Source organism: Haliotis cracherodii, unplaced genomic scaffold (assembly GCF_022045235.1).
Source record: "Haliotis cracherodii isolate W230 unplaced genomic scaffold, xgHalCrac1.p SCAF_8, whole genome shotgun sequence".
NCBI lineage: Eukaryota > Metazoa > Mollusca > Gastropoda > Lepetellida > Haliotidae > Haliotis > Haliotis cracherodii.
This window is the reverse complement of record NW_027266341.1, coordinates 4,841,388-5,418,103: the sequence shown is the minus strand read 5'-3', so window position 1 is coordinate 5,418,103 and position 576,716 is coordinate 4,841,388. Positions and strand designations below refer to the sequence as shown.

The window sequence follows — 576,716 nt, the reverse complement described above, 5'->3', positions numbered from 1 at the left end:
CCTATGATTGTGGGTTCGAATCCCGGTTCGTCCCGATTATGTTTCTAGGTTTGTCAGCACCATACCCGTGCTCGTTGGTTTCACCGAAGTGGTAAATGTCTAAGACCTGCATCACTTCGGGCTTTCCTCCCACATTAAGCTGACACGCCGTGATATAACTGTAATACTGTTAAACGCGGCGTTAAATCCAACTCACTCAAGTGGTGAACGTCTGAGACCTGACCCAACTCACTCACTCATGTCCATATTGTACGTTACAACAGAGGTAAGATATGTTATTCCACAGATGCACCGCGCTAATTCCGCGACAAATACGCATGTGAAATAAAAATGTATTATTGTACGGATATTAACTCGCTGACGGATGGGCTACGGACTTAAACAATCCACTGTATGAGTTTAATACAGGTGAGATTATTTGCAGAGTGTGTGGGTTTGGTTTAACGCCGCTTTAATCAGTATTTCAGTGTAACATCGTGTCAACTTGGTGTGGGAGGAAAGTACGAAGTGAAGTAGGTTTTAGATGTTTACCACTTTGGTGAAACTCGGGTACGGTGCTAACAAAACTAGAAACATAATCCGGGCGAACCGGGATTCGAACCAACGATCATAGGTTTCTGGCATGCCTAAGGGACACAACTCTGCACAGTGTCTTATTGTGGAGGATACCCTGTGTAGACATGAAACTAGTTGCTCCAAGACTGTACTGAATGATAAGTCCATGGGTGAAAAGTAATTCTATCCTTATAATAGGCAAGTGTAGATGAGCGGACAGTGCAGTCTAAGGACGCTATAGTCTCTTTTGGGGCAACTTTAGTCCCCATACCCTAGAGAATAAATTGAAAAAGGAGTCCAACTCAAGTCTAGAAGGAGTTGGCAAGTCTAGATATCCTCATCTCTAGGCCTGAAATTAAGGATTGTTCAGGGTTCCTTTTGGATTTTATTTTGTTTATTTAGTATGATAACATAACTTTATTTCTGGGACTTAATGTCAGTCTAGGACAACTCGTTCATGTACAACAAGTCATGTACAGTCATATACGATGTCTAAGAATATTATGTTGGCAAGTTCTGAGCAAAATCCTATTTCAGCATAATATATATTTCAATATCCCTTATAAACTTTCGTATAACTTGCACAAACGGTTATATTTACATAAAAAACATATGTACATATACACGTGTGGCTTCTGCAGTGCTTTTACATATTATATTATGGATACTTTTTGGTAATTGCCTCTATACATAATGCATCTGTCAATGCTAAAAGATATGACATCGCACCCTTGAAATGTTGCAAGTTGAACGAGTCCGCGGTTATGATAACAGAGAGCGGAAGGCCAACACCTATCCTTGTAGCCTATCCCCGCCCGGCCTTGTGCAATGCATCATGTGGCGAGACAGACAGCAGTAAATATTTTATATTTGAATGAAGAAAAAATAACACAGAGGTATCTTATCACACCAGGACCTACCCCTCCCCACGTAACGCAGGGCATTGGACAGGAGTGTGGCATGAAGCACGTACAATCGCCGCGCTGTCGTCAGATATGGTCACGTGATAATTGAATAGTAGTAAATAAATAAGTGCATAAAGCTAACATTAGCTGTGGTGTGAACACATTACATGATAGGTATGTGTTGGATACGTGCTGACATTGCATGTAAGGCATGTTGGGTGTTCTGTGTTTGGTCAGAGGATTCAGAACCAACAGCGTCTCGTTGTGGTGCATGGTGCTTGAAGGTGTTACATAGTGTGCACAGTTAATGATTTTAGTGTGCGTAGTGCTGTTTCATATGTTAGGGTTCTTAAGAGGTGTTTCTTAATGTCTTCTGTTTCATGGTGGTTCGTAGAGTTCCATGGTGTTTCATAGATTTTCATGGTGTTTCGCTGTATGTCATGGTGTTTCGCTGTGTTTCGTGGTGTTTTGCTGTGTTGTATGGTGTTTCGCTGTGTGGCACTGTGTTTCGCTGTCTGCCATAGTGTTGCATAGTGTTTCATGGTGTTTCATAGTGTTTCATGGTGTTCCGCTGTGTTGCATGGTGTTTCGCTGTGTGACATGGTGTTTCATAGTGTTTCATAGTGTTTCATGGTGTTCCGCTGTGTTGCATGGTGTTTCGCTGTGTGACATGGTCTTTCGCTGTTTCATGGTGTTTCATGGTGTTTCGCTGTGTTGCATGGTGTTTCACTGTGTGTCATGATGTTTCGCTGTGTGGCATGGTGTTTCACTGTGTGTCATGGTGTTTCGCTGTGTGGCAAGGTGTTTCATGGTGTTTCGCTGTGTTGCATGGTGTTTCACTGTGTGGCATGGTGTTTCACTGTGTGTCATGGTGTTTCGCTGTGTGGCAAGGTGTTTCATGGTGTTTCATGATGTGATGTATGTATCACAGTGGCAGCACGGGGCTAATCATTGCGGTTGGCCGGTCAGTGGCGTGTCCCTCGGCAGTGAAGGATCTGCTGAGCGTGGTTCAAATCCCATATTCGTCCTTGGTTTTCAGTGCCATATACAAGTTCTTGAGTTTCATCCATGGACAGCATCAGGTGGGCTTTCCTCCCACATCTAGTTGGCTCACCGTTACATGTATTTAAAGCAAATAATCTCACTCACTCACTCATAATAGTAGAGGACTGACAATGGCCTAGCCAAAATAAATAGGTCAACGTGTTGTTATAGGAATAATCTTTGACCGCCCATCAGCCCAAACAGTTTATTTTTCAAACAGGTTTCGGTCGGACATCGTAGTATTCTAGTACTGGTATTCTAGTCTGGTACTGTGGCCCTGGGGGTGTATTCAGAACCTTGTTTAGCTGAAAGCATCATGTATACTTGACATCGGGGTCGGGGCACAATTCCACACTAGCGGGGATCAGGGTCTTTGTGTCCATCCAATAACCGTTCAGGCAGCTCTTGTACCCACCCAGACCACAATGTCTCAGCCCTGGTCCCATCACTGGCCGTGGGGGCGACGTTGTGGTTGGTTCAGTGTAACACCTGGAGCCAACCAAAAGAGTCATGGGAATGTCAGATTAAGCAGGAAACTGGGTCACGATAACGCATGTTAAACAGTTTTAGGAAGAGGAGAAGAAGAAGAAAATTATTTTATTTACGTGTCACACACTGTACAACAATGGCAATAAAAATACACAAATAGTGTGTACAGTATCCTGCCATTCTGGCCTACGAGACACGCAGGACGTCACATACATATGAGTAAAAATGAGAAATATCACAGTACATACATATACAATAAAAATAATGTGTTATCACCAGTGCAAGGTCAAAAGTTGAAAGGGGAACATTCTGATACTAAGAAATAAAATACATTGAACTAAGTTGGTAGAGACGAAAGACACAGTTGTCTTCGCTGATCCATGTGATGAAGAAGCGCGGCTAGGGGTCTAACCACCCTATTGTTCCGCATAAAGAACACGGTCTGAACGGCAGCGGACATCTGTATAAAGTTTGGAGTTGATTGAGAAGCTAAATTCCATAAATCATAGCAAATCTGTATAGAGAGAACATTCAGCAAAAACGTGTATTTCATGCTAAACAGCATGGCAATTACAGAATTTACACATACGTTCAATAAGGGAAACATGCACATTGCAGAAATGCAACGGGTAAATCAAGTATGCACAAAGTATGAATATATTCTTTGTTTAAATTAAGTATTTCAGTTTGAAGGGTTACGCAGGGAGGGAGATCAGTACAGTAGTAAGCACGTCCGCTTGACATGATAAAGACAGAAAGCTCCAATTCAGCTGAAAGCGGAGTAAACCAATGATCAATCTCTCAATCATTGCGGTGAACACGGAGCTCTGTAAATATAATCTACATCCGATGAATTCTAATCCCTCTTTTGTGTTTCAGCAATTCGATCATACTCAAGCCTTCCCTTTCATTATGGACATTTACAGTGTGTAGATTTTGCTTTACAGTAAATGAATTTTCTTTGAATTCTAAGTGTGCTGTAGGCCGCACAACACAAATATGTCACCCTCACAAGATTATGTCGTTTAAGAGTGACCCCAACACAATCAATTACACAAATATTGCAATTCAAATCCACTCGCGACACGCTCGATGAAAAGTAAAGATTGGTTGTTTGGAAGATGCTGTGTGCAAATACACGACTCCCCCGCGTTGAATGTTTTCCACACTCCTCTGTCAAATTTTGGGAGAAAAATGTCAAAACCTGGCGTCAGAGAAACAGTGTTTTATCGACGCGCTAACAACATGTTGTTTCACCGCTCACAACTTCCGTCTTGTTGTCAATCATGGGGGTGTTGGGGGGGAGGGGGGGTCATTGTCTTGGAGGTGGCCCTGTAATGTCAGTGATGAAGATGATACGGACCAGTCGTGGGTGGCGGGAACAGAGTTATTTGTAAGGCCTTGCAGAAAACATGTTCTGTTTTGTAGCAATAGATATGTGAACCTTTTTAACTGGTTGTTGAGTACTGTAAAGAATTCACACATCCGAAGAAAGACTTTTATTCACTCCGAATTGTAAATAGTGACACGTCATAGGAAAGTTAAGCATCATTGCATTGGTTAAACAGCGGTGTGCAGGATGAATGAGTGAATACTGTTCTACGCCACAGTTATACTATTTAAGTAGTAGGCATATAAATTGTCCAACCTTGTCCAGGCAGATATATTGCCCTCCAAACTCCCAACTGCGATGATGATTGTTGTTGTTGTTTAACGCAGCACTCGGCAATATTTCAGCTATATGACGGCGCTCTGTCAATAATCTAGTGATTGATGTCATGAACATCGATCCACGCAATTGGGATACGATGACATGCATCAAACACGTCAGCGAGCCTGATCACACGTTAGTCACATTTACAACAACCATGGGTTGCTGAAGACCTATTTATTCTAACCTGGGTCTTCACAGCGTCAACAGCGATGTTGACAACTCTCTCTCTCTCTCTCTCTCTCTCTCTCTCTCTCTCTCTCTCTCTCTCTCTCTCTCTCTCTCTCTCTCTCTCTCTCTCTCTGGGAAGAACACTCAAAATATCTCAATATGTCAGAAATGAAGTTTTGATAAAACTTGAACTTGAACATTCTTGTAGCATATTTCTCTCTCTCTCCTTCTCTCTCTCTCGCCTTCTCTCTCTCTCTATAAGAAGAACACTCAAAATATCTCAATATGTCAGAAATGTAGTTTTGATAAAACTTGAACTTGAACATTCTTGTAGCATTTACTGGTCACAGATCACACGGAGACGTCTATGGACGCAAACCGAAATGTCCAAACTGACCAATGTGAAATCTGACATGCTTTTAATCCGCTTTGAGTCAGACCAAACCAACTCAACTCCCGACAAGACCTTTCATGACTTTCGTACTAAATATACCTCCCTAAATCCCATTTACACGCTTATATAACCGGAAACACATATATCCGCCATCCTGGGCACCACTCGATGGGGGGCCATATCTCTACAGCCAGTTGTCATTTTCATATTTACGTGAGGATGCGCGGAATGCGGAGTGCGGTGATGTGGAGAGTACACAGAACGCCTGTCTGATCACTATGTGGATACTGAGCTGTGAACTCCACGCACCTCCGGAAGCCAAGCTACGAGAACACCATGTGCAGAAGTCTCGTTGCATGTCGACCGCTGTTATCAAGGGCTGGGATACTCACATATTGTATTTGATAGCCTCTCCGGTTTATTATGTTTCGCGTGTTCATATGACAAACCCACATCACACACTATGCCATGCAAACTGTATGTAAAATAAAAAACGTTAGGGTGGCCAATGGCGCATACATCCTGTCCGCGTATGGCATGATGTATAGCTTACAGCTTATAGTACTAACCACTAAATGAGTCGGGCAAAGAAGAATATAGTGGAACCCTTTAGTCCGGACGTACACCATTAACAACTTTCCAGACGAACGAATCTCAACCTTAAAGAGCTATGTCCCCTGTGTATAGAGGTAACAGAAAAGTCCGGAAGGTTGGGCTCTCCTACCAGAAGGCTGTCATCATCAGTATTACACCACAGTCTCGCAAACTGATCTGAGAAGTCTTACCAACAGCTTCGCTATACCACGGTTCATGTACAGTTCAAACTCTTATCTGTGACAACAGCTTCGCTATACCTCTGCATGTACAATTCAAAGTCTTACCAACAGCTTCGCTATACCACTTCATGTACAGTTCAAACTCTTATCTGTGACAACAGCTTCGCTATACCTCTGCATGTATAATTCAAAGTCTTGCCAACAGTTTCGCTATACCACTTCATGTACAGTTCAAACTCTTATCATGTGACAACAGCTTCGCTATACCTCTGCATGTACAATTCAAAGTCTTACTAACAGTTTCGCTATGCCACTGCTAGGTCGGTTCAAAGCCTTACCTGGGACAACGGCTTCGCTATACCAGTGCATGTACAGTTTAAATTCTTACCTATGACAACTGCTTCGCTATACCGCTGCATGTCAAGTTCAAACTCTCATCCATGACAACAGCTTCGCTATACAGCTGTATGTAAAGTTCAAACTCTTATCCATGACAACGGCTTCGCTATACCGCTACATGTACAGTTCAAACTCTTATCCATGAAAACAGCTTCGCTATACCGCTGCATGTGCAGTTCAAATTCTTTCCTATGACAACAGCTTTGCTATACCACTTCATTTACAGTTCACACTCTTACCCGTGACAACAGCCTCGCTATATCGCTGCCTGTACAATTCAATGCTTTACCCACAGCTTCGCTATACCACTGCATGTACAGTTCACATTCTAACCTATGACAACAGCTTCGCTATTCCGCTGAATGGTCAGTTCAAAATGTTACCTGTGACACCAGCTGCGCTATACAGGTGCATGTACAATTCAATGTGTTACCAACAGCTTCGTTATACCTCTGCGAGGTCGGTTCAAACCCTTACCTGTGACAAAAGCTTCGCTATACCACTGCATGTACAGTTTAAAATCTTAGTTATGGCTTAGCTATACCAATGTATGTACAGTTCAACTCTTTTCCATGACAACACCTTCGCTATACCCCGTGTATGCAGTATGATACATACTGATAAAGTACATAAATATACTAAGTAATCGTCGTATCCCACACATATTACAAAACATTTCATTCGAAAATGATCGGATTATCCTACACATATTATAAAGACTTGCATACGAATATAATAACCGTAGCTATTACAGACAGGAGTACAGCATAAAGCCTTGAATGTGCAGCTTTGGGATAGATTTAGAGATACACGACAAACCAGTCCTTGGTTCCCACCGCTTATTATAACAATATGAAAACGGACACCACATTCACACATATGTCGACAAGTATATAATTTCTAAACCTGTCGCAAATTCTCACACTTTTATGAAAGAATGAAATTTCTTTTGTATGTCGACAAACGGTGTGAAGAAAACGTCACTCCTGCCCTCGCTCAGTGGAGGGTGCAGCAGCTCCCCCCGGGCAGTCGACATGAGTGTGACTTCAGACCGCCGCACAAAGCTTGTGTCCAAATAACCAGGCAAATAAATAACAATTTCCTTAATGAATAATTCATCCGACGTTACACCTTAAACTGAATCGTTAATACACTTTTATTACACTTTGTGCACGCATTCAAATCGTAGCTATCTCCCGTTGTAGGCTTACAATGTAATGATCTATTTCATTATAAAACAAGTAAAACGAAGTTGTGAACTTATGCAAGAATGAAGTGCAATTATTCGAAATAATAGTCCACGGTTATTCCCAGGTATCACAAAGCCACGAGCGCGTCCGGAAGACAGGTGGTATATTTTTCTGTCCGATTCCCCCTCCCCTCCCTTTGTATCGCTCCTCTCCCCACTTCTCCATCCTCCCACCTGCTGCCTACCTGTTGCACCGTGTCCATCAATCAACCCGCCTGTCAATGAGGCGTGTTCGCTTCTGCCGAACCCTACGCTGTGCAGGGTAGAAGATGCTGAATATACAGAATACTATGAATGATATATAATTGATAACTGGTAATAACTGATATTAATTCAAACATCTACCGTGCAGTGTCCTTTCACCAATTAACTTTTTTTTAATGTTACGTAGAATGAAGACTTAGTTATTTGAATGAAAAGATTTCAATAATCATATATATTATATAATAATAGATTCATTTAAAGTACCACAACTAGGTACTAAGAATAATGTTATTTGGGATTCAAGAAAACTATTTTATTTCAGTAATCAGGTTTTTTTCGACGATAATAAATTCATTTATTAACATAAAGCTGGGACACATTACATCATATCCCATTTCTCCAACGTCCCACCTGCTGCCTGCCTGTTGCATCAACCCCACTACATCAGAGGCTATGCTCTACATGTTCAACCATTGATGACGAAAAACACTACTTACTTCACTGTATTAAACACACTCAAGGAAGAAATATACTCTTTGGAAAATTATCCACACAAAATGTAAATGTAAATGTCCACAGTCATGAAGACAAATTATTTCATTACATCCTGTCAAATATTGAAGCCGTCAATATCAACTGCATTTGTTTCAATATCTATCATTTCAAACAATAAATACCCCTTCATAATCAACCATTTTATGTATAATAATATCATCAAATATATCATATTGATTGTTTTGTTTTTGTGTGTGTCTACAGTGTTGTAAATTATGTATGTCTGTATATTTGAATCATAATGTTTTGTCTTTTAAAATTGGATTATGGAACGTTTCTGCAATAAATCTTATCTTATCATATCTTTTGCTGATTACTGGGATTTTGTCCATTTTTCCGATTTGCCAGGTTCCATTTCCCATTATGTCTGTACCCGTCGTGATACTACTGTTGGAATATTAAGATGCATAAAACTCAACTCAGTCACCCAAGAAACACTCACTCACTCACTCACTGACGGTACATGGTTTTACGATTACAGGAATAGCGCGTATTGTGGTTGAAGGAATGTTTCTGTACGTCACATAGCTTATGTCAAACACGTCTTGTACGCCATGGGTTCGTCTAGACAGATTCTATTCCAGCTCTGTCAACAGGTTTCGTCGTGCAACCCTTGGCAGTATCAAACTCAACTCACTCACCCAAGAAACACCCACCCACTCGCTCACTCACTCACTCACTCACTCAAACAGTTGTTCACACACTCACTCAAACAGTTGCTCACAAATTCACTCAAACAGTAATACTGACACCCACACTCACTCATACCCTCACTCACTCTCACTTGCTCATTCCTTCACCTCAGAAATAGCCCAATATCACATCCTCCCTCTCCCTCTCCTCTACGCTCTCACGCAACTGAGGTTAACTCTATTACCTATCCGATTAAGTAAGACGACATGTGAAGTAATATATAATTAACCGTCATTTTCTATTTGAAGTGGGTGAGGAATGACAGTTTATTGATGACGTTGAATGCACGGCTACACATACAGACGCAATATGCTCATGGAAAGAAAAAAGGGAACAGCTGTCGATGCTAGCATGTGTTAGCCAGATTTCGCCCCTCCCCCACCAAAGAATTCGAATATGTGAAGCACCCTTATACAAAAAATCGTTGATCCGCCTTTGCTATTTACTTTTGTTGATACATACCATAACAAACACTGGAAGAAACTGTTGCACCCTTACCTAACAACCAGTCAACACACGTCAACATGTACCCTCAATTAACTAAAATATACATCCTCAGAACCAAACACATCCACCCCTCGTGCGACACTTCCACTGTCTCATCCCGCTCCCACGCGCCGTCAGTTGAGTGTTCGCCCCCGCCCCCCTCCCCCTCCCGTCTCCCCCTGTGCCCCATTGTGTTGCCGTCGAGATGGTGAATGGAACGCCCGACAGGTGCAAATTGCTGTTTTCTTTCAAAGGTCAGGGTGTCAATTGAAAGGTCACACTGATGATTTCCTGTGCGCAATCAGGGTGCTTGAGTTTGTCGCTAGGTAAACAGTATCTTGCCTTGCCAACTTGTCCCAGGAGTTGACAGGGCCGCAGGTGAATTGTCGCGGAATTAACATGTAGTTCCGCGTGTCATCTCTTACGTGGGGACTTTACAACAATGGCAGCTTGTGGACCACAGATCCCGAATAATGCGCGGGGGACTTAAATGGAAATTAAAAGCCTTTTTTCTGTTATATTTTTACCCAAATGTTCTGTCTGTGGAAGAGCTTTTAAGATTTTTGCAAGTCGGTAAACATTAACAGAAAAGGGAATTAAAATCCCTCTCCCTTTCATTTCCATTTAGATTAAAAGACTGAAAGTGTATTCGTAGTTGTGGCAAGTAAATGAATACAAGTTTGCTCTTCTTTCTGCAAATTCAGTGAAAGAGAACAACTATTTTGGCTCATAGGAGTTGTTAGTCCCAGATTCAGGAACATTGAGTCAGATGTTTATTGTGTAACTTTCCATGAAGAAACAGTGTAAATATTCTACAAACTACAAAATATATGTATGAGCTCGAGAAATACGAATACATATGTGTTTCAAGCACATAGATGGCAACTCTACCAATGTCATGTTAAAGCAGATGTAACATAATGATATTGAAACAGTATGAGAATTGCGCAAAACTAGCGATGTTGTACATACAAGAAATTAAATTATATTTCAAATTGTAGATATAACAGATTTTGCAAATTGTTTCTTGATAAATACTGGTAAAAAATAAGACTTTTTCCTTTTAACAAAGTGGAAGGATTATCTGGAGAAGTAATTCTCTCTCTTGATTGTAATCGATACAAGACATTGCATTGTGTTGTAATGGGTTTCATTTGTATAATATCTACCGGTTTCAATTTTGATTTATGATTTAACGAAGTTTTGAGAAATTTGACGTATGAGTTTTGTTTACAATGAGTAATATAATTCTCAATACTTATTGTTCAGCTGACCAATCTGTATGTTCAGCTGATTGAAAATACCGAAATAATATGCTTAAATATTTGCACAAAATTGTAAAGAAAAGTACGATCTACTTAAAATTAGTTTTGCATGTATCGCACATGGTCCGCGTTCATTGGGGTACAATACCCCGCCACTAACTTAGACATCAAAATTATATCTAGCAATTTATTTATATATTTAGAAATAACATTGTTGCACCAGTGTCAGTCAGAATCCCTTGAGGGGCATATGCTGAAATAAACTCTATGGTACCACCTAGACCCAGGCTAACCTAGACCTCTTGCTGATCTAACTTGCTGCACGTATTTGGACTTGGGTTGTGGACGGATGTACGTGACATTATATACACTGACTTCGCCATGACGCGGGGCTGCCAATACGTGATGCTTACCAATATGTATTAATTTAATCATTTTCATTCAAAGTCGATATATAACCTGTACACCTAGATGTATTAACATTCGCCTGTTCATTATCAACTGCCGGGCAAAAGAGATCATACAATCATGTTTGATGGTAGCGAAAAGAAATTTTCAAGAAATGATTTAAACAGTATTTTATTTCCATTAATGTTCAGATTTTACATTACATAGCATTACAAAATGGAAAAAGGATTAGCAAACAGGCCAAAAAGGCCTATATAAATGCTTCTCCTAATATTGTACATCATACATGTAGATTGTAATGAAGTCTATAGAGCAGACATTAATGAGTAACACAAAATGAAATAAAATGGAAAGCAAGATACCAAATGCATTTTATATTCTTAAGTTGACACATAACTTACGTAAAGCGGTTTGTTTCAATGATGTAATTGTGAACTGATTTTATAATGTGTTCATTGTCTGAGGAAGATGAATCTTCATTGCCGTGGAGTATAGTATGTATGCTGAGCTGCTTAACAAAAAAGTATTTATCAATTCTAAACTTGGCATAGCGTGGACAAGATAGAAAAAAGTGGAAAGCATCTTCTCTATTTAGGCCACATGGACAGATGGGATTATCAATCAGAAATCTGTCAAATAAATGTGATTTTAAATCACTACAACCTAGCCTAAGTCCAGATAAAATCACCTGACATTGCCGCTGGCCATAACTAGCAAAAGATGTAAAATTTGAAGTAAGCCTAGTTTCTCCCGAAATTAATTGCTTAAACCGAGATAAGGAATCTACATTTCTAATATTGATATCAAATGCATTCCAAGCTTGTATAACAGATGGCAAAAAAAGATCGATTATACTGGGATAAGCGTCAAGAAATAGCTTATTCGATGGTGATGTATTTGATACGGGTATATCATAGTTGTGTTTTCGACCTCAAATTGTCAGTGTTTGGGCGACTGTTTTCACCTTAGTAACGTTTTGATAACGTTTGTATGTTTTTGGTCAAATTCGGCAGTTTATAGAACTTATTATATATTATTCAATTACATTTTAGTTCACGATTATTTATATAACGATTATATGGTTGTATTAAGAGGAATGAATGAATTGCATATTTCTCATTATTTCCTCAAATGGATAGCATGAGTTATTTGCAAAACAAATATGTGCACAGGAACACAATTCCTGTGAATTAGAAAACCAGACGAGGATTCCACGATGTGTTATCTTTTGAAAGATACACGCTTCCTCGACGGAAATGTCAGTTAAACAATATGGACCGTTTTCATCATTGGCGGGTACGTTTCCTGCACGGATAAGCTGCCATCATATTGAAACTTCCGCCAGATTATTTAACGAGGGATTGAAAAGCAAATCCTTCTCTTCTTTTATTGAAAGACAAACTGTTGACCACCGGCACACGTCGCGAGGTTTCAGGCCACATCTCAAAATGTCAGAAACTTTGAAGACGTCTTCTGAGACGGGCCAAACATTAACATACAGTGGGTGTTACTAGCAGACAATGTTGGAAGAAGATTTGGGTGCGAGAGTGTCTACAAGCCTCGATGCCGCTTGCTTTGGGTTATCCGGGCTGAAGCATGGGTCATGCTGTGATTGGTTGATTCGGAAGGCACTTTGTCAATATGGCAGCTTGAGCGGAAATGATGGCTAAACGGTCTGTTCATATTTGTGTATTGATACCGGAAGTGTTGTTTGTAAGTGAGAGCTTGGGGAGCTGGCGCTCTTCGGTGACACTTCACTTGACCCTCTTCAGGCGCGCTTCAAGGTCAAATATATTTGTTGGGCCAACGCCGGCACGTTTTATGGCCCACCTGGAAATGCCAGCTCACTAGCAAATATTAAATCAATCAATATTTGAAGACAATCCTAAATATAGATACTAACCCTCACGTTTGCAGGCAGTAGCCTAAAAGCGTAAGACGATTTCATGGAGGTTTTCAAACAGAAAACTTCTTACGCACAAAATATAATTATAATGAATGTATTACATTTTTAAAATCCAGTTTTCAAGTGTATACCTTCGTTTTCCCGGCTGTTTATTTTTTTCACACAACATGTTATATGGATTGGTAGGAGTGAGTGAGTGAGTTGGTTTTAACGCCGCCTTTAACAGTATTACAGTTATATCACGACTAAGCAGGCTGACGACTAAGCAGGCTGAGTGGTCAGGCCCGATGCATGTCATCGTATCCCAGTTGCATTGGTAGATGCTCATGATGTCAATCCACCGACTATGGAGATGGTGTAATCACCGGCCCCGCCATGTTATAGACGCCATGCTATAGACGTCCTTATTTCAAAATAATCACCGTCACCGCCATGATATAGACGCCATGCTTTAGACGTCCTTATCTAAAAGTAATCACCGGCCCCGCCATGTTATAGACGCCATGCTTTAGACGTCCTTATTTCAAAGTAATCACTGGCCCCGCCATGATATAGACGCCATGCTGTAGACGTCCCCGTCTCAAAGTAATCACCGGCCCCGCCATGATATAGACGCCATGCTTTAGACGTTCTTATCTAAAAGTAATCACCGGCCCCGCCATGTTATAGACGCCATGCTTTAGACGTCCTTATTTCAAAGTAATCACCGGCCCCGCCATGATATAGACGCCATGCTATAGACGTCCTTATTTCAAAGTAATCACCGGCCCCGCCATGTTATAGACGCCATGCTATAGACGTCCTCATCTCAAAGTAATCACCGGCCCCGCCATGCTATAGACGTCCTCATCTCAATGTAATCAGGGACCCCAGGTACGCCCACCACTGTCCCCCTCTTTATTATAGATGCAATGTTATCTCAAAGTACATGTGCTTTTGGGTGGATAGTTATGTAATTTGTTTTGTTGTTCGTATGTTATTGTTGGTGTTGATTGTGTTGCTCTTATATCGTTGTTACTGATGCTGATGTTGTATTGTGCGTATGTTGTTGTCCTCATTAGTGTTGACGGTTTTGTGTTGTGCTGATGCTAGTGTCGTTGTGTTAGCGACGTTGTGTTGTGCTGATGATGTGTTGACGGTGTGGTATTGTTCTGATGCTAGTGTCGTTGTGTTAGCGATGTTGTCAATATTTGAAGACAATCCTAAATATAGATACTAACCCTCACGTTTGCAGGCAGTAGCCTAAAAGCGTAAGACGATTTCATGGAGGTTTTCAAACAGAAAACTTCTTACGCACAAAATATAATTATAATGAATGTATTACATTTTTAAAATCCAGTTTTCAAGTGTATACCTTCGTTTTCCCGGCTGTTTATTTTTTTCACACAACATGTTATATGGATTGGTAGGAGTGAGTGAGTGAGTTGGTTTTAACGCCGCCTTTAACAGTATTACAGTTATATCACGGCGTGTCAGCTTAATGTGGGAGGAAAGCCCGAAGTGATGCAGGTCTCAGACGTTTAACACTTCGGTGAAACCAACGAGGAAATGGATTGGGAGGAAATTGATAATCGTGAGAGTTATTTAAGCTAACTGACACTCTGTTATTTTCTTGGAATAAGTACATTTCAATAATGCAGAAAGATTTATTCAATGTTAAACTTGTTTCTTACTTGATGGCGGCGTCCTTGCCATAAAATATCCGCGAAGGTCCGGATTGAAATTGATCTTCAGCAACTCATGTTTGATATAAGTGACGACTAAGCAGGCTGAGTGGTCAGGCCCGATGCATGTCATCGTATCCCAGTTGCATTGGTAGATGCTCATGATGTCAATCCACCGACTATGGAGATGGTGTAAATCCTGCTCGGAAACCGTGCAGCTACCCGAGGTATCGTCCGTGTACATGTTGTTAGTCCCCATGGTCCCTAGTAACTTTGGTTTCGGGCAATTCACTAACCGAATTTAATATTGTGTCATTGATTTACGGTCAAGAAATGTTTTGATAGGATATATCAATTTTTTTGGAATTTAAAATTGTGATCTTTTACACTCGTTATTCTACTGTGATATGTTTGTTTATGTAATACAAATGTATTACATGCTTTAGTCACAAAATGGTAGCACTACTGACGACGTGACTCAACATGTTGACTCACTTTCTCACACTGGTGTGCGTGAGCAGAGAATCGCTAAGGCAACCCGAAAATGTATTGGCGTTTTATTGGAATTCTTTAATCATGTAACTAATGACAAAGGATATTGATAAGCAATATTCACACATCTGTCAAACAAGTCACGCAAGGGGAAGTGTTTGCTTGATCAAGACATTTCCAATTTGACAAACCGACGATCAAGGCGATCGAAACAATAATTGGTTAAGTTAAGTGTATTTGAAACAAAAACATCCATGATGTGTCATTAGTTATGTCGAGACAGTTTCCTCTATGAAGAAAATGTAATTATCATATTTTGGTTATGTGTCCAAGCATGTGCAGTAGGTGTGTGTATTGCATGTAAATGTTTGTACGATCACTGGATTGTCTGGTCCAGACTCCATTATTTACAGACCGCCGTCATATAGCTGGAATATTGCTGAGTACGGCGTTAAACAACAAACAGGCAGGTGGTCCCTATCCTAGATCGGATAGTGAGTGAGTGAGTTTGGTTTAATATTGCTGAGTGCGACATTACATCCCATCGTGGTATATACATGTTCATAAGTGAAACCTCCTGAGACGTCTTGTGTTTTCTGACATTATTTTAATGACTTCTAATGATCCTTATTGTTGGGTCATACTAAGTTTCCTTCATACGTCATATTAACCACGTGTACCCCAAGTAGGTGCTTTCCAGTGTTATAATAACCTGATCTACGTATATAGAGTTAACAAACATTATACTACTCTGCTGCCTCTTGTAAACCTCTACCTCCAAGTTGTCATATACCTGCATGAACTTTCCTTAAAATATTTAGCCGATCCCTGTATTCAAACCTGTACATACCATGGCTTATTCTGAGCTCGCTACCAACAACTCTTTTCTAAGACGCCATGCTATAGACGTCCTTATCTAAAAGTAATCACCGGCCCCGCCATGATATAGACGTCCTTATCTGAGAGTAATCACCGGCCCGCCGTGTTATAGACGCCATGCTATAGACGTCCGTATCTCAAAGTAATCACCGGCCCCGCAATGATATAGACGCCATGCTGTAGACGTCCCCGTCTCAAAGTAATCACCGGCCCCGCCATGATATAGACGCCATGCTTTAGACGTTCTTATCTAAAAGTAATCACCGGCCCCGCCATGTTATAGACGCCATGCTATAGACGTCCTTATTTCAAAATAATCACCGTCACCGCCATGATATAGACGCCATGCTTTAGACGTCCTTATCTAAAAGTAATCACCGGCCCCGCCATGTTATAGACGCCATGCTTTAGACGTCCTTATTTCAAAGTAATCACTGGCCCCGCCATGATATAGACGCCATGCTGTAGACGTCCCCGTCTCAAAGTAATCACCGGCCCCGCCATGATATAGACGCCATGCTTTAGACGTTCTTATCTAAAAGTAATCACCGGCCCCGCCATGTTATAGACGCCATGCTATAGACGTCCTCATCTCAAAGTAATCACCGGCCCCGCCATGCTATAGACGTCCTCATCTCAATGTAATCAGGGACCCCAGGTACGCCCACCACTGTCCCCCTCTTTATTATAGATGCAATGTTATCTCAAAGTACATGTGCTTTTGGGTGGATAGTTATGTAATTTGTTTTGTTGTTCGTATGTTATTGTTGGTGTTGATTGTGTTGCTCTTATATCGTTGTTACTGATGCTGATGTTGTATTGTGCGTATGTTGTTGTCCTCATTAGTGTTGACGGTTTTGTGTTGTGCTGATGCTAGTGTCGTTGTGTTAGCGACGTTGTGTTGTGCTGATGATGTGTTGACGGTGTGGTATTGTTTTGATGCTAGTGTCGTTGTGTTGGCGACGTTGTTTTGTGCTGATGATGTGTTGACGGTGTTTGTTGTGCTGATGTTAGTGTCGTTGTATTAGCGATGTTGTGTTGTGTTGATGTTGTGCTGACGATGTGGTATTGTTCTGATTTTAGTGTCGTTGTGTTAACGATGTTGTGCTGTGCTGATGTGAGTGTCGTTGTGTTGATAATGCTGTGTTGTGCTGATGTTTTTGTTGTGTTGATGGCGCTCTGGTGATGTTAGTGTCGTTGTGTCGATAGTGTTGTGTCGTGCTGATGTTAGTGTCGGTGGTGGTGTTGTGTTTTTCTAATGTTACTTTCGTTACGTTGTTGGTGTTGTATTGGTTTGTTCTGATGTTATTGTCGTTACGTTGTTGGTGTTGTATTGGTTTGTTCTGATGTTATTGTCGTTACGTTGTTGGTGTTGTGTTGGTTTGTTCTGATGTTATTGTCGTTAAGTTGGTGGTGTTGTGTTGGTTTGTTCTGATGGTATTGTCGTGACGTTGATGGTGTTGTGTTGGTTTGTTCTGATGTTATTGTCGTTTAGTTGGTGGTGTTGTGTTGGTTTGTTCTGATGGTATTGTCGTTAAGTTGGTGGTGTTGTGTTGGTTTGTTCTGATGGTATTGTCGTGACGTTGATGGTGTTGTGTTGGTTTGTTCTGATGTTATTGTCGTTACGTTGTTGGTGTTGTGTTGGTTTGTTCTGATGTTATTGTCGTTTAGTTGGTGGTGTTGTGTTGGTTTGTTCTGATGGTATTGTCGTCACGTTGATGGTGTTGTGTTATGTTGATGTGAGTGTCATTGTAATGATGGTGCTGTGACGATGTGAGTGTCGTTGTGTTGATAGTGTTGTGTCGTGCTGATGTTAGTGTCATGGTAATGATGGTGCTGTGACGATGTGAGTGTCGTTGTGTTGATAGTGTTGTGTTGTGCTGATTTTACTGTTGTGTTTGTGTTACTGTTGTGTGTATTTGAGTTTGTGTGATGAAGACAAATCCTGACAACATCAACAATCACGTCTCGATACGCACGAGGTACGTACGCTCCAGTATCACTATAATAGGAATATTCAATCACAAGTTTTAATAAACTATTGATATGAACTTTTACAAAGCTCGGCATATCTTCTTTGATGCCATAGGAACCATGCCAAAATCAGATCCATCAATCATGCATTCCAGTTTGTTGTGTAGCAGTAGCTGGAATAACCTGATGTTTACAAGTCAATGTCGAGCTTCAACTCAGGGGCCAGTGTTTAGATACACAGGAATCACTGCGGTGCTACATCCATAATTTATCTCAATCTTACTGGTGGTTTTGACATCAAGTGTACTGCAATGTGAAACACTTGAGATAAAGTCCATTATAAACCCGCTTAGCTAATCATACACTTTCACCTTTTGGTCGTGTCAGAACATAGCGGGATTCTTAACGCAGTCGATTACCTCCCTTTGTCAAACGTTATTTGAAAACATATTTCTTGGAAATAGTCGTGTTGTTTTGATAGAGTTTTTATTTTTTTCATTCACTTAATTTGATCAGTGTTGAAATGAACATACATTCTCCTAAATGGGTTTCTCCACGTGTAAAAATGCATATAAACCGATGTCTAAAAGAAACGGAAAGCATTATAAAAACAATAAATCTTGTTGAATGCAAGCATAGATAATTAGGCACTGAAATGGAATCTGTATGAATCATCTCTGTCACGACGTCATCCACTGAAAGTTTTAACCATCAAACTTAAAGTGAATTTATGAATTCAATTTAAAAATTCATTGTCGAATTGGAAAATTTAGTATCTTGTTTGATGTGGCATATATCGAGTCCCACCATGCCATCAACACGCTTGGAAGTGTTAGTTAGGGTATAGTACAGTTGCCTAATGTTGACATGTTTGTACGTTACGTCGACAAAACACATCTGTGTTTAATTCCCCAAATAGGTACACTAAGTGAAGCCAATCCAAGGTCTTCCCAGTCGTGTAAAGGCTTGAAATATTGCGATGTAAAACACAACTCGCACACTTCAGTGTTAGAGATTGCTTAGTCCGGTTTCATTTTTCACTTTTCATTTTTGTAGTTGGGGGGGTATGGCATTCACAAAACATAGCATTTAATTTTCATTAAGCATTAAGTAACGCCTTTTAATGTCTTATCATAAAAAAAATAATTAGTGCATTCAAGAGTTTTTCTTTAGACAGAACTACACGTGTCGGTAGAATGGGACTTCCTCTTCCACGTTGCATATTCCACAGAAAAAACTAATCTGTTTAACCCTAAAGTCCTGTCCGCTTCGCAGTCTCTTACCCGGGCTGCCCTGTTGGGTTGAGATTATACCTAGGGTCAGGCATTTGCCTTGTTTTATCTGTTAACATCACTCTGGGCCCAAACACATATGTTCCTAAACCACCCACATACCGGGGTACTGGCGACTAGATCCCTGCCCCGGAATCCCCGGCGATCCCCATGATTTAGTATGTATCCAGTGAGTAGGAGTCAGTTAATACGAAACCTGGTCAGCGTGTTTCGGTCGCTACAAACCCCGATAACCTGCAACATGTGAGTGTCTAGTATTGATTTAATTCAGTAGCTAATAGACATGGCGTACTGGGGCGTACTGACGCTTGTTGATATCTAATTATACGCATTTAGTACTTTTTAGTACAATAAAATGAATTTGGCAAATTAAAATTGTTGGTATTTAATTAAATGAATTTAGTACATTGAGTCTGTTAATAATATGAACTTAAAATTATGTTTGCTGGTATTTAATTAAATGAATTTAGGGTTTAGCATATGCTTAGTGAATTAGTACAGTGAGGTTGGTTAAAATATTCTTTATTTGAATTTAGCGCCGTCAAATTAGTTACTTGAATCACAAGTGGTTATAAATTAGTTATTTCAATCACAGATGCTTATTGGGACCAAAAACCTCCAACTGATCAAACAGAATCGATCATTCTCTTTAAAAGCGTGGTAGAATATTGAATGATAGGGTGGCTTAAAGTATTGATCAATATTATTGTATTTACAGTGCGTAGATGTTCCCGATGACAGGAGGCGACGAACCAAGTATTGATAGCACGAACATTGATCCACTCCTGCGGGAACCATGACGCACTGATATAGCCAGGCATCACTAGATTAATCTAGGTACAAAGCCAAGGTATAATCTTAACCAATCCCCAATTATAGTTTCGATCGCCTTGATCGTCGGTTTGTCAAATCGGAAATATCTTGATCAAACAAACACTTCCTCGTGCGTGACTTGTTTGACAGATGTGTGAATATTGCTTATCAATATCCTTTGTCATTAGTTACATGATTAAAGAATTCCAATAAAACGCCAATACATTTTCGGGTTGCCTTAGCGATTCTCTGCTCAAGCACATCAGTGTGAGAAAGTGAGTCAACATGTTGAGTCACGTCGTAAGTAGTGCTACCATTTTGTGACTAAAGCATGTAATACATTTTATTACAAAAACAAACTTATCACAATAGAATAACCGATATAAAAGATCACATTTTAATTCCAAAAACTTGATATATCATATCATAACATTTCTTAACCGTAAATCAATGACATAAAATTAAATTCGGTTAGTGAATTGCCCGAAACCAAAGTTACTAGGGACCGTGGGGACTAACAACATGTACACGGACGATACCTCGGCTACCTGCACGGTTCCCGAGCAGGATTTACGCCATCTCCATAGTCGGTGGTGATTGTTTGCAAATTAGCCGGCAATCAAAATCTGTATACAACTATAGTTGAAACAGCAAATAACAACATACGTTGAAACACGTGGAGTACATGATTTTACGTCGTCTTATACGAAAGTACATGCCGTATATGAGACTTAAATTCCATCATTATATCATGAAGAAGGCCGCCCAGATTTTCAAGAGTTGTGATTAAAGAGGGGCTGTGCTGCTTGGAGCCCATGTCCAGTCCAGATGTTGACTTTGTACCGTATGTAATGTTTGTTATAGTGCTGGTCCCTTATATATGGAATACTGTAAGGGACATTCTCGCGATCTCGGCCTTTGTAAACGAGGTAAATATGCCCAAAACACGAGAATGCGAGATCGTGGGAATGTCCCTTACAGCATTCCATACTTATAAGCATCACAAACTGGGAGCAGATGGACAAAATGGACTGGAATCAAATTTACGTAGGACTGCCTTTTACCCGTACTAACGTCTAGGAAATGACATCGGAGAGAAACTGTCAGAAACGTTTAAATTGTGAAATCCGATAAACATTATAGTCCCCAATATAAAGTTAAGGTTAAATAAAATTAAAATTGGAAAGGAACCCTCAAGAATATTAATTTCAGAGCTGAAAACGGGATCAGCAAAGGCTGCTGGAGCTGAGACGTGGATCAGAATGGAATGGGGGTGATTGTTTTATAACAAATATACTCTAGGGTCTATAAGCGAGACATACGTTAACCCATCGCTAGCCAAGACTGGCACCAGGACCCGCCACCTGGCGGGGAAATATCAATGGATTCTCTGAGCGTATACGCCAAGCAAGGTGAAGGTCGGATGACCGCAAACACCGGACGTCTTGCTGGGATCAAGCTGGAAGCCATATGCTATTTTGCTACAACTACTCGGGTCATGTAACACAATTCCTGCGGTATTCGGCTTACATGGATTAGGAACATTCGATATATGGCTTCGTGTTTGTGGTTTTGCGGTGTGGCTCGTGTGACCTCAGGGTCATTTCACGTAGCTTGTCTAGTTTACAGCCATAGAACGAAAAGAATATTCAGTATTAGAAGTATTGCCTTTATCACAACTGAAGCCTTTCCTCTTCTGGCCAGGAACATATTATTACTCCTTACCAGTTTACTACTAGCTGGAAGATAATTACAGACTCGTGATAGGGCCCAAGTAGACAATGGTCTAGTTCACACAAATATCGATTTGTTTGTTGTTTAACTCAGTGATATGCCACATATATAACAACAGCCTGTAATTACACGACCAGACTACTAGACCAGACAGTCCAATGGTTGATATTGTAAGCAACTATGTCATGCTATCAACCAAGTCAGCGAGCCTGACCACATCCGGTCCATATAGTCGCCTCTAACGACCAGCATCGGTTGCTGGAGACGTATCCGGAAGACCAGGGTTCACAGTTTAAACACGACTGTAACCCAGCAGGATCTCATGAAGAAAAAAATATCAATTTTTAGTGGCCTTAATTGAAACAAAGTTTTAAAAACAATCAACTCTATTCTACTTCCGTGGTCGCGGTTATTCGCCGTGCTGTGTAGTTTATCCGTGCCTTGGTCATGGGTTCGAATCCAAGATAAACCCTCCTTTTTTCCCCTGGGTGTCTAATTTCAGGGACAAAAACTCATTTCAAAGTACAATAGAGAAGGGGGAAAACCCTTTAAAAAATTTATTCTGCCGACCCGGAATAATTCAAAGCTTTCTCATTTGTTTTCTTCTTGTACCACAGATCCTACGGTTTTGGAAAATGGCGTGTGACACATTGGATACAGACCTATCATAGCCTAAGCCGAAGGACCGTGTACACTACACATGATAATTGTAGTAGTGTTATGTAGGAGGTTGCCATTTTGAAACACAGATGTGTTCAATATCAACATCGTTTTGGGGGTCAATGTTAACTATTTGTCAGATGTACTGTCCAGTGTGTATTGCTGTAAACACAACACTCTTTATATGGTTACTTCAACAAGATACTGGGCCATTCACCAACAGAGGAGGATGTAAAAGACATTCTACAACCGGTTACAGAGACAATGCTGGAATACCCACCTTTCAGACAATATAAGTTAGAGACATACCTAGAAGCTGGGTCTATTACAAGGCATGTTGTTCTGCATATAAAACGAATATTTCATATCTGAAATAACTCCCCGAACTTGATTCATGGCTTTACATATCACTCGTGAAGAACAAAGGCTCTGCGGTACCTTGAGATTTCTTGTCATGATTACAACCGGTCAAGTCATGACAAACACGCTTTGTTCCTCTGCTCATGGACAATCTGACAGCATTCACAAACCAAACACAAACAAGCTCAGCGCACAAAGAAAACATCACAGTGTCCCTGTCATATGTTTAGTGTCAGAAGAAGTCAAAGTGCCATTTGCGGCATTGTAGCCAATTACGTTTATTTCCTTCCTCTGTTTTGGTTTCAACTTTCGACTATTTTTTTCAATTTTCTCGCAGTTGTCTTACGAAATTCAACCTGATATTTTGTTGCTGTTCCTTGTTTTCTGATTCGAAGCACATTGGGCACCACAGAAAAATCTTGACAGCTCCAGAATAAGTGGCGACCTGTTTGACATCAATGCTTTACAGGCGTCAATGTATTCTTCACTGGACTATGTACCAGTAGGATGGCACTCAATGTCACACATAATGACACACGCAATGTCACACACAATGACACATGCAATGTCACACGCAATTACACACGCAATGACACAAGTAATGACACATGCAATGACACACGCAATGTCACACACGATGACACATGCAATGTCACACGAAATTACACACGCAATGACACAAGTAATGACACATGCAATGACACACGCAATGTCATACACGATGACACATGCAATGTCACACGCAATTACACACGTAATGACACAAGTAATGACACATGCAATGGCGCGCGCAATGACACACGCAGTGACGCATGCAATTCTATACGCAATGACACATGCGCTGTCACACGCAATGGCACACACAATGTCTTACACAACGTCACACGCAATGGCACACGCAATGACACACGCAATGGCACACGCAATGACACAAGTAATGACACATGCAATGTCACAAACAATGTCACACGCAATGACAAACGTAGTGACACATGTGGACACGGTGGATTCTGTTTCGTCGGATGGTCTGGACTGGTTGGTCTGGACTGGTTGGTCGGGACTGGATGGTCGGGACTGGATGCATGGTCGGGACTGGCTGGTCTGGACTGGATGGTCTGGACTGGTTGGTCTGGACTGGCTGGTCGGGACTGGATGCATGGTCGGGACTGGCTGGTCTGGACTGGATGGTCTGGACTGGTTGGTCTGGACTGGATGGTCTGGACTGGTTGGTCTGGACAGCATGGCCTGGACCGGCTGGTCGGGACTGGATGCATGGTCGAGACTGGATGGTCTGGACTGGCTGGTCTGGACTGGATGCATGGTCGAGACTGGCTGGTCGGGACTGGCTGGTCGGGACTGGATGGTCGGGACTGGATGGTCGGGACTGGCTGGTCGGGACTGCATGGTCGGGACTGGCTGGTCTGGACTGGATGGTCTGGACTGGTTGGTCTGGACTGGCTGGTCTGGACTGGATGCATGGTCTGGACTGGCTGGTCTGGACTGGATGGTCTGGACTGGTTGGGTTGGACTGGATGGTCTGGACTGGTTGGTCTGGACTGGATGGTCTGGACTGGCTGGAAGGGACTGGATGCATGGTCGAGACTGGATGGTCTGGACTGGCTGGTCTGGACTGGATGCATGGTCGAGACTGGATGGTTGGGACTGGATGGTCTGGACTGGTTGGTCGGGACTGGATGCATGGTCGGGACTGGATGGTCGGGACTGGATGGTCGGGGCTGGATGCATGGTCGGGGCTGGTTGGTCTTGACTGGTTGGTCTGGACTGGATGGTCTGAACTGGCTGGTCGGGACTGGATGGTCGGGACTGGTTGGTCTTGACTGGATGGTCGGGACTGGATGGTCTGGACTGGATGGTCTGGACTGGTTGGTCTGGACTGGATGCATGGTCGGGACTGGATGGTCTGGACTGGTTGGTCTGGACTGGATGGGCTGGACTTGCTGGTCTGGACTGGATGGTCTGAACTGGCTGGTCTTGACTGGCTGGTCGGGACTGGTTGGTCGGGACTAGATGGTCGGGTCGGGATTGGATGCATGGTCGGGACTGGTTGGTCGGGACTGGATGGTCGGGACTGGCTGGTCGGGACTGGATGCATGGTCTGGACTGGTTGTTCTCTGGTGTGGACGTTTTTAATTCACGAATGCGGAATTTAACGATTTGTTTCATTTAACATTAACTAGGGGCGGTTGGGTAGCCTAGTGGTTAAAGCGATCGCTCGTCACGCCGAAGACCCGGGTTCGATTCCCGACATGGGTACAATGTGTGAAGCCCATTTCTGGTGTCCCCCGCCGTGATATTGCTGGAATATTGCTAAAAGCGGCGTAAAACCATACTCACTCACTCCCTCATTCACTCACTCACTCACCATTAACAGAAAGATGGAAGTTTATGAAACGTTTTAAAGTTTTACCTATGATTATGATGATGAGTGAGTGAGTAACATTTTACGCCGCTTTCCCGCAATATTTCAACAATATCATTGTGTGGGACACCAGGCATGAACAGTCTTCCAACATTGTATCCATGTGGGGACTCAAATAATTAGATTTTATGAAAACCCGACATACAAATATGTGCTTGAACCTACTAACAGATGCACAGTTCAATTTTTTTTCTTTGAAAATAATTGAACAATCGTTTTTTAAACAAGTAAATAATTGAAATCATAAACATTGTAGTAATAACAATAAACTAAAAACAATAAATTTAAAATGCATAAATGAATGAATGGATGAACAATACCTACATTCATCGCTATCGTAATATTGCAAAAAAGAAAACCACAAAAAACACACAGGCCATGGTCATGTATACACTTTAACATGTTTGCTCCACAGGGAGCTGAGAATAATATTTGAGTACACAGTGACCCCTTAATCGGGATAAAGAGAACGACCGTTTTTTATCTTTGTTTTATAATAACTTTCATTATGTTATTATCTTTACTGTTATATATTACATTTATACAAGTAGTGCAGACGCACTGGTTGTCATCATAATACACCATGTACTGGTAAGATGCGTTTTACTGTACATTTAGCAAACGCCCTACACAGGTGTGAGAGTAATTAAGGCCACAGAGCACATTTCTTATAAAACAATCACCTCTACATCATTATGACTATATCCCCCTTCTAGACTCGAATCGGCTATTGGGACCTCCTGCTCAGCTTCAGCAACATTTTCACGTCCTCTTTTCAGTCTGCAATTAAGAGACATGAGATTCCCTTAATAGACGAGATTCCTTTTAAAAAAACATGTAAATAAAGTTTATACATTTGGGGACTGTATGTTAGTCTACGACTATGATGATGCTGGACATGAATGAATGAAAGAAGAAAAACAGAAACAAAACAAACGCACAAACTACAGTTACGGTATACCGGGATTCGAACCCGAAAATATCTTAGCTCAGAGACCATTGTTTTCAGTAGTGACAATTCAAGTTATGAATGGCGTGTTTGCGAGTGTTGTTCATTGAGGCCGATTGTCTGAGAGGCGTCCGCCCCTTCACGCAGGTACGTATCCCCAAGTCCCGAGTTATATATAGCTGGAGAACAATCCATTTGTCAGACAGCTTGTACATAGCGGGTACACCATACAGCACTAGATCATACACTGGTGCAGCCTTCCATTGATGGGAAGTAGTGAATGTATAGGGCTCTCTGGCTGGAGATCCATTACACCAGTTGACCATCCGGGAAACACATTAACATGACGTACAGTCAGTTGAAAGAGCCGCATTTACATTTAGACAGTTGCTTACAACCAGGGGGGAGTTACGGACATGTCCTCAGTTAATGAATTGTGTATGGCTCGAACCTTTGGCGTAGGATTGCTGCTATTATGCTCGGAGATCTACGAATACAAAGGCACCTCGGTTTATCTCCCGGTTTAACATATTTCAAGATTTATGAACTGAGTGATGGATGCTGTATAAATGTAGAAATATCCCATCTCAAGTCGCCAGGAAGTCGGACCATGTATATAAAAAGCCAACAATGCAGTGAATGTAATACCCCCCATACGATAAAAGTCAGTTATGTCCCCGCTAATTTTGTTCTCATTGACAGAGTGGGGCCTGTTTTTGGAACTGGTATATGCTTGTACAATTAATGAGCTATGACAATCGATAGTTCAAGACGATTATATTCATACAGAAAATACTTACTTGTTTTTTTGCCGTACAAAACTTCAAATATCAAATTGATGCAATCCTCCCGAGTCCTGATATGTGTGATATTACTATGGTGGTCACTGGAAAATGATTAAAAAGTATGTAAAGCGATTATGATCTAGTTTAATTTTAAAATAAATTATCCATCATTTTACGAAAAATGAAAATAAAGGTAATGACAACGATTTAAATAAGGGTGAAGATTGAAGCTGTGTGAGTCCTGATTCATAATTCATCATTAGATAAGATAAGATATTTATTGAAATTATTATGAGAAACAATGGCAATATTATACAAACTACAAATAGTTGCATGGTAAGTACAGAACACACAGGCAAAGGGGGGCGGTCGGGTAGCCTAGTGGTTAAAGCGTTCGCTCGTCACGCCGAAGACCCGGGTTCGATTCCCCACATGGGTACAATGTGTGAAGCCCATTTCTGGTGTCCCCCGCCGTGATATTGCTGGAATATTGCTAAAAGCGGCGTAAAACCATACTCACTCACTCACTCACAGGCAAAGGAGCCTCGTTTCGTTCTAACAATGTCATTTGAAAACAAATGTAATGTAATGATATTGAAACAATATGAGAATTCAGAAAAATTCAAAAGTTTCGCATACCGCATTTTATTATTTTTTTATATAATAACAGATCTTGAAGATTGTTTATGAATTTTAACAAATTTAAAAAATATTAAGAATTGTTTCTTTTACAAAGTGTACCAAATTCTTTATAGATGATTGGGAATTATTTGGAGAAGTGATTCTCTCTCTTGGTTAGATTTAATTCAAGACATTGCATAGTGTTGCTCATCTAGATAACTTGTTCCAGTCAATTATTTTTTATTAACAGAAATTCTTTTCCAAACATATCAGGGAGTAAAATGCGATGCTATGTCTACTACGATGACGGTGATGAACAAACATTCATTACTGAACTCATTTACTCACATTAAACCTGTAAAAGACTTAGTGCCTAAGATTGAAAGTGACTTTTAGTCAGAGTAAGGTCATCACTAGCAATTGTCATTTTACAACGCATTCACTGACAAACGGAACCGAAAATAGAGGTGAAAAAATGGGCGTATGTCAAAACAATGGTTGTAAAGCCACCGGATGCTTGTACAGTCGTGTTCAGCTGTCATGGGATGTCTAAGGGGAGATAATCCTATTTGTGCAATGTGACACGCCATTTCCCGACCACCATATAATACAGCAGCGGAAACGAATGCTTCAAAAGACATTTTTATTGTTGAAACATTCGTCACTGTTGGCTTTTCCCCTTGTCTCTAAAATTGGTACAGTGATTCACCATAACAATTACACACTGGAAAATGTAATCAGAAGGTGACTGTCTTCAATATTTCTCTTTTTAATACGAAAACGATTACTGTCATTTAATCAAAAGGCCGGTCTTACACGTTCATTTCTGTAAAGGAAATCAAGGTGCTAACCACCATGGAACATCTTGGCAGACATGGGGAGATTAAATGACATGTGGTTGTTTAAGTGTTATTGTACCACATTGCGTCATTGCAGGTGCACACATCTTGTTGTTTAGGTGTACGAGTACGACATTGCTTTATTAAAGGTGCACACATATTGTTGTTTAGGTGTTCGAGTACGACGTTGCTTTATTAAAGGTGCACACATCTTGTTGTTTAGGTGTTCGAGTACGACATTGCTTTATTAAAGGTGCACACATATTGTTGTTTAGGTGTTCGAGTACGACGTTGCTTTATTAAAGGTGCACACATCTTGTTGTTTAGGTGTTCGAGTACGACATTGCTTTAATAAAGGTGAACACATCTTGTTGTTTAGGTGTTCGTGTACGACATTGCTTTATTAAAGGTGCACACATCTTGTTGTTTAGGTGTTCATGTAGGAAGTTGCTTCAATACAGCTGAACACATCTTGTTGTTTGGATGTTCATGTAGGACTTTGCTTCAATACAGATGAACACATCATGTTGTTTGGATGTTCGTGTACGACATTACTTTATTACAGATGATCACACCTTATTGTTTAGGTGTTCATGTAGGACGTTGCTTCAATACAGATGATCACATCTTATTGTTTAGGTGTTCATGTAGGACGTTGCTTCAATACAGATGAACACATCATGTTGTTTGGATGTTCGTGTACGATATTGCTTTATTACAGATGATCACATCTTATTGTTTAGGTGTTCATGTAGGACGTTGCTTCAATACAGATGAACACATCATGTTGTTTGGATGTTCGTGTACGATATTGCTTCAATACAGATGATCACATCTTATTGTTTAGGTGTTCATGTAGGACGTTGCTTCAATACAGATGAACACATCATGTTATTTGGATGTTAATGTAGGACGTTGCTTCAATACAGATGAACACATCATGTTGTTTGGATGTTCGTGTACGACATTACTTTATTACAGATGATCACATCTTATTGTTTAGGTGTTCATGTAGGACGTTGCTTCAATACAGATGAACACATCTTGTTGTTGAGGTGTTCATGTAGGACGTTGCTTCATTGCAGGTGAACATATGTTGTTGTTTATACCATATACGAAGCCCATTCTTGGTAACCCCGTCGTTACTTACTCACTCTAGAGAGAAAGTCAAATAAAAGTAAATGAACCCTGTGTACATATAACCAACACAATATTTCAAATATAAGCTACAATCTTCATAATCATAATTTTCCCCTAGTACTTTCAGCATACTTGTAGTATCAGGGACGTGGTGATTCAGAATATCAAAACGTTCTTATTATCGTTCTAATGGTATCTTAAAAATAACCACCACACGTAAGAGTTCTTCCCTGAAATGAATCAATGGCGAAATGGCAACACCGACAAATATATTTTGATAACGTTATTACCTAACCGACAGGTGCTCGCCCAGACGAAAACACCATATGTATACGCTCCGAAGCCTGAACTTATTACCTAGATCTGACAAAGTGATGTACATGCTGCCGAGCATTGGAGGTGAGTTGCCGCCTACACCAACTCATCTGTGTACAGCCTCTCGCCTCAGCCCTCTGGTACATGGGATAAAACCGCTCTCACAAGCATCGTCCCGAACCACACAAAAGTTGGCCACGGAGTTTGGGCACATTTCCAAAGGGTCTGTTATGAAGTGCCCAACACAACCTAGCTAGTTCCTGTAGTGGAACTGGATGTCTGCAGCGCCGTCTCTCGCCAAAACCAAAGTCCATGACGTCATACACGCTTTGTACACCGGAAATGATCGTCGTATATATTGAAAGCCAGCTTCCGGTGTGGGCAATCGGCCTTGGGGAATTTGGCTGATTACCTGGTTTCTCGCCTGATAGGAAGTAGTTAACGTTTCAAGTGAGCCTCCGGCTAATGTTCTCTTATATTTGAGGAACTGTAATGCCTCATAGAAAGGTAAAACCTAAAACCTCAAGGGTTCGTACATAAAACTATCGACAGACGTGGTTGTCATATTTAAACGCCGCAGCTCAGTTCCCATAAAACCCAATATGGGAGAAAATATCCTCTCCACCTGGATCTATACCAACACTCACACACACACACACTCAAAAACACGCAGGCGCACACGCACATACGACAACACACATGCGCTCACAATTTCACACATACAAAACGCACGCACGCAAACACACGCGCGTGCGCGCACGCGCACATACGATCAAACACATGTACACACGCACCTACGCACACTAGCACACACAAATATACGCACGCATGAACACACACACGCACAGAAGATCACACACATACGCACACATACACACATTAGCACACACGCAGGTACACGCACACACACACACACTCACACACGCTCACACGCTCACACGCACACACGCACATACGACCACACACATACGCACACACTCTCACACACACGAACGCACGTATGCAGACGCTCGCCCGCGCAGACGCATACTCACGTCATTACTTTCACCCCCTTTCATCTGTTTGTCCATGAAGTTATTAATTATATGTTATTATTTCAGTAAACGTTCTCCAATTGTCCGGATGCTCGCCAAAGGGGACTGAGCGTCGACAGTCTGGATCCAGATACTGTAATGAATACCACGTGTGAAACCGATGCATGGTGTTAGTGTTCTTTGGGTCATCCTTAACTGCTGAACTGATATAATCATAAAATTTGAACTGGTAGACAAAATATTTTTTAAGAACTTTTTCGAATCAAATTAGCTAGGACAACCAAATAGCCCGACACTGGTCTCCCTAACTCAAATTAATTCACTAAGGAAAAACACGGTCCTTGCATTGTACAGAATTAAGATGAACATATTATTTTATAAGCAAAAATCCACCATAATGGTTAAACTTCCATTGGACATTGAAGAACAGATACATTAATGACACATGGTGCTAAAGAGGTGGAACCGTCCGCACTGGGGAACAGCCTTCAGCAATGTCAAATCTAATCCAAGCCCTGTTTGTTTGTATAAATATAGATGAAAGCGAACCCCAACACCTGTGCGAGGAGTCTGTCAAAACCCCGTCCTATCTCCGTGAGATGAGCAAAGGATAAGACATCCCCGATCTCTGATACCGACACAATCTTGTGTCAAAAATATGGATTGATCAATCGCGTGTTATCACGGACATGGAACGAGAGTATGCGATACTTTGGGAATCTGTTTTAAGTGTTCCGAGCCGGAGACAGAGGGGTGATAAGATGGGTAGGGACGACGAAATAAGAAAGGTAAAACACGATAAGTGCCGACCAGCTGTCTGTGTACATAACAGTTTTGGGTATATGGTGTTGGAGCGGAATTTGGGACACTGTCGTCATGCTATGGAGCAATGGAGCTTTGGGTGTCACTTTGACGCCGGAGGGTTTGGATGGTTCAACGCGTCTGTGAGGACTGTGACGTGGGACTCGTATATCACATTCATCATTCACCTAGATATAACATGTGATGATTGGGGTCACTGAACCACCCATTGACAGCCCATTGACCAGTACCACCCTCTGACAGAAGTAATTGTTGATCATGGTACACTACCTGTTATATTCCCGCATATCTAGTACCTTCCACCGACAATGATACGCTCCCCACTTCACTGAGAATGATACCCTCCCTACTCCACTGACAACGATACACTCCCTACTCTGCTAACAATGATACACTCCCCACTTCACTGACAACGATACACTCCCTACTCTACTAACAATGATACACTCCCTACTCCACTAACAACGATACACTCCCTACTCCACTAACAATGATACACTCCCTACTCCAGTAACAACGATACCCTCCCTACTCCACTAACAATGATACACTGCCTACTCCACTAACAACGATACCCTCCCTACTCCACTAACAATGATACCCTCCCTACTCCACTAACAATGATACATTCCCTACTCTCCTAACAATGATACAATCCCTACTCCACTAACAATGATACACTCCCTACTCCACTAACAATGATACCCTCCCTACTCCACTAACAATGATACAATCCCTACTCCACTAACAACGATACGCTCCCTACTCCACCGACAATGATACCCTGCCTACTCCACTAATAACGATACCCTGCCTACTCCACTGACAATGATACCATGCCTACTCCACTAACAATGATACGCTCCCTACTCCACTAACAACGATACACTCCCTACTTCACCGACAATGATACACTCCCTACTCCACTAACAATGATACGCCCCCTACTCCAATAACAATTATACCCTCCCTACTCCACTAACAATGATACACACCATACTCCACTAACAATGATACACTCCCTACTCCACTAACAATGATACACTCCCTACTCCACTAACAATGATACACACCATACTCCACTGACAATGATACACTCCCTACTCCACTAACAATGATACACTCCCTACTCCACTAACAATGATACACTCCCTACTCTGCTAACAATGATACACTCCCTACTCCACTGACAATGATACACTCCCTACTCCACTAACAATGATACACTCCCTACTCCACTAACAATGATACCCTCCCTACTCCACTGACAATGATACACTCCCTGCTCCACTAACAATGATACTCTCCCTACTCCACTGACAATGATACACTCCCTACTCCACTAACAATGATACACTCCCTACTCCATTAACAATGATACACTCCCTACTCCACTGACAATGATACACTCCCTACTCCACTAACAATGATACACTCCCTGCTCCACTAACAATGATACACTCCCTACTCCACTAACAATGATACACTCCCTACTCCACTAACAATGATACACTCCCTACTCCACTGACAATGATACACTCCCTACTCCACTAACAATGATACACTCCCTACTCCACTGACAATGATACACTCCCTGCTCCACTAACAATGATACACTCCCTACTCCACTGACAACGATACACTCCCTGCTCCACTAACAATGATACCCTCCCTACTCCACTGACAATGATACACTCCCTACTCCACTGACAATGATACACTCCCTGCTCCACTAACAATGGTAAACTCTCTACAAGTGTTATAGAGTTAACTCTATTTATTGTTATTATTGTGCTAGTGTTAGAGTTAACTCTTTTATTATTGTTCTAGTGTGAGAGTTAACTTGATCTATTGTTATCAGTGCGCTAGTGTGAGAGGTAACTCTATCTATTGTTATTTTTGTGCCTATCGGATATTGCGTTTGTCATTTGTTTTATGTTTACAATGATTGAGTGGACATTTCACTGGTACAACAGTACTTAAATCAAAGTGATTATGATTTATTTTGATTCATAAATATCATTGTGGGAGCAATTGTATTGGAAATGTTTTACACCACGTAGATACATGTTTCACAAACAACCATCCTGAAATGGAGTCACAAAATGAAGATCTCATTGTTAAATACATACGAACTTAATATGAAATCTATGGCGCAACATGTTTTTGGAAGCCTCTTTCATATTCGATACTTTCGGCTCCCTATTGCATTTGAGTACAGATTAATATCTGTTAAAATGTCGGGTACTTGTAAAAACGTACCACAGGACGATGAACCACCAATGTTAAAGAAACGTCTTGATGAATGGGTCAAACCGCTCGAGGAACCCACACAAGAGGACGATAGGCAGAGGTTCTGGAACAGAATCAAGAAAACCAAAAAGTTGGATTGGATTCAAGAACGGAACAAGCTTTGATGTGAACATTTCGGTGTGTGGTTGTGTGGTTCCCACAGCTGAGGTCTGTGCTGACTCATCGACCAAATCTTTGAAAACTCTGCAACACGGCGTTTTTCTTTTGTCGGTATAAGAGACCTCTCCACAATGGCGTTCTGCAAAGGGAGCGTTCATTAAAGAGAAATTGAGATAACTTGTACCTTTCGAAAATGAAGAATTATGTTAACAGCAAATAGGGAGACATCTAACAGCTCCTCAATCAGCTAGACGCAGCTCGATTGTATCGAATATCATGAAAATAACAAGAAAGGAACTTAGATATAGTTGTTAGTTTCCACTGCAGTCACTATCGTTTGATTGGCTGGCTGTGATGTGCTTTTTTACCATTTGTAAACATTTATTTCAAATTCATCTATGTCTTACGTCAGAATGTAGCAACTGTATTGGTTTGTTTGTATTTAATGGAAGGAAACGCATTGTCGATGACGTCATTCTCCAGTACCACTGACGGCAAACAGCGTCACATTTCCTGTATACAGCAGTGTTCGGGGAAGTGAAGTTCTTACTGACATGTTAAGAAAATAAATCTTGCTTTAAAAAAGTGTGTCTTGGTATTAAAGCTGTACGTAATAACTGGCTATATAAACCATTGCGCAGTTTGTACAAGGGCAACTTATATGCTTGCGTATTTAAGAATCAGAAGCTTACGTATCATTGCCTGCAGTAGTTGTGGAGTGGATTAAGTCAACGTAAACGTAAAGCAGAAGCATGAGCGCCGAATCCTGCCAATGTAACAAGAACGCGGACTTATCTCCCTTTACCCAGACCTTCACACTGATTTTACCAATACACGTGGCCGTTGCTATGAGACTAGGCATGGTTGTATATAGTTAAACCTGGTCGTTGCTATAAGACTTTATATGGTTGTATGCAGTTACACGTGGCCGTTGCTATGGGACTATGCATGGTTGTATATAGTTAAACCTGGTCGTTGCTATAAGACTTTATATGGTTGTATGCAGTTACACGTGGCCGTGGCTATGCGACTAGGCATGGTTGTATATAGTTAAACCTGGTCGTTGCTATAAGACTTTATATGGTTGTGTGCAGTTACACGTGGCCGTTGCTATGAGACTATGCATGGTTGTATATAGTTACAGGTGGTCGTTGCTTTAAGACTACATATGGTTGTATATAGTTACACGTGGTCGTTGCTATGAGACTATGCATGGTTGTATATAGTTACAGGTGGTCATTGCTATAAGACTATGTAGGGTTGTATGCAGTTACACGTGGCCGTTGCTATGGGACTATGCATGGTTGTATATAGTTAAACCTGGTCGTTGCTATAAGACTATAAATGGTTGTATGCAGTTACACGTGGCCGTTGCTATGAGACTATGCATGGTTGTATATAGTTACAGGTGACCGTTGCTATGAGACTATGCATGGTTGTATATAGTTACACCTTGTCGTTGCTATAAGACTATGCATGGTTGTATATAGTCACAGGTGGTCGCTGCTTTAAGACTACATATGGTTGTATGCAGTTACACGTGGTCGTTGCTATGAGACTATGCATGGTTGTATATAGTTACACATGACCGTTGCTATGAGACTATGCATGGTTGTATATAGTTACACATGACCGTTGCTATGAGACTACGCATGGTTGTATATAGTTACGAGTGGCCGTTTGCTATGAGGCTATGCATGGTTGTCTGTAGTTACAGGTGACCGTTTGCATGAGACTATGCATGGTTGTCTATAGTTACACGTGGTCGTTGCTTTGAGTGAGTGAGTGAGTGAGTGAGTATGGTTTTACGCCGCTGTTAGCAATATTCCAGCAATATCACGGCGGGGGACACCAGAAATGGGCTTCACATATTGTACCCAAGTCGGGAATCGAACCCGGGTCTTCGGCGTGACGAGCGAACGCTTTAACCACTAGGCTACCCGACCGCCCCGTTGCTTTGAGACTACGCATGGTTGTATATAGTTACAGGTGGTCGTTGCTTTGAGACTACGCATGGTTGTATATATAGTTACAGGTGGTCGTTGCTTTGAGACTACGCATGGTTGTATATAGTTACACGTGGTCGTTGATATGAGACTACGCATGGTTGTATATAGTTACACGTGGTCGTTGATATGAGACTACGCATGGTTGTATATAGTTACACGTGGTCGTTGCTTTGAGACTACGCATGGTTGTATATAGTTACACGTGGTCGTTGCTTTGAGACTACGCATGGTTGTATATAGTTACACGTGGTCGTTGATATGAGACTACGCATGGTTGTATATAGTTACACGTGGTCGTTGATATGAGACTACGCATGGTTGTATATAGTTACACGTGGTCGTTGTTATGAGACTATGCATAGTTGTAAATGATTACACGGAGATGTTCCTGTGACGCTTTATACACCATCATACTGACTGTATCCTTATGGCCCTGGTTTTCTTTGTGATGGTCAAATATGGAACTATGGATGATGCAGTAAATTTTCTCGGTTCACAGAACTCCTCGCATCTGTCTGGCTCACAGATACACTGTAGGCCCGAGTACTCCATGTACATATTTCCCCACGACTTTAATATACGACACAAACGCATGACAGACAATTCTCATATTCAGTGGTAACGATTAAATGCCCCACAGTGCACCTGGAGTGACAGAATAATAATAGCAGCAGTAGTAGTAGTAGTAGTAGTAGTAGTAGTAGTAGTAGTAGGGGTAGTAGTAGAAGTAGTAGTAGTAGTGGTGGAAATAGTAGTAGTAGTAGTAGTAGTAGTAGTAGAAGTAGTAGTAGTAGTAGTAGTAGTAGTAGTAGTAGTAGTAGTAGAAGAAGTAGTAGTAGTAGTATTTGTGGTGGTGGTGCTGGTATTGGTAGTAGTAGTAGTAGTAGTAGTAGTAGTAGTAGTAGTAGTAGTAGTTGTAGTAGTAGTAGTAGTAGTGGTAGAAGTAGTAGTGCTAGTAGTTGTGGTAGTAGCTGTGGTCGTGGTGGTGGTGGTAGTAGTAGTAGTAGTAGTAGTAGAAGTAGTAGCAATGGTGGTGGTGGTAGTAGTAGTAGTAGTAGTAGTAGTAGTAGTAGTAGTAGTGGTAGTAGTAGTACGTTGCCTACATTGAACGTTGCTCATGATGTCATGATGGTTTGTCTGGCCAAGGTTCGATTATTACCTGGTCGCCGTGAGAGAGCTGGAGTATTGCTGACTCGTGCGTAAAACAGTAATCAAGCAAACAAGTTAAGAAAACTCTAAGCTCCTGGCCTAACTACGCATGACGTTATTCATCCCCACAAGCACCACTCCTTGCCCAAAGCTTCACACTGTAAAACCTGAATGAAAACATCCTGTTTACCTGCTGAGAACAAATTGGTGCAAAAGGTTCCTGTATATGTCAAAGGTCGCAAGTAAATATCTTCACTCCTGTTGAGAGCGTGCACGAATATGAATAAAGGCCGGCCATAGGTTGACGTCTCCTCGCGTTAAGATTAGTCTCTGGCGAGATCGGAATATTGTGTTCCAGAAATGTGATATGAGTAAAAAAGATATTTCAGCAACATAGAATTAAGTAATTGAGGCTAAAAAAGTCCTGTTAGACCTTCATGTCAATTACAACGCGTTATGTGGCAATTTAATTTTTGTGGCGTCGTTTAGGCCTCCTATAGGCGTAGTAAAACCGGTGGCCGTGGGTTCGAACCGTGACAGATTCGCCCTGTTTATGTTTCTAGGTTTGTCAGCAACATATCGGTATTCGTAGGTTTCTCCAAAATAGTAAACATCTAAGATCACTTCTGGTTTTCTTCACACAACAAGCTGACACAACGTGATTAACTGAAGAAGCGGCGTTAAACTGTTAAACACACTGACGTGGGTTTAGCACCAAAAGTGTCACGGCCCCATTTGTTAACCATAAATAGTCCATGAATAAAACTTGCTGTTCGCGATATTTCTGAGCATGTATTTTGCTGTCAGGATTGACAAATCACATCATCATATACATATATCTACAAACAGGTCAATCATAACTAGGATTTAAATGTTTTTGGTCTGTCATGGGGCCCTTTGTCCCGAAGCCTCTCCTCACGGACATTTGTACGTTGAGAACGTCTTCCTACATGACAGGTGAGGTGAAATGGGGTTTAACGTCGCGTCCAAGATTATTGCACTTATATAGCGACGTGCATCTGTGTGTGTGTGTGTGTGTGTGTGTGTGTGTGTGTGTGTGGCTGCTTGTACTATTCCGGATTGATGCCGAATTATAGTGCTAGCACACTGCGATACCATGCCGCAGTTTAACATGAATACCCCACTCAGATACAGTAAGTCCCCTTAATGCCGAGCGCCAGACAGGGTAACAACAAGTGCCATCTTTTAACGTCTTTTGGTATGACGCGGCCGGGCGACGAACCCCGGGCCTTACGCTCTCCGGGCGGACGCTCTACCACTAGACCACGGAGGCGGTCTCCCACATGATATACAAGGAACATGTCACCGCACTGCCCAGGATTTGTTATTCCGGACTTTGAATTACCCGGATATCTTTATTTGTGACGGTGCTGTCTGGATTGACAAGGTTTCACTGTCTATGTTTAGGGTGTATTTGGAGATGTATTAGACACAACACCGGCTTAACTATTCCGAAGTTAAGTTAAAATCATTTCGATCTGAAAATCTCTTTAGAAAAATGGCTATACGGAGGAAACATGTCATAGCGACCTTTGTCTGAATAAGTCATAAAATGTACATGTCTAGCATCTTAATTGCAATTTTTTAAACATTTTAATCCGTATTGTTAATCGCAATTTTATTGTACATTGACTGCCTGCCATCCTGAACGAGCTGTGCAACTATGTCACTGATGTCACATATATAGCCTCAATATATATTTCCTGGGCTGTGGGTTCATCACGCCCATAAGTCCCATGTCCAGGGCAGCGTCATTGTCTCTTCGTCTGTCCATTGTTGTCCATTACTATAATATATTTTCCGAGTTCTGGGGTGCGGACGTAGGATTCGTAGGAAACGCCCTGATGTTGAGCTTGAGCTCCACCCACCTCATGTATATCTGAGCTTGAATGTCTGCTCATGTATGTCTGAGCTTGACTGTCTGCTCATTGTCGTGTCGTCACAGCAGGAATTCCGCTCTTTGCGAATTTGTTGTATGTAATTAATATGTTGTGCATAAACCATTCCGGGACAGTGATGCTAGTGTTTACCACAAGAGCTAATTCCCCGTCGATGTACGCGTTGATATCCTATATTCTGATATCATTTCGTCAATGTTGACGTCCTGAAGACAAGTTTGAGAAAATAGCACCATTCTAAAATATATTTAATCACACCTGTTCGGAAATATGGGAAAGCATGACCAAGTTATGTGCCCCAGTATACATGAGTGAAAACATCTATCATCTTAACTTACGATTTTTTATTAAATAACAACAATTATGATACGTAATAATAGGTATCAAATTTCCTTGTTTGCATATAATTTGGAATGTTGTTTTTTTTTACTTGTGGTATTTGTTTCAATTAATCTGACTCGTATGTATAATATAAGCCATTCACAAAAATGCCAACCACTAAAACAGTATTGCTAGTACGCGATCGTACTAAAACCTCAAGCTCAATTTAAAGGTAAACGTGAAAAACACTTTCTTAATTTAATTCATGTTCAAGGAAACAGGAACAGCATAAAAAGATGTTAACATGATGATATATGTGTGCTAGTCATACAAATGTTAACATCAGAATGCGAGGTATATCCTTTACACACGCCACAAGAAACGAGATTCGTGATCTTACCCTTAAGCACATAACACGTGCACATTTTATCACGATTTGAGGGTTGAGTGTTGATTTTATCGATCACGAAATAATTTGTGTATGTCACGTGCGTCTGTCTTACAGCAGTAAAACATGTTAATGTGATATCTTGGGACGATCAATACATTGCACGTCAAACACCGGCCCGGGATTTGTTCATCAAGTATCATATCACAGCATACGCCCGCGATATACATCGGTCACGTGACTGTAACGTCAAGCATTGTCTGCCAATGTGCGTTTGAGTTACCTCGACTGCCGAGATGGAATGAATACATCATGCACTGCTATCAATTTAGCGTGGGCGATCGTGTCTTCGGGCAATATGACGAAAATAAAGACTCAATTTAATACAAAAAACGTCTGAAACCTTCCGCATTGACGCCATAGCCTTGTGAGGGCCGATGGGAAAAAGAGTACGATCTTCTTGACGAATGAAGGATGTCCTTACACTTTTGTTCATGTAGATGTTTATGTGCAGCGTTTTGTAGTTCTGCGTCACTCAGACCAACATGTACGATCTTGTTCGGCCATATTCTTCAAGATGCTAATGCGACGACAGGCATAGGAAACAAACTTACATACAGGATAGAAAAAGAAATAAAATTAGAACGCTATCTCAGTCACTGTAAAATAAGAAAATTTCGAGTGCACTTTCTTAACTAAGATTAAGTAACCATAAATTACCTGTAGATCTTGGAAGACATATTAAACCATCCATACCACTACAACAGAGTCTATGCTCTACATGTTAACCATTGATTGATGAAAGACACTCAAGAAAGAAATATACGCTTTGGAAAATTATCAACACAAAAAGTACACGTCCTCAATTTCGCCACATCATCTCAAATAATGAAGCCATCAACATCAATTTGCATATGTTTCCGGGCAGCGTTCGATCCCCGGCCGCGTCATACCAAAAGACGTTAAAAGATGGTACTTGTTGTTACCCTGTCTGGCGCTAGGCATAAAGGGGCTAAAACAAGGACTGGTCGGCTCGGAGTCTGTGTACTGTGTCTGACTGGGGTATTCATGTTAGACTGCGATATGGTATCTCAGTGGGCTAGCACTATAAATCGTCATCAGTCCGGACTAGTACAAGCAGCCACGCACATATGCATGTGCATGCACGTCGCTATATAAGTGCAATGATCTTGGACGCCACGTTAAACCCCATTTCACCTCACCTGTCATTTAAATACTGCATCTGTTCCGTAATGGAATGTTTTCTGCAATAACTATTATCTCATTACCTATTGTACCAGTTATGTCTTATAAAGAAAGCGGAAAAAGTAACTTTCCGTGCTAAAATCTGCAGTCGAATCAAATTAGCAAAAGAATTAAAAAACATTACACGAATAGTGTGTCAGCACTTTAATGAAAATTCACATATATTAGTTTCATGTTTGACAAGACATTTATGTCATGACTTAACTTCCGAGGGATCATCTCAAAAGACATCACTTAGTTCTTAGTGATTACCCTGGATAATATGACTGAACTTCCCAGGATCATCTTTGATGATGTCACTCTACCGTTTCGTGATTTTCCTTGATTATGTCACTATACTTTTTTCTTGATTGTCTCTAATGACATCACTTAACTTCCCAATGATTATATTTCCTTGACAACACTAACCCTTTCGTTAGTATGTCTAACGACACCACTTAACTTCCCTGTGACTGTATTTCATGACAGCAATATCCCTTTCGTGATTATGTCTAACGACATCTGTTAACTTTCCAGTGATTATATTTAATGACAACACTAACCCTTTCGTGATTATGTCTAACGACATCACTTGACTTTCCAGTGATTATATTTCATGACAACACTAACCCTTTCGTGATTATCTCTAATGACATCACTTTACTTTCCAGTGATTGTATTTCATGACAACACTAACCCTTTCGTGATTATGTCTAACGACATCACTTTACTTTCCAGTGATTGTATTTCATGACAACACTAACCCTTTCGTGATTATCTCTAATGACATCACTTTACTTTCCAGTGATTGTATTTCATGACAACACTAACCCTTTCGTGATTATCTCTAATGACATCACTTTACTTTCCAGTGATTGTATTTCATGACAACACTAACCCTTTCGTGATTATCTCTAATGACATCACTTTACTTTCCAGTGATTGTATTTCATGACAACACTAACCCTTTCGTGATTATCTCTAATGACATCACTTAACTTCCCAGTGATTGTATTTCATGACAATGAATCAGTGATGCTCTTTGATGGTACCACTTCAGAATGACCATCTTGGGCGTACCAGGAACCCAAGATCTTTGGTTCTAATCACAGATTTGCCCGGCTGTGCTGGTGACTTTCGTCAAATTTGTACACGTCTTTGATCCGCACCAGGGAGCTCACCTGGTCATCTTTGATAACAAGACTACACGCCCTATTGTTCAACTTAGATAATAACATTTTTCTTCAATGTGTGTCAATATTTGATAAAAGATGAACATTCACAATTTATGCCCATGCCAATTAGCGTGCCTTCCTTTCTACATATGCCGCTTTCTTAACATGCACAGTGACTCGTTACAGCCCATTAAACACCTGTCGAAGTCATTCAAACGGACTCATTTATTGGACACAGTTGTTTTTATCGTTATCAATATTTGAACTATTTCGAGTGTAGTTCTCATGTCTTATGCACATTGTACCTGTGTGAAACGCCGTGGCAAAGACATAGTTTATCACAGCGGTGATTGGAACCTGGCTTAAACAGGAAATACATGAAATACGTTTTGAACACGAGATACCTTAACCCTTGCCAGGCATGCAGGCTCTGCGAGAAGACGTGGTCTTCGGTGCCAGATGGCACTTCAGCGTTGAAAGGGTTCGGGCGGAAGAAGGTGATGTACAGGAAATATAAAATAAATGTAGGATATCAGGGTTAGAAAGGTTAATGAATTCACACTTGGGACCAGTTAGCTCCCCTTGAATGAGAGTGACCACACTGCATGATGATAGTGCGGAGTGATAGGTTCAGGTCAGACTAGTCGTAAATGCCAGTGAAACTGTAAGCTTTTGTATGGTACAAGCTACAGACAAGAAAAGACGTCTCGCCAAGAGCAACATATGCAAGGAATTCTTAATGATGTCCTCGTTTTTAAAATCATTTTTTCAAAAACCGTAATAGTTATCATGTATTTTATTACACAATATTGATTTGTTTATAGCACCGAAACTCGTTTCAAGAATTATCATACAAAAAATATTTTTTTATAACAAATTCATGTTCTGCCTAATATTTGTTTTCCCTTGGACACAAATCATGGAGAAATGTGTCGTTAGTCCTTTTACCCGTTTCACCCGTTTAGCAGTTGTGAATTCATTCAGACCGCGATTCGCAGAAAGACGGATTAAACTATCCCAGCTTGTTTTGATAAAAATTGTTTACCTACCGTGGCAGCCTGTTAATCGGAACGGTTTTATTTCAAATACATTTCCGGATTAACGAACTATCAGTAAAGTAATTTCACTTCGTACACATGTAGGCTTTCCGAGCAATACTCGTCCTGATTCAAGGGTTTCCGTATTAACGGGGTTCCGGCTAACGAGATGTTCCTTCACTTTCTTAGAAAACATATAATCTTTAAAAGGAATATAGTCCACATGACCATAATTATGATCTATGTTCAGTTTATTATCTTATATTGACACTTACTTTCGCGGATGAGTATACATACTCACCGACAAAAGAAACGCGAATACCATACATGTTGGTTAATATATGAAGAATTACTCGTATTCAAAAGACATTAGATTGTTTCGATGCACAAACGAACATACTGTAATGTTGCATGAACCGATGCTCATGAACGCAACACATGTGACGTCATAGATCCATGACTCGCTATGCACCATTTATCCCGTGCAGGATTAGAGTGTAAAGTTTGGAAATCATGTGCTGCATATCGTGATAATAAAGATACTCTCTGGTACCACACGAACATCTTCCGACAGAGATTCCATAGAGCGAAAAGGCAAATTAGTGATGGAAATGATATGAAAGGATCACTGAAAATTAGGATGTAAGCATGTACTGCTCTCGCACCCTCCACAAAAAGGAAGTCTTTGTCATCAATATTCCAGCAACATCGACGTATAGGACGGCGGCCTGTAATCGAGTCTGGACCAGAAAATCCAGTGATTTTATATTATGAGCAAACACCGACGTACTCGACGTACGATGCCATCCTATTCAGCATGTCCCCGGCCTGACCTACCGATCCACAGAACAGTTGGTACAGTGGGGAGGTGTGACAACTCCAGATGGGACAGCATCCCGCATCATGTTAACAAGCATCATCAGTATTTAAGAAATATGTGAACACCAGAAATGATTTACTTGTCTCCATTTTGGGAATCGAAACCGGACCTTCAGCTCACCGAGCGAACACTTTGCTCACCAGACAGCTCCATCGCACTTTAATCACACGTGAGTACACAAAAGGCTAGTGCAAAAATAAGACGCCATTAACTTCTCCGTGGAATCTATATCTGCAGCTTCCATCTGACGCTCATTACGTTTAGTTGGTTGAAAGATGCATGTCTTACTTCCACTCACATCTGAGCTCATTTGTCAAACGTATTTCGCTTCTTTCACTTTTAAACATAATATATTACAGGATCGTAAACAGAATTCGCATTAGCGACCGAGATTAGCGCCAACTGAACATGTTTTTAACCTATCTCCTACCTGACATCCGTCAGATGGTCTACAACATTAAATAGGTAAACAATCATCAAAGGTGTTTCGTGACTTTGTCATAAAACGAATAATCTAATCTTTACTAGAAGTTAGGCAGGGATAAGTACATCCCCGGTTCACATCAACAGAGAAAGTCGGTTAGAGGCAGTGACCCATCTATAACGGGATCATACTTCCGTTCACGAATATCCGCTGTTTTGGAGAGAGCACTATTTAGACACCCTTGCCTATTATTTTGTTTCAATAAGTGATATCTTTTATCAAACCAATGGCATCAACCGACTTTGGGGTCAGTATGGCGAGAAGAGATGTCAGTCTTCTTGGGATGTGTAACCATGGATGGCGTATTGGCAGGTTTATTGGGGAATAACGGTCGAGCCAGTATAACGGTATAACGGTGTAAGAATCTACATCAAACGTGGCTGTATGCAATAAACCAGAACTTGCTATCCATAAAGTTGTACGTTTTCTTACTTATATATACTCACCAACTCCCAGAACGCAATCCAACAGTTAACGGTCGAAGTAATGAGAGAATTCGAATATAATCTTATTTAGTGTTTTCAGTAATCACCTACTTCGTAAAAGCTGAAACGTTCAATTGAAAATGTAGGTTAGATTATTTAAACCGCGGTATCCATTACTATTGAGAGACTGAGTGAGGGGCTTTTTACGTCGCTTTCAACAATATTCTAGCAATATGACAAGCGGGGAAGATCAGAATTGGGTCTCACAGTCTAATTGAGGGGAACGAGGCGTGTGTCTTAGTCTTATAGAGGGGTGAGTTGGGTTTAACGCCGCTTTTAACAGTATTCCAGTACTATCACGGCATGTCAGCTTAAGGTGGGAAGAATGTGAATTGCAGCGCCTTAGACGACAGGGCCACCCGCGCCGTCTTATAGAGGGGGGGGGGGGGGAGAAGGTTCGCCTCTCATTCTTATTGAGGGGAAGGAGGTGTGTGTCTCAGTCTTATAGAGGGGGAAATGTGTGTCTCTCAGTCATACAGACGGGAAGAATGTGTGTCTTAGTCTTATAAAGGGGGAAAAGGTGAGTGTCTTAGTCTTATGGGGGAAGAAGGTGTGCCTCTTAGTCTTATAGAGGGGAAGTAGGTGTGTCTCTTACTCTATCGAGGGAAAGAAGGCGTGTGTCTAAGACACACATCTCCTTCCCCTCCATAAGACTAAGTGTCTTAGTCTTATGGAGGGGAAGGAGATGTGTGTCTTAGTCTTATAGAGGGGGGGGGGGGGGGTGTCGCCTCTCAATCCTATTGAGGGGAAGGAGGTGTGGCATGTGTGTCTTAGTGTTATAGAGCGGGAAATGAGTGTCTCTTAGTCATATAGACGGGACAAATGTGTCTGTTTGTCTTAAAGAGGGGGAGTAGGTATGCCTCTTAGTCTTATAGAGGGTGAGGAGGTGTGATTCTTAGTCTTATAGAGGGGTATGTGGCGTGCCTCTTCGTTTTATAAAGGGGTAGGTGGTGTGTCTCTTAGTCTTATAAAGGGGAAGAAGTTGTGTCTCTTAGTCTTATGGGGGAAGAAGGTGTGTCTCCATTAAGGTGTGTGTCTCTTAGTAAAGAGGTGTGTCTCCTTGTAAGGAGATGGTAGATGGTGTATCTTTTAGTGAGGTGGTGTGTCTCTTTGTAAGGTGTGTTTGTCTTTCGTATAACACGGCCACTGTATCCCAGCAATAGATGTTTGAAACATACGGCTTGGACTACAACCAGTTCTTTACTATTTATATTTGAGCAAGCAGCGCCAATTCGTACCTTGATAAAGCTATTTTCACAATGGACAAAGGTGTTTTGAAATGGTACAAAATGTCATTTAATAGGTCAAGTTGACATGGGAAACACATGATTCTAGGGTAAGAAGGGTAATTGTGCCCATGTTGTTGCGGAAATCTCCCGACTTATTTGCTATACTAAGAGGCATTAGTGTCAGGGAGACATTATAGACGAGTTCCAATGTCCAGCACGTGGTGTTGATATGGGCAGAATAGTCTTAATTCTATTGTACGTTCTCCGCTTCAGGCACTACTGGACGTGTAAAGCAAACACACAGGGGGAAATGTGGAGCTGGTTATATACATTATTCCGAATATCCGAAACAGTCGTAGGTTTGTTGGAAAGTGGAAGTGGTTTTGGAAAGTCATCGGTTTTATTTACTTATGTTATTGCTTCAAGGTTGTGTCCCTTTCAACGTTTTGTGAATGGCATTCTGACAAGCGGGAGCCACTAAGAGTGGTGATGTGCATATTTACATGTTTTTGTTTGTTGAACTCCAGGTCGTGGCATTAAACCATACAAACTCGTGTGCGCAGCGCTCCTTTAAGATAGGCTTTAAACATTTAAGAAATCGTTTTCTTTGAAGACATGCTTCATTCCAGTGGGTCTATATCAATTTTCAGATTCGATAAGCGGGTGTTCCTGATGAGTCCATTCGGTATAACGCAGTTTGAAAAGTATTTCAGTTCATGAAGGCGTCTCAGCTTGATGTGGAATGAAAGTCCAAAGAAACGGATGTTTTACGCTTAAAATCCACGAGCAAAGGTATGGTGCCGACATACCAGTGACTGTAATCAGAGCGGGTTCCAACCCAGTATCAGTGAATCAACGACTAAGGAATGAACTGCTCAATCAAGACCGAACTCATCATGTTGGAGACGACATTGTCAACGTGGCTGACGCGACATCCTCGACTACCCAGGGTATGATAATGTCTCAATCTCATCCGTACCCTCGGCCCCACTCGCTACCACAGCTTCATATAATGAAGTCACCATCTCGAGCATCATCTTTTGCTCAGCTGAATGACATTTGACGGCTGGGTGTGGTGTTGTGTATTTTGAATTGGACGCACTGCGTACCAATGATGGCGAGTGGATCAAGCGTACTTATCGTAATAAAATGGCGATATGAATCTACAATATAACTGGGTTTTCGAGGCTGCTGGTACAGCTGGGCCCACTTACACGAAAGCGATCTTAGCGCTAAGTTGATCGTAACTCCCATACTTTAACATAGGCTTACGATAGTCTTAGCGCTAAGATCTCTTTGTGCAAGTGGGCCCAGGTTGGGATTTTCAATAGGGAGATGACACGTGTATTTAATGCGTCACCACTTACTGTTTCCATGACAAACACCTGTTCCCTTCACTGTCCGTGCACGTTTTTCGCTGATTCACACCTGGGGCCACTTGCACAAAGCGATCTTAGCGCTAAGACTATTGTAAGCCTATGTTAAAGTATGGGAGTTACGATCATCTTAGCGCTAAGATCGCTTTGTGCAAGTGGGCCCTGGCCATAGCGCCCGGGCCTATATAGAACTGTTGACGTCACTTACATCTCTCTGCGCATATTTACATGATATATAACTCAAATATGATCATGTTGTAAGTTATCATATTTTGATTTTGTGTATTATATGGCTCCTTTTCACGTGCACGTGTGTTAATTTGGCTTAAGGTGGACACTGTAGTGTACCTACCGGTGCATTGTTCGTGGTTGCTTCTCACGTTATGGCCATGTCTGACCCAACGGTAGAACGTAAATAGCCACTCATGTCCGGTTGTTGAGACCGGTTGTTTCATCAGGGAGTAGTGTCAAGGCTGAAGCTGACCAGACCAGCTTGCCCCTCCCTTCTACTTTGGACTCGGTAGGTGGTCAGCAGATAGCACTAGGTATTGAGGAAACGACCATCACGGCCACACAATAGGAATATGGAAATCTTCGAACCTACCGCAGAGCAAGAATCAGTCGTAGGCCGGAGAACTGTTTATAAACCTCAACAGAATATTGCCCTTGTGGTTCCTTGTACATGACCTTCTACGAGTTTGATGGGATCACAAACCCATTAAACAATGCGAAATATTAATTCACAGACACACACACACACATACATCCACATACACAGGCACCCGCGCTCACACACGCACACACACACACACACGCATACATCCACATACATAGGCACCCGCGCTCGCGCTCGCGCTCAAACACACACACACACACACACACACACACACACACACACTCGACATCAAATGACAGACAGCTGCTTCAGACATGCAGGTACCATTAGGTCCAGATGGAACACATGAATCTTCATCAATTGAAAGGCATACAGTCTTGTCATCTGATCCCCAGAGAGACACTCAGTCTTGTCATCTGATCCCCAGAGAGACACTCAGTCTTGTCATCTGATCCCCAGAGAGACACTCAGTCTGGTCATCTGATCCCCAGAAAGGCATACCGCCTGGTCACCCGATCTCCAAAAAGTTATCACCCATTCCCCAGAAAGTCTTATAGAGTCTTGTCACTCAGTCCTCGGAAAGTTATATAGTGCCTGGCCACCCAATCTCCCAAAAGGCGTAGAGCCTGGTCACCTGATCCCCCCAAAATCATAGAACCTGACCACCCAAATCCCCAGAAAGTCATATAGAGCCGGGTCACCCAATCTCCAGAAAGTCATATACAGCCTAACCACTAAATTCCCAGAAAGCCATATACAGTCTGACCACCCAGTCCCCAGAAAACCATATACAGTCTGACCACCCAATCCCCAGAAAGTCCTATACAGCCTGGTCACTCAATCATCAGAACGCCATACAGTGTTTGACCACTCCATCCCCAGAAAGTCATACAACCTAGCCACCGAGTCCCCATTGTGTCTGGCTCTTATGATATTTAAGTATGAGGGACTCCTCTGCCAGGCTGTTGAGTAACCATGTGAAGCCATTACACGAGTATATAACAAGAATTGCAAAAAACACATCTGATAATGTACCAATGTTTAATAAAGTATTTTATTCCTTACGCACTTTATTCCTTACGCACTCACACAAGAGGACATTTGATTATTTCAGATTATTTGTATGTCGAGATAAACCGAGTCAAGAAATGGGACTTAATTTAGCGTAAATGTATTCATGGATTTTTATGCATTGACTAACTTTAATATGTTACCAGAAATGTGTAAATATTAAGAAATAATACTTCACTCTGTGACAGACATTCTCATAATAGTATAAACATGTATCATTTGTGTCCTACTTGACAGCGAAATGCAAAATTAGAATGGAAACATGGTCACGAATGCATAATACATTTCTTTCACAGCCTCAATGACGTACTTTCTCTTGTCATACAGATGAACATCGATATGTCGAAATCGAAAGGACCTTTCGACTTATCCGAGTGCTCGACACATCTAAAAGCAGATTATCAATGTCATTCAAAGCACCAAAAGAATAATATCGTACACACAGAAGACAAATAGCCGACAACACGTGGCAGTGAGTCATTCAATAAGCTCCCTACCGTTGAATGTCATGCTTGCCCCTTCGCCGCTCTACAAGTTTGCATTGACATAGATGGTGACCCACGGTCGGTTCACATCAACCCACAATTTAGATTCTTATTTAGATTCTGGTGTTCGAAAATGGCTTAAAATTAAACTACCAAACTAATCAAGAGAAAGGGGTCAGAGAATCATATCTTTGATCAATGTACTCCCCGCAGAATTAAGATAAATTGGCAGCGAGTACTGTTTACAGACGAGGGTCGACCCCAAGCCTTTAGGATTGATAGCAGAGCTCTTTTCCTCCGGGTAAATATATAAAAGAGGGAACGAATGGCACGTTGTTGCTTCCTGGGCCCCTTCCACAAAGCAATCTTAGCGCTAAAATTTTCGTAACTCCCATACTTTAACACAGACATACAATTGTAGCTCTAAGATCGTTTTGAGCAACGGGGCCTAGGATATATACTCAACAGCAAAAGTTCCTGTGACACCAATATCTTAGTGTATTTTTCAAACAAGTAAAATTTGGTTTTCAATATTGTAGTACATGTATGGAATCAAGTCACAAAAACGTAACTGCTACAGAAAAGCATACATTCCATGCAAAAGTTGACTTTTATGCAAGCCCGATGCATTTCACGACCCAAGAATGGGTATAAACGCATGTGCGTTAACGGGATTCCATATGCATTGTCAAGCAATCAGAAAAACAACAAAATTTACGCAATTATTCAACATTACGAAATGCCAGGCCTGTCCGAAAATGAGCGTCTGCGAGCCATTGGTATGCTTGAAGCAGGATCGAGTTAACGTGATGTCGCAAGACAATTTAACGTCCACAGAAACACCATTTGGTGTTTATTTCATCGTTGGTAACAGGCGAATGCAGTCAGAGACCATCCTCAGAGTGGCAGGCCACGTGTAACCAATAATCGACAAGACAACTGGATTCGAACAACACACCTACGAAATCGATTCCAGCCAGCAACAGTACTAGTGACTGCAAGAAGCATCCCTGGCCTTCGACGAATATCTTCACAAACCGTACGTTCGCCGCCTCAGGTGTGCAGGGATTGTCGCCAGACATCCCATTTTGACAGGAAACCAACGTCAAGCTCGTTTACAGTGGTGCAGACAGCGTCTACGGTGGGCGGTCATGCAGTGGGGACAAGTTCTATTCACTGACGAGTCTCGTTCAACCACAGCGATGGACGGATTCGAGCAAGACAGAGGACCCGTTTGATAGTGGTAGAGGGAAATCTCAATGGACAGAGCGCTACCGCGACGAGATTATCGGCCCTGTTTTTTGCGTCGTCATGACCCAGGTCATGGTCGGATCAGGCGTCTGACGTTCTCTGCACGGCGTAGAGTGAGGACGTCTTTTGATGCCCGTGAAAGGTATACCCGATACTAACTGACACCTGTGACTCGTTTTTCCAAAGTGGCTTTCTTGTGTGCACCCTTTCAATGTTGTGTGATCGAATACCGAACAACCACGCCTGCCTCTAATTGAGACTGGACGATACATGGACCATCGTTAAATTGGCATGTCTTTTCATTTCGTGAACGCAACGTTCTTTCCTGATAAATTATATTCTGCCTATCAGTTTCTTGTCAGTTCGACTAATCGGGTTAGTTGTATATTTACATTTTGGGGACTGCAAAATAAGTTCAAGACAACCGATTCGACTGTTCAGAGTGAGTGAGTGAGTGTGGTTTTACGCCACTTTTAGCAATATTCCAGCAATATCACGGCGGCGGCCACCAGGAATAGGCTTCACAGATTGTACCCATGTCGGTAATCGAACCCGGGTGACGAGCGAACATTTTAATTACCAGGCTACCCGACCGCCCCCGACTGATCAGAGGTCAAATGAAGATGAAGATTTTTCAGAAATTCGCCGAGACCAGAAATCAGTCGAAACAACAGAATTCAAAGGTGTTCAACTTTACTTTCGTATGAAATTAATCTCCTGTGAGAGAATATATCACCATAGTGACAGGTGTACGATGCAAAACACTACCCAAAGGAAGTTAAAGAACACCCAATTCATGCCATGGCGGATGAACTGTTGCCATATGAAACAATTTGGTTTGGTTTATTGTTTAACGCCGCACTCAGCTATATTCCAGCTATATGACTCTGTAAATAATCCAGTCTGGACCAGACAATCCAGTAATGGACATCATGGGCATCTATCCACGCAATTGGGATCGATGACATGCATCAACCAAGTCATCGAGCCTGACACCCATCCCGTTAGTCGCCTCTTACGACAAGCGTAGTCGCCTTTTATGGCAAGCATGGGTTGCTGAAGACCTAATCTACTCTGGATCTTCACGGGTCGAAGGAATCGTATGTCCTTATATCTTTTGAGTAGTATATGTTACCAGCACAGCAGGAACATGGTAACGGCTGTAGAGTCTGTGTAATTATCGTCTATGCAGATTTGTTCCGCTGACACATGTCAAGGGCTGTAGAAGCGATAGGTTGTGTCACTTGTCCGTTGCGTCACCTGGCACACGTGGGTTCACGAGCAGCTGTACTTGAAACCCTAGAGTTATTAAACACAAATGACAAATCTTAACTCGTCATATGTGTTACCTTGTCCGTCATAATGGGACATTATGCTTAACACAAACGTGGAGCGAGTCAGTGGTGACACATTATCCTATTTGCCGACATTTGCAGCTGTACAACTTGTAGTCACGCGACTAAAAACATATTTACAGAGTGTGAGTGTTAATTACCGTTATGAGTGAGTGTGTGCGTGCGTGCGTGCGTGCGTGCGTGTGTGTGTGTGTGTGTGTGTGTGTGTTTGTGTGTGTGTGTGTGTGTGTGTGTGTGTGTGTGAAAAATCCCCAAAATATAAATTCCACAATCATGATGCAGGACTATGCTCGATGTTGAATCAGCATATAAGATATGGAATTGCATGTTGTATTCCCTGTCGCTATGTGACAATTGTTTTACACGCCAACTTGAACTTTCGGTCTCTAAATTACAATTGTCTTTACACGCCAACTTGTACTTTCGGTCTCTATATGACAATTGTCTTTACACGCCAACTTGCTCTTACGGTGTTATGACAAATTTCCTTTACATGCCAACTTGGACTCACAATGCCGCTTCGAGAAATGTCTTTACACGCTCGAGTCCCGCTATGACAGGTGTCTTGACTAGTCAGGGGCATTTAGTTGTTCTATTAGGGTTAGCTGAATATGAACCAAGGGAGATTCCAAACTGATAAACGACGTTTCAAAGAAACCCAAGATCAGCGTATCCTGCAACAAGTAAGAGGACATAACTTACGTCGCTGATCCTACAAGCATACAACTACCTAGAACTGAAATAACATAACATAAATACGAGTATTGCATTTATGTCCCAGCATAAATTTAAATTTTACATCACCCAAACAATATAACGAACGCCAATGGCATCAAACATCTCCTTTCCGCTCTAAGGTATCTGTACACTCTAAACCAGCGTTAACTGTTTTACATACATTAGCCCATTGCGTTTGACAGTGTCCTTGCCAACTAAACCCCTTCTAATCTCGGTTACCTAAAATGTGTCAATCGAACCATTAATGTGTGGTTCTCGACCAAGGTTTCACGCCAATAGTGTCAAATTATCCTCACAGAAACACCCAGGCGTGGAGAGTTTGGTATTCTGAGATCCCAGTGTCACACGTCTGTGGCTGGAAGGGATATACACGTTACAAGTAATGGGTTAGTGGGGTCGAAGGTCGCGTTTATCCATGTGTTGTGTCGCCATAATCGGCCCCCGTTATTGCCCAGTAAATCCCGTGGCGTTGTAATAACGATGCCCGGATTTCCCTGCCGTGTTGGAAGTGATGTATAACATCTATCTTTTTAACTAGGGTAGACTCATAAAGATAGGATTTCGTATTCTCTAGAAACAAACACCCAATTGCACAGGTCAGCGATTTTGGACATGCATTGTTCGGTGTAAGGTAACTGTTTCTTCTGGTTGCTCTGTGTGCTGTAGGGGGACGAATGGTAGATATTTAATGGGAAAAGAACCAGACAATCCAGTGACTGATATTATGAGCAACGATCCACGCCTCGGGTGCGATCACACGCAATCAACTAAGACACCAAGCCGGACCGTCTGCTCAACTCCATATTGGGGGCAGGGGTGGCCCAGTCGTCTAAGGCGCCGCGATTCGCTGTGCAGAGTTGCGTCCCTTGGGTACGCCAGAAACCTATGATTGTGGGTTCGAATCCCGGTTCGCCCAAATTATGTTTCTAGGTTTGTCAGCACCATACCCGTGCTCGTGGGTTTCACCGAAGTGGTAAACGTCTGAGGCTGTATCACTTCGGGCTTTCCTCCCACATTAAGCTGACACACCGCGATAGAACTGGAATACTGTTAGGGGCGGCGTTAAACCCAACTCACTCACTCACTCACTCAACTCCGTATTACCAAAATGCGCTATACGGAATGGCATCTGAGTGAATGAGTGAGTGAGTAAGTGTGGGAAGGAGGGCGGGACGGAGGAGTGGGGGGGGGGGGGGAGGGAGATGGGTTTAGCAAACTGAGAGAATATCAGAAATGGGCTTCATGAAGCTGGGAATCGAACCTGGGTCTTCGGTGTGACCAGTGAGCCAGGACCTTAACCACGTGACTACAACACCGCCCCCTACCATTACATTTACTGAGGGTAAACTAAAGAAATATACACATGTCACCAAATTCAAATACATACATAATTCAAGTTCATAAACTACGCTTATAACGTGCACGCTTGTAACGAACAGTTGGATATAACGAACTGTTTTTTGGTCCCAGCCATTTGCTGTATATATGCTGTATATATGTTTATAACTACCTACGGTCATAACGAACTAAAATTAGTGGTCCCTTTGAGTTCAATATAACCGTAGTTTACTGTTTTATAATCTGTTCATACAGCTTTTCGTTATTAGTATTTGTGGAAGAGTGAGTGAGTGAGTATGGTTTTATGCCGCTTTTAGCAATATTCCAGCAATATCATGGCGGGGAACACCAGAAATGGGCTTCACACAGTGTACCCATGTCGGGAATCGAACCCGGGTCTTCGGCGTGACGAGCGAACGCTTTAACCACTTGGCTACCCGACTGCCCCATTTGTGGAAGAAAGGTTGAACGTGTTCAGGTTACAACATTAGATGACAAGTTATTTGACAAGAATCTCCATTAAGGGGGCACGGTGGACCAGTCGTCCCCGGCGCCGCGATTCGCTGTGCAGAGTTGCGGCCCTTGGGCACGCCAGAAACCTCTGATTGTGTGTTCGAATCCTGTTCTCCCCGATTATATTTCTAGGTTTGTCAGCACCATACCCGTGCTCGTGGGTTTCACCGAAGTGGTAAACGTCTGGGACCTGCATCACTTCGGGCTTTCCTCCCACATTAAGCTGACACGCCGTGGTATAACTGGAATACTGTTAAAAGCGGCATTAAACCCCAACGCACTCACTCACTCAATCAATTAAGTAAATGTTAAAAAATGTATACGTATAGAAGACTCATGAACCTGGTAAGTTATTACTAAGATAGAGTGAGTGAGTGAATTGGGTTCATGAGCGTGATGTGGGGGACAGCCGAAAGTGATGCACTCTCAGACGTATACCACCCCCACCCACCCCCCTCCACCCCCCACCTCCGAGAAAGTCGCAGTACGATGACTATCGTGACAAGTGGATCTAAAATGACGATCTGCATCAGCCCTGACTCGGTCCCCCATGAACAACTGTATGCAGGGGTGCTTGTCAACTGCCCCTCTAAACATTACCCTCCTCACCGGGGTCTCATAAACGTGTGCCCTAGCTGGAAAAGATGAGTATCTGTAGCTATTTAGCCCCTATAAAACCTGCCCTTTGAAGCACCCAACTGAGCGTTAACAAGCTCTAGACGTGCTAACTGTATCCTGATGTTGTGCATCAGCCGCCATGTTGCATGTATCCCTGTCTCTCAGACCCGGTCCTTGTTCCCAGTGCCGTATATAAGCTGCCTGTATTCATCCCCTTTTCAGCTCTAATTCAGACACTGAGAGACACTAGGTTTCCGTGTAGAGGTGAGGTATTATAGGGTCTGACGTCGCGCCCAAGATTATTGCATTTATATAGTGGGCTGCATGCACGTGTGTGTGCGTGTGGTTGCTTGTACTAGTCCAGTCTGATGTTAATTTATAGTGCTAGCCCACTGAGATACCATGCCGCAGTTTAACATGAATACCCCAGTCAGACACAGTATACTGACTCCGAGCCGACCACTCCTTGTTTTAGCCTCTTAATGTGGAACAACAGGCAGGGTAACAACAAGTACCATCTTTTAACGTCATTTGGTATGACGCGACCGGGGATCAAAGCCCGGGCCTTCCACTCTCCGCGCGGACGCTCTACCATAAGACCACAGAGGCGGTCATGTGAAGAATGTATTTATCTAACATAAAACATAACCTTACTTTATATTATGTTAGTATTTATGTTAGTACATTAGAATCCGTAAAATGACAGTTGTGTTTAATATTGTGTATCATATTGTAAAGCTTCTTAGAATTAAAACAATCCAGTGTTGCAACGTTTGTTCCTTATGGAATCTAAGAAGCGAAAGCATTGGTTTACACCACCAGAGTGAGTGAGTGAATATAGTTTTGGACGCTCGTAGAAACATGCTATTGTTACAGAGGCGATGAGCATGTTGCACTGAGCAACGGTACCGTTTACACGGGTATCATATACATCATCATGTAGCGTCTTCTGTAAGTTCAGTGTATGTGTGGCATCAGTTCCAACGTGCACAACGTGTAGACGTAGCATAGGCACCATGCACAGAACAATGGACATCCTCCTTGAACAATACATGGGTGGCCCAATCAACGTTCTTGGATAACAGGCGGCACGCTGGCCCAGTCGTCTAAGCGCCGCAATTCCGAGTTGGGTCCCTTGGGCACGCCAGAAACCTAAGATCTTGGGTTCGAATACTGTAAAAAAAAGCGCCGTTAAATACAACTCATTCACTCACTCACTCACTCGTCATATCAGGTATTAGTAAGTGAGTGAGTGAGTATGGTTTTACGCCGCTTTTAGCAATATTCCAGCAATATCACGGCGGGGGACACCAGAAATGGGCTTCACACAATGTACCCATGTCGGGAATCGAACCCGGGTCTTCGGCGTGACGAACGAACGCTTTAACCACTAGGCTACCCGACCGCCCCTCACATCAGGTATTAAACACCTTTTAGGAAACAGTATAATGGCTATGTAAGTGAACTGTAAACCATTAATAGAAGTGTTCCACATATTGGACGTGGCGTCCTCAAGAACAAGCCAATGCATGTATAGTGAACAACTGGCTGTAAAGATTTAGAACATGATGATGAAACACAGTATTGATACATTATGATGTGCATCTTCACGTGTCTGCATCAGCAGGAAACCAAACATAATTTGCCATGAAGGTAAAAAAGATATACACTTAAATATCTTTAAACAAAGTTAATTGATTCAAGAAGTATAATGAAAATATGAAAAAAAGGATTTTATTGTTGACGTTAGGTTAATGTCCCTGTTGTAAAGTGCCCATTGACGTTAATGGCGAGAGGATATGTCACACTGCCACGAGTTTCCTTACTGACGTACGTTATACCTTGTAGCACACACAATACATGCTCCTACTGAACTACAGACTGGAATGTCGTTGAGAACGGTGCATGAATTATACCCTTCCATAATTTCTGCACTACTTGCCAACTTCCGGTGACGCATGCGCTTGTGTACAACTAAGAGTGGCTTGTGAATTACCAGCGCCATAGCCACATTTTTGCGGTTTTTCTCCGGAAAGAAAGTAAATCAAATCAGCCTGTAACCTTGAGGGAAAATAGAACTGTAACCAAATGAAATACAACCCGCTCTCTGTGCGCTTGCAACACGGATTATACCCCGCATTGTTCCGGAGCATAGACGGGGTAGAAGGGCGGCGACACGGTGATTCATCGCTTTACAGTTCACTAATAAAGTCAAGGTTTTATACAAGTTCATTCTTCTCGTCATTTTTCCACCATTCTTACTCGATGCGTAGCTCTTCTGAAAGGATGCAAACAAGAAACCCCGAAGTGTGTTGACTAACAGGTGTTCCTCCAGCCCAGATACACGGTGTCGTGTTACTAGAACAATGACAAACTTTCATGAGACCATTTTGTTATCTAAGCTGTTTAGTGGGTATTTGACTACGGGAGGCGTTGCAAATGAATATCTCTTCTCTGGTTATTACAGTTTTGAGGACACCAGTGGCTCAAGCCTTCGTATTGGATGCGTCAAGCCATTGTTATCCTCTTTTAATACAGCTTTTAAAAGGTTATATTTTTTAAAGTGTAGATCTGGAGCATGTATGGTCCAGACAACCTTGAGTGAGAGTTGTTCAACGCTACACTCGGCAATATTCCATCCTTATCACGGCGCCCTGTAAATAACTGAGTCTGGACCAAACAAACCCGTGTTCAATTGTAAGTGACCATTGCCGATAGTGAAAACATTATTTTCGGATTAACGAGGTTTACTGATTAGCGAGGTCCGAACTAACGGGGTTTTACTATACAGAATCCGTATGTATTTCATTGTAATAACACCTTCCCATCACCTTACCCGGGTGCAGTAGCCCTCAGGGCGGTACCAGCTTGTACCGACTGGCCAGTTTTTCATGTCGATATATAAATGGTATCTACTATTTCAGACGTCCCATATACCCTACATTGCTTCCGTGTGTGACATATGTTGTATATCCTGTGTTGTATAAAAAGTCACACATCCTGTTTCAAATGCATCGCACATCCTGCGTGATATCACTCATAGATTGTGTCATCCATCTTTAGGTAACAGTGCAACCTCGTTTGGTCGGACCCTGTTAATCCGAAACCCCCATACTCCGGACAATTACTTTTGGGAATTCCTCTACATAGTTTAAGGGACATTCATCAAAACATGCTTGTCGTAAGAGACGGCTACAGGGATCGGGTGGTCCGGCTCGCTGACTTGGCTGTTGCATGTCATCGTATCGATGATAAGTATAATTTTTATCAATATCGGAATTATCTTATCAAGACGCGATTATTTGCGGACGGCCGTCATATAGCTGGAACATTGCTTAAGAAAGAAACCAAACTTTATAACGCCCTACCTAAATATACAGGAGTATAAACTATCGTCGTGGTCTAAAGCTTTCACATATAGATATGACACAGCTTTTACTGCCTATAGGAATACATTTCACCCCATAAACGAGCTATTCGTCTCTTGTCCTGCAGTGATATTGTCCCATGTTGTATTCCCATACGTTCGGACAGCTGCGCTACATGAAATGGGAAATTAATTAAGCTGGTCGGTTTCATTGAGAAGCCGCAGATGCGAAGAAGGTCCGAGTCGAACACGTGTATAGCGAGCTGGCTTTCATCCTTGTTTATGAATAACGATGCATATGCGCTAGGAAGCAAGGCTGCGAGGGTGAATGGTATTTCAGAAAAGTTAGAATAAGGGGAGGGCTGGGAAATCTGCCAACACGTGGGGAAGAGGTGTTATAGGAAACGGCTTGACTGAACGGCACTGCACATGTTAACTAGCGGACATCTTAGACTGTGGGGGGTATGTGTTTGGCATTGCAAATTTCTGTTTGCAGTTTTTACCATATGAAAAGAAATATATTGAGCTTGATCATCATAAATAACAAATAACAAAAATCAATTATTTTTTTTTTTAAATTAAACAAAATCTTTAAAAAATTACAAACTCAATTGTATGCTTTATTGAGAGGGAGATCTAGAGGATAGAGCGTTAGCGGCAAATACCTGAGTTCGATTCATGGGTCATTGTGATAACACTATTCATCTATCAACTCTCGAGATATTGCTGGATTATTGCTTCAGGCGGTTAAAATCCTTTTCCCTCACTGACGATATAGCTTTGTTACATACAGAAACAAAAAGAAGGTCATTTTGATACTATATATCTTACAAACGTCACAATATGTATTTTTTACAGAACATGAACGAACGGCTCTCTGCCACATCAAAATTCCTTTATCATTCAAAGCTGATGATTAGGAAACTATAGCCTTGAATTATCCTACGAAATCCATTCACTGATGATCCAAGTTTATTTACGTTATGCCCCATTTATATAAACGTATCCATTAAGCTTTGTATCATACACCATATGTTCGAACCGATGGTTATATCATTAGTATGCGGTTGCTACGTGTGTCAACATCAACACACTGTCACCCCCTGCTACACAGTCGACCCGACCACGAACATTTCATTGACATAATATTGCTGGGTTCCATATTGCAGGAACGGAGTGGAGCCACATTCGACCTTGACCTTCCACCATCCTCTTATTTGATTCATCCGGCATCACTTGTGCTACATATCCTTCATGACATTGCATACCATTCTCATATCCTGAATAGACAACAGCTGTCTTTCGTGAGACGCCGTGCAGAGTCTACGAGTAATTAGGTTAATCAATCTCGGAAGCTGTGACAAGTGTTTTGTAAACATTACTCCTACGTACAGAGCTGAAACTAGGACAGTCCCACGTGTGTCTTGACTCTGTGACGTCACAACAGCATACTTGACCTCAAGGGACAAGTCGCTATCAACCAAACCGTTCTTGCCATACAGACATGTGTAAGGCGATAACGATCTGTATCGCGCGAATCTGCTAACATCCATGCAATATAGTCCTACTATTGCTGGACTCGCTGATGGAGTGTTCGACACCACAGCACCAGGTGGATGGGACGATATTTCGTACATTAGATACGCTGTGAGGGGACAGAAACGTTCAAAGCCAGGACCCCGTTAATCCTGTAACCTCTCCTTCCCGATGTCTACGGCCGTGCATCGATATATAGTTAAAGGGACATTGCCTCGAATTTATGACTTAATCAGGAAGTATATTAATCCGGGCGATTTAACTGAGGGCGGATTAACGGTGTTCCATCGTATACAGCAGTTACAAAAAGATATATGAACAACAAAAATCAAATTATTTTCCAACGAATTGCTATTCTACACGTTGTTAATTATGCAGTTTGGTTACATCAGGGATTAGCCTAAGAGGTTACCCATAGGTACGAAGGATTACGGAATATCTGTCCCGAGTGAATTAATTTTGAAGTTCCGAGGGACCTTTAACAATAATTTACGAGGGGCAGATAATCCGTAAAATTCCGAATTGCAAGTACCTACGGTCCATTTTCTGAGAAAACTAGAAAAAACGTGAATTTCCTGTTCTCAAGGTCATTGAGTCTATACATTTGGTGGAACGATGTCCTATGCATACGCTCAAGGTCTAGTAGTTGAAAGTGGGTATATGTGAATGTGCCCGCTGCTGAAATATTTTTACCCCATGTAATCCGAACGTGGGGAGAATGAAGACACTTTGAACTGTCGTGTCCTTTCCGTAATAATAAACCAGAGACCATATACCGTATATGGTCTCTGAATAAACGAAACATAATATTATTATACCAGAAATTCAGGACCTGGAATCAAATTAAATATTTCCCTTCTAAAATTTATTATGAATCCCTCAAAAGAATGTGCAAGAAAAATTGCAAAAACTGTGTATGAAATGGCTCCGAAGTATGGGGGTATGTGAATCTAAATCGGCTGAATCAGTTCCTCTTTATTCGTGTAAAGGATGTCTAGGGATGAAGCAATGTACTTCAAAGGCACTGGGGTGTGGAGAGTGCAGACGTTTACCGTTATACTTTTTGTATTGTTGATATATGCATCCAAAGGTGGACTTTTATTGTTGATTCATCAAAGGAAATGTTGCTACTATGAGTAATATAAATCATTATTTTCTAATGAAATGTACTAGATATAACTTGAGACAGATGTATCTGAAACGGTTCTGTTTTGTGTTTGTGTTTCTCGGGTGAAATCAGTTAATACAAATATTATATTACTAGATAGATAGATAGATAGATAGATAGATAGATAGATAGGTGTTTGTTCTATTCTATTCCACCCCACCTTATTCTATTCTATTCTATTCTATTCTATTCTATTCTATTCTATTCTATCACATCACATCACATCACATCCCATCCCATCCCAACCCATCATATTCTGTTCAATTCTATTCGGTATAATCGTGATGTAAAGAACAATGGATGACGTCATGTTGCTCTAGACCGCATCGCCAACAATGAAAATAGAACAATTGGTGTGAACTCGCTATTCAGATAGTCACATACATTACCATGCCCAGTGATAATTACTGATTGTATATACACCTAAATCCGCGCCTCTATGTTTAAGATACGACAAGATATTTTATTGCAAAAACATTCCATTACGGAACAGAGGCAATACAAGAGATATACACAATCAGTTTACATACACCTGTAATATAGGTAGAGACGTCCAATGTGTAACCATCCAGTGTACTTCAACCACACACACCTTTGCCATATATTGCATGGTATGTGTAATTAGCCAGTTCAATCAGTGCTTGCAACATCTGCCGGTTAATGGCCATGTGCCTCCAGTGCCTCCCCTGCCTATTAGGTAGTCCATCGACTACCACCTGGGTCTATGATGACCACTAAATAGCCACAGGAAGTGACCGGTCAGCTCCACCGGATGCAGGCTGCAGTGGATGGAGAAAAAGATTAAAACAGCCATTAATTAGCTTCAAAGGTATCATGAACCATCGCCCTGTCGACCATTCTTTCACCATCTTTAACGCGCGGTGCCCACAGAAGGCAATGCGCCTTGGGTTGGAGTTCTACTATCAATGTGCTCCGGGCAACCATTGTTGTAAATGACGTTTATATCGCTATGCTTGCCTTTGTCCTTATGTTCTTCTAAACATTCGACATTTTATGTTACATGAAGTAGTGGGTACCTGCACCTTGACGTCAAACACAATATGAGTCCTGTATACATTGTGTGTTCGAGCTGGTGGAGTTGTACGTGTCTAACACATGCATCCCCTCACTGTGTAGTATAACTAGAAATATATTTATTATTTATATTTAAGTTGCATTTATGGTTTTAGATATCCAGTTGCTGTGCAGTTTCAGCACGGATATGATAATTGTTTGGCTGGACAATGAGCAGTCTCGTTAAACTGTAATAAAAGTGACAAGAAGGCCTGGATTTATACAACTGATCTTGTCGTGAACATGAGATTGTTGAACATTTCTTAATCAGGTTATATCGATATTGTTCCCCCTGGAAAGTTGGAATTCGTTTTGTACCTCTTTACACAAGATCTGTAAAAGAACGATGGTTACACTTAAAGGGTCATTGTTTCTGTGCGGATATCCTAGTAAAGATTGTTGTATTGATAGCTCTGATAACTGAAAAACTGTTCAAAGTTGCCAAACTCAATAACTCGTACGTGTGTATAGCCTTTGTATAAGTCTACACTTGATGCAACACAAGTTTCGATCCTAGTCCTGCACCATGACCGTGTATTTATATTTTCTTTTGTATTTGTGCTTTTACTAAAAGCCTAGTATGCAAGTCTAGATCAAACTAACCAAGTCTAGTTTGCTTGATTCCACACAGCAGAAGAGGAAAGGTACTTTCGAACAAAATATTTTATTATTTTAAAGATATGTTTTCATTGACTAAGTGTTAGTCTAGGTTTAGTCCCAGTAAGTTTGAATCTGGTCATGCCATGTACCCATCTGCAACCTCGTGTCTATTTATCTATATTAATCTACCAATCAACACTAACTCAAAATTACATAATATTATACATATGAATTACATAATATCTCAATTAGCGAAGCTGTTATGTCCAGAATGAAACGTTGTTTAACGTAAATGGTGTGTGAATGATTGTGTTATACGTCACATTGTTCCCATGTGGGGAATCGAACTGGACCCGGCGAGTGACGCCCCAACTACTAGACTACCCACCGTCCACACGTAACGTATAATGTCAAGAATATATAATATTTATGTTTACAAAACACACTTTTATCTAATTTATTTATTTAATTGCCTCTTTGTACATATATACACACAGAATAACTGCCTCTGTAGGAACGTATACAAATATAAGCTCTATCAAATAGTTTCCTCTACATATCTCACACACTGCAGACACACCTATGTTAAAAGAAATCGTTTTTTAATGCATTCGTTGTTGTAAAAGTATGTAACTTGATCATACATAAGTTTTGCAAATATTTCACACATTTCCTTTGCTAAAAAGTAAGCAACGGAAATTCATAAACATAAAACATAAAACTGCGGGAGTTGATGGTCTTTTCAACTGGTTAAGATCTTATCCTATTTCTATATATAGTTCATGTGTGCGCGTACCTGCATTAACTCCACTGCACATATTTTTTCATCTCCAAAAAATTTCAAATATTTCTGGCACGAAAATTTCTCACGTTTGTCAAATGCCCGGTGCAGAATTACAAGATGAAATGACGACCAGATTGAACCTACAGACAGGAAGTTGCCTTCAAGGGGTCTGCAGTTAATGACCATTGACTTTTGATTGGCTATGAAAATAGCTCGTCGATCAAAGAACCTTCGAAAGCTTTTCAGGTTGTCTTGTTCCAAGTTAGGCAAATGCTGACATAGGCGAGGACCCATGAAGAATATAAAGAAGCGTGTTTTAAAGGAACACCAAATTTGAGGATGTGGACCAAAATAGAGCCACTTAACATTCCAAAAATATCAGAATATCCGGTGCAGTTTTGATGAGACGAAACAGTCGTCCCGTTCCCGTCATTACTAAGACTCTCTGATAATTAGCAAGGGGCAGAGACGGAATACCTACACAGAACCCAATTGATTTACGGGACTGCCAATAACCTTCTGCCCATGTGAACAAGTCTGAAAATACATAGTTTTCCATTACTACGATCTTAACTGTAAACTAGTATTTGTGAAATGATCATTTAAGTAACAATCGAGTATGAAATAATAACTTATATTGCTTGGAAGATCTTTATGTCACGAGATATATAGGACAAATATTTACCTGTGAATAGATAGTAGCTGTGAAACTAATAGATGTTCTATGAAACCTGACCATAAATTGGATCTTTCATATTTAAAAAAGATGGATGATATATTTTGCATGCTTCGAAATATTATAAATTCCTTTGTGTGTACACAATGTATGAAACAAACCAAAATGAAATTATTAAAAATATGTGAGATAGCTATTGGAAATTATAGTGGAACGCAAAAATGTTTTTGGAAGTGGAGAAAATAACGAATCTGTTATTCATCAAAATAATCTCTCTCTCTCTCTCTCTCTCTCTCTCTCTCTCTCTCTCTCTCTCTCTCTCTCTCTCTCTCTCTCTCTCCTTCTCTCTCTCTCTCTCTGGGACAACATATGTGCACACAAACAGAGGTGGGGGACAGTCAGTCAGGCATACACAAGGAGACAGAGGCACAGTCAGGTAGACATGTACACAGACAGAGGGACAGTCAGGTAGACATGTACACAGGTAGACATGTACACAGACAGAGGGACAGTCAGGTAGACATGTACACAGACAGAGGCACAGTAAGGTAGACATGTACACAGACAGAGGGACAGTCAGGTAGACATGTACACAGACAGAGGGACAGTAAGGTAGACATGTACACAGAAAGAGGCACAGTCAGGTAGACATGTACACAGACAGAGGGACAGTCAGGTAGACATGTAAACAGATAGAGAGACAGTCAGGTAGACATGTGCTCAGACAAAGGGACAGTCAGGTAGACATGTAAACAGATAGAGAGACAGTCAGGTAGACATGTGCTCAGACAGAGGGACAGTCAGGTAGACATGTACACAGACACAGGCACAGTCAGGTAGACAAGAACACAGACAGAGGGACAGTCAGGTAGACATGTACACAGACAGAGTCACAGTCAGGTAGACATGTATACAGACAGAGGCACAGTCAGGTAGACATGTACACAGACAGAGTCAGGTAGACGTGTACACAGACAGAGGCACAGTCAGGTAGACATGTACACAGACAGAGTCAGAGTCAGGTAGACATGTACACAGACAGAGTCAGGTAGACATGTACACAGACAGAGGGACAGTCAGGTAGACATGTACACAGACAGAGGGACAGTCAGGTAGACATGTACACAGACAGAGGGACAGTAAGGTAGACATGTACACAGACAGAGGGACAGTCAGGTAGACATGTACACAGACAGAGGGACAGTCAGGTAGACATGTGCACAGACAGAGGGGCAGTGAGGTAGACATGTACACAGAAAGAGGCACAGTCAGGTAGACATGTACACAGACAGAGGGGCAGTCAGGTAGACATGTACACAGACAGAGTCAGGTAGACATGTACACAGACAGAGGCACAGTCAGGTAGACATGTACACAGACAGAGTCAGGTAGACATGTACACAGACAGAGGGACAGTCAGGTAGACATGTATACAGACAGAGTCAGGTAGACATGTACACAGACAGAGGGACAGTCAGGTAGACATGTACACAGACAGAGTCAGGTAGACATGTACACAGACAGAGGGACAGTCAGGTAGACATGTACACAGACAGAGGGACAGTCAGGTAGACATGTACACAGACAGAGGGACAGTCAGGTAGACATGTGCACAGACAGAGGGACAGTAAGGTAGACATGTACACAGACAGAGGCACAGTAAGGTAGACATGTACACAGACAGAGGCACAGTAAGGTAGACATGTACACAGACAGAGGGACAGTAAGGTAGACATGTACACAGACAGAGGCGCAGTCAGGTAGACATGTACACAGACAGAGGGACAGTCAGATAGACGTGTACACAGACAGAGACACAGTCAGGTAGACATGTACACAGACAGAGGGACAGTCAGGTAGACGTGTACACAGACAGAGTCAGGTAGACATGTACACAGACAGAGGGACAGTCAGGTAGACATGTACACAGACAGAGGGGCAGTCAGGTAGACATGTACACAGACAGAGGCACAGTAAGGTAGACATGTACACAGACAAAAGAACAGTCAGGTAGACATGTATACAGACAGAGGCACAGTAAGGTAGACATGTACACAGACAGAGGCACAGTCAGGTAGACATGTACACAGACAGAGGGACAGTCAGGTAGACATGTACACAGACAGAGTCACAGTCAGGTAGACAGGTACACAGACAGAGGCACAGTCAGGTAGACATGTACACAGACAGAGTCAGGTAGACATGTACACAGACAGAGGCACAGTCAGGTAGACATGTACACAGACAGAGTCACAGTCAGGTAGACATGTACACAGACAGAGTCAGGTAGACATGTACACAGACAGAGGCACAGACAGGTAGACATGTACACAGACAGAGTCAGGTAGACATGTACACAGACAGAGGCACAGACAGGTAGACATGTACACAGACAGAGTCAGGTAGACATGTACACAGACAGAGGCACAGTCAGGTAGACATGTACACAGACAGAGTCACAGTCAGGTAGACATGTACACAGACAGAGTCAGGTAGACATGTACACAGACAGAGGCACAGACAGGTAGACATGTACACAGACAGAGTCAGGTAGACATGTACACAGACAGAGGCACAGACAGGTAGACATGTACACAGACAGAGTCAGGTAGACATGTACACAGACAGAGGCACAGACAGGTAGACATGTACACAGACAGAGTCAGGTAGACATGTACACAGACAGAGGCACAGACAGGTAGACATGTACACAGACAGAGTCAGGTAGACATGTACACAGACAGAGGCACAGACAGGTAGACATGTATACAGACAGAGGCACAGTCAGGTAGACATGTACACAGACAGAGTCACAGTCAGGTAGACATGTACACAGACAGAGGCACAGACAGGTAGACATGTACACAGACAGAGTCAGGTAGACATGTACACAGACAGAGGCACAGACAGGTAGACATGTACACAGACAGAGACACACAGAGGAGGACACACAGGAGGGCAGAGAACCGGCGCAAAAATATTCATCCGGATATAGTTTACCAAACAAAACGTTTGATGACAAAATAGTTACATGTATCATCTGTCGAGCATCAACGCATAATAATTCAGTTGTAAACCATAATCAAATTAGTGTGTCTTCATTGTCAATCTTTGTCGAAAGACACTGCATTTATAAACAGAACGTTTCATGAAAACGTTCATTTCATGGGGACGGTGTAGACACCTAATGACCTAATGTAGAAAGAATATATATACACCGTCCCCATGAATACATACATCAAAATATAATGTAAATTCAGATGAATATGTGATATTTTAATATTCTCATAAACTGTTAAGTTATGGAACCCAATATTATTAGTTCACATAAGTGCATATAATTTTAATCAAACGAGATTGGTAGACAGTTAATATTCTTAGTTCTTAAAGTAATCTTAGTTGTATATGTGTATTTCAAGATTCAAGATTTATATTTCAGAATTGGGAACCAAGTGGCCCAGAGTGTAATTTGTATTCATACATGTGTACTTGTGTGTGGGTTTAAGTATATATTTTTCATAATTTTAAGAACAGTTATTGCTTTCAATTCAATTACATAAACGTTTTCTGTTATGACGTCAACATCAATTACAGTAATTTATTTATTAATTTTCTACTAGCGGATTAATCTTTTAAAGCAAATCAAGCACTCCCGGTAAGGATGGGCCAAGTGGGATACGTTTGTGATGTGAATGATGTTGCAATATGCCCTGCGATAATCCCCCCTCCCCCCTTCAAATAATTGCGCACCTAAGTGCGACGCTCCATGTTCGCTGAGAATACCGTCATCTCGACCACTGTAAACAACAGACTAGGTCACAGAACAAACATATCATTTCATTTGAACGCATAGTCAGTAGTATGAATGAGGTCGCTGGCTCTAATCTACCAGCACATGACAACAGGCTGAAATGGCGACGTATTGTCGCATGAATGAAAAGCGACCACAACATTCGCCTTGTCGCCGTCCACATTATGAATGAACTGAGCCCAGCCAATCAGCGCGCGCGGACAACTGGTTCACAGCCAATCAGACTAACTAGGCCCAGCGTACACAGATGTGTGATGTTCGTATCTCTCTCATTCACGATTAGTCATCAGCTGTTTTTCAACCTTGGAGTTTCGCGGGTCTCAGAGTTGAAACAAAACAGTAGCCAGGAAGCTCACTGATTCGGGCACCTTGTCAGCCAAGTTGTGTGTCAGCCATGTTAAAATCTGCCAATGGGTATTTCTTCACATACTGTAATTGAAGTATATGCACGAGCGATTAAATGGAATAAGATATAAATATAATCCATGACGTTTGTTAATATTGACCGTCAATCTGAACCATAATTGACCCATCAAAGAAGCCATTAATGGGCATCATCTAAGTTAGTAGTTCAACATAGAACTTGTGAACTCAAACGTAAACATTTGTTAGCAATTAGCAATTCAAAGATAATACAAATGTGAGCGTTGAATCCATGGAAATCCGGATGTATAACTTTCAAGTTTATCCTACAGGCTGAAATACCATAAAAATACTGCATATACACGCAACGTGTGAATTTCAACACCAACTGTGTCTTTCCAGTATCCTGCTCCTAAACGTGTATATCTTTTTTGCCTGAAATATGCGTTATTCATTAACACACATTTGCGAAAAACAGTACAATATCTGAAAATCAAGCAGTAACTCTGGTTGTTCTGCGTCATTCACAAAATATCGCTTCCTGTACAACCTTCAACTGTAAAGGTTGTGAACCCACTTCCTGCCACCCCTCAAGTGTCAAACGAATAGAATCGCCCGGAAAAGTACTCCAGCGCTTGAACAAACGCACCCGCTCGGCTCGACCGGAATCAATCGGCATGTGGGAAACTGCTGTGTTAATTCTATAGCGACAGAAAGCTCAATCAGCCAGCTTCGTTGGTATATCTCGACGTCGTTCACCAAACCCAGTGGTTGTCTATACACAAGCATGGGGTTTATTGACCTTCCAAATTCCAATGACCTTCTCCGTGAAGGAAGTGTCTAACATGAATCTCGACACGCTGTGGAATTCTGACCGCAAAACCGCAAACTGACCACCAACCACAGCTGGTCAGTAATTCAATACATGCAGGGGCCCATTTAGGGTTGGGAAATCTGGAGGTAGTAACTAAATGTACATTTATATACAGTGTTAACGTGGAATATACGACAAGGTGAAACTCGCTAGGCGGTGATTACAATAAAACATTCATTAATATTTGCTTTCCAAATGAATCCTTGAATTGTGAATTAGCATACTCAGCGCTTTGGTAATAAGCTCTTTCTATGCAACACAAACGTTGTAAATATACCCCGAAACTGCATTTGTTCAGATGCTTGTAACTATAAAAAGAGATTTGTCGCTTTTTTTATTTTTCTAATTATAAAACATGTAATATAAACTCATAAAGTTCTGAGTTATGATTTGTTGTGTGTGACTTTAGCGACATCTACCTGTGACAAGACTACGATATGAGCACGTGCTTTTAAATTACGTTCGAGTCAGCAGGTTTGAATGAGGTCTTTTGAACAACACAATACTCTCCCCTTTAACTCATGTTACAAAAATTCACTCTGACTTGTTCATTTAATGACATTTTGACAATGCTAGACATGAAGTTAATATCCAACATAAATATTGTGACACTGCTGTGTTTCATTGTGTACGTCATCAATCAGCTTATTATACATATAAACCTTTAATAATAATAATAATAATAATACTTTTATACATAATGTGTTTATCAAATATATTTACCTTTCATGTTTGCAATTATATTTACTTCCAAATGTAGCTAGTTTGCACTGTGTCCTATATGGGTGTTTTGAAAAATAGAGTTCGCATACGTACAATACATGAGCCATGTTCCCCGTTTAACCTATCTTTATTGTACTGGAAGATTTTCTCTAGCAAGATGCTAGGGTCGAACTCAAAGTTTAATTCCACGCTACTGTGATTAACTTATAACATTGCACACAATGTTGTGATATTTAACTCAATGTTTGTACACAATGCTGTGATATTTAACTCAAAGACTGCATACACTGCTCTGATATTGAACTCAGAGTGACTGAGTATGGTTTTACGCCGCTTTTAGCAATATTCCAGCAATATCACGGCGGGGGACACCAGAAATGGGCTTCACACATTGTACCCATGTCGGGAATCGAACCCGGGTCTTCGGCGTGACGAGCAAACGCTTTAACCACGAGGCTACCCGACCGCCCCCTATTGAACTCAGAGATTGCACATAGTGCTGTGATATTTAACTCAATGAGTGCACACAATTTTGTGCTGTTTAACTTAATGTTTGTACATAATGTTGTGCTATTTAACTCACTGATTGTATGCGAATATATATGGTATAATTAAGATATCACACTCAGTGTTGTGCAATAACTTACAGAGCGTGCATGATACTAGAAAAAATAGCTAAATTATTGCTTTAGTGTGTGCCGTACTGCCCACACGTTACTGAGGTGTATGTATATATGCTCTTACACACTAGGGCGAAATATAAAATGTTACACACAAACTTGTCACATAGCTTAAGATTGCGCTAAAATGATGTTTTACGCCACTCAAATACTGCACAAAGTGCAACAATATGTACGTGTAGCTTTATGCAAGGCCATGGAACGTGTGGAGCAGACATTGGATTTACTCTGGCGCCCTCTTTCACAGTTTAGTACCTACCAAGTTTGGCGTTTGACAGGCTGTACAATAAATGTACACCTGTTGAAATATGGTTGTGTATAACCCTCAGATACGATGCAAAGACGTTATATAACTCGACAACAGCTCCCAGTGCCATGATGTGTGACTCCAGTTTTCCACGCCGGCCTGTTAAAAACTCTACAAAATTCTTTCCATATTCATACGAAATCTCTGCCCAAAACAGACAACACACAATGTTGTCACATATATTGCTCCCTGCAAATATATCACATTTAAAAAATCTTAAGATGATATTAAAACTGGATTATGTCTCTGTCAAGGTACAAACTTCGTGTTCATTTCACCAGGTTAAGGCTGAGGGATCGAGCACTAAGCATCGAGCAAAACATCCAACACCTTTAGAAGAACACGATCACTGCTCAGTAGCTGACGAGGAACGCTATTTAATGTCCGGCAGTAAACACAGAGAACAAACATGCTTGCTGTTTAATGTTTATTGTATGGTTAAAAAACCATTTACAGTGAACCTGTTTATGTGCCTTTAATATGTTACCATGTTTTTAATTATGAACGAACTGAGATACCTATTATCCCCAAGCTGTGCTGTTATGATGTACATCTATTGTGCTATTAATATGTTCGTAAGGCAAGAAAAGTGAGTGAGTGAGTATGGTTTTACGCCGCTTTTAGCATTATTCCAGCAATATCACGGCGGCGAACACCAGAAATGGGCTTCACTCATTGTACCCATGTCGGGATTCGAACCCGGATCTTCGGCGTGACGAGCGAACGCTTTAACCACTAGGCTACCCGACCGCCCCAGGCAAGAAAAGATCAGATATTTTCTAGTGTACATATACACCCAGTAAGCACGAGGTCTAAATAGCTTCGTGTGAACATAGTTTATAATATATCCGCAGCTTCTTCCTGGAACGTTTATATAACAAAATATCTATCTGTGGCTGAACATATAATCTGCGCTATAGTTGAGGATTAATTATTTCAAGAATCACACGGGCTCGGGAAGCTGAGTGAAATTCGCAGTCTGTCTCCTAGACCAAAGGGGATAAATTGAAAAAGGAGTCCAACTCAAGTTTAGAATGACTGGGAAAGTCTAGATTGGCATAGCTTTAGGCAATTAAGCATTATTCTTGGTGTCGATTTGGAATTCATATCATTTATTTTGTAGATATATATTTTTAGATAAGAAAACTTTATTGCTAGGGCTTCATGTCAGTTAATGTGATGCGATGAGAGATGCTGAATAGGATACGACCGGGGGAGTTTCGGCCGGAGCAGAGACCCATGCATCTATCTCCGTAGACTTGCGGCAAGGCTGAAGTGAAGGGAAAGCACGTTATATTCCAGGTATTGCATGTATAGCTAGCCTGGATTTGACTGTTTCGTTTTTATGACATGTCAGCAGTCTAATGACGTCAATCGTATGTAGAAAAAACTAAGTTGATTTTTTTTTAAATTTAACTCTCTTTTTTGGTTTTAATTTTTAAGCTTTTTGAAGTAATGGTAATTTTTTAGAGTTTGTAAGTTTACCATCTCTCGGATGAAATGTATTCAGGGAATGTTTACCGTAGTAGTAGTAATGGTGGCAGTACAAGTGGTGGTGGTAGTAGTAGTAGTAGTAGTAGTAGTAGTAGTAGTAGTAGTAGTAGTCATATTGATAGTAGTTCTCATAATATTGGTAGTAGCAGTAGTATTGGTGGTGGTAGTAGCGCCTGCTGCATCCAGTATTATATGCGTGTATGTCGGTAGTATCTGCTGTAGGTTGGGGTGGAGGGTGGGGTATCTGCTGTCGGGTTGGGTGTAGGGGACAGTATCTGCGGCAAGGTGGTGAAGGGAGTGCAATATCTGCTAAGCAATAATGGTATCAACATGCAGCTGGTTACTGCAGTGTATCTTGAAGACCATCCCTACATCGCTCTACGGATCTGATACTGCAGGAGCGTTATCCCACCTACACACCAACTCACTCACTCACTCACCCGTCCAACGCTCACCCATCGAATATTGATCAAATAGCGATGATATCAGGTGTTCGCAAAAGATGAGAGTATCTGCCATAAAAGGCGACTATGCTTGTCGTAAGAGGCGACTAACGGGATCGGTTGGTCAGCTCGCTGACTTTGTTGATGCATGTCATCGAATACAAATTGCGTAGATCGATGCTCATGATATTAATCACTGGATTGTCTGGTCCAGACATGTTTATTTACAGACCGCCGTCATATAGCTGGAATATTGCTGGGTGCGGCGTTATACAACAAACAAACAAACAATAACGCGGCGCCTGCCATGAACCGGGCACATGCCATATCTTGATAGACTAAGCAATGAGTAATGAGAAGAGTCAGAGTAACAACTCCATGATATACAGATAAGATTACTATGGAAATCCCAGTAATTATCTTGTCAAACGGTGACAACACCTGAAGATTAATGACGTGTTTGTAGGGAACACTGGCTGCTCGGGTCATGCTAACTGGGATGCTCTTGTGAAATGATGTGGAGCCGTTGTCGAGTGCTTGCGTCCCTCATACAGACCTTGAAAGAAAAGTATTAGAAAACCATCAATCATGTCTGCACTACTGCCAGAAAAATGAAGACGTTATCTCAGATCCTGTCTTGTTTATTTTTAAAAAGACAATTTAACCCCAACGAAATAAAATATTTTCACTTCAGGGACAAAATGTTTATCTATCGAGTCTAGTGAGTACTTAGAAATGGCGAGCAATATTCCAGAAGCTTTTGAACTTATGAACATTTCAAAGAGCGTCATACGACTCCTGCTCAAAAGGTGTATGATAAGGGTTACAACATTAAGGCCTCAGTAAAGATTTCAAAAAGTTGTATGGCGGATATTGTAAGTAAGGCGACATTTACAAAATCAGATTCATGTCCAATACGATTCCATATTTTGTACAATATGTTCACGTGTTCTTCAGGTGAACAATTGACTTGCCTTTGCCTGTGTTCGTGAAATGTGTCATCGGTGGGGGAGGATACGCTAACCTTTTCGCGAACACCTGGTACCATCACTATTTGATGGTGATTCATAAATACATGCTAATCATATAGCAGGAATCGTACAAGGGACTCTGATTTCAGCAGACATTTCTAATAATTATTGAAATGGGTTTTGTAGCTTTTATTTCTATTAAATAGGTGTGGCCCAGTCGTCTAAGGCGCCGCGATTCGCTGTGCAGAGTTGCGTCCCCTTAGGCACTCCAGAAACATATGATTGTGGGTTCGAATCCCGGTTGGCCCGATTATGTTTCTAGGTTTGTCAGCATCATACCCGTGCTCGTGGGTTTCACCGAAGTGGTAAACGTGTGAGACCTGCATCACTTCGGGCTTTCCTCCCGCATTAAGCTGACACACCGTGATATAACTGTAATACTGTTAAAAGCGGCGTTAAACCGAACTCACTCACTCACTCTATTAAATAGAGATACTTCTACTATTAACACAAGACAATCGTTTCTTTAATTTGACAAGCGGATCACACAGCTGTGTTGGTATTGTTCCTGTAACACATTCAATTCTTCCGTAATATGTTTAAAACATTATTTTTGTTTCTTTATTGTTTGACGCCTCACTAAGAAATATTTCAGCAGACTTGTCTATCATGGCGGTATGTATATATTCGAATCTGGACCAGACAGGCCAGTGATTGATGTTATAAGTAACGTCCTGGCTGTCAGGACGTCGACACGGGACCAACGAAGTCACCGAGCCTTAACGCTCGATCCATCAGCCGCCTTTTATGACAGTCAGATATTACAAGGGACTTTTCGTAAGCTGGTATCCCTACGGGGTAGATTTCAAATTACCCTCGTTAACCCATACATTGCGCGGCCATGACTGTTATATTTACATATATCATAGAAACATGATGTTACGCTCGAAACACACCAATTCACATTAAAAATACATAGATTTTTTATTCATGGAAGCATATAAGACATTAAACGCACTATTACACAAGTTACTTCATTACACATGAAAAATCGTTTTCATAAACATAGAAACATACCAACGGAAACATTGTTACACATGAACAGACACTATCGCTCTCAGAAACTCCTAACAACACATGATAACACATTATTACATAAAAAATATTCAGACTGAAACATTATTTAAAAAGGTAACATGTTACACTCTCGGACTGCATTATTGTACAGGAAAACACGTTACTACACATTGTAACACATTACTACATAAAAAATATTCAGACTGAAACATTATTGAAAAAGGTAACATGTTACACTCTCGGACTGCATTATTGTACAGGAAAACACGTTACTACACATTGTAACACATTATTACATAAAAAAATATTCAGACTGAAACATTATTGTTAAATTATCTTTAAAAATATATTAAACGTGAGCCAAGAGAATTTCTTCTGGAATCATTTTCAGAACTCGACTTGCCAGATATTTAGACGTGCATGGGCTGTACTGAATATATTTGTTTGTTTGGGGTTGTATGACTAAACACATTATTACACACCATGACGTAGAGACATTATAAATCTAGTCTAATCTTGAGGGACCTTTTTACTACCAACCATGTAAGATAGGCAGGACAGATAGGATACAACGACGGTGTCCCAGGTACGAAAATAGAGCGGAGGACTTTGTGGTAACCATCATCAGGGCGAAATTCAGACCGACAAGTTCGAATTCACTACGTTACAGAGTACATATAAGCAGTATGGGAATTCTGTGTGGAAATTGTGTGTGGAAATCCTGCGTTAATGAGCGGTGTTCGTGCAGCTGACATGACAAATGTCTCCCAAAATATTCTTCCGGACATTTCCCGTGTTGAAGTCATTGAAATGACCTGCATGTATTACATGCGTGCAGAACGTACTTTGCTCCGAGGAAACATGACACGGTAACCGATACGGGAGTGTCATCCGAATGAAACAGAGAGTTATGTTAATTTAGTGACTAATTTGGTGCAGGTGCACTTCCTACGGGTTCACGAAACGGAGATCCCGGGGCAGCCTGGGTGTTGGCTGATACCTAGCTGATGATGGGGGATTGGGGACGGGGGTGGGATGGGGAGGTTGGTGGTGATGTGACTGGACAGTACCCGGAAGATGAAAACCAGGAGGGGGTCAGGCTGATGACGTGTACCAACTTATAAACTGATTGTTTCTATGTTCGATAATATTATATGATGTATAATATATAGCTGCAGTTTAACTTACTACTGCCCACAGCTGACTGAACGTCACCGCGATATACTTGTACTATAGCTGACTGAACGTCACCGCGATATACTTGTGCTATAGCTGACTAAGGGTTCCCGCGATATACTTGTACTATAGCTGACTGAACGTCACCGTGATATACTTGTACTATAGCTGACTGAACGTCACCGTGATATACTTGTACTATAGCTGACTGAACGTCACTGTGATATACTTGTACTATAGCTGACTGAACGTCACCGCGATATACTTGTACTATAGCTGACTGAACGTCACCGTGATATACTGTACTATAGCTGACTGAACGTCACCGTGATATACTTGTACTATAGCTGACTGAACGTCACCGTGATATACTTGTACTATAGCTGACTGAACGTCACCGCGATATACTTGTACTATAGCTGACTGAACGTCGCCGTGATATACTTGTACTATAGCTGACTGAACGTCACCGTGATATACTTGTACTATAGCTGATTGAACGTCACCTTGATATACTTGTACTATAGCTGACTGAACGTCACCGCGATATACTTGTACTATAGCTGACTGAACGTCGCCGTGATATACTTGCACTATAGCTGACTGAACGTCACAGCGATATACTTGTACTAAAGCTGACTGAACGTCACAGCGATATACTTGTACTAAAGCTGACTGAACGTCACAGCGATATACTTGTACTATAGCTGACTGAACGTCACCGTGATATACTTGTACTATAGCTGACTGAACGTCACCGTGATATACTTGTACTATAGCTGACTGAACGTCACCGTGATATACTTGTACTATAGCTGACTGAACGTCGCCGTGATATACTTGTACTATAGCTGACAGAACGTCGCCGTGATATACTTGTACTATAGCTGACTGAACGTCGCCGTGATATACTTGTACTATAGCTGATTGAACGTCACCGTGAAATACTTGTACTATAGCTGACTGAACGTCACCGCGATATACTTGTACTAAAGCTGACTGAACGTCGCCGCGATATAATTGTACTATAAATGACTAAGGGTTCCCGCGATATACTTGTACTATAGCTGACAGAACGTCACCGCGATATACTTGTACTATAGCTGACTAAGGGTTCCCGCGATATACTTGTACTATAGCTGACTGAACGTCACCGTGATATACTTGTACTAAAGCTGACTGAACGTCGCCGCGATATAATTGTACTATAAATGACTAAGGGTTCCCTTGATATACTTGTACTATAGCTGACAGAACGTCACCGCGATATACTTGTACTATAGCTGACTAAGGGTTCCCGCGATATACTTGTACTATAGCTGACTGAACGTCACCGTGATATACTTGTACTATAGCTGACTGAACGTCGCCGCGATATACTTGTACTATAGCTGATTGAACGTCACCGTGATATACTTGTACTATAGCTGACTGAACGTCGCCGTGATATACTTGTACTATAGCTGACTGAACGTCACCGTGATATACTTGTACTATAGCTGACTGAACGTCACCGTGATATACTTGTACTATAGCTGACTGAACGTCACCGCGATATACTTGTACTATAGCTGACTGAACGTCACCGTGATATACTTGTACTATAGCTGACTGAACGTCACCGTGATATACTTGTACTATAGCTGACTGAACGTCGCCGTGATATACTTGTACTATAGCTGACAGAACGTCGCCGTGATATACTTGTACTATAGCTGACTGAACGTCGCCGTGATATACTTGTACTATAGCTGACTGAACGTCGCCGTGATATACTTGTACTATAGCTGACAGAACGTCGCCGTGATATACTTGTACTATAGCTGACTGAACGTCGCCGTGATATACTTGTACTATAGCTGATTGAACGTCACCGTGAAATACTTGCACTATAGCTGACTGAACGTCACCGCGATATACTTGTGCTATAGCTGACTAAGGGTTCCCGCGATATACTTGTACTATAGCTGACTGAACGTCACCGTGATATACTTGTACTATAGCTGACTGAACGTCACCGTGATATACTTGTACTATAGCTGACTGAACGTCACTGTGATATACTTGTACTATAGCTGACTGAACGTCACCGCGATATACTTGTACTATAGCTGACTGAACGTCACCGTGATATACTGTACTATAGCTGACTGAACGTCGCCGTGATATACTTGTACTATAGCTGACTGAACGTCACCGTGATATACTTGTACTATAGCTGACTGAACGTCACCGCGATATACTTGTACTATAGCTGACTGAACGTCGCCGTGATATACTTGTACTATAGCTGACTGAACGTCACCGTGATATACTTGTACTATAGCTGATTGAACGTCACCTTGATATACTTGTACTATAGCTGACTGAACGTCACCGCGATATACTTGTACTATAGCTGACTGAACGTCGCCGTGATATACTTGCACTATAGCTGACTGAACGTCACAGCGATATACTTGTACTAAAGCTGACTGAACGTCACAGCGATATACTTGTACTAAAGCTGACTGAACGTCACAGCGATATACTTGTACTATAGCTGACTGAACGTCACCGTGATATACTTGTACTATAGCTGACTGAACGTCACCGTGATATACTTGTACTATAGCTGACTGAACGTCACCGTGATATACTTGTACTATAGCTGACTGAACGTCGCCGTGATATACTTGTACTATAGCTGACAGAACGTCGCCGTGATATACTTGTACTATAGCTGACTGAACGTCGCCGTGATATACTTGTACTATAGCTGATTGAACGTCACCGTGAAATACTTGTACTATAGCTGACTGAACGTCACCGCGATATACTTGTACTAAAGCTGACTGAACGTCGCCGCGATATAATTGTACTATAAATGACTAAGGGTTCCCGCGATATACTTGTACTATAGCTGACAGAACGTCACCGCGATATACTTGTACTATAGCTGACTAAGGGTTCCCGCGATATACTTGTACTATAGCTGACTGAACGTCACCGTGATATACTTGTACTAAAGCTGACTGAACGTCGCCGCGATATAATTGTACTATAAATGACTAAGGGTTCCCTTGATATACTTGTACTATAGCTGACAGAACGTCACCGCGATATACTTGTACTATAGCTGACTAAGGGTTCCCGCGATATACTTGTACTATAGCTGACTGAACGTCACCGTGATATACTTGTACTATAGCTGACTGAACGTCGCCGCGATATACTTGTACTATAGCTGATTGAACGTCACCGTGATATACTTGTACTATAGCTGACTGAACGTCGCCGTGATATACTTGTACTATAGCTGACTGAACGTCACCGTGATATACTTGTACTATAGCTGACTGAACGTCACCGTGATATACTTGTACTATAGCTGACTGAACGTCACCGCGATATACTTGTACTATAGCTGACTGAACGTCACCGTGATATACTTGTACTATAGCTGACTGAACGTCACCGTGATATACTTGTACTATAGCTGACTGAACGTCGCCGTGATATACTTGTACTATAGCTGACAGAACGTCGCCGTGATATACTTGTACTATAGCTGACTGAACGTCGCCGTGATATACTTGTACTATAGCTGACTGAACGTCGCCGTGATATACTTGTACTATAGCTGACAGAACGTCGCCGTGATATACTTGTACTATAGCTGACTGAACGTCGCCGTGATATACTTGTACTATAGCTGATTGAACGTCACCGTGAAATACTTGCACTATAGCTGACTGAACGTCACCGCGATATACTTGTACTATAGCTGACAGAACGTCACCGCGATATACTTGTACTATAGCTGACTAAGGGTTCCCGCGATATACTTGTACTATAGCTGACTGAACGTCACCGTGATATACTTGTACTAAAGCTGACTGAACGTCGCCGCGATATAATTGTACTATAAATGACTAAGGGTTCCCTTGATATACTTGTACTATAGCTGACAGAACGTCACCGCGATATACTTGTACTATAGCTGACTAAGGGTTCCCGCGATATACTTGTACTATAGCTGACTGAACGTCGCCGTGATATACTTGTACTAAAGCTGACTGAACGTCGCCGCGATATACTTGTACTATAGCTGATTGAACGTCACCGTGATATACTTGTACTATAGCTGACTGAACGTCGCCGTGATATACTTGTACTATAGCTGACTGAACGTCACCGTGATATACTTGTACTATAGCTGACTGAACGTCACCGTGATATACTTGTACTATAGCTGACTGAACGTCACCGCGATATACTTGTACTATAGCTGACTGAACGTCACCTTGATATACTTGTACTATAGCTGACTGAACGTCACCGCGATATACTTGTACTATAGCTGACCGAACGTCACCGCGATATACTTGTACTATAGCTGACTGAACGTCACCTTTTTATACTTGTACTATAGCTGACTGAACGTTACCGTGATATACTTGTACTATAGCTGACTGAACGTCACCGTGATATACTTGTACTATAGCTGACTGAACGTCACCGTGATATACTTTTACTATAGCTGACTGAACGTCACCGTGATATACTTTAACTATAGCTGACTGAACGTCAACTTGATATACTTGTGCTATAGCTGACTGAACGTCACCGTGATATACTTGTACTATAGCAGACTGAATGTAACCTTGATGTACTTGACATGTACTAGAGCCTCAGGGTTGTCGTGACATACATGTAGTTTAGCTAACTGTTATATTGCTGACTATATGGTACTTTCATTCCCTTAAACTGTGATACCCCCTTTTTCTAGGTAGCTGATGTAATCGATATGTAGGCGGTGGGGTAGCCCAGTGGTTAAAACGTTCGCTCCTCATGCCGAAGACCCAGTTTCGATTCCCCATATGGGTACACTGCGTGCAGCCTATTTATGGTGTCACCCGCCTTGATGTTACTGCAATAGTGCTACAAACAGCGTAAAAAATACTAACTCACTCACTCGTTCCCGTAAAGTTTATGTATTTTGTCACGATGCTCTGCTGGTTCCTAGTTTGAAATCCCATGGGGATTATCTTATGTTGTCAACCACTCGTTTGCCTGACCCAAGGCAAGATTTGAATATTTGCAGGCCGCAAAATTCACTCGCTAACTCCTTGACCCAATGCGGAGGGTTTAGGTCAGATTTTTGTTTGTTTGTTTAATACAGCTCTCAGCAATATACCAGCTATATGACGGCAGTCTGTAAATAATCGAGTCTGGTCCAGACAATCCAGTTCTTGACATCATGAGCATTAATCGACGCAATTAGGATACGCTGACATGCATCAACCAAGTCAGCGAGCCTGACCACCCGATCCCGTTAGTCGCCTTTTACGACAAGCGTTGTCGCCTTTTACGGCAAGCATGGGTTGCCGAAGACCTATTCTACCCCGGATCTTTACGGGTGTCAGACAGTGGGTGTAGTGAATATCAGTAATGATGAAGATGCATTTACTGTTAAGTTTACATCATTACGTACTTATCTCCCTTCCTTTCACGCTTATCTCCCTTGATGACCGTGAATCAACCACTGCGCCAGATCCACCGGTACACCATTTCTTCATACAATCAGATTTGGCACGGAACCATGCTGAATCCCCACTGTGTTCCTCTTCAGGTGTAACTGCTGTGATTCTGACGGTTTCAAGATGTTGTTTACATGTAAGGACACCAGATTACACGTCTGAAAACATAAGCGTCTGAGTCACAATACTTCATTGCATTTAACTAATACTGGTACAGTAACGAGACTTTAATTTGAAATAGTCTAGAGTGGTGGAAAAAATAACCACAAAACTTCGAAATGGCAGCATCGTTGTGAGAATTCCTGTATATTGCGTGCGTCTATCTAAACCTACAGCTGAATCTTGCAAGCAGCACAAGATGGCGATGGTGCAGACGTCGACGGTGGAGCAGGCAGGCTCTGGATGTGGTCGAATGATAAGTACTATCTACACAGGAAGTGCTGGAGTAGGGCAAATCTGCTATCTGTAGGCCACTGTGCTGGTTGCGTTCGGGGCAGATGACAGCAAAGATGAACGAGAACGAGTTTCAGCTTGATGGGCATCATTAATATTTGGCTGAGACAATAGTGATCCACATTTCCCCTTGCTGCTAATATGTTGAGGGAGCATAAAGGGTCATAGCTTTAAAATAATAAAACCTGATCTAACCGATAATGAATACCAGTTCTATTTCTGTGCCCACTACGTAAAACTAGTAGATCTGTTTGGACTATATGCCGTTGGCATGTCAATATCCGTGCGTATTACTTTAAATCATACTCTCTCTTTGCTTCCTGTTGCTATGGCATACAGTTCTTGTTTTCAATATCTAACCGTTCCTAACTTTATTTATTCAATATGTAATATAATATATAACGCCAGAGAAAAACTCGATCGTAGACAGCCTCCACAGAAACCACAACATACAACAACCATCTTACAACATAAATAATACATCATACAACATAAATAATATATCATACAACATGCAACATATATCATACATCATACATCATACATCATACAACATACATCACACAACATGCAACATATATCATACAACATACACCATACATCATACAGCATACATCATACAACATGCAACATATATCATACATCATACAACATACATCATACAACATACATCATGCAACATGCAACATATATCATACATCATACAACATACATCGTATAACATACAACATGCAACATTCAACATACATCATACAACATACGTCATACATCATACATCATACAACATACATCTTACAACATGTAACATATATCATATATCATACATCATACAACATACATCATACATGAAATACATCATACAACATACATCATACAACATACGTCATGCATCCTACATCAAATACATCATACATCATACAACATACATCGTACAACACATAACATATATCATACAACATACATCATACGTCAAATACACCATACATCATACAACAAACAACATACATCATACATCATATATCATGCAACACACATCATACATCATACAACATATAACATACATCAGACCGCCTCCGTGATCTAGTGGTAGAGCGTCTGCCCGGAGAGCGGAAGGTCCGGGGTTAGATCACCGGTCGCGTCATACCAAAATACGTTAAAAGATGGTACTTGTTACCCTGTCTGGCGCTCGGCAATAAGGGGATAAAACAGGGGGATAGGACTGGTCGGCTCGGAGTCAGTAAACTGTGCCTGAGTAGGGTATTCATGTTCATGTTCATGCGGCATGGTATCTCAGTGGGCTAGCACTATAAACTTGTACAAGCAGCCACACACGCGCGCGTGCATGCACGTCGCTATAGACGTGCAATAATCTTTGACGCGACATTAAACCCCATTTCACCTCACCTATAACATACATTATACATACGACATACAGCATACGTCATACAACATACATCATACAAAATACAACATAAAATGAAATGACACGACAGGCATGATGCAAGACGTTTGTTTCGAGGAAACCTTTGATTGTTTCGACCAGGCAAACCAGTGGAGATGCGCAATCAACCAATTCACCCATCCTGACCACCCGAAAGATTTAGTTACCTACTGCGACCAGCGAAGGTTTCTGGAGACCAGACCCAGTGGGATGTCATTGCAGGTTCAATGTAGGAACATGTTCCGGTTTACTTAGTGTTCATCGCCAAAATGCAACCCGCGTGATTAGTTTGTCATGTTGACTCGCCTGGTCGATGTATGCCTGTGTTTACATTGTGGTATTAGGTCGAGTAGAGATCGATAAAGACTGGAAGACTTGTCTTGCAGTGATTTGTTTTATGTTTGGTGCAGATGAACTGTTTACTGGTAGCAGTGTTCCGCATGCATTTCACAGATGGGTGAAGATAGGTTCACTAAGACGGATTATAGCCTGGCGTGTGTCCTTCCTAATGCATTCATTTCATGATAACAGTTTCCTCTTAGAATATTATCAACTGCTGAAACTGATCTGACGTGGTCATGGTGACCTTGTATTATCGACCACATCATCGACCCCGTCATCGACCCCGTCATCGACTACATCATCGACTGCATCATCGATCGTATTACAATCATCGGTGTATAATAGGCTCTACTCAGTGTACAGTCGGCTCTACCATCAGATGCCAGTGAGAGATTCGGTCACAGTGAAGGTTGTTTTAAATAGGCTTCTCTGTTCACTGAAAGGATTTAGGACCCGTGAAGATCCGGGGTAGAATAGGTCTTCAACAACCCATGCTTGTCGTAAAAGGCGACTATGTTTGTCCTAAGAGGCGACTAACAGGATCGGGTGGTCAGACTCGCCGACTTGCTTGATGCATGTCATCGTATCCCAGTTGCCTGGATCGATAAGGTCAATTACTGAATCGTCTGGTCCAGACTCGATTATTTACAGACCGCCGCCATATAGTTGGAATATTGCTGAGTGGGCGTTAAACAACAAACAACAAAACGAAAGGATTTAGATATTAACTTAACATTTATATCCATATGCATCTTAATAGATATAATCATGGTGAGTTGGTGGGGTAGCCTAGTGGTTACAGCGTTTGCTCTTTACGATGCAGACACGGGTTCGACTGCCCCATGGGTTGTATTGTGAACCCAATTCGTGGTGCCCCAGTGAGGATATGGCTTGACTTTCCACATCGACATCCTCGCACAGGCAATAGTAGAGAAATCAAACCGCAGATTGTTCGGTGTCACGAAGAACAACCCATAGAACTTACCTGACAAATGATAATTTATGTCAATAAAGAAGCATGATATTTAATTAGTCTGCTATAGAAAAAGCGAAACTCCGTTCCACCTGAACCACGTGTGACCATCCTAAAGAATCTCATCTGGCTTTAAGTGTCAGGATGACTCAAGACCAACACCATTCCCAAAGTCATAGCGACCATCCTCAACCCATGCTGGTTGAAAGCGATGTATGCCTCCCAATTTGTCTGTGTTTATGCCCCAACATGCCTGACCTAATCGTCTGTGCTCCTGCAAGCCCGGGTTAGATATACAGGGTTTTCCAGTCAGGGAGGGATTCCCACTCTCTGCCACCTGCACACACCACTCCCCTCCCCTCCCCTCCCCTCCCCTCCCCACAAGTTACGAACAGCCGATGGCTAGGGGCACAGGGGGAGGCTGACAGTTACGCACATCATCAGATAACGCATCCCTGCTTTCCACATGAGTTTTGAAAATAGATATAAAAATATATCAAATCCGAGAAATATTTTTATCTTTGTCCCTTTTTCTATGGAAACGCTTTTTTATCCTTTTTTTTATATTTACAATTACATACAATTGTTCAAATTATTACTGTTTGCTTTTTGCTTTTGCATGTTTGTTTGATTAATGTAACGCCAGGAGTTATTTACATTATATAATGTACTATAATGAAGATTGCCAAATGCAGGATGTTTGGTTACCCACAATCTCATTGGACATCGACTATCACACTAATGATAAGGCTGCCATTTTTTCAGTAGCAGTGAGAGTCGTCTCATAGCTTCCCCACTTGGTGAGTTTCGGCAACACACCTTGTCGTTGCTAAATCTTGACTGTATAGACTGCTGCTCACCTGAATTCTTCAAGATTATTATATGTTCTACATATAAACTGCTGATGTATCACAATATTATTATACCCTGTCCTATGAAGACGTTCTTTTTTCTTCTTCTTATATACTAGGATTGTAGATCAGACTGTTGCTGACATCGGTTGTGTATAGCCACTATTTCACGAGCCTGACATCGCCAAGAGGACATGATTTGGACGCCTCACCTGACGTTCTCGAAGAACATGAACCACAGTAACATTAGGTGACATTCATCAGACACTATTTACACAATTTACGCCAATATCTCTCCACGTCTTGTACGTGGCAAAACCGTTCAGCATTCATTTTATCAAATGCGTGTAATGTGATTAACGTTTATCATATGTTGTGTTAAAATGAAACATATAGCGGAAGTGCCGAGACTGCTGACGTGGGACTGGCATGTGAGTTAGTGAGATGGTCGTTATCATGGCTGGAATGTTGCACAGCAATTTAATGCCCGTGCTATGTGTACAAGTTTATACCGACCATATCTGATATTTCAGTACACACCCATATAGCACCTGTTCGATAGATAGGCACAGGGAGCTGGCTTATACAAGGACCGCGGACATATTTTCCTTATACTAGTAATTAGTTCGCTCAAGCATCTAGACACACATTTTGTGAAAGTACAATGAAAACCATCCGTTCTTGTAGGCACGAAAGTAACGATACCTTACAACACTATCATTACCAAAAAAACTCTCAGAACATATGGATTCGGTGCCGAAAGTACATTACTGACAAGTTGGGATGTGCGAAAAGCATCTACAAAGTTTAAGGCAGTGTTAATTATAGGCCCTTTGAGTGAGTCAGGTTTCAAAGCCGTGTTTGACAATACTCTCAACCACGACAGTGTGGGAGACACACAGGACAACAAAATGAGCTGCAGTCTGAATCGTTGGAAAAACGTTTCTAAAAGTATTGGTTCCTTGAAATCTTCTGGACATTTTACTTAGTCTGATTTCCTTTCCTGTATTTTACTAATTGCAAAAAACGTGTCATTCGGCTTGATGAAACGGATTCAACATTCGTTTTCATTAAATGTGGTCAATATTTATCTATGACCTCCATTTAGTTTTGTTTTCCACATTCTGCTGATCTGAAAGGTCCAGCTATCGCTTATGACGTAGTCCATTATACTATGACGTCATTGCAATCCAGAGTGACGTCATGGACGCTTATTGCGACTTGTATACAAATGGGAGAAGAGTACTGTTGTTGTTTATGGATATAGGATAGTTCGGGAGGCGAGTTCTATTTTTTAAATCATTTTTTTTATAAATTTGGACATAAGTTGGGGACTGCTCATTTAATATAGGGGGTCATGGAAAAATCATACTATTTATTTTATTGAGGAAGTGGGCATGAAAAATGTTACATAAAATGGGGTGGGGTCGGGAAATTCTCACCGCCCTTCCCCCTCCCCTCCCCCCCCCCCCCCCCTACCCTACCCTCCCCTGTAATACATGACCAGTCCCTAACTACACAATTTAGGTGTATGTGTAGATGTAGATGTAGACGAAGACGTAGAGAAAGACATAGATTTAGATGTAGACGCAGATAAAGATGTGTGGGTAGGTGGAGATGCTGATGGAGATGTAGACGCAGATGAAGTTGTCGATGTATTTGTAGCTGAACATGAATGTGTAGACATTGTCAAGTGTCACGTTATGATGCAGTGAAAAGGGTGGGTTTCAAGATGTCCATGTAGACGAAGACGTGGACGTAAATGTAGACGCATGGAAAGATGTAGACGTACATGCAGATGACGATGGAAACGCAGATGTTACACGATGTATCTGGAGATACGGAGATAAACTGGAACTTGAAAGATACTTCTCACATCCACTCGGGTCGGCCATCCATCAACTCTCTGAGCACTGCTGGAGCAAGAGTCATTCAATTTAGTCCTAAACTGTACTTGGCAAGATTCTAGCTCTTGAATCTATCACTATTGCCCTGATGACGTGGAGAGGCTCAAGGGCTCTCAAAAACCCAATGCTATAACCACATCCTGTTGACTTCAGTGGCTACACACAAATCATATCTAGATGTTTAGTGAAGTTCTTTATAAAGAGGGGGCACGGGTGGCCCAGTCGTCTGAGGCGCCGCGATTCGCTGTGCAGAGTTGCGTCCCTTGGGCACGCAAGAAACCCGGTTAGCCCCGATTATGTTTTTAGGTTCGTCAGCACCATACCCGTGGTCGTGGGTTTCTCAAGTCTGAGACCTGCATCACTTCGGGATTTCCTCCCACAAAAAGCTGACACGCAGTGATATAACTGGAATACTGTTAAAAGTGGCATTAAACCCAACTCACTCACTCACTCACTCACTCTGTATAAAAAGATCCACCATAACATTCTTGTTCTATGTGTTGCAGTCTACATTCATAGTACACATGTTTGTTGTTTTGTTATGGTGTAGTGAGTGAGTTGGGTTAACGCCGCTATGAACAGTTGTGCTATTTCATAACTGCATGCCAGGGACTCAGGCTTGGGGTCTTCGACGTGTACCACTGGGGGAACCCACGCCTAAAACCGACAAGACGTAATCTCAGCCGATCGGAGATTCGAACAATTGTTCGTAGACTTCTGGCATGCCGAAGGGATACATCAAAATATTTGTCACTGTCTTCATATGCTGTTGATGACGTTCATATGCTTGTGATGACGTTCATATACCTGTGATGACGTTCATATGCTTGTGATGGCGTTCATATACCTGTGATGACGTTCATATGCCTGTAATGACGTTCATATGCTTGTGATGGCGTTCATATACCTGTGATGACGTTCATATGCCTGTGATGACGTTTATATGCTTGTGATGACGTTCATATACCTGTGATGACGTTTATATGCCTGTGATGACGTCCATATACCTGTGATGACGTTTATATGCCTGTGATGGCGTTCATGTTCCCGTGATGACGTTCAAACTCTTGTGGTGACATTCATATGCTTTTTGATGACGTTTATATGCCTGTAATGACGCTGATATGCCCATGATGCCGTTCATATGGAATCTGATGGCGTAATATTCTTATGATGGCGTCCACAAACTTGTGATGACGTTCAAACGCTGGTGGTGACGTTCATATGCTTGTGATGACGTTCATATGCTTGTGATGACTATCCACATTAACATAACAGACTCCAGGTTATGTAATTTTCTGTACTCGTTGAGTGATATTTGTTTATAGTAATGAAATAGCAAGGTTAGTGTACATATTCGGTGTGAGGTGATCCCTCTGGCAATGTATCAGTAAGGACCCACGTTTGTTTCATCATCAGCGACATCCAGTCGTACTCTCTATACACAGAATGAGTGAGTGAGTGAGTTGTGCTTAACGCCGCTTTTAACAGTATTCCAGTTATATCAAGGCGTGTCAGCTTAATGTGGGAGGAAAGCCCGAAGTGATGCATGTCTAAGACGTTTACCACTTCGATGAAACCCACGAGCACGGGTATGGTGCTGACAAACCTAGAAACATAATCGGAGCGAACCGGGATCCGAACCCACAATCATAGGTTTCTGGCGTGCCCAAGGGACGCAACTCTGCACAGCGAATCGTGCCGCCTTAGACGACTGGTCCTCCCGTGCCCCTTTGTACGCAGAACATGATATTAATACTCACACATGTTATTGGCGAGGATTTCAGCAAAGAAACTGTCAAGGCCATCTCTGGGAAAAGTGCAAAACTAAAGGGTTTCGATGGTGATTAGGTAACCTATTTAGAAGCTAGGTTAGTGACCTCCAGGTAGGCTAGATTGCTGTGGGCTGGCGTCAGGAACATAACCGTGCTGCTGATGCTGGTGGATATTCCTGATATTCTTGTTATGTAGATATGCATCTCATAGACGTGTCGCCGTCAAATCCACGAGCCTTGTTAGGATCAAACTCTTACTAGACTGTGGGACAAGAAGATAATGATGATGCTGATGACGAGGATGTCGATGATGACGACGACAACGATGATGAGGATGATGACAACTGTACTGCAAAACATGATTCTTTCTCGCATGATAAACTTCTGGGACAAACGTGTCACCGCTGATAATTTCAAACGTCTCAATCAAGGCGAGTCTGGCCTCGTTGTTGTAATCAAGTGTAGCAGCGTTCTTGATGTGGGGGGTGGGGGAGGGGAGGGAGGGGTGAGAAGGTGAGGGGTGCTTTTATTCTATGAGAAATGTGTGGTTCCCTTTGGGATCATTTCCCCTGAATAAAGGAAGCCATCTATTACACACTGCTAAATTTGCCAGGGAAGCGATAGGTTAAAGGTCAACATGTGTTTCTATGTTAAAGAAGTACTTCCTCCGTTCGGCGGTTTCCGACAATCAGCTGAACGTGGACAATGTCCACAAAACATTCTCCTGTCTACTAAATCCTCCAATATAAACATCGAACATTTCATAACTCTCAATTTTGCCATTACTTTTACTTTTTGGCAGAAAAAACAACATTCGTTAACACAGTTTGATTATTTCTGTTTTCTCTTGTTTATTTAATTTCTTTGAGACACCGTTTTGTTTTAGAAACCATCGCTCTGACCGCACAGGCTTCGGGAAATTCCTCACTCTCCCTGCTAACTCCACGAGCGATCGTCTGTTTGGTTCACACACTATACCAATGTCAACCCTCAGTCACAGGCTCTCAATGGTTGAAAAAGTCCACCCATCTGTCCCGACTCACGAAATAATATCCGCCAACGGGGCTTTTTTCCCAATCTCAGTCCCTGTTGTTTCCCAGAAATGCCGGCTTAGTAAGCTTGAATTTCTCCAAATGTCTCTAAAAAATACCTTCTCTCCTGTTTGGTTCCTGAAGAAAGTTCACATGGGTCGTAAAACTCCCCAAAATACGACGTGCTTTTATTGACACATGGCTGTGGGTTCTCTGGATGAGCTCCAGACATTAACAGTATCACACGGACACAGACAACAGCGTCACTCTCGGGAATACTCACACTGTACATGAGGCATCTTCCCGAGGCAAGAGAGTTAACTGACTATAAAAGTCCACTTTCCACCTTTGCCGAACTAAGCTGGTATTATGGAGTTAGATTTTGGCTGGACTAACGATTGCATGGTCCAATCAAAATCGCGCAGTGAAGTCGAAATCCGGTTCGTTAACTGTCATGCAGATTTCGGTCGATTGCAGGATTTGCAAAGCATGTGCACTGCTAACTCGGTGTCAATACATATTTTCCAAATCTTAATCAAGGTGCTCACGTGATTTGATGCACTTCGCGATGTAAGATCCTTTTTATCACAACATAGATCTTGATTATCGATCAGATCGTCTTGACTGGGCGCCGCCATTTTGTTTGAAGCAAATGCAAGTGATACGAGAGGCTGAATCTGATTGGTCCATAGGAGAGGCTTAGAAGGGACATAACTCGTAATAACCACTGGTGGCGCCACGATCGAGCCTAGGAATTCCAGCCTAGTTCGGCAAGGGTGGAAACTGGACTTCTAAAGTCAGTTAGCTCTCTTGCCTCGGGAAATTGTACATTACGAAGCAAGCAGTATATATCAGTTATGTATCAATATTTCAACATAATATCTATCCACCATTGGGCGATTGCCATCTCTATGTTAACATTACAAACGTGATGAATATTAATATTCGGCAAGTATGGGTACCATTAACTGGAATCGCTGGAATTAACTTAAATCGCCAAAATGTAATACACATGTGTTCATGTGTTCTGTCACGTTGTTCCAACATCACCATAGTTGTTAATTAACCCTACTCACCAACCATACATAATTCTGTACCATGTTCTTTCTTCAATCTTGCTTGACAACGGTATGAGGATCTATACCGAAACGTCGCTTTGACAGTATAATAAAATCGTTATTATCCATACATTTTTGTCTATTTTGTCAGCCGTCAACTTCTAGAAAATGCCTTTCAAACAACACAATAACGATGGTAGAAGCTGGTTAAATGGAACGGCGTCATGAACGACGTGAAATAATGGAATGTATGCTTGCTCTAGTTTCTTTTATATTAAGCTGACTCCTGGCATTATTGCATAATCAGAAAAGTGGGCGAGTGGGGTATCCTAGTGGTTCAAACGTTCGCTATCCACACCATACCACTGGGTTCGAATCCACATATCAAAGTTCAATGAGTGGAGCCAAATCCTGTCTCCCCGTCGGAATAGTGCTGGCGTATGGCTGCCTAAAACCTCACTCACTCACGTAGAAACCGTGACACATCGTATGGTTTGTTAAAACGCATACTATGCAGGACACTACCATCGTGGGTTCGACTCCTAATTCACGCTCATTATGATGCTTGGTTTGTCAGCACCACGCCCATGAGCCTGGGTTCACTGACGTGGCATCACTTCGGGGTTTCCTCCCACATAATGCTGACACTCTCTGGTATATTGAAACACTATTCAAAGCGGCCTAAAATCCAACTCACTCATTTATTCTTAGTATTGTGATTTCATGGCCCTTGACTAACCCATATTCAATGTGGCATGCACTTTAATAGTTTACAAAAGCCTCATACACTTCCACTTGCTATGCATACGCTGACGTTTTCCTTTTAAATTCATAGCTATTGATTTTTTATTTAAATATATTCTGCCTAATCTAGCTCGAAATTTCCAGTAGTTTGTTCGTCAAGACAGTCACGTCTATGTTATATGTGTGGTATTGTGTACGTAGAAACTAGAAAAAACTGTCCGCATATGTGTTCAGCTTTGTTGGATGATCCATAAAGATGTTGAGACTCCAAGCGTATATACTCGCGTAAAAGGCGTCATTTCAGAAACGTACATTTGAAATTGACATGAAATTAATACGAAATTGACATGAAAATGACAAGAAATTGACATGAAATCGACACGAAATTGAAATGAAATGGACAAGTTGAAATTGACATGAAATGTATTGCAATGAAATCATCAAATTATCATCGTGTCATGTCAGCGTGTAAACTCCGATAAGAAAGCAACAGGCAGCTGCTTGCTCGACTTTTAGAGCGCTTACAGCTTCTGTCGCATATACCGAGTTCTCACAGTGGCAGGACAAGGAGCGGGGGGACCACGCTAGCTATGTGCTACATGATATACACACGGTGCTACGGACTCTACACAAACATCGCCTGATCATCATCAATGGCATTTCCCGGCTCTGCAATCAGTCAACAGGAGAAGACCTAGATTGCAGGAGACGTTTGAGGGTTGGTGCCATAGCCAATGGGTATTGGTGATAACCCCCTCCAACATCCCCAGCGCCATCCCCCCTCCCCATACTTAGAGGGTCAGTACACTTCCACAGCCTCGGCGTCGTCACTGCACCCTGCGACGTCACTACGATGCTGTTTACTCGGTGCAAGGCGTTTGGTTGATTGACAAACAAAATCGTAAGTTTCACCCGGAACTGGGCTCTGTCTACGTCAGAGGCTGGCATGTGCGAGGATTTGGCAAGGTCGCGTTAGAATGAATACGTATGGTTCTACAGATCATATATCATAATATTTTGGAAAGCGCTTTTGCAGTTCAGTAAGACTGATGCATTCTAAATGGCTGACATGATGTAATGCTTTATCAAACAACTAAATCAAAGTAGATTAGCACCATTCATACTGCCTCGGCAGCTACCGGGTTCTTCCTAATTGCGGACCACTCAATGACCCTTCATAATTTATTGAAGTCTGTCTCGCAATGAAATCATCTTTGAAAATTATATGTGGTAAACAGTATTTCTGTACCGACATGTCTGGATGAATAAATAGATAAAGCTCAAATTAATATTTGGGTGACCAAATGTAGGCAGTCATCCAACCGTAGCAGATTATATTGGATATGCTACTCATGTACCTGCAAATGATGAGTTCTCGATAATATAGGCATACATCGCTCAGCCTATGATGAGGCAACAGGCGTTATTGTAAATCAAGACATCTATATGGGCAAGAATCAAGAATCAAGAATCAAGAATTTTTATTGCACAGAACACCCTCGTAGGGCAGGGTACAGGCTAGCTACATATGGAATAAATATATCTATCGACATGAAAGGTAGATATACATAATGTACATTATATATATATAAATATTACATATTATTTTCATTCATAGTGTATAAACATTTATATGTATATATCATGAGGTGGCTGGCAGCGTGCACTTTAATGATGCTGATACTGTATAGATAAGACATAATAATCATAAGGTCATATCTAGATGTTGAACATGCGACTGTTAATTAATTGGCTACATCAATAAGGTGATTTATGGATATAAACGGGGCATTTTAGACCAGGGGTCGACATTCGTATTAATATGGTGAAGCATGTATTTCATGATATACGGTATTCACTCACTCACACACGTATATCAACAGCTAATCTGCTGACGCAGCGTAACTATTTTCCTTTCTGCAATCTTTGCTACCATTGTCAACACGTGGAGGTCTTTCAATAGACCAAAATATAAACAACAATTCATTTATAAAAATATCTTTTTGATCATAAAGAATATTTTGCTCGTACTAATTAAAATATTTCCCAAACTTCACAAACATGTTGAGTTCAAAGTTCAGTGTTCAATGATATCTAGGCTTCTTCTTGACGTAATAACCACACGAGGAATGGAATGTAGGACGTGTTCCCAAGGTTTGGCTGAAATACTTCCCCATCATGAGGAAGGTCCTTCTCACTCCAGTCAAAGACCTGACCGAAATACCCACATGCGAAATTAGACTGACAAGCGCCATATTTGATTTCACTTCACAACGGCAACTTGGGAAGGAGCTTCCAGGAGCACTTCCAATGTGTGACGCGCCCCTTCCTTTCTCTGAGCTGGTCCTTCTAAACAAGAGAAAATAAACAATTTCAGTTAAACACCGTTCACATGTGAAATGTTATATGCAATCTAACTCCAGCGGCGGCGCCGTTGTGCCATAGACCCGGTTCGTTCTCTATTTCCATTTGTTTTGAAGATCAGTCCTGGCCTGTAGGTAGGGTGTTGGCGGGAGGGGTGGGGTGTTAGTGGACGGGGTGAGAGGACTGGAAATTCGGGGGTTATGCCACACGGCGAAATGCCATATATCGGTATATCTTGGTCCCACATCTTCGGCTTGTTAACAAGCGACCTCCAAATAAACATTTTTTCCCTTGACATGTTTGTGTACGAAACAACTGATTTCGAGTTGTCTCTGATTAGGATCTTTCGAGTGCGCGGAAGAAGTGCTGTCAGAGCTTCAATTCAAACCTAATGACTTTATGGGTACACAAATGACTTTAGCATACCATATCGGTGACAAAATAGATTACTGGAATCCCCTTTAAGCATATGACGTCCCATTCATTGTTTACAAAACTCTCTTATTACTAATGCAGTTGATTGACAGGCGACAGGGGAATGGTGTCCGTTGCTACCAAAGTCCTATGGTAATAGTTTTAACCTATGGTGAGCAAGAGAAATGTTATTACCCTAACGGAGAATCGGTGTCGGTGTCCCTCTAGCAGTGGCCTCTGTCGTGTGAGACCTGTTTCATGCATCAGGACAATTACCTGATACAACGTTCACATATACAGTGGAACCCTGCTTATCTGGACCCCAGGCACCGGGAAAACATATCTCGTCTGGACGATATTTACGTTAAACGAACTAAATACTGCACATTCGCTGATAGAGGATTGTTCCGGACATTTTCTGCGTCACTACTGCAGGTTATAGTGTCATCACTTACACCATGTCGCTTCCAAGCTATCATTATCACCGTGCAGTGTCCATGTTATCACCATACAGTGTCTATGTTATCACTTACATGTCCATGTTAACACCATAGTGTCCATGTTATCACCTTACAGTGTCTATGTTATCACTTACATGTCCATGTTAACACCATAGTGTCCGTGTTATCACCACCAAACAGTGTCCATGTTATCACCACCATACAGTGTCCATGTTATCACTTACATGTCCATGTTAACACCATAGTGTCCATGTTATCACCTTACAGTGTCTATGTTATCACCACCACCATACAGTGTCCATGTTATCACCACCACCATACAGTGTCCATGTTATCACCACCACCATACAGTGTCTATGTTATCACCACCACCCTGCAGTGTCCATGTTATCACCACCACCCAACAGAGTCCATGTTATTACCATACAGTGTCTATGTTATCACCACCACCATACAGTGTCCATGTTATTACCACCACCCTACAGTGTCCATGTTATCACCACCATACAGTGTCCATGTTATCACCACCACCCTACAGTGTCCATGTTATCACCACCACCTTGCAGTGTCCATGTTATTACCACCACCCTACAGTGTCCATGTTATTACCACCACCCTACAGTGTCCATGTTATTACCACCACCCTACAGTGTCCATGTTATCACCACCACCCTGCAGTGTCCATTTTAAGCACTACCACCATAGAGTGTCCATGTTATTACCACCACCATACGGTGTCCATGTTATTACCACCACCCTACAGTGTCCATGTTATCGCCACCATACAGTGTCCATGTTATCACCACCACCCTGCAGTGTCCATCTTATCACCACCACCTTACAGTGTCCATCTTATCACCACCACCATACAGTGTCCATGTTATCACCACCACCATAGAGTGTCCATGTTATCACCACCACCATAGAGTGTCCATGTTATTACAACCACCCTACAGAGTCCATGTTATCACCACCACCCTACAGTGTCCATGTTATCACCACCACCATACAGTGTCCATGTTATCACCACCACCATACAGTGTCCATGTTATTACCACCACCCTACAGTGTCCATGTTATCACCACCACCATACAGTGTCCATGTTATTACCACCACCATACAGTGTCCATGTTATCACCACCACCCTACAGTGTCCATGTTATCACCACCACCCTACAGTGTCCATGTTATCACCACCACCTTGCAGTGTCCATGTTATTACCACCACCCTACAGTGTCCATGTTATCACCACCACCCTACAGTGTCTATGTTAACACCACCACCATACAGTGTCCATGTTATCACCACCACGATACAGTGTCCATGTTATCACCACCACCATACAGTGTCCATGTTATCACCACCACCTTGCAGTGTCCATGTTATCACCACCACCATACAGTGTCCATCTTATCACCACCACCCTACAGTGTCCATGTTATTACCACCACCCTGCAGTGTCTATGTTATTACCACCACCATACAGTGTCCATGTTATCACCACCACCCTACAGTGTCCATGTTATCACCACCACCCTACAGTGTCCATGTTATCACCACCACCCTACAGTGTCTATGTTAACACCACCACCATACAGTGTCCATGTTATCACCACCACCATACAGTGTCCATGTTATCACCACCACCATACAGTGTCCATGTTATCACCACCACCCTACAGTGTCCATCTTATCACCACCACCATACAGTGTCCATGTTATTACCACCACCCTACAGTGTCCATGTTATCATCACCATACAGTGTCTATGTTATCACCACCACCATAGAGTGTCCATGTTATCACCACCACCATACAGTGTCCATGTTATCACCACCACCATACAGTGTCCATGTTATCACCACCACCATACAGTGTCCATGTTATTACCACCACCCCACAGTGTCCATGTTATCACCACCATACAGTGTCTATGTTATTACCACCACCCTACAGTGTCCATGTTATCACCACCACCCTACAGTGTCCATGTTATCACCGCCACCCTACAGTGTCCATGTTATCACCACCACCATACAGTGTCCATGTTATCACCACCACCATACAGTGTCCATGTTATCACCACCACCCTACAGTGTCCATGTTATCACCACCACCATACAGTGTCCATGTTATCACCACCACCCTGCAGTGTCCATGTTATCACCACCACCATACAGTGTCCATGTTATCACCACCACCCCGCAGTGTCCATCTTATCACCATACAGTGTCCATGTTATCACCACCACCCTACAGTGTCCATCTTATCACCACCACCTTACAGTGTCCATCTTATCACCAAAGCCATACAGTGTCCATGTTATCACCACCACCCCGCAGTGTCATCACCAAAGCCATACAGTGTCCATCTTATCACCAAAGCCATACAGTAGCCATGTTATCACCATACATTGTATTGTCCACGTTATATACATAAATTATCCATGTTATCATCACCACCATACACCCAATACGCCCGGGTTTGATTCCCCACATGGATGCAATGTGTGAAGCTCGTTTTCTGGTGTCCCCTGCTGTGATATTGCTGGATTTTGCTAAACGCGGCGTAAAACCATACTCATTCACTTACTCACTCACCATCGTGTTGCGCCTTAAATGTATGTTATCACCTAATTCATTTGTTGTCTTTTGAACAATTTCCAACACACTGTGTCAGCATATTACCCGTTCCCTGAGACATAATACCGTTATTACAGGAAGGAATTGTCCCTGTTATTACAGGAAGTCGTCCATCTACCATGATTCCACGTGGGTAACCAATGACTCAGCATGATACCATGTGAGTAACCAAAGACGCAGCATGATACCACGTGGGTAACCAAGGACGCAGCATTGTACCACGTGGGTAACCAAGGACACAGCATGATACCACGTGGGTACCCAGGGACGCAGCATGATACCACGTGGGTAACCAAGGACGCAGCATGATACCACGTTGGCAACCAAGGACGCAGCATGATACCACGTTAGTAACCAAAGACGCAGCATGATACCACGTGGTTAACCAAGGACGCAGCATTGTACCACGTGGGTAACCAATGACTCAGCATGATACCACGTGAGTAACCAAGGACGCAGCATGATACCGCGTTGGCAACCAAGGACGCAGCATGATACCACGTGAGTAACCAAGGACGCAGCATGATACCACGTTGGCAACCAAGGACTCAGCATGATACCACGTTGGTAACCAAGGACGCAGTATGATAGCACGTGGTTAACCAAGGATGCAGCATGATACCACGTGGGTAACCAAGGACGCAGCATGATACCACGAGGGTAACCATAGACGCAGCATGATACCACATGAGTAACCAAGGACGCAGCATGATACCACGTGAGTAACCAAGGATTCAGCATGATACCACGTGGGTAACCATGGACGCAGCATGATATCACTTGAGTACCAAGGACGCAGCATGATACCACGTGGGTAACCAAGGACGCAGCATGATACCACGTGGGTAACCAAGGACGCAGCATGATACCACTTGAGTAACCAAGGACGCAGTGTGATACCACGTGGGTAACCAAGGACGCAGCATGATACCACGTGAGTAACCAAGGACGCAGCATGATACTACGTGGGTAACCAAGGATTCAGCATGATACCACGTGGGTAACCATAGACGCAGCATGATATCACTTGAGTACCAAGGACGCAGTATGATACCATGTGGGTAACCAAGGACGCAGCATGATACCACGTGGGTAACCAAGGACGCAGCATGGAGATGGGGGTATGATAATTAAGTTTTATCTGTTTGATAAAAGCAGGTTGTTGATGCCATTGTCAGCTGAGAGGCTTCATAATGTTAAGAATCGTAATAGGTATTCGTGTTAATCAGACATGTTTGTTTGATGCAAATATCGCTGCGGAGCACTATTCATATGAACCATGTAAGATGTGCCATTAATGAAGCATTACCCATGACTACGGCAACAAGTAGTTGGTTTCCCTATCCGGTTACACATGAAATATACTCACCGCCAAAAGAAACGAGAATACCATACATGATAGTTAATATATGAAGACTTACTCATATTCACGAGATATTAGATTTATTCGATGCACAAAGGTACATACTGGTATATACTGGTATGTTATATGAACTGATTCTCATGCACATGTGAAGGCACCGTGACTCGAGATGCTCCATATGTCCCGTGCAGGATTTGCCTGTAAAGTTTAGAAATCACGTGCAGTATATCCTGATAAGAATAAAGACACTCTCTGGTAACCTTAAATTCTGCTGCCCACCTGTTTACGGTGGAGTAGGAGGGGGTCATCTTTCCCTAGTGTTGTACTCATAACGTCATAGATAGCTCTTGGTGTTTAGCCATTTTTCTGCAAGCACTTGATCACTGCACGTAACTCAGGTTTATCCATGTTCCAAAGATCAGAGACGCCTGTTTATTTGTCTGACATATGAAGTTCCGAACTTATCGGTGAACCTTCAGCAACATGTGAGAGTCCTATTTGGTAGTTTTACACAGGTATATAATGCGGAAAATGAATTCCATTGTGACATATGTAGGTAACATGTTGCGTAAGTCTTCCAACCTTTGGGAATCGTTCGATGGCTTCCTTTAAAAGCCCCTAATTTTCCTTGTTTCGGTGCAGTGCCAAGACACTATAAACAATGCACTATTTGATCAATAAGGATATTAGTTATCAGTTACTTGTGTGTTGTATTTGTTAAATTGTATGGGTTTTTATTCCAACCTATCAAAGCTAGTGCTGTCGGACAAACCAGAATACTTTTAAATTATTTTTATTATATTTTGTGAGGGTGGCGTATGGCCTCCGTCGGTCGAAATCTTAAACCGAAAAGTTTAAAATATGTCGCCTTTGTTACGACTCGAGTTCCAAAGTATTCTCACGCCTTTGATCGGACAAAACGTGTATGTCACATCCATGTTCTACCCCTTCTAAACAATTCCCCTCAAATACAAATTAATTTCATATCTAGATAGGTAGATTTATAGATATGAAATATTTTGCTTGAGGGAGAGAGAATTATACAGTGAGCATGTTTGTTCTCTGTGTTTACTGCCGAACATTAATAGTGTTCCCCGTTTCTTCAAAGGTGTTGGGTGTTTTGTTCTGGTTCCGAGTTGGATGTTTTGTTCTGGTGTCGAGTTGGATGGGTTTTTTCTGGTCCCGAGTTGGATGTTTTGTTCTGGTCCCGAGTTGGATGTTTTGTTCTGGTCCCGAGTTGGATGTTTTGTTCTGGTCCCGAGTTGGATGTTTTGTTCTGGTCTCGAGTTGGATGTTTTGTTCTGGTCTCGAGTTGGATGTTTTGTTCTGGTCTCGAGTTGGATGGGTTTTTTCTTGTCCCGAGTTTGATCTTGCCACGAGTTTGATGATTTGTTCTGGTCCCGAGTTGGATGTTTTGTTCTGGTCCCGAGTTGGATGTTTTGTTCTGGTCTCGAGTTGGATGGGTTTTTTCTTGTCCCGAGTTTGATCTTGCCACGAGTTGGATGTTTTGTTCTGGTCCCGAGTTGGATGTTTTGTTCTGGTCCCGAGTTGGATGTTTTGTGCACGGTCACTCAACCTAACTTGGTGAAATGTACACGATGGTTTGCACCGTGCAGCGACAGAGTCCAGTTTTAATATCACCTCTATATTTTCATAAGTTCAAAGTTTGTTTCGCGATCAATATATGTGACATTGTGTGCCCGCTTAGCGTCTTGAATGGCAGCTTGTTGGGTAACACTGTAATTGTACTAGCGCTGTTATCCTGTTGTAACCTCTTTGCGTCTGATCCGCAGGTCATGTGTATATAATAATATATTATGCAAATATGGTTCAGCTTTGATAAAATCTTTATATGTACTTGAAATATTCTATATTAAAACAAGACAACGACCACTGTACACTTAGAAATACATTTAATATTGATGGAAGAGAGCGGGCTATTTGTGTTCGAAATATTTATGTTTTTCAGTAAGCACTCAAAACAATTGTTTTCGGCACATCTACCATGTCCGTTTGGTGAGTGCAAATTATTTTTTCCAGCATATTGCGGGAACAGGCTATCAAATGGTCGGCCCCCCTAAATCACATGGTCACAATTACTATCACCAACCCAAAATGTTGAGAGAGCTCCCACACCTATGCGGCTATCAAGTGTCGGTGTCACCCTGAGGTTTACCATCTACCCCTCCGTCTCCATCCACACCCTCCCCCTTCACCCCCCACGATCACGAGGGGTCGGGGTGCTGCTCGATATCTGCAGGTGTCAGGCCATGTGGCCCACAGGAAGTCTCTCCTTCCTCCCTGGCTCCGCTCTCATTGCAACCAGGCGTTTTCTGGCCCAGTTCGATTACAACCTGAGTTGTCGAAAAGCAGTCCTGCCAGAATATCGCAAATTATGAACCTTTGACCTGGAACACGTATCCTCCAAGCTGTCAAGAGTTAGGTGGGAATTCAATGCATCGTGATGCTAAATTTAAAGGGGGTCTTATCATGATTGTTTTTGTAGGATTTATATTTATCACCTGGATTTATGTGAAACAACTTACACTGTATTATTTGAAACAAATTAAAAGTTACCTGCCTGGTGTCAACACATCTTATTCATTTACGAATCATCGGTCATCATGTTGACGTTCCTAAAAATACCAGTCTGGACTGTTTCGAGTCCGGACTAATAGGGTTCCACTGTACATCATTAAAACCCTGCTGATTCGGGTCCGGCAATACAACGTGTTCCGCAATACCGATCTTGTAAACAAGAGTGAAATAAAACACCGTGAAACCTTGTTGGTTCGAAAACCCCGCCCTACCGGACGATTAACATGAGAGGGAAGGCCATGAATAACAGGAGAGAGAAGGCCATGAATAACAGGAGAGAGAAGGCCATGAATAACATGATAGAGAAGGCCATGAATAACATGAGAGGGAAGGCCATGAATAACAGGAGAGAGAAGGCCATGAATAACAGGGGAGAGAAGGCCATGAATAACATGAGTGGAAAGGCCATGAATAACAGGAGGGAAAAGGCCATGAATAACATGAGAGGGAAAAGGCCATGAATAACAGGAGGGAAAAGGTCATGAATAACATGAGAGGGAAAAGGCCATGAATAACAGGAGGGAAAAGGCCATGAATAACAGGAGAGAGAAGGCTATGAATAACAGGAGAGAGAAGGCCATGAATATCACGAGAGGGAAGGCCATGAATAACAGGAGAGAAAAAGCCATGAATAACAGGAGAGAGAAGGCCATGAATAACATGAGGGGGAAGGCCATGAAAAACAGGAGAGGGAAGGCCATGCGTGTCTGATGGACTGTCCGGAATAGCCTGTCAACAACACAAAACTACCTGCTGAGACTTTATTGACTGCTGAGACTGTTATTGTGGGGAGTGTGTGTGTGTGTGTGTGGGGGGGGGGGGGGGGGGGGGGGGGGGTGAGAGACAGTAGCTCATCCGTCATATTACATATGGGAGAAAGGATACCGATTATTCAAGCAACACTGGATGTCTGGGTGTTGTACAGCGGGTCCAGTGTACAGCATGTCTAGTGTACAGCACGTCCAGTGTACATCGGGTCTATTGTACAGCAGGTCTATTGTACAGCACGTCTAGTGTACAGCACGTCTAGTGTACAGCACGTCTAGTGTACAGCACGTCTATTGTACAGCACGTCTATTGTACAGCACGTCCAGTGTACAGCATGTCCAGTGTACAGCGGGTCTATTGTACAGCGGGTCTATTGTACAGCACGTCTGTTGTACAGCACGTCTATTGTACAGCACGTCTAGTGTACAGCGCGTCTAGTGTACAACACGTCTAGTGTACAGAACGTCTAGTGTACAGCACGTCTATTGTACAGCACGTCAAGTGTACAGCACGTCAAGTGTACAGCGGGTCTATTGTACAGCACGTCCAGTGTACAGCGGGTCTATTGTACATCACGTCTATTGTACAGCACGTCTAGTGTACAGCACGTCTATTGTACAGCACGTCCAGTGTACATCACGTCTATTGTACAGCACGTCTAGTGTACAGCGCGTCTACTGTACAGCATGTCTAGTGTACAGCACGTCTATTGTACAGCGCGTCTATTGTACAGCGCGTCTATTGTACAGCACGTCTAGTACAGAGCATGTTTGAAATAAGGTCCAATCCACATAGGTTCCACCACGGTGTCATAAGTGTATTCATGTTGTGTTTTTGTTTGCATGTATTATCATTGCCATAATGTATAAATGTCATGTCTTGCATATGTTATGCATAATGTCTTAGGTGTTTGTCCCCGGCCCTTGGTGAGTGTATGAATTCAATAAGATTATACATGTATCTAATATCTATTAACAACAATCACGCCACGCAAGTTGTTTTTTTTGGCGCTTTAAAGTTTGTCTGACTTCCATGGCTATCTACATTTTCTTTCCTACCTATCGTATCCTCTCTATGTCCGTACCAATCCCCTTCTCGCTCCCTCCTGACCCCTTCAGAGGGCCTTCAAACAGCGCCGTGGCAAACACTTCAGGTAAAGGGGTGAGGTACAAGACCAAAGCCATATAACGAGGAACGCGTGTGCCTTAATCAGTATTACGACATCTACCGACATACGACAACCGGCCCGTATCCGGGATACCGTGGACTGGGGTGACAATGGAGTCAATTGAGGCTAGTACAAAAATAATCTACTTAGCCCATCCTTTTTACGGCAACAATGAGCGAGGGGATCCCCTCTGATCCAATATTGGCGGGGAAGGCCATGGGATATTCAGGCTAAAATTTATTGCCTGGTACCTATTTTAATACAATTCTCCTCACTGGGAGAAAGAGGTCTTACGGAGCCTTTTATTACTCACTCGATATCTGTATGCTCTTTGGCAGTGTGAGGAGCCTGGAACACGGTTTCAAAGTGCGGACAACAAAGAAAGGGGTGTGTTGAGTTCTAGAGCGGCTTCATACAAAGGGGTAACATCTCTAGAAAATTACAGGCGCGAGGTGTGATTGTCGAGGGGCATCCTGTCTACCAATTATAAACTTGCACAGTGACGTGAAGACGAATTTGTACAAAAACCGTGACCACAATAATGGAGTTTTACCGGCAATGATCATATTTACGTACTGAAAGACATGGACATATTCAGCATACTTTAATCCAATGCCCTATACACAGACACATATATTTGGGTATTTCGTACAAAAGTGAAATGAAAAGTGTCAAGAAATGCCATTACGTGTTTCCTGTGTGTATATGAGCGGTCTTCGACGTCCGTTATGTGAAGCATAGGTCTCTCACACCACCTTGCCATGTCAAACCCGCATATCTCAGACCAAGGATCATATAGGGATGAAACTGGGATTCGAACCCATGATCAGCGAATCCTGACCGGGTAAGGTCTGCAACTCTGCTCAACGAATAAGGGCACCTTAACTGTTGGGCCAGTCGTGTGCCTTAACTGAACGTGACGCATTTTGTGGACGTGTACTACTACGATAAATCCCACGGGAACACCCTGGTGATAATGTGGTGAACCAAGCATGCACCTGTTCCATCAGTGCCGTCTACAGTCCCGCCGGTGCCGTCTACAGTCCTGCCAGTACCGTCTACAGTCCTGCCAGTGCCGTCTACAGTCCTGCCAGTGCCATCTACAGTCCCGCCGGTGCCGTCTACAGTCCCGCCAGTGCCGTCTACAGTCCTGCCAGTGCCGTCTACAGTCCCACCAGTGCCGTCTACAGTCCCACCAGTGCCGTCTACAATCCCGCCAGTGCCGTCTACAGTCCCGCCAGTGCCGTCTACAGTCCTGCCAGTGCCGTCTACAGTCCCATCAGTGCTGTCTACAGTCCTGCCAGTGCCGTCTACAGTCCCGCCAGTGCCGTCTACAGTCCCACCAGTGCTGTCTACAGTCCTGCCAGTGCCGTCTACAGTCCCACCAGTGCCGTCTACAGTCCCGCCAGTGCCGTCTACAGTCCCATCAGTGCCGTCTACAGTCCTGCCAGTGCCGTCCACAGTCCCGCCAGTGCCGTCTACAGTCCCACCAGTGCCGTCTACAGTCCCACCAGTGCCGTCTACAGTCCCGCCAGTGCCGTCTACAGTCCTGCCAGTGCCGTCTACAGTCCCGCCAGTGCCGTCTACAGTCCCGCCAGTGCCGTCTACAGTCCCGCCAGTGCCGTCTACAGTCCTGCCAGTGCCGTCTACAGTCCCACCAGTGCCGTCTACAGTTCTGCCAGTGCCGTCTACAGTCCCGCCAGTGCCGTCTACAGTCCCGCCAGTGCCGTCTACAGTCCTGCCAGTGCCGTCTACAGTGCCGTCTACAGTCCTGCCAGTGCCGTCTACAGTCCAGCTAGTGCCGTCTTCATTCCCGCCAGTGCCGTCTACAGTCCTGCCAGTGCCGTCTACAGTCCCGCCAGTGCCGTCTACTGTCCTGAATTTGAGGAGTTAGCGCCAAGGGCGTTGATGAGCACGCCATTATAAGATCTATGTGTAACTGAAGGTCTTGTTTTGTGGTTTACATCGCAGTTAACCTGGTGTCAAGGGTGTAAATACAATCAACAACAGTATACGCCATTGGGGTCCGCAACAACACCTAAATTGACCAGCAATAAGACGTCACGTCAACGATTATCGGCGTATTACCGCTTCGATCACCACACCCCAATCTTGTATTGATATTTTGGTGCGTTGATTCCAAACAAATACTACATAGGAGGAGTGGAAGTAAAAACCCTTCAATAACCCTTCGTTAATCAGGAAGTCATGCTGTCCGTGCGTCTTCTGCATGTATTTGTGCTACAATCAGTATCTAAAGTCAGTCAATATACTAAATCAGGTAATACGTAAATAGACTGAATGTGGACAACTGGTTGATTTCTCTGGATGAACGAGGTTTCACTGTAATTTAAATCAATGACCAGTTTTGAATCGTGTTGCAATTGAAGATATTACGGAAATACACACGCGCTCACTGTCCTAGGATAATGAACAAACCGAGTTCTATGTTGAAGAGATCAAGCATTATAAACATTATGCCAATGCGAATGATCCAACCCACATTGAACAGGTATGGTTCGCCTCAAATCAAAACAATCTTATTTCTAATACACGACGGAGTGGTGCGTCGCCCTGTCTCACCCAGTCATCCTAACTTCACCATATACCCAATGTGGAGATTAGGGACTTAGCACTTGTTACCTATCTGCCCTGAACTGACCCTCTTTCTACAGGTGTCCAGTGGCTGACCTACTTGTGTCCCGCAGGTGGGGTACGGTGATGGGGGGTCCTGCTGCACCGAGACGCCAGGGGGGAAGAAGGGGGAGGGTTGTAGCGTTTCTGCGTTCACATGTCGTTATACTGGTATTTGACGAAGGTAGGCTGATTGTTCTACAGTTAAATATTGTTATTCCGAACTTGCTTAGTATGGACACCCTTTTAACCGGTCTTATTTGTATTGGGGGTGGGAGCAGTGAGAACATCGGGATATGTACTTTCCCACCTTCACTGTTGTCGTATTTAGAATATCCTCGTTACAATAAGCGTCGTTTACTTACTAGTTAAGGGTACTGTTAGAGAGCCTGACATTGACGGTTGTGCAGCTGTTATGATTTAAACCACATAAACGGTCCAGGGTCCACTTGCACAAGGCGATATTAGCGCTAAGGCTATCGTAAGCTAAGATCGCTTTGTGCAAGTGGGCCCTGGAGATGTGGGTTAATAAGGGTATGGGGTCTTACTCCGAAGTCTGTAATAATACCGATCTATCATTCCGGTCTCCGAGAACTAGATACGGACGGTCACAGAACATAACGACGGTCACATAATACGACCTAGCCTGTCTCGCAGACCCTGAATCTTCATATTTTCCCTTCCAGATAGCCCTTTCGGTCTTAGAAACAATATTGCCTAGGCTTTAAGATTGGTAAGGTCATGTTCCAGCCAGCCCTTTCGGTAATGGAAAAGTACTAAACGATGCAAGTCTTCCATCTCACTGGGGCTCCTTTTTAATTTGTTTCTATCAAAATAATATACATTTTCAGAGACTAAGCGTCTGCCTTTGAGACTGTAACGTTTATGTGTTTGTAATGTTGAAGCTTTATCCCTGAGTCAATAATCGAGTTTGGACCCGACAATCAGGGATTGAAAATATGAGCAACGATCGACGCCGTCGGGGTACGGTGACACGCAATCAGCGAAGACAAGCACTATTGCCAACCCTAAAGATTGGTAAGGCCATATTGGGTCGGAATGCCCGTTCATTTGTTTCCCATGTGACATTCTTCAGAAGTTGACTGGCATTTTAGATAGGAAGCGAAAGCCGGCTCGACGATAACACGTAACATGAGACCTCTCCTCTGACCTGACTCTGTCCAACCAACTGTCAAACACAAGTCTTGCATTTCAAAATTTATAGGAAATGATGGCGTTGGAAATTGTCCATGACACATGTCCGATGGCCGTGGCGTGACTAAACAGAGTAATTCGGTTCGACATTGTGTAAAACCACACTGGTTAAATACGCTCCCCGCTATCCGTTGCCATCTTGAACACACACACACACACACACACACACACACACACACACACACTCACTCACTCACTCACTCACTCACTCACTCTCACTCACTCACTCACTCTCACTCACTCACTCACTCACTCACTCACTCACTCACTCACTCTCACTCACTCACTCTCACTCACTCACTCACTCACTCACTCACTCACTCACTCACACTCACTCACTCACTCACTCACACTCACGCATGCACGGACTCACGCACACACACACTCACTCACGCACACACACACACACTCACTCACTCACACTCACGCACGCACGCACGCACGCACACACACACACAGGCACGGACGCACGCACGCACTCACTCACACACACACACTCGCGCGCGCACACTCGCTCACACACACACACTCGCGCGCGCACGCACGCACGCACGCACGCACACACGCACGTACACACACACACACACACACACACACACACACACACACACACTCCCCCGAACCCCAGCGCCTGGTTTCCGTCGCCCCAACCCTCTCCTGTGTGGTTCCTCCTCAGTTCCTAACGTCACGACATTTGTGTTGTTCATTTTTCATCTTCTGTCAGAAACTGAGTTTCTCCCACGACTCTTGCTTCAGACCAAGAAATGAAAGGAAACCGCCTCCCAATTTGGGGACCGTCTCGAAAAGATTTTCTTTTTTATTATTATAAAATGTTCCTATTGTTTTTTAGTGTGATGTCTTATTTTGTGTGTATTTCTTATTCCTTTTGTTTTATGTTATGACTCTCTCCTGACTTTAATAATCTAGTTTTTCCTTTTAAGTCCCAAACCTTAAAATCTAGAAAGTCGAGTAGCATTCGTGAATAGAAGAGACATATCAAAACTGTTCAAAAGGTGCCCCGGCATGTACATTGATAAGTATATCCAATAATCTTGATGATTTGTAAATACGTTATGTGGTCCTTTTAAAAATATCATCGTTTTGAGACGCTCCCTTGCCAGACCTATAAATGGCGGGAACCTCAAGTCTCTTCTCGTTTCTAGAACGTGGGTTCAGATTTAGGGGTCGTATGCCAGTGGCAATTTCCTTATTAAAATTCCTTCTGTAAGCCACCCCCTGAAAGTTCAACTGGTCACCCCCCTTTCAAGAACACAGGTGGTTTCTATTCCAAATTCCTCAAGAATCGGGCTGAGGACATCAAGGCCGTATGTTTCTATAGTGGAAGCCATGTCAGCGATGTCGGCCTTCATCTGGGTATTAAACTGTAAAAGATACTCAGGAATTGAGTTAAAAGGAAACCGAATTCAGGGAATGTTTTATTTCAAATTTATTTCAGACTGTAAGAAACTTGTAAATCCTGTTCCTGGTTCGTTCAGAAGAGTTTCTATTCGTGTGCTTTACGAATACGCTGCGTGGTGGTTATGTTGGTAAGTCAAGACTTCATTGCTCTGTACACACATATGAAACATAATTAACTCTTAACTACACGCCCATTCGTGTACCTTACGTGGAAATAAACTGCCGGACAAAATATAGTTTACACCGAGGTTTGATGGTGGCTCAACAACAAGAAATGGTTATTCGATGCTGATGTATTTGATACGAATATCATAGTTGTGTTTTGGACATTAAGTTTGGAGAGCCTCGGCAACTGTTTTCAGAATAGGGACGTTTTGATAATGGTTGTAATTTTTCAAGTGTACACTTTATTTTACCCGGCGGGTTATTATTCCCCGGTTGGGTTTTGTGATGGTAGTTATGCGATTGGGAACAGACCCTCTTTGCCCGGATGGAGCGAATGTTTGGCGGTGGATGGGGGGTGGGGTGGGGTACCATTGACCCCTCCTTGTCCGCTGAAGAGAATTGTGGGGTCAGTGGGCTTAGCTCACCTCCTCCGCCATGGACCCTTCGTCAGTCGCAGCTTGTTCTCTAGATATACAGTAAAATACGTTTATAACGAACACGCTTATAACGAACTGACGGATATAACGAACCGATTTTTTGTCCCCACTATTTGCTATAGCTATGCTTTATATATGCTTATAACGAACTACGGTTATAACAAACTAAAGTTAGTGGTCCCTTCGAGTTCGTTATAACCGTAGTTTTCTGTACTGATATTGGGCTGAAAGTAGTGCAGCTCTGTAGACAGAACGATACAAATACGATACAGTGTGAGAAGGTGGATATGTAATGAACAATATGCAGCCCGTGACATTATAGATAACACATTCTTGGCGGTGACGTCAGCGGACCAACGTTGTCGGGTTCGGTAACAACGTGATACCTGTAGTTGTCACCTCGCCACTCAATCCGTGCCAAGTTGTGAGGGTGACTGCCTCCTCTACCCTCCCAACCTCTCCCCTTCCCCCTGGCCCCGAAACAACAGAATGACCTGACCTATTGCCAGCACCCAGAGGAACAAATGTCACCCACCAAAATCATTCCCATGGTGTCGTCATTCGTCTGTCGCGCGTCTGTACTGTCCCTCCGCTGTCTGTCTGTCAGTGGGACTGAGGGCTGTGTCAGTGTGTCAGCCATTGTCACGGTGGGCAATAAACGTCGCCGGCCATCAATAGACGTGAATAGAAGTTTTCCTAAGGAGGAGCCAGGTTTTTGTCGTGTCCGGCAAGTCACAAACTGCGGCATAGACGTACGTTATGGCTTTAGAAGACACACAAAAACGCTCTCTACAACAGACTGACAGGTCGTTCTGGAGAATAACGTCTCCAGCCACCCAACGCCATCTTCACCCCCACATCAGACTCTGTCTTTGTTCATAACGAATAAGGAACATCATCTTGACGTCTCTCGCATACACCCTGATACCAAGATCTGTCTCTGGATGATTGTAAACGCTTTCTTCACATCAGAATAGTCTTCAAATGAGGTTCATTCAAATGGTGAGTGGGCGTCTATGGAACAGCAATTAGCTGTGTGCAGTTGCGTCCCTTTGATATAATGATCGTAGGTTCGAGTCTTATATTCGTCTTTATCATGTAACTCGGTTTGTCAGCACCATACCCGTGCTCATGGGTTTCACCAAAAGAATAAACGTCCAAGACATCAGTTCGAGCTTTCCTCCCACATGAAGCTGACAAGCCGTCACATAATTCATTCACTCACTCACTCACTCACTCACTCACTCACTCACTCACTCGCTCAAGGCAGTGGCACTTTACACACCTTTAACAACGTCATATCACAACGGGACCCGGAAATGGTTTCGCATTGTGGAGAATCGAACCCCGGTTTCGGCGTGACGAGAGAACGCTTTAACAACTACCCCATCGCCAACACCTAAGTGAAGGTGTGCATATAGACTTGCTCCAAATCTCCGCTGAAAGAAAAGCACATGTCAATCCGGTTATTTTTTTATAGGAACGAAATAAGCTTTACGTTTCTTTTAAATGAACTGTCATACTTCCATTAATACTAATTTCCAAAGAGAGTTATGCAAGTCTAATACGTATAAGGCAATGCTCTGGATACAAACAGTAACCCCACAGAAGCCAGTAGGTATGTGTGGAATAAATACTTTATACTTAGTGAACCAGGACTGCCGAGTAGATTCCAATTTGTTCGTCATACGTACGAGCATTCTCCAGGGGTAACTATTCTTCATATCGGCCACAGATCTTGACCACAAGGTTAACAAGTGCATAATTCAGGGCTATTTTTAGAGCGAATGGCAAAGAATGTTTAATAAAATGCCTCTAAGTGCGACCGTAGGGCGACTTCCTTTGTGCTGCGTGGGGAAGTCATGTAGTATAAATGTGTATGTATGTGTGTGTGTTTATATGCATTGAGAGATAGAGTACAGTATTGTGTAGGGTAGCTATATTTAAGTCTTCGCGACAAATCTCCGTGCCCTATAGTTGTCAACACTTGTACCTGTTGATGTCACGCACGTGACAAACTAACATGTGTACATACCCTCGCGCGTACAGAGACGTAGAGTAACACTTAGTCACTCAAAACATGTCTTTAAAATAATAAAAAACAAATTAAGAAAGAACCTTTCCTCTTCTGCTGTGGAATCAAGCAAACTAGACTTGGTTAGTTTGATGTAGATTTGCCTAGGTGCAGGGCTAACCGGGGTCGCTGGGGTAGGCTAGTTGTTGAAGCGTTCGCTCGTCTCTCCGAAGGCCCTACCTGTTCCCCACATGACCACAATATGTAAAGCCCATGTTTGGTATTGCTGGACTATCGCTCACTCACTCACTCACTCACTCACTCACTCAACCACTCAACCACTCACTCAACCACTCAACCACTCACTCAACCACTCACTCAACCACTCAACCACTCATCAACCAAACTCCCACCCACTCACTCACTCACTCACCTACATTATACACGTTACGGGAATCGAACCCGGGTCCTTGTTGTGACGACCCAAAAGTTTAGCGCAAGACTACACCACCCCGATTATAACAAAGAATTACGGCCCTCTCCGAAGATATTCACACCAGAAATTGTAACAATTGTAAAATACGGGTAAATGAAGGAAAGGCGTCTTTTTCGCATGGTCCAATGACATTGCTATCAGAGCAGTGATTCGCCAGTCACTACACGTGGCCCCTACATTGGAGAGGAGATACCGATGTTTGCCGCACTGGTCAATGGCTCAGACTGGTGGGCGGGTAATTGCCCCTATTTCTTTGAAATCAATCAACAAATCTATATGTGACGTCATCGACCACTCTCTGACGTCATGACTCGAGCAACTCTTGAACGCGAGGTTAGAATCCGGCCACCTAAGAACAGATAAGAGCATTAATAATGATACAATTAGTGTGGTAGAAGAACGTCCCTGCGTGTCACTGAGTGCGTTCCGCTCGGCAAATAACAGGGATGAGGCGGTGGCTGTAGTCATGTGATGTGGATGTATCCATTTCCCTGCTCCAGACCTAGACTAACATCTAGACTCTGAAATGAGACGCAGATTGATATATATGTATATGTGACACAAGTAACGCAGATTGATATATATGGATATGTGACACAAGTAACGCAGATTGATATATATGGATATGTGACACAAGTAACGCAGATTGATATATATGTATATGTGACACAAGTAAGGCAGATTGATATATATGTATATGTGATACAAGTAACGCAGATTGATAGCTACGTATATATGTGACACAAGTAACGCAGATTGATATATATGGATATGTGACACAAGTAACGCAGATTGATATATATCATTATGTATATGTGACACAAGTAACGCAGATTGATATATATGTATATGTGACACAAGTAACGCAGATTGATATATATGTATATGTGATACAAGTAACGCAGATTGATATATATATGTATATGTGACACAAGTAACGCAGACTGATATATATGTATATATGACACAAGTAACGCAGATTGATATGTATGTATATTTGACACAAGTAACGCAGATTGATATACATGTATATGTGACACAAGTAACGCAGATTGATATATAATATTATGTATATGTGATACAAGTAACGCAGATTGATATATATGTATATGTGACACAAGTAACGCAGATTGATATCTATGTAAATGTGACACAAGTAACGCAGATTGATATATATGTATATGTGACACAAGTAACGCAGATTGATATATATGTATATGTGATACAAGTAACGCAGATTGATATATATATGTACATGTGACACAAGTAACGCAGACTGATATATATGTATTTATTACTTGCCCGTGAAGAGATCACCCGTTTAATAAACATACAGTTGTATTACACATTGTGTAATACCAAAACGCGTGCTTATGTACTCTCGGAACACGTTTCACGAAAAATATTGAAAGCTCTCAACATCCCTTGGCTTATTCAACGACATTGCGTGTGGAGATGATAGATCACTGAGAGGGGCTTAAGCACGCTCGATGACCACAGCAACCCTGTTGCTAGGCTGACGTCACATGGCATTGTTTCGCCGAAGGATCTTGCCACAAACTTCCACAAATTACGTCATCGGGTATTGTGACGTGATTGTAAACTTTGAGGTGCAAGGCCCCGTTCCACAAGGCGATCGTGCTGTAGAGCAACGACAGTCGTTGGTCTAAGTTTAAGTATGTGAGTTCCGATAACCTTAACACTACAATAATTTTGTGGAACGGACGCCTGAATTCTAAAGATAGACCGTTGTATGGTATTAAATTCATACGTTTCGACTTTTGACGTGTTTGAAGTATTATTCTGTTAAACTCAATTGTATTATGCCATGGATCGTGTAGGTGTCAGCCTATTCACACTCGACAGTATAATTCTAAAAACGTTTTAAATGGCAAGTAATAAATAAAATACTAAACTCGCTACCCTGTAAAACCAATGTTATGAAACTCGTGAATAGTTGTGGTATCTGACTCGCTTTCGCTCGTCAAATACCACAACTATTCACTCGTTTCATAAAATTGGTATTACAAGGGAGCTCGTTTAGTATTCTATATATATGACACAAGTCACGCAGATTGATATATATGTATATGTGACACAAGTAACGCAGATTGATATATATGTATATGTGACACAAGTAACGCAGATTGATATATATGTATATATGACACAAGTCACGCAGATTGATATATATGTATATGTGACACAAGTAACGCAGATTGATATATATATGTATATGTGACACAAGTAACGCAGATTGATATATATAGAATACTAAACGAGCTCCCTTGTAATACCAATTTTATGAAACGAGTGAATAGTTGTGGTATTTGACGAGCGAAAGCGAGTCAGATACCACAACTATTCACGAGTTTCATAACATTGGTTTTACAGGGTAGCGAGTTTAGTATTTTATTTATTACTTGCCATTTAAAACGTTTTTAGAATTATACTGTCGAGTGTGAATAGGCTGACACCTACACGATCCATGGCATAATACAATTGAGTTTAACAGAATAATACTTCAAACACGTCAAAAGTCGAAACGTATGAATTTAATACCATACAACGGTCTATCTTTAGAATTCAGGCGTCCGTTCCACAAAATTATTGTAGTGTTAAGGTTATCGGAACTCACATACTTAAACTTAGACCAACGACTGTCGTTGCTCTACAGCACGATCGCCTTGTGGAACGGGGCCTTGCACCTCAAAGTTTACAATCACGTCACAATACCCGATGACGTAATTTGTGGAAGTTTGTGGCAAGATCCTTCGGCGAAACAATGCCATGTGACGTCAGCCTAGCAACAGGGTTGCTGTGGTCATCGAGCGTGCTTAAGCTCCTCTCAGTGATCTATCATCTCCACACGCAATGTCGTTGAATAAGCCAAGGGATGTTGAGAGCTTTCAATATTTTTCGTGAAACGTGTTCCGAGAGTACATAAGCACGCGTTTTGGTATTACACAATGTGTAATACAACTGTATGTTTATTAAACGGGTGATCTCTTCACGGGCAAGTAATAAATATGTATATGTGACACAAGTAACGCAGATTGATATATATGTATATGTGACACAAGTAACGCAGATTGATATATATGTATATGTGACACAAGTAACGCAGATTGATATATATGTAAATGTGACACAAGTAACGCAGGTTGATATATATGTAAATGTGACACAAGTAACGCAGATTGATAGATACGTATATATGTGACACAAGTAACGCAGATTGATATATACATATATATGTGACACAAGTAACGCAGATTGATATATACGTATATATCTGACACAAGTAACGCAGATTGATATATATGTATATGTGACACAAGTAACTCAGATTGATATATATGTATATGTGACACAAGTAACGCAGATTGATATATATGTATATGTGACACAAGTAACACAGATTGATAGATACGTATATATGTGACACAAGTAACGCAGATTGATATATATGTATATGTGACACAAGTAACGCAGATTGATATATACGTATATATGTGACACAAGTAACGCAGATTGATATTCAGGGAAAAACGTTTCTGAACGTCATTCAGAACACCAAGCGATTGACATCGAGTTAATCAAGCAATAAAGTGTTAATGATTGTTCATGACAATTAAGGAGCGGTGGGATTTCCTCGTGGTTACAGCGATCGCTCGTCACGCCTAAGACCCGGGTTCGATTCCACACATGGGTACACTGTGTGAAGCCCATTTCTGGTGTCTCCGCCGTGATATTGCTGGAATAGTGCTAAAAGCGGCGTAAAACCATGCTCACTCACTCACTCATGACGATTAAGGACACAATTAATATGTTCGACTAATACACATGCTTTCCGTTATGTAATTGCATTTGTCATTTGGGGTAAAGAAAATAGGCTCAAGACAACTGAAATTCGACAACTGAGTCGACTTATCAGAGGTCAAATAATGAAAGGTTGAAGGAACTTTGCCTAACGGTATTTTCATTGTAGAAAACGGCACGGTTCAGCTGACAAGTAGCTCCAATAGTTCCAGGCAGCCTGAGCTTTTATTGAACCCAGACATTCGGATTCCCATGTCGAAACTTTCACAAAATAGCAAGCGACTGATTTTGTACACCTGTGCTATGGCGGACGAAGTAATCGAGTCTGGGACAGTTAAACAAATGGTTGACAGCATGAACAAATACATCCAACAAATCAAATTCAGTCTTCTATAGTCGGCTGTTACGACAAGCATGGCGGACTGGGAACCTTTGACCCGGACACATAGATCAAGTCACGTATAGAGCAAGACACATAAATCAAGTCACGTGCTTGTAAGTATTCCGGGACTTGATCTATACGTGACTTGAACTATGTGGCTTGCTCTGTACATGACTTGATCTATGTGTCTTGCTCTATACGTGACTTGATCTATGTGTCTTGCTCTATACGTGACTTGATCTATGTGGCTTGCTCTATACGTGACTTGATCTATGTGGCTTGCTCTATACGTGACTTGATCTATCTGTCTTGCTCTATACGTGACTTGATCTATCTGTCTTGCACTATACGTGACTTGATCTATGTGTTTTGCTCTATACGTGACTTGATCTATGTGACTTGATCTATACGTGACTCGATCTATGTGTCTTGCTCTATACGTGACTTGATCTATGTGTCTTGCTCTATACATGACTTGATCTACGTGACTTGCTCTATACATGACTTGATCTATGTGTCTTGCTCTATACGTGACTTGATCTACGTGACTTGCTCTATACATGACTTGATCTACGTCACTTGCTATATACGTGACTTGATCAATGTGTCTTGCACTATACGTGACTTGATCTATGTGTTAATGCAGGGCATTATCTTCATACATCAACCACTCGTTCCATCACCCTACACACAAGTCATGCATCCGGGAAGCAAAGTCCAACTTTGCAGACAACCGGAGAAGTTCACAAAAATAGGACCGGAAAAAGAAGCGAACTGAGACGAATCTAGTCTAGGAGTCAACTCAGCACAAGCTGTACTATAGACTACCCCAGTGGGATGACAGCTAACCCCTTCCACGAGCCAAGACAGACAGACATACAGACATGCCGATATAACACACTGATGATCAGTAAGCACCCTTACATATCACTGCTCAATCTCAACACGGTAAACACTTCCGTCACCAGGCAAGATGGTGGTGATGGTTCCCCATCTAGTGTTCTGGCGCTATATCGCGTATTGCAAGCTAGTGTGCCTCTGACTGGACGATCTCCACCAATGCTGAATGACTCACCGCTTAAACCACCTGTCCGCTCTTAGGAGGATCTAGAGGAGGGGGTCTATATAATGAAAGATATAAATGATTTCCGTCCCTTGTATCATACAACATAAGTTTGTATGTATTCACATCTCTTTTAACGGTAAGCACGTATGTCGATATATTTATTATAAGAAATAACTACATATATTTATTGTCTACTTTTGCTCATAGAACTTGAATTTTCAAAAATAAATATTATTTATTTAAAGGGTGGTAATTGTACATAAAACGTGACAGGTATTTATGTTTTTTTAACCCCCCTTTTGAACCTCAAATACACCGACTGTGTGTCATTTTGTCAATATATCCTAAGTAGTGTTCTCATACTTCATACACATGCTCCAATGTCTGACGAGGGTACTTGTCATGGACAGGTTCACCTGTGTTCACCTGTTCCTCTGCGCCGTATAGAATTGTCAACCCTGAATTAAATATAGTTCCGGCAATTGCGTCATGCCTAGTCATATAATCTCCCACACAAACCCAGCCTTGCACACGACCAATGTTTGATAGCAGAACGTAATGGTGGTATGTCATATCAACTCACACACAAACCCAGCCTTGCACACGACCATTGCTTGATATTAGAACGTAATGGTGGTATGTCATATCAACTCACACACAAACCCAGCCTTGCACACGACCATTGCTTGATCACAAACCCAGCCTTGCACACGACCATTGCTTGATATCAGAACGTAATGGTGGTATGTCATATCAACTCACACACAAACCCAGCCTTGCACACGACCAATGCTTGATATCAGAATGAAATGATAGTCACCCTTCTCAAATACCGCGCGTGTTAATGACGACTTAGCAAATATTTTATGATACTTTGAAACAATGATTATATCTACTCGAAAGTTCCGCCTTTTAGAACAAGGGTTTGAGAATCGGCACCCAAGTCCTGTATCTGTATCTGTAATTAAATCAACCCACAAGTTCTGAGAGTATGGTGTGTCACCGTCTTACAGGGGCAGCCTGGTTAAAGTGTTTGCTCACCACGGGTTCGAACCCAATGATGAAGCCAATTGTTTCCACGCCGTGCTAATTCTTGAATATCTTTCGTTTCATTCTTATCAGTATAGTCGTAGGTTCAAAACACATATACATCATTGAGGCTGTCGCGGCAAGTAAGTGAGGTAGTCAGTATTGTGTTTCGCCGCATTTACCAAATTCCAGCAATATCACGGCAGGGGAAACCAGAATAAGCCTTCGCACGTTGTGGAGTAGCGGTACTTGAATAAGGATGAAACCGACGTAATACCCTACCCACCCTCTTTCCGATATGTTTTTTAATCAGGTCTTTTCGCACACGGCTGTCTCTCCATTGACTCCATGCGCAACATAATCGCACGAGCGTCACTCGTTAGTCAAATAAATGAGAAGGAGACAATTTCAATGCATTACTGAAACGTAAGTTTGAGGAATAAATGTTCAGTTCACGAAAGTATCGTGTTAGCTTTAATACGCCATGGAACCTTGTCCGTCCGTCGGCTTTCTGACGTCAGCGTTGAGCCACCTACGTGAGGTTTGCTGTGTTTGTTGCATGGAATATGTCAGCAGTGAGTAGACATACTTACACATCTTGGCTCCTTTTCATAAATGACAGACACAGCAGCGTCTGAGGTCCCATACAGACACTGATACAAAAATATCCGAAAACTACAAGTCTACAATTTCTTCAAGTCTAGATTTCTTCAGGGCCAGGTATGATAATGAAGATATTCTATGGGCTCGTTGCTATATTAAATGTTTATACATGTTATGTTTTTAAAAACACAGAGATGTAAGTACAGGTTTCGGGCACCACTTCAAGATGCAACAGAAAGTGTGCATGCTTGTTCAGAAATTGCGATCTGCTTTCAACATGGCAGCAATGGCAGCCATATTGAAATGAAACCACAGAGCAAAAAAAAGATCGCTGATTAATGCATTCATTGATATCAACACGATTTCACTGGTAAAGGCAGAAGAGGTTGTCCAGTGGATGCCGCAGTACTGCACTCAGTAAAGCCAAGATAGTAAGTGGTGACGACCTGCGTTAATTTGCGCTCAGTGGTGTAACTGTTTAAAGAGCCCAGGAGTGGGGAATATATACAGCGTATAATTTCCACAATTTAATTTGCTTACAACACTAAATCCTTACCATGGTCATATCGAGTACATGTATATATGTAAATGTATATTATTTAAGATAATATTTGAAATGTCATTTGATAAAGATTCTATGTTTTGTCTGAGGGGGCACGGGTGGCCCAGTCTTTTCAGGCGCTGTAACTCGCCGAGCAGGGGTGCGTCCTTAAGCGTGCAAGAAACCTATCATGATCGTGGGTTCGAATTTCAGATACGCCCTGATTATGTTACTAGGTATGTTGGCAGCGTATCTATGATCGTGGGTTTCACGACACTGATCAACCTGCATCACCTCGAGTTTACATCCTCCTGTAGGCTGACGCTTACACGCCGTCAAATAACCGGAAAACTGTTCAAAGCGGAGATTACAACACTCACTCACTCACTCACTCACTCACTCACTCACTCACTCACTGTATTATGTAAATCGTGCAGGTGGTTTAACCCACGAGACCCCCTCTAGAGGGACGGCCGATGTTGTTTACATATCTATGTGTTAATAGCTTTACTTACAGCTTGTCACAGTTTAGGCTGTTGGGTGGAATTCGTACTCCGTAAATTCATCTAGGAGTTTTATGATCCACCATTTTCTGTTTGTTACATGATATTCGAACGTAAACATATTTAAATGGTTTAACCATATGCAAAAATAAAACTATTAGTGCGTGTTTTATTTGAGTGGATAACTGTTTTTGAAATCCAGAATCACTCAGAAAAGGACGCTTATTTGACAAAACTTCAGTAATGCTATCCATGTGTCTAGCCATTTGAAAATTGCCAAAAACTAACCCGCCTACCATGGTGCAAGTTCAATGCAACTCTGCGACGCCAGATTAATCAAATACATGAATGACTAGGAATTTATCCTTTCTGGAAATATGTTCAAAATGCCTTGAACACGTGGGATGATGGTATCATGGTATGTTGTGCTTAACGGAAATTCAAAGTTTTTGCATAAATTTAGAAAAAAATATAACAATATTCCGTGTTACAATAATACCTCGATCAACTCATGGAATCTTCCCCAAACAGTTTGTTTGGAAGCGGAGGAGCATTCTAAAAATACTCGCTCACTGAGGAGTGGGTTACTATGGCAACCGAAACTGGAACCTTTATCCAACAGTTATTTTTCCCCAACTCTCGTATCAGAGAAAAGCGGATGAATGAAGGGCCCGAGCGTATACCAAATAGACTCCCTCGTTATAACGCGAATAATAACTCGATATTAAGTTCCTCGTTATAATGTGTTGAGTCTTTCGTTTTTAAACCCTGGTTGAAATATATTCAAGCATTAAACACATCCATCCTTGTTATTGCGTGAATCCTTGGTATGCCACATCTTCATCGGCAGTGAATGCTGTGATACATCACCGCATCGCCCTCGTTTACTATGCAGTCTTGGATGTTCCAGTTCCGTTCATTACACTCTGCCAATTTCGCTATAACGCGTGAACGCGTATCCTGGAGACATACCCTATCTCATACCCAGCACAGGATCACTCGAGTGAATGGTACTGGGGATAATGCTTCATATTCCTCGTTGTTTCTATGTATATTCTCTACAGTCTTCGCCACACAGGTACACACAAACGCTCAAAAACGTTCAAAGACCTTCACAATAGAGATTCACACAATATGACAGACAGTAAGTCATTAAATTTCACACATTACAAGCTCAGTGTCTGACATATGTTCACACAGTACAACTAGTCTGGTGTGTAATATAGGTTCACTGAGTACAAGTAGTCCGGTGTGTAATATAGGTTCACACAGTACAACTAGTCCGGTGTGTAATATAGGTTCACTGAGTGCAACTAGCCCGGTGTGTAATATAGGTTCACTGATTACAACTAGGTTCACACAGTACAACTAGTCCGGTGTGTAATATAGGTTCGCTGAGTACGACTAGCCCAGTGTATAATATAGGTTCACACAGTACAACTAGTCCGGTGTGTAATATACGTTCACACAGTACAACTAGGTTCACACAATACAACTAGTCTGGTGTGTAATATAGGTTCACACAGTACACCTAGTCCGGTGTGTAATATACGTTCACACAGTACAACTAGTCCGGTGTGTGATATAGGTTCACTGGGTACAATTAGTCCGGTGTGTGATATAGCTTCACTGAGTACAACTAGTCTGGTGTGTAATAAACGTTCACTGAGTACAACTAGTCCGGTGTGTAATATATGTTCACAGACTACGACTAGCTTTGTGTGTAATATAGGTTCACTGAGTACGACTAGCTGGTGTGTAATATGCGTTCAGGCTGGATCGTGACGACTAGTTCAGTGTATAATGTGGTTTACATGTGACGACTGGTCCATTGTATAATGTGGTTTACATGTGACGACTGGTTCAATGTATAATGTGGTTTACATGTGACGACTAGTTCAGTGTATAATGTGGTTTACATCTGACGACTGGTTCAGTGTATAATGTGGTTTACATCTGACGACTGGTTCAATGTATAATGTGGTTTACATCTGACGACTAGTTCAGTGTATAATGTGGTTTACATGTGGCTACTAGGTAAGTGTATAATGTGGTTTACATGTGGCGACATGTTCAGTGTGTGGTGTGGTTTACATGTGACGACTAGTTCAGTGTGTGATATGGGTTTAATGAAGAAAACTGAGAAACGGGCTGTGATTAAGTACCTGTATAAAAGGTCATGTCAAAAGGGTGATGCACGGAGATGTGAACAGTACGCTTGGAGGTGACAACTGCCCTTCATATTGAACTGTCGCATGGGCTGCTGAATAAGCGAGGCGGAAGGATCACCGACGATTACCGAGGTCTGGTCGTCATGTCGCACCTGAAGTGTGGAGACCTGCTGTCCATCGCATGGTTCTGGCTGCCCGACGTATTACTATTCAGCATATCGCTTACACTCCGGGATCAGTTGTGGGTCAGTAGAGTCTATCTCAACTTACAACTGTTATCCGCATCATAGCTTCCCAGAATGTGTGACAGCAGATGAAACGCGGACCCCTTCTGAAACGTGTTGGACGCGAACAGTGATGCAGGATGAGACCTGAATCCATCACTTTGACCCCGAGTCCTGACTTCAGAGAAAACTGTAGAATCATTGGCATCTAGTACAAGCGGGGTGGCCTCAGTAGGCAAAGTCATGGCTTCGGTTTTCTGGGACATTAAGGGCATGATCATGATTGACAATGTGCAACGAGAAATGAAAGGAAAAACGTGGAGGAAGGTTCGTTCAGGTGGGCTAGTCGTTTTGAATCTTCCCCCTGCCCCCATGCTCTCCTGATCTACCACCCTCTGACTTTTATCTCTGCCCTCAACTAAAATCACACCTGCCAGCATAGTTCTGTATGGGATGACGACGTCTATAGGGCAGGAAAACAAGGCTGCTGGAGCATCACTGGACCCAGTGTTTTGAGGTCAAAGGAGATTATATTTGAATATATTGCGTGAACATTAATATTTTGCACTATTTTCTATGTGAGCACACGATTTTTTTACTTACCTTGGTTGGCTCGCTCACTCCGTCTAGTGCAAAGTGTCATGTCGGTTCATACAACTAACTCACTGTGTAATATCATACGGCTAGTTCAGTGTGTAATACAAGTTCACATCATACGACTTGATAAGTGCCTAGTACAGGTTCACACTATAAGACTAGCTCAGTGTGTAATACAGGTTCAGACCTACGACTAGCTCAGTGCCTAATATACAAGTTCACATCATACGACTAGCTCAGTGTGTAATACAAGTTCACATCATAGGACGAGCTAAGTGCGTAATACATGAACCCATCATACGACTAGTTCAGTGTGTAATACAAGTTCACATCATACGACGAGCTAAGTGCGTAATACATGAACCCATCATACGACTAGCTCAGTGTGTAATACAAGTTCACATCATACGACTAGCTCAGTGTGTAATACAAAAACCCATCATACGACTAGCTCAGTGTGTAATACAAGAACCCATCATACGACTAGCTCAGTGTGTAATACAAGAACCCATCATACGACGAGCTCAGTGTGTAATACAAGTTCACATCATACGACTAGCTCAGTGTGTAATACAAGAACCCATCATACGACTAGCTCAGTGTGTAATACAAGAACCCATCATACGACTAGCTCAGTGTGTAATACAAGAACCCATCATACGACGAGCTCAGTGTGTAATACAAGTTCACATCATACGACTAGCTCAGTGTGTAATACAAGTTCACATCATACGATGAGCTCAGTGTGTAATACAAGTTCACATCATACGACTAGCTCAGTGTGTAATACAAAAACCCATCATACGACTAGCTCAGTGTGTAATACAAGTTCACACTATACGACTAGCTCAGTGTGTAATACAAGTTCACACTATACGACGAGCTCAGTGTGTAATACAAGTTCACACTATACGACGAGCTCAGTGTGTAATACAAGTTCACACTATACGACGAGCTCAGTGCGTTATATAGATGTATATATATGGGACACTAAGCAGGGACACCATGCATGACAGATAGTTGAAGCGGAATGTCCTTTGTGTTAATACTTCATAGAAGGATTCTCCTTTATTCAAACCTGGTAAATTAACTGGTGCGTTTCCAGGAACATATGTGTATCTCTGTCGCCTTATTTCAAGACACGAGAGGGCGTGTCCGCATGAACCTCAGCTGATACAACCTCAACGCCGACAGAGTCCATTTGAATATATGACCATCTTATATGCTTCAGTCCGAGTCTTGGCTTTCTTATAACATATATCCACTGCCTTATTTTGTCCTCGTGCTATGGATAACGTGCTTGTGGCTTCCTGCGACTCCATCAAATATGAAGTCAGATAATTTATTTGGCATTTACCAAAGTCGTCCAGTAATTGATTTCGGCGTGGACGGTATCACAGCTAATGAATATTTTCGGATAATAAGTACAGTGCCATGACGTGAACTGCCCTCACAACAAGTCGCATTTGTTTTCAGAACGGATGAAAAATATATCTTGCTAACATAGTGGTTGTCATATGGAATTCTGATTTATATAAGCGTTATGGCGAGGTTTGGCTGAAATCAGGTTGTCTCTGTGTGGACTGTGGCAAGATATGGTTTCCGTTTCATTATACGATGATATTGAATACCAACCAAAATACACACTTCCTTGCCGTGAAGGATGTTGTCTGGTTCTGACTCTGCAGTAGGGCACTAGGCTTCCTCTGTTACCATCAGGTTTCTGTCTCCTCTATCGATGGCGTCAGTTTGTCACGCAGGCAGACCAGATCAATAATTCCCTGCTGGATGCAGCGGCTAGAGCCGAGTCAGAGCAGAGGAGCTAACGTACATGCAGATTTGTTGTAGCCATCAGAATTAGTCCACGGTTTGTTAGTTTAGTTACTTCTGACATGTCTGATGTAAAGCCTGATGGTGTGTGATAGTCCGCTGGAGGGGCGGGGATAGGTAGGTGTGAGCAGTTCGGCGTCTGGGCGGAAAAGCGTATAGAACATGGATGGAGAATCGCATATAATATGTGGGGGAGGGACGGGGGAGGCTTATAGAACACGTGTGTGGACGGACACGCACATAGAACATGAGTGTGGACGGACACGTACATAGAACATGAGTGTGGACGGACACGTGCACAGAACATGAGTGTGGACGGAAACGTGCATAGAACATGAGTGTGGATGGAAACGTGCATAGAACATGTGTGTGGACGGACACGTGCACAGAACATGAGTGTGGACGGACAGGCGCATAGAACATGAGTGTGGACGGGCACGTGCATAGAACATGAGTGTGGACAGAAACGTGCATAGAACATGAGTGTGGATGGAAACGTGCATAGAACATGAGTGTGGACGGGCACGTGCATAGAACATGAGTGTGGACGGACATGTGCACAGAACATGAGTGTGGACGGACACGTGCATAGAACATGAGTGTGGACGGACATGTGCACAGAACATGAGTGTGGACGGACACGCGCATAGAACATGAGTGTGGACGGGCACGTGCATAGAACATGAGTGTGGACGGGCACGTGCATAGAACATGAGTGTGGACGGGCACGCGCATAGATCATGAGTGTGGACGGGCACGTGCATAGAACATGAGTGTGGACGGGCACGTGCATAGAACACGTGTGTGGCCGGACATGTGTAGAGAACATGTGTGTGGACGGACAAGTTGTTAGAACATGAGTAAGGACGTACACGTGCATAGAATATGAGTGAGGACGGACACGTGTATCTAGACATGCATGCACTATGGTGTATCTACATACAGACATGCATGCACTATGATGTATCTACATACAGACATGCATACACTATGGTGTATTTACATACAGACATGCAAACACTGTGGTGTATCTACATACAGGGATTTTTACACTGTGGTGTATTTACATACAGACATGCATACACTATGGTGTATCTACATACAGACATGCATACACTATGGTGTATCTACATACAGACATGCATACACTATGGTGTATCTACATCCACACATGCATACACTATGGTGTATCTACATCACACATGCATACACTATGGTGTATCTACATCCACACATGCATACACTGTGGTGTATCTACATCACACATGCATACACTATGGTGTATCTACATCCACACATGCATACACTATGGTGTATCTTCATACAGACATGCATACACTATGGTGTATCTTCATACAGACATGCATACACTGTGGTGTATCTACATACAGGTATGCATACACTATACAACAACTTACACAAAAATACACTTGTAATATTCAGTGATGATAAATGAAAATAGTTTTGCACTCAATCCTTGGGGTCAATTGTCGGCGGCAAGTGACGGCGGACTTTACAGGGTTCAACGAGAGAACTAGCTTGGAAAATTCTTCACACTACTGAGATTCTACACGACAAAATTAGTGTCCCTCAGTGCGGTGACTTATTGGTCAAAACAGCAAAACCTTGGCGTCTGGCATTTAAAGATTATATCGCTCTTGGAAAATGGGTTTTATTCCCTTGGTGTTTGCGAGGCCCATTTCAGAAAAACACTAGTGGCAATGTTCGACTTTATATCCGTAACATTCACATTTTTCAGATAGCTTTCGTCTACAGGGCTATTTTGTCTTCAAGTTTCAAAATATACGATAAAAAGCCTCGGAGTGATAATATAGTCAGGGCAGACTTCGGTTCGAGATGCCAAGTTGACGCCATATAATCTGACAGTTTAATTTGAAATTAACCCGACTAAATAAAACTACCTGCATCCGGACATTAACCGTGTCTGTATTTAGGTGTATATTGAAATATATCATTTTCATATTCAGGATGACAGTTAGGCCATTGCAAAAGGTGACTTTATCGTGTCTGTTGCTACCGCCTTTTGCTCGCTTTCTCTTGCTTGCATTGCTTGCATTCTCCCCTACTACATTTTTCTCTTTATGTTCCGTTTGTTCATCTATCTCTCGTTCTGTATATAATGGTTGTATGTCTATCTCATATCTCGAGTCTCCATAGCTCTCCCATATCTCCTGTTCATATATCTCTCCTTCTATATCTCATGTTCATATATATCTCCTTCTATATCTCATGTTCTTATATATCTCCTTCTATATCTCATGTTCATATATCTCTCCTTCTATATCTCATGTTCTTATATATCTCCTATATTCCATGTCCATATATCTCTCCTTCTATATCTCATGTTCATAAATCCCTCCCTCTATGTCTCGTGTTCATGTATCTCTCCTGTATCTCCTGTTCATATATCTCTCCTTCTATATCTCATGTTCATATATTTCTCCTTCTATATCTCATGTTCATATATCTCTCCTATATTCCATGTCCATATATCTCTCCTTCTATATCTCATGTTCATAAATCCCTCCCTCTATATCTCGTGTTCATGTATCTCTCCTGTATCTCCTGTTCATATATCTCTCCTTCTATATCTAATGTTCATATATATCTCCTTCTATATCTCATGTTCATATATCTCTCCTGTGTCTCATGTTCATATATGTCTACTTCTATATCTCATGTTCATATATATCTCCTTCTATATCTCATGTTCATAAATCTCTACTTCTATATATCATGTTCATATATGTCTCCTTGTATATCTCATGTTCATATATCTCTCCTTCTATATCTCATGTTCATATATCTCTCCTTCTATATCTCATGTTCATGTCTATGTATCTCATGTTCATATATCTCTCCTTCTATATCTCATGTTCATATATCTCTCCTTCAGTATCTCATATTCATATATCTCTCCTTCAGTATCTCGTGTTCATATATCTCTCCTTCTATATCTCATGTTCATTAATCTCTCCTTCTATATCTCATGTTCATATATCTCTTCTTCTATATCTCATGTTCATATATCTCACCTTCTATATCTCATGTTCATCAATCTCCCCTTATATATCTCATGTTCATATATCTCTGCTTCTATATCTCATGTTCATAAATCTCTCCTTCTATATCTCATGTTCATACATCTCTCCTACATATCATGTTCATATATCTCTCCTTCTATATCTCGTGTTCATATATATATCCTTCTATATCTCATGTTCATATATATCTCCTTCTATATCTCATGTTCATATATCTCTCCTTCTATATATCATGTTCATATATATCTCCTTCTATATATCATGTTCATATATCTCTCCTTCTATATCTCATGTTCACATATCTCTCCTTCTATATCTCATGTTCATATATATCTCCTATATTCCATGTCCATATATCTCTCCTTCTATATCTCATGTTCATAAATCCCTCCCTCTATATCTCATGTTCATGTATCTCTCCTGTATCTCATGTTCATATATCTCTCCTTCTATATCTCATGTTCATATATCTCTCCTTCTATATCTCATGTTCATATATCTCTCCTATATATCATGTTCATATATCTCTCCTTCTATATCTCATGTTCATGTATCTCTCCTGTATCTCATGTTCATATATATATCCTTCTATATCTCATGTTCATATATATCTCCTTCTATATCTCATGTTCATATATCTCTCCTTCTATATATCATGTTCATATATATCTCCTTCTATATATCATGTTCATATATATCTCCTTCTATATCTCATGTTCATATATCTCTCCTTCTATATATCATGTTCATATATATCTCCTTCTATTTATCATGTTCATATATCTCTCCTTCTATATCTCATGTTCACATATCTCTCCTTCTATATCTCATGTTCATATATATCTCCTATATTCCATGTCCATATATCTCTCCTTCTATATCTCATGTTCATAAATCCCTCCCTCTATATCTCATGTTCATGTATCTCTCCTGTATCTCATGTTCATATATCTCTCCTTCTATATCTCATGTTCATATATCTCTCCTTCTATATCTCATGTTCATATATCTCTCCTATATATCATGTTCATATATCTCTCCTTCTATATCTCATGTTCATGTATCTCTCCTGTATCTCATGTTCATATATCTCTCCTTCTATATCTCGTGTTCATATATATCTCCCTCTATATACCAAGTTCATGTCTCTGAATCTCATGTTCATATATCTCTCCTTCTATACTCGTGTTCATATATCTCTCCTTCTATATCTCATGTTCATATATCTCTCCTTCTATATCTCATGTTCATATATCTCTTCTTCTATATCTCATGTTCATGTATCTCTCCTGTATCTCATGTTCATATATCTCTCCTTCTATATCTCGTGTTCACATATATCTCCCTCTATATACCAAGTTCATGTCTCTGTATCTCATGTTCATATATCTCTACTTCTATATCTCATATGTTCGTATGTCTCTGTATCTCATGTCCATATATCTCTTCTGTATTTCATGTTCATATATCCCATGTACCAGTTTATCACAAGACTTACCAGGACTCCCCCCACCCCCGCTGCGTGAGTTCCAGGCGACTGATCTCCCCCCAGGGTGGCACGCTCCACTTACCTTGCGTGACCACCCCCCAACAGGAACTACAAAGACTGCATGGTCACTGATCACCTTCCAGGTGTGTGACGCACGCAGCACGTGGCCGGTTCGATGTCCCCCAGACGTCACCAAGTTTGGAGTCAGCGATGTATAACGCCTCCCAGGTTGTATAGATGAAGGTTTAGGGGATTTTTACTTTTATGTTTTATTGTATTCAAAGTTTAGTGGAACGCCTAAGACAAGACGTACCACAACGGCCGGAACAGTGTTGAGTCGGTTTCCCTGGATGTAAAAGACAAAACTACGATTGTTTAAAAAAGTTCAGTTTAAGGATTTTTTACGAACACGGTAAAAGCAGGTTGGAGATGATGTGCGTCAGTCCTCTCACGTTAGTGTCTGTGGTTGTGCGGGTTTTTTTAAGAATCCAGTGAAAGTGACTAAATGTTTGTGGAAGCCTCTGTCAGCTGTATGACAGCTTTGTCATACAGACAAATAGTTGTGTTGACAGTATGACCAGTAGTCAGCCAGCTGGGTAACTCATACCCAATGAGCATCCCTACATTCAGGGGGCTTCAAGATAACAACGTCATCTTTGTTATCAGTACAGGACGGGTGCCACAGCAGTCTGACTATGCAGAGTAGCGTCCCTTGACCTCACGGGTGCCAGGATCCGCTGATCGTTGTTCCAATCCCAGATTTCCAGTTGTGATGTTTGATTTGTTATCACTATACCCGTGTACCCGAACATGTAGTCACTTTGGCTTTCTTCCAACGCCAACCCGTTATGCAGTGATATAATTAAAATACTGTTCAAAGCGGGTAAAACACAACTCACTCACTCTTGTGTTCATCTCAGCTGTCACCAGGTAGCGCACATATCGTGACTGGAACTGTGAACGAACAATTTTTCCTGACCTGGCATAATTTAGACGAAATGTTTTTCCTGACCAAGGACAATCACAGTAAGGAGGTAATGCGTGTGTAATCTGCCTGTGTAATCTGCCCTAGTCAATTGTGAATCACGCATGACCCATAAAACAAAGACTTGTAATTGAAATTATTCAACATCTAAATATCATATCGAGCAACACTGACCTATTTCAGTAAGACAGGTCCTGGCCTTGTGTGCCAGATAGTAGGACGTGTCGTGAATTATAGCAGACGACAAATTATCTCCCTTGAATGATAAGCGAATGCGGGTTTCTGAGCGAGCAGGTGATGTTTACAATTATTCATATATCATGGGAATCAACTGGCTCAAAACCTACATTTCTTACTTAATTAACTTCTAATCAAATGGATGCGTCTACCACACATCGCGATTCAAAAGTATATCTTCTGCAGTAAATGAGCGTACTTTGCAAATATTTCAAAGACATTCGGCATGCATGGGTGTCTCCTTGGCGTTACAATACAGTGTCGGAAACGGATACATCGCCCAGCTTGCGCTCGTCAGACAATATAAAGGCTCCTCTACAACGCAAAGCGGTAATAATTCATCCAAGCTGATCCAATCAGATTAGGAAGTCCGAAAGTCAAGTATCGAAGCTCTGGAGAGACACTTGTACACATATCAAATCGTCGAGACATTCTTCTCTCCATGGCAGTCGAGCTTTACTACAAATAAATCTGTGTTATGCATTCGGGTCATTCAGATGATAATAACGTATGCCAGGCTCGTGGGAAGTTTATAATGCCGAGGACCACGTGAATTGTGCTCGCTCCCGCACATCCGATCCTGTCGTCGGGTTTCCCGTTTGTCCGATCCCCACTGTATGTCATGAAAGGGCTGGTGACCTTTGGCCTTTCAATGCACAGGATGTGTGTGGAGTTTGTCTCACTGGTCTCGCGCCTCACTTGAGATTTGAAGACCATCTAATATAAAGATAGCGGCCAGCTAGTCCTAAACTTGCGCCGTGTACTCAGCTGTCAATCACAGAACTCTCTAACACACACTCAATCACTTAAGATTTAACTTCCGGTCGGGCGCCATGTCACGTGAGGAGGTGCCGGGATCGACAAAATATCGGAATGCATAACTGCGAGATATGATTATTTTTGATAAGGTCAACATTCCTTTAAAAAAGTGCCTTTGTGTGAAACTTGTATGGATACAAACTATATATTCTGGTATTTATTATTCCAAAGTCTGTCTCGTCAGAAATACGACGCAAGAATATACCACATTCACAAACTTAAATGCGGTAAAAAGATTTAACTCTCTATATACATTCTGTCTGTAGTGTTAGTATGTATGACACTGATAGTCTTAAGAAGTTCTTGAAGACATAAGCACAATGACATGACTCAATATTTTGGGAATTTATATTAAGACTCCACGCCTTTCCAGTATACGGGCGTTTGTTCTAAGTGACCGAAGCCCTGTTGAGGTTTAATATCGCGTTGACATCTCGCGCGAGTTATGACTTATGTTTGCACTCTCACTGAGAGGTCACAATACGAAACGTCCTTGACCTTTATCCTCTCCACACCTGACGCCATTTTTATATTGCCTGCTGTTAAACGTTATTAGTTATGAATATTTAAAAATGATAAAGACGCACACTTTCTTTCACGGTTTAAGGTTCCATGTTACCATATCTCCGTAAGGCACCCCTGCTTCAACACTTACACTCTTTATACAAGATTATTATATTACAGATGATAAAAATGTTCAGTAAAAGAACGAGAAGAAGAATGATATATAATAATAATGATAAAATTACGATCTGGATTGATCACTTTCTGCATTAATGATTTGTGGTTACTTGATATCCCTTTAATCACATTTAGGCGGTAAATCGGGGTTCCGGAATAAGGGGATTTCACAGCACGTGGTGTTATTTGAATAGTTTTCTATTTGTCATGACAAACATTTTAACATAAAGGTGCACTGCATGTATGTACATATCCTACCATTAATGGCAAAAAACATTTATCGCGTGAAAAACATTTCAAGACCGTTTTAGGTGTTTACACTGATATCCATTTTAAGGCAGTTTTAGAATCTTTAAGAAATTTGACAATAGAACTTTTAAATGCTCGTGTTATAATATTAATTTAACACGGTGTATAGCATCGTCATAGGCCATTCTCTATAGTTTAATCTGGTGTACATTTCGTTGGCTAGAATAGCTGACAAAACAAATAACAAATTATGGGAAAAGTTCATCCTGCAGGGTTTTTTTGTTGATTAAATTGATCACCTCTTCCCTGATGTCATCACTATTTAATAGTGATTCCCAGATGTAGGCTTGACTCTGGTTTCAGTTCCGATTTCTTCTGATTATGGACAGGGTTTTGTGGCTCTTATTTACCCCACAGTCCTGCTTGTGGAACATCGAGGCATATGTCCTGAGAATACACGTAGTATCCACTTTCAAAGACAACAGAGAAGCCTCTCCTTGCTCTGTATAGTAGTATTATAAAGAAAGTGTAATAAAATCATAAAAGTGTTATTGTTTATATTAATTAATGCATATCATACAGTTCAAGACAATATCATTGGTATATAATGGACATTTCCTAACCATGAAGATTTTTTAACAAAAAGCCCAGGAGTTTAATGCTTTAAAACAAGTTACAGGAGATAAATGGATTATGTTATTCAAAATGGATACTTATTACACAATTCACAGGAGATTAACGGATTACTCAAAATGGATAATTTCAACACAGTCATCGGGGGGCTGCTTTATTGTGTTACTCAAAATGACCACAAACATCATAGTGTGATGATAATGTTACTCCAAGTTAATATTTGTCTTAACATCTACAAACCGTGTGATGTTACTGATAATTGTACAACCTCAACAAAGCGTATAATGACTCGTGTCATATACCTGTGGTCGTTCTCTATCACTGAAGTCGCCCTCCTTATCAGCTAACGTACAATTCAAAGCACGGAGTAGTGTAATTTGATACACGGCTTTAGAAGACTCGTTTATCTTATATCCGGAATATCTTGTGTCCGGAATAGAGAGAGATTAATTGGTTCCCAATTTGATTATCAACAAAACTGAATCATATCCCGGAGAAACAGAATTCCAAATAACCCATATCTCCTTTGTAATACAAAAACACTATTAAATGGGTTAGACGATAAATGGAGTTTCCATGTTAACGAAACAGGTAGGTAGCTTTATTGGTCTGTGTAAAAGACACTACCACTACTGCACAATGCCGCCTTGGAATAACAAACAGTGTGGCAGGAACAGTCCTTCCATGCAAAATAGAGGGGTGGAATGAATCTCGACAGAGGTTGAAGCATTTGACTGATGTAACCCAGTTCAAGGATGCGGTGGCCTGAAGCCCTCTGTCTGAAATATAGCTGAGAGCCCGATCGTCAACACAGAGCCGAGGATGCCTGTTGCCATAGCAACGCCAGTCTTCAACATCAGAGTGCTTCATTGCTCCGGTGAACAACTTTCTCTTTTTCTGTGAGAATCGCCATCTTGAATGTGGGAAATATTTTTGGCTTTCATAAAGTAACAGGAACTTTTCCGACATCGGTATGCTTCCAGTCTTCTGGGTGACATAATCAGAACATATTTGTTAAAAACTCTATATTTACGTTCATATATATCAAAATTGAATATAATTGCTACAACAAGTTTAAGAAACGGAATGAATTTAATAGAGATTAATTTCTTATTATAAAACATACAATCGGTCACAAACGCTTTTTAAAATATTTAGAATATATCGAAATTTGACAAACTTCCTGTTTTTGTTTTTTTAAATGTAAAAGTTATTTTAAACCATGTCAACATTAACAGGCGCAAAACAAGCCAGGAGTGTTATCAGTTTGGCAAGAAAGGTCATATCTTGGCCGGAATAGGATTTCCTGGAGAGTGTCACATAGTTGGTCTGTGATGATGCACACGATAGACGCTCCCACGAAAGTCTTGTAAACAAGGACGGTTATGTCGGACACATCTAGCGAGCCTACATCAAACATATAGTTGATTTCGTTTCTGAAATGAAAATACTTTATTTTTTTCTGTTGAATTGTCTTTTAATAAATAATAGAAAGGAGTCCAGATCATCTCTTCACTTTCAGCCACCTCGAGGAATGAAAACTTGCCAAGGCATGTATATACGCCGGAAAACAGCCAGTCTCTATCATCCGCCGAGACAGATTCCACTTGGCGTATGGAAAAATCGCTGTGAAAATGATATGAATGGATCACTGAACGTCAGTTATGACACCAGGTGTTCGCGACTAGTAATTGCTTCGGAATAGTTGAATGTTGTTGTTGTTGTTGTTGTTGTTGTTTCAGGGTCAGACCATACGTCTTGATATTGCGTGTGTGAGAGAGACTAGCATAGACTATAGGTCTTGATATTTCGTGTGTGAGAGAGACTAGCATAAACCATAGTCGTGATATTGAGTGTGTTGTGAGAGACTAACACAGACTATAGTCGTGATATTTTCGTGTGTGTGAGAGTCTGGCATAGACCATACGTCTTAGTATTGCGTGTGTGTGAGAGTCTGGCATAGACCACACGTCTTAGTATTGCCTGTGTGTAAGAGTCTGGCATAGACCACACGTCTTGATATTCACAGGAAACAAGCTTAATGTAAATATATTGATACATGAATACTGTACAAAGTACTGTTAAGGACAAGGGGTCTCATATAGAATCCTGATTCTAGCTACCATATCAACTACAACATACATACGTCTTTAGGACGTAGCTTCGATATTGCCGACAAACAAACATACATAAACAAACGTTTGCCGTGTCCATCTACGCTATATTTCGATAACACAGTGTAACCATTTTAGTTCTTGAAATACATTTACCTACATCCTGGGATTAAACTGTTTTAATCCCTTTATTTTATATTTACCGTAAAAACGTTTGACTTGGTGTCTGGTTTCCCCTTGTTTTGCATATATAGTGCGTCTTTACCGTAAGACCGGTATCACTTGAAGACATTAATGTCGTGTTACAGAACACACCTAATCCTGTAACATAACACCGATAGGCTGTAGCAGCCTGGGTCTTCATGACCTCATCGTTCTGGTAGATCTACCATTTGTACTGATAATTGTTTCTATGTTAAAGGAGCATCATTCCTACGTATCCCTTTCTTTCGCATATAAGTGAATATTCATAAATACTGATCATAGGTCATTACACTATGAAGATATATTATATATAAAACACTGTGGAATGAACACATTAAAAGTCAAATTTACTTTTAAAAATAAACAAGCCTTCTTACAAGTGAAAAATTAACTTAAGTGATATTTAAATTTTAACTAATTATTACTTTGCCAAACATTATATACTGTATTGATTAAATTTAATAATGTGATACGCGCGCATCGTATATATATCATAGGATATTAGCTCTGCATAACAACGCTGGATACATGTACAGGTTCTAAACACCCACCCACACACTGAGCCATCGGTAGACCTTATTCAATCGACCTGTTGGAGACTCGATCTACGAGTACCGTTAGCTTTGGTCCACGCCTACAATGTAATTAAGAAAATCTCCGACTGCCTTGATCATTTATTGATGCGATTTGTCTGAAGGAGTGATCTGCTTTCCGAGTGCAGTGTTGGTGTCGACGTAGACGTGAGTCTCCGGAGACGTACCAGCCGTGTGTGACGTAGACTTTGTCTACACCTCAGTACAAACACGGCTCTCGTGCCTATCCTAAATGTTGTCTCACTAACCATACCTTATTGTTGTTCCGGATTTTACTGAAGGTAAAACACCCAACCGAACCAAACCTTCAAACTTATGAGCAGTGACATCGATGTGTAGGTTAAGTAGTATTGATCACACTTTAACGTAGAATACAAGGAAACGGAACATGTTGTGAAACAAATATATTATACATCCTGGACTCGATTCAGTCATAGACGATGAACATATACAAATAACAGATTGATTGGCATTCTGAAAGTTTTTCTTCTTTTTCTTACATATTCAATTGAGTGTTTGATTGGCATTCTAGAAGGGGTTTTCTTCGTTTTCTTACATATTCAATAAAATGAAATGTGCGTCCATTGCTTAGGGTACATTTAAGTGGCATTTTAGAATATGTAGTAGCACCGAGTGACGGACAGGTAACGTATGGGTGTCCACGCCCTTCGTCCCCCAAATCTTCCAGATCTTACTGGATCAAGGTACATGTTCCAGCACCTGTACTGACTCGCAACAATTAACGCATAGAGAAGTTGACATCTGGAAGTAAACATCTCAGTACATTTCTTACAATAACATATATCAATCTTGAAACTTTTTATGCCTGCATTTTATGTACATAAATATACATGTACGCTATCCTAATTGTCCCCAAGTGATGTTTCACGTCATGGTTAGCACTGCTTTCGATTGTGTATTCACATCATAACTTGTAATTTGCACAGCAGTGGATTAGGTCAACATAATCGTCTTTGAAATTAACAACACGTTATCATAGGAAAAGAGTAAGAACAGGGTGACGACAGGGATATGTACTGCTTCCATGACGGTTATAGCTGGGCTGTAATTCTCCTGTACGTAATGAGGGCTAATCCAGCTTACTGGTTCTATAACAGCTACGGTAGCTTGTATATTAGGCAAGCACATGCAGATCATTACCAGCTTTTGTAATCTATATCAGCATCGACATTATTACACAAGAAGACTTATTTAATGAAGTGTTATTGATAAAGCGCTTATGATGCCAGGGTAATCTTATTTATACATTGCTGGCTATTTTGGTTCATCGTGTGGATGTGACACCTTTTGTTAATGGCGTGGGGACTACTGTCATTCATGTTTGTTATACATGCCCCGGGGGACTGACTTGTGTCCTGTGGGGTTACTCGGGGGTCGTATCAAAACCAATTTCACTCTTTTAACATTGGTTCAGAATTTTAACATGTAATATTTTTGTCAAATTACACAAACAATCACGCTCGAATTGTGATAAAACTCCGGACACTATTGAATGAGAACATCTCATAACTACCACCATACAGCTTCTCTCAGTTATATCTCTGGGGACACGTTAACACAGGTATTAACACAAAGGCATGGGGTGAATCAAAAATGAATGATTCATGGTTTTGTAATGCGAAACTACCTGTATAGTGTTTCTAACCACCGTCTCATCTAAATGAACATAAGATGAACGAGTATCTGCCTATAGCGACTGTGTGTGCCGAGTAAGGTGTTTCAGGTTCCAACTTCTCATCAAGGCTTGACGAGATCAGTTCATACCTACACAAAACAAGCTGGATTTCTCGGATTTCAGGTGTCTAGTAACTCAGGTCACCTTTCATGCAAAGTAACCTAGGTTAGTCAACATTCGAAATAATCGTAACCATTTCCAAAATGAAAATATAATAGATAACTGTTCTCAAACGTCTCCGCGTACACCTGCAAACTGAATGCATTATCTGCACGTTTGTAAGGAATCAAAGCAGTCGTTTTGTTTGTCATTAATGCAATAGAGCGGCACAATGTCGGGTTTAAGATCATTAACTTCTTGAAGAAATGGTATATTTCTACTTACATATACAAACATTTTACAAGGGTAGGAGTACGCTGAAGAAAAGAGTACTTTCACTAGTTGCTTACATCTAATACAAGACCTAATGTCTTCCTTGCATGGACAGAAGCTTATCTTAGACACAATGCTGCATGGCGCATATATATATAAGACAGAGCTTACTCGTGTATTCAACATGGGATAGGGTAAAGCTTCCTTCTTTTAAAAAGATTACTTTTTTATTCTTGTATAATAAACTATCTTTAACCTAGGAATAGCTCAACACGAACTTCTTATGCACTTACAGAGCTGCTATTTATAAACATAATCTGCCAACTATTGGGGGAGGGGGGTTGCTAAATAAACTATTTCTCTAAAATATTTTACGACCATAAACCACCCCAATAATTCCAAGTCGAGCATAAACCTGTATAATATTCCCCCTTTATTACGTCGCGTTTCTTGCCTTTGTCTTATGTTGGTATATTACGCCTGTGTCTGTTGTGTTACACATGGTACACACATTGCACACAGTCACGGCACCTACCTGCAATATGTGTTATCTTGCCACTATATATATCCCCTCTTACAACAATGCGTCCCAAAATAGACACCTTTTCACGGAGGGTCTACCTATAGCCGGGTAGTAGGTTAGATTCATATAGCAGTGCAGAGTTGCTACCTATCAGCCAGTACCGTGTTAGCCCATCAACATACTGTGTATAGGTTAGTATCCTGCCATGTAGCTTGTCGTCTTTGAATCAATCCTATTTATGATGCAACCAAAACGTATTGGATATTTCTGTTGGCTTGTCAGATGTGCTTTTTCACAGCTGTTCAGGTGGTAGCAGCAGAAGCTGCAGTCATGCATTTGCAGTTTAAATTATCAATTGGATCTGAATTTTAATGTTATAGGGATGGGAAAACAGCATTCTGCAATTCCAAACACGTCAAGTTCGTTCATGAAACTTGTTTTCTGTCACAGAACAACAAATCGATAAAATATACTAATCCTTTTCAGCAGGTGATGATCTCACTATGGCAAAATGAACATACTTGGTTTTGGAAATCTATCTTCCAGAACCATTACTACTATTTATTAATAATCCTGGTATGTGATTGACCTTTATATTAATATTAATGAAAACTATGGAAACACCGGTTTAACTTTTGTACTTAATAAAATACCATGGCAATTACACGGTAGAACATGTACACATATCGCACCAATCATCACTAGTGGCTGCACAGATATTTTAATTCAGTGGAATAATTTGATATTAAGTATTTTAATATTTAATAATTCCACTTTCGAAAATGTCAGTGGAAAGCAAATGAATTAAAGCCATCATACTGATGAAACTGCCTGTGCACCTAACCAGTGGTCGTCATATTAAACACTGGCTATGGATGACAGCTTATATCAATTCGTCTGGATCACTAAACACATTAGATATGCCCTACAACCTGCATCCTAGACGTTTCATATAACACTTAGCATTAAATCAGTTCTACAATTTGAGGTCAACTTCCGCTATTGAAGGTTATTACATAATGGCTGCAATAAACACAAGCGTGTTATAATCACCAGCTTGATCTAATTCTTTGTTTAATGTGTCAATGCTAGCAATGTCCTGATTTTGTAATAAACAAGACCTTGAAGTCATTTCAACCGCAATAAACATGCGCACTCTTTTAGCACCTCCCATTAATGCTCTTTAAAATAAACAACTGCGGTTCTACAGTTTACCTGAACTAATGCTCTTTGAACTACTGATAATTGTTGAGCATTTTACCTGAATCTATCCCATTGTGTATCCAGCATCAGGGCCACATGTCACAAATCTCCAGCCAATAACAAGTATAAATATCACACTTGGTAACAGTATCCACTGCAGACAAACAAAACAATCCAATTAAAACGGCAACAAGACTTTATATACAACTGCGAACCTTCAGTTACATCCAACACTCTATACGTCCGCTATAGTATATATATAATATGTATATATATACACATCTCGCTCAATTTGTACAACATGTTGGTGTACAATGCATGGTACGTACCCTGGTAACAATCCTACCTACATAGATACCACAGTACCTGGTACAACCAGCCTCTTGGAACAGGAACTAGAATCTGTCCCCAGAAACCATCTTCTATGTAATCCACTGTGCCTCTTCGCTCATATATCATATATTTAGTGTTACTTCTCTTCACAAATAAATATAGCCTAATTCATACAAAATATTTTGAGAACATTGACACAAACACCACATATCAGAAAGTTAATCTTCCCCATGACTCATAACCCAAGAGTTGTAGAACCAGATGTGGCGGTTTGAACCCTCATTACATCATAATTGACTGTGTTCACACGCAAGGCGATATACCTGTTAAATAATATTGATGTATTGAAAGATATCGACAGGTTATATTTCATATTTAAATTGAAATAGATTATAAAAAACAAGCTTCATACATTTTCTTTTGGTATAATTTTAAACAATGAAAATTAAAGATTTGGATAATACCATAGTCAAATTCAAATGAAGATTTTATGCTTTAATGGATTTCTTAACTGAATAACTATTTGAAAATAAGTTACATTTACCATGACACGCTGTCTTCTAAAAGCTTCATGAATATTCATGTATAAAGGGCTGACCCAAGGTCATTAATATTGCTTTGTTCTAAGACTGAGACGTTCTTCCGCTTTCATATGATGCTACAACTTTCAGTGGGGTAAGTTAACAAACCACAATAAATATATCTGTCAACAATATAGGCATTGAGGATATCAAAACAGTTTATACATATGATAAAAAGACCTAGATTCCAACAGATATAGACTTTTCATTAATCAAACAGCCATAGGCTAACACTATGGCAAGGTTGACAGGTAACAGTCTTGTTCATAACCATAACAGTTTCGAAATTTGGAGATAACAAGATAACAGTGAATACCTCACTTAAGGAGTATATATACTGGTATATGTACATATTTGACGAAATAAAATTGGGCTAAAATTGGGCGTTATTAGGCCTAAACAGATCACAAACTTGGTAAACGTATGAATGTGGTATACGATTCTATAATTTGATTTTGTACTAAAATGGTTTTAAAATGAGAAATTTTGTTCCAAAATGAACGCACAACTATGGCATGAGAATTTAAAATACTACGATGGCAGTGAGGGGCATGAGCTAGGATCAACACCTGATGAATAACAGCACTAGGACCCAGTGAGGACACGGTCTATTTGAACACAGAAATTCCATCGCCAGGAGACGATTTCGAAAAAGAAATTGATTGTTTTTTAAATGAAAATTTCTCCTAGATTTGTAGTACATACATCTAGATGAGACACACACGGAGATATGTCTACCTTTGCTCCGTTGGTACAAATATTCACAAACCGACTGAATTCACAAAACGGTGTTATCATCATCATCATCATCATCCCGTGTTGTGGTCCTATAACAAAGTTGGGACCCTGGGGTAAAGGGTCATTGTACACACACCGATTATCACAAAGCACCCGTTCCTCGAGGGTGAGAGAGGGTCGTTTCCAAAAGGCCTTCGTCTTCGCGTGCCTCCTCCACAAAAACACAACTTTTTGATCCTTGTACGATCAGAATAATCCAAATTACGTAGGGTGTGGGCATACGAGGAAAATACTGTTGAGAATCCAAACCGGTTCGCCTTGCACTAGAAAATATCAACTCCTATACACTTGTACTCCTCCGTGAACAAAATCCTCATTGGGAAAATATCGACTTATCTCCGTGCACAAGCGTAAACATACATCCGTATTTCACAACAAACTTGTATAAACTTTCTGTTAAGATTAATTACATAACCCGCATTATCACCAGAAAAAAGAGTTTTCCCCTCCCGGTTGAATAGCCCTGGTCCAAGATCCCGGGAGGTGTGTGCCCAACATTAGGCACTGGAGCTGTCAGACTCGACGAGCAGGCGTCGTGTCTGGGAGTGTTTCGAGGCGGCTTTTCTGTCGACTTTCCGCGAACACTGGCATCCTTTTTTGCGACATTTATTATAACACATTGTACATCCCCTCATGCAACCTCTAGCCGGCCAGTAGCACCACAAACAGGGCAAGCACAGGGACATCACCGTCATACATGTCCATCGCTTTATGCAGTGAGGTGCGTCCCCACAACACGCACACGGATCCTCATAACATGCCCGACCTGTCTCCTCGTCCTGCGAGCCGCAGTGGTAGAATACTGTTTTCACGCAGCAAAAACAAGTACAAAAATCCACCCCTTTCTCCAAACTGATTTCACACTTGTCGCCACACAGCCAACGAGATGGTAAGTCCCGTGGTTCGGTGCAAGCCCCACATCTGCACTTTCCACATTTGTTACAAATAATTGATTCTGTGTGATTGTCGCCATCAGTTTCTATAGGTTCCTTCTTCAAGGGAGGGGACACAGAACTTGGTTGTGACGAAATCACGTTACTGTTCAGCGGTGGTCGAATGCTGGTGATACGCACCGGCTGGGTACTTGGCCCCCTTTGGGAGGGGGGCTGGGGGTGGGAGTGAATGCTCCCTCCCCCAGTGGTAATCGGCGCATGTTTTAATGCCGGTAGGGTGTGAGGCCGCAGACTGTCCACATACTCATTCTGTGCCCGGGGCCCGGGGCGAACTTGTCCGAGGGAAACTACAGCCTGTTGTGACGGTAGATCGGGAGGAGGCAAACTTCTCAACATCCCACTATTGGACTGCCTGTCCGCGGGCATATTCGGGATTGCTCAGCCATAACTGTGCATTTCTCAGTGGACCGTCTGCAACAGATAAAAAGGAAGAAATAAACACGAGTCGCTGGATGAAACGGTTAAGGGCCGTGGCATATAAAAACAGTTATTCAGCCCCTGCCTCAGCCCGTGGAGTCGGCACCCACAATTGAGGGCGAGCGACAGACAGGTTTGATTGGCACATGGATGGTCAGCCGAACGCTGTACTGTTGAACATCGACGCGATCAACACACATACTGTTATTTCACCTCAATCTATAATAAAACAATCACGACAGTACCTGATATATTAAATATGTACATTTTATTCTCCGTCAATCCCATCTCGGCCACCTTACGGTGTAGAGTGCCTGGTTGAGTTTTGACACCGAGGCGAGCTCGCGGCTTTCAGTACGGCGCAGTGTGCGCAGTTCTCGGCGAAATCAGATCGAACGAAATGAATAATTACATACCATGGTATCCTGTTTTCATCCCAGGTGTTAATAATCCACATGAATTTCATGAAACATGACTTGAACGGGCTAAATCCTAGGAATAGTTAGCATAAACCATCCGTATATGGCACTACTCGCGGTAATGCGAACCGCAAACGCAAATGACCTCCCTCGAAACTTCCGGCCGGGCTGAACCATTCACAAGCAGGGGGGCGCAGGATGGAAGTAATAAACATAGATTGGCTCCCTGCCAACATAAAACAACAGTTCCGCCGACGCTCAATCTTCATTCAGAATGCTTCTAAACCAGTGTTATTTGTAATCTCGTAAAAAAAAACCCGCCACAAATATATGCAACGGTACATTGGAACAGACGTGCAGATGTTTTGTTTATCTTAAGCCATATAAGGCAATCCGGGGGTGTCACGTGAGCTCGTGCAAACAAACCCAAAGTAATCAATGAAGGGCGAAGGATATTCAATGAACGACTCGGGTCTCCCGCCATAAACAGACAAACCTACATGTGGTTTTTAGCAATGGCGTATGCAGATCGTGAGGGACAGATTACAACTCCAACGTTAGCTGGCAGAACGTTTGCAACTTGCCGGTAAACAAACCAGCTTCGGGACTGGGTCAGCGGCTAGTAACGATGGGCCCTGGTGTATGAAAGGTAATATGTGGGGAGGTTAGCAAGGAGCGAGTAGTTCGGTGTCTTCCCTCTGTAGTTTGGATATGGATGCGGTACGAGGCGCACACTTTACGTCCGACTTTGTGGGATTAGGGACAGATATCCAGTCAATAAGCCCGTTCGGCGTGTTGAGAATGCGTGATCTGGTTGTTACATCTACCGCGGAATTGCATCACTCGAGGAATGAACGTGTCTACTTCAGCGTACTCGGTCGCCGGTCGACAGTGAATCACTGTCTCTGACCGTATTTCTCCTTCAAATCGGAAAGCGGATTATATGTGTCGATTACCAAAGTACGTCAGGCATATTTCACAAATTTATGATATCCGGAAAGTTCGACACGATCTCAGGGTGAAAATGGCTCGTAGTTCCGCGAGCTGCCCCAACTTTGAGTGTTCTACGTCGTTTAGAGTAATCTCAATCAAAGCAAACAATGGTTCTAAGAAATGAAGTGGTGTGATACAGAGCCCTATTACGACACATTTGAATATATCACAGCTATTTTTTTTAAACGTGTTCTTGAATCATCATTAATAAAGTTTTATGTTTCAACTTTTCATTTTAATCAAACCAACCGTTTTTCAACACATTTTATAATAGTTAAGCCTATTCATTTCCACGCCTTAAAATATACACTTATACTAAGTGGCAAATAAATGTATAATACACACGCTTTAATCGATGTACCTTTACTTGGGACATGTGTTCTGATCATTATCAACATCATCATTAAGATCACCTGTTTACATCTTGCGGACCTGGGCCCCGATCCACAAAGCTATCTTAGTATGTACTTAGGTGATCGTAACTGCCATACTTTGTCATAGAGTTACGATCATCATACTGCTAAGATCGCTTTGTGGAACGGGGCCCTGGGTTAGGGTCGTAAGAGGCGACAAACTTGGATCGCATTGTCAGTCGCTGTGATTGTGTGTCATTCACTATATCAACCACAAATGTGACTGGTCTACACTCAATTAAGATCCGGGGTAAAATAGGTCTTTAGCAACCAATACTTGTAGTTAGAAGTGACTATGCTTGTCGGAATTGGCGACAAACGGGATCGCGTGGTCAGGCTCGCTGACTTGGTTGATGCATGTCACCGTATCACAATTGTGTGGATCGATGCTCATATTAATCACTGGATTGTCTGGTCCAGACTGGATTACTTACAGACTACCGTCATATAACCGAGTGCCAAAAAAAACCCCAAAAAACCACTCGATTATTTGCTAGCCGCCATGACTGAACCACAATATTATTGACTGCGGCGTTAAACAATATTCACCCAACGACAACTATGTTTGATGATGGATGCGAATGAGACGTGAATTTCAATGTTTTATATCTTTGTTTTTGGTGCACGTGGTCAGCACGTGATTGATGATGTAATTGTTGCTGATCACCCGATTCTTCATGTTACTGTAGGTTATCTGTCATGGCATGACAGGTTAACTGCAGAAATATATAAGGATCGGGTTTCGTCAACTTATTTTCTGTAGTATATATATAATTAAAAAACAATTCCTGCATTTCACAATATTTCACGACTCCTCCCTTGCTTACCATTGTAATATAAAGACAGTGTTTTATGCATGTACTTCAGAAAACAAGGACACCTTCAGGTCATATTGTACCGAATATTATTTGTGGATGTTGATACTGGCGCCGGGGGTTATAAGCATACACTGACCACAAAGTAAATTTCTGATATGACAGAGAGCAACGACATATATTTATATAAATGAATATTGAATATATAAATGTATGCAAATGTAACCACTGTTGATTTTAAGCATGTAATATTTCTAATAAAAATATGTAGGTGTTTTAAATAAGCCTTCCTCAAGGAGCGAAAAATCTTCATTGCTGGGGCGTCATGCATACTGAAAACACATACTATCCCATGGATATATAGCACCTACTGATGATATACTACCTGGATATATAGCACCTACTGATTATATACTAGTGGATATATAGTACCTACTCATGATGTACTACTGGATATATAGCACCTACTGATGATATATTACCAGATATATAGCACCTACTGATGATATACTAGTGGATATATAGCACCTACTCATGATATACTACCTGATATATAGCACCTACTGATGATATACTACCTGGATATATAGCACCTGCTGGTGATATACTACCTGGATATATCGCACCTACTGATGATATATAACTGGATATATAGCACCTACTGACTATATACATGAATATATAACACCCACTGATGATGTATTACCTGGATATATAGCACCTACTGATGATATACGACCTGGATATATAGCACCTACTGATGATATACGACCTGGATATATAGCATCTACTGATGATATACTACCTGGATATATAGCACCTACTGATGATATACATGAATATATAGCACATACGGGTGATGTACTACTGGATATATAGCACCTACTGATGATATACTTCTGAATATATACCACCTACTGATAATATACTTCTGGATACATAGCACCCACTGATGATATACTACTGGACATATAGCACCTGGTGAAATACGACCTGGATATATGGCAATCACTGTTGACGCACAAACCGATCTGGTTCATATGTCAGCTTTTAATGAAATACAGCCAGGAATATGTACCACGTACGTATGATATACAACCCGGGATATATAGGAGCTATTGATATACATCCTGGGATATATAGCAGCTATTGATATACATCCTGGGATATATAGCACTATTAATATACATCCTGGGATATTTAGCAGATATTCGAATCATATAGACACGTTGAAGTATTCCACGCATCAAGTGCCACGCCGCAACATTTTGCAAATCTATCTTTCAAACACGTACAACATTCTTGATATACGCAGAACCAATACAACCTTAACGTATATATTAACTGGATTCCCGAGTTCTGTTTCCCCATTGAGTTCGATATCAGATAAAGTGTTGTCTGCTAAAGTTGAAAATGTTTAATATTCTGCTAGATTTGCCATCTTATGGCGGTGGGCAGGTGTGATCGCCTCTGACTCGGCGATAAGCACTCAATTTACAGTCTGTTACGCTGATACATTTGTGCCGTTTCTTAAACTACCCCTGGATGTAATCTCTTCCCGTGTGTTAATGGGGAAGGCCGTGCGCCCACGTGTTTGGGCGGCGTACAGTCCAGTGCCAACTGGAGATGGCAAACGTCAAGCCCAAGAACTCTTGTACCAGATCCTCCCTCCGAGGGATGCCTCCGCGTCAGGAAACACGTCAATTAATCGGCGAAACGCTCACAGTTATATCTTCAGTTTGATCAGGAATTCCAACTTTTTATTTGTACGTATTTTAATTATTCAAATCGTTTGTATTAATACATACTTATACCAAATCGATTCTGTGCCTGTTCAATATGGAATATCGCAAATATTCGTACTAATTTTCGAAAACTATTTGAACTGTAACATACGGTCAGTGATATTTAAATTATGGAAGGTCATGCCTATAGAAAGAATTGCGATACCATACAATATGAAAATAATCTAATAACGCACGCACGCACGCACGCACGCACGCACGCACCAATCCACCAACCTACCTACTTACCTACCCACCCACCCAACTACTCTATTCATTTTTTATTTTCAACCACTGGATTGGCTGATCCAGACTCGATCATTTTACAGGTCGGCGTGATACAGCTGACACATATTGCCTAAACAACCACTATCACCACATGCAGGAGGAGACACCTGGGCCCACTTGCACAAAGGGATCTTAGCGCTAAGATGATCTTAACTCCCATACTTTAACATAGGCTTACAATAGTCTTAGCGCTAAGATCGTTTTGTGCAAGTGGGCCCAGGAGTTGAACTGGTCTTTTCCCCAACAAGTTAGGACAGTGCCAGGAAAGATCCAAGGGAGGTAATAATATATTAATATGATAATGTGTGCCTTCCTCACACAAGTTAATTCTTTTTTAGATTCTTTGTATGTGTCTTTTCTGTGTAAGGAGGGGTGATTATGAGGTACAGGTGATCAGTTTGTCTGGCCTTGTGTACCTTACTGTTAATACCCCGTGATGTCACGTGAGTGGTATTTGTCTTCTTACTATTTGGACACGTGGACCTAATGAACTGTTACACGCTATATGTTTTTACAAAATATCGCCAAGATATACGGGTTCACCAACAAACGAACCTGACAATTTCAGCAAACTATTTTCCCCACCCATTATCTCCAGCATTCTGGTGCCCATGGTAACGAAGACCGGATTAACTAAACCCTATTGGATAACGGCCTTGAACGGACAGTTTAAGTCACCAACATAATTCACTAAACATGTAAAGCCTATCTAAATACTGCCTTGATTACAGGTCTGACTCGCGTCCCGTTAATAAGCAAATATATTTGTGTTACTTATTACACAAACATGTGATTAGAATCTCTCTTTAATGAATAGTAATTTACAACAATTAAACTGATATGAAAAACCTAAATAAACATTGTATGTCCCTATATGAAAAGATGTAAGACATTACTATGGGGACATTGCAGGGTGTGTGCAGGTGTGAATGACCCACACACAAATACGGTTCATAAACTGACACAAAATACCTATATCCCAGCAATACTACAACGTAGGAATTCAAGAAACAACTTCATATACTGTACATACCAATACTTGGAGTCGAACCCGGGTCTCAGCATGAGGAGAAACACCTACCCACATAGCTACCCTACCACCCGTGGTTGGATATAATCTGCCTTACAGGACATGTAGCTGACGAATAGTAAGAAAATACTTGAAAGTTTAAATAGTAAAAGTTTAATAGTCATACCCTCTAACCCATGCCGGAATATTGAATTCCAACTGGTAGACAATAGCAGGAAATTCATTCAATCCTTTTTTTTTAACAAAGACAGGCTGATTTCAAATAAACAATGACGAATACAAAAAACGCTGGAAGTCGACAGATTGTCCTCAGACTTTGATCAGGAAGTTAAACATCATTACAGATTTCTTTTTTTCAGTAAAAATGATCCAATCATGCGATAACTTAGCACAACATATGCCTAGCAGGGAGGAAACAGATCTTAAAAATCTTTATCAGACTGTGAATGGAAAGCGAAACGTCTGGTACAAAAAGTATCGTGCTCGGTCTAAGAAACACTTTTATCGAGAGAGCGGGTTACTTGTAAAGAGGTTAATTTTTAAAGCAGATTGAAATCCTCCTCCCCCCACCCCTTTCCCGCAAGCATTGCCTTCTAGCGTTAGGCAGCTGTCGTGCAAACACAAATGTGGCGCGGTGGCTCGTCGGTAGAGCGCCCACCGACAATAAGGTTTGTGCGGATTTGTGGTTAAAATGGACTAGACAAGCCAAAACCGCACGATCGCCAGCACCATACATACTGACTTTGCAGCCTTCAAACGACATTTTGTAATACAATTAACATTTGTTTGAGAAAATTAAAAAAAAAACATTAGTTCAATCATTAGTTTTGTAATTAATTCATTTATTTAATATTTATTTCATTAAAATTCCGTTTTCACAAGAATCATCGATCGAAAGCATTCCCAGTGTTGACTTAATGAACCAAACGATTTCCAAATTCCTAATATGTTTACTGTTAAAATTAAGCCTCCGTGTGTTTCATGACAAGATACATTTGATCAGAAATATCTGTCATGCACTGCCTGTAAAGGAAATGCAAATAGCATAATAAAATATAATAGTTCGTATCCAAACCCAAGACCCTAAATTCCACTGAACCCCCAACAGAACCACCATCCTGTCAACAGAGGTGGCAGCACATTCCTCAGTACGAGAAGATGTCCTCTATTTGTAAAATCAAGGGATAGTACCCAGGAAAATTGTTGTGACAGAATAAAGATGAAATATGTTACGTTGTTAGAGAGTAGTACACGCGCGACTAGGATTTCCTCTCTCTCTCTCTCTCTCTCTCTCTCTCTCTCTCTCTCTCTCTCTCTCTCTCTCTCTCTCTCTACACACTACAACGTCCACACACATCATATCCACACATACGTCAGACACACCACAACGTCTACACACAGACCGTTTCCACACATACGTCAGACACACCACAACGTCTACACACTCACACACACACCATATCCACACATACGTCAGACACACCACAACGTCTACACACACACCATATCCTCACCTACGTCAGACACACCATAACGTCTACACACACCATATCCACACATACGTCAGACACACCACAACGTCTACACACACACCATATCCTCACCTACGTCAGACACACCATTACGTCTACACACACCATATCCACACATACGTCAGACACACCACAACGTCTACACACACACCATATCCTCACCTACGTCGGACACACCACAACGTCTACACACACACACACACACCATATCCTCACCTACGTCAGACACACCATAACGTCTACACACACACCATATCCTCACCTACGTCAGACACACCACAACGTCTACACACACACCATATCCTCACCTACGTCAGACACACCACAGCGTCTACACACACACCATATCCTCACCTACGTCAGACACACCACAACGTCTACACACACACCATATCCTCACCTACGTCAGACACACCACAACGTCTACACACACACCATATCCTCACCTACGTCAGACACACCATAACGTCTACACACACACCATATCCTCACCTACGTCAGACACACCACAACGTCTACACACACACCATATCCACACATAGGTCAGACACACCACAACGTCCAAACACACACCATCTACACGCACGTCTACACACACCATATCCACACATACGTCAGACACACCACAACGTCTACACACACACCATATCCACACATACGTCAGACAAACCACAACGTCTACACACACACCATATCCACACATACGTCAGACACACCACAACGTCTACACACAGACCGTATCCACACATACGTCAGACAAACCACAATGTCTACACACACACACACACACACACCATATCCACACATACGTCAGACACACCACAGCATCTACACACACCATATCCTAACCTACGTCAGACACACCACAACGTCTACACACACCATATCCACACATATGTCAGACACACCACAACGTCTACACACACCATATCTACACATACGTCAGACAGTCGGGTAGCCTAGTGGTAAAAGCGTTCGCTCGTCACGCCGAAGACCCGGGTTCGATTCCCGACATGGGTACAATGTTTGAAGCCCATTTGTGGTGTGCCCCGCCGTGATATTGCTGGAATATTGCTAAAAGCGGCGTAAAACCATACTCACTCATACGTCAGACACACCACAACGTCTACACACCCACCATATCTACACATTCGTCAGACACACTACAACGTGTACACACACCATATCTACAACTACGTCAGACACACCACGTCTACACACACACACCATATCCACACTTCCCTCAGGCAAACCACAACGTCTACACACACACCATATCCACACCTACGTCAGACACACCACAACGTCTACACACACACACACACACACACACACCATATCCACACCTACGTCAGACACACCACAACGTCCAAACACACACCATCTACACGCACGTCTACACACACACAACAAATCCACACACGCGTCTACACACACCACAACATCTACGTGGGTAGCGGTAGGTGTATCCTCGATTGTGCTACAAGAAGAAATGGCGCCATTGGACGAGTTCACTCAATTCCATGGCGGTACAATCTCCTCTAACTGCCAATACGACCAGGATTGTAGATGTTATGTTTTATCGTGGATCACATACAACTGTGGTGTCAATTACATTCGAGAACAGTTCCAATATTTAGCTGTAATTGTGCTTGCCTGGCGTGTAATGTTAGATAGATTTAATTGATATTAGGCATAACCTTGCGCAATGTGCCATTTTCTTATAGTATTATAATTAAAGATATTGGCATGCGATCTCGCTTTCAACCGGAGAAACATCTCGAGTTGAATGGAAGGTTGTTTTTTTTAAAACAATTGGTATGGAAACCAATGTTAAAGCTTCGTATTTACATCTAGCATTGATCGATATTCTAAGCTTCCGTCAAATCGATAGGAGAGGCTTGAATACTACTACCGCCAATCGGTTTTCATCTTAAGTCATGAGAAGGTTCGTTTCATCAGTCGTCTGGTGATGTTTACAAGCCCGTTGTGAGCTCGCAGTGGTGCATTCTCTGGTCGGAGAGAAAGAAAGGAAGAAGGGAAGAGGGGGAAGGAAGGAGGGAAAGACATGTAAACCTTACCGTGGTATCGCACGCACAAAAACCCTCAGTATGGTTACAGCACATCCGCCTCAGAATTTTCTCTAATCCAAAAGCGCAAATATTGAACCCTCCTCAACAGACAATGTCGAGGCTTCACTAAGACGGATAACACAAGGCTTTAATCCACAACGGTCTTCTACAAATAACGTTATATCACAAGGTAGCACACACTCCGCGAGGTCTTGCCTCAAACCACGCACTTGATAGGACTGGCGTAGTTCTCAAGTCGGTCGTCAGGGGGCGCAGTCTGATCCACCTCCACATTCTCATAGATAGGGGTCGTCTCAAGACATGTAACTTTAATTCATATGTGTGTGTTCGTGTGTATCGCTAAATACAATACAAGCAATTTCGATTGCACACGCTAGAAAGTACAAGATACCATCGGCAAATGTATATGCAATGTTTAGTTTATAGTGACGGACATCGTAATGTGAAAGAAATAATGAGACATACGTTTGAAATGTTCCCTCAACAGATGTTAAATTTGATAACCCGCCTTTCTCGAGTTGTGCCTGATTTCTCGGAGGATAGCGCACGTTTACATGTAAAACAGTGTAACTGTTCAATCGAAAAATCCACTGCTATTCATGCTTGGTCAGAGATTCGTAACTAAACTGCTTTTAAATAAACTTGATGTTTGAATGAGAAAAACGGAGTGATAATTTGTCTTGTGTCTGGACTTTCTGTCTTTTCTGAAAGTAATCAGTGTGCGCGTGCGTGCGCGTGCGTGTGGTGTGTGTGGTGTTGTGCGTGCCCTACCCCCGACCCTGCCTCTATCCACCACCCACCTGACCCCTACCCACCAACTACCTCTATCTTCCACCCACCTGACCCCTACCCCCGACCCTGCCCACGACACTGTCTCTATCCACCACCCACCTGACCCCTGCCCCCGACCCTGCCTCTACCCTACCTCTATTCTCCACCCACCTGACCTCTACCCCCGACCCTGCCCACGACACTGTCTCTATCCACCACCCACCTGACCCCTACCCCCGACCCTGCCTCTATCCTCCACCCACCTGACCCCTGCCCCCGACCCTGCCTCTACCCTGCCTCTATCCACCACCCACCTGACCCCTACCCCCGATCCTGCCTCTATCCTCCTACCACCTGACCCCTACCCTACCTCTATTCTCCACCCACCTGACCCCTACCCCCGACCCTACCTCTATCCACCACCCACCTGACCCCTACCCCCGACCCTACCTCTATCCACCACCCACCTGACCCCTACCCCCGACCCTAACTCTATCCTCCACCCACCTGACCCTACCCCCGACCCTGCCCACGACTCTGCCTCTATCCACCACCCACCTGACCCCTACCCCCGACCCAACCTCTATCCACCACCCACCTGACCCCTACCCCCGACCCAACCTCTATCCACCACCCACCTGACCCCTACCCCCGACCCTGGCTCTATCCTCCACCCACCTGACCCCTACCCCCCAACCCTGCATCTATCCACCACCCACCTGACCCCTACCCCCGACCCTGCCTCTATCCACTACCCACCTGACCCCTACCCACGACCCTGCCTCTATCTTCCACCCACCTGACCCCTACCCCCGACCCTGCCTCTATCCACCACCCACCTGACCCCTACCCACGACCCTGCCTCTACCCTGCCTCTATCCACCACCCACCTGACCCCTACCCCCAACCCTAACTCTATCCTCCACCCACCTGACCCTACCCCCGACCCTGCCCACGACACTGCCTCTATCCACCACCCACCTGACCCCTACCCCAGACCCTACCTCTATCCACCACCCACCTGACCCCTACCCCCGACCCAACCTCTATCCACCACCCACCTGACCCCTACCCACGACCCTGCCTCTATCCACCACCCACCTGACCCCTACCCCCGACCCTACCTCTATCCAATACCCACCTGACCCCTACCGCCGACTCTGCCTCTATCCACCACCCACCTGACCCCTACCCCGACCCTGCCTCTATCCACTACCCACCTGACCCCTACCCCCTACTCTGCCTCTATCCTCCACCAACCTGACCCCTACCCCCGACCCTGCCCCTATCCACCACCCACCTGACCCCTACCCCCGACCCTGCCTCTATCCACCACCCACCTGACCCATGACCCCGACCCTGCCTCTACCCTGCACCTTGACCCTCCATTCCACCATCAGCGCCGAAGACCTGTTGTGCAGACGTGTTAAAATGTTATGCATCAAGATCTACTTAACTCTACTGTTTAAAAAGACAGTTTACATCTATTAGTGTCGAGCTGCGTTGAGAACTCCCTGATCAAAATGTGTCGTAAGATAAGCTTGTAAACCACTGTCAGTACCACCCGTCAATCACTCCCCGCGATATGTACGACGTTCTAGCCACCTGTCATCGCTAACCGATTGTTCCTGGCTCTAGGCCTGCTTTATCTCCGACAACCCCACGTTACAGGCGCCATCTACCCCCAGTGGCTCTTCCTCCCCCACCCCACGGGATTCCATGATCACATCACGCTGGGGACAGTCAGGGGAGATTAGGAGGGGCAAAGTGTAAAGCACGTGACGATTCCCGCCCCCGCGGATCTGTGAGTAGGTTTATTTAGGGCACATGTCCCTGAATCCCTGAATATGTCTAAATGCGCACCATGACATCCGATTCACAGAATGCGTATTTCACGCACCAGCTGAGTCAACGATATTCTACAGTGTCGTGAGTTAGCAACCGCTTTAACTCGGACTCCACCATCTGGATACATTTACAGTAGACTATGTACCCCTGAAGATCCGGGTTAAATTTGGTCTTCAGGACCCAGGCGACGATACTTGTCGTAAAAGTCGACTAACGGGATTGGATGGTCAGATGACTTGGTTGATCCAGGTCATCGTATCCCAATTGCATATATCGATGCTCATGATGTCAATCACTGGATTATCTGGTCCAGATTCGATTATTTACAGACCGCCGTCATATAGCTGGAATAATGCTGAGTGCGGCGTTAAACACCAAACAAATACAGTAAACTAAGTTTAACTCGAACTTGTGCAACTGGATCTATTCACAGTATAATTTAACTCGAACTCGACCACCGTGATCTATTTACAGTATAACTTAACTCGAACTGGACCAACTGAATCTATTTACAGTATAACTTAACTCGAACTCGACCCAACTGGATCTATTTACCGTATAACTTAACTCGAACTCGACCAACTGAATCTACTTACAGTATGACTTAACTCGAACTCGACCACCGTGATCTATTTACAGTATAACTTAACTCGAACTCTACCAACTGGATCTATTTACAATATAACTGAACTCGAACTCGACTAACTGGATCTATTTACAGTATAACTGAACTCGAACTCGACCAACTGGATCTAATTACAGTATAACTTAACTCGAACTCCACAATCATGTCGTTTGATACGATTTCACTTCTATAAATGGTTTACTTCGTTTGTCTCGAACCGGGTATCTCGGTAGACATATCATGCATTCAATGTCTATAATATTCTGAACTGAAGAGGTTTCGCTTTTAATCTTAGCATGAAAAATAACAAATTGTTATTTTGAAGACTCCTAACACACCACGGAATCATAGATCTGGGGCTGTTTTGGGTGTTTCTAAAGCCACAGTCAGCAACATTCCAGTGGCCTGTAACTAATCGAGTTTTACACACTCCTGTGGTTAAATAATGACCTAGTCCTGCACCATGACCGTGGAAAATATTTATTTTATGAAAAAATAATAATCTAGAAATGCATACAAAAGCAAGTCTAGCCAGCTCAAGCTAGTTCTAATCAGCATAGGGATTTTTTTATTTTGTTAGAGTCAAGAAGGATATTGTGTAATATAAGATTTCAGAGACTAAATGTTAGTCTAATAATGACCAAAAGTGCGATGACACTCAACCAACCCAGTCACCCGATCAATTTAGTCACTCTTAGGACAAGCCACCTAGGGCCAACTCATTAAGTAAGATTCGTATACATATATACATATTGCCGATGTGACGTAAACTCACTCACTCACTCACATATATACAGTCATGTATTTAGTTCGAATTTGTAGTAGTAGGAGTAACGGTGGTACTAGAGGAGGTAGTTTGTTTGTTTGTTTGTTTGTTTGTTTGTTTATTTGTTTGTTGTTTAATGCCGCACTCAGCAATATCCCAGCTATATGACGGCGGTCTGTAAATAATCGAGTCTGGGCCAGACAATCCAGTGATTAACATCATGAGCACAGATCTACACAATTGGGATACGATAACATGCATCAACCAAGTCAGCGAGCCTGACCACCCGATCCCGTTAATCGCCTCTTACAAGCAAAGTCACCTTTTACGGCAAGCATGGGTTGCTAAAGACCTATTCTACGCCGGATCTTCAAGAGCAGGTAGTAGTTGATGTGGGAGACGTGGTAGTCGAGGTGGTAGTAGTACAAATGATAGTAGTAGTGGAAGAGGAAATAGCGGAAGAGCGGTACAATTAAACAGTAATAATAGCAACACTTGGATTTAAAGTGTTATAATCGACATTAAAGTACTGTTGTCCTGTTCTAGTAGTAACTGTAATATACTACTCGACCTTTGCTAGGGATAATCAGATATGTTATTATATTTAAATACTCACTTGCCAAATTATAATCAGTTCTGTGTATTATGGAGAGGTAAAAAGTAACGTTTTCATGTTCTTCCAAACTCTAAATGCCAATCAAAGACTTGATGAAAGAATTAACAACTCGTATCATGGGTGTGGGAGAGTTTTAGGGTTAACACAACGCATGGAGTTTGCTTGTATCAATAAGGGCTCTATTTTAACAGGATAGGATTGCAATTCTTCATTTCGGTATCATTTTGCTATATTAGTTAGAAGTCGCTATTCAGGGATTGTATTATTACTATTGAAGGTCATATTAACGATGATATGTTACTACAAATAGCCGCTCATGCGTCACACCACCGCGACTTCTCATTTACAACATATAGCCTTGCCCGGGGGTGAGGCTTCGCCTTACTGTTAACACCAACGCATTATCAATGATTCTCGTGCTTCTCATTCTCACATCACCTAAAACTGAAAATATTTATATTAAGATAACTGTATTTTGGAATTAGTATGAAAGCATGTGAGCTTCTGTTTGAGGGGGTGGGGGGCACGGGGGGCCCAGTCGTCTAAGGCGCCGCGATTCGCTGTGCAGAGTTGCCTCCCTTGGGCACGCCAGAAACCTATGATTGTGAGTTCGAATCCAGGTTCGCCCCGATTATGTTTCTAGGCTTGTCAGCACCATACCAATGCTCGTGGGTTTCACCGAAGTGGTGAACGTCTGAGACCTGCATCACTTCGGGCTTTCCTCCCACAAAGCTGACACGCCGTGATATAACTGGAATACTGTTAAAAGCGGCGTTAAACCCAACTCACTCACTCACTGTTTGAGGGAGTGAGTATTGTATTACGCCGCTCTTAGAAATATTCCATATATGTCACCTGAAATGAGTTTCATATACATTATGGGGAATCGAACATAGGCCTTCGGCATGACGAGCAAACGCTTAAACCACATGGCTATCATCCGCCCCGATCTGTATAAGAGCATGGTTAGAATAGGTATCCCTGTTTCTCCATCCTTGCCTCAAAGGGCGATAAGGGCTGAGTGAAGAATGTGAATTTCCCTGCTTTTCGCATCACGCAAACCATATCGCGTCGGGGGACAGCAAGTATTGGCTCTGCAGATTGTACAGACGTGGGACTCGAACCCGGGTCTAGAATGTTTAGGGTGGATTGGAATCATACAGTATGATTATACAACTGTTTAACGATATGTGCAATGTACATCATTGTCTAATTGCAAGATAATGGTATAATTATCATAATTATTAAACATACGACGTGGGTAGTAGATCATATAGTTACACAACAGTAGGGTCATTCTTAAACAGCTAAAAGGCTTATATTAAGTTGTAGGTTATGTTTAGACGGCCATGTTTCCCTAGACTAACATTTAGTCTTTGAAATCTTATACTACACAATATCGTTCTTGACTCTAACAATATTTTTTTTTAATTTCATATGCTGATGGAATAGAGCTAGGTAGAGCTGGCCAGACTTGCTCTTGTATGCGTTTCTAGATTGTTGTTTTTTTCATAAAATAAATATATTCCCCAGTCCTGGTGCAGGACTAATGTTCCCCAAGTCATGTGATAATGGGTGTATTACGTCACCCGGATATTAATAGTGCTCTTTATAGCTCTGATTCAGTTTCCTGATTTTTACCAGTTTCCTTAAAATGTCCCAGATTTCAAGAATGCCTTTGTGGGAATGACACATTCAGAAAGAATACACTATAGGAAGTTATCACGCGCTAGCTACACACGCTCGTGGGTGTTGAGTAACTTCACACGTAAGCGTGTTCTTCAGTAATGTTTAAACCGGACCCGACGCCTGACACGGATTTGACAGAGCCCTGTGATTACGTAATAATCGAAACGGAACATATTTATAGCAAGAATCAGTATCTTGTATTGCCAACACGATGGGCCCAGTCGCCTTGTCCGCATGGTGAGGTCTCGAAGCGCAATTCTTGTTTGCGCGGGAAAGCGAGAGTGAACGGCGCGAGATAAACTCCCATTCATCGGGCAAGAGGGGGGGCAAGAGGGGGGGCAAGAGGGGGGGGGGGGGGGGGGGGAGAGACTGGCATTTGCTCATTCTTCGTTTTCGTCTTCCGTAGTCCATGTTTTCTCACGCTCCATGCTTCATTCATTGGTTCATTATGAGGCGCGGCAGGCATCAAGGCCGAGTGTCCCTTGGCTTCCCATTCACGAAAAGCATATTTCCATGAACGGCCATTTTGATTTACACGGACACGAGGCTAAAGTCGCGTGTGCCGTCAGCTGCGATTATAATTGACCGGAGTTCATTCATTCATTCTTTCTTTCATTTATTCGTTCATTCATACAGAAGTCATTCATCTCTGAGTCTAACCTATAGGAACCGACATTTGCTGATACCTAATTGTACCTCTGATATAGTCATCATTTCCGGCTCCCAACACTCCAAGCTGATACTACTGAAATAGATTTAGTAAGAAAGAGGTGTGAAGTCACACACACTTAGTTGTAAGTGGTACCTCGCGTGATCCTAAAAGTGTGTGCACATGTCTGGTGTCCGGTGATACAGCTAGCAACACCCAAATGAACGTTAATGTTACCTTACATGTTTTACTGTTTTACTGTGCTTCTGCAGTGTAATGCACGCACGTTTCTTCCCCTGACTGTCTTTCCTCTTTCTCAGCAATTAAACGGGGCCACTATTTCTATCGTTTCCTCTTTGAGAGGGTGTGTCAAAATCTCAGCACTGAATTTAGCCACTCAAGGGTTGTCTTATTTAGCGAACAAGGGTCACCCAGTTGCCGTATTGAGTGATTGACACACGGAAATACAAGTTAGAGTGCTCGTGATGTCACTATGTAGGTTACCGACTTTTCTCAACTATATATATATATATATATATATTTGTGTGTGGAAAATTCAAAATTGAGGGGATGGTTACAGAAGGGCCAGTTGCGTGTTTAAAAGGCTCTGCAACACCAAAATCAATTGACTCCTGACAGACAGCTTGATTATTCAAAGCTCGTTATTTATACTCAGAACACTCAACGTGGCGGCGAATTCACATCAGTTTTGACTTGAGGAATCGAACGGAAATTAGAATAATGTTTCATGTGAACAATGCAGTTAGGTGACATTTGACGACAGAATGGGCGATGTGAATAGTATAGGACAAGGATCAGGACATGAAGATGTCAGGGTGCTGTGGTGTGGGTTACATAGAGGCGAGGAGACATCCTCTAGACGCCAGGGCCGTGTGTGTCCACTTCCTGCTGGGCCACATCCTCGCTTTTACTTGGTACTGATGTGCGAGTTCTTTGCAGACACCAAAGCATGTATTTAATCAAACAACCACCCCTATTCCATCAGCCTATACTCATCCCGTTTTCACCTCTATCAGCCTATACTCGTCCCGTTGTCACCTCTATCAGCCTATACTCATCCCGTTTTCAGCTCTAGCAGCCTATACTCATCCCGTTTTCACCTCTATCAGCCTATACTCATCCCGTTGTCAGCTCTAGCAGCCTATACTCATCCCGTTTTCACCTCTATCAGCCTATACTCATCCCGTTGTCAGCTCTAGCAGCCTATACTCATCCCGTTTTCAGCTCTAGCAGCCTATACTCATCCCGTTGTCAGTTCTATCAGCCTATACTCATCCCGTTGTCAGTTCTATCAGCCTATACTCATCCCGTTGTCAGTTCTATCAGCCTATACTCATCCCGTTGTCAGTTCTATCAGCCTATACTCATCCTCTCCTCAGCACATCAGCCTATATGACACTTTGCAAGAACTACTTCTACAATTACTACTGCTGTTGCCGCTACTATGACTACTTATTACAACTATTAATATTACAAATTCTGGTATTAAGTCCACTACTACTGCTGCCAAGTACAACCACTACCAACTACTACTACTACTACCACTACTACTACTACTACTGCTGCTGCTACTACTACAACAACTACTACTACTACTGCTACTACTACTACTACTACTACTACTACTGCTGCTGCTACTACAACAACTACTACTACTACTACTGCTGCTGCTGCTGCTACTACAACAACAACTACTACTACTACTGCTGCTGCTGCTGCAACGCTGTATCAATACCACTAGTACTTGCATCTATTTCCCCACCACAACTCTATAATGCTGGAGAAGACTGAACCCCACCACGCATGTCAATACAGTCCTTCAACCCTGAACAGGAGGCACGAGCGACATGAATGAAACCAACTGGACGTGTAACGTCCGGGTGATACACTTGCCCGATATTTCAGTAGGACAAGAGGAAATAGACGCTTTCCGCAACATACCGAGCTGGGGCCTGTCTCTACCGCTTTCCTCAGCGGCAGCATGGGAAACTGACGTCGACGAATTATGTTCATTCATGAAGTAGCGGTCATTCATGAACAGCTCGCCACCTGGCGGCAGACAATGTCGTAAAACAGGTGCGTGTCAGTAGTGACTGACATTTATTCATGGCGTACGCATGTCGACATGGACGAGGCGTCGCTGAGCCGTGACTGAGAGGCATTGTACGGGGTCACTTGAAACTTGACAATCTGGGGGTAAAAGGAACAGCTATGGATTTCACAGGAAACGCTGTGCCCTTTGCTATCATAAATAATTAAATTCAACGTCATGATTAACTATTCTGAAAAAAACTGTCACGTTTGATATATTGTATCGTGTCTGGGTTTGCAAAACGTACTTTGCGTACTTTAGATTGCTTCGAGAATTTGGAATAGTTCAGAGTTGGTCGTGTGACTTATACTTTAGTGTAGAATAAGGTGGGATGACCAAAACTTAAAAGGCCTCGTGGGGAGGGACACCCGGTTAGAGGTCCCCAGCAAACTACATGTTTGCTTGTTGTGCAAGGCGACTTTGTGGATCGGGTGGTCCGGCTCGCAGACTTTGTTTGACTGCGGGTCGTGGTACGTGTTTGTTGCTGATGGTAATCACTGGTTTGTCTTGTCCAGAGTCGACTTTTTTCAGGCCGCTGTCATAAATAGCTGGATTGTTGCCGTGACGTTACATGACATACCAGTGATTGATACCGTGCGCAGCCAGCTCCATCGGGTGCGAGGACGTAATCAACAAAGCCAGCTACCCTGACAACACCAGTCTCACCACATAGCTCTGACCACACCGGTCTCACCACACAGCTCTGACCACACCGGTCTCACCACATAGCTCTGACCACACCGGTCTCACCACATAGCTCTGACCACACCGGTCTCACCACATAGCTCTGACCACACCGGTTTCACCACATAGCTCTGACCACACCGGTCTCACCACATAGCTCTGACCACACCGGTCTCACCACACAGCTCTGACCACACCAGTCTCACAACACAGCTCTGACCACACCAGTCTCACAACACAGCTCTGACCACACCGGTCTCACCACATAGCTCTGACCACACCAGTCTTACCACATAGCTCTGACCACACCGGTCTCACCACACAGCTCTGACCACACCGGTCTTACCACATAGCTCTGACCACACCGGTCTCACCACACAGCTCTGACCACACCGGTCTCACCACATAGCTCTGACCACACCGGTCTCACCACATAGCTCTGACCACACCGGTCTCACCACATAGCTCTGACCACACCGGTCTCACCACATAGCTCTGACCACACTGGTCTCACCACACAGCTCTGACCACACAGGTCTCACCACACAGCTCTGACCACACCGGTCTCACCACATAACTCTGACCACACCAGTCTCACCACATAGCTCTGACCACACTGGTCTCACCACATAGCTCTGACCACACTGGTCTCACCACACTGCTCTCACCACACCGCTCTCACCACACTGCTCTGGCCACATAGCTCTGGCCACACCGCTCTCACCACACCGCTCTCACCACACTGCTCTCACCACACCGCTCTCACCACACTGCTCTGGCCACATAGCTCTGGCCACACCGCTCTCACCACACCGCTCTCACCACACTGCTCTCACCACACTGCTCTCACCACACTGCTCTGGCCACATAGCTCTGGCCACACCGCTCTCACCACACCGCTCTCACCACACCGCTCTCACCACGCTGCTCTGGCCACACCGCTCTCACCACACCGCTCTCACCACGCTGCTCTGGCCACACCGCTCTCACCACACCGCTCTCACCACACTGCTCTCACCACACTGCTCTCACCACACTGCTCTCACCACACCGCTCTCACCACACCGCTCTCACCACACTGCTCTCACCACACTGCTCTTACCACACCGCTCTCACCACACTGCTCTCAACACACCGCTCTCACCACACTGCTCTCACCACACCACTCTCAACACACTGCTCTCAACACACTGCTCTCACCATACCGCTCTCACCACACTGCTCTCACCACACTGCTCTCACCACACTGCTCACATCTGTCTCACCACACTGCTCTCACCACACTGCTCACATCTGTCTCACCACACCGCTCTCACCACACTGCTCTCACCACACTGCTCTCACCACACTGCTCTCACCACACCGCTCTCACCACACCGCTGTCACCACACCGCTCTCACCACACCGCTCTCACCACACCGCTCTCACCACACTGCTCTCACCACACTGCTCTCACCACACCGCTCTCACCACACCGCTCTCACCACACTGCTCACATCTGTCTCACCACACTGCTCTCACCACACTGCTCTCACCACACCGCTCTCACCACACTGCTCTCACCACACTGCTCTCACCACACCGCTCTCACCACACTGCTCACATCTGTCTCACCACACCGCTCTCACCACACCGCTCTCACCACACCGCTCTCACCACACTGCTCTCACCACACTGCTCTCACCACACTGCTCTCACCACACCGCTCTCACCACACCGCTCTCACCACACCGTTCTGAATTTCATATACACTGCTCAACAAAATGGTAGATGAATACAAATTAGTGGTCGTTTGTGTTGAACATATGTTACAAAATGGTTTACTTACTTGTTTTTTATACGTTACGTGTTAAGAATACTTCTTTCTTTTTTAAAAATGGGTGCCCCCCCTGCAATCCGAACCCAACCCAAACCCTCTTGATCCGCGTTCCTGGATGTCCACGATCTTCCCAGCGTTGGACACAGCGGTGTCATGACTCACCAACAGATGAGGATGTGGATGTTGGACGGGGGACGAGGGTTGAGCTTTGTCCACATTAAACAGTGAAACAGCCAATCCCTAAAACGTCCCAAAACCAGGATTGTCAGTTTGATAAGGCGTTTAATTCATGGACACGGGTCTCTTGTACATTGGAATGATTATGAAAACCTAAACACGTATAACACTAAGAATCAAGAATCAAGAATCTTTATTGTACCGAACACCCTCGTAGGGCAGGGTACAAACTATCTAAATATGGAATAAATATAACTATAGACATGAAAGGTAGATATACATAATAGGCATCATATATATAAATATTACAGATCATTTTCATTCATGGCCCGTATTATACCGATAACAACCCAATTAGTGTACACGTAAATAAATTAAGCTCTGAATTCGTTGACCTGATTTCCTAACCCGGTGGGTGAGATGAAGCTGAATGCAACCCCTGTAGCAACAAAGAAACGCAGCTTTGGTCATATTCACATGGGAAATAATTATCATACGTTTAATCAAATCTTTTCTTTATATGTTAATAATAACTAACTTACTACATACTTACACAATGGCGTTTTAAAAGCTAGCATCCTGTATTTAAATTCCGACGTAAAACCTTTACACCTGTTTAGGAAATGACATACGCATATAGAAACACAGAAACCAAACTCAGTTACGCCATGACATATTTCTTTACTATACCATGGCAATAGTCATGTGAATCTCCTTTCAACTTCACATCTCATGAACCCGTGAAGATAGAAAGGCCTTCAGCAACCCTTGCTTGTCGTAAGAGGCGACTAGCGGGATCGGATGGTCAGGCTCGCTAATTTGGTTGAAACATGTCAAAATGATAACAAAGGTTTTGCAAGTATCTTGAACCCCTGTTCTGAAAAATCTCTGACATGTTCATAAAAAGAATCCATGTTGTAGACGTTTAGATATAACGTTAAGTATTTAATACAACTAGTGTGACTATCAATATTGTAGCGATGCTAAGTGTACGCTGCCAGCCACCTTATGATATTCGTATCGTTAATTAAATCATGTAATTTGTATGATGTAGATTATATGCATATCTACCTTTCATGTCTATAATTATATTTCCCAAATATAGCCAGTTTTTACCCAACCCTGTTAGGGTGTTCTGTACAATAAAATTCTTGATTCTTGTCAACGTCTTCAATTGTGTAGATCGATACTCGTGATATTAATCACTATATTGTCTGGTCCAAACCAGATTATTTACAGACAGCCGTCATACAGCTGGAATATTGCTGCGTACGGCGTCAAACAAATCACCTCATATGATATGAACATGTCCAAGGGCATTGGGAACGTTAACATACAGTGTTCTTATGTCAGCACCGGGTGTCAGTGATATCCTGGACATTTATCAACATGAATATATTTCCAAAATATACACATAGGTTCGGAAACTATGAAAATAAAGGAGTGGGTCGTTTTTTACATGTGTATTCCCAACGGAGCTGGGAAGGAAAACAACGTACTATAATTATCCGTTGGTCGGAGTATTGATTGAGCTCGCTGTGTTCGTACGTACGTTACGTAGAATTAACGTTGTAAACCTGTAACAAGTCCTGAAACAATTACAGGTAAGCACATAATACACTAATGAACATGCATATAATTTCGTTTAATTTTAAAATTCTGAACACACGTATATTATATCCGCTTCAGAGAGCCGGCGACAACGGGACGTGACTCAAATACCGCGCGTAAACGCTACATAAATGTCAATGTTGTGTCTGACACTCCGTCAACCCTAGTATCCCGGGACACAAGGCCAGGCAATACCCAGACAGACACACGTGTGTCTCCACCCTCACTCCCAGCTCTATACGTCGTGTCTACGTGCGAGGAACCCCATTTCATACTCCATGGTTGCGTGGTTGAAGTTTTTCCAACCATGTCCTGTGCGCCTCAATCCCCAAAAGCTCCCCACTCGCCAAGCGATGGCATTTCCAGGATCACAGGAGTGGAGAACATCTGTTAGAAAAGAGGGAATGGGAAAAGCGAAACGAAAGAGGGGAACTGTATGTTTCCGGCTGCAAGCGGGTAATCCGATTCATAACTCACCGGTATTAAAGTCCGTGTGAAACTTGTACGGTGAAGGTGTTAGGAGGGGCACGATAAAATACTTTTTCCTCTGCATTAGAATTTATCTAAATTTTTAAAAAAACATGGCAATTTTTTCCTGTTTCATCAGCGACAATACAAGTATATTGTTTCTTCGAAAACTGCTTCTTGATTTTCGGTGAAGCACAAGACTTTTTTGCGAAATTTACGCATATTCTTGGACCAGTGGATTCAATGTCCTGTGGATGAAAATTGGTTTGAAGACTAACTTTCAACTTAGTTTTTCGCAGAGAAATACATTGCGTGTTACCAGTTAATAGCTATTGCTTCGGTTTTTATCCGTTGTATATGTTATTCAATTCGTGAGCATTAGTATACAAGTACTACAGTTACGTTAAAACCAACAGTGAGTCTGTTATAATATTTTTTTAATAAATGACCGAAGGTTTGAACATAAATAGGAACTTCAGCAGACGTTTTCAAAGTATGAAATTCCATGAAAGGCCAAATAGGATTTTAAGGACTGTGTTAATATTTTCACACCAACAATGAGACGATGTGTCCAGATATTTGTTGATTTCCCCATCGACATTAAAAATGTATCCGTGTTCGTATCCGCTAAACTGATGGGGTAAACACTTTTGTATTGTATGAACCAACAATTCTACTTTTACACTTGCCCACATTCACGCGTCTCCGTCGGGGGCGGAAATCCAAACACGTGACTTTTGGCCTTCTCTTGAATTACGTCACTATACAAACAGGAAGGATACGGACTATAATTAAAAACAGCAGGGCCCTAATTCGAATCTCAGAGCTCATTCAGGTTTCGTAGAAGGCTCGGTGATCTTTTCACACCTCAGGGAGCATCTCAAAACTGAAGAGGATATTTTGTTGCTCTCTGCTGTTGTTTCACAATAATGCACGGTTAATGGGCTGAGATTCACATAACATGTTGGGGTTGTAACAGTCAGACGGCTCATCAAAGGGATGTTGGTTATTTTCTCACATGCTTCTAACACATTTCTCATCTGAATTTCTTCACCTTTTTCAGTTTCAGCATGCGTAGTGCTAAAGCTTCAGATTCTTCTGAGGAATTCTGTTATAATTGTAAAGTCGTAATTCTTGCGCAAATACACAGCTATAAATATACTACTTCAACTTTTGTGTTATTCTATTCAAACAAACAGCTGATATATTATGAGAATCAATTTTGTGTATCATGGACGAATAAAATACATATCCCCATCAAAAGTAGAGCAGTATACATAGAGAATCTCACCTGAGTGTCTTTTGATGTCAAATATATCAACACGAGTTGATAAAAGTGGTAAAATTCCGAGGCTTGCCGAGGAGTTTTGCCACTTTTATCAACGAGTGTTGATACATTTGATATCAAAAGACACGAGGGTGAGATTTTATTTATCATCCAACATCATTCTTTCAACTTTTTCAGTTTGTAGACAGTAATTAGCAGTGTCTTCAGTGTAAAAAAGTACTGCAAATAACTTCAGTAGCAGAGCTATTAGTGATGTCATTCGATTGTGACGTCATGTGACCAGTGACGTCACAAAGGTCTGCAAAGCATTGTGATGTAATTTCATTGCAGCGATATCTACAGTGTAGATATCGCTTGATCTCATCCAAGCGATATCTCCTGTGGGAGCCAGTTTTGGATGATACATTTCCTATATCATATACTTTGTTGACCAGGGAAAACAATTGTATGTTCTCGTCTTTCAATAGTGTACTTTATTCTTAACATGACCGCCTCCGTTGTCGAGTAGACAGCGGGACTGCTCGGAGAGCGGAAGATCGGTGGTTCGATTCCAGGCCCCGTCAAACCAAACTACGTCATAAGATGGTACTTGTTGTTAAATTGCCTGGCGCTCGGATTTAAGAGGATAAAACAAGGATTGGTCGGTTCGGAGGCAGTATACTGTGTCTGAGTGGGGTATCTCTGTGGAGGGCCGCATGGTGTGTCAGTGGGCTAGTACTATTAAATCGGCATTAGTCCGGACACGTATAGGTCCGTAGTCCGGACAAGTACAACCGCACGCGCAAGCAGCACACACGCCCATGAACGTTGCCATATAAGTGCAGTAACCCTTAACGGGTCCTCACTTCCCTCATACTTAATACATACTTGGGGGCGGTAGGATAGCCTAGTGGTTAAAGCGTTCACTGTTCACGTTAAGACCCGGATTCAATTCCCCACCATGTACAATGTGTGAAGCCCATTTCCTGTGCCCCCCGCGGTGATCTTGCTGGAATATTGCTAAAAGCGGCGTAAAACCGTACACACTCACTTACATATTAATATCTATTTCATTTCAATGAGAGATTGTCATTGTTTAAAATATACACACACATACACTGTAGATGCGGATTGTGAAAGGATGAGATAATTGTTCAAAATCATAAAACATATGTAGCAACCTAAGACAAATATTTCAGCGCCGGAATTCCGTAGAAAGAGTTTGTGCAGTTTTATGACACTTGCCACGGAAACGGACGACGCCATCTTCCGGTAATTACACTTCACTCAAGAATCCGAGATAAACTGCATGTATGTAGACATTTTCAATCATAGATGAGCAACTGGATGTTTACATGGTATTTGACGCAGGAAGCAAAACCGCCGATTCTTGAACAATTTCACAAACCTGGAAGTCTGCCATTACTTACACACACGCACAACATCAATGATAAGCCCTGTGTTGTTTAAAAGCAATAAACTCTTTAATAAGCATCCTGATCCCACGACATACACGAGTATAATTCATAACATGACCATTTATGAACAATACAAGCCCTAAACTAGAATAGTTAATGAGTGATACGCAACCATAACACAAGGGCTCTTAACCTAGTTCAATGATATAACATAAACGTGGCAATACATATCCTAATTGCCCGACAGATGTTCCATTGTGTTCCCATCAATATATGAAATTATGCACTTAAACAATTGCGCCGTTCTGGCGCCTTGGCTTTTTTCTCCAGAACACTTACTCTTAATTTAGATGGAAATGTTCGTTTCTTCGTTTGGGAACATCAAAAAGCCCGTCAAGATGAGAGACACTTGACCAGCACTTCCGGTCCCGGCGAAGAGGAAGAGATTCAACGTGTTCTTGTTGCTAAGAGACGGAAATGGAAACCTCAGAGGAACATAAATGGGCGTGGAATTCAAGTTCCAATAAAAGATGTAAGATAAATTCCCGATCTGACAAGCACGGGCTTAACTAATCTGAGAGATGACGTTTTGGTTCAGTACATGGTTGCCATGAATAGGTCAAGGTTGGTGGGCTACTTCCGGTTTCTATTAGAATGCATTAATTAGGAACTTCATGTCTACTTGATCTGGTTATTGGGCTGTAGCGTGGTGGAAGGTCGTGGGTACAACTGCGAGTCAACTGTCATTCTGTGTGTGTGAGTAGGTATTGGGTTTTGTCGCAATAGCTGGAACAGGACTGGGGACCCGAACTGCAAGATAAGCTGGCCTCATGTTCACTATAGGCCTAGACGTTGAAATACGTCACCCGAAACAGGTTCATCATTAAGGTGAGGTGGGGTGAGGTGAAATTGGGTTTAACGTCGCGTCCATGACTATTGCACTCCGACGTGCGTGTAAGTGTGTGTTTGTGTGTCTGCTTGTACTAGTCCGGACTGATGCCGATTTATAGTGCTAACTCACAGAGATACCATGCCGCAGTATAACATGAATACCATACTCAGACACAGTATACTGAATCCGAGCCGACCAGTCCTTGTTTTAGCCTCTTAATGCAGAACGCCAGACAGGGTAACAACAAGTACAATCTTTAAACGTCATTTGGTATGACGCGGCCGGGGATCGTCCCCCGGACCATCCGCTCTCCGGGCGGACGCTCTACCACTAGACCACGGAGGCGGTTTCATCATTAAGTGTTATGCTATTCTGCATCATGGAATTGCTATTCCAAACTTAAATCAAAACAACTTAGGCTGCCAATTTGCCAGAATCGAACCCCCTTGACACCGCTCATCCCCCTAACCCCCATCCCAACCACCCACACCACCCACACCACCCTTTAAATGCTAGCTTCAATAACTGTATCCATGTTAGGATTCGTAAACCGGCATGGCAAGTCTTCATCGTCGGGTTAAACAACAATTCTGGGGACAGACGGTTTAAGGGTGGCCAGTGCGCCCTCTGTACACTTGTATCCCAGGTCAGCCAGTAAGCCTGGGTCAAAGACTTGCTCATGTTTAAATATTAGAAACACGGACCTCAAAGCTTTTCCGCCACATTTTAACATTACCTATCCATTTACTGTGACATGTTGTAATTGGTAAAATACGTACAAGACCTTGTCTTATAAATGAACCACTCATTAAACTTTCATTACGATTTCTAAAGGTTTTGCTAAGTTCTTAAATTAAGCAGACCATTTTCATATGTTCTCAATCCACGTGACAGAGAAACGAAGATGGGATGTCTTTCTGTAGAATAATTTGTAAAACGCCGTAAGAATCAGGCATATGTGCTGTATGTCCCTAACTGCTTGGACCCCTGGACCCCTGGACCTTTCTTTCAGAGACTGGATGTCTTAAAGCAGTGAGTGACACAATCTGTTCCCAATACAAATCCCTAGTTCTAAGATCTACGCGTCGACCAACGTTGACAGTGGTCAGGCTCTGCCTTTGCTGCTGACGTGTAACCGTGCCCCTATGGCGTGTCACCATGCCCCTTTTGGCTACGGTTACGGTTATATTATGCTCATACTTATAGTCATCATCACTGGTTTATCCGATCTAGACTCGAACATTTACTGGCTGGAATATTGCTTTTTGCGGCGTTAAAAAACACCCAGTCCCTAATTAACGATAGTATATTGAGTTCACCATCCTGTTGTAAATGTAACGTGTAGTTTTCCAAGGCTTAGAGTATCAATGTGATGCTAGTGCTAGAGACTGACATTTAGTCTCTGAAATGTAAATATTTTTGGCCAAATTACCTGTTGATATGTAATAGAAAGATACCCAGGTAATCTCTTCTGGAGAAATACCGAAATATTGTGAAGGGCGATTAGCATCCAGGCCTAGCCTCTAAAGAGAACGGTTTCCTTGTTTCGTAAGTTGTAACGCGTTTGAAGAGGTGTTGAAACGATCGATTCAGTGATCACCGACGCATTTAATAAATGTTCCCCTCGATTGTCGGCTGTTTTGTTTCAAGGTTTGTGTGAGAAACTAGTGACGAACTAAAACTAAGACAGGATGAGATATTTACTGAGTACCATTCCATGAAGAACAATATTCTACAAATATTAATTCTATTAAGTGGGAATATTCTACAAACTACTCAATATTTGCACTGTAAGTATAAAACAAACACATACATCCCAGATAAAAAGGTGATCCATTCTAACAATGTCGTTTTAAAACAAATATAACATAAACTAATGATATGGATATAATAGGAGAATTGAGCAAAATTATGGTAATGTCACTATTCATGTGACGAGGTGACTAAAAAACAAATGTGACTTTGACACCGTAACGAAATATTTTAATACCACCATAATCTCCATTTCCTTTTCAGATCGGCAATATAACCCGCTCGTGTGTACACAGGCTACCCATAATGCATGTACAGGCTGATATACAATTGTATTGCCATATGCCAAATCCCCCTTATCCCAAATACATCTGTGTCAGGGGATTTCATTGATGGTTCAATTGGCTTTTTATATCAAAGACGAACATCGTCGTTTTAGTATAAATGTGCTCATTAGATTTTATTACACAATATCCAGTGCAAACATTTGCACAGACCGAGTCCATTGTTAAGAGGCCTTTGATGTGATAACCGTCTGAGAAGCTCCGAACACTCAATGAACGTCAGGGCACCAATGAGAGAAGTGTCGCCTTACCCTCTAACCCCCTCGCTCGCTGACTCTCGCGTGTAGACGTTAGGCAACTAAGGTATTTACAAAAGCAGACAGAAGATTATTGAAAAGCCATTTACTGTCTATAATTGACGTAGACGGCATATTCTTTTCAAGATGGCCGTAAGACAGGCGAGTTGATCCGCCCGCAGCGTCTGCAACCAACCACGGCTCAGGCTTTCCACGTTGATGTCACGTGAGGTTCCAAAGGTGAGGTAGATCATATCTCCACGTGAACACAAATAAATCTTAGAAAATTATCTCCATACGTCCCTTTTCTTATGGTTTTCATTAAACACGTAAACAAAACCCTTGCGAAAATCCGCGCCGGTTGTTAGACAATTTTCGCCGCCATCATGACAGCTCGAGACACACAGGTCGTCTGTTTGGGCGCCAACATCCTGCAGGACATGCCATGTAAAACACTCCGAGAACTATTTCCACAAGTTTTAATGGACTATTTTCCCCTTTCTCTTTCGCGCCGTGTTCCTATTGTGTCGGCCATTGTAGGCCTGGCTTTGAAGCAATCGGAAACGGCCTAGATGGCCAAGCGATTGCAAACCCGGTCACCAAATGGCGGAAGCGATTTCGCTAACGCAATTATGAAGCACTATGTGTGTAGACTTGTTGTCTAGCCAAACGAGTCAGCTCACTCGCCCCATACGCTAAGGTTGGAGTATGTAGCTTTTTACATAGGAGTGGTATTGAATTGTATGAAGAATATAACTTCATGATGTGTATTTTAGCAAGGTTACACAATATAGGAACTCTTTGGCACCATTCGACTACAGATCTGAACTGACGCATGGAAGGTCATCGATGCGTTGTGCCATCGACTCCAAAGAACATGTGAAACCAGCTATGACGTTTAAAGAAGAACAGGGTATATGTCTGTTATATATCAGTGTTTGTACGTTAAATTTCTATTAATTGATTGATGAGTAATTAAACTAAAGACAAAGGACTTGGCGTGGGAAGGAACTTATCGACTAGATACTGGTATGTGTAACAAAGAAATGAAACACGAAAACTAAAAAGTGACTGTAAATGAGTTATTGTCCGCATCTTTCGTGTCTTGAATATTTGTGTTTGTTATTTCACTTTATTTATTGTTTGTCTTTCATTGCCATGTTTCTAAGCAAATAGGTACTTCAATAAAAAGGCAATAAAATGCAAAAATAATGTAGCTTATGTTTTATCTTTAGAATAGGAAATCTAATAAATGCTTATATATAATTATGATCACAAAATCTTATGAATATTTTTATGATCACGAAGCCAACGAATAATCGCATTATTGCCATGATCACGATACATCAAAGGAATGGCCGTATTTTGCTTCGATTAAGAAATCTACTGAAATGCCAAATGAAGTTATTTGTACGAAATTATAACAAATCGTAACATGAATTATTCGTTGATATTGATCATGGATCGTGGACATTTACAGGTATGTCGGACTATGTAATATACAATAATTAATTATTTACGAAATATAATTTGGAAATTTAATTCATAACAACGTAAAGCCATAATGGTTGAAAACAATATCACTGAAGACAAAGAGGGGACTGTTTATCAAGTACGTCTGTGATCACTGAATCGTTTCAACTCTGCAACGCCTTACGAAAGAGTCCTGTTCAGGATGGTCGTATAGCAGGAGAAGAAGAAGAAGAAGAAGAAGAAGAAGAATACTTATTGAACATAAACACCCAGGGTGCAGGCTACAAAGCATGGGCATGCATGTGGTTATAACAGAAAGTTATAAACATTGACATACTAGTATATGCTAATCGCGCACCACCTCTCAATACCCAAAATTTACGAACTTTCAACTCTGTTTTTTTTCCCACCAAAATAATATTCCAATAAGAGGCCCCTATTTCTAATCTCAACACCAGGCGATGATAACACATATGTATTGTAGATTAAGATTTCACAAGAATTATTCAATACTGATCAAGCTATGTATACTGGAATAGCGTATATTCCACCTGAAGGTTCAACTGTGTTACTAATGAGACAATGAAATAGAACAGTCACTTCTACTCCACCTATCAGTTAACGGCTATGTAAACCTTGCCGGTGATTTCAATGCAAGGACGCATAACATGTGTGACTATCTCTTATTTGATAGCTACATCGATGGTGAATTTCATATGAATCTAACAGAAATGAAGAAGAATGATTTTGAACAAGAGACAATTTTGGACGAATTTAATCTCCCTCATACAAGAACCACACATGATAGTAATACAGCTAATTTTGTTTATTTGTTAACATTAGTTTTGTTTGTCTGTTTATTGTTTAACGCCGCATTCAACAATATTCCAGCTATATGACGGCGGTCTGTATATAATCGAGTAATGGACCAGACAATCCAGTGACTGATATGAGCATCGACCCACGATATTGGGATACGATGACGTGCATCAACCAAGTCAGCGAGCCTGACCACCCTATCCCGTTAGTCGCCTCTCACGACAAGCATAGTCACCTATTACATCAAGCATAGATTGCTGAAGACCTAAACTAACGTGGATCTTCACGGGTCAAATACAATTTAAGTTTTGGGTTTTAAATAAATAGAAATGTGCAAAACAATTCTAAATATTTTATTCGCAATTGCGGATTAGTAAAAGATAAAATAGTTGGCAAAATAGTCTTTCCTGAGTTGAATTTTTAAATAAGATCATTTTATTTCTGGGACTAAATGTCAGCCTATGCTGCACGTACATTCGGAATACGACGAACTAACTCTAACCAAATCAGCCAAAAGAAAAAAAAGAAAAAAAGCAAAGAAAAAGTACAACAAATTTTTGACCCCTTTCAAAAGGGCGCAACTCAGTCGATTACGGAAAGCCTATAAAAAATGTTTAGATATTAAATTATGCCAAAAGGAAACATGTAGACAATTTCGTGAAAATATAAAAATATAACATTCACCAAAAAGAATACTGGAAATAATTAAAAATTTTAAATACACACTTTGAAAAGACCCCGGATATTGAATCATTTTTTTGGATTCTTTAAAAAAATAAATGAAGTAAAATATAATGATGAAAATGATGATAATATAGTCGAAGACAGATCGTGCGATACCGAAATTTTAAAGAAAGATATCAGTTGGGAAGAAATTCTTGCAGCTCTGAAAAAATGAAAATGAAATAAAGCTTCTGGGTTAGACTTAGTTGAAAACGAGTATCTTCTGAATGCCGCAGATTACTTAGGCCCACTACTGACAGTATTTGTAAACGTAATTCTGTGTTCTGGATTTGTCCCTGATCTTTGACCCAAACCGTATCGACCAATCACCATTTGGAGCTGCTTTGGTAAACTATTTACCTGTGTTCTAAATACAAGACTCACACAATTCCTAGAAATTAATAACATATTACCTTGCTAAAGCAGGTTTCAGAAAAAGATTCAAGGTAAGCGATATTTTATTTGTTATACATACAATTACAGAAGTATTACAACAAGCAAAACGGAAACTCTATTGCGTATTATTGCATAAATTGCTTAATTGTGGGAAAAGGGAAAGTTCTTGTCTCTTATTAAAAATATGTATACAGTGATGCTGGTTATCCGATCATCTGCATACCTCCAATGCGACTCTGGTGTTGGACAAGGTGAGCATCTCTCCCCTTTACTATTTTCTATCTTTATTAATGATAATGAACATATTCTGTATGGCGACAATTCATTGCTGCATTATATGCTGATGATGCTGTTCTATTCAGCGATGGCGATAATCCATTAGAAGTACAAAAGCCAATAAATGTATTTAAAAAATATTGTTCAAAATGGAAACAAATAGTTAGACTAAAATTGTTGAATTCGGAAGTGGCCCCACCACGCTATCAGTTACCTTGGCCAAATATAATCAAGAGATAGTTGATATATACACGTATCTAGCCCTCAACCTCCACAGGAATTGTATCAGCAATTAAAATGTTCGTAGAAAATGCAACGGAAGAAAGCATGGATTATAGATTTACCCTCAGATTTGTCAGCATTTGATGTAGTGGTTATCATGGTTATGTTATATGGTTCTGAAATTTAGGGAGGTGAAAATATCTTTATATCTATTTATTCATTACCCTTTTTTAAATTTAGAGTTGATAACCTTAACCTTCCGACTGAAACCGGTCGCTGGCGTCATACACCGCGTAACGAATGTTGTGTACTTCATGTCACCCACCTGCTGTTGGGGACGAGTTTCACTGTCCTTTTCCATGTGACGCTCTTCACCAACAGCGGATATTGTATTTTTCAGAACTAGGGTCCCATTGGCCTTATCTGTACCAATTATAGTATTATTTGCTGCTCAAAAATAAAAAAATGTTTTAAAATGGTAAACATTTGTTAGATACACATGTCAATATGTGGTCTGTACCCTGTGACAACGTACATGTATCTTCGACTGCAGGCTGACTCCGATACGCCGCCTATGCGCTGAATTCATGTAAATAATCATGTACCACTAAGAAATAAATATTTTAGAAATACACATGACCACAAAGACTCGTCAATTTAGACATCTGTTACCCCGGGCGATTTCAATGGGAATGCTATATTTCGGATCAACATGTTACCAAAAAAATAGCTTCGAGTAAAAAGAACGAAATTCCGTAATATTATTAAATAAAAATGATGGTGGATGCTGCTCATTGTCAGTTCAACTTCGTCAATATAAAATAACTACTACTTGATGTGATGTGTATATTATAATTGAAATCTGATGCGTCTTTTATAATAAAGAACATTTGAATAATTTGAGTTATATTAAAAAACAAAACTAAATTTAACAAAATGACGTTAAATGGTTTCTACGTTTCAAAACCGATCAGTTCGTGTTCCATTAATTTCTTTTGAAAGTCACAACAAATAAACCCTTTGATAGTAAAACGATAAATGTAAAGCTCTCAACGCCACTCCATATACTAGGCCACGTTTGATGTGCCACCACTCCATATACTAGGCCACGTTTGATGTGCCACCACTCCAAATATCCCGTGTCTTCAGGCCGCCAGTCGGCGAATAAAGATGAATGTTGAAAAGTCGCCAAACGGAAGTCGACCCATAAAACAATCTCCTGTGGAATAAAGGAAGAGATTACGGACAAATAGCGTCGGAGTTTACAAAGGGCTCAACGATGAAAACGATTACTTCAAGATAAAGACGTCACTGCAAGACATTGTCCTATTTTCGTTCGCGACACCCACTGTGAAATTGTCCCTTTGTTTTGACCCATGAGTGAATAGGGGCTTTGTGCGTATGTTCATTCAATCGTTTAAACACTTTTACTGCCGTGGCACGACTGCATAGCCTAGATTACAGCTACGTTATTCAAAGTCATTGAGATGGGAGTATATTATGAACATAATTATATATTTGTTAGCGACACCAGGGTCTGCTAGCATATGACCCATGTTCGTTTAACATTGTTCCAGTGTCACGCATTTAGGCTTGTATGCGTGTTTAATCTGAGTAACTTTACAACAAGGTTTTTATAGCTCGAAGAGGTGTGGTCTAAATAGTCTTGAAATTGTGTCAATGTCACCAGTCATTTGTGTTTGTATCCGTTAAAATTCCTAAAAATATACAAATGGCATTTAGTTCTGATCTTTCCCAGCATAAATTGTCCCCGAAGATTCTTGAAAAAATAATTATGCTGTAGTCTGTTGATACCTACGTACCATGAAGGTGTATTGAGAACGAGATGTTGTTGTAACAATTACAAATAGTCCCATTTGATGCCAGAGAGAGAGACAGAGAGAGAGAGAGGGAGTGAGAGGGAGTGAGAGAGAGAGAGGGAGAGGAGAGAGAGAGAGAGAGAGAGAGAGAGGGGGAGAGAGAGGGAGAGAGAGAGGGGGAGAGAGAGAGGGGGAGAGAGAAGGAGAGAGGGAGAGGAGAGAGAGGGGAGTGAGAGGGGGAGAGAGAGAGAGGGGGAGAGAGGGAGAGGAGAGAGGGAGAGGAGAGAGGGAGAGGAGAGAGGGGGGAGAGGAGAGAGGGAGAGGGAGGGAGGGAGGGGGAGAGAGAGAGAGAGAGGGAGAGGAGAGAGGGGGAGGGAGAGGGAGGGAGGGAGGGAGTGAGAGGGAGGGAGGGGGGAGAGAGAGAGAGAAAGAGGGAGGGGGGAGGACAGTGAGAGACAGTCAGTCTTGGATGACTGATGTGATTCCCAAATTTAACATCATAGTACAACACGTGGAGATCCTTACACTATTAAAACAACTTTAGGGCTAACCCGTGAGAACAGATCCAGAAGAACGGTTTTATTGCTGGTTGAAAGTAAAATCTGTACCCAGTATACCCTTCGAGTCCTTGTTTTCACCCATTTATATGTTCCAATTTAATACGTCCATCAATTGTGATCAGACAACGATATTGGTTTTCGGCTCCCTGTTGTTTGGATGCACTCATCAATGTGAAACACACCACAGCCCCCTGAACATGTTCATTAAAAACAGAAGTGATGGTGGCGAGGACGCGGTTGAAAACAACTGCTCACAAGGTGTGGCGTACACTAAATCCCCCACTCTCATATCTTCAATAATGAGATACAAATGTGTTAAAGCTTTGAGCGAATATGGTTATCTATTAAAAGTAATTAATTTTAGAAAAAAACTATGTATTCCTATGAGTTTATATGAAGAAAATGATATAGAGATTTGGACATTAAGACAAGATACCTTGAATTTGACACTATATTTCCCGTGGCGTGTATGTATTTGTGTTATCGAGTGGGTGAGATCTGAACTGTACCTGCGGGCCAGATTCGCTGTTCGTGGCAAGACGTGGCGATGTGTTTTGTTCGTTTTACCACCTGAAGGCAAGTATTTGCGACCTATAAACTCGTTCAACGCCTTCTATGTTCTAAAATCACGCATATATTACACTTGGACAATTTGATGAGCGTAGCAATTTCTTTGTAGTCTATAGAACCGTAGTTCTAAAGTTTGTTGTTTATATTGCTCTACGCCGCAGTCAGCAATATTACAGCTATATGACTGAGGTGTGTAAATAACCGAGTCTGAACCGGACAATCCAGTGAGTGATGATGTGAGCAGCGTCATACGCCGTTCGTGTACGATGACAAGCAATCACCTCAGCAATACCAACATAACGCATATTTCACTGACGATCAATAATTATATATTTACTTGTTTGTGAGGCCAATACGTCCGTAAAAAAATATATATTTGTTCAACTACAAAATGTACCCTATTTTGTACAAACACATTTACAAATCTAATGAAGTCAGAAATAATGTGTGACCCTAGATCGATGCTCATGATGTCAATCACTGGATTATCTGGTCCAGACTCGAATATTTACAGACTGTCGTCACATGGCTGGCATAATGCTGAGTGTGGCGTTAAACAACAAAGAAACAAGTATACAGAAATAATGTTGATATTCAAAATATAACTTTTGGGACAGTGGCCTTATTCTGCATACATTGTCTGTACATAGGTCTGGTGGGGTCTGGCGGAGTCTGGTTGGGTCTGTCAATAGGTCTGATGGGGTCTGTCAGTTGGGCTTGTGGGGTCTGTCAATAGGTCTGATGGGGTCTGGCGAAGTCTGGTTGGGTCTGTCAATAGGTCTGGTGGGGTCTGTCGGAGTCTGGTTGGGTCTGTCAATAGGTCTGGTGGGGTCTGGCGGAGTCTGGTTGGGTCTGTCAATAGGTCTGATGGGGTCTGGCGCAGTCTGGTTGGGTCTGTCAGTAGGGCTTGTGGGGTCTGTCTATAGGTCTGATGGGGTCTGGCGAAGTCTGTCAATAGGTCTTGTTGGGTCTGTCAGCTCGTAGGAAGATGGTATGAAGGCGTGCAGCTGGGAAGATTGTATGAAGGCGTGCAGCTCGGAAGATTGTATGAAGGCGTGTAGCACGCAGGAAGATGGTATGAAGGCGTGTATCTCGTAGGAAGATGTATGAAAGCGTGTAGCTCGTAGGAAGATGGTATGTAGGCTTGTAGCTCGAAGGAAGAAGGTATGAAGGCGTGTAGCTCGTAGAAAGAAGGTATGAAGGCGTGTAGCTCGTAGTGAGATGACATGAAGGCGTGTAGCTGGTAGGAAGATGTATGTGGGCTTGTAGCTCGTAGGAAGATGGTATGTAGGCTTGTAGCTCGTGGGAAGAAGGTATGAAGCCGTGTAGCTCATGGGAAGAAGGTATGAAGTCGTGTAGCTCACGTGAAGAAGGTATGAAGGCGTGTAGCTCATGGGAAGATGGTATGAAGGCGTGTAGCTCATCGGAAGAAGGTATGAAGGCGTGTAGCTCGTAGGAAGAAGGTATGAAGGCGTGTAGCTCGTAGTGAGATGACATGAAGGCGTGTAGCTGGTAGGAAGATGTATGAAGGCGTGTAGCTCGTAGGAAGATGGTGTGTAGGCTTGTAGCTCGAAGGAAGAAGGTATGAAGGCGTGTAGCTCGTAGGAATAAGGTGTGAAGGCGTGTAGCTCGTAGGAATAAGGTGTGTAGGCTTGTAGCTCGAAGGAAGATGGTATGTAGGCTTGTAGCTCGAAGGAAGAAGGTATGAAGGCGTGTAGCTCGTAGGAATAAGGTGTGAAGGCGTGTAGCTCGTAGTGAGATGACATGAAGGCGTGTAGCTGATAGGAAGATGTATGTAGGCTTTTAGCTCGTAGGAAGATGGTATGTAGGCTTGTACATTATGTAGCTCGTGGGAAGAAGGTATGAAGGCGTGTAGCTCATGGGAAGAAGGTATGAATCCGTGTAGCTCATGGGAAGAAGATATGAAGGCGTGTAGCTCATGGGAAGAAGATATGAAGGCGTGTAGCTCATGGGAGGAAGGTATGAAGGCGTGTAGCTCATGGGAAGAAGGTATGAAGGTGTGTAGCTCGTAGTGAGATGACATGAAGGCGTGTAGCTGGTAGGAAGATGGTATGTAGGCTTGTAGCTCGTAGGAAGATGGTGTGTAGGCTTGTAGCTCGAAGGAAGATGGTATGAAGGCGTGTAGCTCATGGGAAGAAGGTATGAAGGCGTGTAGCTCGTAGGAAGAAGGTATGAAGGCGTGTAGCTCGTAGTGAGATGACATGAAGGCGTGTAGCTGGTAGGAAGATGTATGAAGGCGTGTAGCTCGTAGGAAGAAGGTATGTAGGCTTGTAGCTCGTGGGAAGAAGGTATGAAGCCGTGTAGCTCGTAGTGAGATGACATGAAGGCGTGTAGCTCGTAGTGAGATGGTATGAAGGCGTGTAGCTCGTAGGAAGATGGTATGAAGGCGTGTAGCTCGTAGGAAGATGATATGAAGTCGTGTAGCTCGTAGGAAGATGATATGAAGTCGTGTAGCACGCAGGAAAATGATATGAAGGCGTGTAGCTTATGATGTAGGCAAATCAAGGTAGATGGTATGTTTGTCGACACATTCTAAGTAGGCGGTCTGTTTGTTGGCAGCCCTAAGTAGGCGGTCTGTTTGTCGGAAGATCCCAAATTGGTGGTCTGTTTGTCGGCGGGCCCTTAGCAGGAGGTATGTTTGTCGGTAGTCCCTAAGTAGGCTATTAGGAATGTAGGCAGGTAAAATTATACCTAGTGGTTAGTGTGCATACATAAGTACATACTCGGGTAGACGCATACATATATACTGGACAAAAAAAGTTAGGGATATCAATATTTTGTGGAATATGTTTTTATGTGAAGACATAATTTCATATAAATATCTTCAAAAATATTCAGGATCCCTAACATTGTTCAGTATCAGCCAGCAGATACAGTTAGCTGTTGTGGGTAGGCGTATACGGAGGGGAACAGGTTGGGAGGAAGATATTAGAAGTTTCACCCATTGACAAGCATAACGAGCTGAGCCTTGGGCAAAATGTCTGTCAACTACACCCATCGACGTCTGCGAAAACAAATCTAACCCAACAATAGATGAAATCAAATCTTAACTGAAGATAACGAACCATCTCATCCCCTGCAGTGGTATATAATTGTATAGTGACTCGGCAACTTTGGGTCGAGTCCAACACTGATGCGGAGAAGTAGTAAGTATTTACCATATCACCCCGCATGTTCTTAATACTAGTTCTATGTACACCTTTAGTCAAACACAAAGAACGGGTTCGGTGCTGGCAAACCAAGTATTATAATCAGGAAGATTTAGGATTCGAGTCGACCTTAAGCGGATCCTTGCACAGCTAAGAAATGCAACTGTGCATTCATATGTTAAACCCTGAGTCTCCGTGCCCGCGATTTCGGTTATAACGAAGGGATCCGTGTGGTTCGATATATCCAGTGCAGTCTCAGATCGGGTCTATCTATGTGTATTGTTATAAACTTGATTCATAGGAAACAGGTTGGACATGTTAGCTTGTTACCCATTACTTTAAACATCTACACTGGTTGGTTTATCCTGAGTACTGAATACAAACACAGGTAAGTGAGCACTGTAATAAGAGATGTTTGATTTCCGGGATCACCTGATTATAGAGATAGGGATGTCGGTGGCAAAACCGACAGTACTTGTCAAAGTCAACCTCCTTCATGTCGGTCTTATATTCGGCAATCCAGTTACCGCAACTGCCGTAGGACATTTGTTTGTTTGTTGTATGTTACGCCACTTGAATTCTATTTTAATTTATGTCAAGGAGCGTTAGTGTAATGTTGGAGTACCACACGAAGTGGAGGAGTTCGGTGACATTTAGCTCTTTGATGAATCCACGAACACGCATACTGTGGAATCAAGGATTTGAACCAACGATCCACGGATCCTGGCACGTCTAAGGGGCACAACTCTGTCTGGCTAGTACAAAGTAATCCTTATTACATTGCAGTTACACTTTGAGTTACGCTTTCCCAAAGGGCTAAGCAGCTGCATTTCTTTGTGTGGAGATGTGTCCATGAGCTGACGTGGGTTCGAATATCAAATTCGACCCGAATGATGCTTGGTCTGTCTGCACCAAATCCAGCTATTTTTTCAGATACATATGAAATATCAGATATTTTTTAGTTAAAACTATGAACCTAAAATGTTTCTTAGCAAAAAAACAGCTTGCAACAATGTATTTTTTGTAGCTGATATTTTAACATTCGGAAGCACAATTATTCTTTTCAACCATTTTCGGGGACAATTTTTGTTTTTCGACAAAATCCCAGCCCATGTCGAGTCTGAACGAAACTATCCAGTGATTGAAATCATGAGCATCGATTATGCAATTGGGATACGAGGACATGAATCAACCATGTCAGCGAGTCTGTCCACCCAATCCCGTTAGTAGCCTCTTACGACAAACATGAGTTGCTGAAGACCAATACTACCCCGGATGTTCACGGGTTCTAAGCAATGGCAGCGAATTAGTCCAGAGTACTCATAACAGAGTAGCTAAGTAATACACTGGATGCTATGCTACCTATCATATACATTTGTGAGTATCTGAATTTGACCCGCACTGTGGGGGGAAGTTATTTCCAAACAGTACTGTGGAAGTGTTTCATAACGGAAAGTGTTCCCAGGTGCGTATAGACGTGAAGAGCGACGACCACCATTATCTGTCCAAACATTCACTCAATAATTAATCTGAGCTTATCTATGTATCTATCTCCAACCCCGACAGTGAGATCAACCTGTCAATCATACGTTCAACCCGTCAATCAAGCCCGTCTATGAATATACTGGTATCGCGCACCTGTTTCGTGATGAGGTAATACGTGCATCACCCAGGGTGCGTCTCTTCCTGTTTGATGAACACGGGAACATAACAGTAGAAATGTAGGGAAAAGGATGCACACCACACCTCGTGTGTGAGGGTTTTATTTCAACTCATTTGCGAATACCGCTCCTCATAACTGAGATCAATGCAAACTGTTACCAAATCATCTATGATCTTTCATAGTGTTTTTAACGTGTGGGGGTGAAAAAGTACATTTGACCTTCTTACATTGGTTTATGTCCGCCTGCAATTCAAGGATGTGGTGTTCTGGTGGGCATTGTCACCCCTTCATCCGCATTCAGCTGTCTATATGTGTGCAGTGATATGGGGTTTGACGTCATTGGGGATCACTGCCTTTATAAAGCGACGTACGTGCACGTGCGTCTCCGAGCGGACCGGACCTTGTGTTATCTCCTGAATGCCGAGCGCCAGGCAGGGTAACAAGAAGTCCCATGTTTCGTTCCTTCCCTTCTTTGGGCAGACGCCAGACACAGAGGTCGTCTGTCTGTAGGACAAGAATCGGGTACTACTGTTTGGCAGGTAAAAAGTGCAAATGGCAGACATATTTCATCTTATGACCACTTATTTCTAACCTACACCCCTCTGAAATATTTTCACATTTCTGATCACACCAAAGTGATTTGCTAAAAAGTGTCAATGCAAAATTAAGTCAGATAGGATGCACTTGATTACCTGCCAACTATAGGAGCTGATTCTGACACCCTGCAACATAGTGAGTTAAGATTCCAGTTTTATTGGGGGAATGTGAGAAAAACCCAAAGATATGCAGTCTCAGACGTTTACGACTTAGGTGAAAAGCAGGAGTACCAGTACAGTGCTGACAAACCCAGAAATATAGTGGGGCGAACCAGGATTAATACCCACTATCATATAAGTTCCTGGTGTGTTCATGGGATGCAACTCTGCACAGTTGATGTCAGGGCCACCTGTGCCCCAACTCAGCAATAAACGGTTGCACTCAAGTCTCAATGTTGCAAGAGAAATGGTGAGGTGAAATTGGGTTTAATGTTGCATCCCATGTGTGTATGTGTGTGTGGCTGCTTGTACAAGTCCGGACTGATGCCGATTTATAGTGCTAGCTCACTGAGATACCATGCCACAGTTTAACATGAATACCCCACTCAGACACAGTATACTGACTCCGAGCCGACCAGTCCTTTTTTGGCTCCTTAACGCCGAGCGCCAGACAGGGTAACAAGAAGTACCATCTTTTAATGTCTTTTGGTATGACCACGGAGGCGGTCGCAAGAGAAATGACTAAAGACTGAGTAATAAAGACACAACAGATACATGGTGAAATGTTATATTTATTTCCATAGCATCCCCATTGCCAAAATAATTCATTCATTAATTATGTCATGTGATATTGATGTGGTAACACCGTCGAATGCAAGGGTGAACCTTTTAAGACCATCTGTACCCATCAACAGACCAACCAGCTTTATTTATTTCACCCTGCCTCAGTCAATGTATGAAATAATTCTAATGAATGAACAAGTACAAGCCGAATTAATCTCCTGGCGTCTCCCCTTTGGCAAAAGTTCTATTCATATAGATGTCCATCATCGTCAGATCCCACAGCTAAAGACTATTCAGAGTAATGCTTCAAGGGATGCAGTCATATTCACTGGTTTACCTTCACAGAAAGACCAAATGTATTCTTGAAAAAATGGGGTAGGGGGTTGTCTGGAATTTTTGTTTGAGACACAATATGTTCATATTTTACTCTCAATGATACAAGTCATATCATGTTTTTCTTTGCTAATTTTAGCTGTATTTCGTGCATTTTCAGGAATTACTTTCCCCACCCCACAATAATCTCAGACAACTGCAAAAATCAAATCTGTATCTGTATCTGATGAAACATAACAACCATAGCCAATAGGAAGGTGTTCTGTCACCAATCAACTAATCACATCCTAACCACAAGAGATCAAAACATAGGGAACAGTCCTGAAGAAGGCAGACATGGTAATCTTGATAGCTCTATAAATGTTCTTGTGCAGGAAGCTGGGATCCAAGCTAGGATCCAAGCAGATTGTCCACCACTTCACAGGAACGTCTTCTGACATTTGAGTGGCGCATGACAGGCAACCGTTCCATAATTTTGAGGAATTCAAATACTACTTCACATGCTATTCCCCTTCAACATCTTTAATGATCTGAGTACCTTAAACTATCTCAGCTTCACATTTTGGGCCTTGTGTGACCTTCATCTTGAGGTCAGAGAGTAACTACAATGAGTGCAGGAAACATGTTGTACATATATACACTAACTTCATCTGTACATTCTTCCACATTGATATTTTTTCATATATCAAGCATCATGTTTGAAAATATATACTTTATCGATATCTGGCTTTATGTAGAATCTGGAGTTTTGATTCAAGCAACATCATGTTTATCAATAGATGAGGTCACAATGCTGGGAGGGTGTGATGGGGAACTTATGGATGACAATACAGAGAGTGACATTATACAAAAGGCATACAGCACACGAAACATTATTGAGAACAGGATTTGTGGCTGTTTCACTGGTCATGACACTGACACCAGACTAACCCCAAGTCTCTGAAAATACATACTTTTGATCGGGAAAAAGCAACTCCATTTAAATTGAAAAGAGGTCCCAGTGAGATGGGAGATTCTTGAACCTGTGGAAAATCCATACTTGCTTTATATAGGGCTAATCATTACAGTGAGGGCTGGTAGGAAGTATAAAAATAATAGGATTCAGTGACTGTAAGACAGCTGCACCTCACTGTAGCAGGGCACTGGCAATGGTTATTATTATTACGTATTATGGGAGGAGTGAGTATTAGGGGGGACACCAGAAATGGGTTTCACACATTGTACTCATATGAGGAATCAAACCTTGGTCTTCGGTGTGACAAGTGAACACTTTAACCACTAGGCTACCCCACCACTACTATTATGGGAGGAAAGCTCAAAATGATGTAGGTACATCCCTGCACAGATGCACCACACAGTGCCACACTGGCTGGCACACACTGCAGGGAGTCAAGTGAGTAGAGTTAGTGATGGGGAGTACCCAGCTCCAGGACAATCAGAGTACGCAGTTCTAGGACAATCGTAGTACCCAGTTCCAGGAAAATCAGGGTACCCAGTTCTAGGACAATCAGAGTACCCAGTTCCAGGACAATCAGAATACCCAGTTCCAGGACAATCAGGGTACGCAGTTCTAGGACAATCATAGTACCCAGTTCCAGGACAATCAGGGTACCCAGTTCTAGGACAATCAGAGTACCCAGTTCCAGGACAATCAGAATACCCAGTTCCAGGACAACCAGAGTTCCCAGTTCCAGGACAATCAGAGTACCCAGTTCTAGGACAATCAGGGTACCCAGTTCTAGGACAATCAGGGTACCCAGTTCCAGGACAATCAGAGTACCCAGTTCTAGGACAATCAGAATACCCAGTTCCTGGACAATCAGAGTACCCAGTTCTAGGACAATCAGAGTACCCAGTTCCAGGGCAATCAGAGTACCCAGTTCTAGGACAATCAGAGTACCCAGTTCTAGGACAATCAGAGTACCCAGTTCTAGGACAATCAGAATACCCAGTTCTAGGACAATCAGAGTACCCAGTTCCAGGACAATCAGAATACCCAGTTTCAGGACAATCAGAGTACCCAGTTCTAGGACAATCAGAATACCCAGTTCCAGGACAATCAGAGTACCCAGTTCTAGGACAATCAGAATACCCAGTTCTAGGACAATCAGGGTACCCAGTTCCAGGGCAATCAGAGTACCCAGTTCCAGGACAATCAGAATACCCAGTTTCAGGACAATCAGAATACCCAGTTCCAGGACAATCAGAGTACCCAGTTCCAGGACAATCAGAGTACCCAGCTCCAGGACAATCAGAGTACCCAGCTCCAGGACAATCAGAGTTCCCAGTTCCCCACTACCCTAATGTAGTAGTACCTGCCACTTAGATTCTGAGAATCTGATGCTTAAACATTTTCTCCAACTAAAAATTGCATTCAATTCAATTCCACATTATGGTCCTACACATCTCCAGCTCTTCAGGTTTTGAGCCTTCTGAGAATTCCTCTTTGTAAAAGATTTTCGATTTCCAATGTTCCAAATGTATATTTCTTGAGAAGTCAAATAATAAAAGTGGTTGAAGAACAGGCAACCGACAATGTGTCATGTCATAAACTAACTTGGACTTTCGGTCCTGGTGAGCTAAAAATTGTAATACATAATTTTCCACAGAATTCAAAAAGCTGCAAGGATACACTTTGACAGCAACTGACGTAATAAATACATGGATGAAGCAAGATCAATGTGAAGCAAATATACAATGAGTGAATAGTTTATGAGCATAAATACAGATACACACTGGCATGAGGCACAGGTATGAGTTTCACATAGCAGGAGTATCACAAGTGAATGTCTTCTGACTTGAAGTGGGTCAAGTCTCCATGAACAAGTCTATGTGAATACACACCATGAATACACACCATGAATACAGGCCATAAATCCACACTGTGAATAGACCGTGAATACAGGCCGTAATTACACACTGTGAATACAGACTGTGAATACAGGCCATAATTACACACAGTGAATACAGACTGAATACACACACAAATTACAAACTGTGAATACATACCGTAATTCCACAGTGTGAATACAGACCTTGACTACAAGCCGTAATTACACACTGAATACAGACTGTGAATACAGGCTGTTATTGCACACTGTGAATACAGACTGTGAATACAGGCTGTTATTGCACACTGTGAACACAGGCTGTTATTGCACACTGTGAATACAAACTGTGAATACAGGCCGTAATTACACACTGTGAATACAGGCCATAATAACACACTTTGAATACATGCCCTAATTACACAGTGTGATACAGACCGTGAATACACGACCTAACTACACACTGTGAATACATGCCCTAATTACACACTGTGAATACAGTCTGTGAATACACGCCCTAATCACACACTGTGAATACAGACTATATACAAACCATGTACACGGACTGTAAATAGAAAACTGTGAATACAGATTCAAACCATAGTCACAAATTCCAGCTTTATTTGAAACTTAAGTCCATATTTTACAAATACATCTTGTATATCAGCACTTTACCACAAACATAAATTTGTAACTCCACTTAGAATACTATTTCATATATATATATGGTGTGTCAGTTTCATCTTGAAGAGAAGTTCAGACCCAAGACTAAGAAGTTTACCATTTTGGGAGAGAAAACAGGCTGTAGAAACCTAAAACAAACTATGGTGCAGACAAACCAAACATCATCATCAGTGTGAATTTGGGATTTGAACCCACGATCAGCAAATCTTGGTAGGCAAAAGGGATGCATCTCTGCCCAGCAAATGGTGGAACGACAGGTAAGCCCACAGGTAAAACCAGGGGTCCGGAAACCGTCATATGCGCCGGACATGTCCGATTGGGAATCTCAAATGTCCGGTCTAAAATATTGCTTACCGGACATTTAAATTTTTCTATCCAGACATTCTTAAATTTTGACCGGACATGATCAACAGTTAGGACTGAGCAATTTCTGTCTGCAGTTGTAACACAATGAAGATTATCTACACTGACAAGCTTTGTTTGTTTTGATTGCTGTAAATACATCGTACCTAGAATGATAGTCCAATCGGTCAATCACTGTAATAGGCAATAAACTGAGTTGACACTGATTAATCGAGGATTTATTACTGAGAACATCTTGTTGATTTGAGTAAAATGTGTTTACAACTGTACATAAATACCTTGCATCATCGATGTACCTCATTATCCTCACAATGCTACGATACGTAACCTCAGTCAAGAAGCGAAAGCGTGACGACAGCCAGTCGACCGATGCAGATCAGTCGAGCGGATCTGCCAAACCCTCAAAGTCTGAATGATCATTTTGTAAGTCGTGGCTAACGACTTTCACTTGGTTGACATACAACGAGGATTTGCAGATTTTATTGTTTTCAGTAGCTAGTAGTATACTGAATCTTGATTGACCGCCATTTTGCTTTCTCGGATGATCGATATCAAATTTTTTTTATGGTCAATAATTAAGTACAGATGAAAAAGTATTCAAATAACTACTGCTATCAACGATAGTTTAGGATTTATGATTATATTATCTGTCTTGTTTTTAAATAAGCTTTAGTTTAAAAAAAACACTTTTCCCGTGAGGTCACGTGATAACCAAATATGGGATAATAGTCTCGATCCAAATGTTACAACGCGTACACTTGAGCAGACTCATGAATATTAATTAGACCGTTCACAACGTTGACAGATCGTTATTATAACAGAAACAAACGTATGTTTTCCATATATATCTAAAATGATATTATTTGTTTTTAATTGTCCGGTGAATTAAACAATTTAAATTGAAACAATTCATAATTCATCATATTATGAATACTTAACAACTTGTAATTTGTGTGTAAAAAAGTCGTACTAAAACACGCTGTTTGAAGGGGGCGTGGCAAAAATGTAAATGTCCGATTGGGATTTTAAATTTTCCGGACCCCTGGGTAAAACTGTCTGGTTCAATATATGACACAAGATGTAGGTATATTATTGACATCTTGATGTTCTTCTCACCTTTATGTAAAGACATAGCGTACATATCATCAATTCTACACCTTGTGATGTGAGCACTGTCATTTTATTCACATTGAAATAGATCCTTTTAATAGAAATACCCTTCTAATTCTTCACAAATTATCAAAGAAAACATCGCATACTCTCCCCCCAAACATTAATGCAGTTCAATCGGTCTTACTGCCTTCAAATATATGAATTAAGAGTATATTTCACCATGGAAACAGAGTTATTATCGCATATCAAAGCAATTATCACCTCGTATGACACATTTCTTATGCATAAAAAACAAAAACATTCATAAACATGTACAATTCTGTCCCATGAAATAATTGTTAAACTTTGCTTAAAGCAAAACCAATTTAACATATGCATGTTGAAAAATGTTTAGCACCACTGCTCCTATATTTTCATATATGCTGAATTTCCATGAATGTTTGGCGATATCTACATACGACACTGATCTCATTCCCATAAAAACTAAGTCAAACCTGTGCCAGAAACTCAGAATAACTTTTCCATTTTCACACTGCACACACAGGAAACAAGGGAGGTTTTCTCACGTTATGCATGCGCAAGAGCACTAGGCAAAGGAAGACTATTTTTCCCTATTGACTGATTATGGATAGTTGACAGTGGAGAGCTCATCTGTTGAAAATCTGAAAGATTTTATAGGGTGATATAGGATTTATGACAATGATCTAATAGAGATTAACACATTCGAGGGAATTACCGACATATGACATTGATATCTATCCGGCAGTTGAAATAGTAACGCTGCATGTTCCTCCAAATGGCCACAATTGCCCTCCCTCACTTTTACTCAAATAACATCACCCCCATTTTAGAGTAATAATTTCAAATTTCAGACAACACTAAAGTGGGTTGTTAAGAAGTATTATCTGCAAAATTCTGGACAAATATGTGTGACAGGGATTTGAGCTCGCCGAATGGATGGGGGTTGTACTCGATTCCCTGCTAAACTACCGGGGCTGATTCTGACCAGAAATCTCGAAGTAGATCGACATTCTGCAGCATAGTGAGTGAGTGAGTTGGGTTTGACACCTCTTTGGACAGTATTCTGTAATTTTACATGGAAATATATATACTAATCAAAAGGAGTTAAAGAACACCCAATTCTTTCATATGACAGAGTAACTGTAGTAACACGAAAATGAATCAGGTATTTTTTAACTTCCTTTGTGTAGTATGCTTCACAGTGCTTAATGAGTTTCCAGGTGTAGTCTGGGCCAGACATTGTACTTAAGTCATGTCTTCATTCCTTGCACACAAGCTCTGAGTATCGGAATGATATATACACATCATAATGAAGACCTCATCAAGTAGTGATGGGATGCCACTCAACAGCTGAAACAAGTCTGTAATACGAACAGCGAAAAACATGCTGCAAATAACAATCATGACTACAAATACACCAAACAGGACAAACTCCAAACAAGGTATGTGCCAAAATTATTTCTTCTTTCTTAAATAAATACTGTAACCGTAGTAACAGCATCCACACATAAAAATATTATTTATGGCTTACGTTGTGTAACATGCTCACGATCTTTATGGAATGAAGTTCATAATATCAAATTATCTAGTTTTCATTATCTTCTCCTAAATATGGTTAACATATTTTCAATAATATTACAATAAGAATAACCTAATACAAATTACAATCTTACATATCACCATAAAACTTTGTATTTAGAACATGGGAACTTGAATTATGTAGTAACTACGAGATGATGAAAGAGGACAGTGGCATCTCTTCTACAGATGAAGGGGGACTACCCATCCCAAGAATACTTATCACTAGTATTTCAAATACATACCGGTATGAGAGTTAAAGATTTGGCACTTATGTACAGAACTGACCGATTAAGTGAAAGAACATGTACAATGGTTCATGCAATCAGATTTTGAGGTCAAATTCTTACTCAATGTTGATAATCAATCAATAAAGATTTGTTTTCAGTTCAATGTAATAAATTTGAGGGAATAATTTTTTTCTCTCGAATCTCAAGCATAAACATGTAGGAACCAGTGGCTGATTGCCAAATGCACTAGATGTTGGTGACTCCAAGACTATCAGTATCAGAAACATATCTGCTTATGAATGTAGTCAAATTGTTGGAATCCAGATGACCTTGACCTTTGACCTAATTCAAATAATTGCAAACTGTTTTTTGAGTTCCACAATCAGCATCCAATCCTGTTTCTGCATGTCATCACGAAAGTAGTCCTTTACTGCATCAATAGATTCCCTGGAAATCTGCAACAGAAGAGTGAAAATGTCTCATATTAGTGAGTGAGTATTGTTTTACGCCACTTTTAGCAATATCATGGTGGGGGACACCAGAAATGGGCTTCACGCATTGTACCCATGTCGGAAATCAAACCCAGGTCTTCGGCATGACGGGCAAATGTTTTAACCACGAGGTTACCCAATCACCCCCATGTCTCACAATAAGTCTCTGTGGTGCCCAAATGAGTTGATCAGTTAGATCTGGATGTTCTCAACAATATTCCAGCAATATCCCGACAGGAGACACTACAAATGGGCTTCACATAGTATACCCATGTGGGTATCAAACCCAGGCATTCCTCGCGACGAGCGAACGCTTAACCACTTAGCTATCCAACTGCCCCAAGTTCAAGTGAAAATTATGGAGTAGAATTGGTCAGGTAGTATGTGGTTAACATTGTGAACCATTCTTGCACATGTCTGAACAAAGAATGGACAATTTATCAGCTACATCAAACAAAGATATTTTTGCCCTTTTAATTCCTACTCCCCTCTAGAGCTGAGACTGGAGATGAGGAACACACAAGTATTATGGGTGACCTATTGTCACGCTTCACACCACCTAGTCACACTTGACACCCTAATCACACTTGACACCACTTGTGACACCCTCCCAGTCATGCTTGCCACCCCGTTACGCTTAACACCACTTGAGGTCCCCCAGTCACGCTTGACACCAGTCAATCATGATTGACACCTCCAAGTCATGCTTGACACCATTCAATCATGATTGACTCCTCCAAGTCACGCTTGACACCATTCAATCACGCTTGACACCACACAATCATGCTTGACACCATTTGAGACACCCTCCCAGTCATGCTTGCCACTGCACAATCACGCTTGACACCACTTAAGACACCCTCCCAGTCATGCTTGCCACCCAAGTCATGCTTGTCACCACTTGTGACACCCTCCCAGTCATGCTTGCCACCCCGTTACGCTTAACACAACTTGAGGTCGCCCAGTCACGCTTAACACCAGTCAATCATGATTGACACCACCAAGTCATACTTGACACCCAAGTCATGCTTGACACTACTTGAGACACCCTCCCAGTCATGCCTGCGACCACACAGTCACGCTTGACACCATTCAATCATGATTGACACCACAGTCATGCTTGACACCATTCAATCACGCTTGACACCACACAATCATGCTTGACACCACATGAGACACCCTCCCAGTCATGCTTGCCACTGCACAATCATGCTTGACACCACTTAAGACACCCTCCCAGTCATGCTTGCCACTGAACAATCATGCTTGACACCATTTGAGGTACCCTCCCAGTCATGCTTGCCACTGAACAATCATGCTTGACACCATTTGAGTTACCCTCCCAGTCATACTTGCCACCCCCTGTTACGCTTAACACCACCTGAGGTCCCCCAGTCACGCTTGACACCATTCAATCATGATTGACACCACAGTCACGCTTGACACTACTGAGTCACATACGACAACCCCCAGTCACATACGACAACCCCCAGTCACATACGACCACACCACACTCTCTCCTGTTACTTCAACCTGTGTGATCACAAATGCAAGATGACAGGTTTGTGATGTAGCATGTTGTGACATGGTCATATCACCAAACATTCATCAGAACTGTCTGGAGGGCCCTAGCCGGCTTGTTCTGTTTCATCAGTGAAACCTACATTTGCTGTAGATGCAAGGGTGAGGAGGGGTAAAACATTAGCAAGTCATTATCATCATACCTAACTATATCGTTTGATGAAAGTAATTATCTTCTGCATACTATTTTTCAAGTATTTTATTGCCCAAAATCCTTACAAGATGTAACCCTCCCCAACAAAAGCTAAAAAAGATATTTCTTAGTTAATTATTTTATAGTTTTTTACATGACAATGACCAGTTTTACAACAGTGAATGTGACAAATTCTGGAGCCAGCAACTATCATTACAAATAAACCTAGTGATACCATGCTTATCGTAAGGGGCAACTAATGGGATCGGGTTGACAGGCTTGCTGACTTGGTTGAAGCATCGATCCCAATTGCATGGATCGATGCTCAGGATGTCAATCACTGGATTGTCTGGTCCAGACTTGATTATTTACAGACCGCCGTCATATAGCTGGAACATTGCTGAGTGTGTCGTAAACAACAAACCAACCAACCAACCATTATGTAACAAGCTATCAAAATGGGCCTGTGCCCAAGCCTATTAAGAAAAGGATTATATTAACATATTCAGTATGAAAATAAAATGACTAATTTTTATTACTTTCTTCATTTGTGAAATTAGTGAAGTCCATCTACGAAGTAATCCATGTATAAACAAATGCCTGTAGATATTTTCAATATTGGTAATGTATGGAAGAATTGTTTCTGACAAAATCACGGGTATGTGAACACATGTTTAGATTTGATGCCCGATCACGTTTTCAGACACAAAATTCCCCGCCACACACATCGCAACTGTCAAAGGTCTATATTCAGATTGTGACTTAACAAAGAGAAGAGGTGATGTACTGCCCATATTTACATCTGCACGACTATAATCCAGGTCATGTGATTTCCTGTTGAAACAACGACTTAGCAGTGTACGGCTTGCAGGTGCTTCAACCATCCTGCAAGATTAGGGACTTGGCAGTGTATGACTTGCAGGTGCTCCAACCATCCTCCAGGGGTAGGGGCTTAGCAATGTATGACTTGCAGGTGCTCCAACCATCCTGCAGGAGTTGGGGCTTAGCAATGTACGGCTTGCAGGTGCTCCAACCATCCTGCAGGATTAGGGACTTAGCAGTGTACAGCTTTCAGCTTCACCAACCATCCTCCAGGAGTTGGGGCTTAGCAGTGTACAGCTTGCAGGTGCTCCAACCATCCTGCAGGATTAAGGACTTAGCAGTGTACAGCTTTCAGCTTCACCAACCATCCTCCAGGGGTAGGGGCTTAGCAATGTATGACTTGCAGGTGCTCCAACCATCCTGCAGGATTAGGGACTTAGCAGTGTACAGCTTTCAGCTTCACCAACCATCCTCCAGGAGTTGGGGCTTAGCAATGTACGGCTTGCAGGTGCTCCAACCATCCTGCAGGAATAGGGACTTAGTAGTGTACAGCTTTCAGCTTCACCAACCATCCTCCAGGAGTTGGGGCTTAGCAATGTACGGCTTGCAGGTGCTCCAACTATCCTGCAGGATTAGGGACTTTGCGGTGTTCGACTTGCAGGTGCTCCAACCATCCTCCAGGGGTAGGGGCTTAGCAATGTACGGCTTGCAGGTGCTCCAACCATCCTGCAGGATTAGGGACTTTGCAGTGTACAGCTTGCAGGTGCTCCAACCATCCTGCAGGATTAAGGACTTAGCAGTGTACAGCTTTCAGCTTCACCAACCATCCTCCATGGGTAGGGGCTTAGCAATGTATGACTTGCAGGTGCTCCAACCATCCTGTACTATCAGGGACTTGGTTATGTCTTGTCGCCAACATTAATCCCAGAGCTGCACCCCACCATAAGTAAATGATCGGCCCCTTAACACTGAGTAAGTATGCATGTACCAACTTCATTCTTGGTCACAGAATTAACTCTTATTTATCCTGAAAGAACTCTATTACTTATTGAACTGTAAAAAATCTATAAATCAACAAGTTTTTATAGTAAGTCTATTCCAATTCATGAATATGTAGCAGTACAATAATTTGGCCACACACATCGCTTCTGGGATGAGCGTCATAAAATAACTCATTGTCAAATAAGCCATTGTCATCCTTAAACATATTTCCATCTTCTCAACTGTTCCTTAGTAACAGTTTGTTTACATCCATTGCCATAACAACATATAGCTTAAACCATACAGCCTTCTTGTCAAGACAATTTTATTCAACTTTTTTACAAATTTCTGTTATAAAAGAATCCTTGTGAAAAAATAACATTATCCTGTTTCATGCCTCCTTGCCATTAAGTTCAGTTCCTACTTCCACCATAGTTATACAGAATGAAGCTGTTGAGCTTATCAACTCTAAACTATTACCTAAGTTCAAATCAAGAAAAAACAGGCAAGCATCTATTTCTGGCTGCTAAGATGTGATTACTAACAGGCAGATCAGACTATCATATCTCCCATCATGCTCTAGTGCAGTGGTATCCCATGACGATACCAGGTCATGTGACTTCCTGTTGATAGAAGGACTTATCTGTGTACAGGTTGCAAGTACTCCAAGCATGCTGCTGGATTAATAGGAAATAAATATGTACACACACATCGGCTTCACATGTGGTCAGAGAGTGATGAACCTCGGTAGATATTGTATAGGGAATATGTAATAAACACATTTGACTGCTCGTATCAACACATGGCTGGAATCTTCAATTTGAGCAGATATCAGTGTGTTTGCTTCAGATTGATGATGTTCCAGAACATCTGCATGATTTTAGTAAGTTTTGATAGGACATTCTTCCCCATCATTACCAATTATAAAACTACTTAAAAAACACCAAATATTAAACACTTCCAGCCATAGCATATATTGTGTGAACAGTGTGTGTCAGCAAGGCAAATGGTGAGCTGAATGGATGTTACATCGTGTACTGTTTGACACAGGAGTAATGACACTCTCTCCTCCACATGGAAATAATTAGTTATCATCTTCCGTCACCTAACTGTTGTCTTCCACAACCACATGTCAATCATAACACGAAGCATAATATACATGTACATGTGAGAGTGTCTGTCAGTGAGCCTAGTGGGAGTATTTGTACTGAAAAATCTCTCAATTTTCTTTCCCAGGAGCTTCAAGGCAAAGCTCTATCTGCAACATCACTCCAGAAATAAATACACCCTTACAAAAACAAAACAATATTTAGCACATTTTGAAACAATCCATCAATGTCCTAGAATATGAACCAGTCTGAAAACGTGAATACTGAATGGTTTATGAAATACTGAGGATACCTCTGGATCAGTTCGGCCTATGTGGAGTGTAATGGCTGGGTAGCCAAGTGGATGCAGTGTTTGCTTGCTGCACCAAACATCCAGGTTTGACTCCCATATTGGTACTGTGTGTAAAACGCTGGTTATTCTGAATGCAAGATGACATTTCTTATAAATATCTGTCTTCAATGTTATACCCTCGATATGTGAATGATTCTGATTATGATGTATTGATAAATCGAAGCCTGCTGTGCTATCTATCTTCCAGATCAACCTAACCTGCGGTTGTGGAGAAGTTGGAAAGTGTGAACATGCAGGGGGCAGAAGATGTCAGGTACATTTGTGTGTTGGTTGGGTGAGTGAGTGCATTTGAGTAAGTGGTTGGTTGGTTTCGTGAGTGCGTGAGTGAGTCCTACTTGTTACTGGTATTGGAGTACTGGTGTTTCAGTTTAACCTATGAGTGATACAATATATTCAATACACCTGCATACACCACTTCCACCATCAAATAATATTTCCACAAATGCAGTGCCATATCAGGACAAGAGCACACCAACTTATGAATGCTTGAGATGTGCACGATCAAAGTTTCCATTGCTAAAAACCTCATACGATGTTGGATACTTTTCACAACCAGCAGGGCTGAACCCACAAACTGATGCACCTATCCTCTAACGCTTCAAAATTTAATTCAATTCTATTTCAATATATGGTTTGATAATACCTTGGATCCACATGGTCTTGTTGCCGGCCATGGAGGGAAAGCTGAGCTCAGCCATCCTCATACTGTCTGATTAACTGACTTAGTTAATTGAGAACATTCACGCACTGTCGCTTTGGCCCACAAAGGTTATTAGGTGCATTGTACTGGACCAACATATTGAGAGCCATAGTACAAAATATGTAGACCTTCACCGTGTGGCTGTGGACATATATCATCGTCATCTTCTGTCTTGCATTTGTCTAATTGTTTGTCATCGTTAAATGTTTGGACAAATACATAAAAAAATGAATGGATTTGTGGGAAGATTATTATATTCCAACTGTCAATATGTTTCAAAATTTAGCATGAAAGTGAAGTGGTCATTGTCCTGACCTCATGTTACAAGTTAAAATAGTTGGTGACCGCTAGATTCAAACATTACACCAGCAAACTGAAGGACCCAAGAACCACCTTAACTTCAAACACTCGGATACCTCTATAAATCTATCAAATACATTGGTAGAAAACAGAAGTAAATCTAACTAACAATCTCATCAAAATCAGATCTTAGTGCGCGCTACCACTACACAAACATCTGATGACATCCCGTTACAGGTCACATCTGAATGACCTTTCGCAACCTTTAACCGATCAATGAAATAACTACCGGTAACAGTAAGTAGACATTTGCCAATCAGGAAGCAACTTTCTCAGGCTTTACGGCACTAGTTTCAAAGACAGTGAGAGATAGATGATGACTTTGACGGAACAGTCATAGTGCCTGAATTGAAATTAGGAATGCCTCGCGATAACCTTTTCTGGGTCCATGATTAGAAAACACATTTGGTCTTTCACTTGCATGATCTGGTAAGCAACACTCTGATTGGTTGGATGAAAGGTCGTTCTGACGTCCTCAGTTCTAGGCATAGCAGTTAGCGAGCACTAAGAACTCATTTTAATGAGTGAGTAAGTTGGGTTCAATACCACATTTAACAGTATTCCAATTACATCATGGCATGTCAGCCTGATGTGGGAGGAAAGCCCAAAGAGATGCAGGTCATAGATGTTTACCACTTAGGTGGAGACCATGAGCACCGGTATGGTGCTGACAAACTTAGAAACATAATTAGGGCCAACCTGGACTCGAACCCATGACAATAGCTTTCTGGCGTGCACACTTGGGCTACCTGTGCCACTCGTGCCCCCTGATTTTAATGATAATGGATACCATAACACAATTTGTCAGTTTATTATATGCGTGTCCATTTTAAACATGATTTACTGTTTATTGTTTTTTCATAATAGCAAACGTGTCACCGTGACACAATGAAATACAATGAAATTTAGAATCTCTGAATCAAGGAAAATATTACAATTTAACAAAAGATAACAATTCCTGACCTTTATTCGATGACAGAAATGTTGCATGACTGTTGCACCAAGAGTATTATGTTGTCTGTCTTCAAGTAATACCCAGGGATTTATACGCTGTCCTAAACTAAGCGCCCGGTAGGCAAGTTGGGAGAATTATCAGTGAAATACAATGTATCTCTACAATGCCGCAAATTTAGTGATTAGTTATTACTTTTTTTGTTCATGTTTTTAATGTCTAAGCAAACAATTTCATAAAATTATCCCCAAAGGTATTCATGATCCATGATTTTTTTCCGTCTTGGATGAACATGAATTGAGAAATGTGTAGTTACAATCTGGGAAATTTTACTGACATTTGCTGCCAACTTGGGGCCGAACATATCAGTTTCTGAGCAGGTCTATTTAAATCCCTGCATTCACTTCCTTGATTTTCTCCAATGACAAGACTTATCTAAATTGAAGCAATACAACCAACAATAATAAACTCCTAAGATGCTCCCCTACAAGTTCCCCCCTTAAGATCCTCCATACTCCATGCCCTGTGTTAAGAGCAAGGTCAAATGGCCCCACCCACACCATGAGGTCACTGGGTACATTCTATACACATCAAGAAACGTGTGTTCTCAACATGACCTCTTCCACATTAAGGGAGCATAGCCTGGTAATATAAACTGATTAGAATGTCAAAGGGCTGCCTCATTGACATATTCCTTCCTTCTACTTACGCACTTGGTAATCAGCATGTTTTGTTGATTTTATGCAAATGCTGCCATTCTTCATCTTTCTAGCCATACGACAGTAGTCTGGAGTGAGTGAGTGAGTGAGTGAGTGAGTGAGTGAGTGAGTGAGTTATAAGTATCTATGTCTCTCCATTTCTCTCCCATCTCGGTTACCACATCTCGCTTCCATCTCTGTTACCCCACCTCGCTCCCATCTCGGCTTCAACACCTTGCTCCAATTTCTCTCCCATCTCTGTTACCGCATCTCGCTTCCATCTCTGTTACCCCACCTCGCTCCCATCTCGGCTTCCCCACCTCGCTCCCATTTCTCTCCCATCTCTGTTACGGCATCTCGCTTCCATCTCTGTTACCCCACCTCGCTCCCATCTCGGTTACCCCATCTCGGTTACCCCACCTCACTCCCATTTCTCTCCCATCTCGGTTACCGCGTCTCGCTCCCATCTCGGCTTCCCCACCTCTCTCCCATCTCTTTTACCGCATCTCGCTCCTATCTCGGTTACCGCATCTCGCTCCCAGCTTGGTTACCCCACCTTACTCCCATCTTGGAGTTCCCACTACACTATTGCAATGATAACAACCCCCTCTGCGGGAGCGTGACTACAAGATGTTGTTGTGGGGTGTCCCATGCACACAGGCAGCTCAGCAGGCTGCCAAGAGGTGGGTGGATTGGAACAGTAAACTAATGGTTGTCCATTCAAGGAGTCTTTAAATTATGGCATTACAGATTTCATACAACAGAAGTGAAAGAAGTGATGGTTGTAGTGACACTGGTAGTGGCAGTTGGAGTGGTGGTTGCAGTTGAAGAGGGAGTGATTTGGGTTTTGAAACTACTGATAAGAGTATTTCAGTCATGTCCAGTGAGGTTGCAGGCTTGTTTATTTGTTTGCTTATTTGGTTAACACCATTAAGTGGCTATTAAGCCTGGCCCAGATCAAGAATTCCAGTCTGTAACTCAAGTCACTTGTCCGAAGTCAGAGTCTCACAAAGTTATTTCGGACCAGAAAAGCTCAGCCAAAAAACATGTCTCACGTGTGGTGAGTCTCACTTGTTTGGAGTTTCACTGGTCTGGAGGTTCACATGTTGACAGTTTTATTTTTTCTCAAAGGCACCATGAAATACAGAGACCTGTTGAGACTTAAAACATTTTGCTTAAATGATAAAATGGTGAAAGAATCCCTATATCTCAGGTATTTGGCAGTGGTCATGTGTGCGAAAGATGATAAACAATATGTTTGTATTAAACACATCCAAAATGCTAAGAATCTTTCAAACACAACAAAAACACAACCTTAAGCTTGAGATTTCTTGTCAAGAACTACTGATACATGTTATCAATTCTAAATATTTTCCAACATTGTGGTAAATAAACTCTGCAGACATTCAGTGCAACAGATTTCGAACCTAGAAACATAATTGGGGTTTCTCAAAGCCTCAGCTACCAAGGTACTGTTTTTCTGGGTTTGAATCCTAACTTGACCCTACTAATGATTCTTGGTAAACACCTATGTTAAAAATTTTCAACAAGCGGGAAAAGTCAAGACCTGCTCCATTTTGTTCCCTTCTATCATTCAGCTGAAATTTTAAAAAAGTGTCAAAATCACAACTCTCTCACCTTCAACAATTGTTTGCTTCATCAACTCAGTTTTAACTCACCTTGCTTACAAGGATGTCTGTGTGGTCAAAATGCCGGCCATACATTTTGGGCGTGTCCCCTGGGAGGGACTCTATCTTGATACACACTTCCTGCCCCTGCCGCGCCATGTCCACGTTCTTGTGATTGTTCTCTATTGATGTGATGCGGCCCAGGTCCACAAACTGAAGCAAGATATCACCAGCTATCATCATTCTGACACCAAGACAACATGAACAGCTATCATTCTGACACCAAGACAACATGAACAGCTATCATTCTGACACCAAGACAACACCAACAGCCATCATTCTGACAACACCAACAGCCATCATTTTGACAGCACAAACAGCCATCATTCTGACACCACGACCACCCATCATTCTGACAACACCAACAGCAACAGCCATCATTCTGACAACACCAACAGCCATCATTCTGACAACACAAACAGCCATCATTCTGTCAGCACAAACAGCCATCATTCTGACAACACCAACAGCCATCATTCTGACAACACAAACAGCCATCATTCTGACAAAACCAACAGCCATAATTCTGGCAACACAAACAGCCATCATTCTGACAACACAAACAGCCATCATTCTGACAACACCAACAGCCATCATTCTGACACCACCAACAGCCATCATTCTGACAACACAAACAGGCATCATTCTGACAACACCAACAGCCATCATTCTGACAACACCAACAGCCATAATTCTGGCAACACAAACAGCCATCATTCTGACAACACAAACAGCCATCATTCTGACAACACCAACAGCCATCATTCTGACAACACCAACAGCCATCATTCTGACAACACAAACAGCCATCATTCTGACACCACCAACGGCCATCATTCTGACAACACAAACAGCCATCATTCTGACAACACAAACAGCCATCTTTCTGGCAACACAAACAGCCATCATTCTGGCAACACAAACAGCCATCATTCTGACAACACAAACAGCCATCATTCTGACACCACCAACAGCCATCGTTCTGACAACACAAACGGCCATCATTCTGACAAAACAAACAGCCATAATTCTGGCAACACAAACAGCCATCATTCTGACACCACCAACAGCCATCATTCTGACAACACAAACAGCCATCATTCTGACAACACCAACAGCCATCATTCTGACAACACCAACAGCCATCATTCTGACACCAAGACAACACCAACAGCCATCATTCTGACACCAAAACAACACCAACAGCCATCATTCTGACAACACACAAACAGCCATCATTCTGACAACACCAACAGCCATCATTCTGCCCAAAGCCCGGAGTGATGCACGTCTTAGACGTATACCACTTTGGTAAAACCCTTGAGCACAGGCATGGTGTTGATAAACTTTGAAACATAATCAGAGTGAATCTTAAACTGACATTCAGAGGTTTCTGGCAGGCCTAAGGGAAGCAACTCTGTACAGTGAATTGCGGCGTCTAAGACAACTCTCTGTGAACACCAGCAGTAGGCATGAAGGTCTTTGTGCCATGTCCGTCTATCCATCCAGAGGCTACCCAGACTCCCCCAGCTCACATCACCTTGTATCTACTACACACACATCATTCCTATCTAGATCACACCATACCATCCATACTTCCTTAATCATTGTGACCATTCGACTATCATAATTTATCCTCCCTTTAAAGCCTGATCACATCAAACACCCCTTCAAGTTGATGTGTACTTTCACTTAACCAACATTTTGTAATTTGCTTCACAGAATCTCAAGGGTTAGTTCCTGTTTGATTGGCACCTGTCATCAGATGAAATGAGCAAAGAGAAGTGCATGCTTCAAAATTAAATTGATCCTTGAGCTACCAACAAAAGTGCAGCACAAAAGTTTCAAATGATATGTTTCCTACACAAACAGGCTCAGCCAAGCAGAAACGTGGACCATAATGAAATGTACACACTGCCCTGTGACACACTCAGCCTCTTATCATCATTTTCAAATAAAAACCTCCAGTGAGAAAAGCACTGGACAATATTTGAGGCGAAGGTTAATTTATAATGAGGTGTGTCTTTGGTAAGACTGCTGGATCAACCAGCCCCGGCAACATCCTGCCCACCCAGTTGGGGCCATGTCCCAAGGTAGATCCCTAGCCACCCAGTTGGGGCCATGTCCCAAGGTAGATCCCTAGCCAACCAGTTGGGGCCATGTCCCAAGGTAGATCCCTCCACACCCAGTTGAAGCCATGTCTCAAGGTAGATCCCTCCACACCCAGTTGAGGCCATGTCCCAAGGTAGATCCCTCCCCACCCAGTTGGGGCCATGTCCCAAGGTAGATTCCTAGCCACCCAGTTGGGCCCATGTCCCAAGGTAGATCACTAGCCACCCAGTTGAGGCCATGTCCCAAGGTAGATCCCTCCCCACCCAGTTGGGGCCATATCCCAAGGTAGATCCCTCCCCACCCAGTTGGTGCCATATCCCAAGGTAGATCCCTCCCCACCCAGTTGGGGCCATGTCCCAAGGTAGATCCCTAGCCACCCAGTTGGGGCCATGTCCCAAGGTAGATCCCTCCCCACCCAGTTGGTGCCATGTCCCAAGGTAGATCCCTCCCCACCCATTTGGGGCCATGTCCCAAGGTAGATCCCTCCCCACCCAGTTAAGGCCATGTCTCAAGGTAGATCCCTCCCCACCCAGTTGCGGCCATGTTTCAAGGTAGATCCCTAGCCAGCCAGTTGAGGCCCGGGGCTAATTCAAATTTCTGAAAAACAGCTGCAGAAACAGCCTGGATTTAACTACAGTGACACATAGATGTATAGCAATAGGTATTATGTGAACCCTCCATTATAGATTGAATGGGAATGTCATAAAAGCTTGCTCATTTCGGCCATGTCTCTTTCATCTCGTCACGTTTGAAGTGGAACCAAGTTTTGATCATTTGTGTCACTGTGCATTTTATGACTTTCTCGGGTCATACTTTCCGCAGTCCTAGTCAGAGCAACTTTGAACATAAACCCTACAGTTGGTTCTTATTCTTTGACAGAAGTGACAAATGATTACCTTTGAAAAAGAACCAATTATTACTATCCAAGTTCAAAGCTGGCAGTATTACAAGGATCCTTTTCGTCAAACAAGATCTACATAAACTTAGAAATGATGACAGCTGAAATGATTGAAATAGGGCATGAAAGTAAAGGGATCTAATTCCAAAAGATAAAAGTGTAAGGGGTCCCTAGATTCAAATACTAGCAGCGCACCTCAAGATTCCCAGTATCCCCTGTTTAGGTTTGAACATCACATCTTGTATTGGTTTTCTTCAACACTTGCATGCTTGTGACCTATAACACTTTTTATTGAGAGCTAGGGACCGACAGTTTTATTTTCTTGGTGGGGGTTGGGATTCTATCAACACAAAAAAGCGTTTCAGAAAATGCACAAAATATATGCTTTAAACCAAGGAAAAAAGAAATAAAATTGTCTGCCACGAAAATTACATTGTTGCATCTGAAATTCCAGCCTCGCTATTTGCAAGTGATTGGTAGAAACGAAAGCGTTATCAGTCATGATCATATCATTTTTTCAGTACGATTAATAAATGTGCCACTTGAAGTGTGTGTGAAAGGATCACTGTCATATGTTGTCCTGAAGGAAATCTTTCAACACTTCGTCTGTTCTCAACCCTTGCTAAGTCACACATCAATGTAGTTTTTCACAGAACAGGTTTTTTTTTCAACAAATGGTCAGAAGTAAAACCAATACTACTCATAAACAGATAAAGAACACCTGATCCCTCGATATAACTACCTTCAATCTGTCATGCAATAACAGATTAACTATAGTAAATATGAAAGAACCAGTGTTCTTAACTTCTTTTGAGTAGTATATTTGAGTGGCATCTTGATAATCCCCTCGAGTTCTGAACAAACAAAAACAAACAACTCTTTTCTTTAAATGCGAAATTGTATTTGTAAGTAATGACTACATATCCTGACAGTACAAACTGACATGGACTTAGGTAATCACCTGGCCATGACCAGTGCTGTAGCTCAAATGACTATCCCTTCCGATGGAGCTTCTGTGGTTTCAACTTTAGTGTCTATCATTATCCCTGCATTATCTACTTGGGAAATAAAAACCACAAAAGAGTGTTCACAATGCTTAACAAAGCCCTCTCCCATTAAGACAAGCCCTTGAAAGCCACACAACACATCACCATGTAATGGAACTTCACGGTAGTAAATGACTCAATTGTCCTAATAAAATAAAGCAATGCTTCCAGTCCCTATAATCAGAAGAAGGCTTACTCCAGCCACACAAAGGAGGCCACTAACACAATGACACAACCGCTGGTTGAATTTCCGACACAAATCTGCTGACACCACAATGACAAGGCAGAATGAGACACGAAAAATAACAGTTTTATCAAGTAATACATCTATGCTGTTTTTTCCCCAGTCATAAGATGATACAACTGACATATCAATCGGGAGCTGTCATTCATCCCTGACGAGACGACCCGACCCCAACATCCTACGAGGTCACACCTGAGATCCCCCGCCAGGTATATGGCAGGCAGGTCACATGATCAGGTGGGCTCCGGCACTACAATACACCGATGAAGGGACATGCGACTGGTATAGGTTTGGCTGATAGTCTACCTGACAGCGATAACATCAGAAGCCTGGGGCTATGGTTCTGGTTAAAGACCCATTCACACACCACTGCTAATACCGTCTTCTCCCTGTTAAACTTGCTGTGAATCATTGTGATTCATATGAAAGAGTTTGAATTATGGGGTTTGGATCCATTGCAGATTCCCAGGCATATTTCAGTGTTTGCTGGAATATAGTTTTTGATTTGAATCCAGGAAACCCTTTAAATCTTGATTTGTTAACATTATGACCACCACTACTTGCCTATCATGGCTCTGTTTGAACACTCTTCCTTGTCTATGCAGGTGTTACTATGATGAAACATGAGTGAGTGAGTGAGTGAGTGAGTGAGTGAGTGAGAGTGTGTGTGTGTGTGAGAGTGAGTGAGTGAGTGAGTGAGTGAGTGAGTGAGTGAGTGAGAGAGAGAGTGAGTGAGTGAGTGAGTGAGAGAGAGTGTGTGTGTGTGTGAGTGAGTGAGTGAGAGAGAGAGAGAGTGAGTGAGAGTGTGTGTGTGTGAGTGAGTGAGTGAGTGAGTGAGAGAGAGAGAGAGAGAGAAAGAGTGAGTGAGTAAGTGAGTGAGTTGGGTTTCATGTAGTTCTTAACACTACTTCAGTTGTCTCACAGCCACACAACAATTTTCCAGCTGTATTACGGGGGCATGTAAGTAATCAAGACTGAACAAGACAATGAGATGACAGTTATTGTGTGCAACAATCCATGCTGTTGGGGTACAGGGACAAGGAAGTCACCGAGTGTGATCACCAAATCCTTTTGGTCTCCTCTTACGACAAGGACAGGCTGCTGGGACCAATTCTTACCTGGAATCCTCAGAGGATAATCAGCGTGATTCTGAATGAATTAATATATTTGTGAAAATATCACCATCCTAACCCTAAAAATACAACTGACAGAGTACAGTCTTCCTTAAGGTCTTCCAGAAACAGGAAACAAGACAATGAGTGAGGAGTTTGGACTTGCCCCATTTTTATACAATCTTCCAGCCATAGTTAGGGACCACAGGAATGGGCTTCACACATTGAACCCATGCTGGAATCTGAACCTGGGTCTTCAGTGAGACAAGCAAACACCTGAACCACTGGGCTACCCCACAACCCCAGAATCAAAACAGAAACATTAAGTGACCTCCCTTGATGGCATCCAATTGTTCATCTTCTAAATCCTGATGGCCTTTTGGGCTTCATAATAATGTTATACTTTGTCAAACTTGTGCACTCTTTACATGAAACAAAAAAAGATAGTCTCCTTGATGAATATATTTGACCACGGTACAGAAGTAAGAGACTTGTTCATTTCTCAGACAAGAATAAAAGAGGAAGAATATCTGATCAATGTGAAATGTCCTATAGTTGTCCTATTGTAGTCCTATAGTTGTCCTATTGTAGTCTTATAGTTGTCCTATTGTAGTCCTATTGTAGTCCTATAGTTGTCCTATTGTAGTCCTATTGTTGTCCTATTGTAGTCCTATTGTTGTCCTATTGTAGCCCAATTGGAGCCCTATTGTAGACCTATTGTAGTCCTAGTGTAGACCTATTGTAGTCCTATTGTTGTCCTATTGTAGCCAAATTGGAGCCCTATTCCAGCAGCCTGTAAATAATCATGTCCGGACCAGAAACAACAGACTGATATTATGAGGCTGTGACACACGATAACACACAATCAACTAAGCCACCGAGTCTGACCACACAATCCATTCGATTGTCTTTCAAAAAGAATAGACAGCTGGGGACCAAGACTAAGCTGGAAACCCCGCAGGGACTTTCAATATTCAGCAACCAGCAGATCTCCGTTTTGATAAATCAAAAACAACTTCAGCCCCTTATCGCAAGACATCACCGAGACTATTTGTTCTGCTACAAATGTACATGTGCTCACCTTGCAAACAATGAATGATGAAAATATTAAAACAGATCTGACTTCAAACAATGGTCTTTTCTTCCTCATCATCACCATGATCATGCCCAGCAGCCATTTTACTCCTGAAGATCATATCAAATTATTACTTCTGAAAATAGATTTGTTGAAAACATGTCCTTGGATTAAACCCGTTTTACCATCTAACTCATAAACTAGTTTCCTGTGTTCTCGAGGGCCAAACTCAATCTGAAGCCATCTTCCCCAAGAGGCCAATTGGTGAGAGGATATTCCTCCGCCACAAGTCATATCTCCAGCATGTAAACCTTGTTGAGAGCCCCCTCAAAGGGCAATATCATCACTCCATCTATTTCAGGAGTAGCTTGGGGACACAGCTTGTTTGGAAGACAAGGCAGGGAGAACATGGCCTGCATTATACATACTGGTGATATTTATGCACTCTCTAATCATATCAACAGACAGATTTCACTTGGCAAAACAACATTAATTCCCTTCTTGATAAAAATAGGACAGCTAAGAATGGCAGTTGACATGATTAACTCCTATGTTAATCAGTACAGCATAATGTCCCCAAAATATTCATGATCCCAAACTTTGTGTGTTCAGTGTATGTCTGTTGTAGGATAGTACTGAGTGCTAAAGGCTAAACCTGAATGCCATCATGGCAGTTTATCATGTCAACTGACTTTGTTTTATTCAGCATAGATGTCCGTGCAAGAGTGAAGTCTTCACTGGAGAAGACCATTCAACTATTGGTGGGATGGAGGACTGACTGACTGAGTATGGTTTTACGCCGCTTTTAGCAATATTCCAGCAATATCATGGCGGGGGACACCAGAAATGGGCTTCACACAATGTACCCATGTCAGGATTTGAACCCGGGTCTTCTGCGTGACGAGCGAACGCTTTAACCACTAGGCTACCCGGCCGCCCCGGTGGGATGGAGGATGGGTGTGGGGCTTGGGTGTAGGTGTTGTAAGGGCTAGGATGTTTTGTTGGAGACAGACTACTTTTTTTCAATCAGTGTCTCAAAACATATTATTCTTTTCAGCTGTGGTTTTTTTAGGCTATCCAGGATTTTCCGTTAAAAGCATTTTTTGGAGGTAAAAACAGAGGCCAAGTTCTTTTCTTTCCAGTAACTTTTGAGAAAGGTTTTGGGTTTTTCAAACATTTACACATACCCACACACAACCCCCATCCTGTGATCTATTGGTCGGCCCCTTATCAACTCTTCCCATTTATCTCAAGGGCAAACACATAGGGCACCCCTGACATACAAGACCCTGTGGCTTAAGGGACACATCGGTGCCAGATTTCATGCATTGGTCTTGGGTTTGAATCCCAGAATCTGTTAAACTATGACCCTTGGACTGCCAGCACCCAGTGCTCATGGATTTACCGTGGTAAATGTTGACAGTCAACTCTTGATGTTGTCAGGCTGTGTTGATATTCCTGCCATAAAATAGCTGATTTGGGTCTTTTGGAATCCAAATCTAACCAACTTTGAAACGAAAAATGTAAAACGTATGTCAAGACACATGAATTATGATATGAATTAACACCTTATAAATACATTATGCATCATAATATATTTCATTACAAATGGTGCAATTACTGCGACCCTGTTACCCATCCATTCTGTGCGGTATCGCTCTGACAGTCTGATGACAAGTCAATGTCCCTGTAATTGTGAGTTTAATGGCTGTTACGGACAGGCGAGAGAGCCAGTTACCTCTCTCACTTCCTCCTAACACTTTTATCATCCAGCAGAACAATTTCACCATGTCAAAAACAAGATTATCTGTTTCCAGCCAGCAATTTCAGCCTGACAAGCAGGACACAATGATAGACGCATCCAAATCGCATCCAATTATCTCAACTACATGAGATCAAGACTTAAAACCTACACATTCAAATGTGTAGGCTGTACACGGAAACATGTTGATGAAACTATATATAAGGCACAAAGAAGTCATATACTGTTCCAGTGCACACAATATTTTAGCTAAACTACAAGTGTTAGTTTAATATACCTACATTTTATACCATTATAGTAGGCACTGAATAGTATGGTTTTATACTGCTTTAAAAAATATTACCCGACTTTCCCATATTTGCACACATGCATTTTAGCAATTCTTAAAGCTTTTGCTCAAATGAAGCTGTTTAACATCACAGTACTTCATTGTTCCGAAAAATACAATATAACGTCATTGTTGATGACGACAGTAAGAGATTACATTATTTGATATGATCAAGAGCCTGCCTTCATTGTAGTCAATGCAATGACATAAAACCAAGCTTTAGAGTTTTTTCCTCCTTTGTCACATTAATTAGAACTATATTTAAATGAATTGGGAAATATATAATTCCAAATTGGGAATTTTTATTAGGGACTTCTTGGCGGGTCTGGGGAAAACCCTTGGGGGTTTCACATGACATACTGATGGGGACAATCAAACCAAAGTCTTTGGTATTGTTGAGGAATTGAAAAGCTTCAATCCCGAGGCTACCCCACATCACAGAATCTGAAACCACAATTTACTGATCACATTCAGAATCCACCAGAGGTATTACATGACAAGGTCCTAAGATGATTGAACATACTGGTACTCCCTAGGAACTAAAATCAAATGAAAACATCTGAATATTTTGAGAGTATGTGATGCTTATCTTCCTGTCAGTGTTGGCGTCAGTCAAGAAACCAGAAGAGATGTGCACAGCCGTTGAAATAGATGTGTTAGGACTAGTCACTGTTTCAATGTTTACTTTTTCTGTCAAGTTCTATTCAGTTTCAATTTGTTGCAAAACTGAAGCATTAAGAGTGAGTGAGTGAGTGAGTTGGGTTTAACGCCGCTTTTAACATTATTCCAGTTATATCACGGCGTGTCAGCTTAATGTGGGAGGAAAGCCCGAAGCGATGCAGGTCTCAGACGTTTACCACTTCGATGAAACCCACATGCACGGGTATGGTGCTGACAAACCTAGAAACATAATTGGGGCGAACCGGGATTTGAACCCACAATCATAGGTTTCTGGCGTGCCCAAGGGACGCAACTCTGCACAGCGAATCGCGGCGCCATAGACGACTGGGCCACCCGTGCCCCCCTGAAGCATTAAGAACTGGGCCTTCCAATGCTACTTGTCCTTGAGGACTACAAACATTGTATTTTCACTTGTCCTCCACCCAGTTCAGTAGACTCAGGTTAGCAGAGAAACATGAATTTTGAACGCTGGTGCATGGTCATGACAAAGCTTGGTAATTGATGAGCTCGGGAAGACCAAGTTTATCTGATCTGAATGTGAGAGTGTTGTCATTAGGAGAATATAACTAAATCTATCAAAATTATTGAAAGCAGCTGTTGACTTTGGACAAGTAAATTGTGAACATTATTTTGTTTTCACATTTCGTCCCCGTTGGTTGCCCTTGTGCAACAAGGAATGTCACATCCAACACATCTCTGGCGCCAAATGTCAGGAAGTGAATTTGACATCTAACACGGAAACGTATTCATTTGGTAATATAACCCACACAAATATTTACAAGGAGAGAAAATGTCATCTATTTTTTTAATTTGTGTGTGCTTACTATCATATGGGCACATATGTACTTCCAGCATTAGCAGGGTTCAACGTGGCTCAAAGTTAGTGAGTGAGTGAGTGAGTGAGTATGGTGATATGCAATATTCCATCAATATCAGGGTGGAGGACACCAGAAATGGGCTTCACACAGTGTACCCATGTAAGGAATCGAACCCAGGTCTTCGGTGTGACAAGTGAAGGCTGTAACCTCAAGGCTACCCCACCGTCCCACAAAATGTTCAAGTAGCCTATCAGCAAGGAATCTTTCCCTCATCAACATACAAGATGCTACTTTCAACATCAACACATGTACACCATCACTGTTAAGAACTCAAAGTTGAAAATGGCCATATCCTAAAAACAGTGTCTGCGTGTGGCCCATGCAAGTTTGTAATGACAACCGAGTTCCACCAAGGAGCCAGAATGAATGAGCAATATGCTATAGGTCTCGTTTAGTGGCAACCACAGAAAAAGTCCTGTCAAATTATCCCAAACAAAAAGCTGGTCAACTTTTTCCTTAGTTGAAATGTCAAATGTAAGGGTTCCGTGTATTCTGCTCGTTGGTGAGAGTTGGGAACATTTAGCCACATACTTCTCTCAACATGAGCCCGGTTTAGTGACTGAACCATTTATAACCGTTTAATTTGAGATTTATTGGCACAGTGACTTATAAACGTGTTTCCCATCAAGATCGAGATATTCATGCACCCAGCTAAATAACACATGCAAATATGAGCAAAAGGTCACTATAAGTACACTTTCCTGCAGCATGCGGCATTCGTGGACAATTTCTCTGTATATATCCATGGGAGTGAGTTGGCTTGAAGGTGAGGTGAAATTGGGGTTTGACCTATAGCAAATGTGTAACAACGAGCATGTGTGTGTGTGTGTGTGTGTGTGTGTGTGTGTGTGTGTGTGTGTGTGTGTGTGTGTGTGTGTGTGTGTGTGTGTGTGTGTGTGTGTGTGTGTGTGTGTGTGTGTCTCTGTCTGTGTACGTGCGTGTACCATTTTATAGAGCTATCATACTGAGAGGATGAGTCCCTTGTTTTATTCCATTAATGCCAAGGCCAGGTAGGGTACTGTCATTAACATCTTTCGGTCAGCGTGGCCAGGGATTGAACAAGCAGCCTTCCTATCTCCGGCCAGAGGCTCTATCCATTAGACCACAGCTGGAATACTGCTGTCAGCTTAATTCTGGAGGTCACAGGTCACAGGATAGACATTTACCATTTGGGTGAAACCATAAGTACAGGACAGGCCAAGTTGAAGATATTAAGCCATCAATCTGGGATTTGAGTGAGTTACTTGGATTTTATGCTGCTTTTAGCAATGCCAGCAATATCATGGCAGGGGACACCAGAAGTGGGCTTCACGCATTGTACCCATGTCGGGAATCGATCCTGGGTTTCGGTGTGTCGAACACTTTAACCACTTGGCTACACGACCGCCCCCAATCTTGGATTTGAACCCGGCTGGGCAGCTGAGGGTGGAACTCCTATATAACACACAATGCCTTTTAGAAAGTGGTCAAATGTAACAAATGTTATATTTGGGATAACACTTTTTGAGTACAGATCGCTGACTTTGTGTGCTGGCGATTAGGTGCCTCACTCTGGCAGTGTTTGTTCGAATCCTGGACGGGACTCAACCCAAAATAACACCCTTTCCACCAGTTATTTTCAATCCAATGATGATTTGTTACACTGTAGCAGAGCTCCAGATAAGCTGCGTATCTGCATAAAATATGCATCAGAAATGCAGAAATACGCAGTAAAATAAAATCCAAGCGTATCAAATACACAAAGAACATTACAGATACACTACAATAATAAAACTTGTGAGTATCATCAAAATATTGTGAAGTAACCCTGCGTATTCGATAAGCAAATAAGCAACTTATTTTGAAATTATAAACGGGCATGCCGTCAACCTTGCCAAACTCCATGATGAAAGTTACATCATGATCATTTGCCATCACACTTTCTTGTGGAAGTATCGTGGTATTTTTGAGTCCTATAAAGCTCTCGAACCCGCACGACACCAGTTTGTAGGGACTAGATGATTTGTGTTTTCAAATATTTAACATAAATACCCACATGTGTAAAAACTAGTGGGTAACAGAAATTTGAATACCCAGATAGAATTACTGATACCCAATGATTTAAAGATGCATGGGTAAAAACCCACAACACCAAACGCTTTTCTGGAGCTCTGCTGTATTCAGCAAGTAGGGGTAACATTGGACGTCTGTGACATGGTAGGGGTAACATTGAACATCTGTGACATGGCTGTGAGTAGGGGTAACATTGGACGTCTGTGACATGGCCGTGAGTAGGGGTAACATTGGATGTCTGTGACATGGCCGTGAGTAGGGGTAACATTGGACGTCTGTGACATGGGCGTGAGTAGGAGTAACATTGGACGTCTGTGACATGGCCGTGAGTAGGGGTAACATTGGATGTCTGTGACATGGCCGTGAGTAGGGGTAACATTGGACGTTTGTGACATGGCTGTGAGTAGGGGTAACATTGGATGTCTGTGACATGGCCGTGAGTAGGGGTAACATTGAACATCTGTGACATGGCCGTGAGTAGGGGTAACATTGAACATCTGTGACATGGCCGTGAGTAGGGGTAACATTGGATGTCTGTGACATGGCCGTGAGTAGGGGTAACATTGAACATCTGTGACATGGCCGTGAGTAGGAGTAACATTGGATGTCTGTGACATGGCCGTGAGTAGGGGTAACATTGGATGTCTGTGACATGGCTGTGAGTAGGGGTAACATTGGACGTCTGTGACATGGCCGTGAGTAGGGGTAACATTGGATGTCTGTGACATGGCCGTGAGGAGGGGTAACATTGGATGTCTGTAACATGGCCGTGAGTAGGGGTAACATTGGACGTCTGTGACATGGCCGTGAGTAGGGGTAACATTGGACGTCTGTGACATGGCCGTGAGTAGGGGTAACATTGGACGTCTGTGACATGGCCGTGTGGAGGGGTAACATTGGATGTCTGTGACATGGCCGTGAGTAGGGGTAACATTGGACGTCTGTGACATGGTTGGGGTGTGACATGGCCGTGAGTAGGGGTAACATTGGATGTCTGTGACATGGGCGTGAGTAGGGGTAACATTGGATGTCTGTGACATGGGCGTGAGTAGGGGTAACATTGGACGTCTGTGACATGGCCGTGAGTAGGGTTAACATTGGATGTCTGTGACATGGCCGTGAGTAGGGGTAACATTGGACGTCTGTGACATGGCTGTGAGTAGGGGTAACATTGGAGGTCTGTGACTTGGCCGTGTGGAGGGGTAACATTGGACGTCTGTGACATGGGCATGAGTAGGGGTAACATTGGACGTCTGTGACATGGCCGTGAGTAGGGGTAACATTGGATGTCTGTGACATGGGCGTGAGTAGGGGTAACATTGGACGTTTGTGACATGGCCGTGAGGAGGGGTAACATTGGATGTCTGTGAAATGGGCGTGAGGAGGGGTAACATTGGATGTCTGTGACATGGGCGTGAGTAGGGGTAACATTGGACGTTTGTGACATGGCCGTGAGGAGGGGTAACATTGGATGTCTGTGAAATGGGCGTGAGGAGGGGTAACATTGGATGTCTGTGACATGGCCGTGAGTAGGGGTAACATTGGACGTCTGTGACATGGCCGTGAGTAGGGGTAACATTGGATGTCTGTGACATGGCCGTGAGTAGGGGTAACATTGGATATCTGTGACATGGCTGTGAGTAGGAGTAACATTGGATGTCTGTGACATGGCCACAAGCCTGAAGTCTGTGCTCAGCGTTCTGTCCGTGAAAACACCTCAAAGTATGTGTGTTTGTTTAAGGATGCTATATTTGATTTTTAAGTCTGGAGTGGTTGATATTGTGAGCAACGATCCATGCCATCATGGTACGAAAAAACACCAGGGGTCCGGAAAATTTTAAATCCCAATCGGACATTTGCATTTAGGCCACGCCCCCTTCAAATAGCGTATTTTAGTACGACTTTTCACACACATTACAAGTTGTTATGTATTCATAATATAATCAATTATGAGTCGTTTTAATTTAAATTGTTTAATTCACTGGACAATTGATAACAAATAATATCATTTTAGATATACATGGAAAACATGTTTGTTTCTGTTATAATAACGATCTGTTAACATAGTGAATGCTCTAATCAATATGCATGAGTTATATTCATGAGTCTGCTCAAGTGTACGCTATGTAACATTTGGATCGAGACTATTATCCAATATTTGGTTATCACGTGACATCACGGGAAAAGGGTTTTTTTAAACTAAAGATTATTTAAAAACAAGACAGATAATATAATCACAAATACTAAAATATCTTTGATAGCAATAGTTATTTGAATACTTTTTTTCATCTGTACTTAATTATTGACCATAAAAAAGTTTGATATCGATCGTCACAGAAAGCAAAATGGCGGTCAATCAAAATTCAATATACGACTAGCTACTGAAAACAATAAAATCTGCAAATCCTCATTGTATGTCAACCAAGTGAAAGTCGTTAGCCACGACTTACAAAATGATCGTTCAGACTTTAAGGGTTTGGCAGATTCGCTCGACTGATCTGCATCGGTCGACTGGCTGTCGTCACGCTTTCTCTTCTTGTCTGAGGTTACGTATCGTAGCATTGTGAGGATAATGAGGTACATCGATGATGCAAGGTATTTATGTACAGTTGTAAACACCTTTCACTCAAATTAACAAGATGTTCTCAGTAATTAATCCTCGATTAATCAGTGTCAACTCAGTTTATTGCCTTTTACAGTGATTGACCGATTGGACTATCGTGTAGGTACGATGTATTTACAGCAATCAAAACAAACAAAGCTTGTCAGTGTAGATAATCTTCATTGCGTTACAACTGCAGACAGAAACTGCTCAGTCCTAACTGTTGATCATGTCCGGTCAAAATTTAAGAATATCCGGACAATACTTCTTAAAATGTCCGGACAGAAAAATTTAAATGTCCGGTAAGCAATATTTTAAACCGGACATTTGAGATTCCCAATTGGACATGTCCGCCGCATATAACGGTTTCCAGACCCCTGGAAAACAAGTCACAACCAGGTAACCGAGCGTGACCCTCCAATTCATTGGGTTGTCTAAATCCCCACAGAGTCACTGATTTTGATTGTCATTGGCCATTGGTAATTTGTCGATTACTTTGATTACTTGGATTGGCCAAGTTGGTAGAAGGCATATTAACATGTGAAATGTTTAGTAACAATGTTAATTGTAGAAATTTGGGTAAATGAACTACAAACATCGTGCAAAGTATAATTGGCAATCAAAATACTACAACTGACAACTTTAATTTCGCATATGATCATTGCCTGACCTGTTGGAGGCTACTTTGTGTGAATTAGTTTTTGCTATTTATAGCAAAGATTCATCTACCCACTGCAGTCTAAACAATTATTCTAAATAATGCTGATTTTACCAGTCGGAGGTACCCACATGTACGCTTCTGGTGCAACAAGTGTCATGTGACTCTTGCGAATATCCTACGAAACGACTCAATCGCAGCTAAATCTATCTGAGCCACACTGAAGTAGAACCTATCAATTTTGAAAATCTCACAGAGAACATGCACTTATATCACAAACATCCTCATATAGCACTAACCCTGAAACCTCTCATTAAATACAGTAATTTGAAGATGAAGTAACAAATCTGGTATATAAATCTGTTTTCCACAAGACACGGAGAACAAAGCCTCTGTCTGATAGATGGCCTCTCCGGGTTCACATGCTTTCATCTGTTCCGCTGAAGGCTTTGATGGCAATAAAATGTCCCTGGACGGATATATATTTGCCACTGGGTATACTGTTGTTGATATCTCTGAATCAAGAGATGTAAAAGAACTTAATTGTTTCCGGATGAAAGTTAAACTCATGTTATTTCTGCTTTAGTCTCCAGCAGTACAGCACAAGACCTGTGTTAGTCTCCAGGGGTACAGCACAAGACCTATATTAGTCTCCAGCAGTACAGCACAAGATCTATGTTAGTCTCCAGCAGTACAGCACAAGATCTATGTTAGTCTCCAGCAGTACAACACAAGACCAATGTTAGTCTCCAGAGGTACAGCACAAGACCAATGTTAGTCTCCAGAGGTACAGCACAAGACCAATTTTAGACTCCAGAGGTACAGCACAAGACCAATATTAGTCTCCAGAGGTACAGCACAAGACCTATGTTTGTCTCCAGCAGTACAACACAAGACCAATGTTAGTCTCCAGAGGTACAGCACAATACCTTTGTTAGTCTCCAGCAGTACAGCACAAGATCTATGTTAGTCTCCAGCAGTACAACACAAGACCAATGTTAGTCTCCAGAGGTACAGCACAAGACCAATGTTAGTCTCCAGAGGTACAGCACAAGACCAATGTTAGTCTCCAGAGGTACAGCACAAGACCAATATTAGTCTCTAGCAGTACAGCACAAGACCTATGTTTGTCTCCAGCAGTACAACACAAGACCAATGTTAGTCTCCAGCGGTACAGCACAAGACCAATGTTAGTCTCCAGCAGTACAGCACAAGACCAATGTTAGTCTCCAGCAGTACAACACAAGACCAATGTTAGTCTCCAGAGGTACAACAAAAGATCTATGTTAGTCTCCAGCAGTACAGCACAAGACCAATGTTAGTCTCCAGAGGTACAGCACAAGACCAATATTAGTCTCTAGCAGTACAGCACAAGACCAATGTTAGTCTCCAGCAGTACAGCACAAGGCCAATGTAAGTCTCCAGCAGTACAGCACAAGACCAATGTTAGTCTCCAGCAGTACAACAAAAGACCTATGTTTGTCTCCAGCAGTACAGCACAAGACCTATGTAATGGCAGGCATTGCAAAATTGTCTGTCCTTAAATAATCAGTGGATGTTTCCCTTCCAACTAAATACCTGGCAAAACTCCACCAATTTCATGGCAAGGAAGTCCAATAATGGGCTTCAGACGTGTGTCCACGTGAGGATTCAAACTGGTTTTAGTTGTGAAGGGTGAACCCTTCACCACGAGGCCACCTCACAGTCTGTTCCAAAATAATTTTATATGTTTCATTTCAAAACAGTTAAATATCATGACATAATTGTCTAAGAAGAACAAATAATTTAAATATCTTATTCTATCCCAGACTAGAATATATACATTCAGGGCTGTGATTGACCCGGTAGTCAACTGTAAGCAGCCGATATAAGAAGTATTTAGAATTAAATGTAATATGGCTTGGTCAGAGGATAAACAATATCATCTTGTCCGTCTACGTTGCCGTCTTAGACAGATATTAGCTGGCAGTATCTTCAGTCCTTCATTAGGAACAGGAAGAGGCCTGGGTTCAACTGGAGCCCTGCCAGGTAGAGAGGGCCTGCCACACTCACAGTGCACAGCGATGGAGAGATACTGCCTACCGCGGCGTGGTCGCTGTGGAGGAGGAGGAGGGGGTTGTGGCGGTGGGTGCATTTTGCTTCATTAACCAGACACTGACTAACCAGCAGTAGCAGCGTTTGATAACCGAAGCTTGGAGGAGCCACATTTCACACATGGATTGTTTCAGATTTTTAAGCATAAAATCAGAAATGGACTAAAGAGCATAGTCTAAAAGGTGGACAAGGTGGCTAGGAGTTTGGGCAGAGTTTTTTTTTAAGAGATGGAATATTTTGTTATCACTGCTTCAAGAAGAACAGCTTTATTCTCAGAAAACTGATGTGTTGTTTCCCAACACAAAGTACTCAGTACATCCAGGGCAACACTTTTTATTTTGTGTGAAACGGGAGGCCGAATTATTTTCCCCTAGTATTATTCATTGTCCTCCCTTTAGCAGGATATCAAAATGGTCGATCCTTAAAATTGCACGAATTAGGTGATACTATCTTCACTCTACATATTGATTAATAAATTAATTCTATGAAACAAACTATTATATTGAACAGGTGTTGCCAGAGATTTTCAGGTTTACACTTGGAAGCAACTATCGATAAAATACAAATTCTTCCAAATAATAATGTCATTGCCCACATGCCGATTACTCGGTTAATATGCCTTCTACCAACTTGGCCAATAAATCAAAAATATTTCAGACATTTGGATTTTTAATTGACAATCATTTGCCTCCCCCTTCATTTCAAATATGATATATGTCCCAACCAAATGTTCATCACTAAAACTCACTTGAAACCATGAAAAACCAGAGTCTGTCTTAACCATCACCTGTTTAGTCTGACACTGTCACAACTGACACAGGACAATGCGTGCAGGTTTCATCGAACTGTATAAGAGTGAAGTCAACTTGACAAAGATGACATTTTGTCTGTTCCAGTGGATGCAGGAATAATCTGTACTAACCCCCTGCCTGTAAAACATATTTAACTCTTTGTTTGACATGTCTCTTTCACTTGCTCCATTTATGGTATTGCTCTCATATATCTCTTCATCTGATTTGACCTGCACTTCATTTATCTCATCGATCATATTCATCGATCATTCCCAATACAGTTAACATCTCAATGACCTGAAACACCTTCATAGATCTCACCATCCACCTCAACCACTTCATAGATCTCACCATCCACCTCAACCACTTCATAGATCTCACCATCCACCTCAACCACTTCATAGATCTCACCATCCACCTAAACTACTTCAGATCTCACCATCCACCTAAACTACTTCAGATCTCACCATCCACCTCAACCACTTCAGATCTCTCAATCAACTTCAACAACTTCATAGATCTCACCATCAACCTAAACCACTTCATAGATCTAAACATCCACCTCAACCACTTCATAGATCTCACCATCCACCTAAACCACTTCAGATCTCACATCAACCTAAACCACTTCACAGATCTCACCATCCACCTAAACCACCTCACCATCCACTTCATAGATCTCACCATCAACCTCAACCACTTCATAGATCTCACCATCCACCTAAACCGCCTCAACTATATCCCCATCCACTTCATAGATCTCACCATCAACCTAAACCACTTCATAGATCTCACCATCAACCTAAACCACCTCACCATCCACTTCATAGATCTCACATCCACCTAAACCACCTCACCATCCACTTCATAGATCTCACATCCACCTAAACCACCTCACCATCCACTTCATAGATCTCACATCCACCTAAACCACCTCACCATCCACATCATAGATCTCACATCCACCTAAACCACCTCACCATCCACATCATAGATCTCACCATCCATCTAAACCACCTCAACAATCTCATCATCCACCTTAACCACTTCATAAATCTCACTATTCACCTCAACCAGTTCATAGATCTCACCATCCACCTAAACCACTTCACCATCCACTTCAAAGATCTCACCATACATCTAAACCACCTCAACAATCTCGCCATCCACCTAAATCACTTCATAGATCTCACCATCCACCTCAACCAGTTCACAGATCTCATCATCCACCTAAACCACCTCAACAATCTCACCATCCACCTTAACCACCAACATCCACCTCGACGAGCTCGCCAACTCTTAGATCTCACCATTCACCTCAACCACTTTAAAGATCTCACCATCCACCTCAACCACTTTAAAGATCTCACCATCCAACAACCACCACACTGATCTCACCATTCACCTAAACAATCTCACCATCCACCTCAACCACCTCAGATCTTGATCATCTCACAGATCTTTACCACCTGAGCGGGTTCAAACGCCTCATAGATCTTGACCACCCCATAGATACCGGCCACCTCAACGAGTTCAACCGCCTCATAGATCTCGACCACCCCATAGATGCAGACCACCTCAACGAGTTCAACCGCCTCATAGATCTCAAACAACCCCATAGATGCCGACCACCTCAACGCGTTCAACAACCCCATAGATGCCAACCACCCCATAGATGCCGACCACCTCAACGAGTTCAACCACCCCATAGATGCCGACCACCAGATGCCAACCACCTCAACGAGTTCAACCGCCTCATAGATCTCGACCACCACACAGATGCCGACCACCTCAACGAGTTCAACCACCTAATAGATCTCGACCACCCCATAGATGCCGACCACCTCAACGAGTTCAACCGCCTCATAGATCTCGACCACCCCATAGATGCCGGCCACCTCAACGAGTTCAACCGCCTCATAGATCTCGACCACCTTATGCAAGTCTTCCCGCTCATCATGTCCCTGTATGATGAGCATCCATTATCAAAGCACACAGGCACATTTCCCACTCTGCCTTCCGTTTTTCAAAGCCTTTACCAGATGTTGTTTTTAAATCCTTCTATTAGCACTGTGTTCCGTTTCCTCTCCTCCTACCTCTGCAGCTTAGTTAGTGGTTTCATCTCACGGCACAAACGCAAAGGGGCAATAAAATATTCGGAAAGGTGCCAAAAGCTTTTCCACCAGGATGGGCCCCTATTGAAGAGGCCGGGGCAGGCTCAACTCAGCAAATATTTTGCTGAATATCTTTGAAAACTTTTCAATTAACTTCTTTTCAAGATACTGTTTTTTAGTCCAATCTTCCTGGGTGGCCAATGAGTTGCAAGCTTGTTTTATAACCATTCATGCAATGATATCAATAGCTATGAGATATAGGATGCACATATCTGAATGCTCATGAAATCCACACCACTTTCAGCCGACTGGCTGACAAATTTATACCCATAATACCTAGAAACTGAGCCTCACTTTATCGGACCATAAACCTGTCTCCTTGTGCAGATGCTGAGAGAATATGAAGAAAATTGAAGGATTTTGCTGAAAAACATGTTTTTCTGAGAAGTGCAAGTACACTTGGACTGAAAACATTCCAGCACAAGGTAAAAGGTGTGCCCAATGTCCATGACGGGTAACAACACCAGCTGTAGCTGCCCATGAGTGAGTGAGTGAGTGAGTTTGGCTTAACGCCGCTTTTAACAGTATTCCAGTTATATCGCGGCGTGTCAGCTTAATGTGGGAGGAAAGCCCGAAGTGATGCAGGTCTCAGACGTTTACCACTTCGGTGAAACCCACGAGCACAAGTATGGTGCTGACAAACCTAGAAACATAATTGGGGCGAACCGGGATTCGAACCCACAATCATAGGTTTCTGGCATGACCAAGGGACGCAACTCTGCACAGCGAATCACGGCGCCTTAGACGACTGGGCCACCCATGCCCCCAGCTGCCTATGAACAAAACTTCAGGTAAATCACAATGTTCAAAAGAAGTTATTAACCTTTGAAGCAGACTAGAAGTACCTGTGATTCGAAATGTGTTTCATTGTGAACTATCTTGGGATTTTGTATGAAAACTCAGCTTTATCTGCAAAACCAGATATTTTTAAAATTAACAAAATGAGTCTAAATATCCATTTTAAAAAAGGATCTTGCAACAGTGTATTTGTGGCAGACAATTACCTTTTTACAACAGTCTGAAGCATAATTATTTTTTTAAGCATATTCTGGGACAATGCATTCTTTTCGATAGAATCCCATGCCTTCAACAGAATATCAAATGGTTGTTCCCTAAATGGTTTCTGCTCAATTCAACCGGTGATTTCCGTGGGAGCAATGGTGTACGTGGCCAGCAAGGGAGAGCCAAGTAATGCCAAATATTCCATGGACAAATTAGTTGATAAAGAGGCCAACAGCAAGTCTTCCAGTGATTATGAAGTAAACATCTATGGTGTAGATACCAACCAACCCACTGTCAAATGTACTTCCCCCTCACTCATAAGTGAGTGAGTGAGTGAGTGAGTGAGTGAGTGAGTGAGTGAGTGAGTGAGAGAGAGAGAGAGAGAGAGAGAGAGAGAGAGAGAGAGAGAGAGCTGGGTAATACACTGTACACTGGTTTTAACAATATTCCAGTAATATCACGGCAGGGCACAACACACCTGGACTTCACACACTGTTCTCATGTGGGGAATCAAACCTGTGCCTTCGACTTGACGAGAGAATGCTTGAATCACCTCCCTCTCTTGAACTTCTTTAATGCGACAAGATACAAAAATGGCTTTTTCACACACTCCAAACACAACACTCCAAAAACAATCACACAAAAGAGCGATTATCACATGTAAATGTCAGATATATGTCAATGATTCTGCAAAACAAGGAACCAATATTTATGACAAACATCCTATAGCTAGGCTGAGGTACTCAAATAGACAAATAATTTCCAATACAAAGAGATAACACAAATCTTGCATCCATATCAATACTGAAGTCATCATCAACAACGTGTCTCAACAAAACACAGAATTATAAAATTTGAAATCTCAGTCTAAACTCAAAGCCCACCTCAAATTTCCCCAACAGCTAGCAGTGGTTGAGATAGTAGCATACTTCAAACTTGATGGCAAGAGTACACCATTTTTATTACATCTACACGGCGGCGGCTCGGTCGCTTGACGTCACCCACCTGGATGAGAGGCTGAGAAGCTAGTTGAAGTTTGCAACATGATCTCTCCACTTCCTGTCGTTTACGTCATTGGCAAGGTCACGAGGTGCATGCTGGGTAGAATCCTGCCTATTATCACTCAGAGGCTCCATCTCCAGCACATATCAAAATTATGGGCTGGTGTGCCTATCTACAGACGAGCATTCGACATTAAGGTCTTGGCAGTCATACAGGTAGCTCGTCAGTATGAATGGCCTATACTCAAGGAGCAAATACCAGTACTTGTTTTATATATATATGGATTAGATAAGATAGAAACGTGGAACTGATTCAGAATACTATTGAATGCATGAACATATTGTATCCTTGATTCTTTCCATCTAATTCTAGAAAATGTTTTAGTGAGTTTGAATTAGCCAATGAAGCCAGTTTTCTGACACTGACCCTACTCGCTGTATCAGGAGAAATGGGAGCGCCACAGTCAACATGACTCAAGCTATGTCTTCCCTGTACATGACGATGTCTGAAGCACACAACCCAGTGATGGGTATGAGCGATGTCCCCAACCATCAGGGTACAATGACACACAATCAACCAAGTCAGCAAATGTGACCACCCAATCCAGGTGAGGTGAGGTGAAGATAGGTTTAACGTCGCGTCCAAGATTATTGCACTTATATAGCGACGTGCATGCACGTGTGTGTGTGTGTGTGTGTGTCTGCTTGTACTAGAACAGACTGATGCCGATTTATAGTGCTAGCCCACTGAGATACCATGCCGCAGTTTAACATGAAAACCCCACTCAGACACAGTATACTGACTCCGAGCCGACCAGTCCTTGCTTTAACCCCTTAATGCCGAGCGCCAGACAGGGTAACAACAAGTAACATCTTTTAACGTCTTTTGGTATGACGCGGCCGTGGATCGAACCCCGGAACTTCCGCTCTCCAGGCGGACGCTCTACCACTAGACCACGGAGGCGGTCCCATTCACATGATAAGTACAGGTGTGTATGTGGGTTGATGGATAAGTGGGTTGTTGGATAAGTGGGTTGGGGATGGGTGAGTGTAGACAGGGTACAATGTCATGCTAGCCTCTCCCATCAACCCAGTAATCTTGGGCAACGCACAAATCTGCAGAACATCCATTGTACTTTAGGTCACTCTGTGAGTCAATGGGCAAGTAAAACATGAACTTAACTTTCTATCCCAACAGCAGTGATGTGTGCACACACCTGACTTGAGAAAATATTATGAGATGGCAAGCACAAGCTGCCAAAAGATAAGTAATTCTCAGATAGTAGCTATAAACAGAGATGATTAACTGCTGGGGTTTAATCTCAAACATCCTGAAACTTCATCTTCATCAACCTGTGAAGGGAGGGAGGGGCGCCAAGTGCAGGATATGGGTAAGGGGAGGTAATTCACTAATTATTACATACCACGAAAAAGGAAAACCCTTCACATTGTAGACATAACTGACAATATCATGGAACATCAAAGTGTTTAACCTGCAGACAGGAAAGCATTTGCTTAATGTTATGGCAACCTCCCACCAAAGAAAGGCAACATGAACCTAACAGCGTATCTACTACATGCTGTGAGCATAGATCTTCACTCCTCTACAATGTGAGCATAGAGCTCCACTCCACTACAATGTCAGCATAGAGGTCCTCTCCATTACAGTGTGAGCATAGAGGTCCACTCCACTACAATGTGAGCATAGATGTCCACTCCACTACAATGTGAGCATAGATGTCCACTCCACTACAATGTGAGCATAGATGTCCTCTCTACTACAATGTGAGCATAGATGTCCACTCCACTACAATGTGAGCATAGATGTTCTCTCCACTACAATGTGAGCACAGAGGTCCTCTCTACTACAATGTGAGCATAGATGTCCTCTCTACTACAATGTGAGCATAGAGGTCCTCTCCACTACAATGTGAGCATAGAGGTCCTCTCTACTACAATGTGAGCATAGAGGTCCACTCCACTACAATATGAGCATAGAGGTCCACTCCACTACAATGTGAGCATAGATGTCCACTCCACTACAATGTGAGCATAGATGTCCACTCCACTACAATGTGAGCATAGATGTCCTCTCTACTACAATGTGAGCATAGATGTCCACTCCACTACAATGTGAGCATAGATGTTCTCTCCACTACAATGTGAGCACAGAGGTCCTCTCTACTACAATGTGAGCATAGATGTTCTTTCCACTACAATGTGAGCACAGAGGTCCTCTCTACTACAATGTGAGCATAGATGTCCTCTCGACTACAATGTGAGCATAGATGTCCACTCCACTACAATGTGAGCAAAGAGGTCCTCTCTACTACAATGGGAGCATAGAGGTCCTCTCCACTACAATGTGAGCATAGATGTTCTCTCCACTACAATGTGAGCACAGAGGTCCTCTCTACTACAATGTGAGCATAGATGTCCTCTCTACTACAATATGAGCTTAGAAGTCCTCTCCACTACAATGTCAGCATACATCTTCACTCCTCTATAATGTGAGCATAGAGATCCACTCCACTACAATGTGAGCATAGATGTTCACTCCACTACAATGTGAGTATAGATGTTCACTCCACTTGAATGTGAGCATAGAGGTCCTCTCCACTACAATGTGAGCATAGATGTCCTCTCCACTACAATGTGAACATAGATGTCCTCTCCACTACAATGTAAGCATAGAGGTCCTCTGCACCACAATGTGAACATAGATGTTCTTTCCGCTAAAATGTGAGCATAGAGGTTCTCTCCACTACAATGTGAGCATAGAGGTCCTCTCCACTACAATGTGAGCATAGATGTCCTCTCTACTACAATGTGAGCATAGTTGTCCTCTTCACTACAATGTGAGCATAGAGGTTCTCTCCATTACAATGTGAGCATAGGTGTCCTCTCCACTACAATGTGAGCATAGATGTCCTCTTCACTACAATGTGAGCATAGAGGTCCACTCCAATACAATGTTAGCATAGATGTCCTCTCCACTACATTGTGAGCATAGATGTCCTCTCCACTACAATGTGAGCATAGATGTCCTCTTCACTACAATGTGAGCATAGAGGTTCTCTCCATTACAATGTGAGCATAGGTGTCCTCTCCACTACAATGTGAGCATAGATGTCCTCTTCACTACAATGTGAGCATAGAGGTCCACTCCAATACAATGTTAGCATAGATGTCCTCTCCACTACAATGTGAGCATAGATGTCCTCTCCACTACACTGTGAGCATAGATGTCCTCTCCACTACAATGTGAGCATAGATGTCCTCTCCACTACAATGTGAACATACAGGTACTCTCCACTACAATGTGAACATAGATGTCCTCTCCACTACAATGTGAGCATAGATGTCCTCTCTACTACAATGTGAGCATAGAGGTCCACTCCACTACAATATGAGCATAGATGTCCTCTCCACTACAATATGAGCATAGATGTTCACTCCACTACAATGTGAGCATAGAGGTCCACTCCATTACAATAAGAACATAGAGGTTCAATCCACTATTGCAAGATGAATGACATAAATACTCCAAGTCCAGTACAATGACCACCCAAAGATCCCAACAGTTATATGAGAGACTGATTCATGGCTGCATTTGCATAGCATCATCTTGATGAAGGGTGGGGCTGTTTTAATTAATCTATTCAAAAAATCTATTGATAGCTGATGCCATATTGAGATGCAACAGTGTGAACGGGCAGTGTTTTCATGTCACATTTAGGACTTATTTTCATAAACCAAATTACGCTCGGTAATATACATGAAACACCTAAAGATCTATTAGTGAGCTTTTGACGGTGAGAAAAATGAAACTGGTATGTTTGAAATTTCCTTTTATTCTTAAAAGTACTCAACTGAGTTTAATAGCCCATTCTTCTTTAGAAGCTCATAAGGGCTCATGGCGTAATTATCTTAAATCTTAAATTGTGAAATGGTCCTTTAAATAATTCATTCAATATAATGGTCATCACCCACATCCCCTGTATTACCAACCACTGAACTTCCTGTGAACAATGCATTTCTAATATGAGCCTGCACATATCAGCCAAACCTAAAATCCCATTGACCCAAAATATCTTCATATTCAAAATAAACCAATCCAAATATATCCAAACATACAAGAGAGCTCTCTGAGATAAAAACAAGCCCAGCTTTCCCGCTTGCAGCTACACAGATGCACAATATTTCCTGGCCATATTTTGAGAATGTTCTCGCTTCCTTCCTGTAATCAGACATATTCATAAACAAACCGCCTACCCTCCCTCACCTAAGCTTCAACGATACCCTTCCTGGAGTTCCCTCCCCTCCCCAGCACCCCCCCTCCCCCACTTGTTTCATTTACCTCTTTGCACCCCTCCTCCTACAAACCCACTTTCCATCAACCCACAACCCTCCTTCACCTCATCAGCTTGCCACAGTTGCCACTACACCTGATTCAAGATAATGACCAAAAAAACAGAACCAGCAAACTAATGTGATAATCTTGGCTTATGTTTCTAATTCACCTTACATCCTCTTGAATTAAAAATTGATTCACTTCCTAAAGTCAATGAAATATTATTTCAGCTGTTGAGAAAAAATCCATCATCTTCTATACATATCGAATGCAGACATGTATCAGTGCAACAGGTTACTTGGAAAAAGAACACAGGCTTATCATTTGAATATTTTCATGTTACAAATGGAATTTCTTCAAGACATTTTAAATCACAAACTGCTTGTCAAATTCGTAGCCATGCAACTTAATTACATGCTAAAATGTGTGAACGTGCAGTAAGCCTTTGCTCCGAATGACACAACAACCTTGTAGTGTATTTGTTGGCAGCAGACGTAAAGGGCGGCCATATTGAATTTTGGCACAGCTTTGATCTTTTGGAGGCAACATGGCCAACAGTGCCCTTGTTACGTAAACAATAACAGGAAGACTTGACAATAGAAGCTGATCAGTCAGAAATAAGGACTTCTTAGATGGGTTGAATAACTCGAGAAGGACCCACGTCCCACAAATTGCTATTTTCACAAAAGCAGATCCAATATGCTGTAAATGATAGGAACTTTTTCCTTTCTCAGAGTGGAGCTGTTGTGCTTGATAAAGGAAACAGCTACCAAAATAGAGGCTACATATATTATTGTGGCTATAAAGTGAAATATTATTCCTCAATAACAATGAAAGGGAACATAACACTGGTCAATTATCCCGCCAAATCCTAAGTCACTTCTGTCTGAAGTTGCTGATGTTAAAAATGGAACAAACTTAACATAATCAAATTATATCTTAAAATCTTAATGATTACAAATTAACATTTGACAAAAAAAAGAAGAGAATTTAGTTGCATATTATTGATTTTAGGGAATATGATTTTTAGGGATTTTAGGGGAGAGAACTTTTCAGCAGCATTTAACATCCCTTGCATATATATGATAATATAAAATGTCAGAAAATATAAGATTTTGATAGGTTTGAAAAAAATAAAAAAAATACAAAATGCGGGGAAGGTAACCCCCTGCCCTCATGAGCCAGAAACAACGCCAACACTCTTCTCATTCCACGTCCTGCTTGTTTGACGACAGCTTCAGAGCCCGTGCAGCCTATGGCCTGCCCAACCAAGCTTAGGAAAGGAATTAGTAACGTGGTACAAATCTCAATTGAAATTCCCGCTAATACCTATGCTCGATACAACCCCATTCAGCCCATCTCTCATCCTCTTGCGAACAGTGTAGACATGCAAGATTGGCAAGGTATAGCGTTCAAAGCGATCAGCGAGCAAAGATTACCTGACAGGTCAAGATCAAAGGTCAAAGGTGTGTGTGGGCAGGTATTAGATGGTGTCGCGCCTTCGACTAGTTTGTTTGCTTGCGAGTCACAACCGTCTTTAGTAGGTAAAGAATAATCGGTTGAATGAATAGGCGGAATATCACATCTGATACTTGTAGCAATACAACTAAGACATCCCACTCGATACACGACAAACACAAAAATTCATCTGCTTCCGCTGGATGGGACAAATTTAACCCTCAACTTGTACTGAGCAAACCATGATAAATCCCTTGATCAACTGAACAATCCTCATACTCCTGGCCTTTGTTTCGTTCATAAAACTGCAACATTTCAGGCTCTACGGCATCATCCAGAATGCACTTCATTATTCACACTACTGCATTATTCAGACTGGTGCATTATTCCCACAACTGCATTATCCAAGCTGGTACATTCTTCAGACTGTACCTCATTATTCAGACTGTACTGCATTTTTCAGACTACTGCATTATTCAGACTGTACTATATTATTCAGACTGCACTGCATTATTCAGAATGCACCGCATCATTCAGACAACTGCATTTTTCAGACTGTACTGCATCACTAAGACTGCACTCCATTATTCAGACTACTATATTATTCAGATTGCACTGCATTATTCGGAGTGGTGCATTATTCAGACTGTACCTCATTATTGAGACTGCACTGCATTATTGAGACTGCTGCATTATTGAGACTGCACTGCATTATTGAGAATGCTGCATTATTGAGACTGCACTGCATTATTCGGAGTGGTGCATTATTCAGACTGTACCTCATTATTGAGACTGCACTGCATTATTGAGACTGCTGCATTATTGAGACTGCACTGCATTATCCAGACTTACTGCATTATTCGTACTGCACTGCATTATTGAGACTGCTGCATTATTGAGACTGCTGCATTATTCAGACTGCACTGCATTATTCGTACTGCACTGCATTATTGAGACTTCTGCATTATTGAGACTGCACTGCATTATTCAGACTGCTGCATTATTCAGACTGCTGCATTATTGAGACTGCACTGCATTATTCAGACTGTTCTGCATTATTCAGACTGTACTTATATTATTGAGACTGCACTGCATTATTCAGAATGCACAGCATTATTCAGTCAACTGCATTTTTCAGACTACTGCATTATTCGGACTGCAGTGCATTATTCAGACTGTACTGCATTATTCGAACTGCACTCCATTATTGGGACTGCTCTGCATTATTCAGACTGCATTGAATTATTCAGACTGTACTGCATTAAAGGCAATTGCCTAAGGAGACAACAAATGTGCCACATGTGCTACAATGTGAGGCAGGACCGAAGCCCATGAAGCTCTCAGAAGCCAAGCTGCCGAACACAGTCACCCATTCCACAACTCTCCAAGACTGACGTTGCTCAACTTCACCTGATTTGTGACCCGTGCGCTGTGCCCAGGACCACGTGCCACCACATCAATATTCAGAAATATCTGCTAAAATCAGAGTCCATTATATGACTCCAGCTAATAACAAGCATGTGTCTGTGCCTCACTATTAAACAATGACTCCAGGTATTCATGCAAAGGTGAGTGTATCCTTCCCCACTGGCGGGCACCCTCAAACAAAGGCATGTCATTTGTTCATAGGCCCATATGGTAACAAGTGCAAACAGAGAGCTGCATCAGACAATGTTTGTCACTGAGGAGTCAATTTGGAAGTGTCGACCATAAAACGTTTTCAAAGCTGAAATAGCGAATGTTGTGAACCTGATCACACAAATCATGAGCATGCTGTCATATTTCATCATGTGTGTTAAATGTCAGCTGTATGAAGTGGTGAGACTCATTCCTTACAGTCCCCGCTATACTCTTGTAGAATGACAAAGAGTCAAACCCAGGAATTCAGAGTGATTAATATGTGCACTCAGACTGGGCCACTCTGCTGCTCCTTAAAAAAACGTACAATGTCATATTATGGAAACAGGTCTTTCATAATTAGTCTGTCATGACATGACAGATTAACAAAAGTAATATGAAAGAATCAGGTTTTCTTTAACTTCTTTTGAATAGTACACATTCATGGGGATATTTAGAAAGGCCTATTTCAAGTTGTCATACATACCTCCTTAGATGGCACACAAACGGGCGTGCCCTCCTTAATGAAACCATTCTCTATTGATACTCCCAACACTATGGGGTCCCGGGAGTTAAATATGAACTGTGGCAAAACACGCAGTTTACAAGGAAACACTGCTATATGTTTAAACTCTTCCTGTTTTTTCCTCTTCAGCTCCGCTCTGAATTCCATGAATCTATCAAACAAGTGGTAGATGATGTCCGCCATGAATATCTTCACGCCGAGATTGTCTGCCATGTCTTGGGCTTCACGTTCAACTTTCACATCAAAGGCTAATATCACAGCATACCTGCAAACAAACAGAGCCGTTAACAGAAGCGGCAAAAAACAATGATTATAATAAATGTGTGTGGACAAGCCTTATTTCGTTTTAAAATGCCTTCATAAAATAGCGTCTTAATATTTATGCAGCGTATGAAAATAATAATATGATTACTTTTTTTAGCGTGAGTCACTGAGTGGGTTTTGAGTGTGTGTGAGTGAGTGAGTGAGTGAGTGAGTGAGTGAGTGAGTGAGTGAGTGAGTGAGTGAGTATGGTTTTACGCTGCTTTTTAGCAATATTCCAGCAATATCACGGCAGGGGACACCAGAAAGGGGCTTCACACATTGTACCCATGTCGGGAATCGAACCCGGGTCTTCGGCGTGACGAGCGAACGCTTTAACCACGAGGCTACCTGACCGCCCCAGTTTTGAGTGCGAGGTAAGTGGGTTTATGAGAGTGAGAGAGTGAGTGAGGTGAGTGGGTTTGGGAGAGAGAGTGAAGTAGGTGAGATAGAGTGAGTGAGTGAGTGAGTGAATGTGTAGGTTTTGATTGTGTGAGGTAAGTGGGTTTATGAGAGTGAGTGAGTGAGTGAGTGAGTGAGTGAGAGTATGTGTGTGCGTGAGTAGGTTTTGATTGTGAGGTGAGTGAGTGAGTGAGTGAGTGAGAGTGCGTGCGTGCATGAGGTTTTGATTGTGTGAGGTGAGTGAGTGAGTGAGTGCGTGAGGTGAGAGGGTTGGGAGAGTGAGTGAAGTAGGTGAGTGGGTGAGTGCTGCCTCAGAAATCTTCTTTCTTTAAGACTAGTCCACAGGACTAATGCGTACCTAATTACACCATTCCTTGACAATTTGCAGCCAGTCCTGTTTATATAGCTCTTTATTCTGTTTACATTTTCTGTCAGTCTTATTCAGTTCCAATTTGTAGTAAATTTGAAGCATTGAGAATAATAGACCGCAAATGCTACAGGTAAATGAGGACTACCAGCAATGTCCTCTGCACAATTTAGAAGTTTCGGACAAGTGAACAAACGCGGCGTTTTAAGTCATGACACATTCCCTCATGGGCAAGACACGGACATAGAGATATGAATGAAGGAACAATGAGTCCAGCAAAACAAAACGGCAACTCTGTACCACCTAGACTTGTTCCAATATTCCAGGTACCTTTGTTCAGACATGGTACTTGCAGTATTTACGAGAAATCTTGCAAATAAAGAAAAGCTTTTATTTCCGTGCAAAGCTCAGTGTTTATTTCCCTGACCTAGGCCATCCTAACATCAAAGTAGGGGCCACCTCTGTGCGTTTCTATATGGGAAGGAATAAACCTGATGTCTCATTCAAGCCCTGGTGGGGGCGTCATCCCCACAATCCTTTCCAGAGATTACCTGTGGGGTTTCCCATCTACTCAACCCAATAATCATTGTTAAATATGCAATAATACGAAGCCCTACCCATAAAATTGCCTTAATTCCTATCCTATCAATTTTAAACCTTTTTCAAATATTATGGTTTACCCTTGCTGGGCGTGGGCCTTCACATGCCATTGGGCTCTTGTGGAATGGAAAATTATTATTCAAAATATGGCTACAAATATTATCAGATCCTTAGCAAATTTCCATACACATCATAACAACATCACTGAGCATATCGAAATGGGAGGCATAAAATTAGGAGGACCATTGAAGCGTGCAGCTGTAAACTTGTCACCAAAAGAATATGTCAAGCAAAAAATATTTCCGGGTGTAATATTTCCTGCTGGGTGGCTCATTTAAACATCATTATTTTTGTTACTGAATAAAATATCACGAAAGCAAATGTACCACATAAAGATATGAAATTATAAGAGAGCCAAATGTTGGATTTTTTTCAGCCCTCTTTTACATCATAAATATACACTGATCAGCGCAGGGCCCAGAAGAAACACACTGCAAACACCTTCCACAGTGCTGCTGCCTGTACTCAGTCTGAGCGTTACGCTTCGTGAACATTTCCCTTCAAATATCTATTCAGCTTATGAGAACAGGAAATAGCATTTACGTCCCCCAGTTTGATTAGCTATTATCAATTGTTACGGGATCAAGTTACCCCTCCGAAACCACAAGCCCATCTCCGAATCTCCGTCAATCATACTGGCAAACACACACAAAATCCATGTCAGCGTTGACCTGGGCATAATACCCCTATCAGGCCATTGGGGAGGCTTTAGATGTCAAACTTGATGCATTAAGAGATAAATTTTCTGGAGCTAAAAATTATGCAAGTTTGCAGTTTTGAATCGGAAGCAAGCTTCCAAATATGAAATACAGTAATTTTACAAAGGTAACAAGATTTTAAATTTTATTCTGCTTCAGGGCATTTACAGAGCTTCAGAGCAATTACTCTGAATATTATTTGCAAGTTTGTTTACTTGTTTAAAACTGGACCAATCAACATTCACTAGTCTGAGAAGTTAGAAACTGGAACAAGCCCATTAACCAAGGCTGGATGTCTACTGTTAAATGTACCCGCTTACCGAGGTTGTTTGTCTACTGTTCAAGGTACCCGCTTACCAAGACTGGTTGTCTACTGTTCAATGTACCGGCTTACCAAGGTTGTTTGTCTACTGTTCAATGTACCCACTTACCGAGGTTGTTTGTCTACTGTTCAATGTACCCGCTTACCGAGGTTGTTTGTCTACTGTTCAAGGTACTGGCTTACCAAGGTTGTTTGTCTACTGTTCAAGGTACCCGCTTACCAAGGTTGTTTGTCTACTGTTCAAGGTACCTGCTTACCAAGGTTGTTTGTCTACTGTTCAAGGTACCGGCTTACCAAGGTTGTTTGTCTACTGTTCAATGTACCCACTTACCGAGGTTGTTTGTCTACTGTTCAAGGTACCTGCTTACCAAGGTTGTTTGTCTACTGTTCAAGGTACCGGCTTACCAAGGTTGTTTGTCTACTGTTCAATGTACCCACTTACCGAGGTTGTTTGTCTACTGTTCAAGGTACCTGCTTACCAAGGTTGTTTGTCTACTGTTCAATGTACCCACTTACCGAGGTTGTTTGTCTACTGCTCAAGGTACCGGCTTACCAAGGTTGTTTGTCTACTGTTCAAGGTACCTGCTTACCAAGGTTGTTTGTCTACTGCTCAAGGTACCTGCTTACCGAGGTTGTTTGTCTACTGTTCAAGGTACCTGCTTACCGAGGTTGTTTGTCTACTGTTCAAGGTACCTGCTTACCAAGGTTGTTTGTCTCTTGTTTAAGGTACCGGCTTACCGAGGTTGTTTGTCTACTGTTCAAGGTACCGGCTTACCGAGGTTGTTTGTCTACTGTTCAATGTACCCACTTACCGAGGTTGTTTGTCTACTGTTCAAGGTACCTGCTTACCAAGGTTGTTTGTCTACTGCTCAAGGTACCGGCTTACCGAGGTTGTTTGTCTACTGTTCAAGGTACCAGGTTACCAAGGTTGTTTGTCTACTCTTCAAGGTACCGGCTTACCGAGGTTGTTTGTCTACTGTTCAAGGTTCCCACTTACCGAGGTTGTTTGTCTACTGCTCAAGGTACCAGGTTACCAAGGTTGTTTGTCTACTCTTCAAGGTACCGGCTTACCGAGGTTGTTTGTCTACTGTTCAAGGTTCCCACTTACCGAGGTTGTTTGTCTACTGTTCAAGGTACCGGCTTACCAAGGTTGTTTGTCTACTCTTCAAGGTACTGGCTTACCGAGGTTGTTTGTCTACTGTTCAAGGTTCCCACTTACCGAGGTTGTTTGTCTACTGTTCAAGGTACCGGCTTACCAAGGTTGTTTGTCTACTCTTCAAGGTACTGGCTTACCGAGGTTGTTTGTCTACTGTTCAAGGTTCCCACTTACCGAGGTAGTTTGTCTACTGTTCAAGGTATCTGCTAACCAAAGCTGGTAGTCTACTGTTCAAGATATCCCATGAGATGTACATAATTTGTGAAATAAGTACAACTTTAACAAACCAATATGAAAGTTACCTGATGCTTTTACATGAATCAGAATTAGACATTTCAACATGGATTTTCGAGGGGGTGATTTTCTTATTTAAAAAAAACAAACTACAATTTATGGTAAACCATCACCTTGGACTGACTTGCTCCTAGTTTTTCACTTGAAGATCAAATCACTGGCATTTTTTCTCTCCATTTAGTCATACCAATGAAGACTGTGCAAGTGTAAGGAAGAAACGAATCTGGTTTCTAATTTCCATAACAATATTTCAAATTGTCCACAACTTTACTATGCTAACAACATGCTTATCCTGGCTAATTTCCATGACCAATGCTGTCTGTAAAGAGACACATTATTACACGGAGCACATCCGGAGCACACAACGTGATGCCAACCAGGACATGATACACTGCACTCAATTACCTTAACTCTCCACATGACAATTTCATACTGAATTTTAATTTTATTCAAATCTTATATCCCATTCAGGACTATTTTATGGGTGAAAATAACTGAAACTGTATTGCAAGGTCCTAAACACACAAAGTTGTTTGAAAATGAACAATACAGGTGTTTACACATCCAAACCTACATTAGCCAGGAGAGCAGGCAGTGGAGCTGCAACACTACTGGGCTTACAACAAGATAAACGACACTATTGCCACAGTTATTCTTCAGTGTTAAATCAAGGGTAAACCTGCCCAATAAAAAGCATTTAATTACTGCTCGCTTGAGTTTACAGACTATTATCGTAAACCAGGGGAGGCTGTCAAGCAGTTTCAGCTGTGGGGTTACTGACGCAGTTTCCACAAACCTCTACCCAGCTCATCACAGATGACCAATTAATGTCTGATAACACCCTGATCCAGACACTTCTACCTTGGTCATCACAGGTGACCAATTACTGTCTGATAACACCCTGATCCAGACACTTCTACCTTGGTCATCACAGGTGACCAATTACTATGTGATAACACCCTGATCCAGGGTTTTCTACCTAACTCATTACAGATGACCAATTACTATGTGATAACACCCTGATCCAGGGTTTTCTACCTAACTCACCACAGATGACCAATTACTGTGTGATAACACCCTGATCCAGACACTTCTACCTTGGTCATCACAGATGACCAATTACTATGTGATAACACCCTGGTCCAGGGTTTTCTACCTAACTCACCACAGATGACCAATTACTGTGTGATAACACCCTGATCCAGGCTTTTCTACCTAACTCATCACAGATGACCAATTACTGTGTGATAACACCCTGATCCAGGCTTTTCTACCTAACTCATCACAGATGACCAATTACTATGTGATAACACCCTGGTCCAGGGTTTTCATGGATATAGGATTACTTGACAGGAGATTCTTTTTGAGAATGTGACCACATTCACAATTAAGTTGAGGGGGCACGGGCAGAAATGAAAACAGCTGTGTATGTTTGAGTGGATGGGTACGTTTTGAGTAGATGGGTATTTTGAGTGGATGGGTAGATTTGAGCGGATTTGTGGGTGGCTGCCTGGCAATACTCACTGACTGTCGTGCTCCAACATTATGGAAGCTTTCATGATATCCTTCTTGTGGACGGGACCAATATTAATACCGGCATACTGCAAGAAAATACACCCTTATAAGTAACCAAGATGAAAACATTCACTTAACACATATGTCAGCTGTTCACAACCCTCATCCTCTCTATCTCTCCATGTCCCACATAACCACCATGTTCCTTCAAGTCTGGAGCAGATAAACCCGTGATTGATAGTGTCAGCACATGATATCCGTCAGTTGCAAGAATCAATGGCACCAAGGCACTTGAGCCCACTAGGAAGCTACTGTGGCCCTCAGTCCCATCTTACATCTTTAAACATGACATTGGATTTGCCTGAAACTTGGCATAGAGTGAGTGAGTTGGGTTTAACACCACTTTGAACACTATTCAAGTTATATCACAGCGTGTAAGCTTAATGTAAGAGGAACACTCAAAGTGATGCATGTCTCAGACGTCTACCACTTTGGCGAAACCAACAATCACGGGTATGGTGCTGACAAACATAGAATATATAAAGGGGGCAAACCAGGACTCGGACTCTCCTTCCCTCTCTGTCTGTCTGTCCATCTGTGTTACCAGTCCTTGTTTTAGCCCCTAAATGCCAAGCGTCAGGTAGGGTAACAACAAGTCTCTTTCTGTATGATGTGGACTCAGATCCAACCACCAAGCTTCACTCTCTGGGCAGACACTATCAACTAGCCCACAGAGGCCTGTGTGACAAGGTTATTCTTGGTGATGAAGTTCAACACTTATTATGCATGTATTTAGCATTGCCCATCAGCCCTTGTCACACATTGGCAACATGTCTCCATCTCAGGAAAGCCCATCGGGGAGGTATCCCTGAAGTGAAAGCCCCCGACAGTGACATTCCTCTGTCACGACAACCTGTAAATAATTGTCCTTGGCCAAGCAAAACAGTGACTGAAAGAATAAACAAGTTTTTGATGACATGATTTGTTTGTTTGTTGTTTAACATCAGATTCCGCAATATTCCAGCTATATAACGACGCTCAGTAAATAATTAAATCTGGAGTACTCTGGACCAGACTATCCAGTGACTGACATCATTTATGCCGCTTTTAGCAATATTCCAGCAATATCCTGGCGGGGGACACCAGAAATGGGCTTTACACATTGTACCCATGTCGGGAATCGAACCCGGGTCTCCGGCGTGGCATGCCAACGCTCTAACCACTAGGCTACCCGACCACCCCTATCATGAGCACCAATCTACGCAATTGGGATATGATACATGTATGCAGTAACCAAGTCCGCGAGCCTGACCACCCGTCTTGTTAGTTGCCTCTTATGACAAGCATGGGTTGCAGAAGACCAATTTTAACCCGGATCTTCAGGGGTCTTTCGATGACAAGCAACTGACATGTTTCATTTTATCAGTTGTTCCAGGAAGCATAGAATAGCGGAGACCTACTTTGCACCAAAGTCCTGATGGGAACAACATCCATCATACAATACCAACATTCTGTGGACTGTTTTGTTCCTACATCAATGCTTATACCTGCTGACAGTGACAGTATACTCACAGGGATTTTGGAAGTTTTGAGGAATTCTAGCAGGGCTTCAAGCGAGCCCAGAGTCGAGGCTTGGACAAACACGCCTCTCTCTGAAAGCTTGATGGACTCCAGGACATCTTTGAGTGCTTTGGCGACTTCACTCTGAAAGCATGACATGGAAGACTCAATCCAACCAGTGAGAAGGACAAGAGATCATTGTTACACTGGACACATGAGTGGCAATACACGTGGCAGTAGACCTGTGGAACTGTGAGTGAGTGAGTGAGTGAGTGAGTGAGTGAGTGAGTGAGTATGGTTTTACGCCGCTTTTAGCAATATTCCAGCAATATCACGGCGGTGGACACCAGAAATGGGCTTCACACATTGTACCCATGTCGGGAATTGAACCCGGGTCTTCGGCGTGACGAGCGAACGCTTTAACCACTAGGCTACCCGACCGCCCCCTGTGGAACTGTGCGCACAATGATTTACATTGAGAAATATTCTCTATTTACACAGATTACTTTTCAGGTAAGAAAATTTGAATTATATGCCACTCAAAGTTTGATAAGGATCATCAGTTCAATGCAGATATGTTTGTGGCTAAATTCCAGAGTATTGCTTCTAATTTCACCATGAAGAAACTGTAACATTGGAAGTTGCAAGTGATTGGTTACAAGTGATAACATGTTCACACGCCTCCACCAAGAGATGAAGATCTTTCTGTAGACATGACAAGTTCAACAAGAAAACAGCGTTATCACTATCCCCCACCATGGGGCACATTAGAATTTTGTTTGCTCATATAGTAGTGAATAACATGGAAGTCAAAATGCTATTGAATAGAGTCCTGTATATCCTTAAGAGGAGATAGGCACTGGGGTGACTTTATGTGATGAGAAAATCGGATTTCGAACTCAGTCTTGATAAGTATCTCCAAGATATGTATGCAAGCTTTCATTCAGGTAACTTCAGTAGTTTCACACAGTATGCACAAAGTTGAAAAGCAGGGAGCAAGGGCCATAACTCTGTAAAAAAATATAATTTACGACCTCAATTACGACCTCAAATCTCATTTGAGATCATGACCAGTTACATATGTGTAAAATTTCATTTCTCTCATACAAATAGTTTTTGAGAAAGTTTGTCCCCACTGAAAAGCGGACAGTAAGACGGCAGGACGACAGATGGACCCTGTTCCTATAAACCCCGCCACGGGGGTGGATTGTATGATGCCTGTTTATCATTGTTGAGATACAAAACTTAGAACACAAAACAAAATTAAAGTGTGTGTTTGGTTTAAGAACGTGTTAAAATTGAAGAATTAAGTCTCATGATTTTTTCTGAATGACAAAATTTCAACATGACCTATAATGTGTGACCTTAGCGAGATCATAGTTATCCAATCGGAACAGGTAAAATGAGGTCACCATGTTTGACAGAAGTTTGACAGTTTGACATTCCTGTGTATCCACCGACTGTCTCTTCACGTTCTGGGTAGTAAATCTATTTACCTAACTACAGAAACAACATGTTGGCCTGTACTATTTACGTGTTTACAGTAAACTACATTTATAACATACATATGGTTATAATGAACTGACAGATATAACTAAAATATTTTTTGGTCCAGGACATTTGTGTGTATATATGTGTGTTATAGTGAGTAAGTGAGTGTGTATGGTTTTACGCCGCTTTTAGCAATATTCTAGCAATATTCCAGCAATATCACGGCGGTGGACACCAGAAATGGGCTTCACACATTGTACCTATGTCGGGAATCGAACCCGGGTCTTCGGCGTGACGAGTGAACGCTTTAACCACTAGGCTACCCGACCGCCCCTGAGGTCATTATAACTGTAGTTTATTGTATATACAATGTCATGGATTACGAAATTTCTTCATACTTTTTTTTTTTTTACCTAAGGGTGCTTTTTTTTAAATAATACATCCTGAACAAAAGAAGTTAGGGATTATGATTATGTTTGGGAACAATTTTTTTAAACAGTGTGCTCAATCTTCACAAGAAGAAAATATCCCCCCAAATATTCATCCTTTTTTTTCAGTAAATATATATCGAAAAGTATAATCATTTCTGAAAAGCAACAATTTAGTATGTGCTTTCATATTAATAATTTGATTCTATAAACAAAATGTTTAATATAATTTCACAACTCATTTTTTCATCAAGACCAGCCACATGATAACGGGGATATTTTGTGCTTGGTCTTCGTCGTCTCGGTGTACTTCTCATCACCTGTACAGCAGCGTCGGCTGTTACTCAACTAACAAGCCTTGGATGCGGCTGCCATTTACCTGTCACCGTGACAACAAAATTTGGCAAATGGTGGTAAGGTCAACAGCAAGCTTTCCGGATGACTGGCCAATCACAAACCTTGTTTCACACCGATTTGAAGCACATTCATAGTGATCAAGTGCTAGCATTTTTTAATATGACAGTTGACGTCTGCAACCTCCAGTTCGGGTGTCTCAACCGTGACCTTTCAATTCATGTTGGCCCTGATCTTGCCCTGCTAGAGGAGTTTCTGCCAAACACAATCCCACTGTAATCCCCGAGAAGTGCTGGCCATGTAAAACTTCAACAAAACTCATATCTCATTACCCCATCTGTTCACTTTACCTTGAAAACGTCAATTAAGTTTTTTGACAAAGTTGTCTTGAAATCTGTGAAACCTAGCTTAAACTAATAATTCTTGATGTTCTCACAAAGAGCCACCTAAACCATTGACTGGTGGAAGGTGTTTTTACACATGTTTGTCATAAAACAATCTAAAAAAAGTCGAGGTAAACACTATTTAATTTAATATTTCAGGTCATTAGAATGATTGGGAAATGCAAGATTACAAACTGACTTTTATGCTCTTCAAACTTTGTGAATAATTGTTGAAGGGCGTTTCATGAATTGAGTTGGATTAAGTATCAGTATTTATTGTAAAATCTAATTTCATCTGTTAGCCCGATAATCTCAAATTTGCCGCACTGCCCTTTCAAACTAAGGTAACATTAATATAGTAGTCCCTTTAGTCATTGTCAGTTGATCTATTTGATGACAATGTCTGATAATACACAGGTACGGGAGCAGTTCAACAGATCAATGAGGATAAACAAATTATTTCTTTATGTTTGAGACAAAATCCTACACACCCCTTTTACTTAACTGTGAGTGAGTGAGCTGCTTTTAACAGTATTCCAGCTATATCACGGCGTGTCAGCTTATTGTGGGAAGGAAAGGCCGAAGTGATGCAGGTGTCCGACATTTACCACTTCGGTGAAACCCACAGGCACGGGTATGGTGCTGACAAACCTAGAAACATAATCAGGGCGAACCGGGATTGGAACCCACAATCATAGGTTTCTGGCATGCCCAAGGGACGCAACTCTGCACAGCGAATCACGGCGCTTTAGACGACTGGGCCACCCGTGCCCCCTCAACTTAATTGTGAATGTGGTCACATTCTCAAAAAGAATCTCCTGTCAAGTAATCCTATATCCATGAAGCTAGCGATGAGGCACAGCTTTGACAGACCATATTCACTGTATTTAGCGCCCTGCTCCAATATGTGCCCCCTGATCAACTTATAGACAAATCTATAGGAAATCTTAATAAACACCACCCGAAAAAAAAGCTGAACATTTACCTGACTGTCCATATTTTCATATGCATATTACAGCAATTTACAGAAAACAGTAGCATAGAAAGGGTATTAAAAAATCTCATTAAAATCAGATTTTAGCTCTCGCTACCGCTAAACAAAGATCTGAGGACCTACCATAACAGGTCACATCAGAAAGACCTTTCATCTGACCAATCAGAGTGTCACTTTCTAGGAAAGTGACAGTCACAATGTGTTTTCTAATCATGCAACCTCGAAAAGTATACCACAACGTATTCCAAACAACACTTTTGGACTTCATGACAGAATCCGTCAAAATATCATCTACCTTTCACTTGAATGGAATAAACAATTGAACAGGAGAGATGTTGCATTGACCATGGGAAATACTACCAGAATGTTCTTTTATTCAGTTTTCAAAGTTTGAATCAAGAATTATGTCAAAACATTTTTCAAAACATTGTCGCCAGTTTGCTGCTTTATGATTAGCGAATGTCGATTTCTTGTTTGTCACTTCATTGGTTGTTTTTTTGCGACCTGTAATGAGTGAGTGAGGGAGTTGAGTTTAACGCCGCTCTTAACAGTATCGAATAAGGTCAAACCAGGATTTGAATCTACAATCATAGGTTTCTGGCGCGCCAAAGAGACTCAACTCTGCACAGTCAATTTTCTTAGCACCTGCAGCTCTTATTGCAACACATATGGTATGTGAAGATGACTGCTCTTTCACATCTAAATCAGTCATATACCTACGATAGAGGTATCATTAATTTTCAAAGCAGAACATAATGAGCTTATATTATTGATTTAAAATTTAAGTCCCCTGAAAAGTTTATTTTGGCAGAATAACAACTTGCAAATCTGCTCCCATTTTCTTAATATATATATAATAATATATATACAATATATAACATGTAATATGTATTTCTTAATACATATATACAATAAATTATGGCTATTACGAACACAAAGGGACCACTAATTTTAGTTCATTAAAACCGTAGTTCGTTATAAGCATATGTACAGCATAACTACAGCAAATAGTCAGGACCGAAAAGGTAAGTTTGTTATATCCGTCAGTTCGTTATAAACATGGTTTACTGTATACATGAACTCAGTTGCTAAAAAGATGACTTAAAGTATAAATATATAAGAATGTATAAAACCAAACACATTGCTGAATACGCTATCATGTTTCATTCATATCATCAGGTAGAAACTAGTGATATCTATTCAGATACATGCTACGCATTGTGTGTGGAATGTATTCATGCTGGAGAACATATTCAACAGTGTGTTTCATTTTAAATTATACATATAAACCTGAAAAGAAGTTAGTTTTGTCATATGACAACAGGTAATCTGTCATGTCAAGTCCGGTTATCATGGTTATCCAGTTTTAAACAAATTGTTCAAACTATGTACTTTAACAGCAGTGAAACTGAAACTCAGCAGAGTAAACCGAGTCTTTAGGGCCTGCACATTTCAAAATTTCAAAAACCGCAGGCCCAGTGGAAAAACAGTTGGCCCAAACATTTAGCTGAAGCAGGGAGACATACTCTGGCATTATAAATTACAAAACACAACCAGTCAACCAGAAGTTGTTACTGCTGTCACACAGAGTTCACAGAGACTCTGTGGTGATAGGTGAAGCCGACATTTATCAAGGAAATTATCAGCTTGCAAAACATCTTTGCTACTAGATGTCACATACCATTTGAAAGGTCTAATCCTACCGTTTAGAAATATCAAAATTATGGTTATCATATTATTTAAAAAACTTTATCAAGTTAGTTTTTAATAGAAATTTAAGCTAACACATTCATAACATCCAGCAACAAAGAAGTGAAAATTATGGCTATTTTCGGCAATTTTAAGATTTCATAATAGAGCTATCCACTACCCGATAAGTTATTTCTTTTTTTAATTTCATTGTTAAAATTATCGGAAAATGATGATAAAAAGAATTACATATATCATGACATATTTCCCGATAATAGTGGCTTTCCGCTCAGTGACAAAGAGAAAATACCGGAAAATACCTCCGTATGAAAAGCCTTGTATAAATAACATGTGCGAAGACTCGTTTGATGTTTGATATAGTTAAAAAGCTCTGAAAATTAATAATATTGCAGTAACCGTTCGGCAGGAGTATTTTCATAGTTATAACATGTGATTTTATTGGATAGAATTTGGTTTCTAATAACATTTTTGCTGTAATTTAATATAAGGTTCGTGATTGGTCAAAATTAAGCACATGACCTAAGGCAGCCAATCAAATTACAGCGATGAATACCGTCGTGTACAATATATTTTTTTAGATATAGACAAAAGGCTTTGGTTAAATCGTCTTTATCCAGTGATGACATGCCATCAATTGAGTCACAGAGCCTGATCACCAGATCCATTTGGTTGCCTCTTACGACCAGCATAACTTGCAGGGGACCTAAACTAACCCTTAATCCCCTCAGGGACCTATGTCAATGAATGATGTTCTTGTCAAGGGACAACTAGTCATTCCTGGAGCACAGACAACCTGTCATTCCGAGTTTGAGTGTATTATTTAGCTATCTACTGTATATATAAGAACTATTCATATGGGTCGCACAATCAGCTTCCACCCACCTTGTAATACTCCTCCTCATCCTTGTCGCGAGCCACGTACAGCGGAAGTCCGGCCAGTGCCTTCTCAAGGTCTTTGGCAATGATCTTCACTCCCTGAGCTGCTTTCACCTCCTTGTGGTGCTCGTACTGGTTCTGTAGGGAGACAAGCACAAATGGAACTCACACAAAACTCATAGCTTTCTTCTATATACCTATGAGAGACAGTTCACAGAGGTTTGGTTAGGTTGTTTGTTGTCTAATGCCACACTCACCAATATTTCAACAATATGACGGCAGTCTGTAAATAATCAAGCCTTGCCCAGTGATTGACATCATGAGCATAGATCTAAACAACTGGGATATGATGACATGGAGAAAGTATGAGTACCCGATCTGGTTACCGTATATGACCGCGTATAAGCCGAATTTTGAGGACCAGAAAAAAAATTCTTTAGAAAGGGGTCGGCTTATCCACGGGATACACTTTCATGATAGTATTTTTCTGATCGTGATCTGTCAGAAACATCGCCTGAATGACGGTCCGTTAGATCACAACTTCCCAAAAGTTTGGAAGTTGCCACGACTAGGGCCATTATTGTTATAAATTATCAATAAAGTTATTATTATACACCAATGTTGTCATTATTATTATTGGTTTGTTAAATCTTTATTAGAAATAATAATGACTTTTTCAATATAATTACAACGTTTTTCATCTCATATTTTTTAATATCTGCGAGTACCGGCACATGTCTTGCAGTCTGACTTCGCAGTGTTTTTGCCTTTCAATTCCTGGTTCGGCTTATCTGCGGGTCATATCATTTTCTTTCGTATTTCAATGGTTAACACCTCGGCTTATCTACGGGGTTGGCTTATCCGCGATCATTTACGGTAGTCACTTTACAACCAGCATGGGTTGCTGAAGACCCATTGTAACAGGATATTTACGGGGGAAGTCAATAAGACGTACACACAGGTCATAAGAAAAGGGCATTTCGACAGGGCAATGTCTTGAGTGAGGGAATTAGGGCATGAATATTACATGTTTTTCAGTTTGCGGTTGGCATTAAGTATTCAATGCCTGAAAATTTTAATTGATGCTGACCATGAATCATAATTAGGACAAATTTGCCAATCAAACCCACGTTCATAGAACAAGGAACACAACTCTGCAGAGTGACTTATTGTGCCTTAGATGAGTGGGCCACTCGTGCCCCCATGTGGACGTTGGAGGGAACAGAGTATTTGTACTGTGAGTGAGTGAGTGAGTTAGTGAGTGAGTTAGTGAGTGAGTTAGTGAGTGAGGGAGGCAGGGAGGGAGGGAGTACTGTTTAACACTTTGAGAAGCATTCCAGTTATATCACGGCGTGTCAGCTCAATGTGGGAGGAAGCCTGAAGTGATGCAGGTGTCAGACGTTTACCACTTTTGTGAACCTCATGAGCACGGGTATTGTGCTGACAAACCTAGAAACAAAAACGAGGTGAACTGAGATTCGAACCCCTGATCACAGGTTCCTAGCGAGCCCAAGGGACACAACATTGCAGAGTGAATTGTGGCACCTTATGACTGGGCCACCTGTGTCCCCTGTACTGAACTACATCACAGTGGCCAAGAAATCATTTGTTGAGAATGATGCTGCACCTCAGTGGAAGCCATGTACCTCAGATGGTAACTCTGCTTCTAATCATGCAAAAGTCTTTCTATTCTAGCTTCACTGTTGAGGACAAATATTCTACTTGTGAAAAAATCTTAAAGATTGAATAAAATCATATAATTTCTTTTGCCTCCAGGATATTGTACAAATGAACAGGGCACAATTGATACATGAGTAATACTTTGTAATACAAACCAGACACTATGTAATACTTGTATTTCAAAACTGGGTGATACTAGGTAATAACGGATTGTCATTACAATACTTGTAACCAACACTGGGTAATACCATCAGTCTTAGTAGAATGTGGGAAATACTAGGTGAAACTAGGAGAAAATGAAAAACTGGATAATAATATGTAATACTGGGTAATACTTTGTAGAACTGAGTAATACTATGTACTGCACTGTATGTTGTAAATCTACTGTATGAAATATTTGGCTACAATATAATACTTGGTAACTATATTGACAATATTTCTTCAAAGGTTCATACCACTCAATGACAAACATCATACATCAATAACAGATCAACAGTGAGTGAGTGAGTGAGTGAGTATGGTTTTACGCCGCTTTTAGCAATATTCCTGCAATATCACGGCGGGGGACACCAGAAATGGGCTTCACACATCAACTGATCAACTCCATTCATACGACAATCTGATTTTTAACATAATAACACTGTTAATCAATGGATATTTTTTGATCAAGTAAGAAAAACATTTGAACCAACAAAGAAAATCCTCCTGATGAATTTACTGTATGTTCTATGGTATAGTACGCACCCAAGTATAATGAATAGTATTCAGTAATTTTTTTTTTTAATTCGAAAATTATGCGCAGGAAAAAATGACACCGCACCTCCTCTGGTAAACGAATGGGTGAGAAGAAACTTGGCCAGTACAAATTTGAAATTTGAGATACAAAATCACCAGAAATGTTGTTCTACCGTTTAAATTGGATTTTTTGTTCTGCTAGGCATTGTTTCACATCGAGGGATAAAGATTACATTATTACCGATGATTCGGTTAAAACTTACTCAGTGATATAACATTAAAGGATTTTAATGCAAGGATCGGGAAGAATTGTATCCAAAACTATTTTTATTATCAGGAATAATATATTCCAATATCATGTTTTTTAGTTGCAGCTTTAATCAAATGTATTTAAAATAATAAGCATAGCACTTCAGTGCAGCTGATTGCGACTGTCGGTTATTTTTTTCGCATGGAACAATTTAACCAGTCATGTTGACATAGATTCGTCAAACTACAACAAATATGACTTTTAACAAGTCAAAGTATGGCATTTACGATATATGTATCCATTCTCTGTCAACTAAAGTTCATTTCAAGGCGTCAATAGCGGTAATCTGACCGTGGTTGCTGTTAATAACGGTGAGTTGTGCAATCGTCGAAATTAATTAAAACAAAATTAAAAGGAATTTTAAATAAAATTAATGAAATAACTTACAAACATAAGTCCAGATATACATTGAACACTTTTTATAACCAGACAGTGTTATTACAAGATTAATTTGCGTACTTCAGTATGTATTTGTTGACATAGTATTTTCAGTGTTACGTGCTCACAGTAATGTCTTTGCGTTGGGTGGAAAAAACATCAAAACTCATTATGGCGTGCATAATGCACACGTCCTTCTAAACAGCTGTGTATTTTTGGAAAAAATGTGTCAAAATACTCAAGAAAATACGGTATCATTCATATTTATCCCAGGTCACCAGGTCAGTGAAACCCCTTCAAGAACCCTCCTAAACTACCCATCTACTGGAGACTTCAAACAAGCATGTCACTACATTCAAGGTCAACTGACATCAGATTCAGGTCATCCCAGAGTTTGTTATCCTTGCTTACTTCACAAATAAAATATTTCGGAAACTTAAAATGAATAGCTGAAACTTCCCAAAGGATGCTTGTTGTCTGAATGGTGGAGATTAGCTGCCTTTGCGTCCATTCAGCTTTATGACTATTTAATTATAAGTCTGTCATATACCCGATGCCTCTCCCACAAAATACCTCTACAATTTGTCGAAAGTGGACTCAACGACAAAGGTCCAGTATGACCGCAAGTCCGGACCAACAAAGATTTGTTACTACAGGGAGTAGTCTTGGGCTGGACAATAGAGGCACACCAAGGTTCACTGGTGGCCGTAACACTTGGATAAAGCCTTCCCACAACAATTTGGGGATTTGCTCGTTTATCCCAACTCTGTTATTAAGTCAAATTGATTTTAAAAGGTAGAGGTGGAGGACGCTAACATACCCTTAACAGAAGAATACTTGTCTGCGTTGTTATTTATTTATCCATAGCAACCAATTGTACCCATATTTCACTTTCTACCCATAATACAGTCAATATCTTCAAGGGGCCATTAAGCAGATGGTAATTGAGAGGGTGAGTGAGTGAGTTGAGTCTAACCCTGCTTTAACACTATTTCTGTATCACGACATGTCACTTTGAAATGAAAGGGAACTTCTTTTAAGTAGTATTTTTATAAGTAACACAGTTACACTAATCCAGAAATATTGTTTCTCAGAGTGAAGTCTACATTTATTATTGCAACAGTGTATTAATAAAAGTTATGTTCCATTAAAGTTGTTTATTGTTTTGAGTAACCCTTGGAACATGATTTGTATTGCTTTCTGCCTCCTCTCTTGGCATATGGAACAAACAAAAATCAAGAATACCAGAAATCAAATCAGACTGACCTCAGACAAAAAGTACTGTTCAAAAACATACAATTTGACTAAGATTGACCTTCAAAGGGATCTATTGAAAAAAACAACCTTTTTAAAATATGATATACAGTCTTCCAAAGTACATATTTACACAAAAAAAGCCATTTTTAAAAAAAAGCAACAAACAACTGCCCTGATCCCACAACCAGTGTATGACTATTGAAATCCCACTATAGAGGCCAAGCTGTAGCTGTGACGTCAAAGTGGAGCGACGTCCGCCATTTTGTTTCGTTTACACTGCAATAATCCACATGACAATGTAGTGATTTTCCATTATTCTCCGCGATGTCAGCGAGGAAGAAAATGGAAACCCGACTGGACGTGCTGTTTTGTTTCTCTTGCATTTTGAGGCATATGTCTATGGGAGAGTTCCACACAAACTAAACGAAGTTGGTTATGAAAATACATTTAGCTTTCATTGTTACATATAATCAAATGATTACTGTAAATCTTCTTTAAGGTCAAGTAACAGGTGCACAGAACACAGGAGATTTTTCGACATGACAACTATATTACCAACAAGTCAAAACAAAACGTGACTCTCCTGTTCAGTAATTGTCTAGAAATCTCCCCCAGACCAGGTGCCACAGGGTTCACATGACCACGAATCTGAATTGTGATTGGTCAAGGTCAAGTGACCCAAGGGCAGTGCAATCTGATTGGATCATGACATTTTTCAAACTAGCCGTCATCAGAGTAGTCGTTTATCACAAGTTGCTGACACAGCAAACAATGTCAGACTGAGCAAGCTTTGTGTTTTATCATCAAGATTGCTGCTAACATGGCCTTGTGACCTCATCCATGTTGAACCTCACGCTAGATAACATCTTGATGGGCAGAGCTGCTGCTCCAGTGCACTAGAGTGGCAGATCCATATAAATATAGGTTTCACTGTCAACAAGTTCCACAATCCTCTCACAAACAATACCTGGTCCATGTAAATCACAATGTTCTCTAATTCCTTTCTAATTTCACATACAAAATGGAAGTGTAAAACTCATACATAAATTTTGCTGCCCCAAACTATTATTTCTTGAATGGCCTGATTCAAGGGTGTGCGTGAGGATATCACAATGGGGTACACCAAGAACGGGTCTACATAGCCATGAGAAGAAGCAAACCCGGGGGCCTCGTGAGTATTCCTGAATGCCTAAACCACTTGGCTACCCAACCACCCCCAAACTGCAAGGACTTCTTTCCTGATGTCGAACTGTCTTACCTTGACTCTGAGTTCTTTCATTGGCTGAGGCATGAGTAGACCTCGTATCTGGGTGACAATTGGTCCATCAGTTCCTGCCAAGACAACACTGGCTCCCTCGTTAATCTTTCCATCAACCAGGATGACATCAATCGTTGTGCCGAGCCCTGGAAGCGCCTTCACCTGGAAACCAGAGAGTGAGTGAGTGAGTGAGTGAGTGAGTGAGTGAGTGAGTGAGTGAGTGAGTGAGTGATACTGCCTGTATGTAACTATTACTCATGTTGACAGGTGAAGTGAAATGGGGTTTAATGTCGCATTTAATATCAAAATCATTACACTTATAAGTCATGCAGCGACGTGCATGCACGTGTGTGTGTGGCTGCTTGTACTAGTCCAGATATATATGCCAGGTGCAAGCCTACTGAGAGACAGTGCCACAGCCTAACACGGACACCCCACCCACTTATACAGTAGGGATGGGTATTTGAGGTTTTTGCAATGCAGAAGGTCGTATTGCAATATGTTTCATGATATATTGTATCATTCTAAATTTTGAATTCTGAAGCAATCTGATACATTAAGGTATGAATTGAAGTTCATAAATGGAACAAAACAAGATGCTGGTCCAACATAATGTTTACTCAGTCAATAAATACTCAGCCATCTTGGTGACCAAGATGCATGCTGCGGGGCAGCGAAGGCATTTTGCAAGTATTTAACATTAAACACATGACAAAAATCACTATTTGAAATCACAGGATATATCAAGCATGAAAAAAATGATATTGTGATACATGTAGTGGTAAGAATGAACCTCAGTTTAGTGATATACTGATCATACAGTACACCCTTATTAGACACAGTATCTGAACCAACCAGTCCATATTTTATCCCCTTAATGCTGACTACAGGCAGGGTAACAACATGTACCAATTTTAGTGAGTGAGTGAGTGAGTAGGGTTTTACGCTGCTTTTAGCAATATTCCAGCAATATCACGGCGGGGGACACCAGAAATGGGCTTCACACAATGTGCCCATGGGGGGAATCGAACCCAAGTCTTCAGCATGATGAGCGAACGCTTTACCACTAGGCTACCTGACCGCCCCTGTACCAATTTTAAGAGATGAAGCCAGGGATTGAAACACTGACCTTCTGCTCTCCAGACGGACACTCTATCAACTATACTACGGAGGCAATCAGAAGATTACTTACACAATGTACATGCCGGCCTATGACAGGCCATGAAATGAATACCGTAATAAACACCCAGGGCGCTCTCAAAATTAGAAATAGGGAGCTCTTATTTAAATGATATTTTGGTGGGAAAAAAACAGAGTTGAAAGATTGTAAATTTCGTGGTTTATGCTGACAGCCTGAAATGTTTTTATAAGACAGATATATTTTTCCAGGATTTAATTGCCCATAATTAAGGATGCATTTAACACATGAGTGCGTATTATACACAAATAAATAAGTCTTACATTGATCAATCAGAAGGGGTGCTAATTGAGATTGTTCACTACCCAATATAATTAGCAAATACGGTAAAAATATGTCAAAATTCATTAAAGGAATTTGGAACCTACAGGGATTTATCCAGAATTCCCTACTAAGTGCATGTGGCAGGTAATTTGAGAAGAACAATCCTTACTTTGCTCAGAATTGACAGTGAAATACAAGTCCCTTATACAAAGCCATAACATTAGTTATTACTAAATAACATGAAGTGAGAAAATTGGAATTCCAATTTGGGAATTTTCACTGTCATTTACAGTGAATTCGGTCTGAGTAATGGCTCCTGAGCAGCTCCAGATGAATCATGGATCTTCTCACTGAAATCCGGTCATACGCTTTCATCCATGGTTTATAGATTTTTCTTAGGGTAGATGAAAATGATGTGACAGCTCACACCTAATTAACAAGTTTGTTTCATAATGACCCACACAGGTGTCAACTCAGTACATATCCTCAACACCCCAACCAACACCAGTGCAAAGATCACGACCATCACACCTCAGCTTTTTCATGACAAAAATGCAATATTTTCCTGACAATTTAATTATAACGTACAACTAAGTCTTTCAATGAAAATCAATTTGATAAGGGAAGTTGCTGACACTAGAGTGACCTTAAACATCCCCGTCTGACTGGAACAAACATTGCCCCGCTTTCAGCCACCCTGGCATCCAACTAATGTAATATTTAATGCCTTTTCAGGCGGCCCTCTTCAATAGACGTCATAACGCGAGGTGACGGAGTCATTGGGCAGGCATTACTGTGCCTGGTTCCTCCAAACTCCCATTCTGACAACTCATAAATTACAATCTGGGTAGATGTAGTGAGGGTGGACCCCAGGACGGAACATGTTGGCTGAATACTCCCGTCAGATCAGTGTCACCCCAATAACACACAAATAGCTCTAATCTCATAGCACCCATTTAGTACACCTGCAGTCTGCCCAGGAAGGGTGGCGGGGTGTGGGGGAAGGTAAGTGCTCTGACAGGGTGGATTGGGTGAGAGGGGAGGTCAGTGCCCAGACAGGGTGGATTGGGGTGGGGGTTAGTGCTCTGACAGGGTGGATTGGGGTGAGGGGTGAGGTTAGAGCTCTGTCAGGGTGGATTTGGGTGAGGGGTGAGATTAGAGCTCTGACAGGGTGGATTGGGTGATAGGTGAGGTTAGAGCTCTGACAGGGTGGATTGGGGTGGGGGTTAGTGCTCTGACAGGGTGGATTGGGTGAGAGGTGAGGTTAGAGCTCTGACAGGGTGGATTGGGGTGGGGGTTAGTGCTCTGACAGGGTGGATTGGGTGAGAGGTGAGGTTAGAGCTCTGTCAGGGTGGATTTGGGTGAGGGGTGAGGTTAGAGCTCTGACAGGGTAGATTGGGGTGAGGGGTGAGGTTAGAGCTCTGACAGGGTGGATTGGGGTGAGGGGTGAGGTTAGAGCTCTGACAGGGTGGATTGGGGTGAGGGGTGAGGTTAGAGCTCTGTCAGGGTGGATTTGGGTGAGGGGTGAGATTAGAGCTCTGACAGGGTGGATTGGGTGATAGGTGAGGTTAGAGCTCTGACAGGGTGGATTGGGGTGAGGGGTGAGGTTAGAGCTCTGACAGGGTGGATTGGGGTGAGGTTAGAGCTCTGACAGGGTGGATTGGGGTGAGGGGTGAGGTTAGAGCTCTGACAGGGTGGATAGGGGTGAGAGGCGAGGTTAGAGCTCTGTCAGGGTGGATTTGGGTGAGGGGTGAGGTTAGAGCTCTGACAGGGTGGATAGGGGTGAGAGGAGAGGTCAGTGCTGACGGTGGATACAGGTGGAAAAATAGCGGGATGAAGGGGCTGGGTGAAGGGTTAGTTGGTTGGTTGGTTTGTTGTTAAACGCTGCACTCAGCAATATTCCACTCAGCAATAATCGAGTCTGGACCAGACAATCCAGTGACTGATATCATGAGCATCAATCAACGCAATTGGGAAAGATGACATGTATCAACCAAGTCAGCGAGCCTGACCACCCGATTGTCGCCTTTTACGGCAAGCATGGGTTGCTGAAGACCTATTCTATTCCGGAATCGTCGGGTGAAGGGCCGGGTAAAGGGGTCGGGTGAAGGAACCAGTTGAAGGAACCAGTTGAAGGGCACATCAATCATACATGGAGAACAGGAATACTGGGTAGGAATATTCATCTGTCATAGGCCAATCATCAGTAATTTCATTTGAATAGAAACAGCTCTTTAAATATGACAATGCTATGTTAAAAACTCACTCACTTCTTGAGGAAGGTACAAAAGGTTTAACTTAATCTGAGATGAAAATCTATATTTTTGCAAACTGAGGCTTCTGTTTCCCTGTATCTATCTGATAGTGTGTGTAAGCCTTGCCATGGCATACAGACCAAGAAGCCTTGTCCCGATTGTACCACTTCAGGGTCCCTACGTAACCCCCCTCCCCACACCAACCCCCATCCCCCCTGTGCCACGTGCGTGCCATACCAAGGATGTAATCCCCCTCATACAAGTCTCCACCCGCTTTCAAGAAGGGACGTTAATGCATTAATCTCAGGTGTCAATGCCATAGATTGCAATTCCTAAGAGCAACAACAATCCAAGATTTGACAGTGAGGTGAAACTTAAATTGTCACTAGAGGACTGTAAACATGACTTGCGTAAGCTGGATGTTTACACTGACCACCAACAGGGGGCGCTGCTAGGCAAGGTACACACAGGTGTGTGTAACTAGCTCGACGCTCACACGTGCAACTGTAGCCCAGAATCCTGCCACACTTGGGTACGTCAAGGGATATCATCCAATACTGGATCTGACATTGTCTTTAAAAAAGTCCACTTCAATTTTACTTCTTTTTTTTTCAAATCCTGCTTTGTGATGATTTTTCTTCTTTCAAATTTGGTTATGAAAAATTAAGATAAAAATATCATGTTCTCAACCACCCAATACTACTGAATATGAGTGAATCTGGTACAGTTCATGGTTAAATGGCTACCAGCTCCTTAGTGAGTGACAAGACGTTGTCAGGGGAACTAAACTTGGGCAAACAGGAAGTCCCAGCTAGTCTCCAAACACCTCAACTTGTGTCTGCTACTTTAAATGTTATGATGTATCTCATGAATTCTTATTTTGAAGTATAAAGGATTTCCAGTGATGTGATTGGTTTATTTGCTGCTCACATGACCTGTTCATTTTTCAACAAACTTCAAGAGTCATCAGAAAGATGACATTTCCCCCGGCAGCTGTCTGTAAAGTAACCACAAGTAAATGTGCAATCCTGTAAGTAATGAGTCTTGAATGTTCTTGAAGAAGCATACATTGTTTACCCACAAAAGATCCACCATGGTCGCATCCATATGAAATGGAAAGTAAAACAAATATGTTTCTGTGTTGTTGTTTTTTAATGCAAACAAATGACAAATTACAAGAAACAATAACAAAACAAGCGTATAGTCAACAGAGTCATCTATATCCCCCGCCCATTTTAACATGTTATGGTCCCAAACCAGGTAACTGGCCCAACATTTCTCTTAGCCCATGTCAAAATAGCTGCAATGGAAATTCTAAAATAAACATTTCTAAAACTCCTGAATATCAAATGGCACCAGTTCAGTATGTCCTTTATATATAGACATGCAATGTTTGGCAAGGAAATATTTAACAGTTTATTTGTTATACTCAATAAGTGAACCCACCCTATATTGAAACTTAAATCCAACTTGTTGCCATGGAAACGTAAAAAATAAAAATTCTTAAAATCCTAAATAGCAAAAGGCACAACTTCACAACTTGAGTGATATAAATGCAAAGTTTGATGAAGAAATTTTTAACAGTTTCGGAGTTCTGCTCCGGAAACAAACATCACTCACAAAGTTAGCCTATGTCCAGCATGCTGTCATGAAAAATGGAAAATGAAAAAATTGGAAAAATTCCAAAATAGCAACAGGCACAACTTCACTACTTATGTGATATAAATGCCAAGTTTGATGAAGAAATATTTAACGGTTTTTGAGTTCTGCTCCGGAAACGATTCAGACAGACGGACGGACGGACGGACGGACATGCCCATAGCTATATCCCCCTGCATTATATGCCAGGGGGATAAAAAGTGATGTTTAAAAGTTTAACTTCACGTATTGCCATTTACACAGTTTTTTACAAGAACTACTTTTCATGGGGATTCCCTGAGGTGAACATTTCTCTCTTGTCTCCCCTGCTTACCAGGTTCTTGAGGATCAGCACTACAGGACAATAAATAAACATTTCTCTGGCACACAAGGTTTCACTGACACACCTATTTACATACATGTGATTGCATTAAGCCCCTGGATGCCACGGGAACATAGACCTCTATACGTTGTCCCTCCTCTTTAACCCTCACTGTTAAGTCAAAAAAAAAAAAAATACACGTAGGATTTATCACGCATTCAAATACACTTTTTTGGACTATGTAGTAAACATGGTAAATTCCCTGTTCTGTGATATCCAGTCATTTTAAGCAAAGCAAAATTACTGAAAATTACCTGAAAATCAGGAACATCGTTAATCTTGCCATTTTTGACACTAAATCACCATTCACAGTTTACTTTCGTGTATGTTTTGAAATCCCAAAGTCGGTTATTTACTCAGAAAAATAATTATCAAAACTAGCATATAAGGGATCATGGGTATCTTTTTTTTAAAATCAAAATCACCAATGTCCATTTGGAAACATCGCCTATAACCAAAGAATTGTTTAGAATGTTTTGAAAATATGCAAACACAAATGTTGAAGCAAACTTTCCGCATACTGGACAATGTTTACAAAACATGTTTCATGTGAGCCAGTTATGAGGCACCTATCACATGACCATTGTCAGAATGTTTCTGATTACTTACATGATGACACATTTATGTATGTACGATCCCTAAATCAACAAAAGTCCCATCGTAAAATGCCAGATACTGACAGATAGTGGACATGCCATTTTGCAAAACTTGATCACCGGTTGTGATGTCTTCTGTCAACATTGTTGCACATTTTTGGTATTTTTTTTAGGTGAAGGTTGGTGCAAAATAGTAAGTCATTTCTTTTGTAAAATTGATATTATTAACTCTCATTAATTAACAATGAGTTAATCTTTTATTTATGGAATTGAAACTTCTTTGTTTTGCAAAAGTGTAATTTATTGAGTGTGTAAATAATTTCTATATGATAATAACTTCAAAACATTCAAATATATTGAAATTTAAAAGTTATTTTCCAGCCATCTTGGCGTTCTACTTTCATTTTTAAAAATTATACAAGATGCCTTATTTAATAATCTTGTCCATTTTCTCTTCCATGAAATAGTCAGTGCAGCTCAAATTTGTATCGTGTCATCCAAAGAGCCATGTTTGCATGTTTTGTCTACAAAATATGCCCAAGACAATTAACTGATTAACAAACCATCTGCAAATTAGTGTCATTGCCACACATGACCTAGGTTAGCCAAGCATTTGCCAGAACTGAGCTTCAGAGATGAAAGTGACACAGTAACCTACTTCCCCTCCATTATGAATGAACTGTCTGGCTCCATGATTATTCACATTGCCAGTTACAAATGGCACGCCCCACTCTGGGGGCTCCAGTCAGGTTTGTACATAAAAGATAGACATGAAAGAAGTCATGTGAGAGGAATGTTTTGACGGGTTCTTTTAAGCTGTGACGACAATCCTGCTTCCAAAGAAACAAACCCCATTACGTACACACATTGTTTTTATTGGGAGGAATTGAATATGTCAATGACACCAACTGAAGTCTTAAAGGGGTATTCATCACATTTGAAGAAGAGTGAGTGAGTGAGTTGGGTTTTATGCAGCTTTTAGCAATATTCCAGAAAAATCATGGCAGTGAGCGAGTGAGTGAGTGAGTGAGTGAGTGAGTGAGTGAGAGAGTGAATATAGTTTACGCTGCTTTTAGCATTATTCCAGTAATATCACGGTGGGGGACACCAGAAACGGGTTTCACACATTGTACTCATGTGGGGAATCAAACATGGGTCTTCGGTGTGATGAGCGAACGCTTTCACTATGAGGCTATCCCACTGACTGATATTGTGAGCAACAATCCACATTTTTTCAGTACAGTGACATGCCATCTGCAGAGTCACTTTTTGGGGGGTTACCTGATTCATTCGGTCGCTACTTACATCCAGCATAGGTCGCTGTGGACAAATCCAATCCCAGAATATCCACGGGAGTGTTAAGTTTAAAATGCTAGATTTGAACCCTTATAAATCAATGAGAACAGCATAACTCACATTATTATTCCAGCAATAAATTTTCAAAACTGTCCGTTTTATTCATTGTCCCACTACATCAACCTGTCATATTTCAGCTAAGTTTGTTTTCCCGCAAGCATTTCATGTTGTCATGACCGCAAGGGGCCTTCCCCACACCTGGAACAATGGGCCATGTCTTAATGACAAATGGGAATTAAGACATTTTTATTATCTGAATTAATTGACTTAATTTCTTCCTGTTTTACATGTGAAACAAACTAAATTTACACAAAGCAACATGTTCTAGTTGTTGGAAAAGCACACAGACAAATTACCTTTCATGACAGACATGTGGATATCTTGTTAAGCAAATGTGTTGTTTCTGATGTTTAGAGTTCACGAAATATATCTGTAATAATTCTGTGTGCAATCTGAAGGGGACCTAACATTTAAAGAGGCGATCCTCTCTAAAAAAGGGCTAGGATGAATAGTATTTTCCACAAAATGAGGTTTAACATCACTTGTAGGTGAACAGGTGCAAGAAACTTGGTTATCGGGGGTTGGTTTGGTAACATATTCTGCAGAATGGTGAGAGTGAGTGAGGGTTGGGCTTGTGGCTAGTGTGACCAGTGACCCACATTGTCTTCTGTGACCAGTGACCCACATTGTCTAGTGTGACCAGTGATCCACATTGTCTAGTGTGACCAGTGATCCACATTGTCTAGTGTGACCAGTGACCAACATTGTCTTGTGTGACTAGTGATCCACATTGTCTAGTGTGACCAGTGACCCACATTGTCTAGTGTGATCCACATTGTCTAGTGTGACCAGTGATCCACATTGTCTAGTGTGACTCACATTGTCTAGTGTGACCAGTGATCAACATTGTCTAGTGTGACCAGTGACCCACATTGTCTAGTGTGACTCACATTGTCTAGTGTGACTCACATTGTCTAGTGTGACTCACATTGTCTAGTGTGGCCCACATTGTCTTGTGTGACCAATGACCAACATTGTCTAGTGTGACCCACATTGTCTTGTGTGACCAGTGAACCCACATTGTCTAGTGTGACCAGTGACCCACATTGTCTTGTGTAATCCACATTGTCTAGTGTGGCCAGCGATCCACATTGTCTAGTGTGACCAGTGACCCACATTGTCTTGTGTGACCAGTGACCCACATTGTCTAGTGTGACCAGTGACCAACATTGTTTTGTGTAATCCACATTGTCTAGTGTGACTAGTGACCAACATTGTCTAGTGTGACCAGTGACCAACATTGTCTAGTGTGACCAGTGATCCACATTGTCTAGTGTGACCAGTGATCTACATTGTCTAGTGTGACCAGTGATCCACATTGTCTTGTGTAATCCACATTGTGTAGTGTGACCAGTGATCCACATTGTGTAGTGTGACCAGTGATCCACATTGTCTAGTGTGACCAGTGATCCACATTGTCTTGTGTGACTAGTGACCAACATTGTCTAGTGTGACCAGTGATCCACATTGTCTTGTGTGACTAGTGACCAACATTGTCTAGTGTGACCAGTGACCAACATTGTCTAGTGTGACCAGTGATCCACATTGTCTAGTGTGACCAGTGATCCACATCGTCTTGTGTAATCCACATTGTCTAGTGTGACCAGTGATCCACATTGTCTTGTGTGGCCAGTGACCAACATTGTCTAGTGTGACCAGTGACCAACATTGTCTAGTGTGACCAGTGATCCACATTGTCTAGTGTGACCAGTGATCCACATTGTCTAGTGTGACCAGTGATCAACATTGTCTAGTGTGACTAGTGATCCACATTGTCTAGTGTGACCAGTGATCCACATTGTCTTGTGTGAACACTGATCCACATTGTCTAGTGTGACTAGTGACCAACATTGTCTAGTGTGACCAGTGACCAACATTGTCTAGTGTGACCAGTGACCCACATTGTCTAGTGTGACTAGTGATCCACATTGTCTAGTGTGACCAGTAATCCACATTGTCTAGTGTGACCAGTGATCCACATTGTCTACTGTGACCAGTGATCCACATTGTCTAGTGTGACCAGTGATCCACATTGTCTAGTGTGACCAGTGATCCACATTGTCTAGTGTGACTAGTGATCCACATTGTCCTGTGTGACCAGTGACCATCATTGTCTAGTGTGACCAGTGATCCACATTGTCTAGTGTGACCAGTGACCAACATTGTCTTGTGTAATCCACATTGTCTTGTGTGACCAGTGACCAACATTGTCTAGTGTGACCAGTGACCAACATTGTCTAGTGTGACCAGTGATCCACATTGTCTAGTGTGACCAGTGACCAACATTGTCTTGTGTGACCAGTGATCCACATTGTCTAGTGTGACCAGTGATCCACATTGTCTTGTGTGACTAGTGATCCACATTGTCTAGTGTGACCAGTGACCAACATTGTCTAGTGTGACCAGTGACCCACATTGTCTAGTGTGACCAGTGACCAACATTGTCTAGTGTGACCAATGATCCACATTGTCTAGTGTGACCAGTGATCCACATTGTCTAGTGTGACCAGTGACCAACATTGTCTTGTGTGACCAGTGATCCACATTGTCTTGTGTGACCAGTGATCCACATTGTCTTGTGTGACTAGTGAGCAACATTGTCTAGTGTGACCAGTGACCAACATTGTCTAGTGTGACCAGTGATCCACATTGTCTAGTGTGACCAGTGATCCACATTGTCTTGTGTGACTAGTGAGCAACATTGTCTAGTGTGACCAGTGACCAACATTGTCTAGTGTGACCAGTGACCCACATTGTCTAGTGTGACCAGTGACCAACATTGTCTAGTGTGACCAATGATCCACATTGTCTAGTGTGACCAGTGACCAACATTGTCTAGTGTGACCAGTGATCCACATTGTCTAGTGTGACCAGTGACCAACATTGTCTTGTGTGACCAGTGATCCACATTGTCTTGTGTGACCAGTGATCCACATTGTCTTGTGTGACTAGTGAGCAACATTGTCTAGTGTGACCAGTGACCAACATTGTCTAGTGTGACCAGTTATCCACATTGTCTAGTGTGACTAGTGATCCACATTGTCTAGTGTGACCAGTGATCCACATTGTCTTGTGTGAACCAGTGACCCACATTCATTGACTTGTTTAAATCTCAAGAAGATAAAAAAGAAATGGTGCTGACAAACCAAGAACGAAAATCAACAAGAATCTGAGATCCGAAAACCGAAACCACTGATCCTGGTATGACAAAGGGAAGTAAATCTGCATAGCAAGTCACAACAGTGAGCACTAGTGGATTGAAGAAGTCCCAGCTGATGTTTTACCTGCATGGTAGTGAGCATGTGTTAGCAATATGGTTGATGGAGCCAGATTTGTGGAGTGGGGCTTCCCTACATGATGTTCGGGGCAGAAATCGGCAGCTGGGTGACATTTCTACACAGGATGTGCAGCTACTAACAAACTCGTAAGAATGGGTATTTGTAAACAAACGTGTGTACTTCAACCAGTGAGCATGGTGCTTCATGTACAGGCCAATGAAGGCGGTCTCTTTGAGCAGTACACACTGGGCCCATGGGAGTCTCATTATCTCTGGGTAGTAAACAAGCAAGAAATATACTGTTCTACATGGACATGTGTTAGAATTCAAAATATCCTGTGAATGTTTCTCTTGGTGGATGGAGGAGACGCGGAAACTCAAATTTAGCCCCCAAGTCTGCCCCTAGGTAGGATTTACAACACTACATCAATAGGAATTGGCCACAAGTCATCACTAATATGCTCTTGTGAAGAACATCCTCAACAGCTGCAAGAGTATGATAAACTTCATTCTTCACAGTGGTGCGATCTACATAGAGTGAGTGAGTCAGTCAGTGTTTTTGGTGTTTAATATCGCACTAAGCAATATTCATATTCCAGCCACATGACAGCAGTCTGTAAACAATCAAGTCTGACAATCCAGTGACTGACATTATGAGCATTGATCTACGCATTTGGGATACAATGAGATGGATACACCATGTCAGAGAGTCTAAACATCTGAGCCCGTTAGTCACCTCTCACAAATGCTAGGACAAATTCTAACCCAAGTGAGTGAGTGAGAGAGAGAGTGAGTGAGTGAGTGAGAGGACGTGTTTGTCATGGGGCAAGTGAGTGAGTTGGGAAGTCAATGTGTCAATATTGTTTTACTATGCAGTTATCAGGAATCACTGGACCAGTGAGTGGGTGGGGTTGGATGACAGATCAGGTGGGGTTGGTTGAGTAGTCGAAGAGTTGGGTGAGTGAGTGGATTGAGTGTGTGAAGAGACAGCAAGAGAAAGTAAAACAGATTGCCTATATTGTCTGGAGGCGCCAAGAATAGGAGTTATTACACAATTGAAAGGAATTAACCAAGGTCTCCAGTGTGACCACCTAACGCCTTAGCCACTAAAGTGGCCACCAAACTACCCGTAGATACTCGTATTCCCTTTCTCTTCTCATAACAATCATGGTGCACCCTGGTGACACCCACCGATAACCCACCTCCATTGTGGCCACCGGATACTCATATTCCCTGTCTCTTCTCATAACAATCATGGGGCACCCTGGTGACACCCACCGATAACCCACCTCCATTGTGGCCACCGGATACTCATATTCCCTGTCTCTTCTCATAACAATCATGGGGCACCCTGGTGACACCCACCGATAACCCACCTCCATTGTGGCCACCGGATACTAACATTCCCTGTCTCTTCTCATGACAAGCATGGGGCAAGGCATTATTTCATATTGCAGACATGACCTTAATGTAAGTAAACATGTCAACAAGAAACTAGAGCAATTAGTAACCTATTACATCCTCATATGAAACTACAAAAAGTTCAATAGCCTTCATCATTTCCATATTCAAACTGATGGCAACAACCTGGTCCCAAATAAAAGCCACAGCAGAAATATCATTCACTCAATTTGAGTGTAATCCTAATGCCCTGCATGGGCATGGACAGAGCTAGGTAACATGGCGGCAGCATGTGAATGAGTGAGTTGGATTTAACGCCGCTTTTAACAGTATTCCAGTAACATCACGGCGTGTCAGCTTAATGTGGGAGGAAAGCCCGAAGTGACGCAGACGTTTACCACGGTTATGGTGCTGACAAACCTAGAAACATAATCGGGGCGAACCGGAATTGGAACCCACAATTATAGGTTTCTGGCGTGCCCAAGGGACGCAACTCTGCACAGCGAATCCAGGCGCCTTAGACTGGGCAACCTGTGTCCCCGGCAGCATGAGAAGGGCCCTGGAGGAGGAGCCCTGTGACAGGCAGGCTGTCTCCAAGGTTGTGGAGAAGAGAGGGGGCCTTCCTGTTTATTTTATGTTAGTGGCTTAAACAGGCTTCTTCTGCCTGGTGACCCCTGACAGGAGTCCCCCGGTTCCCTCATCCAAGCACCACCTCTGTGTTGATGGAGAAACAAGACACACACTGGCCCTCAGGTCCACCACTTAACACCTGTCTAATTGGGCTGTGACACTGAACATAGTCCTGGGTAAAGCTGAAGGCAAATATTGTCCAAAGATCTTTAAGTGACATCTGTCTCACTCGCTGCGAAACGATTCAGTAAGCGTGGTTTTACGTAATCTTTAGGGACATTGCAGTATTAGCTTTAGATGGCTAGAATGGGCATTAACATTGTGAGTGAGTGATTGTAGCGGTGAGTGAGTGAGTGAGTGAGTGATTGTAGCGGTGAGTGAGTGAGTGATTGTAGCGGTGAGTGAGTGAGTGAATGATTGTAGCGGTGAGTGAGTGAGTGAATGAGTGATTGTAGCAGTGAATGAGTGAGTGAGTGAATGAGTGATTGTAGCGGTGAGTGAGTGAGTGAGTGAGCGATTGTAGCGGTGAGTGAGTGAGTGAGTGATTGTAGCGGTGAGTGAGTGAGTGATTGTAGCGGTGAGTGAGTGAGTGAGTGAATGATTGTAGCGGTGAGTGAGTGAGTGAGTGAGTGATTGTAGCGGTGAGTGAGTGAGTGAGTGATTGTAGCGGTGAGTGAGTGAGTGAGTGATTGTAGCGGTGAGTGAGTGAGTGAGTGATTGTAGCGGTGAGTGAGTGAGTGATTGTAGCGGTGAGTGAGTGATTGTAGCGGTGAGTGAGTGAGTGAGTGATTGTAGCGGTGAGTGAGTGAGTGAGTGTAGCGGTGAGTGAGTGAGTGAGTGATTGTAGCGGTGAGTGAGTGAGTGATTGTAGCGGTGAGTGAGTGATTGTAGCGGTGAGTGAGTGAGTGAGTGATTGTAGCGATGAGTGAGTGAGTGAGTGAGTGTAGCGGTGAGTGAGTGAGTGAGTGAGTGAGTGATTGTAGCGGTGAGTGAGTGAGTGATTGTAGCGGTGAGTGAGTGAGTGAGTGAGTGAGTGATTGTAGCGGTGAGTGAGTGAGTGAGTGAGTGAGTGATGGGACCATCTACATCAATGCCTGTATTCTGAAGATGAAGACATATTTCCAAACCATGCTTTGAGACTTCATCTCTTAAATTTTTGAAGGTCCAAATAAACAAAGGTCAGATTTTGTATTTGAGTGAGTGAGTTGGGTTTAACGCCGCTTTTAACAGTATTACAGTTATATAATGGTGTGTCAGCTCAATGTGGGAGGAAAGCCCAAAGTGATGCAGGTCTAAGACGTTTAACACTTCGGTGAAACCCACGAGCACAGATGTGGTGCTGACAAACCTAGAAACATGATCGTGGCGAACCGTGATTCGAACCCACAATCATAGGTGTTTGGTTTGCCCAAGGGACGCAACTCTGCACCATGAATCGCAGCACCCTAGACAACTGGGCCACCCGTGCCCGCTTTTTATTTGAAATTTCATAAAACTATGCATGGTGTTGGCATGTAACTGACATATCCTGTGACATTGTTCTGCAACACTGACTCCATTAAGAGTCCACCTGTTGATCAGCTGGTGCTGGGACAGATACCGTATTGTCTCAGAGTACAGTGCAAACTTTTCCACAAAAAAATACAGCTGTGTAAAAGCGGGTTCTCATAATACATGCCTACAATGAATTTTGATGTTCTTTCCCCAACACAAAGACATTACCGTGAGCATGTAACACCGGATTACAATGTTAATATATCCAGGCTGAAGTACACAATTTAACCCTGTTATTGTACTATCTGATTAAAAAGTGGTACAATGTATTCATGAATTAATATTCATATTTGTTACCTCATATTCGTGATTCGAATCATATTTGTCACTTTGTGTATTCATGACAGACCACCATCATATCCTTTGATTCCTTACAGCAGACATGCTAGCCCACCATCCTGAGGCTAGTAAAAATGTCAATGGGCTTGTCAATTGTGGAGGGAAAGAACAATCCCTGGCTGGTGCAATAACAAACGATTCAAGGCTATGCAAAATATACATTGTAACAAATTTCATAATATTTGCAAATACATGCAGATCGTTTGAAGGGACATAACTCTTTGATCATAAACAATGAACACGTCTTATTCAAGTATTTAACTGAATTCAAAATATAAATAAGTATCCCTACTTTTTGGTTTATTTATTTCAGGGCCTTTCAAGTCCAAATTTAAAATCTGAACTCTCCAAGCCGGTGTGAAGCCTGCTTTTTCTGTTGATGTTAATAGAACTATTACGGTAATTGTGTCCCTTTGAAACTAGCACACCTCCACAACAAACTGCATGTTTATCTAGGCACAAAACATAATGAAGAGATTTACTCTTAAAGCTACAAGATTAACCTACCCATCCTTTCACAGAACACAGAGGGTGTTACAAAGAGCTGATCAGCTGTTGGAGATAGTGGACAGATTTAATAATGTTCCACCATCTTGCTATTGATGCACCTGTTTGCACACTCACGTCACACAAAGAGGAGGCCATGCTTATAAACTCAGGAGATTAACCCTTCAAACCCCTGCCCCCAGCGCTTTGTGTTCATCCGTCTCACAAGCCCTTGTTTAAAATACTTGTGCCTTGAAAAATGTGTACATCATGCTTGGTATTCATCAGCTTAAACTTAACAAGAGTCACAGACACTTATCATGCCCCTTACAAACAACAGCTTTGGAAAATGTTTTCAGCATGAGAAACGCCAAAATAATTGCCAAGCATCTAAGTTTTATTTTATTTTTCATGTTGAATTTAATCCCCTTTTCGCTTTCTTTGAACACTGGAAGCATTGAGGCTCAACAGGAGATAGCGGGACCAACTCCAGGGTGTATGTAGCTCTCAGAGATCTTCTATCTGCATGAACTCAAGTGTCCTGTAGCAGCATATACACAATATTGTGGAGCCCACGCGATATACACAATATCGGGGAGCCTGGGGGACATAAACAATATCCATAGCCTACAGGATATACACAATATCACGGAGCCAACAGGATATACACAATATATGGGAGCCTGGGGGACAAACAATATCACGGAGCCTACAGGATATACACAATATCACGGAGCCTACAGGATATACACAATATCACGGAGCCTACAGGATATACACATTATCGGGGAGCCTGGGGGACAAACAATATCACGGAGCCTACAGGATATACACAATATCACGGAGCCTACAGGATATACACAATATCGGGGAGCCAGGGGGACATAAACAATATCACGGAGCCTACAGGATATACACAATATCGGGGAGCCAGGGGGACATAAACAATATCACGGAGCCTACAGGATATACACAATATCGGGGAGCCTGGGGGACATAAACAATATCACGGAGCCTACAGGATATACACAATATCGGGGAGCCTGGGGGACATAAACAATATCACGGAGCCTACAGGATATACACATTATCGGGGAGCCTGGGGGACATAAACAATATCACGGAGCCTAAAGGATATACACAATATCACGGAGCCTACAGGATATACACAATATCGGGGAGCCTGGGGGACATAAACAATATCACGGAGCCTAAAGGATATACACAATATCACGGAGCCTACAGGATATACACATTATCGGGGAGCCTGGGGGACATAAACAATATCACGGAGCCTAAAGGATATACACAATATCACGGAGCCTACAGGATATACACATTATCGGGGAGCCTGGGGGACATAAACAATATCACGGAGCCTAAAGGATATACACAATATCACGGAGCCTACAGGATATACACAATATCGGGGAGCCTGGGGGACATAAACAATATCACGGAGCCTAAAGGATATACACAATATCACGCAGCCTACAGGATATACACCATATCGGGGAGCCTGGGGGACATACACAATATCACGGAGCCTACAGGATATACACAATATTAAGGAGCCCACGCAATATTCACAATATCGAGAAGTCCATGTTATATACAAAATATTGTGGAGCCCACAGGCTATACATAATTTTGTGGAGCCCATGTGATATAAACAATATTGAGGTGAACACAAGATATACACAATATCGAAGAGCCTAGGGGATATACACAATATCGAGGAGCCCACGCAGAGAGGAGTGATGGCCACATGCCCTGACCACGGTGTATTTCTACACATGGAGGAGTGATGGACACATGCCCTGACCACGGTATATTTCTACACAGAGAGGAGTGATGGACACATGCCCTGACCACAGTGTATTTCTACACAGAGAGGAGTGGTGGCCACATGCCCTGACCACGGTATATTTCTACACATGGAGGATGAATGGACACATGCCCTGACTATGGTGTATTTCTACACATGGAGGAGTGGTGGACACATGCCGTGACCATGGTATATTTCTACACAGAGAGGAGTGATGGACACATGCCCTGACCATGGTATATTTCCACACAGAGAGGAGTGATGGACACATGCCCTGACTATGGTGTATTTCTACACATGGAGGAGTGGTGGCCACATGCCCTGACCATGGTATATTTCTACACAGAGAGGAGTGACGAGTGACGGCCACATGGTGATGCTGAATGAATGAATCAAACCACAACTATTTCAGTCTGAGCCAAGATGAATGAAGGAGGAATGTTTCCTATAGCTCCCTGGCTGGCAGTGCAGTAGGCTGATTAGTGGGAGATAATTAGCCTTCCAGATGCCTGCTGGCTTATTGTAGGGAATGTGAAGCTTCACCACCAACAACTCACACAGGCACCTGACGCAGGTACTGCACGGTGCACACCTGACGCAGGTACTGCACGGTGCACACCTGACGCAGGTACTGCACGGTGCACACCTGACGCAGGTACTGCACGGTGCACACCTGACGCAGGTACTGCACGGTGCACACCTGATGCAGGTACTGTATGGTGCACACCTGACGCAGGTACTGTACGGTGCACACCTGACGCAGGTACTGTACGGTGCACACCTGACGCAGGCACTGCACGGTGCACACCTGATGCAGGTACTGCACGGTGCACACCTGACGCAGGTACTGTATGGTGTACACCTGACGCAGGTACTGTACAGTGCACGCGTGACACAGGTACTGTACAGTACATGCCTGACGCATACCATACAGTGCACACCCGATACAGGTACCGTACAGTGCACACCTGACGCAGGTACTGTACAGTGCACACCTGACGCAGGTACCATACAGTGCACACCTGATACAGGTACCATACAGTGCACACCTGATACAGGTACTGTACAGTGCACACCTGACACAGGTACTGTACAGTGCAGACCTGATGCAGGTACCATACAGTGCACACTTGACACAGGTACTGTACAGTGCACACCTGACGCAGGTACTGAACAGTGCACACCTGACGCAGGTACCATGCAGTGCACACCTGACACAGGTACTGTACAGTGCACACCTGACACAGGTACCGTACAGTGCACACCTGACACAGGTACCGTACAGTGCACACCTGACACAGGTACTGTACAGTGCAGACCTGACGCAGGTACCATACAGTGCACACCTGACACAGGTACTGTACAGTGCACACCTGACACAGGTACTGTACAGTGCACACCTGACACAGGTACCGTACAGTGCACACCTGACACAGGTACTGTACAGTGCAGACCTGACGCAGGTACCATACAGTGCACACCTGACACGGGTACTGTACAGTGCACACCTGACGCAGGTACTGTACAGTGCACACCTGACGCAGGTACTGAACAGTGCACACCTGACGCAGGTACCATGCAGTGCACACCTGACACAGGTACTGTACAGTGCACACCTGACGCAGGTACTGTACAGTGCACACCTGACACAGGTACTGTACAGTGCACACCTGATACATGTGCCATACAGTACACACCTGACACAGGTACTGTACGGTGCACACCTGACACAGGTACTGTACAGTGCACACCTGACACAGGTACCGTACAGTGCACACCTGACACAGGTACTGTACAGTGCAGACCTGACGCAGGTACCATACAGTGCACACCTGACACGGGTACTGTACAGTGCACACCTGACACAGGTACTGTACAGTGCACACCTGACGCAGGTACTGAACAGTGCACACCTGACGCAGGTACCATGCAGTGCACACCTGACACAGGTACTGTACAGTGCACACCTGACGCAGGTACTGTACAGTGCACACCTGACACAGGTACTGTACAGTGCACACCTGATACATGTGCCATACAGTACACACCTGACACAGGTACTGTACGGTGCACACCTGACACAGGTACTGTACAGTGCACACCTGACACAGGTACCGTACAGTGCACACCTGACACAGGTACTGTACAGTGCAGACCTGACGCAGGTACCATACAGTGCACACCTGACACGGGTACTGTACAGTGCACACCTGACACAGGTACTGTACAGTGCACACCTGACACAGGTACCGTACAGTGCAGACCTGACGCAGGTACCATACAGTGCACACCTGATACAGGTACTGTACAGTGCACACCTGACACAGGTACCATACAGTGCACACCTGACACAGGTACCATACAGTGCACACCTGATACAGGTACCATACAGTGCACACCTGACACAGGTACTTCCCCCCTTATTCCAGATAATTACCATCAAGGACACCAATATTTAAGATGCCAAACAATAATTCATTATGACCACCAAACAAACAAACAACTATGAGGTCTAACTGCCATTCTTCACAGATGCATAAGGTATATACACATAAAATATTTCATTCATGAAAACTTCACCTGTAATTAGCTTCCACATCACATACACAGCAAGTCATAAAAGCTTTTATAATCACAGCACATGAACCAGGAATTAACATAACGTTTATCCCATCATGCATCACAAACAGCTGGTGTCACCCGTGATCTGACAAAGAATGACGCTGACTGCAACAACAGAGCATATTCAATTACATGGACATCCTCTCGTGGCTTGCGCATGCAGCAATCACACATGCATATTAATTAAATGGCACGGAAATAGGATGCTGATATGGGTAATTCCCTCTGATCTTCCATGAGTTGGTCCGATGTAACCATACCATATTGCACCTAATAAGAAGTGCGACTGTAGGGAGTCACGGTTCTATCAGCACATACTGTATTCGAATAGAACTGAATTTTTAGAATATTATTTTGATGAAAGAACTGAATTTTTAGAATTGAGAATTTAGAGTTGAAAGATAAATTTCGTGGATTATGCTGACAGCCTGAAATGTTCATATACGACAGATATATTTTTCCAGAATTTAATTGCCCATAATTAAGGTTGCATATAACACACGAGTGTGTATTATACGGGAATAAATAAGTCTTGTGTACATTGATCAATCGGAAGGGGTGCTAATAGGGATTGTTCACTAGCCAATATAATAGCAAATATCGCCGTGGGCGCTTATTACGTTGAATACGGTATACTACTCAAAACACCTGACCACATATGAAAATTTTTTTCTGTAACTTCTTTTGAGTAGTATATATTTTAAAGTCACAGAGACAGCATAAAGTGATTTATTAAGGATTTCAGGTGCCCTTGGCAGGCAAACTAGGAAAACATCATTCTTTTGTTCAAAACTGGGATTTGATTATAGTTTCATAGTTTCGAAGTATTCTCACATTGTATATAACATTTCATTAAGGGCAATAACGCAATATCACTGTTCATTGATTTGAGGGGCTCAAGTCACAGACTGTGAATACAAAGGATCGGTGCTTAAATTATTTGCAGGTGTATATAAGCAGGGTATTTATTAGGTAAACTACAGTCCCCAATCAGCCAGCGTGTGTCACCAGTCAGGCGTTCCACACAGCTGTTCCGCAGCATCACCACCTATTGTCATGATCCTGCCAGTTTATTAATAATTAAAGCTGTTTGGCAAGGATATTGGCAGCTTTCCAACCAACAGTTACAGCATTATTGCTAGCGACAGGATATTGTTATAACAACCTTTCTTCCGCCACACTTTATTGAAACAGCAGGTTGACTAAGAGCTGATAACATGAATGAATTCTCATGCTGTTTCGGCTTCAGTGTCTGAACATGCTGACTGCCCTCCCCATCCATTCATATATCTCCCACACAGGCTTTCACTCATTCATAGACAGGCAGACGTTGCCATGGAAACAGAATCAGCAGCTCGCCATTCAACTGATGGTCTTGCATTCACATAGCAGTTGTCATTAGTTTTCCATCAGCTTCATCAGGGGCCTGGCACAGGTTGAAATCCCATCCATCTTCAAATTCTACATACTTGGCATCACAAGAGACAAATGTTATATTTGTATGTATTCTTTGTCTCTGTCTTTCTTTATAACTTTTAATTTCAGAATATGTTTATATCATAAACGCTTGCTATGTTGGATCAAATCTTATGAAAATCTTGTGTTTAGTTTTCAGAAACACTGAGAATGGATGCTACCAATTTCAAATGCAAGTCCTACGGGAGTGAGTGAGTTGAGTGAGTGAGTTAGTTGGGTTTAACCCTGCTTTTAACAGTATTCCAGTTATATCACGGCGTGTCAGCTTAATGTGGGAGGAAAACCTGAAGTGATGCAGGGTTAAGACGTTTAACACTTCGGTGAAACCCACGAGCACGGGTATGGTGCTGACAAACCTAGAAACATAATCGGGGCGAACCCGGCATTCGAAGCCACAATCATAGGTTTCTGGTGTGTCCAAGGGACGCAACTCTGCACAGCGAATGGTGGTGCCTTAGACAACTTTACCACACGTGCCCCCTCACAGCAGTAATATATAAACACATCTATAACCATAACTGTGGTTGTCATTCAATTATTTTAACACAATACATACATTCAATTGTTTAATTAATAAGGCCAACGTATTCTGTTCTTGCACTTAGTGCTTGCTACATTCTTGCTGAGATATGAGGTTTTTAAAAAAAGTACAATTAAAGAAAAAAAATTAAAAACTAGTGATGAATTTTAGATTGACTCCATACTTTTTCGCTTTTGTGTTTATGGAGGTGTTAACATAAAAACTGGTTGGCCCTATTCTCATAAATAAATACATCAACAATAATTTCAGACTGATTATTTACTCATTAACAAAAATCCAACAAAACAATGTTGATTACAATATAAAAATCAGTGACATTGTTTAGTACAATAATGCAACACCAGCCCTGCTCATTCTATTGACAGCCAATGGTAGTCTGTTAAGTGAGCACAGTCGAAGTTTTTTTCGCTTTAAGGAAACATAAAGAAAACAAAAACTGGCTTTGTTAGCCTATTGATAGCCACAGAATCACTTTGAATTTATCTATTTCACATGGGACTAAACATATTTTAATAACACAGTGACAATATGATTCAATCCTTACTGACATGGTCTGTGCTAAGATTGAACAGACGTCAAACAATAAATTTAGTTGGAGCTCATGGGGCACAAGTTGGAAAACTAAAAGATGGCACTACAAGTGAAGATCACATTTTTTTTTAAAGTTTTAAAAGCTGGGATGAATCAGATGATTGCTTTGAGTGAGTAAGTTTGGTTAACCCCACTTTGAACAGTTGTTCAGTTACCATATTTGATGTTGTGAGCGCCCAGGTCGCTATCAAAATTAGAAATAAGGGGCTCTTATTAGAATATAATTTGGGTGAGAAAAACAGAATTGAAAGATCTTAAATTTCGTGGTTTGGTTAATGCAGAAAACGATCACTCTCAGTATTTTACCCGTTTAGACATATATGACTCTCACAAAGAATACTCTGTGCTTGCTTGCACGTATTATGTTACATATCCATGTATTTGTTATAACGCAGCTCCACATTAACGATGAGTAAAAAATATCTTTGGCGCAGATTTGTTTATATTTTATTTCTGATGACGGACCATGACAGTCATATATAGGCCTACTGACAGTCAGAAATGATACTGTAAAAGCATATAATACATGAGAGACATATTTTTCCAGGATTTAATTGCCTATAATTAGGGGGGCATATTAAACATGAGTGCATATTATACACGAATAAATCTGTTTTGCGTACATTGATCAATCAGAAGAGGTGCTTATTGGGGTTGATCACTTGCAAATATATTAACAAATATCACTGTGGGCGCTTATTAGAGCAGGGCGCTTAATTACATCGAATACAGTATGTCATTGCATGTCAGCTTGATGATGGAGGGAAGCCCTTCGTGGTTTTAGATGTTTACCGCTTTGGTAAAACCCATGAGCACAGATATGGTGCTCACAAAACCAGAATCATAATGAAGTTGAATCAGGATTCAAATGCACGATCAATCATTCCGGCAGTCTGAGGATGCAACACTTCAAGGTACACGCTGGTGCCTCAGATGACTGGGCCACCCGTACTTGTGTGAAGATCCACGATGAAAACCCCGATCTTACAGGTGCTACCCATCACATACGGAATGAAAGTCCCCCAACACAGAGTCTAGTGATACTTGTTGACACTTGTCAGACAATACCTGTTCTGTACCCTATAATTTATGCTTGCAACATAAAATGCACACATGTCAAATCAGGTGTGTCTTCACTTGACCTTGGCCTCCAAGGAAACTGTCAAAATTGTCTGGAGCGACAGAGTTTTCAGGCACAATATACTGCAGTGTATTTGCATTTACTTGTCTACTGTGCTGACCTTTGATAGGTTACTTTAGTAAGAAATCACACGCCTTGAATAAAAGGACAAAATGGACACTATTTTCCACATGACTAGCAGTATTTAACTGTGCAAACATCAGATAACAAGTGAATGTGTGATATATCATGTCTACTACTTTCCACATGACTAGCATTTTTTAACACAGATGAACAAGTGAATGTGTGATATATCATGTCTACTACTTTCCACATGACTAGCAGTATTTAACTGTGCATACATCAGATGAATAAGTGAATGTGTGATATATCATGTCTACTACTTTCCACATGACTAGCAGTATTTAACAATGCATACATTAGATGAACAAGTGAATGTGTGATATATCATGTCTACTACTTTCCACATGACTAGCAGTATTTAACTGTGCAAACATCAGATGAATAAGTGAATGGGTGATATATCACGTCTACTACTTTCCATATGACTAGCAGTATTTAACTGTGCATACATCAGATGAATAAGTGAATGTGTGATATATCATGTCTACTACTTTCCACATGACTAGCAGTATTTAACTGTGCATACATCAGATGAACAAGTGAATGTGTGATATATCATGTCTACTACTTTCCACATGACTAGCAGTATTTAACAATGCAGACATTAGATGAACAAGAGAATGTGTGATATATCATGTCTACTACTTTCCACATGACTAGCAGTATTTAACAATGCATACATTAGATGAACAAGTGAATGTGTGATATATCATGTCTACTACTTTCCACATGACTAGCAGTATTTAACAATGCAGACATTAGATGAACAAGAGAATGTGTGATATATCATGTCTACTACTTTCCACATGACTAGCAGTATTTAACAATGCATACATTAGATGAACAAGTGAATGTGTGATATATCATGTCTACTACTTTCCACATGACTAGCAGTATTTAACTGTGCAAACATCAGATGAATAAGTGAATGGGTGATATATCACGTCTACTACTTTCCATATGACTAGCAGTATTTAACTGTGCATACATCAGATGAATAAGTGAATGTGTGATATATCATGTCTACTACTTTCCACATGACTAGCAGTATTTAACTGTGCATACATCAGATGAACAAGTGAATGTGTGATATATCATGTCTACTACTTTCCACATGACTAGCAGTATTTAACTGTGCATACATCAGATGAACAAGTGGATGTGTGATATATCATGTCTACTACTTTCCACATGACTAGCAGTATTTAACTGTGCATACATCAGATGAACAAGTGGATGTGTGATATATCATGTCTACTACTTTCCACATGACTAGCAGTATTTAACTGTGCATTCATCAGATGAACAAGTGGATGTGTGATATATCATGTCTACTACTTTCCACATGACTAGCAGTATTTAACTGTGCATACATCAGATGAACAAGTGGATGTGTGATATATCATGTCTACTACTTTCCACATGACAAGCAGTATTTAACTGTGCATACATCAGATGAACAAGTGAATGTGTGATATATCATGTCTACTACTTTCCACTTAGCAGGTATCTCAGAACTGGGTAGATGAGTAATTGACTCTAGCAGGTATCTCAGAATTGGGTAGATGAGAAATTAACGCTAGCAGGTATCTCAGAACTGGGTACATGAGTAATTGACTCTAGCAGGTATCTCAGAATTGGGTAGATGAGTAATTGACTCTAGCAGGTATCTCAGAATTGGGTAGATGAGTAATTGACTCTAGCAGGTATCTCAGAACTCGGTAGATGAGTAAATAACTCTAGCAGGTATCTCAGAATTGTGTAGATGAGTAATTGACTCTAGCAGGTATCTCAGAATTGTGTAGATGAGTAAATAACTCTAGCATGTATCTCAGAATTGGGTAGATGAGTAATTGACTCTAGCAGGTATCTCAGAATTGGGTAGATGAGTAAATAACTCTAGCATGTATCTCAGAATTGGGTAGATGAGTAATTGACTCTAGCAGGTATCTCAGAACTGGGTAGATGAGTAATTGACTCTAGCAGGTATCTCAGAACTGGGTACATGAGTAATTGACTCTAGCAGGTATCTCAGAATTGGGTAGATGAGTAATTGACTCTAGCAGGTATCTCAGAACTCGGTAGATGAGTAAATAACTCTAGCAGGTATCTCAGAATTGTGTAGATGAGTAATTGACTCTAGCAGGTATCTCAGAATTGTGTAGATGAGTAAATAACTCTAGCATGTATCTCAGAATTGTGTAGATGAGTAATTGACTCTAGCAGGTATCTCAGAATTGTGTAGATGAGTAAATAACTCTAGCATGTATCTCAGAATTGGGTAGATGAGTAATTGACTCTAGCAGGTATCTCAGAACTGGGTAGATGAGTAATTGACTCTAGCAGGTATCTCAGAACTGGGTACATGAGTAATTGACTCTAGCAGGTATCTCAGAATTGGGTACATGAGTAATTGACTCTAGCAGGTATCTCAGAATTGGGTAGATGAGTAATTGACTCTAGCAGGTATCTCAGAACTGGGTAGATTAGTAATTGACTCTAGCAGGTATCTCAGAACTGGGTAGATTAGTAATTAACTCTAGCAGGTATCTCAGAACTGGGTAGATGAGTAATTGATTCTAGCAGGTATCTCAGAATTGGGTAGATGAGTAATTAACTCTAGCAGGTATCTCAGAACTGGGTAGATGAGTAATTGACTCTAGCAGGTATCTCAGAACTGGGTACATGAGTAATTGACTCTAGCAGGTATCTCAGAATTGGGTAGATGAGTAATTGACTCTAGCAGGTATCTCAGAACTGGGTAGATTAGTAATTGACTCTAGCAGGTATCTCAGAACTGGGTAGATTAGTAATTAACTCTAGCAGGTATCTCAGAACTGGGTAGATGAGTAATTGATTCTAGCAGGTATCTCAGAATTGGGTAGATGAGTAATTAACTCTAGCATGTATCTCAGAACTGGGTAGATGAGTAATTGATTCTAGCAGGTATCTCAGAACTGGGTAGATGAGTAATTGACTCTAGCAGGCATCTCAGAATTGGGTAGATGAGTAATTAACCCTAGCAAGTATCTCATAATTGGGTAGATGAGAAATTAACCCTAGCAGGTATCTCAGAACGGGTCACCACCAATCCAGTAGGGTGCCTCTTACGATTAGCAATAGTTTGCTGGGGACCTATTCTAACCGGGAATCCCAACAGGGTACCTTTCCAAGTGAAATCATTAAGCTCAGCAAGTTTCCAGATCAGCATCATGGGTGTATAGCAGAACGTTCTTTTGTAACAACAGCAATGTTTGCAACAAGATTGTGAGGTTGGTTGGTTGGTTGGTTGTTTTACGCCTGCACTCAGCAATATTCCAGCTATATGACGGCGGTCTGTAAATAATCGAGTCTGGACCAGACAATCCAGTGATTGACATCATGAGCATCGATCCACACATTTGGAGGAACGGTGTCAGGACGGTGGACGGTTCAACTTTGCTGAAATGCATAGCTAGAGAATAACCTTTGAAATGAGGAAATATGGATTTACTGTCCCGAGAGAATAAAACCTCTAAGTTTCTGCCACAAGGTTATTCGTCATATTAACACAGAATTGTTTCCTGCAATAATGTAGAAAATGTGAGCTTCTTGATAACAATTGGAAACATCAGCTCTGAAAATAAAAACCATAAGTGACGTCAAGAACAGTGGATGACATCATTAATTATTTATAACATGTTGCTATGAACCGCTTTTCAAACAAAGGAGAAAATGGAACAGTGAGAACGACAGAAGGAAAAAAATTGTATGTACCAATCAATATCCTGCTAATGCGGATTAACCCTGTCTACAGACCAGATCAAAATGTGCAACACAAGATCATTGAAACATCTGGTACAAAATATACTTTCAAAAGTAATGAAAACCATCAATCATTCTCTCAAAAATAAACTCCAGCATGCCAGTTCTGTCATTGTTACGGAGGCTTTGCTGTCAGTTGCAAACAGAACACGTACACAAGCTACAGGTAAAGGGAGGTAACAAGGATTTCCCACTGCCCTTGCTGGTCAAAGGGACATAACTCTTACAACTCAACTTCCAGATTCGGAGATTTTACTTCTTTACTTTTTATTATAGTGTTACTATTTTTATACACCTTTTCCAACAAGATGCCAACATTTACATCTCCTAAGAGTCTCGTTAAACACAGCTTACAGACCAAAGGGTCGTTAAGAAATTATTATTTTTATTAGTAAACATGTTGTGCGTTAAAAAAATCAACAGATTGTATCAGAAGGTTACCTGCTGTCAGTGTAATTAGAGTGAGTGAGTGAGTGAGTTTGGTTTTATGCCATTCTCACTAAAATTCCAGCAATATCGCGACTGGCAACACCATTAATGGGCTTCACACATTGCACACATGTGGGGAATCAAACACAGATTTCTATAGAGAAAGAGTGAGTATGGTTTAACACGGCTTTTAGCAATATTCCAGCAATATCACGGTGGGGGACATTAGAAATGGGCTTCACATATTGTACCCATGTCGGGAATCAAACCCGGGTCTTCGGCGTGACGAGTGAACGCTTTAACCACTAGGCTACCCGACCGCCCCTTACATGGCAATAAAATGCTGGCAACTGACCATGTTGATTTTGACAAAGTACCAGATTTTTAGCATGTAGAAAATAGGATCTACATGTACAATCAGTGTCAATCACAGTCAAAAACTTCAGAACCGAATACATAGTGCAATACAGATATATAAGATATTTCATGTTCGCCCAAGTGAAAATTCCACGTCACTCGATTAAGATATACATCATATTTCAATAGACACATGAAATATCCTATTAACTATATATTTCATTTGTTATTGACAGTGGGTCTTTTAAAACAAATTACCCAAAAGAATAAAAATGCAAAATCTAAATTCTCCCTACTGTACACATTGACCTTTTCACACATGGATTCCTGCACAGAAACAAGATATAGTGCTAATTGAACAAAATATAATTAATTCCATATCATACTTGAATTAAATTTTAGAATTCACTCATTTTCTGTTTGAGGTATTTAATCTTACAGGAACATTAAAATATCAAATTTTAAACAAAAACCAGGGGGCCGCTTAGCAATGTAAAATGTATGTAAAATATTTTCCCCGTCAATACGGAAATGTAAGTTTTTCAAACTTCAGCTACTGTCGCATATGACAGGCGCATAATAAATCCTTTATTGTATTATTAGAACGCAATATAACTTCTTTTTTTGCCAATACACAGCTCCATAATTCAAGCAGTGTATCTGCATTCCACAAATGTTGCTTCAGATCATGTATTCACAACCCCATGGGGGAAGAGCATCTGTTGAATACATGATTGTGGAAATCACAGTTGTCAACCTTGACACCAACAACTAAGTATCATCATACTGAAGGTAATGACCAACACTCCCGTGAAAACACTGCAGGGGGAGGTGGATCATATTGGTTTCGATGATCTCACCACATATCGTATTAAGTCAGTAAGCCTCTCATCCAAGAACAGAAATCTCACTGAACCAGTTTCCTTCCAGTTTCCTTCCCAGATGTCAAGGGCTGGATGTGGCCAGACTGCACCAACAATGAGGTGAGGTGAAATGGGATTAATTGTCACGTTCAATACCACGTCATTCATTCACCAACATGCATGTGAGTGTGGATGCTTGTACTAGTCCGGGCTTATGCTGGTTTACAGTGGTATCCCACTGAGATGCCATGCCACAGTTTAACAATGCTTCCCCATTAGGACACAGCATACTAACTCCGAGCCATGTTTACAGTGCTATCCCACTGAGATGCCATGCCACAGTTTAACAATGCTTCCCCATTAGGACACAGCATACTAACTCCAAGCCATGTTTACAGTGCTATCCCACTGAGATGCCATGCCACAGTTTAACAATGCTTCCCCATTAGGACACAGCATACTAAGTCCAAGCCATGTTTACAGTGCTATCCCACTGAGATGCCATGCCACAGTTTAACAATGCTTCCCCATTAGGACACAGCATACTAACTCCAAGCCATGTTTACAGTGCTATCCCACTGAGATGCCATGCCACAGTTTAACAATGCTTCCCCATTAGGACACAGCATACCGACCCCGAGCCATGTTTACAGTGCTATCCCACTGAGATGCCATGCCACAGTTTAACAATGCTTCCCCATTAGGACACAGCATACCGACCCCGAGCCATGTTTACAGTGCTATCCCACTGAGATGCCATGCCACAGTTTAACAATGCTTCCCCATTAGGACACAGCATACCGACCCCGAGCCATGTTTACAGTGCTATCCCACTGAGATGCCATGCCACAGTTTAACAATGCTTCCCCATTAGGACACAGCATACCGACCCCGAGCCATGTTTACAGTGCTATCCCACTGAGATGCCATGCCACAGTTTAACAATGCTTCCCCATTAGGACACATCATACCGACCCTGAGCCAGCCTGTACTTATTTTACCAACGAAATGCCAAGCGCACTCTAACACAAAGCATCTTCCGGAGGCAAGGGAGTTAACTGACTATAAAAGTCAAGTTTCCACCCTTGCCAAAATAGGCCGGTGTTATGGAGCTAACTTTTGGCTGGACTAATGAGTGTATGCATAGTCCAATCAAAATCGTGTAACCAAGTCGTCCTTCGGTTCTGCCATACTGAATTTGGTGATTTTAAGGATTTGCAACTCAGCATCAACAGATATTTTCAAAAATCATGTCATGTTTATAATCAAGGTGCTCATGTGATTTGAGGCACTTCACGAAGTAATACCCGTTTTATTACAATATACATTTTGATTATCAATCAGGCTGTCTTGACTGGGTGCCGCAATTTTGTTTGAGGCAAATGTAAGTAATACGAGAGGTGGAATCCGGACATAGAAGGGACAAAACTCGTAATAGCCACTGGTGGCACTACAATCCAGCACAGAAATTACAGCCAAGTTTGGCAAGGGTGGAAACTGGACTTTTACAGTCAGTTAACGCCCTTGCCTCGGGAAGATAAACACAAAGTTCCATCCTCACATCTTTTGGTATGATGCAACCAGGTGATCATACCACCAACTTCCACTCTCCAGCTCTCCAGCTCTATCCACTACACGGTGCAGTATGTCATATTTCCAAGCAGATCTACAATGGCTGCCTGTGAAGTAGAAGTGTTACAGCATCCACCTTACCTCCATCACTGTCGCATGAAGGGCCTCACTGTACGACACTCTCTCGGCCAACACTGTCTGTGACATCTCACAGATGAGGGCAATCAGGTTGCCCATGCCGTCACCGGAGTGGGCTGAGGTTGGCACCATGGAGATGTATTCTGATGGATCTTTGTTGTTGAAGAATAACGTTGTGTTCAAACCCTGCAAGGATCAGACATGAGAATACAAAGGAAAAAAAAACAGCTTCCAAAAGTCATCCTTATAAGACAAGGCAACGTCTGGCTCATCTTTCTTTCCAAGTAGCAGTTCCTATTGATACTGAGGCCACAGTTCCATGTTCAACAAAGGTTAAAGTTGTGTTAAATTCAACAAGAGTCATAAGGAGATATCCTTGGTCTGGTGCAACTCATATTGTTCAGTATTTTTCAAAACACGAAATCATCAAAAGGCACCAGTTTACTACCAGACTGATCTGTATAGCAGCACAGTATTTTTCAATAAACCCAAATCATCAAAAGGCTCCTTGTGAAAGCCATGTTAAAAAACGGATCAGAATTCTGTGTGCAACACTTTGAGAAGGAAGGATCATTCTCCATTGAACAACACTTGAACAACACTTGAACAACACTTGAACAACACTTGAACAACACTTGAAAAAACAATAATGCAATGACAGCATCCTGTCAAGGATTTATTTCTGATTCCAGACTAAGTGGCCATGGCAGGCAAATTGGGAAAAAAATGGGAAATGTTTCAGCTTTTCTACTTTACTTCATATTTTTTAATTTGTTTTAGAATATTGACCCATGATCAGAACAAATAAACCCCTCCAAATTTTACAGATTATACATACCTGTTCAGCCATTTGCACTATAACTTGGTTCATTCTCTCGTCAAACTCGCTGCGTGTGTGTGTTGTCTGTTTCTTCAGCACATTGTGGACATCACTGCCGGCGCCAGCCTTCCACTGGTACAGGCGGTCAATCTGGACAACAACGCCAACAAACAAACTCTGTTATAGGGCAGTGTATTTTATTGTTGAACAATGATTGTAACTGTGTTACATTGTTTCTGTTGAGGATCACTAGATGCTTATTACATTGTATTTGGACAGTGATCAGTTGTCAGGAAGTTACTATATTTAGATGCTAGAGTAGTGTGTAAACTTCCGGTCCTGTATACCGCCGATGGTGATAGTATATATATATAGAAACACGTGTAATGTTCCAGTGCTGCTAGACTGATGAGGGCACTATGTAGAAATTTCCAGTAGCTTGTTAGGCTGTATACATAGTGGGACAAGAGCATGTTTAGGTATCTCAGCTTTCATGTGAGGATTGCTCATCATCCCTGATTCCCTGCTTAGCCCATCACAGTCGTTGACAGCTTGACCACATTCGTTGCTGGGTGAATATATATTATTATCACTGACTTTTGCTATCACCACTGTATTTGTGTATTTGATACTGACTATTGCCATAATATTATATATTGCCATTGAATATTGTACTACCATTTTATTGTTTACTGCCATTGTAATTGCTGTGCAGTAATTTGTGTTGATTTGTAAACCTAGTTATTTTTGCAATACATTTGTTAATTGTATACCATTTGTTGGTTGATTCTTGGTTTCACGCTAAGTTCCTTCACATACAGATTTCTGGGTTAACATATTCTTTCAGTTTGGGAATCAACACGTAACAACTCACATTAACCAACTGATAAATAAACTCACAATAGTCACTTTAACGTCTATGTGATTTGGTTGATTTAACAAGAAGAAAGCAAATCATATTTAAAGAAAATTGTTTATATATTTGCATATTTCATACCTTGGTTGCTTCGCTTCAGTATGGGAATCATATTTTATGGCACAACTACAAATAATGTATGGGTAGCATTTCCCTGGTTGAACAAAGGGGCATAACTTTTGACCACAACAATCTTTTGATACTGGCATTCAGCTATCCAAGTATTATTCACATGCAACATGACCACCCAATCCCTACTATTTAACAGGCAACACTGGCACTGAGATACCATCCTGCAAGTTAACATGAATACTCCACTCAGACACAGTATAGCCAACCAGTACTTGTTTTATCCCCTTAATGCTGAGCACCAGGCACGGTAACAACAAGTACCATTTCTTAACATCTTTTGAGGGAGGAGCCCCCGACCTTTAGAACTCTGAGGGGAATAAGGCGTCGAGAGTCAGTCATCGATGAGGAGCTTATTCATTGCTGTGACAAACCTCTGTTACTGCATCAGTCATCTCAACAGGAAGCAAGCAAATGTTTTACTCTGCAGACACTCTAACCACTAGATCATTGGGGTATTAGAAGGTTGGCAATGAGTAGGTGCTGCTCTGAAACAGAATTGGACCAGGAAGCTGTTGTGGAACCTACCTTATTTAAGGCAATTATGAATGGTGTGTCTTTCTCCTTGAGAAGGTTGATGGATTCTATAGTCTGTGGCTCCAGACCATGCATGATGTCCACAACAAGGATGGCAATGTCACACAGGGAGGAGCCACGTGATCGCAGGTTGCTGGAAGGAAGAGCATCAAGGTAAACAAGAGTCATCAGGAGATGATCTATCCCCCTGGTCTGGCGGAATTCAGAAATGAGTTTGGCTACTCTTGGTTCACTGCCATTGGATTCCTTCAGTTTAGTGAAGGGTGAGTGACAGAGTATTGTTTTATGTCGATTTTAGCAATATTCCAGCAGGGGACATCAGAAATGGGCTTCACTCATTGTACCCATGTGGGGAATTGAACCCAGGTAGTTTAGTGACGAAAAAATAAGGCTGTTCAGTACTTTTCAATAAACCAAATCATCAAAAGGCTCCAGTTCACCACTAGACTGACCTGTACAGAAAATCTCATCTGGAAATATTCAACGGTTTTGGGGTTCTCCTTGGAAACAAGCACAACCAATGTTTTCAGTGTAAGTTCAACTTGTCTTCACGAAAAAAATAAAAAATAAATAAATAGAAATTCCAAATCATCAAAAGGCACTAGTCCGTCACAAGAGTGATGATCTGTATACCAAGTTCCAACAAGAAATATTCAACATGTTGGACGGCAGAAGGTAGACAGTTGGATAGACATGCTGATCACTATATATATCCCCCCCCCCCCCCACCCACATCCCCGTTTTTCAATCCGGGGGCAGAAGAAGGAGTATGTTAAAGGACTCTGTAAGGACCAATTCCATAATGATAAAGATCCTGACTGATACTGAATGATGAAGACTAATATGCCAATGAGGGTGCGCTGAAAAGTCTCTAAATGTCCCCCCCACCATAAATAAATAAATATCTTTGTGATTCTTTATTCTTTGTGAATGGGATTACTGAGGGATGACACTTCAACCTCCAATTACATCTAAAAATGAATCCTCATGAAGGACGCGTGGGACTTGAGGTATTTATTATATCATGGGTGGGTTTGTCAGTGTCATATGGCAGCAATGCAAAGCTGAGTGGGCCAGTCACAAGGATGGATACCGGTAGATAGGTGGAGAAAACAAAAAAATGAATGAATGAATGAATGAATGAATGAATGAATGAATGAATGAATGAATGAATGAATGAATGAATGAATGAATGAATGAATGAATGAATGATCAGTCTGTGCCACAGTGCAGGGTAAAGAACAAAGAACATACCACAAACTGAGCAGCTTTCTATAAAGCCCGATTAACACATGCCCATTGTCATGCTCACAAACTGGACTACTCCAACTGAACATAAAGAAATAGTCCAAAACTCAAAAAAAAGAAACCTGATAATATCATACATATATCACGTTGAACATGAAAAGGAGTTCACATATGTGTATTTTTGCACAAATATTAGTACAATGACAGGGGAATTTCATAAGAGCTTCAGGGAAAATGGGCTTCATGTTACTAAATCAGTAGTGGCAGGGTGGGCAATTCAACTTTTGAAACTTAACCAACAGGGTGTGAGTGTAGAGTAATCCAGGGGTATATCTCCACTCCACAATGAGGCAAGTATGGCCACACATATTGCCATGACAGGAAGACACATGGGGGGGGGGGGGGGGGGGGGGATCTAACCTCGGCACTGCCTAGAATTATTGGGCTGTGTATCCATCCATATATGTTCAGGATACCACACTGAACAGGATGTGAGGCAACCGCATGAGCCAGCTTGAAACTCGTGTTCTCACCTGAAAGACTCGTGGCCGGGAGTGTCGATGATGAGGAGACCAGGCACCTTGAGCTCCTGCTTCTGAAACTGTACACAGGTTGAACTTCAATTAGTGTGATATAGGACGCATCATACTCAGTATCTGTTAGTGACGTCCGGCACTGTACACAGGTTGAACATCAATTAGTGTGATATAGGAAGCATCATACTCAGTATCTGTCAGTGACGTCCGACACTGTACACAGGGTGAACATCAATTAGTGTGATATAGGACGCATCATACTCAGTATCTGTCAGTGACGTCCGACACTGTACACAGGGTGAACATCAATTAGTGTGATATAGGACGCATAATACTCAGTATCTGTTAGTGACGTCCGGCACTGTACACAGGTTGAACTTCAATTAGTGTGATATAGGACGCATCATACTCAGTATCTGTTAGTGACGTCCGACACTGTACACAGGGTGAACATCAATTAGTGTGATATAGGACGCATAATACTCAGTATCTGTTAGTGACGTCCGGCACTGTACACAGGGTGAACATCAATTAGTGTGATATAAGACGTATCAGTATCTGTTAGTGACGTCCGACACTGTACACAGGTTGAACATCATGTAGTGTGATATAAAACGCATCATACTCAAGATCTGTTAGTAACGTCCGACACTGCACAAAGGTTGAACATCATGTAGTGTGATATAGGACACATAATACTCAGTATCTGTAAGTGACATCCGACACTGTACACAGGATGCACATCAATTAGTGTGATATAGGACGCATCATACTCAGTATCTGTTAGTGACGTCCGGCACTGTACACAGGATGAACATCAATTAGTGTGATATAGGATGCATCATACTCAGTATCTGTTAGTGACGTCCGACACTGCACACAGGTTGAACATCAATTAGTGTGATATAGGACACATAATACTCAGTATCTGTCAGTGAAGTCCGACACTACACAGGATGCACATCAATTAGAGAGATATAGGACGCATAATACTCATATCTGTTAGTGACGTCACCAAACCACATCAAACAGACATCCTTCCTTTGAATCGTGACATAACATTTGAACACACATTGGAAGCCAGTATGACAGGAGTTTCTGTAGAAATATGGGAACGCTTGGCCAAAATACCTGTCAGGAAAGCAGGTTTCTTTTCTTCTTTAGAGACTGACATACTAAATAATATACCATATGAGTATAGTGAGGTACAAAGAGGTACCATTAGGAATAATTGAGGTCAGGTCTGTGTGGCACTTTTATACAAGATGTTTTCAGATCCGAATTCAGAATGTGAATGTTGCTTTGTAAAGCCCAATTGTAATCAGCTGTTAATAATGTCAATTCGTCTCTTTAATTTTGTTTGCTCATTTGCTTTTAGTGCTGCACGCAGCAATATTCCAGCCATATGACAGCAGCCAGTATATAATACACATCACCAAGGTACGATGACACCCTGTCATCCAAGCCAACGACCACTCAACAATACATGTCACCAAGATACAATGTCACCGATTCATCCAAGCCACCGGCCACTCAACAATACATGTCACCGTATCATCCAAGCCGCCGACCACTCAATACATGTCACCAAGGTACGATGTCACCGTATCATCCAAGCCGCCGACCACTCAATACATGTCACAAAGGTACAATGTCACCGTATCATCCAAGCCGCCAACCACTCAACAATACATGTCACCAAGGTACGATGTCACCGTATCATCCAAGCCGCCGACCACTCAACAATACATGTCACCAAGATACAATGTCACCGTGTCATCCAAGCCGCCGACCACTCAACAATACATGTCACCAAGGTACAATGTCACCGTGTCATCCAAGCCGCCGACCACTCAACAATACATGTCACCGTATCATCCAAGCCGCCGACCACTCAATACATGTCACCAAGGTACGATGTCACCGTATCATCCAAGCCACCGACCACTCAACAATACATGTCACCAAGATACAATGTCACCGTGTCATCCAAGCCGCCGACCACTCAACAATACATGTCACCGTATCATCCAAGCCACCGACCACTCAACAATACGTCATTAAGGTACGAAGACACCCACCAAGTCATCCAAGCCACCAATCACTCAACAATACATCATTAAGGTACGATGACACACTATCATCCAAGCACCCAACCAACCAAAAATTATATCACCGACCACATGACAATTAAATTGCCTCGTAAGAAAAGCATCCGAACCTGCCGCAGGAGATCTATGTGAATAAGCATGGACAAAGTACACAACTATGTACAATCGAGTGTCAGCATATATGTGTAGAATATAGGATATCAGCTATGGGGAACCAGTCATGCACAGCCTGCTCCTGGTGACTCTACCTCTTTGCACATCTTTGTCTGATCCATGATCGCTTCCACCGGCACATTGGTGGCCCCGATCTGCTGCGTGATACCGCCGGCCTCCCCGTCCTGCACGTGCGTCCGCCGCAGCTGCAACAGATAACACCAACTTCAACAACATTCTAGCTCCATCCAGGACGTCTAGGCTAACCAGTGAAAGGATGAGACATGATCCCTGCCTTTAGGGTATGATAACATCAGCAAAGTCACTGGGAATAGCTGGCGACCTATACTGACCAGGAATCCATGCACAGTGGACGAGGATGTGAATCCCCACTTAAATCAGCAAAAAATGAGGACCTATTTGGATGTGGACACTCCAACACTCAATGTCAGCAAAACTGCGTTGCCTTACCTTGTCAAGGATCTTCGTCTTGCCCGTGTCAACGTGACCCAGCACACAAACAACAGGAGCTCGAAGAACATCAGTGGTTCTCTTCTTTGCACATTCTCGAGTCCATTTCTGAAAATTTTAACAACCCATTAGTTGCTAAGATGTATATACTGCAAAATTATATATTTTCCATAAACTTTCAAGTAAAAATTGCTTAGTGACGTAAATTATGGTTCTATCAGAATCAGGTTTAGTCATCAGTATGTAACAAGGCTCATTAGGTGAAAAATAGTTTCAAAAATAGTTTAGTCATCAGTATGTAACAAGGCTCTTTAGGTGAAAAATAGTTTCAAAAATAATTGTAAGTCAAATATTTGTGTGTCTTGGAGTGGGATGTTTACATTAGGGAAATCTCCTTAACTTCTTTTGAATAGTAAATGTTGATATATACAGTTTGTAAGCTAAACAAAACTCAAATCTACCACAAGGTGTTACATTAATCTCCTATTTCACTTTCCAGTCTAGTGATCAAGTCTGCATCTACTACCCACCTCTATCTTCTCCCTACCCCTCTCAATGGGAGTCATTTCCAGTCTATCTCTCAAGTCGGCATCTACCCACCTCAATCTTCTCCCTACCCCCTCTCCAGTCTAGTGATCAAGTCAGCATCTACCCACCTCTATCTTCTCCCTACCCCTCACCAGTCTAGTGATCAAGTCAGCATCTACTACCCACCTCTATCTTCTCCCTACCCCTCTCCAGTCTAGTAATCAAGTCGGCATCTACCCACCTCTATCTTCTCCCTACCCCTCACCAGTCTAGTGATCAGGTCAGCATCTACTACCCACCTCTATCTTCTCCCTACCCCTCTCCAGTCTAGTGATCAAGTCAGCATCTACCCACCTCTATCTTCTCCCTACCCCTCTCCAGTCTAGTGATCAAGTCAGCATCTACCCACCTCTATCTTCTCCCTACCCCTCTCCAGTCTAGTAATCAAGTCGGCATCTACCCACCTCTATCTTCTCCCTACCCCTCACCAGTCTAGTGATCAGGTCAGCATCTACTACCCACCTCTATCTTCTCCCTACCCCTCTCCAGTCTAGTGATCAAGTCAGCATCTACCCACCTCTATCTTCTCCCTACCCCTCTCCAGTCTAGTGATCAAGTCAGCATCTACTACCCACCTCTATCTTCTCCCTACCCCTCTCCAGTCTAGTTATCAAGTCAGCATCTACCCACCTCTACCTTCTCCCTACCCCTTCTCCAGTCTAGTGATCAAGTCGGCATCTACCCACCTCTATCTTCTCCCTACCCCTCACCAGTCTAGTGATCAAGTCTGCATCTACTACCCACCTCTATCTTCTCCCTTCCCCTCTCCAGTCTAGTGATCAAATCTGCATCTACTACCCACCTCTATCTTCTCCCTACACCCTCTCCAGTCTAGTGATCAAGTCTGTATCTACCCACCTCTATTTTCTCCCTACCCCTCTCCAATCTAGTTATCAAATCTGCATCTACTACCCACCTCTATCTTCTCCCTACACCCTCTCCAGTCTAGTGATCAAGTCGGCATCTACTACCCACCTCTATCTTCTCCCTTCCCCTCTCCAGTCTAGTGATCAAATCTGCATCTACTACCCACCTCTATCTTCTCCCTACACCCTCTCCAGTCTAGTGATCAAGTCGGCATCTACCCACCTCTATCTTCTCCCTACCCCTCTCGATAGGAGTCATGTCTTCTTCATCAGATGACTCTTCACTGCTCTCAGTCTCCTCATCGCTGTCTTCATCACTCTCCTCATCACTTTCTTCCTCCGATTCCTCCTCTTCTTCGTCGGATTCATCTTTTCTTGAGGTTGATGGTTTTGCGGATTCTGTGAAAGAAACAAATCTCCTTGATGTACATGTTGTCTTGTCTATTCCCTACAACACATTCCATGTTAAACCTTAGCTATATGGATGAAACAGGCAGGGTTTTATCTTGGTCCAGGGGACCCCCAATAATTAATTTTAAGGGTCCTTGCAGGCAATAAGAGGGTCCTGTAAAGTTATGAAATGGTGTAGTGTACTGTACGTTTTGATAATTACTTTAAGGCTTGGAATGAATCAATGATCATGTGGACAGTGATCATGATTGATGGAGGAAATGACAGACACCAATAACTGCTCTTGATGCGCTGTAGGTACAATGAATATTATTGTGCATCGCGTAAAACACTCAAAAGGTCTCATGACTTTCTGCCTTGGATGGCAAAGACATATTTGGTGATAGTTGTAGGGGTGATAGATCATAATATTCAAGAACATATTTTTTAATTTCTTTTAAAAGAGTTTTACATTTTGAGGTGAGATGAAATGGGGTTTAACATTGAACTAATACTGCAATGTGCATTTGTGGCCTGATCAGATCAGGGGGACCAGGCAGATCAGGGGGACCAGGCAGATCAGGGGAACCATGTAGATCAGGGGGACCAGGTAGATCAGGGGGACCTGGTAGATCAGGAGGACCAGGTAGATCAGGGGGACCGGGAGATCAGGGGGACCATGTAGATCAGGGGGACCTGGTAGATCAGGGGGACCAGGCAGATCAGGGGAACCATGTAGATCAGGGGGACCAGGCAGATCAGGGGGACCAGGCAGATCAGGGGAACCATGTAGATCAGGGGGACCAGGTAGATCAGGGGGACCTGGTAGATCAGGGGGACCAGGCAGATCAGAGGGACCAGGCAGATCAGGGGGACCAGGTAGATCAGGGGGACCATGTAGATCAGGGGGACCTGGTAGATCAGGGGGACCAGGTAGATCAGGGGGACCAGGCAGATAAGGGGGACCGGGAGATCAGGAGGGCCAGGGGGACCAGGTAGATCAGGGGGACCTGGTAGATCAGAGGGACCAGGCAGATCAGGGGGACCAGGGGGACCATGTAGATCAGGGGGACCAGGGGGACCAGGTAGATCAGGGGGACCGGGGAGATCAGGGGGACCATGTAGATCAGAGGGACCTGGTAGATCAGGGGGACCAGACAGATCAGGGGGACCGGTCAGATCAGGGGGACCTGGTAGATCAGGTGGACCTGGTAGATCAGGGGGACCATGTAGATCAGGGGGACCAGGCAGATAAGGGGGACCGGGCAGATCAGGAGGACCAGGTAGATCAGGGGGACCAGGTAGATCAGGACCTGGTAGATCAGGGGGACCGGGTAGATCAGGGGGACCGGGTAGATCAGAGGGACCTGGTAGATCAGGGGGACCTGGTAGATCAGGGGGACCAGGTAGATCAGGGGGACCATGTAGATCAGGGGGACCGGGTAGATCAGGGGGACCAGGTAGATCAGGGGGACCTGGTAGATCAGGGGGACCGGGTAGATCAGGGGGACCAGGTAGATCAGGGGGACCAGGTAGATCAGGGGGACCAGGTAGATCAGGGGGACCAGGTAGATCAGGGGGACCTGGTAGATCAGGGGGACCATGTAGATCAGGGGGACCATGTAGATCAGGGGAACCGGGCAGATCAGGGGGACCATGTAGATCAGGGGGACCGGGTAGATCAGGGGGACCAAGTAGATCAGGGGGACTAGGTAGATCAGGGGGACCAGGTAGATCAGGGGGACCTGGTAGATCAGGGGGACCATGTAGATCAGGGGGACCAGGCAGATCAGGGGGACCATGTAGATCAGGGGGACCGGGTAGATCAGGGGGACCAGGCAGATCAGGGGGACCAGGCAGATAAGGGGGACCGGGCAGATCAGGAGGACCAGGTAGATCAGGGGGACCAGGTAGATCAGGGGGACCTGGTAGATCAGGTAGATCAGGGGGACCATGTAGATCAGGGGGACCAGGCAGATCAGGGGGACCATGTAGATCAGGGGGACCGGGTAGATCAGGGGGACCATGTAGATCAGGGGGACCATGTAGATCAGGGCGACCAGGCAGATCAGGGGGACCAGGTAGATCAGGGGGACCGGGTAGATCAGGGGGACCAGGCAGATCAGGGGGACCATGTAGATCAGGGGGACTAGGTAGATCAGGGGGACCGGGTAGATCAGGGGGACCAGGCAGATCAGGGGGACCATGTAGATCAGGGGGACCGGGTAGATCAGGGGGACCAGGCAGATCAGGGGGACCAGGTAGATCAGGGCGACCAGGGAGATCAGGGGGACCGGGTAGATCAGGGGGACCTGGTAGATCAGGAGGACTAGGTAGATCAGGGGGACCGGGTAGATCAGGGGGACCTGGTAGATCAGGGGGACCATGTAGATTAGGGGGACCAGGCAGATCAGGGGGACCAGGTAGATCATGGGCGACCAGGGAGATCAGGGGGACCGGGTAGATCAGGGGGACCAGGCAGATCAGGGGGACCAGGGGGACCGTACAGACCAGGGGGACTGGGTAGATCAGGGGGACCATGTAGATCAGGGGGACCAGGCAGATCAGGGGGACCAGGTAGATCAGGGCGACCAGGGAGATCAGGGGGACTAGGTAGATCAGGTGGACCTGGTAGATCAGGGGGACCAGGTAGATCAGGGGGACCGGGTAGATCAGGGGGACCAGGTAGATCAGGGGGACCTGGTAGATCAGGGGGACCGGGTAGATCAGGGGGACCAGGTAGATCAGGGGGACCTGGTAGATCAGGGGGACCTGGTAGATCAGGGGGACCTGGTAGATCAGGGGGACCGGGTAGATCAGGGGGACCAGGCAGATCAGGGGGACCTGGTAGATCAGGGGGACCAGGTAGATCAGGGGGACCATGTAGATCAGGGGGACCAGGTAGATCAGGGGGACTGGGCAGATCGGGGGACCAGGCAGATCAGACAACAATAACAACTCTGTAATGATAGGTATTGTTTGTAAGACATAATCCAATCTGTCATGGTCTCACCTGTCACAATCCTGCCTTCATGATCTTACATGTCCTGGTCCGACCTGTCATTGTTTCACCATTCATGGTCCAACCTGTCACAGTTTCACCAATCATGGTTTCACCTGTCATTGTCCGACATGTCATAGTTACACCTGTCATTGTCCGACCTGTCATAGTTTCACCTGTCATGGTCTGATCTGTCATAGTTTCACCTGTCATGTCCGACATGTCATAGTTTCACCTGTCGTTGTGACATGTCATAGTTTCAGCTGTCATTGTCCGACATGTCATAGTTTCATCTGTCATGGTCTGATCTGTCATAGTTTCACCTGTCATAGTTTCACCTGTCATTGTCTGATCTGTCATAGTTTCACCTGTCATGGTCTGATCTGTCATAGTTTCACCTGTCATTGTCTGATCTGTCATAGTTTCACCTGTCATGGTCTGATCTGTCATAGTTTCACCTGTCATTGTCTGACATGTCATAGTTTCACCTGTCATGGTCTGATCTGTCATAGTTTCACCTGTCATGGTCCGACCTGTCATAGTTTCACCATTCATGGTCCAACCTGTCACAGTTTCACCAATCATGGTTTCACCTGTCATTGTCCAACATGTCATAGTTTCACCTGTCATGGTCAGACCTGTCATAGTTTCACCTGTCATGGGTCCATCCGTCATGGTTTCACCCATAATTTCACACATCATGGCTTCACTTGTTGTAGTTTCAACTGTCATAGTTTTACCCATCAAGGTTTCACTTGTCGTAGTTTCATCTGTCATGGTTTCACCTGTCCTAGGTTCACCTGTCATGGTTTCACCTGTCCTAGGTTCACCTGTCATAGTTTCACCCATCTTAGTTTCATTTGTCGTAGTTTCATCAATCCTAGTTTCAATCAAACAGAGTTTCACCCATAATTTCACACATCATGGTTTCACCTGTCATAGTTTCACCCATAATTTCACACATCATGGTTTCACCTGTCATAGTTTCACCTACCTGTCGTGGTTTCACCTGTCTTGGATTCGTTTGCTGTTTTCTCCAGCTCTGGTTCCTCATCAGACAGATCCCACGCATCCTTCACGTCCTTATCTGCATCCTCCCAGGAATCCTTTACTTCAGTAGCTGGTTCCTCTTTCCCTGTTTCTTCCACAGCTGCCTTCTCGGGGACGTTCTCAATCACCGGGGTCTTCTCCTCAGATGGTGAAGGTGTCTGCTCTGCTGCAGGATCAAACAATCATAATCATCAGTTCAGATCTTAAAGGGACAGTTAGGTAGCCAAGTGTTGAACATCTTCCTGAGACAAGCATGTCCACTAGGCTATATCAAAGCCTACTTTCTAACCTTGCCACACCAAGGCCACTTTTCTTGGCCCGACCCTGGCACCACCTTGCATAGATTACGAGTTGTGCCCCTTGTACTACAAAATGCGAGATTCAATGAGATCACTGTTCTTACCTCGTATAGCTTTACAAAGATGGCGACTACCATAGGCGCGACATAGTTGATCAGATAACGAAAATATTCACGATTTCATCCCTGACCCAAAAACATAGGCAATCGTTGGGGGATTTAAAAGATGAAAAAGACATATATTCGTGTCAGCAAAGACAGGCAGCAGTAAATACTTTTATACGAAGGTGTACCGGTAGTTGATGTTGATTTTGTTAAATGTTCTCTCATTGGAGTAGCAATATAGCACAGGAAAGTGGGTGTGATGTTGCAAGGATGGACTCTTGCCAAGAGAAGATGAATGTTGAGGGTGTTCACTTATCACTCACACGGACTGGATTCGATTTATGCACACCTGTATCACATCTCCATGTTATTGTGATAATCCTGGACCTATCTGCTAGCAACAAGCTTCGTTTCTCAAGTGATGTCAACTTCCCCCATCCTTCTTATTGCCAGCTTACCACAGAATGTCTCGCACTCGAAATCAACAACCAATGAAAACCCATCTTCTGAACTTATGACCTTCTACAAGAATTGCCACCCCTTGATATATTTAATCAAATCTGAAGATTGAACCTTTGGCTGAGATAACATTTTCATGAGTGTGGAGACAGTGATTGGATGTCCTTTTCATTCTTAAACTGTACAAATGTTCTAGTTCTATTTGAGAACGGCACACAAAAGTTGAGTACTGATGAGTTGGTCGGTGTGATTACACCAGCGTAACTGAATGGATGACTATTTCTAGCATTGAGATATTCGAGCCAGACAAACCTAGAAACATATTCGGGGAGAATTTGGATTCAACCCTAAATCATAGGTTTCTGGCAGGCCCAAGGGACATAACTCTGTACAAATGGGACCTCAGACAAATGGGACACACTGTAATGGAGGATGTATGAGGTGAAACTCATGTTGAAATGTTAGTTGACTTGGGTCCACTGTGCACTGGTGAACACTGAGAGTTACAAAAACCAAAACACCGCAATGATTTATCCATTAGGAACGACAAATGTATGACAATGCCAAAGCTTGGCTGATGTCTGGGTGACCGAAAATCACATACCCTTCTGGTGATCCTTCTTCTTCCGCTTGTCTCCATAGAACGGTCGCTTCTTTTGAGTGGCGTCCTTATCGGGAATCTCAAGGCCTGAAACATGAACTTATTCAAATCATTTTCTGTAGAGATGTCAGTCATCGAAGCTGAAGGCCCCCTTCATAAATTCAGTGACTGTCCTTGCATTAATGTGTCATTTATACCTCTAGTACTTACTGGATGAGTGTTAGACCTCATCACAGCTCTACAGCTCTACAGCTCTACAGCTCCACCACCAGCCAGCAATTTCAGCTAGTTATTAGCTTGTGACATGTCTGTAGTGTGGGGGAGTCACCTTGTGGCATGTCTGTAGTGTGGGGGAGTCACCTGGTGGCATGTCTGTAGTGTGGGGCAGTCACCTTATGGCATGTCTGTAGTGTGGGGCAGTCACCTTGTGGCATGTCTGTAGTGTGGGGGAGTCACCTTGTGACATGTCTGTAGTGTGGGGGAGTCACCTTGTGGCATGTCTGTAGTGTGGGGGAGTCACCTTGTGGCATGTCTGTAGTGTGGGGGAGTCACCTTGTGACATGTCTGTAGTGTGGGGGAGTCACCTTATGGCATGTCTGTAGTGTGGGGCAGTCACCTTGTGGCATGTCTGTAGTGTGGGGGAGTCACCTTGTGACATGTCTGTAGTGTGGGGGAGTCACCTTGTGGCATGTCTGTAGTGTGGGGGAGTCACCTTGTGGCATGTCTGTAGTGTGGGGGAGTCACCTTGTGGCATGTCTGTAGTGTGGGGGAGTCACCTTGTGGCATGTCTGTAGTGTGGGGGACTCAACTTGTGGTACATCTGTAGTGTGGGGGAGTCACCTTGTGGCATGTCTGTAGTGTGGGGGAGTCACCTGGTGGCATGTCTGTAGTGTGGGGGAGTCACCTGGTGGCACATCTGTAGTGGGGGGGAATCACCTTGTGGTATGTCTGTAGTGTTGGGGGGGGGGGGGGGGGGGGGAGTCACCTTGTGGCACATCTGTAGTGTGGGGGGAGTCACCTTGTGGCACATCTGTAGTGTGGGTGAGTCACCTTGTGGCATGTCTGTAGTGTGGGGGACTCACCTTGTAGCATGTCTGTGGTGGGGGGGACTCACCTTGTGGCACATCTGTAGTGGGGGACTCACCTTGTTCTCTCATGGCCAGCAACATCTGGTTGATCTTCTGTTGGTCACGCTTCTGCTTGGCGTTGAGCAACTTCCCCTCGGCCTTCAGTCGGTCCTTCTTCTCCTTCTCCTTTAGCTTCTTCTTCTCTCTCTTCTCCTTCTCCAGACGCAGCTGTGAAGCAGCAACACCCGCATCAAACTCAACACACACTTGCCTCCATCGACCCAACCAGTTCGCACTTAACCCAGCACTACACCCTCACCAAACATGTGCACAAACACCAAGTTGTGATAGACATGGATATTTGATAACTCTCTTCCATGTATTTTAACTGTCACTTGTGAAACTGTATTCACAAGGATTAAAAATATTAAAACCTTAGCCACCTCAGCTTTTCAATCCACAAAAAGTCATCTGAGACAATGTTGACTATATAAACATCCACACTACAATACAGGAAGACATCACTTGAAGAGTACACAAGATGTTTAGTAGAGTGATCTCCCTTGACCATATTGACCCACCTGTTCCTCATGCGCCTTCTCTGCCTCTTCCTCCAGTCTGATTCTCTCCTCTTCTTCTTGTCTCAGCTTCTCCTGCTCTTCCTGAATCATCTTCAGATGGGCTTTGATGGCTGCAACCTGCAGATGGAGGCTAGCATGTCAGGGGAGGGAAAGTACACACAAACTTCTGGACTACGCCACGACAACAATTCCCGGTCTTTGCTCAGAAAACAGTTCCCAGGCTATACTAAGAAAACAATTGCTGAAAAAGTAAGTCCTGGACTACACTAAGATGAGAATTCCTGGACTATGCTAAGAAATAATTTCTTTCAAAGCATCAATGAAGTGAAGGATTCAAGACTGCTTCATCTTCTTCACAGGGACACATACCTTCTTGTTAGGCTTGGCTTTCTCTTCCTTTTCCTTCTCTCCCTTTTTCTTTTTCTTCTTCTTTTTCGTCCCCTCCTCTTCTTCTCCTGCCCCATCAGCTACAAAGTTAGAAAACAATACCATTAAACATGTTATCTTTTCATCTGTAGAGATATTTTACTGTTCTATTGTTTCACACACGCACCGCACAAAGAAGTATCTAAAAGGACACTTGCTGCTCAGTTATCCCCGACAACAGCTCACCTGCTGCCTCTGTTTCTTCTTCTATCTTCTCAGCTTCTGCCTCTCCTTCCTTCTGCTCTTCCTTCTCTCCATCCTTAGGCACAGACTTCTTCTTCTGAAACAACAAAAGACAAATGCAAACAGCCCAATCAGATAATCACAATACACCTGGCGCTACGTTTAATGTTTCAAAATCAGATTACATTTTTATTCATTTTGAACATGAAAATATACAAACCTGTAACTTCTTGAGGCGTTCACGTTCCTTCTTCTCTTTCTTCTTCTGTGCTGCGGACTTGACAGTGCTACCTTCCTCCTCGTCTTCCTCCTCCACCTTCTCATCTTCATCATCTTCTGCCTTCTCCACTTTCTTCTCCTTCTTCTTCTTTTTCTTCTTCTTGTCTTCATATTCACCTTCCAAATCGTCCATTGTTACAACTTGGCCTTCAGCTGCAGCAGGGGCAGCCTCATTCTGATCTGTTTCCAAGGCAACACTATCTTCTTCTGCCTTCTTTCCTTTCTTACCTTTCTTCTTCTCTGCAGGTTTTTCCAGAGCTGCTAAAATTGCATCAATATCTTCTTCTTCTGTAGTTTTGGCCTTTTCTTTTTTCTTGGCCTTCTTATCTTTTTTAGACTTGGTTGTACTTTCAACAACAGATTCAAGGACAACATTTTCAGTTTTCATTTCTTGAGTTGATTCATTGTCACTTTTATCCTCATCCTGAAACACAAAGATTGTTGATTGTACCTAAAGAAAATGTTGAAATAACACTACTCATTTGCCAGTTGAAACAAACACGTCAAGAACAACAGCGAGAAACATCCTTGGTTACCTTGACTTTACTTTACCTATCTTAGAATCCTGCAGCTATATAAGCTGCACTCCAAAAGACTTGACTTCTCAAAACATTTATCAACGGTTTGACATCAAGTTAAACCCTGCAAGTCTGAACATCCCTGTTACTCTGGACCCTGCTAGTCTGATCCCTGCTAGTCTGAACCCCTGCTAGTCAGGACTCTGCTAGTCAGGACCCTGTGAGTCTGAACCCTGATAATCAGGACCCTGTGAGTCTGAACCCTGATAATCAGGACCCTGTTAATCTGAACCCTGGTAGTCTAAACTCTGGAAGTCTGAACCCTCTTAGTCAGGACCCTGCTAGTCTGGACCCTGTTACTATGGACCATGGTAGTCAGGACCCTGTTAGCCTGGAACCTATCAGTCAGGACTCTGGTACTCCGGACCCTGCTAGTCTGATCCCTACTAGTCTGAACCCCTGCTAGTCAGGACCCTGTGAGTCTGAACCCTGCTTATCAGGACCCTGTTAGTCAGAACCCTGCTAGTCTGAACTCTGCTTGTCAGGACCCTGCTAGTCTTAACCCTGCTCGTCAGGACCCTGTTACTCTGGACCCTGTTAGTCAGGACCCTGTTAGCTTGGACCCTATCAGTCAGGACCATGTTACTCTGGACCCTGCTAGTCTGGAGATCCTGTTACTTTGGACCCTGTTAGTCAGGAGACCCTGTTAGTCTGGACCCTATCAGTCAGGACCCTGTTAGATATAAAACACTCCTTTTCCCAAGGCAAGGGAGTTAACTGACTATGTAAGTCCAGTTTCATCCCTTGCCGAACTAAGCTGAAATTGTGGAATTATATTTTGTCCCATTTTATTACAGTATAGATCTCGAATATAGATCAGATCATCTTTACTGGCCGCCGCTATTTTGTTTGAAGCAAACAAGTGAAATGAGAGGTGGAATCTGATTGGTCAATAGGTGTCGAAACTCGTAATAGCCACTGGTGGCACTACGATCGAGCCCAGAAATTCCAGCCTAGTTCAGCAAGGGTTGAAACTGGAATTTACAGTTAGTTATCTCCCTTGCCTCAGGGAGATGTAAAACACTTAACCAGCTGGTAACGTACCTAGGTCCAGACATGTCACTTCCCCATCATCCCAGGCAGAAAAAATTTGCTATCCAACAAACAAATAATTGCCCGGCCCTTTGATGAACAAGACTTTGACAAAGACAATTTAATGCATGATAGTGTGAGAACCATTATCATGGGTCTAAAACACTGGGGTACAAAAGGCACATCAGCCAGTGTGCTCAGACCAAGCTACCAATAATACTTGATTGCCACTCAACACAATCCTCTTCCACAAATACTTTAAGACAAGCATTATTTAGAGAGGTGGCCATCACAGAAGCTTTCACTAAGAGATGGTTATCATTGTTTCATACCTCAAATTGACCAAACAGTGCTTCCCAAATCCATGGTAAAATGTTATTAATGTCACCGTCAGCAGTATTCTAGCACAATCACAGAGGCATGTTAATGATTGAGTCTTGGACCAGGTAAACCAGTGATTGGCAACACCCTAGAGGACCACACAATGAGCCAGGTCACATATCCACTGGAGCCCTCTTAAACAAGCACTGGATACTGGAGGTCAGAATTCCCAGGTGGCCTGCTACCCAAGAGAATAGTTCGTGAAAACCTACCTCATCGTCATCATCGTCATCCATCATCAGCATCTGAAATGAGGCCATTGGCTTCTTTCCCTTTGTTTTCACTGCGGTTTTCACTGCAGCATCCTCCTCATCGTCCTCTTCGTCATCACTGTCCACAGCCTTCTTCTTTTTCTTCTTCTTCTCCTGAAACATTCAACATTTATAAGAATGTATGTTGTTCAATGTCACACCATATTCTAGCTAAATGATGGTGGCCTGTAAATAATTGTGTCATGAACCAGACAATCCAGTGATCGATATTGCGAACAACGATCCATCCCATTGGGGTATGATGACATGCTATCAACCAAGTCACCAAGACTGACAATCCGATCTATTTAGTTAGCCCTTACGTCAGACATAGGTTGCTGGGGACCTAGTCCAGAATCTCAATCGGACATAAAGTTATGATCCTCCTGTTGCATTTCAAGAAACAGTCAAGTCCCGTTAATTCGACATCGATGGTTGCATATGATTATGTCGGATTAACGAGTATGTCGGATAAACGAAATTTAGTAGTATCAACGTTTGTGATCGAAAATCGGACAACTACACGATAGATAAGGATTCAAACACATAATAAAAAATATAAAATAAATATTCATATTGTTATGTTACATTGTTGGCAGAATATGTTTTCTAATCATGCAACCTCTAAAGTTTAACACAAAACAACTGTTACGGACTGTATGACCGATTCAAAATACTTTAAAAAGCATAGTCTGGAATGGAAGTCGCAACTTTGAAACACAGGCTGTGTACTCGAGGGCAGATGACCACGGAGTGCGCAGATCACTGTGTCGGATTAACGAGACTGATTAATGAGTGATTTCGGTAATTTGTTGCAAATTAGGTGTGTCGGAGTCAGAGTTGCGAGACTGTCGGATTAACGGGTCTAAATAGCACTGATTTAATCGGTTCCCATCATTAGTGTCGGATAAAGCCGATTGTCGGATTAGCGAGTGTCAGATTAACAAGACTTGACTGTACCGGGTATGTGTTATTTCTGATCTGATTGTCTGACAGTGCAGTGATTATCTGACTCGCTGCAGTGAATATCTGACATAATGCAGTGATTGTCTGACACAGTATAGTGATTGTCTGACTCAGTGTAGTGATTGTCAGCAGTACAGACGTCCCACCTTCTTTTTAGCTGGTTGTGCATCTTCACCATTCTCTTCCGACTTCATGTCAAGTGAGAGAGCAGCTATTTCTGATGCCACATCGTCTTCACTGGAAAATATTATTTTAAAAAGCAAAAATAAATCATACTGTAAGGTCATAGTGATGTTAGAAAAGGAGCCATCTACCAGTGGTGAATGAGTAGTTTAAGGTTTTTACATAGGCCCCTGTCCAGTTGTGACATAACAAGCAAGTGATGACACAGCAAACTCCATGATGTCCGACTTGTATGGCCCTTTACCATACAGAGAGTAGCAAGTCAGAAAGATGTTATGATGACTTAATGATAATATGCCTTGTTTCCTTCTGACAAAATAAACTGATATATAGGTACTTACAAATCATCGTCTCTCTTCCTGTTTTTCTTTCCTTTCTTTGTTGCCTTGGCGACAGGGGCAGGGTTTGTTTCTTTATGTTCCATTTCTGCCAGTGGGTCAATGACAACTTCCTCATCACTACTGCAAAACATATATTTATCTAGGGTTAACATGAAAACAGAATGTCAATTAACAAACAAATAATCCTTTGGCTCACATTAAATATTCCATATGATTATTAAGTTGGTTGTTAGAAAACGTTCTCTTTCTCAAATCAGAAGATCCTGTATGGAAACACTAAAAAATAATATTTGCCATTTATCATGTGTATTTCATAAGAAGGTAAATATTGATAAGGTGAACTAGGCTTATTTAATGCTGCTTTGGTGTCTGTAGTCTGCTAAAAAGAGAAAATACGAAAGTGAGAAGATCTTCTTTTGTGAAACCCATGAACGGGTGGGTCTGACAGGTCTAGGATGACAGACAGGGTGAATCTGGCATTCGAACCCATGAGGTCAGCATTGGAAATGTATGCCGAATAACGTTGACGCAATCAGCTAAGTCACCGACCATCCGTCACAAACAGAACCACAAACTTTTAAAACATGTCACAATACCCTATGACATAATTTGTGAAATTTTGAAGAGATTGTCCTCATGAAAAGTTTTAGTACTGAATTTTTAACAATCAGCAATAGAGCAGTCTGTGACTTTAGTCTACATTCAGTTCAGTAAGCTCAGCTAATAACAGTCCATAAGCTAACACTACACTCTACTGGAACGATAACAAGAGGCAAGTTGAGACCTGTGGGCACAAATGATTATTGAAAAGACTATGCAATGGGGATCTTTCCTACATGTTCTAAGCCAGGTCCATTCAGGGATTTTTTATGTTCTGAACATAATAGATTTTTTATGTTCTGAACATAATAGACAATCATTAGTGTCAGGAATAAATTAGAATTTCATCTTGTTTATCAATTAAAATCTGTTTGCACAAATAGATGAAACATATAAACATGTATAAGTTAAAACTGTTCCTGATTTTATCAGTATTTGAATAAATTTCAATGCTTGATTTGTTGCATATTTCAGCATGTACAGGTCATCGAACAGTTATCGCCATTTTTTTCATGTTATTTCTTAAACATTCTGTGAATAAAGTTGAATAATAACTATGATTTTTGTGAAATTATGTCCACAAACTCATATTTCTGTCCGTGGAATAAGTTTTGCAAGATTTCTGTTATAACGCAATGATAGGGAATCAAAACAGTGGAAATAGACCATGTAGACATTTCCCTTCGACCAACTGTAGCAGTTAGCACCATTGTCTAAACAGCATGTGCCACGTGATCACACGCACTGATTCAGTTATACAAATTACATTTTCTATTTTCTCTGGTATATCACTTAATTTTTATATTCATTACACTTAATAAGAAATACTATCATCAATTTGTCGTCTGCAAACTTACGTAAACCAATATTCCCCAAATCTGATCTACATATCTTAACAGTATGTACTATGGATCTTGCGACATATACAGGGTTATGCATTTGTGGAAAGATATCTCAACAAGGTTTTATCATTGTACTTTTGGGACAAATGGACAGATGGATCGTAAGCTATCTAACAGAACTGAATGTGCATTATCATCATGTTGGATGTCTGTTTACTCATGAATTAGTTATATGACAACGCTCCTGTGTCTTTTCTAAAATTGTACTTGATTATATGGTGTGCCTTTTAATATTTCCTCACAAGAATAAGTTTTGTTCATCATTCTTGCATAAATATTTCTTTCTTCTAATGAAAACAAACAAACAAACGTAAAACGAGATGTGATCGTGTGCACACGTGGAGTTGACGATAATTGGTCGCTAACCAGTAATCATGTGCCCATGACATTGAGATCTAATCCATCTTTAAACCTGTATTAGGTAAAATAAACATTTATCATGTTGATACAGGACCATATAACATAAATGTTTCTCTGCAACTGTTACAGCATGTAACTGTTAACTGACACACCATCATGATCAATCATTGCACTGCTGCTTTTCGACATACAAATTTATTTTTTTGCTATGAATTTCAAATACAAAATAAAACACTGGAAACTTACCTTTGCTGGCTTTTTGGTAGATTCTATTTGAAGTTAAAACTTAAATAAATTCTTAAAGAATTTCTGAACAATGTCACACAATTATCAAGTCAAGTATTAAACTGAATCGAATAAATATGAAAACAATTACAAGTTCCGATTGAACTCAGTTCGTCTGACTGCCAATATTTCCTGTATATTTTGTCTTTACCCCCTCAACAATATGGTTGACAGTGGAGAAACTAGCTTCTTGTTATGCTTGCTGGACTATTATATAGTAAATGATAAATTAAATTGCACCACTTCCGGCGATAGTTTCATGGCTCATCTACGGATAGATTAGGAAAGATTCTATATTTAATCGCCAGTGACATGTGTTTACATTATCACATGTCCGTACTGTCTTGACAGCAATACGTTTGAAAACAAGTTAACAACATGTGGTTAAATGTCGCCATGCGATCACTTACAAGTCATCTGCTTGTCCCTTCTTGCCTTTCTTTGGTTTCCCCATTCTTTCTGTTCACTGGCTTTGGTTTAAATAATCATTCAACAGTCTATTATTTAACTTCTAATTTTAGTTCAACAATATTGTCGGACGAATTGCACTTATTGCAGAAATCTCCTTTACAGGTGCGCATGTAGTTTTGATATCCGGTCGAACGGAATTCTGGGGAAATGGAAGTAAAATCCGGACAATCAGGGAGTAGTTGTTTGTGAGAAGACCAACATTATCTGTGAATAACACATTTTCCCGTAGTCAATTCCTCTATATTATATGACAATGGTTTAATCATATGTTCATATATATTTGGATAAAGCTTGTTCTTATAATGTACTCTGTTGTAGTTGTTTCTTTGCATTAGAATATGTAGCTTTTCCCGTATGATAGGCCTACGCAGAACCTGCAGCCCAAATATATCTATGATTTGATGACTATACAAATAAGGAATAAAGTTTGAGATGTTCTAACTTCTATACTACCAGTTCAAGACCTATAATAATTAATATCACTTTTTAAAAATAAATATTACAGGAAATATTAATTTGACGGTTAATTGCTCATTTGATATATTCATTTATCCATTAAATAATAATATCTTGAACAATCAAATAATATTCTTATATCCTAACCTTCCACGTTCTTTGTCCGGATGGACTGGCTGAAGACTGACCAGCTTGAAACGATTCTGCTTGAAAGCCACTGGCGTGGAGTCATCCCACAGATGACATCCTTACCTTGTCAGCTTGCTGACAGGGTTAACCTCTTTGGTCATGTGGACAAGGCATCCGACCTCGGATCAGAAGGTCCATGGTTCGAATCCCATCATGGGCCGCTACATGTACATATGTTGAAGTTATTTACCTTTAAATTAAAGTTCTGCGCCCAACTTCACATGTATGAATAAATGTATGTATGATGAGGTGAGTGATTAGAATACATATTTTAGAGTTATTGTATACCTAATAATGTTAACATATGGATGCAATATGTTACACTGTAATTATGTTATAAATATATATTATATGTTCAGGTGTGTCCCGGCAAGTCCAATTATGTATACAATGTTGGGATATCACAGGGCACAGTTTCATACACTTGGTGAGGATCATTATATGTGTTAATGTTGGTTTGCACTGAAATAGAGAGTTATGTATTTATGTAATTATCACCACTATTGATAACCTGTGTGTGTCAGTTTATTCTATGACAAATGTTCCTTGATATTTAGAGCAAACTTAGATAAAACTAATTAAGATTGATCATAGTAATGTATGTCATCATAAATGATTCAAATATTTGTTAATGTTTTATAATGGACTGTTTGATTTGTATGTGTAGGAGGACACCAGTGGCCCAGTTGTCTAAGGTGCCGCGATTCACTCTGCAGAGTTGGGTCCCTTGGGCACGCCAGAAACCTATGATTGTGGGTTCGAATCCTGTTTCGCCCCGATTATGTTTTTAGGTTTGTCAGCACCATACCCGTGCTCGTGGGTTTAACTGAAGTGGTAAAGGTCTGAGACCTGCATCACTTCAGGCTTTCGTCCAAGCTGACATGCTGTGATATAACTGGAATAATGTTAAAAGCGGCGTTACACTCATTCATTGTATGTGTAGGTATTTTGCATATTTTAACCATGTATTTATTTCCACAGGACCTCCGTTCATTTAATCATATGTATTAAACAACTGACATCCGAACATCAACCTGCATTTGTGTGACGAAAGCCCAAAGTAATGCTTTTGCTAGATGTCTTCCACTTTCATGAAGCCCGTGAGCATTGCATGGTGCCGACAAACCGAGAATCAGGGCAAATATGGATGGGATTTGACCCCATAAACATCAAATACCGACATGTCAGCAAATTGAAGCACCTATGTCCCCAAATGTGGGATAAAAAGTAAGGAAAACCTCCCTTACTTTGGTTAAATGGTGGAGTTCTGAGCTTGTGTTATGTGTATATTTTGGTATTTCAGACTCCATTCAGTTCCTGGCACTGCCATCCTAAATTATCCAAAGGAATTATTTATCCTATCTAGAATACGATAAATGTCTTGGACTCATTCGCACCTTGTTTTATAAGTGACGTCACCATTTCCAGGTCTTATCCCTCATCAACAGTGATAGTCTGTCTTACAGACCCTGATACAAATATAAATCAAATAGAGCCCATGCAAGTCTAATGTTTGGCAAGTCACTAAAATTTCAAAACACAATGAGTTGTAACGAATCATGACAAATGTGTGTCAATACGATAAGGGAGGTAACTCTAAATATTTTTCTTTCCCTATTCCTCCAACCATCATTGTTTTTCTTTTCCTTCCTTCTTCATGTTATAAGGTCAAATATTTGTAAATGCCACAAAAATGAAGTATGGCCTGATTTGGCTGATTGGATATTGGGGTGAGGTGGGGTGGGGATACGCACCTTTTTTCATACACCTTGCTTCAAGGCCACTTTCATGTGTGTTTCAGCTTGTTTTAAGCTATGTCAGTCCACTTTCATGTGTGTTTCAAACCTATGTCAGCCACTTTCATGTGTTTCAGCTCCTTGTTTCAACCTGTCACTCCACTTTCATGTGTTTCAGTTCCTTGTTTCAACCTGTGTCAGTCCACTTTCATGTGTTTCAACTTGTCCGTCCACTTTCATGTGTTTCAACCTATGTCAGCCACTTTCATATGTTTCAGTTCCTTGTTTCAACCTATTTCAGTCCACTTTCATGTGTGTTTTAGCTCCTTGTTTCAACCTATTTCAGTCCACTTTTATGTGTTTCAGCTCCTTGTTTCAAATATGTCAGTCCACTTTCATGTGTTTCAGTTCCTTGTTTCAACCTGTGTCAGTCCACTTTCATGTGTGTTTCAGTTCCTTGTTTCAACCTATTTCAGTCCACTTTCATGTGTGTTTCAACACCTTGTTTCAACCCATTTCAGTCCACTTTCATGTGTTTCAACACCTTGTTTCAACCCATTTCAGTCCACTTTCATGTGTTTCATTTCTTTGTTTTAATCTGTCACCCCACTTTCATGTGTGTTTCAGCTCCTTGTTTCAATCCGTTGGTCCACTTTCATGTGTGTATCAACCTGTCCGTCCACTTGCATGTGTTTCAGTTCCTTGTTTCAACCTATTTCAGTCCACTTTCATGTGTGTTTCAGCCCCTTGTTTCAACCTATGTCAGTCTACTTGCTTGTGTTTCACTTCACAACTTGTGTTGTGAGGATACACCTTTTCGAATTGCTGTATCAGTCATACCCTGAGACCGAGATTGTCGATCCTGCTTTCAATCTCTGGTTTGCCTCATGACACTATCAATGAAGAGCAGTCACAATGCAGGTGCAATATTGCCAAGTGTGGTGCTATCCAAAAATCACTCACTGCAGGTTTAGGGGTGGTAGGGTAACCTAGTGTTACAGTGTTCGCTCGACACGGGAGGCCCAGGTTTGATTCCCGACATGAGTGGAATGTGGGAAGCCCATTTCTGATGTCCCCCGTCGTGATATTGCTGGAATATTGCTAAAAGCATCGTAAAACCATACTCACTCACTCATTGCAGGTTTATCCTGTGGGGATTCTGCGAGGTGGTGGAATATTGCCATGACAGATAAACTATATTCATATGAAACATTAGGGTGTTCTTCAACTTCTTTTGAGTAGTATATATATACAGGGTTTAATCTAGATCTGCTTATGGCCGATATTCCACCCCATGTCTACCTTTCATATTTATTCCAATTACAAAGAAACAAATGGAAAACCCAAATGTATTGTATGATACCCACTGCTGCCAGTGATTTCTTAAAGTGAGGCCCTACTGAGATGGCTGAAGGAACATGTTCACTCGCAGCATATTAAACAGTTTTTGATAAGGTGCCACAGACTTTAGAACAAATCTCAGACACTACCTATTGGCATGCAGTATTTTAAGGTAGTTTCAACTGCTTTTCAAGAAGGATGTTGTGAGTTGGGTATACCACCGCTTTTAACAGTATCCCATGTCATGTCAACAGTCATCTCATGGTGTGTTAGCTCAATGTGGGAGGAAAGCCTCCCAAGAGATGCAGGTCTCAGATGTTTGCTACTTTGGTGAAAACCATGAGCACGGATATTGTGTTGACAAACTAAGAAACATAATAGGGGCGAACCTACAATCATAGTTTCTGGCATGTCCAGGGATGGACAATAAGAGAGTTTGTAGACATATCAGCTTCAGTGGCGATTTGGCTATCAAATCAGAAGTTTCAAATCACACTAACCATAAGTTGCTTGTAACCTACTCTAACCCGGAACCCCCACGGGGCAGATCATATCAGGGTACCTCTGGCATCCAGCCAACTCAACATGATCAAGTTCTGACCAGAGCAATACTGATTGTGGAAATATAGTGTAATCCACCACACACAAAAACATAGCCATGGTGAACATTTTAGTATTATTTATTCTCCGATAGAAATGGACAAAACTGACAGAAACTGAAGCACATAGTACACCATCACTACCACACCCACATTCCAAATTAATATTTCAATCATCTGAAACAAAACATAAAGGCATTTTAGAATAAAAAATTATTTTAAGAAAAAAGATTTGAATTTGTGTCAACTCAAACTGTTGCAATGAAAACTAATGGCTAATTATGTATCACTGTTCCAATTATTTCATGTTATTCCTCTGAATAAAAATAATCTGCTGTCTTCAAAACAAATTCTTTCAGGTGAAATAAGGAAAAACAGATTAGCAGATAGCAACAGTGGTTTTGATGTACATCCCCACTACAGTGAGAGAAGGATCTTGCCTCTTTGTTCACCTTAGCAGGAGAGAAAACACCACTGTCATAAACCCCACCCAAGCACGAATATGGTAGTGACTACAGAAGGGGGTAATTAACTCAGAGAAAACAAGGCTTTAGTAAATGAAATCAATTTATGGACCAAACTTTCCTTGAAAAGATGGTCTTATAAGTAAACCCAGTGTATGATCAATGCTGCTTCCTTTTTTTCAATCGTTGTCTGAGATATCTTTAACATCAACTGTGAATATGAAACATATTCTAACATTTTGATCCGGATGTATGAGAATATTGAGGTTCCTAATCCCAAATTTCTTTTTGAGTGAGGAGATTAACTGTTTTGCTGCTTGTAACATTTCTGGATCAACATCGCACATCAGTAGACATTAATAATGAGCATCACACACTGCACCGAGACAAACCCAAATACTTGTCTTCAGAATGAGAACACTTGGACCACAGTTGCCTCTCATGAGCAACTTAACCTTTTAACAACCGAAAAAACATTTTTTCACCTCTCATATATCCTAAATTCTATAAAAACATGAATATTGCTATGACTTGAATGAACATTCCTTGGTGGGTTTTACCCATGGTATCGAGACCCCATTATCTTCTGTGGTCTTGAGTGAGTGAATAATGTTTATAGCCGCATCAACAATAACACAACTGTCACAGCTGCTGTGGTCTAAGACACAGACAACAGTACATTCACAGCCAATACATTACCAAAATAACACACAAAAGAAAGATACATGTGTATTTAGTTTGCATTACATCTTATATGTCAATGCATAATCATACGTCTCTTGAAAGTTCAATCCTCGATGATAACACTATTTCACTAAATTCAAATACCATCTATCGAACATTTCATAAAAAGCAATGGTATTTTGTTATACATAAAGCTATATCAAACTTGAAATGGATAATTTTCAATGTAATACTGCTTTGCACAATATATGTTCCTGCAAAAGGCTCGTATATTTTGTCATTTTGCCAAGACGTTAATACAAGTGCTGTATTTGGGACTTAATTTCATCTCTAGTCAACACAACACTGTTAATCTTCCTAATGGGACTAAAATTATGAACATTCTATTTGAATTGTCTTGTTAAGCAAGTGTATCTACAAAAACTTTGACTTGAGTGCATAAAAAAAAGAGCTACGCGTGTCACTTTATGTATTTACAAATATCCCACAAATATATAACAAATGTATACATCCATGAAAGACCAATATCTCAGCTTTCACACACGCTGAAAGCATCGACTACTTTCAAAGCAGAAATTTAAGTCTCATATAATCAAAACAATATATACAAACTGTTAAAAGCCCTTTAACTCCGAAACAGGGAATCACATTCAGCTGAATGCAGGAGACTACTCTACACGAATTGAGTATTGGAAAATACCTCCACCTGACCATTACGGTAGCTGAAGGCATCATAAACTTAAGCCTAGAATTAACGAAAAATGTTGTTCATGTTTTCTTAGACACCGACACACTTCCTTCAATAAACACTGAAACAGATATTACACATGCCCTTGACAGCATAATGAAATGTATGTCTGTATAGGTGATCAAAACAAGCTAACTTCATGACAGTACACATTCAACTTTAGGCAGTATCTATTTCAGGTGTAGCACACTTAAATTAAAACTATACACAACAACCACATGTACACAATAACATTATACAAGGATTACCTTATCATGATTACCAACTGAAAGTTACTATCAATCCCTCATTCAAATGTGGTAATGGCTTTCAATTGAAAAATGAATAATATCATTGATCAAGCGTATAGTTTTCTCAATTCAATTAACACTGGATCTGCACTCACAATAGATATCTGTTCTCATTGTAATCAATCTAAGGATCTTTTTTTACATGGAATAACTATCCTTGGTACCAGCACTGTTGTGAGTGCAAATCCTGTATCACGTCCCGTGAATGCCTGTTTGTGTGCAGAAGTGATCTAAATGAGGCGGTATTGTCGGATGTGACCAGCCACCCGATTCCACTCATATTTGACCCGCACATACTGGATTGAACCTCGGATGAACAGCAGAAATCCTGAAATTGTAGAAAATGTCATTAAATTATCAATCCCATTGCATGTGAATTCTCTTGTCATCTGAATGACATCATGTTTAACATTGGCTAATATATGAGTAGAAGGTCACACTCACACAGGGTAGCATTGCTTCCCTGTAGTCACAGATGATGAAAAATGAATTCCACAAATCCTCGACGGTCACATTAATGTATGGTGTGGAGTGAAATGGAGGTTAACGTCGCAGTCAAAGAGTTTGGCCCTTCTATAGCGACACATGGTGTGTGTGCGTGTGGCTCATTGTACTAGTTCAGACTAATGCCGGTTTTTCGTGCTTGCCTAAGAGATACCCCACTCCAGAGACTTTATACTGACTCTGAGCGAGTCCTTGTCTTCACTCCTTATTGCCGAACACCAGACAAGATAACATCAAGTGCCATCTTTTAATGTCTTTTGGTATGATGCAGGCGAGGACTGAACCACAGATATTGCAACTCTCCGCTAGAACTCTGAGAAGGTCGCTTCTTATGACAAGCATAGGTTGATGGGAACAAAATCAGTTTACTTTCTACATGACAGTCTCTGGATAGACAATAGAGAGATGTATCTACCACTATATTGAGATGTGTGCACTCACCGCAGATGACAAGGATCCACCACAACCATGAGTCTCCAGATGCGAAGTCCTGCGCCCAGTTATTGTGCTGTAACAGAGTTATGTCCCTTTAGTGGATATTGAAGAAGCTTCACATGATGTCAGGAAGCGGGAAAAACTCCTCTCATAAACGAAACATGTCAATATCCAATCAATGCACTGTTCTCATCTAACAGTTGTAATCTCTTCAGCAAGATTTTTCAGCCATACTGTCAAACCATTACATCCCGACTGACTTATTTCATCAACCAAGTGATACCATGTAACATGACCATGGTTTATACAAACTTGAAATTTCAGACTTTTTCAAGGCTATAATAAAAAATTCAAAGCTGAAGGTGAAAACCAGTGTGCTTCCATTTTACAAATCTGACATCTGATCGATGTTCATGTTCATGCAGAGATCTTGTACCAGAAATAAATCTGATATTAATGACATTATTAAAATATAGCATGTCCCTTTAACATAACATTTGTTTTAAAAAGTCTTGTTTTTGTGTGTGACATACCTTGACTATGGCGACCCACTTGACAATGGAGAGTCCCAGGCCGGCCAAAGCACCACAGCGGCCTGCCACAGTGTTTGAAATACACAGGGACAGGAGGAAGCCGATCCAGTTGAACAGGAAGGCAACTGACAACATCAACATGGCCACACTGAGGTTGAAATACAACATTCTCCCAAAATTCCTTCACTTATATGGATATACATTACTAAAATGTCATCATTATGTCAGCTATGTGGTTCTCAATCAGCAGTTTCAGCTCTAACCTTTGTCACTGCTGGCCTATATTTAAGTACAATGTTGTTAAATATTAATGATCAATAACATTAATGACCTACTTTATTGTTGACATACACAAAATAATCAAAAGTCTTTTCACAAATCTAGTTTCTCAACTACCATAACATATAAAAAAACACATCCTTTTGTTCATCATGTTCATAAAATGATTGACACTGATTTGAATAGATAGATTCTGACTTCTTTGATAGGCATTTAGAAGTTGGAGTACTAAGTAAGGATAAGAATTTATGGATGAACAACTTCTTTATTACGATTAAGAGCTACATTTTGGTGAAGGTTCTAAGACCGTTATCAAGCAAGTGATTTACACAATGTGGTTGGCAAGTATATATACAAGTAGGAGGCAATGTTTATACAGTAGAGTAGATATTGTTATACTGGAGTAGAGAACCTACACCGAAACTTCGCTCTTAAATGTAACAAGAGTTTGCCACTAACGTGGCTATAACCCCCGCCCCTGTTGCAGAATTTATGACATAATTAAATCTAAACAAACCCTAACCTTTTTTAACCTAAGTGGAACTTGTCATGGAAATAGTAAAAATAAGATGATTTTGGAACCTAAGTCCCTACCCTCACAGAACCTAAGTCCATCTTGTTGCCATGGAAACATAAAAAAATAAAAAATTCTAAAATTTCTCAATAGCAAAAGGCACCAGCTCAGCATGTACCTGACAGACCTGCAAAGTTTGATGAAAAAATATTGAACGGTTTATGAGTTATGCTCCGGGAACGAAACGTGACAGACGGACGGAGCCCGTTTCTATATCCCCCGCCAACTTCGTTGGGCGGGGGATAATAAAGAAGTTGTTCATCCATAAATTCTTATCCTTAAATAGATTCTGATTGAAAGAAACAAAGGGTCTGTTTCAATGGGTTTCTGCAGATAATCAGCAAGGTAAAATATGTTCACAGAACAATATTACTCACTGACAAAAGTACAGATGAACATGCCATCCGTTCCAATTGTCATGTCCGTGAATCGGTCCTGAGTCTGAAACAAAAAAGTTTGCTGTGAAAGAAAGCCATCATCTGAGCTGCTAACTGAGACACCAGGAGACGAGAGTATATGCAGGGATTTATCTGGGAGTGCCCTTGGCAGACAAATAGGGAAAATATGATACTTTTGCAAATTGTAAAGTTTACATTAGACTGTGTATTTTATTCATATCGTATCACACATTATGGATTTCGTTTGACTGAGTAAAGTTTCCAGCTTTTTGCCCGAACACATCTCAGCATCACCATGGTCACCACCCAAACAAATGGGTGACATACTGTAATCCTGTGCGTCGTGACCTATCACTAACCAATCACCTGACTGGCCCTGCCAGATCATTCTCTTTCTGCGAGCTGTCAGGCTAGAGAAACTATGATGTGGGGATGGAGGGGAGAGCACAGTGCACGTGAGACAGGATAAGCATTATAAATATACAATTTAATGGAAAACTTACAAATTTTTAAACTTATCCTATCTCAGACTATGCTCTTTTCCCACGATTGGTCGGTGGGGAGCAGATAGCCTGTATTGACTACAAACGTGAAATGTACATGAGGAAGCTGGTGCAAACAATAAGCTATAACACTGTCTAGTATCGTAAGGACAAGAACTTGTGAATGGGTAAAAACACCATAACATGAGATTTTGATATTGAAGACTGGCGTCATGACAGACAAAGTGTCTGACCTCCACTGGGTACTCAGTCTGGGAACCCAAATAAGGACAATAAACAAAAGAGAGGACGTTCCAATGGTTATTTTGTATGTACAGGATACAGAGTACTGGCCTTTAATAGCTGATACAAGGAAGAACAGTTGAGTGTCATCAAAAAATCTGAGAAATTGAACATAAATTGGGGAATTTTTACGGTCATTTGCTGCAGCCTTTGGGCCGAATATCCGCCTCTGAGCAACTCCAGATAAATCCCTGCTATTGCTGTCTAGAACTGGAGTTTCAGATACCTTCAGTAACCTAGAATGAGGGTGTAATAACAGGGAGCTGTACTGGGTGTGGTGGGGGTGGGGGTGGATGTAGGGGACATTTCACATCCTTTTCTAGCTGTTTAAGTTTCCACTGGTGATGTCAAATATTTCAAAGCCAGCCCTGCACTGACATTTGACAGTGAAACTTCGCATTTCATCCAAAATAACTATTACTAGAACAATTTTATCAATATAAATGCCAACTATATCTAATTTCCTTATCCATACTATATATTTTCTGCAAATAAAGTTCAAATAAGCCTCACCTCGCCATACAGATGGGATATATGAATTAGCATTGACTTTGAATGTTACTACAGGGGGATCTCCTTATTGACGGCAATATATGGTAAACCCAATATGACAAATGCCAAGACATCTGTTATTGGTGGCAATGTGAAAATGAAGGTAGACTTACATCGAAATTAAGAAGTTGATTGAAGAAAACAACATTAAAGTCGTAAAAAGTTCACTCGACTCCTTAGAGTGATGAAGAGGCAAAAGCTAGCAAAACGTTCAACAGAAAAGATCAAGTTCCAGTATGGCTCCATTTCTATATCCAAATACATTGTAATAATATTCAAGAATACAAGTGTCACAATGTCATTTATGGATTCATCTGCAGATAACTCTCTTGCTACATGATGTCACCACACACTCTTAGAGAAAACAATACTTCATATTATATATCTCAAAAGCAGAGTTACCAATGGCAGCAAAATTCAAGGCATCGTCATCCCACTTTAAGCATGTTAAAGCCTTTTCAATTCAAGATTTAACAAGCATGAAATACTCATATCCCCCGCCAATATTACATGTCCAGTTGTATGCAATGCATTAGCTCCCGTGAACTATGTTCACTGAACCTTTTTGTAAATGGCGTAATTGCAGCACTAAATATATTTCTAAAATTCATAAACAGCAAAAGGCAACACTTCAGCATGTGTCTGATAGATGTGGAAAATTTCATCCGGAGTCGAGCCCTACCCTTATTGTTTTCTAAGTCCAACTTGTTGCTATGGAAACATAAAATATAAATATTTCTAAAATTCCTAAATAGCAAAAGGCACCAGTGCAGTATGTGGCTGGTAAACATGCAAAGTTTTTTTAGAAAGTATTGAACGGGTTTTGAGTTATGCTCCAGAAACAAACTCTACCCTACAGAACCTAAGTCCAACTTGTTGCCAAGGAAACATAAAAAAAATAAAATATTTTAAAAATTCCTAAAGAGCAAAAGGAACCAGTTCAGTATGTGCCTGGTAGACAGGCAAAGTTTGGTAAGAAAGTATTAAACAGTTTTTGAGTTACGCTCCGGAAATGAACACCACCCTCATAGAACTAAGTCCAACTTGTTGCCACGGAAACTTAAAAAAAATAAAAATTCCTAAATAGCAAAGTCTGTTCAGCATGAACATGACATGAAAAGTTTCGTAGAAAAATATTTAACGGCTTCTGAGTTATGCTCCGGAAACGATTTTGGGACGCAGACACACAGACCCAATTTACTATCCCTTGCCAACTTCTTTGGGGTGGGGGATAATATAAAATATGAGGCTTTCTCAAGACTGAAGTGCTAAATTCAAGTCTTTCTAAGCCTGCGCAAACCTTGAACATGTTGAAGCATGTTGATACAGCCATTACAGGCACGTGTTCTCTATGTTATATTTGCTGTTCAGGAAAGAATGAGTGAGTGAATGCTGTTTAACCCTGCAGTCATTAATATTTCAACATTATCACAGCAGCCTAGTAATAATGTCCTCTGGACCAGACAATCCAGGGACGGACAGCTTAAGCAATGATCCCCACTATCAGAGCAAGATGACATGCAATCAGCCATACAACCCAATGCTCTTAAGCGGGCTCTTATGGCAATTGACCGAGTGAGTGAGCACTAGTCCAGTAAAAAACCCACAGGAGACACCAGAAATCGGCTTCACACATTATACCCATGTGGGTCAATCGAACCTGAACCACTAGGCTATCCCCCTGGCCCTTGTAGGTCAAACGCAAGATAGATAGCACCAAAGTTTCCTCAGAATGTAAATGGGGCTATTGTGGTTGGAGGGACCTATTCTATCAGCTATTGCTGTAACGTACAGGGTCTCTCTGTCCTTCTTCGTCCAGCCTCTGGATCTCCTCCTGCTTTGTCCTCTCCGCCTCCTCGTAGGATGGTAGAGTTGTGGCATCCACGTAGGATGGCAGCTTAGTCTCCCCATACACAGCAGGATCTGAAAACAGAACAAGATGCAGGTCTCAACATCAAATACATACTGGAAACAGAAACAATGTTGTATCAAGTCCAGATGATCTAAATTCATTGTCCTACTGTAACACCCAATTCAGCATAATTCAAGCAAAGCAAATAGTCCCGTAGAACTAATTTACACAAGGGTACAAAGTAGTCCATATCTGCCACAATGGTGGAAAATACTTGTCTTAAATAAATATATGACAATTGTCATTGAAACTCAAAATAAATCACAAAACAATCAAACAGCACCTGTTCATCACTAGACCTATCTATGCGCCAAGTTTGGTGAAGAAATACTGTATTCGACATAATAAGTGCCCAGGGCACTCTCAACATTAGAAATAGGGGGCTCTTATTAGAATAATATTTTGGTGAAGAAAAAAAACAGAGTTGAAAGATAAATATCGTGGTTTATGGTGACAGCCTGAAATGTTTATGTACAATAGATATATTTTCCCAGAATTTAATTGTCCATAATTAAGGGTGCATATAACACACAAGTGTGTATTATATGCAAATAAATAAGTCTTGTGTACATTTATTAATTGGAAGTGGTGCTAATTGGGATTGTTCACCAGCCAATATATCACCAAATATCACCGTGGACGCTTATTAGAGTGGGGCACTTATTACGTCAAATATGGTATTGTACCTCTTTCAAGATCTGCTCCAGAAACAAGCACTACTGCTATTTCCAACCTAAGCCAAAAGTGTAACCATGGAAACTCATAAAATTATTTTTTTTAAACTTCCATTCTATCAAAAGGCACCAGTCCACCACTAGACCTATCTACAGTAATCTATGTGCCATGTTGGCTGAAGAAATATTGTGTTTTTCTGCTCCGGAAACAACATCTTGCATGAACAGGACAATGTCCATTTTTAATACCCCTGCAAATCCCGTTGTGTGAGTAAGAAGCTACTTGTCTAAATAATTAGAACAGGGTCTATCTATTTGTGCTTCCAGCGGACCTTAAATATTATGTCCTTGGCATGACTTAGGGGACCCCAACAATATGTTTAGGCCTTAAGACTCGACAACACACGGACAAGTTGTACATATCCAAGGCTGTAAGATCTCCCTGTACATCAGATACTGTGTCTTCAGTATATTAACATGAGAACTGTGTCAGGAGTCCATGCATGCATTTATCTAAAATGTCCTTGGTAGACAAATTGAGAACATAATGGTGTTCAAAATTAGGATTTTCTTAAACTTGATAGGTATGTTAACATTTCATTTAATGCAAAAATGTCGAAATAAACAATAAAGTTTCACCTTGTTAAGTGGTCCTATTATGCAAGTCATCTTTGCAAAGCAATAACTAGTTATTTCTGTAGGAAAATGATGTGGCAAATTACATTTCCAAGATGGGAATTTTTGCTGACATTTTCTACACTTTTATAAAAGTTATACCAAACAATCTAACTTAACCATATGTTCATTGTGTCCATGATTATAGCAAAAAAATATTTCTGTGTTTATGTTGATAGTAGATCCAAACATGCATGATAAACATAATTACTTTGAGCCTTGTTGAGACAGGGGCCTGGGCCAAAGTGTACAACTCTATATACCATGAATGAAACCTTTTATAAAGACACAACATCTGATGGCCACAGAGCTTTTGTACACAAAGGTACACTGTCACAGTAACACATGGCTATAACATACACAAACATAATCATGGCAATGCACAAACAGCGTCAAGCAAGTGAAGTATTGTATTTTAATTCAGGAGGGACTATCGGGTAGTTGTTTTTTCACCAGATCTAGTTATTTTACATAAACCACTAGGTAGGAATGAGCTGTGGAGCAGTTGGATATGACCAATGACGTCTAGCACTGATTAACAGTTATAACGAACTGTTTCTATTTCTGAGTCCTAACTGCTTGACCATGTTTACTATACATTATCAAATACAATTCATGAGTGTAACCATGGTCACAAACCTAGTATAATGAATTAACAGATAGCATATGATGTTTCACCCCACACTGATCAAAGAAAAAAATCAATATTTTCTTACATGAGTAACAGACTGGTCAGTGTAGGGTCACCATCAGGGCGAATCAAACAATGTAACGTAATTATTTCATAATCACCACTAATTATGTCTTATTTCATTTCATGAAATGCATCACAAAGTACACAATGAAAACTGAGCATGACATGATTAATGGAAAATAAGAATGAAATCAACTGAACAAGCTGACCCGACATAATTCCATTGTCATCAAACACTCACCTGACTGAGATACAGTATTTTCCTGATATGGGGGAGGAGGGATTACCATCGCCATGGCAACTGGCTGGGCTGGAAGTTGTTCCTCCTCACCAACCAACTAGAACAAGGAAAGGTGATGATTATTGATGGACAAAATGTCTCACTTTACATGTTGTTGCGGAGCATTGATTATATACCAGTTGTTTGTAAGCAGGTAAGAAGTTAGAATGTTAATGAGTTCTGTTTCCAAAATATAAGTATTGAAAACATACAAGACCCTTTTAACAGTTTTTAATTTTTGTAAATAGAAGGTATCAAATTCTTTCAAGAGTAACTAAGCATTGATGATAAGCAGAGCTTCAGATAAGCTGGGTATCTGCGTGAAATACGCATCAGAAATGCAGAAATACACAGTAAAATATAATCCAAGCGTATCAAATACGCAACGAACATTACAGATACGCTACAAAAATAAAACTTGTGCGTATCATCAAAATATTGTGAAGTAACCCTGCGTATTCGATTAGCAAATCAGCAACTTATTTTTAAATTATAAACGGGCATTCCGTCAACCTTGCCAAACTCCACGGTGACAGTTACATCATGACCATTTGCCATCACACTTTCTTGTGGAAGTATCGTGGTATTTTTGAGTCCTATAAAGCTCTCGAACCCACACGACACCAGTTTGCAGGGACTAGATGAATAGTGTTTTTAAATATTTAACTTAAATACCCACATGTGTAAAAACTAGTGGGTAACAGAAATTTGAATACGCAGATAGAATTACTGATACCCAATGATTTTAAAATGCATGGGTAAAATACCCACAACACCTAAAGCTTATCTGGAGCTCTGATAAGTGTGCTATAACTGGCTTCTCAACCAAACGAACAGCTGAGGGTTCACCTCATATCACAGTATTATACACTAATGCACGTGTAATATCAATATCAGGGTACATCTCCAACACATTTACCATCATTAGTGCAGTTGTTGTATCTGCTGTACATATTTATTTTATTCTGTTGTTTATGGAAACAAATTTAAACGTTGAACCCAAAGTGTTTTCAAGAACTTGTCTACTTCAAAATAAAAAAACAAACATCACCTCAATATCGTATGTATAAAATACCACCAAATATGTTGATGATTATGTTCAGACTACCTTAGAAGGAAAGATTAACAAACAATGATGTTTTGTGGAATATAATGGGCAGAGCGTGGATGATGCAGACGGAGGCGATAAGTATTTTGGCTCCCGCTGTAGCTAGCAGGCAGCTAAAGTATCTTACACACACAAGCATGGTGTTAAACTAAATCCCCCAACTGCACCATGCCCACTGTACCAAATTTATTGAAATAATATAACAGCAATAAGAACGATACATTTATAAACAACTTGATAAGATTATGTACAATGTTGTTCTTCACTGTGGAGAAGGCACAACCTGAATTGGGGTGGTTTTGGGTGGGGGGTGGAGAGGTGAAATCGCTAATCGCGGGATGCCTTGTGTTGTAGGACGACTTGAAGGTTGGGGAGTAAAAGTTGTGACGTCATAAGACCAAGGGCAGTGACGTCATGGGAGAAATGACGTATGGTTGCTATGGGGAGTATTTATAGCATTGTTTAACGGGGTATTGTGAAAAGTGAATGTTTGCAAACAAATGGTAAATGGGGATAGTTACTAGTATTTATTATGTGGAGCTGACCATAAACAGATTTAGCTAAATAAAGCTAAATCTTATTATAGGGCCAATTTTTACATTATGAAATAGTTTGTGATAGTGTGCTGAAAGGGTATTACTTGATTTACCATACTATGATCTGTGTTTATCCGTGACATGATCACTGATGGATCTAGCCCACACAAAACATGGATATTACCACAGATTGGCACATAATATCCCTAAATAACAACTTCTATGTTCGGGCTAAATTCATTCACTTTTGAGGCCACCAGAATCTGGAATTCGCTGCCAAAAGATTTTCGAAAAGCTAAATCATATAGATATTTCTTCAGACTTCCTCGGAAATAGTCAGACCCCACCCAAATGCTCTCTATAATATAAATATTACAAAGGATTCTCCACTATGATTTCGCTTTAACTATATAAGTGTAAAAATGTTTCAGCTTCTATGTAGGCCTACATGTCAGCATCCTAGTTGATTATATACTTCTTCTCTTAAACTGTTCAGAATGAGTGCTCCAATGAGCAAATGTTTTATTCTTACCTGTAATAACTGATGTTAAAGAAAATTTCTTCTGTTTTGGATAGTGACGATAAAAGACAACACAGTCTAGTAGTCTCAAAAGGTTTTTGTCTCAGACTGAGTGACAGGAAAAAAAGGATCATAGGCTGCTGCATTAATAGCAAAATTCGGAAACGTTCCCAACTTAAATATCGTAAATTATTCATCGTTATACTCCGATTATTTACGAGATATATTCCGAATGACATATTTTACTCCGATCTGTTATCCCTGACCTGCCCAAACTCGGGTTTGTACACATTCACATTGTTTCGGTACCTAACTTATTTGAAAATGCATTGTCACCATGTTAAGGTCAAATACAGCAAGCAACGAAGCACATAAGGTGATGCCTAGTCAAAGATAAACAGATCGAGATAAACAGTCTGAACCATGTCAAATGGGTTTTCTGACTTGTCACAAATGTGGATAGGCCTACCACATCGAAAGAAATCCAAAGTCATATCCGCTAAATCTTCATTACATTACTTTGGTGTCGTGAAATACAACTTACCACTTCATATCTAACATTTCGTTCCATTTTGAAAATGGATCTCGATTTCCTTGATCCGTAAATATTACTTCAAGATTGACGATGTTCGTCAGACTGCCGAAGTACAAACAAATATGGCGACAAGCACCTGCCCTGTTACCTTTGTAACGAGCCTTTTGATTGGTTATTGTATACAGTTTCACACCCTGTTGCGCATGAGCTTCCTAAACTTCCGGCCCAGCTCTCAACAAACTGGCATGACGAAGCACGTGAACATATCTTATCATATGTTGATATTTAATCATTTATAAGCGGTCCAGCCAGTTTGCAAAATATCTCAGAGATGGAATTATTACAAAGTTACAAATGTAAATGAAATCGCATCAATTAGATACAATATATGCTTCGCTTGTGATGAAACCCAAGGGCGAAAGCAGTATGAAATGGAGATTTTTTTAGGACTTGTGTAGACTATATATATATATATATATATATATATATATATATATATATATATATATAGTGATAGTATAAGTATAGGCGATGTCGGCCTTGGACTGAGCCATTATCAATTGATGATATGAAATTGCTTCGCAAATGGGCTGTTATAGTAAAGAGAATTTCAGGTGTGTACAAGGAAGAACTTTAAGACGTGAAATGTTAATGGAAGCTTGTTTTGACAATATTTGCTTTTAACATGCTTAAAGCAAAATGCTTTGTTGGGTGAACTGGAATTTACTCATGTTTTTTAAATTCATGCTGTTTTGAAGGAAATACATTGGACATAAAAATAGTGAAAACATTTTAATCGTTGGTGTAATTATTTTGGATTGGTCTCTCGATCAGTGTTGGGTGAGTTGCTTAATGAGGTGAATATATTTGCAGTGTCTGTACAAAACTACAAGTACACAATTTTGTTTTCGCCATCATGCCAATAGAAGCCAGTCATTTAGTTGTTGTTGGGCTAACCAGTGGATCTTTTCGATAGTTGAGATATATCCTAACATCAACACGTACGTGAGAGCATTATTACTTAAGAACAAAGATCTATAAGGAAGTGACTGTGAGTTAAAAAAAATACTTAATTCAAACTTTATATCATACATAACAGTAACATGGGTGGGTGCTTCAAATACTAGTTTTATTTTGGTAACGCTGACTAGGTGTTCTGGTTATTAGGTGCCTCACTCTAAAGAGAGTGGGTTCGAATCAAGGATAGGCCTCAACCCCAAAACGTACCAGAATTTGTACTTTACTAAGAAGTGGAGGGAGGTGAAAATGGGGTTTAACGTCGCCTTCAAGATTATTGCACTTATAAAGCGACGTGCATGCACGTGTGTGTGGCTGCTTGTACTAGTCCGGACTTATGTCGACTGAGTCCGAGCCGACCAGCCCTTTTTAACCCCTTATTGCCGAGTGCTAGGCAGAGTAGGCCTTTATTACAGAATAAAAGAGTCTTGAAGTCTTGAAGCTAGGCAGAGTAACAACAAGTACCATCTTTGAACGTCTTTTGGTTTAACGCGGCTGGGGATCAAACCCTCCCACGAACGCCCTACCACTAGATCACGGATACTGTCCTGTACTAAGAAAATGTAATTCCAAATATAACATTTGTTACATTTGACCTCTTTCTAAAATGCATTGTGTATTCATAGCTTTCGGCCATAGGAGCCGTGCCAATTTGCGCTTGTCAGAAGGGTACACAAAGTACGTGATCTAGACTACCACTTGTTGGACTTCAATTTGTGTGTAAGCCTCCGTGGCTGTAATGTCAGATCGATGACTTTATATGCTGGCGATTAGTGCCTCACTCTGATTTGTTTGTTGTTTAACGCCGCACTCAGCAATATTCCAGCTATATGACCCCGGTCTGTAAATAATCGAGTCTGGACCAGACAATCCAGTGACTCATAATATGGGCATCGATCCACTCAATTGGGATTCGACCACATGCATTAACCAAGTCAGCGAGCCTGACCACACGATCCCTTGAGTCGCCACTTTCGACAAGCATAGTTGCGTCTTTCGACAAGCGTGGGTAGCTGAAGACCTATTCTAAACCGGATCATCACGGGTGCCTCACTCTGAGAGTGTGGGACTCTACTCAATGAACTTTTTAAAAAGAAATTAATCAACTAGCTTTACGCCAGTATAACTTCTTAATAAAACCAGGACAAGTAATGGTAAAGCATCTGGTGGCACCACTATCCCAAGTGTATTTGAAACTATCAGTCCCTCAAAGGATCTACCCATATATATAAAACGTCAATGCAATGGAACAACCAGCCCCGACCATCCGTCAAAACAGTCTCCACTGGGTATTAAAGGCAAAACAGCTGTGAAAACTACACGGACGGATCACTGAAAATCAGCTGACACTTGGCGCCCGCAAACGGGACAAACAGGCAAACGGAAGTTTACGAAAGCTGATTGGCAGAATTTGAATACTATGTGATGTGATGAGTTGAAATCTGATACTTTCATTCATGTCTTGGATCAGATTAAACCTTCTTAAAAATCGATATCCACACAGAATACATACTGGAGGTGAAGGTAATCTAACAAGATAAATACAAGAGCTGGAAACATTTGGTTTACAAAATATATTCACGCACTTCGCTTATGCCCCCTTCACATATACAGATTTTTCTTACCGAGTCCTTACGGATCGCGCAAATTCACGGATCCTTACGCTTTGGCCACATTTACGACCGATTTGAGAGTTGTTTCTAGCTAATTACGGTTTATTACGATGTATTTACGGCAAAATTCAACGAGATATTACGAGTTGTCACGGATAACTAAGAGCAACTTACGGGCATTTTACGAGCTTTTTACGGATTGTTACGAGTATATTACGGAATGTTACTATTTATCGAAGCTTTTACGTGTTTGTTACGACCCATTTACGTGTTGTTATGAATCGTTACGAGTTTCTTACGAGTACTTACGAGTACTTACGATTTTTTGCCCAAAAATATATAGATTTTGCAAATCTCAATGTATCATCATTCGACAACTGACATCCAGAGAGACAACATGGCATATGAGAGAAACGGATTGCAGTGATATATATTCAACTAGCCCAGAAGGAAGAGGACGAGGCCAGCAGCTACCAGATATTCCTCGACCGATATTGTAGAGTAGATATGCAGAGATGTGACTTCTATGACTTCTTAAACAACTGAAAATGAAGTGTTCCATTTTGCAGCTTTTATACCTTTCCCCAAATCGTAAACAATACTTGAGAATAAGTAAAGTGTACGTATCTATTCGTAAAGTACTCGTAATAACTCGTAACAATCCGTAAAGCCATCGTAACACGACCCGAATAAAATTGTAAACAACACGGAGGCACGCGTAATAATCCGTAAATAACCCGTAAACAAATCGTAAACTAACCGTAACAAATCATAGTCACGAGTCATTTACGGACTCTTGCGAGCAGTTTACGGATGGTTACGTGTTGTTGCAGGCGGTTTACGACACTTACGGATTGTTACGAGTTATTTACGAAAGAATCAATCCGTGGACAATCGTAAGATGATTTTTGACATGTCAAAAAAATTGCCTCTCCTTTCACGGTTCCTTAAGAGTGTCCGCGAGTTGTGACGAGTTATTTACGGATACCAGCGAGTTATTTACGGATGCTTGCTACTGGCTACAAGTTGGCGACCCGTAAGGACTCGTAAAACAAATCCGTGTATGTGTAAGGGTCGCAGTGGGCCCATCCTACCACCCATCTAGGTGAAGTAAGGGTCGAGGTGGACCCACCCTACCACCCATCTAGGTGAAGTAAGGGTCGAGGTGGACCCACCCTACCACCCATCTAGGTGAAGTAAGGGTCGAGGTGGACCCACCCTACCACCCATCTTGGTGAAGTAAGGGTCGAGGTGGGCCCACCCTACCACCCATCTCGGTGAAGTAAGGGTCGAAGTGGACCCACCCTACCACCCATCTTGGTGAAGAAAGGGGCGAGGTGGACCCACGCTACCACCCATCTTGGTGAAGTAAGGGTCGAAGTGGACCCACGCTACCACCCATCTAGGTGAAGTAAGGGTCGAGGTGGACCCACGCTACCACCCATCTAGGTGAAGTAAGGGTCGAGGTGGACCCACGCTACCACCCATCTTGGTGAAGTAAGGGTCGAGGTGGACCCACGCTACCACCCATCTAGGTGAAGAAAGGGTCGAAGTGGACCCACGCTACCACCCATCTAGGTGAAGTAAGGGTCGAAGTGGACCCACGCTACCAACCATCTCGGTGAAGTAAGGGTCGAAGTGGACCCACGCTACCAACCATCTCGGTGAAGTAAGGGTCGAAGTGGACCCACGCTACCAACCATCTTGGTGAAGTAAGGGTCGAGGTGGGCCCATCCTACCACCCATCTTGGTGAAGTAAGGGTCGAGGTGGACCCAGGCTACCAACCATCTTGGTGAAGTAAGGGTCGAAGTGGACCCACGCTACCAACCATCTTGGTGAAGTAAAGGTCGATGTGGTGTATTGGGCAAAAAGACCTCTTGTCCAAGTCCTGGCTTTGAGCAGTGCCCTGAACCACCCGACCCCGGTCCTCCACTGACACTGGGGCTCAACCCACAGAAAACATGTTGCTTAATTTAGCCGCCACTTATGACCAGCAATGGGGTGTTGGGAACACATTCTCATCCGGGTCCCCACGGGGACCAGATAATTTACTTATTCGCCAGCAAAGGTTCGTTTTGGAAAGTGACTTCAGTTATAATCTGAGTGAGTGAGTATGGTTTTACGCCCCTTTTAGCAATAACAGCAATATCAAGGCGTGGACACCAGAAATGGGCTTTACACATTGTACGCATGTAGGGAATCAGCGTGACGGGCGAACGCTTTAACCACTGGGCTACCCCAACGCCCCAGTTATAATCTGAACCAGCTGTTACTTCCAAAGAATGTTTTATCGTAAAATGACATTGATCAGCCCCCTTTTGGCACAGCTGAGGCTTGCATTATGTAAGAAAGGTGAAACGTGAGTTGAGATGTGTTCAAATACAACTTGATGTTCTTCTTTCCAATATTTTTAAGTTATGACTGCAAAAAGAGGGCTGAAATGATTTGAGGTTCCGGGAGGAATCGTGTTTCTTACATTTGAACATGACAGTCCATGACCCAAGCTTATTTTCTCAGATGGACCTTGTTAATTCGAATCATTGCGAATATCATCGAATTGATATATACTACTCGAAGGACATTAAATAACGTCCGATTCTTTAATATTACTTAAGTTAATCTGCCAATGCAATGAGAAATTAACCATAGTAATATGAAATATTGGGTGTCCTTTAACTTCTTTTGAGTAGTTTATATGACGAGTTACCAGTAGTAACAAACCTTGTCCTTAACAGACGATAGTACGACCTCGTACAGGATTCTGTCGTTTAAATAAAGGTTTCCCTGTGTTTCGTTTTGCCCTTCAGATATTTACCAACAACTTTTATATTCCAAAACTGAAGCACAAATCGTAGCTTTTCTGGGACGCAATATCTTTCCTGCATAAAAACACCAGAGTTAAACGTGTAAACATATCTTCGCAAAGCCTATAACAACATCGTTATTTTTCCATGTATCCGTCTTTATTCACGTCTCGAAACGTTATACATACTTTATAAACAAATAGCTTCTCTGCATCTCTGTCTACACACAAACTCTGTGTGTCACTAACTCAAAACCAAGAAGTGCACCACTGCCAAATATCAACATACATGTATTTCGGGAACCTTGTACTTAGGGGAGCGTGTTCCATATATTGTACCGAACGTCTGGGGTGTCTCAAACACACCACACGTGCGCGAGCCTAATCTCGTATGAGCAATGTGGCCCTGACGTCGTCTCAACAATGTTACTCCTGGCCGACTTATCAGACCAGAGTCAGTTATAAAACAAGCGTAATACTTGTAGGACCTTGACTTACTGGCCGAAATTATCCACCGGAGAACAAATCACGTAAGGGTGCCGTCAACCTGGCCGCCTTCGAGTGCTAACAACGAAGCGACTCGAGCTGGTTGACATTACAGTTTGTGTGAGGTTGTGCTCTGATAAGTACACGTTCATGTAATCCTAATGCCAACTTCATGGATCTGGCACTTGCACCAATGACATCCTGGTCTGGATTACAACCCCATGGTAAGCAGATCATATGGAATAACTCTGGAATAACATATGGGATATACATCATTTCTCTAAGATACATTATGGTAACTGTACAACAATGTAATGTATATAAGGTACACTGCAAACAATGGTATCATTACATATTTTTGACCGGCAATATATTTTGTTTGTATTTGGATTCTGGATTTGAGAGCCAATAAGACGCTTGTCGACACCCGTCGAATTTAGCGGCCCAGTCCTCCTCGAAATCCGCCTAGCCATCCATCATGAATACAGGGTTTTGCATTCTCGTAACTGTTGGATCCTGCAGCCGCTGAGGTCCTCGTCATCATGTTTTGTTTGCCATGTGCACCACCATGCATGTTCTTAGTCACAAATGTGCAATGGGTTTACATGTAGGTAGGTCAACAGCATATCTATAAATCGTATTTACAACTTATCAGCTGGTGTTATGTAAGAATGCGTCACACTCAGGCTTGACACCTTCTGTAAGACAATACTGCATATACAACCTATATTATATATAGCTGGCCTGTCGCACAATCCCTCAACCATAGTATTTACATTTCCGCCCAGTCCGTATTGCTCTAGCTATAAATGGGGGACACGGCTGGCCCTGTCGTCTACGGCGCCGCAATTCGCCGTGAAGATTTGCGACCCTTGGGCCCGCCAGAAACCTATGATTGTGGGTTCGAATCCCGGTTCGCCCCGATTATGTTCCTAGGTTTGTTAGCACCATACCCGTGCTCGTGGGTTTCATCGAAGTGGTAAACGTCTAAGACCTGCATCACTTCGGGCTTCAGTCCCACATTAAGCTGACACGCCGTGATATAACTGTAATAGTGTTGAAAGCGGCGTTAAACTTACTCACTCACTCACTCAATAAACAGAAATTCATCTGTGCACCAGAGGGAACGCGGTGGGAGTGGCGGGATGTGTAAGGGGTACATATACCTCACCCATTTTTCGTGGCCCCTCGTGTTTTTGTTCGCACCCCTTGCAAACTACTATTTCATTATTTAGGAAAGACCGCGGTTGGGTGAGAATGCTCCCCAGCAACCGATACTTGTCGAAAGAGGCAGATCCGTGAAGATCGGGGTTTGTCAGCACCTTACCCGTGCTCGTGGGTTTCATCGAAGTGGTACACGTCTAAGACCTGCATCACTTCGGGCTTCCCTCCCACATTAAGCTGACACGCCGTGATATAACTGGAATAGTGTTGAAAGCGGCGTTAAACTTACTCACTCACTCTAGCTATAAATGAAGCAAGTCTATATTTTCCATCTCACTGGGCCTGCTTTTCAATTTTAATGGAGTTTCTTTCAAAATTCAGATACTTAGGCTATGGAAAGACACTGGTTATAATGTTTTGTTTATTTGTCTGTTTAACGCCGCACTCTGCAATATTCCAGCTATATGACGGCGGTCTGTAAATAATCGAGTATGGACAATCCAGTGATTAACATCATGAGCATTGATCGACGCAATTGGGATACGATGACATGCATCAAACCAAACTAGCGAGCCTGACATAATACTGGGGAAATGTGTTTTGATTTTAGCTTGACACTGGTATTTTATGTTTGATTGACATTTTAGAAGATGGTAACTAACAGAAAAGTAACTAAAAGAAATTGGCTTCACACATTTTACCCAAATCGAATCTAGGGAATCGAACCCAGGTCTTCGGCGTAACGAACAACCGATTTAACCACTGGGCTACCCCACCAACCCTATTGGCTGCATTTGTAGTTATGAATACTGCCATGTCGATGGGATAAAATTTGATTTTAATAACCAAGTTTCCGATCTAAAATCTGTTGAATGTTACTTCGCATTTATTTGCACGGAAGCGTGATATATATGTCTCTCAAATCGGATTATTTTATAGGTGTCGGAACAGGATACTTTCTTAAACGTTTTTTAAGACAATCTCAGGTGTTGTTATTCTTCATCGTTTAAAAATAGATTACTTAATTTGCTTTCGTTATATACACGAGCCGGAAGCAGATGTTAAATAAATGTCGGTTTTTGAAACCCGCCACTTGTTTACAGAGTATATGGGTATATGCATAGGCTACATGCATGGCATGCACGTTGAGTATATACATGCATCCTGTGCCACGACATAACTATTCAACAGCTGTACAACAAATTGCCCTCTTACGTAACCCGCCCTAACACCACCAACAACAATTGCACATAAAAATTACATGATTCACAATATTTTTTTTATCTGTAAATAAGTCGGTGAGCGCATGCATAACCATCACCATTCAGTGCATGTGTCCTCAAACATATAGCCTATATATATCATTTCCACTGATATTCATCTGCGGACGTACATGCGAAAGTAACAGTTGTGATTTTGTTTAAGACAAAACCATATCACCTTAGTTTGTTAATTCTGGACAAAAAGCACGCTTTCAGTGCCACATAGTATTTCCTTAAAGAGCAAATGCACGCCACTGTCAGGCGGAGTGAACGTGGTCAGGTACTGTGATGTTGTGGTGCAGCACGTGAATAGCTGCCGGTTTCGATAAGTACGACATCTGCTACTAATGTTTCAATCGATGAGTTAATATTTTGTGGTGCATTCCTTTTAAATTGGTAAACAATACAACCCTGTCTAGAAACAGCTAGTTCTGCTTCGAATGACATGTTTCAAGTATGTCGCTAATATGAACGTAAACAGCGTGAGATTGACTGTTGGTAAGTTGAAACGATTTGATTGGGCGAAACGGCTGCGCACGTGTTGTGACCGTGAGTGCGATAACTCTAAATGACCTCGGTTCGAGCTGGAAACGCTGACCGAATTTACTATCTGGTTGAGTGTGACACTTCTGTGATAGTAATGGATCGCATAGGACCGGCGCACGGATTCTGTAAGTATGTGCAGTAGATATCAAGAGACTCTCATTATATATACGTTATATCGTGCATCATCATCGAGGCCGTAGATATCTGAAGCTGTCAGAGTCGGATTGCCGGTAGGACGTTGCTTTTTGGCCAAGGAAAGTCGTCAGCTGATCGGGGATTTTTTTCCGATGTCAGCTTCGACCAAGGCGGGATCGGATAGAAGGTCGCGGGAGATGGAGGGTTGATTACCAACTGAAGTATAGTTTGTCAGTGCCACAATTATTTGCTTTTTTAAAGAGTTTTGTTTTTAAATTATGTCCCTGTTCCGGTTTATTCAGGTTAGAGTTCCTGATATTGCAATAAATTCCCTGCCCAATGTTCATATTCTCAGTACTGCATTTTCTGCTTGAAAGAAACCGAGGTTTCAATCAAGACTTCAAGAATGTTTTCTTAAAATTAGGGCCAACTAAAAATAAACCTTTTTTTTGTTTCTTTCGACATTTTGTAAACTGACAAGGTAGAAAGAGGGGATTTTATTTCTTTGATATTTCAAATAATTAAAAAAAAATGTCATTTAAATATGTTCAAAGTGCCTTTTTAGCCCTGATGCTAAGGAGATCATGACTAGTTGTCGTCATGAATATGATGCTGAATGGAATGCTGTGCACAAGAAGTCGGAATCTGGTGCAAAAGAGAAACAATTAAGAGTTGAAAAAGTGGGCAGCATGGGAAACCTGAAAATTATTTAGCATGCTTAGTGTAGTTTGTTTGTTGTTTTGCGCATCACTCAGCAATATGACGGCAGTCTGTAAATAATGGAGTCTGGACCTGAATCGAACAGTAATTTATGCAGTTAGGATAATCTGACACAGGGCTCAGAAAATACGTTTGGGGATAATTTTAAAAATGTATTATATAGATTCTATGCATCACAACATACATGTATGGTCTAACAGTCCAAAACAGCTGTGAAAAATGGGTGTGCAGTGTACATATGCCATAATGAGTATTTATGTTTTTTCCTCAACATGCACAATGCAAAGACATTTCCGTGGACATGTAACACGAGAAATAGCATGTCAACAAATACGTACTGAGGTACACAAATTAATCATGTAATTACACTGTCTGGTTACAAAAGGTGTCCAATGCATATCTCGAGCTATGTTTGTAACCTATTTTAATAATTTTACTAAAAAATTCATTCAAGATTGTTAACATTAATTTCGGCAAAATCGTGTGTGAAGTGATTGAAACAAACTTTAGTTGACAGAGAACTGATACAGTTATCATAAATGACATACTTTGACTTGTTTAGAGTAATCTTTGTTGTAGTTTGACTGTTATAATTATGTCAACATAGAGTTTTTGCGAGCGCAAACGCCTTGACGGTGACTGGTTCCATATTGTTCCATACGTAAAATATATCCGTCAATAGTGATCAGCTGTACCAAAGTTAGTGCTATGCTTATGGTTTATTATAAAGTAAAGCTGCAACTAAAATAACACAATATTGGAATATGTTATTCCTGATAAAATAATAGTTTCAGGTACAATTCTTCCCATCATTGGGGCGGTCGGGTAGCCCAGTGGTTAAAGCTTTTGCTCTTCATGTCGAGAACCTGGGTTAGATTCCCGACATGGGTACAATGTATGAAGCCCATTTCTGGCGTCCCCTGCCGTGATATTGCTGGAATATTGCTAAAAGCAGCGTAAAACCATACTCACTCACTCACTTCCCATCATTGCATCAAAATTCTGTAAAGTTATATTATTGGGTTATGTTTAATGTAATCATCGGTAGATTGTGAGAAAAGTGTACGGCTGATTGCTGTTTCTGGCTTAGTTTACAAGAAAATACACATGATTATCTTAAAATCTGCATATAAATTTGAAATTTGTATTGACCAAGTTTGTTATCACATTTCAAATATGGTGCATATCATGAATGAAATACAGGATTGATCCATTTAATTCCATTCAGTACTCATATTGTATTCTGTAGCTTTGCAAGTACTCCTAAATTGAACTAATGAGTAGTACATACTCCTGAGGCTAAGAAATTATCTGGAGCCCTGTGACATGCATCAACCAAGTCACCAAGCCTCATGTAGTATAGGTAAGCAAGGACAGCAAGCTTCATGTAGAACAGCAATCCTCATGTAGAACAGTAAGCCTCATGTAGAATGGTGGACCTCATGTAGAACAGTGGGCCTCATGTAGAACAGTAAGCCTTATGTAGAACAGCAATCCTAACGGAGAACAGTGGGTCTCATGTAGAACAGTAAGCCTCATGTAGAATGGTGGACCTCATGTAGAACAGAGGGCCTCCTGTAGAACAGTAAGACTCATATAGAATAGTAAGCCTCAGAACAGTGGGCCTTACCTGGAACAGCAATCCTCATGAAGAACAGTGGGTCTCATGTAGAACAGCAAGCCTCATGCTAAAAATACTGACAGCAGGTGAGGCATTGAACTAACTCTTTGTGAAAATACATTTCCTAAATTAGGTTTGGCTGTATTCTACAGTACATGTTTTGAGAACATGGAAGTGTTTGTCTCTAGTTACCCTGTCAGGTACAAGATGTATTTACTATCTGACATCCACTGGATGCTAGTATTGTTATGATTCATCCTGTTTTCATGTGCTGAAGTCCATTGCTGACATGTGCCAGCCTGTATGTTTGAATCACAATTAAATGTGCAAAATCTGATAGAGAGCTTCAAGCCATTCCATGATCATGGAATCGCTGTATTCATCTGTGACTGTACTTGGTATGAACCATTTCAGCTTTAGAAACTGGAACTTATTCTGTAGTCCTTGCCAAACTGCCCAATAGTTAAGGTATCATAAGGAATAGTAGAAATGTGTCTTTATTAAGGGTTTTGCTATGTGTTATTATTATAAGGACTAGTGGCATAAATCTGTTAGTTTCTATTGTTGATTATTGAGTTCATATGCTCAGGTGTCCAGGCATTTTTTATGTGCACACATGGACTCTGAGTAGGATACTGAGGCCTGTTCTTCAACCGGGGTGGCATTCATCATGACACTGGTTGGGCTTATGTGGGACAAGCGAACAATGGTTCTTTATGTGTAAACTTGAAAGAAACAGTTACATTTGTTTCCATGTCATGGTTTTGCACTATTCAGAGGCAGGGCTGCTAGTTGTGAAACACTGGCCAGTTCTAACAGTCCTTGTGTTGCCTGTGTAACTCCTTTCTTTTGGTCGGATGTTTCCTGTTTTCATTTGCATCAGTTCCAGTATAGCATGTACAGTTTCAGTCTGGGTTTTGGTGGAACAGGAGGGGCTCTCAATACACTTCTGTGATAGAGATGGAGCACTTTTGGTGATCCCGGGTTAGAATGTGCTTGTCCTGATAGTAAAACACACTAGTTTAACATCACACATATTCCAGTTCATATTCCAGTTATTTAGATGCTGCAGTTATATAGCGGAAGTATTGCTGAGAGCAGCATCATGCAACAAACAAACTTATATTTATGACAGAACTTTCATCATGTTAATTTGCATTCATACTCATAGCATGCTACAGAAAATGTTGAATCATGCCATAGCGATTTTGAAAAAAAAAATCTTCTTCTGAGCAATTTTTTCAAAATGGAATGAAATTTGGTGCGTGTGTAGTAAGTAGTGGGTCTCACCCTTTGCAGGTGAGCTACAGTGCCTTGTGTTTCTATTTTTTATGCAAAACGTTTTTATTCTTCTTCCTATGTTTGAATGTCTTAATGTTATAATTTCAGATGCAGATTTGCTATGACTTGTGATTGATGTGTTAAACCTGCAACAATGGCTGACAGCACCAGGGATGAGGGACTGCACAAATTGTGCACGTCCATCAAGAACAACGAGATAGAGGCTGTCCGGGACTGGCTGAACACCAAGCCAGATGTCAACAAAGTATGGGAGAAGGAGCAGATAACTCCACTCAGCCTTGCAAGCTCTCTTGGCCACGTGGAATTTGTCCATTTGCTGGTCTGTGCAGGGGCAGACGTGAACCTGACTGGCCCTGATGGGAAGACAGCTCTGCATCACACATGCAGTGTTGAAGAAAGGAAGCCAGAACTGTTTGATATTCTGGAAGTGTTGTTGCAGTCTGCACAGAACATCAACATTGACAAGAAGGATAACATGGAGTGTACGTCTCTGTTCTATGCATGTCAGTCGGACGATGTGAAGATTGTTCAGAGGCTGATAGGGGAAGGATGTGATGTGAATGTTTCCACGATGGAGGGCGACACACCACTGAAAGTGTCCTGCCGTAATGCTGAGTTCCGCTTCTTCTGGAAAGGCAGATGTGATTTGGGAGGTAAAGAAGACTTCAAGCCGAACAGTTTCCCTCCAGTGGAGATAACCAAACTGTTATTACAAGCAGGGGCCAATCCTTGTGAAGCTACCTTCTTGCCTACGGCTGTTCAGTTTTCTGCTGTGGACTTAGTTATTGAGTTGCTAGACTTGGGAATGGATGTCAATATGCAGGATGACAATCAAAGATCCCCTCTTGGTTGTGCCTGTTCTTCCTCCAATGTGGACCCAAAAGTTGTAAGACTTCTGCTAGATCGGGGAGCAGATGTCAATAAGGGTGGTGGATGGAAAAAGCAAAAACCTTTAATTTTTGCTTATGTGCACAATTCTGTTGAGAAAATTCGCCTGCTGCTTTCATACGGAGCAAAAGTCACAGACGAGGAAATGACGGAGCTTGTTTCAATGACATTGTCAAAATCTTTCCTTGAAAATCCAGATATTGTCGGTCCCAAGAGTAAAGAGCTGGTTGCTTGGCGTCTGTTGTTTGCGGCAGGTTTTAGACCACAGGTTGATGCGCTGCAGGTAAAGAGGCACAACCTGCGGGTCATGAGCAGCTATGACAGCATATCGGAATGGATTGATGACTGTTTCTTCTACCCAGTGAGATCCTTGAAGGAGTGTTGTCGTGTCAGCATTCGACAAAATGTGCATCCAATAATCGATGAAAAAATTGAACTTCTTCCTCTGCCGCCACAATTAAAATTGTTTTTACAATTTTCTGAGTTCAATACTTAAGGTGAACATGCTTAATCAATTGTTAAGTAGTTTATGTGTATACTTTTGTTTGTGTTTGGTGTCAAAACCTCTAGAATGTACTTTTGTGTTTGACAAGAACTTATTCAGGAAAATTGAAAGTGTGAACTGTCATTGTCAGGACAATCAAAACATAATTTAGATCGCTCCACAAATTGAAGATCAGTTCACCTGCTTTATCAGTACTTGTTTATTGTGATAACCATAAATTTGTGTTGGATCTTGGCTGAGAGACCTCATTACAAGCTTTGAGTTCAGGACTACTAAGAAGTTATTTCAAAAGGATCTTGACTGTGAACTTGCTGATGATGGAGGGAATAGTGCTGCTTGTCTTGGAACATATGTTAGATAATTATAGAAATGCTTGCATGACTAATAGTGCCATCAGTATTCAACAACTAATCTTGTCCACTTGAAACTTGCCTGTAAAATGAGGTGGTTCTGCTGGTTAGAAGGGAAGATATTAAATGTCAGTTTCCTTATTTTGTTTTCCTTTGGAGTTTTAAGAGGTAAACAGTTTGTGAGCTGGTTATAATTTGGAATTATTTGGCATACAGTATGTTTGTGGGACCAGGATGTTTTATGTGGAACTGGTTCTGTTGGCTACCTGGCCAAAATTACATTTGTTGATCCCTGCCTGAAGTTACTTTTGTGCTTCATGTTTTAATCCACTCGACCCTTAGAAGATTAAGATGGCCATTGTTGATGGACTACAGAGCAAATGTTTATTGTATTCTGTCAAGTGATAGCATAATAATTAACATTGCCAATTTTATGGATTATCTCTCATACTCTCTAGTGTTCTTACTATTAAATCAGTTAATTTGTACAAGTTCATTTTTGAGCAATTAATCAAATCATACAGTCTTGAAATCATGTTACCAACACCGGTGTAAGTGCAAAAGTAACTTGTGTAATGTATGAAAGAAAAAGCTTCTAGTCACTGAGTAACTATGCATTGAATTTAGTTGATCTGTATGTTTTGCTTGTTGATACTACCAAACACATCATTTTGACTACGTGATTTGTAGTGGTTGAAATGTAATATTCCATTTAACAAGCCTTATCACATTCTTTCCTGCCTTTGAACAAACAATTTTAAGTTGACAGTCTTTCCTCATTGGCATCTATAACTTATGGCTATGCAAATGAAGTGGTAATAATGTTTTTTGATTGTGAAGCAGCTGGAACTTTCTTGAATTTCTGTTGTATGACCAAACCCACAAAGTGCTGATTCGTCGATAAATAAACTGACATTCTACATTTGCCTTATTATGCGCCCTGCTCCAATAAGGACATCCTGACCATTTGTTAGAAAAGTCTATAAGTAATATTCATAAATTCACTTGTTTGTAAAGACCAAAAGATTACATGACAGCAAATATATTTCCTAATAATATCAATAATGATAATAACTTATCGACTCATACTTGATTTCAGAAAACAAATTTAACTCGTATATGGTGTGATACAATCTCATTAAAATCAGATCATAGTTTTCGCTACCGCTAACCAAAGATCTGAGGACATCCCATTATGGGTCATGTCAGAACGACCTTTCGAGAACATTGACCGACCAGTGAAATGACTGACAAGAAATCAACATTAGCCAATCAGATAACAGCTTTCTCGAGCTTTATGGCACTAGTTTCAAACTGGCGACTACACTTAGAAACATATTTTGACGCATTCTCGATTACAAAAGTTAAAACTGATCAAAAAAACATTCTGGAATGGCTTATAGATGGCCTAAAGTGTATGGATATTCATTCGGAATATTCTCTGTTAAATATTTTGCGGTTGCGTGATTAGAAAACACATTCCGACTGTCACTTTCAGGATCTGGTAAGCGACAGACAGATTGGTTGGACGAAAGGTTCTGACGTGACCCATAATCGGATGTCCTCAGATCTTTGTTTAGCGGTAGGGAGAACTAAGATCTGATGTTAATGAGATTGGGTGTGATATAGCCCCTTTTGTCAAGCAAGGTACTCTTTTTATGCTGTATAGAGTATATATAGTACTGATATTTGTTTTAACTGAAGACATAAAACTTTCATGGTTAACTACTTCTTTAGTGTTTCAGGGTGCCTTTTTGTACTTTCTTTTCGTGCCCTGAAATGTCTCCAACAATGAAGAAGTTGTCATCGTTAAGAGTTTCATGGGTTCAAGGTCTTCCACTTCTAGATGCCAATCAAGGACTTCTTTTAGAAACTGTTCTTAAAAAAACAGCCCCCCTGTTGAATGGGATTTCGTAATGATGGATGGGATACATTTTGGCTGATTAGGAATGATCCTTTGTCAGTACCTTATCTCTGCAGTGTTTACCAAACTGGTGAATGTCACTTTGGTCACAGATTCTCCTCCTCAAAATGTGCTGCCACTACTGTCCAAAGTAACGTTAACCCCAACTTTATTTTAATGTTGACCTATAGTTTTTACAAAGAATGTTAATGACTGGTACATTACATAAGGGCTGTAATGGTACATCTTACATGATGGCTGTGACGGTACATCTTGCATAAGGGCTGTCACTAAAGTTGTAATGGTGCTCTTTGGCAGTAGGGCTGTAACAGTGCACTTTGTCAAGAGGGCTGTGACGGTGCACTTTGTAAGTAGGGCTGTAACGGTGCACTTTGTTAGAAGGGCTGTGATGATGCACTTTGCCAGTTGGGCTGTAACAGTGCCTTTTGTCAGTAGGGCTGTAACAGTACACTTTGTCAGTAGGGCTGTGACGGTACACTTTGTCAGTAGGGCTTAACAGTGCACTTTGTCAGAAGGGCTGCAAAGGTGCCCTTTGTAAGTAGGGCTGTAACGGTGCACTTTGTAAGTAGGGCTGTGACAGTGCACTTTGTCAGTAGGACTGTGACGGTGCACTTTGTAAGTAGGGCTGTGACGGTGCACTTTGTAAGTAGGGCTGTGACAGTGCACTTTGTCAGTAGGGCTCTTACAGTGTACTTCGTCAGTAGGGCTGTAACGGTGCACTTCGTCAGTAGGGCTGTAACGGTACACTTTGTCAGTAGGGCTGTGACGGTGCACTTTGTCAGTAGGGCTGTAACGGTGCATCTCGTCAGTAGGGCTTTAATGATGCACTTCGTCAGTAGGGCTGTAACGGTGCACTTTGTCAGTAGGGCTGTAACGGTGCACTTTGTCAGTAGGGCTGTAACAGTGCACTTTGTCAGTAGGGCTGTGATGGTGCACTTTGTAAGTAGGGCTGTGACGGTGCACTTTGTAAGTAGGGCTGTGACAGTGCACTTTGTCAGTAGGGCTGTGACGGTGTACTTCGTCAGTAGGGCTGTAACGGTGCACTTCGTCAGTAGGGCTGTAACGGTACACTTTGTCAGTAGGGCTGTGACGGTGCACTTTGTCAGTAGGGCTGTAACGGTGCATCTCGTCAGTAGGGCTGTAATGATGCACTTTGGCAGTAGGGCTGTAACGGTGCACTTCGTCAGTAGGGCTGTAATGGTGCACTTTGTCAGTAGGGCTGTAACGGTGCACTTTGTCAGTAGGGCTGTAACAGTGCACTTTGTCAGTAGGGCTGTAACGGTGCACTTTGTCAGTAAGGCTGTAACAGTACACTTCGTCAGTAGGGCTGTGACGGTGCACTTTGTCAGTAGGGCTGTAACGGTGCACTTTGTCAGTATGGCTGTAACGGTGCACTTTGTCAGTAGGGCTGTAACGGTGCACTTTGTCAGTAGGGCTGTAACGGTGCACTTTGTCAGTAGGGCTGTAACGGTACACTTTGTCAGTAGGGCTGTAACAGTGCACTTTGTCAGAAGGGCTGCAAAGGTGCCCTTTGTAAGTAGGGATATGAAATGGTACATGTAAACTTGATCTGTATCAGAGCTGTTTTCATCAAAGTAGACAAGCTTTAGTGAATGTGTCTGCCTCTCATACCGTGGATTTTAAAGCCTCAATATTTATTGGTTGATGATAAAGTTCACCTGATGTGGTCTGTGGAAGTGACCTCAGATCTTCATGGACAGGAAGATCTATCGTATCGGAACAAAAAATCTGATTTTATTGAAAATGGTAAGAAAACATCCCATTCATAGTAAGACGGGATCAATTGAACCAACATTGGCTTGAGAATGCTTCATCAAATTGTGTCTTTGTTTCCTCCTGATTGCCAAATATGTACACATATATTTGTGTATCCTCACGTCCTCACAATACCTGTATTGGGACACTTGCATCGCAGTACACTGGTACTTCAGTCCACCATTGCAGCCCTTGTCAATTGTTAGTTGGTATACGTTTTTTTATCCCCCTGGCATATAATGCGGGGGGATATAGCGATCAGCCAGTCTGTCTGTCTGTCCGTCCGTAATCATTTCCTTTTCCAGGGCAGAATTCCAAAACTATTCAGTGTATTTGATCGAAACTTGGAAAGTCTATCGGGCACATACTGAAGTGGTGCCTTTTGATATTTTTGGATTTTTCTAAGTTTAATTTTTTAAATTTTTTATGGAATGAAGTTGGACATAGACTCAATTGGGGATGGGGTTCGTTTCCGGGGCAGAATTCAAAAAACATTCAGTGTATTTGATCGAAACTTGGCAAATATATCAGGCACATACTGAAGTGGTGCCTTTTGATATTTTGGGATTTTTCTAATTTTTATTTTTTAAATTTTTTATGGAATGAAGTTGGACATAGACTCAATTGGGGATGGGGTTAGTTTCCGGGGCAGAATTCTTAAGGAACATTCAACTGTTGACTCATTACACAGAGAATTGCACATTTACTAGTGGTTACTTTACAGACAGCTGCCTGGGGGATATGTCATCTTTCTGATGACTCTTGTTAACTCTTTCCAAGCATGTCACAAAGATTTGATTTTATGTATAATGTGATAATCTTTCCAGTTTTCCCTTTGATACAGTTTTGCTGTAAATACAGCTAGAATGTGCCAGAGTTCTATGTAGACAATCATGTCCTGCTTTAAGCACAGCACACCAAACAATCTTTACTCAGGTTCATGGTCCTAAATGCCTGATATTTTTTGTTTTTTTACCACAGTGAAGTTAAATTAATCTTAATGTCAAAATATTGTCAATTGTAAAGTCACAAATTTTCAATTGTTTTGAGAAATAGGTTTTTTAAGAAATTTAATCAGAAACAAATTTTTCATGCAGGTTTTGTTCTTGTGGATTTACAGAAATCTATTTTTGCTGTTGAGTCGGTTTAATACCGTTTGTCATTGTCTAACTTGAAACAAATTTGATTCTGATGCAAATGGAAAATAATCAATGTCCTTGTTCACATAATTATGAATTAAACATTATTGAACATTGCATTAACTCTGTGATATACCCAGTACTATTTATTCCATTCTCTTAGGTAAAAGTACAAAAGTATATAATGATGATTAAGCTGACACAGAAATGACAACTGAGGTGTAACAACTTCAACAGTGGGTGAAACACCGTATGACACATCAAACCACATAATTCAAGGTGTCCTTTCTGTCAGTTCAATGTTTGATGTCTGACTTTCAGTAAAACTATATAGTTGTGATTCTGATAGTCATGTAGTTTGTCGCCTTGATGGTCAGTCTATCTGCAACCTTGATGGGCAGCTGCATCACCTCAAATGACTTAAATACAGATGTATAAGACATTTGTACATACATATATTTTGTTACTCCATTATTGTGCTAAATGTTGTTAGTGTCCATTGATAATGTACGGTCAGTTATTCCTGGAGAATGTACAGCTGAATATTCCCGGTGTATGAATAGTTGGTGAATGAAGCCTTGTATTTTTTATGTATGTACTTCATTAACATGGCTTTGATAACTGATTCTGCAACAAGACCAGGTTAGCCCTGACACTGGTGGAAGGTGTGTGTAAACAATTTTAGGGTGAGGCTTTCTATTTTTGTGTATCATGGTACAACTGTTTGATGTTGATGACGTATCAACTAATTATCTTCAACATACCCAGGCAAATTCTGCGATGGCATTAGCATAATTAGTAGTGTCTTTTTTAACTGACTTTTTTCGGGTTGTGTGATTGGTCAATAATAACATACATTACCATGGTTCATGAAGTTAAATCTTAACATGCTCAAACCAGGGGCCCGTTCCACAAAGCATTCGTAGCGCTAAGATGATCGTAACTCCCATTCTTTAGCATAGGCTTGGGACAGTCGTAGCTCTAAGATCGCTTTGTGGAACGGGGCCCAGGTCTAAATGGTCCCGAGCAACCTATGCTGGTGGGAAGAGGTGCATCAGTGGACTTGTTGTCGATCTTGGAGTGTGGCATTAAACAACACACCTTTGCACATTCAATTCCAGTGTATTATTTTATAATCGCTCTGATCATAATAATTGGTTTGTCAGCAACGTTGTCATGGTCTAGTTTCATTGAAGGTGGCAAAACATCAACAATATATTGTAAATTTGGCACTGTGCTTGTGATGTCAGGTTTCATTGAGAGGTAAGAATCTGCAATATCCTTAGATATAAGTGAAAACAACTTTGATAGGAGCTTTAAACGTTAACTCGCTCACTTACAATGGGAGGCTAGGATGTAGGACATGAGGCCTTGTGTGTCATCGAGTCAAGAGTCAGTCGGAATGATGAGACAGACACATCAGTGTTGGGGAGATAAGTATTTATCTCACTCATGTATGATACATTGTTTATGTTGAACATGTGTCATGGTAAATTAAAAGTGTCACATATCTAGATATTGTACTTGTTGTTAGATCTCAAGACGAGATAACAGCGGTCATGGTGAAAACAAGGGCACTTGAATACTGGAGTAAATTTATTACAGGTCTTGTTGTGAAGGCTTACTGGAAAGTTTGTGGGATGGAGAGTGAGTGGGATGGAGACTCGTCTACGTGTGTGTTATGCTTCTGTCTATAGTAGACAGACTTCCTGATGTTTTGTGCCAAAGAAAGCTTTTACCAAAGATACCTCAAGCTACATCCGACTCGTTGTGTGTGTGCTTGTTGTTTAACATCCCACTTGGCATTATTCCAGCGATAGCAGGGCGGTCTCTAAATAATTGAAGTGTCAATATCTGGAAGTTATGTGATTGGACTGTTGTTTGTAAAACAGGTGATCCTTAAGGCCATCCATAAACCCTGAAACATGTTATGCAGTTTCATTAGTGCTTTTAGGGCACTAGGAAAATTACTTAAACTGTCTTGTAGTGTTTCTATTTTCAAATGTCTGCCAATACACCTTCCAAAACAATTGCCTTTCCTTTGCATGTGTTTGTGATGTGTGCCATGATATTGTCGAAATCTTTTAAAAGGGATTTCTTAAGATTTTGAAATTGTGTTTTGTTTTGTCTGTTATTCATGTATTAATTACATATGGTTGAGCCTGCCACCACTGAACACATTCAGAGTGAAATGGTCTCTATGGCTGTCACAAGGGTTTCAAAACATACCCCTATGCAAGTTGCCGAAGGAAGTTCGGATTTCAGATACATATTGTAAAACATGCTTTTTTAAATGTGTTTGTACAACTATATTAGAGTGCTGATTCTTAAAAAATATTTAAATATACATGAATAGTTGCCAAAAAATCATTAAATGTGGGATTGATGTCTGCTATCAGTATTTTGATTTGTCATGGACATGTTGCAACAATATATTTGAGCAAACTAGATTGCCTTCTGTGAGATCATAGACCCAATCCCAGGCTCTTCTGGAACGTTGCTTCTGCTGGTATCAAATATGCAGTAGCTCATGAAGGAAGTGGCAGAAAATTCAAATTACATATAAGGAATATTGAGAAAACAACTGCTGGCAAAATGTTTGTTTTAAGCCTCAGACTTGTTACACAAGTGTCATACACTTTCTGTACAAGTGATCAGAATTTTGATTGATCGGTCCTATTTTATTTTGAATATTAGGAGGTCTTTCCGGTCCAGTTCGAAAGAGATACTACTGGAACATACATTATATATAACATGGGCCTTGTAACACAAACACTAGGGCTGTCAGGTTCTGTGTAAGGTATGGGAGTTACAATCACCTTAGTGCTAAGATTGCTTCGGGAATTTCCTGAGCCAGGTAAACACAAAATAGTCTTGGCACTTGGACTGTAATGATTCTCTGTTAAAGTATGGGAGTTGCGATCACCTTAGCGCTAAGATTACTTTGTGAAAGGGACTCTGGGCCAAGTAAACACAAAGACGTCTTAGCACTAGGACTGTCATGAGTTTGTTTGTGTTAAAGGTTTGAGTTATGACAATAGGGCAAGTCATAGACTAAGATCACTTTGTATCCAAGATGGTTGACGTTAAAGAGGTCATGTAAAAGCTTTTGGATACACAAATATTATTTGGTCACCTGTTGATTCCTGTAATGCTTGCATCTGCTGTGATCAGTGTATTAATCCAATATGGCATGCCTAAGATTTTGTAAGATATTAAACATATTGGAAAAAAATAAAACTTGCATATTGAACAATGTTTTCTTCTATCAGTTGTTTCAGTGTATTGTCCCAAAACCTGTGGTGATTCTGGAACAGAATCGATCCCCTAAGAGGCGTTAATATGGATTCAGGTGACTACTTCGCAGGGGGTATTACTTTTCTTACCATGCCTTTTATTTGTTGATTCCCACAGACCATCTCCTTGGTATAGTTGGTAAAGCGCCTGCCTGTAGAGCGGAAAGTCAGTAGCTTGGTCCCCAGACCACGTCATTCAAAAACTGTTGCTACCGGAAATGATTTTTGTGTAATGGTTACATACTGCAGTTGCGCTTCCAACTGTTTTTACGTCCTCTAATCATGCTTCTGATTGAAACGAAAGTAGAAAATGTAGTTATGTTGAATCAAGGAGAATATGAATATTAAGATATGTGATTTAAATAAGGCACAGTTTGCTATTTCTTACGTGATACATATGTTGTGATGTGGATGCACTTTTCTTTTTCTCAATTTCACAAATGTCTTCATTAATAATCTTTCCCTATTCAAAAAGGGAAAACATATCGTGAGGTGTCTGTTATCAATTGCAATCACAACTTTAAAATCGTGGATGTTGTAGAAGAGTATCCCTAACAATGGTCCAATAGAGAAGGTGACCGTGTTGAATGTCTTTCAGAGTGGGTTTAAAGCCCGTGCATGATGTCATTGGTAGAATGCACAAACTGCCAAAGTGGAAACAAAATTGGAGTGAACCCTTTTTTGTCCCAGTCAGCTGTCATCCAAAGTATGGCTGCCCTACATTAAGAGTTCGTAATTGATCCCACTGACAAGGCCTCAAATAACATAACCGTTATGTGTAAGCATCACTGCATTAATTGTTTGATCCAAAAACTTGATATCAAACAATGCCACACATAAGGCCAGTATGTTAACTCGGGAAGAAATAAACTTGACTCTACCTGAACACACGTCCATTTCTCTTTTGTGTTGGATTCCAAAGCTCCATAAATAACAGTACAAAGAGTGATAAATTGCTGGGTCCAGTAAATATACAACCAAGTGGAATTAAATTCAATTAATACCATGTGGATTTGAATCATCTACATGGTATTAACACTCAAAGGATTTGTTTGATTATTTTGTGCAATTACTATCATTTCAAAACACTTTCAATTTTGTACACCACTAACTCACTTGAAAAACATAAGGACGAACTTCATTTCCTGATCCGTGTGTCATATGACACAAAACTAGATGACCACAGAGTGAGTTCGTCATTGTTTGTGGATTATCAGTTTGTCAGCGCTGTTAAAAATTATGCTGCTGAACAAATGAACAAATCAGTCTAATTTACACAGAACCTGTTCTACATGTCACTGGCAACAACACAGTACATGTACTTCACAAAATCAAAATGACTGCTCTGTCAGCTCAGTATTGCAAAGCATACAGCCTGCCAGCAACCTCTTCTCCTGGAAAACTCTTCCACATAATGCTTTCAGATATTTGAACAATGCGGCTGCCATGGCACACATCTGAAAAAAGTGTGTTCAAGTCGGTTAAATAACAGTTTTACCAACTACATGCCCATTTTCGAGTGACCACCGATCCATATAGTCAGCTTTCAAAACAAGCATAGGTTGCTTGGAACTCGAAATCCCCACACGAAACGAAACACATCCGCATTTCAACCTAAATCCAATATGTTGTCTAGGAAACGCAAACTTAAGGATTCATGGAAAATATCAGAAAGCATAAAGGCAATACTACAATATGGAGAATGTGTCCACTAGGTTTCGCAAATGTATCTAGTCTTTCTATTTCGGCTCCGGAAACGATTTCGGAACGCACGGACGGAGGGAACCGTTTCAACGAAGTTGGCGGTTGAGAATCATAACAACTGTGTGCATTACGTTTGAAAACATGTATGTAGAAATGCTCCTGATATTTTTTGCTTTGCAGTCTTCCTACGCCATTAATGACAATGCTGGGGGAACTAAATGCAATCACTTTGTAATATTTAATGCTAATATTATATTTTATTTGATAAAATATACACATAAAATTATAACAAAGTTGTATGTCTAAAAGTAAAGGTTAGCCTCCGTACCTCTGGTTTCAAGGATATTTCTTTGGAATTCTGTAATTCGTTCGCTGGAGTGTCGACACCACCATCCCATCTGCCCGCATCACACCCCTAAGAGTATTGCAAATCTAAAACGTTAGACTAACATTTAGTCTATAAAATCTTATATAACACAATATCCTTCTTGACTCTCAAATAGAAAATAAATTTCCCTATGCTGATTTCATATGTGGAACAGAGCTGGCAAGAGCTTGATAGACTTGCTTTTGTATGCGTTTCTAGTTTCTAGTTAGTCATGGTGCAGGGCTACTAAAACGTCAATGCCAGAGAACAATCAGTCTCGATTACCCGCCTGAAACAGATTCCATTGGGCGTAAAAGTCAAAATAGCGGTAGATGATGTGAATGTACTTAGCGATTTTAGCGCTAAGACTATTGTAAGCCTATGTTAAAGTATGGGAGTTACGATCGCCTTAGCGTTAAGATCGCTTTGTGAAAGTGGGCCCAGGTGTCAGCGAAAAGGTTAAGCGTGTCCTGCCCTACAAAATTACGTGAACATTAAAAACGGCAATTCCCACAGAAACAACCCCTGGTTGGCCTGATCCAAGCCTGATCATGTACAGGCCCCTGTAATACAGTTGGATTTGTTTGTTTTTTGTTTATCATCTCAACCAAGCCAGATACATGAAACATTCACACATCAAACACTTATTCCAGGGTTGTTGCAATGTCAATCTGAAGCTCACGTCAGAACATACCTCTACATGGTTATTGTTGGTTTGTTTGTTGTTTAACGCCACACTCAGCAATATTCCAACTATAGGACGGCGGAATAAAAATCATCGAGGCTGGATCGGACAACCCAGTGATTGACATCATGAGCATCGTAATTGGGATACGTTGACATGCACCAAGTCAGCGATCCGGGATAGAATAGGTCTTCAGCAACTCATGCTTGCCGTAAAAGGCGACTATGCTTGTCGTAAGAGCCGACTAACGGGATGGGTGGTCAGGCTCGCTGACTTGGTTGAAGCACGTCATCGATCCCAATTGCGTGGATCGATGCTCATGATATCAGTCACTGGATTGTCTGGTTCAGACTCGATTATTTACAGACCTGACCACCTGATCCCGTTAGTTGCCGCATAGTCACGTTTTACTGCAAGCATGGCTTGCCGAAGACCTACTATAACCGGATCTATCTTCACGGGTTACTTGCAGAAAGTGACGGGCGAGGGTGATGTATGCATGTAGTCTTTGTGTTGAAACAAATCCATGGGTTCAGTAGTAGGAAAGTAAGCACACCATGATGCCATACGTCGTCGACGCTGTGTTGTGAGAATGGCATTATTCCCGACGATGATATATCTCATCTGAACAGACGGAATCTGCAGGTACCAGAAAACATGACGCAAGCAGTTACTGTTCAGCCATCACTGTACAGAGATGTTGACGTGTCATCGTAATTCCTGGGAAAGGTCTGTCGGCCCCCAAACCTGTGTGGGCAGTCGTCTGGATTCAGTTAAGCCCCTGCAACATGTCCTGTCCTACTTCAGTTGATGCATTTCAACCAGACTGAAACGCTGAATTACCAGATCTCAGACAGTTTCATATGAAACATTAGTACAGGTGGGAGACCTTTCAGTACTAAACAGAAACACCGCAGTAGTTGGTGCTCAAAGTTTCATTTTAGTCTGGAACACAGATCAACTGCTTTAATGCAGGCGAGTACGAAGGACATAGGCCGTAACCATATACCACAGTAGCGACGTATCACGATACTTGATACACAAAACATGACGCTGTACGCATCTCATATCACTGGTTCATGTATCCATATGGAACGATAATATCCATATATGGTCATAGTTTACGGAACCAAATATGACTTGGGTGTTGTGTCATGTGGTCTGCCTGTCCTGGGTCTGTCCCCTGTCTGCCGGTTGCACGAGAGTCTGGCAGTATCATGCCTGGCTTCCAGCGCAGCCCCTTCTCTCTGTTTTGCTGATAAACTTATTCATTTTACATTTAGCAATTTTACAGGAAAATCAGTGAACTAAATGAAGAGTTTAGTTGCATCTGTTTCTGTTGCATTTATACGATAAAGGATTTTTATCAAGTTGCTTTTTCGGTCGTCAGTGTATATGCCTGGAGTACAAATTAGAAGCATGTACAAATTTAAACGAGTGGGCGACTTCCTTCAATGTGGAAGGAAAGCCCAAAGTGAGTGAACGAGTCATTTGGGTTTCATACGGTTTGAACAGTATTCCAGTTATATCAAGGCGTGTCAGTTTAATGTTGGAAGAAAACCCAAAGTTATGTAGGTCTCAGACGTTTACCACTTTGGTCAAACCCATAAGCACAGGTATGGTGTAGACATATCTAGAAACGTAATCGGGGCGAACAAGGATACGAACCCGTGACCAAGGTAGTTTTATAATTTAATCATCTTCCTTTCGGTTTTAAAAATGCAACAACACCTTTTAGGCTATGAATTGGAAGTACATCCTAATATATGTGGATGATACCATTATCTACAGCAGAACATTTGCATAATCTCAAATGTGTTTTGGGCAAACTTAAAGAAGCTGGTCTTACCTTAAAACCAAGCAAATGTAGATTTGCAGCTTGAAGTGTAACATATTTAGGCCATGTCTTTGACAAAGATGGTGTAGGAGTTGACAAGTCAAAGGTAGAAGTTGTTAAAAGCATCCCTTTTCCCAAAAATGTCCATGACATCAGGCATTTCTTTGGTCTTGCAAGTTGCTACCGCAAATGTGTCCGAATTTTTGTGTAACCATTTTGTTCACCATTGTATAACTTGCTTCAAAAGGATGCCATCTTTAATTGGTCAGACAAGTGTCAGCAGGCACTCTACAAATTAAAAGGATGCCTAAGTTCGGCCCATGTCTTAACATATCCTGATCCCAATAAACCATTCATTCTAACAACAGATGCTTCCACCTCAGCCATAGGGTATATCTGAGGTCAACCAGATGCTTCTGGCCAAGAACACGTCATCTGTTATGGTGGCCGTGCCCTTAGGGCTGCTGAGAAGACATCACTCAGTTACAAGGTTTGGCTGGATTAGAAGGCTTTAGAACTTTCAGGGTGTATCTCACATCTCAAAAGTTTGAAGTCTTCACAGAGCATCATGCTCTGAAATGGCTAAAGGCATCAAACGGGAAACAGGTCATCTTCCCAGATGGTCTCGCATGCTGCAGGAATATGTTTATTATATCTAACATAGAGCAGGTAAAGCTCCAAATAGCAATATTATCATTATCTATTTAAATCTACCACAAGTCATTCATGTTATATGGCACTGTTATATAAACAGTGGTGCATTATTTACTAAACACATATGAAATATAGAACCTTGCATTAGATAAATCACTATTATTCAAACATCTTGGTTATTTAGAAGTTATACTGCTCTGTTGTCAATGTACACAACATGAAATTTTGAAATAGTATGCCAGTCATGTATGATTAATTTTTTTATATTTAATTGTATCTACCTTTTACAGATAATATTGTGTGAATTATCTCTCTATATATAATGTCACACTCTGCCACGAATACAGACTTCAAGGGACTCAGCAGCCTTCTCTCTGTTTTAAGGTGACAGGTGAGTAATCAGCTCTACCAAGTTAATTCCCCACTGTCATGGTCATTGCGACCACGCCCACACACGACAAGACGGTCCCAAAGTCATGCTGCGTCAGTGCTAAGGCCGCCTGTCCATTGTATCACAGGGCTCATGTATCAGTATGTCTCAGACGTTTACTGCTCTGGCGAAACCCGAGAGGACTGGCATGAGCTGTCAAGCTGGAAACATGATCACAGCGAATCTGGGATTTGAACATACGATCACAGGTTTCTCCCAGCATAAGGCACGCAACTCTGCACAGCGAATTATTGCTCATTATCAGCGTCGATGGGGATACCCTACAGTTGTTGACTTTTCCTTTTTGTGGTGTGTCCACAGTGATATTTCTGGGACACCGCTGAAAGCGCCGTAAAACCTTCCAAAGGTGATATTCTCATATATCAAGTGTATATATGGGGGTCTACTCGGGTCATTTGGGCACCCCAAGAAACACCCCACCCCCTACTATATCCGCCAGCCAATGTGTGGTATCACCATGTAATAAATCATTGCAAAGTAGGATTCCGTCGCCAACAGAATCTCTCAGGCTATCAATACTTTCACAATTACTACTTTTTTAAATGGACGTATTCAATTATGTCTCAAGGCGTTTGAACTGCTCCCTAATCGTGGATAGTTGAGCAGACAAGATTAGACATCCCGTCGTGCTTGTGAGCATGATTAAAACAATAACAACATCTCGTGTTTGGCTGCATGTGATCTATCAGTTTATCAGCAGCCCGGCCGGGGTGTCTCTTCTGTGAAGCAGGAAGATATAGAAATGTGTATGATTTAGGTCAAGAGAAATACCGCTTTTTCTTCACATGACACTGAACCACGATATACGTGACCATACAAGTCCACGTAGTTGTATAACTATATTCTACTTTCACCCACCGCCAATAGGTACAAGATTGCTGATTCGGTGTTAATAAGCAATAATTACTCACTCTACTTTCACCAGCGGAACAAAACCAACGGATAAGTTCACCCATTCAAACATTTGTTTCACTCGAGATTTTTCAAACGTTCGTGCGTTTTCAAGAAATCTGTCAATATAAATAGGTAATATGACACTAGCTTTATTCTTCAAATGTCACATAAAAAATAGACTTCGACATTTTCGGGAAATGGCGTTCTTGCTATGAATGAAGCGGACGTAAAATATAACGAATTTAGTTGACATATATATTTATGATACGTTAGCGATTTGTCACCCGGTCATAGCCCTCCTTTACCTGCTATACTTGACAATGTGTTCGCCATGGATACACCGTGTCAGCAGTGTTCGCTGTTTGACTGAGGGATTCTCTGGTTGTAGCCGTGATTTCCACCCGAAAAATATATTGCTCTCAATTCTTCCTAATGCGTGGTACTTGGGATGGGATCGAGAAACCAATTTAATTTCTTGTTTTAAGGCGTTTTAGGGTCAGAATGTTAACTTGCACGAGACAAAATAAAATCTATGTTGGCGAAAAACAACAACAACAACATATTAAAACCATTTCATTCTAGCACTGCATTTTGAAGTTAGAGTATACACTGAGGTGCAAAAGAAACTATACCTCTCAATTGATTTTATCCTATGTTTGAATTTCAATTGAAAAAATCATAAGTTAGCGATATTATATCCAAAACATGACCTGTACAGGCGCTTAGTCAACACTCAAAGAATACTTCTACAAGGTTATATTTCTAAAACATATTATTAATTTGATTTAAAACTTTATAAAATTAAGAAATAAAAACATCTCGCATTATACACTACTGCTGGTGTATATATCATTGCTGAAAATATATAAGTTTGCTTTTTCGGTTTGTTCTTTAGCAATATACCAGCAATGCCACGGCTTGGAACACCAGAAATAGGCGCCGCACATTAAACCAATGTTGAGAATCCAACCCGGCCTTCGAGCGATCTCTGTACCACTAGACTACCCCTCCCCCATCCATCCCCGCCCAACATCTTTGCTCTGTGGTGGTTGCGTTTGGCAGTGGCATGGATGCGTCGGCATCACATCAAAACCATCTGATTGGCATACTTCATTACATGTTCAATATCTTGGAACATGATTTACTCTCGTAGTTCTGCTGTACTGTTATAAACTAACGGGGTGGTGGGGCAGCCTAGCTGGTGGTTGAAGCGTGATGTTCTTGAAATATTGCTAAGGGCCGTGTATCCCTTACTGTAAACGTCCCCCTCACAGGATTGCCTTCAATCACTAAGCATGTGTGTATACAGGTCAGAAAGGCCCTCTGCATATCATCATTGGCGTTAGAGTCGACTAAAAATGGGGATTGGATGGTTTGGTACTTGACTGATTGTGTGCCAATGTATACCACGGAGATATGGGTCATGAAGTGTTCATTCTTTCTGTCACCAGTTTCCCAGGTCCAAACTCGAATATTTACATGTCGCATTGACTAGCTGGAAGACTGCTGACCTAGCTATTAACAGCGATGCTCATTGGTGGAAATTCAAGAGAAACTGCAAACTGCTTCATTTGATCTCCATTTCTGTACAACCCTGCGGAATAGATATAGAGGTTCACGCGAGTGTGTTTGGGGATGGTAAATATCCTGCATTAGGAATAAACATTGTATTTAGCGAGCCTTGGCGAGCTAAATACATAGTGTTTAATCCTAATACAGGATATTTACCATCCCCAAACACACAAGCGTGATAACCTCTTTAACATATAATGTCATTCTTTAATTCTGTGTTTAAAAATCACTTTCCCTCTCTCACAAACAATACTTAAACATTGCGAGTTTTCCTGGAATGCGCGCATTAATATTTATTACGTCACAGGGTAAGTGATGTGTCAGTCGGACAGTGACAGTAGCCAATATAGTTCCAACTGAAATCTGTTTTTTTTATACAGTGGCGAAGCAACATATACGCAAAACAACAATTATTTTTACTTGCATTTCGTGGCAATCCATCGGTCTGTCGGCTTGAGTAACTGCCCTTTGTCAAAGGGAAGCTACTCTAACCCTAGTCCATGAGACGTCACGGCCACGTTCAGACGTTGTTGACACTCGGCCTGTCCTGTCATAACGTTAAGAAGTGCAATCAGATGTACACACAGCGACAAAACGAAACAAGGTAACAGTTCAAACATATTTCGGACAAATCCAACTACTTCAATTTGTGGAAAAGGTTTCAAGTCGCAGAGGTCTACAAGCACAGAATGATATATGGCTACTGATCCCGCTTGTCTAGGCCTGGTGCCCTCGCAAAATTATTTCGAAATTTATATCTCCAAAGTTGCTAAAACTTATAAAATGCCTTAGCGACGTCACAGTTAGACACTGATTTTAAGTTTATTAGACTGTTCTTTTGATAATGATAGCAATCATCTCTGTTGTTTATCCAGATTCCCGATGGTTAATTCTGACTCGATTGCCGAATGACAAGGGCGACGCCACGTTTGTTTATTAACACTGAAAGTAGTCCCTACTTGACCTTTGATGTTTGCATCTCTATCCGCATATGACCCCAACGGATATCGTTTTTACCCGTTGGCTCTTTCCTGCCGAGAAACCTTCCCATTATATGGTAAACCTTGATATCAGCTGATACAATCAGAGATGCAAAGGCAATACGGGAGGCAAAGGGCCACTCTGCAAACCCCGAGGAAGCGCGAGTACGGTCACTTTCCACAGCTCTTTATCTCATTGGATTGTACATGCAGATCATAAATCTGCAAATTGACTTTCTTTTAAGTACCATTTACCATTAAAATATTTATCATACCAGAGCTCCAGATAAGTTTTTGGTGTTGTGGGTATTTTACCCATGCATTTTAAAATCATTGGGTATCAGTAATTCTATCTGCGTATTCAAATTTCTGTTACCCACTAGTTTTTACACATGTGGGTATTTAAGTTAAATATTAAAAAACACTATTCATCAAGTCCCTGCAAACGGGTGTCGTGTGGGTTCGAGAGCTTTATAGGACTCAAAAATACCACGATACTTCCACAAGAAAGTGTGATGGCAAATGATCATGATGTAACTGTCATCGTGGAGTTTGGCAAGGTTGACGGAATGCCCGTTTTTTTCAAAATAGGTTGCTGATTTGCTAATCGAATACGCAGGGTTACTTCACAATATTTTGATGATACGCACAAGTTTTATTTTTGTAGCGTATCTGTAATATTCGTTGCGTATTTGATACGCTTGGATTATATTTTACTGTGTAATTCTGCATTTCTGATGCGTATTTTACGCAGTTACGCAGCTTATCTGGAGCTCTGTCATACTTTTGAAAATTATATTCAGTACGAGGGGTGACTGATATGTTCTGAGCATCACATGAGGAAGACATTAAAATAATAATTATTGTTTTTCAACACGATTCCCTTCCACACATATGCCAACGATGTTGGAGGGGTTGTATCCCAGTTTCGTAGAAGTCCTTCTCTTGGCAGCCCAAAAGGTTCTTCCAGCTGTTGTGACGTCATCGTTCGAGTCGAAATGGGTGCCGGCTAGAGCTTTCTTCGGGTTTGAGTTGGATTTTACGCCGCTTTTAGCAATGTTCCAGCTATATCACGGCAGGGGACACCAGAACTGGGCTTCACACGTTGAACCAATGTGGGGAATCGAATCCGGGCCTTCAGTGTGACGAGCGAACGCTTTGACCACTGGGCTACCCCACCGCCCCTCGGGTTTGGGAACAGGTCGAAGTCTGAAGGAGCTAGATCAGGAGAATTAAGGTGGATGCTGAGTTCAAACACACTCGCGGATTGTACCCATTGGGATGACTGATTGTGCACTGGCGCGTTGTCCTCCTCGATTCTCAGTTTCCCGTGCGTCTTAGTCTTAATTTCATCCCGTAATTACCTCAAAAGTGAAGCATAACAGCCTTCGTGTATTGTCTGGCCTCTTGATAATCCACCATGATGACACCCTCAGCATCCCATAACACTGAGGCCCAAACCTTTCTGGCTGATGGGACAGTCTTTGTCTTTGACGGTGGTGATGTCAAATGATTCCACTGATTTAATTGTTGTTTGGTTCGATTGATAGACTGGGGGCGGCGAACCCATATTCATCCATAGTCACAAATAATTGCAAGAACCTTTCTGGATCAGCTTCAAACAGTTAGATAATCACGAGACATGTTGCGCATGTGCGTTTATGATCAGTTGTCAGAAGCTTCATTGCCAAAGTTTCTGTGATAACGGAATGTATGCTGTCTTGTGAAGTAACTTGCCTACTGAGTAAGCACTATGACTCGGCCATAGCCATATCGTACATTCTCTGGCTCATCTATGGTGTTGCTGGCGTGACATGCCTTCCAAGTCGGGGGTCGTCGACAAGGCTCTCCCTGCCACTCCTCAACTCTACTGCCCACCTCTGTACGGTGGCAGAGGAAGAGGCACCCTTCACTAGTGTTACACTGGTATCTCATGGATGGCTTTTTGTGCAAAGCCCTTGTTTGTCAAGTTTGTGGGTAAGACTTTCGCCCTAAAAATATATATGATTAATAAGATTGAACGACAGTGCATACATATATTACTTTTGGAGAAGGGGGGTTGGGGGTGCGGGAGTCTTTCAAGCTGTTTGACGGAGGTCTGTAAATGATCGAGTCTGGACCAGACAATCCAGTGATTTAAAGCATGGATCCACGCAATCGGGATACGATGACATGCATCAACCAAGTCGGCGAGCCTGAGCACCCGATCCCGCGATGCGCCTCTCACGACAAGCACATTAGCCGCTCATGGCAAGCATGGGTTTCTGATAGGAGGCCTTTTCTAACCCGGATCTTCACGGGTATCACCTGTACTCCACCCATCGGTCAGCTGGTACGGATTTTTTTATGTTGACTATGTACAACATGCACCTAGAATCGTGACCCCCACCCATGAACCAAGTTCATGAGATATGCATGTGAGGTCTGTTTGTGAAACATATTCGGGCTGCTTATCTCTTAGTCCTCGTATATCTCCTTTCCCGGGTCTTATCTCTGAATTTTTGTTTGTTTAACACCGCACTAAGCAATTATGATATTGCAGGTATATGTGGCGGCGGTCTGTAAATGCAGTCTGGGCCAGACAATTCAGTGATTGACATCATGAGCAATGATTCACGCAGTTGAGATTTGATAATATAGAATCAGCCAAGTCACTGAGTCCAACCACCCGATCTGTTCTGTCGCCTCTGACGGACAGAACAGGTTGCTGGAGACCTGAATCCTTACCCCAAATCTCCTCGGTGTTAATATCTTTACAAAGAGATTTATGCTGAATATATACACAATATATACAGACTGTGGTCCTCGTTATGTCTGCTACGCTGTCTTCTGTTTATACTATAATAGGGTCGCTGTATGGCTGAGATACTGCCGATACGACGTAAAATTTCAACTCACTCACTACTATAACAGAAGTAACGAGTGGTCTTTTATGGTCCACAGCGCGACTGTGCATATCGTTACGTTCCTTAGTCGGTCAAGGATCCTCTGAGCGTGGGTTTGGCTGACGTTGTGGTTTATGCACACAACATTTGGGATAAGCGTTCGCCCGTTTCGCCGAAAACAGAAATGAAATGAAATGGCGGATGAAATTAAATAATAATCAAATGTACATTAATATAAATCAATTCTTTTTGACAAAATCGATTAAAGAGACAAAAATACATTGATGTTAGCATGCGACTTGTCATTACTTTATTTAACGTCACCGAAAATCAAGTGACACTAACTATAGATTGTCACCGTCTACACTTTCTTGTTTCTTCAATGCAAACTGCACGGTAATGAGCGTTTGTTTTGATAAGGATTGGAATTCCCCAGATGGACGCAAATCACCATTATCGGGTTGTTTATTCAGCAACAATTATCCTCCTGCAAATTGTGTACCTCGTTTGGTAGATCTTTCGATTGCAAATAACATGTTTACGCGTCACACGGTTGTGAGGAAGTTCCAGTCAGTTCTTTCGCAGACACTAACTTTTTCAATGATGTTTTTTCGACTCCCATTCGGCTAGACCTATTTACAGAGCCGTTGTTTCGGGTTTGACACGAGCAAATTCTTAAGCAGGGACACGTCGCTTCACCTTTGACCTCTGTCAACACAGACAGATACTTTAAGAAAATAATTGTACGAAGTGCTGCAGCACGTTTGAACTCAGAGTATTTATCGTGCGTGGATCGGACGCTGGGGGATTTAGCTGCATCAACCGTTCGGAGTGTATATACAGTGAGGTTCGGGTTGTGTGATTCTTTTTTATTCAGTGTATTATTACGTACCTACATGATCACTCTTCCAGTACACTTTCCATAGAGACATCGGATTCTGAATCGTACTTTGAACTGAGTTGGAAATATCGTTTGATGTTTGCTTCTATATCTACTGCATTTATAATATATATGGACGAAGTGTAGTGTACAAAGCTTCAAATGGCCTGTTTTTTGGTAAGTTTGTTTGTTTGTATGTAACAAATGCAAATGTGAGACGAGGAGTCATAATTATCAGCTGATTACGAATTTGTCTATATAGTCAGCACATTTATGGGAATATTTAGTAGGCTGGTAGGCTATATCATGAAAGACTTAAAATATTATAACTTAAAACCTTTATTAATTTCACAACTTGCAAATAATTAAAATGAATTTGACTAGATCTATTATCTTATTATACGTATGTGTTGAAGATGAAAATATTTATAAAAAAATAAATGATAAATAAATAATCACAAATAATTGAAATAAATACTTATATTGTCCAATCAAAACAGCTGTGGGGCGTACAGTCCGTACACCAACAGGTGCGCAGAAACCCGGAAGCTGGGCAACTTGTCCAGGATGTCATACGAAGTTTTAATCACCAGCTTGTGTCTTTAACTTCTTGTTGGTCAAGATTTTATTTCCGGACTGTGGCTTTAACAACAGGTAACGCAAACACACACACGATTGTCGTATTGTTTCAACGCTGAATAGCTCATTTATACATAGCGATCGCAGGGGCTAGCTGTCGTCTGTGGCCTCGTTAACTTGTTGATGACAAACTGTATGTTGACAGTGAGTGAATGAATGTGATAACGAAGTGGACACGCAAAGATCAAACCTTCTCAGAAACATGAGCATTGATATCGATGTCATGTCAGCTAAATGTACAATAATCAGATAAACTCAAGTGTTCATTATAACCAACCGTCATACTTTCACGAGACAGTTGTTATTGTGAGCTTTTCGACTTCAGGCTTTGGGAGACTCGTTAGTTGAAGTGGAAACACTGATGGCGATTTAGATCGATAATGATGCTGGAGATGAAAGGTGCAGGCACGGTGTTGTCGTACGAGTTGATAGCAAAATATACCGTTTGGCTTGGAGATCTACGTTTGTATGTCCAGTACATTGCTACTGTCAGGGCTTATATGGTCAATAGGCTATGTAAATGAGGGTGATTCATACCATTTACAGTGAGGTTGCCTCCTGTTCAGTCGATCTGTGGTATGGCATGATGTTGTTGTCAGGAAGTGCTATGCTGACAGACAATATCTGTATTTTTTTCATTGTTAAAACGTTTACAGAATGTTTGCATCTATTTCTGTAAAGCTTTAAAAGGTATGGTTGATTTGTCATGTCTATTTGATTTTATTCAGGAAGTTGGTAACTTTTAATGCCTACTACCATTGAGAACTCTTTTCATTATGTCTTTTGTTAGACCAAATGTTTGAATAAGGTGTTTCCTTATATCTATTCTCATAGCTATTCTTCATGATTGTAATCCTTTCTCAGTCAATTGTACTGCCTACAACATACTACTACGTTGGGTTTTCATTTGATGGGGGAGGGGGCTTGACCCCCCTCCCCTCTCTGTATCTTGTATCTGATCTGAGATGTTGGTATGAATTAAATTAATGCCCACAGATGTCACTGCTCTCAGAATGTGTGAAGGCTGGAATATTGCTTGGAGACAGCATAAAACCATACTCATTCACTGCTGTATTCATGTGTATTGAATCATGTTAATTCTTACTTCTGAATAGAGTTGAGGTACATGTAGTATGGTAGACTAAGTCACTAACATCTAGTCACTGAAATGAACATATTTTAAAGAAAAAAACAGTTGTTAAATTATCTTAATAAAATATAATAAAAAGGAGACCAGAGTCTTTCTTCATTTTCCTGATACTGCAGTAATCTAGACTTGCCAAACATTATAGACTTGCATGGGTTGTATTGGATATGTTTGTTTCAGGGTCTGTATAACCATGATAACAGACTAGTAGTGTGATTTAATACCACTTTCAGCAACATTCTAGCAATATCATGGTCGGGGACACCAGAAATGGGCTTAGCACATTGTACCCATGTGGAGAATGGAACCTGGGCCTTGAGTGTGATGAGCTAACGCTGTAACCACTTGGCTACCCCACTACCTCTACTCAGGAAAAAGACAATGTTGGCAGTAATATTAAATTATGAATGATGATTTTTATCCTATGTGGAGAACCATGTACAATGCAAATTTATTTAAAGTGGACTAGAGTTGGGTTATAGGCAGTCCTTTTCTTCATTTGATTGTGGCACCTCCAAGACCATTTTGTCTACCAGCTCACATTTTAATGCCTCAGTTTCATGCATGGTTCTAATTGAAGTGTAATTACACATTACTGGCTGCAGACCGTGAGGCCAGAAGAAATATATACTGTAATTTAGGAAAAGAAAAGGAAATGTTTAAAATTATGTATTTTTTTAGTTTGGCTTAGAAAGATCAGTAAACACAACCACAACTTTTGATAATATATGATACTGTTTCTGACTTCAAAACAAATTATTCTTCATGCAAAACAACACTAGTCATGGCAAATGCACAATATGTTTCAGGATAGTCTCTTACGTAATATGGGAATAGTCCTCTTTAATTATGGTTTATGTTTAAGCATGTATTAGTACTTGAAGTACAGTATATATGTGTATTATTATCAAATTAAGTACAATGTATTGTCTGACTATGGCCCTGTGGTAATAATGATAGACTAACACAATACCTGAATCTTAGTCTTCATTGAATAGGCTCAGTTTGAGCTGTGTCAGACATAGCATTACTCATGTGACCATAATCTTAACAATCCATTGTTTGCTAACCTTCCTGTCAGCTTTAGACCCTAATCATTATATTAACTATCTTAACAGTTCATTGTTTGTTAACCTTCATGTCAGCTTTAATATGTTTAAACCTTAACCATTATGTTAAACGTGTTCCTGTTATATATGCATTTGCAGTTCAGTAATAATGTTGGATTTCAAAGTGTGTTGAATCACTGTTGATTCTATTCCCCTGAATGTCTGTACCTTGTCCTGGAATGAGACACAATTGTTTACAGTGTTTACATTATCTGCCAGTGTCAGTTTTATTCAGTTTCAATTCATAGGAAAAAGAAGCTTTGAGAACTGGTTTAAAATTATGGCTCTTGCAACTAGTCAGTGAAGACTACTATATTGGATTTTCACTTATCTGCAGCACAAATTAGTAGCCTCGGGCTGGCAGACTAGCATGAATTTCGAAGGCTGTGTAGTCAGTGTTGCCCATGACTTGTAGAGCTTCTGGTATTAGGGACTGGCAGTAAATAAATGTACCATTTTGGTAACTTTTCATCAGTCCTGATATTGAAACACTAATAGCTGAATAAGAAACAAACACACACTTTCAGACCTCCCTCATGTTATCACATTGGACTTTCTGTGCATTTGCAGCTGAAGACAGTAGAGGGGATTGTTCAGGGATGTACCTGGACCTGCTCAGAGGTCAGTGCTCAGCTTCAAATCTGCAGCAAATGTCTCTGCAAGTTCCCAAAGTGGATTTACAAATTTCCTGTTACCGGCGTGTATGTTATATACCATATTTTCTTGAGTATAGTGTGCATTTTTTTCCAAAAAAACTCCAGCTGTGTAGAAGCGGGGTGTGCATTATGTACACGTCATAATGAGTTTGATGTTTGTTTTCCCCCAACATGCCCAACGCAGACATTACCATGAGCACGTAACACTGGATATACCATTGCGACAAATCCGTACTGATGTACGCAAATTAATCATATAATTAGACTGGTACATCACCCCCATCCACTGCTTGTGGGTTTCATTGTAACTGTCATATACAGAGCTCCAGATAACTTTTTGAGCAATTGAGTTTGTACTCTAGGGTTTCTATTTTAATTGAGTTATTACATTCATTGGGTAACCAGTACTTTTTCACCCATCTATTCATCACTCTATTGGGTATTTTCCAAAATAACATTTTATGATTTAAAAAAATTATTAGATAACGTTTTAAATGTATATAACTGTTCTAAATATATAGGTTTCACTCGGAAAGTAAATTAGCTTGTAACTCATGGTAACTATGTTTCGGAAATTAGCTCCTTTGGGTATGTACACAAGCTGTTTTAAACATGTGAGTTTTTCATTTAATGCATGCGTGTCTGTACGCAAGTTAATTGAAAGTAATTGGGTTTTGAATTTTTTTAAAATATTTTACACAAACACGCTGCTTATCTGCAGCTCTGCATATACGTATAATACATTGGGCTTTCCTCCCACATCTGGCTGAAATACTGTTGAAAGTGGGTTTTGACTCTTTCATTTAATGTGTTTTCATCTACCTTGTTTTCATAATGGACAACACAGTTTGTACTTTGGTTGAACTTCCTCTTCCTACCAGAAAACTACTGTACCTGTGTCAATCATTGATTGGTTGTGTTTTTGGCTGAGTGGATATAATGTTTACTTTTTAGTTATCACACCAAGGTTTGAATCATTGCAAGATTATAGTGTTTATTTTGTATTTCATAGGCTATAGTATAATCAGTTTTGAGAACTACATTTCAATGCTTTCTAAGCAATACTGGGCACGTTGTCCAAATCATTTTCTGTAGTAGTGCCCGGTTTTTGTAACCATTTTTATACAAAAACATGGAATAATAAACTATAATGATCATAATAGCTAAAAGATATGATAATATTTATAACGTTACAGTCAGCATTCATCCCCAAACCTATCTACAACACAATCATACCTATTGATTGTGCAGTTGTTTGGCTGAGATCGCAAACAGTGTTATCAGTTGGCCAGTGCATGACACACTCACACTGCAACTGGAAGTTTCTACCATAGCTTGTATTTATCTTCTTACTACCAGGACTAATCCTCTGTTTAAGCTCGACGGGAGCTTCTGACTTGCAGGGATTTATCTAGGCCTGCTCAGAGGCTGGTATTCAGTTCAATCTGTAGAATATGTCAGTAACCCATGCCAGCTTGGAATAAAAACATTCCCCTTCAAGTTAGTATTGATATATCCAGTGTTCGAAATACCTGCCTGCCCGACCGTCCGAGACGGGTTAATTTCAACTCAGGCTGCCAGATTTTCAAATCCCCCAGGCGACGGTCGGGTTATATTTCATATGTGAAAATATTCTAAATATTTCCCGATGATAAGCATTAATTCACATGTAAAGATGAATGATAACATGTAACCAAAAAGAAAACCCGTTAGCTTTCAGACAACCAAAAATTTAGCCATGCGCTTATGCTACAAGGACTGTGTCTATTCGCACGATATCGTGTACATAAAGAGTACATATTCCACAATGTACACGATATCGTGTAAATAACAGACAATGTATCACAATATGCACTATATCGTGTAAATAACAGACAATTTATCACAATATGCACGATATCGTGTAAGTAAAAGACAATTTATCACAATATGCACGATATCGTGTAAGTAACAGACAATTTATCACAATATGCACGATATCGTATAAATAACAGACAATTTATCACAATAAGCATGACATCGTGTAAATAACAGAACTTTAACCATAATATGTAGATATATCGTGTAAATAATGAAATTTTTACTATAATATGCACGATATCGTTGGAATAACAGCACACGATACTCACACATTATGGTATCACGGGTTATATTATTGGATCTATCAGCAGTGATTACGAACATTATATCAACTCGCTACATATATACATGTTTGCGGTTTATAGGCCTAGTATCCCCACAGATCAACACATCAATCTCGGCATTTGCGCAACTGTTAGAACCCACAACACTGGTTTTAAATGATACTCGTTGATAAAATCGAATATAATAAATATTAAAAGTAATCATCTACTAGTATATCTATATGCATACAAATAAATATTTAATCATTTACACATCTTATTTACTGGGTATATTTTACATTATATTAAATGATAATTTATATGCCTCGTTAAAATGTAGACATTAATTGCGCAAAAAGTCGTTTTTGCTTTTTCCACGGCGATAGATGTGTGACAACCTTGTCGTATATTCCTCAGTACGCAATGTGTAGCGATCCCATAATGACAATAACCTACAATATGGTGTACATATTCTAAGAAATAAATACCAATTCTAATAAGAACGGTTTATGTATTCATATATCTGATGACTGTTTATTGGTTTAAAGTTCCAAATACAAATTTTAATATTGTTCTTAATTAAATTTTTTACATATTAGTGTCCTATTAAATAAAAATGCGATATTTTCGCATGCAAATTATGACCAGTCGTTAAACATTTTGTCCATCTTTGGTGTTAAAATGATCGATGTTATGAGGCCCTATTTAGGAATAAGGATATTTACATGATGTATTCTAGGATATTAAATACAAATCTGACCTAAAAAGTGTTTGCTATTTCTTTTCTTACATTACTTCATATTCAATGAATCGATTTAAAGTATTAATTAAGTTATCCTGAGAAACATGATTAAACATATGATTATAGTGGGCAGGCAGGTTTTGGTCAGGGCTGGCAAGTATTTCAGCTAGCCGGTCCTGTGGTCTGGCTGAACATTTTGGGAGTTTCATACCCTTATTTGACATAATAAGCACCCAGGGAGCTCTCAAACTTACAAATAGGGGACTCTTATTAGAATATTATTTTGGTGAAAAACAACAACCTGAAATGTTTATATAAAACAGAAATATTTTTCCAGAATTTAATTTCCCATAACTAAGGATATAACACACATATTATACACGAATAAAAAAGTGTTGTGTACATTGATCAATCAGAAGGTTAATTGGTATTGTTCACTAGCCAATATATTGGCAAATATCGCCGTGGGCGCTTATTAGAGCGGGGTGCTTATTACGTCGAATACGGTATGTCAGGATCAATCATGAGGAAGAGTCTTTGTTACGTGTTTAATGCTTAGTTTCACATTATTGAATGTAATCTTAATGTGAAGTTTTGAAAGACGCTTAATTTAAGAAAACAGGAATATAAAATTTCTTTTTGATGAAATAACAGTTGTTTATCCCAATTTGCTTGCCAAGGGCTCTCAGTTTAAAAGTATAGGATAAAACATGCCTCCTCGGTTTTTGTTGAAAATGTAAAACCTTGAGATTGGGAAAAGCCTTTGGGCTTCATGCTGTAGCACTGAGAAAGTGTGGGGTGATTCTAAATACTAACTCTCTGGTTTTACAAACAAGTTATCCCTACACTTGCCAAAGTAGAACAAGATTGATAACAGTCTGCTACTAAATTCCAAATGGGAACATCAAGACATCTTCATGTCCTATGTGAGTGAGTGATTTACGCTGCTTTGAACAGTATTCCAGTTATATCATAGCATGTCAGTTTAACATGGGAGGAAAGCCTGAAGTGATGCGGGTACCACTTTGGTGAAACCTACGGTTATAGTGCTGACAAACCTAGAAATATAATCGGGTGAACCAGGATTCGAAACTACGATCATAGGTTTCTGGCGTGCCCAAGGGACACATCTCTGCACTGCGAAATGGCCACATGTGCCCCCTCATGCACTCGTGCCCTGTGGTACTGAAATGCCTGGAACTAAGGCGCACCTGAACATCTTCATGCCTTATATATATGTGTGTGTGCCCTCCTGTGGCAAACTTGAAGAAACTAGATTTCTATTGCTGGTGAGTGACCAACACATCTTGGAAACTGCACATGTGCAGGAAGTAATAAATAGGTAAATTTTATGGATTTATGGACAAGTAGCCTGGTATATGTTCCAGTGTGTTATCAATGTTGGTTATATTTGGTTGCATCGTCCTGTTCGATGTCTATGTTGAGTATTTGATGTCACTTCCTTAACAAGAATGACTGCATTGAACCTAGGGATCTCACACCTTAGGTGGACAGACATTTATGTGGAAGTGACTTTAATCCTCGTGTTATGTCTTTGACCCGGTGATCCTGTCCTGCTTAAAGACACGATTAACAGCTGCAGGGACATAGGTTGTGTAACAAGCTGTACATACTCAAGTAGGCTTAGGGCAGTTTTGACCTTATACAGACTTACTGAATGGCATCAGCAGCCTGATAGAAAATAAAGTATTCTGTTTCGTGATGTTTTCAATAAAGTAGTCACATGCTATCAACTTGGAAAGATAAAGAATAAGTTGTCTAGTGGGTAGATACTGGCCAGATAGTATTGAAAAAGGTGTTCTCCTAAATAATCAATAGCCAATAGAGCCATGTGATTACATTAGATATACTTCCTTGTGCCGCCTGTTATCTAGGCAATGCTTGATGTGAATAGTGTTACACACAAACCAACTACAACACAGCTCTGTGTGTGTGTGTGTGTGTGTGTGTGTGTGTGTGTGTGTGTGTGTGTGTGTGTGTGTGTGTGTGTGTGTGTGTGTGTGTGTGTTTACATCACTGAGTTTCCCAGCAGGTAGTGGTCCTCGATATTGCTAAAACTAGACCTTTAAAATAGTTTGTCAAAACACATAATGTGTCCCTATATGCCACAGGACACCATGGGTGAGTTGATCTCACTGTATCTACTAGTCCCCCAGACCAAAAATGAGATATGCCTCCACTCCAGTCCCTCTACTTGCTTTGTAACTGTGTGACGTGGGTATTCTGTAGTCTATTATGTATGTTGGTGTAAACTTGTCTCGTGAGATCAGGTCTTTGTTGTGTTAAGTACTTACTGTATACACTGTCCATCACAATGAGGTACATGCATAGATGCAGGGTGTATCACATTGTGTTATAGTAAGTACTTACTAATTGCAGGGTGTATCACATTGTGTTATAATAAGTACTTACTAATTGCAGGGTGAATCACAATTAACATGATTAACTCCTTACTTTATGCAAGCTGCATCACAATAAAGTATATATCACAATTAAGTATTGTCAGTATGCAGGGCGTATCACAATAAAATATGTACAAATTGCAGGGTGTATCACAATTAAGTATGTAGAATGTGCAGGGTGTATCACAATTAAGTATGTACAATATGCAGGGTGTATCACAATTACGTATTTACAAATTGCAGGGTGTATCACAATTAAGTATGTACAATATGCAGTGTGTATCACAATTAAGTATGTACAATATGCAGGGTGTATCACAATTAACTATCTACTATATGCAGGGTGCAGTGCGAATTTCTAATGTTGCATCTACATGCTCCACATTCTACTAGCCCTTGAAACCTTTACAAGCCATGGGCCATGGGCTAGTGTGTATTTCTCAATTATTTAATTTTCTTTGCAACATGAACTGATGTAAGCATGCATCCTAAGGCCAGGCAGAGAGTTCACAGTTCACTTTTGTTGTGACATGATGTCACGGTGACTTCTGACTCGAGTCTGTGCTGCATTGCCAGATATCAGACACACTCATGTAGCAGGTAGTGGAGGGATTATTTGAAGGTACCAAAAACTGTTCGATTTTCATTGAATTTTTTTAAAGTGTGTGTTGGAGGCATTACCATGATTACAGTTGTGAATTCACATTCTCTTAAAATGACAGTTTCCCAACCTGCCAAGGGTATTGTGACCTGGGCCCATTGCACAAGCAATCTTTGTGCTGTGATTTTCGTAAGTCTATGTTGCCTGTTCTCTAGTCTCAGTTCTGTGATCTCTGTTCCGTGTTCTTTGATCTCTGTTCCATGTCTTCTGGTCTCAACCCCACATTGATACCTTCACACTGTGTCAGTAAGTCAGATTATGGGTTTTCCCCGATATATTATTGTTGGGATGACTATCAAGGTGAATTTCAACTACATGTACTGCAAACGTATTGTAATAATCATAATGATCATGATAATATTGCTATAGTTACACTACTATTGACTACTGTAAGGCAATGAATGAAATCATGAGCATTGATCCACTTCATCATTGGACCCGTGAAGATCTGGGGTAGAATAGGTCTTCAGCAACCGATGCTTGTCGTAAAAGGCGACTATGCTTGTCTGACTGAACATGTTGAAAAACAAATGGTATTTGCTGGAAATGGTGATGATTCATGTGTTGCTTTTGACAATGGAACTATAAGTGGTTTTGTAAGAAATTAAATGTGTAGAACATGATTGAAATTGACCTTTGTCAAACGTCAGGAACACTCACTGGCAAATTCTGGTACTTGGAATTATTGGAAGTACGGTCAATAAAATCACTTTTTCTTTTAAAATGGTGTTAAAAATGGATTTCTCAGCATTATGTTTCTGTTTCTTGTTTCAGTGTACAGTATGAGAGCGCTGCAGTGAAGCCATGTGAGTATCCACACAATTGAACATGTTGAATATCAGGATGCAGGAGATGAAACATGAAAATAAGCCAGTCCAAACCCTAAAGTTTTCATCATAGGAGGCCCAAATAATGTAGTGGATGTACAGGTTGGCTTGTCAGTGTTGGCTTGTCAGTGTTGGCTTGTCAGTGTTGGCTTGACAGTGTTGGCTTGTCAGTGTTGGCTTGTTGGCTTGTCAGTGTTGGCTTATTGGCTTGTCAGTGTTGGCTTGACAGTGTTGGCTTGACATTGTTGGCTTGACAGTGTTGGCCTGACAATATTGGTTTGTCAGTGTTGGCTTGACTCAGTGATGGCTTGTCAGTGTTGGCTTGGCAGTATTGGGTGGATAGCTTGACAGTATTGGCTTGTTTAGTTTGCTTGTATAGTTGGCTTGTCAGTGTTGGATCGACAGCTTGATGGCTTGACAGTATTGGCTTGTAAGTGTTAGCTTGTCAGTGTTGGCTTGTTGGCTTGTCTAGTTGGCTTGTCAGTGTTTGCTTGACAGTGTTTGCTTGACAGTATTAGCTTGACAGTATTGGCTTGACAGTATTGGCTTGCCAGTGTTGGCTTATTGGCTTGTCAGTCTTGACTTGACTCACTGATGGCTTCTCAGTGTTGACCTGATAATATTGGTTTGTTGGCTTGTCAGTGTTGGCTTGACTCAGTGATGGCTTGGCAGTGTTGGCTTGTCTAGTTGGCTTAACAGTATTGGCTTGATGGCTTGACACAGTGGTGGCTTGACAGTGGTGGCTTGACAGTGTTATTTATACTTTTCCACAAGACTCACAAGGAAGTTTCAGTCCTACAATCTCACGACTTGGCAGGGTAACATACCAGACAGTCAGTGTAACAGGTTTGACCCACTGAGCACGGTGAGTGTGTAATTGGTGACGCGTAGGGGAACTTGTTCAAGGGTCAGGAAGCTCATGTTGGTGCAAGTACATCATACACAGTTCCTGTACCTTGTGTTAAGGATGGGCACTGGTTTTACAATGGGTTTCAGTGTTTTACATGTTTTACTCGGGTTAAGCATGAATGTCAAGTGGTCACATTCCTCATGTTAAGATAGCCGTGAGGGGTTCCCAGAATCCAATATTACACAAGCCTCAAGGACCCTAGCACCCCCTTAGGTTCCGAACAGTTGTTTTGTAATGAATGTTGGGCTGATATTTTATGAGTTATTTTTGTGTGTTACCATTGTGTCCAAAATTGGTGTGAAGATGCGGGTTTTGATTCCCACATGGGTACAGTGTGTGACGGCCCAATTCTGGTGTCACCCGCTACAGGCGGTGTAAAACTAAACTCACTCATTCACTCAAGCGGTGTTTTTCATCAACTTGTTTGTTAAAAAATATTTGTACTATTTGAATTTATGAAATGCTGTATTAATGTATTAATGTAGAGATTTCTCAAAGATATGAGGGGTGGCTGAAACGTTCTAAGCCTAACTTTCATGGACTGTTGATGGAGTTGGTTGTCATAAATATTTTTCAACATAAAAACAATGCTTGAGTGCTTGGATCCTACTAGCGGTGGTCAGGCTCGCTGACTTGGTTGATGCATGTCATCGATCCCAATTGCAAGGATCAATGCTCATGATGTTAATCACTGGATTGTCTGGTCCAGACTTGATTATTTACAGACAGTCGTCATACAGCTGGAATATTGCTGAGCGTGGCATTAAACAACAAACCAACCAACCAAACTCGTGTAAAAGTCCTCTTCAGCAGTCCTCTTTGCCTGATTGTGGTGAATCCAAGACGCATCCAATGGTACAAATTGCTCAACAAAATCAGCTGAGTCCGAGGAAACATCATTCTCATGAGAGGTGATAAAGCTGGAACATTTCTAATCAGTGCTGAAACCGTTGTCATGCCCAGTTCATTTCTCTGAATGGTCTCAACTCTCTCATGAGGGATCTCTTCTGTACTGGCTATGTGATGAGTGATCATCCTCAGTTGTATCAAGTATTTTATTAACAATTTCCTTAATGGCGGCAGTTGAAAGTTTTCCTGATCTTGGATCATCTTCAGACTCTTGAACTTCACTGCCCACATCTTAAGAGCAGCAAGGGAAGGCGCATCATCCCCTAAAGTTGACATGTCCGCATGGATGGCTGTTGCTGGGACCAGGGTTAGAATAGATCCCCAGTACCCCGTTTTTGGAACCGAGGTTAGACTAGGTCCCCGGCACCCTGTTGCTCAAACCGAGGTTAGAATAAGTCCCTGCTCCCTGTTGCTGGGACCAGGGTTAGAATAGGTCCCCAGTTCCCTGTTGCTGGAACCAAGGTTAGAATAGGTCCCCAGTTCCCTGTTGTTGGAACTGAGGTTAGAATAGGTCCCCGGCACCCCGTTTTTGGAACCAAGGTTAGAATAGGTCCCCGGCACCCCGTTTTTGGAACCGAGGTTAGAATAGGTCCCCGGCACCCTGTTGCTCAAATCGAGGTTAGAATAAGTCCTTGCTCCCTGTTGCTGGGACCAGGATTAGAATAGGTCCCCAGTTCCCTGAGGCTGGAACCGAGGTTAGAATAGGTCCCCAGTTCCCTGTTGTTGGAACCGAGGTTAGAATAGGTCCCCGGCACCCTGTTGCAGGGACCAGAGTTAGAAAAGGTCCCCAGCAGTATAATAATAATGAGATAATAAAAGAATTCATATAAAGCTCAAATGTTCACACAACAAAGCATGCTCAAAGTACTGACAACTCACATACATATGTAAATTAGAGTTAAGTGGTGGAGTTGTTAAAGAAAAATGTTGAAGTCTTGACTTGAGCAATATCAAGTGATGGGGGCTGTTCTGAGGGAAGAACATTCCATATCTGTGAAGCAGTTACTTCTAAAGTTTGAGCACTAAAGAATTTAAGTTTCCATGTGGGAATGACAAGCTGAAGTTTTTCATCAGACCACAAGTTCCTAGATGGCTGTACATTTGGACAAGGTCCTTGGGATAAGGCCGAGCTTTCCATTTACACACTTGTACATAAGGGTTAGCAACTTGAAGTCAGCCAATGGAGAGATCATAACACTACAGTATAGCTTGTTCTTTCTGCGTGGATGGAGCGAGGTCTAAAAATCTAAGTACTGTTTTCCTCACATTGTTTTGGTAGTTATTGCTGTCCAATTTATAAATACTTCACCATTATTATCCTCACTGTGAGCATTTGGTGTTAGGAACCTTTATAAACAGTGGGATGTAGTGAACTGAAAAAAATGACGTGCTGAATGTCAGATTTCAAAGTGTGTCATACAGTTGTCATAGTTAGTAATATTTATGGTTGACCTGTCCCCAGGTTAACTTTGACCTCTGCAGTAACTGTTATTTGAGACTCGTTGATTGAAGTCAGTTTACTTTATTCAGAGTGGGAAAGGGTGAATTACTCAGACTAATTGAGTCATGCCACTTCCTACTGGACCAGTTGCATAGCAATGCCCAGAAGTTTCTATGCAGGCTTTGATAATCCCATGTGCTGTCATCCGAATCCATTAATGTGAAACTGTGATTGTACATGTTGGCCATGTTTTGTTGACGTTAGTAAGAATATGTGTAGATGTACAGTCAACTTCTCCCTAGCCCTAGAAAATAAATTAAAAAACTGAAGTCGAGAATGATTTGGCAAGTCGAAACTGCCTCAGCTTCTGAAATTAAGCATTGTTCTGGGCTCTATTTGGATTATATTTTATGGTTTGTTGATATATGATTTTAAATAAGATGCCTTTGTTTCTGGGAATAAATGCTCATCTCAGTCACCGTGATGGGGGTCCATAGGGTTTGGGGGGAGAGTCACAAGGGCATGAAGTCAGTTAAATGGGGGTCCTTTAGTCAATAAATAATACCAAGTGTTGAATCTTAATTGCAAAATCATCTCGATACGAATGCAGATTGTCTGACTTTAGGGAAACATGGGGACTCCTGGTTCTGCTTTTGTTTCTTTACTGCATTTCATGTTTTGCAAGTACCTACCACTAATAAGGAGATTTTAGCATGATTACAATAAACTGTGATGTTTTTATTTTTGCCAAGTATAACTATTTTTTTATGTCAATTTGAATCATATTACCTTTACGATAGTTTTTTTAAGTGTTTTAGGCCAAACTGTGTACCCATCAAAGCTTTCTGGGATGGGTCAACATCACACAGCCAACAAACACCTTCTGTGAAAGCCTTGGTGCTTTGCATGAATTGAGGGGTTCTGGGGGTCTTGTCATGAACCCGATGTTAACAGGTAAAGATTTAGGGAGCCTAGGAATAACCTCAAGTACCCCAGGACCCCTCTAATTTCAAACACTGATTGTGTATTCATTAATAGAATTATCATAGTTATTGATCTGCATATTTTGGATACAATGAGTATCACCATCACGACCATGACTTAGATCGGATTGACGCACAGTACACTCAAACTTATATGGATTGCAAAGTTTGCTCATGAACATTGTTAAAACATCCCTTTTTGTTTTGTAATCATGGTGGTTTTTTTCAGATAGCACCAGTATGTGCTCAGGATGTTGAGTTTCAATAATGGCTTTCCATTGATCATGATGTCAGCTGAAATGTTGGTGTTGAAATCATTATATTATTTGTGCATGTAGTGAAATAATATGTACTGATACAGAATGTAGTGTCTCTGGTATTGTATCACTGAATTTATTGATTCTGTGCTTCAGTGAATCATTTGATCCTTGACAGTTACAAGTGAACCACCAGCACAGGTTATTGGTTTCCCTTTGTTGTTGGTTGTTCAAGGTTATTGGTTTCCCAGCTTGTTGGTTGTGCAAGGTTATTGGTTTCCCTAGGTTGTTGGTTGTTATTGGTTTCCCTAGGTTGTTGGTTGTTCAAGGCTATTGGTTTCCAAGGTTGTTGGTTGTTCAAGGTTATTGGTTTCCCTTGGTTGTTGGTTGTTCAACAGTGTTCAAGGTTATTGGTTTCCTAGATTGTTGGTTGTTTAAGGTTATTGGTTTCCCAGGTTGTTGGTTGTTCATGGTTATTGGTTTCCCCTGGTTGTTGGTCGTTCAAGTTTTTGGTTTCCCCAGGTTGTTGGTTGTGCAAGGTTATTGGTTTTGCCAAGCTGTGGGTTGTTCAAGGTTATTGGTTTCCCAGGTTGTTGGTTGTTCAAGGTTATTGGTTTCCCCAGGTTGTTGGTTGTTCAAGGTTATTGGTTTTCCCAGGTTGTTGGTTGTGCAAGGTTATAGGTTTTGCCAAGCTGTGGGTTGTTCAAGGTTATTGGTTTCCCAGGTTGTTGGTTGTTCAAGGTTATTGGTATCCCAGGTTGTTGGTTGTTCAAGGTTATTGGTTTCCCAGGTTGTTGGTTGGTCTGTCTAAAAGATGCACAGCATAATGTTTAGGTATTTGAAAATGTAGTCTATACTTATGATCCAATGAATACATTAGTCAATTAATGCCCAAGATAATGTTACTGTGAATATGGACATACATTCTTTTAGTCCTTTGGGATGATACAAGAAAAGATTCCAATTCTACTGGTCCTATTGATACCATATTAGTTGTAGTTAGGAATCTGGGACTAGTGCTAGTTTCTAAAGCTAATATAACACAGACAGTGCTGTCTCTTCCCCTTCTTGACAGTGACCATGGTGATAGGGTAGATAGTGTAATAACCATGATAACCCGCAGCTTTACGATATAACTGTCCCCTGAGCAGAAATAAAAAATACCTGTAAATATTTCAAGAGCTACTGGAATGTTGACGGTTGCTTTGCATGACTTGCCGGGTCACTGTCACCGGGATTTTACTGTCTGTGTGTGAATTTCCTGACTGAATGTCTTAATTTTGGCAAATCTTGATGATTCACAATCCTAAGTGTTTGTTGGCATGGCCAGTGCTCATTAAGCGAACATAGGAAAAACTCACTTGACAGCTTCCACTTGCAGAAATAGAGTAGGCTGAAGGTCATGTTTTTATGGGCTGGTAAATATTTCTACTTATAAGCATGCAGAGATAGCCCAGTGGCTTGTGTGTCTGGAGCCTGGGTTTGACTCCCAGTATTGGTGCTCCCCTTCTCCATGTTGGTGCACTTATCAGGATGATGCCAAAGTAAATGGTGTGAGGCTGTAAATTAGAATCTAATTATCAATAATTATGGCCCAATGCTTAATCATTTGAACATCTCATGCTAATGGCTATACTGGCTTTCTGTTGACAGTCTTGAATGTTAATGTGAATTGATAACACTATTAGCTGACTGTCATTGCATTTTGATTGTTCATGGGGTGGGAGTTAATTTTATTGAGTCAGCAGTATTCTACCACTATCAAGAGTCTGTAAAGAGTCAAAGGTGGTCCCCAGCAACCGATAGTGACCCATTATGTCAACTGTTAACATGCCCCAATAGTGACCCCTTAAGGTGAACTTTTAACACAACCCAATAGTGACCCTTAAAGGGGCTGTTAACTCGCACTGATAGTGACCCCCTATGGTGAACTGTTAACATGCACCTATAGTGACCCTTTAAGGTGAACTGTTAACACGACCCAAAAATGACCCCTTATGATAAACTGTAACATGCACCAATAGTGACCCTGTATGGTGAACTGTTAACATGCACCGATAGTGACCCCAAATGGTGAACTGTTCACATGCCCAAATAGTTACCCCTTATGGTGAACTGTAAACATGCACCGATAGTGACACCTTTTGTTGAACTGTTAGCATGCCCCAATAGTGACTCCTTAAGGCGAACTGTTAACATACACCTATAGTGAACTGTTAACATGCACCGATAGTGACCCCTTATGGTGAACTAATACACGCCCCAATAGTGACCCCTTAAGGCGAACTGTTAACACCTCGCAATAGTGACTCCTTAAGGCGAACTGTTAACATGCACTGATAGTGACCCTAAAGGCGAACTGTTAACATACACCGATAGTGACCCCTTAAGGTGAACTGTTAACATGCCCTGATAGCGACCTCTAATGGCAAACTGTTAACATGCCCCGATAGTGACCCCTTAAAGCAACTGTTAACATGCACCGATAGAGACCCCTTAAGGTAACTGTTAACATGCCCTGATAGTGACCCCTTAAGGCAAACTGTTAACATGACGTGATAGTGACCCCTTATGGTGAACTTGTAACATGTACCGATAGTGACCCCTCATCGTGAACTGTTAACATGCCCCGATAGTGACCCCTTAAGGCGAACTGTTAACATGCCTAGATAGTGACACCTTGGGCTACACAAAACAGAAAGTAATTATTTCAATAACGGAGTTGAGTTTGAGTGATTCACAGTCAGCAGGTGACAGTCTGGCACAGGCAGGGACATGCAAGGACATGCTGGTATAACAATGATAACATGGCACATTATTGTGGTCCCCTGACATTGCAGATACCGTATTCGACGTAATAAGCGCCCCGCTCTAATAAGCACCCACAGCGTTATTTGCTAATATATTGGCTAGTGAACAATCCCAATTAGCACCCCTTCTGATTCAAAGTCAGCAGGTGACAGTCTGCACAGGCAGGGACATGCAAGGACATGCTGGTATAACAATGATGACATGGCACAGGCAGGGACGTGCAAGGACATGCTGGTATAACAATGATAACATGGCACATGCAAGGACATGCTGGTATAACAATGATAACATGGCACAGGCAGGGACATGCAAGGACATGCTGGTATAACAATGATGACATGGCACAGGCAGGGACATGCAAGGACATGCTGGTATAACAATGATAACATGGCACAGGCAGGGACATGCAAGGACATGCTGGTATAACAATGATAACATGGCACATGCAAGGACATGCTGGTATAACAATGATAACATGGCACAGGCAGGGACATGCAAGGACATGCTGGTATAACAATGATGACATGGCACAGGCAGGGACATGCAAGGACATGCTGGTATAACAATGATAACATGGCACATGCAAGGACATGCTGGTATAACAATGATAACATGGCACAGGCAGGGACATGCAAGGACATGCTGGTATAACAATGATAACATGGCACATGCAAGGACATGCTGGTATAACAATGATAACATGACACAGGCAGGGACATGCAAGGACATGCTGGTATAACAATGATAACATGGCACAGGCAGGGACATGCAAGGACATGCTGGTTTAACAATGATAACATGGCACATTATTGTGGTCCCCTGACATTGCAGATACCGTATTCGACGTAATAAGCGCCCCGCTCTAATAAGCACCCACGGCGTTATTTGCTAATATATTGGCTAGTGAACAATCCCAATTAGCACCCCTTCTGATTGATGTACACAAGACTTATTTATTCGTGTATAATACGTGTGTTATATGCATCCTTAATTGTGGGAAATTAGATTCTGGATAAAAACCATCTGTCGATACATCTAAACTACAAAATTTACGATCTTTTGTTGTTTTTCACCAAATTAATATTCTAATAAGAGCCCCCTATTTCCAATTTTGAGAGCGCCCTGGGCGCTTATTACGTCGAATACGCTGTGTGTACTACATAGTGTAATAAATATTACTTATCATTTTTATTTTACTTTTCTTCCTGATAGTAGTGCTGTGATATCAATGGTATATTGACTTTATGTGCAGATGATGTTTGAAACTAGTAGTAACAGAGACTGAAAAAACATGGATGTTAAATCAGCTTACCCTAGCTGCATTGCTGGTAATATTTCAATACTTGACATCGAGGCTGAAGGTGTGTATGTCACCTGTATGTTTTCATAACTTATCTATAAAGCCAAAGTTAAACTTCCTTCTTCTCTGCCCCTTGACCTGTCATGCCTATTGCTTGCTTGGTTATCAGTTCTTCTGTTCCTCATGTTCCATCACAGCTACCATGACCATGATGACCACATCGTCAATCATGGATGATGGAGAAACATAGTTTCTGAGCCTGTGCAGTGGGGATGATATTTACACCTCCACTTGATGACATCATGGTCGTCAAACACACCCTAGGTCACCATGACCTTGTCAGTTTCACTTGTATGGCATTTGTTGTTGTCTTGTCATGTAGTTTTGATCTCTTACGAATTGAGTGGGTGGTAGCCTAGTGGGTGTAGCGTTAGCTCATCACGCTGAAGGCCTGGGTAGGATTCCTCACATGGGTACTATATGTGAAGCTCATTATCTGGAGTCTCCCGCTGTTATGTTGCTGGAATATTGTTGAAAGTGGCGTAAAACCATCCTCAGTGGCTTACAAAATTCAGGTCTTTTGCATTATCTACTTCACTGAAACCTACAAGCGTTCATCAAGTATGGTGCTGACAAACCAAGAATCATAATCAGGGCGAATCTGAATTGAACCCATGATCACAGGATCCTGGCCTGGCTGAGAGGGGCAACTCTGTGTAGCTCTTCAGCCTGTGCCACCGTATTGCTGTGACTTGGCTTTGATGGACATTGTAATTGCTGTGTTGGTGGGAATGCATGATTTAAAGGGCAGCCACTGCCCGATGCATATGAGATGGGCAAAGGGTGAAACTGTCTGCAACACTTAGAGGCGGAGAAATAGGACTGGGAGGTTAGGGAGGGTTGGTTATACACAAATTGAGACAAGGGATATCACAAAATTTGCATACTGTGCCACAAGAAATTGTTTCTTGGTGAAGCGGATGAATTTACACTTCAGCGGCACATGCAGTGTGATCGGCAAGAGATAACAGCCTGGATTGCCACTGTAGTACTCGTAGTTCCTACTACTTCCTGTTTTTGGGCAGTTAGGACTATAGTAATGAAAGCAACGATTGTGTTATTATCCCCTGCCACAAAGCGGGAGGGGGAATATAGGAATAGGTTCTGTACTTAGACTCAAATACACGTAGCATCCTTTTCTGAAGTAGAACTCGGAAACCGTTCTATATTTTATTATGAAACTTTGCATATGTATCGAACACTTGCTGAACTGGTGCCTTTTTCTGTTTTAGTATTTCTAAAAAAATATATTTCTTGCATTTCCTAGGCAAAAAAACGGACTTATACAAAAATATATTGGAAGCATAACTTGGAAACCGTTTAATATTTTATTATGAAACTTGGTAGATATATCAAACAGATGCTGAACTGGTGCCTTTTGCTGTGTCATTGGCAACAAGTTCGACTTGACTCAAATACAGGTTACTGTCATTTAGTGTTCATTTCTGGCACATATATCCATATTTATTTACATATATTCTCCATGAAACTTCTTTACCCATATTAACATGAGTACTGAAATTGTCATGCTCTTTTTTATTTTCGGAAAAAGAATTCTACACAGGGTTATCTGAGAGCTTACATTATTACCTAAGTGAGATGTTGTTTGTTCGTTTTTTAACACTGCACTCAGCAGTATTCCAGCTACGGTATATGATGGCGGTCGGTAAAAAAAAATCAAGTCTGGACCAGATAATCCAGTGATTTACATCGTGAGCATTGACCTACACAACTGGAATACAAAGAAGCATCAAACAAGTCCGAGAGGCTAACCACCCGATCTCATTAGGCGCCTCTTACGGCAAGCATGGGTTGCTGAAGCCCTTTTCTAACCCGGATCTTCACGGGCCTAACTAAGATGTATAATACTTGACAAAGGAAAATTGCGATGTATGAACTTGTACAATGTATATGGTGAATGGTGAAAAAAACACAAATCACAAGTTACAAGTGGCACACGAACAACCCTACTTCTTCACAGTTGGTTTAATAATTCTTTTAGTGCTTGCAATTAGCAATTAGGCCATTCACAAAAAGTTCCAGTGAACTTGTCAAGATTGATGCCATAATAGGTTTGTTCAGGAGTTACCTCCCCTTTCTCGTCTCAGTGTTTATTCACTATCATATGAACAACCAAAATTCTAATGTGCCCCATGGTGGGAGATAATGATAACACTGTTTTCTTGTTGAAATGGAGGAACATACTTTGACTGTGTCGGTCCAAACCTGAGAGTACATTTCAGTTTGATTCATCATGGGGCCTTAAAAACTCACATATATATATGTCTCACATTTTGAGAGTTGTTAGAGAGAAAGGCATTAAAAAGCTGCAGCGAGTATTATAGCTACCGGTACAACTGACTGAGATTTGGAATGGGCCAGAACATGTTAGGTCTCTGTCATCAGTTACATTTGTTTGCCAATCGAACAAGTTACAAAAAATCCTTCCAACATCTTAGAAAAAATGTATGCCAGAGAGCTATACCTTGGTGTGATTTTTGATGGCTATATGTTGTTTGAGGTTTGTTCAAAGCATCATGATTGATAAATAAGATAAAAAATCTTTGAAAATTTAACCTTAAGTCTCAGACAGTTGAAACTGAAGTATAGTCTAAAACTATGGCATGGATGAAAATAATATGGAGATAACATTCACAGAAGATTTCTAAACTCATAAGAAACAATCAAGTTTTGGAGAGTCACAGATGTACACAAAGTCGTGGGATTCAGTATTTTTGCCCCGTTTTAAATTGAAACTGAAGCTGTTTTCTCTCTTTCAGGCTTGTGACTTGGCCTCAAGTGCCGAACCTATCGTGCCTATGAGCATGACTAAGTGTTTGTGTGGGGAGCCATTTCAACTGTTGGTGATGCTGTAGTCAGTCAGATGTAACTTCCTTCAGCCTCAGTAACTGGACAATGGCAAATGTATCTGAGTACAACTTGCCTGTCTACTCATTTGTATTTATAACATATCTACATATTGATGCAGTTAACAACTATCTACTTCCTGTAGGACTTTGGCTGCCCTACCACAAGCTGCCGCCTTGATTTGGCAGTCCCAGGAACTATATTTTGTTGTGATTCATGTTCAGATGTCACCAGTTTAATGGCCTGTGTCAGTTGGTCTCATTAGGGCTGCAAACTGGCGGTAGCGCAAAAGCCTGAGTCACTTGGTTTCATTAGGGGTGTAAACTGGCATTAGCGCAGTAGCCTGAGTCACTTGGTCTCATTAGGGGTGCAAACTGGCGGTAGCGCAGTAGCCTGAGTCAGCTGGTCTCATTAGGGCTGCAAACTGGCGGTAGCGCAGTAGCCTGAGTCAGCTGGTCTCATTAGGGGTGCAAACTGGCATTAGCGCAGTAGCCTGAGTCACTTGGTCTCATTAGGGCTGCAAACTGGCGGTAGCGCAGTAGTCTGAGTCACTTGGTCTCATTAGGGCTGCAAACTGGCGGTAGCGCAGTAGCCTGAGTCACTTGGTCTCATTAGGGGTGCAAACTGGCGGTAGCGCAGTAGTCTGAGTCACTTGGTCTCATTAGGGCTGCAAACTGGCGGTAGCGCAGTAGCCTGAGTCACTTGGTCTCATTAGGGCTGCAAACTGGTGGTAGCGCAAAAGCCTGAGTCACTTGGTCTCATTAGGGCTGCAAACTGGCGGTAGCGCAGTAGCCTGAGTCACTTGGTCTCATTAGGGGTGCAAACTGGCGGTAGCGCAGTAGTCTGAGTCACTTGGTCTCATTAGGGCTGCAAACTGGCGGTAGCGCAGTAGCCTGAGTCACTTGGTCTCATTAGGGGTGCAAACTGGCATTAGCGCAAAAGCGTGAGTCACTTGGTCTCATTAGGGCTGCAAACTGGCGGTAGCGCAAAAGCCTGAGTCACTGGGTCTCATTAGGGGTGCAAACTGGCATTAGCGCAAAAGCCTGAGTCACTTGGTCTCATTAGGGCTGCAAACTGGCATTAGCGCAAAAGCCTGAGTCACTTGGTCTCATTAGGGCTGCAAACTGGCATTAGCGCAAAAGCCTGAGTCACTTGGTCTCATTAGGGCTGCAAACTGGCATTAGCGCAGTAGCCTGAGTCGCTTGGTCTCATTAGGGCTGCAAACTGGCATTAGCGCAGTAGCCTGAGTCACTTGGTCTCATTAGGGCTGCAAACTGGCGGTAGCGCAGTAGTCTGAGTCACTTGGTCTCATTAGGGCTGCAAACTGGCGGTAGCGCAGTAGCCTGAGTCACTTGGTCTCATTAGGGGTGCAAACTGGCGGTAGCGCAGTAGTCTGAGTCACTTGGTCTCATTAGGGCTGCAAACTGGCGGTAGCGCAGTAGCCTGAGTCACTTGGTCTCATTAGGGCTGCAAACTGGTGGTAGCGCAGTAGCCTGAGTCACTTGGTCTCATTAGGGCTGCAAACTGGCGGTAGCGCAGTAGCCTGAGTCACTTGGTCTCATTAGGGGTGCAAACTGGCGGTAGCGCAGTAGTCTGAGTCACTTGGTCTCATTAGGGCTGCAAACTGGCGGTAGCGCAGTAGCCTGAGTCACTTGGTCTCATTAGGGGTGCAAACTGGCATTAGCGCAAAAGCGTGAGTCACTTGGTCTCATTAGGGCTGCAAACTGGCGGTAGCGCAAAAGCCTGAGTCACTGGGTCTCATTAGGGGTGCAAACTGGCATTAGCGCAAAAGCCTGAGTCACTTGGTCTCATTAGGGCTGCAAACTGGCATTAGCGCAAAAGCCTGAGTCACTTGGTCTCATTAGGGCTGCAAACTGGCATTAGCGCAAAAGCCTGAGTCACTTGGTCTCATTAGGGCTGCAAACTGGCATTAGCGCAGTAGCCTGAGTCGCTTGGTCTCATTAGGGCTGCAAACTGGCATTAGCGCAGTAGCCTGAGTCACTTGGTCTCATTAGGGGTGCAAACTGGCATTAGCGCAAAAGCGTGAGTCACTTGATCTCATTAGGGCTGCAAACTGGCGGTAGCGCAAAAGCCTGAATCACTTGGTCTCATTAGGGCTGCAAACTGGCATTAGCGCAAAAGCCTGAGTCACTTGGTCTCATTAGGGGTGCAAACTGGCATTAGCGCAGTAGCGTGAGTCACTTGGTCTCATTAGGGCTGCAAACTGGCATTAGCGCAGTAGCCTCAGTCACTTGGTCTCATTAGGGCTGCAAACTGGCATTAGCGCAGTAGTCTGAGTCACTTGGTCTCATTAGGGCTGCAAACTGGCGGTAGCGCAGTAGCGTGAGTCACTTGGTCTTATTAGAGGTGCAAACTGGCATTAGCGCAGTAGCCTGTGTCACTTGGTCTCATTAGGGCTGCAAACTGGCAGTAGCGCAGTAGCCTGTGTCACTTGGTCTCATTAGGGCTGCAAACTGGCGGTAGCGCAGTAGCCTGTGTCACTTGGTCTCAATAGGGATGCAAACTGGCGGTAGCGCAGTAGTCTGAGTCACTTGGTCTCATTAGGGCTGCAAACTGGCGGTAGCGCAGTAGCCTGAGTCACTTGGTCTAATGTTGAAGTAATAGTTCAGACTTCTCAGTATTCGGGTAAGAAACAGTTAACATGTTTAAGTTACAGTCAGTTCTTCCCCACCATGTGATGTAAGGGAGATCACTCTAATTCACGGAAGTGCTTATTAATGGTTACACAAGAATCTGATCAATGTTATTGTCAGATGTAAGTCTGGTATTGATCCTGATGTGTTGTGATGGTAATGTGTGAAAGTGGTTGGAAGGATGTGTGACAGTTACTGGGAACAAAGCTTATTAATAACAACAAGTTTCACTCGTCCAGATAATCCATCCTTTCAGTTTAAGATATATTGTATGAAAGAGGGCGAAGGATGAACCAAGGCCTTATCTCTTCCTGTTTCCAGAGCCTGTGTTGACATTTTATATCTGAAGGCTTACACTATGTTGAAAATGAAATTCGTGTTCTATTTTATCTTGGATCATTACTCAAACATGAGGACAAGGTATATTAAAGGGCTCATTAAAGAAACATACACCTTCCATACACTTACATATCTCTTAAACATGGTTGTTATTTGGAAAACAGACGGGGCGGTGAGTAGCCAATTGGATGAAGTGTTCGCTTGTCACGATGAAGACCCTGGTTTTGTTATCCACATGGGTACAATGTGTCAAGCTCTTTTCAAGTGTTCCCCGCTGTGATGTTGCTGGAATATTGCTAAGAGCAGCATAAAACCATACTTACTCACTCACTCACTTTTAAACAGCCTTATGGTTACATCAAGTAAACAAATTGTTGAAACTATAAACCAGTAATGTAATCTGTGCCCTATAAGTCATTTCCACTGACTGTGTTTTGCCCTTGTGTTTGATGAAATGTCTGTGTGAATATGTACCAGTTTCATATTGTTTCAGATGCTGTGGACTCGCGTGAAGTCATGATGTCATGTGACTAAAGCAAGAACCATGACGGACAAGTCAAAGCACCCTGGTGGTGGTGCAAGTAGGGGTGCTCATGGTGGGGACTCCGTGTTTGATGGGCCACCAGCATTGCCGCCCAAACTCAGCAGTGGGTCTTTCCGACAGTCGGAAGAGTTACTTGGAGGCCCATCTCCCACCAACAAACCTGTACCCAAACCTCGTAGAAATGTTTCGAAGACGGCTCTGTCACCAACCACCTCTGACCCAACTGCAAGACCAATTCCCAAACCGAGGCCTAGGACCATGTCAAAGGAGAAAATTCTCTCGGATCTTCCTGACCACCCCAAAGGCCGAACGGGCAGTTTGGATGAGTCTTTGCTGCCCCCAGATGCAGAGGAAGCAGCCAGAATGGTGGAAGACATGGTACAGGCTGAGATGGATGCCCAGAAGCCAATTGACAAGAACCCAATCTATGACTTTGAGGAGTTTGTGGGCAACAGACCTGAAAAGCAGGTTCTTGGACAGAGTGTTCTCAAACCTGAAGTTGTCAGTAATGCTGAAACAACAGCTGCATCAAGTGGTGGTCCGGCACCTCAACCTTGTCCTGCAGCTGTAACCGAAGACCTTTACTATAATGTTGGCTCTGATATGTTTGGGCTGCGACGATCTGACCCTGATGGAGCTACAGAACCTACCAACATCTCTGATGGACAGCATCAGAAGGTTCAATCTGAAGCTGCTGTACTGAACAAATATGGAACTGTAACTGATGATCAGTTGTTTGGATGGCGACAACATGCAATGCAAGGTCCCTCTAGAGAAGTTGATACATTTAGTGCTACGAGGGGTGCAGCCAAGATGCCAGAGGCTGTGGGTGGTGATTTGTATACCAATCTGGAGAGTGCCCAGACAGGTGACTTGATGGCCAATGCAGATGGGGAGGAGGATGAGTCTGTTTATGAACCCGTGTGGATGGGAGGCGCCAAATCAAAACCTCCCCTTCCACCTCCAGCCCTTCCAGCAGAGAAGCGACCTTTGGACAACCCAAAAGACACGTTTCTCTTGAAATTTATTCCAGGAAAGACTACTGATGTTTCTGCAACTAGTGAGTCCAGTACTGATGATCTAATGGCCAAGCTGAACATTAAGGATCGGTGGGGGGAATATGCATCCCTTGACCCCCGGGCCTCAATTGTATACGAGCAGCCCCCGCCTCTACACCCCCCTCCGCCGCTTCCAGCCGACACACGCATCATCTCCAGTGCTCCACCTGTTCCTCCCAGACCAAACGACAGGTCGTCTGACGACAAGGCAAATGCCCCACCCACACCATCAGCAGTGTTTGCCAATCTGGAGACACCGAAAACTGTGCCTCTTGAAGATGACCCTTTCAAGTACTCCGACTTTGCCAATGAGTGTTATGAGTTTAACAAGGTTGGGACTAAAACTGAAGGTGGCTGGCCATCTGCGTCAGCTCAGTCGGTTCAGTCGGAGGATATGTATGAACCATTTCCTGAAAGTCAGCAGGACAGCTTTGACCCTTTTGGCCTTGGTCTCCAAAGTAACCAGCCACTTAGTTCTAGTCAGTGGGCAGCTGCAGCGACAGCACCAGCTGCAGCAGCAGCAGTAGCAGCAGTGAGGAGCGAGTCTCCAAGCAGGATCTCCCTGTCACAAGTACCACCACCACCTTTCAAGGATGACATGTACACCAAAGTGAACAAGCGAGCTGTACCTCCGGAAAACCTCTACTCAGTGGCGCAAGACATGGGTAGGTACATTCATTGTACATATGGGTTCACAACAATACGAAATTAATGACATCATTCTTGATAATAATGCAATACAAACACTGCCCATTCCATTGTCAGCCAATCAAATGCAACGGAAACACTTGCAATTCATTTGTATGAGCTTAAAATATCAGAACAAATTACACACTGACAGAGTTTGAGGAGTTATCTCCCTTTGTTCACAGTAAACTTCATCTTTGTCAAGACTACTTATCCACAAGGGTCGTCGGGTAGCCTAGTGGTTAAAGAGCTCACTCATCACACTGAAGACCCGGGTTCGATTCCCGACATGGGTACAATGTGTGAAGCCCATTTCTGGTGTCCCCCGCCTTGATATTGCTGGAATATTGCTAAAAGCGGCGCAAAACCAAACTCACTCACTCACTTATCCACAAACACACAGATTTCACACAGACAGAGAGTTTGGGTGCTATCTCCCTTTATTGTTCCTTGCCACGATGGAGTTGGGGGCAAGGAAACTCAAATAGGATCCATCTGTCTGTGTGTCCCCAATTGTTTCCGGAGCAGAACTCGAAAAAACTATGAGGGCTTCATTTACTAAATTTGTCTTTTATAATCACCAAAAAATGTAGTTGTGCATTTTGCTGTATTGTTTCCTCAATATTTTTTTTTCTTTATGCCATGGTTTCCTTGGATATGACAATGAGTTTGGACTTCGTCACTGAAACTGAGTTAGGTAAAGGTATTGTTTCCGCAGATGAATTAAAAAAAGCATGATAAGGGCAATGTTTCTGAAACATTTGACAAAACTGGTAATTAAGCTATTATTGCTTGCTATGTGTTTGTATTTTTTTCTACTGTTTCCATGGATACGATATTTGGACTTTTTTGTGAACAACCCGGGCTACATTTACAAGACATGGTACACACATTCACCAGACACTGTATCTGAAAAACAATTCTATGGGTATTTGCTTTTGTTTCCAAGGCAACACATTGGCAACATACAGTCAAGTCCTGTAAATCCGACACTCGTTTATCCATCAGTTGGCTTTATGCGAAACTATTGATGGAAACCGATTAAATCAGTGCTATTTAGACCCGTTCATCCGACAGTCCTGCTCTCTGACTCACACCTAATTTGCAACAGATTGCTTTTGATCAGTTTTGTTAATCCGAAAATGATCAGCTTACTCTGCGAACATCTGCCAGGGAGTACACAGCCAAGTGGTTGGATATTGCAATGGCTGCAGAGATAAACTTGTAATATAATAAACAATTAATCCTTCAAATAAACCAAACAGGATTAACCACATGTTTAGATTAATTAAGAAAACATCAATCTCATCAACCTGGATCTGACGACATCCCATTACAGGTCACATCAGAATGAACTTTTGCAAACTTTGACTCACCAATGATATGACTAACAGGAAGTGAACATTAACCAATGAGAAAGCAGCTATCTTAAGGTTTGCTAGTTTCAAACTGGCAACTTCCATTCCAGATTACGCTTTTGAAAAGTATTATGACTCAGTCATACAGCTCTTAACTGTCATTCAGAATACCCTGTGTAAACCGTTTCTGCTGACACTATAGTGAGTGAGTATGGTTTTATGCCGCTTTTAGCAATATTCCAGCAATATCACGGCGGGGGACACCAGAAACTGGCTTCACTCATTGTACCCATGTAGGGAATCGAACCCGGGTCTTAGGTGTGACGAGTGAACGCTTTAACCACTAGGCTACCCGATGCTGACACTATAACTTAACAATATGAATATATATATCCTTTCTGATTATTTTATTAACACATACATGTATCATTTGTCATGTAGTTGTCCAATTGTCGATCACAAACATTTATGATACTTACACTGGTTTATCCATCATACTTGTAAATCCGACATGATCATATGCAACCAACCATTTCGGATTAACAGGACTTGACTGTAATCAGGTGAGGGTTGGATTCATTTCTGGAGCAGGACTCATTGTCTGTTCATTATTGTTGGATGAAAAGGTTCTGAATTGGTGACTTTTACTGTTCAGGAGTTAGGAGCGGAGTATAACTCAAAAAACATTTAATATTTCTTGATGAAACTTGTATGCATACCAGATGTCATTTTGGTAAGTGTAGGTTAAAACACGACAACAAGGTTTTGGATGAAAATGTAAAATCTTGAGAGAGGTTTCCTGAACTCGAGGTTCTACATTTTTAACTAAAACCAAGGATGTGTGTTTTAACTAACTTAACCATCTAAATGCAAGTGATACCAGAAGGAATACCAAATAGTGAAACAATAGCATGGTTGCGTCAATCGGAGATAGCAGGTGAGGGAAAGACCATGTGCAGCACGTAGACAACTGAAGTCAGTCAGTGTAAGATTGAACACCCTTTCATCACCTGCCCAGGCTGCTCAGTGAGAAGACAGTGGGTAAACTGATATTTATAAATTGTTGGTGATGTAACTCTACTGTCATGAGAGATTCTTCAAAATGTTGATGAACATCAAAGGCAGGCACTGGGAAATCTGGGTTCTCTGATGGACCTATGGCACCTTGACGACAGGTGAGAACAGGTGTTTCTGCTATGTCAATTTGGACTTAATTTTATTTTTGAATGTTGAAAGTGCCGACAAATTACCTACTGTAAAGTACATTTTGTATTGTTCACTGAGATCAAACTATCAAATCCTGACTAGTACTTTTCGAGTTGTTTTGTCATTTCGTATTTACAGCTACGTAACACTTTGTGTCGATTTTTAAATTGAGAAAAACAGTTTTTTTCCATTTCCGTGAGTACTTTAGGCAGGAAATTGGCACGAGACACTGGATGTCGAGGAGCAAAGATATGACTCTTTCAAGGCATCCAAATAAATGGACAACAACTGTTTGGGCCAAGAGAGGTCTTTGAATGTTGTACTAGGTCCTTTGAGAAGAAAAAGGTCACGGTCATTTTCTAAGTATGTTCTCTGAGACCATTAGGTTGAAACATGTAGTTGAATGATATTTAACTTACCTGTAGGCATGTCAAGGTTTGTAGCCATTTGATGGGTAACCACTTCGGCCGTGATGTTACAAGAGACACTGCTGCAGAATCATCACTGATCATGTAGACTGGATCTATGTGAACATGATGAACTTGATGAATATGATGAAAGCGATGAACACATTCAACATGATGAATACTATGAACTAATGAACACAATCAACATGATGAATGCGATAAAAGTGATGAACACATTCAACGTGAGGAATACGATGAACTTATGAACACAATCAACATGATGAATATGATGAACTTATGAACACAATCAACATGATGAATGCGATGAAAGTGATGAACACATTCAATGTGATGAATGGGGCGGTCGGGTAGCCTAGTGGTTAAAGCGTTCGCTCATCATGCCGAAGACCCGGGTTCGATTCCCGACATGGGTACAATGTGTGAAGCCCATTTCTGGTGTCCCCCTCTGTGATATTGCTGGAATATTGCTAAAAGCGGCGTAAAACCATACTCACTCACTACAAGCATATGTTAAGATATTCATAGCAGCAAGACAATGAAATGTTTAAAACAATTTGCCCCTAATCTACATACCATCAAATGCTCAAATGTTCAACACACAGATACGCTTGACTGAAATATATATAATTTCAATATTTCGTCAAATGTAATGCACTTTCGAAGTATCATCACATTATATGTTTCCGCGCAGTCATTGGCTAAAAGCGGCGTTAAACCAAACTCACTCAATGTGATGAATACGATGAACTTATGAACACAATCAACATGATAAATATGATGAACTTATGAACACAATCAACATGATGAATATGATGAACTTATGAACACAATCAACATGATGAATATGATGAACTTATGAACACAATCAACATGATAAATATGATGAACTTATGAACACAATCAACATGATAAATATGATGAACTTATGAACACAATCAACATGATAAATATGATGAACTTATGAACACAATCAACATGATAAATATGATGAACTTATGAACACAATCAACATGATCATGTGATGATGAATATGATGACTTGTGAACACAGTGAACAAGAACAGATGATCATGAACACAGATGTACATCATCAACATGATGAGCATGATGAACGTGATGAATAGAATGAACATGAGGTACACGAGGAATATATGTCTCTCAAACATGTATAAAGGAGATTAAGATTCTTTCAAAACCTCAACATTGTAAAGAAAAAGAAATCTTGTAAAAATGCTGACATTGTAAAAAATATCCCTTTCTGAAACCACATGGCGAAAAGAGATGAGGCCGAGAGTGAGATGAGTTATCAGCCAGTTGGATCTGGGAATACCTGCTGATTGAGTTTGACTGACGAGACTGTAAGGCGGTCATGATGAGTGTGATGGAGCAAAGTGTAAGAGATGTCTTGCTGACCACCATCAGCATGTGTGTTTGTCACAGCAGGATAGGTGGACTTCATCAGTTGACATGGCAATAGTGACTATGTGTGATCGTCATTGTGAAGTTAGTTCTTTGAAAAAGAAGCTTGTACCAGATGGGCTATGTAGGACAATGGATTCCAATGTGTGTGATGGTTCTGTATGTAATAATGATATGCTGGATCGTGGATTGCAGACAGAAGTTTTCTTAGATTAAGGGACTTGATTGTCGTTTAACATGTTAGCATTCCAAGATTTTGGTGAGTCATTGCCTTTTTTCAGATTATTTCACCTGATTTGTTTTTAAAAAATTCTGTTTCTGTTGTATTATTACAGCTGTGATTGTTTACACAAATGTTTGTCTTACTCAATACTACTTGTATTGAGGGGTGTTGGGGTGGCCTAGTGGTTAAAGTGTTCGCTTATCATGCCAAAGACCCGGGTTTGATTTCCCTCATGGGTACAATGTGTGAAACCCATTTCTAAAGTATTCACGGAAATGAAAAAAAACTGTTTTTTCGACCTCAGATCTTAAATAAATGCAGTTAATATACAAAATATGTAAATATTCAAACAACTAAATTAGTACTAATTGGGCCGTGGCACAAATACAACGTATCAAATGTTTTTATGCCTTTTTACATGTAAAAGTGTGTAAAAATGTGAATAAAACAGACTATTGTGAAACAGGGCATAACCAGGTGTAAGTAGATCAAGGTGACCTATGACACCTTGACGACAGGTGAGAACAGGTGCATAATGCCTATTGTCTGTTTCTGCTATCTCAATTTGGACTTAGTTTTATTTTTGAATGTTGAAAGTGCCGACAAATTACCTCCTGTAAAGTACATTTTGTATTGTTCACTGAGATCAAACTAGCAAATCCAGACTAGTACTTTTCGAGTTGTTTTGTCATTTCGTATTTACAGCTACGTAACACTTTGTGTCGACTTTTTAATTGAGAAAAACAGTTTTTTTTCATTTCCGTGAGTTCTTTAGTATCCCCTGCCACGATATTGCTGAAATATTGTTAAATGCACAAAAATCATACTCACTGACTCACTTGTATTGAAAGACTGACTTAGAATACTTCTAATGTGTGGAATATGTTTAACTCATTTGATAAAACTCAAAGATACAAGTCTTTTTCAGAAAGCCACCCAGTGTAACTCTGAGATCAGTAGGCCTGGTAGAGGAAAACACTAAATTTATCACAAGTTTTCCCTTTTGTTCTGTTTTGACATACTTGATGGAGGATGGAAGTGTTCATGTTCCTGACATTGCTTAACATGTGGTTACCTTGGTTACCACTAAACCTATATGCTGAGCACGAGATGGTGATACAATTAGGGATACATTTTGTGTTTCTAATTTCCGGATGTTGTCCAGTATTCAGGGCCTGGAATTACTATGGGTGTTTAAACTTCTCTCTTCAACACTCTGCTTGAACATGTGCTTAAGCACCTATACTACAGACATGATGTCATTCTGGAATGATATGAATCATGATTCTGTTGAATATGTCACATGGGCGGAGCGCCACGGTATTCAATTTTGGGCCTGTGAAAAAAATATGACACCAAGCAAAATATACAAAGTTTTCAGGCCCTGAACCACAAAGTGCCTGTTTCAGTCAACTGAGAACTGATGTTCCTGATTTATCCACAGGCTGGGATGTAGAACGAAACTCGAGAGGAGGACATCCTAGTGCTTGTATTTTGTTTGTTTGTTGCATGTGACTCCTTGATAGTTCTTCATTCATACAGAAATATTCCTGTCATCATCTGCAGGACATGGAGTGGTGAGTCAGCCATCTTCCTCTCCCTTTCCTGTGGGGGTCACAGGGGGTCAGAGGTCACTAAGTTGTCCATGTGACACCTGACACACAGCAGATATTACTGATTCACAGAAGTGCCACAGTGTCCCAGTGGCTGACCAAATATAGACAGTGAGGGGAGGGTGAAGGTGCAGTGATGCAAATAAGAAGAAATAAATAAAAAAAATGGCCTGGTATAACTTGTATATTGCTGGCATGGTATGACTTGTATATTGTTGGCATGATATGACTTGTACGTTACTGGTGTGGTATGACTTGTATATTGCTGGCGTGGTATGACTTGTATATTGCTGGCATGGTATGACTTGTATATTGCTTACATGGTATGACTTGTATATTGCTGGCATGGTATGCCTTGTATATTGCTTACATGGTATGACTTGTATATTGCTGGCATGGTATGACTTGTATATTGCTGGAATGGTATGACTTGTATATTGCTGGCATGGTATGACATGTATGTTGCTTGGATAGTATAACTTGTATATTGCTGACATGATGCGACTTATATATTGCTGGCGTGGTATGACTTGTATATTGCTGGCATGGTATGACTTGTTTATTGCTTACATGGTATGACTTGTATATTGCTGGCATGGTATGACTTGTATATTGCTGGAATGGTATGACTTGTATATTGCTGGCATGGTATGACATGTATGTTGCTTGGATAGTATAACTTGTATATTGCTGACATGATGCGACTTATATATTGCTGGCGTGGTATGACTTGTATATTGCTTACATGGTATGACTTGTATATTGCTGGCATGGTATGACTTGTATATTGCTGGAATGGTATGACTTGTATATTGCTGGCATGGTATGACATGTATGTTGCTTGGATAGTATAACTTGTATATTGCTGACATGATGCGACTTATATATTGCTGGCGTGGTATGACTTGTATATTGCTGGCATGGTATGACTTGTATATTGCTGGCATGGTATGACTTGTATATTGCTGGCATGGTATGACATATATTGCAGACATGGTATGACTTGTATATTCCCGACTGCAGCTCAACCAGGTTATCATGGTATGCTTTATATTGTGAATGGTGTTCAATCCTTTCTGTGTGTTCACAAACATATACCTGATATAGAACTGTGTACATATCTGCTCCATTGCCTGACCATGCTCACTGTAGAACTCATGCTGCATGCATGGTTTGAGGTTTGTGCAGGGGCTGCATTGGTCTACCTGGTAGATAAGCTGTGTTGGTGGCCCTGTATATTGTTGTCCCCAAGCAGGATATACATGACGTCAGGAACTATATATCACTGGTTTTATCATCCATATATGGTCTCAGTTCATACTGCTAGAGGAGGAAGTTGGTAACTGAGTTTCTGCCAACACTGAAACCCAGTTATAGTGTGTCATGGTGTATACCTCAAGATTTATGAAATAATGTTGCTACGTCATGGTGTAGCCCCTGCATTATCTGATTTAAGGATCAAGGCTTTGATATGCCTTAAACAATGTTTTATGTGTCTGTACAAACAAGTTTCTTTAAATTATCTTTCAAAGCTGCAATAAATATACTGTAGTCGCTGTAATAAGCACCCAGGTTCTTTGATAATTGATAAAAGAGAGACCTTATTAAACCATACACAAGTTTGAGATCGAGTGGTTATGTCGCTGAATCTATCAAACATTTTTTTCTGTAATAGTTCCAAGGGTGAGTGAGTGAGTTAAAATTTAAAGTCACTCTGACAATATCTCTGCCATGTTTGTTTGTTTGTTGTTTAACGCCGCACTCGGCAATATTCCAGCTATACGACGGCGGTCTGTAAATAATCGAGTCTGGACCAGACAATCCTGTGATTAATATCATGAGCATCGATCCACGCAATTGGGATCAATGACATGCATCAACCAAGTCAGCGAGCCTGACCACCTGATCCCGTTAGTCGCCTTTTAGTGACAGGAGCATATTATACATTTATCGGAAACATATACAGTAAATAGTAGGGTAAATATCACAGGTGTAATAAACAAACCTTATACTCAAAAGTAAAACAGATCCAGACAACCACATTGAACTGCAATAAATCATGTTGTTTCAACACATGATCATAATTTACTGATTTTATTTTAAATATTTCAGACTCATGAAAAAAATAATGTGTCTAGGTTTGTCAGCACCATACCCGTGCTCATGGGTTTGACCAAAGTGGTAAAGGTCTGAGACCTGCATCACTTCAGGGTTTCCTCCCACATTAAGCTGACATGCCGTGATATAACTAGAATACTGTTAACAGCAGCTTCAAACCCAACTCATTCATTTTCATTGTACGAATCCGTGCGATAGCAAATTCTCTGTAGTATAGCAAAGTATGCTTGGAAGTGAACACTTCATCGCAAGTGATACACTTGGGAAGTTCATCCTTGTCAGTGAACAGTTCATCGCAAGTGATACACTTGGGAAGTTCATAATTGTCAGTGAACAGTTCATCGCAAGTGATACACTTGGGAAGTTCATCCTTGTCAGTGAACAGTTCATCGCAAGTGATACACTTGGGAAGTTCATCCTTGTCAGTGAACAGTTCATCGCAAGTGATACACTTGGGAAGTTCATCCTTGGCAGTGAACAGTTCATCGCAAGTGATACACTTGGGAAGTTCATCCTTGTCAGTGAACAGTTCATCGCAAGTGATGCACTTGGGAAGTTCATCCTTGTCAGTGAACAGTTCATCGCAAGTGATGCACTTGGGAAGTTCATCCTTGTCAGTGAACAGTTCATCGCAAGTGATGCACTTGGGAAGTTCATCCTTGGCAGTGAACAGTTCATCGCAAGTGATGCACTTGGGAAGTTCATCCTTGGCAGTGAACAGTTCATCGCAAGTGATGCACTTGGCAAGTTCATCCTTGTCAGTGAACAGTTCATCGCAAGTGATGCACTTGGGAAGTTCATCCTTGTCAGTGAACAGTTCATCGCAAGTGATGCACTTGGGAAGTTCATCCTTGTCAGTGAACAGTTCATCGCAAGTGATGCACTTGGGAAGTTCATCCTTGTCAGTGAACAGTTCATCGCAAGTGATGCACTTGGGAAGTTCATCCTTGTCAGTGAACAGTTCATCGCAAGTGATGCACTTGGGAAGTTCATCCTTGTCAGTGAACAGTTCATCGCAAGTGATGCACTTGGGAAGTTCATCCTTGGCAGTGAACAGTTCATCGCAAGTGATGCACTTGGCAAGTTCATCCTTGTCAGTGAACAGTTCATCGCAAGTGATGCACTTGGCAAGTTCATCCTTGGCAGTGAACAGTTCATCGCAAGTGATGCACTTGGGAAGTTCATCCTTGTCAGTGAACAGTTCATCGCAAGTGATGCACTTGGGAAGTTCATCCTTGTCAGTGAACAGTTCATCGCAAGTGATGCACTTGGGAAGTTCATCCTTGTCAGTGAACAGTTCATCGCAAGTGATGCACTTGGGAAGTTCATCCTTGTCAGTGAACAGTTCATCGCAAGTGATGCACTTGGGAAGTTCATCCTTGTCAGTGAACAGTTCATCGCAAGTGATGCACTTGGGAAGTTCATCCTTGTCAGTGAACAGTTCATCGCAAGTGATGCACTTGGGAAGTTCATCCTTGTCAGTGAACAGTTCATCGCAAGTGATGCACTTGGGAAGTTCATCCTTGTCAGTGAACAGTTCATCGCAAGTGATGCACTTGGGAAGTTCATCCTTGTCAGTGAACAGTTCATCGCAAGTGATACACTTGGGAAGTTCATCCTTGTCAGTGAACAGTTCATCGCAAGTGATACACTTGGGAAGTTCATCCTTGGCAGGTTTCAGCAGATTGTCAAAGGTAACCGGACTGGTTCATACCAGTCCTACCGTGACATTATTACTGTAACTGATATGAAAGGTATGTATGGTGTAGGTATGCAGTGTTAGTATGTTAGCTGGACTTTATCACGCAACCAGCAGGTGCTTGTTTGATAGACAGGCCCTGATGGCCTCTGACATAATATATATAGCCTGTGTAACACGAGTCGTGGTTAACAATGAAGGGATCACATTGTTATTAAGATGCCTGGCACAGGTATTTATAAACTAACAGGAAGATAAAGTTGATGGGATTTAGTGCAGTGAAACTATGTTGTGGGAAGGATACCAGGATTATTGTGAACAGTTGGTTAAATCTAAAATCTGTTTGTAGGACAAAGTTGAGGACTTGTTGAAAGTGTACATTGAAGGTCGCTGTTACCTCGGGAAGGATCGCTTGTCAAGAATTGATTTGACAGCTTCGATTGTGGCTGAAAAGTGTTGTAGCTTATCTGAATGTTGTGTGTAGCGATTTTGTTGTGAAACTGTTAGAGTATATTACATGGCTGTAAGGAAAGATTTTTCAAAGGAACTAGTTTGGTCAGCAGTAACCAAGGTAACTTCTCTTTGTGCTGGTGGACTGGATAAGGAATAGGTCTTCAAGGCCAGTCAAACCGATGATCCAGATTTAAGACAGACTTTCTAGCAACGATATTTGTATTTGTGATTGGGAGGAGGATTGGGAACAGCAGTTATTCTTCTATGTGTATACATACTGTGTGGAGGTGGATATTTCCCCTGCTTGTGGAAGCCAAGGACACCACCTTCTGTCCAGTCTAATCTGTGGTACACCATGGCAGCATCATGCAGTGTTACCTGTGTGTTCAGCTGAGGCATGCATAAGGAGATGGTTTTATAGGTTGGTGCAACAGTGCACCACACTGTCAGTATTGTGATGTGGTACTGTGACTCTTCCTGTTTCTAAAAACAGAGCAGGCAGACGGTCACCATAAAGGCCACATGAACGGTTCAGCATCGGATCAGTGTCACGGTTACACCTAAAGGGTTTTTGTTACCACTTTCGTGTGAACACCACGTCATCACTGTTGAGAGTTTATTGTTTACCTTTACTGTTTAAGTGAAAAAACATTTTAAACAACCTATGATATGGACACTGTAGTTTTTGTGAAAGGTAATCTGTTTTTGTAATGGCATTTGAATGTTTGTGATATGAAAAACATTGGACGAAAGTACACCTGATTCGTGATATGATATGCCAACAGCATTCAGTTATCAATCAAGTCCTGATGGGACGTACTTGAGAACACGGATGTTCATTGGTTGATAGCCTGTAATGGGAAAGGGTGAAGAAATTTGCTGAAGATTGGTTTCATAATGTGAAAACTTCCCTGATTTTCAAGCTTTATATGCATCCAGTTCAAGAAGATGGAGACAGATTCTGTGAGTGATGACGACCTCTCCTATACTTTCGGTATTTATGTTGATGACCACCCCAACACTATCAGCGTGCTTGCAGGTTGGTATGTGTGATGGCTCGTGTCAGGGGACTTAATTTTGCTTGTGTTTGCATAACAACCACAACCCATGAAGATTCGGGGAAGAATAGGTCTTCAGCAATCCATGCTTGCCGTAAAAGACGACTAAGCTTGTCGTAAGAGGCGACTAACGGGATCGGGTGGTTAGGCTCGCTGACTTGGTTGATGCATGTCATCGCATCCAAAGTGTGTGGATCAATGCTCATGATATTAATCCCTGGATTGCCTGGTCCAGACTCGATTATTTACAAACTGACGTCATATAGCTGGAATATTGCTGAGTGCGGCGCTAAACAACAAACCAATGAACCAAGCATAGCAACCTCAGTCACCTGTCTAGGGCTTCAACGGGTCCAAAAATATGGACTCGCGTACCCAAGGGTTGAGAATCGGCTCGTGCTCAAGTATCCGCAATTATAGCACATCTGTTCAATGAAATAAGCAAATATCCTATCGTATACAAAATGAAAGAGTCACAATGACATCGTAGATCACTAAGAAAACCAGTGTGATCGCGTATCAAATAAAATACCTTTGAAATTTGTATGCTGATTCGCTGAAGCTTCATTGAAACAAGAATTGTCAACTTGGGAAAAGAAATCGTTTACATCTCAGGGTGAAAAAAATATTGCTCTCATGTTGTATGTTTTGACTGATGATTGGCTGGATTTGGGCGGGGTAGCTGCTTAGGTATACCTTATATGATATATAAGATCATTTGATGCCAGTGCCAAAGGAAATGGTCAATAAATGACAAAATATAGATAAGTTAAAAGTAACATTTTCAATGTGATTCAAATTCACAAGCCAGTATTTACCTTTTTCCTCATTGAAAACAAAACATTGAAAGATTATTTGGCTTGTAAATTTATAGTTGACTTCTATAAGATGTTTTCCTGACATTTGAAGAGATAATTAGAATGAGATACAGTAACACAATGTTAATATTTAATAAACTGATGTCCATTTATAAATATCTGATGAAAATATTGAATTAATAATCATTAACGTTACAATGTTAATTTAGAATGAATAGGTCTACTGCTTGCGACAGTTTAATAGTTTCGTAAAACATCCCTTTTAAACAAGGAATAAAGTACTTTTTTTAAACAGGAAATATCCTTATGAAATGATTGTAAATAAGTGTATTTGAAAAAGAACTAAGAGAAAAGCTATTGACACTTTTATTTGATTTAATTGATTACTCAAAAAAAGAAAGTTACATAAAGACACGTTTCTATTAAGTTGTTGAAAGTCGACCAAATTGGAGTTATCTTGCTTTCAAACTGGACTTGAGTCCAGCTAAACTCGGCACGAGCCCAAGTACTCGAGTGCTCTTGAAGCCCTACGCCTGTGGGGATTCTGGGTAAGAATATAGTTTGTAAGGGGTGACTGAATGGGTCAGGTGGCCAGGCTTGGTTGAGTGCCTGTCATCTGTCCTGGTTGCTTGCATTGATGCTCATGATGTCAATCACTGGATTGTCTGTTCCACACTTGATAATTTACAGACAGCAGTCGTATAGCCGGAATACTGCTGTGTGCAGCGTTTAAGAAAAACAAAACAAGAAACAAACAATTAATTGAGCTACATAGATCCAATGGTAACGTGTTCGAAGTCAAATTTGATTCTCAGTGTGTCTCCACCATGCATACCCAGGCTTGAATAGAGCATCAGCCCGGAAAGTGCAGTGTAGGTGTCCCAATATTTGAGTGATTTCCAACTTTGAAACAAGGTCGCTGTGAACTGTACACATTTTTTTGAAAGGAGACAGATGTGAAATTTTGGAATGTTTTAGGTCATGAAAAAACAGTTGAGTGTGGAGTGAGCGAAGGTTGAGTTTGGCTGCAATCAGCACTGTTAAAGCCATACAATGTAAAACTGACATGGGGAAGTCACACATTATATCACCATTCCATAACAATTTTAGAATCACCCCTGTGAGTGAGTGCGAGTGAGTGAGTGAGTGAGATGTTATGCTGCTTTGAACAGTTTTCCAGTTACATGTATATCACAGTTACTGGGGGCTGGCTGTGGGTGGGGTGGAGTGGTCGGGTAGCCTAGTGGTTAAAGTGTTCACTTGTCACGCCGAAGTCCCGGGTTCGATTCCCGACATGGGTACAATGTGTGAAGCCCATTTGTGATTTGCCCCTCCAAGATATTACTGGAATATTTCTAAAAGCGGCTTACTCAATCACTAACTCACAGTTACTGTGGGAGGAAAGCCCGACGTGGTGCAGGCCTCAGACATAATGTGAAACCATTAGCATGGGTATGGTGCAGACAAAACTAAAAACATAATCAGGTTGAACCAGGATTCAAACCCATGATCATAGGTTTCTAGGGTGCCCTCAAAAGATGTTGACTGCACGCCTTTATCATATTTAATGGTAGTATTGTGCAAGCATGATAAATCATTTTGGAGAAGAATACCGGTAGGTGCATTTTGTGAATCAACAATTAGTTTTTGTAATTTTATTGAAAGCATATTACCATATGAGTTAGGTATTTAAGAATGGACTTCAGTATGATTTGCTTTTGTGGAAGCAAAAACAGAAGAATGGTGTCTACATTGTGGAAATTGGTGTACATTTTTTATCTAAGTAACGGGTGCTCATAAAGACTACTTAGGGATTGGTCCTGAAGTTGGAGTAGGGCATTTAATATGCTGAATATGGTACATGCTCACATACATTCAGTTGCTTGTCTCACCTCTTGGTTGACTTCCTTGTTGGTAGGTACAGGTCTATCTGTGTGTTGACCTACTGTGATGGAAATATAAGCTGTGTAGCACGATCTCATTGTTGTATATCTTAACAAGTAACTGGCGAGACAGAGCCGACATGACTGTCTGTAACACACAAGATAATTTACTAGTGCTAGGAGTATGCACTTGGTCACATTCACTTATGTTACTAAAGGTGGAGTAAATGCTTTTCATAAGTTGGATGGATTATGGTATTTGTTTTTAAGCCATCATAACATCATTCAGAAGATATTTTGTTTACCCAAAGTGTAATCAATTTAAATGTTGATTACACATGAGGATTCTAGGTCTGAACAGGTCCCAAGAACATATGCTTCCCTCCCAGTGGGAATTCCAGGGAAGAAAAGGTCCCAAGTACCCCATGCTTGTCTCCCTGTGGAGATTCCTGGTCTGAATAGGTCCCCAGTACCCATGCTTGTCTCCCTGTGGGGATTCCAGGACAGAACAGGTCCCAAGTACCTATGCTTCCCTCCCTGCAGGAATTCCAGGGAAGAAAAGGTCCCCAGTACCCCATGCTTTCTCCCTGTGGGGATTCCATGACTGAATAGGTCCCCAGTGCCTATGCTTGTCTCCCTGTGAGGATTCCATGACTGAACAGGTCCCAAGTAACTATGCTTCCCTCCCTGCAGGAATTCCAGGGAAGAAAAGGTCCCCAGTACCCCATGCTTTCTCCCTTTGGGGATTCCATGACTGAATAGGTCCCCAGTGCCTATGCTTGTCTCCCTGTGGGGATTCCATGACTGAATAGGTCCCCAGTGCCTATGCTTGTCTCCCTGTGGGGATTCCATGACTGAATAGGTCCCCAGTGCCTATGCTTGTCTCCCTGTGGGGATTCCATGACTGAATAGGTCCCCAGTGCCCATGCTTTCTCCCTGTAGGGATTCCATGACTGAATAGGCCCCCAGTGCCTATGCTTGTCTCCCTGTGGGGATTCCATGACTGAATAGGTCCCCAGTGCCTATGCTTGTCTCCCTGTGGGGATTCCATGACTGAATAGGTCCCCAGTGCCTATGCCTGTCTCCCTGTGGGGATTCCATGACTGAATAGGTCCCCAGTGCCTATGCTTGTCTCCCTGTGGGGATTCCATGACTGAATAGGCCCCCAGTGCCCATGCTTTCTCCCTGTGGGGATTCCATGACTGAATAGGTCCCCAGTGCCCATGCTTTCTCCATGTGGGGATTCCATGACTGAATAGGTCCTTAGTGCCTATGCTTGTCTCCCTGTGGGGATTCCATGACTGAATAGGTCCCCAGTGCCCATGCTTTCTCCCTGTGGGGATTCCATGACTGAATAGGTCCCCTGTAATCAGTGCTCACCGGAAGTTTCGAGCCGAAACACACAGTGGCTTTCAACTTGGGGTCAAGTCATGGGAAGCTGGAATCAATACCTTCACAGATTGTGGCTAACAAAAAATTGGTAACCTACAAGCTATCACAAGTCACTCCAAAAAAATTGGCACAGGCTGAACAGCCCATTTGGACAGGGCACTATATTCTCCTACTATCCTTCCGGTTCATGGTAAAACTTATGGGGGATAACTGTGGTCTGAGACCAGATGTGAGAGTCCCAGGGTTGTAGATGATGTAGAGTAGAGTCATGTGTATCTACAACTCTCTGTTGTTATTACCTTGACATGAACCTTAGTGTCATTGATGATTTTGTTGATTACAGAGCAAAGCTTGGACAGCAGTGACAGTTCCGATGAACCGTTCAGTACAGACACGCTTGGTCGAACCCGGACATCCGGCAGTTCTGGATTGTCCATGCAGTCAGGAACTTCTAGCTCGGCATCGGTACCTATCATCTCTGGACAGTCATCAGTAAGTTAACCTTTGTTTGGTCTGAGGTCCTTTGAACTTTTGGCTTTAGTTTTTAGTCTGTTAGTGCTGGATGCCTGAACAAACTTAACGTGTAACTTAACGTGGGGGCAGGGGTGGCCCAGTCGTCTAAGGTGCCGCGATTCACTGTGCAGAGTTGCATCCCTTGGGTACACCAGTAACCTATGATTGTGGTTTTGAATCCCGGTTCACCCCGATTATGTTTCTAGGTTTGTCAGCACCATACCCATGCTCGTGGGTTTCACCGAAGTGGTAAACGTCTGAGACCTGCATCACTTTGGGCTTTCCTCCCACATTAAGCTGACATGCTGTTATATAACTGGAATACTGTTAAAAGCGGCGTTAAACACAACTCACTCCAACTTAACGTATAATTATTTGTCTTTGGTCTTAGAATCATGACAGCTGCTGCTATGTGATTCAATTTCCAGAAACAGCTGATTGATAAGAGGATGTTTCAAATATCAGTTTTGAACATGAAGAAGAATCTCTTTTTGCAGTGTGCAAAGTCACTGGGTAAAATGTGTGTTAGTTGATGATAATCAGGCATCTCACCCTCACAACCAGCCCCGGCCCTCCGATGATCCACCACCCCCCACCTCCATCCTGCTCCCATCATCCCCGACCAGTACCCATCATCCCCCACCAGTACCCATGGTCCCATCGTCCCCCACCAGTACCCATGGTCCCATCGACCCCCACCAGTACCCATGCTTCCATCATCCCCCACCAGTACCCATGCTTCCATCGTCCCCCACCAGTACCCATCATCCCCCACCAGTACCCATGCTTCCATCGTCTCCGACCATTACCCATGCTTCCATCATCCCCCACCAGTACCCATGCTTCCATCATCCCCCACCCGTAGCCATGCTCCTATCATCCCCCACACCCAGTGCTTACAGCCTGTATTATAGGTAAAATAGTCTTCAGTCTTTTTTTCACTCTTCAAGTACAAATGGAGCCTTACTTTAAAATGGGCAAGTTGACACTGTTAATTCTAACTTTCATGACTCAAAATGCCACACTAGTATGAACTAAGTATGTTAGTTTGCGATGGTATATCTGATGATGAACTTGTGGTGGCATTGTTTTGCCAATAAGTGAATAAGGGTCCATCACCGTTTCCTGCTGTCTGTATGAGTCAGGAAATACCTTACACCATAGCCTTGTGACTGGTGTAGCCGCAGTGGGGATGTTGATGTCTCAGTATGGATGTACGCAGCAGAATGGTGAGATATCTCATGTTCGTTGGTACATGGAATGTTTCTGGTTGAGGAAGTAACACACTAAGAAATTCTGATGACTTTGTCTGAGAGGATGTTTAAACCTGGGAGATACTGGGGCATAATTTGGTACCTTCTACTGATCCTGTGGATACCTGGAACATTGGGAATTTTGGTTTGGGTAGAAGGACCAGTTCTTCATGTGGGATTTCGCCAGGTAGAAAAGGTCCCCAGTACCTCATGCTTGTCTCCCTGTTTAGACTCTAGGGGTAGAAAAGGTCCCCAGTACCTCATGCTTGTCTCCCTGTTTAGACTCTAGGGGTAGAATAGGTCCCCAGTACCTCATGCTTGTCTCCCTGTTTAGACTCTAGGGGTAGAAAAGGTCCCCAGTACCTCATGCTTGTCTCCCTGTTTAGACTCTAGGGGTAGAATAGGTCCCCAGTACCTCATGCTTGTCTCCCTGTTTAGACTCTAGGGGTAGAATAGGTCCCCAGTACCTCATGCTTGTCTCCCTGTTTAGACTCTAGGGGTAGAATAGGTCCCCAGTACCTCATGCTTGTCTCCCTGTTTAGACTCTAGGGGTAGAATAGGTCCCCAGTACCTCATGCTTGTCTCCCTGTTTAGACTCTAGGGGTAGAATAGGTCCCCAGTACCTCATGCTTGTCTCCCTGTTTAGACTCTAGGGGTAGAATAGGTCCCCAGTACCTCATGCTTGTCTCCCTGTTTAGACTCTAGGGGTAGAATAGGTCCCCAGTACCTCATGCTTGTCTCCCTGTTTAGACTCTGGGGGTAGAATTGGTCCCCAATTCCTTATGCTTGTCTCCGTGATGTGATTCTCAGGGTAGAATAGGTTCCCAGTACCTCATGCTTGTCTCCGTGTTGTGATTCTCAGGGTAGAATAGGTCCCCAGTACACCATGCCTGTGTCTTTGGGCCAAGAGAATGATGATACTGTTGTCGTATCCTTTAACCCAGGCTTTCAATAGTCGTAGGATGACGTTGTGCCAGTGTGCCAGTGTGCCAGCTGTGGAGACCTCAGTCCCCAGCTCCCCATTCACAACAGGTCACTGCCTGTTAGGTGGTCAGCATGTCTCCTAAGAAAAAGGACAGCTCTTGATGATGAATGTGGATGATAGTGACACATTATTTATTTGCCTCAACCTGTTAACTGTTGCATGGTAAGATGACAACTGTTGACCGTACCTTGTTAAAGGTAATACCTTCCTGCAACTGCTATCATGGAGCTTGTATGTACATTTGTTTGTTTTCAGCAGAGAAAGACAGAGAGATTCGGCTACCTCTACAAACAAGGGGGGTAAGTAGTACCCAGTAGTCATGCTGAACTCGCTTCACTTTCACCTTGTGAAGATCCGGGGTAGAATAGATCTTCAGCAACCCATACTTGCCGTAAAAGGCGACTATGCTTTTCGTAAGAGGCGACTAACTGGTTAGGGTGGTCAGTCTCGCTGACTTGGTTGATGCATGTCATCGTATTCTAATTGTGTGGATCGTTGCTCATGATGTCAGTCACTGGATTGTCTGGTCCAGACTCGATTATTTAAAGACTGCCGTCATATAGCTGGAATATTGCTGGGTCCGACGTTAAACAACAAACGAACATTTCACTTTCACACAGTTTTTTATCAGTTTTGAATGATAAGATACGTAAACAACTACGCATTGTGTTACGGCCTGCAAGCATAGATACATATGTATCTATGTAGATAAACTGGTGATGATCGAACTTGATAAACACATAACTTCATTGTTACAGGTAGGATGGATCGTGTTTGCTTTTTTCACTACTTATTGTTTTGTTGCAGCCTATGACTGAAATCACAAGTCTTAAGCTCGACTAGTGAAATGTATTTTGGTCTAGTAAGCTCAGCTAATCCCGGTAATGTTGATGTGTGACGACAACTGAAAAATCTCTGAAAAGCAAAGTATCACTGGTAGTCCAATATATTATGGCACAGACTGACATTGTAAAGTTGGCTGTGAAGTAGGTTTCCTAATCTAACAGTGAAATGTTTCTGCCTCTGCTGCGTGAGCACATGTGGAGATTATTATCCAAGTGGTTTCTCTGTCATAATCATCATCTGTGGGAATAAACATGTTATTATGTTAATCTTTTGCAAGCTTAATACATATTTTATATTCCTAATGTATAATATTTATGATACGGAAACACGCAAAGGTTAATAATCTCTTTATCATATTGGATTCTTAAAATACATAAAGTTGAGGACATATTTTCACTCACTGAAGTAATTTTTGACACCTGGTTGGGTTGGAGTCAGTGAAGGTCAAGGTCACAATGTTTCACATTTCATTACATTCATTATGTATATTGGATTTGTAGACTTGTGATTTGACTGTAGATAACAGAAACCTGTGTGTGTATGTATATACATATCCATTTGGTCAGTGGGGAGGCCTTGGGAATGTACGGCAATAGTTGTTTGAGCAAGTAGGCAGATCATCGATGTATAGAGCTAATGAAAGATAGTGACCTCATTTGCTTATTTATCAGATGGTGAAAGTCAGGTAATAGTTACCCACATGGCTGACACTGCACACGACACGGACAATGAGAGCAACAGGCGGGCAAACAAACATCCCAGTAATTAGTTCACCAATCATCAGTGAAATAATTTACCGTGCATAAGAAATGTTCATCCAGTTTATCACTTATTTATCTCATGTAGACCGCCTCCGTGGTCTAGTGGTAGAGCGTCCGCCCGGAGTGCGGAAGGTCCGGGGTTCGATCCCCGGCCGCGTCATACCAAAAGACGTTAAAAGATGGTACTTGTTGTTACCCTGTCTGGCGTTCGGCATTAATGGGCTAAAACAAGGACTGGTCGGCTCGGAATCAGTATACTGTGTCTGAGTGGGGTATTCATGTTAAACTGCGGCATGGTATCTCAGTGGGCTAGCACTATAAATCGGAATCAGTCCGGACTAGTACAAGCAGCCACACAAACACACACACATACATGCAAGTCGCTATATAAGTGCAATAATCTTGGACGCGACGTTAAACCCAATTCACCTCACCGTTTATCTCATGTATGGTTAGTGTTGAAAGAATGCAAAAGAGTATGAATATCGAGTATTACCCAAACGATTTTAAACATTGTTTATTGACGTGTTAATATTTTCATGTGTGAATTAAATTTTTAGGGTTGTTTGGTTCGGTGCAAAACTGTAGAATATCACAATCATGACATTATGAAATGAGGTCATCCATTGTTCAAAGGCATCACACACTGTGTGAACTGCAGTTACCAATTTTACTGTCAGAACAATAGGTTGATTCAGACGTGCTGTCGGCTTCTTTGTGGCCATGTTACAAGGAAAAGTATTCACTTTCTCCTGATTTTCAGTTTCACCGTATTGCTTATCTTCAATAAGTAATTCTGATCAACATTTCACTTTCATGACGCATCAACATCACATCAATGTCACAACACAAATATGATCACTATGATCAGAATGTTGCGGTCTGTGACTTTAGCCACTAGTCCGAAATGTGAGTCTAGTAAAATTCTGTTCGACCTTGTAAGCTCAGCTGATAATAGTCCTTATAATAACACAAGTTATACGGAAATTGATAGAGCCAAGTTCGGGCTAATAGCCTTGAAAGTGTATGGCACAGACTGATTAGCCATTGAAATTAACAACCTTATTAATTGATTAAGTGTTTTCAAAACTTTGTGGCTTATCTGGTTTGGAAAAAACACTTGAAGATATACATCATCTTATTGTTCTTTGTCATAAGTAAGATCTGTATGAGAATCCTTCACACAACAATTAGATATAGACAGGTTTACAGTGTTAGAAACTAACAGTTTCAGTCCACTAGTCCTTATAATGATAACGTATAGCAAAACCCCTAAAAATGGCAAATTTCTACTAGTCCTTATGATACCTTAACTATTGGGCAGTTTGGCAGGGACTACAGGAAGAGTGCCTATTTCTAACGCTGGTTTATGACTACCACCTTTGTTAGTGGTATGCTGATAGTGACAGGGATGTGTGAAGGTCGCCACAAAGCTGACCTACAATTCAGTGGCAGTCGTTGAAACGTTTATTCCCGGCAATGGGATATGGTGCAGCACTTATATACGTTTCCTATTTTGGCATGGATTGAGGAAGTAGCGTAAATTAGGCCAGCTTGTTTAGATATGTGCTTATCTGCCACAGCGTGTAGACCACAACTGGCAGTTTATGTAATAAAACGTTAAGAATTACATAGAAATTATTTTAGTTATTTTTTGTGTTGGTTTGCTTTTCGTCATTGAAATATTTGGCAGACCTATGATGGATAATATTGGCCCCACCCTCATCTGCCACACACCTTATAGTGGTCCAACTTAAACATGAATGTCTGGTGAGAGCCTTGGTGTTACAAGTTAGGGGTTTGGGTCCGTACATGTACATTCTGTAGGATCTGAGGAAGCCCTTGTATTGTGAACACTGCCTTACATGTCCAACCTGCCCTGTGTTTTGTTGGCTTCAAGACGTGGCTCCTGTGTGTAGCTCCTCTTGTTCAACATCCTGGATCTGTTATGGGAAGAACCTGTTGTTTTATATATACATTTTGGTTGGATAATGGCTGACAACCTATGTGGTCAAATCTTAAGATGAAATTTAACATATTTATAAATTGACACATGTGTTTATTCATTTTGGATGATTGCTGTAGCAGGAGTGATAGATTCCTATCTACAATGCCACCTTCACAGGTGAACCTATACTGTTGCAGGGATAATTGAAGGGTGGGGCCTTGTGCTTTTAGCCCTTAAATTTTAAAAGAAGGCCCACATTTTCAAATACAATGGGGCATTTTAACTTGGGCTGTATGAGCTTACCTTACCTAAGAAAATTCCTAGGGTGAACCTGACTGGTTTACATCAGATGACGATCCAACTTAGTCATTGAGGCTTTAATGTTGCATGTTGCACTCAGGAAAGATCAAGTTTCTGTTTTTCACTGAAAAAAGTTTTTATTGCAGTCTATGACTTAAGCTACAAGTCTGAAGTCCGAGACTTAGGAAATTTACTTTAGTCTCATTAGCTCAGCTAATAACAGTTAAGTTTTCAGACTAAATTCTACTTAAAAATCTTTGAAAGACAAGTTATGGCTGGTAGACAAAATTGTTGCTGGTACAGACTATTCTCCTGGAACAGTGTACTGCATCCTGCGTTCTGGTAGATTTGCACTGATGTTATAACTTAAGACTTTATTCATATTTTAATATAAGTATTAAGTAATAAATAGCTAAAGACATGCTTTTCTTAGTAACAAAACACCCTTCCATCAACTGCACCAAACTGTTGACAACTCGTGTTTGTTTGGTTTTAATGTATATGTATATATATATAACCATATATACATGTATCAATATTACTTGATAAAAATAACTTTGCTTCTGATACTTTGTACTGGAGTGGTATTAACATATATGTCAGATGACTTGTTTACCAATCCAGATTCATTTATTGAATAAAAATATGTTTAAATCATGGAATAAAGTGAACACTCACTCACTCACTCACTCACTCACTCACTCACTCACTCACATGAAATTAAATCCTCACATAAACGTGATTTGTAGGATGTCCTTTCTACCAATTGTTACTGTTACTAACTATGACCCTAAGTAAATACTGCAGGTGCAGTTTCTTGTTGTTAAAGATAAGGAACTGTAAAAGACAGAAGGTGAATATGTGGCCCGTACCACTGCACAGAATTACAACTGCTTGGCCTGAACTTAAGCTTGGCGGCTGGTAATTGAAGGTTTTTCATGGCCACTATTTCCTATGTGGGAGTGGATGAGGAGGGTGCTGTGCTCAGTGTGCTAATCTCAGAAGGTAAATAGACAAGGATTTACGTTTCTCGGTGATAGTCATTTTGTGTATCTGGAAAGCGGCTTTTTGTGCGGATTAAGATCGTGTGCCAGTGATGTTTTTCCTCTAAAATGTTCAGACGGTAATACCAGACATCATGTACACACCCAATCATTGGGTGTGACTTGCATGGTGAGCTCTGGCTTTCATGGAGAAAGTGTTTCTGTGATTAGTGTTGCTAATTTAGGCAGCCCTGGGGTCTGTGACATTTTTTTCTTTACTGTTGGAATGTAGGGATTCTAAAAACTTTAGGGGCGGTCGGGTAGCCTAGTGGTTAAAGCGTTCGCTCGTCACGCCGAAGACCCGGGTTCGATTCCCGACATGAGTACAATGTGTGAAACCCATTTCTGGTGTCCCCCGCTGTGATATTGCTGTAATATTGCTAAAAGCGGCGTAAAACCATACTCACTCACTCACTCTAAAAACTTTTAACATTTATTATTAGGGTAATGACAAGCACCCCTTTGGTGAATAGACACGTATATACTGTAAACAGCTTTATTTCTGCGCCGTTAAAATATTGCGAATACCACGCAAAGACAATACTGCGACGAGATATTTTTGCGAGTTGCCGTGTTGATATGACCCCTCACGTACCAAACAATAGACAGCTTCTCTCCGAAGCTAGTTTTTCTGAGTTGACCGGAAGAGATTGCGACCAATTATCAAATACGATAATTGACTCAACTCAGTGTCATGTCATGTGTGGACAAAATTGCAAAGGACACTGACGCAATCAAGCGAGGTTGGAAGAAGGCAGAATTACTGTGAGGTAACAGTGACACTAACTGGTCTGTTTACACTGTCATTTGTGATGTATTGTGTGACCATTCTGCATTCATTTGTGTTTTTAACTTATTCAGTAACTTGTAGTTCTGGTTGATGATTTCAACATTTGATGACGTGTTGCAATGAATAAAGTATGTGTGTATTATTTATACTTATTTTTGCGTTTTTAATTTTTGCGATTGAGTCTCGTTCGCAAAACTCGCAATAATAAAACGGTCGCAAAAAATTTCCTGTTTACAGTATACAATCTCTCTGGTGCTTGTGCTCACACAGTTGTGGCCAGTTGGGATCATTCCTCACTTTCACTTCCCATGTCTGTTCTCGGCATAATGTATGGAACAGCCCTGACGAGTTCTGAGTTATAAAGTGTTTGTAGGCTGTTCCCCACGTACATAACAGTACAAATATACGTTATGATAGGAGAGGGTATATACTGTGAACGGTAGACTGTTGTTTATATCTTCCTGAGGCAAGAGAGTTAACTGACTTTAATAGTCCAGTTTCCACCCTTGCCGGACTAGGCCGGAATTCCTGGTCTCAATCGTAGCGCCACCAGTGGTTATTGCGAGTTGTGTCCCTTCTAAACCCCTCCTATAGACCAATCAGATTCCACCTCTCATATCACTTGCTTTGTTTTAAACAGAATGTCAGTGCCCAGTCAAGACGATCTGATTGATAATCAAGATCTATATTGTGATAAAACGGGTCTTACATTGTGTAGGGATCAAATCCTGTCGCACCTTCATTAAAAACATGAAAATATTTGTAAAATATCTGTTGACACCAAGTTGGCGGTACGCATGCTGTACAAATCCTGCAATCGACCGAAATCTGCACGACATTTACCGGATTTCAGTTTCGTTGCACGATTTTGATTGGACTATACATAGACTTGTTAGTCCAGCCAAAATGTAACTCACTTCTTTGAGAGGCATTTAGAAGGTGGAACACTAAGAAATGATTTAGATATATGGATGAACAACCTCTTTATTACAATTAGGAGCGACATTTCGGTGTAGGTTCTAACACCGTTATCAAGCAAGTGGTTATCAAGATAGATGATAACGGTAACCTACACTGGCTCCTGATTGTAATGATGAAGTTGTTCATCCATCTTATCCTGCCTGAATATTGAGCCAGATGTACCCATTTTTATTGTAACAGTATTGCTAAGTTGTTGTAACTGTGGCTGGACAGCTGAAGTTGTAACATTTATTTGCGACCTCAATTACTGACATCAATTACACAAGAGTGGTTTGGGAGTTTCTTAACATTTAATTTTACGTACATACACAGACTATATTCCCCATGTTCAACCCTCTGCTCCAAAAAGCCAACTCCTAGACCATGTTGTAATCAGTCTTTCTAAGCAGCACCTACTCTGTCTGGCCAGAAGTGTACCGTCTGTATTGTCTTGTGTAGATTTCAGACTTTATACAGAAACCCACACTACGGAAGGGGTGTATGTTTGCCATGTAACTAGTATTGACGCCTTTTGGTTTCTTTGAACTGTTTGAACTGAGCTTGTTCTCTACTGCTCGATCTCTGACAACAAATATAACTGGTTGTATATGATTTAAATACACATCCCTGTGTCAGTTTTCAAAGTACCCAGAGTGCTTGTTACGATGAATATGGTGAGGTTTTTAAAAAAAAAATGTCATATGTTTGTTTTTTGTTTAATGCTGCACTCAGGGATATTCCAGCTCTGTGATGGCTGTGTGTAAATATTATAGTCGAAGATGATTGGTTAATGAGACATGTTCCATTGTTGCCTGTTTAACCCAGTCACTGAGCCTGACCACCCGATTTATGTAGTTGCTGCATATGACAAGCTAACTGTGAAATATATGTGAGGCTCTAAATAGGTCATTTCATGTATGGGAAGTGCATTTTGAGAAGTTGTACATTCATTTATTGTCGGTCAAGTGGCGCAGGAAATGGACGCCGTGATCATCAGCTCACCTTGACAGTTGACTAACTGAGTGTATTACATGTGTTAATGTTTATACACTGGTGGGGTCAGGTGAAATGGGGTTTATCGGCTCGTTCAAGATTATGCTTATTATGTGTGCATGCATATGTGTGATGCTCTGTCCACTAGACCAAGGATATGGGTTGTCTATGCACTGAACTGCAGCGGTAGAAACTAACATTTTTGGTCCACTAGTCCTTGTAATGATCATATATAGCAAAACCCGTAATAATGGCAAATATCTACTAGTCCTTATGATACCTTGACTATTGGGCAGATTGGCAAGGACTATAAGATGAGTGCCATTTTCTAACCCTGAACTGGATGAATCTCACAGACTATGTATTGAGTTCTGTCAACTCTTTCTTATTAATTATCGGGGGCATTGATGGCCCACTCATCTAAAGCACCATTGTTTGCTTTGCAGAGTCTTTCCCTTAGGCATGTGAGAAACTTATGGTAGTGGTAAACATCTGAGACCTGCATCACTTCAGACTTTCCTCCCACATCAAGCTGACATGCTGTGACTCGAAACAGTGTTAAACACAACCCTCTCACTCAATCTCAGTCACATTTTGTCGATATGGACTTCTGTCATTTCTTGTTAATTAATCTGATTTATTAATCTGGGCCAGTTGAGACATAATGTGAGGGATGATTTTTTTTAGACTGTTTTAGTTTTGTGACACTCCGTTATCAGACAAGCTTCCAACAGTCATGTTGTAATCATCAGTTATAACTGATTGTGTTTCCTTAACTCACAGTGATAGTTTGTTAGTGTACATCAACATTGATAAATATCATTGAGTGCATTACTCAGCACAGATAGGGGAGGTCTGACCCTGATAGATGATGCTATCTCCTGAAGGTGCATCAATAGTTGTTGGAAGCTAGGACAGATAGCATAGATTACTTCCTTTTGTTACAAATTTGGCATACTAGTTCATTGACAGTGGTGTGTTTGTCAGGACCATATGTCCTGGGGAGGAACAGGCGGCCTAGTCGTCTAAGGCGCCTTGATTCGCTGTGCAGAGTTGGGCAGGCCAGAAACCTATAATTGTGAGTTCAAATCCCGGTTCTCCCCGATTATGTTTCTAGGTTTGTCATCACCATACCCTTGCTCATGGGTTTCACCGAAGTGGTAAACATCTGAGACCTGCATCACTTTGGGCTGACACGCCTCGATATAACTGGAATACTGTTAAAAGCGGCGTTAAACCCAACTCACTCACTCACCATATCTCCTAAACTTAGCCAAGAGGTACTCTTTCTTGAAACCGTGCTCACACAAAGATCAGGTTATCAACAGATGCCTTTAGCTATTTAGGGATTTTAAGAATCCATTTCTTGCCTGTTTCCATGGCAGCAAGTTTGACTTTTCTCAGTTCATTTTGTTGTGTCTGCCCGGATCATATCTCTAAAACTAATAAGTATTTTTCAATGACATTTTGCATACAAAGACCAGGTTTCAATTGGTGTCTTATGCTATTCAGAGATTTTTAGAATTTATACTTTTTCTGTTTCCATGGCAACAAGTTTCAATTGGACTCTGTTCATATTGATGTGTTTGTTTGGACCATATACCTAAAACTCATAAGTATTCTTTCATGACACTTTGCAAACACAAAGACCAGGTTGTCACCCGGTGCCTTTTGCTATTCAGGGATTTTTAGAATTATATTTTTCCCAGTTTTCATGGCAACAAGTTTGACTTTGTCTCTGTTCATGGTGGTGTGTTTGTCATGACCATATCTCTAAAATTAATAGTTGTTATTTCTTGAAATTGTGCACTCAAAAGACCAGGTTGTCATTGTTAAATTGTGCATTTGTTACTTAGAGATTTTTAGAATTTATATTTTTTCTCTTTCCATGGCAACAAGTTTGACTTCGACTTTGTTCATATTGGTGTGTACCTGACATAAAAATACAAAGTTCTGAATCCGAATTGCATGGTATTGTTTTGATAACTCAATAACTACTCTTGTATAAGGACCCACAGATTAGATAAACAACCTCTCATCAAGTTAACAGTTAAAGTAACAGTCAGATGATTTGTTCTTTCTTTCTTTGTGGGTGTCTGTTGAAGATAAGAAAAGGAAGGTAATTTTATGTTTCATATTTTCGCTAGGCAGTCAGACCACCTAAATAAATATAATAAGACCTACCAAAATGTGTGTCCGGTTTCAGTCCATCCCCAATTTAGGGTGGTTACGCTCGATTCATTTAAAAAACTGAAATCTATGATATGTCAGTAAAAGCCTGTTTAGCAGCATCTTTCAATGAAGATAATGACTGGTGTAGTAATGGTGAACAGCAATAGTTTAACGCAGGTGACGTGTTATACTCAAGAAAAGCGTTATGTTTGGGGACTGTAGATCAGGGTAGGTTTGAAGCCAGAAACCCACATGTGTTATGCCTGGTCGTGAGTGACAGTCACTTCTTGTCTAGTGGACAGCATGTGTGTGGCAGCCTGCATGTTAGTTTGGATTAGTGATGCTGTGTCCTCCTGGCCCTGACTGTTGTCTCCTGAATACTAAAGGCCAGCCCCTGCTTGTGGTACCATGGTAGCACAGCTGACTGTTTCCCTGACTGTTGTCTCCTGAATACTAAAGGCCAGCCCCTGCTTGTGGTACCATGGTAGCACAGCTGACTTTCCCTGATCTGTTGTCTCCTGAATACCAAAGGCCAGCCTCTGCTTGTGGTAACCATTGTAGCACAGCTGACTGTTTCCCTGATCTGTTGTTTCCTGAATACTAAAGGCCAGCCCCTGCTTGTGGTAACCATGGTAGCACAGCTGACTGTTTCCCTGATCTGTTGTCTCCTGAATACTAAAGGCCAGCCCCTGCTTGTGGTACCATGGTAGCACAGCTGGCTGTTTCCCTGACTGTTGTCTCCTGAATACTAAAGGCCAGCCCCTGCTTGTGGTACCATGGTAGCACAGCTGACTGTTTCCCTGACTGTTGTCTACTGAATACTAAAGGCCAGCCCCTGCTTGTGGTAACCATGGTAGCACAGCTGACTGTTTCCCTGATCTGTTGCAGAGTGAAAGCCAACAGAGGGTGGAGGAGGAGATGGGTGGTGTTCAATGGCCGAGACCTGCGGTACTACGTGAATAACAGGGTAGGTGGTCCTGGGCACTTTGTGACGGCAGGTCATCTTGGATGCTTTGTGAATAGTAATTTGATTTAGCTGAAATTCAGTGTGGATATATTTATGTGGTGTTTTGAATACCACATACTTCATTGCACCCGTGAAAAGGTCTTCAGCAACCAATGCTTGCCATAAAAGCCTGCTGTTCATGTCATAAGAGGCGACTAATGGGATCGGGCAGTCAGGATCGCTGACTTGGTTAATGCATGTCATTGTATCCCAGTTGCATGGATCAATGCTCTTGATGTCAATCACTGGATTGTCTGGTCCAGACTTGATTATTTATAGACTGCCGTCATATAGCTGAAATATTGATGAGTTTGGTGATAAACAACAAACAAACAAAACATTCATCATTGATATATGTTATTGTGGTTACTTTGTTATTAAGAGTGAGATAACCCAGTATTAACTGTATAACATAGTGAGGTATGTTGGATACTTGATAGTTTGTTTCTTATTGTAGCTATGTTGTATATAGCAGAGTGAGAGTGACTTATGTTGGATACTTGATAGTTTGTTTCTTATTGTAGCTATGTTGTATGTAGCAGAATGAGAGTGACTTATGTTGGATACTTGATAGTTTGTTTCTTATTGTAGCTATGTTGTATGTAGCAGAATGAGAGTGACTTATGTTGGATACTGGATAGTTTGTTTCTTATCATAGCTATGTTGTATATAGCAGAGAGAGGTATGTTGGATACTGGATAGTTTGTTTCTTATCGTGGCTATGTTGTATATAGCAGAGTGAGGGGGAAATAGAAAGCTCCTGGGAAGCTGCAAACAGTCACTTGTTAAATTGTTCTATACAGTAAAACCATACTCACTCCAATCATTGCATTAAAATTCTTTTTTGATTTAATATTTGACATGTTCTTAACTGAAAGACCTGTTGATCTGTGAGATCTGTGTACAATTGGTTGCTATTTCCAGCTTATTAGCGAGACAATGATCCACAGTTATCTTAATCTTTGCACTTAAAACAATGCCAAGCACAACAGGAAATACAGATGAAAGTGTATACTATCATGTCCAGCGTTATCATACATGTAACTTACACATTTCCACTGGGCGAGATTGTTTCCTCTGTTTGTTCAACTGAAGTGATTACAAGCAGTGTTTGAAATTAAAAATATTACCAAGTTGCCTTCAGGACATGCACACAGACTGTAGAAACTGCTGGCCATGACTAAACTCTTCAGGCCCTCATTAAAATAAATGTGGCTTATTTTGACAAATATATGACAAACAAATTTACTGAAGGCCATTAGACCCATCCAAACTTGAAACCACAAGCAAAACACAAGATCTACCTGCTATGGGCCTACGGGCAGGTGCTTTTTGCATCTACTGGATACAAGGTACTTTTTGACTGCGTGCAATATACAAAATGGCAATAGTTATGCTTGTAACTTTGTTAATAAAACTGGAAAAGACATCTAGGCTACTTGTCTGGTATATATAGACCAGTGTTTGGTGCAGGTCCACAGTTTGTAGGTGATCCTGTGTTGTCAAGTCCTGGGTGGACGAGGATTAAATCAATACAGATGTCAATGACATTGATTGAAGACCAAGGGGAGTGACCTGGAACTGTTCTGTGTGAACTCTCTAGGTGTGCTTAGCTACAGTTAGGAGGAAGTGGAGATAGGCGATTGTCCTATAATAGCAATAAGCAGGACCAGTGCCTGGTGATCGCCTCACATCAAGGAGTTAGGCAGCACAAGAATAAATGTTTTTTCTGGCAGTCATATTAAGCCTTTATAGTTTTTGTCTACAAAATGTGTATGTTACCTTTCCCTCACAGGATACTGTCTGGCTTAAATAGTTGAAATGGTTTCAGGAAAATATCATATTGACCATCAAAGCACCAAGGATGTTGAAAAGATATGCCTAAATGGGTTTACTCTTGTGTAAATATGCACAAAGTTTGGCCTCCCTCCTGAAAATATGCCTGAGAAACATTTAAGTATTTTTATGCAGCCTTTTGCCTTATTATTTTTAGGTATTAAACCTACATTTATTTATGGTAAACCTTTTTCAATCATAATTCTTATCTGTCTGGGATACAGACATAAAGTGTCTTCCTATCCTAATGAGGACTGTTATTTGTTTGGTGCTTGCAGAGTCAGATCTCCAGGAGAGTTATCCCCCTTGCCTGTATGAAGAAGGTTGACACTGATGTCAAGGTATGTGAGTCAGGTGAAAGTCAATATTTGACTGGTTGTATTAAGCGATCAGGAAGATTATCAAGGAGGAAAACATTAGCACATGCTCTGTAATTTTGGAGAATGTGGTTATTGCTCATCACAAACTTCTTCTAAATCCCAGACAAGGTAACTCAGTGATAAAAGCGTTAACTTGGCAACTGTGTGGGTTTGATTCTTCACATGTGTATACACTTTGTTTACAATCTGACTCTCTGTGCCTTCACACATTCATTGATTTGTTCATCTTGTTACATTGTTATACTTGTTTTCACTGTTTTAGGATGGGGACAGAACTAGGTTTAAGTTCCGGTTGACAACAACGCTCAACGATCGGGTCTTTCTGTTTGCTGCAGAAGGTTTGGGTAGGTACTCCTTGTTGTAAAGTCAGTTTGTACTTGGAGATGTTCTACTCTTTTCATCACCCTTGATGTGGAGGAGGAGCAGAGGTGGCTCAGTCACCGTACAGCAGAGTCCCAGAAACCTGTGATTGTGGGTTTGAATCCTGGTTCACCCTGGTTTGTAGGTTAGTCATCAGCATACCCATGATCGTTGGTTTCACCAAAGTGGGCTGGGACTTTATCCTCTCGTCCGATGTACGTAAAATACTGGCCAAATTACAAGACTCATCTCAGTGATACTCCACATCATAACACTGAATCTACAGAAAATGATGTTAAGAGGAGAACGTGGGGTTTGTTGACATTTAGCACAAGTAGCTAAAGGGATGCATGTCTCAGACCTGTATCACTTCAGGCTTTCCTCCCACTTGATGCTGACATGCCATGATATAGCCGAAATACTGTTCAAAGCAAACCCAGGTCACTCACTCACCCTATGTCAGAGGTAGACAATGGTTTATACCCAACTTGTCCTCAGCTTATTTCATATTAAGTTATGTAAAATACATATATATGGGGAGAAAACCACTTGTCCCTGTAGATCTTCACTTGTCTCAGACTTATGGGCTTGTGGCTATGTCCATCCCTGCATGTGTAAGTGGTTATATAACGTTGTAGTGAATGTTTTGTGATTAATACAGATGTCAAATCTTGGGGAATGTAATATCTTGCCAAGTTTGGTCCATTTAGGATCCCAGTAGGAACATGTATTACTGTTGGTGTCTTTAAATAAAATTTGTTTTCAGATTCAGTAAACATCTGTTGTGCCTATGTCCTAAGTGTTCAGTTTTCTCCTGTTACAGAGGACTGTCTAAACTGGGCCCAAACCCTGATGGCCGCTATATCCCTGCACGAGAGGAATGTGAGTTGACACTGGGGAGGAGGGAGGACTGGCGAGTTCAGTCCATCTTGGTTTCTCACTGTCTTATTGGCCTCCAAACCGTGAAACCTCATTATTTGAAAATATTATTTGGGCCTGACCAAGTTTCTTTGTTTTATTATGTATTCTTTGGATCAAATTGGCTTGATGGAGCCAAATCAAAGGAGGATATAAGGCTGGATCAATAAAAACTGTTCATAACAGTATTACAGATTTATGAGGCTTAAGTGGTTGGACAGAGGACAAAATAACAACATTGACATTGTAAAATGTTTCCTGACTTATAGGGTAAAGACCGTATTTCCTGACTTATGGGGTAACTGCCATATATTCTGTGCTCACTCAAGAGTTGCTTCCATTGAGAAGCGATCAATATTTCAGGGAAAAATAAAATTAGAATGGAGTATTTCTTCATGAACTGACTTGGTTTGATTGTCAGTATGATGGAGGTACATTGGTGATAAGCTGACATGCCTTGACAGTCTATGCTGTACAGATTGTGATGAGCTGTTTTATGTTACAGAACAACCACATGGACAACAGTGACGAGCCCTGGATGGAGGATCCGGACAAGGAGGTGAGGAGTAGTTGTGTCATCTTACCCTGTAGTAGGGGTAGTCGTGTCGTCTTACACTGTGGTAGGGGTAGTCGTGTCGTCTTGTCCTGTGGTAGGGGTAGTCGTGCAATCTTACCCTGTGGTAGGGGTAGTCGTGTCGCCATGCCCTGTGGTGGGGGGTAGTCGTGCCGTCTTGCCCTGTGGTGGGGCTAGCCACACTGGAGATGTGAAACTGTGTGTAACATTCTATAATGTAGCCACACTGTGGAGATGTGAAACTGTGTGTAACATTCTATAATTTACCCACACTGTGGAGATGTGAAACTGTGTGCAACATTCTATAATGTAGCCACACTGTGGAGATGTGAAACTGTGTGTAACATTCTATAATTTACCCACACTGTGGAGATGTGAAACTGTGTGCAACATTCTATAATGTAGCTACACTGTGGAGATGTGAAACTGTGTGTAACATTCTATAATGGAGCTACACTGTGGAGATGTGAAACTGTGTGCAACATTCTATAATGAAGCCACACTGTGGAGATGTGAAACTGTGTGTAACATTCTATAATTTAGCTACAGTGTGGAGATGTGAAACTGTGTGCAACATTCCATAACGTAGCCACACTGTGGAGATGTGAAAGTGTGTGCAACATTCCATAACGTAGCCACACTGTGGAGATGTGAAACTGTGTGTAAGATTCTATAATGTACCCACACTGTGGAGATGTGAAACTGTGTGTAACATTCAATGATGTGGCCACACTGTGGAGATGTGAAACTGTGTGTAACATTCTATAATGTAGCCACACTGTGGAGATGTGAAACTGTGTAACATTCTATAATGTAGCCACACTGTGGAGATGTGAAACTGTGTGTAACATTCTATAATGTAGCCACACTGTGGAGATGTGAAACTGTGTGCAACATTCTATAATGTAGCCACACTGTGTCATCAGGAACTATTTATCTGGAATGCATGTGTGTGATGAGTCAGTTCAGTTTTGTCCATGTGTCTGGGTTCTGTATTTGATGTGCTCAGACCCAGCTTTTATTGTCTAGTTTACTGGCCTTCAATGAATATGTTTTGGAGACACTGGCCTGTGGACCAGAAATGTTTCTGTTTCTAGCACTGGTCCTGTTGGGTGCATGAAGAAAGTGTATTTGTCAAACAGTGTTGTTACTTTCTTGTTGCATTGAAGACAGTACTCAAAGTTCACTGGGCCTCTCATTCAATTACAGGGCTACATCAAGTTTGAGAATGGACCAGGTGGCAAGAAGTATTATGTGTCAATACGAGGAAGTATCCTGTGCTACTACAATAATATAGAGGTAGGTACCATCTGTTGCCATGGTGGGGCGGTCGGGTAGCCTAGTGGTTAAAGCGTTTGCTCGTCACGCCGAAGACCCGTGTTCGATTCCTAACATGGGTACAATGTGTGAAGCCCATTTCTGGTGTCCCCCGCCGTGATATTGCTGGAATATTGCTAAAAGCGGCATAAAACCAAACTCACTCACTCACTCACTCACTGTTGCCATGGTTACATATTTGTTAAAGAACCTTTTTTTCGCTGAATTGTTGACCCCCATTAAAACCCATGAAGATGCAGTATCATTTGATTCTAGATCTTATGTCATCTTAGGGCATTGTGTCATTAAATTACATTATGACATTAGAGGGCATGGTGTCATTAGAGGGCATGGTGCCATTAGATTACATTATGTCATTAGAGGGCATGGTGGGCCAGTGATCAAAGGCACTGTAATTGTATCTGTGCTGCAGAATCGTGTCCATTAGTCATGACAGGATTGTGTCCCTTGGTTATAATGGGCTTTGGGTTCATATCCCAGATTCAGCCGAATTATGACCTTTGGTTTGTCAGCAATGTACCTATGCTTGTGAGTCCCACCAAAGCTGAGTACATTGTTTGCCTGTGTCACTTCAGACTGAACTCAAGCAGTAAGCAGCAGCCTGATAACCAGGGATAACTGAATATATTGTCTCACTCAATCTCTCATGTACTCTAATGATCCAGCTCACTCCACACTCGCTCTCTCTAATGTCATTGTGAGTTGTTTGGCATTCCAATCAAAATTTGAATATGGTGCCTTGCGTCCATGTGGACAGGATCTGTTTCCCTGGGTGTTCTTCTTGATAGGAAGGTTTTTCCCTGGGGGTCCATCTTGACAGTATAATTTTCTTGCTCATTCCATTGCAGGACTATCGGATGTTTTCACCGATACACGAGATCAAGATGGAGCTGGCATCTGTGAAGGACTTGTCCAAGTGTCGTCTGCAACTTTCTACACACTATGCATGCTTTGTGTGAGTAACAGACAGCATACAAGTTAAGATTGGGCCTACCAGCTCATGGTGTTTGTGTATATCTTGAGCAACAACTGTCTCAAGTGGCGCTCTTGTATAAAGTGTATTTGTAGGAGTACATTGTCAGGATATTAAGGACAAACATCCCTTTGTTCGGAGTCACTCTGTGGGTAAAGTGACTTACTCTTGCAGCAAAGTAGTGTTAGAAACATGCAAACACTGTTCTTTTCATGCCAGCCTTACTTCACTATAGTATTATTTCCCACATGGGTACAATGATGTGAAGCCCATTTCTTTGTGATATTGCTGGAATATTGCTAAAGACGGCGTAAAACCACTCACTCACTCACTCACTCATTCACCCATCCAACCAACCACCCACCCACCCACCCACCCACCCACTCACTCACTCTCTCACTCACTCACTCACTCACACACACACACACACACACACACACACACACCCACCCACCCTCTCTCACTCACTCACTCACTCACTCACTCACTCTCACACACACACACACACACACACACTCACTCACTCACTCACTCACTCACTCACTCACTCACTCACTCACTCACTCACTCACTCACACACACACACACACACACACACTCACTCACTCACAATATTATCCATGGGACAAGCAATAATAGAGATCATCCTAAACATTTGTGATTTAAGTATCTTCTTCTGCAATGTTGTTTTCATTTCAAATAAATTAAATAAAAAAGTACTTTTGCATGTTCTACATGTGTGTTTCAGGCTGGGGTTTGAAAGTGCAGTGGAGGCCCAGGTGTGGAAGATGGCTATTGAGGATGCCATAGCCCAAGGGCTGGCTGATGACAGTGTGAGTACTTCATAGCATAGCATTATAACAAAATGGCCTGAAAGTTATCAGGCAAAGTGTAACTTGATAATGCTGTGGTATGGTTTAATGAAGAGGCACTGTCAATTATAATATGATTATTATAATAAGGGGACCATTAAGGTAAAAGAGACATGGGTGCGACTGTATCGGTTCTGTCTATGAGGACGGATGGCTGCATGGACAGGTGATCAGTAATACAGGGGCTTGGATTAGGAAGAAAACAGAAGTGAATTAGATGAGGATAAATCAAGCACTATGGTGAAATGCAGTGTGAATTACTACAAGGATTTTAAAAACAACACATGATCTGACATTTAATGTTTGAATGATTTGGTAACTTGATGCAAATTGAACTAAACTTAACAGTGTCACAATAACCATGAACATTTTTGTTAGATATTGACATTCTTGGGGGTGATGACATGAGGAATTTCTTAAAGACATCCTGAGTTTCGGCCAACACTGCACTGATTGTCTCTATCATTGACACAATGTAACTCACTCACTCACTCCCTCACTCACTCACTCACTCACTCACTCACTCACTCACTCACTCTCTGCCTACAGGTTCTCTTGAAGGTGTATGAGAACGACAGCAACAGGATCTGTGCGGACTGTGAGGATGACAGTAAGTCTGAAAGTCGCGGGCTGTACTCATGTCTGAAGTTTGTGGGCTGTACACAAAACATTCACCTTGTAATATCTTGTACACATGCTGGTAACACCATGTAACACACTTTTTATTGTTAAGTGTTATTTATTTTAAGTGTTAAGTACCGTGACATATTTTCGGAGAAACATGTTTCTGTGGTGATATCAGATCTGCATTATGCACACAAGTGGGTAAGGTATGGCAACTCAAGATGCAGACAGGGTCAGTTCGGACGCAACATGTAAACGACATCAGAGGAAACACTATGATGTCATACGTACAGGCAAGATGTTAATCAGAGAGCAAGATTTTGTTACCAGTTATGATAACATCTGTATGTTTGCTTGACCTGAATCACTGAGACAGACATAAGTTACACATGGCAGTGTGACGGAGGAAAGTGTTGCACACCTTCGAGATGATGTCAACACTGTATGGTGTAGTGAGCATAGTCGTTTATTGTAACTGTCTCTTGTGTAGGTTTCAGCTTATATAAAGTCACTGTCAGATACAAAATGTTGAGTATCAATTGTGTTTACAGATCCCCATTGGGCGTCCATCAATTTGGGAGTTGTTGTGTGCAAGAAATGTGCAGGTTGGTATTCCTTGATTACCTATCAGGCTTTAACATGGTGCATACTGAAGACTGTCCTCAGTATAAAGCTAGTAAAAGATCTGACGTTAAAACACATGTCTTTGTACCTCCAGTGTAGGACAGTATAGTAACTTGATGAGTAGCCATAGCCTTGCAGCCATCTACTGTATGTATTGATTCACTAGTGGATGCGTGTATTCCGGGTGGTGGAAGACCGTAGTGTATGCCAACCTGGGAAGTATTGATGTCCAATGTGCATGTTTGTCTTGCTTCAGGAATACATCGGATGTTTGAAGCCAATGTTTCCAAGATCCGGTCGCTCCGTATGGACACAAGAGTGTGGACACCAAGTCTGATTGAGGTGAGACCAGCATTCTGTTCATTCTCATCTAATACATCGGCCACACATCTGTGACTGGGTTGACAAGAGGGAGATCTGGTTGTGTTCTACCCAACTGTGTGGATAGTCTTCTATATATAGCCCCACGTGGATTCAATGACAGAACAGGTCCCATGTGACCCGTGCTTGGCTCAAGAGCTGGGTTGCGAGGATCAAGTTTTTTTTATACCCCCGACCTTTTAGTGGATTCATCTCAAACTTAGTACATATAATCTGTGTCATATGGAGGGGTGCAGTCGAACGAAAAAAAAGTTTTGATTAATTTTCCATTTTTTTATGAAACCCTAACCCTACCCATTATTTAATTTGAAACTACTGACACACTAGGTGGGTCGGGGGTATCAGTGAGCCACGCTCACTTTTGCCCTTGTTTATATATGACTTGGCTGGTTGTGAGCAATCATAGCCTGACCACTGGTTTATCTGGCAACGCAGGCTAATTTTAGAGCTGTGTCATGACAACCAACTATCCTTTTTAAACTACATTCACTGTAGTCTCATTTTGATGCTAACTAACATTTTCAAGAAACTCCCAATACGTAAGCTGTATCCTTGATGTGATTTTTTTGTTTGTTTTCCAGCTTATGAAGGCTATTGGTAATGACAACTCCAATGTGTTCTGGGAGTTTGACCTGTCGCCCGAAGAAAAGATTGACCCTGAGTCCTCCATGGATGAAAGGAAACAATTCATCACCACTAAGTACAAGGACAAGGCGTACTGCCGCCGACACCCGTCCAGTGCCGACACCCGGCTGCTCAATGAGGTGAGTTGGGGGTCATTTGATTGGTAGTCCTGTCTGGTCACATTAAGTGACCAATTTTAACAAGAATGAGGTGGTTTTCTTAGCTCTTCCGGACATTTTCAGATGAGCTGAGGTGAAATAGAGTTTAACGTCTCATCCAAGATTATTGCACTTATATAATATATGTGTGTGTGTGTTGCTACTTGCACTTGTCTGGACTGATGCCGATTTTATAGTGCTATCCCCCTGAGATACCATGCTGCAGTTTAACATGAATACCCCACTTTATACTGACTGTGAGATAACCAGTCCTTGTTCAAGACCCTTAATGCCGAACGCCAGGCAGGGTAACAACAAGTACCATTTTTTATCATCATTTGGTATGGTACATGGCCGGGGGATCAAACCCGTGACCTTCTGCTCTCCGAATGGATGCTCTACCACTAGATCATGGAGGCGGTCAGGACATCTTCAAAGGGATTGGATTTAAATATGTTTAGTCTTTATCTGTCCATTTGTCTGTTAGCACTGACCAATTCTCCTTCAAAACAGAAGGAAAAAGTCAAGTAACATGTTTATTAACTGCAGAATGAAAGGCATGAAGTCCTAATGCCCGGATTATTTCATTGCAGGAGCTGCTCAGGGTATCGGCAACGGATGAACTCATGAACTTGGTGAAGATTGTCTTCTCTGGTGCAGATGTAAGTCTCCCATTTACTGTTTCTTCTTGTGACCAGTCTGTGTCATGTTGATCTGGAAACTGTTGTGATCCATGTGGTTTATGATACAATGCTTGATGATTCTCGTTCATCAATGCACTCATTACATGTAAATCAGTGCTTAGCATTTCTTGTAATTAACTGCTCATCCATGCATTTGAATGTTAAACTCTGCTTGTATGACTTCTTTAGGTGGCATTACCAGTTGGTATGATGAACAAGGGAGATAATTCTATGGATATACAGCTTCTTTGTTACAATGAATGCAGTGTTTTGTCGTGGACACAATCAAACATAATATGCTCAAAAACATCAATGTTATCTGTTGTGTAAACATCAACCTTGTATAAACATCAATTTATAATGACAACCAAACACTAGTTTCAAACATTTATTATGGTAAAGTTTGGCGTATGGGGAATTCTCAGGTACCGGTATGACTAAGGTTGCCCATGATTGAGCATCAATCATGCCAAACATTGGAACGATTTAGCCAGTTGCAAATAATAACATGACAAAGCAAAGCTGGACGGCTACATCGTTGGCACACGACTAAGTGTGTACATGATCGATCATGCCCAAGCATTCGGATCAAACGCTGGCTATATTTCTGAGCCTCAGAGCACAGCCAGTGACTACACCGAATGTTACAAAATGACGAGAGGGCAACATTGGACGAGAGGGCGGTCACATGACCGCGAAATTGACGTTCATAAGTGTATGAACGACACAATCTGACATTCATACGTTTTTCACGAGACCGTGTTCTTGAAATGATGTAAACACTGACTGACTACTTCCACATTCCAGGGGAAACCCCTGGGAATTCCCTATCACGAAAACATGCATAAACGTTCTTTCTGATCATGAAGAACCTGTATTCTTTGTCTCAGCGTTTCAGTATACATTGAGATATGTCAGAGAGCGTGACTGCATGATTGTTCACGAAGATCCTCGCTACGGCCCATCCAAATGAACAAACGAAAGAAATGCACATCCAAACTATCGTAGTATCGACTCGATCTGTGCCTAGGCTGACATTGACCGTCTCCAGCAATCTATGAATTTACCTTTGTGTCTGTTTGACACATCTTTAATCACCTTTCAATGATCGGCCAGTTGATCAATGATGACTAACACATGTAACCGCCACAGCTTCATTAACAACTTCGGCAATCTCTCCCGTCACGTTTATCGTGTCGGCCATTTTAACGTCTTGTACTTGATGTAAATGTATTACGACCCGCTGTCATTGTGACTGACTTACTGAGGTAGTTCTTTACAGACCTTTCTCATCTAATGAGGATATGATTTGAACACATGTGCTGCATAAGTTGTTTCTGAAGAGCAAGTTGTGCATCCATACGCCCATGTCACCTCTCTTTTTGACGGACTATTTTACTCCGCGAGATAGCTGGTTGTTGTGTGGCTGTCAGTGTAAACATGAAGTCACACGTACTAAATAAAATTGTGTTTAGATCTTGGCCTACATCCTTTGAGGTAAGAAATAGTGATAAAAAAATTATAAGAATTGACTTTCACTTTGTGTGAGTTCATTGGAGTATGAACCTTCATAGAGTGAGGGCCAAACATTGTATGAACGTCGTCGCAAGCTCCAACGTTCATACAGTTTTGCCCTCACTCTATGAAGGTTCATACTCCAATGAACTCACACAAAGTGAAAGTCAATTCTTAATTGAACTTTACGGGGAACTATCCAATGCAAGCTGAGTAGGATAGTAAGGCCACAATTCAAGCCAGATGTGGAAAAATACAATGATACAGCTGGTTGAAAGTTAACGCCAAGGCTTACTCTGTATAGGAAGACTGTAGACATGGTCAGACAAAACTAGAATCAATCATAAACTTTTGACTGGAGATAACTGCAGTACTGCTGAAGCAAAATGTTGTCTGCATAGAAACTATTTCAAAAAGTATATAAAACAATGTACTAACCGTGGATAATCAGGCTCCTCAGCACGAGCAATATAGCTGTAGCAGTGAAACTGCTTATCATTGTTTACCAACTGATAACAATGCTGCAGACATGTACAAACTGCGCATGTATGGGAGGAAGGCTTGTAAGCTTCGTATCTGCGCATGCTCCTGTCAAACTTACTTCCTATCAAAACAAATAGTTCTAGACTACGACAGATGTGTCTGTCGAGGACACAAGCCGTTGTCTTAGCAATAAACAGTACAGTTTAACAGTGCATCTTAGAGAAGGGAAATAGACAGCTGGTACAAGCCAGGCCAGCATGACCTGCATAGATATGTACATAGCAGCCAAGGCAGCCAAATCTGGCCGTCACTAATGTAAACAATGCTGCTAACCGCAGCCAACACATATACCAACGAAACGAAACATAAGTAAAGTAATACATGCAAGAAGCAAGAACAATAAATGGTTGTTTTATTGTCATTATAAACATGCTCATAGTACCAAAGACCTATAATTATCACACATATATATGACCTTCCTACTTCACATTTCTGTACATCACTTGTTTGATAACAGTGTTAGTTTCTCCATGGAAACGTCGAAGTCATTGTAATAAAGAAGTTGTATATCCATGGAACTATCTTCCTAGTTTGTCTGCTTGTATATCCCTGCTTGATACTGCATGTAGATTGCTTCTGTACACTGCACAAACAACAAGGCTTACCTCTGCACATGAATCTGTGCTTAACACTGCACATGATCACTGATTTGAACAGCTTGTAAATACCTCTTTACACTGCTTGACCCTGTTCCTAATCATTGCTTTCCTGCTTCAAATCACTGCCTGTTTCTGTTTCTAATCAATGCTTAGCCTGCTTTTAATCACTGCTTGATGCTGTTTCTAATCAATGCTTAGCCTGCTTTTAATCACTGCTTATCCCGCTTCTAATCAATGCTAAACCTGTTTCTAGTCACTGCTTGACCCTGTCCTGATCACTGCTTATCCCGCTTCTAATCAATGCTAAACCTGTTTCTAGTCACTGCTTGACCCTGTCCTGATCACTGCTTATCCTGCTTCTAATCACTGCTAAACCTGCTTCTAATCACTGCTAAACCTGCTTCTAGTCACTGCTTGACCCTGTCCTGATCACTGCTTATCCTGCTTCTAATCACTGCTTGATGCTGTTTCTAGTCACTGCTTGACCCTGCTTATAGTCACTGCTTGACCGTGATCTGATCACTGCTTATCCCGCTTCTAATCAATGCTAAACCTGTTTCTAGTCACTGCTTGACCCTGTCCTGATCACTGCTTATCCCGCTTCTAATCAATGCTAAACCTGTTTCTAGTCACTGCTTGACCCTGTCCTGATCACTGCTTATCCTGCTTCTAATCACTGCTTAATGCTGTCCTAAACACTTCTTATCCTGCTTTTAATCACTGTTTAATGCTGCTCTACCTATCTTGCTGAAACTTTCATCTCATAACTGCACTCAGCACATATAATATATATTGTTTATGTCCACATTTTCAGATTCACTATCGCAAAGTTGGAGGGGAAGCACAAACAGGTTAGTTGGTCATATTCATACTTACTCTTGTTTCTGAATATTGAACGATAAGAATGCATGACTGCATATGTCTTCCTCCTGGGTCCGCTTTGACTCCAGTTTTAATAGGGAAGTTAGATTCCTTTCATACAAAAGTACTATCCTTGATTGCTCCAACACTGTTGAACCACAAATACATGTGTTTTAGCCTGATGATAGGAATGTTTGTTTTTAACATTTCAGCTTACCAAATTGCAAAATCATCAGGGCAGAGGCTGTTAATGGTAAGTGGCAATTGCAACATTTGGAGACAAAATAAATCTGTCTGAATAATCATTTCGTACATCAACACGCTTGAGGCCAGTGAAAACATTCAGTACACTAACAGTGTGTTCTACTGGGGAAGATATATAGCTGGAATATTGCTGAGTGGCATTTAGAAACAAACAAACATACCGTATTCAACGTAATTAGCGCCCCGCTCTAATAAGCACCCACAGCGATATTTGTTAATATAATGGCACATTGACAATCCCAATTAGCACCCCTTCCGAATGATCAATGTACACAAGACTTATTTATTTGTGTATTATATGCACTCGTGTGTTATTTGCACCTTTAATTATGGGCAATTAAATTCTTGAAAAATATATCTGTCGTATACAAACATTTTCAGGCTGTCAGCATAAACCATGAAATTTATCTTTCAACTCTGTTTTTTTTTCCCCACCAAAATACCATTCTAAAAAGAGTCCCCTATTTCTAATTTTGAGAGCGCCCTGGGCGCGTATTACGTCGAATACGGTACATTGTATAGCACAGAGCACACACAGTGCTATGTTGTCCATCCTCAAGCATCTTCATAATGATTTTTGCATACAGTTTTTTAATGTGAAGTTTACATGATATACAGCTTTTCCATTGGAGATGAGGTCTGTCACATGACTGGGAAATTGACGTTCATAAGCATGAACGACACATTTGACATTCATACATTTCTCTTGAAATGATGTATTCTTGAAATGACGTAAACACTGACGGGTCATTTAGATCCTTTAATCTTGAACATGTCATTTGTTTAGCATACAGAGACAAAAGTCAGAGAGTATGATTGCATAACTCACAAATATCCACGTGTGGGGGGCAAAACATTGTATGCACGTTGTCGCAAGCTCCAACGTCCATACAGGTTTGCCCTCACTCTATGAGGGTTCATACTCAAATGAACTCACACAAACTGAAATTAAATTCTTAAATAATTTCTTTATATGCCTTTATACGTGTACTCCATGTGAGATATTAGTATCACATACATTATGTAACATCAAGCCCTATCTCGTTAAAAATCAGATTTTTGTGCTCGCTACAGACATCGCATATGGCATGACAAATGTAATGACGAACAGGAAGTTGACATCATCCAATCAGAGGGCAGCTTTCTTGAGCTTTACAGCACTAGTTTCAAACGGCCACTTCCATTCCAGACTACACTTGAAAAATATTTTGACAAATTTCTCGATTCAAAATGTGAATATTGAACAAAAGAAAATTCTAGAATGTCTAATAGATTACTGAGATTGTATGGCTGTACATCCCACGGGCTATGAAAATCTCTTCTGTTTAAAATATATATCACATTGAAGCAAGACATAGCTGATGACTTGGACGAAATCAGTCGTACAGCCTGTACCTGGCTTTGGAATGCCTCGTGTTAACCTTTTCAAGTGCCATGATTAGAAAACACATTCAGACTTTCACAATCTCGTAAGCAACTCTCTGATTGGTCAGATAAAAGGTCGTTCTGACGTGACATGTAATGGGATGTCCTCAGATCTATGTGTAGGGGTAGTGAGCACTAAGAGCTGATATTAATATGATTGGCTTGTATCTGTCACATGTTGATGACTCCCCTGAAATTTCCCTTTCAGGAGTTCCTGTTTCAAAATGGAGGTGATGGTATGTTGTTGAGAGCATGGTTTTATTGTAAATCTATATCAGGGGCAGGGGTGGCCCTGTAGTCTTGCTGTGCAGAATCGTGTCCCTTAGTTGATCAGGATCCGTTGTTTGAGGGTTTGAATCCCAGAAACAGCCTGATTATCACCCTGAATTGGTAGGACGGCACAATCAACCATGGGAAATGGGGGAAACATTCATCACCTACCCTCTTCAAACTTTCCTCCCCCATTATGCTGACGTGACAAAATTGAAAACTCTTCAAAGCAGCTTCTTTGAATGTATCACCAAATATCTCATAGGTCTTAGGCAATTATTTACTGATACATGTACTTACAACATCATACCTTTTAAAAAAGTAACTAAACATTCTCAAAGCCAAAGGTATACTGTGAAAATGGCAATGTTATAATGTTTATGGCCCTGAATAATAAACTTTGATATAAGATTCATTCGGTGCTCTTGCTTAATCGTTTAATTCTGAATATTGAAATATGTATATTCTTTTCCCCAGCCTCATCATCGGACATGGGTGAAAACAATGAGGTGAGCAGTTTGGAGGACAGATCTCTCCTTACATTTGATTTGGTTTCCACTGATTGATGTTGTTCCACATTAATATCTGTGTTCCAACATGATGTTCCATATTGATATTTTTCCAAACATGATGTACCACATTAATATCTTGTGTTCAGCATGATGTACCACATTCATATTTTTCCAAACATGATGTACCACATCCATATCATTCCAAACATGATGTACCACATTCATATCATTCCAAACATGATGTACCACATTAATATCGTGGTTCCAACATGATGTAGCACATTAATATTTTTCCAACATGATGTACCACATTTATATTTTTCCAAACATGATGTACCACATTTATATTTTTCCAAACATGATGTACCACATCCATATCATTCCAAACATGATGTACCACATTCATAATCATTCCAAACATGATGTACGACATTAATATTGTGGTTCCAACATGATGTACGACATGAATATTTTTCCAAACATGATGTACCACATTAATATCTGTGATTCGAACATGATGTACTACATTATTTTTTTTTAGACATGTACCACATTAATATCTTGTGTTCCAACATCATGTACCACATTATTATCTGTGTTCCTAACACATTATTTTTTGTCCTAGACATGTTGTACCACAGTTATACTTTTCAAAACATGATGTAATACATTTATATATTTTTCCAGACATGATGCACAACATTATCTTGTTTTTCAATATTTGTGAGCTTGTCAGTACTATCACCATCTGTTACCAGGGGCGACTGAGGGAGGATGTCAGACACCAGGGATACCTGTTTAAGACGGGGCCCAGTCACAAGAGTTAGTGGACATTCCAACATTAATGTGTAATCATAAAAACAGAATGTTCTGTTGAGTAAAATAAGTATAAAATCATAATTTTGAAGCCAGCATGTCTAAGTCTGTGTCAAGAAACCATCTTGTAATGAAAACAATTATTTCTGGTGTTAAACAAAAGAATTAAAATATGTTTTCACGAAATGATAACAGTCTGCCAAAACTCAAGCTACTTGTTGATGATTCTTCTTTACATAGCTCCTTTTTATATGTGCATATATGACTGTATATATGATTTGTAGGTTTCGACAAGCGCTGGTGTGTGTTGGAGCATGGTTCTCTCACCTACTACCAGACAGACAAGGTGAGGTCAGAAGTCATGAGCTGCAATTCCCATAGATTGGGTTTCACTGTGCAGCAAGATTGTGGATTGCTGCAGTTCCACTTTTTCGAATTCAGTGAAATCCTTTGCCTTTCAAAGCATGTGAATATCAAGTAGTTCTCTGTCCCATTCAAATCAGATCTGTTACTTTAATTTGATACCCTCCATCAGAGATCCGCCAAGCATACGCTTAATTTTGTCAATATGATCCATTTTCAATTGCGGTATCAGCCTGGTACATTTCTTTACAATTTCTACATTTTCTATTCTATATCCCTTTTAGAAGTTTTTGAATCCAAACTGAGGAAAGGCAGTTCCTCAATGGCTGATCTTACTGGTGACTACAGTGTGAAACCCATCTCACTCACTTATTCACCGTGCCCTGACAACATGACTTGTGTGTCACCGTGCCCCTGACAACATGACTTGTGTGTCACCGTTCCCCTGACAATGTGACTTGTGTGTCACCGTGCCCTGACAACATGACTTGTGTGTCACTGTGCCCTGACAACATGACTTGTGTGTCACCGTGCCCCTGACAACATGACTTGTGTTTTACCATGCCCCTGACAACGTGACTTGTGTGTCACCGTGCCCCTGACAATGTGACTTGTGTGTCACCGTGCCCCTGACAACATGACTTGTGTGTCACCATGCCCCTGACAACGTGACTTGTGTGTCACCATGCCCCTGACAACATGACTTGTGTGTCACCGTGCCCCTGACAACATGACTTGTGTGTCACCATGTCCCTGACAACGTGACTTATGTGTCACCGTTCCCCTGACAATGTGACTTGTGTGTCACCGTGCCCCTGACAACATGACTTGTGTGTCACCATGCCCCTGACGTGACTTGTGTGTCACCATGCCCCTGACAACATGACTTGTGTGTCACCATGCCCCTGACAACATGACTTGTGTGTCACCGTGCCCCTGACAACATGACTTGTGTGTCACCATGCCCCTGACAACATGACTTGTGTGTCACCGTGCCCCTGACAACGTGACTTGTGTGTCACCGTGCCCCTGACAGCATGACTTGTGTGTCACCGTTCCCTTGACAGCATGACTTGTGTGTCACCGTACCCCAAAGACATGACTTGTGTGTCACTGTGCCCCTGACAACGTGACTTGTGTGTCACCATGCCCCTGACAACGTGACTTGTGTGTCACCATGCCCCTGACAATGTGACTTGTGTGTCACCGTGCCCCTGACAACATGACTTGTGTGTCACTGTGCCCCTGACAACATGGCTTGTGTGTCACCGTGCCCCTGACAACATGACTTGTGTTTTACCATACCCGCACAACATGACTTGTTTTACCATGCACCAGACATAACTTGTATTTTACCGTGCCCCCACAACATGACTTGTGTGTCACCGTACCCCTGACAACATGACTTGTGTGACACTGTGCCCCCACAACATGACCTGTGTTTTACCATACTCCCACAGCATGACTTGTGTTTTACCATACCCCCACAACATGGCTTTTGTTTTACCATACCCCCACAACATGACTTGTGTTTTACCATGCCCCCACAACATTACTTGTGTTTTACCATGCCCCCACAACATGACTTGTGTTTTACCATGCCCCCACAACATTACTTTTGTATTATCATGCCCCCACAACGTGACTTGTGTTTTACCATGCCCCACCCATAACTTGTGTTTTACCATGCCCCCACAACGTGACTTGTGTTTTACCATGCCCCACACACAACTTGTGTTATACCGTGCCCCGACGTGACTTGTGTTTTACCCTGCCCCGACAACATGACTTGTGTTTTACCATGCCCTTACAATGTGACATGTGTTTTACCAAGCCCCGACAACATGACTTGTGTTTTACCATGCCCTTACTATGTGACTTGTGTTTTACCGTGCCCTGAAAAGGTGACTTGTGTTTTACCCTGCCCTGACAGCGTGACTTGTGTTTTACCCTGCCCCGACAACATGACTTGTGTTTTACCCTGCCCCGACAACATGACTTGTGTTTTACCCTGCCCCGACAACATGACTTGTGTTTTACCCTGCCCTGACCATGTGACATGTGTTTTACCATGCCCCGACAAATTGACTTGTTTTTTACATAACTTGTGTGTCATTGTATCTCTGACGTGACTTGTGTGTCACCGTGCCACCACAATGTGACTTGTGTTTTACCATGCCCCAAAGACATAACTTGTGTTTTACAGTGACCCCACGACATGACTTGTGTGTCACCGTGCCCCCACAACGTAACTTGTGTGTCACTGTGCCTCCACAACGTGGCTTGTGTGTCTCCGTGCCCCCATGACATGGCGTGTGTCGCCGTGCCCCTGTGACTTGTGTGTCTCCGTGCCCCCACGACATGGCGTGTGTCACCGTGCCCCCACAACGTGACTTGTGTGTCACCGTGCCACCACAACGTGGGCTGTGTGTCACCATGCCCCCACAACGTGACTTGTGTGTCACCGTGCCCCCACAATGTGACTTGTGTGTCACCGTGCCCTCACACCGTGACTTGTGTGTCACCGTGCCTCCACAACGTGACTTGTGTGTCTCCGTGCCCCCACGACATGGCGTGTGTCACCGTGCCCCCACAACGTGACTTGTGTGTCACCGTGCCCCCACAACGTGACTTGTGTGTCACCGTGCCCCCACAACGTGACTTGTGTGTCACCGTGCCCCCACAACGTGACTTGTGTGTCACCGTGCCCCCACAACGTGACTTGTGTGTCACCGTGCCTCCACAACGTGACTTGTGTGTCTCCGTGCCCCCGTGACATGGCGTGTGTCACCGTGCCCCCATAACGTGACTTGTGTGTCACCGTGCCCCCACACACAACTTGTGTTATACCGTGCCCCGACGTGACTTGTGTTTTACCCTGCCCCGACAACATGACTTGTGTTTTACCATGCCCTTACAATGTGACATGTGTTTTACCAAGCCCCGACAACATGACTTGTGTTTTACCATGCCCTTACTATGTGACTTGTGTTTTACCGTGCCCTGAAAAGGTGACTTGTGTTTTACCCTGCCCTGACAGCGTGACTTGTGTTTTACCCTGCCCCGACAACATGACTTGTGTTTTACCCTGCCCCGACAACATGACTTGTGTTTTACCCTGCCCTGACCATGTGACATGTGTTTTACCATGCCCCGACAAATTGACTTGTTTTTTACATAACTTGTGTGTCATTGTATCTCTGACGTGACTTGTGTGTCACCGTGCCACCACAATGTGACTTGTGTTTTACCATGCCCCAAAGACATAACTTGTGTTTTACAGTGACCCCACGACATGACTTGTGTGTCGTCGTGCCCCAATGACATGACTTGTGTGTCACCGTGCCTCCACAACGTGGCTTGTGTGTCTCCGTGCCCCCACAACGTGACTTGTGTGTTACTGTGCCCCTGACAACATGACTTGTGTTTTACCCTGCCCTGACCATGTGACATGTGTTTTACCATGCCCCGACAAATTGACTTGTTTTTTACATAACTTGTGTGTCATTGTATCTCTGACGTGACTTGTGTGTCACCGTGCCACCACAATGTGACTTGTGTTTTACCATACCCCAAAGACATAACTTGTGTTTTACAGTGACCCCACGACATGACTTGTGTGTCACCGTGCCCCCACAACGTAACTTGTGTGTCACTGTGCCTCCACAACGTGGCTTGTGTGTCTCCGTGCCCCCACGACATGGCGTGTGTCGCCGTGCCCCCGTGACTTGTGTGTCTCCGTGCCCCCACGACATGGCGTGTGTCACCGTGCCCCCACAACGTGACTTGTGTGTCACCGTGCCTCCACAACGTGGGCTGTGTGTCACCATGCCCCCACAACGTGACTTGTGTGTCACCGTGCCCCCACAATGTGACTTGTGTATCACCGTGCCCTCACAACGTGATTTGTGTGTCACCGTGCCTCCACAACGTGACTTGTGTGTCTCCGTGCCCCCACGACATGGCGTGTGTCACCGTGCCCCCACAACGTGACTTGTGTGTCACCATGCCCCCACAACGTGACTTGTGTGTCACCGTGCCCCCACAACGTGACTTGTGTGTCACCGTGCCTCCACAACGTGACTTGTGTGTCTCCGTGCCCCCATGACATGGCGTGTGTCACCGTGCCCCCATAACGTGACTTGTGTGTCACCGTGCCCCCACAACGTGACTTGTGTGTCACCGTGCCCCCACAACGTAACTTGTGTGTCACCGTGCCCCCACAATGTGGGTTGTGTGTCACCGTGCCCCCACAACGTGACTTGTGTGTCACCGTGCCCCCACAACGTGACTTGTGTGTCACCATGCCCCCACAACGTGGGCTGTGTGTCACCGTGCCCCTGGATGCCATGATACAGCAGGAATACAACAGCTGACTTCTAATAACCACTCACTCACCCCACTGATGTGAAGACTGACATTATGTTTATCCCTTCCTGTTGTGTCCTTTAATTTTTAGTGGCAATCTATTAATCAAGCTAAGTTTGAAGTTTTCTTGCTGCTTTCTAAGCTACTTATTTGATTAATCTATAGCATGGTGACTTTGCTTCGCTGTTAGTTTGGGGAATATGACATAATGGGGATACATGTTTTATACATAGCGCCAAAATCAGCTTCTAGTTCTAGTCAACTCTAACATAGGAGGCTTTCACAATGTTTGTGTGGTCAATGATAGTGAGGCATTTCTAGTCATTTGTTTACAGATCTGCTGACCTCTCATGGCCACTGACCCAATGTCGTCTGAAAAATAAAATCTTTATTCCACAAATCTTAAATTAGATATCAACTCAAGGAAATCCATGATCACGTTTTCATCCATTTTAAGAATATTTATGTGAACACGTCCGTGTTGACACTGCCTGATATATGACAGTTATTTCCCCAGGGTTAACAATTGTTCAAGAGTGTATAGGTCATAATTCAAAGTGCTGTCTCTGTAGTTGTAAAATGATGTATCCGTGTGGTTTTTTTAAAATTACAGTAATAATATGGAGAAGCAGACTTTCAGTTATTCAGTGTTGCTCAACTTGACTTTACTGTGCAGTCCAAGGTGCTATGTACTTCTCAGAACCAGAAACTCTCTTTAACTAAGTCACTGAGTGAGAACATGCAGAGGTTCATCCATGTTAATATGAGAGCTGACTAATCGCCTCCATGGTCTAGTGGTTAGATCCTCTGCCCGGAGAGCAAAGCTCTGTGGTTTGACCACCTGGACACATCATACTAAAGATGTGAAAGATGGTACTTGTTGTTACCCTGCCTTTTAGTGAAACAATACAGTAGATGATTTTAAAACAAATTTGATTATAGCAGTAAGAGAAAGACCGCGTGCAGCATGCCGACAACTGAAGTCAGTGACATGTAAGATTGAACACCCTTTCATCACCTGCAGTACTAAACATATGATGTGAGGTTGCAGGTTCAATTCAAGTCATGGAATTTCCTTGTGATATTGTGACTTTTAACCAATCAAATGAACATTAGATGCATACTAAAAGAATGTTTATACAATTCAAATGTAAAACCTCCAAGCATGTCTTACAGTTCAAATGTAAATTCTCTCAGTAGGTCTCACTTGAAAGTAGTACCTCTCACAAGGTTACATTGAGATAGTAAGATATCCACAATACAACAGACAAGCGTGGCAGTAGGTGTATCAGGGACTTCAATCCAGTCTGCTAGGACTGCAAAATATCCCACTTGTCACATTTAAATGAAACTGTTTGAAATCCTGACTGGAATACATTGTGTATTGTCCCTATTGCAGTGTGTACCCACAGCACAGAGCCATGTATGTACTGAGTACACATAGACATACCTTATTAGGCCAGGGTACAGCCTAGTGTAGATGTACTAATAATTGACCGGGTGCATGACTTGTTGCATGATTGCCTCCCTTGAACTGCACAAACAATTAACGCTTAGCATGTGTTTTAACTAAATGTATGTGACTATGTCTGGTTGGTTTGAATTCAAACTTTTGAATTTGTGTCATTTTATTTTTCGTTCATCATTTGTAGGCTGTAAAATTCTTGTTTTCTTCTGTGATGCTGCTGTGATGAACAGATTGTTTTTGCACCGTGTTTCTATTCTAATGCCTAAAGTTTCAATAAATTTACAGACATGAATAAGACTTTGAGTCCATTCCACTGCATGGCTATTGTTTTTTTGTTTTCACAATTCTTGCTTGACACAGAACTCGGTTCAGTGGTAATAAATGCTGTTTCATGCCTTATTGAGTCCCTGCATGTGAGAGAGTGAGTTAAGATTTAACGTCACATCGGCAGTATTTCAGCCATATCCCCTGCATGTGATCCCATCCTCATCAACAGTACTCTGAAAAGTCATGCACATTCAGCACAGATAAACGTATCGATGTGGGTGCAGAGTTTCAATTTTGAAATTACCAGAAAAATGTTGTCCAATTGACTTCTCAGAGGCACAAACCTTACAGCATGAAGCCCTCCTCTACTTTGTCCTCTCTTTATCAACATGTTGCACATAAGTATGCATATTTTCTTTTCTATTTCTAACATTTTACGTGCATTTTCAAATATTTATGATTTTCACTAATTTACAATTAATCCTTCTTTGCTAACTTTTGTAAAAAAATGTTTTATTGATTTTCATCCTTAATGCTTTACCTCAACTGAAAGTTCATGGGAGCATTTCTTTCATGCAGATTATTATATGACCTTGTGTGTCAGACTGATTTTATAGAACGAGAGTCAGTATTTTTGTATTTCCCGAGTGCGAGCGATGGTAATTCATGATTTCTTACATGTGTTTCGTAAAATCACTATGACACACATGTGAGTGTAATAATTTCTTTATTACCCATTATTTCTTGATTTTGTGCTCCCCTTTAGTAAAATGCATTGATCACGTTCACTGTCTTAGAAAACCACGATTGTTGAATGACGTCAACAATCTCCAGCTGTGACGTCCTTTCAAGTGAGATGTGATTTCGACCTTACGTCACAATAAGATTTGCATGACGTAAAAAAATGCCGTAACCAATACAATGGTGTGCATGAAGTATGTGCGATTAATTAAGAGCATGTCATTATCTGTTGTCTTGTCCTAAGCCTTTTCATTTTGAACATCCTGCTGAAGTCATCAGGCCTACTGATGGAATTGAGCTGCACTTCTGCGTGGAGGATCCCAACAACAGTGTCCTTTAGAACTGTTCATAGAATTCCAATCTGCAGTTTCAAATATGGCCACCATGACAGCCATATTGAAAATGACCCTGATCCCAATTGACCCATTTTGTAATTTGTTTTGCACCAACATTTTGACCTTCACATACCTGTTTACTGGGTTTTTTTTCAATATTTCTGACACCACTAGGTTTATGAAGATGAACTTATGTTTATTTTATCCCAGTGATGGTATAATGTAGAACACATGGTTATAATTTTATGTATATATCAATATTTGGCTGAAGCTTGACCTGTGTCCTGAATGAAAGGTTGCCATGATGGAAATAGGACTTAAATCCTCTACATTGCCAATTATTAATGTACAGTATCAATGTGTAATGTAATGTACATTGGTGAGGATGTCTGTTGTGTATCCTTGTACTACCTCCATGATCTCATCTTGAGAAAATATTACCGTGAGCTACAGAACCTTGTGTTTATTCAGTTGCCCTGATAAGAAAAGCTGAAGGAAATAGTAGTCTTTGTTTCATGGTTCTGAAGGGATTGATGGTGTTTTGTTGCAGAGTACAACAGCCAAGGACAGCATTGACCGACAGTGCATACAATGTATACAGGAAACAAGTGTTGAGAAGTAAGTATGCATGAAGCTACTCAGGTCAATTCTTGCAGTACAATGTCACTCAAACAAAGCCTTTTACTCCATCTAAATACAATTATTGTAACTGTTTCATCACGATATGGCTGAAATATTGCCTATGCGACGTTAAATTTCACTCACTCGAATAAATAAAAGCTTGGCTCTATGGTGCTTTAAGACTGTAAGCATATTTAAAAGAAAATTCCAAGAACAAGTAGATCTCCAGTATTCTATGCTTGTCCTTGCAGCCGACCAAGGAATATCACGTGGTCAGACTCTGTCAGTTGACTGTTTGTGTTTCGTTTGGACCCGGAAGTGGGTTGTTGCTTGTACTTTCAGTCACTGGTTGGACAGGTCAAGCTGCAGGTGTTCACAGGCCATGTGTTATGGCTTGAATATTGCTGACTGGCTTCAAAACAACATTCACTCAAAGTGGAGGTAAAGGGTCTAAAGTGTTGCGATGGAGACTTCTAATGGAGCAATATTGTATGCAGATAAACAAATACCACTTCCGTTTCAGGCAACAATATGCATTTGATATCAGCACAAACAAGGCCAGTAACCGGGTGTATCTGTTCGCTGCTGAGAACGCCGGGGAGAGGAACATGTGGATGCAGTCCCTATCTAAGGTACTCAGAACACACATGCTCATAGGTTTCTTATCAAAGGGGTACTATTGATCCAGACCTCCAACTGTACCTCAAATGTCCACTACACCTGGTCATCTCATTTTGTCCACATCATCACAAACCACAAACCACATACAATAGAGAGGGCAACAGAGATTGTCTTGTATAGCAACAGAAACTTGTTGATTAATGAAATAAATCGTGTATTTTTGTTGAGTGGTTATTGAAGTGGGTGACTATGACCAAGAAGTAGTGTTTACAGCAATCACCCTATTCTCTCAAACCAGCATACATTGGACATATTCAAGGTATATTTTGATCGAAATGATTTACCTTTCGTACTCAGGGGATGTTTCAGTATTCCCTTGTCCAGATCTGATCAGCATCTGATCAGCATCACCTCCCCCAGTTGTTGGACACATGTGTGATTGCCTTTCTAATACCTGACCATGGTAACTTTTCCAACAAGTGCTATAGTTCTAAGACTAAGGGGTAGTTTTTGACATGTTTCTTGCTCTTTCAGTTAATCTGCCCAGTCAGCATAATGGAACACGTTGGAATGATGGAGTTCTCCCTTGCAGGAAACTACTACGTCAAAGACAATTTTTCCGAGGTATAAGCCATGTTTCTTTCCAGTCAATTTAGAAAATAGGATTACAGTTTGTCATATTGAAAAGTGATTGATAAATCATCATTTGAATATTTACGATATGTTGGTAACATCCAGTTGTCTGACATGTTCTCTTCATGTGATGACACAATGGTAATGACGTGCAGTGTTGCTCGTATTGTCAACAATTGTTTTTCTGGCACAAACTTCACTGTTTACAGGCCAATGTGACAAAGTTGGAATATTGCTGAATAAGGTTGCTAAATTGCGAATAAACCACAAACAGCCAAACATTAACGTTACTCCGTCCTAGTGCAGCTGTTCTTCTGTTGCTGCCATGCTTCATGTTTCCATGTGCCCAGTAATACAGTGTTTGTGTTGTCAGGACTGGCGGAAGTCATGGCTGATGCTGAGCTGGAGGCTACTGTATTACATGGACCAGGTGAGCCAGTACTAAACTGTTGTGTATGATGCTGCGTAAGGATACCTTTCTTGATATATATCGTTTCATAGAAAGCGTCCTTCAGCAAATTTCTGCTGACTTTGTTTCTTTTTATTTTGATAAATATTATGTTTCCAGTATGTTGGGGCTATTAATATACTTGATGACTAGAAATTTTCACATTTGAAATATTTGATTTACACCTTCAGTTCCAAATACAAGTTTCTGGGCATCAGAAACGAGGAAACCTATGGTTTACTCTTTGATGTAATAGTGGCAGTGATCCTGGGATACGGTTTACAGACACACCCTAGTTACATTTGTAATGTTCCAGTGTTCAGTTATGTAATGTTGGACTGTCTGGATAACACCTATGGGGGTGGTTTTCACCAACTATAGAACTGTAGAACATGAAGCATGATAACAGCCCACTGTTTACCTGTTTGTCTTGCAGAATCAGAAACTGGAGACAGTGGATTTGAGAAAAGCAAGCAGTATTAGTAAGTAGAATCAGTGTACAGGTGTTGTATATGAGGGGCAGAGCAACTGACGTTTAGTTTATACATATTTTAATTTCAACTGAAAATTGGGATCGGTAAACACGACAGTGCTTATTTTAATACCTCTCCCTTTAAAGAAATCAAGTAACAAAGATAGTCAAGGTGTTTACATAATATTTACACTAAAAATAGCTTGGTGGTCAGTTATCAAGCAGGATCAGCAGTGTTTGGGTTTGATAGAATGATGGGACTATACGTGATATTAAGTACTACATAATGTACACAAGATACATGTTTATTATTTGTGAAGGTTTGCTGTGTTAAGTTTAATTCTACCAGAATTTGGGATCAAAGTATGGACATATAGAAGAATTTGACATTTCCTGACATTTCCACATTGTGGACTGTTGTAGCAGATTAACAGCTCTAGACTTAGTGGAGCCAGATCAGTTTGTGTCTTCTGTCAAACATGAATGTGATGTGTTGGATTTTCATTAGAATTCCACTTTTATTTTAATAGAAACTGTTTGCATAATTTAATTTGATAGTTATCTTACTGGAATATTGTTAGTAAGGAATTGTAAGGTTTGCAAGCTGTTTAATAGCAGTAATGTGATCTTTAGTTAGATGTTTCTGTTGCTAATGTGGAATACTTCTATTGCAGAGTACCAGGAGATTGAGAGAGGCTGTAGAGAGTGTACTGAAACTGGTCAACATTTTGTGATAAATGCCCCAAACAGGTTTGTAAGAAATACACGTTTCACATGCACTCAGCAACACCTTCCACAGTGAGGAGTATCAGCATGATGAGGAGGAGATACTGTCACTCATCTGTCACTCAACTGTCACTCACCTGTCACTCATCTGTCGCTCATCTGTCATCTGTCACTCACTCACCTGTCACTCATCTGTCACCCACCTCTCAGTCACTTGTCACTCATCTGTCGCTCATCTGTCATCTGTCACTCACTCACCTGTCACTCATCTGTCACCCACCTCCTAGTCACTTGTCACTCATCTGTCACTCACCTGACACCCACCTGTCACTCATCTGTCAATCATATGTCAATCATCTGTCACTCACCTGTCACTCACCTGTCACTCATCTGTCACTCCCCTGTCACTCACTCACCTGTCACTCATTTGTCACCTGTCTCTCAGTCACTTGTCACTCATCTGTCACCTGTCACTCATCTATCTCTCATGTCACTCACCTGTTTCTCACCTGTCACTCCGGTCACTCATGTCACTCACCTGTCACCTATGTCTCTCATGTCACTCACCTGCCACTCACCTGTCACTCACCTGACTCTCATCTGTCACTCATCTGTCACTCACCTGTCTCTCACCTGTCTCTCACCTGTCACTCACCTGCCACTCACCTGACTCTCATCTGTCACTCATCTGTCACTCATCTGTCACTCACCTGTCTCTCACCTGTCTCTCACCTGTCTCTCACCTGACTCTCATCTGTCACTCATCTGTCACTCATCTGTCACTCACCTATCTCTCACCTGTCACTCACCTGTCACTCATGTCACTCACCTGTCACCTATGTCTCTCATGTCACTCACCTGCCACTCACCTGCCACTCACCTGACTCTCATCTGTCACTCACCTGTCACTCACCTGACTCTCATCTGTCACTCATCTGTCACTCACCTGACTCTCATCTGACTCTCATCTGTCACTCACCTGTCTCTCACCTGTCACTCACCTGTCACTCATCTGACTCTCATCTGTCACTCATCTGTCACTCACCTGTCTGTTCATGGTATAGTGGATAGAATGTCTGCCCAGAGATAGTTCAATCCCTGGTAAATCCCTGGTAACTGGTAACTGCATAACATGGTAACTTGTCGCAAGAACAAGTGTGTACCTCTGATAATGAAACACAAGACACTGAAGTTCCTATGAAAGATGTAGCTGACGAAGTGTGATCATTGCCTTGAAAGGGCCTTCAGTTTGATGGCTGAGATTGTGTATGCACTGTGTGTACGTAGTGCTTGTTCTTGTTGCAGGGCCCTGTACATCCAGGCGGATCTAGTACGGGACACGGAGAGAGTGTTTGCAGCCTGTGAGCAGGCAATCAAGGTCAGTGACTGTATACTCAGGGTCAGTTCCCAGCCCCCCATACACATATGTCATCCTCTCTTCCAACCGGGGGCCGTCGAGTAGCCTAGTGGTTAAAGCGTTCGCTCGTCACGCTGAAGACCCGGGTTTGACATGGGTACAATGTGTGAAGCCCATTTCTGGTTTCCCCCGCCGTGATATTGCTGGAATATTGCTAAAAGCGGCGTAAAACCATACTCACTCACTCTTCCAACGGAAAAGCTGTATATGGTGTAAACTTCCAATTCTAAAATCCTGATGTAATAATCTGCTATAGTTGCATGGTGTTGTGAGATATTGACTGTAGAGGAGAAAAATTCCATTCTGGTTAATTGGCTACACAGATCAATCAATGTTTATCTTTCAAACAACATGGATTGAGGGAGGAGGGAGGGAACCTGTGCCTTTAGAATTTTAAAAATAATCTTACAATGTTAAGATATTATAGAACTGATGTTAAATCAAGAATACTTGACACACCTCCACTAGCCATACTCTTGACATACATGGAATCTGGTATTATATATACACCACTTGTGCTCCCACAACTAATGAAATGATCGCGTATATTCTGTTCCCGACTGGTGGTAATACCCAATCAGATGGCGCAGCAACGCTAAGTTTACAGTCCACACTATTTTTCTTAGCTATTATTTTGTATAACATACGGGCTACATAATGGTGTAAGGAAAATCTGTTTCTACTTTTCATGATACTTGCTCTTCTGTAGCGACTAAATGGATCGGATGGTCAGCTCTGGCTGACCGCATGTCGTCATACCCTTACAGGGTTGACCGTTGCTCAATATACAGTCCTATTTTATAGGCAGTGATTGTATAGCTGGAACATTGCTGAGTGCATTGTTGACAACAAACAAACATCATGTAGACTGTAGTGCCAACTGTAGTGTTGTTGTTGATACAGGAGAGCGGCAGGACACTCCAGGATCAGCAGTTGACGTCAGACAATGTCCCTGTCATCGTCAACAAGTGTATTGATTACATCACTATGACAGGTAAGGGGACCTCCTGGAGATACTACTTGTGACTGACACAAGTGTCTTGTGATGCTTCCAGGCATTGTAGGGCAAAGGTCGTGCAGTAGTCTAAGGTGCCGCAATTCACTGTGCAGAGTTGTGTCCCTTGGGCATGCCATGAACCCCATGATTTTGGGGTTTTGAATCCTGGTTCACACCTATTATGTGTCTAGGTTTGTCGCACCATACCCATGCTCAAGGGCCGGGACGGGTAACTCGGGAAACCCGGGTTGGGTGGGTCCTGAGTAGGACCCGGGAACCCAGAGGACTACCCAGACCCGTGGTTAGTCACGTGATATATAGTTTAATGACGAAAACTCACTATAGCTGAGTGGTTACTACAAGTCGCTAATGTTCACATTTCTTTCTGACGATGCACACATTCCTTTTGACTTATGTTTGAGTAAAGATAAAGCTTCAGTCAGCTTCAGTGAACAAATGATCTGATCGTTTGATAAATGTATCTAAATATTGCCAGGGCTGCGTAAAACAATTCCTAATCAGACATTTTTTTCCAAACTCTTGAGACTTGTCGTGGGCACCGGGGTGGGTACCGGGTAAGGTTGGGTGATAGGGGTCAGGTACCTGGGGAGTAAATTTGGACTCGTCCCAGCCCTCCCATGCTCGTGCTTTCCCTGAAGTGGTAAAAGTGTGAGACCTGCATCACTTCTGGACTTGCTCCCACATCAAGCTGACATGCCACAATATTACTGAAACACTGTTCAAAGTGGCTTTAAACCAACACACTCATTCACTCTAAGGCATTATATGCCCTGTATTCACAGTGGTTTAAATACACTCTATGTCTTGCCGGCAGAGAATCTCTGTTTGATTCAGAGGTAGAATACCGTATGTTCTTGGGTATAGAACACGTTAGAAAAACGAAATAAGGTGTGTATTGTCATAACCTTAATTATACTAACAGAATTCATTTTTGATTTTTTCTTCTCAAAAGTGAAACTTAAACAGATTAATTGACTGTAACAGGAGAAAGCATGTGAATAAATTCTTTGTGAAGTAAGCATGCCCGTCCTATTATTACACCAGTGTATAAGCATGAACGTCAAGGGATCCTTGTTATTACTTGATGTGAATAGTTAGAGGTTGAGGAGTCCCTCACGTTTTAGGATATCTTCTCAATGGGAGATATAGTAATCTAAATGTGTAGACTTGTCCAAAATAAAACAGATGAAAACACATGAATGGGCTGTGTAAGATGTGACGATATGACAGAAGCCAGTTTCACTCTGCGTAATGCTTGTGTTGTCGGCTTCGCGGTGGGGATCTCTATTGTTTTGTTTTGAGAATTAAATCAGGCATGTGACGTCAATCTCAGAAATTATTTCACCAAACTGTCGACATACTGTCACTTTAAGCTTACAAAGTTTATTAAAAATTTATTTTAGTAATGTGTAGATAGGAATTTTCACGAAATCTTGTGTGAACTGATCAACAGATCTGTTTACCAACTCAACTATTTGCGACAGCCAAAATGATGTATTTTCTGTCTGCGCCTTATGCAATAGATAGACATATTTTCACCAAAACCTGTACCCAAGAATAGGGGGTGTGTATTATACTCAAGAATATACAATCTGTTCCAGTACCTCATGCCTGTCATAAAAACAGATTACAATGAGCACTGGGTGGAGGAAAGCTGTGATCTGGAGGATTGTGTCATCATGACCTATTGTGGATCATTGCTCATTCTCTCAGTCACTGGTTTTCCTTAAAATTCCTTAAAATTGTAGAACTGATTTAAAAAGGCTTGTCCACAATCTGTCCTGTGTTTCGTTGATGCTAAGATCTGTGAACTGACTCTCGGCATTGTCTTGCAGGTCTGAAGTCCACGGGTATCTACCGGGAAAGTGCAACAAACTCTCGCATACAGCTACTACTGGACGAGCTGAAGAAAGGTGATTGTTGTACTATGTGAAGAGCAGAAGGTCGGAGATTCGATCTTATAGTAAAAGATGTTAAGCTGAAGAAAAAAAAATTGGTTCTTTTGAAAAAGCGTATTTTTGGGGAGGGGGTGTGTACACACTAGTAAGAATCCAAATCCGTATATCACTGTGTATAAGGCGAGTTTAATTAGGAGGCTTTCAAGGTGTGTGTGTGGGGGGGATGGGGGGTTGGGTGGGATTGGTGGCGAGGTCGTCTTATACACAGGGTTGAGTATTTTATGGGTTTTTTTCCGCAACACAAAGACATTACTGTGGGCATGGAACACCGGAATTAACATGTCAACAAATCCGTACTGAAATACTCAAATTAATCATGTAATTACACTGTCTGGTTGTAGAAAGAGTTCATTATACAATGTATATCTGGACTTAAGTTGGTAATCTATTTTATTAATTTTATTCAACGTTTCGTTCAATATTGTTACAATTCATTTTGGTAAAATTGTATGTGAAGTGATTTGTCAAATTCTTCCATTTGAAACATTTCCGGCAATGGCGATCAGCTGAACCAAAGTGCTACGCTTATGGTTATTAATTTATTTCACATTTAGTAAAGCTGCAACTACACATGATATTGCAATCAAGTATTCCTGATAATATGATAGTTTCAGCTACAATTCTTCCGCTTATTGTATCAAAATTCTTTAAAGTTATATTTTTGGCCGAAACACCGGTAGATTCCAAGAAAAGTGTGTACAGCTGAATGCTACTTCCGGCTTAGTTTACAAGACAAGACACACGGTAATCTTAATCTCTGCATATAAAACAATGCCAATCAGAACAGGAAATACAATTTAATCGGCTAATCATTATGTTGAGTGATGTTTTATCTCAAATTTCAAATTGTAATGACCAAGTTTAATTGATATAATCTGTTCCGTTTCCCTGAATTTGCTGAAGGGCTACGATGTAATTTCTTTTTCTGCGGAAGACAAACACATTTTTATTGCAAATGCAGAGATTTTGTATGCACAAGTGATGTGCTTTTTTCTGATTCGCTTTAGACGGGGTATATAAATTAGCATCGATTTCTCGCTTATTTTACGGGACAAATAACCTCTGCGTAGGAAACATTGTCCCTCATACAGTACACAAATGCCATTGAATTTGTATTTGAATACCATCATCATGTCTAGTGATGTTGTAATTTAATGTTTTCATTGACCAAATTTGCAAACAGCAAAGCAAGCACACAAACTCCTATTGCCGCCATGACCATAACGCACGAGATACAGTATAGCAGTACGCGTAAAAGGGGAAGTAACTGCGCGTTATATTGGATCGCATTGTTTTTAGGTATTGTAGCATTTCACAGTTGAGGTCGTGTGTTTGGGATGCGGAACATTTAAGGATTTTTTTTTTGAAAATGGAAATAAAAACGAAAAGTGTGGCAGACTTTATGATGATGCGGCGGTGCCTGAGAACCAAGTATATTATTTTTTTTACCCATTAAGAGATGGTACTTGTTGTTTCTCTATCTGGATCTTGGCATTAAGGGGCTAAAACAAGGACTGGTTGGCTTGGAGTCAGTATTCTGTGTCTGACTAAGGTATCCATGTTTAAATGAGCCATGGTATCAAAGTGGGCAAGCTTCCCTTATCATCTTCAAACCAATGAGGTCACAATAATTCTGTCATGGTAAATTGGAGATAAGCTTAGTTGTGTTATTGTTGCTTTGAGACCTCTAAATTATGTATTTGTGACCTGAAGCTAACATGTTTGGTCCCAAATACAATTTAGAGGTTTCAAATCATTGACATATACCGTATTCGACGTAATAAGCGCCCAGGGAGCTCTCAAAATTAGAAATAGAGGGCTCTAATTGGAATATTATTTTGGTGGAGTTGAAAGTTGAAATTTCGTGGTTTATGCTGACAACCTGAAATGTTTATATACGACATATATATTTTTCCAGGATTTAATTTCCCATGATAAAGGGTGCATATAACACACGAGTGCGTATTATACACGAATAAATAAGTCTTGTGTACATTGATCGGAAGGGGTGCTAATTGAGATTGTTCACTAGCCAATATATTAGCAAATATCGCCGTGGGCGCTTATTAGAGCGGGGCGCTTATTACGTCGAATACGGTACCTCAAATTCAAAAATACAGTTGGTGTATCTCACGATTGATGGATTGTACCGGCACCTGCTTTAGTCTTTCATTGATTGTTGCAGATGCGAGGGGCGTGAAGATGGAAGACTTCACCTGTAATGAAGTCGCAAATGCACTGAAGCGCTTCTTCCGAGGTCTGGATGACTCACTCTTCACCAGTGACAGTTACAGCATTTGGAAAGATATTGCAGGTACAGACTGTCTTCATGGTCACATGTAATGGCAAAGACTGTCAGAACTTCAAGGATAATAACATAAAGTTCAGAGTCAGGTAGTATAATTGGATGTTAATGATAATCATTTATTAGCTTTTCAAATATCAGTGCTGAGAAATTACAAATCAAATGGTTTTAATCTCGGTGAATGTCGCATTTGGGGATGAGATTATCATGACTGTCCATTGCATTGTGTCTCAACTCTGCTATGTACCCTGGACCCTTTCACCACCGTAGCTTTGTCCCATCTCCATGTCTCTTGTCACAAAGATGGAATAGGATAATTCCTTTGTATTCCTTAACTCCATTACATTGAAGACATAAATCCGTATTTTGGCTGTCATCACATTAGAAAATATGTAGATTTTCAACGGACGGTCCTTGTCACTGTCAGGTTATCCGATAAGTCGTGTGGAAGATATTATCATCAACCTAGCAACTGCACATTCACAATGCTGGGAAACATCACTTCTCTCGTTGATGAACATGAAATAAAAAATTCAAAGGTGTCTTCTGGACAAGTGTGCATTGTGGATTTACATGAACATTTTGCTGACTGGTACAATGGAACTCCCGATATATTTCATCAAGTCAGAAGACTGTTATGAATAGATACATAGATTCCCCTGGGTATTAAGACAATTTGGGAAGTCTTTTTGCTACGAGATGTTACCAGTTGTACTTGGATAGTCTGCAACAAGGCGAGTCCTGTGCTGGTCATATCCACATGGTTTTAATGTGAAAGAACTGGGTAATTTTATTGGCTATTTTAAGCATTTTGAATATGTTGCTATGGTGGCAGTTGGGTCCAGGTGTTTGTCATGATACAATGGAGCTATAGTTCCCTGGATAATGGAGGGTGGGTTGAGGCTAATCAGGAGGAATTAAAGAAGAATTTTTCTTCTGCATTCTTTGAATTTGTAATGAGTTAACTGAACATTGTGCATTATTTTACAGTAACTGTAACGTGATTATTCATTTGTTATATATTTCTTTTACCGTATGTTTAAAGAGTGTGAGTATGAGCTTGTGTTTATCTGGCTTGGAGTGAAACATCTTAATGTGCTTCTACTTTTCTTGGGCAAAAAGGTTTCTTTTTTGTTAATAGCTCAATAATTATTAACGCTTATTTAGTTGAAGGGCATGTTTAGTCTCTAGCCGCATATTGATGAGGGAGCAACAGTACTGGGAAGGTCACCACAAGGGGAGGCAATTTGGTTTTGACAACCTTGTTGTACATCCATATAGATTATCTTTAAATAAAGAACTACCTGAATCAGGGATTTCTGAAGACATGCTTGGAAGCTGATATTCAGCCCTAAGTCTGCTGTAATTGTCAATGTAAATTCCCAAAAGGGAATTTTGTTGGTGTCTGTTTAGCTGGATGAGTGGTCTCTGATTGGCTCTAATTTCTAACGATGCTGTTGTGTTTGCTCCAGCTTCATGTGCAGAAGAACAAGCTTGACACAAAGCCCTCTAGTTTCTGACAGCATCATCAGCATCTATAGTTACTGTGTATGTAGACTGATGAGGGATATGTTTGTAGTGTACAGTTTAATGAAGACATGTCTGACCATGGTCATGTTTACTTCTCATGAGTCGAACGTAATGGATACTATAAGAGTGAGTGAGTGAGTATGGTTTTACGCCACTTTTAGCAATATTCCAGCAATATCCCGGCTGGGGACACCAGAAATGGGCTTCACACATTGTATCCTAGTGGGGAATTGAACCCGGGCCATCCGTTTGATGAGCTAACACCTTAAACACTAGGCTACCCGACCGCCCTGGATCCTTTAAGAATTAATATTTACTTTAAGTGCATTGGTAAGACATCAACCGATTGAGTCCCTGCTCCTTGTTTCACAGCACAGCCTCAGGTTTTATGGTTCATGGGTGTTTTGTATCACACTATTTTCTCTTATTTTTTCAGCATGTTGTTTGGATTGGTCGGTTTAGTGGAAAACGATAAATGCAGTATGAAATAAGTGCAGTATGTTTATGATTGTATGCCTCATGAGGATCTTGGTTAGAACTGGTCTTCACCAACCCATTCTTGTTGTAAGAGGCGACTAATGGGATCGGGTGGTCAGTCTCACTGACTTGGATGATGACTTTGTATCCCAATTGCATACATCGATGCTCGTGGTGTCAATCACTGGAATGTCTGGTCCAGACTTAATTATTTTAGACCAACATCATAAAGCTGGAATATTGCTGACTGTGGCATTAATGAACAGACATACAAATAAACCAAAAAGTTTACAGTACCGGTAATATGTATTTATCTTTACGTCTGAGAAGGGTTTGATATTGTGTGAGAAGTTAACTACATAATCTGACTATGATCAGTTATTAAGTTTATTAGTTTGTTTAATTTTGTATGATTTTTGTAATTGTAAATATTATTTTTCTAATCCATCAAATATCTCCAAATAAACGTAAATGTAAATTGTTTCCCAACACTACAACTATTGTTACTCCATCAAATTGTTTCCCAACACTACAACTATTGTTACTCCATCAAATTGTTTCCCAACACTACAACTATTGTTACTCCATCAAATTGTTTCCTAACACTACAACTATTGTTACTCCATCAAATTGTTTCCCAACACTACAACTGTTGTTATTCCATCATATTGTTTCCTAACACTACAACTATTGTTATTCCATCAAATTGTTTCCTAACACTACAACTATTGTTATTCCATCAAATTGTTTCCTAACACTACAACTATTGTTATTCCATCAAATTGTTTCCTAACACTACAACTATTGTTACTCCATCAAATTGTTTCCTAACACTACAACTATTGTTACTCCATCAAATTGTTTCCTAACACTACACCTATTGTTACTTTAAGAAAGACTTGCAATAAATTCTAATGATGTGATGGTTGTGTGGAAGGCAGCTCTGAGCAGATTCTTGTCCTCATATTTAAACAAAAATGAGAATTCAGTGGTTTCAATGTGTCGTTGTGTGTTATTGTACAATAATTAAATTTTCATTGTGTTCATTGAAATTCCTATATTCTGATTAGCTGAATTGGTTACGTGTTATTGCATTAATTTCCCAATGAATGTAAAAAATTAAGCCACGCCCACCGAGGCACACTACTTTTATTACTTCGGAATGTCTGGGAATCCCAATATTACAGCCGAGGGAATTCCCTTTCTGCTCCTGTGTATAGTCATGCACATGACATTTAGCGACTTTCATGCATATTCATTGTCCAAACAAACCTTTGAAACCGAAGGCCGAGAAGGAATGAAACAGCAAACGTGCAGGCTCGCTCGCCTGGTTTTTTTTCTGCTCGCCTTTTAACTTTCATGTCTTCGGGTTTCATTATTAACTGGCATTTTTCTAACTGTGTTTTACCGTAATCAGGGAAGTAATGTTTGAATCTGGCGGTAACTGACCAAGTAATTTGAAACAGCCGCCTTCTCCCAGACATATTTCTTCCGGTTCGGTTATGTGCATAAATTAAACAATCACCTGATTCATGTCACGCCACAGTATGTAATCCTACACCTGGAATGGTTATCAATCTCGTCATTTTTGTCTGTTCTGATATATACAACTGTTTTTGGTTAAACTATTGTAGATAAAACAAGTTTTATGTTGTCGAATTTAATTATAAGCATTGACTGTATTTTTTTCAGGATCATTGAGGTATGAATCGAAAAACCAATTTGCAAACTTTTGTAAGAATTCGCTACAGTCTGAATGTGCAAACTTTCTAACTACGCAGATTCATACAGTTTGCACATTGTTTTTTTTTATTCATACCTCAATGAACCGAAAAAATACACAGTCAATCCTTAAATAATGGTGTTAATCACTGCTATCAATCTTCGGTCTGTCTGAGACTTGATCAAATACAGCCCATCATGACCTGAGACTTGATCAAATACAGCCCATCATGACCTGAGACTTGATCAAATACAGCCCATCACGACCTGAGACTTGATCAAATACAGCCCATCATGACCTGAGACTTGATCAGATACAGCCCATCATGACCTGAGACTTGATCAAATACAGCCCATCATGGCCTGAGACTTGATCAAATACAGCCCATCATGACCTGAGACTTGATCAAATACAGCCCATCATGACCTGAGACTTGATCAAATACAGCCCATCATGACCTGAGACTTGATCAAATACAGCCCATCATGACCTGAGACTTGATCAAATACAGCCCATCATGACATGAGTTGATACTGTTGATTGTAAGGTGGAACTTTCATTCCCTCACAACTGCAGCAGACCGCTTATAATATAGTGCATTAGAGGTGAATTTCTTAGACGATTTTGTCCTGATGACTTTTCACTACCACTGAAAATTCCATGCTCGTTAATTCCTGACTGGGTGTCTTTGTACATGTGCTGTGTGATGTTTTGTCTTTGGGCATTATTCATTGAATCCTGTGGATGTGCATGATGAATAGAATGATGAATGTGTCATTTAGAGAATAGATTATTACCTGTCAGTGATGGTGTCAAATAACACTTAACTGTAGTCCTCGCTAAGAAATATCGTGATTATTAATCTGTTTGTACTGGTAATGTGAGTACAGCGCTATTGACCTAGTTTGAGATGGATGTGCTGCTAAATATAGCTCACAGTCACCTGAATGATGATCCTCACCCACACTTTGCATTTTATGTCAACAGTAAGTAATATTCCTGTTTACTTCATTAATACCTGTACACATGCAGCTTTCTTCATTAATCAATAATTGCAATATTTCGTGATGCTATTTCAAATGGTGAGTGCTATAGTCTGGTGGGGTAGGCCACATGTCGATAGGGACTACACAAGTGCACAGAAATGAGGTTATTGTAGCAGGTACAAATCACTTTTGAATGCTGTTAATTTCTACCTCTGCATTGTGCCAAATCAACATTGAAAATTTAATATGAGTGATGAGTTTACCATTTTTCTGTCCAAACCGAATCCATTGAAAGTTCACTAGTCTTGCTGAGAGACGATAATCCGTAATTTCGAGTTGTGAGTAGGTGTCCAATGTGCTGTGCTCTTTTTGCCTGAGAACATGAAGAACAATGAGGAGACAGCATAGTCAGTCTGTTGTTGGAACGCCATCCCATGACGCCATATGTGAACAGATTTTGAAAAGAATTTAAGATCCAACAAGACAGTTGGGCAGGTGAACCATAAATGTTGAAAAATTGCAAAATATAGGAGACAAATCACATCTTGATTCAGTTGAAATAATGCAAACAATTTCTTGAGAATCTACAAGGAGTTATAGTAAAAGTGAATACGTAAGTAATCTTAAAATTAGCTGCCTGAGTGAAGGAAAGTTTCATGCTGCCTGACAGTAAGAGCTACCAGCCACGGGCAGGAAGTTACTTCGGACACTGTATGTGACACCATGACCCTATAATCTTTATTTGTGACAATGTGTTCATCTGCCATGTTGCTTTCATGCTGGCCGACAGTAAGAGCTACCAGCCACGGGCAGGAAGTTACTTCGGACACTGTATGTGACACCATGACCCTATAATCTTTATTTGTGACAATGTGTTCATCTGCCATGTTGCTTTCATGCCGGCCGACAGTAAGAGCTACCAGGGTCATGGTGACCTGATGCTGGGTCATTGTGACCTGTCAGTGGGTCATGGTGTGGATTAACTGATGGTGGAACTGGGTTATATGTTGTCATTGGTCAAGTGTTGACTGTTGCCAAGAGCCCCATTATCATGCCAGCGAATCAGTGGCGTGAATCAAGCTATGCGTTGCACAACATGATGTCAGCTTCAGTGTATAACATTGATATAAAACTTGTCATTCTTGAGACTAAATGCACATCAGCATGTTTCCTTCAATGTAGCTGGTCCACTCACTGATCACATGTGTATGTTACAGCTGTTAGAGACCAGTCTCACAAGCTTGGCTTGTACCGCTTTCACCTGGAGAAACTGCCCATGATCAACTACAACACTCTCAAGAAACTTGTGATGCATCTACACAGGTGAGTTTACAGAAACTGTCCATGCAGCGTACACAATGCAGAGCTCCAGATAAGCTTTTGGTGTTTTGGGTATTTTACCCATGCATTTTAAAATCATTGGGTATCAGTAATTCTCTCTGGGTATTTAAATTTCTGTTAACCACTAGTTTTTACACATGTGGGTATTTAAGTTAAATATTTAAAAACACTATTCATCTAGGCCCTGCAAACTTGTGTCGTGCGGGTTCGAGAGCTTTATAGGACTCAAAAATACCACAATACTTCCACAAGAAAGTGTGATGGCAAATGATCATGATGTAACTATCATCGTGGAGTTTGGCAAGGTTGACGGAATGCCCGTTTATAATTTCAAAATAAGCTGCTGATTTGCTAATCGAATACGCAGGGTTACTTCACAATATTTTGAAGATACGCTCAAGTTTTATTTTTGTAGCGTATTTGTAATGTTTGTTGCGTATTTGATACGCTTGGATTTTATTTTACTGCGTTTTTCTTCATTTCTGATGCGTATTTCACGCAGATACGCAGCTTATCTGGAGCTCTGACAGTGTGCTGAAGCCTATGGCCATGACGTCACATCCTCTGGCCATTAAAATGCAGCCAAATCTGTCATTTACCTACCTCCCTAAAGGGTTGATATGTAGATAATAATATAGCACTCTTTATATCCATGGTTACCTACACATTCCTTATTCAATTTCCAACTGCTGTAGACTGTTATTAAGTTAAATTCAATGCTGTGGTGGGTAAGTGGACATCAGATGTAGTCATGTGACAACACAGTTTCCCACAACGGCGAAACTCTCCAGAAATATGTGGGTTCCGTCCATCTCAAATGGGTGGACTCACTGTTTTTGTTCTTACCAATCATTGGTCAGTAAGCCACTTGAAGAGGTAACGAAAGAGGCAGAGTAATGTAGTGGTCCCCCTCCAACTAAGGTGTTATGAGAATGGTATTCCTTGTGGCCCTTGTCAAGTCTGGGTGCAACTTAAAGTTATCTGGCAAATCTAATCATCGTGAAAGAGACAAAGTGTATTATTTACTGTTATTTCAGTTTTTATTCAGTTTATGGTAAAGATATCATTCTAACTGCTGACAGTTGCTTGTATCTCTCTTATGTTGATGCCAATAGAAATGCATGTAAGTCACTGTTGGTTAAAGCACAAATCATCACTATCCCTTGTGTCATGAAAATAAAAATAGTGATCCCTGTGAAAATTCCGGGTAAGAATAGGTCTTCAACAACACATTATTGCCATAAGAAGCGACTATGTCTCGGTGGGATTTTGTTTCCTATATATCTGTTCCAGGATATCTCAGTGAGATCTAGTTTCCTAATTGTCTGTTCCAGGATGTCTCAGTGAGATCTAGTTTCCTAATTGTCTGTTCCAGGATGTCTTAGTGAGATCTAGTTTCCTAATTGTCTATTCGCAGCTGTCTCAGTGAGATATAGTTTCTTAATTGTCTGTTCCAGGATGTCTCAGTGAGATCTAGTTTCCTAATTGTCTGTTCCAGGATGTCTTAGTGAGATCTAGTTTCCTTATTGTCTGTTCCAGGATGTCTTAGTGAGATCTAGTTTCCTTATTGTCTGTTCCAGGATGTCTCAGTTAGATCTAGTTTCCTTATTGTCTGTTCCAGGATGTCTTAGTGAGATCTAGTTTCCTAATTGTCTGTTCCAGGATGTCTCAGTGAGATCTAGTTTCCTAATTGTCTGTTCCAGGATGTCTCAGTGAGATCTAGTTTCCTAATTGTCTGTTCCAGGATGACTTAGTGAGATCTAGTTTCCTAATTGTCTATTCGCAGCTGTCTCATTGAGATCTAGTTTCTTAATTGTCTGTTCCAGGATGTCTCAGTGAGATCTAGTTTCCTAATTGTCTGTTCCAGGATGTCTTAGTGAGATCTAGTTTCCTTATTGTCTGTTCCAGGATGTCTTAGTGAGATCTAGTTTCCTTATTGTCTGTTCCAGGATGTCTCAGTTAGATCTAGTTTCCTTATTGTCTGTTCCAGGATGTCTTAGTGAGATCTAGTTTCCTAATTGTCTGTTCCAGGATGTCTTAGTGAGATCTAGTTTCCTTATTGTCTGTTCCAAGATGTCTTAGTGAGATCTAGTTTCCTTATTGTCTGTTCCAGGATGTCTCAGTGAGATCTAGTTTCCTAATTGTCTGTTCCAGGGTGTCTCAGTGAGATCTCGTTTCTTAAATGTCTGTTCCAGGATGTCTCAGTGAGATCTTTGTCCAAATTGCCTATTCCAGGATGTCTTAGTGAGATCTAGTTTCCTAATTGTCTGTTCCAGGGTGTCTCAGTTCAACAGTGAGAACCGCATGTCACAAGAGAACCTGGCGACATGCTTCGCCCCGTCGCTGATGAGGACTGACAATATGGTGAGTCAATGAACCTCCTTCAGAAGAATGTTATGTTGTATTGTCAGTCATGAAAATTGTGTGTTCATCAAATTAGCGTTTTGATTTCCTGTGAAAGTGTGGCTTAATCACAAGCAAAAATGATTTATTGTTCCTTCTGCGATTTGCACACATATGAAATAATATGGCTGCAGTTTTGTGTCAGTTTGTGCCAAATAGCTGTAGACAAGGGTATGATGACACACAGTCAACTTCTCTAACCCAGAATCTCCACTAGACTCCCTTTCAATAACGCTAACTCTGATGAACCTATGCAGGTTGTAAAAATCAGCGTTACTCCGGACTAGTAAAAGCAGCCACACACACACAAACACACACATGCATGCACGTCATTATATACTGTATATCGCTGTGTATAAGGCGACCCCACGTATAAGACGACCCCCCTGTACACGCCTTAAAAATCAACCCAAAATCCTATACTCCGTGTATAAGGCGACCGGGAATCAATCACAACTCTGACTGATATAGAAGATTTAATGTGCGCTTTCCGACTGATGCGTATTTCACACACATCACAAGTGTGCACACAAACCTTATATATGCAATAAAAATATGTTTATCTTGCGTTGTTTTTTTTCTACAATGATAGGTCGCGTGTGTAACTGCAGCACACGTCGCAATTTTGTGTTTACACGGTACGACACCAAATTGGTGCCCATAAAATAAAATTCATTGATGAAGTAATAACATATAAGAGACAATGGTGAGTAATTTAATCGCCAATTAACTATGTTGTAACTAACTAGGCTTATGTTTGCTTCACATTCAGCGTGTTTATTCCACAATCACTTGTACACACCGTCTCCAACTCTTGTTAATACAACTGTAAAAACAGCGGGAATTGATTTCAGCTTCACCGGTTATCACATGTTAGGTCACATGTGCAATATGCAAATGCTTACCGGTACTTCCGGCTCTCTGCTCACGGATGTTGATTGTTTTACCGTGTCAGGTGGTTTGACAATCTGCATTGAGGCGAGGGTCATTTCAACTTTATTTGCAGAAATTATTAAACTTTATTCAAGGAAAAGAGATACAAAAAAAAAATCATGTTTATGTATGGAAACAGTTATTGGAACAGTTATTTAGGACGAAATGCGAAGTTTTATTGTCAAATGCTTGGCTGGCTATCGGACGCCGGTTGACATCACCAGTGGAAAAAAATGTGAGCTCTTCGACTCCGTGTATAAGACGACCCCCCTTCTTAGCCCTCTCACTTTAGGTACGAAAAACTCGCCTTATACACAGCGATATACGGTAAGTGCAATGAATGCAACTTTAAACCCCATTTCACCTCCCCTCCCCTGAGTGCAGCATTAAACAATGAGCAAACAATAGCCAGTTAATGGGTACCAGGTAGGAAAATAATTTGATTGTCAAGTCTCAGCCACCACGTGTAGTCTTAATGGAAGTGTTTCTTCTCAAGGGCTTCTTGAGATACTAGAGTCAGGATTCAATACCAATCATGATACTTAAATTTTGCATATATAATGGCTTGTGTTCTGGTTGAAGTTGTTGCTGGCAACCAATAATATCTAATGTTAATCCCTTATCAGTTTATCTTGACAGGATTCATTTCTTATGAGGGGGCACGGGTGGCCCAGTTGTCTAAGGCGCCGCGATTTACTGTTGCGTCCCTTGGGCACGCCAGAAATCTATGATTGTGGGTTCCAATCCTGGTTTGGCCTGATTATGTTTCTAGCACCATACCCGTGCTTGTGGGTTTCACCGAAGTGGCTAACGTCTGAGACCTTCATCACTTCGGGCTTTCCTCCTGCATTAATCTGACACGCTGCGATATAACTTGAATACTGTTCAAAATGATGTTAAAACCAACTCACTCACACTCAGTTCATTTCTTATGCATCTGTTTAGGAGTGTGTCACTGGCATGGGGAGTGCCCTGGCGTTAGAAATGGGTGTGTTGACAGACATCATCAAGAATCATGAGTTCCTTCTGAAGGTAAGCATCATCTTTATAAGTAAGTTTCATTGGGGAACCCGTGAAGATCAATGGAATTAAGACTGATCTGACATCACCCACTTACCCCTTACACAAGCCTTGACGCTATCATAAATAGACTCTAATGCTTCATACATCTTTGAAGACATGGCATTCTGTTTAATCACAGACCATAGCTTACCCCATCCACGAGATCAAACACTTTCTTTGATTCCACAAATAGAGCATAAGTTTTACCCTGTGTCTTCCTAAGATGTCGTTTAACCATTGGTTTTAACATAAAAAATACCTCTTCAAGTGTATTTCTTGAAGCAAAAGTATACCAGCTCAGCATGTTCAGTCTCTGTGGTAAATGTAGTAAGTCCCCAGGAACCATACTTGTCGAAACAGATGCTCATAGTAGGCCAGCTGGAAAGTAATCGGGTGTGGACAATTTCGATAGCAAGACAATTAGGTTTGCCGAACAACAACCTGTACTTCTGTGTGTGTTTGGTTTGTATCATTAATAGTTCAGAGTATTTGTATACAATTCATTTCAGCACAGAATGTGTCTGTTACTGATAATGTCTGGGTATTTCCAACTTTCTACTGGTAAGGTATCAAGTAACTACAGAATGTGACCTGATGGTCATGCTGTCTGGTTGTGCAGGTGCTTGCAAACATATCTAGCTTAAATCTGGACATGTCCACAAGTGATTGTAAGTACAGCTCTTTCTAATCTGCGGTTTATATCAAAATCTTCATAGGTTTTCTAAATGTCTGACAACAATAGGCCTGCCAACAGTTCGTCTGTCCATGGATGTGACATCAGTCTTTTTGGCCTGATCTGAATGCCACATTTGTCTGTTTGGGTAGGTCCAAGAACAAGAACGGCAGAAAGATGACAGAATGGCAATGGCAGAAAATGAAATAAGAGAGAAGCTGAAGAAACAGAGGATGGTTAGTATTCACAATATTATGTCCTGAAATAGCTAGTAGCATGCAAATTTTATCGAATAATTCAACTTTATGAAAATATTGGCCTGAAAATGTCTCTACTACTGCAAGCTTGTCACAAGAGTTACCAATAATGGTGATCCGATGGCCACAATGTCTCTATTACTGCAAGCTTGTCACTATAGTTACCAATAATGGTGATCCGATGGCCACAATGTCTCTACTACTGCAAGCTTGTCACTATAGTTACCAATAATGGTGATCCGATGGCCACAATGTCTCTACTACTGCAAGCTTGTCACTATAGTTACCAATAATGGTGATCCGATGGCCACAATGTCTCTACTACTGCAAGCTTGTCACTATAGTTACCAATAATGGTGATCTGATGGCCACAATGTCTCTACTACTGCAAGCTTGTCACTATAGTTACCAATAATGGTGATCTGATGGCCACAATGTCTCTACTACTGCAAGCTTGTCACTATAGTTACCAATAATGGTGATCTGATGGCCACAATGTCTCTACTACTGCAAGCTTGTACTTGATGATGTACTTGATGAGGTACTTGATGTTTTCTTGATGTTATCTTGATGTGTATTGTTTCAGTCTGCTGTGATAGACAGTATCATCGTCTCAGTCTACGTCCACAATACTGAGGAGACATTCAAAGTGAGTAATTGTCTGGGTCAGCTGTGCTTAAGTAATCAAATCATATTGCTAACTGTGGTGTTAACCATCACTGACCGACTGGGTTGTTGCAGGTATCCAGCTGTGATGGTATGACTGGAATATTGCTAACTGTGGTGTTAAACATCACAGACAGACTGGGTTGTTGCAGCTGGAATATTACCAACTGTGGTGTTAAACATCACTGACAGACTGGGTTGTTGCAGCTGGAATATTGCCAACTGTGGTGTTAAACATCAATGACTGTCTAGGTTGTTGCAGGTATCCAGCTGTGATGGTATGACTGGAATATTGCTAACTGTGGTGTTAAACATCACAGACAGACTGGGTTGTTGCAGCTGGAATATTACCAACTGTGGTGTTAAACATCACTGATAGACTGGGTTGTTGCAGGTATCCAGCTGTGATGGTATGACTGGAATATTGCTAACTGTGGTGTTAAACATCACAGACAGACTGGGTTGTTGCAGCTGAAATATTGCCAACTGTGGTGTTAAACATCACTGACAGACTGGGTTGTTGCAGCTGAAATATTGCCAACTGTGGTGTTAAACATCACTGACAGACTGGGTTGTTGCAGCTGAAATATTGCCAACTGTGGTGTTAAACATCACTGACTGTCTAGGTTGTTGCAGGTATCCAGCTGTGATGGTATGACTGGAATATTGCCAACTGTGGTGTTAAACATCTCTGACAGACTGGGTTGTTGCAGCTGGAATATTGCCAACTGTGGTGTTAAACATCACTGACAGACTGGGTTGTTGCAGGTATCCAGCTGTGATGGTATGACTGGAATATTGCCAACTGTGGTGTTAAACATCACTGACAGACTGGGTTGTTGCAGCTGAAATATTGCTAACTGTGGTGTTAAACATCACTGACAGACTGGGTTGTTGCAGGTATCAGGCTGTGATGGTATGACTGGAATATTGCCAACTGTGGTGTTAAACATCACTGACAGACTGGGTTGTTGCAGCTGGAATATTGCTAACTGTGGTGTTAAACATCACTGACAGACTGGGTTGTTGCAGGTATCCAGCTGTGATGGTATGACTGGAATATTGCTAACTGTGGTGTTAAACATCACTGACAGACTGGGTTGTTGCAGCTGGAATATTGCTTACTGTGGTGTTAAACATCACTGACAGACTGGGTTGTTGCAGCTGGAATATTACCAACTGTGGTGTTAAACATCACAGACAGACTGGGTTGTTGCAGGTATCCAGCTGTGATGGTATGACTGGAATATTGCCAGCCGTGGTGTTAAACATCACTGACAGACTGGGTTGTTGCAGCTGGAATATTGCCAACTGTGGTGTTAAACATCACTGATAGACTGGGTTGTTGCAGCTGGAATATTGCCAACTGTGGTGTTAAACATCACTGACAGACTGGGTTGTTGCAGCTGGAATATTGCCAACTGTGGTGTTAAACATCACTGACAGACTGGGTTGTTGCAGGTATCCAGCTGTGATGGTATGACTGGAATATTGCCAACTGTGGTGTTAAACATCACAGGCAGACTGGGTTGTTGCAGCTGAAATATTGCTAACTGTGGTGTTAAACATCACTAATAGACTGGGTTGTTGCAGGTATCCAGCTGTGATGACGTCCAATCCCTCATCGCGGATGTGAAGAGCAAGAAGAATATGAATGGCCAGTTCATGATGAGCGAGATGATCCTGGAGGGCTCACTAGGTAAGCCACTCTCAGGATGGTAAATATGCTTGCGTGGAATTTCTGCACATATTTTATGAGGCAATGAAATTTTGATGGTAAATATTATGATTTTAAAGATTATTTAGGATAGTTGTAAGCATTACAAACTTGATCACACATCTGTAATAAAAGATGACATATTTCAGAGCGCCCCCTACCTCTGTCGGAACTTGTACTTCCTGTTGTGACAACATGGGGAACCCTGGAAGAAGACATACGCACAAACGCCAAAATCTGCATGAAAAACTTGGAGACGCTGCAGAAACTACAGTCAGCGGTTAGTAATGTGAACATCTGTACAGAGATTGTAATCTTATAAAACTGGTGGGGAGGTCGGGTAGCCTAGTGGTTAAAGCATTCGCTCGTCACACCAAAGACCCTGGTTCGATTCCCGACATGGGTAAAATGTGTGAAGCCCATTTCTGGTGTCCCAGAGTATTGCTAAAAGCGGTGTAAAACCATACTCACTCACTCACTCACTCACTATAAAACTGGTGTGTTCAGCAACAATTACAACAGCATTGTTGGCACAGTTAGTCATGATTGAACCAGGAATAAAAACACAACTGATGTCAAGAACATGTTGAACAGCTAGAGTAAACAGGGGGTCCCCAGTGTTCAGTTTACATAAATCATATGACTGACATCCTTCAGACTATTGCTAGATTATTTGCCAATGTTCAACGCTTTGGGTGGTCAGGCTCTCTGACTTGGTTGATGCATGTCATCGTATCCCAATTGTGTAGATCGATGCTCATGATATCAATCTCTGGATTGTCTGGTCCAGACTTGATTATTTACAGACCACCGTCATATTGCTGAGTGCGGCGTTTAACAACGAACCAACCAACCATTTTCCCCAAAAAACAATGAATCATCAAATGTGGGTGGGCATAATGCAGAAGAAAATCAGTAACTGGCATTTTCCCCCTCTTGTATTTAGTTTGGGCTAAAACTCTTGGCCTTATGAGGAATTTGTCAGTTATACAAAATAACCACTGGCTCATTTGGATACTGAAAACTGATTTGACACATCTATGCTATATCATCTGACTTCATTTGACTATTTCCAGCTGGATCCATCTCGAGCCTTGATTGGAGAGGTCAAGTTCAGTGAAAAAAAGAAGTTCTCCAAGTTTTTCTTTCAGTTAAAACAGGGGAAACTGGTGTGTTTCAAAGATTCCAGGGTAAATGTTTCTCTTGCATCAAATTACATTTAATAGGTTGAAGAAAATACTTTTCAAAACAACAGGTTATTTCCAAGACATTTCAGTGACTTCACTCAACACCAACACACACTGTCTTCAGCAGCCCATGCTTGCTTTAAAAGACGACTATACTTGTCGTAAGAGGCGACTAACGGGATCGGGTGGTCAGACTTGCTGACTTGGTTAATACATGTCCAAATTGCATAGATTAATGCTCATGATATCAATCATTGGATTGTCTTGGCCAGACTTGATTATTTACAGACCACTGTCAAATAGCTGGAACATTAGAGTGCAACAAACAACAAACAGACAAAACAGAAAATTAATTTTCAAGGCACATTTTCCAATTTCTTGACAAAAGGACTTTTCAAGACCGACCTCATAGTTCATGGCCTCACAAAGTATGTGCAAACCCTGTTTATTTCTAAAGCATGACAACATCCACACACAGATAATGTGGGTGTGTTCAATAAAGCAATGGTCACTTCATCTGAGGAAAATGTTTTCAGGGTACACATCAGCTGCACTCCTGGAATGTAGAAGATATGGTTATCTACCTGGGAATCGACAGCCGCAGGTCAGGAGGAAAGTAAGTTTATTCAGATGAAACATGCAGTAAAACTGTTACTTCTAACAGAACATCAATGCTCAACTAGCAGCCGTAAGTAAGTTTTCTCAGATAAAACATGCAGTCCAACTGTCATACTTCAAACAGATCATCGATGCACAACCGGAGGCCGTAAGTAAATTTATTCAGATGAAACATGCAGTATATCTGTGCTACTTCCAACAGGTCTTCGATGCACAACCAGGAGCTATATCTGTCAGTAGAAATGAATGACAGGAAATGTAAGACATTTATTTCTCAACGTGTTATTTGTGTCAAGTTTGTCAAAAACATTAGGAGTGGTGTGTTAACAATTGTGTGCATTTTCAAAGTGTGTATAGCAACATTATTTTGCAAATGAATCATTAAGACCAACACTGATTAACGTTCATTGATATTACATGATCAGGAATCATTATTTGCTATGCCATATATTTTCATAAGCAAGATGATCACCTCATAATGATTAATCTATCATGAAGTGATCCAAGTTTTGGAGTTGAGGTTGTACTGCTTCTCTGCTTCAGGTCCTCCCATGGGCTGACATTCATTGTGAAGGGGGAAAAGTGTGTCCGGTAAGTAGCAAGCAGTGTACAGGTGGTGTGGTAAAGTCAGGAGTGAGTGTGGCGTTACACTGTTTGTAGCAATATTCCAGCAATATCGTGGCAGGGGACACCAGAAATGGGCTTCACGCATTGTACCCATGTGGGGAATTAAACCCAGAACTTCGGTGTGTTGAGCAAATGCTTTAACCACTAGGCCATCCCCCCACCCCATTAAAGACATTCTTAAAGTAAATATTGTTGTTGTTTGTTTGTTGTTGAATGCCACACTCAGCAATATTCCAGCTATATGACGGCACTCTGTAAGTAATCAAGTCTGTACCAGACAAACTAGTGATTGACATCATGAGCATCGATCCACGCAATTGGGAAAGGATGACATGCATCAAACAAACCACCGAGTCTGACCACCCGATCCTGTTAATCGCCTCCTACGACAAGCATGGATTGCTGAAGACCAATTCTAACCCGGATCGTCATTGATACACCATCATGTGTTTGTATTGGTACATGTGACTTTGAATAACAACTCTGGGTTCAGTTTTAGTAAAATCATCTTCATGTTGATAATGTTCGTGTTTAGGATTTGAAAGTTATGATCTCAAACTATTCAGTGATGTACATTGTTGAGGTAACAAGTAATGTTTATGTTGAGATTTTACAGACGTGTAGATAAGGGTCAAGTAAATATGTCTGTATGTGGGTGTACAGCTGAAACCCATGGGATTCTGGGTAAGAATATAGGGTACCAGCTATCTATGCTTGTCGTATGAGGCGACCAAATGGATTGGGTAGTCAGGTTGACAATTGTGTGGATTGATGCTCATGCTGTCAATGCTGCTTCGTGCAGTGTTAAACATCAAACAGAATAACCAAGTGAACATGGAGCAAACAGAGTATACATATAGTTGTGGTTGGAGTAAAAAATAGTTCATATATGAAAGAAAAAGGGAATATACCTGTATATGTAATGATGTATACACCTGTATCCTGCCTCTTTTTCCAAGATGAAACCACAAGATAAGCACCTCCTCCTCATGTCATCATTCATTTCTCCACAGGGGCTACTTCGGACGGAGTCTGTGTTTCACGTCCGAGATTGAAATGTTGAAGTGGGCATCTGTATTGCTTGTTGCCAAGGTTTGTATATAAGGCTAAAAAAAATAACAGTCTTGGTTCTCAGGCACCGCGAGCACCGTCATAAGATTCACCACACATTTCGTTTTTATTTCTATTAAAAAAGCAAACAAAAAAATCCTTAAATATTCCAAGTCCAAAGGTACTCAAATACTGTATTCCAGTATTTCACTCATCAAGGAATACATTTTGTAGGGAGGCCCTTTCCCAGGCTGATTGTACACGACTGTTTATTTAGTTACAAACTAGTTTGAACAATAACAAAAAAGAAAGAGAAATAAAAAAAGCACTGCCCGCCCGCACTATATTTCAAAAACCATTTCCTGAGAACCAGCCTTTTATTTTTTTAAGCCTAAGACAATCACATCCCCCCTCATTAGGACCTCTTTTTTCAATGCAAAACTTCATTACCCAAAATATATTTTGGTGCATTTTCGCTTAATGGTTCCTTGAAATCTGAGATTTGTCAGTTATAGCACCATTCCTTAATGTCATTTCAGCATCCTGAAGGCATTCTGGCATCATTCTCCTGAAGCTCATCCCGGTACTTCCATCTGGGAACCTTGCCAGTGAATCATTGGACACTGTGAAGAGTTGTGAGCCTGCTTCACACTGGACTACAAGGCCAGTGGTCAGCCTACAGCTGCTGGAGACCCTGCAGGACTTGCCCAATGCTCCTCCAGCCCTCGTAGACGTGTAGTCTGTCTATATAGTGGAACCCTGTCCAGTTGTAGTAACTAGAAGCCACAGTTATGTGGTTAATGCATTTCAGATTGATTTGACTATGTATGAGTCACATGCATATGGAAAGAACTGGCTTTGTTTCAGAAATATGTGATGCATATTAATAAGAAAGAAGGTCATGTGTTTTACTGGTATGATGAGACCCCTGACAATCTGCAGCACAACCAATAGTCTTTCCGTTCATTCATGAAATTAACTGGCCATGCTTAAGAAAGATGTACAAGGAATGCATATTAATAAGACAAAGCGGATCATGTGTTGCTGTGTGACTCCTGAAGCACAGAACCAATAGTCATTCCATTCATTCATTCATTCATTCATTCATGGAAATCATCACAACACAACAAAGTGACTTTGCTCATCTTGCTGTGTGCCAAGGCATCCGCTACACTGATCCAAGCTGCAACTCCTCAAAAACATTGATTGAGTAGAGCCAGCCAATCAGATGGATTGAGAAGAGCCAGCCAATGAGATGGATATAGAAGAGACAGCCAATGAGATGGATTGAGAAGAGCCAGCCAATGAGATGGATTGAGAAGAGCCAGTCAATGAGATGGATTGAGAAGAGCCAGCCAACCAGATAGATTGAGAAGAACCAGGCAATCAGATGCTTTGAGAGGAGCTATGTTATTGGATGTATTTAAGAGACAGCTGATCATTAAAACACTAAGAATAGGCAGCCACTCCAAAACATTGAAAAGAACAACCAATCAGATACAATGAAACATCAGCCAATCAGATCCTTGGTAAAGATCCAGCCAAGTGGATTAATGTACATTAACTAATCAGATGCCTCGGTTGCAAGTGACCAAGAAGGAGTGGACAGGCTACAAAACACAGTGTCTGATATACAATATCAGGGCCAGCGCAAAACATGTGGACAGAGGATAGTGAAACACAGGTTTCATATGTGTGTAAATATCTCCTGACTTTGACCTCCTTGTATAGTAGTTACAAGCTTGTTACAAAGTTGGTCACTGATGCAGGACTTGTAGCAAACAGTGTTGTAGTGACTTGTAGAATGTAAATCGTATTGTTCACAAAGAATATTTGAGTTGTTGCTTTTTGTTTTTGGAGATTTTGATAGAAATATAATCTCATCAGTTATTGGGTGCTTGTGTCCGTGACAGTGTGAATGTGGAAGGAGAATCCTTGAACAATTGTTGCAGTTTCCATGTGAATTTTCTCCCCTTTCAACTAGTTTCAACTGTACAGTTTGGGTGACCTGGCAGATTGATTACAATATATATATTAAAGCACACAAAGACAAATAAGGTCAAAGGTTTTATACCATTCTACCAAAATCTAAACTTCAGCAAACTTAAATACAAGGTGACAATGATGTTAAATTGAGGATGGATATGCAGAGGTCAAAGGTTGGTGTTGACTTCCAAATACATGATTTAACCAAAGTTCAAGAGTTTTCATAGTAGATATTTTGGTGACAGGAATATTTTCCATGAATGTTTTTAAAAATTGAAATAAAGTGTATATGAAATTTGTGTATCAACCTCAATCTTGTGTTTGCAATATGAATAAACCAGTAGATAATTCACTTGGATCTTAACTTGATACCAACACTGTTGCCCTAGTTCTTGTGTATGCCCTATCATATGGTTCCGGAATAGAAGCAGCAAAAACATTATTGGTGTATTTTGACAAGACTATGTTACCTCATGTTGTTAACACATTCCTGACCTAATGATGACACAGTGGAATGTCAACCATGTCATACCTGCACTGCACAAAACATACACACACAAAATACACACAACACTCACGCAACACTCACACAACACACAAAACCCCCCCCACACACATTTACACAACACTCCCACAACACACATTTACACAAAACACACACAACACACACAAAACGCAATATTTACACACAACACACACACACAACATACAATATGTGTAACTTCATGTTGAAAATATGGTAGCGGGATCTCAGTGATTTCAAATTATTTGTTTCACTTCACTTCCTTGCAAACCTTTGGCAGTATCAAACAGCCTGTCAACACTAACTGTTCTCATGATGATGCCAAGTGTTTCCACTCTAATTATCATGTAAAACTGACCCATATTTCCAACTCTCTGCAGTTCTATCTTACTGGGACATTTATTCTCAACTTATATTTTTTGTGTGAAAATTCCAGTGAGGGACCTGCAGACAATATTTCCTAAAATATTGCCACCTGCACCTCATGCTGTTCAAGCCATGTTCATCAAGTTTAGAGTATTATATATTTTGGATTAAACATGTATCTTTTCATTCAGCGAAATATGTTAAAATTTCAAATTTATTTCTTTTCAATTTCTATTTTTTTCTCTATTACTCTTCTTAATTCAAACTTGATGATGTCAATAGTAAACTAAACAAGGTTGAAAATGCTTTAACGGATGGCATTTATTTTTGCTGTGTTAAGAGAAATTAACTTTTTAACTTTTTTAGAATACATTTTAATAAATGTGACATTTTCTGTATTGTTCATCTGTAACTTGTCTTGTCAGAAACTGTGAGGTTGATACGAGTGTTATACATACTTGCTATAAACATTCTTAAGTATGATGCAGGCTTGCTTGTCATTTGTTTTGTACCATTGCTTTAGTTTGTTTATCTGTATATAAGTATTTGTAAATATTCATTTCATGTTTTTTATGTTCAAATTCTGTGTGTTTAAAATGTGCCATGGATGTACTTAAAGGAAAACTTCTTGTTTATAGTTTTGAAAGGAGAATTCGCAGAAAATTGTATTTTGATTCATTTTTTACATTTTTGTAACAGATCAAATTTGGCCCAAAAATTGACATTGCTTGACATTTCCTTCACTTCACCATTACAGGCACAATGCATGCATTCCTTGGTGATAACACTCAACTGAGCCCTGCGACACATCAGAGTGAGAAGAGCCTCATGTAGCTGTAATATGATTCAAACTTTGCAAGCTGTATTTATTAGATTTATGTTGATACTTTCCCAAATTGTAACCTGGCTTAAACACAATGTTTGTGCAGTTTCTCTACACTGGTCATAATAAAAAAACAAAAGCCTTCGTTTTGTGTAACATGACAACTTAACATAGTGTTTGGCTGTAGAAAATACTGTATATCGCTCTGTGTAAGGCAATTTTTCGTAACAAGAATTATAGGGCTTTTAAAAGGCTTTTGAAGAGTTTTGATGTTTTTTCCCCGCCAACTCAAAGACATCACTGTGAGCATGTAACACCAGAAATACCACATATTTTTTTCTGCGGAAGACCAACATGTTGTTTTGCATATGAGCTGGTGACATGCTTCATTCCGATTCGCTTTATAGATGAATATATATAAAGCAGCATCGATTTTGAAGGCTTGTACAGTGGGGTTGCCTTGTACCTGGGGTCCCTTTATTGACAGCTGTATATGGTATATGTGCCCCCATTTAGTCACGTTTTTCTGTCCATCCTAAAAACTCCGACCTACCTACAGATACCTGTAACAGAGATAGTTTTGATGATGTGTTATGGTAGCAATAGAAAATAATGCATTTTGTTATTGTTTCATTGTACTGAAACAATTTTGGAAACACGTTAAGTGTTGACTCTTTATTGGTTGATGTCAGTGATTGCTTGTAGTGCTTCATGATGCAGGAGGGTACATTGCCATGTTAACAGTACATATAGATGTGTGTGTGTGTGCATTGTATCAGCAGGATCATTCTTTGTGCAATACTCATTGTAATAATTTCCCATGTGTTAATTCCATGTAGTGTCAGTGTTATTATCATATTGTTATCACATTGACCAGCTGGTGCCTTCTATCAGGGATTTATCTAGGCCTTCTCAGAGCCCCATATTTGCCATTAAATCTGCAGCAAATATCAGCATTAATTCCCAATTTGAAATTAAAACATTCCCAATTCATGCTATTATGGACCTGACTAGTGTTTTACTTTTGTAGTGCCGACTTGTACTTCACTTGTAATGAGTCAGTACAGAGAAAAAGATTTTAAAAGTTAGTTTTACATTAATGCATTGGACGCAGTGTTAAAGAAAGATGTTGAAAATACCTCTGAATTTGGGAAGAAAATATGACTTTGAAACAAAGTCCAATGGGCACTTAGTTTGGAATCTAAGACAAATCCCTGCTTCTGATTGCCTGCTTGTTACCTTCAGAGTGAGTGAGTGAGTTTAATGCCACTTGAACTTCCGATAGATCACGGCAGCATAATGTGGAGGAAAGTGATGCAGGTCACAGACTTTTACCATTTGGATCATGCCTAAGAGCATGGTTATGGTGCAGACAAACCATAGATGCTAAAGGGCAGACCCTGGGTTTTGAACTCATGAAACAGAATCCACAATGCCTTGACAACCTAGCCCTCAGACATTTACAAGCTCCTTCAACTGGCTTTTAAAATGGCTTTTAACTATGGTAGATAAAAAGGTTGTAGAACAAATATGAATTTTACGGGAAGTTAGCAGTGAATATGATGATTGTAAATAGTACACACTATCTTAATTGATGATTTGTCTTTTATGGGAGTACTGGGATTTATTCATTGTTGATCAGTGTATTTTAAGAAATTTGTTTTAACTTGGAAGTATTTTATCAATAATCTCTTGTGCATTATGAATGATATCGTTGTGATAAAAGTTATTGTTTCATATGCCACGTCTTGAATTTATTTGAATAATGTCAGTTGTTGAGTGTAATTTACAGGTGCCTTCAATCACAGGAATCGGAAATTCTTATTTTGATGATGAAGTAATTTTGTTTTAGAAGAAAACATTGGGAGGTTTTTTTAATGCTAAATAATATGTAAAAATCATCAAAATCACTTCTGATTCCTGTGCTTTAACTGAGAGCAGCAAATTCAGGGACATGTTCAGTTGTGAAACAGTGAATGTATTGACAGTTTCTATACATTGTAATGGAGAAAACAACACATATTGAAATACTTTATCGAAATGTGATCAACATTCATGCTGGTTTTTTATGAATTATAACTCATAATGCAACTTTTAGGGTCCAAGCTTCTTGTGCTATTTCTGCATGCAGAGGATAATGGTCCAAAAATTCTATTGGATTGATCTTTTGAAAGTATTAGGCAAATATGGTAACGTACAACTTTATGGATTCAACTTCTTGTTTAGTGCATAACAACATTTCGAAATGTTATCAAGCTGGATAAAGGTGTCAGATAAAGGTGTTGAAATCTACATTAAAACATCGCTATATGCACTGAACCCAAAGTTGTGATCCATAAGGAGGTACGTTTCACGTACCAGTATCATGTGACAGTGTTATGAAGTGTAGTTGTCATAATTTCACATGTTTTATTGTTGTTTTATTATCACTGAAATTTTGTAGGGCCTTCTATTTTTCTTTACTTAGTTCCTTAGTTCTGCCAATCTTAAAAATCAGGAATTAGAAAAATTTAGATTCTATTATAAAGCTTTTTTTAAATTCCAAGCCTGATAATCTCGAATATGAAATAAACAAATGACAACTTGACTCTGACAGAGACAATTGGTGTTTGCTGAATGATCCTATGTAAACACCAATACTGAAATATCTAACATTATGTCATATGTTACAAAATACCAAAAGGGAAATAGGTAATTTGAATTATTTTCTCTCACGCAGCCAACCATATATTAACAGAAACTGAAGCAAAATAATTGGAGAAGTGGCACCTGTAAGAGGCATTTCAGAAGATGTAGTTTCAATGGACACAGTATCAGTAATATGAATAAAGCCCATGATAACTCTTGTCTTTGTGTAGAATTGAAGAGTCTTTGTATTTTTGATTCCAACACTGTCAAAAGTTTTTGAAAAATGAAATCTGAAAATCAAATTATAAGAAAGAAGGTACGAAGCAAGTGATTAGAAACAGCCTTATGTCACCAGATCCCTTTGTGGAGTCATTCCTGTATTCAATGAGCTATAACTTACTGTTTACATTGTAAGTAACATTCCTTCTGTGTGTCTACATAGTGCAAGATATAACTACCGACACACCTTATGTGGCTTTTGCCAATGCTGGATGTCATTTTCACAATTCTTCTGGTCTGTCTGTACATAATATATGACTTTAAAGTTTACATGACCTATATTTTAGATATATTTCGAATTATGACAATAAATGCTGTGTTTTAGATATATAAATGACCTCTGTTATCATTTCTTAAAGACACAGGTGTCCAAGTTGGATGAGCTTCAGTGTGCACAATTGCAACCCTTGGGTATGCCAGAGGCCTAAAACTGTCAGATTGTCCCTCTGATTGTTTCCTCGCACATCAGTCTGACACCCCGCAATATATCTGAAATACTGTTCAAGGTATTATTGAACCCACTGTGTTAATCATTGGTTGTACTTCGTTCTGTTTCCTCATAGCAACCTGTGGGATTTTTGGGACAGAAGAAGTAGTGCCTCATGCATGTCTCCCTGTGATTACCGAACAGAATAAGTCCCCAGTACCTCATACATATCTCCCTGTGATAATTCGGCGGAAGAAGAGTCCCGAGTAACTCATACATATCTCCCTTTAAAGATTCCGGGGCAGAAGAGTCCCCAGTAACTCATACATATCTCCCTTTAAAGATTCCGGGTCAGAAGAGTCCCCAGTACCTCATGCATATCTCCCCGTGATGATTCAAGGTCAGAAGAGTCCCCAGTAACTAATACATATCTCCCCGTGATGATTCCAGGTCAGAAGAGTTCCCAGTAACTAATACATATCTCCCCATGATGATTCCAGGTCAGAAGAGTCCCCAGTAACTAGTACATATCTCCCCGTGATGATTCCAGGTGAGAAGAGTCCCCAGTAACTCATACATATCTCCCTGTGATGATTCCAGGTCAGAAGAGTCCCCAGTAACTCATACATATCTCCCTGTGATGATTCCAGGTCAGAAGAGTCCCCAGTAACTAATACATATCTCCCCATGATGATTCAAGGCCAGAAGAGTCCCCAGTAACTAATACATATCTCCCAATGATGATTCAAGGTCAGAAGAGTCCCCAGTAACTAATACATATCTCCCCATGATGATTCAAGGTCAGAAGCGTCCCCAGTAACTCATTCATATCTCCCTGTGATGATTCCAGTGCAGAAGAGTCCACAGTACGTCATATACATATCTCCCTGTGATGATTCCGGGTCAGAAGAGTCCCCAGTAACTAATACATATCTCCCCGTGATGATTCCAGGTCAGAAGAGTCCCCAGTAACTCATACATAGCTCCCCATGATGATTCCGGGTCAGAAGAGTCCCCAGTACCTCATACATATCTCCCCGTGATGATTCCAGGTCAGAATACTCCCCAGTAACTCATACATATCTCCCCATGATGATTCCGGGTCAGAAGAGTCCACAGTACGTCATACATATCTCCCTGTGATGATTCCGGGTCAGAAGAGTCCCCAGTAACTAATACATATCTCCCCGTGATGATTCCAGGTCAGAAGAGTCACCAGTAACTCATACATAGCTCCCCATGATGATTCCGGGTCAGAAGAGTCCCCAGTACCTCATGCATATCTCCCCATGATGATTCAAGGCCAGAAGAGTCCCCAGTAACTAATACATATCTCCCCATGATGATTCCGGGTCAGAAGAGTCCCCAGTAACTCATTCATATCTCCCCATGATGATTCCGGGTCAGAGGAGTCCACCGTACGTCATAAATATCTCCCAGTGATGATTCCGGGTCAGAAGAGTCCCCAGTAACTCATTCATATCTCCCTGTGATGATTCCGGGGCAGAAAAGTCCCCAGTACGTCATGCATGTCTCCCTTTAAAGATTCTGGGGCAGAAGAGTCCCTTGTACCTCATGCACGTGTCCTTGTGATGATTCCGGGGCAGAAGAGTCCCCAGTACCTCATACATATCTCCCTGTGATAATTCCGGGGCAGAAAAAGTCCCCAGTACGTCATACATATCTCCCCGTGATGATTCGGGGCAGAAAAGTCCCCAGGATCTCATGCATATCTCCCTGTGATGATTCCGGGTCAGAAGAGTCCCCAGTAACTCATTCATATCTCCGTGTGATGATTCCAGGGCAGAAAAGTCCCCAGTACGTCATGCATGTCTCCCTTTAAAGATTCTGGGGCAGAAGAGTCCCTTGTACCTCATGCACGTGTCCTTGTGATGATTCCGGGGCAGAAGAGTCCCCAGTACCTCATACATATCTCCCTGTGATAATTCCGGGGCAGAAAAAGTCCCCAGTACGTCATACATATCTCCCCGTGATGATTCGGGGCAGAAAAGTCCCCAGGATCTCATGCATATCTCCCTGTGATGATTCCGGGTCAGAAGAGTCCCCAGTAACTCATTCATATCTCCGTGTGATGATTCCAGGGCAGAAGAGTCCACAGTACGTCATATATATCTCCCTATGATGATTCCGGGGCAGAAACGTCCCCAGGACCTCATGCATATCTCCCTGTGATGATTCCGGAACAGAATGAGGCCCCAGTAACTCATACATTTCTCCCTGTGATGATTCAGGGGCAAAAGGGTTTCCAGTACGTCATGGATATCTCCCTGTGATGATTCCGGAACAGAAAAAGTCAACAGTACGTCATACATATCTCCCTATGATGATACCGGGGCAGAAAAGTCCCCAATACCTCATGCATATCTCCCTTTGATGATTCCGGGGCCGAAAAGTCCCCAATGCCTCATGCATATCTCCCTTTGATGATTCCGGGGCCGAAAAGTCCACAGTACGTCATTCATATCACCCTTTGATGATTCTGGGGCCGAAAAGTCCCCAGTATGTCATGCATATCTCCCTGTGATGATTCCGGAACAGAAAAAAGTCCACAGTACGGCATACATATCTCCCTGTGATGATACCGGGGCAGAAGAGTCCCGAGTAACTCAGGCATATCTCCCCGTCATGATTCCGGGACAGAAGAGTCCCCAATACCTCATACATATCTCCCTGTGATGATTCCCGAACAGATTACGTCCCCAGTACGACATAGATATGTCCCAGTGATGATTCCTGGGCAGAAAAGTCCCCAGTACGTCATGCATGTCTCCCTTTGATGATTCCGGGCCGAAAAGTCCCCAGTACGCCATGCATGTCTCACTTTGAAGATTCCGGGGCAGAAGAGTCCCCAGTACCTCATACATATCTTCCTGTGATAATACCGGGGCAGAATAAGTCCCCAGTGCCTCATGCATATCACGCTGTGATGGTTCCGGGGCAGAAGAGTCCACAGTACCTTATGTTTGACACAAGAGACGACTAAAATAAGGATCACAATATCTGACCTGGACCCATTTAACAAAACAAACATACCGCTATGAGTGTCAGTATCACTCCAGTATTGGAATTGATCTTAGACGTGACGCTGTCTCCCCCAAAAGGGAGTGGAGACATATAGTTTTTGGCTCGGTTCCCGTTAGCGTTGGCGTTTGCGTTTGCGTTGGCATGGGCGTCGGCGACGTCGTTTCCATTTTTCTTCGAGCCATAACTTGAAAACTTTTCAATGTTTTCCAACCACACTTGCCATTTTATTGCTCACCAGCTCAATTGGTGCCTTTTGCTATTTTGAAATTGTTCTAAACGCTGGGCTTCGTTTCCGAGCTATAACTGTTTTTGTTTGAAACTATGCAATGACCATGTGATCCACTATTGATTGAGACTAAGTCATGATTCCTTATCTTGGAAACATGAGAAGATAACATTTAGCAGAATTTTCAAAATAGCAAAAGGCACCAATGAAGCTGATGAGAAATGCATGCCCCAAGTTTCATTGAACTAGTGTTGAACGGTGAACAACCAATGATTAACAGTGGGTTTAATAATACCTTGAACAGTATTTCAGATATATCGCGGTGTTTCAGATTGATGTGGGAGGAAACAATCCGAGGGATTTGCATCCATGTTTGGAATAAACGTTGACCTTGACCTCAGGCAGAATGTTGTCCCTGACAGATCCGATGTAGTGTCAGCTGGATCAATGCATGTATAGTTTGTTTGTATGCTTCTTGTTTAATGCTGTAGTAGGCAATATTCACATAATCAATAAAACAATTTAAGGTTTCTGGCATAGCTAAGGGGTGCAATTCTGCACACTGAATGTCATGGACACCTGTGCCTTCAAGAAATGATAACAGAGGTCATTTATGTATCTAAAACACAGCATTTATTGTTATATTTTGAAAATCATCTAAAATACATGTAATGCAATTTAAATTCATATATCATGTACAGACAGACCAGAAGAATTGTGAAAATGACATCCAGCATTGGCAAAAGCCACTGAGGTGTGTCGGTAGTTAAATCTTTGTGGACACGGACAAGGAATGTTACTTACAATGTAGACAGTAAGTTGTAGCTCATTGAATATAGGTATTAATAAAAACTTTTTTGTATAATTTATTTTAAAGGTCCAACAAAATTTCAGTAATAATAAAACAACAATAAAATATGTGAAATAATGACAACTGCACTTCATAACAATGTCACATGATACTGGTGTACGTTGAAAATGCTTCACCCCATGGACCACTACGGTGGCCCATAAGGGACACGGAGTCTGTTTTTCAATATTTTGATATTTCACTTACATTTATCGTAACCTTTTGCAAATTAACACGATTTGTCTTACAAATATGTGATAAATCATGTGTAAACTATTTCCACCGCGGTGATAATATTTACACGGAGGTGAAAACTATTTCCACCGCGGTGATAATATTTACGCCGCGGTGGAAATAGTTTTCTGTGTATTCATTTTAGTTTTTGACCTTTTCGTTTTGTGTTTTTGACATTTTCATTTTATTTTTTGACCTTTTCGTTTTGGTTTTTGACATTTCCATTTTAGTTTTTGACATTTTCACTTCACATTTCAGCGACTCAAAAGCTACTTAAAAGTACATTTTCTATGTTTTCGGATGTTTTTATACATGATGTATCACATATTTATATGGCAGATTGTGTTAATTTGCAAAAGGTTAAGATAAAAGTAAGTTAAACATCAAAATATTGAAAAACAGACTCCATGTCCCTTATGGGCCACCGTAGACCACACCTGTTTGATTGATGCTGGCGAGTTAATAAGGAAACGTACACTTAAATGGATCACAACTTTGGGTTCACTGCATATAGCGACGTTTTGATGTACATGTAGATTCTTACACCTTTATCCAGCTTGATAGGGGTATAAGAATCTACTTCGAAATGTTGCTATATGCAATAAACCAGAACTTGTAATCCATAAAGTTGTATGTTTCCTTTTCTGCCTACCATACTTTCAAACAATCCCTCCAACACAATATTTTGGACCATTATCCTCTGTATGCAGAAACAGCATAAGACGATTGTTGCTTAAACGTTCACAAATATCAGAAAAAATTGTTGATGGTATTTCGATAAAGTGTTTCTATATATCTTGTTTTCACCATTACAATGTATAGAGACCCATTCACTGTTTCACAACATATATTTTAGTTTCAAACACCCCTCTCTACCTGTATGTTCTAAAATAAAATTAATTCATCATCAAAATAAGAATTTCCAATTCCTGTGATTGAAGGCACCCTAAATTAACAACTGACATTATTCAAATAAATTCAAGACATGGCATATGACAAAAACAACTTTTGTCACAACGATATCACAATGCACAAGAGATTATTGATAAAATACTTTCAAGTTAAAACAAATTTCTTAAAATACACTGATCAACAATGAATAAATTCGAGTAGAAAATAAATCATCATATTCGCTGCTAACTTCCTGTCAATTTCGTATTTAGTTCTGCAATCTATTTATCTACCATAGTTTAAAGCCATTTTAAAAGCTAGCTGAGGGAGCAAGTAATTGTCTGAGGGCTAGGTTGTCAAGGCACTGTGGATTCTGTTTCAGGAGCTGAAATCCCAGAGTCTGCCCAGTAATAATGTGATACCCAAGCGTCCCATCGATTAGACGTCGAGGGGAAGTTATGTGTTTGGCATTCATCATGTAGGTATGCACATACATAATAGAGAAAACCCTGAGTATTACTTCCCAGCGTGTAAAATGTCTATGCCACTGTGTATACAATCAACAGAGTCAATCACACATCTATGTTTCCATCATCTCGTTCCGTCTTCTGATAAAAGTTTGGCTAACCTTATTTCCCATACGAATATTCAAAACGTCAACGTCAGAGAATTATCTATCTCGAGTATCTGCAGAAACAAATTCCATTGGGCGTACAAGACAAAACAGTGTTGAAAAATGATATAAATGGACGACAATCAGTGATGACACTAGGTGTTCGCGATAAGGGTAAATATTTCCTTCTGGCACACAATTTCCATAAAAATAATATATGTACCATTCTACCGGTAGCATCTGCACCTTACACAATTGGCACAGAAAGCAAGTGTTTGCTGCCTAACTTGATAGACTGTAAGGCATAGTGATATGCTGAAGAAGAAAGAAATGCATATTTTTTCATATATTCACACTATAAATTACCTAAATCAAAATATATTGTGATATATAGTTTTGTACTTTACAAAAGCATAACATTTTTAGGATGCCGGTCATGATCGGAGGAGATCATGGCGGCTATATCAAATACTTTGGGATGCCCCTTATCTAAGCCGTTTCATGCTTTTAACTCTAAGGCACATATTTTGCATGAAGATAGTTTGTCTTACACATTTCAACATTTTTTAAATTAACAAAAAACAATATATATTTAAAACATATGACCTAAAACTAGTGTCTGGGGGCCATCTTGAAATTGGCGGCCATATTGGATTTTTGTATTTGCCCCATATCAAGAAATGATGGTAACGTCCATATCTATCATCATGCCAAGTTTCATACTTTTATCAAAAACTGCACCACTTACGCTATTAATTGTGAGTACAATTGCAAACCTGTATTCCACCTGGATGCGGAATCCGCAATCGATGTACCGTTCACGTGTATCTGGAGTCAAATACGTCACATAAACACGTCATGCGACGTCTCAGATGGATGTTATCGAAGGTGGATAGATTTTGTCTAACACTGTTCATCTTTCAAAAAAAAAATTGCATTATATATCAACGTATCTGTGAACATTCGCGCTTCTCCTGCAATACGAATAATATTCTGGGACGAGGACTAACATGCGAAATTGAACCTTTTTAACTATTGCGTGCTCTCATATATCTCAGCACAGGATAGGAACGTGAACATGGGGAGGTTGCTGATGTGTATCCACCTCTAGGTTGCTTGGATGCTAGAAGGACGGATGTGCATGCTGTATAGTCACTCCTGTGAAATCATCCTTTTCCGATAATGGTACAATCTCCTTCAATCGTGTACAGAATAGACAACGTCACACGTGATACTCCAGTGTTGATCTTGTTCCCATGTTCCCCATTAGGAAACAGGCAGCGTTACGCGAGATGCTCCAGTGTTGATCTTGTTCCCCAGTTCCCCATAATGAAACAGGCAGCGTTACGCGAGATGCTCCAGTGTTAATCTTGTTCCTCAGTTCCCCATAAGGAAACAGGCAGCGTTACGCGAGATGCTCCAGTGTTAATCTTGTTCCTCAGTTCCCCATAAGGAAACAGGCAGCGTTACGCGAGATGCTCCAGTATTAATCTTGTTCCTCAGTTCCCCATAAGGAAACAGGCAGCGTTACGCGAGTTGCTCCAGTGTTGATCTTGTTCCCCAGTTCCCCATAAGGAAACAGGCAGCGTTACGCGAGATGCTCCAGTGTTAATCTTGTTCCCCAGTTCCCCATTAGGAAACAGACAGCGTTACGCGAGATGCTCCAGTGTTAATCTTGTTCCCCAGTTCCCCATAAGGAAACAGACAGCGTTACGCGAGATGCTCCAGTGTTAATCTTGTTCCCCAGTTCCCCATAAGGAAACAGACAGCGTTACGCGAGATGCTCCAGTGTTAATCTTGTTCCTCAGTTCCCCATAAGGAAACAGACAGCGTTACGCGAGATGCTCCAGTGTTAATCTTGTTCCCCAGTTCCCCATAAGGAAACAGAGAGCGTTACGCCAGATGCTCCAGTATTAATCTTGTTCCTCAGTTCCCGATAAGGAAACAGGCAGCGTTACGCGAGATGCTCCAGTGTTAATCTTGTTCCCCAGTTCCCTTAAAGAAAACACACACCGTGGAGACAATGCACGTCAATCGAATACCTTCAAAAGTGACAAAATAATCATGAGATATCACTGCAAGAAACATTGTGCGATTTCGACTTAGTTTATGATCAGCAATAGTTTATGAATCGTCATCTGTTAGAGTGATGACACCAGGTGTTCGCGAAAACGCGAGCATAATCTTCTACACAAGTGGCCCCCGTCACGAACATATGCAAAGTCAAGTGTTCACCTGGACAAACATTGGAACATATGGCACAAAATAGGGAATTGCATGACATCATTTCGTTCACCGATGCAACAAATATGAAAAATCACACATAGTGCACTGATTTGGGTGTCAAGGACTCGTTTGACCCTTTATGAAACCCAGCGAACATAGATGTTTCATGAAAAACTACTTATGTAGGCTCACAATCCAATAACGTAGAGAATGAATCCCGAATAATGGTCATCAGTGTGGGGTGAAGTCTTAATATCCCTCGTTGCGATCTTGATGTACGTATTCAAAGAAATTAGATGCTCCAAGAGCTGTTTACCTAACCTTCACAATCTCCACTAATTACCCATCGAGAGAAGGACAATTTTGGAGTTCCTCGAGATGGCAAGACGACACCTCTTCACGGAACCAGATGCTCCATGAATTGTTTGTACAGTCTTCATAATCCCTCTACAAGAGAAAGACTGAACTTGAGTTTACATTCTGGTGATATAAGGCACATAATGCAGGTCTTAGACTTGGGTACACTGCCAACTGTTGATGGCTCCATTTAGAATCCACAGATTTTAAGTACCGTTTGTGTAGTGTTCCCCCGACGTCACAACACAAGAGAACGACACTACATATAACAGTCAAAGAATGGTGCATGTCTTTGATTTGCGTTTCGGCACCACCATACCCTCCTCCTCGTCTCCCCGGGTAGATAGTTCCTCAATCCTGTCCTCTTCTGGCTGTTTCTTGAAGAACTGCTTTCCATTCATCTTCCTCACACGGGTGCTGACTCGCTGGGTGCTTTCAACTCTCCGCCACATGTTGGTCACCAGACCTGAAACCAATTATACAGATGATAGACGGTGACACAGATAATGGAGGTCACTGTGTGCATAGCAGTCTTTAAAAGCAGTCTGCATGTATGCCAAGTTCATTTGCACTCGACATTAGAATATGTTTAAATCAATAAACGACACACTAGTGGTTGTCTGCAGTGGAGAAAGCTTAAGCAACAGGTCGGTGATTTTTTATTATGGATGATAGGCTCGATTTCATCTGGTCGATGGTAAAAATAAGAGAAATAAAATTTAAACAACTTAACGAAATAAAAAGTACATATTTCTAGAAATCTTTTCCAGAAACACATGAAGGGTTATTTTTGTTTTTCTAGAAAGCTTTATGTTTTTTATTTACATACATTGTTTATTTTTATATTATGTCTGTTATTATTTTATATCACCAACCAGATGAAATGGAACAAATAAAAAAACAAAGCCTTATTGACGTCATAAGTTATCATGTGGTCACAATCAAATGATGTACCCCTCTGCCATTGAAGCTGGTTAGCTCTATGTTTAACACTCAAGGCGTTGGTTAGTACTGCTTCCAAGCGGAAAAAGTCGGAAGAATGATTATTGATGTCAAACAGAATCTGCCCCTCGTTTCTTTTGATATCACACATATCATCACTCGTCGATAATGCCAGGGAGTTCAAACTTTCTATTGTTATCCTATCACACTTGGTGAAATTCTCAACCGACTAACAGCATGTGAATATTGGAAATATATCAAATACTTGCACTTCACAGTCCTTACTGCTATAACGTAAAAACAAGTACATTAAGCGAAACGTACATGTACCACACAGCAATGTCATTCATTTGATTAACAAAAATATAATCTAAAAATCTAAAAAGCAAATTGTTGAGTGAGTATGGTTTTACGCCGCTTTTAGCAATATTCCTGCAATGTCACGGTTGGTGACACCAAAAGAAGCTTCACACATTGTACCCATGTGGGGAATGAAACCCGGGCTTTTGGCGTGACGAGTGAACACTTTAACCACTAGGCTACCCCAGTGCCCCAAATAGTAATGGATCATGACTATATATAGGATATTCCTAGTGTCGAGTGAAATATCATAGTCCTCTCATCGAGTGACGGGGGTAAGGAGATGTCTTCACCAGTGCTTTTCTCCAGTGCTTTTCATAATGGGAGCGGTTAGTCACAGGCTCTCCTGTACTTTCCACAATGGGAACGGTTAGTCACAGGATCTTCTGTACTTTCCACAATGGGAGCGGTTAGTCACAGGCTCTCCTGTACTTTCCACAGTGGGAGCGGCTAGTCACAGGCTCTCCTGTACTTTCCACAGTGGGAACGGTTAGTCACAGGATCTCCTGTACTTTCCACAGTGGGAGCGGCTAGTCACATGATCTCCTGTACTTTCCACAATGGGAGCGGTTAGTCACAGGATCTCCTGTACTTTCCACAATGGAACGGTTAGTCACAGGCTCTCCTGTACTTTTCACAGTGGGAGCGGTTAGTCACAGGATCTCCTGTACTTTCCACAGTGGGAGCGGCTAGTCACAGGATCTCCTGTACTTTCCACAATGGGAGCGGTTAGTCACAGGCTCTCCTGTACTTTCCACAATGGGAGCGGTTAGTCACAGGCTCTCCTGTACTTTCCACAATGGGAGCGGTTAGTCACAGGCTCTCCTGTACTTTTACACAATGGGAGCGGCTAGTCACAGGCTCTCCTGTACTTTCCACAATGGGAGCGGTTAGTCACAGGATCTCCTGTACTTTCCACAGTGGGAGCGGTTAGTCACATGATCTCCTGTACTTTCCACAGTGGGAGCGGTTAGTCACAGGATCTCCTGTACTTTCCACAATGGGAACGGTTAGTCACAGGATCTCCTGTACTTTCCACAATGGGAGCGGTTAGTCACAGGCTCTCCTGTACTTTCCACAATGGGAGCGGTTAGTCACATGATCTCCTGTACTTTCCACAGTGGGAGCGGTTAGTCACAGGATCTCCTGTACTTTCCACAGTGGGAGCGGCTAGTCACATGATCTCCTGTACTTTCCACAATGGGAGCGGTTAGTCACAGGCTCTCCTGTACTTTCCACAATGGAACGGTTAGTCACAGGCTCTCCTGTACTTTCCACAGTGGGAGCGGTTAGTCACAGGATCTCCTGTACTTTCCACAGTGGGAGCGGCTAGTCACATGATCTCCTGTACTTTCCACAATGGGAGCGGTTAGTCACAGGCTCTCCTGTACTTTCCACAATGGAACGGTTAGTCACAGGCTCTCCTGTACTTTCCACAGTGGGAGCGGTTAGTCACAGGCTCTCCTGTACTTTCCACAGTGGGAGCGGCTAGTCACAGGATCTCCTGTACTTTCCACAGTGGGAGCGGCTAGTCACAGGCTCTCCTGTACTTTCCACAATGGGAGCGGTTAGTCACAGGATCTCCTGTTCTTTCCACAATGGGAGCGGTTAGTCACAGGATCTCCATGTACTTTCCACAGTGGGAGCGGCTAGCACAGGATCTCCTGTACTTTCCACAATGGAGCGGCTAGTCACAGGCTCTCCTGTACTTTCCACAATGGGAGCGGTTAGACACAGGATCTCCTGTACTTTCCACAATGGGAGCAGTTAGTCACAGGATCTCCTGTACTTTCCACAATGGAGCGGCTAGTCACAGGATCTCCTGTACTTTCCACAGTGGGAGCAGTTAGTCACAGGATCTCCTGTACTTTCCACAGTGGGAGCAGTTAGTCACAGGATCTCCTGTACTTTCCACAATGGAGTGGCTAGTCACAGGCTCTCCTGTACTTTCCACAATGGAGCGGCTAGTCACAGGATCTCCTGTACTTTCCACAATGGAGCGGCTAGTCACAGGATCTCCTGTACTTTCCACAATGGGAGCGGTTAGTCACAGGATCTCCTGTACTTTCCACAGTGGGAACGGTTAGTCACAGGCTCTCCTGTACTTTCCACAATGGGAGCGGTTAGTCACAGGCTCTCCTGTACTTTCCACAATGGAGCGGTTAGTCACAGGCTCTCCTGTACTTTCCACAGTGGGAGCGGTTAGTCACAGATCCTTTCAGTGTCATGCCCGTGTAACATATTTCCACGTCTTCACACCCAACCCAACTCATGAGTCATTGTACAGGCCTCACGCTGACTGAGGTTTTGAGAAATATAATATCGGCTTATAATCGAATCCGGACCAGACGAACCAATGACAGAAAGCATGAACAACACGCCAATCTATCGGGGTACAGTGACACATAAATAGACGGGTCACAAAACCCAAACATCCTCTCCCCATATCAGTCGGCTGGTACTTGAGGTATGAAGTACTGGGTACCTAGGGACTGGCATGGGATGTCAACAGTGTATACTGAATCTGGCAGCCTAGCCATGGAGTCACGTGTGCTGGTATTGCGTTAACGTTCCAACACTGCAGCGGCACTGTAGCTAACCTGATTGTGTTATAACAGTTCCTGTTTTCTAATATCAGACAATCAACTACCTTTATACCGATCAACGCGGTGTCTAGAAATGAAGTCAGTGAGTGTAAGGCACAAGGTCGCCTTGAACAGCGTTATAGTCACATTACCACGTATCAACTGCAGCTTAATAAGGGAGATGTTCAGAGCGATACATTGGAGCGCGAGCACGGGATCACAGCGTAATTTAACGGATCCTTGCTACATAGGGGACGCAACTCTACACAGCAATTGTCGAATATTAAAACCTTGGTTCGTCTGTGTACCCGGACCCATCAATGATATACATATTTTTAAAAGAGAAGTTTACACGATATACGGCTTGACCACAAAACTGACGTTCATAAGCCTATGATCGACACAATTTAAAGTTCATACATTTTTCAGGAGGCTGTATTCTTGAAATGACGTCAAACTGACGCACTACTTTCAGATTCCTGGGGAAACCCTAGGGAATTCCCTTACACTAATACCTACAAAAGCGTCTGATCCATTAACCCTTTTTATCTTGAACGCAGCGTTTTAGTATACATTGATGAACGTCAAAGAATGCATGATCGTTCACGAATATCCTCGCTACGACGCATCCTTGTAAACAAAACATAGAAATGCACATTAACTATCGTCGTATCGACTCGATCCGTGTCTAGGCTGACAGTGACAGTCTTAGCAATCTATGAATTACCTCAGTATCTATCTGACACATCTTTATAATCACCTTTTAATGATCGGCCAACTGTACTGATGACTAACACGTGTAACCGCCACAGGTTCATTAACAGCTTCGGAAATCTCTCCCGTCACGTTTATCGTGTCGGCCATTTTGACGTCTTGTACTTGATGTAAATGTATTGTAACGCGCTGTCATTGTGACTGACTTACTGAGGTAAGACCTTTCTCACCCAATGATGATATTATGTGAGTACATTTATTGTAAACAAACTACAACCTATATGTTTCTAGTGCTAGTTATAAAGCAAGTTGAACGTACATACACTCATGTCTCCACTTGGAACTATTTTATTCCGTTATACAGCTGGTTGTTGTGTGGCTGTCAGTGTAAACATGAAGCGCCGACGTTTATACAGTTTGGCTTTCACTCTACTCTATGAAGGTTCATACTCCAATGAAGTCACACAAAATGACAGTCAATTCTTAAATGACGACGACATTGCATTCCCAAATGAAAAAATCTGCCAACACCTGTCCACGTTTATTACGCACTAAAAAGGGGGGACTTTTTCATTCACGATTAAGTTTGGCGATAAATGTGTATTAAATAAACCAATACTAAAAATGTGAACTTTCGTCTGTAAAAAATAGCGACGAAAAACATCTCCATAATCATTTCGAATGTTTCATAAGAATAATTATAAATCACTATCAAATAGTGATGATACCAAGTGTCCTCGAGAAGATAAGCGTATCAAATAGGGAATTACATCGGACATAATTTTTGTCAATTATGTGTCCACATTTCTACCATAACACCTTTTGAAAGCTTTGCTGTGACCTTGAATGTTGTAACCTTGATCAAACAACTTTTGCGCAAGAGCCGTGTAACGCTCTTTGAATGGTCGTAGAGTCTGTCCTCTTGTGAAAGTATATGTAAGACCATATCATACGTTTATTTGTACCATAGTTTTAATCGTAGTATACTTGTAATTCTAATTGTTGGCTTAACCTTCCAACAATCGCTAGTAGCCAGAGGGATGGTGTAAATCCTGCTGGGATACCATGTAGGTAGCAGAAGTACCGTAAGTCCCCATGGTTCCTAGTATGGTGACCTTCCTTAGGTTGCAGGTGGTCTCTAGCCCATTTTTATTTTGTATTTTATGAATAGTTCAAGTTTTATGGTGACATGCTAGTTTTAAATCTACGTCTGTGACAATCTACTTATTTTACTGTCCTTCATCGACAGGTTATATAGTTCAGTTTTTTGTGTATCATTAATAAATAACTTGATTTAGCCACGATGTGGCAGAAATATTGCCGATGTGACTATAAACCTTAACTGACTGACTCACTCGTAAAGTCTGTGAAACGCACTATCATCTGCTGAGGATTATGTTTTTAACTACAGCACTTTACATGGTACTCTGATATTTCAAGGTGATACAACAGTTGACTACAACTGCAACTGTGGAAGCCAATTCTTCGTGCCGCCATACTGTAAACCGGTATAACATCATAGTCACATACACCAGATATACAAATAATAATTGGTTATATGAGTAACTTGACGCATTTATAAATCTACGAGATATACGAACAACTAGATATACGAACAACTAGATATATGAATAACTAGATAAACGAACAACTATATTAACAAATAACTAGATACATGAACAACTGCATATATGAACAACTATATAAAAGAACAACTAGATCTATGAGCAACTAAATATATGAATAATTACATGAAGATAAACGAATTACTAAATATATGAATTATAAGAAATGCGAATTCCTCCAGGTGAGATGTGGGTTGGAGGGAATGTGCTTTTCAATAGCTCACACCAACTCTGCGGATATTCTTAGTAATCCTCAACAATGGCTTCCATCTGGTAAGTAAACTTATCATGCGTGAGACAACAGAACGTATTGGTTTTCAAAAACCCGCGAACATACATGTACTGCCCTGTATAACAGACAAAAGTGATATTTCAAATTGGTGAACAAACATTTCGGACAATGAAAAACAGAAACTAACTGGAAGATTTAACTTGAAACTTGTCATGACTAATGAATTAGAAATGACTGAACATCGAAACACGTTCACTGAGAACATTAATAATATAGCCATCAAACTTGAATACTTTATGAAGTCGATCACTTAAAATGTCAGCGAGCGAGGACAACGCTTGATGGTGGTTGATGCAGCACGTCCATCAGTGATGATGTCCATTATTTGAAATCAGAAATATGTAAAAATGGCAAACAACTGAAAAAAGACAACAACAATAGATAAAAACTGACCGTATTGAATTTGGAAAAATCAACGTTTGAAGTAGATTACCTACCTTTTTCTAAACAATGATGATTAAAGGAAAACGATTAAGTATTCATCAGAGAAGAAATCTGATAGAGAAAACTTAAAACCAGACTAGAGACACAATTGACAATCTAAATATGAAATAAGATGAAACTGATGAAGAGAAAAATATAAAGCTTGAAAACATAAAACACTACTTAAATAGAAGGTCTAGTGTTATGTATGACAGATTGGAAAGAAAAAAGTTACAAACCGACATAATTCATTTTTTCAAACCAACATTTCAGTGAAGCAATAAGAACACTGGGAAAACAAGAAGAAACTTTAAGTTCTGACGATGACTTTATGAACGAAACAAAGACATTTTATCAGAAATGATGAGCGAATCAATAAAGTAAGAAAATATGTCTAGCTCCACGTAGTAAAAATACTCAACGTGATACAGAAACTCCTCGAATCGGACTGTTTAACATCTTCATACCCTGAACTCTGCTCTATACGCATAGCCGCATACACCCCATGAATGAAGTCCAATATTCTGTCGTCCATTTTAGATTTTTTGCAACCTTCTCGAATTGAGGTTACATAGTATTACCTATCCACTGAACTTTCAGTGAAGTGAGGCACGAACTTGGTAAACTTTGTCACATCAAATCGTGACCCCTCTCTTGGCTTTACCCTTTTTTCCAGAATGACCCGTTCCAAATCCTTCTGTTTTAGTTCTAACTGCCTTTAATGCTCTACTTCTTGCTCTCGCATTCTTAATTTTGATTCTAATTTCAACTTCTCTATTTCCCTAATTTCCCCAGCCGATTCCCATTCCAACGTCTCTCTTTCCCCAGCTGATTCCCATCCCAACTTTTCTCTTTCCCCAGCTTATTCCGATTCCAACTTCTCTCTTTCCCCAGCTGATTCCCATTCCAACTTTTCTCTTTCCCAAGCTGATTCCCATTCCAACGTCTCTCTTTCCCCAGCTGATTCCCATTCCAACGTCTCTCTTTCCCCAGTTGATTCCCATTCCAACGTCTCTCTTTCCCCAGCTGATTCCCATTCCAACGTCTCTCTTTCCCCAGCTGATTCCCATTCCAACGTCTCTCTTTCCCCAGTTGATTCCAATTCCAACTTCTATCTTTCCCCAGCCGATTCCGATTCCAACTTCTATCTTTCCCCAGCCGATTCCCATTCCAACTTCTCTCTTTCCCCAGCTGATTCCCATTCCAACTTTTCTGTTTCTCAGGTGATTCCCATTCCAACGTCTCTCTTTCCCCAGTTGATTCCGATTCCAACTTCTCTCTTTCCCCAGCTGATTCCCATTCCAACTTCTCTCTTTCCCCAGTTGATTCCCATTCCAACTTCTCTCTTTCCCGGCTGATTCCCATGGATAGAATAAAACCTGTTTACCAAAGATTGTAAACGAGCATCTTTAACTTTCCGAAACAATACTTATCATAGTTTATTGATGTTTTAACATAAACAGAGGCTTTAGGAAAATGTGACCCTCTAACCCCCTACACGTGTTCGTTATGTGCCGAAAAGGTTGTACAATATATTAATGGTTAATCCAAATTAATGGTATTTGTATAGTTGACATATGTTATCTAGTATCACAATTTGCACTGGTCATTGACGGCACAGAAGAATGTATTCAGAAGGCCTCAGAAATATAGGACGTTTAAGCATTATGCTCTGGTTTAGAAATCAATACCAGTAAATCCTACGAAATAAGAATAGGATCCACAAAGAATCACAGAATAACCATATGCAAGCACGGGAAAGTAAATAATAAATGGAATGCAAAGAATGATTTTGGCGTTTTGTAAATTGCATTTATGAAATTTCTACATTCACTGTAACATCATACGACGTCTGAACAATATAGGATATCATAATCGCATCAACAATGAAAAACAATGTATAGTCTACAGGTATGAACAAAATACATATGACATATCCTTACCTGATGTCTGCATAGCATATGGAAAATCAAGCCCATTTATGTTGCTGTTTACTACTACTATTCTTTGGAACTGACTGGAATAACGCCGGGCTGAATCGTAGTACACAGAATAGTAATGTTTGCCTCGTGCCTTTGTTTAAACTATAACTCGTTTCAATATTTCCCCTAACATTTAAATATTAAATATTTATCTGACAAGGATGTGCGCACATAAACATGATAAATCATTTACTGGCTTCCTTAAGTTATTTATAGGTTGATAGGTTGATCCACCTTCTATTTCTCTGGGCGTTCTAATCCCTGGACAAGATATCGACGACACTGAAATAAGTCACGGACCCAAAATAGCGGCGAAGAGAATTTGCTACTCAATCTTTAACCGGGATAATTATACACGTGATTCGATTTCAATATATATTTGGCATATGATGAGAATCATTTTGTGTATCATGGTAAGATACACATATCCCTCTCAAAATTGTAGTAGAATATATGAGGAGACAGAAGGGGTCGTTGGATATTGGAAATAGATGATTGTAGTGTATATGTTTGTCGTATAAGGCAGTCACAATGGAGCACAAGACGTAGTACACGATGATAGTCGAATAAGGCAACTACAATGGAGCTGAAGACGTCGTAGTGCAAATGATTGTTGTATAAGGCAACTACAATAGAGCACAAGACGTAGTGCACGATGATTGTCGAATAAGGCAACTACAATAGAGCACAAGACGTAGTACACGATGATAGTCGAATAAGGCAACTACAATGGAGCTGAAGACGTCGTAGTGCAAATGATTGTTGTATAAAGCAACTACAATAGAGCACAAGACCTAGTGCACGATGATTGTCGTATAAGGCAACTACAATAGAGCACAAGACATAGTGCACGATGATTGTCGAATAAGGCAACTACAATAGAGCAGAAGACATAGTGCACGATGATTGTCGAATAAGGCAACTACAATAGAGCACAAGACGTAGTGCACGATGATTGTCGAATAAGGCAACTACAATGGAGCAGAAGACGTCGTAGTGCAAATGATTGTCGTATAAGGCAACTACAATAGAGCACAAGACATAGTGCACGATGATTGTCGAATAAGGCAACTACAATAGAGCAGAAGACATAGTGCACGATGATTGTCGAATAAGGCAACTACAATAGAGCACAAGACGTAGTGCACGATGATTGTCGAGTAAGGCAACTACAATGGAGCAGAAGACGTCGTAGTGCAAATGATTGTTGTATAAGGCAACTACAATAGAGCACAAGACGTAGTGCACGATGATTGTCGAATAAGGCAACTACAATAGAGCAGACGATATGGTGCACGATGATAGTCGAATAAGGCAACTACAATGGAGCTGAAGACGTCGTAGTGCAAATGATTGTTGTATAAGGCAACTACAATAGAGCACAAGACCTAGTGCACGATGATAGTCGTATAAGGCAACTACAATGGAGCAGAAGACGTAGTGCCCGATGATAGTCGAATAAAGCAACTACAATAGAGCACAAGACGTAGTGCACGATGATTGTCGTATAAGGCAACTACAATAGAGCACAAGACATAGTGCACGATGATTGTCGAATAAGGCAACTACAATAGAGCAGAAGACATAGTGCACGATGATTGTCGAATAAGGCAACTACAATAGAGCACAAGACGTAGTGCACGATGATTGTCGAGTAAGGCAACTACAATGGAGCAGAAGACGTCGTAGTGCAAATGATTGTTGTATAAGGCAACTACAATAGAGCACAAGACGTAGTGCACGATGATTGTCGAATAAGGCAACTACAATAGAGCAGACGATATGGTGCACGATGATAGTCGAATAAGGCAACTACAATGGAGCTGAAGACGTCGTAGTGCAAATGATTGTTGTATAAGGCAACTACAATAGAGCACAAGACCTAGTGCACGATGATAGTCGTATAAGGCAACTACAATGGAGCAGAAGACGTAGTGCCCGATGATAGTCGAATAAAACAACTACAATAGAGCACAAGACGTAGTGCACGATGATTGTCGTATAAGGCAACTACAATAGAGCACAAGACATAGTGCACGATGATTGTCGAATAAGGCAACTACAATAGAGCAGAAGACCTAGTGCACGATGATTGTCGAATAAGGCAACTACAACAGAGCACAAGACGTAGTGCACGATGATTGTCGAATAAGGCAACTACAATGGAGCAGAAGACGTCGTAGTGCAAATGATTGTTGTATAAGGCAACTACAATAGAGCACAAGACGTAGTGCACGATGATTGTCGAATAAGGCAACTACAATAGAGCAGACGATATAGTGCACGATGATAGTCGAATAAGGCAACTACAATGGAGCAGAAGACGTCGTAGTGCAAATGATTGTTGTATAAGGCAACTACAATAGAGCAGAAGACGTAGTGCACGATGATAGTCGAATAAGGCAACCACGATGGAGCAGAAGACGTCGTAGTGCAAATGATTGTTGTATAAGGCAACTACAATAGAACACAAGACATAGTGCACGATGATTGTCGAATAAGGCAACTACAATAGAGCACAAGACGTAGTGCACGATGATTGTCGAATAAGGCAACTACAATAGAGCAGAAGACGTAGTGCACAATGATTGTCGAATAAGGCAACTTCAATGGAGCAGAAGACGTAGTGCACAATGGTTGTCGAATAAGGCAACCACGATGGAGCAGAAGACGTAGTGCACGATGATTGTCGAATAAGGCAACCACGATGGAGAAAAAGAGGTCTTAGTGCACGATGATTATTGCATATGGCAACCACGATGGAACAGAATTGACAGTCCTTTATTTATTCCCTATAAATCCCATCTAATAACGTTTAATGGTATGCGCGTCACTAGGATCGAACCACCGCTCTCGAGGCAGATCCCCTGTCCATTAGACATGAGACGACGGAGCCCATGTTGAAACTGACTATAGGTTCCTGGCAAGCCAATATTCCCTTGACAGCTGATTCCACTGATATTGCCAACAACTTATACCGTGTTCCACATGAACAACTGATGATTTTAATGTCCTTTAGTTTTACCCTACGACGTCAGCTTCCGAAAGCAGCTTCTAGGATTCAGTCTTTGTAAATGTATATTTGTGTGCATTCTGTCGCTACAGCTGATACTCCTGAGGAAGTAGACATTTATGTCCACGGTTTTCATCAACATCATGACAATGAGGGAGGTAATTACTCGTTTTGACATTTACTGATGAATGGGACCAGAATGAAATCCAGTGAACACAGAGCATCTACTTTGAAACATGGGAACATAGGTTTCATTGCTTCATACATTGCAAACAATCACCAACGCCAACCAACAACCACACAAAACAGTTACAAACAATCACTCACGCCAACCAATAACCACACAAAAACAGTTACAAACAATCACTCACGCCAACCAACAAACACACAAACAGTCACACAATATCACTAATTTACAGCAACCAACAACCCTAATCCTTAACAGCAACCAACAACCACACAAAACGGTTACAAACAATGTATTTATGAATCATTATCAAACAGTGATGATACCAAGTGTTAGCGAAAAGGCTATCAGGAAACACTTGGTACAAGTCAAAATAAGGCATTGCTTCGGAAATCATTTTTGTCACTGATGCGTAAATGTTGACATCCTCAATGCGTCTCAAGAATTGTATGGCGTTCTTCGTAGAAAGAGCGTGCTCAATTGAACCTAAAAAATTGTGATATGGATACATCAAAGGTGGAGCTGCCGCAACATTTCTCGCCATAAAGAGAGGGATCTTGAATATTTTTCTTTTCATAATGGCAACCTCACAGTTCACAAAAACAAAAAGAAGGCACATTGATACAGATACTGTTGTGTCCTCTGATGATGAATGCATTCAATCTTGGCCACTATTTTTGGATGTCGACGGAGAGCCACTTTTTTCGTTTTCAAAATCTATTCAAGGAATATGTGGTACTGTACAAAATGTTGCTCGTCTCCGGTTCGTTTCCCTGATTATGGTATGTTTCAAGAGACAATCTCTCAATCTTCTACAAACACATAATTTTGCAAATACTGAGATTGTTGTCTCAGAAAATAAGAGGCAGAGGCATTGTACGTGATCGTGCAAATTGCCCCTCAGACATGTTTGAAGAGGCGATTGTAGCAAAAATGAAGCCTCAGGGTGTTACATCTGTCAAACGTTTCAGTAGAAAAGATAGTGAAAAGTTTTTTTTAAAACCAATACATACCATTTACTTTTGCCCTCTTAAAAACCCTTCATCAATGAAAGCCGGGTATTTCAACATCGGTGTGGATGTGTATATACCAAATCCACTCCGATGTTTTAAATGTCAGCAGTTCGGACATGGAACAAAATCCTGTCACAACTCAACAGTTTGCTCCCGCTGCAGTAAGCAACATGATGGCACTGACTGCACAGATAACATCAAACGTGCTAACTGCAGCAGTGACCACATGTCCTCTTCTAATCCATGCTCCTCTTTTGTGACTCAGACAAAAAATATACCAATAATATATCATTCTCTGATGTTACAAAACTGATCCTTCACTGACCTACTTTGCTGCAGTCTCCTCCTCTGTCAATAATGAAAACGGATGCCAAACAACTATTAGCTGGGTGTCAAATGAACAAACAAATTGTTTCAAACTGATGCTGAAGACACCAGAACTTCATCCAAATCTGCTTCAACACCCTAACACCCCTACCGGTTTAATCCGAAACTCACTTTGAACCTGTAAACGAAATGAAAAGAACTGTACCCCTTACTAAAAGAGGAAAAAGGCAACAAAGGAGAAAATAATCTAAGGCCCTTAAACATGTTGATGTGTCTCAAACATGTGCAGTCCTTCTGGAGGTTCACAACCCATTTGAACCTCTAGATGTGGAGGTCACACCATCGCTGCCATTACAGCATACGATCACGATCTCCAATTGAGCCTCCATGAGTTGCTCTCCCAATTTAATAAAGTGGAATTGTAGAGGACTTCGGAGAAATTTTAATGACCTTCAGGTATTAATTCAGTATTTAAGACCATCAGCATTTTGTTTACAAGAAACTTTCCTTAAAACAACAGATAATTTTGATCTATGACACTAGGATTCCTACCATTGCTTTCCCCCTCAGGTGATAAAGCAACTTGAGGATCCTCTGTTAAAATGAGGCAGGGCGTCATTCACAGACCTGTTCCTCTCAATACCCCTCTTCAAGTTATTGCAGTATGTGTTTCTACTTTGTGTTCTTTGTATGCACCACCGTTCTCTTTTCGTCAGTCTGATCTTCAGGCACTGTATTATAAACTCCCTAAGCCCTGTGTTATAAGAGATTATGACCATATAACCCACTCTGGGGTAGTAGTGACACCAATACAAAAGGGAAATTACTGGAGAATCCTTTCTTAAAAAACGATTTATGCATTTATAATGATGGTTCTCTCACGTATCTACACCCTGCGACTGGTACTTACTCTTGTCTGGACCTTTTTATTACTTAATGAATTTGAATGGTCAGTCCACGATGATATCATTCTGTGAAATTAACCATTTTCAGACCAACAACAATCTGTGACACCATCTGATGTTCCTCCGTCATCAGGATGGAATTTTACTAAGGCCAACTTGGCTTTATATGAAGTCCTTTGTCCTACAAACTAAAATCGAATGTTTTTAATGTTCCAGCTGATAATAAAATAGCTGATGAATGTATTCCGATGTCCTCCTCAAATCCTCACACACGTAAACCATGGTTCAACAATGATTGCAGAGAAGCGAAGGACTAAGGACTAAGGCTGAACAATATTTCCGACGCCATCCTCTGGAAACACGGTGATTTAAAAGATTTACACAACTTTCGGGTGCGCGGCGGTTTGCCTCAACTTATATCCAACATTAAGTCAATAGTTTATCAAAAGTTTTACATAATTCAATTTATGGATGTTTTTAATATGTCCTGTTGTGGCAAAACATGCATACTATTCAACGGCAACTTCAGCTCTGTTTAAATAAAATCCAAAACTGATCTTCAGAAAATGGTTTTAAATTTTCTAAGTCAGAAACGATAAACCCCACAAAGAACCAGAATTGTTTTAAGATAACAATCCTATTAAAGTAAAGGAAACCTAATTCTTAGGTATAATTTTCGATCATCAATGACCTTTCCTCCTCACATTAAATACTCAAAGAATAAATGTCTGAAGGCTAAGGACCTAATGAAAGTTCAAATGCAAAGTAGGATGGGGATCAGAAAAACCCTCCCCCAACTATACAGAGCACCTATCCGCTCTAAAATAATCTTTATGCAGTATGTTTCTAAATTACGTTCTACTAAATCCAATCCAGCGTATGACTATGATTTTAATCCTCTTTAAAGGAACAAATCATCTCTTATTCCGCAACTTTGAAACAGAATACAATCTGATATTTTTGCTGCTCACTTAAAGCTTGAAAACATAGGCCCAAACTCAGCTTTTGTCGTCTCCACCATGCAGTTTGTAAAACCAGAGGTGGGCCTAACATTAACTAAACTAAAGAAATCTGTAACAAATCAACTAATGTATCAACAACAATATAATTTATTCTGAAACCGACATGTGATACTTACAAATCTATATTTTCAGATGTATCCAAGGATGCTGGTGCTGTCATTGGATCCAGGACTATCTCGTCCAGATTATCCCATAACTGCTCAATATTGACAGCAGAAGCCAGTGCCATTTTAACAGCACTCAAATATATCATTAAACAGTCAAAATATGATCAATTTATAATATTTTCCGATTTTGTACCTACAGGCTATTCATAACATGTCATGGCATTGTGTATTCATGTCATGTCAACATCCACTTTAAATCGAAATTGATCAATCATGTAATGAACTTGCTACTGGCCATTACGACATCGTCTTATGTTGGTTACCCAGCCTTGTTGGGACCACAGGTATAGCTGATGCTGCAGCTTAGGCTGAACTCCAGAACACTGACACCACTTCTTTTCCTTTACAGCAATATCAAACCTGTCATCAGATGTTATATCAGAGATCTATTGCAGAAGGACTGGGACACCCAAGTAGGTATAAATACATTACGTGAAATTAAACCAAATATGGCTTACACCTACTTTGGTTTCCAGTCCATATATACACACGGGTATTTGTTGAAAGGTAAGTATCCTCCTTTCTGTATCCCTTGTGATGAAAGAATCTTAGTCAAGCATGTCCTCCTTGACTGTATTGATTTTTCTGTCACGAGGGATAATTTTTTCAAGGTACTTTTTAATATATGTTCTCATTTAGTTACTGGTTTGTTAAATGAAATTGTATTGTTTCATAAATTTTGAATTATATGTTGTGTATAACATACAGGATTGTTTGTTATTGGCAGAATAAATGTTATAACTGAGATTTTTAGTAGCTGTACCCTCGAAGGGGGTGGAAGTAGTAGAATATGTGTTGTTTTAATGTTAGGCTAGATTTGCCAATAATTGTCATCACCTGAAGGGGTGATGTAAATCTTGCTAGGGTAGGTAGCAGGTAGCAGGTAGCATGGTCCCTATCATGGTGTTCTACCTTTACTTGCTGGCGATCTATAACCCGTTTTATAATGTAATGTCATGTATAGTAATGCATGTTTATGGTTCCATGTCAGTTTTAATATCCTTCTGTGATAAGCCTAGTATTTTACTGTTCGTTGTTGACAGGCTTTTATAGCTGAAATGCATTTATTATATATAACCTTCGAAAGTCTGAAATATTGCCGAAGTGACTTTAAATTTTAACTCACACGCTCACTTATCCTCAATTTCACAATCATTTAAAAACGGCAACAAAGAAGTTGTAGTAAACTGTCTGGAAAATTACTTTCCCACTAATAGAATTGTAGAGCATTTTGACCAGACTGAGCATGCTACAATGTAGCTAGTGTGTTTTACAAGCGGTATGTTGTGCACACTGTTGCACGTTAGAAGACAGATCGACCAGAAATGTCATGCAGTCCATGCTCTCATAACAATAGTTATTTTTCAGTTTTTAATATATTTATGTAATCCGACACATTAGCTTCAAGCATTACTTCCTCGTTGATGGGGACGTAGTTCTCCCATGAGCATTGATTGCCTACAGTAACGTCTGCAGTAGTGGTGTCACAATCATAGATCGATGTATGCGTGACTTCATTTAACTGTGTTTAGCAGCATCTGACATGCCGGTAATACGTTCTTTAAAAAAACTAAACGTTTGAGCAATAACGCGAAAAGTAATATTTATATTTCAGCAGATATTGAGACTTCCTGGTGTTAGAATGCTCCCAGGCGGTTCCATGGCTGCCTTCGAAGCTTTTGAAAACAGTGTAGGGTATCCGCGGTTATTTCCCACTTGGCGTGGCTGTCATTCAACTGAAGGCAGGAGGTTAGTCGTCTGTACGCTGCAATTACTTTTTGTCACAGCCTGCTTATACTATTTTACTTTGTCGCTTCCAATTTACATACCAAACTCTAAAAGTTGTAGGATATTTCCATCGAGCTATATTTTCTTCGTGTTCCTGGCAACTATAGCATGTATAAGCACTACTAATACCGATGCTGTAATGCATGATTCTTTCAGACTTTTTATTTCCCTTTTTACCACCTTCAGTGGTACACAAGCAACAATATTATTTATGATATATAAAAATATGAACAGTGAATCAATGAATCAAGACATAACAGGGATTATACATCTATATATAACTATGGATATACGCAATCAGATAATTCGACTTCAGATTGTATTCTGTATATATGACTGCTTACTTCATTCTGTATTAATAACCATCATGAACTTAGCAAGTAGCTTTAAATCTTGACATTTGCGTGTAATATAGTTGTAGTCCCCAGAGAATGGGATGTATGTGGTGCTTGGGTGTGCGGAGAGAGGGGTGGGGTTGGGTGCGGGCTGGGGATAGGGTGTGGGGAGGGGGAGGGATGTTTCTGTGTGGAGTTAGGTGTGGGTAAGTGGGGTGAGGGCGGCGGAGGTCTAAAATCTACATTGTTGGTTAAAGCGATTGAGTGACTCCCCAAGGCAAATTATTTATCTTTATCAATAATTCCTTTGTCATGTAATTGGGTTCTCTGTAAAGTTATATGTCAATATTATTCTAATTAAACAATATGACTATCTACTGGCACTGGATGTAAATTGGTGCAATGCTATTTTGTAATCTCCATCTAATCTTTATTATGTTCATATCCTCGGTATATGCATGTCTAGTAAACGAATTATGGAGTATTTGTTCCCCCCGTGTATTCATCAGTCTTTTTACCCACCAGAATCCGACATTCAGCTGCTATCAAGATGGACTTAGTATTGTTCACTGACGCCATGGGGCTATTCTCCCATGTGGACGTTCTCCACACGGGCAATTCTCCGTAGCACTCTGTAGCACTTAAATTTCAAATGGATTTGTTACTTTTTGTAAGATTAATTAAATGTTTGTTTCAAACCTATGCTTATGGCGTATAAACCCTCCACTCACACAGTAGGAGGTTGATGTAAACTTGAAATAAGTGCACACGTGTGTGTGAAAGTTCTTTGAATTGTGAAACATAGCTTCACTTTGGAGGTTGGGTGAGGTGAAAATTCGTTGCGTTCAGGGTTATTGCACTTAGACAGCGACGTTTGTGTCCATGTGCTTGCGAAAGTGAGTGAGTGAGTGAGTGAGTGACGCAGCCAGGGGACCGAACCGCCTACCCTCCGCTCTCCAGACAGACACTCTGTCCCCAAGAGGCGGTCTATAAGGTTGGAACTAAAGACACAATGAGACCACTCGACCAACAAGTGTAATGTCAGTTCATGAGAAACTCTTAAAATCTCAGGACAAATTCATTTAATAGTTTATCTACTAATCACAAACTGGAATCATATTAGTGAGTGAGTGGCTCAACAAAATTTTTTTACCTACTTTCGACCCGTGGGGGTAACTGTCGACCCAGCTATATTGGCGAGTGTCTGTGGGTTTGCGCCGCCTTCAGCAACATTTCAGCAATGTCAGTCATGTTTGAATCTTGTTTGTGACGAGCGGAACACTGGGACAACTGCAGCTATCCTAGTTATCGGGACGAGTTACTTCCCTTCCCCGTCAGTTCATCAAATAATCACTTGAATTGGCTGTGGTAATATCTCTGTCCTTAAATGCTGGTGTAAAACGCTGTAGCGACAGCCTGTTCGTTACATTATGGAACGGCGAGTAGATGCTATACTCGTTGGAAAGATAATTGTCCCGTTGACAGAGAACAGCTGAATATTGAAGTGAATTGTGTAGTTATCTACGACGATTTGTGGATTCCGGTTAAAATTGATACATTAAAAAAAGGATTATTGATATTCGTTTCCCGCATGCATATTTAATGTTCCTTGCTATACGTTTTAGTGTACAAATCGCAAAAGGTCAAGGGGGGCAGCTGTACTGAGGGCAAATGACAAATATGAGTGGGGTAAAAGGCCAACATACATTATTGAAAGAGCTGGTATTGAGAACTGACAATTTCGTTTGTGCAAGGGTATTTTATACACTGATGAATACAAGTTATTTTATATGCTGCTGTGTACAAGGTATTTTATACACTACTGAATACAAGGTATTTTATATGCTGCTGTGTACAAGGTATTTTATACACTACTGAATACAAGGTATTTTATATGCTGCTGTGTACAAGGTATTTTATACACTGCTGTGTACAAGGTGAGTTGGGGTGAAATTGGGTTTAACGTCGAGTCCGAGATTATTGCACTTATATAGCCACGTGCATGTACGTGTGTGTGTTTGTGTGGCTGTTTGTACTAGTCCGGACTGATGCCGATTTATAGTGCTAGCTCACTGAGATACCATGCCGCAGTTTAACATGAATATCCCACTTAAACACAGTATACTGACTCCGAGCTGACCAGTCCTTGTTTTAGCCCCTGAATGCCGAGCGCCAGACAGGGTAACAACAAGTACCACCTTTTAACGTCTTTTGGTATGACGCGGCCGGGGATCGTACCCCGAACCTTCCGCTCTACCACAAGAGTGAGTGAGTGAGTGAGTATGGTTTTACGCCGCTTTTAGCAATATTCCAGCAATATCACGGCGGGGGACACCAGAAATGGGCTTCACACATTGTACCCATGTCGGGAATCGAACCCAGGTCTTCGGTGTGACGAGCGAACGCTTTAACCACTAGGCTACCCGACCGCCCTCTACCACAAGACCACGGAGGCGGTTCTGTGTACAAGGTATTTGATACACTACTAAATACAAGGTATTTTATACACTGCTGGATACAAGGTATTTTATACACTACTGAATACAAGGTATTTTATACACTACTGAATACAAGGTATTTTATACACTACTAAATACAAGGTAATTTATACACTGCAGGATACAAGGTATTTTAAACACAACTGAATACAAAGTATTTAATACACTACTGAATACAAGGTATTTCATACACTGCTGGATACAAGGATTCGAAAATATGTACACACTGCCGAGAGTATCAATAAAACTAGTCTCGGCAACAGGTCCACCGCCTATCGCAAAGAGTCAGTGTGCACGTTTTGTTGGCCGTGTAGAGTTAATAGCTTATTATAGCTTTTCATAGCAAAATGGACTTTGCAGACTCGGTGGTAATAAAAAATATGACACTTATGTTTATTCTGTGTAAATTCTTGATTTTTACGGTCGGTTTATCGGTAAAACAACTATTTAAAAAACACTCCCAAGATAACTCACTGAATAATTCAGGAAGGCCCGTGACAGTGAACATACAATGAATTCTTCATTGATTTCATTACACGCGCTGTTTGACTAATGTTCAAAACTTTTATTTTTAAAAATTAAAGGAAATTATTATTAATATTTTATTCAACATTAATTCTGTCAATGAGAGATGAGTTCCAAAATCTATGCCAACAAGGCATGACCGTATTCCCCTCACTAAAAAGGCATCTGATTGGGATGTCAGCTGCAGCTTCAGCAAATGACTTTTCATTAGGCATTTTTTATTATTGGGCTTACGATGTTTTCGTCAGACACATGGAATCGGTTGTCGAAATAATCCAAACCTTAACATATAAACAATGTGTTTTAATCCCAAAATATACTACTCCAAAAAGAAGAAACCCATAAATGATTGTTTTCATGTATTTATTAGTGCAAGCAAGGCACTGGTACACATGTAATTTAAGATCACAAAAGGATGAGGCGCTGAACAACAAATGACACATGATGAAAGGTCAACGAATGTCAGTAGCGGTTATAACCACCATTAGCCTTAATGATTGTCTTCCCATAGGATGAATGAGATTTCAGACTACAGGTCTTGGAATGTTCTGATACTCACGGGGGCACGGGTGGCCCAGTTGTTTAAGGCCCCGCGATTCGCTGTGCATGCCAGAAACTTATGATTGTGGTTCGACTCCCGGTTCGCCCCGGTATGTTTTATAGGTTTGTCAGCACCATACCCGTGCTCATGGGTTTCATCGAAGTGGTAAACGTCTGAGATTTGCATCACTTCGGGCTTTCCTCCCACATTAAGCTGACACGTTGTGATATAACTGGAATAATGTTAAAAGTGGCGTTAAACCCAACTCACTCACTCACTCTGATACTCACACCGCAAAGCCAGAAACAAAGCTGCCAGGGTGCGGCAGAGGAATGAGTAAAAGCATGGCCAGTTTTACAAGACAGCCATTCCTGAGCTGAAACATCTGCCGTGCCAACCAGTAACGGCAACAATTGTTACGTACTATCAACGATAGGCTTTTGTCCGCAACACTGGTATGCGTGCCTCATTTGGGAATAAAAAACGAATCACCTGACATCTTAAACGAAAAAGCGAAAACTAAGTAATAAAAACAACCGTCATCTTTGCATTAAGCTTCCATAACCTTTTCTGAGCCAAATCGTACAATGTAGTATCTTCTAGTATCTCCTAGTATCTCCTTGAGGTTTGTAAGAGCGGGAGCAAACAGGGACCCGTGTACTTCAATGAGGAAATACGTGGTAAAAGCCTATTCTTGGCGTGAAACAGTTGCGAGATTTCTTGATACATCACGTGCAAGGGGTTGTTTATTAGTAGTCTTGCAGAACAAGCCATTCCACCCTGAGCTTCTACCCAAGGGGAAAACGTACACATATTCCCTTGGACAGAAGGTACAAATTTAACACTATTTTGTCTCGAACGCAGTTTGAAGTATCAAGTTAGTTATTAGTTTATTAAATATTCATAGAACTCATTCCAGTAAAAAAGAATATTTGCTCATTTATGCAGATGGTGAGCAGGTGATAGTTGTTCTTAATAATCGTTCAGTTCCAGATATTAGTGATCGGTGTAGTCAATTAGTGTAAAATTATGGATGAAAACGCATACTTGTAAGTACATACCAATCGATAACGAAGAAAATGTCCACCGTGGCAACTCTGACGTTTTATGACGAATCAGTGGCGGACTTGTCACGTATTGCTTTCACGTAACTCAATATGACGTTTATTTGACGTTCTATCAGTCGTAGAAATATGCGCAGGTATTGGCTAAAATATATTTACTTCAGAATATCCCGCAATGGAAGAACTATGTTCACTGAAACCCAGGGCACGGTTTTTAATGCTAAGCCAATTTAGCCAATTTGCTAAGCCAATTGAAATAATATTGTCACAGTGAAATGACAAGGGTAAGCAATTTCGGCGTATGTAACAATATTATTTTGTATACAACGTCATGTTGACTGACGTGCCTGTCAGTAATTATCCGAGAAGCGGGATTTCAGGATGGAAGAATTAAAGAAAAGAGGGTTTCACTGACATCTGTGGACATTATAAGTTGTCACCCGAGGGACCGGCGGACAACGAATGTATCTTACCGCACACCTAAATAGTGAGTGAGTGAGTGAGTGAGTGAGTTGGGTTTAACGCCCATTTAACAGTATGCCAGTTATATCACAGCGTGTCAGCTTTATGTGGAAGGAAAGCCCGAAGTGATGCAGGTCTCAGACGTTTACCACTTCGGTGAAACCCACGAGCACGGGTATGGTGCTGACAAACCTAGAAACATAATCGGGGCGAACCGGGATTCGAACCCCCAATCTTAGGTTTCTGGCGTGCCCAAGGGACGCAACTCTGCACAGCGAATCGCGGCGCCTCTGACGACTGGGCCACCCGTGCCCCCGAACACCTAAATATATCGCAGGTATGTCTTACGAATGTATGCCTCGGTCCTGATAGGTAGGAATACCACAGTTAGGCTTTTATAGCAGTCGACAGGAAAATGTTATTCCCCTAGATCTATTGAATTCGAGGTATGTCAGTATGTATGGCGTCTTACATCATTAATTCGAGATTCAAAATCGCGGGTTGTACGTAGCAAGTTAAATTCCAACAGTTCGGCAATTGCTGCCTTTGAAGAAATAGACGTTAAATTACATGCGCATAATATTGTGACTCGATAAGCACAACAATGTTGTAATAGGAGCACAGCGAGCTTGAATTGCTGAAATGATGGCCTATACAGCTCTGTGTTTGATACGTTTGCCCGTCAGGATATTATCCGGGTTCCTGTCGATTGGCAGAAACGTGACTGCACATCTGATGTAGATACACATAAACATCACACGCCCCTGGGCTTATTCAGGAACACCAGACAGTGAACACGTTAGACCAGAATCAGAAGTACCATTACACATGAACAGCAATGCTCAGTGTCGTATGTCAGTCTTGAGACTTGAGCTGAAGATCAAAATAAAGTAGATGTAGTAAACACAAGAGCTCTCATTTGACCAAATCAGTGCATAGACCTGACAGGTCTCTCTTTGCCGGAAACAATGCCGATGCGAAGAAAGTTTGTTCACTCACTCACTCACTCGTGAAGATCCGGGTAGAACTGATTTTTTAGCAACCCATGTTTGTTGTATTGGTTGGTTGGTTGGTTTGTTGTTTAACGCCGCTCTCAGCAATACTCCAGCTGTTTGACAGCGGTCTGTAAATAATCGAGTCTGAACCAGACAATCCAGTGATTAATATCATAAGCATCGATCCACGCAATTGGGATCGATGACATGCTTCAACTAAGTCAGCGAGCCTGACCACCCGATCCCGTTAGTCGCCTCTTACGACAAGCATAGTCGCCTTTTACGGCAAGCATGGGTTGCTGAAGACCTATTTTACACCGGATCTTCGAGGGTCATGTTTGTTGTAAGATGTTTGTTGTAAAACACGATTAATGGGATTGGGTCGTCAGGCTCTTTTCCCAGGTAAATTTTATCCCTATTGTTCATGATGTCAATCACTAGATTGTCTGGTCCAAACTGGATTTCTTTACAGATCGCCGTCATATAGCTGTAATATTGATCAGTGAAGGGTTAACCAACAAACAATCAATGAAACAAACAAATAAACAAACAAACAAACACAGAACAAAATAAACAACACTGCTAGTGTATGGCGCAAGTGGTTTGGATCTGTTTATACGTGTACGCATGTACACACTAGCACATATACATATATACACGTATTTTTATCTTTACGCAGATACGGGTGTCCTAGTCGTGTTAGGCTCCGGACATCGTTGTGCAGAGTTACCTCCCTTATGCCTGCTCTGATGGTCGATAGTGAGTTCGAATCCCAGTTCTTCCTCATTATGTTTCTTGGTTCCCCAGCACTATACCAGTGGGATTTGCCAAAGCGGTAAACTCTAAGACATGCATCACTTGAGGCTTTCCATCCTCATCAAGCCGATACGCCATGATATAACTTGAATACTGTTGAAAGCGACGTTCAACCAAACCTACTCAATTTTGATCTTTACTAGTTGTGGAAGCCCGTGTTGAGGATTTATCAGATATATCATACGCACTTCTTTCAATGCATCATAAGATTCAATTATTCAAATGCCCTGGGAGTAAACCCATTTAGCTCCCATCATAAGTGTCAGATTGCTCCGATAGACAAGTCACAAGTCACCCCGCATCCTTCGTGTACTACATTTTGTCTTGTATCCCAGTGGAACGACGGCTGTGAGGATCTGTTTTTCTTCCCCAAGGACTCTTGGCATGACACAATGTCTCTCGTGGTTTGAAATACTGATTGAATTCGGCAAAGAATAGAAAAAGATAATTGAAGACAATATTTTCTCAGATTAAATCATTAAAAGAAGTGACACGTTGCTGGCTGCAGACATAATGTTACATTTGTTATTTTAACAAATACGAATTTGTAAATTATCACTGCTATAGCTTTCAAATTGTTACATATCAGTTCCATATTGTGCACAGTTGCACATATTTGAGAGTTATGAGATGAAGCCAAACATGTACATTTCATTTATGCCAATGTCTTGATATTACAATAAGGAGAAGATCTCGTATGTGATCCCTTTTGTCCAATCCTGTTTTGTTGAGTCAATAAACTGTTAAAACTGAACAAAAGTAAACGAATTGGATGCGACCATTTGTGCTTCTCCAGACTAGGGGAGATAACTCATGTAGCCTTGTTTGATTGAGCACATGCAATATCAAAAGATAGAATTGTTTTCCCTTTTCGCGAACACCTGGTGATTTTCAGTGGTCCATTCAAATCATTTTCACCGCTCTATTGTGTTTTCTGTTTCGTTAAAAAAAAAATACTTATTGTTATCTGGCGTTGACGTTTTGTATACATTTGAAGGAATTGATGTAATTTTCACATATCTACAGTCGAAGATGAGCGTCAGTGTATTAGTGTTATTTCTTGAACACAAGATACTATTAATGAAGAATGTCCATGATATGTTTAAAACCAAAGTGGAGTCAGACATCTAAGTTGAGGTTTTGGTCTGTAAGTTAAATTGTTTGTATAAATTTCCGTTTTTTGTGAAAACGTGGTCAAACTATTCAATATTTGATCATTTACCATTGTTTGTCATATTTGAGCAGATGGTAGCGATAATAATCCCCCCCAAAATACAATATATGTTTAGCTCCAGTAACCAATTCTCCCGAATACTGTGCCCATATAGAATGCGTCTGTAGGTACTGTGATATTGCCATTTGGTGTTCATATTGTCTTGCTTTGTAGCTTTTTAAGAACTCTTTCTTCATCATATCAAGATGACTTGGACACGCCCTGTAGTAAATACTAAATGAGCTGCATGTTTCATCATACGCCTTTTTACAATGAACAAACAAACAGTGAAATAGTGAAGACCGGGTGCGACAATTTCATAAAAGATATACCAATTGTTTTGTTCAGTATAGTTCAAAAACACAAACCTTAGTATATTGGTTAAGTCAGTGTTGTCCTAAATGAACAGTATGTGACAGTGGTTCCTCCCAAGCGGCATTCTTCTATATTATATGCGGAATTGATTCATGATATGAATATGTGACTCGAATGTGGCCTTGATCTGTAATTAATTATATGATAATATCAAATGTCTATTCATCAGTGATCTGTTCTTAAGAGTTATATGCTTATCACCCAAGGGCTATCTATCATGGTCATATGTTCATCTATATTTATTTAGCACAGCAAGCACAGGTTAAATCCTCAACATGAACTCGTTGTTACCCCGCCTGGCCTCTGCATTAATGTATCAGTATAATGTGTACAGACACGTATCCCCCCCTCTCCCCCCCCCCCCCCCCCCCCCCCCTCCCACACACACACACACACACGACCCGATGCTAATGCTTCCAGTCAATGAATGTCTGGCTCGATCATTTACAGACCGCCATCATATAGCTTAAATGTTGCTAAATCCGGGTTAAACAACAAAACAAACAAACATAACAAGCATTGACATTTGAAGTACAAACACACATCTGTCCGCAGAATTATTATTGTGTCAAGCCCTGTACATCAGCTAGCAATCAATAGCTTGGCGGTATCCACAAGTCAGCAAGACCTAGTCCACATGATCGATACAAATACAGTTCCTCCAATGACCAGTAAAGATCGGTTATCAATACATCTCCTTTCCTGATAGATTAATTTATATGTATGATAATTGGATTTACTCTTCAGGATTTATGGTTGGAAGTGCCTTCTGTCGTCTTGTATCATCTGCAATGAGCGGTAAATTGAGGCCTCAGGCACTGATTGTTTATAGAAGATTGAAGAGGAGTTAACTGAAATGTACCATCATAGGCTTCATGTAAAGATAGAAGATTGAAGAGGAGTTAACTGAAATGTACCATCATAGGCCTCATGCACTGATAGTTTATAGAAGATTGAAGAGGAGTTAACTAAAATGTACCATCATAGGCTTCATGTAAAGATAGAAGATTAAAGAGGAGTTAACTGAAATGTACCATCATAGGCCTCATGTAAAGATAGAAGATTGAAGAGGAGTTAACTGAAATGTACCATCATAGGCTTCATGTAAAGATAGAAGATTGAAGAAGAGTTAACTGAAATGTACCATCATAAGCCTCATGTAAAGATAGAAGATTGAAGAGGAGTTAACTGAAATGTACCATCAAAGGCTTCATGTACTGATAAATTATAGAAGATTGAAGAAGAGTTAACTAAAATGTACCATCATAGGCTTCATGTAAAGATAGAAGATTGAAGTGGAGTTAACTAAAATGTACCATCATAGGCTTCATGTAAAGATAGAAGATTGAAGAGGAGTTAACTGAAATGTACAATCATAGGCTTCATGTACTGATAGTTTATGGAAGATTGGAGAGGAGTTAACTGAAATGTACCACCATAGGCTTCATGTACTGATAGTTTATAGAAGATTGAAGAGGAGTTAACTGAAATGTACCATCATAGGCTTCATGTAAAGATAGAAGATTGAAGTGGAGTTAACTAAAATGTACCATCATAGGCTTCATGTAAAGATAGAAGATTGAAGTGGAGTTAACTAAAATGTACCATCATAGGCTTCATGTAAAGATAGAAGATTGAAGTGGAGTTAACTAAAATGTACCATCATAGGCTTCATGTACTGATAGTTTATGGACGATTGAAGAGGAGTTAACTGAAATGTACCATCAAAGGCTTCATGCACTGATAGTTTATAGAAGATTGAAGAGGAGTCAACTGAAATGTACCATCATAGGCTTCATGTAAAGATAGAAGATTGAAGTGGAGTTAACTAAAATGTACCATCATAGGCTTCATGTAAAGATAGAAGATTGAAGTGGAGTTAACTAAAATGTACCATCATAGGCTTCATGTTAAGATAGAAGATTGAAGTGGAGTTAACTAAAATGTACCATCATAGGCTTCATGTTAAGATAGAAGATTGAAGTGGAGTTAACTAAAATGTACCATCATAGGCTTCATGTTAAGATAGAAGATTGAAGTGGAGTTAACTAAAATGTACCATCATAGGCTTCATGTTAAGATAGAAGATTGAAGTGGAGTTAACTAAAATGTACCATCATAGGCTTCATGTTAAGATAGAAGATTGAAGTGGAGTTAACTAAAATGTACCATCATAGGCTTCATGCACTGATAGTAAATGGAAGATTGAAGAAGAGGTAACTAAAATGTACCATCATAGGCTTCATGCACTGATAGTAAATGGAAGATTGAAGAGGAGTTAACTGAAATGTACCATCAAAGGCTTCATGCACTGATAGTAAATGGAAGATTGAAGAGGAGTTAACTGAAATGTACCATCATAAGCTTCATGTACTGATAGTTAATAGAAGATTGAAGAGGAGTTTACTGAAATGTACCATCATAGGCTTCATGTTAAGATAGAAGATTGAAGAGGAGTTAACTAAAATGTACCATCACAGGCTTCAAGTAAACATGTATATGGTCGAAATGCATATCTAGGATACTGGATGATATTCCGTATGTGTTTTGTGCTGCCTTCATAAAGCGTTGTGATGAAATGTTTCTCGGGTTTCGGCACGTCATTTTAAACCCGGTGTGTCAGGCCTGTCTGTTTCTTCTTACAAAATATTTTTCATGTCATCGTATCCCATTTGCGTAGATCGATGCTCATGATATCAATCACTGAACTCGAGTACTAGTATTTACAGACCGCCTTTATATAGCTGGACTATTGCTGACTGCGGCGTTAAACAAAAAAACAACAACAACACACACACGCATGCCCGCTTACACGTACAAACACATAGAGTCGCAATATAGCCCCAAACAACGCCATCTTACCACCTTCTGTAATGCAGAATTCACGAATCTCCCTTATTTTTGTAAAAAATGTCAGCATTATAAACTAAAAGATATCTACATTCTTAATTCCTGCCCAGTGACTAGGAAGGGCAACAGATCCACCCTATAATTGCCAACACTATCATCTAATGTACTAAATCTGACAGAGTGGCAGCGACAGTGACTGATGAACATACATAGTAGTACTCTATACAAATGGATGGAAACCAGGAAGTCTTCATGTACCTCTCTGGGGACCCGTGTTGTATTCCCCACATGGGTACGCTGTGTGAAGCCCATTTCTAGCGCTGTGAAGTAGTTCTAAATATTGCTGAAAGCGGAATAAAAACCTTAGTCACTCACTCACTCACTTCTGATAGTTTAACCATGCGTCACGATGAAACCTTCCTGTAAAACATAAAAGTTGACGATTATACTATAAAATATGTTGTTGCGACTCATATTCGCCATAAAATAGTTACAGTGTCTAGGCCGTCACATGGATGTTAAACAACATACCAAACAAACCATACAGTGTCTAGGAAAGGCAGCTGATGTAATCGCCAATACAATATTATCTATGGCAACCTGAATCCGATAAATCTAATAAAGTCGCTAGCAATTTTGACAATGGACAAAATTAGTTGTACCCAAGAACTGTTATATTTCATAATGAATTCATAATGAGTCACGACATATGCCCATTGCATAGAGGCCCTTATATGATATTGTATTGATTGAGCTCGCCCTAACATCTCGGGGGATGCCAGAATTAACACCGCATATAACATCGTACACCATGACGGCTAAACATGCTTCTGATCGCTCAAGTTACAGATGCGCTCTCTGAAGTAATGAACAGTGTATGCGTCAGTCTGTAGCTGCAAGTCAACTTATAAAAATCGAGAAGCAGGGCGAGTTAAGCCTGACAACGACAAATCAGAGACGTACATGGAAATACCATAACTGCATATGAACTATCACATGAATCCTGAGTATTGATTGTTTGCAAATTATGCATTTTAATAACGCCACAGTTACGGTCGGAGCTAATGAAAATATTAAATTTCCACAGAGAAAGAGGATATATTGATCGGAGACATATTGGTAAATCATGAAACAGCTTTGAAATATGGCTGAAAAAATTAGTGTTAACCAAATTAAAAGACCATTTCATTGGGATGTTCTCCATGTCACTAATGGACATATATGGCGTTTCCAAGGCGTGCATATACATCTGAGGTGCTTCCAAATCTTGAATGATCGTACGTGTACATTTATGCAGTATTTCCAGATTTCAATTACTGACATACATTATACCTCGGTGTAAAAAGGGCCCGTGAAGATCCGGGGTAGAATAGGTCTTCAGCAACCTATGCTTGCCGTAAAATGTGACTATGCTTGTCGTAAGAGGCGACTTACGGGATCGGGTGGTCAGGCTCGCTGACTTGGTTGATGCACGTTATCGATCCCAATTGCGTGGATCGATGCTCATGATATTAATCACTGGATTGTCTGGTCCAGACTCGATTATTTACAGACCGCCGTCATAAAGCTGGAATATTGCTGAGAGCGGCGTTCAACAACAAACCAACCAACCTTGGTGTAAAACAAATACATCTCCGTGTATCAGATGTGATGTTAATTATCGTTACCTTGTATAAAACAACAGTAATTATGACTTCGTGTATCAGATGTGAGGCTATATGCAACTATCACATTGTACCTTAGTAGAAATATACCACTATCACGTTGTACCTTGGTATAAAATGTTAATAGCTACATCTCCATGTATCAGATGTGAGGCTATATACTACTATCACACTGTACCTTGGTATAAATATACCACCATCACATTGTACCTTGGTATAAACCAATAGTAACTACATCTTCATGTATCAGATGTGAGGCTATATACTACTATCACACTGTACCTTGGTATAAATATACCACCATCACATTGTACCTTGGTATAAACCAATAGTAACTACATCTTCATGTATCAGATGTGGGGCTATATACTACTATCACATTGTACCTTGGTATAAATATACCACTATCACATTGTTCCTTGGTATAAACCAATAGTTACTACATCTTCATGTATCAGATGTGAGGCTATATACTACTATCACATTGTACCTTGGTATAAATATACCACTATCACATTGTTCCTTGGTATAAACCAATAGTTACTACATCTTCATGTATCAGATGTGAGGCTATATACTACTATCACACTGTACCTTGGTATACATATACCACCATCACATTGTACCTTGGTATAAATATACCACCATCACATTGTACCTTGGTATAAATATACCACCATAAACCAAATGTAACTACATCTTCATGTATCAGATGTGAGGCTATATACTACTATCACATTGTACCTTGGTATAAATATACCACTATCACATTGTTCCTTGGTATAAACCAATAGTTACTACATCTTCATGTATCAGATGTGAGGCTATATACTACTATCACACTGTACCTTGGTATAAATATACCACCATCACACTGTACCTTGGTATAAATATACCACTATCACATTGTACCTTGGTATAAATATACCACTATCACATTGTACCTTGGTATAAATATACAACTATCACATTGTACCTTGGTATAAATATACCACTATCATATTGTACCTTGGTATAAATATACCACTATCACATTGTACCTTGGTATAAATATACCACTATCACATTGTACCTTGGTATAAATATACCACTATCATATTGTACCTTGGTATAAATATACCACTATCACATTGTACCTTGGTATAAATATACCACTATCACATTGTACCTTGGTATAAATATACCACTATCATATTGTACCTTGGTATAAATATACCACTATCACATTGTACCTTGGTATAAATATACAACTATCACATTGTACCTTGGTAATAATATACCACTATCATATTGTACCTTGGTATAAATATACCACTATCACATTGTACCTTGGTATAAATATACCACTATCACATTGTACCTTGGTATAAATATAAAACTATCATATTGTACCTTGGTATAAATATACCACTATCATATTGTACCTTGGTATAAATATACCACTATCACATTGTACCTTGGTATAATTATACAACTATCATATTGTACCTTGGTATAAACCAATAGAAACTTCATCTCCACATATCAGATGTGAGGCTATATACTACTATCACATTGTACCTTGGTATAAATATACAACTATCATATTGTACCTTGGTATAAACCAATAGAAACTTCATCTCCACATATCAGATGTGAGGCTATATACTACTATCACATTGTACCTTGGTATAAAACAACTACATCTCCATGGTTTAGATGTAAGGCTATATACCCACTCTTGCATTGTACCTTGGTATAAACCGATGGTAACTACCCTTTCGTGTATCAACCACATACGTGAATTGGCCGCTACTGTTCGACTATTTCATATCATTCCTGAAAGTTGTATATACATCCTCATACCATATATTGTTTATTCATCGTATGATTTGTTGGTACTATTTCTAAGGGACTATGCTATGGATACGTGTATGACGTCACGAAGCTTCAAAATGAAAATTGTATCTTAGTCTTAATTCGTTTCAATACAGACGTAGACTATTTTCAAATATGTTAAATTAGGTTCAGCCTAGCATTGGAAATTAAACTTCCGAATGCAACTGAGGTCCTTTTAACATCACTCAAAATTCCAAATCTTTCTGTTAATAACGATCACCGACCATTACTTCGACGACCATGCCTATGAAATGCCCGATACTGTATTCGACGTAATAGGCGCCCAGGGCGCTCCTAAATTAGAAATAAGAGCTCTTATTAGAATATTAATTTGGTAAATGGTGAACGTAAATTTTGTGGTCTATGCTGACACCCTGAAATGTTTATATACGACAGATATATTTTTTCCAGAATTTAATTGCCCATAATTAAGGGCACATTTAACACATTCAGTTCATATAATACATGAATAAATAAGTCTTGTGTACATTGGTCAATCGGAAGGGGTGCTAATTGTCATTGTGCACTGGCCAATATATTAGCAAATATCGCCATGGGCGCTTATTACGTCGAATACCGGATGGGACTCAACCCCAAAAGAACCAGAATCTTTTCCAAGTGTTATCCCAAATATAACATTTGTTACGTTTGACCATTTTCTAAATCGAATTGTGTGTTAATAGTCTACTCCTTAAAACGAATCATCACTACTTAATTCTGTTTCCGCACACTCTATAAAATAGTAATTACTAGATGAACAATGTAATTACTATATGACAACAAAAGAACGAGAACAAAATAATGCTAAGACAGCGGAAGATGAAAGTCAAAGCTCTTTGTGAGTGGAATATCCATATAGCCTGTGTTCCGGGTCAAGTACATGAAGACACAATTGGTGTTAATGGAATGCTGGTTTTTGCCCTGCATGAGATACTTGTTACTCGTTTAAGAAGTAAGATCTGTTTGAAATTGATTATCCTAACGTGAAAAAAGGAAACGGCCTTTGATCAAAGCGAACAGCACACAGCTAGGGTGAGTTTGGATGAACGCGGCTTTGAACAATATTCCAGATATATCACTGTGTGTCTTCTTGATGTAGGAGGAAAGTACCACTTTGCTGAAACTCACGAGCACTGGTATGGTGCCGACAAACCTAGAAACATTATCAAGTCGCTTATGGGATTCGAACCCACCATCGGTCCTGAAGCACTTAACTGTGCGCAGAGAATTGAAATACATCAGGAGACTGGGTTACTTGCCCTTCCACAGAACCAGTCATCAATGAACAGTTCATCATATAGTCCTACAGAAACCAAACAACAACAAAGAGTGAGTGAGTTAACATTTACCGTCGCATCGGCTTTATTTCAGTCATATAGCGACTCCATAACAAAGGAATGAAAGTTAACGAATATGTAAACAATATGGACATTTCTCATGCGTTTTCTGAAAGCTTGCTGCTTCCTTTGGCATGATGGAATAAGCCCATCCAGAGGTATACCGTCTGTCAGATTGTGTTAAACTGTTATATCGTTTTATTTATGCCGAAGAAAGGATCCAGGAAGCTGGCAGCATGATGGTGACGTTGTATGTTGTAATCGGTTGTTGCGTGTTGTAACCCTTCACACTTGTCACGCCCGTCTAACATGTTTGGCACATTTCGCTGACTGGTTTTGTCACGGCCAGTAGAAACAGTAAGTGGCGTTCAAGTCCCTGTCGTGGTGTTGACGTTAAAGATATCATCAATTATAGAAGTGTGAAGCTGATGAGAGCTGGCCTGCAGTCAGTCAAGATCTATGTGACGACGGTAATCCATAACAGCTGGCATCAGTCTCCCTTGTCCAGGACTCGGTGACCCGTGAAGATTCCGGGGTAGAATAGGTCTTCAGCAACCCATGCTTGTCGTAAAAGGCGAGTAACGGGATCGGGTGGTCAGGCTCGCTGACTTGATTGATGCATGTCATCGATCCCAATTGCGTGGATCGATGCTCATGACATTAATCACTTAATTGTCTGGTCCAGACTCGATTATTCACAGACCGCCGTCATATAGCTGGAATATTGCTGAGTGCGGCGTAAAACAACAAAAGCAACCAACTCGGTGAAAACACCAAAAATAGTGTTATCATTATTTGGTAGAACAGGTCATAGTTTCTATGCACGTGTATACCTGGACACAACTTTGAGATGTAGTGATTTAAGCAATCGCCATTCACTTGTCACGCCGAAGGCCCAGGGTTCGAATCTCCACATGGATACATCACTAGATGGCCATTTCTGGTCCCCCGCCATGGTATTTTGGTATTCGACTGTTTATATTGTGGATATCTATAATGCGCCAAATCCACACCCTGAAGCATGCTCAAAGCGTTACATTATTGCCCGGGTCATTTGATCAGCATGCACTCGATTTTCCTTCTCGCTAATAGCGGTGCAACATCACCCTCATCTCTTACCCGCCTGTCAGCTGAATGCAATGGTTTCGAAGTGCATCGTGTAAATATTCGTTTGATCTTATTTGCTAATTATTTAGCCACTTATTACAATACGTTTCTCAAACAGCCTCTGGAAATGTACACCACAAACACGAGTCCGTTTGTCGGGCCTGAAGAAAACATTGTATACTATTAATAAAATATAACACTAGTTTACATATATTACGACCGATTTGTTTGGAAGTTTTCCAAGAGCTGAAGACATAAACAATTACTTGACATGATCTACTCAGCAGTTTAGTAGAACTAAATATTGTGATGGATTCTTAAGACACAGGAAGGAAGGAGAGCGATTACACAAATAATCCCAACGGTGGACATACAATACCTTTTAGAAAGTGTGTAACAAATGTTATAGCTGGGATCACATTTTCTTAGTAGAGTAAAAATTCTAGTACTTTTGTGTTTTGAGTCAAATCCGGGACTCAAAGGGTGTGGGTTCGAATCCCGGGCGGGACTCAACCCAAAAAACTACTACCATTACGTACTTTACTAAGAAAATGTGATCCCAAATATAATATTTCTTAGATCCAAACTGATCAACCAAATATTGTCTATCTGTCCTATGTCTTACATCCTAAGAATATTTTCATGACGTAGGAGACAAATTATGGAACGGACATAAAACGACGAAAACCATTTTCATCATCATAAGAAATCTCTTCTGAAAGCTGAGTCTTCAATACGATACCGACTATATAATAAACATATACTTATAGATCACTATGTTAGTTCCTTCGTTGGTTAGCGACGATTTCCATTTGAAATTTGACAATTTGAAAATGCCCTCCAAATGTGTACATAACGGGAGGTGAAGCAAGGTGAAATGGAGTTTAACGTCGCGTTCAAGATTATAAAGTGTGCGTGCGTGCGTGTGCGTGTGCGCGCGTGCGTACGTATGTGAGTGAGTGAGTGAGTGAATATTTATAGTCACATCGGCATTATTTCAGCCATATCGTGACTAAATCAAGTTAGACAGTAATAATACATTCAATTTTATTATAAAACCCGTCGTCAAAGAACAGTAAAATAACTAGAGTATCACAGATGTATAGTTTAAGACTAGTATGGTACCATAAAAAGATATCACGATAAATAACAATTCATTATAAAAACGGGGCTAGGGATCGCCAGCAACTAAAGGTAGGCCACCATACGAGGAACCGTAGGGACTTAGAATACTTCTGCTACCTGCACGGTTCCCCAGCAGAATTTACTCCATCCCTTAGCCGCTGGCGATTTTCATCAAGTTTAGTCCAAATTAAAACAAACAAGTACACTGCGACTAAAACGTTAATAGGAATAAACTGACTTTGAAAGATGTGGACTTACATACCCTCTCGGGGGGACAATAATTTTACAGTACTTTAACCCCCTTTGAGGATACAGCCACTAACAATCTCAGTTACAACTTAAACACTACTGATACAGTAAAATGGTAACTATGTACACATATTCAAAATTTATCTATCAGTACAAAAAAAAATTAAACGCTGATTATTAAATGAGAAGAAACATTATTAATAAGATCCATTATTGATGTTGCACTGAAATATATATGTGATCGAACTATCAATACAGTCAAGCAGGACATGATGTTGCTCACTGTGTACGATTGGCATCAATGACCTGTCTCCATGTGCTGAGTGTAGGTCATTATTAGTTATTCATTGTCCTATGCAGCGCAGTGAGAACCGTATTTACACCTAGTACTTGCGGGAGCCTAACAGGCGACTTGAGACAAGGAAACGCCATTGAGCATTGCCACTCCCAGCCTCCATCAGTGACCAGCCAACAGCCTTCACAACTTGATGTCTAGACTTTCATCTCCTAATGTATCTTCTGTCTCTTCTTATTAGTTTTCAAAGGTGTAAATGGAAGGGGTTTGAGATGCGATGATGGATCAGACCGATTTTGAATTGACATGTTAAATATTTGATTTTTTCACAAGCAATTTAGCAAACAAGTGACACGGAGTTGCTAAATATTTGAAATTGAAGACAAAACAGGAAGTGAAGGGCAGCTGATAGGAAATGTAAATCAAACGAGGAGTAAGTACTGAAATCTTTGAGATGTTGAAACAATCACTTCCTCGTAAGTGTCAAGATATGCAGGTATAAAATAGAATATGTATTAATTTGACGTTTACACGATAAACGGCTTTTGCATTGGACGAGAGGTCGGTCACATTGCCGCGAAGCTGAAGTTCATAAGTGTATGAACAACACATTTTGACGTTCATACGTTTTTATACAGACACTCAGTATACATTTTGACTCTGTCCATTGTTTGAACGCTAGTGGCCTGGGGAAAGGTTATCAATATACAATGGCTATACTGGCGACTGAGGAAGTATTTAATGTTCAAAGATGCGCATAGGTGACAGGTGCTCCTGATAAATGGTCAGTTCTTGCCTGACTCTTTTGCTAGAGGTCCAAACCAGTTATAACAATAAACCTCAGTTGTCAGTGACCATATGTTTCTGAACCAAAGGAAATCTAATAATATTCAAATATGTATATATATTAAAATTTCATCATATTTCAAAAGAATATTTAGCAAATATCACACCATAACAATACTGCCTCATAACAATAACAAATTCAAATTCTGCCAAGTAGTGTTTGTCTTATTTGTGATAAGTAATGGTAACCTTAATCATAAATTGTCCATGCAAGAGAATAACCAATCTAGATTATCCGCCGAAGAAGATTCTATTTGGTGTAGGGCGCCTAGTGGTTGAAGCGTTTCCTCGTCACGCCGAAGACACGGGTTCGATTCCCGACATGGGCACAATGTGTGAAGACCATTTCTGGTGTCCCCCGCCGTGATATTGCTGGAATATTGCTAAAAGCGGCATAAAGCCATACTCACTCACTCACTCTATTTGGTGTAAAGCAAAATAGCAGTGAAAATTTTATGAATCGACCACTGAAAATCAGTGATGACGTTTCAAAGGTAAAAGGTCAAATCTGAAAAAGAAATCTAAAAAATCTAGGTATTTACTTTTCAAATCTGAAAAAAAAGATGTAAAAAATCTAGATATTTGTTTTTTTTTAAACAGACATTTGAAAGTGAAAGCAGCTTTGAGAAGTCATTTCTTTAGTCTCCAGCACTCATCAAACGGTAAGGATAAGATGTGGATGTGAGTGTGGATCCTCCATTGGCAACAAGTTCAAAGTTATTCATGTAAAGGTGGTGAGTAAGGGGTGTTGGGGGTCTGTGCTGAGGAGGTCCAGGATGATAACCTTCCTCTTTGCTAAGCAAAACGCTTAAAGGATTTAATAACAAACAGAATAGCAAAGGACTGAAAGAATCGCCCTGAAATCTTCCTCTTCTAATAAAAATGGGTTCAGAAGTCACCAACTGCCCCTGGGAAGACAACCCAAGTTGAGTTGACCAGCAATTAATTAAATACTTGAGTAAAACAAGTAGTCGCTCGGGGAGGTCTATACTTTCCAGTGACTTCAAAATCCATTCGTGAGGTACAGAATCATTACCTTTTCTGTAGTCTATCCAACACATTGAGAGGTTAAAGTGGTAAGTTTTAGCCTCTTCAAGGATAATTTTCTGAACCAGCAATTGATCCTTACAGCCCCAACATCCCTTTCAGGCTTCTTTCTGCTCCATGTATATAATGTCATTCAAAGCGCAGTGCAATGGCGCGAGATTTGTAAGACACCCTGTAAATAGTGTGTTCTGTGTGTTCAAACAAGTAATTGGGCGGAAGATTTTAGTGTCAGTCAGATCACCTTTCTTTGGGAGAAGTATTGTTTGCCCTTTGCAGAACCAAGGTGGAACATCCCCTGCATCCACAAGAGAATTAAAACAGTGAAGTAATGGCGTTGGGACACAAGGGAACAGTTTCCAATACCATCAGCCCCTGGCGCCGTATTAGATTTGAACTTTTTAATGGCAATTTTTAGGCAATCAGGTGTAATGAAACACACCAATAGTGACCTTATTTTTTCATGTACACTATTATTGTAATTCTCTACCCATGGTTCCCCGAGGTTACAGTTGCCGGGTATGGACCACAACTGTTTCCAAAACCTGTCACTGGAATCCATGGTGGGTCTTTTCTCATCCCTCTCATTCGTTGCATTAAATTGCCTGTAAAATTGTTTTTCATTTGATTGAAACAATTTATTTTGTTTTATGAAATCATTTTCCTTATCCCACTTTCTTTTTCTCTCTGACCAAACCTTTAACTTTGCCTTAAAGAGTCAAGCAAGAATTTGATTGAGAATTTTCTCCTATGTTGTCTTGTGTTTTGTTTTAAATATTTTCAAAATTGATCTCTGGCGTTCTGACACAGTTTGAGCGCAGTTTAAAACAAAGTTCTCTCCAGGACACATCTTTCCTAATTTCATTCAATTTAATTTGAAAGCGGTTTTTCTATCGTTTTTATTTGTTGTTGTTTATTTCCCTTTTCTTGTTCATTTTCTTTGGAAACTGTATGGCGTTCCCCCAGTGTGCGAGCAGCAGCAGCATTAACGCAACAGTTAATGTCATGCAAAGAGCAGTGCCTCCCCCTGGGGCAATTCCCATCTCCAGTTTGGTTGGTTTGTCTGCCGGAGGGAGGCTGACTGGGCTACGGAGTTGAACAATGTTTTTTTCTTGGCGTTCTGTAACCCAGTAGTTGACCAGCTTCGCGGGGTTAGGCCTAACTTGGTGATGTTCAGGAGAGTAAATCCTCCCTATCTAGGCCCACCATGGAGAGGCGTACATCATCAGACCATCATTATTATTATTATTATTATTATTATTATTATTATTATTATTATTATTCAGATAAGAATCAGCGTTGACTTCTTATTGTCTGTTTGCATGCAAGACATATATTTTTGGCCTTGGTTATCAACTGCAAAGATAACTTTTTAAATTATATTTTTATTAATTGACATCCAGTGCCTATTGGATATTCCATCAACCAATCATTTCAAGGTGCCAGTCTTTGGGGTTGATGAGGAGCGAGCAAGTAGTACAATATTGAAACCATTTCTCGCCCGTCACAGAATACATCTTTTACCAGGATCATACAAAAACACGTGATTAAGTTCTTGTCAACGTATTCCACAGGTTTAAAAACATAATTGACAAACTGATGAATTGATGCCCGATAGGGTGCTACTGTTGTATTGTAAATGCGCTAATTGAAAACGTGTGTAGGTTCATCGCATCAGCTGTTGGGGGCATAGATGAGGGAAACTAACGGAGTGTTTGCATGTCAAAGTGTGCTTCAGACTGCATGTAACCGTTCACCAACTACACGCTACTCTCATCCCAATACTATCCACTTCACTACAATCTACTGTCCACCAGGCTGCATGCTACTGTCTACAAGACTGCATGCTACTGTCCACCAAACTACATTCTACTGTCCACCAGACTGCATGCTACTGTCTACAAGACCGCATGCTACTGTCCACCAAACTACATTCAACTGTCCACCAGGCTGCATGCTACTGTCCACCAAGCTGCAGGCTACTGTCCACCAGGCTACATGCTACTGTCCACCAAGATGCAGGCTACTGTCCACCAGGCTGCATGCTACTGTCTACAAGAAAGCATGCTACTGTCCACCAAACTACATTCTACTGTCACCAGACTACATGCTACTGTCACCAGACGGCATACTACTGTCACCAGACTACATGCTACTGTCTATAAGACTACATGCTACTGTCCACCAGACTGCATGCTACTGTCACCAGACTTCATGCTACTGTCACCAGAATACATGCTACTGTCCACCAGACTACATGCTACTGTCCACCAGGCTGCATGCTACTGTCACCAGACTACATGCTACTGTCATCAGACTACATGCTACTGTCACCAGACTACATGCTACTGTCCACCAGACTTCATGCTACTGTCACCAGACTTCATGCTACTGTCCACCAGACTGCATGCTACTGTCACCAGACTACATGCTACTGTCCACCAGACTGCATGCTACTGTCACCAGACGGCATACTACTGTTACCAGACTACATGCTATTGTCTACAAGACTACATGCTACTGTCCACCAGACAGCATACTACTGTTACCAGACTACATGCTACTGTCCACCAGACTACATGCTTCTGTCACCAGACTACATGCTACTGTCCACCAGACTACATGCTACTGTCCACCAGACTACATGCTACTGTCCACCAGACGGCATACTACTGTCACCAGACTACATGCTACTGTCACCAGACTACATGCTTCTGTCACCAGACTACATGCTACTGTCCACCAGACGGCATACTACTGTTACCAGACTACATGCTACTGTCCACCAGACTACATGCTTCTGTCACCAGACTACATGCTACTGTCCACCAGACTACATGCTATTGTCTACAAGACTACATGCTACTGTCCACCAGACGGCATACTACTGTTACCAGACTACATGCTATTGTCTACAAGACTACATGCTACTGTCCACCAGACGGCATACTACTGTCACCAGACTACATGCTACTGTCACCAGACTACATGCTACTGTCCACCAGGCTGCATGCTACTGTCCACCAGACTACACGCTACTGTCCACCAGACTACATGATACTGCCCACCAGACTTCATGCTACTGTCCACCAGACTACATGCTACTGTCCACCAGACTACATGCTACTGTCCACCAGACTACATGCTACTGTCTACAAGACTACATGCTACTGTCCACCAGACTGCATGCTACTGTCCACCAGGCTGCATGCTACTGTCACCAGACTACATGCTACTGTCATCAGACTACATGCTACTGTCACCAGACTACATGCTACTGTCACCAGACTACATGCTACTGTCATCAGACTACATGCTACTGTCCACCAGACTGCATGCTACTGTCCACCAGGCTGCATGCTACTGTCACCAGACTACATGCTACTGTCCACCAGACTTCATGCTACTGTCCACCAGACTGCATGCTACTGTCCACCAGACTACATGCTACTGTCCACCAGACTGCATGCTACTGTCACCAGACGGCATACTACTGTCACCAGACTACATGCTACTGTCTATATGCTACATGCTACTGTCCACCAGACTGCATGCTACTGTCACCAGACGGCATACTACTGTTACCAGACTACATGCTACTGTCTACAAGACTACATGCTACTGTTCACCAGACGGCATACTACTGTTACCAGACTACATGCTACTGTCCACCAGACTACATGCTTCTGTCACCAGACTACATGCTACTGTCCACCAGGCTGCATGCTACTGTCCACCAGACTACACGCTACTGTCCACCAGACTACATGCTACTGCCCACCAGACTTCATGCTACTGTCCACCAGACTACATGCTACTGTCCACCAGACTACATGCTACTGTCTACAAGACTACATGCTACTGTCCACCAGACTGCATGCTACTGTCCACCAGACTACATGCTTCTGTCACCAGACTACATGCTACTGTCCACCAGACTACATGCTACTGTCCACCAGACTACATGCTACTGTCACCAGACTACATGCTACTGTCCACCAGACTGCATGCTACTGTCCACCAGACTACATGGTTCTGTCCACCAGACTACATGCTACTGTCCACCAGACTGCATGCTACCGTCCGCCAGACTACATGCTACCGTCCACCAGACCACATGCTACTGTCCACCAAACTGCATGCTACTGTCCACCAGACTGCATGCTTCTGTCACCAGACTACATGCTACTGTCCACCAGACTACATGCTACTGTCACCAGACTACATGCTACTGTCCACCAGACTACATGCTACTGTCCACCAGACTGCATGCTACTGTCCACCAGACTACATGCTACCGTCCACCAGACCACATGCTACTGTCCACCAAACTGCATGCTACTGTCCACCAGACTGCATGCTACTGTCCATCTGACTGCATGCTATTGTAATGTGTGATACCGACCCACACCATGATACTACTGCCTCCATACCCTTCATGGTCAAGAACTGTTGCATATCGCCCGCGGCTACGTCGCCAACAACGTTTTGTGCCATCTATGAATCAGAGGCAAAGCCTTGATAGTCTATATACATGGTGTAACGACACAGCACAGCCTGTCATTGGTGTTACCTAGCCCACCCCAATCTTTTCTGACTAGGGTAAGCTGTTGGGGTCACAAGTGTCACAGGACACCTTGCTTTCAGGCCGCATTTAAACGGTAGATGTTGAAATCGCCTGAAGGGAATAATAGGAGGCGGTTTAGTGCTTAGTGCCATTAATGTAATGAGACGAACTTATCTTGATGTCCTTTTGTAGGCCTGCCTCGCCCCGGTCTCATTGTAACCGCACCCGTTTGACAGTACTTGTCTCACAGTCGAGACATTTCACGTTTTGCGCCAAAAATTCGGAAACTTGGGATATTTGGATGCAGTTAAGATAAAATGTAACACAACTTCAAGACATTTCATGATATGCCTTAGCAAGGGGTTTGACAGACGTATCTATCATATTTGGAAATTTTATTGCTATGTGTCGAGTGTATTAGAAACTATTCCACTAATCCAATAGACGCAAGGACGGGAAGAGTCTTGGGATTTCGTGTCAGATGCACTGCTCGGAGTGACAGGCATTGACGTTTTCAGAGCGCCTTTAAACCCCTCAAGGTGATGGGGAAGAGCTAAAGAAGTCGGAGTCAGTTAAATTGATTCCCTAATCTTCCTGGGAGAAGATTTATTTACTGTCTTATTTTTTCGATGGCAGTCTACACTATCATTTATCCATGTTTCTGTTACGTGTTACCATGTGTAGAGAATTGAATATAATGTCCATCATAATTTTCAGAGGCCTGATGATTTTCATTCGACACATTTCTTTATATGTTTCACTATATGCAAGAGACAGATCTTATCAACCTACGTGTGATGTCTATAACGAACATAAAAAGCTTACTATTTTATCCCGTCAGTTCGTCATTGATGTATTCTGAGTACACATGCAAGACTGTCAGATTTATTATATACTTCAGTGATAAAGACTGAGTTTTCCGAAGTTGAGAAAAGTTATTTTTTCATTTTCATACAAGAGTTAACTCCCCGAAATTGTCTCCCTTTATGGTAAACCCGTACAAAAACTATTGTAAATGTGCCAACAACCAAGAAGGGCGGCAGGGGTGTATAGAACAAAATGAACGTTTGAGATGACTTAATAAATAATTCAACATTGATCAAACATTCGTTTATACGGCGTGGCATGCTCCGAATCAATCTCCAGACGACAAGGGTGTTTTGTCCGCTCCTATTGCAGCACTTGGCCCACCTCGGCTACAGTAGCATGTAGGTCTTTGACGAAGGAGAACACGTCATCCGATCATGCTCAATGGGGAAAGGTCATGATCAGGACTCAGGCTAGCCATTGCATTCTTGTGTTGTCTTCTAAATTGGAGGTAGTCAGTTACGATACGTGCACGGTTGGTGTTATCACCTTGACAAATAAAACGTGGACCAGCAAGGCGGGCAAACGGCGCTTATATTCAGTATCATGTTATCTCCGTGGTTATGTTAAATGATCCTGGACAATATTCAGTGGTGTTCCGGCAGTCATAGTGATCCCGCCCCATATCATTACGGACCCACCCCAAATCTGTCTTGTTGCTTTACGTTGCCGTTTGTTAGGAAGCCTGAAGACACGCCCACGTCTATCCAGAGTGAATTTACATGCAGACGATTTCTAACCGTCGAGTCAGAAACGTGAACACAAGTGGCCTGGCGTAATTGAACAGCGAATTGATTGGTGGTTTTGGGCTCGATTTCTTAAAACCCGGTTTCTGATTAATCGACCCCAGACATGTGCTGTTGACAGGGCCGAACATTAACGTTGTGTGTCTCCAGAAAGCTGTTCGCCAGTCACAGGCTTTGACACATTAGCGATACTGGCTACCTCTCTCTACCAGTTCTACCAGTTTAAAGCATGCCAATACCGCAAAGGCGGCCATTGCATTGTAAACAACTATTACGACTCTGATCCCCAAATACTGAATTAAACCCTAATTTGAGAGCTTAAGTGTTACTGTGGATAATGAAAATCAACAATACTTATGGCTCAGAACGATTTGATGACCTTTCACTGAAGTGTCAAAATCAAGAATGACTCTCCACCTACGTTCACGCAGGAATTGAATGGTGCACATGCAATATCTCGGGTGTGTTAGGGCGTTAGGTTTTGGTTCTATCTATAACATTTTCGATGCTGATCTTTCTTTGGAGAGTATATTAATATTTAACGTGATGAATGATCTGCAAGATGATCGGTTATCACTAGTTTCCCCTGTCGGATCGGTTTCTGTCATAAGCCGCATAAGGGGCACGGGTGGCCCAGTCGTCTAAGGCGCCATGGTTTGCTGTGCAGAGTTGCGTCCCTTGGGCATGGATTCTAGGATTGTCAGCACCATACCCGTGCTCGTGGGTTTCACCGAAGTGGTAAACGTCTGAGACCTGCATCACTTCGGGCTTTCCTTCCACATTAAGCTGACACGCCGCGATATAACAGTAATACTGTTAAAAAAGGCGTTAAACCCAACTCACTCACTCACTCATAAGCCGCATATCGAAGTCTGAGCAACTACATGTCAATGAAATTAGTAATAACTGTCATGACGCAGTGGTTGTAGACCACTGGCTTGTACATACATGCATTTGTACACATTCCACGTTATGAGAACATACATATCGAATATTTGTATCTGCATGACAGCTCTCCAGACGTTAATGGCTCTTGTTATTATTAATTCTATCATGACATTCATTGAAGAATGCTTGATTCTGATTGGTCAAAACGAGATTAGAATTTTGTATCAAATTCCATTTGATGCCTCTAATTTGACGCGCCTTTTCACAGAAAAACCGTGCGTATGACTTCTTCGATACACATAGCATTGGCTGTTGATAACTCATCAGAAATGCTGATGCTAAAGAAGTCGAAATAAGCGGTATCGAATTAACAGTGAAACTACCTCAAATTTAAAAACACAGGAGGTGTCCTAATTGAACCCTCATTTCCGATGTGCCAAAGTCGGTGGGTTAGCTGAGTGGGTAAGGCGAATGCTTGTTGCATGGGCGACCTGAGATCTTGATAATGGAGACAACGTGCGGAGCCAAATTGACCCGGGATTCTGACATGGGTATAATGTGTAGGGCCAAATCGAATTATTGGTGTCACCCATCGCGATATTGCCTGAATATTGAAGTGGTTCACTCACTACAGTGGGTTATTTGCTAAGTTGTAGTGGGTAATGGGGGTTTCAGTTGATACAAAACACTTGTAATGTTAAACCGTTCAGGATACCGAAAATACATTCACTATCAATGAATTCGATTTGTAGTTCAGCAGAAAATTGACTAAATATTCAATCTATTTTATTCATTCTTTTTCATTCTTTTCATGATGATCTTTGCACTTTACGCATTCACGTAATTCTTGCACTTAAATGAAAGTGTCTTGTAACTGATGTACCCTCTCTGATCATGGCCATTAGACTTAATCTTCAAGAAACGACACTTTTGTTTTGTTCGTCTTCTGAACTACTCTGCGAAATCATTGGTTCGAGGGCACATTCTCACATATAGTTTTGGAGTGACTAACGGCGATACTAAGTGACTTGATTCATGTCTCAAAAGGCGCAATTTTGAAGACACATCCAAGGAAACCACAACTATTGAGACACATGGACACAAAAATCACAAAAAGATGACCAGTTTTGCAAAAGCAAAGATGTATCATAAGTGATTGATTTGCGCTCGGTCTTATGTTTTCAGGCGATGTGACAAAGAACTACAAGATCTTCCCTTCAGAGAGATGTTCCAAACACTAAGCACACGCACATGCTTCACTGGGTACACATTTTCCTCGTAGGCCCGAGATGTGATCTCTTAAGTAATGAAATGAACATTAAGCAGGCATAATCGAGCTTCACGGCGATGCTTAATTTCTTACGACCAAGAACCAGTTAATATGTTGAAACCTCGGGCAAATATTATCTCGTGCTGTGAATACTCGAACTGTGAGCACACTTGAACTTTTGTTCTGAATAAACGTGCTGTAAGGTGATGCAGCATTTCAAATATGACTCGCATATACAAGAATAGTTTTGTTTTTACTGAAAAAAGACATGCGTATGTTAAAACAACGATCGTAAGTTGAAACACATACGTATGAGAACTTCCTTGTAAACATGTTCCCTAAACAGCATTATCCATACAATTTGATTATATTAAGTCTGAAAACAATAGAGGATGCACATGTTAATAAAGGCGACAACACGCTCTCAATGGTCATAATAAATACCGTATTCGACGTAATAAGCGCCCCGCTCTAATAAGCGCCCACGGGGATATTTGCTAATATATTGGCTAGTGAACAATCCCAATCAGCACCCCTTCCGATTGATCAATGTACACAAGACTTATTTATTTGTGTATAATACGCACTTGTTATAATAATGGGCAATTAATTCCTGGAAAAATATATCTGTCGTATGTCAACATTTCAGGCTGTCAGCATAAACCACGAAATTTACGTCTTTCAGCTCTGTTTTTTCCCCCACCAAAATAATATTCTAATAAGAGCCTCCTATTTTGAGAGCGCCCTGGGCGCTTATTACGTCGATTACGGTATATGCTGAAAGCAGAGTCTAATGTACGATTCCGACTTCATCATAAGCAGAGGTTCATGAATCACTATCAAATAGATAAAAGATGAGCCTATCCTGCCCAACCGGCGGTACCCGTCTCAAAAACATGCAAAGGCAAGTCAAGTGTTCACATGAACAATACTGGAGCATACAACATCAGTCAAACTACGAACGCATCGAGCATCACTTTGGTCACAGATGGGTCAAATATGGAAATGTCCTCCCCCATGTTAACCATAAAATGTTTTAACAGCTCACTAGGACCTTGAAATCCGTAACCCTTATCAAAGATTTATTGAGAGAGAGTCGTCTTATGGTCTTTGAAATCGTCTTAGAAAGGGCAAAGGTTGTGAAATGTTGTGACCAAAGGTTTGAACGTCTAGACTATTGCTCGACAAAAAGGTAAAGTTGACTATTTGAAGGTTAAAGTTCTCTGTCTTGTCTTGTAGTCTTGTGGATAGTTAGTTGTATATATGTTGTAATATACAACGTCTTCGCAAGAGAAAAAAACAGTCTCGATTATCCATAAGCCGTTTAGGCGTAAAGGCAAACTATCGGTGAAAATAATATGAATGGATCAGTAATGACACCAGATGTTCGCGGAAAGGTTAAGCATGTTCTGTCCTTCCGGTGGCACTCACACAATTTGCATAAACACGTATGTTGTGTTGTATGACACAGAAGAGGGGAACGCCTGCCATGCGACAGCACCATGTCACCAAACAAGACAATTAAATTAAGATTGACCAGAACTCCAGTCACACTATAGCGCATTTATTAGAAATAATAAGAAAACGTTACATGTATCAAAATATGAATATGTATTCAACGATTAATAAACAAATGTTCAGGTATTGTATTTTAGTTTTAGTTTTAAATTTTCGCGCTGACTCAAAAAAAACCCAAATTCATTTGAGACTTTGTGCATTGTTACATATTTCCCATATAGGTGAGAAACAGCAGTAACTGGAGACCTAGATATATATCTTTCTTATAATGGCTCGAACCGTGTTGATCAACGGTTGTCCAAATATGCTTCACGACAAAAGTTTAAAACAATGTGTCAAGATGTCATTCGTGACGTCACGACAATGATTCCTACAGGAAGCGATCTTGTTGTTCGTTAATGTAATGAATAACATCATACGTACATACATGTACATCACATCATGTTGCATTTCGCTAATTAGATATCCTAGGATATTATAACATAATATATCATGATATACAACATTAAGGTAGTAATACGTAACATAACACATATTTTTAAAGAAACCTATACATTGATATTTGATTTCGATAGCAATACCTTCCCTATGAAACAAATAACATTAACACTTCGATAATTCAGCAACGGCGTTTTCAGATCCTATGAGAGCTCGTATGAGATCCGATATCTGCGGACAGCATGGCACTCCGTGCATAGGCATTTAGGGAATGTGTAACTGTATTCACTTCTGTGATATCAGTTACAGGAATCACATGTCCAAATTGATTATATTTACATTTGTCTGTTTGCACGAAGCTCCTATTCACATTTAGGGACAATAAAACAAAATAAATAATACTTAAGGACTGGTTCACAAACAAACTAAGTAATCTGAAAACTTATGTAAACCCCCATGTTCTCGTAAATCAAGATATGCTGTTTCCTCTGATACTTGATCCCATCAATATATTCTTTATTCAGCTACAATCAGAAATATACATGTACTCTCACAGTACACACGACAGATGTGGCTCCCAGCACCTCATCTGTAAGGAGCAGGCTGCTGAGGGCGATGTTTGTCGCCGAGCATGACCCGGGATCGTTAATTAAAATCATCGATCTGTCTGGCACAGACTAGTTTTACACGCAGCCGTGATATTAATGTACCTGTCATATTACGAACTTCAGCGTGAAACATCATGCACTTGCACTAACGTAAATAACCATTTAGGTATGGTAGTCCCTATTAAAAAACAACTTCTCTTAAGTGACCTCATTGAAATGGTTTACCATTGTACAAATATGAAAGTACTTCTCAATGAAGGACGTACGGCATGTAACATTCCCTTGTGGTTGTTGTAGTAGCGCCAGATCTTGACATGATACAGGCATCGTCTCGCTCTGAAGGATTCTTCTTATCTTGTTAATGGAATTTCCTCATTGCACCGAAAGGGTGAAAAGTTACCTGCCTGTGGAGGTGATGTGTCAGGAAGGCGTGACTTTCGTAGAGGTGTTTAAAAAGGCACATATCTGTTTCATGTAACTCGAACCTTTCATTCTCCCATACATATAATGTATACTCATATTCGTACAGGTTTATATGCGTAAAATGGATAACTTAGGCACTGAGATTATCAATGATTCACATGTCGCAGCATCGACTTCTTCTCTCCCAGTCAGCAAACGGTGGTATTCCTTTCCATTGCAACTTCTAAGAACGGTTCCATCTGCAGGATTCAACACTGCTTTGACTCCTTACACAACACCAGCCATACTTTCACGCAATGTGCACACACGCACGCACGCACGCACGCACACGCACACACACTGGCGGATGTTCAAGGTCGCCACCAGGAAACCATCATCCGCGTGGTTAACGGCAGCAAGCGTGGGAGTGAGGACTGACACACCTTCGACTTGACAGTTTTCGGGAGTCATGAGAAATCTGCATTGTTATGGATTTAAATCTTGTGGGTAAAAACGTGTACCTCTTCTATTGTTGGGATGCCTTTGGGTGTGCCTGGGATCATCACTGATATTCAGTGGTCCTTTCATATACTTTCCACGCTAGTTTTCCCTTTACTGCCAAATGGAATCTGTTTCGGCGGATCATATACACTAAAACGCTAAAGTCTTTTACTTTATTTCGCAAAATTTCTGCGGGGACTACGCAGAATGTCTGTAAACTTGTGCGTAGCTAGCGGTGACTACGCAGAATGCTTGTGCAAATTTTGCGTAGCTACGCAGTGACAACGCAGAATGTTTGTAATTTTTGTGCGTAATACGCCATGACTACGCAGAACGTTTGTAAAAGCTTTTGCGGGGCTCGGAACACATTCTGGAGCTACTGGGGGGTATATAGGAAATCCTTTTATATGCCCCTTTTATGCCGTTAGCCAGCTGAGACAGTACATGTGGACACACATTGCACCGATACATACAGCATACATGTAGGCTCTTTGTTCAAGCAGAAATATGAGGAAATGCTATATAACAAATCTGTTTGGATGTTGTCAGTTCCGCGTTCTGAGATACAGTGATGTAAGTATTCACCACAATCAACAATCCATGTAGATAATACAGTAAAAATAAACTCTCGGCTGGAATGTATGGTGCCTAGTATACGATGGGGTAAGGTTCGTAAAATTTTTCCAGATTTAAGTAACACTGCTATTACATGACAATTGAAAATTCTAACTAGCAGATAAATTAGAGAAACTGACTACATGTATGTAATCCCTATAAATCAAAGCTGTCTATAAACTGCCAATCATATTAATAGGAGGCAACCGATTTCAGTTAACAAGTTGTATCCAATAGTACTACCACTACAATTTGCTGCAAATAGCTCTCAATAAAGTGCCAGCCGGGCGGTTTGTCCAGCTTTGCAATCGTCCAAGGGCTTGGTGTCGCTGATTTCTTGTTTATCTTGGCATGTGGTAGCAATTCAATAACGAATGAATGTTATCCGATCTGGGTGGATTTTTATAGGGCAAGAAATGGGGGAACGCATTTGCATTTCAATTTGCACGGAACTCACGTGCATCGGATTATCGTTGCCGTGATGCGTTTGGGCGATCGGTTTTATTGTCATCTGCATAACTGTTTATTCTCGGGTGGTGTGGTTGGTTGAAATTGAACATTATAATAACGAGAGGAGGTATTGTGGATTCACCTGTAAATTAGGCCGACTCTGTAATTAGATACAACTTTCTCTCGGGCGAGTGACATTGTGTATTTGAGAGTTATATAAGAAGCGATTGTACTGAATGTATAAATAAATCCGCATAATAAAGGGGCAGTTACAACGGATTGCGATTACTAACATCATGTACGTGTGTGAAAAAATGAAATATACGTAAGCAAAATTATAAGATATATACACTAATATCGACCCTTAAGGATCTCTCTCGACCCGTGAAGATTCCGGGATAGAATAGGTCTTCAGCAACCCAAACTTGCCGTAAAAGGCGACTATGCTTGTCGTAAAGGGCGACTAACGGGATCGGGTGGTCAGGCACGCTGACTTGGTTGATGCATGTCATCGATCCCAATTGCGTGGATCGTTGTTAATGCTGTCAATCACTGGATTGTCTTGCCCAGACTCGATTATTTTACATACCGCCGTCACATAGCTGGAATATTGCTGAGTGCGGCGTTTAACAACAAACCAACCAACCAACCAATCATCTGAGATGGACAATGTGTAACAAGTTTCTATTTACATTGTAACTGTAGCAACAATTATACTTTACCATGGCCTGCAAATGTCTGGGAGTTCATTAGAGTTTTGTTAAAAACACATTCATTCATCACCCATACGTATCTGTACTCTATTACATATTTAATAAACTGTTTACGATGAATCAGATGTATGAGGGATTTGTGCCCGTTAAAATAAGGAGGAATATACAGATATATGGAGTATGTATAAACAGTAGCATTTGGAAACAAATGAACAGTTTTAGCTAGTTTGCTACCTATGAATAATTCTCCCTCCCAATCACCTTTCAATACAATGTTTATGCAACACACACACGAAAGAATGAAAATATATGAACATACATGGTCAATGATGTAATGACATGAAACCCCAAACTCCGGTTGGATCTCGGGTCATCAGCTTGTTGAGGGAAAAACTAAACCAGTCGACCATAATGTATGCTATCAGATATTGTGTGAACACTTCGACGTGGACACCAGTAGAAGTGCCTCCAACATTACACAAGGGTCACGGCTGCGACTGTGGTAGGTTATGTCAAGTGATAGTCCCATGATTGCATAATATTCAACATTGATTCCTCCCAGTCCCTGTCAAGATTAATTTTGTTTGTACCACTGTTTCTATATTCGTTGGGGGCCTTTACCTGAAATAATAATAATTTCCTGTGATTCAGTAATTAAATTTGCTTGAGAGTAAATATAGTTGTGATGGGTGCCACTTTTGGGGCAGCATATGCACACCTTCGTCAACAGCTGGTATTATCACAATTCGTAAGAAATGGTTGGGCAAAATCACGACACAGAAAAAAAGCCAAGAGCTGTTTCAGCTGCAGCGTGTTGAGGGAAAGCCTGAACCAGTGGTGTACCATTTTCACTTCAACTGCAACTTCACACAGCATGGGGAACGGGGTTTTACTTTGTCGTGTGAAGGTAAGACCAGATAAAGGTGGCACACATCACCAGTTCACCTCTCACTGTGTACCACACTCTTGACAATACCCTTCTTGTACACCATCACGTAATGTGCAGCTCGTGTACATTCTAAATAAAGGTAAACACAATCTCATTCTCTGTAACGGGATCACATGAGACTGGGCACTGTAATACATTGCAGATCAAGTTTGATTCCTTAAAACCCTACTTTGCTTGTTGCTAAGTGAAATTATATGTTCGAGACCATTCAAGCAGTTAATGGTTACTCTAAATGCATAGAAACAATGTCTCATCTTCACAGGGACCCAATAACAACGTCTAGACCTGAACTGGATATAGTTAATGCAGTATTAACTGCCCCAACAAAATAAGTATAAATGCGGTTGTTTATCCTGCCTATTCAGCCATTACGTGTAGACAAAGAACCGTTACCATGCCTAATGAATGAGGAAGTGCACACCTCAGACTACACGAGAACCAAAGAGGTGGAGGGACAGACCAATTGTTAGTCCTAACATGTTTGGGTCAAGTCATTTAAAACAAGTTTGGCCTTATGTTATGATGCAGGTCAATCCTGTAGTCAATGATTGCCGTACCCATGCAGAAACAATGTCTCAGTTCCACACAGGCTACAAATGAAAAATGGTCCAGAGTAAACCTAGATTCGAAATCGACATATAGAAGTGAAACATTTTTACAACAGAACATGAATGACATGACTTATTGACATTAATTGAAATGCTAATAAATAAATAAATTCAAGCAGTGGTCAAGAGGCATGTTTCCACATTTCTTGCTACTTTGTGTACTTTTCTTGTGTTTTTAAATAAATGAGGGTATATAACGAAGCTGAAATAAAGTGTTCATTTCCTTGAGCATAGAGATTACACAGCTAATGGAAATTATGCATGAATGGGGGTTCGCATCACAGTTTGCACCGATTATGTTCCTCGGTTTGTTAGCGCCATACCTGTGCTTGTGGGTTTTATTCAAAGTGCTAAACGTCTGAGACCTTCATCACTTCGGGCTTTCCTCGGACGCCGTGATATAACTGGAATACTGTTCAAAGCGGAGTTAAACCCAACTCCCTCACTCACTCACCCACCATCAGCCTGGTACCATCACTATTTGATGCTGCTTCATACATGTGCAGTCTTACGACATAGTTGGAATCGTATAATGGACTTTTAGCAACGATTTCGTATGATTATGGAGTTGTGTTGCTAGTATTTATAGACGATCAATACTTTATCGTATCTACGGTAGATACGAAACGTCCTCAGGCAATTGCATGCTTTGTAGACAATAAGAACTTTTTTTGTTCACAATTTGTTTTTTCGCACATTCGGTCACACAACCCCTGAGGATGAAGGCTTTCTTTAGCCAACGAAAAAGTAGTTACGCGTCCAGGGCCCAGGGGTCAGCAGATGGGATGATGACGCCGTGAACTGACAGGAACTGTGGAATAGGACATCAATCGTTTCATGAGCGCAAAAACAAAACTGTAAAATCGCCAAGTGTCGGCCCTTTAGACGTACCAATTATACATGGGCCTGTGTAGTGTAAACATGATTACAGCAGGAATTGGGGTTCCAGTCTGAGCGCACCATGCAGCATGACCCTGCAAACAGCAGTGAGAGTATAAATACCACGGGAAATGTGTTCCATCTTTCGCTGTATGCATAATACAGTAGACAAGCTTTAGGTCACAAGATAGATTCGTCATCAATTCAAAACGTCAATGCCCCAAAATAACCAGTTCTTAGTAGTCTACCGAAACAGATTCTCTGGAGCGTAAAAGGCAAAAAAGTGATGAAAATTATATGACTGAAAATCAGTAATAACACCAGTTGTTTTCGAAAATGGTAAAAATGTCCTGCTCCACTGGAAGTACACGCCGCACACCCGATATGCACAGAAAGTAATTGGTGGTTCTTTTTCGCCGAATCTAGCAATACTCCTAGGAACATCATGTTTTCTAGTCTGGGATTGTGCTTGTCCTCTGACCCGATAATAACTTAAGTGGAAAATGTTACCCATTTCTGTACAACACTGACTTGTGTTACTTCCCTAACAAGCAGCTGCTATGCTTTTATACACAAAGAACACCATTCTTCCCCAGCAGGTGAGCATAGCATGTGTCAGGAAATGAATTCAAATGGAAGCTGGAAGAGACAAAGCATCACTCAAATCTTTTGTAATTATGTATTCTAAACTTCTTATTTGGTAATCTTCATGTAATCGATTTAAGGAGCTATGTCTTCAGAAGGAAATCACAGATGCTATCTTCCCACAGTTACACCATTGCAAGTGAATTACAGAAGGAGGAAAAGTAGGGTGAATAAAATTCGGGTCATCAGGGTTCAGAAGTGGTTCTTTAGTGACACAGGCTGAAAGGTAGTGATGACGTTGACTGTTTGGAAACCTGCTGAAAGACGGTCGCAAAGGTCATTATTCAGCTCAGACTGTTACACAGACAGAATATTATGGTTTGGCACAGATTGTTCAATGCATAAGTGAAGGTTATTGTATAAAGATAGCTGTAAGTGCTATTGTGTCATGACCTTTTTACAGACAGTGGTTCCCGTTATTGTTTGGCATCATTCAACGTTTTATTGCTAACCCACACAGTTTCTTCAAGTAATTATACGCGTCATAAGTTTGCCAACAACGTCCATGTATCTATTTGCACATTTAGAAGTTAGCAAACCATTTTAGTGACAGTTTTAAAACAATGTTAAAACAGTTCGCTTATAAGATACCAATGCAAAGATGAAGCGATCCAACGACATTTGCAAAGTAAGTCGACACCAATAACCGTCACACAGTCCTCTTCGTGACATGGGAATTGAGCCTCATTACTCCTGTTAACCACAAGAAAGGATATCCGTCCGCTGGTTCGCTGACGGTCACAAAGATCCCAGGTGGTGTGTAAAGGTCATGCTCGTATTCACTGTCTAAAATATTTGGAAAATTGGACAATAAATGTCCTGCAGTTCTTCAAAAGATCAGCTGCACCTGATGTACCTGCACTCACGCAATACAACATTGAACGGGCAGAATGTTTTACTTAAGCACCTTTGCGAACATGTGCCACAATAATAGTAACAAAATCATTATAGCTCATTCGGATTTAATCAATGTCATAAGCTGGTGTGCGGTACCATTCGGATGATTGAGCATTAGCTGCTGTGTTCCTGATGGCGTCCTGGCATGCGATGAAGGTCTAGAAACATGCACATAAGGGACGACCATGTAGGCTTCACACCTTTTGCCCGATCCATTGGTGATCTGTCAACATAATGTATGAATAAAACATAGATACAATAAAGTCGAAGTGTTATGGTTTATCATATGGTGTTTTTAGGAGCACACAGCTCAAGGTCTATATAGTTTTTTTTAATATTAAAAGTGTATTGATGTTTATTGTGAAGATGAACTCAAGTTTAAAAAAATCAATTTCAGGTTTTCAGTGTATTCTGATTAAAAACGGCATCAGGCTTGCCCGGGCTTCCTGGGCTGCCTTTGGAAGTTTTGGACATAGTTACATGCAAAAGTTGGGTTTAACGCCGCTTTTAACAGTATTCAAGGTTATATCGCGGCGTGTCAGGTTAATGTGGGAGGAAAGCTCGAAGTGGTGAAGGGTCTCTGACGTTCGATGAAGCCCACGCGCACGGGTAGAATGCTGGCAAACCTAGAAACATAATCGGGGCGAACCGGGATTCGAATCAACAATCATAGGTTTCAGCACAGCGAATCGCGGCGCCTTAGACGACTGAGCCACCCGTTTCCCCTCATGTAAAAGACAGATAAATCATTTATCGATATAGTCCATAATTATCATAATCAGTATCAGGAAATTATTATATAATCTCAATTACGATTTAGTTTTAGTTTTTCGCTTGAGACGAAAATGTACCTCTCCAAAGACTGCATCAGTCATTGATGTCATGACTGTGTTTCGAACATGTTGTTTTTTCAAACGTCATGGGGAGAGTGACTTCAAGAAAATGTTTTGAAATGAAACGTAACGATGGAGGTTGACGTATTCTACATACATAGCACATATTAAGTTGAAACGTTCGCAGCATATAATCAATTCTCTACTGAGCCTAGCAAACGGGGAGTGAAACACAAACAGAAACATAAACATTGCCGAAATGAAACATATTTTTATAAGACGAAACAGACGGGCCTGACACACCGGGTTTAAAATGAGGTGCCGAAGCCCGAGAAACATTTCATCACGACGCTTTATGAAGGCTGCACAATACACATACGGAATATCATCTCTTTGAGATATCGCAGTATCCTGGTTATGCATTTCGACCATATACATGTTTACATGACGCCTTTGATGGTACATTTCAGTAAACTCCTCTTCAATCTTCCATTAACTATCAGTTCATGAGGCCTATGATGGTACATTTTAGTTAACTCCTCTTCAATCTTCTATTAACTATCAGTACATGAAGCCTATGATGGTACATTTTAGTTAACTCCACTTCAATCTTCTATAAACTATCTGTTCATGAGGCCTATGAAGGTACATTTCAGTTAACTCCTCTTCAATCTTCCATTAACTATCAGTACATGAAGCCTATAATGGTACATTTTAGTTAACTCCTCTTGAATCTTCTATTAACTATCAGTACATGAAGCCTATGATGGTACATTACAGTTAACTCCTCTTGAATCTTCCATTAACTATCAGTACATGAAGCCTATGATTGTACATTTCAGTGAACTCCTCTTCAATCTTCCATTAACTATCAGTACATGAAGCCTATGATGGTACATTTTAGTTAACTCCTCTTCAATCTTCTATTAACTATCAGTACATGAAGCCTATGATTGTACATTACAGTTAACTCCTCTTCAATCTTCTATAAACTATCAGTACATGAAGCCTATGATTGTACATTACAGTTAACTCCTCTTGAATCTTCTATAAACTATCAGTACATGAAGCCTATGATTGTACATTACAGTTAACTCCTCTTTAATCTTCTATAAACTATCAGTGCATGAAGCCTATGATGGTACATTTCAGTGAACTCCTCTTTCAATCTTCCATTAACTATCAGTGCTTGAGGCCTCGCTTTACCGGTCAGTGCAGATGATACAAGACGGCAGAAGGCTCTTCTAACCATATGTAGTAAATCCATTATCAAACATATTAGTAAATCTATCAGCATAGGAGATGTATTAATAACCGATCTTTCCTGCGTCATTGGAGGAGCTTTATGTGTATCGATCATGTGTACTTGGACTTGCTGACTTGTGGATACCGCCAAACTAATGATTGCTTTTGTTTATACACGTTAATATGGTTAAACGTCATAATACGCAAGGGGAACTGCATTAGTTGGTGGTTGGTTTGTTGTTTTACGCCGCACTCAGCAATATATATATATGACGGCGGTTTGTATATAATCGAGTCGAGACCAGACAATCCTGTGATTGACATCAATGAGACGAGAATACGTTTATCGAATTAGAATGACATTATGTAACCAAGAGGTTATAACGCTTGAGTGTCTTGGGATCGCGACAAAACTAGGATCTCAGTCATGTGACAAACATACTTTTCAAACAAAAAGAAAATGATGCATTGATATAGTCATTGTGAAATAAAAATGATAACACCGTTGTACTCACCAACCGACCTTTCGTGAAGGTCAAGGTCAATGGCCCTGTGTAAAGTAAGAGTATTCTAAGGTGTCTTTTGCCCTTGACGATACTCCCATCGGGTCTCTCATACTAATGGGAGTATTGCTATACTTTTCATCTACAGTGTTAATGTCAAGTTCTCTCAAACTACACAGATCGTAAATTAATGATCCCGCTGGGCATGACCATGGAGGTCGAGTGAAAAACATTTCAAAGAGATTCAGTGATGCAAGCATAATTGCATCACGTCCTCCGTTCACGGGAAGCGAACCTATGAACGGTACCACAGACAGTTGATACAAGGATGAAAAACATCAAAGTAGCTTCAGGTGTAACACGGTCGTTCTGTTTACATCAATGCAGAACGAAACAACTCCAATAACAACAGGAGTATTTGAAAGTCTTTGTCGCCATAGTACGCCAGATAACTAATTATTCACCTATACTCTGTGTGTCTCTAATGATACATAGCTTATTTCCTGAGAAAATATGGCAATTATCTGTCAGTATACATCTCTAACTGGTACTTCCGGCCGTACCTTCGAACTTTTCAGTATTTTATAATTACTGCTAAGAGATGTCATGCCTTTCAATAAAAAATATTATAAAATTCACAATTTTGTGCCATGTGTTATATGGCAGTGTAATTTATTGTTAAACAATTATTGTAACTGAATTACATTGCTTCTGTTGAGATTCAGTAGAAGTATATTCCATTGTATTTGGACAATAATCAGTTGTCAGGAATGTAGTACTATTTAATGTAAGCAGTAATGAGAAAGTTATTACGTATAGATGCTCGAATTATGTGTACATTTCCGGAATAGCATGGATGGATGAAAAGCGTTATATAACATGTGGAATATTCGGTGATGTTCCAGTGACACTGGACTGGTCAATCACTGTATGGAAAGTACCGGAAGCAGGTCAGACTATATGAGTTGAGCAGGGCGTGCCAGTCTCACCTGACATTCCATCTTACATTTCATCTGATATCACATCAAGACCAGCTTTTATGTGAAGATCACTTTACACCCTGGTGTTCAGCCTAGGCCTATCGCGGAAGCTTGACCACTGTTGCGGCGAGGTCATTTCCTATGCTCTCACATTTTACACTGCTTATGAATATAGTTCTACCACTCTATTGTGTACCGGCATTGTAATTGTTGAATGGTAATTTGTATTGATTTGTAAACCTAGTTAATTGTGTAATACAATTGTTGATTGTGTACCATTTGATGGTTATTATGATGCCTACAGCTTCACGTCTTTCACTTGAGTCTCAATGTTAATATGTTAACATTATGAAACAATATAATTATTAACGTTTACCGATTTCGTCCCGTGATGACATTTCTTTAAAAATGAAAACAAGGAAAGCTAAAAAACCATTTCCATAATCAATAGAAGCATTCTGTACATTTCCAACTACATCATTTGCATGTGAATCACGAATATCAATTACTGATTACCGATTACTTCGTGGGGATTGGGAGGTTGGGAGCAGGGTTTATTCACTTATCATGCGGGGAGGGGGCACGGGTGCAGAGTTGCGTCCATTTGGCAAGGCAGAAACCTATGATTGTGGGTTCGAATCCCGGTTCGCCCCGATTATGTTTCTAGGTTTGTCAGCACCATTCCCGTGCGCGTGGGTTACAGGTTCTACTACACCAAATCAGTACCAGTTTGGAGAGTGCGGTTTTCGTAGGGAGCCTTCAGTGCAGATCGAGAGATATCTGCAGGCTGTGATTGGAGGATATTCTGTAAGATTTTTATGTCTTTCAAATGTACATCCATCCAGTTATTAAAACTGACCATGTTTTTCTATATTTAGTACTGTCTTTTTCAACATGATGACTTATGCTGAATGTGACCACAGCTATTTTCAAGTAGGTGACATTTGGTGCGAAACTGGGGGTGGTGTGTTTAGCTTCCGGTACTCGGAAAAGGAGCTGACTAAGCTAGTCATTTTTATTTTTTTTATTGCTGCTCTAAGGCCAAACTGTGCACACACGTACAGGTAATAGCTGTTGAATGCTTAGTTATTTAAAAAAAAATCATAACGTTACTATAGAAGTCTATGGGAAAACATTTGGTTGTGTGTAACCTGTAGGGTGAGTGCACATTTCAGTAATTCATACTTTACATGCTTTTCTGTTTATAATTCACCATGGATACACCATGGAGGCAAATTTAAAAATAATGACAGTGAAGTTGGGGACATTTTGGGTTGAATGGAGCATTTGGATGGGCTGGAAATGAATGTTGCTTCGTATTGTGGTCGAACTCAGCACGAACCCCCCAGGGTACCTCTGTCCAACAAACCCTCCTCCTGCCTTCTGAATTTGTTGAAACTGATGAATTTGACAACAAATTAGGATAAAGTCACCACTGCCACAACAATTTCTGCCTTGTGTCAATCGCTTGCCAGTCAAGTTACGCGATGCCGTTATCTTGAATATGAAGCATGTACACTGCTGACAGCAGAATATGTCAAACATCCCCTTATTTATAGTAAACAATGTAGCATACCAATATGTCTTTCTGTTAGGTGCTCTTGTGTGAATGAATGATGCTATTTTTCTATTGAGTTTCTTAAAACAGACTTATTTTTCACTCATATAACTTTCAAATAATTATTTTGTCCCCTCAAGAACTGACTCCTGGCTGTTATATCCAAACTGGTTTGCCATTTGATATTGTCTGAACACTTTTTTCAGCTTTTCACATGCCTGATGTTGACTGGGGAGGTATATGTGCACTCACGCAGAAGAAGTAGGAGTTTCGACATCATATTTGGCATTTGGAGAAGCTGATCCGAAGTCCGGTGTTGGCAGTGTGTGATCGACAACCCTTGTTTTGCCTCGCTGCGCTTTATTACCTTGTAGAAGTTGTGGAACTTGGACATGTAGGTATAGTAAGTACATTTAAGAACCCCAGTCCACTTGAGGCCCCTCTGTTGCTCACTATCAAGTGCCATAATAAGATCACCCTCATGCACTAGACATTTCTGACAGTGCTCCCTTAATGCCTTACTGTGCAGTTTTTTAGTTTGCAAACATGAAGTAAGGGCTATACACCAGTCCCAGAACCTGCTTAGATGAAAAAAATATCCACTGGCTCTTTTGGAATGTAACATTATGGTTCTGAAATCATCTGTAAAGAATGTGATAGTGTTCGACAAAGCTAAATTATCTCCCCTGTTTAGTAAAATGCATTGTATCTTTCATTCCCCTATAAACCCATAAATTATTGGAGAGAAACACTATTTTAAGCTGGTATTGCATGACACTGTTAAATGTGAATAAAAAGAATTACATTTATGTCAGGATAAGCTGTACATTTTCAAAATTATATGGAATTTTAACTTTGTTTCATTGAAACTGGCAAATAACTGAAATAAGCAAGTTTAGCCACCTTGAAACATTAAACAGTAAGAATGTTTGATGTCCTGTGAGTATTTTAAAGTCTTAACTAAATAAATCAATAGAGTTAAGTGTAATTTCCTTCCATGTTGTGGTTTCAACAAGCTTTTTTCTACTTGAGGGTCCATTTCAATTTCTCGGCTTTAATAGGCGGTATGGTTCACTGGTCAGTGTTTGAGATTGCTGTTAACAATGCACCCCTTTACTTCCTATTTTCTGGTAAAGTTCATTATCCAGCCTTACATATATGATGACTTTAAAGCTGCTTAATGTGTCCCTTGCTTATTGTTGGCCTGAATTCCATGCTCTCTGTCCAATTTTGAGATTTTTTTCTGATTCCTTTCCATGTGTACTTATGTCATCAGCCTATATCATAGAGGATTATACTTTTGATTTTTGGAGTATATGAAAGCACAAACATTTGTGATAGCCCCTCCATAGATGATTTACCAAATGCTGACAGCCATTTGAGTGTTTAATTATATAAACAATGGATGGTGTAAGTTCGAGCAATCTCAAACAATATCAATCGCATCATGTCATGAGTGTCAAAACCATATTCCATGAATGTAGCAGACTCTGCTATGTTCTGATGATGTCAGCAAAGGAAGGCAAACAACAGACCACTACTCATTTTTAAATATGTATTGTAACTGGTTTTGAGGTTTAAAGATTTTTTCAATTTTTTTAGTCGAAAAAATATTTTTGGGTGATATGATCTATGCAGCCTCAATCATTTATAGAATTGACCCCTGACCACCATCTTTTATGAAATATAAATGAACTTCCATGGTCAGTGCATGAAGGTAAACACTTCTTTATTAATACAGAAATACCTTTTGTAAAACATTGATGAAGTGTACATCATTAAACTCTCACAACTCTTTCTGTGCATCAAAACTATGTATTCTGGTGCCATATAGACATGCTGGATAGGAACAAGTAGTGAAGTTTAATCCAATTTCCATTTTTTTTCTGAGAAGCTACATATATATACAATATATAAATCACAGATTTGACAAGTGCAAATATATTCTGATTTGTCTACAGGTTCTACTACACCAAATCAGTACCAGTTTGGAGAGTGCGGTTTTCGTAGGGAGCCTTCAGTGCAGATCGAGAGATATCTGCAGGCTGTGATTGGAGGATATTCTGTAAGATTTTTATGTCTTTCAAATGTACATCCATCCAGTTATTAAAACTGACCATGTTTTTCTATATTTAGTACTGTCTTTTTCAACATGATGACTTATGCTGAATGTGACCACAGCTATTTTCAAGTAGGTGACATTTGGTGCGAAACTGGGGGTGGTGTGTTTAGCTTCCGGTACTCGGAAAAGGAGCTGACTAAGCTAGTCATTTTTATTTTTTTTATTGCTGCTCTAAGGCCAAACTGTGCACACACGTACAGGTAATAGCTGTTGAATGCTTAGTTATTTAAAAAAAAATCATAACGTTACTATAGAAGTCTATGGGAAAACATTTGGTTGTGTGTAACCTTCACCGAAGTGGTAAACGTCTGAGACCTGCATCACTTCTGGCTTACCTCCCACATTAAGTTGACACGCCGCGATATAACTGGAATCCTGTTAAAAGCGGCGTTAAACCAAACTCACTCACTCACTTATCATGGCAGGTCGATCCCCCCCAAGGGAGTTGACAAAGCAATGCCGCTATGCTCTATTTGTTACCAACACATAAAACTATATTAGTCTTGTTTTCGGAAGTAGATCCTTAAAATGTCTAATTAGTGGAATGAAGTATTTGGTTCAGTATCTTCCGTTCCCCTGTAACGAAGATCTGAAAAGACGGCCTTCTCATCGTTATGAGCGTGTAGAACAGATGAGATATCTTATTTCATTATTGAGGATAAATGACCGAACGAATGACGGATCAATTATTTAATCACTTAGGATTATATGTTCTAAATACGGCACAGCTTGCTTCTCTTTTGCCATAGGTGATTTGATCATGGTCTTGAAAAACTTGATGCATTAACAATATTATTATTCTTATTCATTTTCTCAAGCAAGAGATTGGCTTTGTCGACAATTGATCAGGCAGTCCTATGGCAAGACGTGTGCTAATCATTTGGGTGTAAAATGAATGCCGTGTTGAAGTGTATTTCAATTGTTTCAGAAAAGTACACAGTGAAGAAGGTCGTTGAGGTTTACTGCATTGTTCGGACCCACTCACGAGTATGATCCTGTTCGACCAAGCACTATAATCCGGGTTTTTTTGGATCCTGGCACGCCTAAGGGACGCAGCACTGTACAGCGAATTTCGACAGCCAAGGAAAACAACACGAAATCTCCCACGACATCTGACTGGATAGTTTAATCATCAGGCTGTGTAATATTTATGTTGTTTGTATATTTATGTTAAACTGCGTCATGGTATCTCGGTGTGTTAGCAGTATAATACCAGCATGAGTCCCAACTAGTCCAAGCAGATCCGTTAGTTTCTGCGATCACTTGATGTATGTGTTCAGGTTTTATGATGTTTAAAATACATCTCTGGCGTAATTCTATCGTTTTATCACTCCATTGCTTTCTAGAATGGTTGGTTGGTTGGTTGTTTAACGCCACACTCCGAAATATTCCAGCTATATGACGGCGGTTTTTAAATAATCGAGTCTGGACAAGACAATCCAGTGATTGATATCAGGAGCATCGATCCACGCAATTGGGATCGATGACATGCATGCAACCAAGTCAGCGAGCCTGACCACCCGATCCCGTTAGTCGCCTTTTATGACAAGCATAGTCACCTTTTACGACAAGTATGGGTTGCTGAAGACCTATTCTATTCCGGATCTTCACGGGTCCTTTCTGGAATGGAGTGTTGGTTGTCACATATTCATGATTGCATTTTATTGAACACACATTTCAGTTAATGTACACTTGAATCTGACGAAACTTGTTATTGATTTGACGAGAATATGGGGCTCTGTCATTCTTACTCACGGCATTTTCGAGTATTTTCTCTTTAATCCGCTTCATCCAAACCGATTACGTGTCTGTAGGATGGCCACTTTTCTACATGAATGGATTGGTATGTACGACGGCCATCCTTGTTGACTTGTGTAACCTAGCAAGAGTTTGAAGTCATCAGGGGCGGTCGGGTAGTGGTTAAAGCGTTAGCTCGTCACCCCGGAGACCCAGGTTCGATTCCCGACATAGGTATAATGTGTGAACCCCCGTCGTGATATTGCTGGAATATTGCTAAAAGCGGCGTAAAACCATACTCACTTCACTTCACTTCACTTCACTTAAAGTCATCAGATGACAATCAAACTACCTGGTTCTGACGGTTGTGTGTGCCAGTCCTCGGTGATCCTTGGTACCCGAGTACCATACCAAATATGAATGCTCTCTGGTTTCACCAGGGTATGAGTGAGTGAATGTGTGAGTGGACGCCGCTATTAACAGCATTCATGTTATGTTACGGCGTGGCTTATGTAGGTGGAAATCCCGAAGTGATGCAGGTCTAAGACGTTTATCAATTTGGTAAAACCCACGGGGACGGGTATGGTGCTGACAAAACTGGAAATATAATCGATGCAAACAGGGATTCGAATCCACAATCATAGGTTTCTGGAACGCCATTCTGAACAGCGAATTGCGGCGCTTTCGACGACTGGGCCACACGGAAACGGTTCGGGATTTTTATAAACTTGTCATGGCAATCTTCTTCTGTTTTGGTTTATGTGTCATTAACGTATGCCGACTTGATGCGCTTCTCGGGTATTACATGTAAGAAAATGCTACAAAAAAGGCTTTTATTAGTCTGTATTAGTAAAATTGACACGAAATTAAAGGGGATGTTTGTGTGAGATTATTTTACATCTGCAATATATCTTGTATAGGAGTGCTGAAGCCAAGTACACAGTTTTCACTGACACGACGTGGTATCGAAATAACAGGTTCTGGTTTTGGGAAGCAGTATTTTTTAACGGTACCCATAGTTTCCTTGTTGCGCCGAGAGATGACCTGCATGTGTTGCATGTTACGCCGTTTTGAACTGTCAGTATTTCAGTTATGTATAATGTCGTGTTAACCTGATGTGAAACCAACGAGAACGGGTATATTGGTGATTGGCGGCACATCTGGTGTTACGATTCACTGATTATTGATCGATTGATTGATTGCTCGTTCAAGGTCGCTCTTTATTAGTAGTACAGTAAGCTACACTCTTCTTTGTCATAAGGTAATAAAAAACGAATACGACATAGTAGCAATGGTGTGATTTAGTGTCGAGCATGGCGCGACCTCAAGAATGCTCAGTAATGGAAAATCAGAACAAGAATGGATTTCTGGCCACATAACAAGTATTGGACATGATGGACTGCAAATATGTGATTGAGTGGGTTATTACACTTTACCCCAGGGACGGAGGAAGGAATAGGTCATGGCTTGCATCATGATTGAGGACACTGGGTCACTCCCCAGCACTGGCATCCGGGGGATGGTCAAGGCAACAACTCTGTTTCTGTGCATAAAAGCAAAAAGATGCGTATGAAGTTCACCAGTTCACCACTTGATCTTTTGAATCAAGTTTTAATTTAATGTCTTCAAAATTAGATTTAAAAAGTCAGGTTTGGTAACCGTATAAAGGGCGAGAATCTTGGACATATTTGGTCTCTGTTGATTTTACAGTATGAAGTAATATGAAGTGTTATGAAATAATTATTTTGAAATAATAGACATGCTGGTAAAAATTACTACAATCAAGAATGATATTTTCACTTTGTTGATATGAAATTGCCTACTGTATCAGCAGAACAGTGCTGATAAATGTGTCGTTTAAAAATACAGATTACTCTATCCATAAATATGCTTTCTTTTACCGTGCGAGATTAAATGTATACAGGTGACAGTGCAAAACCATGACAACATGACAACATAAATATTACGACATCATTTTGAACATACGGTTTTCACATATATGCATCAAAACATGTCATCCAGGTTAATAGTCTCCTGTCACGAACATTCGACTCCGACCCAACTCCAACCCCGATTGTGAAGGCGACATATGACGCCATATATATCTACTTGAGAAAGAGATATTGTCACAAGTCGGCTTAGAAAATAGGTCACTGCATCAGAAAGAACTGGAGAGTCGAATACTGAATGGCTGTCCTTGTCAGCGAGTATTGGTACTGGTATTTCTATGTTTCCAGGACAATAATCTTGAGCTACCGACACGTGGACTACAGCTACTTAACCATTTACAAAAACAAATATGAATATTGACAGCGAATGAGTCTTTATGGATTTTGAAAATAACAATTCGAATACTTGAAGGTTCTTAGACCTAGCGAGAGGCCATTTTTTTCCAGCAACATCATTTGTGTCACTGGGATTTGTATATGAAGGAGTACCGAGATACCAGAGGCTGACATCGTGAGTCATGATACAGGCGGCCAGGGAGAGATGACAGGTGCTGGTTCGACCCCCGGCCGCGTCCTACCGAAAGATGTTATTAAAAGATGGTTGTGGGGTGTTCAGGATGGTACGGTCTGACATCGAGGATTGTTCACGGGGTGTACGGGAAGGTACAGTCTGAGAATCGAGGGGTGTTCAGGATGGTACGGTCTGACATAGAGGATTGTTCACGGGGTGTACGGGTAGGTAAAGTCTGAGAATCGAGGGGTGTTCAGGATGGTACGGTCTGAGGTTGATGGGTTTTCACGGGGTGTACGGGAAGGTACAGTCTGAGAATCGAGGGGTGTCCAGGATGGTACAGTCTGAGGTAGAGGGGTGTACAGGATGGTACGGTCTATGGTCGAGCATGGAAAGGGTTTTGTCGCTGTTATTCTTACAGGACGCCTTTAGCTTCTTCATGTTGGGTTCCTATCGTAGTACATTGATTCTGTTGCTGTTACTGTTGGATTTAGCGCGTGCTTATGTTGATTAAAACAGATTGCATTGGGCATAAAAGGCGAAATACGATTTACAAACTTGTTGTTCTCATATTGAGTACTGGAGCTGCCACGGAATGAGCTGACGACATCCCAACATCATCATGACGTCATCATTGACACTCAAGTGAATGCTGGGACACACGTTGCCAGCTGGGTTAGAACCCGCACCGTATCAGAACAGACGACCTAGTGTATGTTAATACAGAACGGTACAGTGTGAAATTAATAATGAAAAAGGTTTACTTTTTTAAAGAAGCTTAGAGCACATAATGTATAATGTTGCGTTGCATCATATTATCTATGGCGATGTTCGACCTTTGACGAGACTTAAAAACCAGGGTGCTGTTTTACAAAGCGATCTTAGCACTAAGGTGATGGTAACTTATCAAAGGCTTTCGACAGTTGGAGAGCTGAGGTTGTTTTGTACAACAGCACCCAGATACATATATATTCCCCTATTTTCGAATGTGCCCGAGGACACTGATCATACGAATGGTTGCCTTTTTTATCCATGATATGTTTGTTCAAATGAATATAAAACTATTATAATGAAGTAAATATATAAAACGCGAAACCACCAAAATATTATTTATTTTGCATTTGAAGAAATCTTGCCTTGATACATGCCACCCGGCCACTGGAGGTTCGACATGTCTGAATGTACGAATACTGTTTCAACAATAAGTGAAATTGTAAGAAAAATATTGTTATGGAATTTATATCAGTAAAAAAGAACAACGGATAAAAGTAGTTAATAAATAAACTGCCTGGCAAAAGAAAGTATACACTTGATGGATTTGACCCAAAAATTACTAGTAACAAATTACTGGTAAAACATTACAACACTGCAAACTTAAGGTCTAAACCACAACTATGATACCCTTATCAAAAACACGAGATTTGAATAAACATTTCTTGTTTGTTTCATATTTTAGCCACTATCTAACATGGGTGTATGCTGTGTTTTGTCCGGCACTTTATGTTGTTTATCTTGATTACTTCGTACAACATACTCTTTTCAGTACAACATATCTTTTGTTAATACACGTTAATATGGTTACACTATGCACGGGTAACTGCATCAAGTCGTACGGAATGACTACAATACATTTCCTCTAGACCAGCATTTAGTCACCAGGCTAGCATTTAGTCTCAGAGCTAGAGTCTTATTTAAAAATATACATGAGTCTTAATTAAAAATATACATCTACAAAATATAAAATAAATCCAAATGGAACTTAGAAACATGTTTAAGTTCAGCTGAGGCAATCTGGACTTGCCAACTCATTCTAGGTTTGAGTTGCATTCCTTCCTTAATTTATTATATTCCCTAGAGTCTGGGAGACAGACTACATTTCCCCTTCTGTCATGATATGTACTGATATTTCATTATCTTCCGGGAACAATGATTGTTCATGAATTGTTTTTATCAAGTTATATTTCGAGATTTATATACTTAAAATGAGCGTAAAAAGTTAACCGAATTATCACTTGAATCTCAAGGTGTTTAACGTACTGTGAGGCAAATGTAACTGTGATTTCCCTCTTTTTGGTCCTGGTGTTTTAGAAGTTTGGAACTGAATACTTTTTTCTTTGACGATTTTAGGTGTTTATACATTCATTGGATTTAGGAGAAGTCAATTCGCTTTCTAAACAGTCGGATTTGAAACTTAAAAAAACCTTAAACACGTTTCAATTGTCAATAAAAAAATCTGCTCTGCTATCGTTAGTTCTTTTGTAGGTTATGCTGCAATGTCAAAACGCTTTGAAGGAGAAAAAAAATTTGAGTTTTTTAGACCCCGGTTGGCATTAAAACGCTATCAAGCCGGTGGCTCTGGTGAGCGTGTTAGATGGCAGTTAGAGGGCCGGTGGATCGGCCAAGCTATGTATTTCCCGACGGTTGCGAATAACGATTATTTGTAACGAAATACAGTGCGGGTTAACCTGTCACCACAGAATGATTTATTTATTTATTCTATACCCCAAAACCCTTATATTTATGTTAGACGTTGCAATATACAATGACGTCACTTCATAATGCATAATGCACAATGCATAATGTCGTGGGACAATGTAAGACAATGTTCCCAAGGAATTCCACATATGCACTCCCTGCCTCTCGGCTTGCACCAGGCACACAGGCAGACACGCGTTTGTTCATCTTCAAATTACTGCAGAAAGAGTTCCAGACACATTTCCTACCGTTTTGTTATCGTAAGGTCCGAAATACAAAAATCCACACGCTAATGCGACATGTGCACATACTCTGTGAAAACTTCATTGAGTCATTGCAGTTGTAATTACGACAACGGAAACGGCGTTTTTTCTGACTAAAACAATCCCCACTGAAACGATGGCATATATACTCTTCAAAAAAAGAAACGCGCAGGTAGATTTTTAATACATTTATTGTACGTAATAAAGTCAATATAATTCATTTAATATCATCGATACACATATGAAATTTTGGAGCTCGATAGTAAAATGTTGTGGTTGTATAAAAAGAATTGAAATCTGTACATTGTCATGTCACATAAGGCCACAAGGTTGCGCTGAACTCAGTAACTCGTGTGACCGCCCCGGGCAGTAATCACGGCTCTGCATCTCCTCGGCACTGACTGGATAAGTGTACGAATTCTTCCTGCGGAATTCTGCGCCATTCTGCTTGTAACGCTTTAGCCAGAGTGTCTGTGGCGTGTTCTGACGTTAACGTACACGTCGATCGAGTTCATCCCAGAGGTATTCGATTGTGTTGAGATCTGGAGATCTCGACGGCTAGGGCGAATGGTTGATGTTGGCATTATGAAGGTTGTCTATCGTGACACGAGCGATTTGCTGTCAAATTTCAAAACCAAGTCAGATCTCGTGGTGTAGGATATGCCCCCCCACACCATGACAATACTTCCAGCGAATTTGTTGAATTTACGTACACAATGTGGGGCAAAACGCTCATATCGACGACGATAAACACGTTGTCTTCCATCTCGCCGGTGAAGAAGAAATCGTGATTCATCGCTAAACCACACTCATCTCCGAAGCTGTGGTATTGCGATAACAGGGAACAGTCGAATGTAGCGATCCTGTGCAGGAGTGGTAACTCTTGATCGGCCGGTTCTCGGTCGGTCTGCAGTGGAATTGAACTGTGTGTGTCGGTCACAAAGGCGGCAAATGGTGCTGTGGTGGATGTTAAAGTGGCGTGCAACAGAAGACTGCGAGTCCCCTCTTTGGATACCTCCTATGGCTATGTTCCGATCGGCAGCGCTGAGTCTCGGCACTTTCGAACCTGAAATATGTTGACAATTGAATGGCAAATTATTGGCTTATGCTTGCTTTTTTTTATAGCCACTACCACGAGTTACGAATGCCATAACTTGCACGTGCATTTTGCTTTACTGTTTTCCTCCATGACATTTTTGAACAAGTGTGAAAACAATGCCGTTTAAGACATTGCAAATTGACAATGGCTGCGTTTTGACAGGCCACCAACATTCCAATAACATATATCCAATTTATATGCCGGATTTTGTGTGTAGTCGGGTTCACTGAATTACATACTACCTAGGCCTGTGCGTTTTTTAAGAGTGTATGTTTGTCGCATGTAAATCTATGAGACGGTATTGGGTCTTGGACGAAAACCAGGACGATGTCCATCCATTCGTCATTATAAGTGCAAGCACTCAGGGTTCCAGTTTATCATATAAGGGGTCATTTGTGCCGCGGTCTGCCCTTTGGAACGTCTGGACCTGGCGATGCCAATTTGTTAGTAATTTGATTATTTGTTGTTGGATAGGTCGAAGCTGACTTTATGGTCACAACATGCTTATTTAGGTGGAATATTCCTTCTTCAAGAGCGACATATTATTGCAACGTGAGTCAGGCTGACGGAGCTTGTGGGAACTCCGTCTGGATGTACATTGTCTTATCTGGATACAGAGAATGCCTTAACGAATTTTAGGTTTAATGACGTACATGTAGTTGGGGGTATTGGGGTTTTGGAAACGAGGAGCATGCACACAGCTCTTTTATCCATCTGTTGACAAAGACATCAAATATTGTCTTCCAGAGCGGTTACAGATTTAAATGTATAACCCTCAGGATACACACATAATGAAAGATGTACCTATTGGCTGTCGTTAGGACAGCAGTGTCTGCAGTAGTATCTCAATCGTAAGGAGTAAGTAAGCCAGGGGTTTACCGTCTGAATAGCATTTCATTTATATCACGGCGTGTCAATTTGATGGGGGAGGAAAGCCGGATGTGACGGAGATGAAATCCACTTTTGCGAAACCTATGAGCATGGGTATGGAACTGACAAACAATACAACCAGAGCAAACGGGGTTCAAACCCATTAAACCCACATTAAACCCACATCTAATTACGGCTTCCTAGACAACTGGGCCAACCATATATTTCAGCTGTGGTGAAGGAGTCTGAAACGTGAAAATACCGATACGGTGACTATATGGGTCTGTACGGAATAGTGCGTGCGTGGGTGCCGATAGTCATTAGTGGCTTAAAACGTAAAATTGAAACTTTGATGTCGAAACTTGAAAATATGATATTGTAGGGTTCATCATGTGAGAGCTCTCCTCCATATGCCCATGTCTTCACTGTAAGGGATCGGTGGGTTAGGATTGTAGTCAAGGCGTTTGCTTGAATGGCCGAAGAGCCGGGTTCAATGCCCCACACGTGGACCCGCCGTGATATGGCTAATATTTATGAACGCTGAGTACACTCACTCACTCACTCACTCACTCACTCACTCACTCACTGACTCGCTCACTCACTCACTCACTCCACTTCACGGCAGGTAACTATAGAATGACCGGATTTATTTGTTAAGGCCCACGTCCTCACTGACGATTGGGTGACGAAGATGTTTATGTCTTATACTTCTGCTGCTGATGGTGACTTAAAGTACCTCTGTTTCCTGCACAGTGTCGCTGCGTGTGCTGCCGGGGATAAAAGAAGAAGCACTAATTGAACGTCAGGTGTAGAAATTATGATGTGGACTTGGTGCATGCCTCCTGGGGATGATGCACTGAGATAATGTTCTTGGTGTTCTTACGAGCTCGTGACTAAAAAAACCATCAGAAAATACATTTTCAGGGTATGTCTTTATGTATCTAGTGTCCATTTCCTTTGGCACAAGCTTTCTGTTGATTGAATATCATTCCGATAAAAAAAAAAAAACAACCAGAATAATGATCACAACCAAAATGTCAATTTTATCTTTCTTAAGGCTTACAAAAATAAAAAAACCAATTAACACTGCTTCTGACGAACATAATGAGTATTGTCCTTGAGTTAATAGAACCACCTTTCACCCTTTTGAAACGGGCTAAACGTTTACTGGTGTGCATGTTGGCAAAATTACAAAACGGATTTCATTAGCAGCTGGAACGAACTGAGGTGTTCGGTGAGAAACGTCGCCCAATAACAAAAAGAGCTTGGAACTGTGGACGACATCTTCTGACATTTACACACCGTAATGAACACTTCTGTATGATTGTAGAGAGACGGCCACAGACGGCAAAGGTGGTGGTGTGCTGGAATGTCGGGTCTGGCTGTTCATGACATTCTGGACCCATTGGGTGATTTCTTCGCCAGCACGTTTCGCACATGGCGCTTGTTCTAATTTTGATACATACTATGACATAAACTTATACATAATGCGAGATAGGCGCATACATACTCGCATACATACATGTATTCTGTGAGATATATGTATTTCCACTATGAAATAAATGTATGTATACTGCGAGATAAATGTATGTCTTCCGCGAGTTAAATGTGTGTATTCTGTGAGATAAATGTATTTCTTCTATGAGAGAAATGAATGTTTTCTGAGAGATTTATGTATGTCTACTGCCAGATAAATGTATGTCTACTGCCAGATAAATGTATGTCTACTGCGAGATAAATGTATGTCTACTGCAAGATGAATGTATGTATACTGCGAGATAAATGTATTATACTACGAGAAAAATGAATGTCTTCTTTGAAATAAATGTGTGTATTCTGTGAGATAAATGTATATCTTCTGCGAGATAAATGTATGTCTACTGCGAGATGAATGTATACTGCGAGATAAATGTATTATACTACGAGAAAAATGAATGTCTTCTTTGAAATAAATGTGTGTATTCTGTGAGATAAATGTATATCTTCTGCGAGATAAATGTATGTATACTGCGACATGAATGTATGTATACTGCGACATGAATATATGTATACTTAATAATTGAACGTCAATTTGGATGGGTTCATTGAAGTGTGAACGATTTAAAAGCGCTGGTTAAACTGTGTGAACCTCCGAGATTGCGAGGAGGTTCACACGAAAGTTTAGCCAGCGCTTTTAAATCGTTCACGCTTCTATGAACCCATCCAACTGACGTTCAATTCTTATAATTTCATACTTTGTAGTTTACTGGTCTCGCCGAATAATATTGTAACGATGTTTGCAGAAATTTGAACTCCTCTGGTTTCGCCGAAGAACATTACAACAATGTTATTTTATCGGTATTTTGCCGGCCCTCGGTCACATACGTTTCCCCACTCATACTCAGTTATGCAAAGAAAAATAGTTCTTTGAATATATACAACATAATCTAGAAATATGTCAACATAATTTCATTCTCTGAACAAATTTACAAACAATATTTGGGATAAATCAAATCTTTAAAATAGGTTACAGGAAGTTGAACAAAAATATAAACATGACCTCGATGCACCGAGGCGAGGTCAACCTTCACGCGCGGATTTATATATGACGTCACATAAGTTAGTAATTTATACTTACTGCTGTTGAAAATGACGTTTATGGAGCAGTTATGGTGAACACCCCGACGCGTGAACCCTCTCGTAGCACTAGCAAATTGGGAATATCACCGATTTATGAATGTGTTGCTTGTTTGGATAATCGCAAACCGATTCGGACGATGCGGATTGAACCGAGTGCTCTGAAACTTGTGTGTTTTTGTGTTAATTTTCAACATCAGGGTCTGTTACATTTGGAGTTTGGGATTTGTCGCGTGTGCTGTAATACTTTGCTTAGCTGGTGTTTCTTGTCACCTGAGATGGACCTACTGTATGACCTGATGCCAGCCTCATTACTGTCCCCGTCTCTCCTCATGTGCCACTGCTTCTCAGCCTGGAATGCACGGAGAAGGTCGGTCAACTCAGAAACCGGAATAGTAGATTTCTAATTCCGTCTACGTATATTTTCTCGACTCCAATGACCAATCGATAAACAGGTGGGCAAGTTTTTGTGTGTTTTTTTAAATTTAAGATTCTTTCCTTACCTTTTTATGGATTCTCAAAATCTCAGATTTATTCCCCGATACGATAGAAAAATTGGATTTTAGTTTGGGATTGATCAGGAGCAGTCGCGCGCGTTTGCTCTGTCAGCGGCCAAATCTGAGCAGGGTACGACATTGTTTTCATTGGTGCAAGAGTCCTGTTATTTCCGAAAACAAGGCATCAAAATCAATATCGCTCAATAAATCAATTTCGTTCATCTCGTTAATTTTACAGAATTAATTTTCTTCACATGCGTTATTAGTATTGAAAGGTAGCCATTCCATATCCAAATCATCGCAAGGACAATCCATTTTGTTTCATGTAGCAGCTAGACGACATCAATCACCAGAACCAAAGCATTTATGTATTTAGAAGTCAGATGAAATGTTAGGCCTACAAGGGCAGGCAAAAATACTAAATTAATCATATTGCTGATAAATGTAGGTATTAAATTTTTTTAGAAAACCGAGTTGATCGTAAACACCGATCGAGAATTCGGGGAAACCCCGGAAAGTAGTTCCGGCAAAAGTTCACACGATCAATTTCACAAAAAATTGTTCACATTGTGTGAACTTTTTTTTGTCCGTTCACAGGTATGTGAACTCCAAATATCAGATCAAGTGGCTACCCATTCAGCCAATCAGCATGAAAGAAACAGTGTAAACTTCAAAGTATGAAATTATTGCGACATGAATGTATGTATACTACGACATGAATGTATGTATACTGCGACATGAATGTATGTATACTACGACATGAATGTATGTATACTGCGACATGAATGTATGTATACTGCGACATGAATGTATGTATACTACGACATGAATGTATGTATACTGCGACATGAATGTATGCATACTGCGAGATGAATGTACGAGTATACTGCGAGATAAATGTATGTACACTGCGAGATGAATGTACGTATACTACGAGATAAATGTATGGATACTGCAAGATAAATGTATGTATACTACGAGATGAATGTACGTATACTGCGGGATAAATGTATGTATACTGCGAGATGAATGTACGTATACGACGAGATGAATGCATGTATACTGCGAGATAAATGTATATATACTTCGAGATAAATGTATTATGCTACGAGATAAATGAATGTCTACTTTGAAACAAATGTATATATTCTGTGAAATAAATTATGTCTTCTATAAGAGAAATGTATGTCTTCTGAGAGATTAATGTATGTCCACTGCCAGATAAATGTATGTCGACTGCCAGATAAATGTATGTCTACTGCCAGATAAATGTATGTCTACTGCCAGATAAATGTATATCTACTGCCAGATAATTGTATTATACTGCGAGATAAATGTATGTCTAATGCGAGATAAATGTGTGTATACTGCGAGATGAATGTATGTCTACTGCGAGATAAATGTATGTCTAATGCGAGATAAATGTGTGTATACTGCGAGATGAATGTATGTTTTCTGCGAGATGAATGTATTTATACTACGAGATGAATGTATGTATACTGCGAGATAACTGTATGTATACTTCGAGATAAATGTATTATACCACGAGATAAATGTACGTATACTGCGAGATAAATGTATTATACCACGAGATAAATGTATGCATACTGCGAGATAAATGTGTACACCCCGCTGGATGAACACATATGCACACTCATGGATATCGTGATGAACTGCCAGATTAACGTTTCCGATTCGAGATAAAGGTATATTGCGAGATGAGCGTTAAAATGCTTGACATCAACGCCCACTGCTATATACATGCAAACATGCCGCGAGATATATACTGCGCGAAACATAGATTATTGTACACAGTTGTGATTTGCGTGTCAAAAGTGTTGGCTTCGGGCGGCCTTGCTGACAACCCACGCTAAAACCAGTTGGTGGCAAGGAGAACCTCGGACTGGGATGAGGAAACTCACGGAGACATCGCTACTGAAGCGGAAATGGGTAACTCTGGACTCATTATGGGTTAATAGCCCCGCTTGACACGCGCGTGATTGTAGTGATGAAACATTATGGACTTGACATGTACACGAAGCTACGTACACGCTATGGCAACAGCATGACGTGAAAAGTCTGACTGTGTCTCAACTGCAACAATGTCATTGAGGTCTTCGAGACTATCTCATCAATTGCTTCCTTGAGGTCAATCGACATTACGTTCTTCATTTCAGGAGCACTGAGACATGATATAGTTTGTACTTGATGTGTGTGTCTCTCATATGTCGAATACAAACTTTTAAAACTTTTAGATCTGGTACTTTTTATGTTTACATTTGACAACCATCACCGACGTATGAGATCATCATATTTGATAGCAGTCTGGCTGAAACGAGCAGAATGATTCCATCAATGGGCTATTCCATATGGAACTACTGTTTTTTTAACAATCCTTTTTGATGATAGTCATATTGTAGGTTGTATGTTGTTGAAATCAATATGTTTGAACTTTACTTGTACCTCACAATATAGCGTGATATCCTCTTCAGTTGAAAGCACCGTGTTATATGTTCCAATGTTTATGAGGGACAAATTACGACTTTATTGTCATGACTTCAATCAAGTATGAGAATTCTTATGTTTGTCAAACTCTTCTGCACAGGACACAAATGACTGCATTTGTTATCTGATCTACGCTTCAGCCATCAGGCTAAACAATCATTCAAAATACGACTCTAACAGTATGAGGAAACAAGTGCCATCTAACTATACCTGAAGTGGGCAAAATAAGTTTACCCTACTGAAAGAAGGTCATCTTAACACACTGAGGACACAAAAGTCCAGTAAACAGCGCTGAAAATAGGTCATATGGCATATTTATGTTAATGAAGCTATACAAGGTGTATATATTGTATCATATGCGATAATGTTAAAACAGGTGAGACATGTAAAACGAGCGATGTTATATATTTATACTAAGTGAAACAGAATAACAATTGAAAACAATACCTGCTAATGACAGTGACACATAGTGTTACCGACATGTTTTCACAGATACATTTTCAACAGGATTTCTCTCTAAATTGTGTCTTATGTTCATGATAATGGTAGAATGGTACACTGTAAGTTAGTGAGTGTGTTTGAAGCGTGGTTGAACTATTGTCTGAGTGTATTTCTTTTATGTCCCACTTCTTTGTTGAAGGAAAGCCTGAAGTGATGCAGCTCTCAGCCGTTTACCGTTTTGGTGACACCTACGATTATATCAAGGCAAATCAGCTATTTGAACCCACGCTGTCGTGCCTATTCTATCGATGCCAGGGCGACCTGTTCATGATAGAGTTACCATGAGCAACGGTGACACACAATCCGTCAGTTCACAGTAGAACCTGACGACCTGATCCCCATTTGAGTCGTCTTGATGTACAGAGGACCTATATTCGGAATCCCCATCCCATGGGGCAAAACAGGTATGTATTTATTAAGGTTCACACATGTTGCAATTGATAGTTCATGTAATGGTTAAAGAGGAACCAACCAGTATATCAACGTTTGTAGTTTCACTTCATAGTAATATAAGAGCTGATAACAAAACCGCCTGAACTCGAAGCCCTGAGGATAGTTGACTACAACCAAAGTTATCTGTGGGACCGTATTTAGTGCATTTGTAGAGTTACTATTATTTTACGCAACTGTCATCAGGATTCCGACCATAGCAAATCACCTTGTTAAGAATCAAATCTAGGTCAGGCATACCAGTGGTTGACGGCAAAAGCAAACATCATGGTTGTGCGGAGACGGTAACAAACGGTGAAACACTCCATATATTGTATCCAAACGATCCTCACTGTGTCCGGGTCAAGTACAATACATTCATCGCGTAATGGGCGGCATATTTGCCCTGCACTTCCTTAAGGTCAATGTATGTGCGCTTAACATACGGTGTCATATAGCTGCGGCTGCTGATGGGCATGTATGTACATCCCGTGAAGGAAAAGATGAAAACTTTCACAAGCATGTACAAGAGAAACTGCAATCAACTTTTTCGTACGGGCTCCAGTGAAATCGTCCGGATAATAAAAACATCTTGATTAATCCATCACTGTTTAGTGTTATGTCCCCTCAAAGACTGGGTTGCCAACTAATGTTGTTTCACTGTAAGTTTACACCTTGTGAAGATACTGTCACATTTCAATCGGTGTGCTCGGTGTTTCAGACACGTCTCTCCCTTTGGACTGAAAACGTAGATGTTGAGTTGTAATGTTGTTAGTGAACGCAAATACACGTTAATTTGCAATTGGGCTGACCAAGAAAGCGGCCATACTTAAGCTCGCTGGCGGAAGAACTTTCTTTACTATGTCCGATTTAAGGCATGTATCTTTGACAAGGGAATTCAGTCTCATTACAGCATTTGCCAGCACCACACAAGAAAGGATATCCTTCCGCTGCGTTGATCGTCACTGATTATATAGTTCCCAGGTGGTGTTTAAAGGTTAAGACAGTAATCACTATCTAATGAAGAGTGTAATATTTAGGAAAATCGGACGGCAGAAGTCCTTCCTTTCACCAAAAGGTTACCCAATTTAGAATCAATTGTCGAAAATAGGCTTCTCCCTTGTGTTACATCGAATGTGTGGCATTTTCGATTAAGCATCTTTCACAACCGCCTTCCAAGAAAAACATGAAGCACGCCATCCGAACATGCGATCTCGACCCATCACTATCTGTAAATGTGCGTTCATCAAATTCAAGCAATTGTCGTTCATGGCGGTTGTTAATTAGGAGATAAGCAATAAATGTTTCGGATTGGTCTTGTTAATTGGGATTTTCGGTTTAAACAGACGGTGTCAATTTAAAAAAAAAACATGAAAGTTTTGGGCATTTTCAGTAGCACTTTATCTGCACGTACATTTGTACACCCAAACAGATATATAGAGAACACTCATTCTCGTTAGATACCATTTTTACGATACGAGTGGACTTTCTCTGTACCATAGAAAGTTCACGAGTTTGTGGTGTGGTATTTTATTTATTACCCACGTTAAATATGTATTTAAGTGTAAATACATAACTATTTATTGTTCGTCAACAGGCCAAATTGAAACCGGCTGCGGTTGCAAATCTAGGTGCCCTTGAATATTAATATATGCCCAAACATGGGCATTGTTGACATTTCTATGCATACGCATTAGGAACATGATGCTTCTGTTGTGTGCAAACCTGGCAGCACCAATGCTCAAAATCTATATTTTAGAATTTCTGCATTTTTCATAATTCAGTAGCATTGTTGTTAGCACGCAGGGCAACTGTAAGAAGACTTAAAAAGTCAAACAGCGCGGCGCTTTGCATCTCGGACCAACAGTCTGTCACTCGCACCACTGGGATCCCGTCTGCTCATTTAAAATTGGGAGGTTTCTTTGATCTATCAGCTTAATTTATATCCTGTAAGTACCGCTTTGGAAGAGGGTAACCAAAGTGCTCGCCAGAGACGTTTATGTTAACTGGACGACTCCATACTGAAGACGTGAAATCACCAAAACTTAGTCTACTTGCATGTTAGTGACAGCTTCGAACGTAGGACAAGGTCACCATCGGAATAGGAAAAGACCACTGTGATCTGTTCACAGCGTTTTACGTTAGAGAACAATAGGAAACGTTATTGTTAACTTTTAGAGTTTTCAAATGATTTGTATCGGAACTGTTCACTTTGAGTGATCTGGCCGTGTGGTCGTGTATGTTCATTCATGAACAAACACCTTCGGAAGCAATGTGACAAAGTACGCTTCGAAGAGGACAATGATGGCACAACCGGAGCATCCAACGTAAGTCTAGATATCTGTCGAGACAGTTGAAACTGACTTATTTGTACAACGTGTAACCTTTAACGTTAAACCCTCGATCTATCGATAATCGTACATTGGAAATTGATGTAACTAGTTTATATAATGTCTGTAGTAGCTCTATTCATAACTAATATAGACTGCAAAGGGAATTTGATGCTTGTGACTATCTGTTTTGGTTTAATGGAGTGTTTGTAAATATCTCGTCATGAGATTCCTTTAATTCTGTTTCACAACGGTTTGTGAACAGTGAAAGTGATTTTTTATGTATCAAAGAGGAAGTTCCGGTGTGACAGAGGTCACGGTTATCCAACCAAAACGAATAAAACGAGGTCAACCTTGTACGACACACGTGAGGCGTACGGATTTAGTATCTCACCACCCGTATCTTCACCACGTGGGTGATAAACATGACGACACTCTGGACCTATATGACGTCATGCTCAAATGACATACAAACAGAATGCTGCTTAAATCAATTGGTATACATCTATTACAAATCTTGAAATTCCATTGGTTAATCCGTACCTCGTAACAAAACAATACATTTAAATGCAGACTCCCAAATCTGACACTCACCTCTTATATTGACTCGTTACATGATCAGCATTGACCGGACACGTGATGAATATTGACTCGTCTGCTGAAAAAAAAGATGGCGTCTGGTACTAACATGTCACGGTTAAACTTTAATGTGAATTTCGGTGTAACAAAACAAAAGATTACTCTAGATCGGGTCCGACCACTTCAGCAGTCTGACCGAACCTCGGCCTGCATGCGGGCTCTATCCGGTGAGACCACCTTAGGGGCCGGATTCTCGGGTCCTTGTTTTCGCATATTGTCCCCATCAAGAGTAATTATTTTTTACTGATAAATATTAACCGTGGTCAAAATGTATGATGGGTCCAAGATTCAATGGATTCAGATAATAAACACGATGCATATTATTATCAAGAAAAGTGTTCATACGCTGTGTAAAGTCCAGAGGTTTCCAAAATTAGACAAATAGCACTGCCTCACGCATTCAAGAATCTTGTGCAAGGTTCGATTAGGACTCGTTCCACCCTGCTACTCAAGTATTCATATCACATTAGCATTAATGTGTATGTTCACATTCTGAATCCTGTAAGTACCATCATGTTGTGTGTTTGAGAAACTGAGATGGAAGTTTCAGTACTGATTACCTGGGAAGTGATGAGGCATCTGCAGTTGATATTGATAGGACTCTCAAACCTCTATTTCTGAATCTGATGGTTTTAAGTGAGGGCAATCCAGACCAAACAAAAAGAAAGAACAGGGAATCGTTGTTTGACGTACTGACCTACAGAATGCAGCATTGGTGCTAACCTAATTACGTCACACCTCACTGGCACACAAAAGATGCTATTGATTTGATGAGGTAATTCAATTTTGCAAATGAAAATATCTGCTGTCAGTTAGCAGTGTGTCTAAACATGAACGTTAATACTGTTTGTGTGCATGAAAGAAATACATTCATAAAAAAACGTGTAACTTGTTCTGTTTATGTACAGCATATTTATCACATATGTTTCTTTCATCTTTATATCTGTGAACGTTTATATTGGCATCATGCACGCACACGGAAATACAGCAGCATGGCGATGTAGCTTACCTGGATATAAAGATAATACTACACTCGTCAGATACCATATTTACTACACGAGTGGACGAGTGAGTCTCTTACACTCTGGCCCAAAATAACCTCCTTTCAATTAGGATCACAATCATTGAGGATGTTTTCGAATTGTATGCCCATAAACGTGTTTCAGAGCGTGTCAGTGCCTGATTCTGTCATTAGTAGAATGCACAAACTGATAAAGAGAACACATAATTGGAATAAACCCAATTTGTAGCAGCCAGCTGTCATCCAAAGTAGGGCCACCCTGCATGAAAAGTTTGTATTTGTTCCAACTTACAAGGCCTCAAATAACATAACCATTAAAGGTAACCATCACTCATTACAAATAATATTACATATAAGGCCAGTATTTCAACTGAGGAACTGTTGTATGGCAATGTTTATTTTTTGTTGAACAACGATTATAAATGTGTTACATTGTTTCTGTTGAGATTCGAAAGACGCTCATTGCATTGCATTTGGACAATGATTGGTCGTCAGGAATGTAGTATTATTTAATGTAAGCAGTCGTCAGAAAGATGATGCTAGTGTGGCGTGTAAACTTCCGATGGGCCGCAGAATATTCCGTAATGTTCTAGTGCCGCTAGACTGGTGAGGACACTGTGTAGAACTTTCCGGGAGTTAGTTAGACAATATAAGACAACAAGAGCCAGCTTTCGTGTGAAGATGACCCTGGAATCCCTGCCGAGGCACATTTCGGAAGGTTGACCACCCTCGCCGCTGGCTGAATGTACTATTATCACTCATATTTCATACTGAACACTGCCATGATATTATATACTGCCACTGAAAATTGTACCACCACTTTATTGTGAAACGCCATTGTAATTACTGTGCAGTATTTTGTGTTGATTTGTAAAATTGTTAACCATTCGTTTGTTGTTTGTTGGTTTCACACTAAGATCTTTAACGTTCAGATTTCTGGGTTTACAACTCTTTCAATTTTGGAATCGAAGCGTAAGAAATCTGCCCAAATCGTTGACTTGACTCTAAAACTTTCTCATAACCATTCCTGTTTTGCATTGGATTCTAAAGCTAAATAAACTCCATACAAAGAGAGATGTATTACTGGGTGCAGCAAATGTGCCACCAGATCCCTTTCTCAGAGATTAACCATACTCCTAAATACAATCACAGAATGTGTTTGAGTGTACACCACTATCCCACACGTAAAACTTAAGGAAAAACTCCATTCCTTGATTCATGGTGCGTTTGTCACTAAACATGATGACCATAGATATAGTTGCATCTCTATCTTCAAATGTTCGGGACAATTTGTCCAAAATGAAATCAAACATGTGAAATTTGGGGATAAGACATTTAGGCAAGAGGTAGGCATCATCATCGGCACCAATTGTGCTGCCCTGCATGTTGATCTGCTTCTTTATGCGTATGAATCGGAATTTCTATTCGGATTGGCAACATCAGAACAGGGGCATTGGACAAGAAGATAAATCTAACAGATGAACATCAGATCAGTCTATATATTTCATTGGGCGTTAAAGGTAAAACAGTTATGAAAAGTACAGGAATGAATCAGGCCAACTTAAAAGAAAGCTCCAGGTGTATCGGTGATCTGTTATCGTTGAATAATAATAACATAGTCAAATAAAAGGGGCCAGTGAAACCGCCTCACCTGTTTCATATTGTTATCTATGTATAAAGATTCAGAGTGACAAAACAAGCAGTGGAAGGTAATTGACTATTTCATGGTTCTTGAACGATATAAGATCATCGATGTATCTGAAGCTTAAGTTAAACTTTTAGGCCAAATGACCTTCCTTTGACTTTGCTAACCCGAGCAAACTATTATAGATTCCTTCCTAAATCATATAACTTGGACCTCCGTTGGGATTTCGGGTTTGAGTTGGTGCCCTACAATCTGTGCTGGTCGAAGCGACCGAAGGAATCGGGCGGTCAGGCTCAGTGACGTGGATGAGTGAAATAACATACAAACAAAACATAATGGGAACCAAAACAGTAAAACAAAACATTGCAAAACCCGGAACATACAGTGTGTACCAACTTCATTAAACTCATACACTATATTTCATTTTCTGACTTATTCGCCATGAGATATTGCAGGGATTTTTATAAAAAAAATTCGTAAAACCATAATCGCTTACTCATGTTCTGACAAAATGATCTTCAAAAGTACTTTTTGCAAAAAAACATTTTCAGTATGTGAGATGACAGGGCCACAATGACTGCTAGATTGGAACCCTTTGAACAGACGTAGGTGTTGTTATTTGAAAGAATGAGAATCTGAACTGACATTTAGTTTCATCTTTTCCGTTCACATGTTTTGGCGATGATCAATAAAGACACAAACCAACAGGCGGACAAACGGACCACGCTAGCAGCTCACGGATGAAGAATCAGAGATGTGATAAGGGATGAAATTTACTGACACCTAAATTGTTACCAACTTACGAGGAGCATATATTTTATCCGAGATGTCTTCAAGGCTGTGCCCTATAGTTTGTTCCCAAGAGGACTTCCATTTCACGAGAGTGCCGCGTCTCTTTCATCTGTGGCGCTAATGTCGATGTAATCTACACTAATGTTTTCTTGTGCGTTTTCTTAGACACTTCAGTTGTTGTAACTCTCATGGTTCATTGCGTGATGAATATTTCAGGAAGATTCGTTGATGAAAGTAGCACGTCAATCATACCGACCTTTGGCGATCCAAAGTAAGATGACTGATACCACAGATGATGGATACGGTATCGGTTTACGGATGAATGTCAAGCTAATGTCAATCACATTACCAATATCGATAGATAGTCGTCGTGAAAGTTCCATAGTTCAAATAAAAACGAATATAATTGACAGGAAAGTAGATGATGATAAAAGTTGATGTATACTTGAAGCCTAATTGAACCTCACAAGCACACATGACCAGATACACCTCATGTCCATCCGTCAAAGAGTTCTTTAGACACCTTTATCATCATTAATGATTTCCGGTTTGCGTAATAATGACACGTTTGATGAATTTGAACTGATCATATATTGAATTAATCAATACTTATGGAATGCTAACCATTTCTACAAACATCATACACACAAAAATCATGAATGTCTGTACTTATTTGACTAATTTGACCAGGCTAATATCACATCCCAGGTCAAGGTCAGTAAAGGGGACAACGGGGAACTCGACAGTAGCATTGCCGACTATGCACCCGTAAAAAGATCACATTGGTCGACTATGCACCCGTAAAAAGATCACATTGGTCGACTATGCACCCGTAAAAAGATCACATTGGTCGACTATGCACCAGTAAAAAGATCACATTGGTCGACTTTGCACCCGTAAAAAAATCATATTTGTGCAGTGTACGAGCTTTACGTTTCGATACGTATTCCTTGCGGCTTTGTAACCGTGTCGCTCATTTGGAAAAATTAACGTTGTTAAGTCAGTCTTAGATATTCATTTAAATGTTAAGTCATATGAACTGATTTATTGTTAAATTTAGTTTTACGACATTAAGAGGTGTATTGATCTCCCTAAGAAACCAAAGAGCTTAGGGTTTACAAAGATCACACAATATGAACGTGCCACTCAAACAGACAAGACATGTACAATGGATGCCCTGGGAGAGGTGGCCAAAACGACGTTGAAAAAATTCGTGAAGACATCTTCCTGGGTTGGGAAATACTTCAACACCACAAGTGAAAACTTGTGATAAAAGATTATTATGTTATACTTTCGTTCAGAATATCTGTACGATATACTATTAATGTGATTAGTCCTTGTTGTTGATATTTAAACCATCCGTACGGTGCTCATCAAAGATTTTAGTCTCGCCTCTACATACATTGAAAACAAATAGTGCCTATATTACGATATTACTATTGTCATGGCAGTAGTTTGTAACTGCAGCTCGGGCGGTGGGGTAGCATATTGGTTAAAGTCTTCGATCGTTCGGGTTCGGGTATGGGTTCCATTACCCATATTTATTGTCCCTCGCATTGTTAGTGATGTAATGTTGCTAAACGCGGCGTAACCCCGACTCACTGTAAGTGGCAGCAGATGAAGCGCTCGTAATATGTCGAGTGTGTTGTTTGTAGATTTTTTAGTGGCGATCAGGAGTACTTTGTTTGTAAATAAACAGAGACAGACTATATGGTGATAGCTTTCCTGAGGGACAGCTTCTAGAAGTCTGCTTGTACCTGTATACAAGCGCGACGAGGGCGAGTCCAGGCATTTTACGGCCTGACGAATGTATTATCTACCTGTCCAGTGCGGACGTTAAACCCATCGAAGAAACGACTTCTCACCTCTGTGAGAAATTCTCGCCATAAGAGAGTGCAGTGATATCAGTGATATAAGAGAGTGCAGTGATATCTGTTATAGTGCATGTTTCTTGCTGCTGCCACTGATTGTATTTGTCTTTTCTGACTGAAACCTAAAATTGTGTGTTTCGATTTATGGACCGATTTCACAGTTTAGTCCGAACCGATTTCTGGGTTAAGCTCTGCGCGCCTATTGTGAAATCCTCTCTAATACTGAAATACTATTCACAGTAAGGAACAGTAATGAATCCTAATGAAATCCCCTCTAATACTGAAATACTATTCACAGTAAGGAACAGTCATGAATCCTAATGAAATCCCCTCTAATACTGAAATACTATTCACAGTAAGGAACAGTCATCAATCCTAATGAAATCCCCTCTAATACTGAAATACTATTCACAGTAAGGAACAGTCATGAATCCTAATGAAATACCCTCTAATAATGAAATACTATTCACAGAAAGGAACAGTCATCAATCCTAATGAAATCCCCTCTAATACAGAAATACTATTCACAGTAAGGAACAGTACTAGTCATGAATCCTAAGGAAATCCCCTCTAATACTGAAATACTATTCACAGTAAGGAACAGTACTAGTCATGAATCCTAATGAAATCCCCTCTAATACTGAAATACTATTCACAGTAAGGAACAGTCATGAATCCTAGTTAATCTGTTATACTCAGAGACAACAAACTGGCGCTGGTAGTACACTGTATGAGGATACAATGTAAGCGTGGACTCAAGCAGGTCCTGTTTTTGTGAGGTTCTGTTACCATTCTTTAGACGAATTTTTCGTTTCAAGATGTACATTTCGTAACATGGAATCGGAGGCAAAATGTAAATCATTGTTGAAAATGACTTTATTCTATGCAGACTTTTCATCACCAGCTGCTGCAGTTGGCGTCGTGTATAGTGATGGAACCAGTGAGCCCTTTACAGGTCATTACGTATTCAATCGCCTAAAAGTGCCACATGTTGAGATCTATTTCGCAGGAGAACGCCCCGCAGGTTATTTTGCCATTCAGATTGATCGATTGGCGTAATTGACTACCTTAATACATGTTTGATCGTTTCGGCCTTGACTAAGTACACAGCAATTCAGGGACAGAAGAGCTCTCATAAAATATATAATCAGCGCCAGTTGTAACTAGGATCAGTGCCCATACAGTTATGTGTACAATTAATTGAGTTAAAGTGGAAGGTTCATTGTTTCAGTGCTATAGCCATGAGGATTAATAGTGAAATTGTAAATATCAGTTGTCAAGGGACATATTAGGCAAATAACATTTAAAACATTTAACAGGACATTGATTGATATTTTAGAATTAAAGGCGTTATTATATTATACGGTGTAAGACATAATATATGTTAAAGACAAGAAATGCAAAAATATTGTGGTTGACAAATACTTTTCTTATTGTGACTCAATTACATAATTACATCAATTATCGATGCTACTACACGTATAGTAATATACTTGTCAATAACCCTTTAAGTAATTCCTTAGTGTGAGTGTATTAATTATTATTTGATAATTATATCACTACAAAAATATTCCGAATGCATAAAACATTATTGCCAATAAATCCAAACCTTCAATATAATCATTTTATTTTAACGATTGTTGCAATAATTGAAATTTAGACAAAGATCATCTTTGCAATATGTTCAAATTCAAATTCAAATAACAGCATAATAACACGTCTTCAACAAAATCAGGCGTGACATCTTCGCTTGTTCCCGATTCACTTTATTTAACTTGTAAATTGCACCATTTCAATCTCTGATGCGGGGCCTCATTACAATATTATAATTAGGCCACCACTTAAATAACCAGTTACCCGTCGATTCCTGAAAAGAGCAAATTGCGTTTCCGCCTCCCAAGTATCAGGATTCGTAAACAGACCATCCGCCGTGTTCCCTTGTTGCTCCAATTACCGATAACCATATGATATCTTGAGACACACAGACACAACTGCTATTTCATATAACCAACTCACACTCCGTCGCAGTGGTGACTCAGCATAACACCACTGCCACAGGCTAATTTGCATATCACGTGACGGACTTTTCTCTTGTTTGTAAACAAACGCGCTTTTTAAGAAATCAGTGTAGAACGGTCTAATGCAAGTATTTGGGGACGCTTAACATATTGTTTTGCATAATTATAGAGATATGCTACTACAACTGCAACAGTGAGTTGCATGACAATATATATAAATGCATCAAAATGGCCGTATCGCAATCTCTGCGTTGGGCTTCGATGACAGCACGTGGAGCCGTACAACCAATGTAAACAAAGGATGACGACGCAAAAACAAATAGATTTTCACGTATTAGGATACTTTCTAATGAACCGTAAACATTCTTTGACGTTTGTTTATGAAAATGTGTAGACTTGTCAAACATGAAACGCATATTCAATATCTTGAATGGACTGTGAAAGATGTGACGAATAGTCACATGGCGCTGGCCTGTGGCAGAGGTACTATGCTGGCTGGCTGCCGGCCGCATGGAACTCTGGGTAGGAGAGTGATAACCAACTGTGTTCTGCATTACATGACTTGAAATACATGAAAAATAGGTGCAATTCGCACACCTTGATACAATTCACATTGGATTCACAATGTCATTTAGAAAGTGGTCAACTGTAACAAATGTTATATATGGTATAACACTTACTTCGTTAAGTACAGATTCTAATACCGTTTTGGTTGAGTCCCATCCGGGATTCGAACCCACACTCCCAGAGTGAAGCACTAAATCGCCAGCACACAAAGTCAGCGATCAAACCCACTCAGCCATTGGAAGCTTCGGTGGCTGAGTAGGTTAATCGCTAAGAAAGTATTATCCTAAATATATCATTTGTTACAATACACATATGGCTTGTTCATATTCGTTTCTCTGTTCCTATAAAAAACAGGAACAAAGTACAAAGAAACTAATAACGAAACCATTGGCACCATTGGTGCACTAGGCAGGTTAGAATGTAAGTGGTTATATCATTGTGTCGTTTCTAACACTATTGAAAGTGATTCATAAACACATACTCATGATATAGTCGGAATCGTACAATCGACTCTTTAGCAGAGATTTCTTGTGAATGTGAAAAGGGTTTTGTAGTTTTTTGTACGTTAGCATGTGGTCATTGTATCTCCAGAAGCGTTGAAACAAACCATGATGGCACTGGACGTATAGGGCGTCCTAGAGGGAAATAAACTATGAATACCAATATGAATTCTTCCAATGATCAATACACAAATACACAAGTGTTATGATATACACATGAAGCTGGTTTCAATCCCGTGACATGACCTCGAGAGCATCCAATTATTTCAATTCACACACACATCCAAAAAACAACGTGGCGGGAGAAGGGCTATCTGTTTACTGATTACTCAAGACGTTTCTTCTGTCGAGATTAAGTTCTCAAGTGTGCGTGTAAACGCTGCGTAGTCTCTGGAGAACAAAAGCAAGGCAAGACCTGATAGACTGGAGCTTTCTATCTCGGCAAAGGATGAAAAAATATATTCAAATGTTCAACCAACAAAATGGATATGGCAATTAATCGACTTCGACACTGTTAAAAAGGGTGCAATTCTTTCATTTTTATATTCGTTATCAGCACGGTTTCAACGGTAACACTATAACATTGGCATGGGAAGTCACTCAACTTAAATATTTCTGACAATAAAAGATTCTGGGGTATCCTATGGATGGTTGCAATCACGTTACTCTGACTTCTGATAATACCTTACCCAACGACACTGCAAGAGAGGATGAGGCTTACGGTCATTAGCGTTCGTGCTACTGCTGACGGGGAGCACTTATCACGAAGAATCAGCATGCTTTTTGTATTGACATGTTTGTTCTTTATCAATGTGGCGTTTCAAAGTACTGTAGAATGCGCTTTACACTTGACAGTTTAAGCATAGTCCATGCACAGATTTATTAAATTATTCAATCATAATAGACAGTGATTACATATTGCATCTTTGAAAAGCAAAAGCAAAAGCAAAATGTATATGTACAAACACTTCATATAGAACTTGTTGAAAACGGTACACAGCTACCTTGGAACATTCTTAAAAATTGTCTCTGGTACTGAGAAAAGTAACAAACGTACTCTCCCAAAAAGGAATCGAATTGGTGTGTTGGAAAGAGGCAATTTCAATTATTTTTTTTCAAAAATGCTCTTTTATGTACATGGAAAGGATTCAGCTTGTCATATTTTAGATAAAATGCATTTCGGCAAGAGGTACTGTCAATTTGCATGAACATGTCATGGAGAAAGATCCTTTGCAATATCCACGTGCAGTTTGGTACTGTTCCAGCAAGATAATGCCTGGCCACATACTGCACGTGCGACTGTTGACACATTACAGTTCTCTCACCGCTTTCCAAATCGCGAGATCTTAGCCCCATAGAACATTTGTGGGTTGACCTTGACAGTCACGTACGCCAACCACAACCGCCACGTCAGACGCTTCAACAGCTGTTACACATATTGCAGGAAGAGTGAGCTAGGATTCCACAAGCATGGATTCAATAGCCAATGTAACTGTGTTCAATCTTACTCCACTTAATCAATTATTATTATATTGTGCCTGAGAGTTAGAACTTTTTCTTGCTTTTCCTCTCTCTCTCTCTAGAGTACTAGAGTTAAATTATTCCCCATATGGTTTTCTTCTGACTTTTCTCTCAGTTTTAGTTGCTCAATACTTAGCGCCTTCTGTATGCTATCTTCAATTAGCTTTGCGGGATAATTTTGATGCAGTAGGAAACTCTTAAGTTCAGCAAGGCGGGTTGTTTTAACATCATTCCCGGAAACAAACGAACAAATACGTCTTGCGAGACAGTAAGGGATATTATGTTTTGTATGATACGGGTGACATGATCCAAAATCCAAATATTGGTGCGTATCAGTATCTTTATATATCTTATATCTTTGCATTCAGATATTTTGAAATGTTGGACAGCTTTAAAAGAAACATTATACGAACTAGTGCAAAGTATAAGAACAAAGTGTATGTTTCGTTCAGAAAAATCAAATATTAACAATTTCAATTGAGTGAAGAATTAAGTGCCACTGACGTCAAAGATTAAATTGTTTGTCCCCAAGTCATCAGACAAGGAAAACAGGATAAAACGCTACCAGATTTGTTTTGAATCAGAGAGGCTGTGATCAATCAACTGTTGAAACGTTGAAGGCAGAGCCATCCAACACTAAACGACAACATCATGCCATGTTCTGCCGACATCCTCAACTGTTTCATTTCAGCATGAAAATTATTGTTCTCTACTGTGGCAGATGTTTCGTGGTTATAAAGATGTATTGGCTATTATCCAAGAGGATTTGTCAGGTAGCACTCTCCAGTTTGCTTTGAATTGTCAGCAGGGCCTCGTGAGTAGAAACTGTGTGCATAAGTAGGCCGTTGAACACGGCGTTATTTAATTATGACGTGCATGTTCTGAGAGTAATTTGCTCAAAGGTCCCGGTGGAACAGAAGAACGTAGGAAAGCTCATTTTAATCAGTAAGATTTTACGTCCCTGTGTGCAATATTTCAGCATTATA

The 576,716-nt window shown here is 41.1% G+C and overlaps 13 protein-coding genes and 1 pseudogene across 20 annotated transcripts; 5 read left to right on the top strand and 9 right to left on the bottom strand.

Annotated features, from left to right (window-relative positions):
* Positions 1–23,948: 23,948 nt before the first annotated feature.
* On the bottom strand, positions 23,949–25,262 carry LOC139450320 (sporozoite surface protein 2-like). The gene has a single exon (XM_071232001.1). The coding sequence runs from the start codon at positions 25,260–25,262 to the stop codon at positions 23,949–23,951; it is 1,314 nt and encodes a 437-aa protein (XP_071088102.1).
* A 78,427-nt stretch (positions 25,263–103,689) lies between these two features.
* LOC139450319 (DNA-directed RNA polymerase II subunit RPB1-like) lies at positions 103,690–107,044 on the top strand. The gene is made up of 3 exons (XM_071232000.1): positions 103,690–103,887; positions 105,069–105,103; positions 106,129–107,044. The coding sequence occupies exons 1-3, from the start codon at positions 103,690–103,692 to the stop codon at positions 107,042–107,044; spliced, it is 1,149 nt and encodes a 382-aa protein (XP_071088101.1).
* Positions 107,045–110,211: 3,167 nt separating this feature from the next.
* LOC139450318 (uncharacterized) lies at positions 110,212–133,386 on the bottom strand. Its single transcript, XM_071231999.1, has 7 exons — positions 133,330–133,386; positions 131,724–131,774; positions 122,976–123,159; positions 122,847–122,920; positions 122,615–122,812; positions 114,400–114,468; positions 110,212–110,349 (listed from the first exon to the last, which is right to left on the bottom strand). Exons 1-7 carry the CDS (start codon positions 133,384–133,386, stop codon positions 110,212–110,214), a joined length of 771 nt encoding a protein of 256 aa, XP_071088100.1.
* Positions 133,387–141,295: 7,909 nt separating this feature from the next.
* On the bottom strand, positions 141,296–153,802 carry LOC139449922 (protein sprouty homolog 2-like). 2 transcript variants are annotated; one of them, XM_071231533.1, is made up of 2 exons: positions 153,567–153,802; positions 141,296–144,205 (listed from the first exon to the last, which is right to left on the bottom strand). In XM_071231533.1, exon 2 carries the CDS (start codon positions 144,158–144,160, stop codon positions 143,339–143,341), a length of 822 nt encoding a protein of 273 aa, XP_071087634.1. In that variant the 5' UTR covers positions 144,161–144,205; positions 153,567–153,802; the 3' UTR covers positions 141,296–143,338. The 2 variants fall into 2 exon arrangements, with proteins under 2 accessions (XP_071087634.1, XP_071087633.1); XM_071231532.1 differs by lacking the exon at positions 153,567–153,802 and adding an exon at positions 144,628–144,785.
* Positions 145,146–165,078, top strand: LOC139450317 (uncharacterized). The gene is made up of 2 exons (XM_071231997.1): positions 145,146–145,216; positions 164,043–165,078. The coding sequence occupies exons 1-2, from the start codon at positions 145,146–145,148 to the stop codon at positions 165,076–165,078; spliced, it is 1,107 nt and encodes a 368-aa protein (XP_071088098.1).
* Positions 165,079–188,070: 22,992 nt separating this feature from the next.
* Positions 188,071–190,476, bottom strand: LOC139450316 (uncharacterized). Its single transcript, XM_071231996.1, has 2 exons — positions 190,375–190,476; positions 188,071–188,967 (listed from the first exon to the last, which is right to left on the bottom strand). The coding sequence occupies exons 1-2, from the start codon at positions 190,474–190,476 to the stop codon at positions 188,071–188,073; spliced, it is 999 nt and encodes a 332-aa protein (XP_071088097.1).
* Positions 190,477–191,593: 1,117 nt separating this feature from the next.
* On the bottom strand, positions 191,594–307,151 carry LOC139449345 (eukaryotic translation initiation factor 5B-like). Of its 3 annotated transcripts, none has more exons than XM_071230667.1 (25): positions 306,970–307,151; positions 304,413–304,532; positions 304,035–304,125; positions 302,884–303,036; positions 300,622–301,104; positions 300,405–300,498; positions 300,162–300,259; positions 299,793–299,909; positions 299,289–299,439; positions 298,148–298,231; positions 296,626–296,847; positions 292,464–292,639; positions 290,787–290,894; positions 290,411–290,521; positions 288,049–288,116; positions 286,259–286,400; positions 284,704–284,835; positions 283,869–284,051; positions 252,945–253,106; positions 247,333–247,464; positions 241,103–241,234; positions 239,540–239,616; positions 233,778–234,081; positions 203,343–203,504; positions 191,594–193,939 (listed from the first exon to the last, which is right to left on the bottom strand). In XM_071230667.1, the coding sequence occupies exons 1-25, from the start codon at positions 307,011–307,013 to the stop codon at positions 193,832–193,834; spliced, it is 3,654 nt and encodes a 1,217-aa protein (XP_071086768.1). In that variant the 5' UTR covers positions 307,014–307,151; the 3' UTR covers positions 191,594–193,831. The 3 variants fall into 3 exon arrangements, with proteins under 3 accessions (XP_071086768.1, XP_071086769.1, XP_071086770.1); XM_071230668.1 differs by having other exon boundaries at positions 296,626–296,844; XM_071230669.1 differs by lacking the exon at positions 306,970–307,151 and adding an exon at positions 306,521–306,742.
* LOC139450176 (uncharacterized) lies at positions 261,763–262,778 on the bottom strand. The gene is made up of 2 exons (XM_071231852.1): positions 262,725–262,778; positions 261,763–261,840 (listed from the first exon to the last, which is right to left on the bottom strand). The coding sequence occupies exons 1-2, from the start codon at positions 262,776–262,778 to the stop codon at positions 261,763–261,765; spliced, it is 132 nt and encodes a 43-aa protein (XP_071087953.1).
* Positions 293,150–295,596, top strand: LOC139450173 (collagen alpha-1(III) chain-like; annotated as a pseudogene).
* Positions 307,152–311,416: 4,265 nt separating the features above from the next.
* Positions 311,417–324,677, bottom strand: LOC139449921 (NEDD4 family-interacting protein 1-like). Its single transcript, XM_071231531.1, has 7 exons — positions 324,541–324,677; positions 321,794–321,890; positions 319,390–319,520; positions 316,240–316,303; positions 315,010–315,134; positions 314,483–314,549; positions 311,417–313,865 (listed from the first exon to the last, which is right to left on the bottom strand). The coding sequence occupies exons 1-7, from the start codon at positions 324,565–324,567 to the stop codon at positions 313,768–313,770; spliced, it is 609 nt and encodes a 202-aa protein (XP_071087632.1). The 5' UTR covers positions 324,568–324,677; the 3' UTR covers positions 311,417–313,767.
* A 5,673-nt stretch (positions 324,678–330,350) lies between these two features.
* On the top strand, positions 330,351–340,093 carry LOC139449868 (ankyrin repeat and KH domain-containing protein 1-like). 3 transcript variants are annotated; one of them, XM_071231435.1, is made up of 2 exons: positions 330,351–330,675; positions 337,289–340,093. In XM_071231435.1, exon 2 carries the CDS (start codon positions 337,335–337,337, stop codon positions 338,583–338,585), a length of 1,251 nt encoding a protein of 416 aa, XP_071087536.1. In that variant the 5' UTR covers positions 330,351–330,675; positions 337,289–337,334; the 3' UTR covers positions 338,586–340,093. The 3 variants fall into 3 exon arrangements, with proteins under 3 accessions (XP_071087536.1, XP_071087534.1, XP_071087535.1); XM_071231433.1 differs by lacking the exon at positions 330,351–330,675 and adding an exon at positions 333,459–333,548; XM_071231434.1 differs by lacking the exon at positions 330,351–330,675 and adding an exon at positions 333,513–333,552.
* A 1,257-nt stretch (positions 340,094–341,350) lies between these two features.
* On the bottom strand, positions 341,351–342,427 carry LOC139450315 (putative uncharacterized protein ENSP00000383309). The gene has a single exon (XM_071231995.1). It carries the CDS (start codon positions 342,425–342,427, stop codon positions 341,351–341,353), a length of 1,077 nt encoding a protein of 358 aa, XP_071088096.1.
* A 17,511-nt stretch (positions 342,428–359,938) lies between these two features.
* On the top strand, positions 359,939–475,453 carry LOC139450566 (arf-GAP with Rho-GAP domain, ANK repeat and PH domain-containing protein 1-like). 3 transcript variants are annotated; one of them, XM_071232320.1, is made up of 46 exons: positions 359,939–359,955; positions 370,263–370,294; positions 385,341–387,114; positions 403,147–403,295; positions 405,810–405,853; positions 416,256–416,334; positions 418,488–418,550; positions 418,852–418,933; positions 419,773–419,831; positions 420,373–420,426; positions 421,651–421,740; positions 422,628–422,734; positions 423,501–423,585; positions 424,174–424,234; positions 424,800–424,853; positions 425,129–425,214; positions 425,835–426,017; positions 426,629–426,697; positions 430,190–430,226; positions 430,449–430,489; positions 432,134–432,161; positions 432,673–432,704; positions 433,466–433,529; positions 433,808–433,869; positions 441,616–441,683; positions 442,210–442,318; positions 442,842–442,931; positions 443,314–443,370; positions 443,825–443,870; positions 444,535–444,610; positions 445,892–445,964; positions 446,907–446,997; positions 448,857–448,934; positions 451,165–451,293; positions 457,218–457,323; positions 459,618–459,705; positions 461,623–461,709; positions 462,565–462,648; positions 463,256–463,318; positions 464,929–465,034; positions 465,202–465,332; positions 466,129–466,242; positions 466,776–466,855; positions 467,401–467,448; positions 468,498–468,576; positions 469,074–475,453. In XM_071232320.1, the coding sequence occupies exons 3-46, from the start codon at positions 385,392–385,394 to the stop codon at positions 469,104–469,106; spliced, it is 5,088 nt and encodes a 1,695-aa protein (XP_071088421.1). In that variant the 5' UTR covers positions 359,939–359,955; positions 370,263–370,294; positions 385,341–385,391; the 3' UTR covers positions 469,107–475,453. The 3 variants fall into 3 exon arrangements, with proteins under 3 accessions (XP_071088421.1, XP_071088422.1, XP_071088420.1); XM_071232321.1 differs by lacking the exon at positions 359,939–359,955 and adding an exon at positions 360,531–360,642 and having other exon boundaries at positions 405,813–405,853; XM_071232319.1 differs by lacking the exon at positions 359,939–359,955 and adding an exon at positions 360,531–360,642.
* An 8,827-nt stretch (positions 475,454–484,280) lies between these two features.
* On the bottom strand, positions 484,281–492,314 carry LOC139450313 (uncharacterized). Its single transcript, XM_071231992.1, has 2 exons — positions 491,762–492,314; positions 484,281–484,474 (listed from the first exon to the last, which is right to left on the bottom strand). The coding sequence occupies exons 1-2, from the start codon at positions 492,312–492,314 to the stop codon at positions 484,281–484,283; spliced, it is 747 nt and encodes a 248-aa protein (XP_071088093.1).
* Positions 492,315–576,716: the final 84,402 nt, after the last annotated feature.

Bases quoted from the DNA above. Each gene is read 5' to 3' on its own strand.
- LOC139450320 (XM_071232001.1), bottom strand. From the start codon at position 25,262: ATGAAACAAATCGTTAAATTCCGCATTCGTGAATTAAAAACGTCCACA.
- LOC139450176 (XM_071231852.1), bottom strand. From the start codon at position 262,778: ATGTGGATCACTAGTCACACTAGACAATGTGGATCACTGGTCACACTA. The intron at 261,841-262,724 runs GTGGATCACTGG...TGGTCACACTAG, and splicing joins CACTGGTCACACTAGACAAT to ACAATGTGGGTCACTGGTCA.
- LOC139450318 (XM_071231999.1), bottom strand. From the start codon at position 133,386: ATGGCGTCAGGTGTGGAGAGGATAAAGGTCAAGGACGTTTCGTATTGT. The intron at 122,813-122,846 runs GTACTCAGCGAA...ACACCGGACTAG, and splicing joins TATTATACACTGGGCTAGTC to TTGTACTGTGTGAACCTAGT. The intron at 110,350-114,399 runs GTTACTTGTATC...TATCTTTTACAG, and splicing joins ACATATATATATCAATCTGC to TTTAATACCCAGATGAAGGC.
- LOC139450319 (XM_071232000.1), top strand. From the start codon at position 103,690: ATGAATAACAGGAGGGAAAAGGCCATGAATAACAGGAGAGAGAAGGCT. The intron at 103,888-105,068 runs GTCTGATGGACT...TGACCCCTTCAG, and splicing joins GGAGAGGGAAGGCCATGCGT to AGGGCCTTCAAACAGCGCCG. The intron at 105,104-106,128 runs GTAAAGGGGTGA...CTGTTCCATCAG, and splicing joins CGCCGTGGCAAACACTTCAG to TGCCGTCTACAGTCCCGCCG.
- LOC139449345 (XM_071230667.1), bottom strand. From the start codon at position 307,013: ATGGGGAAACCAAAGAAAGGCAAGAAGGGACAAGCAGATGACTT. The intron at 300,499-300,621 runs GTTTGTATATTT...TTGTTGTTTCAG, and splicing joins AACGCCTCAAGAAGTTACAG to AAGAAGAAGTCTGTGCCTAA. The intron at 296,848-298,147 runs GTATGTGATTTT...TTGATCCTGCAG, and splicing joins GAAGAAGGATCACCAGAAGG to CAGAGCAGACACCTTCACCA.
- LOC139450313 (XM_071231992.1), bottom strand. From the start codon at position 492,314: ATGGGAATCAGCCGGGAAAGAGAGAAGTTGGAATGGGAATCAACTGGG. The intron at 484,475-491,761 runs GTTGGAATGGGA...AATTGGTTTCAG, and splicing joins TCAGCTGGGGAAAGAGAGAC to GTCTGGTGACCAACATGTGG.
- LOC139450317 (XM_071231997.1), top strand. From the start codon at position 145,146: ATGGCGTATGCAGATCGTGAGGGACAGATTACAACTCCAACGTTAGCT. The intron at 145,217-164,042 runs GTAAACAAACCA...CTGGCCACATAG, and splicing joins AGAACGTTTGCAACTTGCCG to CTCTGGCCACACCGCTCTCA.
- LOC139449922 (XM_071231533.1), bottom strand. From the start codon at position 144,160: ATGCCCGCGGACAGGCAGTCCAATAGTGGGATGTTGAGAAGTTTGCCT.
- LOC139450566 (XM_071232320.1), top strand. From the start codon at position 385,392: ATGACGGACAAGTCAAAGCACCCTGGTGGTGGTGCAAGTAGGGGTGCT. The intron at 443,871-444,534 runs GTAAGTAGAATC...CTTCTATTGCAG, and splicing joins GAGAAAAGCAAGCAGTATTA to AGTACCAGGAGATTGAGAGA. The intron at 468,577-469,073 runs GTTTGTATATAA...ATGTCATTTCAG, and splicing joins CTGTATTGCTTGTTGCCAAG to CATCCTGAAGGCATTCTGGC.
- LOC139450316 (XM_071231996.1), bottom strand. From the start codon at position 190,476: ATGACGGTTTCCGGACCCCTGGTTTTACCTGTGGGCTTACCTGTCGTT. The intron at 188,968-190,374 runs GTGGGTTCAAAT...CTACTACATTAG, and splicing joins CCTACCAAGATTTGCTGATC to GGTAGTGGGGAACTGGGAAC.
- LOC139449868 (XM_071231435.1), top strand. From the start codon at position 337,335: ATGGCTGACAGCACCAGGGATGAGGGACTGCACAAATTGTGCACGTCC.
- LOC139449921 (XM_071231531.1), bottom strand. From the start codon at position 324,567: ATGGAACGAAATGTTAGATATGAAGTG. The intron at 319,521-321,793 runs GTGAGTGTTTGA...TTCTGTTTTCAG, and splicing joins AAATACTGTATCTCAGTCAG to ATCCTGCTGTGTATGGGGAG. The intron at 315,135-316,239 runs GTGAGTAATATT...TGATGTTGTCAG, and splicing joins GTTCATCTGTACTTTTGTCA to TTGCCTTCCTGTTCAACTGG.
- LOC139450315 (XM_071231995.1), bottom strand. From the start codon at position 342,427: ATGTACCATTTCATATCCCTACTTACAAAGGGCACCTTTGCAGCCCTT.